We start from the raw sequence: 491,803 nt of genomic DNA, 5'->3' as shown, positions 1-491,803 counted from the left end.
TGAGCCGCTGAAGATGCAGAGGATTAACATTACTATCATTTTACAAGGACATGTGCCCGGCAATCTACATAAATGCGTCTTATGCAGCTTCACCTACAGCAGCTTCACCTACAGCAGTAGTAAGTATTAGGCAAATTTCAAATTGCCTTTCTTAACAAGCGGCTAAACACTGCTAACATACACAGGCCGGCACCCCACAGAAGAGAGGGGCGGTGTTTTTTTACACTACCACCGAGAGATTTTAACCAAAGTATGTTTCCTACTTACTCATTAAGACCCTAAATAATAATATCAGGTCGTGGAAAAGTGTATCCGATGACCCCTTTAATGTCTAGACCAGTGGTTCTCAACTCCAGTCCTCGGGGCCCACTGCTCTGCACATTTTTTATGTTTCTGACACACTCAGTTCAGTTCATGGATCTTTCTCCTAACAAGCTGATGATCTGAATCAGGTGTGTTAAATGAGGGAGACATACAAAATATGCAGAGCAGTGGGCCTAGAGTTGGTAGAAAATTCTGGAAAAACCTACAAATAGCTTTTTGGAAGCAACAAATACCAATGTACAGCTATCCACTGTAATTACAACAGTGAATTTAATTGATTTAACTGTAGGGGCCTCCACAGTCACAAAAATATACAAAACTATACAGCATGACTTAGCAGAACAACATATTCAGTAGTACATTAAGCATGCACTCAATGCTGTTTACATCCAGGTAACTGACCAAATCATGACGTAAGTAATGATAATACTATCTGCAAGTACAGTCGCACTTTAAATACTATTAAGTGCACTTCTTTTTTTTACAAGGGAAATGTAGATTCATCTGTGTATTTACTGGGTTTTATGTTCTCTAGACCATTTTGGGGTCATAATATTCATCTCAAGCCAAAGTTTGGTTGCGATGGAAGATCTGATATTGAATTACAGCAAGACTTTGAGTCTGTCACATAAGTTTGAAGTTCATACAAACGAAAGTGAATGAAAGAATGGATTGCATACTCAGATGAAAAACCACAAAAATAATAGCAAAAACATTGTCTAGGACTAAGTGTGATTTAAGACTAAACATAATTTGTCTAAAGTTCACATCATCATGGTGAGCAATATTAGATTAAACAAAATTCCACTTACTGGCAGTGAAATTTATTCACTCCCATTTTGATTAGATTTACTTAGACCACCACTAACATTGCTTGTTGTGAACTGCAACTAGAGCACTCTATGAAAATAAATTTTTGCCTACAAACTACAGTATGAAGCACTGGTTGAAGAGGAAGGAGGGGTATAGTGAGGCTTTACTCTGATTTACAAGCATAAAATGGACACATTCCCAATCCACACGCTGTCGACTACACACCTGTTGCAGTGCGGTGATTTAGATGACATGCATCCGTACACGTGTATGTGTGGGGACAGTGTGGTACACGATCACTAGTCACATTTTCTCATCCTTCTGAATGGTAAATAGAGAGAAATCTATTCCATGACTGTTTGGAGGAAATATCTGAGTCACGTTACATGCAGACAAGGCCCTGACAGTCTTTCGTAGACAGTTTTTTAAGACAGAAACAGATAGCTGGAAACTCGACAGAGACCCATTCAAAAGTACGGGGATTTGGAGAGGAATGTCAGTACTAAGCATACTTAATAACAGCTCTGAGCCCTGCATTCTACATGCCCGCTGTGGATTAGTATGGACAGTAAATAACATAATAGCAGTGGATGCTTCCCAAGTGTACTAAATCAAACAACCCGAAATCTTTTCGCTAAAGTACTAAAGGTGGAATGACTCTGTTGAGAGGATGCAATTGCAAGATACAAATACAGCATTGTCAACAGAGATCACAGCCTGTGTCAAGACATTAGCAATGGGACACCAAGTGAATTTTCATGACTTTTTAGACAAATTTGAATGACTTTTAGAGTACAAATTAGAACAGAGAAATAAGACTGTCAACAGACAGACGAGACTGATGTTATCACACTAGCTTGAGGGCAAGTTTACTCTACACAAGCACTAATGTCTAACTGATGAAATACTTGAGAGACAAGCATAAATAGAAAAAAGAAAAAAAAAGCTGTATAGCACTGCTAAACTTTCCATGATATATCCAGGCCTGGAAATCAAAATTGTAATGTGTTATTTTCAGGTTTTCCATGGCCGTGGGAACCCTGTAACTCCTGTCTCTTTCCCACTGTACAAATATTCATACTTCCTTATGCATAATGCAGTGTCAAATACTAAGGATGTTGTAATATACAGTTTCGGAAAACTAAAATATCTGGTAAACCTATTACAGCCTCTGATATTTGTAAAGGAATAGTTCACTCAGAAACAAAACAATGGATGAAAATTTACCCACCTTCAGGCCATCCAAGATGTTTCGGAACAGATTTGGAGAAATTTAACATTGCATCACTTGCTCACCAATAGATCCTCTGCAGTAAATGGGTGCCGTCAAAAGGAAAACAGCTCAAACAGCTGATAAAAACATCACAATAATGTTTTTCATGTGCGCATTCCACACAACACCAGCCCTCAATTAACGTCTTGTGAAGCAAAAAGATGCAATTTTGCTAAGGCTAAGCACATTTTTAGCAAATGTTCATTTTTGGGAAACTATTCCTTTAAGTGTTTAGCCACAGCAGCAAAATGGCAAAGAACTGTAAGCTTCTCTTTTCAAGTGATAGGTACCAAGAAAATTGTTCCTTCGTATTCGGGAAGGGACTGAAAACGAATAACGCATTCTACGGAGCCACTAAAGGGACATGGTTAGACGCTTGCTAGCGGTAGACTGTTACATTACCTGTAACTTACATAAAACTAAACATACTACACTGTTAGATATTTCAAAGGGTTTTTACAGTAACTTACTGGCAACACTATTGCCAGTAAGCTACTATAATTAGAATTTACAGTAGCAAACCATATTTAATTTACATTTGCAAACTGTAGCTGTTTTACAGCCAAATACTATTAAAAAAAGTCAAAATTTCACATTAGTTAACCTAATGTTGCTGTTTGAAAATTATTTTAATTCAATAACTTAATTTAATAAGCTGACAAAAGAAGACAATATAGAACCCATTAAATATACAATCTACAGTGGATGCTTACAGTAAAGTAATGCCCCGGTATATTTCTGACTTACAGATGTACTTCAAGCACTCGCGCTGTGTCTGACATGAAGGACAAACGGATTTTCCAGTCATTACACGTGATGCAACACATCCAGTGTACAGTAGTCAACATCTGAAATGGATCAAAACCTTTCAACAAAGTTGTCCTAAAACCAAAACAATACCTGTTCTTGTCTTAGGACAACTTTGATGAACTTTTTTTTGATCCACTTCAAATGTTGACTACTGTAGTCCGTCCCAAGCTGTTGCGGCATTGTAGACAGTGTAGGGCAAATCGTGTCAATCCAAATATAATAAATGAGGAAAATAAAACGACCTCAATAGAATGCCGCCAATGAGGCCGTTACAGCAAATACAGTAGTATATAGTAATTTTAAAAAATACAGTAAGTCTCTGTATTTGGCGTCTGACGTCACAGAAAATTCCCATAATGCAATGGTTATTACAGTTATTTACTGCAAAGGGAATTTGCAGTATTATATTGGGTGATATACAGTTAATAACTGTAGAAATTACAGAAATGTCTAACATACACAAAATCAGGAGAGATGACTGATAGGACGATGATGAATGATTTGCAGATCCTGAGCTGTCAAACCTAATCTCGCAAAATATGTGGTAAGTACTGCCGCTCCATAGTATACACAAATTACCTGTGTTTGCAAATCTCAAGAGTGAAAGTAAACGCGCGGTTTTTACGTCAAAAGGGATTTAAATGCTCTACATATTAATAGCGGCTTCCTGTTGCCCGCAGTTTGTGTACAGTATAATTACCCAACGATATAACTGTGAGAAAAAGCATTGAAATATAATTTTTTTAACCTCCCATCTCGTATTTATTACCTTTAGGGGTTAATTTTTTTTCCGAACACGGTATTCAGATACATCCCTATCAGAGTAAACATTTTTTGCAGTCAGTATAGGTCAAAGAACTTGTGCAGACACAAGCTGATAAAAAATTCCAACAAATACAACTTAATGCTGTGCAGATCACATACAAACTTGACTAAATGTCTTTTTCTCTTGGGTGCATTAAAAACCCAGGCCTTCATTTTATGTGTATTTCTTTACTAGGCAGTGAAAACATAAAATGTTGACATGACCAGTATGATTTAAGACTTTAATGCAGTAACGGGACTCTGTAAAGGCTTTATACTACCAGCACTTCTTCCATTTCAAAGATGCTGAAAATGAATCAATTTATGCCACATTTATATCCCACTTGAGGCAACAGAGCAACAAACACATAAAACATTCTATAAAATGGAAAAATGTATCATCATCCCAGCCATTAGGATGTCATCTGGATGAAACAGCTATATTGTATTATATTATATATCACCAGTCAAAAGTTTTTGAACAGTAAGATTTTTAATGTTTTTTAAAAGAAGTCTCTTCTGCTCACCAAGCCTGCATTTATTTTATCCAAAGTACAGCAAAATCAGTAAAATGCTGAAAACAGTTGGGTAGAACTTTGGTTTCTTTGATAAATTGAAAGTTCAGAAGAACAGCATTAATCTTAAATAGAAATCTCTTGTAACATTATAAATGTCTTTACCATCAATGTTGATCAATTTAAAGCATCCTTGCTAAATAAAAGTATTAATTTCTATATTTTTTAGAATGATTTGTGAAGGATTGTGTGACACTGAAGACTGGAGTAATAATGCTGAAAATTTAGCTTTGATCACAGGAATAAATTGCACTTTAAAATATATTCCAATAAAAAGTTATTTTAAATAGTAAAAATATTTCACAATATTACTGCTTTTGCTGTATTTAAGAACAAATGAATGCAGGCCCGATGAGCAGAAGAGACTTAAAAAAAAAAAATCTTGCTGTCTTTTGACGGGTAGTGTGTATTATATTATATCATAAAAGTACAATGCTTTCGGAAGAAAAAAAAAATTATTGTGTCGTGGATTGATTATCTGTCAGATATTTTGAGGGGAATAATTATTTTTGTGGGTAACTGAAACAAAATAAAACATTAGATGCTCATTTTAAAATACTAAAATTATTTTAAAAAAAAAATTTAATAATTAAAAAAATCTATCAAAAAGTAATAAAACTAAAAATGACATTAAAACTAAAAATAATAAAAGCTAATTAAAAATATTAATGAATGCTATAGGATATACATAATAGGCTACTAAAATAACACTGCTGCAGAAATGTTTGGGGATCTCAATTACATTTTTAGTTTAAACTTTTTTTTTCTTCTATCATACTACATCTCTGTCATGTTTTCCATACACTCAGCCACGCTCAGCTCTGAATGACATTTTCTGGCAAGCAATCAGCACATATGCAGGGACCATAAAAAGTACTGTAAAAACTCTGAACATCTATTTTAACTCTTCCCATTTTTCATTATTTTATTACTTTCATGGGTTTAAAGCTATATTCATATATATATATTTATATGCTTCTTTAGCCTGTGCCCATTATATATATATATACATATATATATAGATTTTATGAAGCCCTAGTTGGGCCGCACTGAGAACTGGACTAATGAAAAAGACATGTCACATACAGAAATGGACCACAGTGGTGGAGGCAAGATTCAGACCTGCAGGCAAATTCAGTTTCAAGAGGAAACTAAAAAGAGTACTTACTAGCTTGACCTAAAACAGATTTTGCAGGCAAACACTGTCCTTCAAGTCTAAATCCTTGAATGAGCATAGTTCACTTACACTTAAGAGGATGACTGTGAATGTTTTGATGCTGAGTCAAAGTGCTGGGAATGTGTTGTGGCCAACTATACCAGTAAAAAGCCTGATTAATCATTTCAAAGGAATTAGTCAAAGTAAACCAGCGTGAGTGATCTTGTGTGACTCACTTTCAATAGTGATTGCATGTTTCTTCCCTCAAATTGTACTGTATCTCTCTTACACATCCCAGCCAAGCCCTGGGGGACCTTTGAGTTTACATACAGTCTGCAAATCTTCAGAAAAAAAATCAGATTTTTCTTTCTACATGTGGGCTGGACTGCCATGTTTGGTGTTGGATTTATATTTGGCTTCAGAAATCATCTCTCCTCTTTTATTGTTGAAAAACTTTTCAGGCAATAAAAGCCTGATGGCATACACTTTCACATAAATGTCCACACACACACAGACGGCCCTGCGGAGCAGAACAACATTACATGCATTCACAGAGCAATTGAACAAATCTGGGCTCTTTTGGAGCTCAGATATTGTTCTTAGCAAAAACACAACCCATGAAAGCAAAAAGAGGAATTGCGTGGAATAAAAAGAAGGAATGCGGGATCTTAAAAAGCGAAAAATAGGGAAAGTGAAGGAAATGGCAATGGTTAACCACTTAACCAGCTGTTTGCTGTCTGTCATTACTTTAAAGCTGAACAGCCCTAAACACAACACCTGGAGCTTAAGAAGATAATCATGGGAAAGAGGAGAACGGTCGAGCACATTTTTGTGTGAAAGCGAGATTTTCGTTCACAGCCACGCAGATCAAGAACGCGGTTGCGAGTTCGATAAACAAGAAACTTAACATGGGAGTAGTATTGCCAGTTACTAACCTATTTTGATCTGCCAACAAAAGAGTTCTAAATAGAATCGCTTGTTCAGCATCTCCGAACAAAAGCCTGTAGTGGTGTTTCATTTCTGAATGAACCAGTGTTGCAAACGATTGCATGACTCATAAAGTATCAACATAATATTAATACACATCCTGTCTGGAAAACAAAGAGACAACCACAGAATTTCCGTATTTCATTTTTTAAAACAAAATTGCAGACATAATCCTTTTTAAACTGGTTTTCACTCCCACATTTGCCATTGGCTGGTCAAACAGATAGCCCCGCCCCCAAACTCACACCATTGGTTGTGCTGGTGGGATGCTAAATGATGCTGAGTGATGTTGTTATGGTGTCAGTGTTCAACCTATTAGTTTTCATTGCATATTAAGCTGGGATTTTACACATTTTACCTTAAAAAATGCAATGTTTGTTAAAAATGTTAAAGGGAACCCTGTGTATTAAGACTTGTATAGCTTAATATAACGTAAAAGATGTGTCTTACTGAAATATGTAGGCTAATAGAAAACCCATGAAAGATTTACGTTATTTTAAAAAAAAACATTTTAGGACTATGGGGGTGCCATTATTTTGATTACATAGAACGGTTGCACTCAGTGACCTATTCTATTTTCTACTGCAACACACCTCTACTAAAAAAGCTTACAGGTGGCGATGGGTGTAAGCTTAAACCAAATGCTGTACCATAGTTTTTTCTCACAAAGAGTCTAAATGCTCCCGGATATCGAGTGAAATCTCACTGAGACACTCTTTTCGTGGCTTCGCCTTCATGACAAGCGTTGGCATGTTTGCAAGCTTTTTCAGTAGCTATAGTCTACTAAAAGCCACAAAGGCATCAGGGCTCAAGTGGAAAGAACAAAGACGCAGGTCTTTAGGAAGTTTAATTCGTCCACAGGCATCTTCAAATTCTTTTCTCCTCTTCTCATCGCTAGGAAAGCAGCGAAGACTTACATTGCTTCTCTTGTTGCCCTTTAACTGAAAATTACAACCAAAAACCACACAATGTGGCATTGTATCTGTATCTTATTTGCCGAATTGTGTGTTCCAAATTGTGTTGCGGTAAAAATATTATTATCATGACACCGCAGCCACCGCATGGATTTCAATCGATATACTGGTGTATTTAGACTCTTTGTGGAGAAAACTGATGGTACAGCATTTGGTTTAAATCTACGCTTATATCCATCGCCACCTGTAAGCTCTTTCAGTAGCTGTTTTCATGCAAAATGCATAATATTTTTTATTTAGTACTGACCTGAATAAGATATTTCACATAAAATATGTATACATAAAGTCCACAAGAGAAAATAATAGTTGAATTCATAAAAATTACCCTGTTCAAAAGTTTACATCCCCTTGATTCGTAATACTGTGTTGTTACCTGAATGATCCCACAGCTGTGTTTTTTTTTGTTTTGTTTTGTTCAGTGATAGTTGTGCATGAGTCCCTTATAACAGTTAAACTGCCTGCTGTTCTTCAGAAAAATCCTTCAGGTCCCAATAATTCTTTGGTTTTCCAGCATTTTTGTGTATTTGAACCCTTTCCAACAATGACTGTATGATTTTAAAATCAGTCTTAGGGCAACTGAGGGACTCGTATGCAACTATTACAGAAGGTTCAAATGCTCACTGATGCTCCAGAAGGAAAGACAATGCAATTATAGCTGGGGGGTGAAAACTTTTTAGAATTTGAATATCATGGTAATTTAAACTTATTTTGTCTTCTGGGAAACGTAACTATCTTCTGTAGCCTCTGAAGAGCAGTACTAAATGAAAAAATATGATATTTTGGCAAAATTAGAAAAATGTACACATCTCCATTCTGTTCAAAAGTTTTCACCCCCTGGCTCTTAATGCATTGTTTTTCCTTCTGGAGCATCAGTGAGCGTTTGAACCTTCTGTAATAATTGCATATGAGTTCCTCAGTTGTCCTTAGTGTGAAAAGATGGATCCAAAAATCATACAAGTCATTATTGGAAAGGGTTCAAATACACAAAAATGCTGGAAAACCAAACAAGGGGCGCATCAACAACTACAACTTAAAAAGAAAAAAAACAACTATGGATCATTCAGGTAACAACACAGTATTAAGAATCAAGGGTATTTAAACTTTTAAACGGGGTCATTTTTATAAATTCAGCTATTATTTTCTCTTGTGGACTATATATGTATTCACATATTTATGTGAAAAGTCTTATTCAGGTCAGTACTAAATAAACAATAACATGCATTTTGTATAATCCCTCTTAATTTGGTAAAACTATTGACCTCAACTGTATATTAAGCTATACAAGTCTTAATACCATTTAATACAAAAGATCTCAAACAGGATATCAAAACAAACAGACTTTAATTATGAGGTTACAGAAGTGAGCATATACGTAAAATAAAAAGCTCTATACACTTGCCATGTACAAGCAGGACACCTGCTTTTAAAATACCTGATGTTTGCTAAACATATGAATTTTTTCACTAAATTATACACTTTTTAATGTCCAATCAGTTTATGAATAACATTATATTTAGGTGATTTGTGTAGAGTTTTTATTTTTCCAAAAACAATCCTAAAAAGCCCTAGTTCTGTACACAAATCCGTGTGGATTGGAGGAAGATTGACCAAAACCAACCACCAGTAGGGGGTGTAATCATCCGACCATCTTTTCACTCTCATTTTAAATCAGCTGATGTCCTATTCACATAATCTTCACACCTTTCTTTGCTTAATCAGAAAAAGGTTTTCATCTGAGGGATACATGGACGAATCTTTTGCAGCTTTTTGTTGTCTCTTTTTCCACGTTCTCTCCTTCTTTTTCGATATTTTGTCTGCTTTCTTTTTATTGTTCTTTTCTGTTCCAAAGGGCTTCTTCGGCTTCGCGTCGCCTTTCCGATGCGATGAAAAAGCTTTTGTCGTGTGAGGGCTCTTTTTGCAGCCTCTAGGAAAGTCTGCATCTTCATCTAAAACTATAGCTTGAGATTGTGTTTTCTTTTTCATCTTTTTGGCTTCCTTCTGGCTTTGCTCTTGCGGTTTGGACTTGCTCTGAGGGGTGTGTTTGCCGTACTTCCCTGGTGTTTGTGAGTTCTGCTTGACATTCAAGTTTGTGTTCTGTTTGTGTGCTTGCGGATGGTGTTTGGGTGTGTGTGCGATGCGTCTCTTCGGTGTGTGCTGGTTGTTGTGTGGGTATGGAGACTGGTTGTGACTGGTTTTTTGTTTCTTTCTGGGCGGTTGTGGGGTATTTGTGACTACAGCTCCGTCAGGTGAAATCAATCCGGCTTCCTGAAGTTCTGTAAGAGACACACGTCATTAAATCTTTAGGTCTATGATCAGCTTGAATCAATTCAACTTATCAGAAACAGTCTAACAAACCTTTGGCTTTCTTTTTGATTCGAAATTTACGGCTTTCGAAGTCATGCTTTGTGTCATAATAGGAAATAAATGGCAGGGAGGGATACGACCAATTGTACATTCTCCTCTCAGTGCATTCCTGTAGAAAACACACATCTTTAACATCTCAAATCACAGACATCAGTGAGGGCACATCACAATTTCACCAAGGCTCAAATATATTTGATCCAAAATACAGTAAAAACAGTAATATTGTGAAACGTTTTTACAATTTAAAATAACTGTTTTCTATTTGAATGTAACAATCTAAGAGTCTTTACTGTTACTTTTAAAGAATTTCAAACATCCTTGCTGTATATAATTTGAATATAATTCTAAATATCTATCAATCTATGACAGTCAGAGCAATTTGAAGTGACAATGGCAAACATTATCAATAATGGATTCTCATTTCATGTTTGTGTGTAAATGTGGTATGTAAAGTGTTTTGCTGTGTGGTTGTTGCTGTTGTTATTCATTGTGGAAAGCAACTAACAGCTATGTGACGCCCTTGGATGAGGCTGATCCACTTACATGGCCGAAATGTCCTTTCTTAGAGCAGTTATAACAGTAGGCAGGTTTCCTGCAGGCATTTGGATCACTGGGTTGGCAGAGAGGTCCCATCGTGGTCTACAAAGAAACAAAAAGACTTGCATTTAGAAAGGAGACTGATTACCAACTTTTAAACTACTAACACAGCAGAAAACTTCAGAATGAGAGTCCAAATGCCTCCTTTGAGGAAAATGCACAAACATAAAATCTTATTTTTTTAAAATTCTATTTAATATACAGGTATGCCTGAGTTCCTTAAATTAAAAAGAATGAAAGAAAGAAAAAAAAATGTAAAGGGGTCATATGGTGCGAATTCATGTTTTCCTTTAACTCTGGAGTGCTTACAAGCTTTTCATACGTATATAAGATCCGTAAAGTCACAAAGATTGAAGTCTGAAACCCAAAGAGATATTCTTTATAAAAGTTAAGACTCAGCCACGCCTTCCTAAAACGGCTTATTTAAACAAATCACTGTGGTGGAAGATTTGCATAACACCGCCCAAATTTATATGCAAAGAATGAAGGCATAACTTTTATTCTTGCTGTAGTATTGTTGCAGTCGTCGCTATGTCGTAGAGATGCTACTTTCTTTGGGCTTCGAAAAGAGGATACAACTAGAAATCAGTGGTTAAACACTGTTCCAGAACAGTACAACCCAAATATTTGAGTGTGTGCAGCGCATTTTACGGAGGACTGTTTCCTGAACCTGGGAGAATTTGCAAGTACAGTCTAGTGTTTCTGACTCGCAGCCTGTAAGTATGCTTTCATATTTAAAGAATTTGCTACTAATTTGCTATTGAGTATTAAAACGCAGGTTTTTTAACCCAATTTTAACCCAAAAAATATTTTACAGATAATTTGCATAACTATAAAAAAAATATATGCTCATTCAACTTTAGTACAACTTTTTGAACAATCACACTTTTAATATTAGGTTTCCTTGTATATCCAGTGGGAACACTGGTTCTTCAAAGAAAAAAGGGGATGGATTAAAAAATGTACATTTTGAAAAATGTAAATGTAAAAGCTTATTTTAAATCATCCTACAGGGTTCTTTCACACAAAAAATGAAAATTCAGTCTGTAATTACTCACCCTCATGTCGTTCCAAACCCGTAAGACCTTCGTTCATCTTCAGAACACAAATGAAGATATTTTTGATCAAATCAGAGATCTTTCTGACCTGCATAGACAGCAAAGCAACTACCACGCTTAAGGCTCAGAAACGTCTATGTGACACCAGTGATTCAACTGTAATTTTATTTTGTTTTGTTTTTTTACAAAAAGCATTCTTGTAACGTCATAAAATTAAGGTTGAACCACTGATGTCACAGACTATTTTAACAATGTCCTAACTACCTTTCTGGGCCTTGCTTCGTGAGTTGCTTTGCTGCCTATGCTGGGTCAGAAAGCTCTTGGATTTCATAAAAAAAATTTTTATTTGTGTTCCGAAGACGAACGAAGGTCTTAGTGGTTTGGAACAACATGAAGGTGAGAAATTAAAGACAGAATTTAAATTTTTGGGTGAACGATCTCTTCAAGGCTCCTTTGAAAGCCCTGGTCCCATGGCTAAGAACCACTCATTTAAAGCGATAATTGACTTAAAAATGAGCATCCTGTACACTTCTGCATTGCAAACCATACAAGTTTTCATCTTCTATGGAACACAAAGAAATAGTTTAGCAGAACATTGTTTATTTTCAACAATGAACTCTTTTAATGACAGTTATGTGCATTTTTTGTCCATTTTTGACAGTCCCTGGTCACTTTATGCTTTCATAGTGTGAAAAAGAGCAGCTCTGACATTCTACTAAACATCTTGTAGCAGGCTATGCTCATAACAGTAAAGGTTGATATGCCCATTTGTTGCAGAAGCATCTACTGTGTGACGAGTTAAAGCAGTAAGGTCAAGAAACCTCCAATTAGGGTGACATGAATTCGGGCGCAACCAGTACCAGAACACTCTCTAAACACACACAAGAATACAACTCGGCTCATGTCAAGTGTGTGAATGCACCTCGGTCCCTCAGCCGTGCCCTTTGTGTGCGCGTATGTCAGCCGACTACCTGGGTTCTATTCCTCGACTTCACTCAATTCCTTTCACTCTGTTCGGTTATTATAAACCTCACTTACATTTCCCATCTCGCTAGTGAATGATGACCCCTATTCACACTCTCTTTCTCCCATCATCCAGTCTGTCTCCTCCTCCCACTCTTTCTCACAGACATTCATATAATCTGTATATTTTTCTTTTCTTTGAGGTGATATAAGGGAGTGATTACCGAGGGTATCAATAAATCCCAGTAATGCGCTGGTGATAAGGCCGCCTTTGGAGTGTGTGTATGTGTGTGTGTTTCTCCATCTGGTCCCGGGGAGCCCAAAGGCGTTTCACGCTCCATCGCCCTCCGTAAATACAGCACGATAAAGAGGGTAAGCCGACTGGTGCGAGCGTGTTTGTGTGCGTGTGTGTGCGTGGCCCAAAACTACACACATATTGTCTTTTAATGTCTCCTCAAGGGGGCGTCGAGACATACACACACTCACATACGTGCATTTTCAATAAGCCGGGACACACGCGGTCCCACCACGTCATATTTTAAACATATCTTCCTCCGTTCCACACACTCTCTCTCTTTCTTTCTGTCCGTTTTCCACTTGAGTGGTTAAAGGGTGGAGGGGTGAATGCTATTAGAACCGTTGGTCATTATCAGCTCAGCGCTGGAGACTGCTCCATCTCCATCACAAAGACACCACCGGTTACCCCCCAGACGCCCACCCTTCTCTCTCTCCATCACTCGCTCACTCTTTCTAGCCCCCAAACTCAATGTAAGGTTTGCCATCCACTGTCATTTATTAGTGATATACTTGCTAATCGAGTTAATACAGAGGTTACGGATTTGAACAAACATCTTAAACTTCAGTGCAACTTGCGCTATGGACACAAATGACACCTCGGCTCAAATCATTTGGCTTGTTGAGAAGGGATATGCTGTTACTTTTCCATGTGTTTGCCTAGTGGATGCTAAAATGAGTGAAAACATCCCACACACTGAAGGAGTGATCTAAGCCATATCTAAGAACTAAAATTTCATAGAGAAACTTGTACGCTTTTTTGACCTTTCTTTGTGCATAAAAAAGTATTCTCGTAGCTACAACAAATTACAGTTAAACAACTGATATCACAGACTATTTTAACATTGTCCTTACTATATTTCTGGGCCTTAAACATGGTAGTTGCATTGCTGTCTATGCAAGTTCAGAAAGCTCTCGGATTTCATTAAAAATATCTTAATTTGTGTTCCAAAGATGAAGGTCTGGGTTTGGACTGACATGAGGGTGAGTAATTACGGACAGACTTTTCATGTTGGGGTGAACTTTCCCAATAGCAAACATAATAGTACACAGCTCTTGATAGATAATTTTCAGTTAGGCAATACAAAATTAATAACTTGTGGTTTAGTGAGTCACGACCAACTATGGCTGAATCAGTGAGTGAATCACTGTCGTTAGACTGGTTCCAACAGAGCTCTGATGAGTTACAGAGTCTTTAAAACTGATTCATTGAAAAGAATCAGCTCATACGAGTCATTTGTTTGCAACCTGGACCATACTGGTTGCAGCAGGAAGATGTATACTAGCAGTCAAAAGTTTTTGAACAGTAAGAGTTTTAATGTTTTGTGCTCACCAAGCCTGCATTTATTTGCTCCAAAATACAGCAAAAGCAGTAATATTATGAAATATTTTTTACTCTTTAAAATAACTGCTTTCTATTTGATTATATTTTAAAACGTAATTTATTTCTGTGATTTTAAAGCTGAATTTTCAGCATCATTACTCCAGTCTTCAGTGTCACATGATCCAATCACCAATATTTAAAACAGTTCCAAAAATCAAAATATCAGCATTTATCTGAAATAAAAAGCTTTCGTAACATTATACACTACAGTATATAAACTAAAAGCTTGGAGAAAGTATAATTTTTAGGGTTTTTTTTTTAGCAAGGATGCGTTAAATTGATCAAAAGTGACGCTAAAAACATTTGTAATGTTACAAAAGATTTCTATTTTAGATAAATGCTGTTCTTCTAAACTTTCCATTCATCAAAGAAACCTGAAAAAAATTATACTCTGCTGTTTTCAACAATAATAACAAGAAATGCTTTTCTGAGCAGAAAATCAGAATATTAGAATGATTTCTGAAGGATCATGTGACTGGAGTAATGATGCTAAAAATTCAGCTTTGAAATAACATGAATAAATTACATTTAAAATATATTCAAAGAAAAATGGTTATTTTAAATAGTAAAAATATTTCAAAATTTTGCTGTTTTTGCTGTACTTCAGATCAAATAAATGCAGGCTTGGTGAGCAGGAGAGACTTCTTTAAAAAAATTTTACCGTTCAAAAACTTTTGACTGGTAGTGTACATTCCTTATTTTTGTATTGTTTTGCAGTTTCTCTCCCACCATTAACTACAACTGAACTAAAACTTCATTTTCCTACAGAATCAGGACATGCTGTCTGAGTATTTTAGTATGTTCCATCCACATCCGTGGAAGAATGCAGACACTTAAGAACAGTTAAGAGAAGATCCGGTTCTCCATTCCCAATCCCACTAACAACTACACATCAATGTGCTAAAAACCGCTAACAACCACTTACTGTAGCAATCACATAATGAAACAACTGCAGCACTCATATTTTCCTCAGAAAATGTCAAATTCATTTTGCCTATATTCATTTCCCAAACTTCCCATTCTAATACTCCTTCCTTCTCACTACCTCAGAATCTTTCTGTTGCTCGTCTCTTTGTCCTTTAACCCTGTCTATTTCTTCATCTCTACTGTACTTTCACCCGTCTATCCATCTATTTGGCTTTCTCTACACTTTTTCATTCTTGCTGATATCTCATGCAAATTGGTGTGTAAGAAGACCCTCCCTTCATCACACATACGCTGTGCCCCCCTCCCCTGACCTTGAGCTCCTGTTATCATACTCATGCTCGAATGTCGCGGAAAAGGGAGGAAGACTGACAGGGGGAACAAAAAAAAAAAGACGACAGGGCGACCCCTCCTTCATCCGATCCTCTGTGCATAAGATCTGCTCTGTGGCACTATTAATTACCTCTCTTTAGTGTGTGTGTATCACCTCTATCTGAAAGGATTATCGGGGCAGAGGGTGGCCTCTGATATGTTTGTGTTTCAGGGCCAAGAGTCACAGAGCATATTCTTACACACACACACACACACACACACACACATTCACATGACCTTGTGCAAAACTGCATTCGTAGACACAAATATCTGTGCATTGCACCATTTTTTCAGTTAAAAAAAAAAATGAACCTTCAAATTGATTATTTTGGTCTAAAAAGAACATTTAGTGCAATATTCATGTTCTGACTTACGGGCATTACTGCATCAAGTAATAAGCCAATCATAGTGCTACAGAGGCACTCTCACGTGACTTCTCGACTGTTTCTCCCCTCACGTTCACACCATGCTTCAGGGCTTCTATGAGAACATAATGTGCGCAAGGGAGGCCAAAGAGACACTGCCTCTCCCTTTAAGCTCATCTGCTGGTGTTGCTTTTGGAGAGCGTTGATTTACAAAGATGAGTGCTTTATTCAGCATTTCTTCTCATATTTCGTAATATTTCTCATTTTATTACTGTACTGTTGATTATTTTCTCATCCAATATTTTTAAGAGACACCGCCTCCCCTCTCTAGTCAAAGAAAACAGCCCTCGTACTCACACAATCACACGTTTAAGCAAATAAAGCACACACACACACACACACTGGATCCTGGCAACAGTACTTCACACCTTGGCTACAGGCGGACACAACCTTAATCCTTAAACCCACATCAAATTCAAACTGTTTCCAGTGTAATCACAATTCAAACATGCACACATAGTGTAAACAGTCTTTGTGTGCCTGGTGGATTAGGGAGAGGTGGGAGATTTGGGGTGCATTTTGCATACGTAATAGAAAACTCTAGAGAACCCCCCCAGAAAGACCGGAAAGGGGTGGGGGTAAAGAGAAATCATTTACAGACATTCACTATTTTCATCCAGACATGCATTCAATATATGACGCCCCACCAAAATTACATCACTCATTTGACAAATAATAGAGGTTATGGATTAAGAAACCATAATTGGCCTACAATATGCCTCTTTAGAGAGAGGGAGAGAGATAGAGAGAGAAGAATGAAGATCCTCCTGAAGAACCTCCTGAACCCTCATTCATTTCAAAATCTGATATATATATATATATATATAGGTCATTGTACATAATTGGTTAAAAGTCAGAGTTTTAAACATCTTGAAAAAAAAAAAAGTGTTTTCCACAGACTTTGTATGTATGCAAAAATATAATATCCAAGGGACACATTTCTAGTAATTATGCAGTTAATTCTCGTATTGTATTTTCAGAAAGTTTTGGAATATTTTTCCTCTCCCCAAATTTGTCACTACTGCAACACAGTAATATATAATTTAATAAGAAGGATTACATTGACCTATTATGTTTTTGTTTACATCTACCTTTTAAATATATTGTTTGCTATTTTATTAAAAAGTTCTCAGAGGTAACTCAACAACAATTACAGTTTTAATATTTCAAGTCTGATTTATGAGATTTGTTGTATTTTGAATACAATCTTTCTTTGTAGAAGGCAAAAGTTGATCATACTGATTTCAAAGTTAAGCATTCATTATAGTTTGAATATACATTGAACCAAAGACTATCATAACGTCTTAGCTGATAATTCATTATACTTTTTTTTTTTTTGACAAAACATCCCATGTTTCGGTCGTGACAGCCCATTTTCAGTAGTGACCACATCACATTAGGGCTGGGCGATATGGCAAAAAATTAAACTATTTTTTGAGTCGTCTGACCGATTCTTGATTTTTTTTTTTTTTTTTTTTTTTAACGATTTTTAAACTTGAAAATGTAACTACAAGATTCAACATTTTTATTTTTAGTCCTCTAGTTAAAGAAAAGTCTAATCCAAATGCATCACACATGAAGTTGTTAACATGATGTAAATGTTAAACAAATCACTTGTTAAATATCTTTGCAGAAAAAAATACAACTACATCTTGTACAAATACATATTATACGTTAAGAAATAATAAGAGGAAAATGCTTTTTAAAATATCTCTAAAGTCAAGGTTATTAAAATTCAAAATGAAGGTATAACACCAGTAGACTATTATTAACTATAAATGTTCTGTAAAAAAATGAATAGCAGCATTTGAGTCTGCATCATGATGCAAACATTAAATATATGACAGTAGTGAAAATGAAATATCAGCAGTAGTTCTTAACAGGTTTTTTTATTAGATTGCACTGCTTTTCAATTGTTTTTTCTATGTAAACACGGACGAGTTTAACTGTTGCACTCGCGTCTCTTGCAGCGTCTCATACATGAAACGGCATTACAAAAAAACGGCGCTCAAGTTCAAAGAAGTTTATATGCATCTTCTCGCATGTTTTTCCTAACCACTGCCCGTGTCGCATCGTTATCAACACAAAAGGTCATTCTGTGCGCCGACATGCGGTTGGATCGTTCTTTTCTCTTTACTGTTATCATTGGCATATTGTCGAAGTGTCTAATTCTAACATTTGGTAATATTTCTGTTCTAATTCACAATTCCTCAATTTCTAAAAAATAAAATTGTGGCAAAACATTAAATTCGAATTAATCGATAAAATAGGAAAAATTGCCCAGCCCTACATCACATTACAGAATTTTAACCCACACACTAAAACACTACTAAAATATACTAAATATTTTGCATAACTGTCCTAAAATGATGGGGCCTACTTACCATGTAGCTATGAGAGAGAGTGACACATGAATATTTCCTGATCATAAATGTAGGGGTATAGTTAAAATCAGTCTCAGCCAGTGGACTAAAACATACACTGTTTCGGTAGTGACATTATTTTACATACATTTTCAGGATTTACAAAGAAAAAAATATATATATATATATATATATATATATATATATATATATATTAGTGTTGGGTGATATGCTCAATTTTCATATCGCCCTATCGTAAGCCTGTGAGATCACCCATACACGATATTATCGCGCTAATTTATTTATTAATCTACTTACTTAGTTTCATTGCCAGCAAATTAACCAACCCCAGCATAAAGCTAAAAGCAGCCTAATGTTTTCAATATGCCTTAATTTACGTTTAACATGATAACAATTTAATAGAAACATTGTAAGTTACTAATGCTTACATTTCCTTAGTTATTCTAACAGCAGCTACAGAAAACGAGCAAAGATTTAGCCTGCGTCATGAAAGAGCATCATCACTGACTAGCCTAGCCTAGCGCAAGTTCATGCACTTTAAAAAAACACTCCCAGTACCATAAGTGAGTACAATAGTTACACCATGGTATGATGAATACATTTCTTACCCCTTATTTACACTGCACACGTCTGCGGTGCAAAGGGGGGCCGTTCACCGCAAAACGAATTACTGACATTGTACCCCCCTTTTCCATCTTCTCCCCTCCTTGCTGAACGGGATCGATTTCGAAAGTGAAAGTAAAACGGGAAAAACAGCGCGCATAAGAAAGCGAGCGTCATATATATATATATATATATATATATATTTATATATTTAACTAAACTTTTTTCAAAAAAAGAAACAGAAATGGAATAAAATGCAAAAATCATTTCAATATCATTTTCATAAGCTGAAATTTAGGAGTTAGAGTTCGTGATAGCCACCTCTCAATTGAAATTACCCAATAAATTATGGTTTTATATATATTAAGCTTAATGATATTTTAAATATTATTGTGGGTTTCAATAGATAATAGAAGGATATTAGTAAATATCTAAGATTTGATTACTTAAATGCTTTTAAAATGTGTTTTTTGGTTGTGGGACAGCAGTTTGCACCAATTCTGCAGAATGACCCATATATACACTCTATACACATGCACATCATAGTGTATAACCTCCAATATACCAATATCCCACTTGCAACATCTTATATAAAATGTACATGCCATGACAAGATCTGCCATGCGCTGTCAAAATGGACACCAGTGCATTATGGTTAAAAGTGCCTACGTGGACATTTTTAAAATTGTGGTTTAAATGTATATACACAGAACCACAATCACAAGAAACAATGTATCATGCTCAAATGCTGATTGTTGATTCTCCTGCACAATGGACAGAAAACAAAACGTGTGCTGACTGACATGACAGAGCTGCTGCAGCTCAGCAGAGCCTTGGCCAGGTCAACTGCCTTCCTGTGATGCGATTTACAAATAGAGCTTTGAACGGAGGTGTGGGGCCAATGCACACACCCAATGTATATAACGGTCCAATGACGGTTCACTTAGGCTAAATGTGGGACTTTTGTCTCCATTTCACAGATGTTCAGAAAGAAAATGCTTCTTATAAGGTAAATCTTACTTGCTTATGTGCATCCATTTATCAGAAATCATGAAAATATCATAATGGTCTTCCATTTTATTTTATTTAAAACCACAACCCTAATGAAATATGTTAAACCAAAATGTTTTGTCTAATATGATTAGACAAGGAATAATTAGTCTTACCACCCACATGGAATTTTAAAAATAAGTTCTTTACTGGCATTGATGGCTCTATGAAGAACCTTTAGCATCCATGCTAACCTTTCCAGTGGAAAAATCTTCTTTTGATTATTGAAATGCCTTTTATACTAAGAAAAACACTGCTATTTTAACAGCTGTTCACTGAAGGCTCTTTGGGAAACTCAAAATGATTCTTTTAATCCGTTGCTTTGAAATCCCTTCTCCTAACCTTTATATTTAAGAGTGTGTAGTAATGCTATATCAACACACCTGTTAACTTTACCTATTTTCATATTTGTTCCACGCTAAATATTCCATAAATAAAAGGATGCAAAGAAAAGCTATGAAGGACGCTCTGACCCATTTCTGGTCTCAGCTGCAGACCGTTTACTCTTCTGTCTCTCTCAGTTCAGTAAGAAGTGTGTGTATACGTAAGGCCGGGAGAGGCTAACAGATAAACATTTTTCTATTTTCATGCCAGCTCCCCTTGCTTTTGTAATTCAAATGCAGACACAGGAAACTGGCAGGCAAAAGGCACACACACACACTCTTACACGGATGTGCGGCCATACACACACGCCTTGTAATGCTATCGACCCCTGGCCTGTCATGCAATGCCACACACACCGGTCTCTCTGTGCCTGCCTTCCAACTGATAACCAGAAGCCATCCTCCAAACCAGCGGAGGAGTGAAAGACTGTGTGTGGGTTTGTGAGTTTAAGAGACAGATGGAAATGAAGGGAAAAAAGCATAAAAACTGTTTGTATCATCTAAAAAGGTCACAATATCATGATTAATCAATTTTTTCTGGGGTGATTCTCACTAAGCCAATGAGAAAATTTTCCAGTATGATTTTTTTTTCATATTTCCCTTACAAAATCAAAAGAAAGAAAAGAAAGTCTGTTTTGCTTTAAAAAATGAATAGGATTAATTGCACTGATAGCACTGTCAAATGTGACCCTGAACCACAAAACCAGTCATAAGAGTCAAATTTTTGAAATTGAGATTTATACATATATCTGAAAGCTGAATGAATTATCTTTCCATTGATGTATGGTTTGTTAGGACAGGACAATATTTGACCGAAATACAACTATTTAAAAATCTGGAATCTGTGGGTGCAAAAAAAAAAAAAATTGAGAAAATTGCATCTAAAGTTGTCCAAATTAAGTTCTTAGCAATGCATTTTACTAATAAAAAAATATGTTTTGCTATATTATGGTAGAAAATTTACAAAATATCTTCATGGAACATGATCTTTATCCTAATATCCTAAATATTTTAACCAATACAGTGTATTGTTGGCTATTGCTACAAATATACCCATGCAACTTATGACTGGTTTTGTGGTCCAGGGTCACATATATACTTTTCTTCCCAATATTACTAGTTGAATTTTCACTATCCTGTCTGATAAACAGAAAAAAGCTCTTCATCTCACAGCTGAAATTAAATTAGTATATAAACAAAGCCCTAGCAAAGTCTTCTGCTTAAATGAATACCTGTGTTTCAAAGAGCATGACATATGACTCAGAAGAAACAAGACATAACAAGAAAGAAAGACAAAAATGTGCTGAAAGCCACACACAGAGATGGTATGACCAAGTCAAAACATCACAATACTGCTACAAGCCAAAATAGCAAACATCTACTAAAACATGTTGAGGTTTTTCCCCCAGGTGGCGACAACACACAACATTCACACATTATGACAACACCCATGAATCACAATGTTCCCAGTTCATCAACAGAAAAGAAACACACAAATAATATAAAATATATTTTATAAAATAAAATTAAAATATGAAACATTTATACAAACATATTTGTCTGAAAGAAAATATTCAGCAATCATTAAAGTGCTCAAAAAGTGACAGTAAAACCTACATTGTTTTTAAATGATGCATTTCAGATAAATGCTGATCTTTTGAATTTTATTCATTAAAGAATTCTGAAATAACACATCATTGTTTAAAAAAAAAAAAAATATCGAGCAGCACAGCTGTTTTTAATGTTTCTTTCTCACCAGTGTGACACTGAAGACTGTAATATTGCTGTTTTATTGTCTTTTAGATCAAATAAATGCAGCCTTGGTCAGCACATTCACACATCAGAATTAAAACCACCAGATGCATTCAAATTAAATCCTCGATTCAAGCTCACAAGCACACTTCCATATGAACTTCTCAATTGATTCACACTGTTCTTCCCCTGAACTTTCCCTGATATCTTGTGCTGACGATTCCACACAGAAATAACACTCTTAAAAATTCAGCAGCATATCAATGTGAGAAAGAACAGCTTTATCTAAGCGCTGTGCTTTGACATTTTCACTGAGCTGTTCCCATGGGAGTCTAATCGATACAAACACTCTAAATAAACTGTGTCAGATCCTTCTCCCTGTCTCACAGACAGAGTTCCTCTTCACTATAAGAGAGAAGTCATTACATTCACGCAAATGTCAGCACACACATTCACAAATGTGACCCTGGACCACAAAACCATCATAATGGTCATAATGGTCAATTTTTTTAAATATTGAAATACATAATCTGAAAGCTGAATAAATAAGCTTTGTTTTGTTAGGATAGAACAATACTTGGCTGAGATACAGCTATTTGAAAATCTGGAATCTGAGAGTGCAAAAAAAAACAAACAAACAAACAAAAAAAACTAAATACTGAGAAAAATGCCATTAAAGTTGTTCAAATGAAGTTCTGAAAAATGCATATTACTAATCAAAAATTAAGTTTTGATATATTTATGGTAGGAAAATTACAAATTATCTTCATGGAACATGATTTTTTACTTAATATCCTAATATTTTTTGGCATAAAAGAAAAATCAACCATTTTGACTGATACAATGTATTGTTGGCTATTGTTACAAATATACCCATGCTACTTATCACTGGTTTTATGGTAAACAATTGTTTACCTGGAAACCAATGAAATCTTAAATTACATTTTTACATTCATATCAAGATAGCCAAATTAAAAGAGCAAAACCCTCATAATTCAATAATATTCTGATTCCTAGATATGGGCCCTTTTTCTATTGGATTTCATCTGTTCATTTTATGTAAATCACTTATAAGGGTTAAAAAAAAAGGCATATTATTAAATGTAAGCAAGAAAAAAAATCTAAAAAATATAAGAGTATTTTATTGACTTTATATGTGAATCACCTTTCTACTGTGAAGATTTAAATTTAACAAACATTTGTCCTTGAAGTACTGCTGTAGTACATCGTCTATATCAGTAGATGGTGCCGTGTGTCTATCACAACAACACACATAAATATATGTAGACATTTACAAACTGTATATTTGCTCTCCATTTAAACATTTGCACAGGCTGATTCCAGACCTTTCTATCTCCTGATGGCATAAAGGTGTAACAATATACAATCTACCTGCAAAAATATCATTTACTAAATAAGCACTATTTCCCCTAACATTGAATTCATCATTAGATTTTTAGAACATATGTGACACTGGACCACAAAACCAGTCATAAGTGTAATTATTTTTAAATTGAGATTTATACACCATATGAAATCTGAATAAATAAGCTTTCCATTGATGCATGGTTTGTTAGGATATGACAATATTTGGCTGACATACAACTATTTGAAAATCTGAAATCTGAGGGTGCAAAAAACAAAAAAAAAAAAAAAAAAACAGAAATATTGAGAAAATTGCCTTTACAGTTGTCAAGTAAAGCCCTTAGCAATGCATATTAATAATCAAAAGTTAAGTTTTGATATATTTACAATAGGAAATTTACAAAATATCTTCATGGAACATTAACTTTACTTAATATCCTAATGATTTTTGGCATAAAAGAAAAATCGATCATTTTGACCCATGCAATGTATTGTTGGCTATTGCTACAAATATATCCGTGCTACTTATGCTTTTGTGGTCCAGGGTCACATTTGGCTCAGTCTTACAATGTCAGGATTGCTGAATAATATCCAAAAGTGTTTATATTGAGAGCAAAACCATTTCTCTTTAATGTTTTATTGCGGACTTTCATCTAAAAATCACTCGATCACTTTGAAACTGTATGTCCCTCATACATTTCACTTATGCTAATGATTCAATTAATTTTCATTACAGTGTAAAGGATTACTAGGCTGATCAGTTTGAGGAAAGGAGGGATTTTAAAAAGAAGTTTTAAAAATGGTAATTGCTCACCAATATCCTCTTAAAAGGTTTGGAATCCGTATCCCCTTCAGACCCGTAATATCTGAACCAAAACATAAAAGCTCCGCAGCGTGTTGCTAAATGCACCTAGCCATCACAAAAAATGTGTCCAGCTGTGCGTGTGTGTATAGAACGTGCTTAAACTGCTATTTTAAAGAGAGCATTTAACGCCCTTATAGAGGTAAAACAAGTTTTTGACTATATATAATATAAAGTGGCCGTAAAGAAGAACAGCATAATTGCACCAAACAGAAAATATGGCCCAGACACCACATTTGCTTTGTAAAACTTTCACTCTTTGCATAGCTTCTGTGAACACTTCACACTCACACTTCTCTCTGTTGGTCTCCTTTGGGTTTTGTGGCAAACTTAGTAGAGTTGAGTGGTTGTTTGTTAGTGAAGACAGGTGCAGGCCTCACCCACCAACCCACACACACACACACGCACACACACAGTATAAACAGACCCAGTAGAAAGGGACTGGTCTGACAGAATGCCTTTTCACACCTGACTGGGCCTAGCATAGGGCGACAGGCCAGAGCTCCCAAAGCACGACACACACACACACTCGCACTCACACACAGGGGTATCTGTACTGTATTTAACTTTGAGCCCTCCAGACTCCAGGATAGTTTAAAGGCCTTAAAGACCGTCTGTTGAGGGTGACTCAATTTAAGTACCTACACACACAAACAGAACCAGGGCAGGACCCAGAGGATGAAAGTAATGCACAAGCAGATGGACTCAGCCCAGCAGAACCAAGTGGACCCGCAGGAAACCATCACACGCTATTTTATGCCATTATAAAGCCTACAGACTCATGAAAGTCCACATATGCTGTCCGCACAGGCACAGGGTGCCGCTGCAAAAGCAAATGGTCTTTTAGCACAGGTAGAACTCATTTTTTGGGGTGTAACAAAATAGTTACCTCTGAAATAATTGTTTCAATAACACTACTGTAAAATATTTAATACCAGATCTTTCTATTATTTATTTGGTGTGTCTCATCTTGTTTCTGATTCAAAATTAAGATTTGAAATTAAATCACATGCATCAAAATTGTACCAACACAGTATCAAAAATGGGTTACACTTTATTTAAAGGTGATATTGTTACAGTTTAATATTACGCAAATAATGATTTTTTTAAACAGTGTTTAGTGTTAGGATTAGTTGCTGGTAATTATGTATAATTTACTGTTCTTACTGTAGTAAGTACATGTTACATTTAACTATGTTACCAAGTATTTTATCTTACAACAATTAAAATGTCCCAAAATTAATGTATTTCAGACATGCATTAATATTGCCAAGCATAAGCTTGTCAACACAGAAAATTATTCACATGCGGAATATGAAAACAGAAGCTAATATCTGAGCCTGTAAAACTAAATTAATTGTAAACTGTTTAATAGTAGGACATTTTTAAATTATTTTTTATTTTATATTATAGAACAGCAACAGAAGCTAATATCAGAGCCTGTAAAACTGAATTGTGTTTAATTGTAGATAATTATTATTTTTTTAATTATATATATTTCTTATTTTATATTACAGAACAGCAGCCGAAGCTAATATCAGATCCTGTAAAACTACATTAGTGTTTAATTTTAGGAAATTATTATTTTAATTTTTTTATATATTATAGAACAGCAGCAGAAGCTAATATCAGAGCCTTAAAACTAAATTTGTGTTTAATTGTAGGAAATTATTATTTTTTAATTATATTATTTTTATATTTTATATTATAGAACAGCAGCGGAAGCTAACAGAGGCTGTAAAACTAAAATTGTGTTTAATTGCAGGAAATTATTTTTTAAATTATATTTCCTTTATAATTTATATTATAGAACAGCAGCAGAAGCTAATATCAGAGCCTGTAAAACTAAATTTGTGTTTAATTGTAGGAAATTGTTTTTTCATTATTATTTTTTTATATTTTATATTATAGAACAGCAGCAGAAGCTAATATCAGAGCCTGTAATATTAAATTAGACAATTTCTGTTTGTCCCAAAATTAATATATTGTCCAAAAGTTAATATCACCAACCATATGCCTGTCAACAGAGAAAATGATCCATGTGCTGAATATGAAAACTGATATTATATTATATTTTTGTTTATTTATATGGCATTATATTATTAAACAATTATAGTAAACAGCAGCAGGAGCTAATATCAGAGCCTGTAAAACTAAATTTGTGTTTGTAGAAAATTATTGTTTTTTAATTATATTTTCTTTATATTTTATATTATAGAACAGCAGTGGAAGCTAATATCAGAGCCTGTAAAAAATGTGTTTAATTGTAGGAAATTATTATTTTTATTTATTTATTTATTTTTATAATTTTATATTATAGAACAGCAGCAGAAGGTAATATCAGCGTCTATAAAACTAAATTTGTGTTTAATTGTAGGAAATTATTATTTTTTTAAATTATTACTTAAAAATATTTTATATTATAGAACAGTAGCAGAAGCTAATACCTAATATCTAGATCCTGTAAAATTAAATTAGACAACTTCTGTTTGTTCCAAAATTAATATATTTCAAACATGCCATAATATCACTAAGCATATGCCTGTCAACAGAGAAAACTATCCATGTGCTGAATATTAAAACTGTTATATTTTTGTTATATTATATTATATGATATTATACAAACATAGTAAACAACAGCAGCTGAAGCTAATATCAGAACCTGTAAAACTAAACTTGTGTTTAATTGCAGGAAATGTTTATTCTTAATTATTTTATTTTAGTGAAATAATTTTTTTTAAATTACATTATTTCTGAATTCTGTTTATTTACTTTTTTCACTTTTTCCTTGCAGTCCACAACCTCCATAAGAATAAAACTGCGACCCACCAGACCCACTGGCAATTTACCGGTTTTACTGTACCAGATTGTACAAACAACAACTGTAATAACTATAGTATTTTGGCAAAAAAACAACATATACCATGATACGCTTTTCAAAGAGAGATAATAATATCAGTACAAAGTCAGAAAACACTATTTTTATTCAACACTGAGGAAAGAAACCACACAGCTCAGAAGCAGTGAAAGTGAGAACGATTTTTAAAAAGACTTTTAGTCCTCCAACGCAGCTCTTTAACAGCCCTAGAGGCAACATTTTCTTTTCATCCCACCTTTCTTTTTTCTCTGTCTCCACTCTGCCACCCCGCGCACCAGGCTAGCGCTAACGATCTGGCCTTTTCATTAGGCAGCCTAGCTAATTAGACTGTGTGTGTGTGTGACGGGTCGAGTGACTGCTCGGCGCAGCGCGATGCTGGCAGCCCATTTCATGCTTTATCACGTCTTTTAATTGACAAACAACCTGCTCTTTTCTCTTAGGCTGAGGTCTATATTCCAGGAGTCTGAGCGGATGTGTGTGCGGGTGCAGATGTTCCAGCGCGCCCCTTGACGTTTAGCTGTGTGTGTGACTGTCACATGCCTTCTCACCCTGGTGGATCTTTGGGGAGAAAATGCTCAGTGAGTTTGCCAATTAACCACTTTCAGATTGTTCGCTGACAAAACACATACACACAGATGCAAATACTGAGAAAAGCGCACAACGACCCAATAAAACTCATGTAAACAAATGGTGTCATTTTAAGAATCGCAAATATCTTGGAGACATTTTTTAAAGTCGGTGTATTAAGCGACTTTATACACTTTAACACAAGGCTAGTTTTTAAAGCAGCCCCTTTGTGGTGAATGAAAGCTGGTTTCTCCTCCGCTTAGACACACCGTCAGGAGTCCACCATTTATACACGTTCACACAAAGGCAAAATCAGCAGGATGCATGGAGCCTTTTCTCTGCCAGCCACAATCACGACTAATAGTGCTCATGATGAATGTTCATGTGTGTGCTTATATACATGTGAGGTTTTATTACACACAAAAGTGTGTTGGCTTGACCGTTATCTTTGCTTTTGTCACAAATGACTGTATTTTTTGAGATGTTTAACATGATAGGTCACCTGAAATTCCCTAGCAGATTCAGTATGAATTCACACATAACTTGTATTTACTTTTTATATGAGAAAACAGAAGCACATGGAAGCTTACCGTAATGTGGAACTGTCTCCAGATTTCTGGGCAGGCCTGTTGAGAACAGAAAAAAAAACACAAGTAAAAATAATTACACAAAAGTTTAGGATCATTCATTAAAAAAAACACATTTCCAAGCTTTTGTTTTATCATTAATTAAATGCACTGTATTTCATAGAAGTGAAAAGTGAAACCATTTATGGTTTATTTTTTCATGAACTTCATGATCTGGTTGATGTTTTTGGAAGAAGAGAAGAGAAGAGAAGAGAAGAGAAGAGAAGAGAAGAGAAGAGAAGAGAAGAGAAGAGAAGAGAAGAGAAGAGAAGAGAAGAGAAGAGAAGAGAAGAGAAGAGAAGAGAAGAGAAGAGAAGAGAAGGCAGAAATGGAAAAAGGAAAAATAAAGGAAAAGTAAAAAGACAAAAAATTGAAAAAAGAAAATAAAACAGGGAAAAGGAAGGAAAGTATAAGGAAAGTATAATAGTAGGATAAGAAAAAGGAGCAGTGTTGACGGCTCAAGTCGCCTCAACAGACACTGGGCGAGGATGGTTAGTGCATTTGCCCTTTGAGCTTCCTACATCTCTCTGAAAATTGAAAGTGCTGAGGGCACAGCAGCTGGACTCATTTATACAGTTAGCTTTTCATTTAACCCCACCTGAGAGCTAGGCAGAGAGGGAGGCAGAGGCTTCAACACCCCCTGTAGGGTTTACCCTGCTGAGTGTATTGAAGGAAATATTCAAAATCTTTAAGAATCTGCTTTCCTTTCCCTCACTCGCTGTGATGAGATGATACAGCAGTAAAGCTATTAAAACATTTCCCTACTGCCAAATACCAAAGCTGTTGTTTTTAACTTTGCGACTTGTGAATGAATTAAAGGGTTACTCCATCCCAAAATCAAAATTTCGTCATTAATCACTTACCCCCATGTCGTTCCAAACCTGTAAAAGCTTTGTTCGTCTTCGGAACACAAATCAAGATATTTTTGATGCATTCTGACAGCTCTCTGACCCTCCACAGACAGCAATGTAATTAACACGATCAACGTCCAGAATCATAGCAAGGAGATCGCTAAAATAATCCATGTGACATCAGGGGTTCAACCGTAATTTTACAAAGCTACGAGAATACTCCTCCGCATCACCCTCGCACCATTTTCGAGAGTATCCACTGAACGCAAACAGCGTATGCTGTTTTGTGTCAGCTGCGCCACGTGGATACGTTTTCTACATTTATTTACGATTTGATTTGAACGAAAACAATGTATCCGTGTGGTGCGCCTGACACAGAACAGCATATGCTGTTTGCGTTCAGCGGATACTCTCGAAAATGGCGCTAGGCTTATCGTTGAATGAATAAAGTCGTTAGTTTTCTCGTAGCTTTGTAAAATTACGGTTGAACCCCCAATGTCACATGGATTATTTTACCAATCTCCTTGCTACGTTTCTTGATGTTGATCGTGTTAATTACATTGCTGTCTATGGGAGGGTCAGAGAGCTGTCAGAATGCATCAAAAATATCTTAATTTGTGTTCCAAAGACGAACAAAGGTTTTGACGTCTTGGAGGTAAGTGATTAATGACAACGTTTTTATTTTGGGGTGGAGTAACCCTTTAAAGTGACGACCCTTACGATGTTGTTCTAATCTGCCTATTGGTCGTCTAAAGCCATAGAAGTTTTGAAAAAATCACTAACTTTTTATAAACCCAAATATAGGGGGTTGCTTTGACAGTGGGAAAACTGAGGTCTTTTGAACATGGAGTAACATCAGACAAATATTGAAGCCAATTTGAAGTTCATATTTTTACATCCAAATGAGTTTTGTGGCAAATTAAACACAAATGGTGTTTGCAACATGTTATCAGGGTTATTAGTCATTTTGTTTCCAAGTGTGAAAAAACTGCCAAAAATGAGTTAAAAAAAAAAAAAAAAAAGTATAACTTAAGTATAACTTAATAGAAAAAAAAAAATTTAAAATAGTTTAAAGTAATAAAATAATGGAAAGATTGAAACCACATGTGACCCTGGACCACAAAACCAGTCATAAGTGTAATTTTCTGGGTAATTTTTTGAAATTATGAGTAATACATCATTTGAAAGTAGAATAAATAATCTTTGCATTGATGTACGGTTTGTTATGATAGGACAGTATTTGGCCAAGATACAACTAGCTGAAAATCAGGAATCTGAGGGTGCAAAAAAAATCTAAATATACAGAAAATCGCTATTAAAGTTGTCCAAATGAAGTTCTTAGCAAAGCTTATTACTAATCAAAAATTAAGTTTTGATATATAGGAAATCTACAAAATATCTTCATGGAACATGATCATTACTTAACCTCCTAATGATTTTTGGCATAAAAGACAAATCAATCATTTTGACCCATACAATGTATGTTTGGCTATTGCTACAAATATACCTGTGCTACTCAAAACTTATTTTGTGGTCCAGGGTCACATATAAGGAAAGAACATAAAATTGAAATATTAAAAAAACATGCAACAGCCATGCATAATAAGTAAAAATCTGGCAAACAAGACAACTGTGTTCAGACTAAATTCAGTGCACGACATTTACATAACACAAACATGTAACAAATATGTAAATATGAAGAACTGCGGTCATTCATTATGAAGAAGTATGTTACAGCAAACCAGAAACCGTAAAGTAAATGGACTTATATCTGTTAACTCTCAGAGTTCATTAACAAACGCCACATAGCAGTTTTTGAGACTGGTGTAATTATAGATTATAAGCATAATTAAAAGTCATGTTGTGCTGGCGGCTGAAGAATTATTTGTTCAGTTAACCAGTAAGATCAACTAGGCTCTGCATTCTATATTTACTGCTTATTCTTGATTCTTAAACAACTAGTGGTCAAAGAGGGATGATGGGGATGATTGTTATCATGTGATGTTACTGATGAGAAATTACTGAGTTTAGATGATCAAAACACCAACTTACTTTGACTAATAGAATGCAGGAGACTATCTTGAAGCAGGACTGTTTAACTTCACCCGAATCCTAAATGTGTTTGTTTGTCATGTTATGCATGAATGGGGCCAATTCCGTTTCAATTAAAACTATGCCAAAATTATATTAAAACTGTTTCCAAATCACAAAACAGAAGATGAACAAACCTAACTAGCTTTCATAGTTAGGAAATGTGTTCTTGTGTTCAAAAACACCATTGAACAGAACGCAGGGCTATGATCTTAAAAAATTGAATGCTTATTACATGATGCTGAAAAAAAAAAAACAATTCAAGATCAAAAAAAAAAAGTTCAGTTCCTAACTCATCTCTAGTTATAAAATCTTTTTTCTTTCATCTCTCCTGCAGTTTCTAAAAGTAACATTTCGACTTGTTTCTCTTCCTCCCCCATTTCTGTCTCTCTCTGTGGGGTTGTTGTTGGGGGTGACGAGTGGAGCGTGTGTCCCACTCACAGCCTGTGAAGCGTCTGTCTTAATGAGAGAAAGAATGGCCCAAGAGATAGATACACGCACACAAACAAACAAGCAACACACACACTGAAACACACTCTGAACCCAACACACAGAGACACATCTCCACGGTCCACACAACACCAACACACACATAGCACTACTCACGTCAAAGAAGTGTCCAGTCATGCCACAACGGTGGCAGCGCTTGTGCCAGTAAGCTCTCTCCAGACAGTCGTCATAGGTGTGGCCGGGCAGCAAGCAGTTAGAACAGTGACGGTTCGGACAGGTCCTCAGTAAGTGTCCCTGAAGCCCACATAACGAGCAACACGGCAACTTCTGCTTATAAACACACACACATTCTAAGTCACAATAAGGACAACTCTGACACTATTAAGCTGGCATTAAAGCTTTAAAATCAGAAAATTTAATTTTTTAGGTTAGTTTTCTTGTCTTTTAAGAATTACAAGTGTGGTGTGTATCAAAGATTTGTAATTATAATAATAACAGCAATAAAATAACTACACTAAATATTACAGTTTCAACAGCAGGTTTGTGCAAATAAGTCTGCATGTGTAATATTAACAGGTTTCAAAACAGATTAAATAAAAAAGGAGTATGAAAAGAACAAAATAATCCACTTTACAAACTTGTTATAGTTTACACCACCTTTTAGCCATAAGGTCTATGTTCAATTTTACAGCATGTTTTTATATTAATTAAAGGAGACAGAATAGTATGGTAACAGCATATATTATGATATTCTACAAGATATTATACTTAAAATAAGGCTGTCAAACTTTTACTCACATTTAATGAAATAATAAATAATAGTTTGTGTTTACATAATATATGTGTGAGTACTGTGTATATTTATTATGTATATATAAATACACACACTTGCATGTACAGTCAAACTAAGCATTTTTCAGACAGCAGATATAATTTCTGATATTTGTTTACTAGTGGGTGCAGGGCATTATAGTTAATTTATGCAAGCGAGGATAGCAAAATAAAGTAAACTATGACATATTATACCCAAACATTCTTCATACAGTGGACTACCAGTAAAACTGACAAAAATTTGGGACCAAAAATTATTCAGACACTTTGACCTAACCATGTTTTGCTTAAGTGTTTTTTCTTTAACTGCTAATGCAAACTTTTTACACCACAGAGTGAACTAAATTAAGCATTGCTTGGTAATTTGTTGACCTTAATTGCTATTATCTAATTGTGTACTTAAATTTAACAGCTGACAGGTATTCAGCCCATTTTATTCTAGGTTGAATAGCTGTCAGCTGTTCAAGAGAAGAGAAACTTTTATTACCGTTTTCTAAACTATAGCGAATAAACTCTAATAATGTGAGAAATACTGAAGGTGTCTGAATGAATTTTGGTTTGACTGTATATATTTAAAAAATATATATTTATATATAAGATATTAACATGCATATATAATTTAAATTATATATAAATATATATAGAAATAATTATTTTAAAATATATACACATGTATGCGTATGTATTTATATATACACATTATAAATATACACAGTACTCACACATATGTGACACTGGACCAGAAAACCTGTCATAAGACTCAATTTTGAGATTTATATATCATCTGAAAACTGAATAAATAAGCTTTCCATTGATGTATGGTTTGTTAGGACAATATTTGTCCGGGATACAACTATTTAAAAATCTGGAATCTAAAGGTTCCAAAAATCCAAATACTGAGAAAACTGCCTTTAAAGTTGTCCAAATGAAGTTCTTAGCAATGCATATTAATAATCAAAAATTAAGCTTTGATATATTTATGGTAGAAAATGTACAAAATATCTTCATGGAACATGATCTTTTTATTTAATATCCTAATGATTTTTGGCAAGAAAATCAATAATTGTGACCCATACAATGTATTTTTGGTTATTGGTACAAATATACCCGTGCTACTTACGACTGGTTTGTGGTCCAGGGTCACATATATTATATAAATGCAAACTTTTATTTTAGATGCGATTAATCACGATTAATCGTTTGGATAAAAGTTTTAATTTCTTTCTTAAAATCTTACTGAACCCAAAAAATTGTAGTGTATTAAATATCCATGGACTAATTGCTCATTTTGACCATCCAGTCAATTGACCAAAATGGACTTTTAACTTTTTATTTTACATCCAACTGTCTGAAAATCGATTCTGATTGGTCAAACGCAGTATTTTGTAAGAGTGCCTCTTATAGTGTACTATAGTGTACTATGGCGGTACTATAGTGTCAGCAGTTCATTGAGTGGAAATGCTGTAGTCAGAGTGAAGGGAGAAAAATGATGTACCCGTGGTGTAGTGCAGTTTTTGGAGAGATGGCCGAACTTTCCACAGTTGTGGCACGTGATGGTTTTTTCAGCGTAGTAGCGGTTTGAGACGCGCCTCGGGCCAACCCCTTTATTACAGATCTGCGCCTACACACACACACACAGACAAAATGGTAATCACCTCATATAAAAGACAATCTTTAAAAATAATTATTTTCCGTTTAATAAAAAACATGAAAAATTATGTTATAAAATTCCAGTTTAATCTTAATTAATGTCAGATTTGACAAAAATGCAACATACCCATTTATCCTTATCTGATACAGCCCAGCTCTGTTTATTCTCTTCATAATTTGCATTTTCTACAAAAAAAAAAAAAAGATCAGTACATGAGAAAAACAAACTGAAACCATCAACATGAAATTAGATAAAAACTTCAATAAGAGATTGTGTGTGAATGTGTGTGTGTGTGTGTGGATAGTACGAGAGGCCCACTCCCCTAATTTGACCTTTTTTTTAACTCATTCTCAAGAGACAGAGAGACAGTTACTACAGCAATACACAGCTGCACATCAACACACACTGCATTAAAATAAACCACACACACATACACAGTCCAAAGTAATGAAAATACACAAAACACCTTGAGAACTGAACCAGGGTCAACAAATTCAGCATGATACCAAGAATTTAGCATGTCACATTTAATTACACTGAAAAATGATACTGATTCATGAAAGAAAATTTGAATTAATATTTTCACAAGCAAAAAGAAACACTCAGAGACACACGTACATGTACACAAAATAATTCATTTTTATATTAAAAAAGCATATACGTTCATTCATTAACATGTTTGCTTTTTTAAATTAACCCACCCAACACATCGCAACAATGCCCCCCAAACATCCCCGAGGACCCCCAGTACAATAAACAGGAAACATTTCCTTTAATCCTGATGCCCCCCTTCTTTCTCTCTCTCACAGACACACACACACACCTCGGTGTCTCTACGTGGGGGAAATGCCTCGTCAGTCACGGCCCAGCAATCACACAAAGCCAGAGAAAGGAGGACCTCACTATGGTAATCCTGCCAGACCTATTCACAATGACACACACACACACCAAAGATACTATAATGTACTTCTCATATGAATATTAGGAATATTTTCATAAATCCTCCCAGTTTTCACATCAAATCCCCCTTATACACTTAAATAAAACAGTATGTGGAGTTTTTCACCAAGTGGCATCAACACAAAATATACACCACGGCCAGAGGGGGCGCTAGAGAGTAAGCCACATTCAACATCACAAAAAAACTTTCGCTTTCCATACAGCAAGATGGAAGGATGAAAAGTAGAGCAAGGGAGGGGGGAATAGCGGAATAGCGACAGATGCTACTTGTACGTCTCATAGGTATGCTAATTAACATAGAACCAACAAATAAAAATAAGAGGTGTGCACGCAGGGTGCAACTTCATCAGTGTGTGCGTGTTTTAATGAATTCCAGCTGACTAATAGTCTGAGAGAGAAGAAAGCTGGCATGCGCCCGGCCACCGGCGTCGGGTCCGTGGAGAACAAAACGGATGTGTAGGAGAAACTAATTAACCATGAACACAAGCTCCCATTAGAGAGAAAGAGACTGAGACACTATTCTGACTTTAAGAGTACTCTGTGTGTAGGGAACAGGCCATGTGAAGGCGTATCTCAAAACACAAACTGTCTGGGACTCTCTCTGAGTGTTTTCTCTCACAGCTGAATCACGGTCCTGAACTAAACTGCTGCTAAAACTTGTTAATGGGATCCTCCTTGGAAGCGAACAAGAGGCCACAACGAATATCATAGTCAATGTACAATACCGTTCAGAATTTTTTTGAAAGAAGAATCTTATGCTCACCAAGGATGTGTTAATTGATCAAATACAGTAAAGAGAGTTATTTTTAAAATAACTGTTTTCCATTTTAATACATCCTTGCAATAGTGGAATTTTCAGCAGCCGTTACTCCAGTCTTCAGTGTCACATGATCCTTCAAAAATCATTCTGATATGCTGATGTTGTCATTATCAATTTTTTGGAAACTGTGATACATTGTAAATTGATGTGAGGTTGGTGTGACATATTGGTTAAAGATTTGGTCAGATTGTAGGTTTAAACTCAATGATCCAAAGCAAACTGGTGCTGTCATGTCCTTTGATTCTAGAAGAGACTTCTTAAAAACACACACACACACACACACACACACACAACAATAAAAATCTTACTGACTGGTAGTTCATATGGACTTGTTTAGACTGATCCATTAAATAATATTATTTTAGGCTCACTAAACCAGACTTATGACTACTGGCCTAAAATTCAGTCAACTCACCATGCACCATGTATTTGAAGGAATTTGAGGCTAACACCATTGAGCAAGGCATTTGTAATGAGACATATTTCCAATTGAAGCAGAATATTCAACGAGGGAGGGAAAAAAAGATCGAGCAGAATGCTATTGATTAATTGGAACTGACTGGATCAAGAAAAGGGGGTGTTCAATACCATAAAGGACCCAGAACTTGATTTTGAATAGGTAATCAATAGTGAAAACAGTACAGTGTCTACCCTAATATGGATTCTGAAGATCAAGTTCACCCACAAGAACAAGTACGTCAAGTTCCTTGGTTATTCACAGTTATATTACTTTCAAGTGGCATTCATTTTCTGCATTAACAGCCAGTCTTTTAATCACCTAAAACAGTAGCTTAAAATGCTTTAAATGCTAAATGCCATATTATTTTTCCTGCTCACGTGGTGTCGTTTAAGAGGCAGAGAAACATATTACATATCAATACAATATTGCAACAATAACAACAAAAAACATTTTCTTTTATTTGGAATAACGTACACTGATTCAGAAAGTGTATTATAGGGATAGTTCACCAAATATACAAATTGTGTCATCAAATTCTCTTCAAAAAAACAATATGAATTCCCTCAAAACATTCATGCTTCAAAAAGTTTATAAACTTTTTTAGCAAGCAGGTTTGAATTTATCTTTACCATATTTGATGTGTGAAGTTTAAAATGGGGCCACCAATGAAGTCCATTATATGGAGAAAAATCCTGAAATGCTTTCCTCAAAAACCATAATTTCTTCATGACTGAAGACAGAAAGACATGAACATCTTGGATGACAAGGGGGTGAGTAAACTGTTTGTAAATTGTTGTTATGAAAGTGGAAATACATGCCTCTATATACATTTCTGCAAAACTGAAAAAGGTACCTATGTACGAATCACTGCAGTTTCCAGTTGAAATGAGGCAGTAAAACTCCAACAACTTTTATTCCTTTTCACACAAAGTATGACACACAGATTAACAAAGCCTAACTTTAACACAATTACTCGCAGAATATTATATTATGGCTTCAAAAGAATTTTAACATCCTGCACGATTTGAAAACTGATGTTTCTGAATGTTGTTTTCACATATACAGCTTCATATGAATGAGTTTTCTAATTGAGTAGGTTTGCTCATGCGATACGGCATTGCATCTGAGAGGTGAAAAGCTCCAGTACAAACCCTGTGAAACTATGCTTTGACAAAACAGCTCAAATCCACATAAGGAAGTTAAAATAACATGGCTGCCTAAACAAATGTGTTTTTATATCACTTTTATATTACTTGGTAACATTATCGGTTAGGTTTAGGGTTAGGTTTGGTGTAGTGGATATTTCTTCCACAATAGAGCATTAAAGGAGAAGTCCACTTCCAGAACAACAATTTACAAATAATTTACTCACCCCCTTGTCATCCACCATGTTCATGTCTTTCTTTCTTCAGTCGTAAAGAAATTATGTTTTTTTTTTGAGAAAACATTTCAGCATTTTTCCCCATATAATGGACTTCATTGGTGCCCCGATTTTGAACTTCCAAAATGCAGTTTAAATGCGGCTTCAAACGATCCCAAATGCGGTTGTAAACGATCCCAGCCGAGGAAGAAGGGTCTTATCTAGCGAAACTATCAGTTATTTACATTAAAAAAATTACAATTTAAATACTTTTTATTTTCAAAAGCTCATCTTGCCTTGCAGTCCTTTAACTCTGTGTATTCTGGCTCAAGACAGTTAGGGTACGTTGAAAAACTCTGACAGTATTTTTTCCCTCAACTTCAAAAATCATTTCAAAATCATCCTACATCTCTGCAGAAGTACCGACCCAGTCTTTGCAAAGTGAACATGCAAAGAAGATCAAACACCCTTAACAAAAAAGGTAAAACAGCGATATAGGATGATTTTGAAGTTGAGATGGGAGTTTTTCGACATACCCTAACTGTCATGAACCGGAAAAAACAGTCTGGGCAGAGTAAGACAAGATGAGCGTTCAGCATTAAAAAGTATATATATTGTATTATTTTTTTTTAAATAATAAAGACCCTATATAAGACCCTTCTTCCTCGGCTGGGATCGTTTACAACCACATTTGGGATCGTTTGAAGCCGCATTTAAACTGCATTTTGGAAGTTCAAAATCAGGGGCACCATATCAGTCCATTATATGGGGAAAAATGCTGAAATATTTTCCTAAAAAAACAATTTCTTTATGACTGAAGAAAGAAAGACATGAACATTGTGGATGACAAGGGGGTGAGTAAATTTTTTGTAAATTGTTGTTCTGGAAGTGGACTTCTCCTTTAACCTGTAGCAACACTTCCCGGATATTTGAATTCTGAACAGTCGCAATACATACCTCAAGCAGCGTAATAAAAACATGCCTGTACCAATGTAATAAAAATGTACCACAGTCACTACTGAACGTGTGTTTTAGCGCCACTCTCTGGACATCTCACTTTGAAACTGCAGCGAAACGTGCAGTAAGGTATGAATTTACCATGTTGTAGAAATTTATATAGAGGCATGTATTTCCAATAAGCCTGGGTTGTTTTTTTATGCAAGTATACAGTAGTTAAGGCCACCTAATATAAAGTGGGACCAACTGGGTAGATCATATGGTCTACTTTTACCATGGCTTTATGAACTTTTTGAGTCATGAAAATTTTGGGACAATGGAAATTGTGTTTTGAAGATTAACAAAAGTATGGTTCGGAACTACATGAGACTGAGTAAATTACAACAGAACTTTCATTTGTGAATGAACTAACCCTTTAAGCAAGCATTCAAGGTACTGTATTTGTACAGACAACACATAACATCCCGTACCAAACCAGTGACACACGCATCCATCCTGAGTACCTCTCTCCTCACTCGTCTCCCTTAACAACCTTCCTCAAGTGTAACCATTCAGCCTCCTCCAGCAGACTCCCCAGCGCAGGGAGGGGGAACATGGGACTGAACCCTAAAAAAGCTGATCAAAGCCTCAAGCAGGCCCCGCCGTTAACCAGTTTTGCGGGCCCTTTGTGCGGTGCTGTTGACTTCTGCCACTGGGCTGGCGGAGGGGACAAAGACAGCGGAAGAGAGGCCAGCAGTCAGATTAACACAGCCATACATAACAATGGAGCCCGAGTGTGTGCGACCCCGTGTACCTTTGTGTGTGAGGGTGTACATTTAAGAGAGGGAAAGAGGGACAGGAGAAGTTGCTCATGTTCAGTCCCACTGTTGGTTCTTATTGCAGGGCTCAACAATATGGATAGCCCGATGGACCAGGGTCAGTGTAAATGTTTCGGGACAACTTGACCTATTTGGCTAATGTATTACTATTCAAAAGTGGTTTTTAATGAAAGAAATACTTTTATTCAGCAAGGATGAATTGATCAAAACAGACAGCAAACACTTTTACACTGTTTCAATAAGAAATTCTATTTAGAATAAAAGCCATTCTTTTGAACTATTAATCAAAGAATCTTAAATTAATAAAAAGGGTTTTTGAGTCCCAAATCAGCATATTAAAATTATTATTATTATTAAGGATTGTGTGACATCGAAGACTTAAGAGTTAAAGAGTTAAAAATTCAGCTTTGCTGTCACAGAAATAAATTACTTTTTAAAACAGAAAACAGTTTTAGTGTTTTTACTGTATTTTGATCAAATAAATACAGCCATGGTGAGCGTAACAGACTTCTTTCAAAAACATTTAAAAATCTTACTGATCTCAAACTTTTGAATGGTAGTGTAAATGAGGTTTTATCAAATTTCTAAAAAAAAAAAAAAAATGGCAGTTGTATTAAAGTTCAAAAATCAAAAACAGATCAGCAAATATTTAAAGAAAGTATGCAACACATTTCATCTGTATATATTCAAATCCTTCAGAGCTAGTTTAGTATAAGTTAGAAATATAAAATAAAATTAGTGCTGTCAAATCGATTAATCACGATTAATCGCATCCAAAATAAAAGTCTGTTTACATAATATATGTGTACTGTGTATATTTATATGTACATAAATATATATAAATATACACAGCACACACACATATATTATGTAAACACAAACCTTTATTTTGGATGCGAATAATCACGATTAATCGATTTGACAGCACTAAATAAAATATACGTAAAAATACAGTTGAAGTTTACATATAGCTTGCAGAATCTACAAAATGTTAATTATTTTACCAAAATAAGAGGGATCATAAAAAATGCATGTTATTTTTTTGTTTTTATTACTGACTGAATAAGATATTTCACATAAAAGATTGGCTCTTAATGCACTGTGTTTCCTACTGAAGCATCAGGGAGTGTTTGAATACACAAAAATGCAAAAAAATTTGTGGGACCTGAAGGATTTTTCTAAAGAACAGCAGGCAGTTTAACTGTTCAGGACAAACAAGGGACTCATAAACAACTATCACTAAAAAAAAAACAGCTGTGGATCATTCAGGTAACAACACAGCATTAAGAATCAAGCGTATGTAAACTTTTGAACGGGGTCATGGACTATATGTAAACATGTTTTATGTGAAATATCTTATTAAGGTCAGTATTAAATAAATAAACAATTTGCATGATCCCTCTTATTTTGGTAAAATAATTCACATTTTGCAGATTCTGCAAGGTGTATATAAACTTTTGACCTCAACTGTATAATAACTAAACATGATATATCAAAACATAAATTATAAAAATGTTGCTTTAAACAAAAAATCTCATTTTGTGGTAAAACCAGACAAAACGTTGGGCCTTCTTGTTTAGTGTGGTACTGTCCAACTGATTTTTCAAGTTGTATGCAAACTTGTCTAGACAGGAAACAAATATTATTTGAAATAAAAAAAATGTGGTTGTAAATAAACAGCACCAGTGAATAAACAGCAAAATGCAATTCAACAACCATGTACATGATTGTCTCAAGTGCAAATCACTTAATTCACAAAGGTTTGGCAAGTTAGTGCCATCAAATATTAGAATGATATTCAGAGATTGCCTGAGGCATTAAGTAATAAGTTCACAAGCAGAACTGAATATTCCAATATCCAGTGTTTTCCATATAACCTACTATAAAAACTACTACAGCATTGTTGTTTTTTTGGCCACTCTGGTTTAATCTGTTTTGGATAAACCCGCCTCCAAATGGCATGCAAAACGAACTGTGGCTGGTCGCTTTCTCTTCCTGTCTAAGTGGGCGTTTCTTGGCCAGAATAAGCTGCAATGTGGACCAGACCCTTTGCCGTTTAGTCAAAGGTCTGGCTACGCGAGACTAGCGATACAGAGAAGGGTAGATGCCCCACAGAAGGGCAGACATGGGGGGTCAGCAGCCCTCACAGACCCCCTGACAAATACTTGACATGGACCACGGAGCAAATGCATTACGTCCCTATTCACCCTGCCTGGAGCAGACCTTAATCCAATCAAAGAGTGATCAAACCACACACACACACACACACACACACACACACACACGCACACACAGCATTCGCGCCTGCTTGACCAAAGGCATGTCTTTCTCTCCTCCTGGCCTCCATTCTCCTATTCCTCCACTTCCTTCATCAGCTAAATAATCTCCTTGCTCATTCTCATTTCCTGTCAGAATCCATCCCTCCAAATCGCTTTCATACCTTCTGTGCAGCCCTTTCACTCTCCTCATTATTTTTATGGTCTTTTCGCCATTTTTATGGAAATGATAGCCGAGAGAGAACAGGAAATGAATAGGGGAATGGGAATATAAAATGTTGCGAGCTGGATTCAAACACTTATTTCCCACACAAGCACCATCAACTAAGCCACAACTCTGTCCTCTCTGTTCCTTCACGCCTTTCTATATTCTCAAAACTTTTGTCTTTGTATCAGAGATGCCAGATTTACATCCACACGGGCAATTAAACTCTACTTGACGGAGGAGACGGAAGGCAGAATTCAAATGAGCGGTGCAGTGAAATGCATCATGGTCCGTGAACAGACCACAGTGAGTTAGGTGAGCAGTGGTGAATGTGAGTGTGAAAACCAAACAGTGTGTAACAACGCCACACTTCAAAGACAAAACACGCACACAAGGGTACCTCACTACAAGAGACTGGAGATACGCGTGCTTACAAACATACTCGCTAGCGTTTCACACTCGACTAAATTCAAGCATCCGGTTGGATCACAAACAGAACATGTTGGAAGAGAGGACCAGGACATGAAATCAAGCAGAAAGAGACAGACATGTTGAGACAGAGATGAAATGAGAGAGATAGAGAGAGAGATCTCCCTCTCGGTCAATACATCATGTACAGGTCGATTATGGATTACAGTGGCACATTTCATTTCATTTCATGCTCAGTCTTCATGTTTGCAGCACTGCTGTGGAGCCTTGCAACATGGATTACACTGATATCTCTATCGCACACATACACACAACTTTGGACCACCTTTGCAACATACACACACACATAAACAGTTTCACTGCAGTTTCTGTAACTTCAACAATATAGTTTTTTAAAGGGGCAGTTCACCCAAATCTGAATTCTGTCATTAGCTACTCACCCTCATGTCATTCCAAACTTTTATGCCTCAATTTATCAGAGAAACAGAAAAGTAGAATTGATTAAATAATCATTACGTAACTCTTGCCATAGAAAGGTTCATAGTGACCAAGGGCTATCTCAAAAAAATAAAGAAATAAACAATAAAGAAATACACTCTTAATTATAGAAATTCTTTATTTGCATATATGGTGTATATATATATATATATATATATATATATATATATATGTTATATATACACACACACCATAGATGCCATATATTGGTTAAAAACAACCCATGTGCTGGGTTAAACTGAACTATTGCTTAAAAATTGGGGTTGTCCAATGATTAATCACGATTAATCGCATCCAAAGAAAGCAAAACAAATGTATGTTTACATACGATATGTGTTTACTGTGTATATATGAATACGCACACATACATGTATATAATAAGGAAAAATATTTTAGATTTATATATAAAATATTTATATTTATATGCAATCCAAATTATATGCAAGTATAAATGTATATACATATAAATATTATTAATAGGTTTTATAAATATATATATTGTGTATATATATATATATATATATATACACACACATACAAAAACTTGGCTTTGCTTTAAAAACCTTGGAAAATTAATTCTGAGTGTATGGAAATATCATAAATGTAGTCCATATCACTATATTGCAATTCCGAAGGCATATAATAACTCTGTGTGACACAAAGCCAACATTTATTCACCAATGATGACTTGGAATATTCTGGAATAAGTATGACAAGCAAAGTGTAACAATTCCTCAAAAACTGTGTCCCAGCAAAAATGTAACAGCAAAGATGTTTGGAGCAACAGGAGGGTGAGTTTATGGAATGGTTTATACAAATCATACAAATTCTTCATAAAAAGCATCAAAATCAAAAGCAATATTACGAACCAAGGGTATGCAGACTTTTAAACAGGATAATGTGTTAATTATGTTATGATTATATCTTGTAGAATATACAGAAGTATGTGTCAAATAACTTTTATGATCACTTTATGATCGCTTTATTAAATAATAAAGATCTTGCAGATTTTGAGAAGAAATGTATAGTAAAACCAAAATTCATTTGGACACCTTCAACATTTCTCACATAATAAACTTATTACAGTTTATTTGCTATAGTTTAGAAAATGGTAATAAAATAAGAAAAGAACTCAAGAGTTAAACTGTCAGAACAAATTCATCTTGATAATGTCAGATAACTTTGATAGAAAGGTATGTAATGGATTACAATCAACCAAAAATTTAGACCAAGCAATGCCTCATTTTGTTCAGTCTATGGCAAAACACTTAAGCAAAACATGGTCAGGTCAAAGTGCCTGAATCATTTTTGGTCCCAAATTTTTATCACTTTTACTGGTAGTCCACTGTATGAAGAATTTTTGGGTATAACATCACAGTTTACTTTATTTTGCTATCCTCACTTATATAAATTAACTATAGTGTCCTACACCCACTAGTAAAAATTTAAAAAGTAATTAAAAAGTGTCTGAATAAGTAAATCTAGTGTCTGAATAATTTTTGGTTTGACTGTATAATTTGGGGCCAAAATTTTGGTAAATCATATTTTTATTCTGAAAATAAAATCTTTTAAAGGTTTGAGTTAGTCAGGAGTAATTATAGCTTTTTATGAAAACGGAATATGAAAGTAAAAAGTCCAAATTTGGACAGCCAGGTAAATGCTTGTCAATGAAGATGTACAGTAAGGACACCCCCAAGTCAGTCTGACAATCAGTTTATATTACACCAACTCTGCAGGTAGTACAACATGATACTGGGGCATGTGGCCAAATCGGTGCCCCCTACCCAAGATTCGGTACGTGCTGCCACGCTCCTGGCATTCCTGACTCCCCGTTTAAAGAAAGGGGGAGGTGGGGCAGGTGGCCAAACCTGTCTGTCAACGTACCGTTGCCTCTTGCAACCCAGAGGGGGCCCAATTACTGCCCAGCGGGGCGCGGTATGGCAACAGCATGGCAACCACACGGCAACCATACGCTCCAATCAGAGTGGCAGACGGGTAAGTGACAGGAGATAAGGAAAGAGAGTCACATGGGATTGAGAAAAGCACATGCACACACTCAACATGACTCTTTGTACTTGGTAATCTGATGTCAAGTTAATGAAAAAACAAAAACAAAGCCTTCAACCATAAAAAAGATACAGTCCATCCAAGAGCTCACCAAAATTAAATTCTGCCATTATTTATTCTCATATCAATCCAAACTTGTATGACTTTCCTTCCTCCGTGGAAGGCAAAAGGGGAAATTCTGAAGGATGTTGATGCTGCTCATTTCAGAACAGTCGCCAACACTGTAGAATTACCGTAAAATTTACGGTAAAAACTGCCGGCTGTGGTTGCCAGAACATTTTTGGTTTTACAGATATATTTTCTAAATTACTTTTAAATACCGTAATTTCATTAACTGATTTTTGAAGTCTGTTTTGTACCTTCGTAATACACTGACAACCACCAAAAGCAAGCGGTGATGAGAAAGTCACATGATGAAGCAAAGCCCATCACAAGCAGCTTTTAAATACATAGAAGGTGCACTGTGTCATTCACACAAACACTAAATACATCATGGTAACAAACATGACACTGAAATAATTAATTTAACAACATTAGATGTAATATACAACCCTAATGGACACAACTAGTAAAAAAACTGAGAAGAAATATAGTTATTTCAACAACAACAACAACAAAAAAAAAACATCAAATGTGAAATGTAACGCAGGGAATTCTGGGTATGTTAAACAACGGATATTCACTGTAAATTCTACTTTCTTTTTCACTTCCAAAACAGTATACAAACGTAAAATTACATGTAATTGCCAGTACAGTTTTTCACTGTATATAAAGTATAATTTTCCGTTACCCAATTAGTTTTTATTGTAGCATTTTTACAGTCTTTTACTGTTAATTTTTTACAGTGAAGGGCCTGTCCAGCTCCATAATGGACTAAAAACTAATCCAAATTTCTATTTCCAAAATCTCCACATTATAGCTCTCAAATCGCATTCACGTTTGCGGCTTAAGTAGCACAGTATATTTGTAGCAATAGTCAATAATACACTGTGAGGATCAAAATTATCAATTTTTCTTCTATGCCAAAAATCATAAGGATGAATCATAAGTAAAGATCATGTTCCATGAAGATATTTTGTGAATTTCCTACCATAAATATATCAAAACTTAATTTTTGATTAGTAATATGCATTTCTAAGAACTTAATTTTAAAGGTGATTTTCTTTATTTTTAGATTTTTTTGCATCCCCAGATTCCAGATATTCAAATAGTTGTATCTCAGCCAAATATTGTCCTATCTTAATAAACCATACATCAATGGAAAGTTTTTTTTTATAAAAAAAAATTACCCTTATGACTGGTCTTGTGGTCCAGGGTCCAAGTGTTCTGCACTAGTTTTGTGTTGATTTTGTGTAATTTTTATGAGCTAAATCGAGCATGTACGCTTTTGTTTGCATGGTCAAGAAAAGCTCTAGTTTGTGTTCCAGCGAATAAGGTTTAAGGGTTTTATAATGACATGAAGCTAAAAAGTAAATGCATAAGAATTTTTATGCACTGTAAATTATTTACAACTCTAAAGTTTTAAATGCCATTTAAAAAAATAAATATTTAAAACGAGTATACATACTCATAACATACATTTTCAAGTGTGATTAAAGTTATCTGAATCCTGTAATGCAAGAAAGAGATAAAAAAAGACCCAAAAAAAGGAAGAATTATATGCAAATAATGTATGCTTGACATAAGGAAACTACTGGCAGTCAGACTGCACGTGCATCGATAAAAACAGCTGCAGATACACATCTCAGTCTCGATCAGTCACTCGTCACAGCGCTAGTCTGTGACAAACCTGCTTCAAGAGGCCACAAGAGAAAAGTGTCCACAGCTTGCCCTGCCATACAAATCATAACAGCACTAAAACACCACGCATAACGCCTATATATGCTAAATACTCTTGATTTATCATTTGATTAGTCAGTTTTGGAGCCGAATGTATGCAAGATGCAGAACATCGTACTAGTCACCAATCTGTGACAATGTCAACATGTTCTATATATATTTCAAAACATGCATTTCAGACGGAAATTGTCTGTAATTTTATAGTGTGGTGGTTTTGCTGGAGCATATGGTTTAACATTTGTAAAAGTGTGGTTAAATCGTATATACACTGCAATTGTGAAGATTAGTCAGTCACACTGTAAAAAATTACATAAAATTTACACTAAAAAACTGTGAGCTGTGGTTGCCAGAATTTTCCGTAAAAATACAGTAGCAACATTTTAGGTTTTTTCAGATTTAACTTAAATTTACATTTAAAAAACATATTTCATTATCTGATGTAATGTTAATATACCAACCTACTGAAGTACTGAAATCTGTTTACAACCTTTGTAAAACCACCAAAAGCAGGTGGTGATGAAAAAGTCACATGATGAACCATTCAGATTACATTACATAGGGCCCTATGAAATCCGTTTTATTTTTTTCCAAATTCCGTTTTTTCCATTTAAATTTTTCTGGATTATGTTTTTTCCCATTTTAATTTTTCTCAACTCCTTTTTAATGTTTAAATTACATTTTATTAATCAAAGAGCATGTCTAATTCATTAAAATCAAATCTTATACAATTTCACATCAATTTAATAAAGGTTTAACAAAAATGACATGTTGTCTATGAAATGCTTTATTTTTTATTATGTTTTATTGTTATCAAATTCTGTGTTTTAGCATGTCTAATTATTTGAATGTATACTTAATTTATTCAAATTTATTGTTAAAATAGCCTTATAAAAGTTTTTTTTTACCCTCAGAAATTCTGTGTTGTCTATTTAAAATGTTCTGGTTATCAAATGAAGGCATAAAACATTAATTTAATTTATCTTTTAATTACTGAAAATTAAGCAAACTCTTTTTCTGGCAAACAAAGGGGAATTTACTATTAAAATTAAAGCATGGAAGAAATGTTGTGTGATTATATGCTAAAACATAATGTTTGTTTCATTTTAGTAGTAGTAGTAGTAGTAAAAGTAGTAATATATACTATATATTTTGACGGGTTGCCGTGTCTACCTTTACATTTCTGAGTGTATATGATATAATGCTAGTTTTCCTAAAATGGAACGGTCAAATGCTCATGAAGCGACTCTCAGCAGATATTGTTCATGTATTTATGTCCTCATTTAGTGAGACGACAGACGCTGAAATCACCACGAGCATCACGCGCACTTCAGTGTGAATAGTAAACAATACCGCTCCTCTACTCCATTCGTTAAAACAGAGTCACGCAGAACATGCAGGATTCACATTTATGGTAATATATTTACAGATACTAGTCTATATTGCGGTTTGATTTAAGTATAATGACCTACTTTTGATAAATTCATTCAAACTTTGACAAATTCCTTGACATTCCGCGTTATTCAGTAAATTCCATTTTTATGACTCGATTCCGCGATTCCATCCGTGTTTTCCGCATCGCGGAAATCATAGGGCCTTAATTACATTATTACATTAGATGTAACATACAACCCTAATGAACATATCTGATAAAAAAAAAAAGTTATTTCAACAAAAAAAAACATTACATGTGAAATGTAACACAGGGAATTCTAGTAATGTCACTTTGTTTTTTTCACTATAAATTATACATTCTTTTTCACTTCCAAAAATTTACAGTAAAATTACATGAAATGCCTATTAGAGTTTTTCACTGTATATAATAGGTTTTAATAGGTTTTTACTGTAAAATGACTGTTAAAATGGTCTATTCCAATAAGACTGAATATATCGAGCTACCAGTCTGCCACACTGTCAGCATGTTTGATATATATTCCAAAATTTGCATTTCAATGTTTGTAAAAGTGTGGTAAAAGGGGCTCTTGAATGAATATTCGGATCTGAATCACTGCATGCTGTGTTAAAATATTGACTACGTTTTTAAAATACAAATATTCTGATCGGTGGGCAACTTTATCTTCGATAAGAATGTATCCTATATCTAAAAGAAAAAATGAATACTCAGACTCTGCCTGTAGAGTCTCCACAGCTTGTAGTGTGTTTTAAAAATCATTTTAAATTGAAATGACCCTGGAAACATCCCCATCAAACAACAAGCAGACTTAATATTCCAAACCTTTAGTTTTCCTTCTGCGTCCATGTACGCACAAACAAAAATGAAATACTTAATAAAACCACTAGCTTGCGACTTCAATTTCATTCTGATGAAAATTCTCCTCTGGGAGTGTTTTTCTATCAGGCTGAGGGGCAGATCGACTTTTCATGATTGTTATTATATGAAAAGAGATAAACACCATCATTAATCGGCTACATTCCCTTTCCCTTATCGCCGTGATAGGAGGAGAGGAGGGCAGGAGGGCTTTTCTTCCTCCCATCCAACCCACACTGTAATTAGGCCTCCCTTTCATTCACTCACTCACTAAAACGTAAACGCGCACACACAGACACACACACAAGGGATGCGAGAGACAGCCGTGTTCAGCAAATTAAAAATTTGTCATTAAGTGGAATTTACCATAATGCTGTTTTATCTTCCAGCGGTTGGGGGGGGGGGGGGGGCTGATGAAGAGTGTGTGTGTGAGTGTGTTTGTGTGTATGTTATGGGTCTGGGGTGTTAGGGGGTGTGTGTGTGGGCAGTGGGGCTTCTGTAAATTGAAAAAGCAGAATAATCCTGCCCTTTCTATCGCCCTCTTCAGTCACACACACACACATACTGCAAATCCATAGCCATTGGGGTAATTAAATAATAGCGCTTTAAGATTCTAATTTGTTTTTTTTTTCTTTTCTGCCCACAGCCCATCATTGGACTTTAGGATAGGTGGTAATATAGGATGGATATAAAACAGGTGGGAATAAACGACACACACGCACATACGCATTAAATATAACCACACAAATTAGATTAGGAAACATAAAGCTGGCATTATTAAAAACGATATCTCTCAGTCTTGAATTATAATGAAAGACAATAGGAATTATTTCTACTCTTCCCACAAGAGATCCGAGAAAAAAGTCCACGGGGGGGTCTGGGAGGACTGCGCTGTTCAGCTCGGACAACCTGGAATAAAATATGAGTTTGGGTGGGGTTCAGTTCCACCAGATTGACAGCAGGCAGCACGCGTAAAAATAACCGTTGCATTGAAACAAACACTACAAATGTGGCGTTTCCACAAACGGAGCATCAAGGAATATTTCAACAAAAATCTAAATCCCCTGTTGGTAAACAGGAAGCATAAAAGAAAGACATGTTTACCTTTAGTTTTTATTTCCTACAAAGTTATTGGAGGAAGTGAAGTAAGTGATGATAACCATATTAACTACAGATATATTTATATACAAAAAAACAAACATCAAACAATAAATTGTTGAAACTGTAAAACTTGACAACTTAAAAAAAAAAAATCCATTTACAATGAAAATCTATGGAGAAACTATGTTAGCTTCTTCCTTAAAATTACACTGTAAATGCATAATTGTCAACATACTTATTTCTTTATTTTTTTTGTTTATTTATTATTTTAACTATTTGTGGTATTTTCTGTGTATTGAACTCAGACATTAAAATATAATAATTTTTAAATAATTTCAGGAAAAATACACTTTTAAATAGACTAAAGTGTCATTAAAAAACAGATTTTCTCAGTTCCCTAACAGATTATTTTAGTATGAATTAGCATGAACATTTCTGTCCAAATACCGTTATTATTTAGTGTTGCTTTAATAAAACCAAGGTAATTTTTCTAAAGGGTGATTTCAGTTTCATTATTATACCTTAACGTTACTAATAAACGCCGACTGAGACGATATGTCTAATTTTTAAACAGTCACATTAAATTCCATCAAACAAAAAGAGATTAAAAAAGGCTGAGAGATGTCAGGCGAGGAGGCGAAGGGAAGGGGAAAGACAGATGGTGGGGCTATGGCTGGGTGAAAGAGGGGTAACGGGGGGGAGCAAAGGAAGCGACAGAGAAAGAGAGAGAAGGTGTAACGAGAGGGTTTGCCTGTCCATCTTCACCTCACTCTCTTCCCCAGGGCATTCCTCCCTTTCCTTCTAGCTCATTCTCCCGCTCGTAATTCTCATTTATCGGGTCTTCCCTTGTTATTCCGAGCTCTTGTTTATTCATTATGTTGGTTCGCTCATTTCAGCTGTTTTCCTCCATTACAGTCAGACTATGCAGATTAACAGAAGAAGGCTTTTGTTGTTGATGTTGTTGTTTTTTAATTTAGCATCAAGTGTTTAGTAAAATTTCACTATATACATCAATTCACAGTGATAATTAATGCATATTTGAAATGAAAGGATAAAAAGGTTTGCATATGATGACAGACAGGACTAAATTTACTTCTCAGAAACCATTCGTATCTCCACCCATCCATCTCTCACTCTAGTCAATCCCTCCATCTGACTTTGTTTTTCTCAGCCTTTGACAGGTAATAACATCCAAAAGAGAACCCAACTGACAAGCCCATTTGAATGTGTGTTTAATATGGTAACGATAGACTGGGGTAGGTCCTCAGACCCCACCTGACATCACAGCATTCTGTTCTCTCTCCTCTACCCATCCTTCCAATTGAAACTCTTAACAAATCCTACTGAATTACAACATTTCTAAATAAAAAACAAAGTAATCGATCAGTGGATGATTTGAAACAGCCTCAGATAAGAAACTTCTTTAATTAAGGGGTGATGTTTGCCCCCTAATTTTTTCATATTTAAAATTCATTATATCATCCATTAAATATTTGAACTGCCCTTCAAATAACTGCAATGTTACTACAGTTTCTAAAACCATAAAAAGATAAGTATTGAAGAGATCATTGACCTTATTCTTTTAAATATCTAGAGCCCTATGAAATCTGTTCCATTTATTCCCAAAAATTCCCTTTTAATTTTAACCATAAAAATGCATGCCTAATTAAATTAATTCATAAAACTAGGGCTGGCAAACGATTAATTGCATACAAAATAAAAGTCTGAGTTTGCCTAATATATGTGTGTGTACTGTGTAATTATTATGTGTCTATAAATACAAGCACTTTCATGTATATATTTAAGAAATATTTACAAGTATATGTATTTATTATATTTTTTATAGAATTTATAATATATATAAATAAAATATTTTGTACATAACATTCCTCTTAAATATAAACATTAATTTGTGTGTATTTACATTTACATAATTACACACAGTACACACACATATATTAGGCAAACTTAAACTTTTATTTTGTATGCAATTAATCACGATTAATCGTTTGCCAGCCCTACATAAAACTTTAATATTTTATTACAATTTTAACAATAATAGGTTCCTATAAAGTCTAGGGCTTCCCCCCAATAGGTGCCGGTGAGGTCACTTTCTCTTAAAATACTCTGTCATTTTGGTCACACAAATAAGAGTAATAGATCTTTTGAATCTGTAAAGACTCTATGTTTATTGGTGTGCACTCAAGATAACAAAACATTGTACTTTTTCAAAATAATGAAAGCAAACAGGATGTGCTTTCTGACATCACAGTCTCTGTGAACTTGAGCGTGAAACTTTGAAACTCCGTATTTAGGTTACTTAACTGACATACGTGAAAAATATACACTATCTATAGAGAGTGAAATGTGTACTTTCAAATGAACCAATTAAAATGGAAAACAAATATTCTCAGATTATGTAATTCATATAAAACATGCATACATGCGCATCACTACTGCAGAGATGACGAGTCAGTTTTTAAGCAGAAAACAAAGAAAGCACTAGTTAATCAATAAATTATTAAAATGTTAATGCAAACTCCTTACTGTCACATTTTTCTTATATCTCCCGGGGTGTGATTAGTCAAATAATGTTTAAAATGTTTAAAATGAACGACTACTAGTCGACAAGAAAAATCTTTAGTCAAAGGCAGCCCTAACATAGTTTGTTTTATTTTTTCACATTTTCTAAGGTTGCAGTAAAGACCTTTGAGTTTGTGTGCATATGACTATAGCTTTTGTCAAAAGAAATGGTGAAATGCTGAGTGACTCTGAGCATCTCTGGAGTTGAAGTTTACGTGTACATGTCCTCATATAATGAGAAAGCAGATGCTGAAAATGCCATGAGCATCATGCGTGTTTGAGTATGTGCAGTATGTGAGCGCTGCTCATGCAGAACGCAGAACATTCAGAGTTCCTATTTCTTTTTTGCGATTTAAATATTACATAACAGCATCCATATCACTGTTTAAATTTGATTCATTTTACAGCCCTACTTTTGATTTATTCATTCAAAATCTGACAAATTCCATGACATTCCACATTATATAGTAAATTCCATTTAAATTACGGGATATGCAATTCTATCCACATTTTCTGCATTGTTGAAATCACAGGCCATATTTATTGAAACATTTTTTTTCTGGTGTCATTCTGAACTTTCTGAAATTTTCAGAAGACAAAGCTTTCTATTCTCTAAAAAATAAAAAGAGTGTTTTATTTACTATATTCATACACAAGTTTTGTGCCAAAATAAATACACCAATATTGGATTAATTCCTCAAACATCATATTTTCGTTACTTTTCCACCCAGTTTTTCTGTAGCTAATGCAGCTCTACTACTTCATTCCATTTAGACTTTGTTTCAAACTTTGGAAATAATTTGGAATCTATAAATTATTTTTGAAGAAAAGCTATACAGGTTAAAATGTATTCAGTATTCAGTAAAGATCATGTTCCATTAAAATGTTTTGTAAATTTCCTACTGGAAATATATCAAAACTTAATTTTTAATTAGTAATATGAATTCCTAAGAACTTCATTTGGACAACTTTAATGGCAGTTCTCTCATTATTATGATTTTCCTGCACCCTCAGATTCCAGTTTTTCAAATAGTTGTATCTTGGCAAAATATTATCCTATCCTAACAAACCATACATCAGTGGAAGGCCTATTTATTTTGCTTTCAGATGTATTAATCTCAATTTCCAAAAAATTCGGACTGGTTTTGTGGTCCATGGTCACATATTTGGTGCACAAAGTTAGCATTACACGATGAATGCTGTGTACAGATGATAGAAAACAACAGCATATGCATAGCATCTCAAAACCCAAAAATGTAATCTTGCCTAAAAAAATCTAACACTATTCTTTTGCTACCATGTATGCACTGGCTTTTTCATTTTGTAAAATACAAATTTCTCAGAACAGCGTTAATCTTCAAAAAAAAAAACGAATGAGCTTGTGTGCATTTTTGTTTAAAAAGTGGCTACTACACAATAGCAGGTATACGTGAATATATAACCCTAAAGTGCCCTTGCACCATACATCACAAAATCCCATTACACCCAAAGGGATCTGCAAATTGAATTGAACGTATTTATATGAACAACAGGAGGTTTCTTTAATACACCTTAACTTATGCCTAATGCCCTCACTAATACCTCTCTATTTGAATGTAGTCACTTAAGGCAAAGCCTTTATGGGAAAAATCTATTAAATATGCCATCAAAGAGTACCGGTGGTTTAGCCTCAAAAAGGATTACATTCCAGACCCCTCTCTCTCTCTCTCTCTCTCTTACTCTCTTGCTTTGGTGCATGACAGAGACAGAAAGGGAAAGAAGCGGAAAATAAAAATATATATATAAAACAGGGGGTTGAGAAAGAAAGATTTTTAGATTAGGCCTAATGCTGAATAAATATGGAGAGATTTGCGAAGGAAAGTCAGTCACGCTCAGTACCTCGTAAACACTCTCCATTTCTCCTTCCGCTGGTCCACCGGGCCACTAAGCTGGTCAGCAGCGGCAACCCAATTACTATTGATCACCGCACTTCAGGAAAACGAGAGAGAGGAAGAGAGCGAGGGGAAGAAGGAGATAGACAGATAGACAGCAAATTCCATTCAAAAGTGAGCGTTACTTTGCCCTACTCACTCTGGAGGGCAAGCAGAGTGAATACTCTGAAGGGTGCAGGGCATTACTATGTGCTCATTTGGTACACCCTACACGAAGACATCCGGCTCTGCGACATTACTTTGAATTGAATGTTACCTTGACTGCAGCAAAATCCTTGTACTGCTATTAGAAGGATCCAACAATAAATATTCTGTCATCATCTACTCTCATTTCAAAAGAAGATAGGAACACAAAAGAAGATATTCTGTTTCTACTGTTTTTGTCCATAGAATGAAAGCCAATGCGCATGCGCATCTCAGAGGTGAGACAAGATGAGCATTTGATGGGGTCCAAAACGTTTTTTTGTTCAACAGAAGAAAGAAATGTATACAGGTTTGAAGTGATATGAGGGTGAATAAATGTTGACAGAGTTTTCATATTTAGCTATTCTGTAAAATGTCCAAACACTTCCTGAGTAATTAAAAGTTTCAGACTAGATCATGTCTTAAAGGAGAAGTTCACTTTCAAAACAAAAACTTACAGATAATTTACTCACCCCCTTGTCATCCAAGACGTTCATGTCTTTCTTTCCTCAGTCAATAAGAAATTATGTTTCTTGAGGAAAACATTTCAGGAATTATCTCCATATAGTGGACTTCAGTGGTGCCCCAAGTTTGAACTTCCAAAATGCAGTTTAAATGCAGCTTCAAATGGCTCCCCGCCGAGGAAGAAGGGTCTTATTTAGCGAAACGATTGGACATTTTTAAAACAAATTGACAGTTTATATACTTTTTAACCTCAAATGCTCATCTTGTCTCACCTCTGAGATGCGCATGCGTAGTCTGTGTAATCCAAGACAATACAGTTAGGGTATGACGAAAAACTCCCGTCTCGTTCTCTTCAATGTCAAAATCATCCTACATCACTGTTTTATCTTTCTTTTTTTGTAAAGGGCATATGATCTTCTTTGCATGTTCACTTTATAAACACTGGGTCAGTACTTCAGCAGCAATGTAGGATGATTTTGATGTTGGGGAAGAAAACAAGATGACAGTTTTTTGACATACCCTAACTGTCTTGAACGAGAAAAAACAGTTTACGCAGACTTAGACAAGACGAGTATTTGAGGTTAAAAAGTATAGAAATTGTCAATTTGTTTTGAAAATGGCTGATCGTTTTGCCAGATAAGACCCTTCTTCCTCAGCTGGGATGGTTTAGAGCCATTTAAAGCTGCATTTAAACCACATTTAAACTGCATTTTGGAAGTTCAAACTTCGGGGCACCATTGAAGTCCACTATATATAACTCCACTATATAATTTTTTTCCTGAGGAAAAATAATTTCTTATTGACTGAAGAAAGAAAGACACAAACATCTTGGATGACAAGGGGGTGAGTAGATTGTAAATATTTGTAAATTTTTGTTCTGGAAGTGAACTTCTCTTTTAATTACCACAAGTTTTAGTGTTAAATTGCCAAATAAACACAAAATGAAAACAGTTTTTAAAAGATGCTTTAAAAGAGACCTGTGAGATAGGAGACATTTGTCAAGAAAGATCAAGTGAAATTACCTGACAAGCGTATTTTTTATTTTCTGATTTAATAGATTTTTTTGTAAGGAAATTTGGGTTTGTGTATATATGGCCAATAGGCATTAGTTCTGTCACAGCCATTATTCGTAATTTGCTACTTGCTAGTTAGAGGCAGGTGGTATTTGAGGGGAGGGACATTCTCATTCTAGAGAGCATTTGATTGGACGAAAATCTGTAGAGCAGTGGATGAACCATCAAAAGTTAGATTTTATTTTACATAAAAGAAGATATGTGTATATATGTTAACTAGCATGCAAAGAGGACACTGCTGTCTTAAAGCTAACAGACATGGGCTTAAAGCTACAAAGTTGTCATATAGATTTCATGAGGCCTTTAAAAACAAAGTTCTGTCCATTTCACAAAAAATAAATAAATAAATAAATAAATAAACAAATGTCAGTTATAAAGCCAATGTCATTCACAAGATTCAGAAGCGAGTGTGATAGCAAAATTGACTATTCATATATTATGGAATATAGCAGTATCATGATGAAAGACTTCAGTTTTAACTCAAATGAAATGATTACATGACAATGATCCAATAATTCAATCAATTCCCTTTTGACAAAATCCAGTCAAATCATTTGAGAAGCTGTTTCACTCAGATATGCATCACAATAGGAAAGGGAAAACAGTCGTAATTTTTCGTTTCATGACAACTTAAACAAATCTGCCAGGTCAGCCAATTGCCAAATGAGCTGACAACTGTTACAATCAAACAATCAATAAAAATGATCAGAGGCTGTTGAATTATAAATGAAGAAAAACACATACATTCATAAAAACACTGTTGTTGCAGGTATAAGCAAATATGGAGCTGCAGAGCTCAAATTTCTTTTCTCAACTTTTTCAATAATGCCCTGTCATAATAACTGATATAATAAATAACTAAATAAATAAATGAAATCAGGCCTACATTGACAACATAAGCCTTTAAAAACGGAAATTAAAAAAAATGTTTTCACACTCTCAATTTTCACACAAAATAAAGCTTTTTCAACAGCATTCCTGCTGTTGCAGCTATTATTTACTCCAAGAAATGTTTAGGTTTCATCTTATATAATATTATAATACAAACCCCTGCTTATGTGATAATGAGGATGATAGCTAGCAAAAACATTATTGGATTTTAGTGGAAAGATAAAACTGCCAATATGTCTGGAGCATGCAGCAATCACACTGACAGTAAATAGAAGAAGAGGTGGAATGATATGACAAAAATGGCTTCCCGACAGTCGCCCCATGAACATATCAGCCTCATGAAGCCAAAATCTACACTGCCAGGTTCTCCGCTCCAGCGTCAGCTATCGCAGCTCACAGCTAAACCAACTGTATGCTTGGGCCGTAGATAGCGAAAGAAACTCAAAGCTTTACATCTCCATGTCATTATGACTAGAAATTTTCAATCTTAAAATCCCAGCGGATGAAAGCGGATTTCATTATTTCTGCATGTTGGAGGATTATTTGAGACGTTTTTGTATTATAGTATAAAATAGAGGACAGAAGGCTTCAAAAGCCTTCAGTGAATAACAATAAAACATCTTCAAATCATTCACAAACAAAACAGATCTAGTACGGCTATATGCTACGGCAAGCACTTTTAAGGTTCAATACACAATACCAACTATAACAGTAAACAGTAAACAAAAAGTACCCTAATTTCACAGTGACCAAAAATTTTAAAGAGGAACGTGCTTTGATATGCTCAAGAACAACCAAAGACAGCCCCTGAAGAAAATCAGAAATTAAATTCTATAAATTGGTTTAACCACTGGCTGAAATACAGACACATCTGGATAATAATAATAATAATAATAATTACATTTATATAGTGCTTTTCTAAGCACTCAAAGTGCTTTACACTGTAAGGGGGTATCTTCTTATTCACCACCAGTGTGAAGCATCCACCTGGATGATGTGACGACAGCCGCACCAGAATGCCCACCACACACCAGCTTATTGATGGAGAGGAGACTGAGTGATGAAGACAATCAGTATGGGGATTGCTGGAGGCCATGATGGTCAGAGGCCAATGGACAAATTTAGCCACGTCTCATCCGAAGGACGGTGCTTTTTGACAATATAGTGTCCCCATCACTATGCTGACTGGATGAGACAAGAACCCTTTGGAAATGGAAATGTCAAAACACAAGGTCCCAAACTGAACGTTTCAGAAATGAAAAAAGTACAAATAAATAAAATAAATAAACCAACATTAAAAAGTAAGATTAACCATGTTAACTATGAAAATGTGGAGCCATTCATGGATTAACTTGGATATAGTAAATATATAATATAGTAGATAGAATGGAAGAACTATGGTAAATATGGTTTCTTAAGGGAGTGTTATTAAATGACCAATACCATATAACAAAATAAATAAATAAAGGATAAAAAATATAAAAATTATTATTAAATAACAAATAGCATATTTTTATATAATTTTAAACAAACAAATAAATAAATAAAACAAACAAATGAATAAATAAATAATACTACTAAAATAAAAAAAAAAATTGTACCAATGGTAATATGGAGCCATTCATGGTTTTACCTGAATTTACTACATTCTTATTACAAATAATAATTTTACAGTTCAGTGCTCTATGTTTACTTTTCTCTTTAAAAAAAATTAGCCTTCCCATTAGGAGGTGATTTACAGGGGAATTTTGTTTTTAATGCCTTTGTAATGGCATTTTTTTAACTATTAAAAGTATGTCATCTTTTACGTCAAATTTTTAAAAATTATATTTTTTAACCTTTTTAATTTTTTTAATTAAAACAACAGAATAAGAACAAGGAGAATAAGAATAAGAATAAGTTATCAATCAAATAAAATAGTGTTAACAAAATTAATTTGTACTACAGCGGTGACACAGATCACAAAAGTGGCTTGTAGGTATATTTTCATATGTTTAATGAGGCTCAGAGGCAACATGAGTGCAATCAAATTCATAAACTCATGTTAATGTTTTAAACATAAAATTTTGAATACAGAAATAATAAATGATTTAAATAACTGAAAAGATAATTTAAAAATAAAAATAAAACTGCCAGTAAGTGGCAGCAAGTAACTGATTTAATTACTGAATAATTCATTTGATTCGTTTGAACGGCTGATTCATTCAGGAATAAAGCAAGTGACTCTTTACGAATGGAAAACTGAATCATTGACTCACTAGATTCATTTAAAAACGCTGTTTGAGTAGAGATGTGCAGCGCCTCGGCTGTGACTTGTTTCAGACTATTTTTGATGTCAGACAATGTAAATCACTTAATATTAACTTCTTGTTTATTTGTTTACTTGCATTTACGAACTCCCTTAAAAATCATTAAAAGCAGTCACTCATCTTAATTCACCGCGATCTCACAAAGTTTCATTATAATCAAGGAAGCTCTCTACACTGCACAATGAATCTCTTATTTACAGTCTCTCTACACTTCGTTTATAAAAGGATTCCTGAGATATGTCTGTGATACATTACTCAAAGTTGCAAAAACACGTTGAAACCTTTGAAGCTCCCCTCAGCGCAAACACAAATATGCTGATCGGGTCACTCACACATGGTGCTCCTAAATATTTTTTCATAGTTGCACGCAGTAGTTTTCAGTCGCAAATGCGACTGAAATGGTAGCACTGTAGAGCCCTGTAGTTACAATGCACAAACTGAGGTAAATATGGTTTCTTAGGTTTGTTTCTTTCCATCTTTTTGCCTCTCAGTAATAGTACCAGAGAAGCAAATGTAGTTATGAAGTTGTTTTTGATGTCAAAAGTTCAGTTTAACAGTTGCCGCAGCAAAAAGGAAAACTCTTGCTGCACACTGGCGCACTTTCACTTTCTCCCTCACACATACACAATTAAGAGCAGCTCCCTCAATATGCAAAAGAGACCCTAATAATAGTGAGGTGGCATTTTCCGGAAGGTCCCTAAGGGAGTTAAGAAGGCTTGAGAGATTAGTAACAGTGAGACACAGGCCGACTGGCGTAAAATTATATACACACAAACACCTCACCACTCAACTGAAGAGATCAGTACAGTCACAAGCAAAGAGGAAGAAGAAAAAAAAAAAAAGATAAATAGCCAAAATGTCTATAAGTGTATAATATAAATACCAGAAATATGACTTTCCAATGATACATTTATTTTCAAAACGTATCAGAGAATTTTTGGACTAGACATATATAAGTTTTTTTTTTTATTATTGTAGGTGGACATCTACATATTTTTGAATATTGTGAGCACATATGATAAATGTGGTGGCTATTTAATTTAATTTTTGGTTATTTACAGACATAGAAACTTAATCCTAATAACAAGTTTAGTATTAGTTGCTTATAAATATGCATAATTTACTGTTATTATCATAGTAAATTTTGTATTTTTTTTTTTATACGTTTGTACTTTAATATTTCACATAAAATCAGATTCCACTTGAAAATTGGTTGAGAGCGGTTGTATAAATGTAGTATTACTAAAATTGGATGCTGTATAGTAGTTATAGTGGTAGTATAATTGTGCTTTATGCAAGTTTTTGTACAGGCCAACTTACTAGCGGCCACAAGATTGAAAAGTCAAGCAGAATTTTCCCGCTTCATTTTGCACTACTCTAATGAAATTATATTAATAATCTATAACCTAATAGTCTACAGTCTAATAAATACCCCAAACAGTTAGGTAATCATCATATTGGCTCAGTTTTAATAAATACCCCTTGGCCAAACACCCCACCCAAAGAGACAGAGTGATTTAAAAGTTACAGTTGTGCTGAAAGGGAGAGAAAAAAAATTAATCAGGTCTCACCGGGGTGCCTCCGTCCTCTGTCGCTGAGGCAATAATTTGATTTTATATTAAATGACTGCTTAATTATAATGAATTTTATTGGTAATTGCAATTACCTTTCCCCCCTCACTGAAGTTTTCCCCCCGCACACAACTTTATGAGGGCCGGAACCACAGAACGATAACCAAGCCTGACTATAAAAGACAAGAGAGAATGATAATATCCACAGGCCAGGAATTTTAACCATAACATTCAGGCTTGGATTACACTTAAATTAGGTTCAACATAATATTAGTCTGAATGTGAAAAATAATCCCTTTCATATTCATTCTATACTACCTACATAACTCATTTCAGGATTGTTGTCATCATCTAGATAGTATGTTACAGTGCCACACAAATGAAAGCGGGACAGACAAAGTCAAATAAGAATTTTTGTGGTCTCAAATCCCCTTCTCAAGAAAAACAAAAAATTACGCATTTTCTTTTCTGTTTTCTCTTGTCATCGTAAATTTAAATAATTCTGTGAAAAACAAATATATTAGATGTGTGGAATTAACAGAAGCTAGTGGGTGGGGGGACTTTTTTCCATTACGCTTTGTCTGAAAACAGCCCACACAAATATTCTATATTGAAAAAACGTTCGCATCAAACCAAATGAGCACCTGCGAAAACAAACACAGATGTTGGACTTGAGGTTTTCCGGGACAACGCTGCATCTATGTGTGGTGAAGATAATCACAGAGGAACAGACACAATCTTCAGATTGAACCCACTCTGGGAGAATAGTCTCTGAAGTATTACAAAATATATTAATGAATATATTCTGATAACTTCATTACCGCATTTAGAGTCACAAAAACAGCTCATTTATGAATGTATTATTGTAAAAATACGTGTGTAATAGTGTATTGGACTAATGTGGAGAAAAGTTAAAAAAGAAAGGAAAAAAAAAAGTTGAATGTAATCACACAGGTTACCGTAGTCAAAATGCTTATTCATTTAAACCTTGCAGAAAATGGAGTGAATAATTCCTTCAAGAGAATAACTACGGTCAGACAGCGCTGTCGGTTTAAACGCGTAGACCTGCCGCTCTGCACCATTGACAGAAACTATGACAATGGACCAGGGCTGGGTACCTCAGCCTTGCCTTCTCTAATCAAACCTGGTGTGTGACCATTTAGTATGAAATTGGGATGGGAGCTTGCCAGCTAACCCCTTCTCAAAAATACACCCCACACCCCGTAACATGATTAAGGATACCTGCTGTCCCATGCAGAGCCCACCCAAAACGCCAGACGTCCAACCAGGAACACACGCAGACCTTTCAAACAGGATTACACTGCCCACACTCATAGCGTAGTTCACCGGCCATTCGTGAAGAAAGGCCTGATGGAAATGCTCTTTTCACAGAGAAGCCGGATGTCGACCCGATGAAAAATTACAATCTCTTGGAAAACTTTGATGAGATTCTCTCGATTTAAGGCAAAAGCTCAGCGAGTCGTGTTGCTACTACTTTTTTTTGATCAAAAAAACGATCCTGACAAAAATGCTTCAAATAAGATATGAAACACATTTGCAGTAGCTGAAATGCATGTGATTTTTTTTTTTTTTTTCACAAACTAAAAAAATAAATAAATAATTGCAATAATATGAAAGTGAAAAAATAAAGAATTTAAAAAATGTAACAGCTTACAATGATCAAACCGATCAAATGTGACCTTGGGACGCACCGATATATTTTACGTTAAGGATATCAACTGATAAATTGACAAGGTTATTAAAATAAAATGCATTATAAATAGTTTATTTACTAAAAGTGAATTACAGGATACACACAGTATGATAGATGCATAATAACTATTTATTTTGAGATCTGCTATAGTGAAAAAACATATACTGTCATAAATATAATAAATAAGGGAGCTCTGGGAGCTGGTTAGACTGTCCTTGAAAACAGGAGACTGCAATTAGAGTCCCCAATCAATGAATTGTAATCATACTTCGGAAATTATACAACAGAGTTTTTGTGTGCTCAGAAAAAAAGGATTAGATAAACATGCATAATTAGGTAAAATAACAATCATGATGTATTTTGTGTATTTTGTGCTTGATGCCGTACATTAAACATGAAAAAAAAAAAATCTGCATAGGTGGAAGCAATACAATACTAATATAAATACAAATAAAAAAAAAAAAAAATCACTGATGAAGAGACTGGAAAAGCGTAGAACCAGACACAGGTCCATCTCCAATGAAGTACATTAACTTATGGCGTTGCGTAGACCAAAAAAACAGCTCAAACATCAAAAACAAATAAGATCCACACATGAAAAATAGGCGAAAACGGTCATTAATTTATTATCCAGAGGCCACAAATAAAGTGCAGCAGTGCAAACGTGTAAAGTGTGCACAACATTTTTGAGCTTAACCTTTCATCAGTGGGTTAACCCTAAATCACTGATCTCAGTTGATGAACATTATGACCAAAACACATCACCGCATTTGGATATTTATCATAAATGCCAATAAAGACTATTTCATAATATTATATTATTATATATTGAATCATAATGACATTGAGAACACATTTAAAATAAAAAATAGATAATTATTTCTTATTTGTACAATAAAATAATACAAGAAAAACACACACACACACGTAATTATATATATATATATATATATATATATATATATAAACAGCCTCGCGCTGTGATTTTATGCCGAATCTGTGTGTTTGTGCGAGGACATGGCGTCTGTTCAAACACACCGTGTGGAGAAATGGGTGTGGTGTTTCAGCTGAAGTGGCACTGCTGTGCCCAGATAAGAGTTGATGCCTATCCCTGCGACACACACACACACAATAAAACACACACACAAGCATCACTTGTCTTACACACACAAACTTACACCCAAAAAGCCCTCCAATCTCACACACACAGACCTACAGACACATATCACCTCACACAGCTGCCACGCCTCACACACACATACACACACAGCTGCTAGAATCATGCAGCACTATGCAGTCTTCATAAATCCAGCAGATAAAACACCTTCACTCTCTAGCACTCAGCAACACAAGTTACACAACACGCGGTCTCATTTTCCCGGCCCGACCGTCGCCGTCTCGAGCAAAAGCATTGTGACCCATCCATAATGATGTACTTTTACTCTACTATTGCTATGTATTCAAAACAAGCACATTTATATTCACTTACACACTACCTTCAAGCTCTTCTCAACACACAGTCCAATGTGAATTTACACAAAGAAACACAAACTATAGGTTTAGTGGTCTAACAAAAACCTTGATGTAATGATCATTTATTCTACTGAAAGCAAGATTCCTGATTTGTGGGCTAAAACACAATTGTTAGCTTTAAAATAAAAAAAAATGTTAAAAATGCACACATATGCAAAAATGACCAGTTTTTACATCAGTATCACACAATAACAACTCTAAATATAATCTTTTCCAATATAATCTCATTTTAATGTTGTAGGACTCTCTTTTGATATATACACACACACACACACACACAACTGTGTGAGTTTCTTTTTGTTTTGTTTTTCTGGAAAGAAACCAATACATTTATTCACCAAGAATGCATTACATTGCTGAAAAGAGACAGTAAAGATTTTACATTGTTACAAAAGATGTTCTGTTCTTTCCCTAAAAATATTAGGCAATTTATTTCAGTATTGATAATAATTAGAACTGCTTCTTGGGCACCAAATCAGCATATTAAAATGATTTCTGAAGGATCATGTGACACTGAAAACTGGAGTAATGGCTGCTGAAAATTTAGCTTTGTCATCACAGAAATAAAATACATTTTACAACTGTAATAATATTTCACAATATTACTGTTTTTACTGTATTTTTGATCAAACAAACACAGCCTTTGTTGCCAAATGGCTGCTAAAAAACAATTTTGTTTCATTCATTAAGATAAAGATACTTTATATAACCACTGTTTCTCAATAGTGCAAATATGAACATTTACATGTAGTAGTCAAAGTGCAAGAGAAAGGAAAACAAAGATGATTGACAGCTGTCAGTTGTCGTGGAGGTCTGGGTGTGGCCTCATTAAACAGAGAGAGAGGGAAATACAAGGAAAAGAGGGAGACGGAGAGAGAACGAGGCGATGACGGCAAGAGAAAACTACAACCAATAGGATACAGAGTGAGTGACAAGGCCACGTTCGCTACTGCGAAAATGGCAGTCGAGTCACAATGGAGAGAGAAAGAGAGCTAAAAACAGAATGATGCACAACTGCGTACAACTCCAATTTTAGAACCTTTGGAAAAAAAAAAGAGAGAGATGGATAGCTAATGTCTTACCTTTGCATATGCCCTGAAGTATATCAAACACACTCAGAGACACTTCTCTTTCAAACACCCATGCATTCAGCTTAAACTAATGCCCATCTGCTGCCATTGCTGTAGTCCAGCCTAATGACAAAGTTTTGTGTTCACAGGGCGAAAAACCAGACAGAAACGAAAAGGGGAGGGTAAAAACACTGGAAAAAAAAGATAAAAAGGGGGAAAGGGAAATTAAAAAGGCACAAAGGGGGAAGAAAAAAGAAAGTGTGACCACTGAGGAAGGCTCAACAACTCTAATTCAAGTTTAGAGCCCCCCTTTGCTGAGTTTTCCCCTCCTTTTCTTTTTTTTTTTTTTTTGGAGGCTCTTATTTTTTCTTGTCTGTTCCGTTTGAGTGGGGTCCAAGGGCCCCCCCTCTATCCCTCCATCCTAAAGTCAGATAGATTCAGAGACGCAACCTGTGTGTGCTGGAGTGTAAGGACAAATAGGATATTTGGGAGGGATTTTGGGAATGTTTTTGTCTCACTGTGCCATCTTTATGCTTTTCCACCCACCCACCTGTCTGTCAAAGAACTATAGATGGATGACCTGAAATATTATTAAAAACACTCGCGTGCATTCAAAAACATTATCAATCTCTTCTGTCTTTTAAAGATCTACCATTCTTCAAATCATCCTGTCGACCAGATCATGTGTGCGCATCTGTAGCCATATAGAAACAACAACACTAACAACTGTAGAGAATTGGATTTTAGTGTGTATGTGTAGCAATACGACCGTATGTTGTTCGGCTGACACATCACATACTTCAGACTTCAGACTGAAGAGAATTGGATTTGTGCAAGTGTGTGTGAGTGTGAGTCTGTGTGCTCAAATGAAATTAGTCACCGCTGTCTAAAGCTTTTTACTAGTGTATCACAAACACAATCACACTGAACACAAATTCCCTCATCCCCTATAGAGAGTGCATATAGCCATGACAAGATTGGAAATGTTAACAGATAAAAATATGTTTATTTTCCCTATGCATGCAATACTGTGTTTTAGTGACATTTTTTGGATTAAAATGACAATACATAATTAAAAATACCAAACAGAATTCTGAGATTTCAGATACATATAATATGGCCAAGTTAATAAGGGCCAGTGACAGTAATTGAAAATTAGTCAAATATCTGCTGATTTACATTTACGTATTTGACAATATTTTTATCCAAAGGAACTAATATCACATTCAAAATATACATTTTAAAGCACTATTCTCTACTGTTTGAGCTACGGGAACATGGCGTGGCCGACATTTAAGTCTATCAATATTATAAAATATATTAAACACTACAATTCAAATGTTTGGGTTTTTTTGTTAAACAAGGGAATGAATATTTGTACTCAACAAATATGCATTAAATTGATGAAAAAGCTCAGTAAAAGACATTTATGATGTTGTAATGTTACAAAAGACTTCTATTCTAAGTAGGGCTGCAAAATGATTAATCGTGATTAATCGCAATTAATCGCATTCAAAATAAAAGTTTATGTTTGCATACTATATGTGTGTGTGCTGTATATATAAATACACACACATGTATATATTAAGGAAAAATATGTTAGATTTATAAAAAAATATTTATATTTACATATAATATAAACTACATACAAGTATAAATATATGTACATATATTTTTTAAATATTTACATATATGTGTATTTATATATACATAATAAATATACACAGCACACACACATAAAGTATGTAAACATAAACTTATTTTAAATGCGATTAATCGCGATTAATCATTTTGCAGCTCTAATTTTAAGTAAATGCTGTTCTTTTGAACTTGCATCAAAAATCTGGAAAAAAAATAATTAGTTTTCAAAAAAACATTTGCCAGCACAACATTTTATAATAAAAAGAAATGATTCTTGAGCACCAAATCAACATATTAGAATGATTTCTGAAAGATTATGCGACACTGAATACTGGAGTAATAGCTGCTGAAAATTCAGCTTTGCATTAACAAAAATCATTTACATTTTAATATATATTAACAAGGAATAGTTCATTTAAATTGTAGTAATATTTCACAATATTACAGTTTTTGAGTAAATTTAATCAAATAAATTAGCCTTGGAAAGCATAAGAGACTTCTTTTAAAAATCAGAACTCTTATAGACTTAAATTTTATAGTGTAAATGATAAATATATGTGACCTTGGACCATAAAACCAGTCATAAGGGTCAATTTTTAAAATTGAGATTTATACATTATCTGAAAGCTGAATAAATAAGCTTTCCATTGATGTATATATTTGGCCAAGATACAACAAAAATCTGAAATCAAAATATTGAGAAAATCGAAGTTCTTAGCAATGCATATTACTAATTAAAAATTATTAGTTTTGATATATTTACAGTAGGAAATTTACAAAATATCCTTTATTTAATATCCTAATGATTTTTGGCATAAAAGAAAAATCGATAATTTTGACTCACACAATGTATTTTTGGCTATTGCTACAAATTTACCCATGCTACTTAAGACTGGTTTGTGGTGCAGGGTCACATATCATGATAACATATATTATGATTGGTCATCAATTATATTTGTGGGTCCTGAGACAAAATTATTAGAAAGGACACACTCTGACAATAGTCAAAAACAAAAAACAAACAAAAATGGTTGGGTTTTTCCTCAAGTCCATTCAATGCACAATATTTTTTGCTAAAATACCTTCACCTACTCTCCCACCTCACCCGAGCACCTTTTTTTGTCAAGCTCTACCACAGTTAACCCGGCAACGGAAACCTCTGGCTTCAAGACGTGTAAGTGCACAGGCAGACGGCAACCTCTCCAGCCACTTCCTCCCAGTTCCCCTCCCTTGTGTGACCCACATGTTCTGGAGTGCGGGGTCAAGCCCCAGAGATCAGAGACACAGAGGAGAAAAAGAGAGACAGAGAGCTGCCCCTTTTCTCCCTCCACCCCCTGTTTATCCCTCTGTACCCCTCCCCTCTCTCTCTTACTCTCACCCTCTCTCTCTCTCATCCTCCACTGAATCTCTCTCTGGGTAACAAAAGCAGGCCAGGGCAGGAGAAGGCCCCCTCTGCACATGAGTGTGAGAGGCATGACCGACAGAGCAGAAATACCAGCCCACAGACTCCTCCACAGCCACCATTCAAATAAGCAAGAGAGAGCAAGAGAAGGATGGATGGATGGAAGGAAAGAGGGAGAAAAGACACAATGAAACGCTCTGTATTTGAAGGGGAGAACTAGATAAAAAGAAAGAGAGAAGGAGAAAGAGTGGAAAATGAATAATAGGAACAGGAAGGAGTCTCCGAATGGAAATGAGGACAACACATTCAGGGAGGATTGAGGAAAAAAAGAGAAGAGAGGAAAGAAAGAAAGAAACAGAGAAGGAGAGAGAGAGAGGTTTACTGCTTTGCTGAGCTTTGCAGGTTAACCTAATGTGTAGATCTGGAGAGATTTGCAAAGACATTTTTATTCATCTATGATTAAAGTCTCTCTCTCCCTCGCTCACGTTCTCTGACAGGAGGTTTGTTATGTTTTGTTTGTTTTTTTCCTCCACATACACAGAAATATTCCCTCATTGCTTTTCCTCCATGTTCTCACACGCATGCAAATTAACTTTACTCACGTGAAGTCGGATTCATGTGCTCACGCACACACCTAGCCGTTTCGATCGGCACAGTAACTTTACAACAAATACATGAGGATGAGACATCAGATTCAGTGATTAGGATGCACATACAGCCAACTGCCTTGGGGATAAACATAAATCTGTGCTTACATTAACACAAATAGAAACCACAGGTGCTCTGCCTGCAAACCCTTTAGGCAGACCATCTAAACAAACTATCATCAAAAAAAAAAATAAATAAATTCTTGCAGGTAAACATACATCATGTTTTTGCACACAATATGATTCAGATGTTGTACAAGCACTGTCCATGAAATAAATAAAAATGTTAAAAATGAAATAAATAAAACAAGTAAATAAGTAGGGATGTAGCGTTTAATTCAAATTACGATGCAATACGATTCACATTTATGAGATTTGAGACAAATTATAAATGAAAAGGTGTTTGTTTATTATAACTTGAATAAAATGCTGCATATTTCTTTTGTAAAATTTAAATATGTCAAATAACAAAACTAAACTTTTTTGAAATTTTGAAACAAACCCCAAATCAAATTAGTAAATAACATAAACAAAAGAAATCTTTTTATATAAACAAACTAAGGCTTTGCCCTTGCTCTTTTCATTTAAAATTAGAGGCAACCACTGTATTTTAATCATGATCCAAACAAAGATGCTGCATGCATGCCCTGCGGTAAAGTGTCAGTTTTGGCAGATCTTCATAGAAAAAAAAAAACTAACTAACAAACAAGCACAAAAAACACCAAGATACCCAAATGCTTTGTTTTATAAGACTGAAAAAAAATCGTATATCTCATTTCCGCAACAGACCAACTCTATTAACTCCATAAAGTTTTTAGCACTTTATGAGCTAAGACCAAACAACATCCATAAAAACGCTTGTAAATATGAGGACATGGCAAAACAGCCTCTTGAGCATAAACAAAACACAGCACGTCTTTCAGCGCTGGTTTAGTTAAAAATTGTGTCTTTAGACAAAAAATGGCAGATACAAAACAGCTAAATTCTTATTCACTCCCACAAGACGCCAAAATGTTGCTATGGTTACAAATGCGGGAGTGACTGCTGTTCCATACATACATGGAATGATAATTTACAGGACTCACTCCCGCATTTAAATGCGGTTGTCATCTCTGAAACTTGCAGTGCGCACTTGGCCTCTCTGATAGCAGGTGCCGTTTATGGAACAGCAGCGATACAGCGTTTCCTTTGCCACCGCTTTAAACAAAGTAGTGCTGCACTTGTAGACATTATGTTAATATGCATATGACAGTCAGTTCCTCTCAGAGATACATTCATATAAACTCCTACCCCCAGCAGTATTGTGATTCATTTGAGACATATTATGCCCCTTTTTACAATATGTAAGTCTCAGGTGTCCCTAGAATGTGTTTCAGCTCAAAATACCCTACAGATAATTTATTATATCATTTTGAAAATACCTATTTTGAGTGGATGCAGAAACATGCCGTTTTCGTGCATGTCTCTTTAAATGCAAACCAGCTGTTGCTGCTCCCTGCCCCCTTTTCCAGAACAGGACTGTGCCTTTACAGTTAGTACGTCAGACACTCTGCTAAAAAACATCTGTTTGGTTTTGATTATCATGTCTATCGCTCTGAAATCGTATGTTTTAAACCATATTAATTTAAACTTCTGAGCACACACATCCGAAGCACGCGCACAGAAAGCGGCTGTCACACGGCATGAGTACTAAACTTCTCTTTCACGTCTTATTGCGCTTAAACTGTCAAATACACACAAGTTTATATTAAAAACACACGAGTTACAAAAACAAATGCTTATGTCTGTAAAGGTAAACAGCTGGGAAAGATTCACATGTTTATATTAGATCTGTGTGGCAGCAGCGTAATACAGTGGTTCCCAACCACATTCCTGGAGGCCCACCCAACACTGCACATTTTGCATCTCTCCTTTGTCTGACACACCCATTTCAGGTCTTGGAGTCTCTACTAATGATCTGATGATCTGAATCAGGTGTGTTTGATTAAGGTGACATGGAAAACATGCAATGTTGGGGGGCCTCCAGGAACGTGGTTGGGAACCACTGGCATAATATACAGTAAATAAATCAGCGAGTCCACTGCTCTCTTGTCTCCTCTGAGGCTGGGACACTAAACAGTGTTCTGTGCTAATCTGTGCAGCTAGCGACAGAGCAGTTAGCATGCTTTGCTTGAACTTTTGCCATTAGAACTGGTACACCATTGTCACTTGTGAAAACATGTGATGACACCGTTGGTGGAAACGTGCAGATTAAGGGCCGGTAATATTATAATAAGATCCCCTTCCTATGTCACGGGGGGGAGCAAAATCTGAGAGCCTTGTTTTTCACATGCTTGCAAACAAAAGCTTACCAAAACAAAGTTACTGGGTAGTCCTTTTTCACATTTTACGGGGTTGGTAGATGCACCAAGGACCCGGTTACAACACTTAAACGTGGAAAAAGTCAGATTTTCATAATATGTCTACATTAACGTCTCAACCGATTTGAAAAGTCACATATTTGTATCAATTTTTCAACCAGGTGCATTGTTACATCCCTAACTGTATGAAAAAGAGAAGCAGAAACATTCTAAGAAATACCTTTGTCTTCCATGGAACTCAGTCGTAACGAAGCACATGTCGTCATCAATTACTCACCCTCATGTTGTTCTATGATTGTATGACTTTTTGTGTGGAGTACAAAAGAAGACATTTTGAAGAATGTTAGTAACCAAACAGTTTTGATTACCAAAACTTACTCAAACACTCAAATTAATCCCAAAATATTGTAGTTTCCACAAAAGAAATAAAGCCATACAGGAATTGAACGATATGAGGATGAGTAAATAATGACAGTACTATCTCTTTAAAGATGCATTCATCATGTTTACATTTTATGGAAGCCTGTTTCCACCTAAAACATCTCATTTAAGTTGCAATTGGGATACAGTCACACTGTGAGATGAAAATGTGGATTTGTAATAATAATTCATTAGTGAGTGGACTTCTATAAGAACAACTACTATATATAAATATATAAACACATGGTTGGGTAAAATCCTTACCTGGTAAGGAGAGGTTGAGCTGGATGCTCTGATCTCCATCCTGTTTGGCCTGGCCCAGAATCATCCAGTTCTCCAGCCCATCTGAGTCTGAATCCAGATCCGCCACAAAAGGAGCTACAGATTCTGCAGATTCAGAAGAGCTGTCATCTGATTCAGAATCCAACACCACAATATCATCTGGGGAGGTTCTTCCTGCTTGAACGTATGGTGGATGTGGTTGCAACTTCCTGTTACAGCGTTTTGATGATTGACCTTTGTTAGCACAGACGCTCTCATCTTCTTCTGTGTTGTCTGACACCGTGATGGCATCTGTGCCAGAGTCAATCACAATAACATCTACAGGTGGAGCAGGAGGCAAGGAATTCTGCTGTGTTTGAGTCTGTGGTACTGATGACTGGACCTCTCTTGAGTCCTCACGGTCCTCCTGGATCTCAGCGCTGTAGTGCAGCTGGGAATAAAGCCGGAACTCCAGGTCACTGTCAGTGTCAGACAAACTCGAGTCCGCATCATCTCGGTACAGCTCGTCCTCATAGTCATCCCGCTCCTGATATCCTGAGAACATCTCAAGGAGAGCCCTAAACAGAGAGCAACCCATCCATCAACATGAGTCATCACTCAGTGGCCATAATGATTTTTTCAGTATATCACACTGTCAACATCTGCTCGGCTCCACAAATAAACAAAAAAATAAATCTGGTAACACCTTCTTTTATGATGTCCTTGTTATGCATATTACATGTACTTACTATAGTAATAGCAATAAATTCTGCATAATTACATGCAACTAACCCTAAACCAGGGGTGCCCAACCCTGTTACTGGAGATCGACTTTCCTGCAGAGTTTAGTTCCGACCCTAATCAAACCCACCTGTCTGTAATTATCAAGCACTCCTTGAGATCCTAATTATCTAGTTCAGGTGTGTTTGGTCAGGGTTGGGCTTAAACTTTCAGGAAGGTCGATCTCCAGGTGCTGTTTGAGCACCCCTGCCCTAAACTTAAATCCTCATCCTAACCCTAACCATTAGTAAGCACATGTAGTTAGTTCATTTCACTCAGTATATAAATGTATAACTACGCTTTAACAAGGACACTGTAAAATAAAATTTAACCATACATTTTTAGATTACTATTAATGCCTAATGTATTTTCAGAAACATCTGTATGCGCCAGACTAAGAATTATTTATTTTACAAAACAAAATCTAGCAACACTTTACAATAAGGTTCTATTTGTTAACATTGGTTAACTACATTAGCTAACAAATTAACAATAAAAAAAAAAACACTTTGAAAGCATTTATTAATCTTAATATTGATTCCAACATTTACTAGTACATTATTAAAATCAAAAGTCATATGTACCAATGTTATTTAATGGAACTTAGCTAGCATGGACTAACAATAAACAGTTGTATTTTTATTACTAATGTTATCAAAGATTAATAAATACTGTATCAAATGCATTGCTCACTGTTAATGTTACTTAACAGATTAAATATAGTTAACTAATGAAATTATTGTAAAGTGTTACCCAAAATCAAACAAGTTTAATTTATAAGAGTTTTAATTTGCTACAATAATAGGAAAATAAACAGCTAGAATTTTACTTCATGACAACCTCAGAAATATTTATAACTTTTGCAAAGCAGGACAGAACACGGAGCAATTTTCAGACTGTTCAGCAAATTTTTCCAATAGGATCGGAAATTAACGAACCACCACACCATCAAAATAAACAAAACTAAGCCATAAATTGGCAAAAAAAAAAAATGCCTCTGCACAAATAAACATCATATTACGGCTGTCACTATTAAAAAAATGTGAAAATGAAAGAAAAGTTTAAAATTCGCGAATTACATTTACATTCGTTCACTGCAGTCAGACTGCTTTTATGTAGCTTTGAGCCTTATAACCAATCAAACACATTTCTGTTGAATCTGGTAATGCATTGGCCAATGAGAAGCGCTGAGATTAGTCAGCGCTGAAAACACCGGAGCTGTTGATGAGTGTGCTCACTTGCAAATTCCCTCATAATAAACAACATTAGATTCAGATTCATTTGGACCAACAAATTTGTCTACCACACCAGAATGTGATGTGCCTAAAACGAAACAAAAACGTTTTATTTTGTTTTCTATATCGATATTAATAATCATTATTACAATATAAAGAGCAATCATCTACAATAATGATTTTTGTCATATTGCAGCCATATGAGCCCCTCTTTTTAAACAGTCTATTGTTACTGACAACAGTTTAAAATATTGTGTGTGTCTGGTATTCCCTTCATTATGGAGAACAAATGTACTGCTTATTGGATTTTGCCAACATTTCATTTGTCAGTCAATTATCTTATGTTATATATCATATGAGCCACTGAACAGCACATATTGTTGGATGTATAGGGCTCGACCGGAAAGAAACGATATTAATTTATGTCCATAAAGAGTCCTCATGGAAAACATGATCATTCACCCCACATGGTGCAACCCCATTCTGACCCCTACAACATTACAAACAGTCGATCAAACCTTTTATTCAAATGGAGCCAAAAGAGGACACTCTTTATTCATAACTCATAGCGCAATGACATGAACATAAAACACAGGTGGTGTTTAAGTTTTGGTTAAACTGTCAGTTTGTATCCTGAAGGATGGCAATTAGTCCAAATGTAAATAAAGATACATTGTACGTGTGGACTTTGTTTAAATGTAGCCTGTTTGACAGCAGCACGTAAGTCACAGCGAGATGTTTCTGGTCAAATCCATAAAAACATCCGAAGACTATGAACACAACATATTTAAAACATAAACAACACAGAACACAAGCTCTGGACACTATGCCAGCTGGCTAGCTTGAAATCTAAGAAATCCAGTAAAAACAAGAAACCTACAGTATTCACAATAATAAATATCTGTATAAAACCTATGAGTAAATAAAACCCTTGTACTGTAACAGCCTAAAAATCAATGAAGACCAATATTAGATATCATATATGTGATGAACATGTGTTAGCCTCAGTGCTATCAAGTGCTGCTCATTGACCCACGTGTGTTCACGTACACATGGACGCCGGCTGAGGACGTATTGCTAATAAACGTGCACGACAGTGTTTTAAAACATTCGTAACCTCAACTACACCATATGACATGTTTTATCGGGTATGGTACGAGACTGAATGAAAATCTGACCTGTTTATAAATTCCGATTTGCAACACGGGGACACCCGCTTCCGGACTCCACAGAAAAATTAAAGGTTGGCCAACTAGTCTTCATCCCTGGGAAAAAAGCGCTACAGTTAACACACACACAGACCGAAGTTTAGTGACTCTGAAACTGGGGGTTGTTTTAACTATTACCATGCTTGTTCACAGTGTGAATGGAAGAGGATTTGGGAATTTAGCAACCGCTCTTACTTGAATTTTCTGTTTGTATAAAGCCTCGATTTATTTTACAAGAAAAGCATTAAATATTGGTCTTTACACCTTGTTTATATAGATAGACTGTCATTTGGGAGAGGCTCCACTTAATTTCCTGATAAACAATGATAATGATGATAACAACAAAAGCAATAAAAAATAACAATAACAATAATAACAACAGTATTGCTTTGTTTTGCCATTGGTATAATGGTCAAATTTGTTAAAAATTGGCAAAAAAAACTTATTGACGGTAAAAACCCAACACACAATAATGATGATAAATAATGATAAATGGTAACATTGCCTCATGAATTGGCTGCAGCAATACATATATAAATAATACATTTATATAATAGTTGATATAAATGTATTTATATATTTATACAGTGCTTAACAAATGTATTAGACCACCACCACCCAATGTAAGGTTTGTGCCACAGTTTTTGGTAATTACCAAAATAATTTTTTATGTTTCTGTAATGGTTAATCCATTAGTATTGTAAGCTCTTTAGTCACAGTAGTGTTTCTAATGCTAAAATATAATTATTTTTCTTATCCATGCACTTTCGAGTTTATTGTTTTACAAGAAAGGCAGAAAAAATATATATCCAGATGCTCAATTACAGTCAATAACAACAGAGACTGTGGAAAAGTACACAAAAACAATGTGATCAAGATTGCAAGCTGTTATCAAGGCCAAAGTAGGCCATACAAAATATTTTATTTATTTATTTATGTATTTTTTTTTTTTTTTTTGGTTATTATGTGTGAATAAAGGAAATGTAGGTGTTTCAGTTTATTTTTTGCCCAATAAATGACACTAATATTTGTAGTTTTTGACAGATTCCTAAAATATTTGTTTTCTCTTTATCATGACAGATGGTCTAATAAATTTAAGTACATTCAGTGCTCAAAAACTTTGTAAACTGTATTTATTGACCGTAATTAGTCATCTAAATAAAGAAAATAAAGTGCTTTTTCTGCCTTTCTTGTAAAACAGTAAATTAGGAAATGAATGGATAAAAACAATATTTATATTTCAGCATTAGAAATACTACTTTTTACACATACTGGTAGATTAATCATTACAGAAACATAATATATATATATATTTAATCTAGTGTTATGTCATGTAAGTTTATGTTTAGGGGTAGGGGTGATAGAAAATACCACAAAGGATCATTTTTGACCTTATGGGGATTTTTTATTTTATTTATTTATTTATTTATTTTTGGTCCCCATGAGGCAACAAGCTTATAAATCATAAGTTTTTAAACATCTAAAAATGCAGAATGTTTTGTGTGAGGGGTAGGGTTACAGTAAGGAGATAGAAAATACAATTTGTACAGTATAAAAACCACTATGTCTACAGAGGGTCCCCATTAAACATGAAAACCCAACTTGTGTGTGTATACACACACTTTTTTATTTATTTTTGCAGCACATTATGAGGCAATGTTATTGTCAACATATATATTTATATTATATTTGTTACATAATTTAAAAGAATTTAATTTCTACCAAATAGTTATTCAACACATAAGCTGGCATTTCAAGATGTTGGCCTTTTATGAGATGTGAACTTCTTGCTATCTTTATTCCTGTAATAGAAATAACATGCAAAATGTTCTTTTATCGGTAGATATGTTTGGCCTCTTCAGAGGTCCACATTTACATATCTTAACAGGCAGCATATCTGTTAGAAACATATCTAAATATAAATCATATGTTCATATTTTTGCTTTCGTTCTTTCATTCTTTCTTTTCTTTCTTTCTTTCTTTCTTTCTTTCTTTCTTTCTTTCTTTCTATCTTTCTTTCTTTGTGAAATCACAGCCTACCTTTATCATCTTCAGAGTCTATGACATGAACAGAGCATACGACTGATGTGGGAATCATGGTGTGAATGCCATCTGATTCTGAAGACGTCTCCATGCGTGTCAGTGTCAGAAAAGGCCATCAAAGCAGTGGATTGTTTTCTTTCAAAAGGTTACATTTCCTAAATGAAGCCCAAAGCCCACCACATATGCCATATTTTAGGAGAACGCAGTAGAAATAGGGATTTCAGCTAGAGAACGGAATGCCTGGCTGCTCTACAGAAATTGCAGTATTGGACGTATTTGTTGATCGTTATTATTATTATTGTTTTAAAAGGAAAAAGGCAAGCGTTTGTTCGTCGGTTAATCTGCACAAATTCAAACCAGTCGGGTGTTGAAGATGGAGTCACCAGCGAGGATGCAGGCTTTCCCATTCCAATATCTGATTCCACATGGCTGTTCTGCATGAGAAAGATTTTCATTTGGGAAATGAAGCCAAATGGCCACCTTCACCAACCCCTGCATTTATATTGCTGATGTCTCCACAGCCTGCACCTTCAGTGTGTTATTCAAGTGTAACATTGACCCATACTGTGCTATGATCAATATTTGAGCATACAATTATCATGGCATTGAAAGTTATAAGTCTATTTGGGTGCTATATACAAACATAATAGCTTTATTACTGTGTAAGAATCAAGCTATAGATATCTGGTGGTTTTTTGATGAAAACAATCACAGCTCAAGAGTGCAGAAAAACAATCTTGAAGTACCATATGGTATACTAAATAACAGGTTAATATTAAATGTTAATAAAGTAGGTTGTCCTTTTTTCACGAGGTTTGCTCTTTCTGATCCTTGTGCAGATCCCGAGCCTTTGGTTCTGTCAATTTATTATACAGAGTGATGTCATTTGCCTGTTTGATTGTGTTCCCTTTTGAGGGTCCACTTAGAATATCAAGGCACAGTTTGACCCCAGCATGTCGCTACACGTCACACGATCTGGAACAAAACATTCAGTGAAGAAACCCATGTCCTCTTTGTGTGGTCTGGTGTTGTGCCAAGTGTTGACAGGTTTAGAACTGGCACTATTTCCTGCTGAGGCTTGGGGTTCACTTCTTCTGTAGACATTTTACACACTTGTTATCAGGTTAATACTGAAAACACATCATTATTATAAATCACTCAATTAGATAATTACCCATTTGATATAGATTTTGGCATAACACCAAACTTATCATATTGCTGAAGAAAAACTAAAGAAAAAAAAAATATTTTCAGCATTTTTCTCTTATACTGACAATCAAAGAGAGCACCTCTGCAAACATTATTAACACGTATTCATATTTTAATCCTCTTTTATCAAAGAAAAATAAAAAATAAGAAAAGAATCCCATCAATGTCATCTGCATTTTAAACTAACACTGGCTGTAAGGTCTCTCTTTAAATATATATACAAAAAAATGCATGTTAATATTGAATTGTTAAATAAGCCCAGATGGAAAATTATGGTTTCACAGATTTGACAGCATTCTTTGTGAGGTAGTTATTATAACCAAGCAAATTCTGCTATTTCTGTTCAGTTGTAGGTTTTATTTTTCATTGTAAGATATGTTCATTAATTAATACGGAAAGTTGCTTAACAAAATTATCCTAGTTTGCCGAAATGCTGTTACTGATGCTATACGTGGCATCATAAAAGGAGATCCCATTCAAAGATTTCGAAATATTTCTGTATTTGTTTTTGTTTGTTTGTTTGTTTGTTTGATGACAGTGCTGCCTTTTGTTTCCACAGTAGAAACACACATTTTAGTCCTACGGCATTTTTGAAAGAGATACTAAGGGCTAACAAGAAACACACAAAAGTGTGCTCCTGTCATAAACACTGAGAGTCAGATGATAGACAAACGGTCCGAATTTCTTCTGTTGCTTATGTTTTTAAAGGTCTGCTGATAAGACAATTTTGAATCATGTAGATTTGTCATATGTGAGTTTGCTTAAATATTGTAGGGGAAAAAACAAAACAAACCAATACAAAAAACATTCGTTTATTGCACTTCTATTCATAACAGCATTTACACATCAAATGAGTTGAGTAAAAAACGGAGGCGTCATTAATGTTGTTGATTTTCTCTGTGTATTTGTTTACTTTTTGTTTTAATTGTCCGCTTTGACTCTCGCGTCTCGGTCTGAAGCGATTATTTCCGCTTCCAGGAGGGCAACAGCCAAAATTCCCCCTTACCAAAAACTCTCCGCGCTTTAATTAGTTTATTAATTAAATTAAGAAGGAGACTGAAACACCACATTTTGTAATCCTATCACGTTACATTGACTGCATGGGTGAAGCAATGTTGCCAAAACAAATATCAACAGTCATGATGTATAAAAACCATTGCAATGTCACACAACAACCCTCTTTGAAACTTATTATTAGGTCTAAATAAATGTATTACTTAAATTAATAAAGAGCAATTCACTTCTAGTATAAATAAACTGTGCTTTACAAATTTACAATAGTAACCACTGTTTCTGCAAACTATTGCACTACAGTAAATCATAAACTATATGGGGCAACCTTCATACTGGCAAAAGAAAAGAAAAGAAAAGAAAAGAAAGATCTGACGTTGCCTTTTTCTTTTAATAGGTAGTAGTAGCTTTACCAGGTACAGCGGTTACAAAAACTGCAGTAGCAGCAATAATAATAATTAGAATAATAATAATAATGATTTAATTATAGGCCACATTAAACAGGCCTACAAGTACAAAATATACAGATTATATAAGCTATATGTAGCACGCTTAGTGATTTTATTTTATTATTGTAAAATAAGAGGCAGCGGAAAACGGCTTATTTTTATTGAGCTAATAAGTCTTCTTCTATTTTGTCGCACTTGCTGGCTTAAAAATTCTGCCTGTGGTTTGGCCATCGTATATAACAACAGAAGAAATTAATTCTGTTATTTTAAAGTCAACTATTAATTCCATGGATGGATGGAAAAAAGAAGCCCTGTGGTCCCAAGTGTTAAAAGAGGTGACAAGAAGGGAGAAGGGGGAAGAAAGAGTGGACGTTGGTGTAAGTTTATGTAGGACAAGTTTGGCCTTTGATCTTAGAGCGGAGAGTCGTGTGTAGCGATGCGGTTACATCGCCTCAGGTCACCGTGACAACAGCCACCTGCACAGTAACACAGGCGCTCATCTCTCGTCAGATGCTTCAGAAGCCCAAACTCACAGAGGGCAATTCAAACTCAGGGAGTAACGCTGCATGCGGAGCTCATCCCCAGAATACAGCCTCGCTTTAAAATTATTTTATTTATCGCAAATGAATACAGACTTTCCGTCATGCGCGAAAAGTATTGTAATTAAATCATTGACCTCTGGGCCAAAATTATCTGAAACAAGCCACGGGGCACTCCGTATTAAATTAATAAGGTCTAAAGCTTCATTCATTATTCTGCCTTTAGCCCTCCATCAATGGAACATGGCTTTATGAGGCGCGATTAAATGAGCTACATTTGTTGTTTTCTGAGTAGAGGTCAGAGAGTGCTGAACGGCGCGTCTATCGCATTGTTCAGCGCTCAATTGTGTCTGTGTCGCCCATGAACCTCGAGACCTCAAATCATCGCCTGTCATCATCCAACGCGTGCATTTACATGCATTGTTGGTGCCACGAAAAAAAAGCAAAAACATTTTGCAAAAGCATTGTTAGACTGAACAAGTGATGCTTTAAAAAAGCAAAAGCGATGCAACCAAAAAGCCTTAGCATTTATTTATTTATTTAGGTAGCACTTTTCCCTGTAGGATTAGATGTGCATTATATTTATGTTTAATGTTTATATTTATAACAGACTATTTATAATATATCCGAATTAACACTGGACTGTTTTTAAATAACATTAATTTTAAATAACACTAATAATAACTACAAAATGTAAAATTATTTTAGTGTTATTTGACTTTAATAAACCTAAAATTAGCCAGGTTACGATTCTTGCACATGCTTAAAATATATATAAAAAATAATAATAATAAAAAAAACTAAACTAAATATCATGTTTTTAACTGCATTTAACTTAGGCCTATCCCCTAAACCCCAAATCCCTTGTCAGCATGAGAGAGAGAGACAGAGACAGACGGAGCGAAAGTTATGTTTGAAAAGTGTTACCAATAAATTAATAGATATACGCCACTACGCAGACCCACTGCCCATATCTGAAGAGGGGAGCAGTTGTATGTGTGTGAGTGAGTGAGAGAGAGAGGAAGAAAGAGAGAGAGAGAGAGAAAGAGGAAGAAAGAGGGCATGAGCGCGCGGCTCTTTCTTGACTTTGCCCCATAATCGTTTCACGCTTCCTTCAGAGTCTCTTTTCCACCTAAAACGTTTAGTCTCACTCCAGTGAACAATTGCAACGGCGCAACAGGGAGCGGAAGAGTCACATTATTTCAAACTACCATTCGTCAAAACCACTGTTACAAAAAAGAGAAGAGAGAACAGCAACAGAGGATATAGGAGAGGGAACTTTTTTTGTTCTCACCCCCCCGCTCATCCCTCTGTCCAACCTCTAGCCACGGGATGGACTTGGACCAAAAGGGTCCATCTCTGCGCATCGGACGGTCGGGTAGGGCCTTGTCTGTTTCTCCATTTCACTTGAACTACTATTGTTTGTTCAAAGTTGTCTACTAATAAAACTGTCTCTCTTTTGCAAAACTAACTTGTGCACCTGCTACATGGGCTAATATGTCTTTTATAAAACTGCTTGTTTTGTTGAATGACCCTAATATTGATATGAATTACGGTGGTTCGGCTTTTGACACTTCTGACATAAAAATTCTACAACATCACGGGCCTGCGCTTACATTTTGGCCACCCCTTTGCTGACTCCGTGATTTTGACAGCAACTTGGTTTTGAGCTTGAAGTGTGCTGGGTTTGGGCCTATTTACCCGGACTATTACAGTCCAAAGGAACATAGGCCTCACCAAATTTCAAAACTGTCACACGAAATTTTAAAACAGAGCTATACGTGAAACCAATGACATTTCCTGTCACACAGTGAGGTTGTTGAAAGATGTATGCTACCATGGAAAATGTTTAAGCCCGAGCGTGAGTTTTTACTAGAAATGTTTTCATTCAGCTAAAAGCATAAATTATGCCTGGATTTAATAGCAAATAGTTCTGCGTTTTCATAAACGTTCGTAGTTCATGTGTCACATTTAGAACTCCCAATGAAATGGCGCGTACAATTGAGATTTACGCGTAGGCGCTTGTTGTGAGAATGTGAGATACACAAATCGCACAGTAGTCAAAATTGATTGCTGTCATCTAGAAATTGTACTTTTTTGGTATAAAGCTATAAAGGGGACATGCAATGATGCATGCCTACTTTTCTTCATAACATAATGAAAAATGAGACCCTTTCTTCAATTGCTCTGGCAACTACAGCGGGGCCTTAAGTAAATCAGTTTAAATCAACTAAGGTGGTTCATCTCACCTGGTTCAAAAGGACTACGCCCAGCTTTCCTTAAAGACTAAATAGTATCATTATGCGACATCCTAGTATATTTTGTTCTCGTGTTTTTATTTGTCTGGTGAATTTTACAGGGCACGGTTTGTTTGTTTGTTATTCAGTTTGGCCTTTTGTGTCAAAAGTCGACTTTGATAAATAGGCCACTGAGGGAAAACGCTTAAGCTTCAACATCTGATAGTTTTGCAGTTCTTTAGTTAGATGTTATGTGTGTTTCACTCAGAGCTCTTTTTTATAAGGATGGGACCTGGGTCATAATTTATAGAACTGATTTAACTTTCGATTTAGCTAAAACATAATCGTAACTTCTGACGAATAGAATATGAGAGTTTCTGTTAGTAATGTGATTCACTGCACATACGGCCAACTTGGAGTGAACTGGAGACCATGTGCTTGGCTTTGACTCTGATACTCAGAAATATTCTCAGTTATTTTCAATAAATATTCTGTTTTGTGCCCACTTCTGAACACATTTATAGAAATGTTATTTTTTTGTTTACTATTTAGTATGTATATTTCTTAAGAATACCCTACGTAAGTCCTAAATCATTGCTTTCAAAAATTATCTCAAAGCGTTAAAACGTGTAATAAATAATTATTGTTTTAACAACAAAAGTTTAAATGCTGATGAATGGCTTTTATCCTAAAATTCAAGCCAGAAGTAAAAGTATACATGTATAAATGATTTTAGCTTTTTTAGTGTGACCTGTTTGTATATTTAATTCGCTAAATATATCCAGAAAATTAATTTTTATTTTCCCAATAAGACAGAGTACTGAGAGTATCACGTGGGCCACAGCTGGAATTTTTTTGGGTAAAAAATGTCATACTAGATAGACTAACATAATTCAGATATTTACTCGAAAGATTTCATTTGTTCAATCTGCCTAACGCTATAAAACAATTATTGTTTATTTGTGGCCCACGTTTGTCTTTCAATATAAGGAACAAAACAGAACAAATGAATGACTGAGAAATGTGTCAACTGAAAGCCTACAAGGCCTTCGTAACATTCATGGAAAGGTTCAACTTAATTGTTAATGTAAATAAAATAACCTAATGATCTCCATATTTCAACATCTTATAAAATTTAAAAAAGGAATACAAATGCAAATAGGTCTAGCGGCATTGTCTATTTTACACTGCAACACGTTTATCATTAGATATTGTAATTTCACAAGTGTATAAGCGTGCGTGTGTGTATGTGTAGCCTATAAATGTGTGTGTGTGTGAGTGGCAAGCTGACGTGTTCCAGATTCTTCACACGAGACCAAAGGTTCGCCCCCTCGTGGCACTTATGGCGCACCGCGCGGGAATCTTTTCAAGCCTTACAGAATAAGAGGAATATGTGTTAAGCACATGAATTTTGAGCATGAACCACAGGATTTCAGCAACTTAAATTATCTACTTTATTCTAAGTACACGGGCAAATACGTGTAGTGTAGTTGTGTCTCTGTTCTATAAGTGTAGGATAACACTGTGCTAATCGCAGATGCACGAAAACTTTGCCCAAAATGTTCTAAAGCAAAACGTAAAATAAGTTTTTGAAGACTTAAGGTTTGCGGTGTATCCAGGCAAAGAACCATCTTGGCATAATGTAACACACTGATAAACAATATGTAACCTTTTTCGTTTTATGTTGTGATTTACGCATTTTTTGCATATACATTAATAAAGGACATAATTTAATAAACGTATACACCGGTAATCAATCGAAAAAATCAGCTACATGCGTTTAAAATTAAAATACTTGAAGTTAATTCATGCAATAATTTAATCAGTTTAATTGAAATATATTTTTTGTGTGTGTCTGTGTTCTAGCTTAGATAAATAAATCAATTATTTAAAGACCACATTATTGTTCATAACCCCAATATTACGTTTTTTAAATGCTTGTTATTTCTTATTACCCAACAACAATCACTATGATACTAACCACCACAACAATTACAATCCCCATTATTTAAAAACACACCACAGCTAGTAAGTCAACTGGACTAAATATGACTAAATACCAAGTGCTTAATAATGTGTTGGAAGGCTGGTAATGAAACATGATTTGGCATGAAAATAGAGCAAAAGTCTGTGTGGAACAGCGCTCGTGTCCGTGAAACAATGTAGATAGGACGAATCTTTTTTGGAAGGCGCATAAATAACAACGAACCATTTGAGCAGCTTTAATGAATGCATAATCATTCAACTCGTTTATTAAGATAACAATTTACCAAAACTAAAAAATTTAAATCTTTCTTTTTTTTGTCGAAGATACTAAACAGAAGTCGCAATTGCGCATGCAAGTGCGATATTTATCATTTCTAATAATTTGCAAATACAGTACTGTTTGAGTTAACTGTGTTAATTTATATTAGATGTATTTTTAATGTTTTATATGCACATGCAGCTCAGTAAAATGATACAACGTGTCAAATGCCGTAAGCATTATTTTAAGATGATTTTCAATGCATTATATTGGCTTATTCGTATAACTGAAAACATTCTGACGCAATACCTAATTATTAACTATTTATTAATTGGATGACTGAAAAGAGTGCAAACGGATATTTCAAAATTTCAATTTTATCCCCTTCCCTAATTGAAATTAGACATGGGATCAGCGACACCATTGAAGCAACTTCGATTCAAGACTCCCTATTTGTCAGTGCACAATTGGGACAGCACGTCACCTTCATATTGGCTCAGTGTTGGCCAATCGGTGTCGTCTTTATCTGAGCGCGACTCAGGGCGATTGTGACGGCAGAGGTGCAGAGCCCGGATAGGTAGGCTTATCTTGATTGACAGTCGCGCCCGGACTCGGTAGTAGATTCAGAGCGCTGTGGCTTTGGCGCTGTCCACACGAGAGCAGGTTCTGAAACGCGCCGTGCGCTTGTGCAGTGTTTGCGCGGTAAGGACGGAGGCTCGACCACTGCTTCTCACCGCCGGAGCGCTCACACTGGAAAAACACCTTTCGGCGGACATCCGATGCGGCGAGACAGACAAATTACACTACCGTATCAGCCGTCTGTGACTTTCCGTGGATTTTTAGGCACGCACTGAGTGGGTTCAAAACTTGACAAAGCCTGTTTTCTTCTTCAGGACATTTCTTGGACATTTATTTCTTCAAGTTCAAATTCTTCACGCAATGGCTATTTTTCATTTTCTATTTAACTTTGGCAAACATTTTGATTCGGGGTTCATAACATGTGCTTTTTAAATTTCACATGTCCACGGTCGCATGTCTATTGTTTGGGGATCTTCGTGCTGTCGGAGTTATCTGCATTTTTTTTTTCTTCTTTTAAAAAAGAGAGTCTGAGGGCGCGCTTTGTGCGTTTAGAAGATCAAAATGCAAGGAAATCGCGTTTACGTGAAGAAACGTTGAACATGAAGTAAATGTTTTGGTTTGTCAGAAACCTCACCAGGATTTTACAGATCCCTGGTAGAGACGCGCTCTGACAGTGCGAACCTCAGTCACAGTTCACGGGTCACGGTCAGTGGAGCGAGGATGTCAAGATAGAGCTTGGAAACGAGACTTCTACATTTTATCTAAAGCTTAAGACTGTTCGGACTAATATTAAAAATTTGTACATATCGCCAGGACTTTTCTTGAAATTCAATTTTGATAAATCCCCACTGATGTCTGAGTTAGTTCACTCTGGATGTTGGGCCGCGGAAGCAGTTGTGTGACCCTGCGTGGTTGCATTTACATTTTTGTTGACTAATTAATGATGAATCAGATAGATTGTTATTTATGAATTATCTCTTTTCCTTTCCCCCGCGAAAATCACAAACACCATTTACAGATTTACTTCTGTTCTTGACCTTAGGCCTTGGGTCTTTAGGCTCAATTGTTTATTTTCCAACCAAAGTTTCTGTGGACTTCCACACAGCTGAAACAGTGTTTAACAGAGACATTTTCGAGCAGAACGGACTGAACACGACGCACAAACCTTTAAAACAGCAAGAACAGGACTTTAAAGGCTTTTTGGTGGTTTTTCACGGGAAGGCCTGTTCTACTAACCGATGGAAATCCACTGCAAACACGACCCGTTCGCAGCGATGCACAGTAAGTTCACGGTAGACTTTCTTCAGGCTAACTGCTGTTAAATGTTTCATTTCTTTCAAAGTTCTCAGAATGTTGTTCCTTCGTCCTATTCTAATATTCCGTTCTGAATTAGAATAACTAAAATATGCTCTGATTAAATCTAATCAAAGCAGAGCACTGTGCGCACGATCGCAGGTAAACTTGAAAAAGGCAACAATATCTTAAATAAAGGTGAAGCTTTTGCTGTTTAGGCCAATTATTTTAAGAGTTTTCTCTTTATTAAGGACCGGGTTGCTTTGTTAGAGCTTTTGCCTTCTGTTTGACAATCCCTGGGGGAAAGAGAGGGGGGAAGAGATCGCGGCCAAGGCCAGCAGCCAGCGGACACAAACTGAACTTGAACCGCAGCTGAGAATATGGCAAACAGGCTCCGTAACCTTTAAATACTTCGCTTGAGGGTGGTTGCAAACAGGCCGCCTGTGAGGTTAAAAACGAAAGCTGACGTTGCCCAGAACTGTAGCGGCGAAATGTGTGGTCACTCATTCGTGACATGGCGGACACCGGTGGTCCCCCAAGATACTAGCGTTAAGGGCCCCCTTTCTCTTTCCCTCTCTTTATTTTTTGTTCGTGTTGCCGCCAGCGCGCAAACAACAGCTTACACATTTAAAATCATTAAGTATGAACATTCAGAAATACTTTAGAAATTAAAATGATTTTTATGCAAAAATAAATTCTGGGCACACGTCCTCAATTTATATGAAAAACTGTTTTGTAAATCGAAAATCGCAATGTCTTTGTTGCCAAATCCCAAAAGCTGCCAATCACATATTATGCACCTTGAAAATACAATTGTGATCTCTCTCTCCCCCGTCCCTCTCTCGCCCATTCTTTCTTTCTCTTCCAGTCTTCTTTCTCATCGATGAATAAAACCTCATACACCAAGCCACAGCAAAACTCAAATATGCACGCACCCACCCACCCGTACACGCACACGCACATCTATGTGAAATGACATCTATTGGCACGGTGAATGAAACGGTGGATTAGATGTATACACATTTCAGAAGCTAGAACGAATCACGTTTCCTCTCCGTCACAATATCTCGACACAATCCGCGGGGTAAAACGATTACACCGAAAATGTCAAACGGTGCAAACCTTAAGAATAGACTGTGTGACACGATCCTGCGAGACTTTTAGGAAAGACAGAGAGAGAGAGAGGAAGAAGACTTTAGGATGTTTAAAACTCGTACTTATCTTTCTCATGAATATTAATAAGACTTTGCAGGTTTTAAAAACGTGTGATCATAAAAAGTGTGAACTCTCGTACAATGTAAGTTACTACAGGGCCTATATTTAACACTTCCTACGGTGCAGTAAATTAGATGTTACGGTTATTATTAGGCCACCAGTTGGCTAAATATGATGCTAAATTGTCATAAACAACGAATGCAGACTGATATAATAGTATATAAATATTTATTGTCAATTACTAAAAAACTAATTCGTTCTTATTTAGGAGTAGAACTTTGAAGTTTATGCTACGAAAAAACGATTTTGCTGACATTTCAAAAAGTGTCATATTGTTCTGTTTCTGTGTTCTGATTTTCCATGCTTGGTTGTTTCGCCTGTTAAAACATTAGTATTACTATTATTTTTTATTTAAATAATAGGCAAATTATACGTAAATTATGCTAAATGTCTTATTAGAATAAAATAAACAAATACATAACCAGGAACTAACAACGAGGCATTAGTTACTAATAGGTTATGATAGGCTACGTGATTAACTTGAGTAAGCTATATGACAAAATAATAATCTGTCACAAATAATATGATTCACACAGCCTACAAAAGTGTATAAGCAAATGATGAATTAAAAAAACGTCTCTTCAAAACTTATATTCAACTGTACATCTTATTTATTACTTTAATTTTAGCCTATGGTTGAACTTTTTTTCAATACAAACTCTTTTTATTTTTTAAAAATGTAACTGTGATTTTATTTTCAAATGCTGCATTTTTTTCCCTCACAAAAACATTAAATTTACCCTGCATGAATGAAGGTAGTCTCTTACTTGTTTTTTTTTTTTTTTTTTTTTTTTTTTCCTGTGAGTCTGTTTGTTAAAGCACGCCTGATGTCACGTCGCTTTGCTGGCGTTTGGTTCGCTCTGTTTGGAGCGGTTTAATCGGAGCGGCCGATAGCGGATCGTAATGGAGCAGCGTCTCTAATCGGGTTTATTTTCTGGATGGGGGAGCATGAATGTCTTTCAGCCGCTCTCGCTATTTCTAAACGGAACCTGCCTCGAAATCAATCAAAGCTCTAGGAACACTTCGATTTATAAGCCAGCCGTATTTGCAGAAGAAACGGGGAAAAGTCTTGGTCAGATCACATCTGAATAGCTTGTTTCGTTTAATCCCTACTGCAGCCTTTTCTCTCTCTATGACACGCACTTATATTCAAACAAACACACATACATTTACTTTCACATACACACTCCAACACAAACTTGCTCTGTGCATCATTAGATTTTATGCATGTTTTGTGCATAACTGTAAATCAGTGCTTGGTAACTAGCTGCAGTTGAAAAAGTTTTAGAAATCCAATATAAATTGATTTAAAAATTCTAAGTGACACATTTTTAAACTTAAATAAGCTTTTTCAGAGGAAGACGCATTTTATACTATACATAGTCCTTTTTTAACTCAAACAGCAAAGGTTAAGCAAAACATATAAAACATTTTGTTTTAAATAATTTATTCATTTAGCATATGCTTTTATCCAAAGCAATTTACAAATGAGGAATATTTTTAACACCTAATTTTTAATGTACATCTTTAAAATCAGTTTAGCTAGTTGACTCTAACTTCATCATTTTGCTCAGGGGTATTCAAATAATAAACTGACTGAAAGATGCATAAAAAGAAAGAAAAGAGAAAAGAAAACTAAAACATTAACAGAGGTGAAATGAAAGAGGAAACGAAACGTGTAAAAAACGATGGCTTACTAATACACCTCTCAGAAATCTAACAGGTCAAATCACTCAGTAAAGTATTTTTTAATATAAAAAAGCTGTTTTTTTTTTTCAGCCTACCGCCTTGAGAAACTGAAAATGACATGTAGCTGGGTTTTAATTTTCTGTTAGCTGAACTTATGTATTTAGTGATGGGCACACAAGGCCAGTTAGGTCTGTTTGATATTGCCTTCTCGGATGTATTTAAGATCCATTACCCCGTAGCTTGGATTAACAGACACCCCCCCAGTTCTTTTGTGTGTGTAAATGTGTGTTTGTGTGTTCCCCTTCTGAAGCAATCAGTATGTTAATATGACAGATTGACTGGATTACCACGTAGACTTCTGCACTGAAATGATGATAAGATACTGAATTCTAATGAATATATACAGTACAAGAATGAAAGAAAATTGGTATCCAAAAGTCTAAGCCCACCAAGGAGGTCCATCCCACCACCCACTGTGTAAAAAAACACATACAACAACCATTACAGACAGACACACATATACAAATACTAACTTGAGCAGGAGGTCATGTGCAGTTCTCTAGGTGACCACCAGGGGTGATATGATAAAGAGGAGAGGAAGAGACTGCATAATCGTAACCTTCAGGTCAAACACACACACGCACACACAGAATGGGACAGCAGTGCTTTTTGCCCACTATGTGTCAGCTTCTGTATTTAAGGAAGATATGATTTGCTCAGTTTCTTTTTATTGCTGTTTGTGTCTGCAGGGCATGGAGGGGTGAATCAGCTGGGTGGGGTGTTTGTAAACGGGCGGCCCTTGCCTGATGTGGTGAGGCAGAGGATAGTAGAGTTGGCCCATCAGGGCGTACGTCCGTGTGACATCTCCCGCCAGCTCCGGGTCAGCCACGGCTGCGTCAGCAAGATACTGGGCAGGTGAGTTCTGCTTATCATAAAAGAAAAGTAAAGAAGAAGCCTTTTGAGCTTACATCAAAATAGCACCATGTACTTTGCATGCAATGTAATAGCAATGGTAATACTATGGTACATGAAGTATATATTTACCATTTAGTACTATAATAGTACCAATGTACTTTTCTGTGTGGTTTCTATTACTTGCATGTCCTCATGCTGTCTATAATACATTTAAAATATTGAGAAGTACGCTACCTTTCAAAAGTTTTGGGTCAGTAATTTTTTTTAAAAAGAAATTATTATTTTTATTCAGCCAGGACAAATGATGATGGTAAGTACCTGTATAATGCAACACAACTTTTCAAAATGGATAATACTAAGAAATTCAGCTTTGACATCACAGGAAAAAGATACATATTTATAATATATTAAAATAAAAAATGTATTTTTTTAAATGAAATTTTAATAATATTTCACAAAATTATAGACTTCTTTAATAAAAAACAGTAGTGTAGCTGTTTTTTAAACTCACTTTATGCAGCTCAAAAAGCTGTAATCATATAGATTAACAAGAGCTGCACTATATTATAATAAACAGTTAATAATTCTTGCAACTATTGGCAAACATGTGACTACAAAAAAAAAATGCTGGGTTAAAAACAACCCAGCGCTGGGTAAAATATGCACATTTAACCCAACTGCTGGGTCGAAACAACCCAGTTGCTGGGTTTGTCCATATTTCATCCAGTGCTGGGTAACATAGTAATAAATGTTAATTTCCAACCTATTTTTGGTTCAGTTTAAGCAAGAAATACTGTAATTTTTAAGCAGTAGTTGAGTAAAATAAACACTTAACCCAACCGCTGGGTCAAAACAACCCAGTGGCTGGGTTTGTCCATATTTCATCCAGCGCTGGGTAACATATTAATAAATGTTCATTTCCAACCTATTTTTAGTTCATTTTAAGCAAGAAATATAGTAATTTTTAAGCAACAGCTGAGTAAAAGAAAATTACCCAGAAGGTTGGGTTAAACATTTAACCCAGCCGCTGGGTCAAAACAACCTAGTGGCTGGGTTTGTCCATATTTCATCCAACACTGGGTAACATATTAATATATGTTCATTTCCAACCTATTTTTGATTCATTTTAAGCAATAAATATAGTAAGTTTTAAGCTACAGTTGAGTAAAATAAAACTACCCAGAAGGTTGGGTTAAACATTTAACCCAACGGCTGAGTCAAAACAACCCAGTGGCTGGGTTTGTCCATATTTCATCCAGCGCTGGGTAACATATTAATAAATGTTCATTTCCAACCTATTTTTAGTTAATTTTAAGCAAGAAATATAGTCATTTTTAAGTAACAGTTGAGTAAAAGAAAATTACCCAGAAGGTTGGGTTAAACATTTAACCCAGCCGCTGGGTCAAAACAACCCAGTCACTGGGTTTGTCCATATTTCATTCAGCGCTGGGTAACATACATGTTAATTTCCAACCTGTTTTTGGTTCATTTTAAGCAAAAAATATGGTAATTTTTAAGCAATAGTTCAGTAAAATAAAACTACTAACTGATGGGTCAAAACAACCCAATCGCTGAGTTTTTTCATATTTCACCAAGCACTGGGTTGTTTTTAACCCAGCATTTGACATCCTGGGCCTCTCATATTTCATTATAGAGGTCAAATGACAGTTTCTTGAGATAATACATGATTATTTTGTGCGACAGTGTACTGGCAATCTAACGCTGGCCAAACATGTTTGTGTGCTATCAGACACTGTGGATTAGTTCCCACACACAGAGTTTGCCTAGTCCCAGACTGAAAAGGATTTTGAATAGAGAATCCCTATCGCCCGTGCTATTTTATCCAGAACTAGGCTTAATCTTTGCCTGGGAAACCAGCTTAATGTCCTCTATTGCATTCAAACAGTGGGGCCAGTATGTGTTTGGAGTCTTGCCTTTAAATGCTTTCCAACCCTCCTTTGGTCAACTTTTACTTAATCCATAATAAATATCAATTTCTGAAATATCCATACACTGATGAATGCTGTCCATTGGCTTGATATTCCCTCTGCCGTCGGTTCAAGTTGAGGCTGACTCAGCGCTTCTTTTCAAAGAAGACACGTTGAAATTCAAAAATTCTCAAATCTTGCACCGAAGCCAAAGTCAAAGCGCCGTCTTTTCTTTCTGTCTTTCTGGGACAAAAAAGAAAAGATTCATCACATTTTACATTTGCATCAAAATGACACTGGCACCATACGTCTCCCGAGGAGGGAGGGATGGCTGGAAGGACAGAGAGAGGGAGAGAGAGGAGGAAAGAGAGAAGGAGAGGGAGGAAGGGGTTAAGGGGGAGGACAGAATTTGAATGGATAAAGGTGTGGATTAGTGCTAGAGCCTTTAGCTATATCAAAAAAATGTGTTTCCCATTGTTCTCCTTTGCCTCAACCCTCTTCCCCCAGCCCCGGTCCAACTCACTCAACCGTTACTGCGGCGCTCCGTGTGTGTGTGTGCGCGTGTGTGTGTGGTAATATCTTCCCTCCCTCTTACTCCTCAGGCAGAAAACACACTAATATGTGGGCTGCAAGTGAGGTTTGAGTAAATAAGGCGTATGACTAACTCTGCTCTCTTGTTAATGAGGGAATTTTCTGCATGCTCATTTTGGTGAGCTTTTCATGGCTGCGCTTTTGGTTTATGTTTGTGTGTTGGACCTTAACTAAACTGAAGCAGTTAGACACGTGAGATGAAGCGAAGCACTTAAAACTCCCTTAACCTTGGTAAAAATTACTGTAACTCACAACCTGGCTCGTTGCTTGATAAGACGCCATATGTGACCACAAAACCAGTCATAAGGGTCACTTTTTTAAAACTGAGATTTATACTTCATCTGAAAGCTGATGTATGGTTTGTTAGAATAGGACAATATTTGGCCGAGATACAACAATTTGAAAATCTGGAATCTGAGGCTGCACAAAAATCTAAATACTGTGAAAATCGCCTTTAAAGTAGTCCAAATGAAGTTCTTAGCAATGCGTATTACTAAACAAAAAATAAATTTTGATATATTTACGGGAAAGAAATTTACAAAATATCTTCATAGAACATGATTTTTACTTAATACCCTAATGATTTTTGGCATAAAAGAAAAATCGATAATTTTGACCCATACAATGTATTGTTGGCTATTGCTACAAATATACCTGTGCTACTTATGACTGGATTTGTGGTCCAGGGTCACATATGAGAGTGTTCCTTTCATATGAGAGTATGAGATAACATGAATTAACTAATATTAATAATACAATTCCCAAAACACATTAATTTGGTTAATAAGAGGATTACTATCTATTAATCATAACATATATAAATACTATCATACAATACACCACCTTACAAAAGTTTGGGGTCAGTAAGATTTTACTTTTCATTTGTAAGAAATAAATACTTTTATTGAAGAAGAATACATTAAATGTATTCAAATTGATAGTAAAATATATATAATGCTACAAATTTATTTAAAATGCTACAATATTTCAAATAAATGCTGTTATTTTAAACTTATCAAAGAATCCTGGGAAAAATGTACCATAGTTTTTACAAAAACAAAGGCAGCACAGCTGTTTATATTGATGATATTAAAAATGTTTCCTGAGTACCAAATCTAATGATTATGACCTAATGATTTTTCCACCAAATTATCCCATTTTCAATATATTCTAGAATTTAAAAAAATATATTACTAATTAAAATGAATAATATATAATAATACTAATGTGTTTAATATTAAAAACTTATACTAAAGATTATTCCACCATGACCATTTGCTTAAATACAGGCTGTTCACACTTGCCAAGTATCTTAATTCAGCATTAATACAGAATGTGTGGTTTAGACTAGTCATCTAGTTAGTCATCCTTTTTTTTTCTTTAAGACTTGTCATATGTGTTTAATTCTGTTACATAAAAAATAAAAACATAGATTAGTCTACGCTGAATCCATAAAATTAGACTGATTACCACTTTGATAACTGCTAGTCAGTCAGACCAGGTTCTTAAGACACTAAGGTTCTTAAGTCTTAACACAGAGGCTAAGTTTATGCAACTGGCCGCAGGACCTGTTTTATAATTCCTGTGTGTATGTCTAAAATATAAGCTTTGACAGTGCTCATTTCCAGCTGTTTTTTGTAAATAGGCTGCTATTTTTTTTGCACATATGTTTTGTTCTTTGTGTTTGTGTTACTAGTAACCAATTGTGCGCTGACCGCATGACATTACAGGCCTACGACACTGGACAAGCATATATTCTTGCTTCTAGTGATATACAGCTCTCTATCTGTCTGCTACACAGGTACTATGAGACCGGCAGCATTAGACCAGGGGTGATTGGAGGCTCCAAACCAAAGGTTGCTACACCCAAAGTCGTCGACAAAATCGCTGATTACAAACGCCAAAATCCCACCATGTTTGCCTGGGAGATCCGAGACAGACTGCTGGCAGAGAGAGTGTGTGACAATGACAGCGTGCCCAGCGTCAGCTCAATCAACAGGTGTGTGTGCACTGTAAAAAATCATCCAGTTAACTTGTCACAAACATTTCTGTCTATTTGACGTCCGTTTGTTCAGTCGATTTCATCATCAGTAAGTTCATTCACTTCGTTTTTCTTAAAATGTAAGGGAATAAAACTAAAGATGTAACTTTTTTTTATATTGGGTTGAAATAGTTTAAAGTGTATTTTCCGAATGTGGTAGTGCTTCACTTTGCTAACATTTGATAGTATTTGTGTACTATTGTTCAAAAGTTTAGGGTAAGTTAGATTTTTTTTTTTTGGAAAAAAATAATACTTTTATTGAGCATGGATGCATTACATTGAACAAAAGTGACAGTAAAGCCATTTATATAAATATAAAAAAAAATCTATTTCAAATAAATGCTGTTCTTTTTTACTTTACATTAGTCAAAGAATCCTGAAAAAATGTATCACAGTTTCCACAAAAAAATATTAAGCAGCACAACTGTTTTCAATATGGATAATAATAATAAATGTTTCTTGAGATCCAAATCATCATATTCACATGATTTCTGAAGGATCATGTGACACTGAAGCCTGGAAAAATGATGCTGAAAATTCAGCTTTGCCATAACTGGAATAAATTACATTTTAAAATATATTACCATACAAATTATAATAATACTTACAATTTTACTGTTTTTACTCTATTTTTGATCAAACAAATGCAGCCTTGGTGTGCATAAAAGACTTAAGACGTAAGAGACAAACATATTTAAAAATGACCCTCAAACTTTCCAATAGTACTTTATATGTGTGCAAACCGCTATATTTTTTGAAAAGAAGGTAATCAATAGAATAGAAAAGGGATAGAGCAATGCACAGAGAAGAGAGAGAAAGAATGGAGGGAGAGAGACGCAGATAAAGGAAAACAACGGGACTGAGTCTGTGGCGTAAGAGGAAACATATATTCATGAGCAGTGTCCAGCTCACTGGTTCAACAGCATGTGTACAATGACAACCTTTCTCAGAGAGAGAGAGAGAGAGAGAGCAAGAGAGAAAGAACGAAAGGGAGAGAGAGAGAGAGAGAGAGAGAGAGAGAGAGAGAGAGATGTGGAGGAGAGGGGAAAGGTGCTTTGCTTGAGCAGCCATGCAGGAAGTGTGAGACTCTGCTGCCATGTCAGCCTGCATGAGCCACTTCACACACACACACACACACACATTTCACATGCTTGCATACTTATATTAAAGGATATAAACTACACACACACCCCTACACATGGCACCTTGCATGGTAAACCTTGAACACATGGTAATACCTGTTTGCTCTTACTTTGCTGCAGGATCATTCGCACTAAAGTCCAGCAACCACCTGGCCAATCAGGAGCTGTCTCTGCCCATAACTTAGGTAAGAGTCAACTTCAAATCTACTTTTGTCATGTTTCAAACTACTTAAGATGCAGAACTTCAGTTCCTGGTCAGAGTACTGGGGAATACCATATTTGGATTTGGTGTCTATTTACAGAGTGTCTGTTTACACTAAGTGCAAATAGCCCGCTTTGTTGGCAGAGGCTATTTACATTAACTCCACCCACCAATGTGTGATTGGACAAGTCAACACTACAAAAAACGATAGTCTAACAACAGCTTCAGTGGCGTAGATGGTAAAGTGCGTTCCATAATCATTGTTGACGTGATTGACCCAGGTTTGAATGTGCCTTTTGCCGAACTTTTTTATTCCCTTTTCAAATCTCATTTCACATCGGAAAGGCATTTATTTTCAGTGAAAATGACGGAAATAATTGAAATTTGAAAATAAACTATCGGGTAGGTATAGGGAGGGCTTATATTGTCCCAATAATAATTTAATAATTTGAATTAAAATGATAATTTACACTCAATATGTCATTACTGCATACTGTTTTATAATGTACTTCAATACTGAGGTGCAGATAATTGCCACTATTTGCAATAAGTAGTATAAATACCAGAAAATCCTGTGTAAATAGCATATTGCTAAGAAAATACTGCTATTTTCATTTTCAGATAGCTGCTGCCTTTATAAAAATATATAGAAATGTAGTTTCTGAAAAAAAAAAGTGCTGACATACACTCCTGTTTTAATGTTTGGGGTCAGAAATGTTGAGCTTTCTATTCATTAAAGCATTCATTCTATTTATGTATTCATCCATTTTTTGGTATTATTTTATTTTATTTATTTATTTATTTTTTATTATTTTATTTTATTTTATTTTATTATTTTGTGGTTTCTGCATGGAGTTTCCTGAGCAGCAAATGAATATTTTAGAATAATTTCTGAATGATCTTGTGAGACGGAAGACTGGAGTAATGACTGCTGAAAATTCAGCTTTGCCATCACAGGAATTTATTAATATATTTTCAAATATATTAAAATAGAAACAATTATTTTAAAATTATTTTTATTATTTGACAATATTACCCTTTTTTGTATTTCTGACCGAATAAATCATCAAATCTAATCAGTTTGAGACTGATTTCTTTCTTTCTTTTTTTATAACAGAAACATTTATTTCCTGAAGGTTAAAACTTACCAGTTACCCTATAACACTTACGTAGGCAGGCCTGCATCTCTCTTAGACATTGAGGGGGACTGAGATTTGACATTTTTAAACATTTACTGTACTGTATTTTGAAAATACAGTTATACAATATACTGCATAATTTTTTAGCATTTAATTAAATCCTTGAATCTATTACTGTTGTTCTGACACTCAAATGTCTCCAAAAACCAAAGGGGAATCTCCAAAAATGTTCCATCTGAGATCAGTTTTAGAGGAAAACTCCCGTCGGCAGTTAATAAAGTATTGAGCTGCGCTTGTCTCGCTGTCAGTAATCTTCATAATCGCACACCTCCGCTTAATCTAAATTAATTTCGCACGCACAACGCTCGCCAGTTCTCCGTCTCCTTCAGATTATGATGATAAATAGTTCTCATACTCAGGCGGAAAATTGAAATTTAGGGATTTTGAATATAAAGCGTTAGCTTCGGGTTTCCATTCCTCGACGTGAGGAGAAAAAAGTGCGAAAGAATAAGAGATTCAGATAATTGAAACGATAAATCAAGAGTAAAAAAAAATGGAGGGATATGCATTCATTACATTTTCCACCTGGTTAGCAAACGAGAGCGGCGGGTGAGCAAAGGCGTTTATCTTTTCTCCGAGCGATTTGTTTTTCTTTTTTCCCACCTTCTCCATTTTAGCACAGTCTGTTGGGATGTGGGATTAGCCTCATCTCTACACCTTAGTGTCCCCTTGGGGCCACTGTACTGTCACTCAGGCTGTACGTCAGCTGACAGGAAGTGAGATAAAGAGGAGAGAGAGAGAATGAAAGCTTGACAGAGAGAAGACTTCGTGGCCTCGTCCCCTACCGCCAAGACCTCACAGACAGCCAGACATGTCGAAAAGCTGTTAGCTTGTTAGCGTCTTATCCTTGGGCGCCAGCACGTTGCCAAAATTGACTGACAGCAGGTTTTGGTGAAACGTCTTTGGCAGGAAAAAACGCCAGGCCAAGAACCATGGAAGGAAGGAAAAACAAACACTCAAGAACATTCCACACATAAACAAATGACACTGAGCTGGAAGCTTTAACCGAGCTAAGACTAGAATCACATAAAACCCAATACTGTCAGCATCAAGAGACCAATCCATGTATTACCTGGAAATGGAACCAATGACTAAAATGGACTTAAAATGGAACACAACTACTGGAAAAATAAATAAATGAAAACAAAAACAGAAAAAAATTTAATTCTATTATTACTTATGAAATCTGTATGACTTACTTTACTTTTTCAAACACATTTCAGTTCCTGTTGAGTTTCCATTGTATTTATTTATTTTTGTCATTATAATGCAATTATAATGCCTTTAGGTATTTTGCATAACAGTTTATTTTTAAAAATAAATAGCAAAAGTCTTTTTAAGATGTGAAAAACTTTTGTCTGCCAAATCAAAGTCATGTTGCGCGTACAAAAAGGTCACGTGGTGCAACCGACATGCAGACAAAAATCGTAAAACAAAAATTATATCATAGAAATGACCCCTGCAGAATATTAGGAAGGTGTTTTAAGGTTAATAGATTAATATGGGCTGTAAACTGCTATTGATTAATTAATAAATCATAATATTTATACATGATATTTAGCTTGGAAAAATATTTTTATAATAAAAAAATATATTAAATATATATTAAATATATTTATACATATATATACATGTATTAAAAATTTTTAAAATCATGGACATTTCTAATTGACTGTATATGCTGCCCAAAGTAAATGTCCTGTCAGTGCAATGAGTGGCAATAATGATGTCCACCATGATCATGCTTTGGGACATTTCTGGTCTTTCTTACCTCTCTGTAACTTTCTAGCTTCCACAGTGGCAGTGACCCAGGTATCGGCAGTAACCAGCGACGCTGCAGGCTCCTCCTACTCCATCAGTGGAATTCTGGGAATTAGCTCACCTGCAGACGCAAGCAAGAGGAAGAGAGATGAAAGTAAGTCTATATGCGTGCTTTGTTTTCAGGAACTGAAGAAGTTACACTTCTTAACTTAAAGTGTTATTATTGCTGGGAGTTTATTTCATGCAGGACATTTAGTAACTAATGAGACATTCTGTCTACCAGCAATTACAGAACAAAAAATCAGTTACATCCTGTATTCAGCCTTCTTTCTTTCGTTCTTTCTTTCATTCCTATGCACAGCATCATTTTAATGCACTCACACACATGCACACAAGCACAGAGAGCACAGATGGAAGTTGCTGAACATTGACAGATGCATCAGAGTAGGAGGGGGATTGGACACCGCTGGCACGTCTTAGATAAACATCTCTATCCAGGGGAGCCACAGCGTGTGCATGTGGACGTGCACGCGTGTGTGTTTGCGCACATGTGTCTATTAAAAAGCCATTGCTTGGCAGACCCCTGCAGTACATGAGGGAACTCCAGATGTCACCCACATACACTCACACACACAGCATGACTTATAAAAAATGCCAGGTTTCAACAATAGAAGTTGCCTTTCTATTTGCTGCCTAAGGCTTTTTCAGATAAAACAAAAACTGAAACTAAAATTAAAATGGTCACTCTTTATTTTAAGGAACAATAGGGTTTATGCGCAACAGACTTCCGTATTCTGTTAAACAGGTCTCGTTGCTGCCGAGTCGATACCAAAGATGATCATAACCAATGTCCATCACATATGATTGACATATAAAAGTTGTATTTTTATTCTTTTCACTAACATTTAGATATAAAAATCAAATAAAATGTCCACAATAAAAACAGCTAGCTTGTTTGACTGATATTCATAGATATCCCCAAGATTTTTAAAATGGCTATTAACACGTTCTCTGACAAGTGGAAGTGATGGGACCTGTTTACTGGTTTTGTTCGACATATACCCTATTCTCACTATTACCTAGCTGCTTATTAGCATGCATATTACTAGCATATTAGTTGTTTATTAGTACTTATAAAGCACTTATTAATGCCTTATTCTGCATGATCATATTTTAGATCCCTTATTTCCCCATACATAAACTTAACAACCAATTTATTAACTATTAATAAGCAGCAAATAAGGAGTTTGTTTAGGGAAAAAACTCTAGTTAATAGTGAATATGTGTTCCCTATTCTAAAGTGTTACCATTAAAATAAAAAATGCCATTACCTGAAATAAAATAAATATTAGCTGATATAAAATAAAATATAAAGAACTTTTTTTTTTCAGCTAGCTGCCAAGGCAAGAATTCTCATTTTAATTTAGTTTAACTTGACATAACTTGACATACTAAAATAATTAAAACTTGAATAAATAAATAAATAAATAAATAAATAATAAAATAAAAACACTATACAGACATATATCCCCCCTCCAAAAAAACAAACAAACAAAAAACACACAAAACACAGCAAAAACACACAAAACTACTACAACTTTAACTAACTTCAACTTTATACTTGAAATCTAAAAAATAAAACTGAAAATATTAATAAAATGAGTAAAATAAACAGTAAATAAAATAAATAGTAAAATAACAATGTGGGTTCCTATACTTTTAGCACTAATATATGTATTTATATGTCAATATGTATTTATGTCAGACGAACTTACAGTAAAAAAAAAAAAAAAACCCTAGCTGCAGATGCTAGAACCTTACTGTAATTATTTTACTAAAATTATGATTAGTGTAACGGAGCGGGTCATTGTGTCACCTGCCAATGACGTCATACTCCCTCGATTTCTGACCTGAAAAGACATGAAAACCCCAAAAACACTCTAATACATTATGCATTTTATTAGGCAGGTTATGAACACATATTAGGTTAAAAGAACTAAACCTAAATATACATAAAAAAAGTAAAAATGTAAATAATTGATATCATGTTACTATTAGATCTTACTACTCTGTGTTGTATCTATAAAATATACTGATAGTAAATTATCATGCATTGTGGGAATATAACTTTTAATAGTCTTTTTTTTACAAAGACTGTAAATTCAACAGTATTTTACTGTAAAATTCCTTTAAAAATGTCCTGTTAGATCTATAATGGTTTTTCACTGTATATAGTAGGGGAACTTGCTATTAATCAATTGACAGGTTGACAGGATAGCATTTTTAACATAATGTAATATAATACAGGAAAAATTAAGAACATAATGACAAACTATGGCAATGAAACGTAATGTAACTTTGTAAGCTAACTACTGGCTTAGCTGAACACACACACACACACACACACACATCAACGTTCATCCAAGCTCCAATTAGGCCGACGTCTGCCACTTTAATTAATGCAACACATCACATCCAGCAGGGAGGGAGGGGCGACTAAATGAATTTGTGTGTTTAATTGACATGGTGAAACTGCGGGTGGTCAGTGCTGTGATGTTTTGCAGTATGTGAGCGTGTCTGCGTGCTCGCAGCGAGGGACGTTCTCTTGGGTTTGCTGAAGGCAAAAAGTAACATGAGCGATAGTTTTGGCAGCTAGTAGCCTGTACTGCTTGCAAATTTTAAAAAGCAGAAGGCATGATAAGGAGTGTGCAGACTGTGCATGATTTTGTGAGCGCGAGAAAAAGCAGGAAGGACAAAAATTGGGATATTTTCTGCACTGCTTCACCAAAAGAAATCATCTTTCATCTGAGTCAATGTGAGTTTTCAGTTGTTTTGAATGTTAAACAATTACAAGGCAAGAAATCTTGATTGAGAAGCGATCTGCATACAAAAACAAACATACAACGCAACCAGTGCACCAGTGAATCAAAAACATGCAGCACGATCCGTGTAAACAATTCCTGAAATAAAAGACTCTTATAAGCCAGTATGTTCATAAACATAGAGTATGATCAATGTAGGCTGATTCCTGCAATGGATGATGCTTATGAGACAATTTTTGTAGTGAAAACATACAGCACAACCATTGTTGACCGATTCCTGAAACAAATGAGTCTTATAAAAGAGTTTATTTTTCTTAGGGAATCAAAAACATACAGCGTGACCAGCATCAATAAATTCCTGCACCAAATGAGTCTTACGAAATGTTTTTGTTTAGTGAATCAAAAACATCCAGGGCGACCAGGGTTGACCAGCCCCTGCAACAAATTACTTTTATGAGCTGTTTTTAAAGGGAACATTTACCCCAAAATGAAAATTCTATCATTAATTACTCACAATCATGTCGATCCAAACTCGTCAGACTTTCGTTCATCTTCAGGACACAAATTAAGATATTTTTGATGAAATGCAAGAGCTTTCTGACCCTGCATAGACTGCAACGGTACTACCACATTCAAGGCCCAGAAAGGTAGTAAGGACATTGTTAAAACCATTATCTGAATGCGTATGGCACACAAATTTGGAATCACTTAGGGAGTTTCAAAATCATCATTTGATTGGTTAAATTCTTCAGGCATTCCGGGAGACACGTGTGTCGTGTTCTTTAACATTTTGGCTGGAAACAAAGATGCCATGACGCTCACAAAAGAAGACAGCTGTCGTGTTTACTGTGACAATGAGCGCCTATCAGGATCAACTAAACAGAATTGTCAAATTTATGCGAAATATGTAAAGTTCTCATCACAGACTTTTACGTACACTTACAAAGACATTTCCTCACCCGTAAACATGGCGTGGCACAAAACTAAACATGACTGGTTGCTTTACCTGTCAGTCATATTGCCCCTTGGGCGGTCCTTGTCCATTCATAGTGGCCAAGGTTTCCAGACCTTCTGCCGTTAGTCTGAAGGTCTGGCTATGCGAGACTACATTAAAATAGTCCATGTGACATCAGTGGTTCAATCTTAATTTTACGAAGCTACAAGAATTTTTTTTGTGTGCAAAGAAAACATAAATAAGGACTTTATTCAACAATTTCTTCTCTTCCGTGTCAGTCTCCGCCAGGTGTTCACTAGAGCACCACAACAAATACTTCTGATGCTGCTGACACGGGAGCCGGTGTTCTGACATAGAACCCGGATGCACCTTGTTTACAGGCAAAAGAAGATGCACGCTGTACATGCACGCTGTCTTTGTAAACATGTCTGAAGATTTTGACAGAGAGGATGACTTGCAATTCTTTGCCCAGCCTACATTTTTGAACCAGAATATACAGACAGTGAACTAAGAGAGATGGAAGTTCTATGTCATAACGTCGGCTCCTGTGTCAGCAGCACCACACGCATGTGTCGTGGTATTGTCGTAAATGCACATCGAAGACTGAGATGGAAGAGTATTCTCGTAGCTTCATAACAGCTTAGCTTCTGGTTAAACGACTGATGTCCCATGGACTATTTTATCGATGTCCTTATACCTGGGCCATAAACATGATAGTTGCATTGCTGTCTATGCAGGGTCAGAAAGCTTTTGAATTTCATCAGAAATATCTTAATTTGTGTTACAAAGATGATTGAAGGTCTTGTGTACTTACATTATCCCAATATTTCCAAGAATGTTTAAATCCAGAGAAATATGCATTTTTAACTAGTGATGTCATACTCCCTCAATACTCCCCATATTTATTGACATCATACTCCCTCGATTTCCGGTTTTATTTTGTAGAAGACATGAAAACCCTAAAAACACTTTAATATGTTATGCATTTTATTAGACAGGTGATGAACACACTATAACAGAACTTTCAACGCACTCAAATGTATCTAGTACGAAAAACAGTGCTGCTTTTTCCTACATACACATGACCGGAAGAAACGGTAGGAGTCGATTGGGGCATAATAAAAGCTCCATTGTTTTCAAACCATGTATCACTCTTGTCCTTCATTAGCAATCGCTCCAGCGTCCTCGTTTCACTTCCACAACTTTTCAACCCAAATGATTCCACACTCAATCACGGCGTCATCAAACTACGCCTTTGTTTCTTGTTTGTTTTGAATATGTGCACTCTAGCGGTGAAAACTTATATATTGTGCCTTTAAGTGAATAAAAAACATACAGTGCAACCTCTGAAGGCTGATTTCTAAAATGAGTAAGTCTTATGAGCCGGTTCTTTTTAGTGAATCAAAAACATACAGCACAACCAGTGTAGCTCAATTCCAAAAATGAATGACTCTTGTTAACCAGTTTTTCTAATGTATAGTTTTAATGAATAAAAGACTCATCAAAGTTACTCATTGCCCTGTATCATTTACATAATTAGCAAAGAGAGAATTTCTTTCATGTGTATGCAAAGACAACTGAAATCTTCCCACATGAATTTCAATCAAACTGTGAGCTTGTGAATTAGAAGCAAACAGGGAAATTGGCCCAGTCCTAAGAAATCGAGAAATTAAATAAAGACATTTTTCATATACCTCAGTAAATTGTGTCTATGTAACACTAGGAATTTCTATGCTTAGTGGTAATGCTTTCAAAAAAGGAGAGGGAGGCAAAATGCATGTTTAGTGAAGCAAGACACTATGATTTCCAGCTGCACACAAGCAGGAAAGGAAGTAACAGAGGGCTCGGATGGCTTAGTGTGTGTGTGTTGTGTATGTGTTTGGGGAAAGCCCACTGATGCCCTTTGACCCAGGGGAAGTGATCTGAAAGAGAGAACTTGACTTGTGGGGCCTCTAGAACAGAAGCATTGTGTCTGCCCATTCTCTCTGAACGGAGGAGGAATGGACGAGGGGAGGAGTGGAGGAAAGGAGAAATAGAATAAAGAAAGACAGGAGGCCTGTGGTACGGGGCAGAGGGGTCGGACAATGTTCTCTTTGCCCCCTGAAACAATAAAGAAACCTTTCTTTAAGGTAACAGCTTCAAAACATGAAGAAAAAAAATATAGCTGTTAATCTGATAAATTTAACAAACCACACTTAGCTGTTTGCATCCGCAGTGGACATCATCAGGACAGCGTGGTTTTCTCTGCCGTTTAATACGTTCACTTCTTGTCCAGTTTCATTTCAGTCATTTTTATCTCGTTCATTCTGTGGAATATTCTGAATGGAAGATAGAGGAAATTTTTAATAAGGTGGGGGGGGATTGTGAAAGAGAGGGGGAGTGAGAGAGAGAGAGAGGATAGGGGATAGATGATAACAGTGGGATTTGTTAAAGGTTGGTATCCCCTTTTCAGAGACTCATACTTTGATCTGTCAAGGTTGACACACACACACACACACACACTCTGTAAGTGTATCAAGTGCACAAGGAATCCACTGAGCAGTTTTCTCTGCCCCAAAAAACCTTCAACCTCACCCCTGAGAGAAAGAGAGAGGAAGACGGAAAGAGACAGAGGGGGCACAACGGTGATCTCATTGTTGCTATTGTTTCTGCTTTTGAAGCAAGGAAGATGCCTCTCCTCCGTTCTCCTTCTGTGTGTGTGTGTGTGAATAGTGGGGTTAACCCTGAATGCAGCTGGGCTGTATTGTGTCTGGTTACAGAGAGTGGTTCCCTATAGCATGTTCAGAGACTGAAAGACAAAAGGCCAGAGAAACACCAGCCAACTGAATACCTAAGACCAATAAGTCTGTTTGTGTGTGTGTGTGTGTGTATGTTTAGGCGTTTTGAAACTTAACCCGAGGAAGCTTGGTTAAACGTGATGCTGGTATGGTGTGTTTGTTTAAATTTGGTGAAAATAGCTTTATTGGCGACCTCTCTTCTTTCTGTCTCTCTTTTGCTCTGATATGGCTGAGTGGGCTTCCAGATCTGTCCGAAATTGCATTTCACACACGGTGGCTGACAGTGTGAAACAGTTACACGCATAACACACACACAAACAGTCACAGATAAACACGCATCTGTGTAATAATAACGACTGAAAAAAGTCCATAACATTGTTTTGACACTCAATGGATGTGTTTTCATAAGTTCAAGTGATTCCAGAAGGATATGGATGTTTGAGGACGTATCAAACAGTAGTTATGTGGAAAAAATGTAGGTTCTTAAGGTATGGCCACACTTACTGTTCGCCATTTCAATAGGAATCCAGAAAATGGGAATTTTGTTTGAGGTTCGAAGATTTCCCTATGCAGAATGGTCACTCTCATTGGCCAGTTGGTTAGAAAGTGGCTTCCGTGTAAGCTGTGCTTCATACATTGCAACCCTGTTAGTAGCCTTCACACAGTAATACCAGTAAATTGTTGTAAAATTACTGGAACGACTGTACCGGTAAATACAAAATGTGCTGTTCTCACAGGCAATAGGGATGTGACAATGAGGAAATTTTCCCAGTTAACCAACGTGTGACAACACCGGTAATACCGGGGGGAGGGGTTGAGGGGTAGTTCATTAGAGCTTTCCCTCTTATACTCGTCAATTCACGTCAATTGATTAAATGGACAACAACAAAACAGTATGACAAACTCACTTATATTAAACACAGACTAATTAATTTATTAACAAACAAATAAAAATACACCATGGTATAGGCCTAATGTAAAATAACAAATAACTTATGAAAAACACTGAAAATCAGCAAACACGGTGGAACCAAATAGGCTAGATAAGAAACAAATGTTCTTCCAATGAGCTTCCAAAATCACCTTGAAATGCCAACAGCCAACTGCCAACAGCCAACAGGCCTTTCAAAATTAAAAATATTTTTAAAAAAGGCACTTTTGTATTTCATTTCGAAACTAAATCTTTCAACAATGTATTGCCTTTCTCACCTCACTCATCAGCTAAACTCACTTTCCTTTTGTGATAAATGAAATCGGTAACACTTTACAATATTGTGGCGCTAATATGCATTAATTCATGCTTAAGTATTGCACAGATAATGCATAACTCATGAAGAACTAAACCAAATATTAATAATTACTGCATCAGCAACAAATGAACATTCTATATGATTTATAGATTAAGTAATAAATAAATAATTACTTAAATGTGTCATAATGTATTAATTCCCTAAAAACATATTATATTATCTAATAGTGTAAATTCATGTGTTAATTACCACAATTACCACAATTAATGCATTTCAACTTCCAGTTGTCTGCTTTAATTAATCATTAGCTAATGATTTGCAAAGATATCATTATGTTTTGGCTTTACTTGTTGAGGCACATTACTAACTAACTAACATTAGTTAAGCATTATTTAATGCATATTTGTGCACCCGTATTGTAAAGTGTTACCATGAAATCTAACTCCTATTGCTGTTCGGCACACTGCATTGAGCAGCCTCCTTCAGCTTTTAATTGTACTGTCTGTTCTCTAACTGAACTTAATGATTTTTATTACTATAAAAAAAAACACCTACTATCGCAACTTGCATAACAGGCAAAGACATTCCATCTTTTTACCAGTAAAGCACCATACACACATCAGTTTCAAAATACTGGTAAATTCTGTGACATCATTAACCAGAAAAGACCTCTAAATGGCTGCGCCTCCTGGTGTTGTGTTTGTAAACATTGAGTTGTAGGTATGCAACTGTTTTTGACCCAGAGACATCTTATTAGATGACATCAGACGTTTCTTTGACTTCCGTAAACAGCGTGGAGTAAATGCGTCACCTGCATCAGAATGTTATTATTGGCCCAGAGTAGACATCTTACGTCAGCACGTTCTGAACTCATACGTGCTCATACCGCTAATCTCATTCTGCATTCACACAGAGCACATTACTGGTAATTTACTGGTAATGTTACAACTTCTCATACCAGTAAATTGCAGAATTTACTGCTATTTTTGAAAAGGTTCTGTTCACACATAATCTCTTAACAGTAATTTGCCAGTAATTTACCAGTAAAGACTGTAAGTGTGAAAGGGGCTATTGACAATAGGCAATGGACTTTGTTTGTGAAATTTTGTGAAATTTACCCTAATGACCCGGACCTTTATAGATGTTTCAGGGGGGCCCAAAAGCTGAAGACACTTAAATCTAAGATTTGGTTAACTGAAACCTTGAAGGAAATAGAAAGTTTTAAGATTGAGATCTTCTGAAAACAGAAAATTATATATACAAATTCTGTATATAATATAATACAATACAAAATAATATAAATGCTTCACTATTTCTAGGTCGCTAATCAAAAAACTAATTTGTACCATTGACCGTGTACATTGACCAACTCCTTTGTCCAAAAGGTCAGATTTTCTTCCACTGAGCACAAGATGCTCTTTCGACCATTTACAAATCATCATACTGGATAACATAATAACATTAACATGATCACACTTGTGTGGTTCATGTTGCTGTCTTTGAAAGAAAAGGGGGAAAACTAATTACAAAGAGATTATGTATGAATTTTTTGTAAATTAATTTTTTAAGCTAATAATATATAAATCATCATAAAACAAGTGTTGTATTAAATTAGAAATATGCAAAATGAATGCATTTCCACTAGCGGTCTCAGATGTTTTGGCACTTACTAATGCATAAACAAAACACCATGCAGACAAACACTCCAGAGAGTGGCAGTTTACAAACTGACTTAAAAAAAAAAAAAAAATCCAAGATATGTGCACTGATGCACACTTTCAAACGTCTTTTGTGTGTGTGTGTATGTGTGTGTGTTGTCGGTGGACAGTCTTTGAGAAGAGTGGAAAGCAATAAACCTGCTGAAATGGTGCCATCTCACAGACATGATTGATCAATTGAATTCTATCAGACACACTGACCGCTGGGATTAAGAGGGTCAAAACACTGGAGATCATACACTCTCTGTGTGTTCTGTGTGTGTGAGAGAGAGAGAGCGAGAGAGAGCATTTAAGCTTTGTTGAGGTAAGTCCTGGCGTTGAGGTGTATTAGAGACACATGGGACCTGCACGCCATCAGCGAGTCAGAGACTAGAAGATCTTTCTTTTAAATAAGCACAGACGGCAGTAAACTGGATCTGAATTCACATTCAAATGGATCGATTTCTGTGTTCAAATGAAGGAGGAAAAGGGAATGTTTGGATAGCTGCTTTGTCTGCCTGTCATTTTATCCTTCTATCCCTTCGTATCTCTCTTTCTCTCTCTCTCTCTCGTCTTGTGGGGATTGCTCTGGCCTCTGACTCTAACTCCCTAGAATAACCTCTCAGAGGCATTTTGAAGAAATGAATTGGCTCTATATCAGGGATTTTCGTTTCTATTCTTCTTTTTTCATCCCTCTCTCTCTCTCTCTTTTTCTCTCCCTGTAATCATTTGAGGGCTGTAGCTTTCTCAGCTCTTATAATTGTCTCTTCAGAAACTCAACAGCCCAGTAATAACTGACTCACGCGCTGCCTTAACACTCACTCAGAGAGGAGGACGCAAGTCCAAGAATCTCTGTTTGTGTGCCTGTATGTGTGCTTGAGTCTCTGTGTGTTCGTTTCCAGGAAAGTTCAAGCACTTAACCTTATGATCATGATATCAAAGAGAAATAAATCACTATTATTATTTGTTTTTTACGGCATGCATTTACAACCATTAGAACCCCTACTAGTCAGTCCCCGCATCCCCACTTCCCTACTATATAGTAGACAAAAAGTGAAACGAGTAGTGTTCCCAAATTTGTGGTAAAATTTATAAAACAGTAGGTACCCGAATGACATACTACTACCGGCAAGATTCTAAAGTGCGCATCCATTGTGTAGATTTTGGATGTAGCTATAGATTTTTAGATAGCTAATGCTATGTTGTTACAAGATTGAAATGGTTGACCTTATTTAACACGATACTTAAAAGGATTGTTTACCCAAAAAAGAAAAGAAAAGCCATTTACTCACCTTCACGTTGTCACAAACCTTTATGAGTTCCTTTCTTCTGTGAAACACAAAAGATATTGTTTCAATTATTTACACCAGTGGTTCTCAAACTAGCAGTTTTATTCCTAATAAGAATACTTATTGTTGTCAGCCACTTTAACACTGTAAAATCACAGTTTGAACATTAAGACTGCACAGTGCTTACAAACAGGTAAATAAAAAACTTAAAAAATGATTAAATTAAAATGTTTTGTACCTAAAAGCTAAACAAAAACTGTACAGTACTATAAAGAAACTCAAATGAAGATTAAATGTATTGTGTTTTAACATTAATTTATATTTAATTTAGTGATTCTTCTGCATACCACTAGAGGGAGACTGAGTACCACTACTGGTACTCACACCACACTTTGAGAACTACTGATTTACACAATATTTTCACACTGTTGTTTCCTTAATATTAAAATATAATCTTAATATTTTATAATATTATAATAGATTTATAACTATAGTGATCGAAACAAAAGTTAAAGAATATAGTTTGGACATTCTTCAAAAATTACAGTTGTCAACCAGCTTGTTTTCAAAGGTCTAGACCAGGGAAAAAAGTCCAACAATAAAATTTTTGATATAAAAGCCATCTGAAAAGTAAATGAAAAAAAGAAAGAAAGTTAAAAAAAGAAAGTTATCTGATGATTTGAAAAACCACCCCTGGAACACAAAAAGGCCTGAAAACTACACTAAAACTATGACTTTAACATTTCTCATCAAAATGTTGGGGGCAAAATAGAGCCATTTCAATTGACTGAGTTTCATTGGTCGCGTTTCCATCCAAAATTGCGAATTTAACTTGCGTGCAAAGTTAGAATGTCACATAAAACATTTGCGAATAAGCACTAATTCCATTTGACAAGTCAAAGAGAATAAAATAAAAACTGCCACTTAATATCACTAAGAAAAGTTGGAGAAGCCACTGAATATAATAATTTTCATATATAATAAATTACCTGCACCTCAGAGCAAGCAGATAAAACTCAATAAATGTAGCCATTGCTTTCGTGGATGCCTGCTGTTTGGGAACGCAGTCATGTAAGACAGCTCTTGGAGGCAATTACACAGAAATACTTTGATGACAAACTTTGCTCAGGCATTTCAGAATGACCATAACAACATTTCAGATGCTGTGCAACAAGATTGGACTGCTGGTTAACAAAGTCCCTTTCAAGGAAAATCTATTCCTTTGGCAGCCATATCTGCAACGCCTCCGTTGGCTAGACCAGCCAATGCGAACTTTCCTATAAAGTTTCTATGGGAAATGGATCTTCTAGCGGTCGCTGCAGTGACGCAATGACTTTACAAATCAGCGAGTGGCTCTTTCAGTTAAAAGGTTGGACTTTTCCGCCATATTACACGTTGCAGTTTCTCCAATTCACCGTCTTTGTATTTCTGTAGTCTTTGTGGTTAGTCAGGTTATGCCATCCTATAGCGCAAAGTCACGTGACACGTTTCCATCTCCCATTTTTGCGTTAACTCTTTTTCACACAAGTTATAAAGCACCGCAAGTGAGTGTAAAAGCTTTTTTGCAAACTAGGGCATTTTCTTTCCATCATTCTTTTCTTATGTGATACTTGAAAATGCACATAAAAACTGGGTGATGGAAACATAGCTAGTAAATATTCAATTAACGTGTGTTCACCAACGTTTTTAGCCAGATGAAAACATGCCAGGCGCTCTTCTACAAACGGCCAACTGGTGGTGCTTGAGAACGCTTTGGTGGTGGCACAGCGTTTTTCCACCTTTAGATGCTTTGGTTGCTATTATCCACAGCAATAACGTATTAGAAGTTAAAAAAAAAAGTGTATTACAAGTATGTCATTTTGAAGAATATTACTGAATATAGAAATGAAGTAACCAGCAACATTAACTTCTTAATTGTTGTTCGGTTGTTGTACAAGTAGGATGGTAATGGTTGGTCGGTGTAGTATTTGTCCCGCCCCTCCTCCACTGATTGGAGGGCAAACAAACTTGTAAAATATTAATAAAATTATCTTTATTCACCAGGTGTGCGCAAACACAAGAGGAATTTGTTGTGTTTTTTTAAGGTGCTCCTGGTATATACATACATATCTGACATGAGAACAAAGAAAACATTTAAATCAAATAAAAATCAGAATATTATGGTAGTGCATTAAAATTCAGAGTCATCAGTTTGCCAAAATAACATTTTGTGGTAGGGACCAACTAATTAATGTACCAATTAACATTTTAAAATGTTAATGAATTTGAAACTTTCGGCAGAATGGCTTTACATAAATTATTTATTTATACAAAATGTCGTTCTGCTCGTTTCATGAATGAGATCCAGTATTTTCACACTTTTTTGCCCTGCTGTTTCCTTTGAAAACAAGTAAACTGGGGATAACTGTACTTTTTAAAAACATTAAACAGTAAAGTTTGTTTACAGTTATTTTTATTTTTCACTACATCTAAGACCCAGGCTTGTGCGTCCTATTCTTAAATATCCTAGTTTTGTAAATGCTACTTTACTTGTACTTTATTGCTTCTTCATGAAATCTGTTTGAATCTCTCTCCAGCTCTACAGGATTCTCCTTTGGCGAATGGCCACGCCCACTCAGGGCGGGACTTCCTGCGGAAGCAGATGCGAGGGGAACTCTTTACACCGCAGCAGCTCGAGGTATTGGACCATGTCTTTGATCGACAGCCCTATCCTGACATTTACCCCGTCCCTGACAGCAGCAGCTACAAGCCCGCCCAGGTAAGGGCTGGGGGGGTAGGGGTGTGTATCCTGCCACGGTGGTTGCGTGCACCTCTTCTGATAGCTCACGCTTTGCCCCTGCCTGGCTGCCAGCATTGCTTGACCCCGTCCCAACCCTGCTGTTGACCTGTGCACCCCCACACTGAAGCTAACGCTGACCTTTCACCTCTCTGAGCTAATGCTGGGGCTTTGACCCCTCTGGTGCTGATGTCCCCTCTATAGAGTTTTTGGCTGAGGTTAAGTCCCAGCGCTGCGTAGAGGTTTAGGGTTAAGTAGCAACACTTGTTCATTAGTTTGCAAAAGTTACCCACACATATGGCATAATGTTTATATGTCTAAATGTATGTTTATATGTCAGATTTAGATTCATTATTATCAAAAAAAAAAAAAAAAAAAAAAAAAAAAAAAAAGTTTTACGATGCAAGATGATGCCGCCAGTGCCAGTCATGGGATGCTTAGTGCCATGTGTAAAACAAAATAAAATAACATTTATTTTGGGGGGAATAGGCCTTTGTTCTTGACAAAGACTATCTTTGCTTCATACTGGTCAAAGCTAGGTTTGTGTCTGCAGTACTTGAAATGACTGCAATATGGCTACACATGCTGACACAGATAAGTGGTAAAAGTAAAGCTGTATGCACATACAGACGATCATGTGATGCATAAAAATGATCACAAGAATAGGCAGTCAAAGATGTCACTCAAAAGTCAAATGCTATCACCCCCACATTCATTCAGGCACATATACAAGGCCAGTGTCAGAGTTCTATAGACTTGTCTGAAAGACCCCATAATTCCTCTGTCCATTTCACCACTGAGCACTGAGGCTGGCAAGGTCAAAGGCTACTGAGCAGGGCATTAACCTTAGGGTCAATCCACATCCCTTGGGTGTGTGAGAGTGAGGTTTGTTGTGGCACAAACGATCAGACAAATTGAGAACCAGGAATTTTGAGCTGTCTCTTTTTCAGAAACGATAGTGTGCGAGAGAGGTATATGCTAAATGGTCTTGTGTGATTGACTGACAGCTTGTTTTCCTTCCACTGACAGTGTGAATGCTGCTGAAGGAGAGAGAAATGATGTAGAGCTTGACTCTGTTTGAGTGTGTTTGTGTCTCCTAGGGCAGGAAGTGAACTTGGGACTTGGTTTTGTTCTTTTAATAATGCTAATTAGATACATATATGAGAGCTCAATTATATATAATTCAGTCATTTTTTCAGATAACCTAAACTGTGCTTTATATAGTAACATCAAAATACTAAGTAATGACTACTATTTAACATCAAATCAAACTGTTTACATTAAATTACACCAGTGAATATAACTTTCAAGGGTTAAATCAGGTGCCTTAAAGGGATAGTTCACCCAAAAATAAAAATTACCTCATGATTTACTCACCCTCAAGCCATCCTAGGTGTATTTTACTTTCTTATTTCAATACAGTTGGAGTCACTGTATATTTAAAAAATGTCCTGGCTCTTCCAAGCTTTATAATGGCTGTGAATTGTGGTCAAGATTTTGAAGCAAAATAAAGTGCATCCATCATAAAAAGTACTCCACATGGCTCTGGAGGGTAAATAAAGGCCTTCTGAAGTGAATCGTTCACAAGAGTGGTGTTCCAGCGAGTATGACAGTTTGTGGAAGTTAGAGATTACGGTTTATTAAGTTTTAAATATTTATATTTTTCTTATAAAAATGCATCGATTCACTTCAGAATGCCTTTATGAACCCCCCAGAGCCTTGTGGAGTACTTTTATGATGGATGGATGCACTTTATTGGACTTCAAAATCTCGACTACAATTCATTGCCATTATAAAGCTTGGAAGAGACATTTTTAAATATAACTCTGATTGTATTTGCCTGAAAGAATAAAGTCATATACACCTAGAATGACTTGAGGGTGAGTAATACATACAGTTGGGGAAATAATTATTTGATCCCCTGCTGATTTTGTATGCTTGCCCTTAAAACACATTTAAAAGAAGTTATAAATTGATTTGCATTTTAACGAGTGAAATAAGTATTTGACCCCTTTGCAAAACATGACATAGTACTTAGTGGCAAAACCCTTGCTGGCAATCACAGAGGTCTGATTTTTCTCAAGTTGGCCACCAGGTTTGCACACATCTCAGGAGGGATTTTGTCCCACTCCTCTTTGCATATCCTCTCCAAGTCATTAAGGTTACGAGGCTGACATTTTGCAACTTGAACCTTCAGCTCCCTCCACAGACTTTTCTATGAGATTAAGGTCTGGAGACTGGCTAGACCACTCCAGGACCTTAATGTGCTTCTTCCTGAGCCACTACTTTGTTGCTTTGGCCGTGTGTTTTGGGTCACTGTCATGCTGGAATACCCATCCTAGACCCATTTTCAATGAGGGAAGGAGGTTCTCACCCAAGATTTGATGGTACATGGCCCCATGAATCAGTGCAAGTTGTCCTGTCCCCTTAGCAGAAAAACACCCGCAAAGCATAATGTTTTCACCTCCATGTTTGATGGTGGGGATGGTGTTCTTGGGGTCATAAGCAGCATTCCTCCTCCTCCAAACACTGTGAGTTGAGTTGATGCCAAAGAGCTCAATTTTGGTCTCAACACTTAGTAGTCACAACACTTTCACCCAGTTCTCCTCTGAATTATTCAGATGTTCACTGGCAGACTTCAGACGGGCCTGTACATGTGCTTTCTTGAGCAGGGGGACCTTGCGGGCGCTGCAGGGTTTCAGTCCTTCACTGCGTAGTGTGTTACCAATTGTTTTCTTGGTGACTATGGTCCCAGCTGCCTTGAGATCATTGACAAGATCCTCCCGTGTAGTTCTGGGCTGATTTCTCACCATTGTCATGATCACTGAAACTCCACGAAGTGAGATCTTGCATGGAGCCCCAGACCGAGGGGGACTGACAGTTATTTTGTGTTTGTTCCATTTGCAAATAATCGCACTTGTTGTCACCTTCTCACCAAGCTGCTCAGAAATGGCCTTGTAGCCCATTCCAGCCTTCTGTCCTCTTGTCCTTGACATCCTTGGACAGCTCTTTGGTCTTGGCCATGGTGGAGATTTTAGAATCTGATTGATTGATTGCTTTTGTAGACAGGTGTCTTTTATACAGGTAACAAGCTAGGATTAGGATTTTTTGTTCTTATTCTGTCTCTCACTGTTAAAATAAATCATATCTTTGTCAGTGGGCAAACATATAAATATATATTTTCCCCACTGTACATACAAAGCAAGAAAATAAAAAAATTAAATGCCTTTTTTAGTTAGAATGAAAATTTGAAAGTATTTAAAGCAAAATCCTTCTGTTTGTTTTCATTTCATGATTATTAATTAGAAATAATAAAAATAAATAAATAAAACAATTATACCTTACATGCACTGGAACTATGCAAAGCCAATAGGGTAAAAAGGCATCAGCTATGACAGTAAACATAAAATGTAAATGTATTTCTTTTCTCTCCACCCATAAATTTACCGTCAAGCTATATCTATTAGATAGTGATGAAATTTCTTTTTTCATCTTTCATCCTTCCCTCCTGTGCCCTTTCTCCGCCTCTTTTACATTTCTTTCCACTTCTCCTCTCATTTGCTCTCTCCATCTCTCAGTTTGTGGTGCTGGAAGGACCATTAAGCACTGGCAGATCTATTAATTAGTGTCCTGCACTTCAAGGGGGAGCATATAAAACAGCACACGCTCGTGAGAGTCATTTCATTTGAATTTTCCTCTTTCCATCTCCTTACATTATGCGAGAGATACATCAACAGCCCAACAACCCTTACACTGAACTAATTACTCAACCAGACCAAGAGACAGAGAGAGAGAGAGAGTGATAAAGGCTCTTTCCAGGAAAATTTCCAGTCATTCATAAAGCTGTATGCAACTGTATGCAGTTGTTTGACTCACACTGAAGCATTAAAAAAAGAGGACAAATACAATTCACTGCAGTTACCAGCTGCAATTAACACTACTGGCAGTAAGACATTAAAACAAAAAATATGATTACAAGGGCAGATTATTAATTAATGTAAGACTTATTCTCAGTGGTTCCTTGAACAGTACTGTTATGGCCTCAAAACAATTTTACCATTAGTGCAATATATGTCAACTAATACAATGTGATGTTTATGGCTTTTCTGCTACGTAGGCTCACTGGAAATATGTGCTTCTATATACATTTCTGAAGAACTAAAAAAATCTGTATGAATCACTGCAGTTTCCAGTTGAAATGAACACTATAGAGGCAGTAAACCTCAGACAACTTTTTTGGTTTGCTCAGTAGCTCACACGATTCCGCTTTGCACTTGAGAGGTAAAGAGCTCCAGTACGAACCCTGTAAAACTGCAGTCGACAAAATAGCTAATATCCGCACAAGAAAGTTAAAATAGCACTTCTGCATCAACAAATGCATTTTTATATCACTTTTGCATTTGTAACACTATCGGTTTAGGTTTAGGTTTAGGGTTGGGTTTGGTGTAGGGGATATTTTCAACACGATAGAGCATTTAACAACACTCCCTAGATATTTGAATTCTGAACAGCCACAATACGTACCTCAAGCAGCATAGTAAAAATGCAGCAGTTCGTGCCTGTACCAACATAATAAAAAAGAGCCACGGTCACGTATTAAACGTGTTTTAGCGCCACTCTCTGGACATTTCACTTTGAAACTGCCAGAAATTTATGTACATAATTACATAATTGCAGAAATGTATACAGAGGCAAGTATTTTCAAGAGCCTGGGTTGCTTTTTTGACATAGTAAACTTGCTCAATAGCTCACCTGGTACAGCACTGCACTTGAGATGCGGAACACTTGGGTATCACATCAAAAATAACCATACACACTTTTTCTTTTAGTTTTAATAGCAAAAGATGGTTTGCACTGGGGTAAGCTGTCGTAACCTGTGTTGTAGTGGGCCTATTCTCCCTATAATTTCCCATACACTGTAAAAAACAAAAAACACAATTTGTTGAGTCAGCTTAAAATAACTTGTTACCCTGCTGCCTTAAAATTTTAAGTTCAGTCAATTCAAATAAGTTTAGTCAACTTGAAATGTTAAGTTGTACTAAGTGACACTGACTGAACTTAAAATTTCAAGGCAGCCAGGTAACAAATGATTTTAAGTTGACTCAACAAATTGTTTTTTACAGTGTACTCTTTCTACTGTAATAAAAAAAAAAAGAAAGTACTGTTTGTATAATTTGCATAACATATTTCCGATCTCTGAGCAATCTGTACATATTTGACAAGGTAATTAGTACTAATTTGTACGACCTCACTCATATGAATTCATACGGTTTGTGAAAAATTGTATGTATTTTATGAGGCGGCAAATTCGTAAGAATTTGTACGAAAGGCCACACCTAACCCCACCCCTAAACTTAACAGTCACAGAAATCATACAAAATTTTATGTGTGAGGTTGTACAAATTAACCAGCTCATAAAATATGTACGACTTGACACTGAGATAGCATTGCATATTTAATATAAGAGTGCTGGCAACACATTGCTTAAAGAGGCAGTTCAGCCCAAAATGTAAAATTCTGTAATTTACTTATGTCTTACTTGCATTGTCCTGTTCCTGTTCTCCCTATAATTTCCCATACTCTTTTTACTTTTTACTTTAAAAAAAAAAAATTGAAGCATGTTTATATCATATTTGTTACTTAAAATGACACACTGCAAACACTTGTATAATATATTTCTTGTAACAGTGCTGTCAAACATTGCTAAAAGGAACAGTTCACCAAAAATGAAAACTGTCATCATTGCGACTTTTTCCTCTGAGAATCATCAAAGAAGATATCTGTGTGTGTTTATTTTATGCAATGTTATTTTAGACCCCAACTTTCATTTTACGGAAAAAACATGCTTCAAAATATCTTCTTTTGTGTTCCGCAAATAAAAGTAAGTCATACAGGTTTGGAACGAGGGTGAGTAAATGATGACAGAACCTTCATTTTTGGGTGTAACTATGCTCTCTATATCAGATTTCACCAAAAAAAGTACAGAAGCAATGTGGTCTCAAATAAGGCATTTAGAATTGTGAGTGCATGTGTTACACATGCTGAGAGGCACGACTCTCTGCTCTAGAGGAGCTCACCAATAAATGCCTCCCTGCCAGTCAGGCTCATTTAATACTGCATGCACTGCTAAATACCTCCCCCATCATTTTTTCTCAGTCCCACACACACATAGTGCAGTTTACAAGCTCTTCTAAGAGACAATACGTACAAGCTGAGGGAAAAATAGAGGAAGGGAGATAGAGGGAATGGAAGAGAGAAAGAGCGTCTGAGAGGAAATACTATTATGTAAATGCGGCCGCGGGTTGGGGTGAAATTATTTTGGTGTCGCGCGATTAGGGGCCTCATCTGTTATTGATGTGAGCGGAGAGGAGAGCCATTACAGAGGGGCTGTGTCAAAAATGACCCCCGAGAAAACTGTGACCCCAGAGAGAAATCGAGAGCGCAACGAATACAGTTTGAATGGAATTCCTGTAAGTTCTAGCAAGACTACTTGTTATTTATACAAAATCAATAAAACTTTTTTTCCTCTTCGTCTCTTTTTTCTGTTTCATCTCAATTTATTGTACAAACCCCATTCCTTTACACATTTTTTTCTATCACTATTTCTCTCTCAGCGTCTGGCTTCTCTCCAATCTTTGCCCCAGCTGTGGTGTGTGTGCATGTGCCGCGTCTATATGTGAAATGTGTGTGTGCATCATGAGCGCTGATGGGTTGCGTAGCTTCAGAATTGACAACATTTACAGGCTAAAATGAGAATCATCCATCTTCACTAGGCTGCTGTCAGAGACAGGGCCAAACTTCATAATCCCCAATTACTAGCACTAACCTCCCCATCTACATACACACATGATGAGGAGGCGGGTGCGAGCCGCATAAATAGAGAGGAAATGCCTATCTCAGACTGAATGACTGAAACAGAGAAATAGACAGTGGAAAGGAGTCAGGGATGGAGAGAGAGAGAGAGAGAGAGAGAGAGAGAGAGAGAGAGGGGAGGAAGTGGATGGTGTGAGCTGTGATTGGTAAGGTCACAGTCTACTGCCCTCACCGTGGTGATGAGCACTGAGGTGTTTAAGGGGTCACTGGGATACACACATGCATTCACACACAAACACTAACAAACACCCTGCTTACCCTGTGTAGTAGATAGGGATTTAAAAGTTGTGGTTTTTCAGTTGTAATTCTGGTATCTAGAATTACAGTTTTATCAACAAATATTTTAGTACTTCAGACGAACTTCCCTCCCTCAGTACTCTGGGATAACTACATACAAATAAAGCATTCAGTTTTCTTACAGTTAAAATGGGACATGTCCCCAGTGCATATGAAATAAATAAGTTAATTAATTAATTAATTAATATGCAAGAGGCTTTAATTATACAATTGTTCAAAAGTTTAGGGTTGGTAAGATTTTTTGGTAACATTTTACAATAAGGTTCTATTAGTTAATGTTAAAAATTAACATTAAGTAATATTAATAAATGCTGTAGAAGTATTGTTCATTCTTAGTTCATGTTAACTACAGTAAAGTCGTTAACTAATGTTAACTAATGAACCTTATTGAAAGTGATACCAATTTTTTGTTGTGTTTTTGCCTTTTATGCTCACCAAGGCTGCATTTATTTGATCAAAGATCAGTAATAGGCCTATTGTGAAATATTATTACAATTTATTAATTTATTCTTGTGATAGCAAAGATAAATTTTCAGCAGCCATTACTCAGTGCCACATGATTCTTCAGAAATCATTCTAATATGCTTATTTAGTGCTGAAGAGTTAAAAAAATTACAACAAGCTTCCAAATGATAGCAGATCACAATACGTATTAATATTTTGCTTGTATTATAAGCTGATACAGCATATTTAATTCCGTTTTTTTTTTTTTCTTTGTATTTGTCATCCTTTCCTATCAAAATGCTTGCTCCGTTTGCGAAAACAGAAAATCGAACCTGATCTGAATTTTTTTATGGCAGACTACATTTTTGGAGGCAGTGTTTGACACAACGTGAGGTCGTACTTATTTTTTAACATGCGAACATTTCGGACCAGTGTGGTCAGTGTGCAAAGGACCTGTAAAGCACTTATATGTACTTTTCATGGTGCATACTCTCTTTAATAAGCTGAATGACATATTAATAATATCTAATTATTAAAATGTTACCTTTTAGCCCAAGTATACTTAGTTTTTGTACGCGTATGCTGTCATATGCGCACAGTCATGTCTTCTTTCACGTCTTCTTTTTTTTTCATAAGAATAAAAAAATGTATGGGTCAAGCTTCTGGTCTCATCCACATCTAGCTATTTTTAGCAGTACAAAACAGCTAGTTTTTCTGCTTGATATTGCAAACGGAGTGTTGCAATGTTATTTTAATGCATTATGCCAATTATGAATGCAGTGGTTTGTAGTGCAAACAGTTTTACCGTTTACTGCATGTTGTATGAACCAGAACTCCATTTAGGCCGTTTCTCAAACGGAAGGCTGCATCCTCCAGAGGGCGTATTTGTAGGCTGCATACGTCATAAAGAAGATCTTATTTTATAATATTATTAACAGTTATAAATTATTCTTAGTGAAGCGTAAAGTGTTGTAATATGCTTATGACTCGCGAATGTAACGCTCAGTTAACTGAAATAAACCAAGCTTAATGGCAGCCTGCAAATCGTTTGAGAAACGGCCTTGATGTTGTGCGCGAACGCAGGCGGTCGACACGTGCGCTCTAGAAAGCTTCATACATGTCTACTGTCTGCTCTTTTCCCCATGAGTTATGACCGCCAACAAATATGATGAAATTCACATCACACACACTGTACCCTTTTATAAGAGTGAAGTATATTTTGGGCTGAATATTTTTAAATACAGAACATCATATGGACAACTAGTCAGTAATTACACAGATTTAAAAGCTAAACATTGCTTGGTTTGAGTCGGATATGATGAAAGCAGTGAGTCGTGGTTCAGTAAAAAATCACTTTGATTCACTGAGTAAGTGTCTGCAAATTGTAAATGTGCAACTTTTAGAAGTACAAATATAGAGGGTTTGCACTTGCGTCACAGTTTGGTCAGTTACCCAGTTGCGTTGCCATATTGGCAATAATAAGATGTAAACAAACACAAGGATTGCACGGTTAGTATACTACTGAATATGTTGTTCCGCTAATTTATGCTGTCTAAACTACGGAAAAACTTGTGGAAGCTGCTAAATCATATAGAGAAGGACTTGGTAAGCAGGAAAAGGTGCAATATTTTAAAAAAACTAAAGTTAATAGTAAAGATTCATATGAGCAGTATTAAACTGCTTTGTTCCTCACAGTTTTTTGCACTCTTCTCCTTGATTTGTTATAACTTTTGCCAGTCTATAGTACTCCAAATGTTTTTCCCATTCTGACCAATAATTAACCATTTTCAGCAGCAATAATCAGCTAAATATGCAAGTTTTGTTCGGTTCAGTGGCATTATTTAGGTTCAGTGCCGCCAATATGGCCGACTGATGACGCGTCGTAAAAACACTCTATAGGTAGACAGACATGCACTAAAATCCACAAAACTCTTCCTGAAATTAAATTGCGGTTCTAGTATTTTTTATTTACTTACTTATTTATTGGAACCAGTTCTGAGTGGACAGAGGGGATTAGTATTTTCAATAAAACAGCACAAGCTTCTTGCAGCTTAACATTTATTTACAGGAATGTTAAAGTGGAAGGTAATAGCTTGTAATGACGTAACTGTACGGTAACAGCAGGGGCAGGTGTACCATCAGGATTTTGCTGGGGTTTAATTCACTCCTAATCAGGGTTATTAATAACCTCCTCCTGCACTAAAACAGAAGCGACATCCACTTCCCAAACTCTGCCATCAAACCATATCCACACCTGAGTGACAAACCCCATTACCGCCAATGGAGATGAATCACTGTGGGTGTGGGGTGGGACAGAGATCATTGTAAGTAATTGGTCATGAAAGCACACAAGCGGGGTCAGTCCGAGGTCGGCCACATACATCACCTGGATCTACGCCACCGCTACTCATTAATGTTGGCTACATACCTGTGTGCCATTCGCAAACACAAGGATGAGAGTTTACATACAAAGTAATTTCATGAAGATGATTTTCTGCCATTGTAGCCATCTAATGAAATCTCTTTCCATAGACATCTGATTACTCGGCTATGGCGTCTTTGGCTGGCGGACTGGAGGAGATGAAAAACAGCTTGGCCAATCAGACAGGAGCAGAGCTGGGTTCCACTGTTGCAGGACCTCAATCGTATCCACTTGTGTCTGGTAAGCAAACTACCGACATGTTGAAAAAAAACAAAAAAAAACATGTAAGATGTAAATTCAGACTTCAGAAAAAATCAGAACTGTAAAATATAAACTTGCAATTGTGAGAAAAAGTCAAAATTGTGAGATGGTAACTCATATTACCTTTTTTATTTTTTTTTTTTGTTTCATGACATGCTTTGTTTAGTGAATAAAAAACATGCAATTCTTCAATTATTAAAAAACACGGAAATGGAAATTACTATGGTGGAACTGGAATTAAACAGCAGACACCTTTGTCTTGCTAAGGCCTGAGATCTGGAGATCTGCTAGATTTTCTCTGTATTATAGTTGTGTTAAACATGAATTACAACCACCTGATTGTGGATCAGCTTGCTGTGGGCAGCTCAGAGGTGAGATGAGAGTGTTATCAGACCTGTTAAACAGTGCTCAGTGATTCAGATTCAGACTCTATATCCTGAGGGACAGAGGGAGTGGATGGAGACCTGTAATTACTATATACATGTCTCCTCCTCTCCCTTACTGGCTCACTCCATTTGGGAGTAAGGGAGCGCTAATTAAGAGCTGCTTGGACAGGAGCCCTAACGAGGGAATCATGGAATTGGGATTTGTGGACCATCTGACAAGGTAGAGCGAAACCTGTACGTTTAGACTGTGTGTGTTTGTGCGTGTATGTGTGTGGAAGGAGAAAGCCAGAATGAATTACAAACAGAGCTTGTCTTACGATGAACCAAGTGAAAAGACTATGGTGCCTCTTGTTTGCATAATGGCGCCCCCTATTGGCAGATCACAAATGAACATTTTATATTTACATTTATGATAACTAATTTACAAATGATACATTCATGCAACTACACATATACATAAACACATATAAAGAGAAAGAATTTTAGCTATTTTTTTTATCTCTGTTGTTTAGGTTATAGAAAAGGAAATGAGATCGAGAAATAACACATATACCATTTTTCCCCAATGGCTTTTTCTTTTTTTTTTGAGGAAGAAAATCTTTGACTGTCTACTCTCTTTCATTCTTCTCTTTTCTGACAACATCTCTCAGAGGACTAGGCCTTGTCTGTTCTTCCTCCGAAGAGTCCATCTCTCTCTCTGTCCCTCGCTATTGCCCTGTCCACTGACCCAGAGTGGATTAGTATCCAGTCTTCACTAATGTCTTCCTGTCACCTAACATGGACAACTCCCTAACATGGAAACCAGCAGAACAGAGAGTCGGAGACTGTGTGTGTAACTGTGCCAGGGCCGGGCAAGATACATTTGCATTGGGGCAAGTTGTCGCATATCTGTTTTAAATGATAAATATGCATTATGAATTATAAGTATGTATAATTACTATACACCAGTATTTTGGTATGTTACTTTTACATTTTTGCTGCTTCATGTGTTCTTCGTTGCTTATTGCTTAAAAACGTATATTTGGTTGTTTATTGGTAAGTTCCATTGTGACAACTTGCCCCAAAGCTTGTGACAGTATGCCTCTTTTTGTATATTAAAGGAGAAGTCCACTTCCAGAACAAAAACTGACAGATAATGTACTTACTCCTAGTCATCCAAGATGTTCATATCTTTCTTTCTTCAGCCATAAATAAATTATGTTTTTTGAGGGAAACATTTCAGGATTTTTCTCCACATAATGGACTGATATGGTGCCCCGATTTTGAACTTCCAAAATGCAGTTTAAATGTGACTTCAAACGATCCCAAATGCGGTTGTAAATGATCCCAGGTGAGGAAGAAGGGTCTTATCTAGCGAAACGATAGGTTATTTTCATTAAAATAATACAGATTATATACTTTTTAATGTTAAACGCTTATCTTGTCTCACTCTGCCTGAACTTTTTTTTCCGGTTCATGACAGTTAGGGTATGTCGAAAAATTCCCATCTCATGTTCTCCCTCAACTTCAAAATCATCTTATATTGCTGTTTTACCTTTTTTGTTCAGGGTGTTTGATCTTCTTTGCATGTTCACTTTGCATAGACTATGTTGGTACTTCTGCAGTGATGTAGGATGATTTTGAAATGATTTTTGAAGTTGAGGAAGAAAATACAATTGGAGTTTTTCGACATACCCTAACTGTCTTGAGGCAGAATACAGAGTTCAGGGAGAGCAAAACAAGACAAGCGTTTGAGATGCTTGCGGTTGAATTTACAACCGCATCTGGGATCATTTGAAGCCGCATTTAAACTGCATTTTGGAAGTTCAAAACTGGGGCACAATATCAGTCCATTATATGGAGAAAAATCCTGAAATGTTTAACTCAAAAAACATAATTTCTTTATGGCTGACGAAAAATAGACATGAACATCTTGGATGACAAGGGGGGTGAGTACATTATATGTAAGTTTTTGTTCTGGAAGTGGACTTCTCCTATAAACAATATCAATGGAATTATTCCAAAGGCATTATATTTGAAAAAACTGCATTTATACAACAGTTCAACGAACAAGGTTAACAAAGTAATGAACAAAGTAAATTAGTTAAAGCATTCTCAAAGTAGAACTATTATGTGTGAATAAACAGCTTAAGTAGGTGGTGTTATGTTTTTGAATAAATTATGTTTATGAGTGAAACATTGGCCAGATTCACAAAAATCTTAAGAAAGTTAAGAAATTTAAGATAAATTCTAAGAAGAAGTCACTTGTTTGAAACAAAGGCAACATTCATTGTGTTGTTCCCTACCTGGTCTCATGACGAAAACGTACCTCTGGGAACTTTTAATAAGTTTGATAAGTACATATCACTGCAGTTTCCAACAGAAATAAACACTACAGGCGGTAAAACAGCGAGCATTTGCAATCATTTTCGTACACGGTTATGATTACAGCTCCATATGTTTCACTTTCCGAACATAACAAGCTTGCTCGGCAGCTCAGTCGGCACGGAATTGTACCTAGAATGTAGAATCCTTGGGTGCGAATCTTGTGAAAAACATGACTCGCAATGAACAGCTAAAAGATGAGAGATGGAAAAACAAGCTAAAACGACATGCTTGCAATTGCGTTTTTACCTCACATTCACTTTTGTTCATATTATCGGGTAGGTTTAGGTGTAGTACAGATGGTACGTTATTTTAAAACGTCATGGAGCACTAGAGATACAGCGCCACTCAAAAGACATTTCAAGTCAGAACTGCGGTGACGCGTACAAAACCAACATCACATAAAACGTACAATATGTACGTTCATCTGTCCCAGGGAAAAAAAAAACAAATGCTCTTTTAGCGCCACCCAGTGGACATTTCACATTGACTATGTCACAAAACATAAATGGCGGTATGCATTTCGCATCTTGCGAAAAAGTTCCCTGAGGTACGTTTTCGTCATGAGACCAAGTTGGTTGTTCCTGAATGAATTAGCAAGAAATCCACAGACTCACTCAAAGGCAGCCACTTGCCATTGTCTGTGTAAATATTTATAATATTTACAAGACATCTTGACTGATACTGTATGCAACCTATGACCACTCACATCTTATTTGCTTTATACCTGCAAACAAAGAATCAGCAACTGCTGAATCATGTGTTTATCCAAAGGTCAAACAGTTGTCATGTTACGTAACAACAGATGGGTAAATTCCTCTTTCCACACTTTCCCTCTTTTCTAGTTTTAACTACCTCTGTCTCTTATAGCTTCTCTTGGCTTCTCTATCACCCTTTTTAATCTCTGATAAAGTATTCAGTTTGTTTCCTTCCTCCTTCCCTCCCTCCCCCTCACACACCCTACAGAGGCTTAAACGGTGGTTGTGTTGAAGGGGATGGATGAACTGAGGGTGATAGTGTTTATTATGATGAATGGGCTGCAGTCTACAGATCAGCACCATGTGCAGACTGAGAGATGATTCACTCTGACAGCCATGTCATGTAGCCTAATACAGTTATACATCCATACAACACAGAGAGAGAGGAGAGAGAAAGCGTGAGAGAATTAAATTTAGAAACTGCCCAGTGATCATTGAGAAATGGACAAGTTAAAGTTATCATATTAATCAATCCTTGTTTGTTTTTAATGAACTCTAATCAACAATCTATAAGGTATTGACTATTGCCACACGTGGGTCAGTTACAAGTGCCCAAACAGCTAATTGTTTTTTTAACTTTAAATTTCACTATGGGTTTTTTTTTTTTCACCTTGAATTTCTTTCTGATGTAAGCAGGGGCATGTACGCTGTGCACTAACAGTGGAGACAACCAGATCTTGTCATACATCAGTGCATAATTATACCAGAGGCCCTATTACTGGGGCAAAGGCAGATTTGTGATCTGACATGAAGTGAGATGGCTGTATTAATCGGAATGGTTAAACAAGATGTCGCTAGTTTACCAAGCTTAGAAAATGTCACTTATCTGATTTAATAAGCTGCAACATAGATCCATGCTTCATTCACTTTGCAACGTGAACTCTTTTTGTATTAGCTTTTAAACTACGCTAATCTTTAATTGAAAATGTGTTACTCATAATGTGTTACTCACAGTGTTACTGTCATAAATGTTTACATAATTATTAATAAAAGTGTTGAATATTAGCTATCAAAACAAGAAATGAACATTCTCAGAACATTCTGGGAACCAAAAAAATTATTAGCTGGGTTACATTCGCAATGGTTCATTCTGTATTAATTCGCAAATTGCCAGTTCTGATTCTAAAACACAATATTGACAGTATTGTGAGGGAAAATTATTTTCAGGTCTCAGGTAATCTCCATCAGTCAGCCAGTGATATATATATATATATATATATATATATATTATTTTAATATATCAATAGTAGTTTAATTGGACACAGCAGTATTTCACTAAAGGTGTAACGATGCCCCTGGTGGTAAGGATTACATTCTGCAGATTACATTGATATGCCAATAAGTGGCGACAAGAAAATCACTTTATAAGTAATCACTATATGGGTTTCCATTCAAAGTTGTGAATTTAACCTATGCGCAAAATTGGAATATTTCCATCTAACATGTCAAAGAGAGCAAAACTGTCGCTTCCTGATAAACTGACACTAAATATCACTAATAAAAGTGGGAGAAGCCACTGAATATAATAATTTTCATATGTAATAAATACCTGCACCTCAAAGCGAGGAGACGAAACAAAATAAATGCAGTCATTGTTTTTGGAGGTTTGTGAATGCAGTCGTGTAAGACAGTTCTGAAAGGCAATTATACAGAAATTCTTTGACGACCATAACATTTCAGATGCTGTGCAACGACATTGGTCTGCTGTTTATGCCGTCCCATTACACAAAGTCACATTACTTTTTTGATGCACATGGAGGAATCACATTAATTCTTATTCGCATTAACTCTTTTTTTTTTCAAATTTGACGTTTCCATCACTCATTTCTGATACAATACTTCAAAAAACAAGGTGATGGGAACACCTTATGATTCATTAAATTATTTATTATAAAAGATTTATTTATATCACTGATTTATAAAGGAACAAACAGTGTTAAGAGTAAGACGTCATTCATTCTATCAGTTTATTCAAAAACTACAATTCATTTTGGAACAGCATTAATGCATGTTACTTGGAGATGAACTATGATCAGTTCTTTTGGCTTTGTTTGCAACTTTTCATATGTGGAACAAAAATACACAAAACAAATGGTAATACTGGGTCTAAAACATAAATATTTCTTGTTTGTTAAAATGTCGTATAAAAGCAATATCACACTTGTGCTGTGTAAGTCTGATTACCAGCTGAATCAAATCTGTGACTTATTATTTGCCAATGTTTAATTTATTTCCATACAGAAACTCAGGACACACTTATGTGTTGATAGCGGTTGCTACCTGATCTCATGATGAAAACGTACCTGTGGGAACTTTTTTTGCAAGATGCAAAATGCGTACCAATAAGTACACATTACTGCAGTTTCCAATAGAAATGAACACTAGAGGTGGTAAAACAGCAAGCACTTGATTACAGTTATGATTACAGCTACATATTTTTTGTAATCTGACCTCGGCAGATTACTACCCCCCTAATATTGGTAGTTTTAGGGTTAGATGTGGGGGAGGGGTCAGGATTAGGTAATCATATAGTGATTTCAATGAGAGGGGGTAATAATTTGGCAGGGGGTTAAAAAAGGACAAAACACCAGACGTAACAAGCTTGCATGGTCACTCAGCCTGCACGGAATTGGCCTTAGGATGCAGAATCCTTGGGTAAGAATCCCATTAAAAACATGACTCACAATGAAAGAGCTGAAAGATGAGAGTTCGAAAAACAAGCTAAAACGGCATGCTTTTTTACCCACTTGCATTTTTGCATCACATCTGCTTTTGTTCATACTATCAGGGTAGGTTTAGGTGTAGTGCAGATGGTACGTTATTTTAAAACGTCACGGAGTATTAGAGTTAAGCACCACTTAATGAACATTTCAAGTCAGAACTGTGGTGACACATACAAAACCAACGCACATAAATTGTACGATATGTACGTTCATCTTTTTTTGGGGGGAAAAAAATCAACACTCTTTTAGCGCCACTCAGTGAACATTTCTGTTGGAAACTGCAGTGATAAGAACTTATTGGTACGTATTTTGCGTCTTGCAAAGAAGTTCCCACAGGTACATTTTTGTCATGAGATCAGGTTGCAATATCACTATAAGACATTTTATAATGTTTTAACCTGGTTGTTAAATCTGACGTCATACGTCACTGTTTCTGGATCCAAACATTCTTTCAGATCCCAAAAACAAACATCAAACAGTGCTATTATACACTCACAGTGCTGTAGTACAACCAGAAATGATCCTAACCTTCATCTCCATAGTAAAATCTTAGCTGGCTGTTGACTTGGAATAAAGGTTTGGATCCTCAAATGTTATGTCACAACTTAATAAAGGATAAAAAAGGTTAAAGCCTAGTTTACTGAACAATTACAGATGAAATTGCTTCATAAGTGGTTGTGGTGATTGGAATGAGTCATTGAGAAGTCAGATCAATAAATTCTTCCCTACGGATTTGATGCTGTTCATGCTAGAAATGCACTTTTTATCTTTACAGGTCGCGACCTGGCCAGCACCACGCTCCCTGGTTACCCTCCTCATGTTCCTCCAACTGGGCAGGGTAGTTACTCCACACCCTCCCTCACAGGGATGGTACCTGGTGAGTCTCACTGGCATACAGTACATGCCTGTCAATCGATTTTGAACTCCAGCCACACAAACTTCACATATACAGACACAGCCGTTTTAAGTTCCCATCATACAAAATTGAGTTCTTTCAATTTGTTTTTGGCATATTCCTGAAGAAGGGAGTGTTGGTGAAAATAAAACATAGGCTCATTTTTATACATGTGCCACCCTCGTTCTTTCTCTCTCACCCTCTTTCGCTTGTCCTGCTGTAGTCACTCTCCCAATACCCCCTTTTCACCTCTGCTTTATTTCAGTTGAGGTCCCAGTGGGAGGGGGTCTTGTCTTTGCCACTTCCTGTCTCCCCCCCATCTGCCAGGTTGACAGCACTCCCAGGGGGTTATGGGATGGAGAAGTGTGGGGGGGTGTTGGGTGGTTGGCAGAGTGTGGGGCGGGTGGACTGGCTTTGAGTCTTGAGCAAGAGTGGCTGGACTATTAGACCCCAGTCACACAGCTGTCCCTTCTCAACATCAGTAATTTGTTTTTAATGAGAATCATCACTGACCCTTGACTAATTCATTCATTCTCCTGCAGACTCCCTTGGCCTCCTTTCTTTTAGCTATTTTTTTTTTAATCCACAGGCCACTTCAGAATCACAAAAATACACATAAATTCTCTCACTGAGATATTCATATTCACAAACACAAAAGCATGTAAATGGCTTTGAATATTGTTCACATAGATACATATGTGACTTTAAATAATACTACCTGATTCATTTTTTTATAATTTGAAATTAACTGAAAACACTTAATTGGTATTCAAATAAAATCAGTTAATAAGTGTAATTTATTTATTTTATTATTTTTTTTTATTTTAGTTTATTATTATTATTATTTTTTTGTTGTTGGTTAAAGGTTTCACATATTCCATAAATTATATTTGACTAAAATGCTTATATTTAGGGCTGCTCAAGTATTGCAAAAATCATGATTATTTTGGTTAAAATCATGTAATCATGTCTATTTAACATGATTATAAGTGGGCCATATAATTAAAACTTTGTATGTGTGATTTATTTATAGACAGTAATATATATCAAATACATTCTGTAAAAATTTGCTTTGACATTTACATTTTACTTTCTACAAAATTGCTGTTTTATGTTGTTTTATTAATATTAAGCACACATTCAGCAGGAGGAATATTAGCCTGTTGTCACTTTAAGAGCTGCGTGGATTTAATATACGTTACAAGTGAATTTTCATACTCAACTGTTCACGTTCACTTAAAACATTACCGACGAGGGTTCACATGAATAATCGCCAAGTGGCGCATATTTTTAAGTGTATTTGACCGTATAGGTGTTCACCTTAAGCTAAAATTTCACTTTATTTGTCTGTGTTCTGTTCCGTGTTGGAGCGCATGCACAGAAGGCCCCCCGAGGAACAACACAAGTTCTCTTTCATGCCTTTAAAAACACAAATAAATCTAATAAACTTAATAAATCAAACTCATCCCATTTTGAGAAATTTACATTACCTGATTATGCTGATTTGCATGTGAAGTTTGGGCTTTTATGGAGAACCGAAAGCACATCTCAAAAATGTATTTCGCTTAATCGCACAGTTCTATTTGTATGGAAATATTACACCAATTTTATATTCTAACCCAAATGTCTTCCAAAGATATATTCTACCAATAAAATAAAAGCTGTGCTAAATGATGGGTTTTGTAAGGAAGGGTTGGTAGTGAACTGCTGGTAATGTGAGCTCCTTTAAGAAAAAAGAGAGTTTATGACTACTACTATGGTGATTTTTCAAGTTGAAATTTTGTATAAAGCATAACAGTGACTGCAAAATATGCAAAATATGGGAGCTACATATTTTGGGTTTTGATATTTGAGATAGGGCCATTGAGCTAGTTTTGTTACACAAACCTGGCAACCCTGGTTAAGCACGACCAGCTTTTTTGTGCTTGTCGAATCACATTTAACAGTTCTGAATCATATTTTCAGGTTAATGTCATATTCTTTAGGGTGACTGCTGAGCAGTACTAGAGACTTCTCTTGAAATATGTGGTTAATTATCAAGTCATTTATACAATTTTTGACCTAACAAATGTTTTAAAATTGCAGTTGAATTTATTATTATTTTGTAAATATTTATTAGAATCCATTTCTGAAACAAGATGATGCACAATATGATTCACAATACACAAAAAAGTAGAATGTACAGTATATTGATCCACAATGTGGTTATCAGCGGATATCAGCGTTTTTATTATTATTAATTATTATTATTATGATTATTATGATTCCAATTAGCATTATTGGCTGCTAGAAGCCTAGAAAAGCTGCATATTTTCTTCACAAAATTACATTTCCCGACCGAAACCGTTGGCAGATGAACGAGATAATTTCTTGTTTACCTCAGAGAATAAAGTACATGGATTGTATTTCTTGTCGCATTTCTATTAATCGCAGTCATACACAGAGAACAATGGTCAAGGTCAGGATATTTGTTATATGTTAAATTTCAGTTTGTTTTTCACCAAATCCTGTCATACATCCCCCAAATGCTTGGAATATATGGCATGTAACACATGGGATCATTCTACTTTTTTAATAAGCTTAATGCTGATGAGTTTTTTTTTTTTTTTTGGGGGGGGGTCCAAAAAGAAAGAAAGGCATATAGCATTAGCACAAGGTTGAGTAAATTATGACTTAAATTTCATTTTTGGGTGAACTATCCCTTTTAGAATGCATGGTGGCATAAGTTGTTGTTCCCAATTAACAACAGCAGAATGCTTCCGAGTGTGATTTTTTGCACAAAAATAAGATAAATAATAAAGTAACAATAATAAAGTTGCAGAACATTTAGCAAGAATTTGAAATGATAATGGTACTAATTTAACTGTTTATTATGTTTTAGTGTGTTTAAACTAAGTAGTTTAAATTATATTTCAATATTAGTGCATTGTGAAATTACAAAATAGCTCCCATGATGAGAAATGAGAGAATGTAAAAACACCTCTGTACAGTGTAATTAAAAAACTGAGAAAAATGGAAAATGCACTGGTAATTTTCTGCCAGGATATTATCTGTTAAGTTTACAGACATTTCCTTTAACCCTAAGATACAACAGAATGCAATGTGTGATTTTAAAATAAGTAAAACACCCATGAAAAGTCAATATAAAAATAGCTTTATATTAACACTACACCAGGACTTTTCTTAGTTTCATCAACTATTACTCTTGTTAAATGTGGCTTATCAATTAGCAAAATTATAACCTAGATGAAAAAAGCAAAACTTGAAGGAGGGATTTGCTTGCTTAGCTTCAGTATCAAGTACAAGGTAACACAAGTGGATACAAGTGGAAACTCTAGTGTGACAAGACAAATAGAGTAGTATAAAAAAGCAAGAACGGTGGGATGAAGGACTGTTCACCAACCCTTGTATCAACTCCCTGAACACAGCAAAACAAACCCAAGCCAAAACAACAACAACAACAACATGTCTCTTGTCGTGTCTCCAGTCTGTCACGCTGGTGTCTCTGTCGATGCTCTCCCCGGTTGCCACAGTGACTCATAGGGTCTTGTCGGGTCCCCTCTCTTCAGAGCAAGATCCGTAACCTTGTCTCGTATTTCCCTCCGACTGAATCCCCCATGTTTCCCCCACTTCTGACAAGCATTTATGACCTTGCAACCCAGCTCTCTCGCTGGGGAGACCCCATCCCTCTTTTCCTCTCCATCCATAAGTCATCCCCCGCACTTTCACCAGCATCTTCCCTAAACAACCTGACATGCGGTAGTCGCTGTGGTGCGGAGTTGACGGAGGAGAGGTAACCATGCCAACGATCCCATCTTAGAGCATGCTGAAGGTTAAGGGTAGGAACAAAGCTTTAGACATGCACTTTAGATTATCTCGCTACTATTGCGCTTTTTATTTTTATTTGTTAATGAAGATACATTGGACATTTATTCAATTCAGCATAAAATGTTAAAATGAAAAACACTTCAACCTTTACTTTGACAGCGGTATTCTCATGAATCATGTTGTGCTCATGTATCCATAATCTTTAATATAATATGCAGTATGCATTAACTTTTTTTTATATCCATGTGCAAAACTCATGTTCTGTGTAATTACATATTGTATATAAAAAATATAAAAATGCATCAAATATAAAGTCCTAATTTGATAACACAAAGCTAAAAGTGACAAAAGCCACTTTTCAATTTTTTTTTTTTTTTTTTTTTTTTTAATGTTTTGGAAAACTCTTATGCTCAATTATCTGATCAAAAATACAGTAAAAACATAACACTTTCTAATAAAAAATTATATAAATACTTTACTTCAGTCTCCATTGCCCCAGTGCAGGGCCAGAAATATACTTTTCCATTAAGGGTCAATATTTGCCCCCTGGAATTAATTTCCAAAGGCATTTTTAACATTTATGAGGGCGATTTTTAGAATCACCTATTATTACCATATGTTGTCTTTAATGTCAAATACTTACATTTACCCAAGTATTTTAATCAGTATTTTAAACTGTTGTTAATAACAATAGATTGTTTAAAACTGCATCTAAATTATACATGTAAAAAACAGGGCCACAATATTATGACAAAAATCATTATTATTACTCTTTATATTGTAATAATAATTATTAATATTGATACAGAAAACAGTATAAAACGTTTTTGTTTCGTTTTGGGCACGTCACATTCTGTCTTCATAGACAAACATGTTGGTTCATAAACACAAGGGTTGCCAGGTTTTCACAACAAAATCTGCCCATTTGCTACTCAAAACTATCCCAGTCGTGTTTTGAGGGGGGTCCTAGTTAAAAATTGCATTCCGGGGGTTAAAATACACATTTTTTGTCGGGGTTCCCCTGGTAAATTCGCAATTCAGAGGCTAAATATGATGTTATTAGGGTCGCTTTAACCCGCGGACATCAAAAACAACCCTCGGCAACTGTGTTAAAGTCAATGGCAACACTGATAAACAGCCAAGTCTAGCACAAGTTATGCAAAAACTCCCTGTTATAATCACTGAAGCTATGAAATTGATCTTTTATTTACATCATATTTGCACTGTGTTGTTTATGATGAGTTTACGAAGCGCTCATCTACAGCTCGGGTGTTTTCAGAGCTGACTAATCTAAGCACCTCTGACTGGCACGTTTATAGCGCTGACTAATCTAAAGACTTCTAATTGGCCAATGCATGTGTTTGGTTATAAGGCTCATTGCTGCACAATACAGTGTGTAAAAGCAATCTGACGCAGTGTGAGCAAATCTAAATGTAATTTCACAAATTGAAACTTTTTCATACATTGTCACATTTCATTTTAATCGTGACAGCCGTAGTACATTGTTTTATTATGCAGGGGCATTTTTTGCCCCTTTGTCTTGAATTTATAGCCATTTTTATTCATTTTGGTGGCATTTTTGCCATAAGCATTCATTAATTTCCGACCCAGCTATGGTGTCACATGATCTTTCAGAAATTAGCGCTGATATTGTGCTCATGTAACATTTCTTGTTGAAATTTGTTGTACTGCTTAATATTTTTGTGGAAACTAACATGCTTTTTTCACATATTTCTATACTTTAACTTATTCTGCATTAATGCATTAAACCGAGAAAATAAAGAAAATTCTTCACACACAGTGATGTCTTATTGGTCAAAAACCGGTCCCACTCTGTAGTTTATATATCATATTATGTATACTCTTTTTTTTACTTTATATTATGTTCCATATTGTACTTTTAGTGTGAACAGTCCAATCTAGAAATTTGGAATTCATGTTTTGTGTTACTCTCATACTGTGTAGTTTTGAGATTACATTTGTTGCATTTTGAGAAATGTTCACTTTTTCAATTTCCTTTTCCCTTTGTTCTCTGTACAAACAATCAATACAATCAGTACAAACAATTCTTACAGTCTCGTATATAACTAGCTAGCTATTTTAACCTATAGAAACAATACATATTGTGTTGTTTTATTACATAAAAGTTATAAAATTAAGTTCAGTTGTGGTTACGTGTAATAAATGCAAAATTATAAAAACTTGTTCTCTCAGTCATCTTTAAATGCACAATGTGCTTTAAAGGTCTTAACGCAAAATGAAAATTTTCTCATCATTTACTTAGCAATTCTACTTCAATATGAAAAAAATAAATAAAAAATCAGAATTTCAAATAGCTTGTATTTAAAGAGTTTCTTTGAGTATTCATTTTATTTTAATGATATCAAAGTGCAAAGAAAGATGATATTTATAGGCTGAGATGCTTCAAATGCCTCACATGCTTATTTACAGCTCTCAGATATAATAGATTTATATGTTTCACTTTTATCTTTATGGAAAATTGATTAGTAGTGCTTTTCATTTTTCCCTATATCTCCTGGATCCTCTTCCTCCACTTTATCCCGGAGCGCATCGCTTATTTCTCTCTCCTTTTCCTCCGTTCTGTTGCTTTCTCTCTTTCAGCAGGGGGGCTGACACACAGGGGAGGGGGGCACAAAACCAGCCAGGCAGAACCGACAGAGCGAGAGATGGAGGGAAAGGGAGAGAGAGCGAGAGCTGGGGCCTCTGATTTTGTGACAGCCAGCAAAGGGAAAGTGTTCCCCGGGGAAAGGGAGAACGAGGGAAAAGAGGGAGAGGAAGAAAGAGGGAGATAAGGAGAAAACTACACTGAAGCAATGGAGGAGAAAAACTGTCACAAATCGACACTTCCACCTAGCCAATTGGTCCTTTTAGGCTCGTACACACTACATGCGCAGTATAGGATGTACTTTCAGAGGGAAGAGTTAGAACAATTGTACCTAACATTCATATTGTCTTTTCTTGAATTTCAGGAAGCGATTTCTCGGGCAGTCCTTATTCCCATCCGCAGTATTCAACATACAATGAGTCTTGGAGATTTGCAAACCCCAGTCTACTAGGTAAAAGTTTGAGCTAAAAGCACAAAACTATGGACAGTGATGCAGAATACTTGCTCTCGTAATGCTTTTAAATTTTTAGTTCTTTTACAGTCATTCTAATATGCAAATAATAATCATAAAAATAATCTCACTTGTTTTAAAACATGGAAAAAAACACGGTTTGGATGTACATGTGGCGTAATTAAAAGAATTTTCCATTACTAGTAGAAAACTAATGCAAAGTAGAAAAAGTTCACTTTTCTAAAATAACCTTATTTGCTGTTAATTATAAACTTACTGATTTAAGTTGTATGTGTGTGTACTGTGCTCTTTCCAGTGTTCCAGCAGGAGTACGGTTCTTTACTGGGCTCAGAGAGAGCAGCTTCATCGGGTCTATTCCCTGGCCAAACCCCACAACCTACAGGTACATAACACCCATGCCATCAGAGGGGGAGATGTTTGAAACATAGTCAGGTTAGCTTGCCATATGTATGTATGTATCGTGCACAGAATGAGCGGTTTAGAAGAACCTGCCCCGATCAGCAAAACCCCAGACTGACACACCAGTCAAACGCAAGGTGAAGGGGCATTGGCTTAAAACCAGTTGTATGTGTGTAAGAGAGAACCACCGAGCTGACCTTAATGTTCCCAATGGAGAAGGGATTCCTTGGAGATTTCATGAGCTTTTTGCTGTGTGTGTCAAGAAAGAGACTCTGACAGATGCTTGACAGTGTTTGTCTAAAGTGCACCAAGGCAAAGTTAAGTGTCTATATATATATATATGGTACAAAAGTCATCACTGGGTCAGTACCTTGTCAAAAGCTTTTGTACCTTTTTACCTGAAACGAGTATATGTTAGTATCTTAAAGAGTATGTTAGTACCTAAAATGTACATATTACTACCTTTTGAAAGGGTACAGCTTTTATACCTTTCTGAAAGTATATATATTTATATATAAAACATTTCCACTGTAGCCAAATAGATTCAGAATCTTTTAGGATGTAAAGCATGAATGTAATACTTTAAGAATTTAATAATTTTCATAATACAAGTCATAGTAGTAAATAATATTTACCAACATACAACTGATCGCTGATTCAGAGTGTTAAGTTGATTTAGTTAAACATAACAGGTTCTCAAAAAACTGAAGTTCAAAGTTTAAGTGCTAATGAAATTAATCTTCCTATCTATAGATGTGAGGCAGAAAAAAAAAGAGTCTGAAACCAGTCCAAATATGCTTACTGGTCACATAATTGAATTTATCATTGTAGTATTTACAATATTGCTTAATTTTATATTGGCAGCAAAACAATTGTGAATATCCCGCATGTTGTGTTTCGGTCATTTTTACCTGGAGAGGATTTTTCACCCCCTAAATATGCTAGGTTCTGTATTGGGCTAAAACACTATTGATTTTGCTCACACAGGGTATATGCTTCCCCCCAAACGTGATAATTTTTATAATTTCTTGAGATTTCTATCCCATTTTGTTACCCACGTAGTGTTCCAAGACAAAAATTACCAGCTAAAAAAAAAAAAGCTTATAAATTTTTTTAAAAAAAAGTTTCATAAGGATGACAATTTTGACTTTTTTGCTCGCAATTGCTAGCTTACATCTCACAATTCTGAGAAAAAAGTCGTAATTCTGAAAAATAAAGTCAGAATTGCGGGATATAAACTCATGAGTGCCTCAAGAGATATATACTTGCAATTGCAAGTTACAAAATCAGAATTGTCAGATATAAGCTTGCAATTTTGAAGTCAGAACTGCGTGATATAAACTCACAATTCTGAGAAATAAAGTCATAATTCTTAGAAAAAAAGTCAGAATTGCGGGATATAAACTCACAAGTTTGTTTCTCAGAATTGCAAGTTTATATCACAATTGTGACATTGTGACATTGTGTAATATCTTGCAATTCTGACTATAACATGCAATTGCAAGTTAAGTCAGATTAGTGAGATATAAACTCGCAATTCTGAGAACATAGCAGTCTGTTTTTCCCTTTTAAAAATTTGGACTTTATAACTCACAACTGCGAGTTTATATCTCGCAATTCTAAGAAAAAAGTAAGAACGTGAAGATATAAAAAGACTTTAAGTCTTTTAGGTTATTTATTTTACAGGTATAGTTTATACCACGGAATTCTGAGAAAAAAAAGTCAGCATTGTGAGTTTATATCTCGCAGTTCTGACTTTATAACTTAAAACTGCAAATTTATATCTCACAATTCTGAGAAAAAAATGTCAGAATAACCTTTTTTATTATTCAGTGGCGGAAATGGGCTTCCACAGTTTCATCATTATGCTCTTATTACCAAATACTGGATTTAATGTTTTATTTAAATTGTTTTCTTTCAATTAGCAAAGGTTTTGTATTTCTTTTTGGAACTGATTCATCATAGGCCTCATTGATCTGACCTGTGCGCCTCAGTTTTTGAGTGAACATTGCCAAAATTATCCCCAAATAATGATTTTTCATTCAAAATCAATGACATCCTGATATACTTCACACTCTCAAACCCTGTTTTCCTAGCAACACAAAAGCTATTTAATCACACTCACATAATCTTCATTTCAAATGAAGACAAACACACACATCCACTGCATTTCTCACAATTTCAAACTCCTTACCTCCGGCAACAAAGACTAAGCAGCACAGCTGTCCCTCCACTCCGTTATACCCCTCGCTCATGCCCGCTGTCTCTCTGTAATAAAGAAAAATACGTCCTGCTAAAACTAACTATGACACTAAAGACATTTCATCTTTGAGGGGTCCATCAGCACTTAATGCCAACACAGACTGATCAAGATGGATCATGTGCCTTATAGAGCAGAAATGGTCTTTTCCCAGCAGAAACTGAGCTGATGATGGTGGTGTCATTTCAAATAAGGGGAAGGGTGACATGATTGTGGGGGACTGATAAATCAAAAGTACACTGGGCTGTACATCCATCATCCTGTGATCATATTTATTCTTGGTAATGAATTCACTGCTTCTTATTTAGCATTTATCTTAATGTGATTTGAGATCAACAGCTGTAGTATAGTTGTTCAAGACCATTTTAAAGGATTAGCTCACCCCATGTCATCCAAGATGTTCATGTCTTTCTTTCTTCAGTCAAAAAGAAATTAAGATTTTTAAAGGAAAACATTTTTGGATTTTTCTCTATATAGTGGAATTCAGTGGAGATCAACAGATTGGGCTTCAAAGGGCTCTACACCAGGAATAAGGCTCTAATCTAGCAAAACGATTGATCTTGATTGATTTTCTAAAAAAAAAAAAAAAAATTTTTTTTTTTACCCACAAATGCTCATCTTGCACTAGATGCGCGTCTGTGATGCATTATGTAATCATATTGAAAACCTTACGTGTGGCTAGTTCTTCATCACTTCAGTTCAAAAAGGAAGGGTAGAGTGAAAAACTGTCATTTTCTCCTCCAACTTCAAAATCGTCCAACAATGTTGTTGTACCTTTTTTTGTAAAGGGCATTTGACTTTTTTTGCACGTTCTCTATGTAAACGTGTTAGTACTTCTGCCTACATCTTGTGTGACCTTTCCAACGTGACTACATAATGCTGTAAAGACTCTACATTTATTTTTGTGCACTTACAATAACAACGAAATGTTGCACTTTTGTAAAATAAAGCAAACAGGATGCGCTTTCTGCCGTCTCGGTATCTGTTAACTTGCGCACAAAACTTTGAAAGTCTGTGTGTTCTTGCCTTATTACAGACATGAAAAAAATATCTGTAGAGAGTGAAATGTCTACTTTCAAATAAACCAATTCAAACAGAAAACAAATATTCCGTGTAGAGGATTGTGTAGAGCCCTTTGAAGCTGCATTGAAACTTCAATTTGGACCTTCAACCCATTGGCTCCTATATTAAAGTCCACTATATAGAGAAAAGTCGATTTTATTTTCTCCTTCAACTTCAAAATTATCCAACAACGTTGTTGTTCCTTTTTTGTAAAGGGCGCTTGACTTTCTTTGCACATTCACTTTGTAAACACTTGTGTTGGTACTTCTACGTAATGCATCATAGACGTGCATCTGTGGTTTATTGATAATTCAATTTGGACCTTCAACCCGTTGGCTCCCATTGAAGTTCATTATATAGAGAAAAGTCATGGAATATTTTCCTCAAAACCTTCTTTTTTGACTGAAGAAAGAAAGAGATGAACATCTTGGATGACATGGGGGTGAGTAAATCATCAGGAAATTTTATCAGATGACTGACAGATTTGGTTTTTCATATCCCATGTAGGATCTCCATACTACTATAGCGCAGCCACACGGGGAGCAGGAACGGCTGCCACAGCAACTGCCACTGCCTATGACCGCCACTGACCCACCGAACAATGGAGAGGAAGAATGATGAAGGAGTGGGCGAAACAAAAAGAAAGAGGAGCGAGAATGGATTGATAGCACCCACACAAGACTGTCTACATATGGAAGAAAAGAAACGAAGGAGGAGCAGGAAGGAGAAAGAAGAAAGAAAGAAGAGGTGACAATGTTTTCCTGCCAATTACAATCAATGGTCCAATCAGTAGCTTCAGCAGATTTTTCTCATTTCTGTTCATTAACAGTATACACAGAAAGTATACACCCATTCACCTGTATTCCTGTGGTCTCGGCTCACACTAAATCTGTTATTGCTTTGATTTATCTTCTGTCATTAAAGCCTTGCTTATCCTATCGTCTTTGCATCTCTATGCAGTCTGTTCTTAGAGATGATCAGGTGTTGGGAGTTGGTACCAGACAATCTACTAGTGGCAGCTTGAGATGACCTACATGATTTGAGTTCGTTTTATTAAATGTGTGAATGTGGCATCATAATTTGTGTCTGCTAAAACCATGAATTGTTTTGGAGAGAACCTAACGTATCAAGCGAACGGAGATTTAATAGAGTTGGACAGATAACTCAGGTCGGAATATTGGCATTATTTACATTAAAATTAGCCAGCGTGAAGGACAGACCCATTTCACTGTTGATCATGGGATGCTTCCACTTTGAAAATGTAGCGTAATTACGGTAGAGTTAGGAGAGATTTTACTGGAAGATACTGAAATTAGTTCTGATGCGCAAGCACAAGAATATTCGAGCCCTTGGTTAACCACATAACGGACCCTTATAAACTGAATTACATGAAAGTTTAGCATTAGCTGCGATGCGGCAGCTAAAAACGGGACTGCTTTGTGATTCAGTCATTGTGTAATATGTTGGAAAATAGCAGCATCATTTAAATGTTTAAGCACTGTCGTTATGAATGAGAGCATCAGTATTTTAAAGACTCCTCTCCTTCCTCTATGTAGATAAATACTATTTACGTATGTACAGAATACCCTTATTCAACTGTACATTAGTAAGATTTATAGCTATTTATGATGGAGAGTAATATATATAATTGTGTGTAAAAGTTTACTGCGGACAAATGCTACAATGCTACTGCTAGCTAAAGATGTTGCCGTTGAATACGTAGCTGGTTCTCTTTTTAACCCCCCGACGTTTCATTCCTTGCTGGCATTGAAGCACTGACAAACTTTTGTAAAGTCGCTCCATTTTAGAAGGGGAACACTGTTAGCGATGCTACTTCCCCTAACAGGAAGTGATGTCATGCTGTCCGTCCCTTCAAATCATCTCCTTAGCCTCCCCAAAGATACTCTACAGTAGTGCAAATAGACACTCTTAAAAGCACAAAGTGACAAATCTGTTATCCAGAAATGGCTTTTATTTTGATTCACGCTCTGAATGCATTTGTTTTTGATTATTCCCTTCATCCATACTGCGCCAAGACAATGCATGAGACCAAGGTGGAGGCCTTACCAAACTCTCTATGTAGCAACATCATGCTGTACATCCTTCCTGTTTGTCTGTCTGAGATATCCTGTACATCTATCACTTACAATGACAAGAGCTTTTGATATCATTATTGACTGATATATTGATATCTAACTTTAGATTCTAGTAGATGAGAAAAGACAAAAAGTGTGCTTTATTTAGCTATTGTCTGTGATGAGTGTTCCCAGTTCTTGATTTTCTTGCTTTTTGTTTTTCAATACACTGTGCATTGCTGAGTAGCTTTCGAAAAAGGAGAACACTGTAGTTTTAGTAGTGAGTCACAAGCACCAAAACTTGATGTTAAATAAGAAAAAAATGACAAACCTATGAATATATATATAGAAGTTGATAGTTTTTATGTTTTTATGTTGTTGCTCTGGATTGTAAAGTAGTAATAGGATCACATTTGTTTGTAGACCATAAGTTGCACGTTATGCAACTCTAAAGAAACCCTTGATGCCGTTCACCACTAATGACTACTGGTGAACTTTGACCTTTTAAACTTTTAGTCAGAGGCATTATGAACCTGAAGTACACCAGCTGAAATCAAGGACAGTGCCTTTATTTTTCTACCGAGTCATCCAGAATGACCACGCGTCACTAAAATTGTCTGCATGACGTAACGAGATCACAGCTTGACCAACCAATCAAAAAAAACAGATGCCACTACCCATCATTTAACAGCGTTTTTTTACATGCTAATTTTACAATCTAATTAAAACTAAAGGCGAAATATGAGACTAATATAAATCTACAGTCCCTTTTGAAAGTATTCATATCTCTTCATTTTTTTCACATTTTATGTTGCAGCCTTATGTTAAACTGCTTTAAATTACTTTTTTCCCCACATAAATTTATACTCCATACACCATAATAACAAAGCAAAAAACAGATTTGTAACAACTTTGCAAATTTATTAAAAATAAAACACTGAAATAAGTACATTGCATAAGTATTCATACCCTTAAGTCAGTACTTAGCTGAAGCACCTTTACAGCCTCAAGTCTTTTTGGGTATGATGCCACAAGCTTTGCACATTTGCATATGGCAATTATCTGCCCTTCTTCACCTTACCTCTTCACCTCTCACATTTTCGGGTTTCTTCAGAAATTGATTGCGTTCAAGCCAAGGCTCTGGCTGGAGCAGTGCTTGGTTTCCTTCAAACATAATGCTTTGAATTGAGGTTCATCCCAGAGAATCCTGTTTCTCATAGTCTAAGGGTCCTTTAGATACTTTTTTCCAAATTCCAAGTGGGTTTGTGTGTTTACTGAGGAGAGGATTGAGTTTGACCACACCTCCATAAAGACCAGATTGGTGGAGTGCTGCAGTGATGTTTGTCCTTCTGTAAGTTTCTTCCATCTGCATCATGGAGCTCTCTCTGGTCACTCTCTGTGGTCATTAAAAATCCCATGGCACTTCTCGTAAAGAGTAGAGGTGTATCCCCGGTGTCCTGGCCAAATTCCCTCCTCTGGCCTTTGTCAATCATGGCCTCCTAATAATCCCCATTTATTGAATTGGCTCTATCACTCTCTGCTTTCCACCTGTAACTGGTGTGTGGTGAGCGCACTGGCGCCGTTGTCCTGTGGTTGCCGTCGCATTATCCAAGTGGATGCTGCACACTGGTGGTGGGTGAGGAGAGATCCCCCCATATGATTGTAAAGCGTTTTGGGTGTATGGCAATACACAATGAAAACGCTATATAAATGTGTTCATTCATTCATTCATAATGGAGGCTACATTCTTCTGTGAACCTTCAGAATTTTTTTCTGAACTCTTCCCCAGATCTGTGCCTTGACGCAAGCCTGCTTCTGAGCTCTACAAACAGCTATTTTGACCTCAAGGCTTGTTAAATTTCAAATGCCCCAGAAAAGGGTATGAATACTTATGCAATGGAATCATTTCTAAGAAATTTTCAAAGTTGTTAAAAATCTGTTTTGTGCTTTGTCATTATGATGTATGGAGTGTGAATTGATGTGGGAAAAAAGTAATTTAAAGCAGTTTAATATAAGGATGCAACATAAAATGTGAAAAAAATGAAAGGGTATGAATACTTTCGCAAGGCACTGTATTTAATATTTAACATCAGGTTAGATACAATTATTCATTATAAAACACTGATCTATTATTTACAATATAAAACAAATCTAAAAACAGATTAAATAAGAGATTTAGTCAAAATTCACATATTCTGAGATCCAAAAGCTGTTTTTTTTCCCTTCTTTTTTTCTTCCATGATATAACAGGGTACAATAAACTCCTGATGGTGTAATTCCATTGTCTTAAAGGGAAAGTTCACCCAAATTTGTTTCAGCTTCTGTCATCATTTAAGCCCTGTTCAGACTACACAATTTTTTTTTTGTCAGTTAGGACAGTCACTGTGTCAGATTATCTTGTCGTCTCGTAAACAAGAAACATGTCAGACGACACGTTTCTACCCGACCATTCATCGCTTGCCGTCTTTAACGACATGCATGCTGTCATCGATATGACGGGACTAGACAGAAGGTGCTATGAGCGTAAAAACAAACAATGGCTAGCAAACAGCGTGTTTTGCCCTGTCTTGTCGTCAGAAAAGCCCAAAAAAGAAAGGAAACCTGACAGTGGACAGAAATCTGTATTGCATGGAGGGCAGTATAAACTGTCAAAGAGAACAGAGGTAAAATAGTGTTTATTTAACCTTTTTTTACTCTGTTGTGGTAGTCCCTCAAGGAAACATCATAAATGCAGCAGTATTTTTGCCACCTAGCAGAATCGATACCATTGTCTCTCTTTCGTTTCGGCTTGTTTGAAAGCTTGTTTGAAAGCGCATCTGTGCTCCTATTGGCCAGTGTCACAGACATGCTAGTCTTTCTGTGGTGACGTTGTGAAGTGTCGCATACGTGACATCAGTTGTCGTCTATTATGACACACTACATGAGATGAAACGATTAAATCTTGCATCCCGTTTGTGCCAAAATCGGGTAGTCTGAACTGGGCTTTACTCAACCTCATGTCATTCCAAATAGTTTCATGGAACCACTGTGACATTGAGGGATGTTAACAGGGATGTTACATTTTTCAAAATGTCATCCTTTCTGTTTCACAGAAGAAAGAAGTGCATACAGGTTTGGAACAACATGAGGGTGATTTTGGGTAAACTATCCCTTTAAGAACTGAGAATGAATATTAGATTAACTGTGAAGGGATTGTCTTGTCATGTATCTGTCATCTTTTTATACATATATTTTAAATGGACTCTAGGTTAAAAGGTTCTGGGTGTTCCCGTTGGATTAAAGTAGGGAGACACAAATGAAATACACACACAGTCCTTTTGTCCTTTGTCAGGTCATGAATATGCCACACCACTCCATTGACATGATCAAAACCTGCTGCACCAGCAAAATCGAACCCTCTTTTTCTCGTTTCCCATCCCCTCTGATTTCAATTTCTTATTTCCACCCCCCACCACCATTTAACTCCATTTGCCTCTCTGGTGCACATTTAATCTCATCAGATCTTCCTAACCCCTTCCTCCAATGCCATCAGGACTAGAGATTTTACAAGTTGGCCGTTGATCACCTTTGTAAAAATGAGACGTTTTTTTGAGAAGATTATAGTTATGCGATTAAAAATTAATTCTGATATTGAGGAAATATACCAACTTTATAAATATTGTTTAAAAAAGCACACATGTTTTCCATTGCACATTTCATGCATAAAAAAACTGATTTAGATCACTGGCAGACAGGTTTTATTAATTAGTCCTTATTTATTTTATCATTCACTCTCATTCACAAAAAGTGGCAAAATAAATACCTGCCTTTCAATTATACCTTAAAACAAAGTGATTTACTCTCTAAATATGGTTTAGCAATGACTCCGTATTTAAAATTCATTCAGTGAACCTGCCTCACTCATCAGCTCAAATCAAAATATCAGAATATGTGAGTCAAATGTGAATGCAATTTGACTTCACTTCATTTTCCAAATCAGCAAAATTTGATTTGAAATTCTAAAACTGGAATATTCTGTTATGTATTGAATCTTAAAGTGGTACATTCACATTAACATAAAAAGTTTCCCAATTTAAAAAAGCAGACTTAACAAAAAAATAAAATGAAATAAAATAAAAACAGAGGACTTGGTTATCACCTTATTGTGGCCTTCTGTGTACAATCAGAAGCTCCTTCTGTAATTACTTGCTAATAGTTTCTTTCCCAAGGGGTTCATAAGTATTTTTTACTCAGTTTTTGAAGTAAAGATTAAAGAGTTTGAAAAGTTTTGATGAATTTGATAACAGCAATCAGTTCAATTCAAAGGAAAAGGAAGAAAAAAAATCAGACAAACAACATATCTGTAGCATCCACCAAAGTTCGAGATGCCCGGTTTAAAAGTATTCTCTGGTGATCATTGCAAAAATATTCAAATTATGAAATAAGCAACATGACAGAAAGATGAAGGCAACAGATGTTTGCGACGAGTAAATGAATGAACTGCTTCTTTAAGAAATGTGTATGTTTTTTATTGAATTTTCTAGTAGTAAAAAAATCTTGATGTTTTTCTCTGCGTGTCGTGTGTTGTCTTAATATTTGAATGTATTTACTGCAGAACAAAATTTGCCAAAGATATCATGCCACTTAATTTCAATCTTTTTGGTTCTTCATGACTTATTTCTTCATTTTATTCAAATCTGTCCACAAGCTGGAAATAAATGTGATTTGATATTGATTTTCTAATGGAATTATATTGTTATTGTTATTATATTATTATTGTTATTATTTTTATTATGATGATGACTTTTTGTTTGTTTGTTTTACTGTTGTTCAGGGTTATTCAATTGTCTGGCATTCCTCCTAATCCCTGATACAGGGTCATAGGCTACTCTGTGTATGTGCATATGAGTGAATGTTGTTTGTGTATTATCAATTCACGTATGTTGTAATGTGAAACTAAGAAGTAATTATTTGTAAATATTGGCCATAATTTTATTGGTTCATCAGAATAAAAGTAATTTTTTAAGTTCACAGGTTGTGTTAGTATTGATCAAAAAGCTTGACTTTCATCACATGGCTCTTTCACCTGTTTATATTGTCATTTCACACAGAGACAAGTGGAAATATATTACATATAATATACATACAATATAAAATGGGGTATGGGGTTGTGAGAATGCTATTGTTATTCATCACTAAAAAGTTCATTTAAAGGCATAGTTCACCCAAAAATGAAAATTACCCCATGATGTACTCATCCTCAAGCCATTCTAGATGTATATGATTTTCTTCTTTCAGACAAAATGATCAGAGCTGTATTAAAGAGCAGGTCATGGTTATTTAAAGTGTCCTAATATTGTGTTGGATTCCCCTACAACAGGCTTAAATGCACTTCAATTCAGAAAACATTGTAAAAGCCTGTATTTTACACCCCGGACTGTGATCCTTAACGATGGACCCTCTTGAAACGCGATTGGGCTAGTTTTGAGTAGCAATTGGGCAGGTTTTGTTGTGACAACCTGGCAACCCTAGCATGCTTTTTTACATAAAACAATAATGTCCGTTCTTAAAATAATGACATAAAAAACATTTTGTTGCAAGCGAATTGTTCCCTAAGCTAAAGTTTAGCTGCTAAACTGTAAACACTTCACAAAACAATAATGGCGGAGCTGTAGCAAAATAAAGTGCGTCCATCCATCATAAAAAGTGCTACACACGACTCTGTGGGCTTAATAAAGGCCTTTTGAAGCGAAGTGATGCGTTTGTGTAATAAACCCAGATAGCACACGTACGTCTGCAAGATGTCTGTTAAAGATCTCTTGATCTGGAAAGCATCTGCTGTGTACAAACATCTGGCAGACGTCTGTAAGATGTCAGTTATACATACATTCTAAATCATAAACATCTTAAAGACATCTAATAGACATCTATTTGCCATCTGATAGGAAACATTCAATAGACGTATTGCAGATGTAAATGCAGACGTCAAATAGACGTCTCCGAGATGTATGTGCGCTATCAGGGAAAATATTCATATTTACAACTTTATAAACCGTAATCTCTAGCTTCTGTTAAGTGTCATACACGTGTTCATGAGAGAGTGGCGTTCCAGCAAATGACGTAGGACGCAGGCGTAACGTAAGCTCCGGTGAGTATATGCTATTCTCACGAGAAACACGAGTTTTGTTTTCACATCAAAGGAAAACCAGTCTCCTATTGGCTTATATCGAAACCCTCTGACATTTTTCTTTACAAATTCTCATTTTGTACTTCTAATTTGTGACCGGTGTTTTGTTTTGATCTCTCCTCTGGAACGCCACTCTCTCGTAAATGCGTGTACAACTGTTAGCCAAAACTTTATAAAATTATAAATATGGATATTTTTCTTACACAAATGCATCATTTCACATCAGAAGGCCTTTATTAACCTCCTGGAGGTGTGTGGAGCACTTTTTATTATGCATGGATGCAGTTTTTTGGGCTTCAAAATCTCAACACCCATACACTGTCATTATAAAGGTTATAAAGAGCCAGGACATTTTTTATGAATGATAGGAGCCTAATCATTCAGTCCTGTCAATCATCATTACAAGCCTATATAAGCAGCTCTCATTGCAGCGTCCCAGCCTCCGTTATTCCGGCCCACTGCCCATCAGGACTGGATGGGCAGGTGAACTCGTGAAATATAACTTCAATTGTATACATTTGAAAGAAGAAAATCATACACACCTAGGATGGCTTGAAAGTGAGTAAATCATAGGGTAATTTTCATGTTATCCCTTGTAAGATGCCATGTTTATATACATATGACTAATGGTTATTTATATATGACATGACATACATTTTATTCACTAATATATATTTGTTTTGTCTGTCTCCTCGCTTGCAAGAAGCAATGAAGTATCGCTACAGACATCCAGGATAAGTAGAACTGGATAGGATACAGGTTTCATAAACGTAATTAAAGAAACGCTTTCAAAGGCAACAACTGCAGTGTTTCTAAACAAGATGATACTGAATTAATCCACTTGCCTCTATTGAGCTGCATAAACACAACCTCCCTACTTTGTGGGAATGGAGCTTACCAGTGCTTCACTTTTGGCTGGTGGCCTGGTCCACAGGAGGTCTTAACAGGGGGTGATAATGGACCACAAGCTGCAATACAACAACAACACCCCACACACACATGAAAAACAGCTTCAGCCCAGCTGGATACACACTCAGCACCAGCTGGGATTTGGTCGCGTGCCAGTTTACCATGTCTCGCACACACATTCAGTAACACAGTCTTGGGTCACTGCCCGAATACCTAGTTTGCCAGGTTGGCACTTGTGATACTTCGGCACTTGGGTGCGTTCCCAGATTAGAAGCACAGTGGCAAACTGTGATTTCTGCAGAGCTTGAGTTTCAGCCAGATAACATGATGAATGAGCACTTCAAAGCAGAGGAGTTCCTCAGGTGTGTATATTTGTGACTTTGGATACAGTGGATCACTCTCGCCTAGCAGCACTTTCAAAACCTCATTATCATCTGGAAATGACTTGCCTAAATATGCAGTTGTGTCCCACAAAACCTTATACATAACTCCCAAATTGTTTCTCCAATCCAAGCCAACAAACCTTTTCTGATTTCAGCTATTCACTCAGGGATTGCTTAAAATATAATGGGCAATAACTAAAGCATTGTAGTGCTTCACCACCAGGTGAACATACCTATTGATAAAACCTGTGTGACTGGTGGCCAACATATGTTGGCGTTGTAAACGCTGGTCTCCAGCAAGGAATTTGTTCCCAACAGAGGACAAATAAATTACAAATGAATTCCAATTGATCAAAACATGACAGGATTGCTTTAAACAATCAGGGTTTCACAATTAAAATTCTGTTTACCATGTTTGATTAGTTCTATGTTACAGATGCCTGTTTCCACTGAATAAAAAATAAAGGTAACTGCGTCTTTTTATCTTACAATTCAGACTTTTTTTCTTGCAATTGTGAGTTTACATCTTGCAATTCTGACTTTTTAAAAAAATTCAGAATTGCGAGACATAAATTCAAGCTATTAAAGTCCACTTCCAAAACAAAGATTAACATATAATGTACTCACCCCCTTGTCATCCAAGATGTTCATGTCTTTCTTTCTTTAGTCGTAAAAAAAATATGTTTTTTGAGGACTGGTATGGTGCCCTAATTTTGAACTTTCAAAATGCAGTTTAAATGCGGCTTCAAACAATCCCAAATGTGGTTGTAAATGATCCCAGCCGAGAAAGAAGGGTCTTATCTAGTGTAACGATTGGTTATTTTCATAAAAATAATACAATTTATATACTTTTTAATGTCAAACGCCCGTCTTACTCTGCCTGGACTGTTTTTTTTTCCAGTTTTTTCCAGGTATGTTGAAAAACTCCCATCTCATGTTCTCCCTCAACTTCAAAATCGTTCTATATCGTTGTTTTACCTTTTTTGTTAAGGGTGTTTGAGCTTCTTTGTATGTTCACTTTGGAAAGACTGTGTCAGTACTTCTGCAGCGATGTAGGATGATTTTGAAATGAATTTTGAAGTTGAGGGAGAAAATACGATTGGACTTTTTCGACATACCCTAACTGTCTTGAGCCAGAATACACATATTCATTGAGAGCAAGGCAAGACGAGCGTTTGAGAGTTAAAAGTATTTAAATTGTATTTTTTTAAATGAAAATAACTGATCGTTTCACTAGATAAGACCCTTTTTCCTCGGCTGGGATCGTTTACAACCGCATTTGGGATCGTTTGTAGCTGCAATTAAACAGGATTTTGAAAGTTCAAAATCGGGGCACCATATCAGTCCATTATATGGAGAAAAATGCTGAAATGTTTTCCTCAAAAAAACACACTTTCTTTACAACTGAAGAAAGAAAGACATGAACATCTTGGATGACAAGGGGGTGAGTACATTATATGCGAATCTTTGTTTTGGAAGTGGACTTCTCCTTTCAGTCAGAATTGCGAGACATAAACTCAGAATCAGATGATATAAACTCACAATTGTGAATAATAAAGTGAGTGTATATCTGACAGTTTTCTCAGAATTGTGACTTTATTTCTCAGAATTGCAAGTTCGTCTTGCAATGCTCCGAGTTATAAAGTCAGAATTGCAAGATATAAACTCGCAAATCCGATTTCTGGTTCATATCTTGCAGTTCTGACAAACTTGCAATTGTAAGTAAAAAAAGTTAGAATTGCGAGACATAAAACCGCAATTCTGAGAAATAAACTCACGCAAGATAGAAACTCACAATCACAAATTATTCTTTTTTTCTCAGAATTGCAGCTTTATTTCTCATAATTGATGTCGTACAATTCTGACTTTATAGCAATTGCAAGTTACGGATATAAACTTGCAAAAAGAATTGTTTATATCTCAGAACTGCGAGTTTGTCTTGCAAATATGACTTAATAGCAACTGCGAATTAAGTCAGAATTGCATGATATAAATATAAATTATATAGATATATAAGTCTTTTTTCTCAAAATTGCGAGTTTATATTTTGCAATTGTGACATTTTTGTCAGAATTGCAACTTTTTATCTCAGAATTGCAAGTTTGTCGTTCTGATTTTATTGCAGTTGCAAGTTAAGTCAGAATTGCATGACATAAACTAGCAAATGCAAGTTGCAAGAATTGTCTTTCTTCTCAAAATTGCGAGATTATATTATGTAATTGTGCATTTTTTTAAAAACTTTTGAAGTTTATTTCTCAGGATTGCAATTCAGTTTTGTCTTGCAATTCTGACTTATAGCAATTGTGAGTTTTTTAAGTCAGAACTGTCTTTTTTCACTTCTCAAAACTGGACTTATATCCAATATATATGGACTTTATATCTCACATTTCTGAGAAAAAAGTCTTGAAGAATTGCGAGTTTGTATGCAACAGTTCAATAAACAATAAATTAATATTGGTCATTACATAGCTTATTTAGATTGTTACATGCTCTGTCAACAAAATTAAAAGCCAAAGCAGATCACACCACAGTAGTGATGCTTTGTTCCTGAATGAATCAGTCTTTTACATTAAATATTGAGTAAACGATTCAATCATTCACTCGCTTGTTCTCCCTTACTTGCGTAACAATGTAAACTGCAGAAAGAATCCCAAAAAAGTACCAACTGACAGTCAGTTGCACTTTTACAAGCAAACTTTTGAAATTATTCTCTGACACCCAAATCTGACATTTGTAACTGTTGTATAATGCTGCTTTAGATTTATCTTTTCAGTGGGTGGCTTTTTCAGGACCAGTTAAATTGCGCAATAATTATATCACAGTTCCTTCAATGACATGTGCATGTAAAGTGTTCGGCATGCTTTAGTAAATACGGAGGGGGAATATATATGGGTGCTATGTCCACATTTGTTAATTACATCCACCCCACACAAGCCTTAATAAGACACAGGGAGCTATAATTGAGAGCATACACCAATATGAAGATAAATATAATTTAGAACTGAACTTTAGTCTACAGACTAAAATGAATCATCTGTGTTGGACAAATTTTCTTTCCCTTTATTAGACTAGCTCCTTCAAGCCTGATTAAATAAATAATCATGACATTTTTATTTTTCCTGTCTATTTTATTTGCTCTTGCTCTGCGAGAAGAGCACGAGTGGGAGAGATAGCCATTAGAGGGCCAAGAAGCCATGCAAATTAACGTCACTCACAGAGCAGCTACTTCTGTGTGTGTGTGAGTGGGAATGGAGGGTGCTGGTAAGGTAATTGCAAGAGTCTTATTAAGACAGAGGAGTGTAAAGCTGACGTGCAGGTGAAGACACTTGCAAGCACACACATAGACGTTCGTACACGCTTACATGAGGACGCACATGTTCTCTCCCCCTTATACACAAGCAAACACACACACTTGAAGAATCCAAGACACTTGATTACGAAGAATTGTAGTCTCTTTTTCTCTCACATTCACACATGCTGATGGTCATGAGTGGGCCTTAGGGGAGGCTAGGAGGTGAACAGTCATTTTCAGGAAAGTGAACTCCCTACAGTAATTAGTTTAGAAAAGTACTAGCTCTTATTTAAAACTTTTTCTATTGCTCAAGAAGTTAGTTGGTATTAAAGGTCTTTCCATATATTCTGCAGTTGTAAGATTGCAAAATAAATTCTCTGGCAAATTAAAAGGATTTGGGTTGAGGGCAAATGATGGTGTTTCTGAAGCATATTTGCAACATCAAGGTTGTAGGTTTGATTCCCAAGGAGTGCATGTGAAGATAAAAAACTTGAATGCAAGTTATGGAAGCCTATTTGTATATCTAAAAAACTTTAAAGGGGAAGTTCACCCAAAAATTAAATTTAACCCATGATTTACTCAACCTCGAGCCATCATGGGTGTATATGACTTTCTTATTTTGGACAAATACAATTGGAGTTTTATTAAAAAATGTCCTGGTTCTTCCAAGGTTTATAATGGTGGTGAATGGTGGCCCAGATTTTGAAGCAAAATAAAGTGCGTCCACACATCATAATAAGTACTCTACATGCCTCCGGGTTAATGAAGGCATTCTGAAATGAAGCAATACTTTTGTATAAGAAAAGTACATATATTTACAACTTCATAAACCATAATCTCTAGCTTCCACTAACTGTTGTACATGCATTACATGAGAAAATAGTGTTCCAAGTGGATAATGTAGGACGTAGGAGAACACGGTGCCGAACACGGAACCGCAGTGGAGAGAACATAAAAACACCGGTCACAAATTAGAATTACAAAATTAGGAATTGTAAAGAAAAATGTTGGACAGTTTACAGTCTTTAATTAGAAAGAGAAATACAGTCTTTAGTTTGAGAGATGGTTCACCCAAAAAATAAAATGCTGTCAGTGTTTCTAAAAAAAAAAAGATAAATATATATATATATTTTATGTGCCACAGTAGTTATAGAGGGTTGGAATAACATGAGAGTAAACAAAGAAGCGATTACAATAAATAAAGTCACAATTACCTTTGTACTATATTTACTCTAGGGTGAAAACAGTTCTCCACATACAGAATGAAGAAAAAGTTCTTTTAAGAAAAGTCAGTACATTTGGTGGCCATCTTGGTAATGCCTTCACGCAACTACTTCCAGTAATGCAAGTATCTACATAAGAGGTATAATTGACTGATGAATATGTATATGTGGATGTATATGTTTAGTGACTTCTCCTGAAAAGACTGAGAGAAAAATATTCAAATGAATTCACAAAATTGATTTGATTCAAAAGAATCAAATATTCAATATCGGAGACTGCGATGAATCCAACATTAGGTTTTGATGTAAATCTGATTTTCATCTCCAGCCAAATTCAATGTATAGAGGTTGATGTCAAGCCAATGTTTGGTTTTGACGTCAACCTGATTTTCAACCAAAATTCAATGTCTTTCCAGTGTTGGCTAAGTGACTATATACCAGGGTATCTACAAGATTTGTAAGCTCAAATTTAAGATTTTTTACGACCTTTTTTTTAAGACCTGCACAAATAAAATTGACACCATATGAGTGGAGTAGGGCAGTGTCTATAGTAGGGCTGTCCCCTAATAATCGACTAACCATTAGTCGACGAAAAGAGGCTTGGTCGACCAAATTTTATTAGTCGCAGACAAAAAAAATCATTGCGCTTTTGTAAAATAATGAAAGCAAACAGGATGCGGTTTCTGCAGGTTTCTGTGAACTTGAGCACAAAGAGGGCTCGACATTACCGCTTGTCCGGGACAAGTGGATTATGTGATGGGGCAAGTGAAAGAGAATTTTTCTTGCCCGACCGACAAGTAACCTGATTAAAACATCAATAACAAACAATACCTAAGGCAGCACCGAAACTTTGGTGAGAAAGATTCTGATTTTATTACTTTCAGTGTAAACAGTGATAGGATGGAAAGTATCAAGGTTGCGTCAGTTAAGGCTCGTGCAGCATATCTGACTCACGGAAAAATCAAAACTAACAGGCGCAACAGCACACACAAAGAAACAAACATGAACAAACATACTGCGGTAGAAAAAAAAGATAAATATTGTATATAATATATGATATAGGTAAGCAACATCACACGAAAAAGCACCAGCATGATAGCAAATGTGACATTGATTTTATACAACAGTAGTTCAATAAACAAGTAGTTAATATTAGCTGACTTACATTTTAGACAGATTATTGACCATTTTCCAAACGAAAATAGTTCTAAGCAAAGCCATGGCAGAACAGTCGCACATCTCCGAGCAACACACAGCGGTGTTTTGTTACTGAATGATTCAGCTTTTTTTAACGAATCGGGTAAGGTTAGGAAAATATTGCCCTTCAAAAAGTAAAAAAGGAAAAGTCATTGACGAGTCATTGTTGCCGACTTCTCTTAAGCCGAAAACAAAGAAAGCACTAGTTCATCAATAAATCATTAAAATGTTAATGCAGTCTCCTTGCTGTTTTTCCCTGACACAATAATAATTATTACATCTGGGGCAAGCTCTTTTTTTGTGTGTGTTTGAGTTCTTATGTAGGCATATGTAGGCTATGATTTATGTGATTTATTAATAAACATGCTTAAAAAAATGACTACTAGTCAACCAGAAAAATCTCGAGGGCAGGCCTAGTCTATGGCAACATATTAAACTGTAAAATGACCACAAAAAGCATGATTTACAGTTCAGATAAAGGTTTTTATAAAATTATAAACTTCACATTGCAGTCTTTAAACCATTTTTAAGAGTCAAAAATATAAATTATTATATTAATTTATACAATTATTATATCAATTAGATAACATATATTTTAGATTTTTAGAATGCATTATATTCTTATCGATCTACCAGTTCACATTTACAACTCTGCGTGTTTGCAGCATAAAACCATGGGTCAATTTTCACATTGGTCTGAACAAAGACACATGGGCTTATTGAAAATGCAATTTCATTCTCTGCCAGCAGGAGGTGCTTTTGGAGCTGCAGAATATAGCAACTTCACCGGTAAGGGCTGTACACAAAGCAGCGCAGCACGTAACTTTGAAATGTGCAGTGCTCATGCAATCATAGCCTTTCGAAGTTTCATCGTCACATTAAGCCATATCGCAACTCTTGTCTTCCCTCCCCAAATTTAAGACCTCTCGAAATCATAATTAAGACTTTCTTCTACCATTTTTGACTTTTTATGGCCTTAAATTTGACAAACTAAATTTAAGACTTTAAATGATTATTATTAATATCTGTCAAAAATAGACTAGGTACTAATTTTAGCAACGCAGAGCGGAGAACCGCTTCTGGGGCGCTTCAGAAACTTGCCGCAAGGTGGCTGGTATAAACACAGGCACAAATCACGGTGAGTGGGAGGGGGTGTTTCAGGTGGGAAGTATGCAATCTGTAATTGCGTGCAGTTGCTGATGCTCACAAAAGCGTGCAATCGCGCTGTTTTACTTTCACTTTCAAAATCGATCCCGTTCAGCAAGGAGGGGAGAGGATGGAAAAGGGGGGCACAGTAACTTGTTTTGGGGGTACAGGCCCCCCTTCCCACTGCAGACCTGTACAGTGTAAATAACGGGTAAGAAATGTTTTCATCATAAAGTGATGTAACTATCATATTTACTTATGGTACTGGGAGTGTTTTTAAAGTGCATAAGCTCCGGCTAGACTAGTCAGTGATGCTGTTCTTAGATAACGTAAATGTTCTTTGCTCGTTTTCTGTAACTTTTTGAATAACTAAGGAAATGTAAGCATTAGTAACTATGTTTCTATTAAATTGTTATCATGTTAAACACAAATTAAGTCATGTTGAAAACATTATGCTGCTTTTAGCTTTATGCTGGTGTTGGTTCATTTGCCGGGAATGAAACTAAGCAAGTAAATAATTAAAAAAATTAGCACGATAATATTGTGTATCGGCGATTTCACAGGCTGACGATAGGACGATATGAAAATTGAGCATATCGCCAACACTACCTGATACCTACTGTCATTTACAAATCCCCACAACACCATATGTCAAGCAAGTCATGCAAAAATCATGTAGCCTGAACTGGACTTAAATGTAAAACTTCTACATTTAAACAAATTCTAGTCTGTAAAATGGGAGGGGTGAGTCAGATGATGCAAAAGCATGCACAAAACAGACAAAGATCAGTATCGGAAGTGTCTCCACAGTGTCCATGTGTCAGTAAGACACGGAAAACGTTTACTGATTTAAACATCAGTTTTTTGCTAATAGGATATCAGAGGACATGATATGACATTACTCAAATGAGTGGCCATTGAATGCCTACTGTCTTCCTGTTTTCACACACACAGCGTTCACTCTCTTCTCATAACCCTCTTCTCCTTTCTTATTTCTAAAACTGTATGTCAGAATAAGTTTTGTTCAAGTATGTGAACATTTGTGTGCACATTAAAGGGTTAAAACAAATGTTGATCTAATCATCTAACTAATGCTCCAGTGAGCTGTACAATTTCCTCGTCTTTTCCTATGCCTGTAAAACTGACACTCATGACGAGTTGGAAAAAAAGAAAGGGGAAAAAAGAGGAGAGAAGTGAGCTGACAGGCAAAAGACCCTCTCATCCAGCTGTCTGACCCCCCTCCTCGCTCTCTCTCTCCGTCTCTCCCAGAGGGTTTGTCCTTCTGGTCTCGTCCATGATGAATGGACCTGTCGAAAGAAACTCATCCTAGACCCAATTAGAGACAGAGAGAGGAAGAGAGACAGAGTGAGAGAGAAAGAAAGAGGGCTGGGGGAGAATGAGCAAGAGTAAGAGAAAGTGACAGCAAGAGAGGAAGAATCCCAAACACAAGTAAGCTATGTAGGCAAGAGCCGTATTATTTTAGTCTATACTTACTTTCATAGCAGGGTTTCTATAGTGTTTCCTACACTGCTAGTCTGAATTCATTTATACACACATGCACAGACAGATATATTCCAGAAAGGCATATCCCATACAACAATATACCACAGTAACCTACCAAAATACCAGTTACATCAGCAGTGCCAAAACCTGTTTTAAAAAGAATTAAGAATTAATAATAATATAAATCAAGACCTTTGACAGTCCCAAACATAAAATGCAAAATCTTTATTTTTATTTTATATCTTTATTATTTTATTTCTCAAGTTTTCATGTTAGTTCCATAGTTTAGTTAGAATTTGATTACTGAGATTATTTTAAATATTTATAATGTGTATGAAACAAGTGTCTTTTGATTAGGATTTTATAGAAATCAATAAATGAACACATATTTTTGCATTTTTAGAATATGAAATCAAACATTATTTACTTCATATATTTTTACCTTTACCTTTAGATGTCCTAAGAGGAAGGTTTTTTCAGACTGAGCTAACTTATGGGAACAATTTCCTCAAACTATAGCTAAATAAAGCTAGACACACACACTCTTGCACACATTGGGCACCTGAAATAGCCACCGGGAGCATTTTGTACAGGAGTGAATAGAGGATTTTTCCTTGATGCTTCTCAATTTCCTCTGGGCTTTTGTTGTTTTGGTGTGTTTGTTTCCTGCTTACAAGTGGAGACTGTGTGAGTGTGTGTGAGTATTAGTGTTCTGTAGCTCAAAGGCACACACAAACACACACACACAGCTCTGAAAGAGGTCTTAGGACTTTAACCTTGTCGGTTTAAGCTGTAATGTTACTGACAAGGAGAGAACAGGAAGAGTGTGTGTGTGTGTGTGTGTGTGTGTGTGTGTTTATGTGTGTGAGAGAGAGACAGACAGAAAGAAAGAGAGAATATGACCCAAAGAATCAGAGTGGATTAAAAGATATGTCCTTTTAAACTCATTCAAAATGATTCCCACTTGTATGATAAAATAAAATAATGAATACATGTAAAATACATGTAAAAAAAACAAAACAAAACAAAAACAGTGAATTGTATAAAAAAATGTTCTATGAATTATGGGATGGCTTTTTATTGCTGTCTATAAATTTCAGAATCTGTAAGTGTATACATATTATTGTATAGTAATAATTGGACGTAATGAGTAATGAATAGTAATGAAAGCCTGTTACTGCTACTGAATCTAAAAAAATTATGCAATTATGCAGGTTGCAATTATGACTTTTTTCTCACAATTGTGACTTTATGACTTTATAACTCACAAATCCGAGTTAATCTGAGTTTATATCTCGCAATTCTGACATTTTTTCGCAATTGCAACTTTTTATCTTACAATTCTTACTTTTTTTCTTGCAATTCTGACTTTATAACTCGCAGTTTGTATCTCGCAATTCTGACATTTTCTCCCACAACTGCGAGTATATCAGGGAATTGCGGAATTGTGACTTTTTTTTCTGACTTTTCTTGCAGTTGCAACATTTTATCTTGCAATTCTGACTTTATAACTTGCAATTGTGACTTTGTATCTCACAGCTTTTTTCCGCAATTGTGAGTTTGTCACAGAATTGTGACTTTATTTCTCAGAACTGCAAGATATGATGTCATAATTCTGACTTTATAACTCGCAATTGCAGGTTTATATCTCGCAATTCAGACCTTTTTTCTCTCAATTCCGAGTTTATATCACACAATTTTGACTTTTTATCTCACAATTCTGACTTTATAACACGCAATCGCAAGTTTATATCTTGCAATTTGGACTTTTTTCTTGCAACTGTGACGTTTTTTCTCGCAATTCTGACTTTATAATTCGCAACTGCAAATTTATATCACACAATTTTGACTTTTTATCTTGCAATTCTAATTTTAAAACTCGCAATAGTGAGTTTATATTTCACAATTCTGACTTTTTGCTTGCAATTGCAAATTTTTTTCTCACAGTTCTGGCATCTCACAACTGCAAGTATATCACAGAATTGTGGAACTGTGACTTTATTTCTGAATTTTTTCCTTGCAATTGTCACTTTTTATCTCACAATTTTTACTTTTTTTCAGAATTGCGAGTTTATATCATGCAATTGTGATGTTTTATCTTACAATTCTAACTTTATAACACGCAATTGTGACTTTTTATCTCACGTCTTCTTTTCACAATTGCCAGTTTATGTCATGGAATTGTGACTTTATTTCTCAGAACTGCAATATATGAAGTCGTAATTCTGTATAAATAATTTATAACTCACAATTGCAGGTTTATAACTCGCAATTCTGACCTTTTTCTCTCAGTTCCGAGTTTATATCACACAATTCTGACTTTTTATCTTGGAATTCTGACTTTATAACTCGCAATTGCAAGTTTATATCACACAATTTTGACTTTTTTCTTGCAATTGCGACTTTTCATCTCACAATTTAGACTTTTTTTTCGCAATTGTGACTTAACTCACAATAGTGAGTTTATATTTCGCAATTCTGAATTTTTCTTGCAATTGCGACTTTTTATCTCACAGTTCTGCCTTTTTTCGGAATTGCAAGTATATATCACGCAATTGTGACTTTTTATCTTGCAATTCTGATTTTATAATTCGCAATTGCAATGTTTTATCACACTACTTTATAACTAGCAATTACGAGTTTATATCACAGAATTCAGATTTTTTGCTCACAATTGTGACTTTTTATCTCACAATTCTGACTTTTTTCTTGCAGTTGCGAGTTTGTGATGGAGATTATTTCTCAAAATTTGTGCGATATAGTCGCAATTCTGACTTGCGAGTTTACATCACGGAATTCTGAGAAAAAGGTCAGAATTGTGTAATGTAAACTTGCAATTGTGAAAAAAAAAAGAGTTGTGAGATAAAAAGTCATAATAACCTATTCAGTGGTGGAAACAGGCTTCCATAAAAATTACATGTATATTATGCTGTTAAATCTAATATGTACTGAATATGGTAAGGTAACAGTGAACAGGTTTTTACTCTAGCATTGTTATATAGTTTTACACTAAACTATTAAACATTAAATGCGTGTGTGGTGTGAGAACTTCAACAATCACCTGAGGAGTGCAGCCACTAAACAAATACATCAAGTTAGAGTGAGGTAAAAACCTGGATACTATACAAGAAGGACAGATGGAGAGAGAAAAGTGAAGATTAGGGATGAGGCCAGACAGGTAATGAAAGAGTGAAAATGGCTGAGATGAGAGGAATGGAAAACAGACCAAGAAGAGATGGTGGAGATGAATGTAGAAGGTAAAATTAAAGATAGACAGTCCAGAGGAAGTGATCAGACACAGAAGAGAGGAGAAACAGACTGGAAGAGAGGGTGAGAATGAGAGTCGGAGGGGGTCAGATACAAGGAGGGAGAGAAAGAGAGAGAGAGGAGAAAGAGAGGATGACAGCACAATTAGGGATTTTAATTCTCTGCTTGACTGAGTAAGTCCAGTCTACATGATAATGAGCAGTTTCAATGTAATAAATCTTTATGATACACTGACACACACACAGCCTCTGCATGGCACCCACCACGTTTACATTGATCATTTCTCTTTTCACAAATATTCTGTGCATTTTTATACAAAAGTAAAAAGACTTGTTAAAACTTGTAGGAAGTTTCACGGGCATCAAATTTCATGGTCATATCATACATTATTCATGATTTTTTTTTCTTTCTGAAATGTTAGTCAAAATTTCCACCATCTCTCTGACCCTTGGAATTAAATGGAACATTTCTGTGTAAGTTTGCTTTAGTTACTTGTGAGGTGCAAGTTTCCTAGGGTCCTTTAACAAAATATTTCACAAAATGTGCTGTACAAACTCTTAAACCGAAAAAAAAAAAAAGTGCAGTCATGATTACTCTCATGTTGTTCCATATTGTATGACTGACTTTCTTTCTTCAGAGTCTTCAGACGACTCTGTGTGCTATCCAGCATGTCGCAGACCCTGATTTTACCAAGTGCGACATGTTCCTGGATCAACATCTTTGTCGACCACTCATGTTAGCAATCAGTAACATGAGTGGGTTTTTTATATTTAGCAATATTATGCACACTCTAAAAAATTCTGGGTTAAAAACAACCCAACTTGGGTTATTTGGCATCCCAGCGCTGGGTAAATATTGGACAGAACACATGCTGGGTTATTTTGACCCAGCTGGTTGAGTTAATGTTTTTACCAAACATGCTGGGTTATTTTACTATTGTTTAAAAATTATTATATTGCAGATGGACTGAAACTTATAAAAACACACACACACAATTACTAGAGGTAACAGCAATAATCAAAAGAAGAACATTTATTATTAAGCAAGAACACATGGAGAAAATATAAGACAAACTGAATTTATTTGGGTGAATACAGCATAGTTTATAATATTACGTACATTTAAACTCATTTAACAAGCATTTTAGACAAAAAAATTTTTAGTGTACTGAACCGTTTTCTGTAATTGCTTTTTACAGAAATAGCGCTAATTCTCATGCCAGTGTGTTGCCGAAATCTGAGCCCGTGATGGGCTGCTGTTCGCCGGGTTAACCGTGAACTTCAGACTGCAGCCTCCCGTTTCACTCGTAGCTAAAAGATGCCATGGCTGACTCCAAAAACTGCCCATAAACAAACAATACTGACATTAGCGAACATATTTTAAGATTAAACTCAGCACAATAACGAATAAAATCCATTTATTTTATGCAAGGCAAAAGGCGTTTCCATCATTCAAAACAAGCGCTGTCAATGCAGCTGACTGACATCTCGTCCTTATATTGTGTTGCATAAAATAATACAATTTACAGCAAAGACTTTATAAATGAAATAAAATGTATGCAAACCTTTATTTCACTGAAGAAGTGCAAATCGGCAGCGCTAACTGGTCTCTCCTGTAGAGGACTCAAAAAGTCCGCACTCTGACTGACTGTAACTCAGCAGCTGGGTTGTTTCATCAGCAATTGGGTAGAAAAAAATAACCCAGCGTAAAAAATGACCAAGCAACTTAGTTACAGAAAAACTACCCAGCAACTAGTTAAAAAATATTACAAATAACCCAATAAAATGACCCAACAAGTTGAACCCAGCATTTGGGTTAAAAAAATAACCTAGCACCTAGGTAAAATACTAAAAATTACTCAATAAAATGGCTCAACTGGCTGAACCCAGCATTTGGGTTAAAAAAAAAATAACCCAGCATTTGTGTATAGGCCTACTATATATTTTCATTTTACTCAACCAGATATTGTCATATACAGTCATACAGGTTTGAAACAAGAAGACAGAATCAATCAATTAATTTTTTTTTCTCTTTAGGTCAGCTACATCTGTGAAGGTAAACAGCTAGGAAAGAAATTGCATGTTTATATTAAATCTGTGTGGCAGCAGCATAATATTCAGTAAATAAATAAATCCACTGTTCTCTTGTCTCCTCTAAAGCCGGGACTCTAAATAGTGTTCTGCGCTCGTCTGTGCCAGGGTTACCAGGTTTTCACAACAAAACCCGTCCAATTGCTACTCAAAACTAGTCCAAAACTAGCCTAATAACGTTTTGAGGGAAGTTCCCCGGTAAAAATTGTGTTCCGGGGGGGGTAAAATACAGGTTTTTCGACAGGGTGCCTCCAGTAAAATTCGTATTCCAGGGGCTAAATATCATGTTATTGGGGGCGCTTCAACCCGTGGACATGCAAAACAACCCACGGCAACCGTGTTAAAGTAGCAACACTGGTCTGTGCAGTCAGGACAGAACAGTTAGCATGCTTTGCTCGAACTTTTGCCATGACATTAGAACTGGTACACCATTGTCACTTATGAAAACAAAATGACAGCACTGTGGGTGGAAACATGCAGATTAAGGGGCAGTAACATTATAATAAGATCCCCTTACCATGTCATGGGAGTTTGCAAAAAGGTTTACTTTGTCTGTTTATCTTTGCCTAGAAAAAGACTTCATATCCCCCAGTCAGATAAGCAATAAAGATGTCTGACATTATTTGTAGCAATTCTTAAATCTTGCACTAACAGCTGTTTTTCAAATGTACAAAGAGCATGTTATTGTCCTGCAGTGCTGGCATATTTGCCAATAGTTTCCTCAGGCTGAAAAGACATTTCGGCATGAGAATCAAGCTCTTCATTTGTTCTTCAACCACTGGAACCAGTCGTCCGTTAACAAAACAACACAGCGAATAATTTTTCCCATTGGAGACATCACACGCCGCCATCTACTGTACATGCCCATTAGCTCTGGGCCTCTGTGCGTGTATGATGGAAACCCACATCTCTGGAATATGAAGTCCCCTAATGAACAGGCGTCCGACTGCAAGCGGCATCAATGGAAAGCAAAATTCGTTAAAACTGAAGGAGGTAATTGGAAAGTGAGCTGTCACCGTGCAGCCGCCTTCGGAATCTGTCAGATTTGTAATGAAGAGAAACATCACTGCCTTCGTTGACCCAAGAAAACACACAAAGACAAGCAGATGAAGGGATAAACACATGTTCACCTCATTACATTTAGCTCCTCAACGGTGTATAAGTAAAAGTAACGCCAGGGTCAAGTGTTAGCACACTCTTTAGGGTACACGCACCTCATTTTAAGCCCATTTAAAAACAGGTCAGATGGAGTAATTATTTTTATGTATTTTAAAGCAGTGAGAACACAAATTAAGATATTATTCATGAAATCCGAGAGCTTTCTGACCCAGCATATACAGCAACGCAACTGACACGTTCAAGGCCCAGAACGGTAGTAAGGACATTGTTGAAATAGTCCATGTGACATCAATGGTTCAACCTCAATTTTATAAGCCACGAGAATACTTTTTTGCCCAAAGAAAACAAAAATAATGACTTTATTCAACAACTTCTTCTTTTTTGTGTCAGTCTACACCACACGTTCACAAGAGTCCCACGACGCATGCGTGTGTGTGAGCCGGCGTTCTGACGCCTTGTTTACAAATAGAGGAATGCAAACGCATGCGTTGTGGTACTCTCATGAACACACATTCAAGACTGACATGGAAGAAAAGAAATTGTTAAATTAAGTCATTATTTTTGTTTTCTTTTCACACAAAAAGTGTCCTCATGAGGGTGTGTGGAGAAACAGAAAACCGGCTTAAGGAGATGTGTGAGAGATGACAGCGAGCGTCTGTTCCTGCAGCTGGCCCTTGCCCCCCCTCTATAAAACGCACAGCAGGAGTCATTATCAGTGGGGGGGGTGAGTTCATCCCCATATTACCACCTTACCCCCCCCCATTAACCATCCACCTACCCAGCAGCACACACACTTCATTTGATGTTAACTATGTAAGCACTCATATCTGTCACACTAATAGCTATTGTTATGCTGATACGCACAGTAGGACTGACACACAGGTTGCTCCCACTTCAATCATAATAGACCAGTTAAAGCAAGATAATACATGATCTTACCAGCATGTGACATATTGGTTTTACAGACCTGCACATACCATAAAATGGTGGGAGGGGTTTACAAGAAATTTCAGCTACTCAACTTTATTAATTTAAAATTGCACAGTCAGTTTGACAGAATAAAAGGAGATTTTTCCTTCTCAAAGGCTACAGTTTTGTCTTATTCACATACAGTTGAGGTCAAACGTTTACATACACCTTGCAGAATCTGCAAAATATTAATTATTTTACCAAAAAAAGAGGGATCTTACAAAATGCATGTTATTTTTTATTAGCACTGGCCTGTAAAAGATAATAGTTGAATTTATAAAAATGACCCTATTCAAAAGTTTAAATACACTTGATTCTTAATACAGTGTTGTTACCTGAATGATTCACAGCTGTGTTTCTTTGTTTAGTGATAGTTGTTCATGAGTCTCTTATTTGTCCTGAACGGTTAATCTACCTGCGGTCCTTCAGAAAAATCCTTCAGGTCCCACAAATTCTTTGGGTTTTCAGCATTTTTTTTGTATTTTGAACCCTTTCCAACAATGACTGTATCATTCTGTATCATCTTTTTACAATGAGGACAACTGAGGGACTCATATGCAACTATTACAGATGCTTACTGAAGCTTCAAAAGGAAACACGATGCATTAAGAGCTAGGGGGTGAAAACTTTTTGATCAGGATAAATTTAACTTATTTTGTCTTTTGGGAAACATGCAAGTATCTTCTGTAGCTTCTACAAAATTCTAGTACAAAATTAAAAAAAAAGAAAAAAAGATATTTAGGCAAATAAGAAAAATGTACACATCTTCATTCTGTTCAAATGTTTACACTCCTTGCTCTTAATGCATAAGTTCTACTTCTGGAGCAGCAGGCAGATTTACTGTTCAGGACAAACAAGGGACTCATGAACAACTATCACTAAGCAACAACAAAAACACAGCTGTGGATCATCCAGGTAACAACACAGTATTAAGAATCAAGTGTTTGCAAACTTTTGAATGGGGTAATTTTTTTTTAATTCAACTATTTTCTCTTGTGGACTATATGTATATGTCTTTTATGTAAAATATCTTATGAAGGTCAGTACTAAATAAAAACATAACATTCATTTTGTATGATCCCTCTTATTTTGGTAAAATAATTAAGATTTTGCAGATTCTGCAAGGTGTATGTACACTTTTGACTTCAACTGTATATATATATCATTGTTTGAGTAAATCTGTCTTGAGTAATTCTGTCATTAATTACTCACCCTCATGTCGTTCCAAACCCGTAAGACCTTCGTCTTTGTCAGCTCTCTGATCCTCCATAGACAGCAAGGGTCCTGCCATGGTCAAGGCAGAGAAATAGTAAGGATTTTTTACACTGTTGCCAACTTAGCAATTCTGTTGTTAGATTTAGCAACTTTTCAGATTACCCTAGCAACTTTTTCTTCAAAAAGCACCTAGCAACAAATTGAGCTATATTAAAATGTATTTGGCAACTTTTAGCAACTGTGACTCAAATGATAAAAAAGCACACATTTTCCCTCTAAATTACACAAAATATAGAAATCAAAGGTGTCTAGCAGGACACATATCACATGAATCAAGTTGCTAGATGCAGCTGTTCAATAATAACTGTTCATTTACGATAACACCTTGTTATTAGTTTCTACCTGCACTTGGTAATCAGTTACAATTTCTAAGTTGTAACCTAAGAACACAAAATACAATGTGTCATATTAAATTCAGGTAAAAAAAAAAAAAAAAAAGGACCTGAAAAATCAATGCACAAAATTTCTTCGAATTAACACAGTGCATTGTGCCCTATTTTACAGACCTTTCTTAAAGTATAGCATACTAAGTACACAATACACTGCTTAAGAATATAACAGTTCAGAATGTATAGTTAATAAGAAAATACATAAAATGTAATTCTATTATTCTATGCAGTTTTGCATTGATTGCATAATGATGTCACTGCGTAGTGACATCACAACGTCATTTAGCAACTTTTAGCAACAAACTGTCAACAACTTTCCCTGAAAATAAGTTGGCAACACTGAATTTTTAAAATAGTCCATGTGACATCAGTGGTTCAACCGTAATTTTAGGAAAGGAAAATACCATTTGTGCACAAAGAAAACAAAAATAACAATTTAATTTAACGATTTCTTCTCTCTCAGAACAAAAGAAACAGGAAGTGTATCGGGACCAGTATGTTTACATCTGACGAAATGGTCTAGAAGAGAAGAAATTGTTGAAAGAAGTATGGCTGCAACGATTCCTTAATTCTATTCGAGTATTCGATAAAAATAAATAAATAAATAAATAAAAAATATTGACTGCATTTTGCCCATAATCGGCAAAATACCGGAAGTGGCACTTTCCACATATTAAACTAATTTAAAAATCATAATAAGAAGAATTTACAAGCGCTATGATCCAATTAAATAAATACATGCAATGCAGGTTTAATATATGTGCTTTAATTATTTACATGCCTATAGGTTACTTGCATCTCAGGGCGTCTCTGTTCACAGTGAATGCTGCTACACAAACTGCTATTATTTACATGTGTGGAGCGTCTCAAACTCCATCTCTGCATGTTGTTGTGAGTTTGGGTTTATTATAACGTTCATCCCTGAACGCAGTGTGCGCTATTTCATCAGATTTGTAAGGCAAATAATTTATAAACTTAAGCAAACAAAAGAGAATACTATACATCAGCATCTTCAATATGCGAACTGTTCATCGCGATTTCAAATTAAAAGTTTAAACCCTCACTCTGAGTTTACACGTTTTGATGTCTACATCTTCAAGAAACTGCAGTGGCTGTAGTTTTCTGTCAATAAGAAATTGTCAAATATTAAAGATTAAGTGGACATTTTAATTAAATGTTGCTGAGTCAATATTAAACATGGATTATCCTGCAATAAAGTGTAAAAACAATGGTCAGGCCGTTGGCGCCCTCTGCAGGCATTTGTTATAATGCATAATGTACATTAGCTCTATTGTTTATTATAAATTATGTATTTTAAAAGTTTTGTTTAATGTTATTCAAACTATTACGGCCTCATTGCTATTATATATGTTAGTCATTTTAAAGGCTATTGCTCACTTGGGTCTATTCTTATTACTACAACAGAAAAAACATATCAGATTAATCGTCAGATTAATCGATTATCAAAATAATCGTTAGTGACAGCCCTAGAATGAGGTCGTATCACAACCGTTTTAATTCTCTTCCTTTAATTATAATTCTTTTATCAAAAGACTATGGAAAGTAGCCATTCTTTCCGCTGAGAAAACATGAAGCCTTAAAGACATTGTGGATGAATTTGCAGAAAGAATTCAATTAAATAAATCACAACTAAAATGTGAGATGTGAGCAGTTTATTTTATTTATTTTTTTACCTTGTTCTGTCGTTTTGGGCTCGCAAGAGTGTGTTTGCATTAAATAATTAAATAAATATGGCAGCATTTTAGTACCTTAATATTTTTAGAATAAAGAATAGAGTCAAAATTACGAGATTTAAGTTCTGTTATATTGTGTGAATAAAGTAAAGCATTCAGAAAATTCCACCTACATGTGGAATCATGAGTTTGAGGTGTTTAATCAAGACAACAACAACAACAACACAATCATTGTTTCAGCTCTGAGTTTATTGCATTTCACTGAATATCAATTAATGTATTTTGAACTCTTTGGTAATTTATTTTCCTCACTTTAACTATGTATTTGACTTCCATCTACTCATAAATATGGTTTATAGCAGGTGTTAACAGTGATTAGCAACCATTACTAATGAAGGGCGGGGTCGGGTGGGGTTGCTATAAACCATTAAAGCTATTTTGGTTCTAAAGAATAACCACCCCGTCCTCCTGTTGTCAATCACCGTGTCACACCCCCCACCACCACACATAACACACTACACCACACCGGTCATTTACAACTCTACACGGCCCCCCTGCACGACTGCACACCTACAGACCACCACAGGCCGGCAGGGGGGCAACTATACCGATTTCACGTGCTTTTACATACCACAAGGGGTCTGCTCGAAGAACAGGTACATCAGCTGCTTAACCTCAGTTTACCAAGAGTCATTTAGAACGCTGCTTTCCAGATCGTTTTAAAGACTCTTTATGACGTCATATTAAGAAGTCTCGGAAGGCGGTTTTTTTAAATGAATACGTAATGTCTCCAGTTTAAAGGACTCACCGTTACTGTTGACATATATTAGGCTATAAATACCAACATAAGAAGCACACAGTGTTACAGGGGGATTATATTTAGCTGCAAGAATATATATGGTCGGTTCTCAGGAGGTTATTTTTATTAAATAAAATAAAATAATTAGTAAATTCCCTTTTTGTTTTATGATAAGCATTGTTACATCTTTTACCACATTTGTTTTGTTACTTTTTGAACACCATTTATGGATAACATAGTTTTTATTGTTCTACTCTTTACTGTTAACTTTTAACTAACTATACTTAATACTCATGTTCTAAAAAAAAAGATTTTTTTAAATTTTTTTCTTCAAATGATTTGAAAAAAAGTGTCAAATAAATCTGTCACTGATACAGTGAGACAGGTGTTTAAAATATTTATTTAATTACATGTCAGATTAACATTATCAAAAGCAAACATTAACAAAATGACAGACATTGAAAAGGGTAACAGATTAGAAACTTTACATGTTAAAACAAATAAAACATGACATGGACATTATATCATGGAGACAAACACAAAAACAAAAGACAAATAAGAAACAATTGCTGCCATAATGCTATGTGAGTATTGCTTATTGCTAAATTAGAACGTCATAAAAATAAAGTGACAAAAAAGTTTGCATTTCTCTCAAGGGCAGAATAATACTGTACCATCTCCCACACAATGAAAAATGATGAATATGGTCATAAGAAGTGTAAAGTTGGACTGGAGGGCAAACAGACACTGTCCACTGCGTTAAACTCAAGGTGGGCAAAAGGTGATGCCACTCTTGAAGTAGACTTTAAATGACTTCAGATGCTGGAGGTGGACAGGATGTCCTCTACCAGATGTTTATACACCCAGGCGTCACCTTTGAGCCGCTGTCGACGGATCCCGACTACCTCAAGCTTCTGCAGGATACAAACCTCCAGCTCGAACTGCATGGTCACCTTTCCAAAGTCTGACTGTGTGTGGCACTTCAGAGTATAGCTAACAAAAAAAGAGGAAATTATGATATATAATTTCAATTAATATATAACAATTTATCAACTAAACCAAGTTATTTGGTTAGAGCAGTGGTTCTTATTCTTTTTGACTCAAACTGAATATTTTCATTATTTTGACAAGGCTGCTTGTTTTCAAACATTTTTATTATACACTACCAGTCAAAAGTTTTTGAACAGTAAGATTGTTAATGTTTTACAGAATTCTCTTCTGCTCACCAAACCTGCATTTTATGTGATCCAAAATACAGCAAAAGCAGTAATATGAAATATTTTTACTATTTAAAATAACTGCCCTCTATTTTAATATATTTAAAATGTAATTTATTCCTGTGATCAAAGCTAAATTTTCAGCATCATTACTCCAGTCTTCAGTGTCACATTATCCTTCAGAAATCATTCTAATATGCTGATTTGCTGTTCGAGAATTTTTTTTATCATCATCAATATTTAAAACAGTTAAGTATGTTTTTTCAGGATTCTTTGATGAAAAGAAAGATCCCAAAAAAAATAAAAATAAAAATAAAATCAGCATTTACCTGAAATAAAAAGCTTTTTAACATTACACAGTACACACTATAACACTGCTAAAAATTCATTATAACATACATCATACATTTTAAAATACACTGAAGTAGAAAATGGTTATTTTACATGGTAAAAATATTTAAAAATTTCAGTGTTTTTGTTGTACTTTGGATCAAATAAATGCAGGCTTAGTAACAACAAAAATCTTACTGTTCAAAAACGTTTGACTATTAGTATATTAAATTAACACAGTTATGTTTTGTATTCCAGAACTGTATTTTATTTTAGAATTACATTGTTTATATATACATATACATATATATACATATACATAATATTATATATATATATATATATATATATATATATATATATATATATATATATATATTATATATACACACACACACACACACACACACACACACACACACACACACATATATATATATCATCCTGCTGAAGTTTGATTGATTTGTTTGATTCAGGAACCACTGGTTTAGCAGAAAAAAACATTTGAATCACCATTTCAGGAAACACTTGATGTAAGAGTTTAACTTACCCCTTCTGAACAAAGTCTACGTTCTTCTCTGGTAAGATGCTCAGAATCTGATTGAGCACTTGGTCAGCATTAGTCCGACTGGTGAGTGTCACGTTGTATTGAGCCTAAAATACAGGGCAAGTTGATGAGCATCTACATGTGCAATATGGAGAAAAATACTACTGAAGTCATTGGGGACTGGCAACTGCTTGGCTGTTCAACCAATTCTTCTTTTGTGTTAGAAACTAACTCAGGTTTGGAATGATGAGTAAATGATGATGGAATTTTTGGGTGAACTACACCTTTAAATTGACAGTTATACCAAAAAATTTTAATTCTATCATTATTTACTAACACTCAAGTTGTATGAGTTTCTTTATCTTTTAAAACCCTCTTTCTTCCAATAATCACAAACAACATGACAAAAAGCATTGAAGTAAGCTAGGGCAACTCAAAATATCAAGATATTTCTTCTTATAATTTAACCCCTCAACAACTATTTAATTATTTAACTATTTTAAAAGTCAGATTTCTGGACTGGAAAAGTCACATAAAACAACAGACATTAAAAACAATATTACAGGCTGAGCACAAATTAAAAAATTAGACGAATGATACCTTAATTTTGCGTGGTCCATCTCGAAGTCCTCTCTTCTTACTGGGTGTGAGCATTGTAATAACTTTATCTAGGCCTCTCTCCAGACTGCCAAACACTTTACCTCCCTTACGCTTCTGCCCGCTGTCCACCTGACAGCCAGCCAGGTCCAAAGATCGAGACCTGAAGATGTGGGAAATTCAGTTTAGAACATAATTGCATTTTTCTGTTATTACAAAAATATCACAATGCAATGTAGCATTTGCCAGAATGCTACTACTAAAAAATGGGTCAAGTTTAAATTTTAAATGTTTCAACAGCAAACTACAAAAGTGCAGCAAGTGCTTCATCTCATTTTACATGCAAAGATGGTATTCATAACAAATCATACAAGTCAAGCAAAAAATGGCCTGTTAACTCTAAGGGTTAAAAGCGAAAAAACTATATTATACATTATTATTTCACCCCCCCCGACTCTGAGCATTTGAACCTTCTGTAATAGTTGCATGAGAGTCCCTCAGTTGTCCTCAGTGTGAAAAGATGGATCTTAAAATCATAGTCATTGTTGGAAAGGGTTCAAATATACAAAAATGCTGAAAAACCAAAGAATTTGTACAGCCTGAAAGATTTTTTCTGAAGAACAGCCGACAGTTTAACTGCTCAGAACAAACAAGGGAATGATGAACAACCATCCCCCAAAAAAACTAAAAAACAAAACCTTTGAATGGGGCCATTTTTATAATTTCTATTATTAAAACTATTATTTTCTCTTGTATGGACTATATGTAAATATCTTTTGTGTAAAATATCTTATTCGGGTTATATAACGTGCATTTTGTATGATCCCTCTTAATTTTGTAAAATAATTAACATTTTGCAGATTCTGCAAGGTGTATGTAAACTTTTGATTTCAACTGTATATTCAAAAGCCATTTGTTGGGTGAAATGGGAAAACCTGTGACATTTATAGTCCTTTTTGCTTATTTTTTTTTCTTTCTGCTGGTTATTTGTCTTATCTCACAAAAGACCGAAAGTCTTCTACCTTCTCTCGGGGCTGAAAGCCAGTATATCCAGTTCTCCTTGTTGGCCGCTCTGCTGTTGGTCCACTTCTCTCCTGTGGGACACTTCTTTAGTGGCACTGCCCGCTCCTGCACACACAGGATAAACACGTGTCACTACATGCTACATGCTGCCGCAGCACTGGGAACAGCGACACGTACACCTGTCAGTATGCACTTCGGGAGTTGTCTCGTACACACACGCATGCACACATACACACGCTCCGTCCCCAGTGTGCACCTGTCCGTTCCAGTGCAGGAGGTGGTGTGTGACAGTAACGAGGTGGACACAGTGGATGTTGGGACATGAAGACGTTTCCCCAGACACACTGCGCCCATATCGAGACATACACTCACACTCTGGTTAACTGAATCAAACTATAGATGCTAGATGACACAACATATAAACAAACACGCCAATACTCTTAGAGATTCTTTTAAACCCCACATGACATTTAAGAATCTACAGTTGTCACATTACTGTGCCGAACAACACCACAAAAAATGCAGCGTTTGCAGAAAATGAGCATTTAGGCTTATGTATATTTTATGAGGGAGCACAGAAAGATAAGAGGAAAGATCCAGGTATTGCCAGCTGTGAAAGCCTCGATTAGACATGAGATCTCCAGAGAACCTCAATTCACTGATAAATCACTTTGAATCATTTTGTTTAGCTGTCATTTCCTATAAATAAGTGTGTAAAGAAAACAATATTGAATAAAAATAATAAAAAATAAAAACTGTACTGACCCGGAGCATTTGAGCAGGGGTCACCACACTCGGTCCTGGAGGGACGGTGTCCTACAGAGTTTAGCTCCAACCCTAATCAAACACACCTGAACCAGCTAATCAAGGTCTTACTAGGAAAACTTGAAACTTCCAGGTAGGTGTGTTGGGGCATGTTGGAGGTAAACTCTGCAGGACACCGGCCCTCCAGGATCAGGGTTGGTGACCCCTGCATTAGGGCCACCCTTTCAACGAAGGCTAACATGTATTTGGATTATAACATCAAAAGTTAACACTTTGTACACTTTTCGTGATATTTAACTGATTCACTATCCAGTTTACCTTTGTTTGCATTGCTGCTTGTGGTAGTGATGTTGTTGTTAGGTGTTGTCGCTACATTTCTGTTGGATTTGGTCTTTCTGCTGCTCATTGGAGTTCGGGGGGCAGGAAGAGCGAAAACATCTCCATCTGTGCCTGTCACAGCAAGATTCTCTTTATTTTCTCTGGTTCTATCGTGTCTCTCTGGCTTTTGTTGACGGGGTCTTCCTTGCTCTATGATGGGGGAGTAGCCTATTTCATTCCGCCGCTTCTCTGATGTTTCCGAGGTGAGCTTCTGAAGATGACAAGAGTTTTTAGAACAATTAGTAACTAAAGCATTTTCTGGGTTACTAGACTGAGTAATTCCTTTAGTAATGACAAAATTTATAAAGTAATTATTAAGAGTGAGACATTGAGAATCACAAACGTGAGTGTGTAATACTTAACATTAATGTTGCTAAACATTTGGTTTCATTTTGAGAATACATCACATTACTGAAATTAAATGTGCTGAAATGTGTTTCATGTTGCCATAAAATGTTAATAAAAAAGGGGAATAAATAAGATTAAATAAGTCTCTTATTGCTCACCAACGCTGCCTTTTTTAAATCAAAAATACATTATTACAATTTAAAATTTATTTTAAGATTTTTTATTTTGGATCTTTAATCCATTCTTCAGTGTCACATGATTCTTCAGAAATCATTCTAATATGCTGATTTGCTGTTCAAGAAACATTTTTTATTATTATCAATATTTAAAACAGTTAAGTGCATGTTTTTTCAGGATTATTTGATGAAAAGAAAGATCCAAAGATCAGCATTTACCTAAACAGCTTTTGTAACATTACACACTATACCATTGCTAAAAATTCAGCTTTTAAAACAAAGGAATAAATTGCATTTTAAATTACATTCAAGTAGAAAACAGTTATTTTAAATAGTAAAACTATTTTAAAATTTTAATAATGGTTTAATAATGGCTCTTACTATTATCGCTGTTGAAAATTAAAACTGTTGAAAGTTTAAAAGAATAGCATTTTTATGAAACACACATTTTTGTAACGTTATAAATGTTCTGTCACCTTTGCTTAATTTAACGTGTTGTATTAATGAACTAATAATAATTAATGAATCTCAAACACTATAGTTTACAGCATCTACAATAATAACCACCAGATCAGCATATTAGAAATGATTTCTGAAGGATAATGTCACAGTAAAAACTAGAATAAATTTGTGAACATAAGACTTATTGGTAACAACAAGGTTCACTAGTTAACCACATTAGTTAACATGAACCAAGAATGAACAATACTTTTGAAGCATTTACTAATCTTAGATTAAGCATTTTCTAATGCATTATTAAAATCACAAGTTGTTTGTGCTAACATTAGTTAATGCACTGTAAACTAACATTAATAAACAATGAACGACTGTATTTTTATGAACTAACATAGAGATTAATAAATAGTAAAATAAAAGTAGTGTTAATTGTTTGTTCATGTTAGTTAATACATTAATGTTAACCAATAACAGCTTATTGTAAAACATTTTTTTAAAATCTTAATTATTCCAACTTTAATATTTATTAAACTGACCAAACATAATCCAGTTTTAGCAACATTGCAATAATTCAGGAGGACTATTTTTCCAATTGGTACTCTATATATTTTTTTAAGTATATTAAAAAAAACAAGTAACAGTATTAACTAACAAAAGTAAGAAGCAGTCAGAGAAAATAAGAGTGTGGAGAAATAAAAAAAAGAAGTTAAATGTAAAAAAAATAAAAATAAAAACAACTTTGGCTGTATAAGCAGCACTGGACAAGAGGGAAGAGCAGACAAATAAAGAGAACATGGAGGCTAACCATGCGTGGAGTGTTTGTAGTGTGTGTGTTCCTGGGTGTGAGAGGGGTCCAGGGATTCTCGTCATCGTAGCAATCAGGGGGGAAGACCATAGAGCCAAGCACCACTGGGTGAACACCATCATCATCCTCACTGAAGCGTAGACTCTTCTTCAGCTGAGACAGATACACAAAATCATACTACTGTAAACGACTTCAACTACATAAGCATTTACACATCAAGCAAAACATGATTATAGTGATATTAAAAAATTAACACATCTACTCCTGTGTGACTTTTAAACCATGGTTATACCATCTTTGCATTTTTATAATAAATATAGCACGAGCTGACCACTGTGCATTCACAATGCTTCCAAATGTGTGAATACTGAACTCACTTGCATGTCTTGTAAAGGAGAGTACATGGGGTCAATCATGGGGCATTCTGCTCTCAGACGCACAGGACGCCCTTGACGCTTTTTAGCCAGCAGTAAAAGGTAGGTGGCAGTCACTTGATCATACTTCCACTGAAAAAACAAACAAACAAAAAAACACTGAATATAGATTTCTCTTCTGTGTGATTGATGTATGAAAGTCGTTTATAACAGAGGGAATCATGAAGAAGTCACATTTCTGTAGTTAAAGCAAAGCAGCTTTGGCCAATGTACTGGCATCTACTGACATCTAGTGGTCACTGTCATTAATTTATGTCAAGAAAAGTGATTTCATGCTTTTCTTTGCAGTTATTTTTCTCTGGTTATAGTCCATTAAATTAAATAACATTCAATACAACCAGATGCAAACATAGCAGTTTATATAGGGACCTGTTTTTGCAACCATTTGCTTCATGTGCATAAAGTATTACTCAAACTGCATACACACTACCATTCAATTGTCTGGAGTAATTTTTGAAGAGAGACATAATACTTTTATTCAGCAGGGATGCTTTAAATTTATTAAAAGTAACAGTACAGTATAAATTTGGACATTGTTACAAAGGTTATTCATTTAAAATAAATCGATAATAAACTTAAATGTTTTTTTGTTTTTTTTTTATTCATCCAATAAATAAATACATACATTTCCACAAAAAAATATTAAGCATAAAAACTGTCTTCAATACTGATATTACTAGGAAATGTTTCTTAAACACAAAATAAGCTAATTAAAATGAACAATGATGCACTGAACACTAACATTGAATGTAGTGTCTTTGTTAGATCTATACACTAAATATAAAAAGAAATACATACTTATGAATTTTAATATTATTAAACATTTATTTAAAAATCACAGGAATAACTCAGTACCTCTGACACAAGTTGGATTGTGCGTTGTCTGGACTGTTTGAAAGTGACGGCCATTTCAGTGATACAGTCTTCATCTATATGACCCAACTAAAAAGAACAAACACACATTTAGGAAGTTAAAACAGGATTTCTTGTTTATCAAAAGTGCAATCACATATGACTCATACACAGTATTCTCTACATGTATTAGCCATGTTTAATAGTTAAATGTCTAATAATAATCAATAAACACTGCTGAATAAACATACTGACACATGTCTGTTTAATTTAACATAAACATATTAAAGTCATATGGATCTGTTAAAACTTTAAAGGAGCTAAAACTAATATAATTGCTGTGGATAAGTAAATAAGAATCACAGCAACTTTTAAGCCCAAGAAATGTCTTGTATAAAAAATACTTGCTCCACTTGGCTAATTGGATATTGGAGAATTATGATGCAACTATAATATTTTTAAAAAAACTTATCTTACAGGATGTTTACTGTGCCACTCCACTGGTGTGCTGTATCCCTTCATAACCCAAGGGTGATCAAGCAACTGTTTCACAGTCAAACGCCTTTTTGGGTCCACCTGCAGAAAAAGAGAATAAACTGGTATAAAATTGCACTGCCTTACTAAAACGCATTAAACAGACACACAAACCGTGTACAGTACCTGCATCATCTGGTTTAGAAGCAGAATGCTAGCAGGTGAAAGCCAGTGTGGGTTGCTATATTTGCCTCTCTGTCAAAACACAAGCCAATATTGGATAATATGAGATCACATACTATACAAAACTACTAGAACAAACAGTGGTGATGAAATTTAATGCTCACACATAACACAAACTTACTGTAATTTTTCTGTAGAGGACCATACAATTGTCATCATCAAATGGAAGAAAACCACACAGTAGAGCATAAAGCAATACACCCATGCTCCACACATCAGCCTGAAACACATATGCCATTAGATCAAAAAAAAAATGCACATGCTTAATTTGCCAAATACTTTTGAAACACATACGCCACACTGACCTCAGAACCGATGTAAGCTTTGCCCTGAATGAGCTCTGGAGCTGCGTACGCTGGACTGCCACAACAGGTCAGCAATTCAAAACCCAAACCGCCCTAATCAAAGTAAATTCACAACTTTTAACACACCTTCAAAACATTTACTCTGAATCTAAGCCAAGTCAGAAATGTATTTTAATCCACTGATACCAGTGGATATATTTTAAACAGTAAGTAAGATATTAATGACACTATTGTTTTCATAGAGCTAATTTATAGCTGAATTGATTTGGTTTCACATTTAATGAACGTTGCACAGTGACCTTGTTCATTAGTGAACAGGAATGAATCAACATTAAACTAACATGAGCTGAATAATGATAGTACTGTCTTCTGTAGAGCAGCTTTACAACTATAATTAGTGTCATAATTGATGAATTTTGCAATATTTGTACTGTTATATTCTGTGAAGCTGGTTTAAAACAATACATAATAAATAAATGTGTCTATTTAAGCAAGAAAATGAACAGAATAGATGAATACACACCTTTGGCTTGGCACAAAGGCCAAAGTCAATGAGTTTTAGGTTATGATCTTCATCAATCAGCAGGTTTTCCTAAAGTCAGTAAGAAACAGTTGTGTCAAGAAAACACTGACAATGTAATAATTCACCCCTAAATACTGCCATTATTTAGTCACCCTCATGTTATTCCAAATTTGAATATTGTTCAGTCAGTTTCTTACACCAAGCAATCACATGGCCACGTGGCTTAGAATATAGCGAACAAATTAGACCATATTTATGGTGCTTTTGTGTCCTCTTTTTAAAGCTTAAAAGCATCTGTCCCTAATAATTGTAACTGAATGGAAAAGAGGAATGAGCACAGTGTCCAAAAAAAACAAATCAATGAGCACAGTGTTTCACATTTCTTTTTTGAGTTCCACAGAATAAAATCGTATGCATTATGAATGAACTGATAAAATCATCACAATAATCAATGAGTAATAAACAACTCCAATCCATCAATTAACATCTAGTGAATAATAAGCTGAATGCTTGTATAAACAAATCCATCATTAAAATATTTTAAATTTTATCCACAAGTCTCCTACGCCCTATGAGCCCTTGCGTCAAAAGTGGGAGCGTCTTCCGGTTCGAAGTAAAAAAGCTGGACTTAACACTCATTCATTCAACAGCTGACAGTAGTGATGGGCAAATGAAGCCTCATAAAGCACTGACATTTCATCTGACTGTAATAGAAGAATAATGTACACATTAAGTGTATATCGCAAATATTTAATTTTTCTGAAATAATTTGTATTTTTCATATTACTTGTATGACTGGGCATTTAAAAATATAAATGAATAACTAAGATCTGGGGGTTTGAACCGACACACAGTGAATCTCGCACGGGACTGAAGAGTTTGTGAGGCTTGCTTTGTGACTGGGTTCATGATTTCTATGTTAACAACACAAGCCTCAAATCGAGGCTTCATCTGGCACACCCCTTAACACAAGCTCGAATGCCTCAGTTTAAATGTCACATCAGTAGTTAAGAGTCATTCAGGATTTAGCGATCCAAACTTTCTGATGTGGGAGCACAGCTTCGAACAACACATGCTCTCCCTGAGCACCATAACAACATCTCTCATAAAGGTCTGCAACTTTACAAGGTAAACAATGATCTGAAAAACACTTTGCACACAAAATACCATTGGTATACTACTACAGCCGCCGGAAGTTGTACCCACGTTCTTTTTTACAGTAGCGCCCATCAGAAACATGTGGATACCGTTGCTTCTGGTCAAAATACAGTAAAGACCAAAATCCACAAGAGCATTCCTTAACCCTTTAACTGCCACTCCCATTTTTGAACACGGACATAAAAATACACTATCCAGACTTACATTTTTATAATTCATGAATTAAACATTTTGTAATATGATTTTGATGTACATTTTCTGTGGCAATGCAATGTTTGATTTTAAAATGCTTTTCAAAGGATGAATTTTGAGATTTTAAGTTTTGAACTGATATATAATTTCTTATGATTTCTAAAGCGAGAAATGGAAAAAGGCAACTAAGAAAGTCTTCTGTGACAAAGCTCAGAACTCATGTTATAATGGAGATTTTTTTAAGATGCACTCTTGACATATACTAATCTATTTCCTACATAATTTGTAACACAAACATATGGTAAAATATCTATTTAGGAGTCTTAGACCTTTCCAACAACGTATAGTTTGTCATGGTTAGATTAGGATTTATGTAAACTTGTGAAGTAAACTTATGCATCCCACTGAGCAGACGGTGACAGTTAAAGGGTTAAGCTAAAAAGGCTATCTCCTATCGTCCCCTCACATTAAAATCCACCAACATCTTAGTTTAGAAATGTTTTAGACTGTTTTCACTAATCGCTGTTTGATCTGTTCATATCTCCTAATTCACACAAGACATTCTGATGAAGAAACAAATCTTGGATGGCCTGGGGGTGGGTGCATTTTTAGCAAATTTTCATTTTTTACTGAACTATTCCTTTAAGACAGCTTTTAATTCTGGGTGACCTGCTCCTTTAAATTGAAGAACCCATATGATTAAGCTATTTAAAAGTCAGTTAACTCACCGGTTTGAGGTCTCGGTGGGCATAACCTTGGCTATGAACATAGGCCAATGCAGAGATGATCTGACGGAAAAACACTCGGGTCTCTTCCTCTGACAACCGGTCTTTAGCAATGATGTAATCAAACAGTTCTCCTCCAGGACAGTACTAAGAGTGAAAAGATATATGAATATAAACATACAAAGCTTACTCCATTTTCATTTAGCATGAGAATAACTTTCAAGAAAACACACCTCGAGCACCATGTAGATCTTGCTCGATGTCTCAATCACATGGTAGAGACGACACACATGTTGGTGACTGAGGTTCTTCATAGCCTCAATTTCAATCTTAACTCGTGGCAGATCATCCTAGAAACAGGTGACGTACACACACACACTTTACAGAGCATTTCTTTTCCAAACAACATACTTTTCTCATTTTCAGCATGCACAATGTATTTCATCTACAAGTGGAAAAAATAAGCAATATCTCCCTATTTTCTCATAATTCATCAAAAGAATTTGTGCAAATGTAAAATTTGTTTTAAGGCAAGGCCAACCTAAAGCAGATCTTACCCCTAGGTCTTTCTTCTCCATTATTTTGATGGCCACTTTCTCTCCTGTCAGTATGTGTCTACCAAGTTTGACTTTGGCAAACCCACCTATGGGTTAAAAACGGAAATAAAACAAAATGTGCGACCTTCTCTCATATGCACAGTCTCTAAAGCATTATATAAAAGCATAATTACCTGAGCCAATGGTTTCATAAACCTCATAGTGCTTGAGAAGTTCAGAAGTGCTTTCTACAGGCATGCTGAGGACACTTTGATACCTGCATCAAAACAGCATATTTTCTTTTAGATACACATTTTTAGCGACACGTTTGTTCAAGACCACTTGACAATATCAAGTACTTAGTGAGAATGGTGATCACAGCGGTGTAAACAACACGAACAAACCACAAAACAGAAGACTCAACCACAAAGAGCAGCCTTTACATATATATTAACTTTTCACTCCATCAGTGCTGGAAGACTATCTTTGAAGATAATCCTTTTTTATTTTTATTCCCTCGATAGGTTTTTGTGGAAAAACATCTCACATTTCTAAAACTCCACTAACTTATGATCACCGCGGAGCAATGTACTGGATGCATCAGCATATTTCACAAAGGTGAAAACTTTAAAATGTACCTGCGTCAAACTAACACAAGTTAATAAATGAACTAGTGTAAAAGCAGTCATAAAAATGGTTTGTTTTGATCAACATGTTGAACAAACTCACCAGCTGTGCTCACTTCAACGATTCAAAAACGCAGATATAAGCAAGGACAAAACAATAATAAAAAAAGCTTATAATGAAATGTTAAAAAAAGAGACAATAGTTCACTCTGTTATTCGAGATTACATATGTTTAAAATGTGATATAAATATAAAACTGCTACAGCATCCTTCATTGGAACATGTTTTAAAAATTTGAATTTCCCACTACGTCAGAGCAGTTCCTGTTTCCTGTTACGGTAAAAGTCCTTCTGCGCTACGTGGAAGGTGTTTTTTTTTCCTAAAAGAAAACATGTTTTATTACAGAATAATGGTTTGAATAAAACAGAATTGCAGATATGATTAAGCCACTACCTTGATTTTACGTTTAAGTTATTCTGCGTTTGTTCAGAACTTGTTCGAAAGCGTATGTCACTTCTTTTTTTTCTTAACGTTACTCCAATTAATTTTTCAGGGTGAAAAAAAAAAAAAAAAAAAATATATATATATATATATATTTCATGGTGAGTTTGTAATTGAAACTGAATAGCCACACATATATCTGAAAAAAGAATGAATCGTTACACATTAGGTTAGTTTTTGATTTCATTATTTACTAAACAACGTTACACCCTCGTAAAGTCAAATAAAATTAAATAAAATCTGTGGCCAATGAGCTCCAAAATACCTGACGTACCAGAACATTTTGTTTTTTAAATTTAATATCCATAAGTTGCAGATAGGCAATGAATGCTTTAAAACCTGAATCGCCCATTTCCATGTAAGTTGGTATATTGTGGTATTTCCGAAAATTAATAGTACGAGGGAAGTTAATTTCATATTAAAAACCTAAAACTTGATTTACAAGGAGCTAAGCTGTCTCAGGTCTGCATCAGATGAAAATTCACCCTATTTATTTATTTATTTATATACTTTAATTAATGTTATTACAATCTGTGAACAATTCATCTGTTTCTTTGTTTATTAAAAAAAAACTAACCTTGTAAAGTTTAATAAAAATGGCATAATTGGACCCTCTGGTGAAAATGGCAGACTTTTTTGCAGGACTAATCCATTCGAAAAATAAATAAATAAATAATTATATATATAAACAAAATATAATAAATTAAATTAAATAAAAAATAAAAAAGGACTTCTTCAGTCATTTAGTCCTTATAAACTCTGCCTCTTCAATCTTGTGTTTATCTGCCTCCAATGATTGTGTTGGTATATATGGAAGAGAATAGTGTTAAGTCTAATTAATAAAACATACATTCTCCAGTCATTTAGATGTCATTTTAATGGGGTGAATACTGCATTACAAAGCCGGTTTTCATTGCTATAACCATTCGTTCACTCACTGGTCATTCTTTCAATCATGCATTCATTTTTGCATGCAGCCCACTATTTCCAAGGTATACAGTATGTCTATGGCTTACAGCATGCCTTATAGGAAGAGTGCATGGCAGCTTTTTGGTATTCAGACACATGTACTGGTGGGTAAATTACTTTTCATTTAATTTAGTCATTTAATATTTTGCCACACTCAAATTTGTAATTTTCCACTTTTGACACTTCAAACCTTTTCTACAATAATCTGATGATGGTAAGATTATGTGAGCAGTGTTTTATGAAAATGAACGAGGGAGGAATGACTGAAAAGGAAAAACTCAGTGAAAATTAAATCAATGGCACCAAACATTGCTGTAGTTTTCCCACAAAAATAATGTAATGTTCCAAATAAATCTAACATTGTTAAGTTATAACTGTAAAGCATGTGCAAAAGTCAGTGTAAAGTCTTTTGAATGAATCTGCATTCAATGCAAAATCATTCATACATAGGCTTTGGTATATTCTTCTAAAGGAACACAGTAACATAACTGGCAACTCAAGTAAAATATTGTTTGTATTTAGTAAACATTTATAACCCAGGTAATTACTGCAGAAAGCTTTTATAACATTCTCTAATAGTCACTAGGTATAGCAGAGAGAAGAGAATATACTGTATGTGCATAACATTGGTGAGAACGGTAGTGAGAAAGCAAGCAAGAGACAGCAAATATGAGAATGACGGAAGATACATTACACAAAATCCCTGTCTATGCTTTTCTCACGAAGCAGAATAAATTACCGACAACAATAGTACAAAGACAGTTATGGTTTAGAATTACATTCAATACTAAATACTTACACCCAACAAATACTGTAAAACAAACTGTTCAGTACCCTGTTTCGAAATTCTGTTCTCAGTACACTTGTCATTTTAGGCTAATCTATTCAAAAATTTCAATGGCAGGTTTTATGTTTCAGTGTCTGTATGTATGTGAGTGTATGCAGTATTAGTGCACGCTTATTACTGGTATTGACACTGCATAAAGGTTAATATTATATATCTCAATAGGTCAATTTGAACCACACTGAGTTATTCTGACAGGTTTCTTTCTTTTTTTTTTTTGGGGGGGCGGTTGCTATTCAGTGTTACTGTTCAAAGGTCAAAGGGCAGTGAGAGTGCGAAAAAGCTGGGTGAGGCAGAAGACTGAAGTTGTTAGTGCAGTGCATTGGCGAGCCAGGAGTTTAATACTGAGATCATGACAAGTCTTTCTTTCAGGAGCACTTCCCACAAGCTCTGCTGCCCGAGCAAAGTCCTGATAAGTTTTTGCAACACTTGCTAGTCCTGTAAGTGCTTGGGCATGGCGCTCCCTGCATCGCTGGCAGCTAGAGAAACATAAACACACACTTGTCAGCTGTACCAGTGAGCGGAAGCTTTCAGACAACGACTGAAGTGTTTCCTCTGGCGTCTGCCCAACCCTGACCACGCGTTGGCATCCAGCTAAAAGCCCCCTAGCCTCTACATGTAATCGCCTTTTGTTCTCTGAAAAGTGAGCCACACAGGTATCCCTGGGGTGCTCATGGACTCCATCTTCGTTCTTCATAGCGCCAGCAAGAACACTTAGGAGGGTATCCACATCCCTTTGCAAAGAAAGGAATCCTGTTGGTGGTAGGGGATATCGACGAGTCAGCAGTGAAGTGATGATGTCTTCGTGAGGATCCGAAAGGAAGCAATCAGGAGCATCCAACGGAAACAGAAGAGTACTAAGTTCTGTAGATGAAGAAGCAGGCAGTACTAGATGAGGGAATGAGGGCAATGGAGAAGATGGAGAGAAAGATGCAGGTGATGCAGAGAGCGAGGAAGGAGGAACAGATGTCAGAACAGCATCCCCAGGTTCACCCTGGCTTGTTCTGCGGGAAAACTCATATACGGTGAGTTCGTCATCGAAACTGGCACTGTCAAGAACTCCACTGAAACAGTTGGTGTATACTGTGTGGCAAGTCTCTAAGGGTGTCTGAGCACCTTCCATTACAGTGTCACACCCCATAGCCAGTACTGAGCTGCAGCTGAGGTTTGGTTTCTCATGTAGCTTTGAGCTGGGCAAGGATTGTGGCTGGGTTAGGGTAGGTTTGGACTGGCAGTTTGCAAAAACCCCACAACTAGAAATTAAGTTATGAGGACTTGTGCTTGAGGGAGAGTGGCTACATCCTTGTAACCCACTAGATGTTACCAGCCCCCAGGGTCCGTTTAGGTTCTGAGTAGTAACCACTACAGACGAGGGGCTGACTTGAAAAGAGTTGTCTGATTTGGAGAACAAGGGGGATATGGCTTTTACAGAAAAATCTTTAGGTTCACTTTTGGTTTTCTGCAGTCCACATGTTTTAGGAGTAATGTGGCTGACCTCTCTTACCTCCTCAATGACCTCAGTGACCTCTTCGGATACAATGGTAACCACTTTTACCTCTGTTACCTCAGGAGAACCTGCATTCAACGTTACATCCTCAGTTGCCTCTTTTGCTACTTCAACTTCGTTTTTCTGTAGTTGTGTTTCTGAAAGTCTTCTTGCAGGCTTAGCATTGCCACTGCCATTGGAAATGGCATTTAACATTTCCTGGGAACGTGATAAGTAGAGGGGAAGGTTCTGGATCTTTCCCCGCAACGTTGAGGCAGAGAGTCGCCCAAGGATGCCGGATGAACATGGTGTAAGAAGGAACCTTTGGCTTGGTTCATAGGATGGAAGACTAGAAGATAGTTCTCGGAGTGAAGGGTCACAAATATCATCAGTTTCCTCAGATTCTGGTTCTCTGAAGTGCTCTGAAAATAAGTGCTTTGTTAGGCAATGTGATGTACCATTATCAAAAGATGTAGACAAGCTCTGACTTCTGGTCCTCTCTTTTGGCTGCACTGAGTGCTCTCCCATCCCAAACTGGAGATGTACCATGTCGTCATCTCTGTTTAATTCAGAGCTTGTGGTGTACGATATGCTTGGGACATGGAAGTAGGGTAAACTTAATGGAGATACCTGGCCTAGTTTTGGTAGTGAGCTGCTTTTTTGAGTCACTGAACTGTCTTGGAAATGATCTTCCATTTGTTTGCTTACTTGATCATCTCTGCTTTCATACTGTCCTCTAGACACATCAAAGAACAAGTGGCCTCCAAACAGCCTTTCAACTAGACCTCCCACTGCACCTTCCTCTTGATCATCTCTGCTATGGTTACTGGTGTTTTCTTTATCCTGTAAGTCTACATGGGAGCGTACTGCTACTATAGCTGGCGATACAGTAGACATTAGTTCAGTTACTGATTTGAACTCCATGGAATCTGGTTCCATCTCTATAAGTTGCTGTTTCCGCTGATATGCTTTGTTTGAGTGTGTATCAGTGGGATTATGTGGTCCTGATCCATTGACTTTGGATGGGTTGATGGGTTTGAAATCCAGCTGTGCTGGTTCTCCTTCAGAATCTGTTAGGCATAAGACTGTAGGACATGGACCTTGATCTGAGCATCCTCCATCAAAACATGCCATTCGTCCAGCACCTTGGTTGACTGATATAGCACCATAGTTTGGGATGCAGTTTCCATAGCTGTTACCTAAATGATCCTCTTCTGGGAATGATACCAGGGATGTGTAATTTGTTTCCATGAATGAGCGACGCTTTTTGGATCTTTTGTTGAAATCTGATGATTCAGCTTGAGAAACCATTTTTCTTTGTTCCTTTTCTTTCTTCTGTAGATCCTCTGCCTCTTGTTCACTTGCACAGATGCCAATCTCCCTCAGGCTTACTGTCCGTAATATGGTGCTTGACTCTGCAGAATTTTCTATAAAGGAAAATATCAGCGAATACATATCATAAGTATTTGTTAGCAAAGCTGCCCAGGACTATTTTGGGTATGATTTTTTAGTGATGGGTACAGATAACTAATTTTCATATGATTAAAGGGATAGTTCACCCAAAAATGAAAATTCTGTCATTAATTACACACTCTCATGTTGCTCCAAACCTGTTTGTTCATCTTTGGAAGACAGATTAAGATATTTTTGATGAAATCCGAGAGCTTTCTGACCTTGCATAGACAGCAACGCAACCGACACATTTAAGGCCCAGAAATGTAGTCAAGGCATTGTTAAAATAGTCAATGTGACATTAGTGGTTCAACCATTAATGTTATGAAGCTACGAGAATACTTTTGTGCGCAAAGAAAAAAAAATGACTTTATTCAACAATTTCTTCTCTTCTATGTCAGTCTTTGACCATAACGTCTTTATTTTAGTTGTCTTTAGACCAAAAGTATTCACGTAATTTCATAACATTACGGTTGAACCACTAATGTCACATTGACTATTTTAACAATGCCTTTACTACATTTCTGGGCCTTGAATGTGTCAGTTGTGCTGCTGTTTATGCAGGGACTGAAAGCTTTCGGATTTCATCAAAAATATCTTAATTCGTGTTCCCAAGAAGCACAAAGGTCTTTCAGGTTTGGAACGACATGAGGGTGAGTAATTAATGACAGAATTTTTATTCTTTGGTAAACTACAGTTGAAGTCAAAAGTTTACATACACCTTGGAGAATTTGCTAAATGTTAATTATTTCACCAAAATAAGAGGCATCATACAAAATGCATGTTATTTTTTATTTAGTACTGACCTGAAAAGATATTTCGCATAAAAGATGTTTACATATAGTCCACAAGAAAAAATATATAGTTCAATTTATAAAAATGACCTCGTTTAAAAGTTTACATACACTTGATTGTTTAGTGATATTTGTTCATGAGTCCCTTGTTTGTCCTAAACAGTAACACTGGCAACTGTTCTTCAGAAAAATCCTTCAGGTCTCACTGATTCTTTGTTTTTCCCGAACCCTTTCCAACAATGGCTGTATGATTTTGAGATCCATCTTTTCAAACTGAGCAGAACTGAGGGACTTGTATGCAACTATTACAGAAGGTTCAAATGCTCACTGGTGCTTCAGAAGGAAACACAATGCATTAAGAGCCAGGGGTGTAAACTTTTGAACAGAATAAAGATGTGTACATTTTTCTTATTTTGCCTAAATGTCATATTTTTTTTTCATTTAGTGCTGCACTTCAGAAGCTACAGAAGATACTTACATGTTTCACAGAAGACAAAATAAGTTAAATTTATCCTGACATTCAAATTCAAACAGTTTTCACCCACCGCTCTTAATGCATCATGTTTTCTTCTGGAGCATCAGTAAGAATTTGAACCTTCTGTAATAGTTGCATATGAGTCCCTCAGTTGTCCTCAGTGTGAAAAGATAGATCTCAAAATCATACAGTCATCGTTGGAAAGGGTTCAAATATACAAAAATGCTGAAAAACCAAATAATTTGTGGGACCTGAAGGACCTGAAGGACTCATGCACAACTATCACTAAACAAAGCTGTAGATCATTCAGGTAACAACACAGTATTAAGAATCAAGTGTGTGTAAGCTTTTGAATGGGGTCATTTTTTATAAATGTAATTTTTATTTTCTCTCGTGGAGTATATGTAAACGTCTTTCATGCGAAATATCTTATTCAGGTCATTACTAAATAAAAAATAACACGCATTTTGTATGATCCCTCTTATTTTGGTAAAATAATTAAAATTTTGCAAATTCTGCATAGTGTATGTAAACGTTTGACATACGTAACTTCTACAACATGTTATAAAAATATTTTGAGAACATTTCATGGAGAATCTCCCCTGTGTCATACCTGTCATAGCAGTTGAGAAGGGTTCTTCAGGGGATGTGAATCTTTCCTGAGCATCAAAGAACTCATCATCTGAACTGCTGTCTCCAAACCCTGGTGGGGGTTGAAAAATTGGCACTGTGTCTGTCTGATTCACTTCCTCTCTTTCTTGATCTGGTTGTACTTCCATAGGACCTGGAGGAGAGAGAGGTCGTGGAAGGCTCCGGGCACTATCAGGGGTAACATTGGAGCAGATATTGTAATAGTGTCTAGTGTCTCCTTGTTCAAACGTGAACACATAGTCCCCAGGAGGAGGTACGGTGCTTCCAGGACATTCTTCAGGTGACCCGTTTTCATGTTTTTCATTCTCTATTCCCAACTCTTCACAGTCTTCCTCTTCACTGGCTGCAGGGGGACTAGGTAGACATTCAGCAATATTTGAGAGTGCAGGAAAGCAAAAGAATTGGTCAATATCAGGCTCGCAATGGGAATCAGTAGAGCACAGGTCACTTTGGGAATGAGAATCTTTGCTGTGCAGTTGCCGTGGAGACAATGATGGTGAATAGCGATCTTCACAGCAGTAAGAGTCTTTCACTGGTAAATGGCATGGGCGTCTGGTAGAAAAGTAGGTCATGAGGTCATCCTCTTCTAGGGCATCTATAGAGTCACTAGACATGCTGGTCATGAAATGTGACTCAGTTTGGTATGAATCAGACGCTTCAGATGATGGGTCATCCACAATGATGACACACTGAGGATGTTCTGGCTTTTTCTCTTGCTCTTTGTCTTCCTTTTCCGTGCCCACTCTCTCGTTGTCTCTTTCTGCTGTCTCTCCATTATCACCATGTATAGATTCATGGATGTTTTCTTTGAACTCCTCCTTTTCCTTCTTCTCAACCACCTCCTCTTCTTTGCCTCCTTCCTTCTCCACCTCTTCATTTTTTTTCATGTAACTTTGTGCTTTTTCCGGTTCTTCTGGTAGCTTATCACTGGGTTTATCTGCTGCGTCGTTGCTTTTGGCAGTGCTAGCAACATGAGCAAGGAGAGCATCCACGTCTGTGTCTGAGTCATCAGAGTCACTGCCACAGTGTGACACATAACCTATACACAATGACAGAAGCATAGAGAAAAAAAGATAAATCACACTGTGAAAATGTTCTGTACAGTGTAGGTTGGCTACATACTCACTACTCCTAATTACTTCCAATCGTTTTTGTCAAAGTGTTTTTTCATAGTAATGATATAATTGTCATACACCTTGTGATTTTAAAGGCTATAGATACAAATGGTTTCCACTGTTAAAAAGTCTGTGAAACCTTTTTTATAGCTATTTAGAAAACTGTTGCAGCCAGTGTATGCGAGTAGTGTAAAGTGGAAGTGGAGTGCTTAGATTCTGCCTGAAGCATGAAGCTTTTTTTTTTTTTTAAATCAGAGCAGCAATGTTTTCTCTTGCTTCAAGAGGCTTTTAAGAGTTTTCAAAATGTTCAACATTCATCAAAGCTCACATGGGATTTTTTTCAACTTTGCTAGACCATCGGATTCAGTTCAACAGATAAATAGGTTGCTTACCCTCCTCTGCTGATATGCGGTGGCTCTTTGAATTAGGTGACCAGGGGAACACACAGATCTGGGGGTCCACAAGCAGTTTGCAGTATCCAGCAACCAGACATGATAAATCTTTAGCTGCCACTGACTCCATCAGCAAGGTTATTGGCTGAAGACAGGAAAATTGTGACAATGTGAAAGAAAGACAGAGCTGACAGAACAAAGAAAGGATTAAACTAAGTGTACATATACAGGGCCCACCACTAACATTGGCACTCTTGGTAGAAAAGTGGCTGTGAAAATAAATCTGCATTGTTTATCTTTTTGAGCTTTCATTCAAAAATTCACAAAATTTTAACCTTTCATTGAAGTAAAATAATTAAAGTGGGGGGAAACTCACATTATGAAATAAATGTTTTTCTCCAATGCATGTTGGCCACAATTATTGGCACCCCTAGAAATTCTTATGAGTAAAATATCTCTGAAGTATATTCCTATTCATATTTACATTTTCTAGCACACCAGGGTGACTAGGAGCATGAAATTGTCCAGCCATGACTTCCTGTTTCACAGGATTATAAATATGAGGAACACAAAGGCCAAATTCCCCTAATCATTCATCTATCACAAAGAGTAAAACCAAAGAATATAGTTCAGATGTGCAGAACAAGATTGTCAAGCTTCACAAAATAGAAAGTGGCTATAAGAAAATAGCTAAAATAGCTAAAAATCCCCATTTCCACCATCAGGGCAACTAAACATGTTACAAATCTGGCTGGAAGAGGACGTGTGTCTATATCCTAATGTACGGTAAGGAGGAGGGTTTGAGTAGCCAAAGACTCTTCGAGGATCAGAAAGGGGTCAGAAAGCCTAAAAAAAAATTCAAACAGCCCCTACATCACCACTTGTTTAGGAGGTTTTTAAGAAAAGTCCTCCTAGTTCATCCAAAACCCCCCTAGAATAGTCAGACATGACTGGAACTTCTAACAGGACTGTCTTCTATGGTCAGATAAAACAAAAAAAAAACTTTTTGGCAGCAAACCCACCAGATGGGATAAAAAGTACCCCATGCCCACAGGTAAATATACAGCTGGATCTTTAATGTTGTGACCCTATTTCTCTGCCGGAAGTCCTGGACACCTTGTTCAGAAATATGGCATCAAGGATTCTATCAAATACCAACAGATAAAAAACCTAAACCTGACTGCCTCTGTTAGAAATCTGATAATTGGCCATAGCTGGATTTTCCATCAGGACAATGATCCAAAACAAACATCAAAATCAACACAAAAATATGTCACTGAGTACAAAATAAAGCTTCCCATGGTCGTCCAAGTTCCCTGACCTGAACCCTATAGAAAATGAGTGGGGTGAACTGAAGAAAAGAGCTGTGAATCTGAAGAATCTGGAGAGATTCTGCATGAAGGAAGGTCTCTGATCACTTGTCAGGTGTTCTCCAAACTCATCAGGCATTATAGGAGAAAACTCAAGAGCTGTTATCTTGGGAAAAGGACATTACAATAATTGGGTGCCAATAATTGTGGCCAACGTGAACTAGGGAAAAACTTTATTTAATTTTTTTCAGATTTTCCCCTACTTTCCTTTGTTTTACTTTAAAGATAGGTTAGAATTTTGTGAGTTTTTTTGAATGAAAGATCAAAAGCATAAGCAGCGCAGATTTATTTTTACAGCCACCTTTGCTCATATTTACCAAGGGTGCCAATATTAGTGAAGGACACTGTATGCAGATGTAAATATGAGTATGTACTGTATACTGCATACCTTTATATCCTGCAGGTAGATCTTGACCAGACTAACTCTGTCAGACTCAGGTAATAGTTCCACTCTGGTAATGCAGCTGAATTCAGTTATTGTGGTCATGATGCTCAGCTTATGGTTGATCACCTGACTCAGCCCATACTGAGCTCCCACCAACAAACTCACTGTTGACTCTCTGTCCTGGAGCTAGTTGAATAGAGACAGTGAGACAGACAGAGTGAAAGAAGGGCATGTGATAAACGAAGACTGTGATATATGGTAGAATGGACAGCAGGGAAAAATGAAGGAAGGACAGGGTAAACCAAAAGGGTTGTTACAGACATTTCTCCTAATCTGTTTTCAGTACATTACATCTTCAGTTCCTCGCTTTTACCTGTTTTATTTAGTCATGCAGTCTGTTTGAAGTACATAAAACAGAAATGTATGATACATTTCTATGGAAAGCAAACAATGACCCAATGAAGGGTTCAGTAAAAAGAAAAGTCTAACATTCAGTGATCTTTTTACTTGCCTTTTTATGCCATGCAAACATTAGTATTTTTAATGTCATGTTTTAAATATTTTCCCACATACATACAGTCACTAAAACATAAAGCACACAATTCTTTGTATATTTTCGGGTCAGTGAGTATTTATTTATTTATTTATTTATTAAATTCCATTAATACTTTTGTTAAGGTTAGGTCTCTAGTGCTGATGTGTGAGTGTGTGATACAGATGAAAGATGTAAAGCCACTGCATGTGTAAATGCAGGTGGGGTACATTTACCGGCAAAATTTTTACAGCAGTTTAATGGATTTCATATCTGAAAGTGGCTATTAAGTCTCAGAATGCATCTCTTACCATCATAGTGGCACTAAAAGCCTTTCCTCCATAGGACTTGAGTTCAGACATCTCATTCAAGTAGCTCAGTCTAGCTTGATCCACTGAGATCACCTTTGAAAACATCCCACACATTTAAAATAATGTAAGTACACATCATACTGTACTTCACTAACAAAGAATACCAAAATAATCATTCTAAAACCTTTGTGTGTGTGTGTGTACCATGGCAGTAATATGGTATTTTTTGACATCAACCATGACATTCTTTAGAAGTAAAAAATCATGGTACTGTACATTGATTTAGTGTCATTCCGTAACATGATATATACCAAAATAACATTTAAAATCACTACTGATACTGTGTTTTAATTTTAGCATTTTACTGCATAGTATGCAAATGATTTACATTCTTCCTACCTTTTGCTTGGGCTCCTGATTCAAAATCTTTTTCATGTGGTAACTGATGGCTTTCTTCAAGTCCTTCTCTCTCATGTTTCGCAGTAAGGTGTGGGACACAAAGCTTTCAATACCCCACTCCTTCCTTCAGACAGAAATAGTACAGACAGTGTAGAATAGCGTGACACATACGGTACACAGCACAAATGAGTACACCCCCTCTAAAACTTAACAAATCCAGCAATTACTCTGTACTTAGATGACATGTTAGGGTTCTTTGGAGATATAATGTTACAACAAGCCTGCTTGATCAATTACCAAAGAAGAATGTCAAAAATTCAGCAAAATAAGATTTTCCTATTAAAGTGATAAAATGTTGTGTTGCAAAAATGAATACACTGAAAGTTACTAAATAAAACAAAACAAAAAAAGTGTATAGGTTTAAAGCTATTTTTGATTAAACCTTTTAAAGATAAGTAATTTCCTGACAATTAAAAGTGTTATATAGCCCGCTGAATCATATATGTATATATATATATATATATACCAGACTTAATGCTGGCAGCAATAAAACCACTTGGGAGAGAACTGCCATCTAAATTATTTATTAGCATAAAAGAGGACAATGGTACAAGAGGAATACCAAATTATTGTTTTAAGTGTGAAAATATAGCAGAAGTAACAACGGCATTCAAAAACAATGGACTTGTGACAAGGCTCCTGAAATAATCAGGTCTTCACTTTAAGTTTTCATTTAGTGATGTGGGAATTTTTGCTAAAAAAAGAGCAGGAGAAATATCATGCAAGTGTCTCAGAGCCAGCAAAAGCTATTAAAAGAGCAGCACTTTATCTCACAGAGTACAAAGCAGCCTGCAGAAGTGACATGCATGGTTGTTGTCACCACTAGAACTACCCACTGTAGCCAAAGCACAATAAACTCATTTAACCTCTTGCAAGGCCCACATTTACAAAATATAGACTTCTCGGAATCCATACTGTGGTCTCAAAGACCAAGTCAATCATTTCGGATCCAAAAGCATCCAAAATGTTCTAGTGTTGCTAGAGGAGGAGTACAGTTAGAAGTGCCTGGTATCCACAGTGACGTTCAGTGGTAGTAAAGCTCTTATATTGGGATGTGTGAGGGCTGAAGGTGTGAGGGAGTTGTGCTTTATCAAAGCTGTCATGAATTCACACACCACTGTGTGATGTAATACAAACACTTAAAACAGAAGATGCCACCCTCCCCACATTCCCTGCAATACTGGGCATTTTTTCAGCATGACAATGAAGATATTCATTCTCCCAAGGTGAAAATCCTTCAGTGGACATGTATTTCACTCAATCTTAATGCTCTTGAGCAGCTGTGTGGGATTCTGTAGAGACGAGCCCATGAAAACTCCCCATTAAAGACCGGGGCATTTAAGTAGGTCGTCCTCCAGGAGTTAAACAGGACAGATGTGAAAATTTGTCATGAACTTGTTTACTCAAAGCCAAGAAGGGTCAGAGCAGTATGCTTAAAGTTCTGGGGGACATACTAAGTACTAGAATATTATACATTTGCTGAATTAAATCTAGGGTGTACTCATTTATGCAGTCCTTCATTTAAACAAAATTGGTTAATTTAATTATCTTACAGAACATATTGGCATATATTTTGAGGTTTTTATTAAGTATATGTTTAATATATTTCAATCTTTCCATGAATTATATTAGTGATCATTAAGAAAATACAAAAACACAGCTGTGATTGCCAGAACTTTACTGTAACATTAAAAACTACACTACATTAAAATAACATAAATGTCATTAACTGATATAATGTTAAAAATACCAATCTACTAAAGTACTAAACTCTGTTTTGTACCTTTCACACAGAAAAAAGGGGTCAAAATTGTACCTTTTGGGCTACAACAGCTTGTCACTGGAGCAGTACCCTTAAAACATCTTTGTACCTTTTTTTTTCTTTTTTATTCGTACCTCAGAGAAGTTACACGTACCCTTAAAGTATGGTACTAATATGTACCTATTAGGGGTAAAAAAAAAAAAAAAGGTACAAAGATGTCCTTTAATAGGTACTGCTCTAGTGACAAGCTGTTGTACCCCAAAAGGTACAATTTTGATGGCAAAGCTGAATTTTTTGCAGCCAGGCTTCAGTGTCAGATGTTCATTCCGAAATAATTCTAATATGCTGATTTGATGCTAAAAAACATTTTTTATTATTATCTCAACTGTTGTGGATACATTTTGTCCCCATGTTTTGTGCATTTTGATGAAAAGGAAGTCCCATACATTTTCATCAAATATTAATATATACTTATGAATAAGTATTAATTTGTTTTAAAAAAATCTTACTGACCTCAAAATTTTGAATAGTAGTGTACAACCAGTAGGGGAATAACTAGAAAATGCAGCAGCAAGCTTTCTTATGTTAGTGGAAATAGTATGGCCACTTATGGCAATAGTCTGTGTGTACTCACATGATGGCCTTCAGTGGTGTTTTAAGGGATTGTCCACTGCTGGCTAGTTTTTCCTGTACATGTAGAGCAGCCAGTCGGAGAGCTGTATTACATTTCATCTCCACTGCAAACCTTTCCTGCAATACATCACTCACACTCTATCACACACACACACACACACACACACACAAACATTTATTCAGTTATTGATTATATCAAAACTTTTGATTAGTAATATGCATTGCTAAGAACTTCGGACAATTTTAAAGGCGATTTTCTCAATATTTAGATTTTTTGCAACCTCAGATTTCAGATTTTTTAAAATAGTTATCACTTAAATAGTTAATACTTATCACCTCAGCTTTCAGATGATACCTATTTCACACTCAAGCGCACATAAAGCTTACCGCAAAACACAGCAAAAGTAATGACTATTAATGTGTTGGAAAAAAATAGCAAGGAGATGTTTTAATTATTTATTAATAAACTAGTGTTTTCTGAGTCAGTGTCGGCTGCAAAGATGAAGTTGATGATGCTGACTCAGCATCTTTGCAGTACACTAGACGTGCCTTTAGAAAAACATGCACCATTCACCATTCACCATTCTTCATTTTACAAAAGTACAATGTTTTGCTGATACACAAAAAAAGTAAACCCTTTATATTTATCTCCTGATTCAGAATAGATGACTTTTACACTGCAGAAAGCAGTGGACAGAGGATTTTATTTTAGCCAAAAGCAATGTTTTGATGTTAAAAACATCTTAATGATGGATTTATTTATTATCAACACACAGCCTTTTGCTTCATTGATGGACTATTTGATAGAGTTGTTAGGATTATTGTAATGCTTCTGTCAGCTGTTTGAACTCTTTTACTTTGCTATACTGTAAATCTGTTCTGATACAGAAACAAACTTATCTACATCTTGGATATTCTGAGGGAGGGTACAATATCAGCAAACTTTTAGGTGAGCTATTCCATATATACACCCAGATACAAACACACACCTGTAAGTATAGATACTCAAAGGCCACAGGATCTTCTTTGAGCATGCTCTTAAAGTCTCTAGGTAGAAAGCAGACACGGAACAGACACCTGTAGTCGTGAGTCTCCCTCTTTTCAACCACCTGTCACAAGCATACAGAGTATTAGATAATATACTGTATGTGAGGCATTTAACAATTACAGATGTGTGTAGAAAGAAGTAACCTCAGTGACACTTTATTTTAAGATCCAAATCTCACTATTAACTATCAACTATGGCTTTTTCCTCAATAAACTTCTAATTTGCTGCTTAATAATAGTAAAGTAGTTGTTAAAGGGGTCATCGGATGCTCATTTTCCACAAGTTGATATGATTCTTTAGGGTCTTAATGAAAAGTCTATAATATACTTTGCTTAAAAATTCTCAATGGTAGTGTAAAACAACACCCTTTTTACCTTGCCAAAATCAGCTCTGCAAAGATCATCCCATTCTGGTCGAGGCTGCTTTAAATGCAAATGAGCTCTGCTTGCCCCGCCCCTTTCTTCTCTCTGTGGAGTGACGAGCCTGTTTACTTTAGCCACATTTAGCCGCGTTTAGCTGCCAAACTTGCTAACTAGCACTTTATTAGGAAAGGCGATCGCAAAGATTCATAAAAAAACCCTTATACTCGTTTCTGCTGTAAGTGAAGCGGAATCAACGAATGATTTGCGTAAACATAGACGGATATATGTAAATCGGGAGTTGCATTTCCTTTACAAACAAATGTAATCCACTGCATCTTCAGCAGCTCAGATGTCGGGAGTAAATGACAACCACTACGTTCATTATTACATCCAGCAACAAAACACCTCAATCGCTCAATTCTTGTCTAACTTACATCCCTGCTCCGGCATCAAAACATTGAGGTTGGACTGTTACAACTGATCTGAGGTAAAACGCTCATGTCAATCAACTATCATGGGAGCTGCTTCTGTCGGTGTGACGCCACAACGTCAGGCATCTAAGAATGGCTCGATGAGTATTATTTTTACAGATAAATTAGAAACCACTGCATGGATTGTTATTATTATAGGGTAGATTTGTACATACACTGCCAACACACATTAATGTTCAAACAACATGTAAAAGTGAACTTACCATCCGATGGCCCCTTTAAGTTTAGGTATAGGGTAGGATTAAAGGATCTAAAATATGCTCATGCAGAATAAGACATTTATATGTGCTTTATAAGTACAAATAAACAGCCAACATGTGAGTAATATACATGCTAGTTAATAGTGAGAATTGGTCCTTAAAATAAAGTCACCTAAAGAATATAAAAACAGCACCATGAAAGTAAAAAGAAGAATTTCTGGAGTCATATGATAGCTTCATAAAGACTATCCATTGTTTGGACTACTTTTATGACTTCTAGTTCTTGACAGCCCACATTATTCACTTTTATTACATGGTGTTTTTCACTGTAGAGCAAAGAAAGTCTCACAGGTTTGGAACAACCTATTAATGTGCATTTTCATGTGGACCTTTACTGCGTTTGTGTGTGTACCTTTTGAATAATCTCTTCTTCATGCAGTAGATATAGTTTGCTGATGCTGTACTGCTGTTCCAGCACCAAAGAGAAGTGCTCGATATGACTGATTGAGAGTTTCTCCTTCAAAGTCATTACTATGTCCTGGTGGAAAACACATTACATAAAAGGATACATGAAGCATGTGAAATTATATATAGGACATTAATGCACAACACAGGTTAAAGCTAAGAAGACATCCCCTATAGATCACTGTGATGGTACCATGCTCCATTGATCTGTATTAGATGGTAATGGTACTGAATAATTACCATAATCATGTACAGTGGTTATTACACTACTATTCAAATGTTTGGGGCTTATGTTTTTGAAAGTCTTTTCTGCTCACCAAGGATTTATTTGATCAAAAATACAGCAAAAATACTTTTACAATTTAATTATGGTTCTATTTTAATATTTTTTTAACATAATTTATTACTATGATGACAACGCCTTTTTTTCCAGCCATTACTCATTTCTTTAGTATCACGTGATCCTTCAGAAATCAAACTGAAAGTTCAAAAGAACAGCATTTATTTGAAACCGAAATCTTTTGTAACATTACAAATGCCTTTGCTGTCACTTTTCATCAATTTAATGCATCCCTGCTGAATAAAAGTATTAATTTAACTGACTCCAAACTGCCAATGGAACATGTTTGAAAAACATGGTTTTACCATTGTACTTTTTGCTTTTTCTTATTTTTTTGTTTTTGGATGCCAAAAATAGGCAATACAATTAAATGATTAGTTTAGTTCCAGAATAAAAATCTCCTGATAATTTACTTACCCCCATGCCATCCAAAATTTTCATGTCTTTCTTTCCTTAGTCGAAAAGAAATTAAGGTTTTTGAGGAAAATATTCCAGATATACCACAAATGCTAGACCTTTAATCGGTTGGGCACCACTGAAGTCCACTATATGGAGAAAAATCCTGGAAAGTTTTCCTCAAAAGCCTTAATTTCTTTTCAACTGAAGAAAGAAAGACATGAACATTTTGGATGACAAAGGGGTAAGTAAATTATCAGGAAATTTATATTCTGGAAGTGAACTAATCCTTTAATGCTAGCTGAAAAATAAGCACATCAGACTATAATGAATATATCTACGGTACCTTAACAGTGGTTTTAGATTCAAACTTGAAAGCCTTTGTTTGGCCATTCTCCAGATAGACCTTCAGAACATTGGGCAGGAACAGCAGAGAGTTCCCCTGGAGGTCAGACGTCAATATAGGATCCAAGGTCAACAGACATATTTTTATAAATACAATAATATATGTAAAAGACATAATAGTAATCTTATTGTAGTGCATATGCTATATTATAAAACAACTGCCTGTTTCAACAAAGTGTTAAACCAATTCTGGTTAAGCCAAATTTATCAGTCTTTTTATCATATTAAAAAGATTAAGCCCTTCAAAAGCTGCCTACAAAAAAGATAAACAGTTTTATCACTGCCTTAGTCATGTGGTGTGCTTGATAATGGGCTTGCTTAATTAGATGTTAATTAAAAACATCTCGGGTTAAGGGAAATGAACATCCTCACGACCATCTAAAACATCTAAAACATTCAAAAATAATATTTTTAGGTGGACTGTTTCTTTAGGGTGCTCTATCATAAATATTATGACAAATCCCACCACCTATAAAAATTGCAGATATACTATGCACCATGTCAGCAAAGCTACGCAAAGATTATGATTAATGGTTAATTGAATTATTAATAAATTACTGATAAATTATTTATTGAGGTTTTGCCCAAGACTGGGTAGACTGCCAAATCCCTTCCCTCTCAATGCCACTCTATTGTTCACATTGTCTATTTCATTTTCTTTATCACTCACTCTCTTTATCTTCTTTTTGTTAATAAGCACATATGAATACTCCATTATTAGCAGCATGAATGAACAGAATGCGTCAAACCTGTGAGTGACCATTGACCACCACTTCCTCTGCAAACCTCACTTTAACCGGGTTTGACTTTAGCTTGGCTCTCTTCTCTGGAGTTATGAAGGATGACTTTGGCCCCTGTAGCACATCCATAATGACAAACAGCACAATTATAGACATGTCTGATATGTCAATGACATATTATTTTAATAAACATTCACTACAGGATTGCACTGGCATTCAAAATGTCTCTGCATGATTGTGACATATCTGTCACTAAGAAATAAGCAATAAAATGAAAGGGATAGTTCACCCAAAAATGAAAATTCTGTCATAATTACTCACCCTCATGTCATTCCAAACTCGTAAGACCTTCGTTGAAGACTGGCATGCAGGAGAAGAAAATTTTAACAATGTCCTTACTACCTTTCTGGGCCTTGAACATGGTAGTTGTGTTGTTGTCTATGCAGGGTCAGAAAGCTTTTTTCACCAAAAATATCTTAACTGTGTTCTGAAGATGAAGGATGGTCTTACATGTTTGGAACGACATGAGGGCGAGTAATTAATGACAGAATTTTTGGGTGAACAATGGTTTTCTATGGGAAACTATTTAATGCTTAACTTTGCGCATTGCGTTTATATTCTGCGTTTGTCTGCTTGCCTGTACAAAATATGCCTCATCAATAAGGTGTAAACTGAATTTGGCCTTCCTACTACATTACTACTTAATGCAACCCTCCTAAAAATAACTGGGGGTCAGTGGAGGAAAGCCTTGTTTTGCCCTCCAGCTGGTGTTCCTGTAAGGGTCACACCATCACATGAATGAATGCATTTTAAAAATTTCTTACTATTACAATACATTTTGTGATATTTCTTTCTCTTTTTTCTTATACAGACGCCCACCCTCTGTAGGTCCCCAGCCCCCAGAAATGAAACAGAAAGCTTCTTCTGATGTTAAAGGTTCTTTATGGAACCATTTAGACAAAAAAGGTTCTTCTATGGCATCGTGAAGCACCTTTATTTTTAAGAGTGTAGATATATATATGATAAAATGTGTTTAGTGGGGTTACAGAAAGCTGAAAGCATAATCAAATAAGACAAAATATGTAATAAATGAACAAATAAGAGATAGGAGATGCGCACTTTAAAAGGCACATCAAGTTCTGCAGAAATTTAGCGAGCTTTCTGCTGAGCTCTGTGGGTACAGATTTCCTTTGGGCCTGATTATTATAAAAAACTTTCGGTCATCATTTTTGCCTGCTGCTATAATGCAGCACAACACCACATCCTCCTGCCATGCCTCTTTCAGACATAACAGTGTGTGTGTGAGAGAGAGAGTCTCTAACTGTGCACACATACACTTACCACAGTATTTCTCAGGACAGTTAGTGTTATGGTGTTCTGACATTCCCTGTAAATAAGTTGAAAAGAGTATTGCAGAATTAGTTGTACAGATGCAGCTTGAGTCACCAGATGTCCAAGTTTACCTTAATTAGTATATGTTCTGAAGATGCACATTTATTATAATTTTGGCCACATGAAAATTAAATAAAATATGAGGTAAAACTGGACATCTGAGCAGCCAGATATAGCTAATTGTATACCTGCAACATACCTGATGATGTCAGCAGCCTGCTCTGTAGAAAGATCATCAACGGCAACATTGTTTATTTTGAAAAGCTGGTCACCAGGGACAAGCTTTCCATCAGCAGGGCCACCTGTAAAAACAGACATACATGCAATGATACTGTAGCTGTCAATCATTTGAAAAAGATTTAGAATTCAATTACTACTCTGATTCCTCACGGTTATCATGTTTTATAGAAATGTTTGAGAAAGAGGGTTCATGTTGTCCTAGTTACTGGCTAGTTATTTGGCTCTGGGGTAACCAGATGGCTTCAGCCATTCCAAGAGTAGGGTTTCCTGTAGACACAACTCCATGTGCCAAACTAGTCAGCCAACATCTTGCTGTACATGCAGGCAATACATGCAAATAGCTGTTGGGTCACATTTCAATCATCAAACTTATGTTCATTGAATATTTTAAAAAATTGCTTGTATAACTGAATTAGATGTCTTTGATCTATTAAAGATAAAAGCTGTAACACTTTACAGTAAAGTCTAATTTCTTAACATTAGTTAATACATTAGCTAACATGAACAGTGAATGATATATTTCACAGGTAACACTTTACAATAAGGTGTCATTTGTTAATATTAGTTATTGTATTAACTAACATGAATGAACAATGAGCAACACATTTATTACAGTATTTATTAATCTTTGTTAATGTTAGTTTATCATTGTTAGTTCATTTTAATTGCAGGAGAAGTTCACTTCCAGAACAAATATTTACAGATAATTTTTCTCACCCCCATCCAAGATGTTCATGTCTTTCTTTCTTCACTCGTAAAGAAATTGTTTTTTTTGTTTTTTTTTGAGGAAAACATTTTAGGAATGTTCTCCATATAGTGGACTTCTATGGTGCCTGTGAATTTGAACTTCCAACATATAGTTTAAATGCAGCTTCAAAGGGCTCTAAAGGATCCCAGCCAAGGAAGATGGGTCTTATCTAGCAAAACAATTGGTTATTTTCTAAAAAAAAAAAAAAAAAAAAAAAAATTACAATTTATAAACTTTTTAACCTCAAATGCTCGTCTTGTCCAGCTCTGTGATGTACATGGGTACTCTGTGTAATCCGGGTCAATACAGTTATGGGTAGGTTGAAAAACTCCAATCTAATTTTCTTCTCCAACTTCAAAATCGTCCTACATCGCTGCAAAGGTACCAACCCAGTGTTTACAAAGTAAATATGCAAATAAGGTCAAACACCCTTTACAAAAAATATATATCATATAGGATGATTTTAAAGTTGGAGGAGAAAATGAGATGGGAATTTTTTGACCTACCCTAACTGTATTGACCGGATTACACAGAGTACACAAGACGCTAGAGCTAGATAAGACGAGCATTTGAGGTTAAAAAGTATACAAAAAGAAGACCCTTCTTCCTCGTTTAGATCGTTTAGAGCCCTTTGAAGCTGCATTTAAATTGCACTTTTGAAGTTCAAACTCGCAGGCACCATAGAAGTTCACTATATGGAGAACATTCCTGAAATGTTTTCCTTAAGAAACATAATTTCTTTACGACTGAGGAAAGAAAGACATGAACATCTTGGATGTTCTGAACATCTGAGTAAATTATCTGTAAATTTTTGTTCTGGAAGTGAACTTCTTTAATTAATGTTAAAAACACAACTTTTATTTTTTAATAATGCATTAGTAATTATTTAATAATTTAATTCTTTGAAGCTGAACTGAAATTAAACATTACTGCAAAATATTACCAACTCATTTAATGTACTATATATCATATAAATATACACTAATAGATTCATCTGCATAAAGCAATGCAAAACATTTTTAAAAAATAAAATAAGAGGGTAAGAGGTTATGAAAATATAAGAGGGTAATTTTTGTAACTGTACCTTTAATATGACATTCTTTGCTAATTTAATGTGATTTGACTCAAGTTTATTTGAACAATAAATATATTACTGCAGTATCCTTTTTGCAGTAATGGATGTTTGTTTTGTAGCTAATGCGCTGTAGCTGTTTTATTGATTTTCATGAAGGGCTTATGTGCTGTAAAATCAAAATTTAACTTCAAAAATGTAACAATCTCAGCAATGCTTTATCTCCACAGTTTCAGCCTGTTTAGAGAGGACCTTAGTCCTGCACGACAGAATTTCTCAATAGAGCTTGTCATTCCCTTCCTATTACAATGACATATTCATTAAGTTCATAGGGTGGACATTAGATATTCCTATAGTGGGATTATTCCCACTGTATAACACACTATTACCAATGTGTAATTATGTGTACATATGTGTAATTATGTACACTTTTGGAGTTAAACATTGTTTTTACATCTTTTTTCAGTGTAGAATCCATTTGAGCTGATAAATGTTTTAGAGATGACTGTGTATGTAATGTACCTTCTGTCACGTCCAGCACCTGGGGTGGAGTGTGTGTTGAGACCGTAAAGCCATGGGAGTTAAGGGTGGGGTCAAGTGGGATCTTAACAGTGACTCTAATTGGACAGCTTCTCTGCTCCTGGGAGCCATTATCGGCAACTTGCCCATCTATCACACGCTCTCTATGTGCAGGCAGAGAGAGAGAGGGTGATCAAATTATGATGCTATTCAAACATGAACAAAGAAAAAAGCAAATATACTCATTCACACAATCATTCTCAGATTTTAAAAAAAAATGGTACCGGCTGAGGGACTCTCTGGAGCGGCGAAGCCAGCGTCCCACCACCTGCTCTACTCTGCTGGTCCTGCGAGACGGTGAGCGACTGCGGTCCCGCTCCTCCATTTAGCTATGCACAGGGTGAAAGTTCACCATTGGGCCACTATTTACTGGAAAGAAAGGTTGTATAATTATATATCAGTCGATCAGTCGATTAAAATTTTTCATCTCATTAATTACAAGATGTTTCAATTAATTAATTGCAAAATAAATTTGAATGTGAAAATACCCACAAAAGATTATTTAAAGCTTTTTTTGTGTTAAATGAGAAAGTATCAACTAGACTGTCACACCCCTGGACTATTTGTATTGGTTTTTCCCTCATGTACCCATATATGGTTTTCCTGTTCCTGCCCATATCATGTCCTTGTTAGTTAACCTGAGTCTTAATTAAGTTCATTGTAATCACCTGTCCTTATAAGTTGGTTTCAGTTCAGTATTTGTTGTCCGGTCTTGTCTGTGTATGTGTGTTCCTTCCCTGCTTGTGGATTTACCCGTTTGGATTATATTAAAGACTTTTGAATCCACATTTGAATCCACATTATCCACATCTATGTCACATTGTGACATAGACATTACAAATTTTAGCTTTAGAAAGAAATATTTTAATTGATTCAACATAGAATTTATTACACATAAATGTTTAGGCTACAATGGCCTATAATAAACTATGGAACATTTTGGCTCATATGATGAAAGTCATTGGTAACCAAAACAGCTTTGTTATTAACACTCCGTAAAATACCTTCTTTCGTTCCACAAATAACAGGTTTGAAATGACATGAGGGTGAGTAAATGATGCCAGAATTTAATTTTTAATTATTTTTTGGAGCAGGGCAACGCTCTCTCGAGGACCACACAACAGACTTTTTTTCTAGTGAACTTGACACACTACCCGGACAGCTGCCTCTGCTCATTTTACCAAGCTGGACTGAACACCGCCACATGAGCACAGCTGTCCAGGGAAGGTCCCCGAGAGTACCTCGCCACCTACATCAAGCCCCACTCCTGACCCAGTGGCCATTCCAACATCACCCCGCAGCACAGAGCGTCGGCCTAAGCACACCGCAGACGAAGAGCCAAAGCCCAGCGTGAGTGACGAGTCATTGCCACGTGGAGCGACAGAGCTGAGGATCGCCCCGGAGCCTAAGCCCGTCACATCCGACCAGCCTTGGACTCTGCCTTGGCCCTCCGGATCCTCTGTGTCGCTCGGATTCGTCGGCTCTCCATCTCCGCCTCTGGCTCCACTTCCACTTAATCCGCCGACGTCGGTCAGCCCCCTGGAGTCGTCAGCCCTTCCTCCACCATGGCTCCTCCCTCCGTCAGCTCTGCCGTGGGCCGCCATCATGGCTGCAGCCTGGGTCTTGCCTGGATCCTCCTGCTCCGGATCCCTTCTGTCTCCACCCTGGCTCCTCCCTCCGCCTGATCCGCCCTAGAACCTTCTATCTTCTCCTTGGCTCCTCCCTCCATTGTCACCACCGTGGACTTTGTTTGTTGTCCTGCTCCAGGGAGTCTGTCTTCCACCAGAGCCTCCACCTGCACTGACCTCCTGTTGCCATCCCACGTCCACTCCTTTGTTCACCCCTTAAGTCCCCGCCGTCCGTCGCTCTTTTGTTTGTTTTTCTACAGCGCGAAGTCGTGCCTTCCGGGAGGGGGGAGAACTGTCACACCCTGGGACTATTTGTATTGGTTTTTCATGATGCCAGAATTTAATTTTTAATTATTTTTTTTGGTGAACTATCCCTTTAATGTTTTTATTTTTCTTCTTCTTTTTTTTTTAAATGAAATGATACTCAAAATTTGCCAGTAGGTGGTGGTAAATGTCTTTATGAGTCATACATTTATTTGTTTGATTCATTCAAATGGCTGATTCATTCAGGAATGAAATAAATGGCTCTCTTTATGAATGGGTTTTTGAATCATTGTCAGTATTGCCAAGTCCATGATTTCCCGCGGAATTGGGCTACTTTAAAATTGTGCCGTGGGGTTGTTTTTCATGTCCGTGGGTTGAAATGACCCCAATAATATAATATTAGCCCCTGGAATGCTAATTTGACCAGAAGAACCCTGCCAAAAAATGTGTATTTTACCCCCCAGAATGCGATTTTTACCAGGCTACTTTTGGGTACAATTGGGTGGGTTCTGTTGTAAAAACCTAGCAATCCTGATCATTGGTTCACACAATTCGTACAAAACACAGATTCATTCAGAAACTAAACACGCTGTGTTGCTCGGAGACATGCAACAATTATGCTATGGCTTCAAAGGTAATATGTCCTCTACAAAATTGAGCAACACATAATATTGTGTTTGGAACATAACACGATATCAACATCTTATTTACAGAACTGTTGTATAAAATCACATTTAAGCGCGTGACAAAATCAGCAGTTGTGTCAATATCACCTGTGTGATATTGCGTGATGTGTGATAAATATAAATATAACACATACAGGGGCATTTTTTGCACCAATATCTTGAATTTTAGGGCATAACTGCATTTGTGGAGTTGTTGCCCTGCATCATATTTGTTAATAGTCAACTATATGAAATATATGATGATGTACAGGTCTGGGGGCGGTTAACGTGTTAAACTGACAGCTGTAATTGTAAAATTTTAATAATAACTAAAAAAAAAAGTTTAACCACAAATTTATATATTGTTAAATATGAATTTTCAAATCACACATTTTTGAATGTTTTAAAATTTTTCTGCGTATTCTGTTTCACATATTTTAATATAAAAAGAAGTAGTCCCAATAGTGAACCCTGGGGCACACCTCTTTGTTGAACTGTAAAATCAGATTTATTCCCATTTAATGCTACACACTGTTTTCTGTTTAATGTAAAATTAAAATGGTCACACTTTATTTTAAGGTCAGTTTTTGCTAATAACTAACAGCCAATATGCTAGTAATATGCCTGCTAGTAAGAGGCTGGTTAACAGTGTGAATTGGTCCGTATGCTAAAGTGTAAAATAAATTAATAAAATAAATCAAGATAAAACACATACTAAAAATATTAAATAGTTGTTTACCTGCATGTCATGTGATCAATAATATAAATGTCTGAGCCAAATTATCTATAGATGGTGCGGAATTTCTCTATCCGCTTCCTGAAGTAATGTAATGCCGTACACTCATTCATGCTGTTTACGGTGCCCTTCAGGCTGAGCATATACGCTCATAATGGTCATAGCTGGGGCAAGCAAAATGCACAGCAATATACTGATAATGTTCTGATAATGTGTGGTTACCCTCTCTTCCTACAGTGGTATGAAACATCTCTTTTTATACTGTAGGTTGTGCATATTGTGGTGTTGTTGCAGAATTGCTTTTTATGAAGGGTTGAAGTTTATTGTGCTTCTGTATCAAGTACATCCCACTAGGGAATATGAGAGACAATCTGGAGCCTCATGGTCAACAGAGAGAAGAACCAACAAAGACAAAGAGATAAATAATATTCTGCGACAAAAAAGAGAAAGAGATCCCGGGAGATCATGACTCATAGTCACATTATGTTCTCAGATTTCACAGGATTTGGATCTCACTTTCCATTTATTTTACAGCTGTCAACACTGTTATCAATACTGCATAAACCACATCAAAGTCATTACACTGTGCAGCACTCGCCCAGCAATTTTGACTTGCACAATAGCGACCGCCCTGGTTATATATAAATATTTTTTTATTGAGCTAAACCAACCAGCAATACAACTATCAATTTGCAGCAAAAATATACTGTCAAATCTGAGAAAAATAGAAAGTCTATATACGGAAAGACTATATTGTCCGTATGTAACTATATCTAAAATGACAATACACTACAGATCAATTTAATTATACACATTGATAATAAATATAAAACACATTGTTAAGTTTATTGCAAAATAAAAAGTCTCAAAGGGTTTGATTACATACTTCGCAAAGCTTAATTCAGCAACATAATTTGGTGAAATCAAATCACACAAAATCACACTTTGATTTCTGTTTGAATCAAACTAGTAGCTTCTACAGAAGCATATACTGTACTAGCAGCTTATAACAACTTTAGAGCTCAAGCATGTGTGTTTTTAATGGTTTATAAGTATTAAATCACTAAAAATCAATTTATTTATAGAGAAAAAAAAAACAGATTTCAACTTGCCTAGAGCAAAACACTGTTTTGCTCCAGGCTGAGGCATTTAATTTAATAACCAAAAATTACTGGGGCAGTTTTCATTGATGTCAAGTGCCATTTTCACTTCGTTAGATTAATCTGCGTACACTTTTTTTGTTTATCTAATTGTACAATGAACAACAGATCTGAAAGAAACTCAAATGAGGATTTTTTTTTGCCTCATTCAGAGCATGAGGCTGACTTTAAAAAGATGACCCACTGCAGCCTTAACATTCATTGACAGAAATTAACATGGCTGATTAGATGGCAATAATAGGAAATGTAACCATTCTGATTCTAATATACTTTACAATTGTTATCGCATTGTATGTTGTCATCAGCATGAAGTTGAACATTATAATGACTGAAAATTAGCAGTAAATTATTAACATAAATAGTAAAAAGAAGTGTTCCTAATATTGAACCTTGGGGCACACCTCTTTGCTAAACCAAAAATCTTATTTATTCTGTTACGCAGGTATGAATTAAACAACATAATTGGTCTTCTAATTTCCCTGGTCTTCATGTTTTTTTAAATAACTAAACCGCAATTTCTAACCATAACAATTCCCTTACCCTAACAATTAATGGAAAAAAGTAGGATCCCAATAGCAAAAACAACAATATGCTCTCTTTTTCAGAACAGTTTGTACCTCAGGCAGTTTGCATTATGAATAAGGAAAAACACCTCTTGACCATCACCTGCTTTTTTTCCACTCTTCCTCTATAAATCATTTTCTAATCAACTATTCCAGTTGTTGCATTATTGTTGCCTGATTAAATATTAATAATTTTAATAATGAATGATAACTTATTAGCAGCTATTCTGCCTAACCGCATTGTTCACTAAAAAAACACCACTCTATTTCTTTTTAAATACAACAGAGTTGCTGGTAACCATCTATAGGTCCTTTCCTTTAAATCTCTCTTTAAAGCTAAGTTACTTAAAGATACCTCCTCCTCTCTTTCACCCTTCCGTCTTCAAGAGGATTAAGCACCACATAATGTTGAGGTTTCCCTATACAAATCTTATTACTTTTTCGGCACTATTTAATATATTTTATTCATAATGTATGCTTCAGTGCTGTCTTGATCAAATGGGATCTAATGTACATCACAGGAAAATCAGAGGCCAGTGGAAGACCTTACGATTATTTCATATGCTAAAGAAAAAAAGATTCAATTACAGTTAGAAGTCTGTGAACTGCTAGATCACTAAAATGGATCCAGGAATTAAATCTGTGTTGTAGCAGTGGAATAGGGGCCCATATTCAATGAATTTCACAATAAAACATTTCAGTTTACTGCTCTCTCTCTGACTCTCTCTCTCTCTTTCGCTCTATATTAGATTAGTGTCCTGTAGAGTGGGGTTTAATTCCCCCTCATGCCCATGTTCCCTCATAAAAAAGGTCTGCTCGTGCTCTCTCTCTCTGAGAGATAATAGCTGTATTCCATTATTAGCATGGGCAGCTAGCGCTAATGGCTAGGTTGAGCTACTTAACGTAAGAATTGTCTGCAATTCATTCACGTTCACAAGGGAGGATTACGGGTAGTGGACCAGTCAGAGCAGACTATGCTTACTATGTTACGTTAGCACTGAGCAATGCTAAATGGCTTAAAAATGTACACTTAGTCTATCAGTTATAGGATCCTAGCCAGTAATAGATCTTTTAGCAGACTAAAAGTGTCAAACATAGTTACACACCTCAGGTGTATCACAACACGTCTGTCTCGCAAACATCACTCACAGACGATGTTAATATGCTACATTGTAAAAAAGTAAATAAATAAAGGGCTAGTTGAACCAGTTGTGTGTAAGTTACAACTTAAATTTAACATAAAGGGGCACTAATTTACAACTTTTTTGGGTTGCACTAGGGGTAGGTGATGTAGCGGTAGACGCAATTAACTGGTTGAAATTTGTCAACCATTAGAGGTTCTGGACTATCGTCTCTATCGTGGTTACATGTTCAAATGACGTTACTGTGCTACTTGGTCTTGAAAACTTATAGTTTGTATGTGTTTTTAAACTTGTTTAAAAAGAAGTGATTTTAAGCCATTGAAACGCAATTGTTTTGCTTAATGACACTGTTTTTGAGTGCTGTCAGAGAGATGTGCACATGTAAAGATTGTTATTTTTGGCACTTTAACGGCCTTTAAGTAAATGTAGGTAATTTTGGTCTTAAAGGGGTCATCGGATGCCCATTTTCCACAAGTTCATATGATTCTTTAGGGTCTTAATGAAAAGTCTATAATATACTTTGGTTAAAAATTGTGTAAAACAACAAACCTTTTTACCTTGCCAAAATCAGCTCTGCAAAAATCATCTCATTCTGGTCGAGGCTGCTTTAAATGCACATGAGCTCTGCTCTCCTCGCCCCTCTCTTCTCTCTGTGGAGTGACAAGCCTGTTTACTTTAGCCGTATTTAGTCGCGTTTAGCCGCTAAACTTGCTAACTAGCACATTATTAGGAAAGGCAATCGCAAAGATTCATAAAAAACCCTTATACTCGCTTCTGCTGTAAGTGAAGCCGGATCATGAATGATTCGCACAAACATAGACGGATATATGTAGATCAGGAGGCGCATTCCATTCACAAACAAATGTAATCTACTGCATCTTCGGCGACTCAGATGTCGGGAGTACATGACAACCACTATGTTCATTATTACATCCAGCAAAACAACACCTCAATCGGAGATATTCTTGTCTAACTTACATCCCTGCTCCGACATCGAAACAAAGAGGGCGGACTGTTGCAGCTGATCTGAGGTAAAACGCTCATGTCAATCAACTATCGTGGGAGCGGCCTCTGTTGGTGTGATGCCACAACGACAGGCATGGCTCGATTTGAAAAAGGGGATATTATTTTTACAGATTAATTAAAACCACTGTATGGATTTTTATCATTATAGGGTAGATAGTACATACACTGCCAACACACATTAATGTTCAAACAACATGTAAAAGTGAACTTAGCATCCGATGACCCCTTTAAGTGAAAGCAAAACACGTGTAACAGTATATTGGAGCAGTCTAATATTCCTGCTGTCTGTCATTCATGTTAATCAAACCAAAAAAGAGAGAAAATCTCTTACTGCTCTTGACTAAATCACTTTTGTAACATCAATAAGAAAAAACATTTAATTTTATTTTTTGTACTGTATTTTTTTGTCCTATTGCTTGTAATTAGTTTCTTATTCTTTTTTAATCGCTGACTGTTTACTTGTCTTCAGTGAGCTTGAGTTCGTTTTTGGTTTTTTTAATTTTTTAATTAATTAGTATTAGTTTTTTGTGATATTGACATGCGTACGGAATCACGTCTTAAAAACAGAAATCACTGTATAATGTGGAGTGTCATGGAATTTTGGATGAATAAATCAAAAATAGGTCAGTAAACGTGATATGGACGTGATAGTGTCTGTAAATATTAAGCTGCGAAAATACAATTTAAATATGAAGCACGGTTCAGTTTCATGACCATTTTACCATTTCATTTGTGAAAAACTGTCAGATTATCATATACAAACAAAAACTGTAATGAAACCATTAAAATGGAATCCAAAATATATATATATATATATATTTTTTTTTTTTATTTATTTTTATTTTCTTATGTTAAAGGAAAACACAGAATTTGGTAAAAATAAAACAGAATTTGAGAAAAAAATTCTTTACATTTTTAATCTTTGTTAAGCTTTCAATGAATTGTTAAATTGTTTAAGTTTAATGATTTAAATAATTAGACATACTTTTTGATTTAACCATTAAAACAAGTCTAGAAAAATTAAAATGGAAAAAAACTGAATCCAGAAAAATGAAAACGAAAAAAAAAAAACTAATTTAGAAAAAAAAGGGAATTTGGGAAAAAATAAAATGGATTTCATAGGGCCCTACACTGGTGAACAGAATTATAAAATTTCTTTGGTATTAAAAATGTTGATATCATAAAGACCTTATTTAAGACACATCTTTACCGTGAAATAAAATTACTCATATCATGATACAAGATTTTGATCATATCGCCCACCCCAACGTTGTGTCATATGATATTTTATAACACAGTGAACATTATGTGAGCTCAACACAATTGCAACCTAAACAACACATCTGTGTGCATCATTCAATGTTGTGCAAGTCAAATAAAATCAGTCATAATAAAGTGATATATATACAAATAAAATTTATTGTATCAGTGTTTATGTATGTTTATTAGTTTTAATTACAGTTTCTGAATAGGTATTTAAATATAAAAATACCTATTATGTTATTCATAATTAATATTGTATTTCAGTAGTAACATATTTCTACCATTAGTTGCATCAGCCAAAAAAAGAAAGAAATTCACTGCATTTTCAACACAACTTCTGTTTACATATTTAAAGGTGGCTGTTGGATCATTGAGGGTAAATGTCATATAATGGAACTACACATTACTTACATATAGCTTACAACCTACCAGCTACGTTCTGCGTTAAGAGCAAATGGTGCAACCGAATAAATTACAGAGTTATCCTCTAGTGTAGATGTTACATTCCAATTAAAGTAAGAACTGAAAAGAAATGGAAAAGGTACTATAATGTTATGCCAGGACGAGTTCAAACCTGTGGGAAAAATCAATACAGAAAATTCCCTCAATTAGCACACTGAACCATGTTTTCATTTACTTTTTTTGGACTGTACATGCACAGAACATTACGGACAGACGACCCTAAGGTTACTGACAAGTATTCTAATTGGATTAGGTTTGTAAAGACTGGGACATTGCGTCACACACTGAGCCGATCACTCAGCCATTTACACACGTAAACACACAACACAATGAACACACAAGTACACACAAACAGGCATACACACTTACCTTAGAGTAAGATTATGTATTTCCCCATTGAGGAGGAACTTTTCCTTGGACTGCATCACCAGTTCTTCACAGCTTTGGTTTGATCATTTGAGTCTACTCATCATTCTGAAGGACTTTCCGATACCTCAGTCCGTTGGTTTGACAGCTAACATTAAATTTATTTAATTGGCTAGCTCAGGAAAACTGTAACGAGGGGAACGGGACGAGAGACGAGCGGATCCATATGCATACTTTTATTGATAATTCCAGACAAAGACATGGAAAAACGGGATAGGCCAGGCAAGAGAACTAAACACTGGGAAACAACGAAAACACAATCCAATACTCGGCCGTGAGTGACAGGAAGACCGAGGTATTTATACTGTCTCTGATAGGTCACAGGAGTCGACGCAATAGGCGCAATGGGTGATGGGAGTAGTAGTCCGGGGTGCACAGCAACAGTCTGTGAGAAGTGACAGGGTGAGAGCGACATCTGGCGGTGAGCGGACCACAGGACACGACCAGATTCGTAACATAGCCCCCCCCAAAGAGCGGCTTCCAGACGCTCCAAACAAACCATAGTCCAGGGAGCGGTGGGGCGGGGGTTAGACAGAGCAAGGGGGCCGAGGGCCAGGTCCCTGCGGAGGACCCGGTGATTGAGACAGGACCGGCAGAGCAGGAACCTTCCAGGGCGGAGCCGGAGGAGCCCACCAGGGCGGAGCCGGAGGCGGAGCAAGAGGTGGAGCAGCCTTCCGGGCGGAACAGGAATCCGTGTCACGGTCTGGGACCTGGGGAAAGCAGGGACAGAGGAGGCAGACAGAATAGAGGGTGAAGGCGCAGCAGCCCTCCAGGACGGAACGGAAGGCGGAACAGGAGGCGCAGCGGCCCTCCGGGGCGGAACAGGAGGCGCAGCAGCCTTCCGGGGCGGAACAGGAGGCAGAGCAGGAACCTGCGTCATAGACTGGGACCTGGGGAGAACAGTGACAGAGGAGGCAGACAGAATGAGGGGAGAAGCAGAGAGTTTGTAGGGGGGCGCCACCTCCAAGGGAGGATCCACAGCCACGGCTGACACCTCAGGAGGCATTGGCGCGGCTTCTCCAACTGACGGGACCTCTGGAGCAGACTTGGGACCAGACGGGACCTCTGGAGCAGGCTTGAGACCAGACGGGACCCCTGAAGCAGGCTTGTGATCAGACGGGAGCCCTGGCGCAGGCTTGTGATCAGACGGGAGCCCTGGCGCAGGCTTGTGATCAGACGGGAGCCCTGGCGCAGGCTTGTGATCAGACGGGAGCTCTGGCGCAGGCTTGTGATCAGACGAGAGCTCTGGCGCAGCCCTGTGATCAGACGGGAGCCCTGGCGCAGGCTTGTGATCAGGCGTGACCTCAGAGGCTGACTTGAGAACGGGCGTGATCTCTGGAGCTGATTCGGGAACAGGCGTGAGCTTAGGAGTTGGCTTGGGATCAGACGCGGTGTTGGCAGGCGCTGACTGGGTTGACGTGGCGTTGGCAGGCGCTGGCTGGGCTGAAGTGGCGTTAGCAGGCGCTGGCTGGGCTGACGTGGCATTAGCAGGCGCTGGCTGGGCTGACGGGGCGATAGCGGTCATCTTTGCGACAGGCTCTGGCGTGGCGGCGGCCATCTTTGCGACAGGCTCTGGCGTGGCGGCGGCCATCTTTGCGACAGGCTCGGGCGTGGCGGCAGCCATCTTGCGTGCAGACTCGGGCGTGGCGGCGGCCATCTTGCGTGCAGACTCGGGCGTGGCGGCAGCCATCTTGCGTGCAGACTCGGGCGTGGCGGCAGCCATCTTGCGTGCAGACTCGGGCGTGGCGGCAGCCATCTTGCGTGCAGACTCGGGCGTGGCGGCAGCCATCTTGCGTGCAGACTCGGGCATGGCGGCAGCCATCTTGTGCAGTGGCTCAAGAAAGATGGCTGTAATTTGACTTGACACAGGAACAACAGTTTTGGCTTGATTTGACACAGGAAACACAGTTTTAACTTGACTTGACTTAGAAACTTGACTTAACTCTGGAAACACAGCTCCAACTTGACTTGACTTAGAAACTTGACTTAACTCAGGAAACACAGCTGCACCTTCATATGGCTCAGGTATAGCAGCTGTGACGTGACGGACTCCGTTCTCGCCGCCATTTTGCGAATGAGCTCCACGTTCGCCGCCATTTCGAGAAGCCGTTCCAACGCGGCCACCCCTGCTTGAGCGTGCTCCAGCAGGGCCGCCGTGTCGTGAGCAGGCCAGGCGGCCGGCGTGTTCGTGGCGTCGCGCTCCGGCGCGGCCGCCATTTTGCGAGCCGGCTCCACAGTAGCCGCCATTATATGAGCGCGCTCCGACGCGCCCCCGCCACTCCGCGAGCGGGTTGCGCGACCGGCATCACTGGGGTATCGCGTTCCTCATTAGCGACACCCACCGTGAAAGACGAGCCCACAGTCAAATAAGTATACTCCATACCAGGATGATGTCCGTGGAAAAAGTTGCTGGATCCTTGTGTGGCCGAGTATTCTGTAACGAGGGGAACGGGACGAGAGACGAGCGGATCCATATGCATACTTTTATTGATAATTCCAGACAAAGACATGGAAAAACGGGATAGGCCAGGCAAGAGAACTAAACACTGGGAAACAACGAAAACACAATCCAATACTCGGCCGTGAGTGACAGGAAGACCGAGGTATTTATACTGTCTCTGATAGGTCACAGGAGTCGACGCAATAGGCGCAATGGGTGATGGGAGTAGTAGTCCGGGGTGCACAGCAACAGTCTGTGAGAAGTGACAGGGTGAGAGCGACATCTGGCGGTGAGCGGACCACAGGACACGACCAGATTCGTAACAAAAACAACATGCAGTGTGAGGAATTTAGAAGTTTTTGTTCTATCCATTTGCACTGCATCTGTGTTTTCGACCTGAACTTTTGCAGGTTAATATGACGAAAAGAGAAAGATTCAGAAGTCTTGTTTCATCAATAATGAATTCCAGAGTGTGCAGGCTCTTTGTTTTCTTCTTGATCCAATGGTCCTCTGCATCAAACATGGACTCTTGCTTGCTGCCATGATGGGAGCTCCAAGGGGTCCTCAGCTCTGTCAAAATGACACATATGATGTTTTTTTTTTAAACATTCTTTCCTTATCTCTCTATAGATGTGACTCTTGTGTGACTGACAACAGAAGTTGATTCAGAGCAGTACAGCCATGCTGTATCATTCTCATTGCCATCTTAAAGGAGAAGTCCACTTCCAAAACAAAGATTCACATATAATGTACTCACCCCCTTGTCATCCAAGATGTTCATGTCTTTCTTTCTTCAGTCGTAAAGAAATTGTTTTTTGAGGAAAACATTTCAGCATTGTTCTCAATATAATGGACTGATATGGGGCCCCGATTTTGAACTTCCAAAAGGCAGTTTAAATGTGGCTTCAAACGATCCCAAATGCAGTTGTAAACGATCCCAGCCGAGGAAGAAGGGTCTTATCTAGCGAAACGATCAGTTATTTTCATTAAAAAATACAATTTCAATACTTTTTAATCTCGAACGCTTGTCTTGCCTTTCTCTCCATGAACTCTGTGTATTCTGACTCAAGACAGTAGGGTATGTCTCAAAACTCCAATTGTATTTTCTCCCTGAACTTCAAAAATAATTTCAAAATCATCCTACATCGCTGCAGAAGTTCCGATCCAGTCTTTGCAACGTGAACATGCAAAGAAGATCAAACACCCTTAACAAAAAAGGTAAAACAGCGATATAGGACGATTTCGAAGTTGAGGGAGAACATGAGATGGGAGTTTTTCGACATACCCTAATTGGAACAAAAACAGTCCAAGCAGAGTAAGACATGACGAGCATCTGACATTAAAAAGTATATAAATTGTATTCTTTTTATTAAAATAACCGATCGTTATGCTACATAAGACCCTTCTTTCTCGGCTGGGATCATTTACAACCGCATTTGGGATCGTTTAAAGCCGCATTTAAACTGCATCATATTAAACGGCACCATATTAGTCCATTCTATGGAGAAAAATGCTGAAATGTTTTCCTCAAAAAACATAATTTCTTTACGACTAAAGAAAGAAAGACATGAACATCTTGGATGACAAGGGGGTGAGTAAATTATTTGTAAATTGTTGTTCTGGAAGTGGACTTCTCCTTTAACAATTTATAGATAAGCTGTTATGGTAAGACTGCTACACATAAAATTGTCTTAGTGGTGAGTGTTTTTTAATTCTGTGTTTTCGATTGCTCAGAGCAGGGTTTCTCTCATTACTAAATGAGGAGTGGGAAATTAAAAACCTGGAGTGGAATTTGATTCCAGTGACAAAATGCATTGAGTTAGGAGGAAAAATCTGTGTTTCTGTTGTCAGTTAAACCAGAACATTCCTCGTAGTATTTCACATACAAATTCAAGTTTAGATCAAGTACAAATAGATGCTTGCAGAGTCAGACTATCACTTAAATGCTACACTGTAAAAAACAATTTGTTGAGTCAACTTAAAATAATTTGTTACCTGGCTGCCTTAAAATTTCAAGTTCAGTCAACTCAAAAAAAGTTTATTCAGCTTGAAATGTTAAATTATATTATGACAACTTAGATATTTGAGTTGATTCAACTTAAAATTTTAAGGCAGCTGTGTTACCCCTTTTTTAAGTTTAGCAAACACAAATATCTAAGTTGTTACTTAGTACAACCTAACTTTTCAAGTTGACTAAACTTATTTGAGTTGACTGAACTTAAAATTTTAAGGCAGCAGGGTAACAACAAACTGTGTTTTTTTATTTTTTACAGTGTAGAATGAAATTAGACATGACCAGAAAGACCTTATTCAAGATCTGGTGATAAATGAAACAAACAGTCACATTAGGTTGCAACATGTTTGATGTTCAAAGCTGTTGTACCACAAAGGATTCAGCTCTTTTGGTTTGTTTAATTGAAAGAGCTCTCTCAATGAAAAGCATTTTTCATGTTTAAATGAGGAATGGTGGACCTCAGGAACGACAATATTTTTTGGGCCTAAATAGAAACTATTGTGGTCAGAAACTATTTATTTCCCACAAAAGTGCATGCATGTTTTGTCAATTCTGTAATGGTTTAATGTGCTAATCCAAAGTGAAGCTAATAAAGGCTTTCTCTTCATGATTAAGAAAAATTTTCCTAATCACTGCTTATCCAGGTTCTTGCTGTTTAATGACCAGACTATTAACTCCATTTTTGCAGGCTCTATGTCAAACAACTACCGTATCCTTTGATTACACACAAAAATACTGTTGCTACTGTTGCTCAGTGTGGCCGCTACGTAACCTCAGCTTCAAATGGCCTGCCCACAGATTTTGCATCACATTTTAGCTGTTGCCTAAAGCTTTCATTTACATTGCATTTGAGGTACATATTTGTTTTAGTTTATGTACTCCCTGGGAATCATTCCCATGACCTTGACTTTGGTCTGTTTGAGTTACAATAATGTTTTTCCAATGATATTCAACTACATGACGTGTTTGAGTTACATGAACTAACTCAATCCTGAAGCTCAAACATTATAGTCTTTGGTTTGATTCCCAGGAAATGAAATGAACTGATAAAACGTACAACTTGAAGGCAGTGTAAGTCACTTTGGATCAGAAGCGTTCCCTCTGAAGAGGTAAGGAAGGCAGTGCCTCCTCAAAATTTTGGATGAGAAAAAATTTGTAGTACAAAACAACACCAATGTAATATTAAAAGGTGTATAAATCACTAATTTTTCTAAAGAAACACTATTCAGGAGTGACACCAGCAGGTAAAGTTATAGTGAGAGTCTGCGTCTATCTCATTTTAAAGCGTGCATTTGTGTGCGTTGTACATTTGCGAATTTACAATATAATGGGGTTAATAGGAAGACATTTAATAAAGTAAGTAAACAGCTCACACACTTTATAATGCTGTTAATAGGAAGGCATTTAATAAAATAAGTAAACAGCTCACACACTTTATAATGCCGTTAATAGGAAGACATTTACTAAAGTAAGTAAACAGCTCACACACTTTAGATATAACCAATTTGTTATGTCAAAATAAGACTTAAAATGACATGAAAACATGATCTGTGGGAGTTTTTAGTAAGTAATTAGCTTGGTGAAATTTAAAGTAAATTTCCGTCTCTGTGACCAATATTTGTCAAGCTTTGATGACTGTGATAATCCAAGAAATTAAAAAATAGTTAAAAGTTAACTGTTAAAAAGAAAGCTGAACATAAGTGCACAAATAAAATATATTGTTAAAATTGTTACTTCCTTATTTTATAATTTTGGAATAAAGGTAAAATGCTTACAAACACTAACTTGATGAGATCCATACTTGGCTTTAATAAATAGAATATTGATTACATTGTAAAACAAAAAGCATAAGTAATGTTTATTTAACCAAGAAAATGTGACTGGGACATTTTGATTTAAAAAAAATTAAATAAAAAAAAAAATATATATATATATATAAATATATAAATATATAAATATATATATAATCACTATAACTTTACCTGCTGGTGTCACTCTTGAACAGTGACATTATTAAAAAGATTTTCTGTTCTTGAAGAGCTTAAAGTTTGCTTATACCTCAACCTGTAATATAACTATTTTGACGTATGGGAAGCTTATAAAGAAGCAGTTACAAAGTAGCTTCCTCAACACTGATAAAGTGACAATGGAAGTCTGAGGTGGAGATTAAGAGAGAGAAAGAAAGACAGAACCATCAGGCTTGTTGGAGTCCCCTCTGAACATTTTCAGCTCCTAGCTGTTGAATAATTAATGTATCCAGTGCAAAAACAGAGAACACAGCTCTCTTTCTCACTCACTTGTTCTCTGCTTTCCTTAGTTTATCCTTCCCTCAGTGCTATTTTCCCTCATAACCACAGCCTGCCTTGTCAGAATCTTTCAGAGCCATTATTTCATTTTTGTTACTTTTGTGTCTTTCTCATTTAGTCAAATGAAAGATTTTAAAAAATCCGAAACAAAAGCTCTATAGAAAAACAAATAAAATAAATGTTGAACAATAAGAGTACAGTTGTACACAATGAATGAATGAAAAAAGACTAAATAAAATGTTCATGATTTCTTTCCTCATGCAAAATTAAGAACGCTCTCAAATGGTAGCTTTTGATTGGTTTGCTCGCTATATGTGTTGTTTGAACAGATGTATATTTATAAAGTTCCCAGCACATTATGCATCCTTCAAGCTCTCCTTAAACGCTTTGGTAATCCTATCATTGCCCTTAAACTCTTCTTTCAGACTTACTGAGTGCAATAGAGAGAGAGAACCACAGAGTGCACAGGCTTTAATAATGCATCTAGATAATGCTGCCTCACCACTCACACACACAAGCACAACAAAACAGAAAGACAGTGAAAGAGTGGCAGAGCAGCATGTCTTCAGAGGGAGCTGAATGGAGATCGGGAGGTTGTAGATAAAGGGTGAATGAAAGAGAAAATTTGAAAAAGATGTATAGAAGGAAGGGTGGGAAAGTCGGCGAGGTTGAAGAAAGAGATGCTAAATAAAGACAGAGAAAAATGAACTGGATAAGTTATGCTTGTCTGTGCACAGCATGATTTGTTCTTTGGATTGTGGCTTTTGGGAGTCATGGAGAGAGCTGTGTTTCCTATAAAGAGCTTGAGTTATGAGTTATATGTCATCTTGATGTTCAAAATAGCTAGGTATATTATTAAAAAATAAATGAAAATACATTTTCTATTCAACAAAGAAATCTGATATCATGGTTTTCACAAAGTATTACTCAGGAAAAGCTGTTTTCAAAATTGAAAATAATTACCGTTGTTAATGGCACAAAATCAGCATATTAAAATGATTTCTGAAGAATCATGACACTAGAGACTGGAGTAATGGCTCCTGAAAATTCAGCTTTGCTATCACAGAAATAAATTGTAAAATATATAGAAAATGGTTCTTTTAAATATTTTACAATATTACTGTTTTTACTACATTTTAATCAAATAAATGCAGCCATGTACAAAGATTTGCACTTGTGCTTCATTTAAGGATTTGTTTACTTTGATTAAAATGGCATAAATTCTGTTTATCTGAGATTAAACCAATAAATGATATAAGCTTACAATAAATGTGGTGTTTTACGATGCAATTATTAATGGGATAGTTCTCCCAAAAATGAAAATTCTGTCATTAATTACTCACCCACATGTCATTCCAAACCCATAAGACCTTTGTTCATCTTCAGAACACAAATTAAGATTTTTGACGAAATCCAAAAGCTTTCTGACCCTGCATCAACTGACATGTTCAAGGCCCAGAAAGGTAGTAAGGACATTATTAAAATAGTCCACTAGTCAACTTTAATTTTATGAAGCTACGTCAATATTTTTGTGAGTGCAAATAAAACAAAAATAACAACTTTATTTAATTTCTTTTTTCCGTGCCAGTCTTTGATGTGCATCCACAAGAGTACCATGACGCACTACCTTTCTGGGCCTTGAACGTGGTTGTTGTATAGCTGTCTATGCAGGGGCAGAAACCAGATCAGATTTCATCAAAAATATCTTAATTGTTCTGAAGGTGAATGAAGGTCTTACAGGTTTGAAACGACATGAGGGTGAGTAATTAATGACAGAATTTTTATTTTTGATTGAACTATTCCTTTAACATACATTAACATTATTTAAACTTATTTTTAAAAAAAATACCATGAATTATTCATTCATAAACATCATTACATTTTTGCGTAGTCGCACCACACAACATTTTACAACCTGAACTAACATTGCTTTGTCATAAGTAGTCAAACTGTGTGATATTCTAAGAGACTTATTGACTTTGACAGATAGTCAGACCACCATATTGACATCAGCATGAAGAGCTAACTAAACTCTATGTCAGGGGTCTTCAACCTTTTTACAGGCCAAAGACCCCTTGGTGGATGGATAGACAGAGCATACATAATGTATAAAACTAAGCGTTGCTTTTTAAGCCTGGCCTATAATAAAATGCGCATAGTATCACACTAATGTATTTACATACTTTGATAGCAAGTCCATTAGAGTCATATAATTGTATATATACAGTAGTATAAACACACACACACATATACAGATGAGTGACAAATTAAAAGAAAATTCACAGTGGCTCAATGATCACCTTTATACTATCAATATTTATCAAACATTACTATGCTGATGGTCTCTTCCAGAATGACAACAACCCCATGCAAAGGTCACGAGGGGTCACTGAATGGTTTGATGAGTAAACAATGCAAATAATATTCTATGACCTTCACAGTCACCAAATCTCAACCCATCTGAACACATAATGGGGATTTTTGACTGACGATTTAAACGGTACTCTCTACCACCATCATCAAAATACTAAATGATGAAATATCTTTTGCAAGAATGGTGTTTCCCCCCTCAGATTTATCTGTTCTGGCATCACATGGTGGCCCAATGTTGGTTTTCCCTTTTATTATTTGTCACATTTCTACAGATATCCATACATATTTTATTTATTCAATTTAGAAAAAACGGTAATATTGTGAAATGTTATTACAACTTAAAATAACTGCTTTAATATATTTTCTAATTTAATCCTTGTGATGGCAGCTTTGGCAGATTTTTTTAGCTGCCCATATTCAGTGTAACAAGATCCTTCAGAAATTATTGTAATATGCAGAAAAACAGTTGCACTGCTTAATATTTTGTGGAAACCATGATTATTTTCAGGATACCTTGATGATCTGGTATTTTAGTTTGACTTTGGCTGAACTGTAACTTCTTAACTTTATCTTTGGTGGTTTTGTTCAATGCATATTTGTGCATAAATGAGAGTATATTCTGATGAAATCAGTTTCTACCTCTCCACAGCAACTGAAGGCCATATGACTGTGTCTTTTTTTTTTTTTTTTTTTTTCTTTTTTCATGCACAGATGTGTCTGCTGAATTTATGTGTCTGTAATCGGAGATGTCATTTGCCCCGGGGGCTTCAGTCACTCTCATATGGAGAACGTAATCAGATCAGTTCCTGTTGGAGATCTCCCTCTCCAAAAGCCACTTAAATGAATATTGGCACAAATTGCCCAATTTCAGCTGTTAGCAGCTTGTAAAATGCTGCTCCATGCCTGAAAGATAGATGTGCTACGATAAAAGTCTGTGTTGCCGTACATGTAGGGCATGCAAGATCACAGTCACATCAGATGTTTAAAGCATTAGTTTATGTGCTGCTGCCTATTATTTAGTCTTACTGTGCATATCATCGCTGGATTATCAGGTTTTAAACATGTGGCAGACATCTAAGCACCGTCTGTTTTGGTAAGTTTACGATTACAAGGCATAAAGAATTCACAGTATTCAGCTGCTCCTAAAAATAACAGCATAAATGAATTATGGCTCTTTCTGAAGCCTTCCGGATCTCTTGTCTGATTTGTGCCCCCTCGCTTTTTACGACATATACTAATTATTATTATTAGAGATATGTTTACATGTCATATTATTACAGCAATGTTTGCACCTAAACAGCAAAATCAATCAATCAAATGAATGAAGTTAGAGAAAACTTGCTGCGGAATTTGCACAATAGACGTGTTGTAATGCACTAATGCCTTTCCCAACTTCCCTTATGAATCATCCAGGCTACTCTAAATGAAAAATGTGACCTTTTGGGCTTGTTGTAGGCTAATAGTGACATGAAATCTAAATATATACAGGCCTATGGACTATTTATATGCATTTTTATGTAAGTTCAGTCTTATAAAGGAAGCACTGAATTCATCTCTCACTCAAATAAACAAGGTTATCTGGAATTCCCTGAAATGCTGTAAGAAGATAATATAATAATATTGCCTGTGGGGCAGAGTCTCTGTATCAAACAACTAGCAAAGACAAACACGCTACTGCTATTATTGCAATGTTTTTAATCAGTTTTTATCATGGTTGTTTTACAGATAGAGCAATGAAATAAGCGCCCACAAAACGGCTTCTATAAAAAATATCACATTCTATGTCTGTTTAGTTATCTAAAGACATCTCTAAAAAAGCTAACAGAGCGTCTACAGTGGCGCTGCGATGAAAGTGTCATTCACTTAATTCCCTTTAATCTGTCACATTCACCTCGTCCCGTCCGTGACGCGCCTTCATCTTAACATCACAACATTTATATGCCATATATCACTCACCTTACACGAAGAGTAACATTTTCATGAACTATCCATCGCCTTGCGCCGACAGAAGACTCATTGGGCCGGTAAATAAATAAAGTGGAAGGCGGGTTAGTCCGATGGGAGTTTCACGGAGACGCACTTCAGTTTAACCGTTTAATCTGCTTTCAGCGCTTGATCAGTCCGACTCTCCCTCTCTCTGTCTCCTCCTCCTCCTCTTAAGACTGAGATTCCAGGAGCTTTATTGCCCAGTTAAAACCTTTACATTTCCAAAGCGTCAATAAACAGCAGACACACGCACATATGCACCATGTGATGGTTTACAAGCATTGTTAGTGCAAAGGGCACGCCAGTCTACTTACTGGCATTATAAATACAATATTGTCAAAATATCAATGCACATAATAAAATAGTTAATAATAAAAAATAATATATTTTTTTAAATAATAATTGTATACAATTGCATGTATTTAATTTAATTAATTATTTTTTATAATAATACTGTATTTATTTAATAAATGCATTATTATTATTATTATTATTATTATGAGACATTAAAGAGACACAGACAGCATTAGGAATGCTATTGCTGACATACAGAGGCAGATCACTCGTTAACACATGCGTTTGATATTTTTCTCAACTTAACAATAAAGCTAAGAAAGACATCCTCCTTGTATGTTTGCATATATTAATAAAATAATAATCAGAAAACCATGAAAACTTTACTGCAGAAGTGTTTTCACTTGTCAGTAGGTCTATAATACTGAAGAGAAATATACATTGAGAAATTGTCTATGGAAAAGTGTTTTACCAATTTAATTTGCGAAAGGACAGTGAATGTGTTTACTATATTAACAAAATATTATTTAGCCAATTCATAAACTTAAAACTTTTTAATTTTTTATTTATTCAATGTAGATTTAAAATATTAAAAAAAATACATTTATTATTCTTACCAGTCTTATTTAATTCATTTTAAAATTTATATTAATAAATGTATTATTATTATTATTATTATTAGACATTAAAGAGACATAGACAACATTAGCAATGCTATTGCTGACATACAAAGGTAAATCACTCCTTAACACATGCATTTTATATTTTTCTCATAACAACAAACAAACAAACAAACAAAAAAATAAAAAAAAAATAAGAAAAAGACATCTTCCTTCTTTTTGTTGGAAAAAATAATGTTTTACCAGTTTTATTTTGGAAAAATTTTTATTTATTTTTATTATTAAATAAATAAAAATATTATTTAGCCATACCCTTAAAATTTTATTTTTTTCAATGTAAAGAGACAAAAAAAACATTATTATAAAATTCACTATTCTTAAATATTTTAAGTCAATGCACTTTCTCAAACATTCTTTTTTTTAACTTTATTTAATAAGAATAAAACATATTATACAAACAAACAGCTGTATAGTTGTTGTTGTTGTTGTTGTTGTTTTTTAAAAAAATCTTTTTCTATTGTCTCCAAATACATTTTAATGTTAACTTTAACGTATCATTAACAGAATTCATAGCTTTTCGTTGTATATAATTCTTGAGTTCTTTCCAAAATATTTGTGACTTAGGATATTCCCAAAAATAAATGATTAACCACAAGTGGGTAAACTCGATGGAAAATTTATATGAAACCTCTTTCACTTTATTTGTGATGCACTACTACTTATAAGGTGTCATCCACATTTTATTAAAATCAAAATATTTTATAAATAAAAAAAATTCTAATGAGTAGTAACAGCTAGGACAAACACTCTTGACTTTACCTGTGCTGCGTCTGATCGTCCATCATTTTTTTCTTGCCCCAAACTAAACTCCCCCTCTGAGATTAATAAAAGTTGCCATGGCATTGTACCGTAATGCATTTGTATAACCTACAGTCCACTAGATGGCGCTGTGCTTCTCTTAAGTCTAGAGTGAGATGAAGAGAAGCAAAAATGAAATCGTGTGAGAGGAGCGAGCTGTCATGAAGTAGAACAGCTGGGGTGTTTAAAGGGACTGGACTGCGTGCCCACGAACACACTACACTGAGGTATTTCTGATCAATACACATGACAGAAAACAGATGTGTTATGCGCACAGGAACAGCTTCATCTTGCTATTATGGGCTCAGAGAAGAACTTTAACAACGATACTAGAAGTGGACATTTAATATGGTCACTCTAGCAGCTAATGAGCTAACTGTAAATAAACCTATTCGAGTACAGTAAACAGTATAATGTGAAGGATAAAAATCATACCGCAGGGAGTTTACACTCATGCGATATGTTTATATATAGGTATTTCACCTATATCTTGTCCGGCTTTCATATCTTTGTTTTATCAGCAGATTATGGGAGTGGGCCTGCATTAAAAACTCATGCAACTAAACGTTTGTAAATGACACTCTCAGGCGTACTGTATTGTGCATTAATAATACATTTCGATACATAGGGCTGATTTAATTCACAAATGTGGATTTTATGGCTTTTTTTTTTTTTTTTAAGAACTGAAGATGATGTAAATAAAGTGTTTGATTGTCAATGATCGCAGTGATAAAATCCTAGTCGGGTGATTTGTCTGCACAGTTTATATAAGTATGTATGTACTGACTTGGAAGTCAGTCAGATGCATGCAAGAAGAAGCTGCTGGACTTTTGTAACCCTAACTGTGTTAATCACAGCATGTTTTATTGTGTAATCGTGATTGTGAAGGGGAAGTGTAATTGCATACAGTGTGCTCTGCAGGTAGAGCCTCTGGGAGGCAGCAGGGAGAGGTCAGGATGGCAGGTGTTGGGGCAAGTGCCCCGGCTAACCCTGCCTGTAAGATCATGACCTTCAGACCTACTATGGAGGAGTTTAAGGACTTTAACCAATACCTGGTTTATATGGAGTCTCAGGGAGCTCATCGTGCTGGGTTGGCCAAGGTTGGTTTGTTTGTATTTTTATTTATGTGATTGATAGTAAAAGTGTATATTGTAGATATAATAATAATAAAATATAATAATAATCTATTATATAATAATATGTTAATAATAGCAATATATAATAATGTAATAACAGTAACATAGTAATGCAAATAATAATGTGTAAACACTTTGATAAATTGAATGTAAAAATAAATATATAATATATAAAAATTATAACATTATTTTCACTTAAAATTATCTCTGCTCATTGCAAAAGAACAGTAAGATTTTTAAGATTTTTTGAAAGATGTCTCTTCTGCTCACCAAGCCTACATTTATTTAATCCAAAGTACAGAAAAAAAAAATTAAATATTTGTACTATTTAAAATAACTGTTTTCTATTTAAATATATTTTAAAATGCAATTTATTCCTGTGATTTCAAAGCTGAATTTTTAGCATCATTAGTCCAGTCACATGATCCTTCAGAAATCATTCTAATATTCTTATTTGCTGCTCATAAAACGTTTTATTATTATTATTATTATTATTATGTTGAAAACAGCTGAGTAGAATTTTTTTCAAGTTTCTTTACTGAATAAAAAATTCAGAAGAACAGCATTTATATGAAATAGAAATCTTTTGTAACATCATAAATGTCTTTATCGTCACTTTTGATCAATTTAAAGCATCATCGCATTAATTAAAATAAAATTAAAATTAATTAAATGAATTAATATAATGACTCCAAGCTTTTAAGTGGTATAGTGAATAATGTTACAAAAGTTTTTTTTTTATTTCAGATACATTTTCTATTTATCAAAGAATTCTGAAAAAAAAAATGTACTTAACTGTTTTAAATATTGATGATTATAATAATTATAATAATAATAAATGTTTCTTGAACAGCAAATAAGCATATTAGGATAATTTCTGAAGAATCATGTAACACTGAAGACTGGAGTAATGATGCTAAAAAATGTAGCTTTGATCACAGGAAAAAAATAATTTTAAAATATACTCTAATAGAAAGCAGTTATTTAAAATAGTAAAACTATTTCACAATATTACTGCTTTTGCTGTATTTTGGAGCAAATAAATGCAGGCTTGGTGAGCAAAAGAGATTTCTTTAAAAAACATACTGCTCAAAAACTTTTGACTGGTATTGACTTTATAATTCTTAAAGCAGATCTTAATTACTTCCACAGGTAATTCCACCCAAGGGCTGGAAGCCACGTCGCAATTATGATGATATTGATGATTTCGTCATCCAAGCACCTATTCAGCAGATGGTGGCTGGCCAATCAGGACTCTTCACGCAGTACAACATTCAGAAGAAACCACTCACTGTGCAGGAATTCCGCAGACTTGCCAACAGTGACATGTAAGTGACAAACACAAACCTGCGCATATCTGGGTCAAAGTAACGGAATGTTATTTTACTCAAACTACATTTGAACACAGCATGTGCATGCAGTAATATTCTGTAGATTGCATGCATGTTCCTTCCATTTCTTTTTACAGTTTACAGCCATAACCTTCAGTCTGGGTAATTATGTCATGTTTCCCAAAAAGCAAAGCAGTGCAAAAAGGACAGCAGATGTGCTTACTAAATAAAACAAAACGTCCTATATTTTAAACAAAAATATACTTTGGAGTATAATTGGAATATTTTTGTTTAAAATAAAATTTCATACACAGTTGTTATGTGAATTTGTTATATGCTGGACTTTTGCACTCCGTAATAAGATTTCTGTGAATGATGATTGACCTATATTCGTTAAGGCCATCTGGAGATGTGTGATTTACCTACTCAGGTACTGCACACCTCGCTACCTGAACTATGAAGACCTGGAGAGGAAGTACTGGAAGAATCTGACATTCGTCTCGCCCATCTATGGTGCTGATGTGAGCGGCACACTCTATGATGAGGTGAGGGTGCAAGCTGAGCACAACACTTGACCTCTGATCATCCAGTGTAACATACCTCAAATGGAATGTGAATGCCATGTGTGTTATAACAAAGGATAACACAGTGTTCTTGGTGGTGGCTGGTTGCAGTTGACTGTTTACTTGGTTAATTACTTAACAACTTTAAGCAATGTTTATTTATTCAAGAAATACTTATACCATTTTTTTAATTTAATTGGTTATTATTATTATTATAAATATTTAAAGTTTAAGGGATAGTTGACCCAAAAAATAATTTTGTCATTAAGTACTCTCTGTCATGTTGTTCCAAACCCGTAAGACCTTTGGAACACAGATTAAGAAATTTTTGATCTGAGAGTTTTCTGACCCTGCGTAGACAGCAACGCAACTGATGCGTTCAAGGCCCAGAAAGGTAGTGACATTGTTAAAATAGTCCATGTGACATCTGTTGTTTTAAACAATGTGTGAAGCTGTGAGAATCCTTTTTTGTGTGCAAAGAAAACAAAAATAACAGCTTTAACAGCTTCTTAGCTCTTAGTTCATTGTCTGTATATTCTGGTTCAATTAAGTAAGGCTGGGCAAAAAATTGCAAGTCATACTCTCTGTCGACTCACTGATGTCACATGGACAATTTTAACAATTTTCCTTACTACTTTTCTTGGCCTTGAACATGTCAGTTGCATTGCTGTCTATAGAGGGTCAGAAAGCTCTCGGATTTCATTAAAATATCTTAATTTGTGTTCCGAAGATGAACAAAAGTCTTAAGGGTTTGGAACGACATGACGGTGAAAAATTAATGACAGAATTTAATTTTTGGCTGAACTATCCCTTTAAAATTTAGTAAAGAAGTGTGCGTAATGGCATATTTTTTGCTATTTATTAGATTTTTTTTGTCAGTTATTCTTTTGCTGTGATCAAAAATAATTATTAAGTATTATGCAATTCCACTGCTTTGATATATGTCATGAATGATTGTGATAATGAATTTTATACATATTTTATACAAATATTTACATGGTATTTTAAGATAATTCAGAAAATAAACCTAAAAAAAAAAATTTAAATATTTATTTAAATATTTATCATTTTTGAAATAATAAGGAGAAAAAATATCCAAAACGTCTTGGTATTGTCGTGGTACTTTCCTTTTGAGCTGTAAACTGTTAAGCGGGTAATAGTTGAGATAATGTTTGCCCCTCTTATCTCAGGACATTGAAGAGTGGAACATCGGGCACTTGAACTCAATCTTGGATGTGATTGAAGAGGATTGTGGGGTGTCCATTCAGGGTGTAAACACACCTTATCTGTACTTTGGAATGTGGAAAACCAGCTTCTCTTGGCACACGGAGGACATGGACCTGTACAGCATCAACTACCTGCACTTTGGGGAGCCCAAATCCTGGTAGGACTTACTGTGGTTTTCTGTGTTTCTTGAGTATGCATTAGGGCTGTCAAACAATTAATCACGATTAATCGCATATAAAATTATAGTTTGAGTTTGCCTAATATGTGTGTGTGTACTGTGTGTAATTATTATATATATATATATATATATATATGTATGTATATAAATACACACAAATTAGTGTATATATTTAATAGAAATATGTTATTTATGTACAAAATAATTTTATTTATATATAATATAAATTATATAAAAATTATAATAAATACATATACTTGTAAATACTTCTTAAATATATACATGAATGTTTTGTATTTGTATATGCATAATAATTACACACAGTACATACACATATATCAAACTTTTATTTTGTATGCAATTAAACGCGATTAATCATCTGACAGCACTAGTATGCATATATCTGTTTGGACTTCTTTCTTCATCTACCTTCATCTACCTCTGAGGACCTGGAATTCTGCCATTTTTTAAAAATAAAATAAGTAAATAAATACCAATTTCACAGGTATGCCATCCCTCCAGAACATGGGAAGAGATTGGAGCGTCTTGCTATAGGTAAAAACTTTAAAGTAAAACTATGAAGTAGTCGTTTGAAGGAATGTGCAGTATGTTGACATCTCGAAATTATGATTATTTTTTTAAATATATTTTTGCATACTTGCTTGCTTGTATACAATATATGTATGTGTGTATATATATATATATATATATATATACACACACAGTAGATTAACCATATGTCCTCTTTTTCCTAGACATGTCCTGGCTGGGATTTCTAAATTACCTAAAATGTCCAGGTTTTGTCTTAGGAGTACTTTGACCAAAAGCGTGTAGGTGTGCAGAGAACGTAAAGAGCACATCAATAAGAAAACAAAGTCAAAAACCCAGACATGTTAGGCAATTTAGATATCCTGGCCAGGACCCCAAGTATATCTAGCCGCATATAATTTGAATCTAAATCTGCATATAATTATATCCTCTGTGTTGTACTGGGTGTGATAAATGTGTCTTTGTCTTTAGGTTTCTTTCCTAACAGCTTTAAAAGCTGTGAGGCGTTCCTGAGACACAAGATGACACTGATATCCCCCTCTGTACTAAAGAAATACAGCATACCATTTGATAAGGCAATTCAGTCTTTTATAATCAATTTTCTAAACTATTTTAGTTTTAAGAATAATGTTGCGGTGTCTCAGTACTCCTCTTATGTATTTACAATAAACTGATATATTATTACAGATAACACAAGAAGCGGGGGAGTTCATGATCACATTTCCCTATGGCTACCACGCTGGCTTCAACCACGGCTTCAACTGTGCTGAATCCACCAATTTCGCTAGTATCCGGTGGATCAATTATGGAAAGGTTGCTACGCAGGTACTAAGAAGCACTTAATAACAGCTGTTGCTGATGTAAATCTACCACCTTCATTTTAACTTCATCTGCAGCTGCTGAACATTTGACACTCTTTTTATGTGAAAAACCGTTCCTCTTGCAGTGTACATGCAGTAAGGACATGGTGAAGATCTCAATGGATCCGTTTGTCAGAAGATTCCAGCCGGATCGCTATCAGGCTTGGACACAAGGCAAAGACTCATGTCCATTGGATCACACCTTGGCCACACCCAGCACCACTCCAGAGCTGCAGAGCTGGCTTCAGAGACGTCGCAGAAAAGCACCCTCCACCACAAGGTATTACAGGGTTTCAACAAGGGGTACATTCTATAGTCAGCTTTTTCTTTCAGGTCAACAGCTGTCATGAAGGAATGACAGTTTGAAGAGACATTTGCTGAGCAGCTTGGGTTATAAGTCTGCTTAAGACCCTTTAATTCCTCCCTCTGCTTTAGTATAGTTAAAGGATTAGTTCACTCCAGAATTAAAATTTCATTTACTCACCCCTATGTCATCCAAGATGTTCATGTCGTTTTGTTTTCAGTCGAATAGAAATGAAGGAAAACATTCCAGGATGTTTCTCTATATAGTGGACTTCTGCAGGTTGGTCCAAAGGTCTGCAATTTCAGTGCAGCTTCTACTCTAGCTTCTACTTGCACTCGCTCTGCGTCCATGACTTCATGCATTAGGTAGTCACGTTGGAAAGCTCTGGAAGCACCAACCCAGTGTTTACAAAGTGAACATGCAAAGAAAGTCAAATGCCCTTTACAAAAAAGGTAAAATGCACATCTCAGAGCTAGTGCAAGAGGAGCATTTGTGGTTAAAAAGTATATACATTTATTTATTCTTTTTTTTTTAGAAAATGACCAAACGTTTCGCTAGATAAGACCCTTTTTTCTTTGTCTGGGATTGTGTAGAACCCTTTTTTAAGCTGCTATGAAATTCCAATTTGGACCTTCAACCTGCTAATCCTCATTGAAGTTCACTATATGGAGAACATCTTTAATGCAGAGGTCAATCGCAGTAGATGTTATTTGAAACAAAAATGCTGTTAACTGGTAGGCTCAGTTCATAATCTTGGACAGTGGATGATTTATCTTTTTGTATCAACAGTGTCCATTATCCACGTGCATGCTCCAAACGACTGAAGACTGTGGACACTGCACCAGGGAAGGGGGTTAGTCGGAGGAGTAGAGGGGCAGCTTTAACATCAAAAAACAAGGATAAGGAAGACCTAGAAAAACAGGAAAAAGAATCACAGTACTCAGGTGAATTAAAAGTCTGGTATATTGGTATTATTTTGGTAAGCTCACAATACATGCCCCAAACACATGCTGCTGTTGAACTATTTGCAGTTGTTCTCTGATTCAAAAATACTTGTAAATACATTTTCATATTTATTTTATGTGCCATTAATTCTTAAAAATTATCTGATGCGATCTGATAACACACTCACATTGAAGTCACTGTTTGTGTATTAGTAAAAGACAGTATAATATTTTTATATTCAGCAAAGAATTCTAAAAAATGTCACAGATTCCACAAAAATATTGAGCAGCAGCACAAATGTTTTCAACATTGAAAATTATAAGAAATGTTTTAGCATATTAAAATGATTTAAGGCTGCTAAAAATTCGGCTTTGCCATCACTGGAATTAAAGCATATAAAAGTGTATTAAATAGGAAAACTATGGAAGCCTGTTTCTGCCACTGAATAAAAAATGTAAATGTAAAAAAGTAATACTTTTTATCTCACAAATCTGATTTTTTTTTTCTCGCAATTAAGTTGCAATTCTGAGAAAAAAATTCTGAATTGTGAGTTTATATCTCTCTATTCTGACTTTATAACTCTAAAACTTTAGAACTCAAAATTCTGAGAAAAAGGTCAGAATTGTAAGTTTGTATCTCATAATTCTGACTTTATAACTCACAACTGTGAGTTTATATCATGTAGTTCTGACTTTATAACTCACAATTGAGTTTATATCTCTCAATTCTGCAAAAAAAAAAAAGAATTGCAAGTTTGTATCACAGAATTCTGTGAAAAAAAAGTCAGAATTGTTTATATCTTGCAATTATGACTTTAAAGCTTGCAATTGTGAGTTTATATCTCGCAATTCTGACTTCATAACTTGATATTGCGAGTTTATGTCACCATCCTGAGAAAAAAGTCAGAACTGCAAGTATGTTTCATGAAGTTCTGAGGAAAAAAAGTGAGGATTGTGAAATAAAACGTCACAATTCAATAGAAAACAGGCTTCCATAGAAAACAGTTATTTTAAATTGTAAAAATATTTCACAGTATTACTGTTTTTGCTGTATTTTTGAATATGTATGAGCATAAGCATTACAATTCCCCAAACTTTAGAATGGTAGTGTATGCTACAACTACATATCTGTTTATGTCTCTGTTTTATTGTTTCGTGACACTTGTTTTGTCTATTTTTAGGGCTCGCTGGTCCATGTCGGCAGATGTGTGTTGTTAAAGTAACAAGAGTGGAGAATGACTTGCTGGCTCACTCCACCAAACAAGTTACAGATGCTTCCTCTGAGCGACTCTCGACCCCTCCACTCAGCCCCACATCCAGAGAGAGTGACCCCAATCCAGGTCACTCAAGCTCCGAGACATCTTTAATTTTCGATGAAGGTCGATTATCCACAAACACAAACTCCACTGCACAGCCTGGACCTGAACCAACCTCAGAGAGCAACGTCACTGCAAATGTGACTCTGGGCTCCGAAAGAACTGCTGAAAGTCCTAATCAAACATTAAACTGTGAATCTGTCTCAGAAACAAGTGCTCCTTCTATTCCTGTGACCCATTCACCGAGACTTAATTCCACTGGTGCTGCGGTTTTATTTTCAGAAACCGATTCCCAACAAGCTAAAATTGAAACAGAAGAGACGGTCGCCGATATCTTAACTGAGAGCAGCATCGATTGTGGCACATCAGCACTTTACAAAGAGCGAAGCTCGATCTGTCTAGACTCTGCTCTTCAGGGTTCACAAACCTCAGAAAACAGAACAAACTCAGAAATCCAGACTACTCCGTTTTGTGAAATGCCTCTTCTGATGCCCGAGCTCATAGAAGAAAGAGCCAATCCTCAATCTCTCGCACCTGAAATGCCCTCCCTGACTCTCGCTGTCCGACCTGACACCACAAGACCTCACAGTCCAAACAATAATGCACCTGTTCTCCATCTGGAAAAATTACACTCGCCTCCTGGTATAACAGATGATGTGGGGACTTGTTCTGAAAGACCTTGTCCCGATTGGCCCTTTGTTGCACCCCAAGAAGGTGTAAGCCAATCACAAAACTCAATCTCAGACACTTTTATAGCAAAACCAGCTTCTTCTTCCTTGGTTCCACAATGGGGACTACCAGAGGAGTCCAAACAGGAAGGGCATGAACACACAAACCCATCCACAGACCAAAACACTCAAAATGAGTCCATTTCACACTTTAAAATCACTACTCACAATATTTTACAATGTTCTACCGTAGCAGATTTAATGGACACCCGTGACTCTGAAATGGAAAGAGAGGACAAACAAACTTCTCTATGTCTCGAAGAGCACTCAAGCTGTCTCACGTCCTCCCAGGGCTCCTTCGTGGAGTCCAAACCCTTCACCATTTGGAAAAACCTCAGCTCCCAGAATCCCGCAGTGCTCATTGAGAGCTTGCAGCCTGAGCTGGTAGTAGGTCTCACCACAGGTGTGAGCAGTCTTACAGATTATGCACATGAATCGCTATCCTACACCATGTGGTCCGAATCAGGTTGCCAACCAGAGAAGTTCCCTGATTCCCCAAACTCTTCACCATGCACTCAGACCTGGACCAACCTGGAGCCCATTCCCATGCAGTGCTCTGATGCAGACATGGCTCCAAATGCACCTCCAGATTTGAAGCAGGAGAACATGGAGTTGGAACCAGCTGAAGCTTGTGTGCTCAGTGAGCAAGCAGGCTCTCAGGAACCTCAGGAGGAAGAGTTTAAAGCTCAGGAGTATTACGAAGGTGCAAAGTCAGAGCATGATGGGTCTGTGAGTGACTCTGATTCGTGCGAATCAGGAGATAAAGGTGCTGACAGCAGCAGTGAATCCAGTGAGGAGAATGCGATGAGTGACCCTGAGTATGTGGAAACGGGCCTGGAGCCAGGGGAAGTTTGTACAGTGAGTTCTGGTGCTATACCAAGCAATACGTCCTCTCAACTATATAGTTCTGAGCTTCTGACCTAACAAACAGTGACTGTGGTGACAAGACATTTTGCTGATTGCTTGGTTTCAATTTTAAGCATTATATACAGGATGAACCTGCTCGCAGTAAAATTTCACCTGCATGTTTATTAACAAATGTGTTTTGATTTGCCATGTCATTTTTTTTTTTTTTTTTTTGACTAATCTCAAACTAAATTTTGCATACAAATTACAAGCACAGACACTGGTGGGCTTTTTAAAAATTTTTAAAGATATTTTAGGTATATTATTGTTTTTATATATATATTTTTTTTTATTTCTTATATTTATATTATATATATAAAATAGAAAAGTTCAATGTTCAAAAGAATTTTTTTTGTAAAAATGTGAGTCTTTACTGTGACTTGATCAATTTAATGCATCCTTGTTAAATAAAAGTATTAATTAAAAAGTATTAAAATCTGACCACACGTTTATATTAATTTACACCTGTTGTGAATCCAGAACACTCACTTGCTTAGCTGCTGTTCACACCTTAACACATTGTAAGCAAAGCTTAACAGTGTCAAAGCATAAATAAATGTATACACACATGCACAATAAAGGCAGCAACAGTATTTTATATTTTTGGATAGCATCTCTCTCTCTTACTGACCTCATTTGTCTCTTTCTCTGTTTTGCTCACAGTATCACATGCAAACTGTTAAGAAGACAACTAAGAGTTGGCGTCACCCCCTCAGAAAGCCCACGGCAAGAGCAGTGCCAAGTGCTGTGAAACAGCAGGCTGCCAGCGACGATGGTGAATTTTTTAACCGCTTTAATTTTATTATGAGCCATAAACATTTTATTTGAACAAATTAGGAATAGGAATTGTACACATTTGAATAGCTGTTGTATTAGTACTCTTATTAGTAGCATATTATAATGCTTGAATAAATTACCTGACTCCTGAATATTTATCTTTGCTACATGCTGTCATTACAAAAAAATGCACTAATATCATATTGTTGTTTTTTTCTTTTTTTTTCTTTCATTATTCATCTATGTACACGTGCAGATTGACGTCTTTCCTTTTGTTTTTCAGTCTCACACCATGCGCACATGCTTTTAAGAAGCTGTATGAAGTTATACAATTAATCATACTAAATTGACAGTCTTAAAGTAAATATTTATTTGTTTGTGTGTCTCAGAGACTTTAGAGGAGTGTGCAACTAAAGAGGAGGAGCCAGAAACTGAGGAATGGGCAAAGCCTTTAGTGCATCTGTGGCAACACAGAAAAACTCATTTTCAGTATGAACGAGAGTATAACACATCTGCAGCTAAAACTGCTCCACACTGTGCTGTCTGCGCCCTTTTCATGCCGTACTATCAGGTAACTTATGTGCTAATTGCTGTGTACTGATTTGTTTGTTTGTGCTTTGTATCACAAATATTTCAAACTTTTGTTTTTGCTCTCACAGCCTGACAATTTAGAGGATAGAAGGCATGATGTTTTGATGAGCGCTGCCGCAGAGTCTCAGGGGTCATGTTCACAGGAGGTGGGCTTGAGATCACGACCTTTGATCCCTGAAATCTGCTTTGCGTACCAGGAGGGCCCATGTCCCTTGAACACGCTACTGGAGGAGGATGGATCCAGTCCTCTTGTGGCCTGTAATAGCTGCTGTGTTCAAGTTCATGCCAGTACGTCCCTGTCAAACCTAACACATGAAAAAATAATGTATTATTTATCACTGTAATTTAATAATACACATTACACTACCGTTTAAAAAGTCTGCAGGATTTTTATATTGTGAAATATTATTATAGTGTTAAATAACTGTTTTCTATTTGAATTTATTTAAAGGTTGATTTATTGTGATGGCAAAATGGAATTTTCAGCAGCCATTAATAGTTTTAGTGTCACATGATTCTTCAGAAATCATGCTAATATGATGATTTGATGTTCAAAAAATATTTATTATTATCAGTGTTGAAAATAGATGTGCTGCTTAATCTTTTTGTGGTCAAACTTTTATTTTCAGGATTCTTTGAATAGAAAGTTTAAAAGAACAGCATTTATTTAAAATAGAAATATTCTGTAACAATGTGAGACTTTACTGCCACTTTTGATTAATTTAATGCACACTTGCTGAACAAAAGTATTAATTTCTTTAAAAAAAGTACTCAATACATTCAAATTCTAGTTGTATATAATGTATTAAATGCATAAGTTAAATATATTAACTTGTAAAGTGTTAATGTGTAAAGGCCCATTAATAATCTATGATAAAAATATAAATCGATTTGACTTCGATTATTAAGACAGCAAGCTATTGCTAAAATAAATAATTGGCTTTATATTGTACCATTGTACTAAAGCAGATCATAGTAATTTCTGAAAATCTTTACTTTGAATTAAATTGATTTAAATTGAATATTTTTTTCTGCTAAATGTTCATGATGAATAATGTGATGAAAAAATTTACTTTTTTTCTTTTTTATGGTTCTTTTCAAAAATTGTTCCAAAATTGTTTGAAAATAGGGCTGTTAATAGAATAAAATAGACCCATAATTTCAGACCTTTTATAAACAGTTCCTTGGTATATGTGTTAAAGAAGCTATCTTAAGTAAACACGCAAAAACATAGCTTGGCATAGTAGACAATGTAACAGTTTGGTTTGATTGGTCCATAGGTTGCTACGGTGTTGCTGCTCATGATGTTAGCCCAGTGTGGACATGTGACCGATGTGTGAGCGGAGACCTGGCAGCTGTATGTAATAATTCATTCATTTACTGTTTTCTGTACCAGTATCATTTATGGGCTACTTATGTTTCTTTACGTTTTTTTGGACTGTTTCTGTTTGTGTGTGTTCTATACCAGGGATGCTGTTTGTGTAACCTAAGGGGAGGTGCATTAAAAAGAACCATAGATGACAGGTAATCTTTTTTTATGCATTAGTACTAATGTAGTATTGTACTAAATGCAAAACAGAGCAGAAGACAGAGTACGTTTTTACACAGATTGTCTGGTATTTCAAATTATAAGCAAATTCAGTCTGGCTGAATGTAAGTGTCTCATGAATTATATATCCTATAGATGGGCCCATGTAATGTGTGCTGTGGGTCTCCCTGAGGTGAAGTTCATTGACGTGGTGAAGAGAGCTCCTATTGACATCAGTGCCATACCTGTACAGAGATATAAACTAGTGAGTCATAAACACACACATACGCATTTATAGATGGGAAAAATTGCAGACAAGTTCAAAAGTCTTAATAGCCCATCAAAGCTGAGCAATTTGATGTCTTTTGAGAAGTACTAAAACTAGTGAAGTATTAAAAACGAAAAACGAATGTTACCCACACTGCTGTTTCCATGTTTAGACAGTGTTATCATCTGTGTACTCTATCATCTCTTTCTCTATTTGTAGAAGTGTATATATTGCCGTAACAGGATAAAGAAGCTGTCTGGAGCATGTATTCAGTGCTCATGTGGTCGTTGTCCAACCTCGTTCCATGTCACTTGTGCACATGCGGCTGGAGTGCCCATGGAGCCTGATGATTGGCCGTATGTGGTTTTCATCACCTGTCACAGGCACCAATCACGGAGCTCCAGTGCTGTGAGTATTTTTTAAGTTGTGTTTAACCAGAAAACTAAAAATAAGAACACCTTACCATAGACATTGAATAGAATTTTTTTTTTTTAATCTCATAAATTCACTTACTGACCTTGACAAACATTAAAGTCTTGATTCTACAGGCTCCTGACTTTGATATACATTTCTGTTTTATGGTCTAAAACTGTCATGTGACAAACTGACTTAAATTTTGGTTAGCCATACAATTAAAAAATTATTTATTATTTTTTTATTAAAATATAAAAAAAAAAGGGCAAACTAATTATACTACTTTTCAAAAGTTTGAGGTTGGTAAGACTCAGAATCAGAAATACAATGAAAACATTAATACTTTAAAATATAATTGCAATTTGAAATAACTGTTTTTTATTTTATTTTATTATTATTATATTATATGATTCCTGTGATGACAAAGCTGAATTTTCATCACTCCAGTCTTCAGTGTCACAAGATGCTTCTGAATTCATTCTAATATGCTGATTTGGTTTAATAATTAAAAAAAAAAAAAAAAAAAGATTTACTGACCCCAAACTTTTGTGAATTTTTATATTTATAGTAGGGCTGACAAACAATTAATCACGATTAATCACATCCACAATAAAAGTTTATTTTTGCATCCTATATATGTGTGTATAGTGTATATTTATTATATATAAACACACACACATGTATATATTAAGGAAAAATATTTTAGATTTATATATAAAATATTTATATTTAATTATAATCTAAATTATATACAAGTATAAATACATATACATATAAATATACATTTTTTTAAATACATACATGTATGTGTGTGTATTTATATATGCATAATACATATACACAGTATACACACATTGCCTTTTAGGGGTTTATTATAAGGTTCTATCTGCATTCTGGACACTTTTGAGATATTGAGCTTCAAAGTTTTGCGTTCCATAGACTTTTGTAGATAGAACCATTTTTGTTTTCTAAAAAAAAGGCCCAAAATGTACACAGCTTAGAAAAGAAACATCACATAATGTAAATAAGTTGTCACTGAATAAGAATGTGAATAACCCCATTTTGACAAGAATGTCAGATAGAATCTTGTAATTCTAAGGTGACGATATGGTATGTAAACATAAACTTTTATTTTGGATGCGATTAATCGTTTGACAGCCCTAGTTTATAGTGAAATCACTTTAAATGAGTACAGATTCAGACAGAGAAAATGCCACATAATTGACCCATTATCATCATCAAAACATTTTTCTTCTCCCTGCAGAAAGTAAAAGTTAGCAAAAGTGAATTAGAAGTGGGCCAGACGGTGATCTCCAAACACAAAAATCTTCGTTACTACAGCTCACGTGTTACCCAGGTTATGGCCCAAACGTTTTATGAGGTCATGTTTGATGATGGCTCATTCAGCAATGATACATTCCCTGAAGACATTGTGGTGAGTGTTTCTAATGATGCTAGCCATTAGTTGTTCTAATGAATATCTTGTGGCTCATTTTCAGTGAACTGAAGCATGAAAACAAACTTAAACATACAAAATACAGTATATGCTTTCAAAGTTCACAGCCTCTTAAAGGAGAAGATTTACAGATAATGTACTCAACCCCTTGTCATCCAAGATGTTCATGTCTTTCTTTCTTCAATCGTAAAGAAATAGTTTTTTGAGGAAAACATTTCAGCATTTTTCTCCATATAGTGGACTTCTATGGTGCCCTGAGTTTGAACTTCCAAAATGCAGTTTAAATGCAGCTTCAAACGATCCCAAATGCAGTTGTAAATGATCTCAGCCGAGGAAGAAGGGTCTTATCTAGCGAAACTTGTCTTACTCTGCCTGGACTTTGTTATTTTCCGGTTCATGACAGTTAGGGTATGTCGAAAAACGCCCATCTTGTGTTCTCCCTCAACTTCAAAATCACCTTATATCACTGTTTTACCTTTTTTATTGAGGGTGTTTGATCATTTTTGCATGTTCACTTTGCAAAGACTGGGTCGGTATAACTGCAGCGATGTAGGATGATTTTTGAAGTTGAGGGAGAAAATACGATTGGATTTTTTCGACAGACCCTAACTATCTTGAGCCAGAGTACACAGAGTTGAAGCAGAGCAAGACTAGATGAGCATTGAGATTAAAAAGTGTTTGAATTGTATTTTTTTAAATGAAAATAACCGATCGTTTCGCTAAAAAAGATCCTTCATCCTTGGCTGGAATCGTTTACATCTGCATTTGGGATTGTTGGAAGGCACATTTAAACTGCATTTTGGAAGTTCAAACTCGGGGCACCATAGCAGTCCATTATATGGAGAAAAATGCTGAAATGTTTTCCTCAAAAAACATAATTTCTTTACAACTAAAAAAAGAAAGACATTTTGGATGACAAGGCAGTGAGTACATTATCTGTAAATCTTTGTTCTGGTAGTGGACTTCTTTAATTTTCACAGAAAGTTCAAGGCTACATGTTTTTTCATGCATTGGTATATACAATTTTAGCATATTATTTTTAGATTGGCATCCTGACATATAAGTGAAATCTGTTCTTTTTTTTTGCCCTGCAGAGCAGAGATTGTGCCCAGCTTGGACCTCCTGAAGTGGGGGAGGCTGTTCAGGTGAAGTGGCCTGATGGACTTTTTTATGGAGCCAAGTACCTTGGCTCTAACACGTCATATATGTATCAGGTATGCATACTCATAGTCATATTCTCTCATTTACTGCTGCTCTACTGCTACCCTAATAATAGTTCATGGTTTGTCTTGTGTTCTTGTTTGTAGGTGGAATTTGAAGATGGATCCCAAGTACTGGCAAAGAGAGAAGACATTTATACGCTGGATGAAGACCTACCCAAAAAAGTCAAAGGTCGTTTGGTGAGTTCATTCTTACTACTATAGTTTATAGTTCATTATAATAGATAGTACAAACCAATGTACTATAGTTCATTATAGTTCACCAAAAATGAAAACTGTCATCATTTACTCACTTTCATGTGATTCCAAACAAATAAGACTGTTTGTCTATGGAACACAAAAGAAGATATTTTTAAATTTCTCTTTATAATTTTTAATATTCTCTCAATTAAACCTGGGTTAAACCACTTCTTATGGGTTACTTTTACTTTTTGAAGCTTGAAAAGTGCTTGGTTTGATTGTTTGGACTTGTAATGGATAGGCAACAGTGATGAGAAAATATTAAAAATAACCTTCATTTGTGTTCCAAAGATGAACAGAAGACAGAAGACAACTAGCGCAGTGCTGAAAAGGAGCGGAGCTACATAAGGTCCATATTTTGTACTCAAAATATTTTAGTTTGATTTACATATTTTGAATTGTGTGCTTTGCAGTCAACGGCGTCCAGCATGCGTTTCCAGGATGCGTTCTTCACCACACAAGGTGAAAGGAAAAGGCGACGCACACCAAATTCTCGATTCCAGACGGATTATATCGCCCATATTAGCCCTCGAACCTTCACCAGGAACTCTGAAACACGCAGTAAAGCCAACTAATCAAGGAATGGAGAGCCCTTAAATAACAAGACGGGCTGTTTTAAATGGGTTTGAAGATTGTACATCAGTGAGATCATGATTTTTAAAAGTGACAGAAATACTGTGGTCTCATATGTCAGGGACAAGAATGTTTTTCTAAATTAGAAGTTTTTCCTGTTATATTTCAGAGGTTTTTCTAGCCTCAAATGGTATTCTGTAGCATCGTAATCTTGTAATTTCCTCCCCAACACTGCTGAGACTAATTTCACTTGCATGCTTGTTTTGTAAATGATTTGTCTTGTCATGCACCATTCCTAGTCACTGACACTATTAGCATTGAGCTTAAAATGGTAAAAATGCCAAATAAAAAAAAAGGTTGCTACTGATGTCCAGCAAAGCACATGTCACCTTTTACTTAATATCTTGATCTATTTATTTGGGCGTTTATTCTTTCTTTTCTATGTGGTGCTTACAGCTGTTGAAAAAAATTAAAGAGATGTTTGCTTTGTGATTCTGTGCTTCTGCATACTTTACTTTTTTATAGCTGGTATTGATTTATGATCATTTATATAGCCGAATATAGCTCACAATATTAATAAGATCTTTTTTCTTTCTGTTCTTCTGATTTTACCTAGTTCTACAAATGATTTTGCATATGGGCCCAGGGCTGACTTGCTATGCCACTGATTTCCATGTCATTGTGTAGGCCTATCAGTGGTCTACAGTCCACAGCAGTCCAGTCCATGGAAGATTTATTTGTTTTTGTGTTCTGTCTACTATATTTTCAAATGTATGTAAACATGCAATGAAGTCTTTGGATGCTGCATCACAAGTTTTTTAATCAAGACAACAACAACACAGTAATCATTCAGTTTCAGCTCTTGAGTTTTTTGCATTACATTCAGTATCATTTAATGTATTATGAATGCTATGGTAATTTATTTTCCTCATTACTATGAATATGTATTTGATTTCTGTCTACTCATAATTATGGTTTATAGTTGTTAATTAAAGTTAACACCTGCTATTACTAAGGAAGGGCGGGGTTGGGTGGGATTGCTATAAACCATTAAAGCTCTTTTGGTTGGAGTGAATAACCACCCCGTCCCCCTGTGGTCAATCACGGTGTCACACACCCCCACCACCACACAACACGCAACACCACACCGGTCATTTACGACTACACGGCCGCACACCTACAGACCACCACATCCCGGCATAGGGGGCAACTATACTGAATTAACGTGCTGGTGTCAGCAGGTAAAGTACCACCCTGGTGAAAAAAACAGCATATGCTGGTAGCTATGTTTTGATGCTAGGATGCTGGTTAGGTATGTTTTGATGCTGGTTTAAGCTGGTCCTGTTGCTGGTCAGGGACCAGCATAAACCAGCAAAGGACCAGCATAAACCAGCAAAGGACCAGCTTAAACCAGCATCAAAACATACCTAACCAGCATCCCAGCATCAAAACATACCTACCAGCATATGCTGGTTTTTTCACCAGGGCACGGAGTTATAACAGAGAAAAGTGTTAGTAATCGCGAAAGGAGAATAGGTATCATCCGCTAAACTTCTACTTTGAATTTACCAAGAGTCATTCATATCAACAACTTATTATTTAGACATTAAAATTTTGCATGAGAAGAGATATATTGTCTGTGGTCTAAAGAAAAATCTCAGTACACCAGAGAGCAGTAAATGGAAACACCCCACTGCAATAAAAAACAATGTTGGGAAAGTGTACGGTACAGTATGTTTCAATAAACCATAATTCTGAAGGCTCTTGAGAGCACCGAGAGGGTGCTCGCTGCAGAGCCAGATGGGAGGAGCTGGAGCTCCAGCTCCCCCTCCCTGGAGGTAATGGGTGGAGATAGACAACTAACCACACCCTAACCCTACCCCTTACCCTATCCTAACCCTAACTCCACCCATTAGTTCACACAGAGGTGGAACTGGAGGCCATTTGGCTCTGCAGTGAGCAGTACTTGCAATTATAATGAATAAAAACTGTCTTTATATGCAGCACTCCTGCACAGAGACGCTCTCAACCAATCAGCTTTCACCCATTATGACATCATGGAATTCTGAATTCCTGGTCAGGCAGAGTCAGTTAAGAAATGAAGTACAAGTATTTCAAGTGGAAAGTGTGAAAATAACATCTCTAACATATCAAATCAAGACTTCTGCAGACAAATCATCATCTTCAGAAAGTAGAGACCACAACAGATGACAGAAGAGTCACCAACAGGTAAGATTTTAAATGAAAGGGAATAAAACATATGCTGTATATAAGTTACTTCAGTTAACCATGAGAAAAGTTAAAAGCTTAGTTATAAGTATCTGTCTGATGAATTAGATATTTCAAACTGAATCCTGAAAAAAGCAAATCAGTTACATTAACACACACAGCAGTGTGTAAAACAACATCAGCTCAATGCTTCTGCAAGCATGTCATTGTCTTAAGAAAGAAGACACCATGCCAGATGACAAGAGTCACTCACAAATAAGATTTTAAATGAAAGCAACTAAAAAAACATAATTAAATAAGACTAGCTTTAAGCATGGGTATAAGCAGATGTCGGATAAGTTATTTTCTTACAAACTGAAGTGAATCCTTGAATTTATAAATCACATTTACATTTGTACACACACACCAGCACGTGATACAACATCTCTACAATATCAAGTCATGATTTCTGGAGGTAAGTGATTATCATCAGAAAGAAGAGACCACGATAGATGACAGAAGAGTCGCCAACAGGTAAGATTTAAAAGAACTTAAAACAGGGGTCACCAAACTTTTTCTTGGAGGGATGGTGTCCTGCAGAGTTTACCTCTAACTTTCCGCAACACACCTTCCTGGAAGTTTCAAGTATACCTAGTAAGACCTTGATTAGATGGTTCAGGTGTGTTTGATTAGGGTTGGAGCTAAACTCTGCAGGGACACCGGTCCTCCAGGACCAGATCTGGTGACCCCTAACTTAAAAGAAGTTTTAAGTGCTTCCACGGGCAAAGGGCGATGCTGTCAGTTCACCCCAGTTACGCACTTGGAGTTAGGACTAGGGTGTGTCCAGTAAGGTTGTGGTGGGTGGGACACAGGGCGCACCCTAGGTTGCCAAAAAATGACAAATCATTTTTTTTTAAATAATGAAAAAAATTGGCCTTTCATTTTGTCAGATTGGTTCCTGGCTCTGGTGTCGATCTCTGGGCGGGACAGATCAGCTATGTGCCCATACTGCAGTAAAGTCTGCATCCAAGCAACCCGTAAGCGCCTGTGCATTTAGGGAGAGGCCACCCTTACAGGCCAGGGAAGCTCTGCTGCAGCCCTCTGGATGGGACAGCGGGCAATGGACCAAGAGTGCAACTACGCGCATTGCACACCTTGGTCACCTGGAAAATTTGGGCAAGGTTGTGAGTTCACCCCAGAGGAAACATTTGGAGTTAGGACTAGAGTGTGTCCTGTAAGGTTGTGGTGGGTGGGACACAGGACACATCCTAGGTTGCCAAAACCCCCCGACAAATAATATTTGTTAACAAATATGAATCTGAAATTAACTAAGCAAACTGTACAAAAAAATTGGGTTTTCTTTTTGTCGGATTGGTTCCTAGCTCTGGTGCAGAACTCTGGGCGGGACAGATCAGCTATGTGCCCATAGTGCAGTCTGTTATAGTCTGCATCCAGGAAACCTGTAAGCGCCTGTGCATTTAGGGAGAGGCCACCCTTACAGGCCAGGGAAGCTCTGGTGCAGACCTCTGGACGGGGCGGTCGAGCAATGGGCCAAGAGTATAACTCTGCGCATTGTACACCTTGGCCACCTGAAAAATTTGGGCGAGGTTGTGAGTTCACCCCAGAGGAAACACTTGGAGATAGGACTAGGGTGTGTCCTGTAAGGTTGTGGTGGGTGGGACACAGGACACATCCTAGGTTGCCAAAACAATCAGACAAATAATATTTGTTAACAAATAAGAATCTGAAATGAACAAAGCAAATTGTACCAAAACTATAATAACGAACTACAAAACAACTGTGCAACTGTGACATATTGGCCTTTCTATTTGTCGGATTGGTTCCTAGCTCTGGTGTAGAACTCTGGGCGGGACAGATCAGCTGTGTGCCCATAGTGCAGTCTGTTAAAGTCTGCATCCAGGAAACATGTAAGCGCCTCTGCATTTAGCGAGAGGGCGCCCTTACAGGCCAGGGGGAAGCTCCGTTGAATGAGGGATCGGTCCATTGTCCGGGATTTGTCGTGACACATTGCGCCGCGCCGCATCCAGATCATAATGGTGTCTAGACCGGATGCAACATTTGTCGTGTTGTGTCGTGTCACGCTGCGTTGATCACTGCTTGTTTTCTCCAAATGAACAAGCTGAATCAACATTTATTGGCTCTTGGAATGCCTCTATCAGTGTGAAGTGAATTTGCCTTAAAAATAAAATAAAAATCACAAATAAAATTCAAATTATTTTTGCTGTGTGAGTTTTTTTTTTTTTTTTTTTTTTTTTTTGCCTCTATTAGTGTGAAGTGAATTTGCCTTAAAAATAAAATAAAAATCACAAATAAAATTCTAATCATTTTTGCTGTGTGATTTTTTTTTGCCTCTACCAGTGTGAAGTGAATTTACCTTAAAAATAAAATAAAAATTACAAATAAAATTCTAATCATTTTTGCTGTGTGATTTTTTTTGCCTCTACCAGTGTGAAGTGAATTTACCTTAAAAATAAAATAAAAATTACAAATAAAATTCTAATCATTTTTGCTGTGTGAGTTTTTTTGCCTCTATCTGTGTGAAGTGAATTTGCCTTAAAAATAAAATAAAAATCACAAATAAAATTCTAATCATTTTTGCTGTGAGTTTTTTTCCCCTCTATCAGTGTGAAGTGAACTTGCCTTAAAAATAAAATAAAAATCACAAATAAAATTCTAATCATTTTTGCTGTGAGGTTTTTTTTGTGAAGTGAACTTGCCTTAAAAATAAAATAAAAATCACAAATCTATCAGTGTGAAGTGAATTTGCCTTAAAAATAAAATAAAAATCACAAATAAAATTCTAATCATTTTTTTTTTTTTTTTCTTTTCTATACTGACAAGTGCTTACTGAAAAAAAAGAAATAAAGAAAAATGTTCACTTACAAGTAACCAGTTATAGGACGCTGGAATAGATTTTCTGTTGATATAATTTCGAACAAAGTGGTTATTGAATTTGTCCTCAACAATCAAAATCCCTTCTACTGAGACAGAATTGTTATATATAGAAACAGGATTAAAGGTTTGCTCTCCCTTTTTTATACCACTAGGAATGGCATTAATTAATTAGCATTGCATGTGAGTCCTTCAGTTGTCCTCGGTGTGAAATGATGGATCGCGAAATCATAGTCATTGTTGGAAAGAGTTAAAATATACAAAAATGCTAAAACAAACAAAATAAATAAATAAAAACAACAACAAAAAAAATTAAAAGGATTAGAAGGATTTTTTTGAAGAACAGCAGGCAGTTTAACTGTTCAGGACAAAAAAAAAAAGGACTCATGAAAAACTATCATGAGTTTTATGTGTTTTCTGTAAACGAGTGAATGAGATGATTTTCACATCATCTTGTAGAAAAAAACTCTAGCTTACTACATCCAGTTCTCAAAAGCCTTATTTCAGTGACTTAAACATTTACGTTTTTCACTAACCACGCATAAACGTTGTTTTCTCAAAAACACAAACATGTACATTAATGTTGCTTGCATATTATTGTAGCCCAGTTTGTGCTAACTACAATGTAATCAGACACAAATGTCAGGGCATGTCAACACTTCTCCATGGTGCCAAAACACCCTCAGACCCCAGAGGGTTAAAAAACAAACAAACAAAAAAAAAAAAAATAAAACAAACAAACAAAAAACAGCTGTGGATCATTGACTTTTAAACAGGGTCACTTTTTATAAATTCAGCTACTGTTTTCTGCTGTGGACTACATGTCAGTACTAAATAAAAAAATAACATGCATTTTGTATGACCCCTCTTATTTAGGTAAAATGATTAACATTTTTTAGATTCTGCAAGGTGTATGTAAACTTCTGACCTCAACTGTAGGCATGGATACTACAAACTGATCTGGGACACATTCAGTTACAGCAAACATAAATAATACATACAAAATAAGTCAGAAACCGCAGTATGTGACTGCATTAAGTTTTACTGGAAAGTACTGAATCTGAAATATCGTACGATTTTTAAGTTCTGCCTTACAATAATCACAAAGTCGGTTCTTTAAAATAAATTATTCGACAGAACTGATTTCCAGCAATGCGTTTAGTGCTGTCATCTGAAGCGGAAGTGGTGAAAAGTACACTTCGTTGCTAAGTAACGATAAACAGCTCAGCAGAAGAGCTTAACCGCCGCTCAGCTGTTGAGTTTAGAAGAGTTAAAATCATAAACATGTCGTCGCTTTTCATGAATGCTTGGCAGTAGTTAGTTTAGTTTGCATTTGACTAACATGCTATACTCTGGGACTTGTAAACACATGTTGTAAGTATTGCCGCTGTCTGTTGCAGGTCAGACAGTGCGCCTTTTAGTTTGATACAATGAATGGACTAATTAAAGTGTACTAAAACACTTAAAGATATACCTATGATATATATAACGATATAAAGCACCGTATTTTGATATTTTGGTCAGTGTTGTTGTATAATTTGGCACAAGTTTTATAAGCAAAACAACTTCCCGCGCGTTGCTTAGCAACACTGTCTAATGTACAGTTGTAATATGGCAGTTTGTCACTAACATGCTGTTCTCTTGGCTGTATTTAAAGAGTTTACCGTCCAGACATAAGTCAGAGGAAAAGGAATTGAAACATTTTGGGAAGAACACAAAACAGGAGGACAGTTTGGTCATGTACTCTTTTCAGAAAGGGTCACCCAGGAGCCAGACAGGGCCAGAGCAAGGTCTGGGCAAACAGAAGTTATTTGGGACGGCTAAGTCTTTACCTGTGTCTACCAATGTACCTGGTTCTCTGGCACCTGTTGATGTGGAGCAGCTGAGGGCTAGACTTATCTCAGCAGTGCCCAGACGTCCACAGCCGAACGCTGATGCTCTGGTGTTTCCTCACAGAACCAAAGCTCAGGAAAGACAATGGGCCGCACAGAGACCAGCACAAGTTGAGATGTTGGTAAGAGCAATACCATCTGAGGTGTATAAATTGATTGTTTGTTTATTAATTCATCCATTCATTTAATTTCTTTTGGGTGCCAAAATTTAGGACATATTTTTTTACTCTTTGTATACATGCCTGAATATACATGAATATACATACCTGCTATAATGGGTATGTTTTTAATTTATGAATTAAAATTCTTTTTTTTTGGGGGGGGGGGCGGTATAAAGTTAGAAATGCCAATGTCGATATCACTGTCCTGATACCATAATGAATAAGAAAGCTTCATCAAAGAATTCAATTCTTGCCAAACATATTATTATTTACTAGAAACATATATTTAAAAAACTTTTAATTATTTGAAAAAAAAAAAAAAAAAAAAAACGTTTTTGCAAAATGTTTGTAAGATTAGTTCCGGTTGTAAAATGTTATGTGGTGCTCCCCAGAAATCAATAATTCATGCTGTTTGTAAAAAATTACTTTATTTTACCTTAGAAAGCATATTTAAATTAGATATTTAAATTATTTTTCTTTTCTTGATCAGTGACACTGTTGTAGGCAGAGCTGTGTAGAATACTTACAAATTGTAATCCATTACTGTTTCCAAATTACATGGCAAAAACTGTAGTTAGTAACGTAATCCATTACATTGCACATTTTAGGTAATATAATCAGACCTATAATTGACCTAACTTGTTTATTACATTGATTTAAGTTGGATAATCTTGTACCATACTGACATAAATATACAAAGAGTAAAAAAATATAAATACATTTGTTGTTATTCACAACGTGAAGTGCATTAAACCTTATATTATGTCAAGGTTTCCCAAATTGGTGTTTGTTAAAAGAACTCCAGGGGGTTTATGAGTTTAATGAAAAGCTAATAATTAATTAAATTATAACACAATGTTAAATTAAAATAAATAATTTTCAATCAATCAATCAAAAAAAAAAGAAATATTTTATTTGTTTACCTGCATGTCATGTGACCTTACCCACGTGAGAGAACCAATGAACATGCAAATGTGATCCTTATTAAAATATTTATTTTTAAATCTCAGGGGTACTTCAAGTAAATACATTAGGTGAGAGAGGATCAGATGACAAAAAAGTTCTGAAGCTTGTGAATTTGTGCATTTTAATGTGTTTGAAAGACAAAAGCCATTTCCAAAGACATACATGATTAAATAACCTACAGAGTGATAATTCAAATAAAAATGAATGTTTTTATCAGTAGCTGATGCAATGTTGAAACACTTCTTAAACCTGAAATGATTTTTGTAAATCAGTGGTCAAATGCCGCCATATGACTAATGACTATAATGAGAATGTATATAAGCAGTATACAATAGACTATAGTCTATTATAGAAAGAAAGGAGGATCAATAAATTATGAATAATTATTATTATTATTGCTATTGTGGAAATAATATGTAATCCAAAAAGTTACTGTAGTCTGATTATCTTAAAATGTAATTTAATCTAATTACAAGTACTGAATTTTTGGAATCTGATTACGTCATCCAAATTACATGTAATCAGTTACTACCCATGTCATTATGACTCAAATATTAATAAACAAATAGTTTGTAAAATGTACAGTGGTAAACACAAATACCCATCATATTCAATCCTGTTAACAGTTTAAATGATCTGTATTTTACTCTAGCCAATTCTGAAGAGACGCAGTGAACATATGAAACCGGAGAACACCCAGAGGGTCAACTTAAGCCCTAAGATGCCTTTTCCCTCTAATGAGGTCCAGTCCATTGACCCGTCCTCAGAGAGAGGACCCTCTCTACTGCAGCTTCCCAGAATTCCTGACCATGTCAAGGATAGACAGGTCTGGACACTCCCATCACAGACAACTATGGCAAAGTTTGTGTTTTGTAACAGTACAATTTACATGCATTTTATGTGCTGATTTCAGGTGCAGTTGACTCAGGGCTCACTCAGGATCCCATCACCTCCTAAAAGAACCAAGAGCTCATCTAGAAGTGCTATTACAGTTTCACCTCTGAGCTACACCCCCTCTCCACCACTTTGTAGTTCACTGAGGTTCAACTCAGTAGAGGAAGTAATTCATGCCAAAATTTACTCCCCACCCGACATTGTCCAAACCATCCGGAATAATCCCCACTTGGGATTCCTCTATGTGACCTCTGCAGCACCTAAATCATCCATCAAATTTGATACATACAACCTAAAGTAAGAACTGCAGGGTTTTTTTTTCCATCATATAGAAATTTAGCAAGGATGCATTAAATGAGTTGTTCACTTCCAGAGCAAAAATTTACAGATAATGTACTCACCCCCTTGTCATCCAAGATGTTTATGTCTTTCTTACTTCATTCGTAAAGAAATTATGTTTTTTTTTTAGGAAAACATTTCAGGATTTCTCTCCATATAATAGACTTCTATGGTGCTCCTGAGTTTGAACTTCCAAAAAGCAGTTTCAGTAGAGCTTCAAAGATCTCTAAATGATCCCAGCTGAGGAAGAAGGGTCTTATCTATCGAAATGATTGGTTATTACAATTTACACACTTTTTAACCTCAAGTGCTCATCTTGCCTGAGTCTGTGTGAACTCTGTTTTTCTGGTTCAAGACAGTTAGGGTATGTCGAAAAACTACCCAAAATCATCCTACATCGCTGTTTACCTTTTTTTTGTAAAGGGCGTTTGATCTTCTTTGCATGTTCACTTTGTAAACACTGGGTTGGTACTTCTGCAGCGATTTAGGGCGATTTTGAAGTTGGAGGAGAAAATGAGATGGGAGTTTTTTGATATACCTTAACTGTCTAGAACTGAAAAATGCAGACCCAGACAAAATTAACGTTTGAGTTCAAAAAGTATATAACTTGTATTATTATTATTATTTTTTTTTTTTTGAAAATAATGAATCATTTCGTTAGACCTTTATTCCTTGGCTGGGATTGTTTAGAGCCCTTTGAAGCTGCATTTAGACTGCATTAGAAGTTCAAACTCGGGCACCACAGAAGTCCATTATATGGAGAGGAATCCTAAAATGTTTCCCTCAAAAAACACTTCTTTACGACTGAAGAAAGAAAGACATGAACATCTTGGATGACAAGGGGGTGAGTACACTATCTGTAAATTTTTGTTCTGGAAGTGAACTACTCCTTTAAATTGTTCAAAGATTTTTACATTGTTACAAAATATATATTAAAAAAATTCTATTCATCAAACAATCCTGAATTTTTTTTTTTTTCCACCAAAATAAGAACCTGTTTTCAACATTAATAATAATAAGAAATGTTACTAAATCAGCATATTAGAATGATTTTTGAAGGATCATGTGACACTGAAGACTGGAGTAATGGCTGCTGAAAATTCAGTTTTCACAGGCATAAATTTATAAAAATGTATTATGTTCTGTTATACTTTTTTTAGGTTAAACCTGTTTAAACCTCCCCACTTATTCTTTCAACAGAATTGCAATGTTTGACAATATCAACAAGTCAGACTATTATACGGTCAGCACTCATGCAGTTATGCACTACTGTGGGTCTGAGGTGGACTGTTTGCCCTTAGAACGCTGGGAGCAGGAATACCAATATCACCGGAAACTTTTGCGCATCCCTGTGTTTGCCCTCTTCCGCAAGTGGAAGGCTTTCCGTGTGTGGCGCGCCAATGTGTGCTATAAGAAAACCAGCAAATGCAGACGTTTGTTGCAAGAGAATCTCTTCATTCTTAATGAGGTTTGCCAATGGTTATTGTATTTTTTTTCAGTTTATATATACTGCATGTGGCTTTAAAAAAAGGTGATTTGTTTAAATTAAATTCATATGATCTATCAAAGAGAGACAGACTTGAATTTTACATACTGCAAATACAATGAGGTTCCTTGAACAATGCATTATGTTCTTTATGAAAAGACTGCAAAAGTTTGATGAAAAGTATTGTGTGTATTTCAGTCTCTGCGACCAGCACTGATTGACATCAAAGAGATGTGCTATCACATCAGTGACATGCCTTTGTGTCGAATAGAGAAAGACCATACATATACACTGAAGGAGTTTCAGAGCACACAATACAAACAGCTGGAGGAGGTAAGAGACATCTGCATTTGCTTGTTTCTTTATGCAAAAAAAGTTTAAGAAGGTGCATTCAGCTATATATAAACACATGCATTAACTCATGAATGAGTGTTTCAAAAAAGCTATTGCATGTAAAAATGTAGTGCAGTTTGTCTTCATTGCTATTATATATTTTTTTATCTGTATCAACATATAGCCATACTTGGTTCATTTATATTTAATATTTTATATTGTAAATTTAATTATTTATTTAAATTAATTTATTAAATTAATTATTTAATTTAAATTAATAATACTAGTTTCCGCTATATAGAAATGTATTCATTAATATACTGCATTATATTTTCCAGTATATTCCCCCTTTTTTTAAGGGGGGATTTTTTTTAAGTCAAGTCAAGTCACCTTTATTTATATACCGCCTTTAACAATACAGAATTGTGACAAGGCGGCTGTACAGTATTAAATAGGAAACAGCACATCAACAATGCCAAAGGCAACATTAAACACTCACTTTATAGGTAAAGGTAGTTAATCAAAAACAATAAAATACAATGCAATATTGTGTTAAGAGAAAGTGTCCCCAACTAAGCAAGCCAGAGGCGACAGCGGCAAGGAACCAAAACTCCATCGGTGACAAATGGAGAAAAAAAACCTTGGGAGAAACCAGGCTCAGTCGGGGGGGCCAATTCTCCTCTGGCCAAATTTTAAGGGACATCTTGTATAAGCTTTGCAATAAGAAGAGTCTATTCTCTTTTGGCGTTTTTGCCTTTATTTATTACAGAACAGCATAGATATGACAGGAAGCGAAATGGGAGGGAGAGAGAGGGGTGGGATCGGGAAAGGTCCTCAAGCTGGGATTCGAACTCGGGACGCTCGTAGCGCAACGGCGTTATGTATCAGTGCCCATGACATCGTTGTCATTTCTAATTGGTTATTTTTATGTATTTGTGTTCTAGGTTTCCTCTCGTCTTGGGAAATTCAGGGAGCTGGTAATGGAGGTGGCAAGAACTGCCTGTCGAAATGCTTTGAAAGAGTCAGGACACACACCTGACTATGGCGATTCAGAGACTGGTGACGCCTTTATTTAGATACAAAAAATACGAATGTTTCTAATAGCTGGTATATTGTGAATTTGAGTTTTTTTTATCTTATATTTTTGCATCAGATGGTAATGAAGAGTTAGCGTCACCTGCTTTTGGATTGCTCTTTGAGGATTCACCTCAGAAGATGAGTTACACGCAGCAGGCAAACAAAAGCTACCACTGCAAACGTCTTACTTGGTTAGTCAACATTACTAATACTAGCTTGCAACACAATGGATCATCCAGCAGATACTTTGCAATTTGTTGATTACTGACAATGTAACAGTGCTTATTTTAATAATCTAGCTTTAGATAAATAGCCCATATAAGTAAACTTCTGGTTAGCAACATATACTGTATATTAAATACACTCTTTAATTATTGGGTGACTAAGTGTATAACTTTCTTAAACCATTAATTTCATTCCAGACAAAATGGAGATGTTTTGCAATGACAGTTAATAGTCACCCCTACTGTCAAGTTCATAAAAGTATTTTTTTTTTTTTTTTATGAACTTTTAAATATTCTTGGTCTCCATAGTTTCATCAGATTGGCTGATTATCTGATTGTGAACACCACACACATGCTTGTGGTCAACTCGGTCAGTAAGCTACTGAGTGTGTTTCAAGAGCACATCACTCACACCCCTTCACTCACCCTCATTCAAGACTGTGCAGCTGGCGAGACCAGCCTTGATTCTGATGTAAAGGTTAGTAAGCTTGTGTAGTTATGTGATGCAGGGTAATATTTTTACTGCTTTTTTTCTGTGTCCGTGTCTGTGTTCTTAAACTACAGTCCTTTTTATTATATTTTTTATATAACATATCAAACAGTTAAAACTGAAACCTTTTTTGTTAACATATGCTCAATTTATGTTTGACACTTTTCAAATTACTGATAAATACAGATTTTGTTGTTTCACGCTTGATCCAAAGCAAAACTTTCAGTCTTAAAGGGATAGTTCACCCCAAAATAAAAAAATTTGATGTTTATCTGCTAACCTCCAGGGCATCCAAGATGTAGGTGACTTTGTTTCTTCAGTAGAATACAAACAAAGATTTTTAACTCAAACCATTGCAGTCTGTCAGTCATATAATGGCAGTCAATGGGGTCCATGGCTTTGAGAGTCAACCAAATTAAATCCTGTGGCTCGTGATGATACATAGAGGTGTTAAGACCCAAAACAATTGGTCTGTGCAAAAAACTGACAGTATTTATATCATTTTTTAACTCTGATCCACTGCAATGTCCAACTGTCCTGAGCGCGTTCACAGCAGTTGTTTGACATGACGTGTCAACTTGCACTGGCATAGTAGACACATGCACAGAAGCGATCTGTCACGCGTATACTTATTGTTTACACAGTGCAGAGATTGTGGGTACAACAGCTAATCAAAATGGTAATTACTTGTGCTTATCCTGACTGTTGTAACTGATTAAAAACTAAACTTTTCACTGACTCCCAACTTTGACGCGTCACGCGCCGGCTGCTGTGAACACGCTCAGGACAGCTGGACATTACGGTGAATCAGAGGTAAAAAAATTATATAAATACTGTTCAGTTTCTTGCACAGACCGATTGTTTCGTGCCTTATTATATGACTGACAGACTGCAACGGTTTGAGTTAAGAATCTTCATTTGTGTTCTACTGAAGAAATAAAGTCACCTACATCTTGGTTGCTCTGGGGGTAAGCAGATAAACATCAAATTTTCATTTCTGGGTGAAGATTTATCAAACAAATATTATTATACTTTAAAATGATAATAATGTTAAGAAATAGTTAAATAAATACACTTTTTAAACTAACTGCTCACCTTCTCCACTGGTTTCCATTTCCAATATAACATCTCAGTTTGATATAAATTAATGACATACAAAGAGCATCAAATATGAGACATGTAATGTATGAAGTCTAATATCTAGCTAAATATCAATTGTAAACGCAATAGTTTTATTGGATGTCAACCAAGCTTCAATTTTATTAAGAGATGCAAGTGTGTATCTATTTATATTTTTTATTTTTAAGTTTTATTTATTTTGGCTTTTAATAACTCATTTTTTATTTTGTTTAGTTGTTTTGAAAGTCATTTCCACCACAGAATATTACCAACTTGTGTGCGGAAAATGTGTGTGGAAAGTTGAAAGTGTAGATTATTCAAAATATTCTTACTAATATAACGAAAGCTGTAAAACACAGACTTATGAGCCAGTTCTCACTAGTTAAAAGTTTACAAATAAGTAAAATCAGTGTTTTGTACAAATTTCTGTGAGGATTATGCTTAGGGGCAGGGGTTGGGTTAGGTGAAATCATCATTAAATTTATCCACCTTATTCTTCACCATGGAAGTAAGCCTATGGGCAAGACTTCCGGTTCATTAGCCACTACAGGGAAATAACGAGAGGAATAACAAAGTGCTGTAGACGGTAAAACTGTTTGCACTACGAACTACTGTGTTCACAATAAAGATAATACATTAAAATAATATGGTACGACACACCAGTTTGCAATATCAAGCAGCAAAACAAGCTGTTTTGTACTGGACGTGGATGAGACTGGAAGCCAGACCCATAAAATTTACAAATGGCAGCACTACTGATATGGGAAAAATAAGGTGGACATAAAAACAGAGAAAATGCCCTCAGTATTCCAGTTAAACAGTTAACAAAAGTATGTGTGTGTGTTACAGGTCACAACAGAGCACAATGTAAATGATTCCCACCAGCCAATGTTCATAACTGAGCTGATGTTGGACACACACTCCTTATCATACCAGCCCTCCACTGACGACTTCCAGGTTTGTGTTTCTGGAACACTGTTTTTGTTTCTGCACACTATAATTGCCTGTGTTGCAAAACTCTTCTGCAGTATACCCAGTATTTGTATATGTGCACACTGCATATGTTTATACATGCCATGTATTTGTGTGTAAACCAGGAGTGTGTAGTAGAGATTACTGGGCAGTTTGAGAAGACAGTATTGTCTCTGGATACTCTGCTGCAAGACACCTACTTTGATGCTTTTACTCAACCCATTATCAACAAAAAGGTACAAAAGAAAACCCAAAACAGCATTGCTGCTTCAGTACATGCAGCCTTTTATAATTTGGCGCTTGCTGATCTTTGTGTCCATGTATATGGGTGGGTTTCAGATTGAGGCGAAGACATGTGGGGATGGCCCTAGTCTTGAGGAAATCCTGGAAGATGATGCTCATCTGCAGGACATCAACCTCAATATTAAGGTTTTTATTTTATTCTAACATGACTATGATATAAATACAGTTAAAATAAACTGTTCTCATGCACCACTTTAATCATATCTATTCATAAATCATATAAATCATATCTATTCATAGAAGATATTCATTCTCAAGTGAGAAATACAGTTTTAAGCTTAAAGGAATTGTTCCCCCAAAGTTTTTAATATTCAGTAATTTTTGTCTATTCATAGAAATGAATAAAAAAAAAAAAATAAAAAAAAAAAAAAATAGAGGGGTTTAATCCATGTCTTCTGGAGAGACTCGATCCCTTTATATGATAAACACATTTATTTTAGACTTTTATTTACATATAAACATTGATCAATGCACTAGTGTTATTTAGGTATAATTTAGATACTTTTATGGCTTTTATTAATATTTTAAATGAGTAATTATTTTAATGTTTTGTGTTTTTATTTTAATTTTAGTTACAGGTTTAGTTATTTTAGTATAGTTAAACTAACTGAAAATGCTAAATGTTGCCTTGATAACAAAATCAAAATGATCAAAAATCAAATGTTTTTTTTTTTTTGTTTTAGTTAAATATATAATCCTGCAATGCACATACATAGAGCAAATCAAATATGGTAAACAGAAGCTCAACCATGCTTGCTTGATGCACAAGAAAGCACAATTGAGCTTCTGTGTTTACCACGAGTTAAAAAATGTTTTCATCTGTCTCTAATTGTGAAAATTTTTCATGTTTCTTCTCGTCAGCAATCTATTCAGTTTGCATTCGATACTGCAAGTGTCTATGCTCACACATTTGAGCCGTTCAGACTGTTTTACAAAGAGAATGAAGACCTGGATCTGGAGGCTCTCAAAGAGCAAGACCATGGTACATCTTCATCATCGTAATCATCATAATCAATGTGAAAAACATGATTGTCACACACTTATTATGTTGTGTATGTGTGTCTGATGCAGAGGTTGCATTTTTCGGGAACAGTCTGGATAAATATCATCGAGAGCATAAAGAGGCTTCAGCCATCCAACAGAAACGACCCTTGGGAATTCTGCTGGTGGATACTACACAACTGAAGCAAAAACTTATACCATCTCCTCTACGCTGCATAGAGGTTACAAACTGACAGGACGCACACACAAAAAATGATTTCTTCTGTAATATTTGCATTACCATTGTGTGGTGGATGATAGACATCATTTACCCCAACAGAACTTGCAATTATTGTATAGATTAATACACAGATAACCCACCTCATATTGAACACCTTTTCCAGGCCATTAATGACATCCTACCTCGGCTGGCAAAGAAAAAAATGGATGACATCATTGCAGAAGCTCAGGATGCCCAGTTCAAACTGGACTTTGTTCCAACTGTAACCAACGAATATGTCAATTCCCTCAACTTCCTAGAGGAAATTCAAAAGAGGGTAAGAGGTTCCCATCAAGCAGATGACTGAGTATCAGACATTAAACGGCTATTTGCTCAGATGTATTAATCTCATCTTTCAATCTTTTTCTGTTAAGATTGTTGTGCTGGAAAAGGAAACTGAGACTGTCTGTGAGATGTACAAGCTGATTGAGTGTTACTCTGTCCCCACTCCTCCTGAGGATATTGCAGTCTTTGCCACGTTGCCACCATGTATAACTGCAGTAAGGAACACTATCGACAAGGCTGTGGGAGAGCGGCACTCTTATGTGGACAAATTTTGCCAACACCTCCAGCAAGACATAAACCAACTAAACAAGACAGTGCTGGAAGTGAGAACGCAAGCAGAGGTAAAAGAAAAGAGTGAAGGAAATAGTGATACTACATCAGAATAATTTGCTAAAGTTATGGTATTTTTATTTAGTATATTTTTATTGTAAACTGTTCAAAAGTGTAGTGTCAGCAGATTTGTTTTGAAAGGAATGAATACTTTTATTCAGCAAGGATGCATTAAATTAATCAGATGTGACAGTAAAGACATACATTGTTACAAAAGATTTGTATTTTAAATAAATGCTGTTTAACTTTGTGTTCAACAAAGAGTGGTGAAAAACATTTTTTAGAACAATTTCCATGAAAATATTAAGCGGCAGTTTTTAACTTTGATAATAATAAGAAATGAGAGCACCAAATCACCATATGAGAATGATGAAAGATCATGTGACAATGAACACTGGAGTAATGGCTGCTGAAAATTCATCTTTTCCATCACAGGAATAAATTACATTTTAAAATATATTCAAATAGAAAATTTTAAATCAAAGTAATATTTCACAATATTGCTGTTTTACTGTTTTTATTTTAATCAAATAAATGCTTTATGCACCAAAAACCCCAACCCTTTTGAACAGTACTGTATATCCAAAACTTTTTGTACTGAACATGTGAATTACTGCTGAGTATCTCACAGTCTGCTTTTGTGTCTTTTGCATGGATTTTGTCTCTCCAGAACAGTCAACTCCTTGACATTGATGCAGATCGGTCTAACATACGCCGTCTACTGGGAGATATTCAGATCTCTATTGATGAGCTGCAGACTCAAGCCTTCAAATATAAAACCTACCAGAAGAACTTTAAAGTCAGTGTGTCTATATGTCCACTAGAGGGCGCTTGTTCTCTATTTATTCTTTTGTTTTCACCTTGTCTGGCTGGTCATCATTAGTACTTATTTTTAGTCTGTTTTGTTTTTATAGGTGGAAGTGACTAAATATGACACTCTAGAGGAACTGACTGCTGAAGTGAAGCTGAAGCAGTTACTGTGGGACTCTCTGGAAGAATGGGAAAATCTAGAGAACAGCTGGTTGCAGGTGATCTCAAAGGACCACATTTTGTACTTTTAAGCATTTGACTTTTTCCCTTGCACTTAATCCAGCAGAGAGACACAACAACTCTATAGAATTAAACTACAAGTTGAAGTTTAGTATAATTTACCACAACCATACTATAATTATTTTTGTAAGAGCTAGTGTAAATTAATATTGTAGTGATGGAAGAAACAATCTTTTTATTATACAAATGTGTCATTACAAATGTGAACAATTTATAAATCTGATCCGAGATTCGATAAAATCAATGTAGACACTTGTTCAGTGGTTCACAAAGATCATTGCCCCCTATGGAAAAACCATTGAAATTTCGAAACAGTTCATGATGATGTAACAAAGCTTTACTAAAATCTAGGTCTGCCCTCAACAAAATTATTTTCTGGACGACTAGTAGTTGTTCAATTTAAGCATTAGTCGAGTATTAGTCGCACGTTTATTAATAAAACATATAAATCATAATAATGAGCCTTTAATTGCATATATATCTGAACAAGTGCTTAAACGTACGAGACAATGACTCGTCATCTTCACATTAGTGATGCTTCTGAACGTAATTACATAATATTACATATACATAATATTACAGATTACATATGAAAGTGCCCATCATTGTAATATGTTATTTATTGATTTAACTAATTTTAAAGGGATAGACTACCCAAAAAAGGAAAATTCTGTCATTAATTACTCACCCTCATGTTGTTTCAAACCTGTGAGACCTTCGTTTGTTTTGTTTTGGATAAAATTTGAGAGTTTCTGACCCTGAATAGACAGCAACACAACTGACACATTCAAGGCCCAGAAAGATAGTAAGGACATCATTAAAATAGTCCATGTGAAATCAGAGGTTCAGCCATAATTTTATTAAGCTACAAAAATATTTTTTGTGCGCAAAGAAAACTAAAATAACAACTTTATTCAACAATTCCTTCTCTTTCGCGTCAGTGTCCGTCTCTATTCTTTTTTTTTGTGCACAAGAAGTATTCTGGTAGCTTCATAATATCATGGTTAAACTACTGATGTCACATGGACTATTTTAATGATGTTCGTACTACCTATTTAGGCCTGGGAACGTTTCAGTTGCATTGCTGAAAGCTCATGGATTTCATCGTTCATGGATTTCATTGTTCATGGTTTCAGATTTCAAAGTTCATGGATTTCATTAAACGATGCCTGTTATATGGTAATTTGAGCACTTTGTAGGTCGCTTTGCCTCTTTAGGACAAATCGCTTGATGTATTCCCCACCTGTAAGTCGCTTTGGATAAAAGCGTCTGCTAAATGAATAAATGTAAATGTAAATGTCATCAAAATTATCTTAATTTGTGTTTAATTTGTGTATCTTAATTATCTTTAATTGTCATTTTTGGGTGAACTATCCCTTTAAAAAAATATATTGCAAGCACTTAAAAATCTCCTAACTTAAAAGTTATAGACTAGTTCCAAAGTCCTGAGCAGCAGGGATACAGCAACTGAAGTGTTACTGAGATACACTCTTACGATTGTCTTAATTATGGCCTTAAATAAGGCACTTTATGCTAGATAGCTTCAGATAAAGTGTCCCTGCAAAAGGTGTGCTGAAAGCCATTTTGAATGAAAGTGTCTTCTAAATGTCAAATGGTCAATAATTTCTTTGATGCAGAATAAGTTTGATGAGCTGGACCCAGAATTGCTGAGCAGGCAGGTGAACAAGTTTGCCAAATATGTCAGCCAGCTGGAGAAAGGACTGCAAAAAAACAGTGTTGTGCCCTGCCTGAAAGAGAATGTGGAGAGCATGAGAGAAAAGGTGGGTGAGGTTGGCACTAATGCTAGTGTGTCATTGTTCTTCAGCAGTTTCCTTGTTTGAAGTTAACTGCTGTAATTTGCATTTGGTCTGTGAAAAAATGTCTGAACCCCATAATAAAGTGTGCACTATTAGGAGTACACTACCGTACGTTTTATTATCAAATGTGATCAATTTGGAAGGATTCTTTGATGAGTTTGAAGTAAAAAAAACATTTATTTCAAATAGAAAACTTGTAACTTTACTGTCACTTTTGATTGTTGTTTGATTGTTTGTGTAGCTGCCTGTCATCACAGACCTGCGTAACCCATGTCTGAAAGCTCATCACTGGAAGATGCTGGAGGGCATTGTGGATTCCAGCCTACTGAAAGAGCCACTGACTCTTGCTTACTTGCAAGAACTCAACATCTTCCATTTTGGACCACAAATACAGGAGGTGAGTGAAACACTGAGGCTCTCAAAATCCACTGATCTACTCACCTAGACAACATCATAGACACAGTTCAGATTTCAAACTTGTTGGCTGGGTAGGCAGCTCACTTACTTTTGAGGTCAAACCTGACAGGAAAGAGTAATTCAGTGTATGGGTGCAGAAAATTCTTCTTTTAAATCTATAAATCCTCTCAAACCTTCAGGTGTCAGCACAAGCCTCAGGAGAAGAATCTCTGGAGAACATTCTGAGAAAGGTGACATTTATGTTTATCATTCTCATTTAACAACATTTATATGTGTCTTTATAGTCAGCTTTACAGACTCATACTATTGATAGATTGAGGAATCCTGGAAGACTACAGAGTTTGTGGTGCTGCCCCATCGGGATTCCAAGGATGTGTTTATCCTTGGGGGAACTGATGATATTCAGGTAAGAGTGTGTTAGTATGATTGTTCACAGTAATATAGAATTAAAATACAAGAGTTATAGCAATATAAACAAGATGTTAAAGGGATAGTTCACCCAAAAAGGAAAATTATGTCATTAATTACTAGGGATGTAACGCTATTATTAATATTGTGGTATCGTGATAGCAAAACTCGAGTCTCTATATCATCGTGATCTCATGACGATATGAAACGGTAGGCAAAAAGTAGTTTTTAAAATATATTTAAACTTCTTATCCTAACATAAAAGGTCTTTAAAGACCTGCAAAGACCTTTGTTCATCTTCTGAACACAAATTTAGATATTTTTGATGAAATTCTAGAGTTTTCTGAACTTGCATAGACAGCAACACAACTACCATGTTCAAGGTCCAGTAAGGATATTGTTAAAACAGTCGATATGACATCAGTGGTTGAACCGTAATGTTATGAAGCTACATGAATACTTTTTGTGTGCAAAGAAAACAATAATAACGGCTTTATTCAACAATTTCTTCTCTTCTGTGTCAGTCTTTGAGAGTTCATGAGAGTGCCACAAAAAAGTATTCTGGTAGCTTCATAAAATGAAGGTTAAACCACAGATTCCACATGGACTATTTTAACAATGTCTTTACTACCTTTCTGGGCCTTGAACGTGTCAGTTGCGTTGCTGTCCATGCAGGGTCAGAAAGCTCTTGGCTTTAACCAAAAATTTCTTAATTTGTGCTCTGAAGATGAACAAAAGTTGGAACGACCTGTTGGTGAGTGAGTAATGACAAACTTTTCATTTTTGGGTGAACTATGCATTTAATACAGAACAGAGGTTTTCTCATTTACATGAATATTTATACCCTGTCTGTGTGAATGTAAAACTAGGTGCTCCTCGATGACAGTATAGTCAATGTGGCCACAGTTGCATCATCCCGTTATGCAGGCCCCATCAAAGCCAGAGTGGACAAGTGGCAGAGACAGCTGTCTCTATTCAGCGAGACCTTGGTATTCACACCAGAGTGGTGATCCCCTAAAACCAAAGCACTTTTTATTTTTCCGGGTGTTATTGTTTTGTTTTCATAAATTCTACATTATTTCTCTGACTGTTTTCTACTGCGTTCTTAGGATGAGTGGTTGGCATGTCAGAGAAGCTGGCTTTATCTCGAGAGTATTTTCAGTGCTCCTGACATCCAGAGGCAGTTGCCTGCTGAGTCTAAGATGTTCCTTCAAGTGGACAAGTCTTGGAAAGAGATCATGAGGAAAGTCAACCGGCTACCTTATGCCCTACGTGCTGCCACACAAACAGGTCTGACAGGATGTAGTTCAGGAAACACATAAAAAGCTATTTAACAACTCAAAACATTAGATAAAAAACTGAAAAAAAATTAGATGAACACATTTACCTTTAAAAAAACTCTTGTTCAGTGTTAGAAGAGTTTTAGTCTGCAAATTAGTGCATTATATAAATGAAAGCTGTAGGTAAAAGGCAACAATCATTGGAATAGCATCAATTATAAATGACTTTCACCAGTGTTGCCCTCTAATCTGCCTCCTCAGGGCTCTTGGATATTTTCCAAAATAATAACACACTCCTGGAGCGGATACAGAAATGCCTGGAGGCTTACCTGGAGTCCAAGAGAGTTATCTTCCCAAGGTGCCTATGCACACGCACACACTCACAGCAGTTTCTCATCAGAATGCTGATTTTCTCTTTATTCTGTGCCATGACTTAACTCACTTCTCTGGGTGGCACAGGTTCTACTTCTTGTCTAATGATGAACTGTTGGAGATTTTGGCACAGACGCGGAACCCTCAGGCTGTGCAGCCTCATCTGAGGAAGTGTTTTGATGCAATATCACAGCTGGAATTCGGCCTTCTTACCCCTGGAGAAGGCGATACTGGTGAAAAAATACAGTACACTAATGACATCTTAGCCATGGTGTCACCTGAGGGAGAAAAGGTGAATTCTTTTTTCTTTTCTTTTCTGTTTTTGTTTTCATATATGACAAATTTAGTATAAAAAGGTTCAGTGTACCTTTGACTAATTTGTTTTCTCATTAATATTTTCATTTCCCATTGATAAATCAAATGAAAATAGTTCCGTCATTTTGAATAGAAGTGAAATGTTTGGGTATTACTGTATGCAAAAATAGGCCATCTTTTTCTTTCTCATTGTTCATTTCCAAATAGGAAATGAAATGGTCAAAATGTACACAATCACGGTTCATTTGTTTTTCTGTTTTGAAAACAAAAACTAGAAAACAAATTATCCAAATAAAATTTAGAAAATAAGAGTATAATGTTAAAAATATGTATATGTGTGTCTGTGTTGTAGGTGGCACTGGGGAAAGGCCTGAAGGCTCGTGGAAATGTAGAAGACTGGTTGGGGAAGGTGGAGGAGGCCATGTTTTCTTCTCTTAGGAGGCTCAGTAAGGCTGCAATTGCTGACTACCAGAGCAAACCTAGAGTAGAGTGGGTTGTGGCTGGACATCCCTCACAGGTTTGTGCTTATCCAGATGAGATTGTTTATGTGCATCTCTGAGTGTGTGAGTGATTCTCACCTGCACTTTTCTGCAGGTGGTGTTGACCATCTCTCAGCTCATGTGGTGCAGGGACATGGACAACTGCCTGGAGGGAGATCATGATCATTATCAAGCACTACAAGAATTTGAAATCACCAACTTTGAGGTGACAACATATAGCTTTCATAGACCAAATGATTTATCTTTGTATAGTTTAGTTTATTTCCTTTCAAGTCTTTTAATATTTAGTATGTGTAGTGCAAGCATGTGGTTTTTGCATACTGTATGCATGTGTCTGTCTGTATTTGTGCAAATAGAGACTGAATGCTCTTGCTGCACTGGTTCGTGGGAATTTGCCCAGTCTTCATCGGAACATCATCACAGCTCTCATCACCATAGATGTGCATGCCAGAGACATTGTCACAGAGCTTGTCAAAGAGAAGGTTTGTGTATTTCCTTCATCTCATCACCAAGAAATCCTGACCTTTTTGCAATAGATCAGTGCTTCTTAATAGGGCTGTCACAATATTATATTTTCACTACAGGATTATTATGGCCAAAGAATAACCAATAATTATGTTATCTCAATATCTATTGTAATTATTTAATATTTACTCACCTTAACTTATAATGTAAATGCCAATTACTTACCTGTTATGTCTGATAGTTCAAGGGGTTATGGTATGTGTGTGTGTTCGTAGGTGGACTCCAGTGATAATTTCGAGTGGCAGAGGCAGTTGCGGTACTATTGGGATGTGGACCTGGATGACTGTGTGGCTCGGATGGCTCTCTCTCAATATGTCTATGGATATGAATATTTGGGAGCATGTCCTCGTTTGGTGATCACTCCACTGACGGTACATAAATGCAATTTTTTATGATAGTGTATTTAATACATATGCTGTAAAACATGAAGTTATACTTAATGTAAATACATTTTACAGTCTGAACAGTGACGGCTTTTACTTTATATAAACTTTAAAGTTCACTATAAAGTAAAACTAAATTATAAAATTTTACTCTGTAAAAATGTATTTATAAAATTAAATCAACATCAAAAGTAGCTGTAAGTAATGCACAATATATATTACCAAAAACATTAAAGCATTAATAGAATTTTAATTTTAAATTTATGGTTGATTTTGATATAAATTGATTACCTAATTCACTACAGGGTAGAGGTCTGCAGGGCTTTAAAGGAGAAGTCCACTTCCAGAACAAAAATTTATAGATAATGTACTCATCCCCTTGTCATTCAAGATGTTCATGTCTTTTTTTTTTTACAGTCGTAAAGAAATTGTGTTTTGTTAAGGAAAACATTTCAGGATTTTTCTCCATATAATGGACTGCTGTGGTGCCCCGATTTTGAACTTCCAAAATGCAGTTTAAATGTGTCTTCAGATGATCCCAGCCAAGGAAGAAGGGTCTCATCTAGCGAAACGATCGTTTATTTTCATTTAAAAAAATACATTTTAAATACTTTTTAATCTCAAACGCTCATCTTGTCTTGCTCTGCCTGAGCTCTGTGTACTATGGTTCAAGACAGTTAGGGTATGTCAAAAAACTCAATCATATTTTCTCCCTCAACTTCAAAAATCATTTCAAAATCATACCTACATCGCTGCAGAAGTACTGACCCAGTCTTTGCAAAGTGAACATGCAAAGAAGATCAAACACCCTTGACAAAAAAGGTAAAACAGCGATATATCACGATTTTGAAGTTGAGGGAGAACATGAGATGGGAGTTTTTCGACATACCCTCACTGTCATGACCAGGAAAAAAACAGAGCGAGAGCGAGAGCAAGACGAGCATTTGACATTAAAAAGTATAGAAATTGTATTATTTTTATGAAAATAACTGATCGTTTCACTAGTTAAGACCCTTCTTCCTTGGCTGGGATCATTTACAACCGCATTTGGGACCGTTTGAAGCCGCATTTAAACTACATTTTTGAAGTTCAAACCAGAGGCACCATAGAAGTCCAGTATATGGAGAAAAATCCTGAAATGTTTTCCTCAAAAAACAATTTCTTTACGACTGAAGAAAGAAAGACATGAACATCTTGGATGACATTTTTGTTCAGGAAGTGGACTTTTTCTTTAAACTAAAGCCTGAACTCGGCCAGTACCCAAGATCGTCTGACCCGACCCGACTGTTAAATTTAGAGCCTGAACCCGAAATTGATTTTCACAATGACTAGCCAAGCTTTTTAAATATGCTGTATTTCACGATTACGTGCAATTGCCAGTAAACAAATACACAGAAACAGTTTCATTAAGGCTCACGGCCAGTTCAGCACATAAGGCAAAAAAAGCACTTACCAGTTAAGAAATTTTACGAACAACAGGTGCAATGGTCTCATAAATTCCACCAAGTTTTTTAATGGTCGTAACGACAAGGGCATAATTCTTCCAATGTGCAGTTTTCCTTGTAAACTGTAATAAGTTTTCCTTTGAGTAACAATTGGTGGTTTTATTGTGGAAACCTGGCAACCCTGCCTGCCTCTGACCTTAAATCTGCTAAACTTTAGTCAAACATCAGATTGTCTTTTTACCTGTCATGCATAAGAAATATTAGTTTAACCACTGATACTAAAGTCAGGGTTCCCACGGGTCCTTAAAATCCTTGAATGTTTGTGAATCTGAAATAAAAAGTTCAAGGCCCTGGAAAGTTTGTGAAAATAAACATATATAAATATAGCTCCTTGAATGTGCAATAAGTTTTCTGGAAAGATTCCATATTATTCCCTCCAGTCCACATGTGTTATTTCGCCAACACTTTGAGGCCTATGCATACTAGCTTGCTTGATTTACGTTAATTTGGTTGACCATATGTCCACATTAAGGTCTTGAATTTGAGGGTATTGGACCTGGAAAGTCCTCGAAAGATCCTTGAATTTGAAGTTAACCAAGGTGTAGGAACCCTGTGAAGTGCAAATAACAAATAAATATATCACTTTATGCATGGATCTATGTCAGTGTTGTGTGTATGAGTTACTAAGGAGCGTGATTGTACTAATGAGATGTGTGCGAACTGCATCTGCATATGTGTTTGCTCTTTTATGTTAGGATCGATGTTACCTCTGCCTGATGGGAGCGCTGCAGCTAGATCTGGGAGGAGCTCCAGCAGGTCCAGCAGGCACAGGCAAAACTGAGACCACTAAAGACCTTGCGAAAGCTCTGGCAATCCAGTGTGTGGTCTTTAACTGCTCAGATGGACTCGACTATAAGGTGTGTATAGTGAATTCATTGTATCTGTCACTAGGAGGCAGCAGATCCCTAGCTGAGTTCTTTGTGCAGTACATGAAAACCACATCTATTTGAGCTTTACCCAGCAGGCTTATTTATGGCCAGTGTTTAGTGTTTGCTAGGGGAGTCATATGTCATGATTTAAGATTCTGACTAGGCCTTAAAAACAGTCATAGTCAATGTACACTGTTTGTCTTTTTTTATTCTGTCACAGAAACATGACTTTCTGTAGATCATTCCTTTGCTATATATATACATATATATATATATATATATATATAAGCATTTAAAGGATTCAGTATTCTGTTTGCTGCAAGTGTTATATTGCATTTGTGTGTTCAGATGATGGGGACGTTCTTCAGCGGTTTGGCTCAGTCTGGTGCCTGGTGTTGCTTTGACGAGTTCAATCGCATCAACATCGAGGTGCTGTCAGTCATCGCTCAACAACTCATCACTATCAGAAACGCCAAGTCAGCCAGGGTATTACACATACACACTCACATATGCATGTACAATCTCAATTGTGATCAGTTATACAACAATTATGTGCAGCTGCATGTGTCTAGATTGTGTTTGTGTTCGACAGCTACCTCGGTTCATGTTTGAGGGGAGAGAGATAAAATTGGTGATGACCTGTGCTGCTTTCATCACAATGAACCCCGGTTACGCTGGCAGAACTGAACTCCCCGACAACCTGAAAGCCCTTTTCCGACCCATAGCCATGATGGTGCCCAACTACGCTCTTATCGCTGAGGTGTGTGATTAAACAACCCGGTCTGATCCCAGTAATGATGATAAATCACACTAGGTGATAAGTAGAAGGGTCAGAGATGCCGCTGCTCACCTAATGTGTGTACTCATTAAAAGCTTTTGTTTGTTCATGTGTGTGTGTTATTATGAGGAAACTTGTGTCTTACCACTGTGATTTCCTGTTTGTGAATTTTCACACTTGATTGGTTGTAAATTGTACTTTTAACTTGAACACACACTATATTTCCTGTGTAAAATGATGAAATTATTGAATTATTAGGAGCATGTAGAGCATAGGTGCCCAAACCTTTTACTATGAAGGGTCGAAATCCAACTTGATGGCCGATAGTTAGGGATAGTTCACCCAAAAATGACAATTCTGTCATTAATTACTCACCCTCATGCCGTTCTAAACCCATAAGATCTTTGTTAAGATATTTGATGAAATCTGAAAGCTTTCTGACCCTGCATAGACAGCAATGTATTTACCACATTCAAGAGCCGGAAAGGTAGTAAGGACATTGTTAATTATAGTCCATGTGACATCAGTGGTTGATAATAAATATTATGATAATAAATATTACTACATGTATCAATTCACTAGATTTCATCCAAAGCATCCATACATAAAGCAACAAAACACTTTTAGGGAACTAGGGAAGTCCCCTGTAGCCCCCACACAAAACACCATCCCACAGTGTGAAGTGGTTTGGAAACCACAGCTTTAGAGGATATCTGTTTAGAGGTGTTACATGGGTCCTATTAAGTCTTTCAATATTAGCATGTCTTATCTGGCATCCCAGGCAGTTCTACAATATCTTTAACCTTAAAACCTCTCTCTCCCTGCAGGTGATCCTGTACTCTGAGGGCTTTGAGTCTAGTAAGACTCTTGCGAGAAAGATGACTCAGATGTACAAGCTCTGCAGTGAGCAGCTCTCTCAGCAGGATCACTATGATTTTGGCATGAGAGCTGTCAAATCTGTGCTGGTCATGGCAGGGTAAGGCAGATCTCTGCTCTGTTTCTACACCACAAACACATTTTAACATTACTCAATGATTCTCTGTCAATCTAACAAACACTATCATTAGGAGTTTAGTTCACTCCAAAATTAAAATTTCCCGCTAATTTACTCACCCCTGGTTGAAGGTCCAAATTGCAGTTTCAATGCAGCTTCGAAGGGCTCTACATGATCCCAGCCGAGGAATAATGGTCTTATCTAGCGAAACAATCAGTCATTTTCTAAAAAAAGTAAAAAATCATATACTTATTAACCGTAAATGCTTGTCTTGCACTAGCTTGATATCATGCATTATGTAGTCACACTGGAAAGGTCACGTGTGACGTAGGCCGAAATACAGACCCAGAGTTTAAAAAGTGAATGTGCAAAGTAAGTTAAACGCATTTTACAAAAAACAGGTCAAATAACGATGTCGGACAATTTTGAAGTTGGAGGAGAAAATGAGATGGATTTTTCGCCCTACCCTACCTTTTTGAACTAAAGTAAGCAGACAAAGAACTAACCACCTTTCCAACGTGATAATGTAATCCATGAAGTCATAGATGCGCATTTCAAAGCTAGTGGAAGACAAGCATTTGAAAAGTTAAAAAGTATATCAATTTTTTTGTTTTATTTTTTTAAAATGACAGATCGTTTCCCAAGACCCTTATTACTCAGCTGGGATTGTGTAGAGCGCTTTGAAGCTGTATTGAAACTGCAATTTGGGCCTTAAATCCACTGATCCCCACTGAAGTCCACTATATGGAGAAAAATCCTGGAATGTTTTCCTCAAAAACCTTAATTTCTTTTCAATTGAAGAAAGAAAGACATGAATATCTTGGATGGCATGGGTGAGTAAATTTTAATTCAGGAGAATCCTTTAAAGATTTTGGGGTTGATACAAATGTAAAAAAATATATCTTTTTGAAAGAAGTAGGCTATATTTATTCAATGAAAAATAATATTATTCATATTGTGAAATATGTGTTTTTCCTATAGTCCTATAGTCTTGGGATGTGTTTATGTAGGGTCTTCTGACACGTTTATTGTCTTTCTTTATAAACAAGTCAGTACTTGATTGAGAATTAATTTGCACATGCTCTTTCACTGTCATAAATGAGCCAGTTGGTGTTGACTTTGGAGTAAAGACTGATAAAATACAGCTGTGTAAGAAACCACTAAGCAGATAATTTAGGCCTGTTTGGCACGACTATCATCTTCATTAGCCCTGGTCTCAGATCAGTGGCTGTATAGCTGGACCTCACTTGTATTTACTTAAGTGTGTGTGTGTGTGTCAGCACCATGTTACTGGCACATTTATTAGTACTCAGGTTTTATATGCAGCATAAATTCACTTTAGTGTCGCCTTTATTTCATTGTATGCTTCAGTGATTCAAAAGGTCTGTCTTTAAATCAATGTGATTTAGGCTGCTAAACTATTTGCAAGAATATATGAACAACTGTTGGCGCAGAGAGTAATGTGTGTATATGTGAGCAGCATATTCTGTGTAAAATACTGATATGGAGTTAATGTAGTTAATACAGGTTATTTAATAGTCTGGTCACACTTTATTTTAAGGTCCAGTTATCGCTATTAACGAACCATTAACTATGGCTTTTGCCTCAATAAACTCCTAATTTGCTGCTTATTAATAGTTAATAAGGTAGTTGTTAAGTTTAGGTATTGGGTAATACCTGGGTAACTAGTTAATAGTGGGAACTGTTCCCTATATTAAAGTGTTACCAGTAGTCTTACTGATTCACGCAATACTAATTTGTGGTGTGTACCAAGGCATGAGTAACACATTAAATTGTACGGGATTGTTGAGAGAGGCCTATGATTTTCAGATGGTAGCATTATAATGTGTGAAAAAAGGCCTTAAGGAAGCAGCCACATAGCACCCATCTAGAAATGCCTTAGCAACCACCCTAGGAAAACCACCTACAGCACCCTAATGTTGTGGAAGGCAAGCACCACTTACCTCATATTTTCCAGCCCAGCAACCACATAGCATTGCACTAAAAGCACTCACACATAACACTCACAGAGCATCACTCCCATTTTCTTCAGAAAATGTAAAATTCTTGGTTGATTTGTGATCTCCATCTATAGATCTATTGTGTGATTACCTGTGTGTACTAAGTGTGAAATACTGAGCCAGTCCAATTTTTTTGTGATGCTGGTTGTGTGTTCATGCTCACATTTTCTGAATAGCCCTTTATATATTATGTATTGTGTGTGTGTGTGTGTATTCAGGTCATTAAAAAGAGAAAACCCTCACTTGAGCGAGGATGTTGTGCTGATCAGGGCTCTGCGAGACTCAAACCTTCCCAAGTTTCTCAAAGATGATGCAATGCTTTTCAGGTGACCACTTACTGTGTTTATAATACATACAATTTTTAAAATGTTTTTGGAAGAAGTCTCTTATGCTTACCAAAAACAGTATTTTTGCTAAATATTATTGCAATTTAAAAACTGTTTTATACTTTAATATATTTAAAAATGTAATTTATACCTGTGACAGGAAAGCTACATTTTCAGCAGTTATTACTCTGTTCTATATAGTATATACTCTATTCAGTATATATATAAATAGTATATACTCTATTCAGGGTCACATGATCCTTCAGAAATCATATTAATATACTGATTTGATGCCCAAGTAACATTTTTTATTAGCAATGTTTAAAACATGTTGTGCAGCTTGAAATTTCTGTGGACATTTTTTAAGGATTCTTGCGTGAATAAAAGTGTTTAAAACAGCACAGTTTATTTAAAATATATAACTTTTGTAACATTAGAAGTGACTTTACTTTTAATCAATTTAATACATCCTTACTGAATAAGAGAGAGCACAAGTATGCGTGTACCTAGATGTGACCTAAATTTGCCAAAATCTGCGATGTCCTCATATGTAAAACAGTATAGAAATAAAGTAAAAAAAAGTTTGTTTTTAAAATGGAATGCAGAAACTAACTAAAATAAAAATAGTGTAAGAGTTTTATATTTTATTTTATTAGAGGTAATCTTTATTTCAATTAACAATTTTTTTATTGCTCTGATAACCCTCTAACTGTAATAACCCTGATAATTAGGGTGTAGGTTAGGGTTAGGGCTAAGTAGTATTTATAACTAGCTATATATAAAAACAATAAAAGTCTGTGAAATGTCCCAGTTTAGATGTGTGTAAATGTGTGTGTCTAAAATATATTTATTTACAAGTTTCTACTGAGTACTGTAGCCATTTCACATGATCATACAATCTCCACCATGAGGGGGAGCCACCATTATGTAGAATAAAATAGCCTTTTCCATCTAATGTGAGTGTGCATTTTTTATGCTTATTTGTCATTTATTTCTTTAGCTATAAACATCTAGATAGGTGTACTTTCGATAATTTGATATTTTAAGACCTAATCCAATCTAGTCCAGGTCTAAATACTGTATATGTGTGTCAATCCCTAACTCCCTTTTTTCTTCCCTAAGTGGCATCTTGTCAGACCTCTTCCCTGGCGTCACTATCCCAGAGCATGACTATGGTGTGTTGCAGTCCACCATTCACTCATCCCTGTGCCAACGCTCCCTCCAGCCCCTCCCAAGCATCATAAGCAAGGTCATCCAACTCTACGAGACCATGCTTGTCCGCCATGGGGTAATGCTTGTGGGGCCCACCGGAGGTGGCAAAACCACTGTCTACCGTGTGCTGGCAGACACCTTGGACACACTGTATCATGCTGGCCACCAAAATCCCTTCTACCGCCCTGTAAAGACCTATGTGCTCAACCCGAAGTCAGTGAGCATGGGTGAGCTTTATGGGGAGGTGAACCCGCTGACGCTTGAATGGCGGGATGGTCTTATGGCGCTTTGTGTGCGGGCAGCAGTCCAGGACTTCAGTGACAACCACAAATGGGTGATCAGTGACGGCCCGGTGGACGCACTGTGGATTGAGAACATGAACACAGTGCTAGATGATAATAAGATGCTTTGCTTAGCCAACAGTGAAAGGATCAAACTCACACCTTCAATACACATGATGTTTGAGGTGAGATGTTCAAATGTGAACCAGTTTGTTGAATTCCAAGCGCACTTTCTGTTTTTAATTAGAGGCTAGTCACGTACGCTTACATGCTACGCTTTCTCAATCAGGTTCAGGACCTAGCAGTGGCGTCTCCTGCCACGGTAAGCCGTTGTGGGATGGTGTACATTGACCCAGAGGAGCTTAAGTGGATGCCGTACGTTCAGACGTGGCTCACAGGTTTTGCAGAGAAGGTGAAGCCTTTGAAACTCAGTTTTTATTAGAAGCATTTGGAGTTTTGATTAAGAGTTTTATAGGCAGTATGTATTTTGTATGTAGTTTTTAGACTTGTAGAGCTATAACCATCTTGGAAATTTTGTGTTTTTTAGATCACAGAGCCTGTACGTGGATATTTGATGGAGCTGTTTGAACAATATGTGGAGAAGGGCCTGCAGTTTGTATCAAAGCACTGTGTGCAGGCCATTGCACAGGTGGACATCAGTAAAGTCACAACCCTCTGCTGCCTGCTGGAAGCGTTACTGTTCTGTGATGGAGGCCCTAACCTCAAAATGGTATAATGCTTCTCAACTATAACCAAAATTAATGTTAAAGAGACAAAAAAAAATGTTATGGTGTTTAACCACACAAAAGAAAACCCAGTAGATGTACACTACTTGATCAAAAAGGGATTTCTGATCAAACTAGGTAGTAAAAATATATATAATGTTAAAAAAATATTTCCATTTCAATTAAATGCTGTTCTTTTTTTATCTTTTATTCATCAAAGAATCCTGAAAATGTGTCATGGTTTCCAAAAAAGAAAAAAAAAGTTTGTTTTTGACATTGATGGTAATTAGAAATGTTTCTTCAGCACCAAATCAGCATACTACAGGGTGGGCCATTTATATGGATACATCACACATCAAACTTATTGGGAATTTCACAAGAAAAACAATGGTGTGCTTGGTTTTAACGTAACTTTATTCTTTCATGAGTTATTTACAAGTTTCTGACCACTTATAATGTGCCACAAACAAGACGTTAATATCACCAACCATTCCCATTTTATTAAGGTGTATCCATATAAATGGCCCACCCTGTATTATGGTTTCTGAAGGAACATTAGACACTGAAGTCTGGATTTCTGGCTGCTGAAAATTCAGCTTTGCCATCATAGGAATAAATTACATTTAAAATATAATAAAATAGAAAACTGTTATTTTAAATTGTAATAGTGTTTCACAATTTTGTGGTTTTAACCATATTTTCTATTAAATAAATACTGCATTAGTGAGCACAAGAAACTTGTTTAAAAAACAACAAAAAGTGACCTAAAATATAAATGCTATACATTCACATGTACAAAGACCCATGTATTTTGTGTGAGAAAAAAAGTGTTGCAGTGTCTTGCAAAAGTTTTCATACCCCTTCATTTTTCACAATTTGTTGTTGCAGCCTTATGTTAAACTGCTTTAAATTACTTTTTTCCACAATCTACACTCCATACACCATAATGACAGCACAAAACAGGTCTGTAACATCTTTAATTTATTTATTAGAAATAAAAAACTTAAATTATTCCATTGCATAAGTATTCATACCCTTTTCTGGGACACTAGAAATTTAGCTCAGGAGCACTCATATCGCTTGTAGATATTACTACACTTCGAGTGGAGTTAAACTGTGGCAAATTCATTTGAATGAGTATGATTTGGAAAGGCACACACCTCTCAGAAAAGGTCTAAAAGCTGAAAGTAAATATTAGGGCAAAAAACAAGCCCTGAGGTCAAAATAACTGCCTGTAGAGCTCAGAAACAGGCTTGTGTCAAGTCACAGATCTGGGGAAGAGTTCCGAAAAAAATTCTGCCGCATTGAAGGTTCACAGAAGCATGTAGCCTCCATTATCCATAATGGAAGACACTTGGAACAACTAGGACTTTTTCTAGAGCTGGCCAAACTGAGCAAGCGATGGAGAAGGGGCTTGGTTATACTAGTGACCAAGAAGCTGATGGTCACTTTAGTTGAGCTCTATGATCATATATGCAGATGGAAAAAACTTACAGAAGGACAAACATCACTGCAACATGGCGGTGTGTCCAAACTCAATCCTCTCCTTAGTGAAGCCACATGAAAACCCACTTGGAATTTGCAAAAAAGCACCTAAAGGACCTTCAGATTGTGAGAAACAAGATTCTCTAGTCTGTTTTTCAATGGCAGGGACTGAGGAACTCGTCAGAGTAGAAGGAAAGCTCAGTGCACCGAAATATGAAACTCTTAATGAAAACCCAGTCCAGAGCATTCAGAACCTCAGAATGAGCAGAAGGTTCACCTTTCAACAGGACAATGACCTTAAGCACACATCAAAAGTGGCTTATAGACAACTCTGTGAATGTCCTTGAGTGGGCCAGCCAGAGCCTTGGCTAGAACACAATCAAATATTTCTGGAGAAACTTGAAAATCTGCCAGCCCCCATCCACGCTGACAGAGCGGTGACAGAGAGGTGAAGAGGTGAGGTAAAGAGTGGCAGATAATTGCCAGCTGCCGATGTGCAAAGCTTGTCGCATCATACAAAAAATAAAAGACTTGAGGTTGTAAAGGTGCTTCAACTAAGTACTGAGTCAAAGGTTTAAATACTTATGCAAAGTACTTATTTTGGTGTTTTATTTTTAATAAATTTGAAAAGTTGTCACAAATCATTTTTTTGCTTTGTCATTATGGTGTATGGAGTGGAAATTGATGTGGGAAAAAGTAATGTAAAGCAGTTTAACATAAGTCTGCAACATAACAAAACATGGAAAAAAGAAGGGGCATGAATACCTTCTCAAGGTACTGTATAATATAAAGACAACATGTTATTTACAATATTAAATGGCTTTTATACTGTTACTGTACTGATACAAAACAAATTATTATTATTAATGTTATTTAAATATTTTTTACCCACTAATAAAGTAATGATTCAATATAACGATTCAGAGAGGAGTGAGAACTTGGGTTGAAATTTGAGTATCATAAATCAAAACTTTGGACTGGCAGAGTTCAGAACATTCAGATCCCAAAACTAAAGCACACTCATATTGATATACAGTAGTTCTGCAGTATAAGCTAAGAATACCAATGTCAAGTTGTTAGAAATGCAGTATGTTGGTAACTAACTTTGCTTTTTTGTCTATATATTTGCAGGAGGCCAGTAAACTGAACAGTATGTTGTGTCAGACGTTTGTGTTCTGCTACCTGTGGGCACTGGGGGGGAATTTGATCGACAGCCACTGGGACACATTCGACACATTCGTCAGACAACAGTTTGAGGGCAACAGTGATGCAAAGGTACTTTTTTATACAAAAATACACCTAAAATACACCATAGATAATTTTGATTTAACGGTGAAGTGCTTACATTTATGGATAAATGTGTCAATAAATATAATGGGGACTTTCTGTTTTATTGCCATAATTAATGACAATCATATCAGCCTTCTAATAGCATTTTGTTCAGGAAAAGACACTATTATGTGTTAGAAGATTTTGAGGAACATGTTTGGTTCTTCACAGATCTACAGCCATAACGTGTTCATAATTTTACATAATCTAAATGGTAATGATATTTTTTTTCTCTAGTCCCACTGTAATGTTTTCTCAGTGGTTATACAGTAGCTATTCCTGCTAAATAACTGATGTGGAACATTGAAGACACTGCAAACCTCATCTGGGCTTTGACCCTGAAAGAAGCACATTAACCTGACTGAGAGGTCATTGTAAATTATATATAGCACCTGACTGGTTCAGTTCTTTTTATAAAGACAGCAATGTCTTGTGTGTCTGTTACATTCGTAAATGTGACCTTGGGAATATCTAATGAGAAATAGATTGAAGGAAAACAATATGTCCCAAGCATTTGTATAAGGATAAAGGGAAGGTGTTGTATTTATTTCAGAAGGTCAGAATGCAGTGGAGAGTGTCATTATTAGTATTCCACAGAGCGAGACAGAAGGAGCGAGGGAGGAGGGGAGGAGAGCAGAAGAAAAGGAAGTGGTGAATTTGAGATGAACAAGGGTGCTAGAACCTGCCCTTATAATAAAGACTCCAGAAAAAAAACAAAACATTTTTTTCTATTCTCAGACTCTAGTGGGTTCACAGCATTGCTTTTACTGTTGATTATACCTATTTAAACAAACCCTCTTATGAAGGACCTGAGCAATATTTAGAGATCAGAATATCATAGTAATCCCCATTCACTTTTCATTTCATGGAAAACAGCAGCTGCTAAACATCCAATTTTGTGTTCTAATGACATTCTAAATGGCATAAAGTACATATTAGAGTGAACTCTCTCTCTCTCTGTAACAGTTGCCCAGTGGAGGTGATTTATGGAGTGTCTATATGAACTTTGATGCTAAATGTTTAGAGCCATGGGAGAAGGTCATTCCTTGCTTTAGTTATAACAGTGAGATGCCCTTCTTCGAGATGCTGGTACCCACCACAGACACCGTGAGGTACGGATACCTGATGGAAAAACTGCTATCTGTCAATCACTCTGTCCTCTTTACGGGCATCACTGGAGTGGGAAAGGTAAGGCGAGTATGTTTAATGTGCTGTAAGTGTGCGTCAAGCAATAAAGTTTTTCATGTGTTCATCAATACAAATTGCTTACTAGGCTTATTGTGCATTTTAGTCTGTGGTGGCACGGGCATTGTTGAACAGTGTTCAGGAAAAGGCAGGTTATGTCCCTGTCTATATCAACTTCTCAGCCCAGACTTCATCAGCTAGAACCCAAGAGATCATTGAGTCCAAACTTGAGAAGAAGAGAAAAAATATACTTGGTAAGACACATCTGGGTATGTTTTGGTCTGGTGTGTAAACTGCCATACTGAAAATGTGCTTATGTATTTCAGGTGCTCCTGCTAATAAAAAGATTGTGGTGTTTGTGGATGATCTGAATATGCCAAAACTCGACAGTTATGGCTCTCAGCCCCCTATAGAGCTGCTTAGACAGTTTCAGGACTTCCATGGCTTCTATGACAGAGAAAAGTTCTTCTGGAAGGAGATACACGTAAGCAACAGACACACATAAAAAATAGAATCGTGTCATGTTTCCTTGAGAAGTATTAAAAGACTTGTCCTTGTTTCACTTCACTAGCTAGAGTTGGAAATTGAAAACTGTTTCTTATTCATGACCGGTATTGTTCAAATGGGAATAAATAAACAAAAACTAAATTTAACAAAAGGATTTTTAGAAAGTTCAGTTCAGTTTGATTCTTGAAGATTAGCATTCTTCATGTGAACACTGGACAGAACACTAAAAATGCTTCACACGGTGTTATCAGATAGCAAACATGCAGCACAACCACTGTAATCTAATTTGTGGACAAATGGCTCTTATGAGCCACTTTTCTACCAAATCTGGCTCACAAATTGATCTCAGTGTCATGAGATATTTTTGAACAAGTCTAAAGTCCTGTTCACATAGCTATAATGACAACTAAAAAATATAGCTGCAAGCAGCAATTAAGGGGCCAAGTACTACAGTAGCATGCATGGCAGCAAGCATCAGACCAGCTGCAGCAATGAGTAATTGAAGCCATTTTAAGATGATTTTAGTGAAAATGGCTGAAAAATCATAAAAACAACCACTAGTAATATGATGTAATGGCTTATCACTTTTGACCAATAGGAGGTGCTGTAATGAAATCGACGTGGTGTGTTCTGTGTGGGGTGACACACAAAGTTTGGTGTCAATATGTCAAAGCTTTGCAGAGATACAGCCTCAGATGTAGTCTGGCATCATGCCTCAACTTTGTTGCATTGCTATACAAAAACGGTTTTGTCTATCAACATGAAATCCATAACTTTTGTCAACACATTCTGAAGATGATCTTACTTGATTTTGGTGAAAATTGGATCAACGGTTGAGGAGGAGTTTGAAAAAGTAGGTTTTTATCAAGATCAAACATAATCAAAATGGCGGACAGGAAGTTTGTCCGACTACGGCAAAATTGGTATCGATGTTGACGGCATGACCCAAGGAATATTTTGACACCAGTTTCATTACAAAAGAATAATGCAATCAAACTTTTTAGCATTTTTGAACATTTCGTCATTAATGGTTAATGAATGGTGTATTACTTTTGATCAGTTGGTTGATGAATTGATGTGGTGCAGTCAGTGTGAGGTGACAATGGCACATACAAAGTTTGGTGTCAATATATCAAAGTTTGGCAGAGATACAGCCTCAGACGTAGTCTGGCATCATGCCTCAGCTTTGTTACAAAAACGGTTTTGTCTATCAACATGAAACCCATGCAATGATTGGGATGATTCCAGCAAATTTGTTGATGTGTTAAACAATAACCGTTTCGTGTATCGACACAAAAACCATAACTTTTTGCCAGCATGGCCTGAAAATAAGTCAAATTTGGTGAAAATTGGACCAGTGGTCTAGGACAGTGGTTCCCAACTACATTCCTGGAGGCCCCCCACTGCACATTTTTCATCTCTCCTTTGTCTGACACACACATTTTAGGTCTTGGAGCTTGTACTAATGAGCTTATGATCTGAATCAGGTGTGTTTGATTAAGGAGACATGAAAACATGCAGTGTTCAGGGGTTTCCAGGAACGTGGTCCGGAACCACTGGTCTAGGAGGATTTCCAAAAAGTAGGTTCTCAATATAAATCAAAATGGTGGACAGGAAGTTTGGCTGACTATAGCAAAATTGGCATCTCTGTTCTCAGCATTAACCTAAGAATATATTGAGATCACTTTTCATTACAGTAATTTCTTTATAACTTTTGAGTCAAACTTTTTGAGTCCTGTCAGAGCATGATGCTGAAAACACATACCAAATTTTGTAACGATATGTGAATGCATTTGTGAAATATAGCATTTTACAACAAAATTAAAAATGTCCAACACCTAAAATGGCTGACATGGGAAAATTGGGTATGGTTCGACTATTTTTTATACCTCCTGACCATTAGGTGGCTCTGCATCAGAACATGGTTGTTGTAACACAACTATTGAACTATTAAAAATGACCAAAAAAAAAAAAAAACTCTTGACATTACAAATTTGGAATTTTGGTGGCCATTTGACTCAGCATGAGGAGGATTCAGAGGAAAAAGAATTTTCCTTCTAGACTTATGGTTTAAAAGTTATTAGCATAAACATGAGTGAAAATTTGGACAAGTGGCTGGCGCTACAGAGTTTGAGTTAGAGACTTTAAACTTGCTGTGGTTAATGCTGAGACTGTCCTCTATCTGTGTGCCAAATTCCATAACTTTCCCGCAAGTTGTTCTGTGGGCTGCCATAGACTTCCTGAGTGGAAGAAGAAGCAGAATAATAAGAGCCAACGGATACAATAGGTGCCTATGCCCCTTCAGTGCTTGGCCCCTAATAATGATAACTATAAAGTTTTAATAATCGTTGTAATTATTAATGAATTAATCTAATTAATCTGTTGTAATAGGGTCCGCAACCGTAACAATGATGACACAGAGGAATAATTTTGAAAGTGATTTAACTATTATATATTTTTTTTCCAGCTTAAAAAACACTGACAGCCAATCAGAATCTATCCTGCATTAAAGACCTTAAGCATTTAAGCATTTAGTGTGGAAGCTTAGCAAAGCGTTATAGTTACACAGTTGTAGTGTTGTTTTGATATAGCACTGTATAATTAGGATTTATTACTGAGGGTCAGGGGTTGAGTGTACTGAAAATGTCATTAATAGAATCATTAAGAAATCAGAATTGTTAACTAGAACCAGAATTTCTTAAGATTTCCATCTCTAATCTTGCGCATCTGCTGTGAGACCAGTAGTTTGTGCAGAAATCTCAGGGATCACATTCTATGTTTATCAAGCATTTTAATCGTTAAACATTTTCTTACTCTCTGTCTCACTATCTCTCTCTATGGGCATGGAAAATAATGTATGTTGTAACGATTATCCTATAATGAGCGGGACTAATGCTTGATGTTTGAAGTAGCTGCTCTCATTGTAATATTGCCTTACCTCGGGAATGAGTCTTAATTATGTATTTTTCACACACCAGCATCAAGTAAACCCTGTGTATGAACACACACTCATACAAACAAAGATAAAAGTGCATAATTAAAACAAGGACAATTATGCGATTTGGCAAGGTTACAGAGAAATATGGTGATCTGAGATGTTGTAGTTGACCTCAATACTCATCAAATATGTGATCTGATAAATAAGCAAAAAGCAGAAATATGATGAGAAAAGAACCTGCTGAGGATTAAAAGAATGATTTGTGAGTCTCAAATAAGCTTTGCCCTTGGAGAAACTCATCTGGGTTAGTGTGGCTCTTTGGTGGCTGAATATGACTCTGCTTTGACTTTGACACAGCTACATTTCCTGAATGATTTTTCTGTCATTTGAAGAGTAATTGGTCATTAAGTTTTCCAGCTGTCATGAATGCTCTCATTTTAATTTGGGTTTTAATCAATATTACATTAATTTTTTTCTAGTAAAGGTTTGATGAGATTAGTGGAAGTGTCAAAAAAAGTTAAATGATGTCCCTTGGATATTTTTTACTATGCACTTACTCACCACCTTCTCTCTCCTTCTCCTCCCTAAGGATATGACCATAGCTGCAGCCTGTGCGCCTCCTGGTGGAGGTCGAAACCCGGTGACCCCTCGTTTCATCCGCCACTTCAGCATGCTGTGCCTCCCAACGCCCTCAGAGCAGAGCCTCAAACAGATTTTTAAGGTCAGACATATGGCAGCACTCATTTTGAATGAACATTTTACTTTTAAATTCAACATGAAGTCAAAATTGACCCATTTACTCTCCTAATTCATGTTTTCACTCTTATTGTGCTTAATTCACTGGTACATGTTATTACAAATAAATGTGTCAAAATACAATAAATGCTTTGCATCTGAAACAATGTTGCTTTTTAGTTAACATAATGATTTCCCCTCCAACCACCTGGCTATGTAACATCCAGTCATGTCCCTCTGGATAAAATCAAGTCCTGGCCTACTTTTTGCTCATTGAATATCCAGTTTCTCTCGTAATTATGTCACATATATCTATGACAGTCAAAGTGTTGCCAACGCTGTTTCATCATGTTGCCTTTAAAGCTGTTGCATGCTCTGCCTGATGATTCTGGAGACATCAAAGACTGAATCAGCCTGTTGGTTTAGAAAAGGCAATAATCTTGAGCTGACTTAAAAGCCTGTTCCAAAACCTGATGAGTTGCCTACCTAGACAGCATATTAAAGCTGAAGGTATGCTTCACTTGTATTTACGAGTGTTTGCAAAGTAGGCAAAATAACATTGGCATATGAGTTGAGAAAAATATTGATATGCAGTATTTAAATAAAATGAAAAAAAAAAAACTTAGTGGGCTTGGACTGTTTTACCACATATTTATTGTGCTATGCTTTTTACACTTACTAGAGTGTTGCATTATGTCAGCAACAAGCTGATGTCAAAGTCTTTAATATCTGGCAGGACTACAGCTAAAATTCTTTCAGAATAGTCACATCTCTGAATTCATTGAATTTAATTAAATGGTTCACCCAAAAATAAAACAAAAATGCAGAAAATTCTTCAGCAGTGTTTTTTCATTGGAACAGATTCTAAGGAATTTAGCATCACAATAATCTACAAGTAATCCACACAACTCCAGTCCATCAATTAACACCTTAAAAAATGTGTTTGTAAGGAATCCATAATTAAGGTGTTTTGAACTTTGAACAAGTCTATTATTATATTGCTTTCTCCAGTAAAACAGTTGTCTAAATTGATTTAAAAGAGAAAAATGCACCGATCAAGGACTGTTTACAAGTGAAAACCATCCAAAACAGTTCTAAACAAATATGTTGGTGGATTTTCATGTGAGAGGTCAAGAGGGGATAATTATCTTTCACTGAAGGAAGTGTTATTTTGGATTATTGATTTATATTTTGGCCAGAAACAACTGTTGAAAGTTAAAAGCCTTAATGAGACATGGATTGCTTGAAGATTGCTGTAATATCTTTATCAGATGTTCGAAACATCATTCTGACAGCGGCCATTCACCGCGGAAGGTTCATAGATGAGCAAGTGATGTAATGCTAAATTTTCAATGAAGAAACAAACTCATCTACATCTTCGGTGAGTATATTTTCAGCAAGTTTTCATTTCTGGGTGAACTATTGCTTTAAAGCACAGCCACTACAACAATGAAAGCACAGCTTTTGTAATCATTTTTGCAATCACCTTTAACAATAAATTCACAACAATTCAGATTTCATTTTAAAGAATACATGTCAGGTTCTATACTGTCCATGTGTATGATGTGAATAACCCTCAGAATCCCTTAAGCATCTGTATAGTTTTCAGTAGACATGACCCTTCACCGGTGTAATTGGACTTCCTCATTAAGACAACCCACTGACTAGCTGAGTTTTAAAATATGCAGTTTTTCACATCTCTAGTAGCTTCCTATAGAAAGTTAATTGCAGTGTAGCTCATTAGGGATTGCAACGGAGCTGTCTTGGGTTCTGAATTCACAGCCTGAGAGCTGGAGCTGTCCATAGTTCTGAACTAACAGACTGAGAGTAGAAACCATCCCAAGCTCATTGGAAATAGACATGCTTGTGGCAATGTTTCAGCAACACCAATATTACATACTTTGCTGCATGTTTCACGGCAGTTTCAAAGTGAAATGCCCAGTCAGTGAGGCTAAAACACGTTTAATATGTGACTGTGGACACATTTTTATTACCATTGCAATGGCTTGGAAGTCAAATGTCTAAGGACTGTCGCTAAGTGGTTAATGCTCTGTTGTGTTGGAAATATGTGCTACGACAATCCCAACACTAAATCCGATAGTATTAATGCTGATGCAACCGTGCTATTTTAATTTCCTTATATGCGGATTTGATTTGTTTTGTTAAACCATAGTTTTACAGGATTCATTTTGTATAAATGTTAACATAACTGATGATATTTATTAGCCATATATGACTTGGCACAAACAGATTGGTTTATGTCGCCTACGCAGCCAATGAATTTGCACCTTTACCTTTAAATGGCTGGTTGGCATTCTTGACCCTTTCGCAGCGTGCTTTCAGAGTTTCTTCTGAAACCCTCCACCTCATCTCTGCCTTCAGCCTCCGAGTCCTGGACTCTGCCTCGGCCCTCTGACCCAGCGGCTCTGCCCCCTCGTCTCCACCGTTGCTCGTCGGCCCACCAGCTCCACTGGGCTCCCTCATCCCTCCGGCTCCGCCGCAGACCTCCGGATCTCCGCCTCAGTCACCTGAGCATTGGACTCCGCCTTGGCCCTCCGGATCCTCTGTCACCTGGGCTCGTCGGCTCTCCATCTCCACCTCGGCCTCCACCACCATTTGCTCCAACGCCGTCGGTCAGCCCCATGGAGTCGGTAGTCCTTCCTCCACCATGGCTCCTCCCTCCGTGGGCCGCCATAATTGCTGCGGCCTGGGTCTCGCCTGGCTTCTCCTGCTCCGGGTCCCTTCTGTCTCCACCATGGCTGCTTCCTCCATCTGATCCGCCCTGGACCCTTCTGTCTCCTCCTTGGCTCCTCCCTCCGTTGTCGCCACCATGGACTTCATTTGTTGTCCTCCTCCTGGGAGTCCGTCCTCCACCGGAGCACATACTTTTCCATTCTATGTCGCTTCCATCCATTCCTTTGTTTTTATTTTCTTTTACAGCGCGAGGTCTTGCCTTCCCGGGAGGGGGGAGTAATGTCACACCCCTTTGGACTGTTCATGTTGGTTTCTCCCTCCTATGCCCATATTTGGTTCTTCCTGCCCTCATTGTGTCCTGATTAGTTAACTCATTTCACCTGTGTCCTAATTAGTTCTTTGTATCACCTGTCTTTGTAAGTTGGTCTCAGTTCAGTGTTTGTCGTCAGGTCTCGTCTATGTACACGTGTTTTGCTGCCTTCCTGTGACTCTAGTGTTTATTTCAACTTTAAACTGAAGCAATTCATATGTATCTTCAGTTTTGCAGAAGCATAAGTATTTCCAGAAACTAGCCAATGCTGGAGCTGTCCATAGTCGCAAAAGTCTTCAGACATTTCACACCTATAATTATTACTGTCCTAAGCTCTACACATGCTGTGTGCACTGATTATTCTTGTATGTGTATGTTTATAGGCAATTTTGGGTGGATTCCTCACTGAGTTTTCCATAGCGGTGAAGCAGGCAGCTGACAGCATTGTGGATGCTGCTGTTGAGATCTACCATCGTATGAGTGTAGACCTGCTGCCTACACCAGCCAAATCCCACTATGTTTTTAACCTCAGAGATCTCTCTAAATGTGTGCAGGGTAAGAAACACACACACGAATGAACAAAGACGTACAGAGACATTTGCAAAGAATTTATATAGACTGTCATTTTTTGTATATATTGCAAAATAATTTAAAACCTGGTCAGAATCCAGGGTGTGTAGGTGAAATTCACTGATGGCTTGTAAAGAGCTTCTTTTGTATTAGAGTTCTCAAATGACTAATAAAAATGCTTTCTCTTAATTTGAAAAGGTGCCTTGTGGGTTGTTAAAATGTTCTTTAATGGCATAGGACTAATACAGGAGCTGAACTTTAGACTCTTGATAGAGATACTGTCAATGTAAACTAAAACCAAATGGCACATTTTTATTAAAGAAAGGTCACAGACAAGTTCATCTGTTACTGTTCATTGATCTGTAGACATAGAATTGATTTTCTGCTAGTAGGCATTCTTGGTATGAAATGAAAGATATAATGAAACATCTGTATGACTGTTAAAGAAAATCATATTCATTATCTGCTTCTGCATGTGTGTGTGTGGGTGTTTCTGTGCAGGTATGCTGCAGTGTGAGCCAACTACAGTGAGAGATCAAACCCAGATCTTCCGTTTGTTCTGTCACGAGTGTCAACGTGTCTTCCACGATCGGCTCATCAACAACGAGGACAAGACCTACTTTCATACCATGATCTCTGAGATGGCTAGTAAGCACCTGACCCTTGAATGCTTTTCACTGTTAATCTTCAGGAGCTTAGTCCAGACATCTTAATAGATTGTATTTTGAAATGTTTTATAATAGCTGGATAGAGAGAAACATTTTGTCCACAAAGTCACTAAATAGGTTTATTATTATTATTATTATTATTATATTTAGTTTTATTTTATTTGTAATTTTGCAAGCTGCTCACAGCGTATAGAAGGTGGTTTGTTGCATACGCTGATACTGTAACAATACATGTAATTGCAGCTTTAAAACTATTTTTCAAATATGAAATTTTAATTTTTTGACAGAGGAAGTGGGTCAGAATTATAATTCCTCTTGTTTTGCATTGTGACTTGATAGCATGATAAATAGAATGATCTATTTATTTTCTGTTTTGCCCTCAATCTGTCATCCTTTTGCTCCAGTAAACATTAATGTCCTGAACTGCTTGTCCAACAGGTAAATATTTCAGCATAAACATAGAGCCGATGTACTTTGTGAATCAGCCCATCATTTTTGGAGATTTCATCAAGGTAAAAGTATTTTGGGGATTGTTATGATGTTTTTTGCATCTGACAGTCTGTCACTGCTTTGTATTCTCTGTGTAGAGTGCTTTCTGTGTATTTATATTTAATTGTTAGTTACTCGTATAAAGATAGTTAGCTACAACAGTCATTCATCTTTTTAAATATGCTCCTTTGTAATTGAGTTCACCCAAAGATGCAAATTTTGTCATCACTTACTCACCCTCATGTCATTCCAAACCTGTATGAGTTTCTTTTTTATGTTGAACATAAAACATCATTTTGAAGATGCTGGTAATCAAACGATTGATGGTTCCCATTGACTTCCAAAGTATTTATTTCCCTACTATTGAAGTCAATGGAGAACAACAACTGTTTGGTTCTTCAAAATTCTTCAAAATATTTTCTTTTGTGTTCAGAAAAAAAAACTTGTACAGGTTTGGAACATTATAAAGGTGAGTAAATGATGATAAAAAAAATCTTTTTTTTGTGAACTATTCTTTTAATGACAGTGCTTAGTTAATATTTTTTATTAAATTATTAAATGTCCTATTGTTAACATTGTTTAGGTTGGAGTAGACAAGGCTGACCGTGTCTATGAGGATCTAACGGACATGGAGAAGATTCGGCAGGTACTTCAGGACTACCTGGATGACTACAACACGACCTTTGCCAAGGAAACCAAGCTTGTGTTCTTCCAAGATGCCATTGAACACGTGTCTAGGTAAGCAAGCAGCTTGCCTTGTCATCTGGTGATCACAAAAGCAGGTGTTCAGATGACCCATCCATTCAGGCTGGGGATCTGGATCCGTTTACTAATGGAATGCTTTGTTTACTCACCCAAATGACCTTCTTTTCTTGCCATTCATCTCTTCCCCTGTCAACAGAATTGCCCGCATGATTCGCCAAGAACGTGGAAATGCCCTATTAGTTGGTGTGGGTGGCACAGGAAAGCAATCTCTAACACGTCTGGCTGCTCACATGTGTGGTTACCGCTGCTTTCAGATTGAGTTGAGCCGTGGGTATAATTATGAGAGCTTCCATGAAGACCTACGTAAGCTTTACAAAATGGCAGGCGTGGAAGGCCAGGACATGGTGTTTCTCTTTACAGACACTCAGGTACAGCCAAAATTTCATTTTAATGTTTGTTGAAGTTTTAGTAATTTTGTTGTGTGTTTAGAGTTTGTCAAATGGAATGTTTGCCCTAGTGTAACCCAAAACCACAACTCTCCAAAAGCCTCCTGTAACCAATTCACAAGTTATGATTTATTGATATGTGAATATGAATCTGGATGCAGAGAGGTTTTCTCTGAGCTGTAGAGTAGACAGTAGGTCATCTCTGTTATGACTCCGGGCCCTCTGCCAGTACTGTAATACTGTCTCATGAAAGCAGAGCCTGCTACTGCTTTGTGATTCAGCATACAGGCTCTGCAGCAGTAATGACCCCCTAAATTATTTCATGAACAGTTCCTAACGAGACAGATGCAACCTGGTGCTATAGACAAGAGATGTATGTTGTGAGGTGTGTGTTTGTGTGCCCATCTGTAAGGATAATTACTAATGGGAATCAGAGTGTTTGATTGAATAGGCTGTTTTAAATGTCATTTATTTGAGTGTTTTTGTGGACTGAAGGGAGTAAATGCTCTTCAGTGTTTTTGATTGATAGTCACTCACTGTTGAAACTGTTTTTCAGACTTGCCCTTAGAGGGTGTTTGACCTTTCGGTTTAAATTCTATACCTGAAATACCCACCCACGGGTGTGTTGGTTCAGTTTTATTCTGGATTTAACATATGAAAGGAACAGTTTACATGACAAGGAAAATATAATTTTTTGTTGTTATAGGACAGGGTAGATATGATAGGAAGCGAAGTGGGAGAAAGAGGGGGTGGGATCAGGACAAGGTCCTTGTGCCAGGATTAGAACTCAGAACGCCCTGTAGCGCAAAGGCGCTTCATGTCGGCGTGCTGAATCGGTGGGGTTACACCAGTGCCCTGACCCAGACGGGAGTGAGGTTTAGGCCTGTGAGTGTAGTGGAGGCCAGTTAGTAAAAGCTGAATGGGTAAATCTCACTCCCCTGATCTCAAGAGGCATGCTAGGGACTGAAGCTAGAGGCTCATGTCCTTGTTAGCACCCCCATCAGCATTAAAGCGATAGGTCACTCAAAAAAGAAAATATTGTTATTCATTACTCACCCTCATGTCGTTCCAAACCCATAAGATCTTCGTTCATCTTCGGAACACAACTTTAGATATTTTTGATTTAATACTAGAGCTTTCTGACCCTGCATAGACAGCAAATCAATTACCAAGTTCAAGGCCCTGAAAAGTAGTAAGGACATCGTTAAAATAGTCCATATGACATCATGTAATTTTATGAAGCTGTGAAAATACTTTTTTGTAAGGCTGCTCTTGACTAATGATTTTTCTGTTCAACTAGTAGTCGTTCATTTTAAGCATTAATCAACTATTAGTCGCATGTTTATTAATAAACCATATAATTAATGATAATGAGTTTTAATTGCCTACATAGCCTAATAAGCGCTCAAGCGCACAAAAGCTTGCCAGTGTACTGGCAGATATAATAATTATGAATTTGTCAGGGAAAAACAGCAAGGAGGCTGCATTAATGTTTTAGTAATTTATTGATAAACTAGTGCTTTCTTTGTTTTCATCTTAAGAGATGAAGTCGGCAACATTGACTTGTCATCTCATTTTCATACGGATTACATAATCTGAGAGTATTTGTTTTCTATTTGAATTGGTTCATTTGAAAGTAGACATATTTCACTCTCTATAGATATATATTTTTATGTCTGTAAGGCAAGTATACACAGAGGTTTGAAGTTTCACACTCAAGTTCACAGAGACCGAGGTGGCAGAAAGCGCATCCTGTTTGCTTTAATTATTTTGCGAAAGTGAAACATTTTGTGAGTGCACACAAATAAACGTCAAGATTTTACAAATTTGAAAGATATATTACTCTTATCTTTATGACTAGAAATGACGGAGTATTTTAAGAGCAAGTGACTGCACCGGTGCCTCTATCTGTCATGCTGTGAGTGTGCTACTATTCAGCTACCACACATCGCATAGACACTTGAATAGCTCACATTTTACTAGGTTAACATTAGTGATAGAGTGGCAATGTAAAAGTTGCTACTACTTACATATTTTAGATGATAAGCCATATGTGACCCTGGACCACAAAACCAGTCGTAAGTCGCTGGGGTATATTTGTAGCAATAGCCAAAAATACATTGTATGGGTCAAAATTATAGATTTTTCTTTTATGCCGAAAATCATTAGGAAATTAAGTAATGATCATGTTCCATGAAGATATTTTGTAAATTTATGTAAATGTATAATGTAAATATATAAAAAAATTGGACAACTTTAAAGGCGATTTTCTCAATATTTAGATTTTTTTGCATCCTCAGATTCCATATACTGAAATAGTTGTATCTCAGCCAAATATTGTTCTATCCTAACAAACCATACATCAATGGAAAGCTTATAACTGGTTTTGTGGTCCAGGGTCACATATTTGAGGTCGATGAATGATAGGTGAATGTTTGGATGTCCTGCCTGATGTAGCCTCCTATATTACCACATAGACCAGCAGTTAACGATCTGCCCGTCATGTCCTATGATTTTTTTTTTTCTGCAACTAAGCGACTAATAAAATTTTGGTCAACCAAGCCTCTTCTCGTCGACCAATGTTTAGTCGACTATTAGGGGCCAGTCCTACTTTTTTGTGCACAAAGAAAACAAAATTAACTACTTTATTCAACAATTTCTTCTCTGCCATGTCTTCAACGTGCATTCACAAGAGTATCATGACGCATATGTGTGGTGCTGCTGACACAATAGCCAGGTGTGCCACAAATGCTTTAGACTGGCTACAATAAAAGGCCACTCTAAAATGTGCAGTTTTATCACACAGCACAATGCCACAGATGTCGCAAGTTTTGAGGGAGCGTGCAGATGCTGACTGGAAGAATGTCCACCAGAGCTGTTGCTCATGAATTGAATGTTCATTTCTCTACCTTAAGCCGTCTCCAAAGGCTTTTCAGAGAATTTGGCAGTACATCCAACCGGCCTCACAACCGCAGACCATGTGTAACCACACCAGCCCAGGACCTCCACATCCAGCATCTTCACCTCCAAGATGATCAGCTGGACCCAGCTGCTGCAACAATCGGTTTGCATAACCACAGAATTTCTGCACAAACGGTCAGAAACCATCTCAGGGAAGCTCATCTGCATGCTCGTCGTCCTCATCGGGGTCTCAACCTGACTGCAGTTTGTCATCGTAACCGACTTAAGTGAGCAAATGCTCACATTCGATGGCGTCTGGCACTTTGGAGAGGTGTTCTCTTCACGGATGAATCCTGGTTTTCACTGTACAGGGCAGATGGCAAACAGTGTGTATGGCGTCGTGTGGATGAGCGGTTTGCTGATATCAATGTTGTGGATCGAGTGGCCCATGGTGGCAATGGGGTTATGGTATGGGCAGGCGTATGTTATGGACAACGAACACAGGTGCATTTTATTTATGGCATTTTGAGTGCACAGTGATACCGTGATGAGATCCTGAGGCCCATTGTTGTGCCATTCATCCACGACCATCACCTCATGTTGCAGCATGATAATGCACGGCCCCATGTTGCAAGGATCTGTACACAATTTCTGGAAGCTGAAAACATCCAGATCAGGCCAGCATATTCACCGGACATGTCATGCATTGAGCATGTTTGGGATGCTCTGGATTGGCGTATATGACAATTTTGATATGCTACACAAGCATCTTGATATGCTACACCTGTGAAGTGGATGGATTATCTTGGCAAAGGAGAAGTGCTCACTAACACAGATTTAGACAGATTTGTGAACAATATTTGAGAGAAATAGGCCTTTTGTGTACATAGAAAAAGTCTTAGATCTTTGAGTTTAGCTCATGAAAAATGGGTGCAAAAACAAAAGTGTTGCGTTTATAATTTTGGTCAGTGTAAAACTATGGTTGAACCACTGATGTCACTTGGACTATTTTAAAAATGTTCTTACTACCTTTCTGAGCCTTGAACTTGGTAGTTCCGAAGATAAATTAAGGTCTTCTGGGTTTGGAATGACATGAAGGTGAGTAATTAATTACAGAATTTTCATATTTGGATGACTTATCCCTTCAAGGCACAATATCAGTTTTTAAAATCTTGTAATGTCAACACCAGTATCGCAAATACGTTAATGGAAAAGCTCAAAAAAAGTTGTTTTAGTAAAGTAACATAAAAATCAGTCCTTTCAACTTTTGCACTGTAGTACATGTTTGAGCAAGGAACAGATTGAAAATTAATTCATCATTCACTGAAAATCTTCCTCTCTGCTCTAATATTACATTGATAGTGATGGACCAGTGTTTCAGTCCTGGGTGCTTGAATGAATTTGTTTGACCATGCGATTTGTTTTTCTCATCTGTTTTAGATTGTGGTGGAAGAGTTCCTGGAGGACATTAATAACATGCTGAACTCGGGTGAAGTACCAAACCTTTTTGAGAAGGATGAACTAAAGCAGGTGCTGGCTGCCATTAGCCCCAAGGCTAAAGAGGCCGGCATCTCTGAGGGAAATAGGGATGAGGTAAATGATACAACCAACAACCATCCAATCTTGCAACATGGCCATAACCAAGACATCTAACTAAGTGCAAAATGTCACTATATATTCTCAGCTGCTCTACAGTTCCGTTTAAATGTCTGCTGTCTTACATCTGTTTGTCTTTGTGTCTTCAGGTCTTCCAGTTCTTTATCTCTCGTGTGCGTGAGAAGCTGCACATAGTGCTGTGTATGAGCCCAGTGGGTGACTCCTTCCGCTCACGCTGCCGCATGTTCCCATCCCTAGTTAACTGCTGCACCATTGACTGGTTTGTACAGGTCAGAATCCACCTTCTCTGTTTTAACACTCCAAACCAAAATCACTGAGCAGTGAATTGATTAAACACATTACCACTAAACCGCTGCGCCTGCAAACCCCTGTGTTCTACACCACCTGCAACTAAACTTAACCAGGCAGTGAAACAGTATTTCACTGTGCATATTTAAATTAAATCATTATTTTTTTTAGTGCCACACACGTTTTTTCCCTGTGAAATCATTTTCTTAGAGAGGAAACGTGTACAAAACAAAAAACGAATAACAATGGCTTAATTAACAATGAGTTCATTTAAATATGCACTGGCACAGCGCATAATGGCTTATTGCAGATTGTGCCTTATTCACAAAAATCAGTGCTATTTACAGAAAGCAGGTGGGAGTTTTAATCGGCCTGCAAGATGGGCAATTGTGCAATGCAAATGCAGTTCGGCAGTAATTTTTGGGCTTGTTTGCTTAACTTGTTTAGTGAATTGGATGCTAAAACAAAGGACAGCGTGTGAAAACAACACTGCCAGTGGGTGCAATGAATTCTTAGTGAATTCGCCCTGAAGTAACATGAAACAAAATAGAAATTCAATAAAACCTGGAGGCATCCTGAAATACCCACAGTCATCTGAAATGTCATATACATATACTACCATTTAAAAGATGTGGAATTGTAAAGCTTTTAATGGTTGCCAGGATTTATTTGATTAAAAAATACCGTAAAAACAGTAATACTGTGAAATATTATAAACAACTTTTAATTTAAAAGATCTATTTTTAGTATTTTAGTCTATTTTGAATTGTAATTTATTCAGGGCAGCTATTACGTCAGTCTTCAGAGTCACATAATCTTTCAGAAACCATTTTATTATGCTGATTTGGTGCACATGAACATTTCATATTCACTGTTGAAAACGGTAGTCTCCTCAACTACTGTTTAAACCATTTTAAAATGATAGTTTAAAAAAACCTGACCTCTATATATCTATCACACTATTTCTATTACACAGCTATGAAGTGAGATCAAACCAAATAATTGTGTGTTGCAGGAAAATATTCAAATGTGTCTTTAAGTGACCTGTCTAGTTTTGGTCTACATTGGGAATATGAGCACATCTATTCTCCAGGGCCAATCTGTCCAGTAATGGCATGGGACATTGATAAGGGAAATTGCTACCCCAGTCCCTAATATACATATTAAAGAGTCACTTATTCCAGACAGGCAGCAGTATACCATGATGATAAGCAGCAACTCTCATTCTTGCTCATGTATATGCTTTAATAAGACTACTTATGCATTCCGCCCTTACTCACCCCTACAAGTCCATCACTTCAGTTCTCTGTTTTCACAGTAATCATGGTTGGGAACAGGGCTCTTGTCAGTAGCTGATTTACTCATGTCTAAAGGCATACCAGTGTGGTTTTTGACTGGTGTTGGTTCAAGCCCTGAGAGAGCAGATAAAAAAGTAAATAAAACAGCCAAAAAATCTTTCTATCTTAAGCTAAATTAATAAGTAAGGAATAATTGACGATAGAGCCCTGCATTTCTGCCCGGACCCGATGGGCCCCGACTTTTTTACGCCCCTAGGGCCGTGCTTCGGGCCAATTTTCACGTTATAGCTCAGATGTGGGCCGGGCATCAGGCCCGTTTTAGGCTTCTCCTTATTTTTATATTTAAGACATCCATCAATTATCGTGATGAAAAAAAAAAATTGCTTGCGCTGGTGGATACTGGAACTTGAAACTGTGCTACAGCGACTTTCAAAAGTGCCTCGGACGGTGTTTAGTGTTCCACAGCAGCAGTGAGCGTGACTTCAGCACAGCTGGAAGAGTGCCGTGTTTATTCGCACACAATAAGCTAAAACTTGTGTAAAGCTCTGGCAAAAGTAATTACCATGAATGTGTCGGGGGGGGGGGAATCGCGTTGCCGCCTCCATGTCCTGCAACATGCGCTTTAGCTTTCACTCTCCACACAAACCATTAGATATGCACCTAATAACGCAAATTTATCTAGGTTGTAACATTTAAACTAAAATGGTTATATACTTGAACAGTTTTCTATTCATAGATTTTATTTTTGGCAAGTTGTGATGATTTGAGAAGGCAAAATTGATCAAACAGACTATGATCAGTCTTCCACTGGGTGCTTGGTCATTACTTTAAAAATCAAAAACTTATATTTAATGAACAAAATTTACTTTAATTGAGGCTCTAATTAAGGACAGGTTGTTGAATTATTCAAAAATATTGCACACACAAGACGATGATGCGGTTACGACACAGAGTGGCCAGAACGTTCACCAGCCAATCATGTTCAAGTAACGACCCATAGTTTTATTACGTACATTTTAAATACATTTTTTTTTATAGTGGACTAGCTATATTGACATGTAAAATCAGAACTGGGTTGATTACTTACACACTGTAGTCTGTTACTTATTTCAAATTGCATAAATTGTAGTTAGTAACATAATTCATTACATTACACATTTTAGGTAGTATAATCAGACTACTTTTTGATTAATTCTGACTGAACTCGTTTATCACATTGATTTAAATGGGATAATCTTGTACCAAATTGATATAAAAATGCAAAGAAAAAGAAAATATATTTCATTTGTTGTTATTGACAACGTGAAGTGCATTTAACAAGTACATTAAGTCAGCGTTTCCCAAAATGGGGGTTGTAAAGAACTGCAGGGGGTTTGTGAGTTGAAATGTGTAATAAAATAATTACAACTAATAATTATTTAAATCATAAAAATGCCAAATTATAATAAATAATTTTAAAATACCATCAGTTAAAATAATATGTAAAATAATATGGACAGTAATTACAGCCAACTGACCAATGACCTTGTGTATAAGTTCACAGAAAACTGGAACTTTCCGAATGTATAATCACGCTAGGCTAGTTTAGAAAGGAACATTTAAAAGATGAAAAAGAAAATGATATTTTATCAGATGATTTTTAGTGCTTTTCATCAGATATTGTGGACACAAATGGATCTTTTTTATAGAATGACTCAGAGACAGTGATGGAAACTGATTCTAATAAAGAGAGTGGGCTTCAAGGGGCTTCCGGTCTTCACACACACATACAGACACTGTGCCTCCATCATTCAGTCTCTCTTTACTGCCATTCTTTTGTTTCATTTTCTTATCTAATGAGACTCATGTTCACTGACCTCTGTGAGCTGTTAGGTTGCCTGGTTAAGTTTGGTTGCAGGTAATGTAGAACACAGGGGTTTGCAGGTTCTGCTAATTACTATAAAGTGTGTGTGTGTGTTCGTTTGGATTAGAGTATTGATTTTATTTGTTGTGTTGTTTGTTGTACCCTTGTGTTTGTGGGTGTGATGAATGGGTCTGTGCAGGCCAACTGCAGCTGCTCATTAGTGTTAAGCAGTGAGCCCATATGTCTGTTCACCCTGCTTTTGTTTGCTTATTTGTTTCCATCAATGTGTGTTTGTTTACTTGTATAAACACACACACACTCACACTTGCCCCACACATTTCAAGGTGACCGCTATGGTTCTTTCAGAATGAAATGAAAGAATAGCCTATTATAATGTCTTCAGTACAATCTGCATGTTATTTTTGCACTTGGTTTGTGAAAGCCAATACATAACATAAAAAAGTCAGTAAACGGAAATTAACATTTAAAGGAATAGTGCACCCAAAATGTGAGTTTTTAAAAGAATATATTTTCAAATAACATGTTAATTGTAAACAGCTAACTCAGTCAAGGAAATTTTCTTTTTCTTTCCATGTTTATTTTTCAGTGGCCCCGTGAAGCGCTGCTTTCTGTGTCCCAGACCTTCTTCCAGAACGTGGAGTTTGGCAGTGAGGAGATGAAGCAGTGTTTTTCAGAGATGTGTGTGGAGATCCATGTTAGCGTGACTGACATGGCGGAACGTTTTTACTCTGAACTGCGCAGACACTATTACACCACGCCCACCTCTTATTTAGAGCTCATTAACTTGTACCTGAGCATGCTGGGAGAAAAAAGACAGCAGCTGCAGGCGGTGAGGAGACTGGGCTATAGATGAGTAATGCAAGATACATAAATCATTGATGTTGTTACATCATTACTTTAGATTGTGTGTACTAACCACACAAGAAAAAAAGTTGCTACCTTTGTACATATTAAAGTAAACAATGTGTCAGCCTCATTAGAGTAAAGGACCTATTAGAGCTAGACAAACATAGAAATGTGTGACTTGTATATGTGAAATATGACGTTTGTTTGTCTGCACAGGCTCGAGATCGTGTGAAAAACGGTCTTACTAAACTGCTGGAGACAAATGAACTGGTTGATAAGATGAAGCAAGACCTCTCTGCTTTGGAGCCTGTGCTTGCACAAAAATCAATCGATGTCAGTGCTCTCATGGAGAAACTTGCTGTGGATCAAGAGAACGCTGACCAGGTGTGTGCATTACTAATAACTCAACCATTCCCTCTCTGTTTTCACAGGAACCCCTAATTTTTAATTCTAGTTTTTGCTATATCTATGCTGGAAGTCCCAAAACCAATTAAAGTTTCGACTTTTCATGATATGAATTCAATAATGCTTTGAAGAAGTACATCTTCTAACATTAGCATTTCCTTATACGGACCTCTTTACATATAGGTGCGTAGGGTTGTGAAAGAGGATGAAGCTTTAGCTAAGGTAAAGGCAGAAGAGACTCAAGCCATTGCGGACGATGCTCAGCGAGATTTGGATGAGGCTCTGCCAGCACTCGAAAGTGCAAACAAAGCCCTGAATGCCCTGGATAAAGCTGACATATCAGAAATCCGTGTCTTTACCAAACCACCAGACCTTGTCATGACTGTGATGGAGGCGGTGTGCATTCTGCTCAACAACAAGTGAGTTCCATCTTTATATAATATTATAATATAATATATTATAATATATTTGGTTCCATCATCCCCAAGTCGATGGATTTTTTGAATATGGTTTTATGTTTTATTCTACAATATAAAATGCATCAGTAATACCCCACCCTTATTTTTTAAGCCTTTACATGTTTTTAAAAATGCAGTTGCTAACAAGAGTTGCTAATAAAATGACATACAGTTGCAATCAAAATTTTTCAACCCCCTTGACCTGCAAGACATGTTGCGGAGAAGAAATTTTTATGGAAACAATTCGACAAAGGCATCAGTACATTATTGGAGAAAGTTTATTAATTCACATTTGAGTAATTCTGAGAACGTAAGCTGATGAATGATGACATTCATGTTCAAAATTGTTCATCCCCCAAAGGTAAAATTTGGTGCAGAATCTTTTATTCTTTAAAACCACAGATAAATGCTGCTTGAAAATGCTTAGAAGCTCTTGTCACCTCTCTACTGCAATCTTGGCCCATTCCTCACCTGAAAAGCGATAACCTTTGGTTTTCACTTTCACAAATTCAAACAAATATTTTCAATAAGTTTTAATTCTGGAGGCTGAACAGGCCACTCAAGATCATTCTATGACTGATCCCTGAACCAAGCATTAAGTAGATTTGTATGTATACTTTGGGATGATTGTCCTGCAGGACAGTCCATTGATCATCAGCTTCAGTCTTTGCACCAAACGCATCACACTTCTTGCCAAAATGGCCTGATACTTCAAAGAATCCATGATATCCTTCATACATGATTTCCACTTTCTGCTACAGTAAAACAACCCCATACCAGGACTGGCCTACCTCCATGTTTGAATGTGGAGACGGTGTTCTTCTGCTTATAAGCTTTGACATTTTTGTTCCAGACATACTGCTGATCCATAGGTCCAAAAAGTTCCAGTTTGGCCAAATCACTCCATAGAACATTCTTCCAGATTGCCACAGGTCAATCTAAATGAATATCCCAATGATGCTCCAACACAAAGAGCATACTTGTCTAGTGTTCTTCTTATACACTTCATTTAAATTTTTTTTCCTGCCCCTCATTGGGTCAGTCTTTGGCTGTGTAGAGCAGGTTTTTCCTCAGTTGTCCTGATCAAACATTTGATGATATCGTGCTTTATTTTGTTCAACACCCTCAAAGGTTTTCTGGGACAGCACATTTTAAACTAAGGAAAGTGTGTCTCTAGGAACTTTTAATGTCTTAGAAGTCTTCATATAGGTCATCGGATGCCCATTTTCCACAAGTTAATATGATTCTTTAGGGTCTTAATTGAAAGTCTATAACATGCTTTGCTTAAAAAAATCTCAATGGTAGTGTAAAAAAACACCCTTTTACCTTCTCAAAAGCAGCTCTGTTCACAGCAACCTGTTTTGTTGCTTGTTTCTGTAAATGCTAGTGAGCTCTGCTCACCCCATCCCGCTTTTCTGTGTGGTGACGATCTGTAATGTGAGTTTTCTGACCCTGCATAAACAGCAATGCAACTGACAAATTCAAGACCCAGAATGGTAGGACATTGGACATTGTTAAAATAGTCCATGTGACATCAGTGGTTCAACCATAGTGTTATGAAGCTATGAGAATACATTTTGTGCACAAAAATAAAAAATTGTTTTCAGTCAGAGGAATGCACACACATCCGTCATTGTACTCTCGTGAATGAGCAAATAAAGTCGTTATTTTTGTTTTCTCATAACTTATTTACCAATATGTTTGAACCACTATTGCAACTCAAACTATTCTGTTTTCTGCAATAATCCAAAAGCCAATCGAAAAATTATATTATATTATATTATATTTGGTATTGTTTTTATATGTTTTGGTTTTGTTTTCATACCTTTATGCCATTTTAAAACGTGTAGACCTTCATCTCATGTAAGTGTACAGGATTTAAACCTATTAGTAATAGTATTATCATTTCTGCAGGGCTAAAACTTTTAAATGTTGAAAAAATTACTGCATGCATATTTAACCTATGTTGCTCCAGGGGTACTGTGCAGAATCACATTTAATCCAAGATGATGTGGTTGTGATCAGACACCTGTCCTGCTCATGCCTGCCAGGCTTGCAGAGAAAAAAAGCACTGCATTGCCATCATATTGAGCATGTGATAGATGATAGACAAGACTTATCTAAAGAAACCTAAATTAAGTAGAAATTACTGTTTATCATTCATTCATTCATTTATTTGACATTTGCATTTACAGTCGTCAGCTACTCTTGGTTTTCTTTTAAAGTGAAATGGCACAGGTGTTTTAAAGCATGTTCATTAAATATTTGTGTTAAATATTTTTAGGTATCTAATCCAGCTGCAAAAAAGCATGTTCTCACAAATAATAAACCCCCTTTTGGCTCTGAGCCCCTCTACTCTGTGTGACTCAGCATGTGCTGGCCATATTAACATCGGATACTCTGACTGTGCAGCATCTGTGCTCTTTTCACTCAGTCATCAATCTCATCCTTCTCCTTACTTTCAGAAGCATCATCATCATCTGCAGCAGAGCTACTCATTATTAACTTTATAAGACAGCAATTTAATGGGTGTTTAAAATGTCATAACACAGACTGAACAATCTTTGTTTCTTTCTCTCTGCCTCCCTCTCTCTCTGCAGTTCTTTATCCTTCTAATTGTTCAATTTGCTCATGATATTAAACCTGTGCTGTATCTAAGTGGCAGATTAGTGGAGTTTAAACTCAACATGAAATCAGAATTGACCCCATTTACTTTCCTAATATGTTGATCTGGTCTTACTGTGAATATTTTATCCATATTTTACTTTCCAACCACATACCGTATACAGTAGTCCTTTTTTTCATGATCCATTTATTTCTGATGAATAAAATTAAGCTTTTTTGCACTGAATATGCAGTTTCACTGGGAAATATTTAACATTGCTGAAGTGAAATGTTTTGCAAACAACATGTCGTATTGACTTTAACACAATGACTTGTAATATTGTTTATTAATATTACAGTTTGCAGTTCATATGCTGTTTAATATGAGAGACTCTAATTGCTCTATATTAACATTTTATATATTTGATTTTAAAATATTAATGGCAGTACATAATAATACACACCTTCTCTATACTGCCTGGTATTCAGGTGTTAAATATTTATGATTTCATTTCATGTGATATGTTTTGGTCCAACTGGAAATCACTTGCGTTAAATCCTCTGTTATTCTAATCACTGTTTTATATTTCCAGCTGCGTACTCATCTAGCTGGTGTTAAATCTAATAATGTAATTAAGGGGTTGGTGGAGAGGATGTGGAGGTGTTGTAATATGTTGAACATTCAGATTTATCAACCATAATCATTTGTCAAAAGAAAAGAACAAGATACACTTTAAAATAACTCGGAAGAGGATTTGTAGGATTTGCACACTAAAAAGACTTTACTGTACATTCTTTTTTCATGAAACTGGACGTCCATCATTAATTTATTCAAGTATTGCAAATAAGGCAGTTGTCTGATTTTCACTTTCTGAAAAATATTTGATAATATAGATACCATTTCCAAGCTGGCCAGTTCTATATTTCATAGTGACAAACTGGCTTTTGAGTAAGAACCCAGTTAGTTTAATTGCTATAGTGGTTGTAGACTTAATTTACCATCCTTCCTTTGTTTACCCCCAACTAGAACAGACTGGGCCAGTGCAAAGCAGCTCCTGGGTGATGGAAACTTCCTGAAAAAGCTGATGGACTATGACAAGGACAATATCAAACCTCAGATTCTTCAGAAGCTGCAGAAATACATTACTAATCCAGACTTTGTGCCTGATAAAGTGGAAAAAGTATCCAAGGCCTGCAAGTCCATGTGTATGTGGGTAAGAGCCATGGACCTGTACTCAAGAGTTTTGAAAGAAGTTGGGCCCAAACGTGAGAAACTGGCTGCTGCTCAGGTGAGTCTGGTATTTTTTTATTTGAATTTTTTTTACATTGATATGTAGATAATTTCCACTGCATTATAAATATGTAGATGTGTATTGTTAGCTGTTATTATTAAGTTGTTTTGTCTTTATCAGGCCGAGTTGGATGCAACAATGTCCACCTTAAAAGAAAAGCAGAAAAAACTACAAGAGGTGGAGAACCAAATCAAAGTTTTACAGGAGCAATTTGAGTCCAGTGTGGCTGAGAAAGAGGCGCTGGGTGAGAGATAAGAAGACAGATATAAGCTTCCACAACTGCATAATTATTAAATTTAGTGAAATGTATCACTAAGGGCGCTAAATGATGATAATACAATAACAGAAAGCAAGAAATTGTGCTGGAGCCAAATAAAGGGATTAAAAAAAAAAGGATAATGGAATTGAGTAGAAGATTGAAGAATGGTTATTTTGCGGATTACTATGCAAAGTCGAGTGAATTAGATTTGCATTTATAACAAATTAGAGTGCTGCAGGGAATTATGTATTTTTGCAAGCCAAAATCAATGTTTTTTTGAGTGGGCATATAGTTAGATGTTATTAAGAAAAGCTCACTATCTTTTCACATTTTACATGAAAATGGTTTAAATGGGTCATATGATGTGATTTCATGTTTTCCTTTGTCTTTGGAGTATTGCAAGCTGTTTGTGCATACATAAAATCTGTAAAGTTGCAAGTTAAGACTCAGCCATGCCTTCCTAAATAGCTCTTTTACACACGTTTTTTCAAGTAAATGATAACTTAGTTTATTTACTTGACGTTTCTGTGATGTGACAAACTCAGATCACATATTTAATATTGCTTTAGACATCATCAAACCAAACAGGAAAACTTATCTACTCACTAGTTTGCTTTTACAGCCTCATTGTGCGTATCTAAATGCTCTTGCAAACTATCCGCTTGTTAAAAGAGAAGACCACTTCCAGAATAAAAATTGACAGATAATGTACTCACCTTCTTGTCATCCAAGATGTTCATGTCTTTCTTTCTTCAGTCGTATAGAAGTCGTATAGAAATTATGTTTTTTTGAGGAAAACATTTTAGGATTTTTCTCCATATAGTGGACTTCTATGGTCCCCCGAGTTTGAACTTCCAAAATGTAGTTTAAATGCGGCTTCAAACGATCCCAAATGCAGTTGTTAACGATCCCAGCCAAGGAAGAAGGGTCTTATCTAGGAAAACAATTGGTTAATTTCATAAAAATAATAAAATGTATATACTTTTTGATGTAAAATGCTCGTCTTGTCTTGCTCTGCCTGAACTCTGTATTTTTCCGGTTCATGAAGTTAGGGTATGTCAAAAAACTCCCGTCTTATGTTCTGCCTCAACTTCAAAATCGTCGCTGTTTTACATTTTTTGTTAGGGGTGTTTGATATTCTTTGCATTTTCACTTTGCAAATAATGGGTCAGTACTTCTGCAGTGATGTAGGATGATGTTGATATGATTTTTGAAGTTGAGGTTGAAAATACAATTGGGATTTTTCGACATACCCTAACTGTCTTGAGCCAGAATACACAGAGTTCAGGCAGAGCAAGACAAGACGAACGTTTGAGATTAAAAAGTATGAAATTGTATTTTTTTAAATGAAAATAACCGATCGTTTCACTAGATAAGACCCTTCTTCCTTGGCTGGGATCATTTACTCACATTTGGGATCGTATTTGTTAAGGAAATTGTTGTGATGCTAACTTATAGTTTGGCCTACAAAAATATATAATCCCTGCAGTTCTATGTATGGTATGGGTTCAGTAATTGTAGAATTTTGGTTGTATGTGTGAAGTATTTATGTTGTTTTTATTAGGCATGTACATAACTACACATTTTTATGTCAAATGGCTAGTTGGCTAGTCTTATGGAAGCCTGGACCAGTTCAGATGGGTTTCTTTAGGGACTGTTAACATAAGATAGACTCTTGTTTTCAAAAACACATGGCACAACAGATTGCACAGGTCCCCAGACACATTTTTGAAAAATTACTGTATAGTGAACTTTTTAAGGTGCCACACAGTATGCCTTTATGAATCGGTGTATGTTTATGTGTGTTTGTGTGTGGGTTGTAGCTAAAACCAGGGCTCTGACCGAAGCACGTCTGGGTCGCTCGGGGAAGTTAACATCTGCTCTAGGAGACGAGCAGGTGCGATGGCAGGAAAGCATTACTTTCTTTGAGCAGGAGATCCACAACGTCATTGGAAATGTATTCATCGCTGCTGCATGTGTGGCTTATTACGGAGCATTCACTTCCCATTACAGACAACTGGTAGTGTATTAGATCACAATCTTTTTTCACTCCACAGCATAACTTAATTATAAAATGCCACTGAGTATATTATATTATCTGGCTTTAAAGTCAAGCCTATCCTCTTACTCATTACTCAGATGGCCACTTTACCACCCTATGACACATCCCTTTTAGCTTAAAGAACATTAACACTTGATTCTGGGAATCGTGCTTGTGTTTAATGAGCTTTTTTGTGTCCTGTAGCTTATAGACCGCTGGATCACACGCTGTCAAAAGTTGGGAATCCCAATCAGTGACAACTTCAGTCTTATCAGCATTCTAGGAGATCCCTACGAGATCCGACAGTGGAATGCCGAAGGGTTGCCACGGGATAATGTCTCCACAGAGAATGGAATCCTTGTTATGCGGGGACGCCGCTGGCCACTCATGATTGACCCTCAAGATCAGGTGATCTTTAACCTTACATTAATGCTGTTTTCCAGTGTCTTAGCAAGACAAGTCACAAGAACAAATTTAAATTTATTAATAAAATAGTCTTTTAAATAGGACTAAACAGTTTGGTTTCCAACCCACAGTGCCTCACATAACCATTAAAACTAATTAATCTGTTCATGAAAGAGTTCAAATGGATCAGTTCATTCACAAGCAGCTTATTTTCAGGTTGAAAGGAAGCTAATAGGTTCTTTTTCTGGCAGGCAAAACAGCTGCCACACACTGTTTCAAGATGATCATTATAGTTTACCACATGCGAACTTGCTCAACATTTATGATAGCCCAACCACAGACTTCCCCCACTGCTGCAACCAAGGCAAATGCTATTGCAGTCTTATGACCAGCATGAATAGGCTCAGGAGGAGCTACTTCCCTTAAGCACTCTGAATTCCTAATGCAGACACTTCTAAGGAACTGCACAATTATTACAAACCCCCACATGACACCAGACACTACAGTACATTCCATTATTATACAACACTGATTATGCACCTTTCATGTACGTTTGACCACTACCACATTTTACAAATGTGCTTGACAATTTTTCACACAGATCTATTTTCTATGGATTTTGCATTTCATAGCCTCTGTGTTATGAGGACATAAATGAGTGCATCAGGTGAAGGGCATCTTTAATAGCCGAGTGTTGTTTAGTTGGTTGTCACATTGGTACGAAGAACAGCCTTCGCAACCCAAATAGGAAAACAGCCAGCCTCCCTGCATTACCATACAGATATCTTTCTCCCATTCCAGCCTCTCCATTTTCATTACTGTCCTCCGGTTTCAGCACATTTGCCTGTCGTTCTCCTTTTTTCCTCTGCTCTTTCTTGTCATTTGTGTTTTGCTCTCTCTCCATCTGGCTGTCTCCCGTGGGAGACTTCTGTCTTCTGGAAAGACTGAAACAGACATTCAAACATCAGCCTGTCACACATTTACATACACACAAGTACCATGACACAAACACTCTACACTCAACTCATCTCCACTCTACGCAGTGGCATTGATGTCATGATGCTTAGATTCCACATGCACATCTCACACACACACAGTATAATACTTCATTTCAGCAGAATCTGAACCCAGATTCTTTACAAAGGGACATCTGTCACATCCTTTCCATCTGATAAAGATGTTTCTCTTTCCATGTCTCTCTGTCACACATGTACGCACACATATACTCATGCACACACACAATGATTTTAAAAGAGAATATATCATAAATTAAAGCATTAGCAATGGTGTGATGTTATCAAATAAATTATTTAAATTCATTTTTATTTTAATTATCTGTTAATTTATTTAAATGTGTAAAAAATACATTAACAATGCAATTATTATGTACAATGACTTGAATACAACTCCAGAAGTTTTATTATTGATATTTTATTTGGATATTTAAAATGTTCAGACATGTGATAAAAAAGCTGAAAAATGAATATATTAATCATTACCTTAGTAAAAACATATATTAAAGACATGTATTCAAGAATGGTTACATCACATTGACTTTTTACAGTCATGCAATGAAGGCTTTTACATTTTGTATTTAGGCAAATCGTTGGATACGGTCTAAAGAGACAAAGAATGGTCTAAAGGTGATCAAGCTGACGGATGCAGGTTTCCTCCGAACTCTTGAGAATGCCATCCGGCTGGGCATGCCTGTACTTCTGGAGGAGGTAAACTTTGACCCTTCTTTCACCTTTAAAACTTTTTAGTGAGATGTAAATACAAATATAGATGGAAGCCCGTTTCCACCACTAAATAAAAAAAGTAATTGTGACTTTTTATCTCACAATTTGGACTTTTTTTCCTCGCAATTGCGAGTTTATATCTCACAATTCAGACTTTTTTTTCAGAATTGTGAGTTTATTTTCAGAATTCTGACTTTATAACACAATTGCGAGTTAAGTCAGAAATGTGAGATTCTGAGAACATCAGTCTTTTTTTCCCCATCAAAATTGGACTTTAGAACTCAAAAAAGTCACAATTCTGAGAAAAAAAGTCAGAATTGCGAGAAAAAAGTTCAGAATTGCGAGATACAAACTCACATTTGTGAGAAAAAAAAAATCACAGTTGGGAGATAAACTTGCAATTCTGAGAAAAAAAGTCTGAATTGTGAGTTTATATCTCTCAATTCTGAATTAATTTATCAGAATTGCGAGTTTGTCTCACAATTCTGACTTTGTCTCACAATTGTGAGTTTATGTTATGCAATTCTGAGAAAAGAAGTCAAAAGTGTGAGTTTATATCAAGCAATTTTGAGAAAAAAGTCAGAATTGTGAGTTTGTATTATTCACTCAATGGTGGAAACGGGTTTCCATACAAATACATTGCTGAAATAAGAATTTAAATATTTAAAATTATGGATTAGAGTTGTTAGGAACTTAAAACTGATATCTGATCGGGTTTGAATGGTTTTATTCAGTCTTAAATTAATGATTCTGTAGTGAGTTTATTAGTTCTGACTCTTGCCAGATGTGATTTTCTGATGAATCTAGTTTCAGTCACGTTTGTTTTCACTGCTGACAACTGAGGCGTATAGTTTTCCCCCAGCATCTATTTTTAGATCATTTTTAAGAACACAGATCAGACATCTGTACCAAGAGATCTAACACAAAAATGAAACTGAATGCTAAATTTTTAGCATAACTGCTAAATAAACAAATATCATGCATCTCACTCATACAGTATTTGTGTGTGTACAGCTAAAAGAAACTCTGGACCCTGCTCTGGAGCCCATTCTTCTGAAGCAGACGTTTGTGTCAGGTGGCAGAACATTGATCCGACTGGGAGATTCTGACATTGACTATGATAAAAACTTTCGTTTCTACATGACCACCAAAATGGCCAATCCCCACTACCTCCCTGAGGTATGTATGTAAATCTGAGCAAAGGAAAGCTAAAAAAAATACATAAATTTTATTTATAAGAAAATAAACAAAAAGGCCCTGTCAAATGATATTTACATTTTTTTTGTTTTCAGTTTTTCATTTCATGTCAAATATAAATATTTGTTGTATGTCACCTATGGAAGGCGGTTTTTGCAACTGAATAAAAAATAAAAAAGGTCATTTTTACTTTTCATTTCACAATTCTGACTTTTTTTCCTCGCAATTGCGAGTTTACATCTCACAATTCTGACTTTTTTCCCAGTTCTATCTCGCAATTCAGACTTCTTTTCTTGCAACTTCAAGTTTATATCTCTTATATATCTCTTTATATTTTCTCAGATTTGTGAGAAAAATAGTAAACTCATAATTTTTTTTAGGGATAAAAGACTGATATTTTCTCAGAATTGCTAGTTTATCTCACAATTCTGACTTAACTCACAATTGTGTGTTGTAAACTGCGTGTTGTGTGTTGGGGGAAGTTCTCACTCCAAAATGTGAGAAAAAAGTCAGAATTGTGAGTTTATATCTCGCAATTCTGACTTATAACTCATAATTGAGAGTTTATATCCCACAGTTCGGAGAAAAAAAGTCTGAATTGCTAGTTTGTATCATGCAATTCTAAAAAAAGGTCAAAATTTCAATATGTAAGCTTGCAATTGTGAGGAAAAAGTTAGAATTGTTTGATTAAAAAGTCGCAATTACCTTTTATTTTATTTAGTGGCAGAATGGGCTTCCATACTCACCACCAGTTGGTAGAAAGAAACATCATCTATTTCCTAGGTGTTCACATTATTTTGTCCAACCCCTGTATGTGACTGATAATTCATTCTTCCATGCAAATGTCTGACCCTCGCAGTCTTTTTGTTACGTGTAATTACTGTCAGTGTTTCATTAGCAGCTCATTGTTTAATTTATCCTTTCATACTATTGTGCAAATGGCAGGGGGGATTTTAGAAAGCATTCTGGGGTCAAGGTTGACACCTGTTTAAGGTCAACTAGATTTGGCGCCATAGCAAAGTGGACACAGCTGGCACTAGCCCTTCACATATCTGTTGTGGCACCACCTTGTGCACCAATCCCTCGCTGGCTCCATGCCATATCAACTCTCGCTGCAAAATTCTGGGGTGGATGCGGATCAGCGCCCACCTGCCAAGAGACAATGCCCTAGCAATCATAACAGACAGGGCCACGGACAACAGCACTTGCAGCAGGCAGAGAGCACACAGCCAGATACGGTGGCCTGTCAAATGGGGATGTGCCATTGTAAGCTCCAGCATTAGAGACAGGACAGACCTGTCATTTCAGCTTATATTAAGAGAGATGAGCTGTGCTGACAGACCAGTCTGGACTAAAGAAACATTCTCACAGACAGACAGCAAATACAAAGCACATAGGGCCAATCAAAGCACAAAGTGTGCCTCTAGAGGATTTGTAGAGAGGAAAGGTAGCGTCTCTTAGGGGATACATTGAGCGGATAATGTCAATCATTTTTTATAAGCCCTAAAGAATACATCAAAGAAAAAATATTTTTGTTTTAACTAATTCAAATTTGACTGATTTTTTGCCTTTCTCTAAGCCACCGTCGTTGTATCATTAATATCTAAATTGATGACAAGGTGGGGGAAGCCAGAACAAGTTATGTAGCTTGCTTTCAGTTAGTGTTGATACTGTACAAAATATGGTATGAGGAAGCTATACATCCTTCATTGTTTTATGACTTATTTGTATCAGGTGTGCATCAAAGTGACCATCATCAACTTCACTGTTACGAAGTCTGGACTGGAAGATCAAATCCTCAGGTAAATTCTGTGCTCTGACTATTCAGATTGAGTATAAAAACAAAAAGCACCCAAGACACTTTCCCCTAGTTTCAAAGACAAGGCTTAAGCCCAGTCCCAGACTAAAATGTAAGTCTGAGTTGTTTAAACTGAAAGAAACTTGCACTGATTGATTTTAAAATATATCAGTGCCTTGTTTTGTCTCAAGATGTACACGTTTTTTCTAAGGCATGATTATAAAAATTGCTTGAATTTCCTAATTAAACTATGGCCTAGTCCTGGGTTAGTCTAAGCCCTGTCTGGGAAGCCAGGCCATGATGTTAAGTTTTAAACAAATGTTAAGAGAAAAACAAAAGTGAACCTTTGGGCTGTGCTAAAATCGTATACCTAATTACGTATTTTTTAGGCACAATATGTAAGATTTTTTTATTAAAATATCCAAAACCACTAGAACAGTCTTACGTATTTTGCTGACTTGTGTACTTTTCCCAAATGTTTCGAATGTTTAAATCCAGAGAAATAAGCAACTTTAACAGACCGTGTCATTGCGTTGTCTGCCAATGACGTCATACACCCGCGATTTTCTGATTGTATTTTGTTAGAAAATGTGGAAACCCCAAAGTTGCTTTAAAATGTTATACATTTTATTAGATGACTAAAGCAAAGATTAGGTAACTAATGCAAAGAGAAGCATTATAACAACACTTTAACACACTCAAGTGCATCTAGTATGATACAAAAAGAGTTGCTTTTTTCTACATACGCATGACCGGAGGAAGCGGAAGTGGTCGACTGCGGCATAATAAAAACTCTGCTGTTTTTGAGTCATGTATTGTGCTCGTCTCTCATTAGCAATCGCTCCAGCAGCCTCATTTCACTTGCACTTTCAGCCACACCCTGCTTTATACTACAGTGACCTTAATAAGTCTTTAATACATTTACTCATCAATGAACATGATTTCTGCACATTAATGAGTCCCATCGGACTGCATCGGCTGTGGAGAGGAAAACAATTCCCATGATTCCACACTCAATCACGGCATCATCATACTACGCCTTTGTTTCTTGTTTGTTTAGAATATACGCCCTCTAGCGGCAAAAACTTACATGTTGTGTACAAATTTGCTTGTAAATCTCTCACAATGCTATATTATTAACAAATCTTGGATTCAATCTTTTTGTCAACTTTTTTTTGGTTAGCACTAGTTTTGTATTTCTTTTTTAAACTGGTTGATCGTAGGCTTTATTGATCTGAGTATATGCACCATGAGGAAAGCATTATTTGTAGATAATTTTATCAATGTTCACTTAGAAACATAAGTTACATTGATAGAATTGAATTGAATCCAATATTTGTTAATAATATTAGCATGATGACAAATGTATAAATTCATTTTTTTGTAGGCCTGTCATTTTTCCCACAAGGTGGGAAGTTGTTATATCCTGTGTGAGCAAATCAGTATGTTTTAATTCAGTGCAATAACTTGCATTTTTGGGAGAAGTAAAATATTCACTTAGTAGACAGCAGCTGAATCAGGGCTTCTTTTTCTAAAAGAAAGAAGTGATGGAAAAATATAGTAGCATAAGTTGTAGATTTCTGAGTCTTTGCTTTTTATTTTATGGTCCATGGATATGAAAACCATTACCCACTGGCTCAAGCCCTACATATTTATAAACTTTATTATTGCTGTATTTTATGCATGCATAAGAGATGCGCTTTCACTTTTTACTACCACACAGTTTAGGTGGTCCAGACACAACTGGTCAACAAAGACACATTTCTATTTAAAAGAGTTTTACCATGCATCATATGAAAAAAACTTTTCATTACACAAGTTGTATTAAAATTTTACTGCTGTGTAAAAGTTTGGTTGACTTGTTGTGATTGTTTATTTTTGTCTGTACCCAGTGATGTAGTCCGCCTGGAGCGTCCTGACTTGGAAGAACAGAGAAGCCAGCTGATAGTTCGTATCAATACAGACCGGAACCAGCTGAAAGCCATTGAGGACCGAATTCTCAAACTGCTCTTTACCTCTGAAGGCAACATCCTTGACAATGAGGAGCTTGTACAAACATTACAGGAGTCGAAGGTTAGTGGTTTTGGGGTCAGAAGTTTAAAGAGAGGGTATAGTTATGTTTTTTTTATCTATAGTAGTTTCAGTGTGAAAAAAGGACTTAAATACTTAGTGAGCAGAGTAATAGATATCAGTAGGTCAATAATTATATATAAAAGCAGCTGAATGTGTTATTTACTTTAACCTGTGTTTACCCTAAAGAAATTCATACACTACCGTTCAAGAGTTTGGGGTTGGTAAGATTTTAAAAATATTTTTAATAGAAGTGTCTTATGTAGTAAAAGCTGTAATATTGTGACATCTTATTACGAGTTAAAATACTATTATTATTACAATGTAAAATACTGTTTAATAAACTGTTTTCTATTTTAATATATCTTAAAATGTATCTCGTTTAAAAGCTGAATTTTCAGCAACTCAAGAAATGTTTTGGTTTAAAATCTTTGTGAAGTTTAATATTTTTGTGGAAACCATGATATTTTTTTCCAAGATTCAAGATTGATATCTCAGTGCAGTTTAATAAAACAACAATTTTATTTTTTGTATCAGTGTAAGTCTTTACTGTCACTTTTGATCAATTTAATGCATCCTTGCTGAAAAAAAGTATTAATTTCTGTCAAAAAAGCCAATTCTATTCACCCCAGACTTTTGAACAGTATTGTAGATCTACTAACATTCACTTCAATTAAAATTTGGTGCAAAATAATTTAACAAAGCTAAAGTTACTTCTGAAAAGGACTTGCATCATTTGTTTACAGAAGCCACTTTGCTTGATCATTTATGTAATTCAATGACATTTATTCATTTTAAGTGTCCACACGCTTTTTATTTCCACTGTTTATCTAATAATTGTCGACAAACCTTTTTTTCCACTATGCTAATGACTGCTACATACAAAAAGAAGAGTTTTACTTCACAAACAATGGAAATGTCACAGTCAACTAAAAAGATTATGTGTTCATTTGAGAATGTGGGCTGCCACTTTTTAATCCTTTTCTTCTGAGGATTTGTTTTAGGATTTGGAAATGGAAAAACGAATGTCATGTTTCCTCCTGTGTCATTATCACAAGCAACTTCTGTAAAATTCCACTTGAAACTATAGAAACATATAGTCCTGTAGATTTACAGTACAGTATGGTTGTGCTACATTCATGTGTAGTGCTTCAGCATTTGTGATGCTGCCTTGATCTGCATAATTTCTTTAGTGAATCAAGTGCAAAACCAGCGTAGATGCGGCATACTAATAAATGGGGCTTTCACTGAGCACAATTCATTTTTAGCAAATTCCCCCGGCATAGTGTATTTGTGCCAAAATTGAGCAAGCAGAAGGATCAGAGGCACAGATTGCACGTCACTGTCAACCTTCCGCCACCCAGTGAGTAATGAAAGACTGAATGGGAGGTACAGATGGATTAATAGATGAACGAAAGATTGGGCTGGCAATGAACAAAGTATCCATCTTAAAGACAAAAACAGCTCTGTCTCTGTCTGACACTTCTGCTAGTTTCATGTATCTCTGCGACACTGATCCTGCTGTCAATGTGGACGACTTTATAGCTCCTTTTGCATTTTAAGAGCTCTTTATAAACACATCAAGCTGTCGAGTCATTACATTTGTCTCTGTTTGGAGTGTAACACTTACATTTGACATGAAGCAGATCTGCTGACAATTTAACATTTTTTCTCTTGCACAGGTGACATCTCAGGCCATTAAATCTCGGCTGGTGGAGGCGGAGACGACAGAGGAGATGATCAACGCCGCTAGAGAGAAGTATCGCCCTGTTGCCACACGTGGCTCCATCATGTACTTTGTCATTGCCAGCCTGTCTGAGATCGACCCCATGTACCAGTTCTCGCTAAAGTACTTTAAACAGGTAATTTCAATCTGGAGCTGTCATTCTGGCATACTATTTCAGAATGTAATATAACTAAATATTAAAAAAATAAACCCAGCTACATTATTTTTACATATACAATACTGTTTAAAAATTTGGGGTCTGTACGATTTTTAAAAACTCATTCAGTGTCTTAAGCTTACCAAGGCTGCATTTATTCGATTAAAAATACAGTGAAAACAGTAATATTTACTGACCACAAACTTTTGATAAGGAATGTGTATGTATATGGGCATTCTACAGAACTGGTGCAAACTGCTGTGCCACAACCAAAAAACACATTTAAAAAGCATTTAAGTATTCAAATCTTAGATGTTTACTAAGATCCTTTTATTATCTGTTGAATCCCACAATAATATTTAATTATTGTTTAATTATTGTATAAGCTTAATATATTTAAAATCATCATTTAGTGGGTACTTTCAGGTGGAAGGTGGCTGTCCCGAACCCTAACCCCTAAATTTCACCTTATGAAAATGATATTCAAATAATATTTTTTTTCATTTTATTCCATTCCAAATGATGAAACTTATGTAAAAAATCCTGCATTTTCATGTCACTACAAAACAGTGTATGTTTTGTATGTTTTAATCCATTGGCTGATTTTAACTATACGTTTATTATCAGGACATATTTATTTGTCACTCTCTCTCATAGTTTCATGGAGAGTAGATATGCCCCATTTACCTTATTTTGAGGTAAATGCATTCAAAAGTATGAAAAATCTGTGTAACTTCAAAGAATGTCACTACCAAACACCATTTTTCTATAATTAAATGCATTTTTTGGAGTTATTCTATAACATTTACTTTTTATATATGTACCACTGTTCAAAACTGTGCTAGGTCACCCTGTGTTGATCAGCATCTTTGAAGCTAGGTTTAAAAGTATCTCAAATTGTCACTGCCGAAACAGTCACAACCAAAACATTTGGTGAAGTTTCAGTAATGACATCTTAGTTTTTTTTCACATAAAATTGTCACTTCCATAACCGTAACTGTCACAACCGAAACACGTCATCATCATTTCGGTAGTGCCAAAAGGGAACACATAATCCTTAACAAACAAAAATAAACAAAATTTTAGTAGAGTTATGCAATTTTTTTGTACTTTAGTATGCTATTGTAGTGTTTTAGTATGTGGTCGCTACCAAAACATTACTGTCACTACCGAAAATGTGCAGTCACTACCTAAACATTGGATGTTTCTCAAAAACTAAGTATACTGAATTGTCAACTAAGATATGATAGTAACTAACTTATGATAGTGTTTGGTTTAGTTTATATTCAACTAATGAGTGCTTAAGTTTGAAATCAGTATGATCAACTCTTTGCCTTTCACAAAGAAAAATTTGATTCAAAATACACCAAATCTCATAAATCACACTTAAAATATTGTTAAAATGGTAATTGTTATTGATTTACCTCCCTCTGGAAACTTTTTAATAAAATAGAAAGACATATATTTACAAGAAAGATGTAAGCAAAATCTTAATAGGTTAATATACAGTAACCCTTTTATTAAATTATATATTACTGTGTTTCAGTAGTGGCAAATTTGGGGGGAGGACAAATGTTCCAAAATTTCTAAAAAAAAATACAATATGAGATTAACTGCACAGTTACTAGAAATGTGTACTTTGGATAATTGGATAACCTTGGAAAAAGTTGTTGAAAAATGTGGAAAAATTTGTGGGGGTTTTTTTCAATACGTTTCAAACTCTGAATTTGAACCAGTTCTATAGAATGGCCGGTATGTAGTTGTATAATTCAAAGTGACTTTTAGTGCATTTAAGGAATACATTTTGTCAATTTCCTGGAAATTTTCCTGAAATTTCTTTTGCAGTTGTTCAACAACACTATTGAGTCAGCAGAGAAGCATAGAGATCTGAGCATGAGACTACAGATCCTGTTGGATCAGACTTTGTTGAGTGCCTACAAGAACGTGTCCCGTGGCCTTTTTGAGCAGCACAAGGCCATCTACAGCTTCATGCTGTGCGTGGAAATCTTGATGCAGAGAGGAGAGATCTCCCAGCAGGAGTGGCAGTACTTCCTGCGAGGGGCTGGAGCCATGGAGAAGGTCAGGGATGTCGAAAGGACATATGTGATAGCAGAGAAAGGAAGAACAACTCTTGTATGTGTGTGTGTGTGTGTTCCGGCATTTGTGGTTTATGAGGACACAAATGTGTATAATGACATGGGTACTACAACGTAAGCATGGTTTATGAGGACACTTCCTGTGTCCCCGTAAAACAAAAGGCTTAAAAAACATACTAAACAGTGTTTTATGACATTCAAAAAGTGTGTACAGTCTCCTGTGAGGGCTAGGTTTAGGTGTAGGGCAGGTGTAGGGCGATAGAAAATATGGTTTGTACAGTATAAAAACCATTACGCCTATGGAGAGTCCCCGTAAACCACAAATGCAAGAATGTGTGTGTGTGTGTGTGTGTGAGTGCTTATGTATGAAAGTTCTTATTCTACTTCTGTAGATGGCAATTATCCTTCTACAAGTCATGAATGGGATAATTGTGGGATTAATTGTGTTAATTGTTAGACTGTAGAGTTGTTTTCTAATTTTTCCCTTTCCTCAGGGGCTTGCGCTATCTAAAAAAAAGGCATCTCTCTAATACCCCACGCAGTTACATTGTTTTAGTGTGCATTGAAGCAATGTGTTTTTGTGTGTATTCCAGTAAACAGAGTCCAGTTCTGTTCTTTCGCAAATGAAAGCATGTCTGTTGCCATTGCTCATGGGGTACGGTTTGGGGTTGGGGATATGCACATTAACTCAAAATATTAATCTTGCTTTAGGAGAGAAATTCTCTCGAAAGAGAAATAAATCCAAGTAAAAGTAAAATAAATCAAATTTTCTGTCCATCACTGCTTGTAACTAATTTTCTTCTGTTGGTTTTATATTCCAGTCTACTCTAATTTGTCAACATTTCAAAACTCAAATCAATAATGACTTGTTGCTTGATCAAAATCCCTAATCTCAATTCATGCTGTTTGATGGTTTCTGACATGTATCAGTATGATGAAATATTGCTTATGTAGCCTTGTGCACAAACGCACACACACATACACAACACACACATAGATTTTCTGTTCATAACACTCTCGCTTCCCACTGCAGGAGTTGCCAGAGAAGCCAGAAGTGCCATGGTTGTCTGATTTTGCCTGGGAGACTTGCTGTAATCTGGAAGACCGACTACCATGCTTTAACGGCATTAAAAAGGAGATTGTATCCACACCTATATCTGTCAAACTGGGTATATTCTTCCTGTTTCACTGAAACAACACTGGCTCATACACAGTTTCTTGAAAAGCATCTCAAAATGGGAATTGTACAGTAATTAATTCTTATCTTAACACAGTTTTTCTTTGTCTTTTTTTGCAGGGCAACTAGAGGTAACAATAAACCCTGAACAGTGGGACGGGTATGTTAATGACCTTCCTTCTTTCTCAGAAGACATACCCTCTGAGAAACACCCACAGGTCAGAGGTCACTGGAACCAGCGACTTGGGGCCTTTCAGAAACTCATCCTCATCAAGAGTTTTATGGAGGAGAAGGTAAAAACAAAACAAAGAATAAAAAAAAGAAATAAGAAAATTTACTTACTTATGTAAGACTCTTTCAGCAAGAATTTCACTATTCTGCCTATTTTTTGCAAGTCTAAGTTTATTTTTAATTAAATTCACATATTCTCAGATTACTTTGAAATGTTCATAACACTCAATTCTGACTTTATATGAGTTTGTATTTTGTAATTTTGAGGTAACACCTCACAAGTCTGACTTTTTTCTCTCTACTCTGAGTTGAAATCTCACAGTTCTCTGAATTCTCTGAAAGTTTCTCAATTTTTTTACAATAATGAAAAAATATAGCTGCAAGCAGCGATTTACGGGGTTCAAGCGCTTTAAGGCATTTCAGCAAATATGGAAAAAGACATTTAGTTTAGCAAGCTGTGGTCTTTGCATGCTTATTTAGAACAACCTTTCACATGTGATCAGCAGGTTTCGTGAAGTTTTGAGTTTTCCTTTAGGCTTTATAGGATTTTGTGTAAATTTGGCCCTTCTAAAGGCCTTTTCTATTCGACCCTGTTTCCCAAAGGGCAAATTTCAACATTTTTGTGATAATTATTGTCCTAGAGAGTCCAGAGAAATATACTGCAGGTTTTTAGTTTTTAGAGTTAAAAACCTAGGACTAGTTCAGAAAAGTAGATTTTTGACATCTTAACTATCATTTACCAAACAATTTGATTGACAGAAGTGGTTCCAGAGGCAAAGTTGTCCGAAATGAGGAGTTCTATTCCATGTGACATACAATGGTTTACGCACTTGAAGAACGTGATATCGGCCTCCATTAACCTTGTCTAACACGTGCTCAAAATTTGTCGGCCAATGGCGGCCATGTTTTTCATGTTTTCATGATAGGACAAATCCCATGCTAGAAGGGATACAACTCTGACCGGAAACTAACAATGAAATTAATTGTTCTACCTATTAGATTGTTTTTTTTTTTTTTTTTTTACGTCTACGCCTACCCCAACCCTAAACTTAGCCCTTACTATAATAAAAAAAACAGTATTATTGTTGTACAGTGTGACAAAAATAACGCATGCCCAGTAGCCAGAGCTGTATTCCTTCTAGCCCTTACTGTTGCGCAGTTATAGCCACTTTTATGTTTTTTCCCTCTTATAGCACCACCAAGTGGCCAAGCTCCACAATTTATTTCCTGTGACCTTAAATCAAGCTCTTACATGAGTGTTTTGAGTTTGGGTGAATATATCTCATTTCGTTCAGGAGTTATAGGCATTTTACCAAAAGTGACCCTGCCCCTTTTGAATGTTTTGGTGTCCCTTTGCGATGGTGAATCGAAAGTTAAACTTTTTTTGGTAATTATTAATATTCACTCTCCAAAGAATCTTTCTGCGCTGATTTGGTTCCAATCGGGTGAAAAAACTAGGACTAGTTTGCAAAAGTATGTTTTTCAGAAAATGCTAAATACCTGAAAATTTCGGCTCACAAATCAAATCTGTCCAGTGTGAGCCAAGGATTCCAATGACATAAGACACTTATGTGGACATAGCCTGCGACTGCCGGTTTAGGAGTTATGAGCGATTTTGTACTTTTGATCACTGTAGCACCCCCGTCAGGCCGATTGGGCCCTGCAGAGTTTAGTTCCAACCCTGCTCTAACACACAAACCATGTAGTTGTCAAACGAGCCTGAATGACTTGATTAGCTGGATCAAGTATGTTTAATTTGGGTTGAATCTAAACTGTGCAGGGCTGTGGCCCTCCAGGAACTGAGTTTGACACCCCTGTTGTAGGCAGTGTGAGTACTGCTATCCCTCCAAGTTTCAAGTCTCTATGACTTACAGTTTGATCTGCACGATCAGTTTTACGGATCGCTGATCCATGACCATTATAACAATTACAACAGGGTTTCAGCGCTACGTGCTCGAACCCCTAAATATCTTACTGACAGTAATCAGTAATCACTAATCAGTCTCATCATTTAGAATTTATATCACAATTTTGAGTTTAAATCTCATAAGTCAGGCTTTTTTTCTCAAAACTGAGTTCATGACACACAATTCTGACTTTGTTTCTGGCCATTTCTAGTTTATAGTTTACAATTTTGAGTTAACATCTAACAGCTCTGACTTTTCCGCTGAATAAAAGCAGTATGACACCAGAATTATGAATGATAATGTATATAACCTGCTATTTGTGCTTAATAGCAGACACAGCATAAGCTGTGATTTGTTTGTGTGTGTATGTATGTATTTCCTGTGTGCGTTAAGTTTTTTGTAAGTCTGCTTGAGTTCTGTAACGTGGTATCATTGAAATGCATTTCAAGTCTCTCACTCTGTGTGTTTTCAGGTTGTGTTTGCAGTGACTGAGTTTGTTATCATTGGTTTGGGCCAACAATTTGTGGAGAATCCCCCAGTGGATCTTGCAACCCTGTATGCAGACATGTCTCCATCCATTCCCCTGGTTTTCATTCTAAGCACGGGCTCAGATCCAATGGGAGCGTTCCAGCGATTTGCCAATGAGAGAGGATACCAAGACAGGTACCTACACATGCACTGTGACATTTATACACCATTTACTCACTTAATCCCCAAGTGTCATTCCCAGTTAAGTGGCATGTACATACTTATGTGAATGAATACTCAGAGTGTTGTATGTTACCTTCTACTGAGTATATTCATTCATAATGAATGTGATACATGTTTCAGATAGCTTACAAACAAATCTCCTAAAAATAAAGAAACTTCAGTATGTGATATTTATGAAGAGGGTTTCTTTGTGTCCTGGTTTTCCTGCAAGACAGGCTTACACTTTCATCACAATGTGCTCAAAACTGGGGTACCACAGGGATCAATGCTTGGACCTCTATTCTTCTTTGTCTACACTTCACTTCTTCTTCAAACCCCATGCTCTTTTAGCAATGCTGTGCTCATGACATTCAGCAGTACACATTATTTCCTCCTCCTGTGTGCGTGCCTCGCTGACATACAAATGCTATCACCTCAGCTATAATTATGACAGGTTCTTCTTTCTTTCAGCCATGATATCCCTCACCAAATCTCCCTCTGTCTCATTCAGAGGTCACATAGTCATTGCCTCCTGGTGTGTATCATGACCTGGAATGCTCTTAAGTACCACATTATGATAGCAGCAGCCTTATTTGACCACTACTTTACTCATTTTCTTGTCCAGGTTGTCTAGGATTCTATTCTTGTTTGCCAGCCGGCAACTGCTGTACATCTTCCATATTCCTAGCCTGGCTCCAAAATCATTTTGCTCTAATGGTTTTTAACCCTCTGTCTTTTTTTCATGTCACTTCTCCGCTCTGATCGTTTTCTGGCTGCCAGAATATGATAGAATTAAATTCAAGACACTGTTTCTAGCTCACACTCCTGCCAATTTCCTGTACTCCCATTACTTTCAATCTTGCAGTAAATCGTAAACCTGAGCCTGGGTGATACTATCGTCGCTTCTGCTTGCCAACTATGAGAACAGTTGATTGATTAGTCATTCCAACAATGCCACAAGGAACACATTTTCAAAAGGTTCACCTACCGTCAAGGACTTGTATTAGTTTTGGATAGCCAACAACTATTCCTTTGAAATAAAAAGAGATCCTTAGACTGGCATGTGAAGCATTTTTATTTGATTTTTTGTGTAAATGTGTCATTTAGGCATTTGAAATAATAATTGTAATAACAATAATAGACATTGGCAAAATTTGTCAAATCCAGTACCTACAATATAAACATGACAATTGCATTTGCAATTATTTTGGGTTTCTTGTATTTGCAGGGTGAAATCAATCTCACTGGGTCAGGGTCAGGGGCCTATTGCGGAGAGGATGATTATAGAAGCTCTGAAGACTGGCAACTGGATCTTTCTGCAAAACTGTCACCTTGCGGTGTCATGGATGCTGGCAATGGAGGAGCTCATTAAAACCTTCACTGAACCTGGTAAGTTTGTATGTGTGTGTAAGTGAGGTTTTACATAGCCTAGTCCTTTAAATTAGAGGTCTTCAGCAGAGACCCCTGCAACCTCAAGAAAGTCATTCATTGTTTAATATCAAGATTTTATTTACATCATTTACATTTAATCAAAGACATAAAGCTGTTATAAAGCTGAAGTTGAACTATGCTACTGTCCAAAAGTTTAGGGTCTGTTAGATTTTTTTTGTGTTTTTGAAAGAAGTCTTTAATGCTCACCAGGGCTGTATTTATTTGATTAAAAATGCAGAAAAAGTAGTAATATTGTGAAATATTATTGGAATTTAAAATAGTGTTTTTTTATTTGAATATACTTTAAAATAGAATTTGTTCCTGTGATGCAAAGCTGAATTTTCTGCATCACTAGTCACGCGATCCTTCAGAAATCATTCTAATATGCTGATTTATTATCAGTGTTGGAAACAAAGTTGTGTTGCTTAATATTTTTTTAGAAACTTTTTTTCAGGATTCTTTGATGATTAAAACATTAAAAAAGAACAGCATGAATTTTAAATAGAAATCTTTTGTGACAATATACACTACTGTTCAAAGTTTTGGATGCACCAATACCGATAGCAGACCCGATACTGAGCTTCTGTACTGGTACTCGTTAAAATTACCCGTTACGTTCTGTTCGCTCACTTAGCACATGCATCATTTTTATTAAAACCAAATTGTAAATAAAAGCAATTTTTGGGGGACATTTATTATAAACATTTATTTTCAAGCTCTAGCATACACAACTTTACGGTGAAAGTGAAACTAGCAGCCTGTGTGAAATCCGCTAGGCTGTACTGTACTTGTCCCTCTCATTCTGCAGCAATACTAATATGTGCTTGCATTGTGCATGTTTGCTTGCTTCATGAGTGTTTCTGCTTTACTATGTGTCGCTTTGGAATATAAATCACAGCACGTTTCAGATTAAAAAAAAAACGTGACTTATATTTCTTAAAATATCACAGTTAGGAGATTTATAATGAGTGGTTCCTTGATTACAGCAAAAAGCGTGACTACAGTACTGAGCCGCTGCAATGGTGCAGCTCTAATGCTATTTAATTAAACATGATGTACCATAGAGCAAAAAAATGAATGGAATACATTTTAATGGGCATAATTAAGTGTGAAAATAACCGAAGGATATACTGTCAAACCAGAAATTATTTAGACACCAGATTTTTTATATTTTTTTTATTAGTGGGTGCAGGACATTATAGTTCATTTATGTAAGTGAGGATAGCAAAAGTTCAGGATTGCATTAACCTGGTTGACAGCATGTCCAGGAGACTACAGGCTGTCATTGAGGCTAAGGGTGGCCTGACAAAGTATTGATAGTTGTGTAAATATTGTCATACTAACAGTTGTCTGAATACTTTTGGTTGATTGCAATCCTTTACATAGCTTTCTGTGAAATGTATCTGATATTATCAAGCTGAATTTGTTCTGACACAGCTTAACTCTGAGTTCTTGTCATATTTTATTACCATTTTCTAAAACTATAGAAAATAGTATCTCACATTATCACAGAATAAACTGTGATAATGTGAGAAATGTTGAAGGTGTCTGAATAAATTTTGGTTTGACTGTATCTATTTGATAAATGAAGTTAACCAACTAACATTATACATATTTGTTTTGTTTCTGTACCCAATATTTTAAAAATGTATCTTTAAATAAACCCAAAAATAAAAGTCTCGTATCAGGTGAGTACTGTAAAAAGTGGTATCGGTGCATCCCTAGTAAAGACTTATATTGTTAGAATATTTCTATTTTAAGTAAATTCTGTTGTTTTTAACTTTTTAATATATTTTAAAGTATATTAAAATGGTAAACTGTCATTTTAAAGTGCAATAATATTTCATAATATTACTTTTTTCTGTATTTTTGATGACTCTGATGAACATTAAAAAACATTAAAAATCTTACTGATCCCTGAAACTGTGTTCCAGCAGTGTATGTGACCCAAAATACAGTAGAAACAGTAATATTTTGAAATATTTTTAAAATAGTTTTTTTTATCTATTTTAAAAGGTATTTTGAATTTTAATCTATTTTAAAATGTATTCAATTTTCATTTGCAAAGTTGAATTTTCACTCCAGTCTTCAGTGATCACATGATTCTTCAGAAATAATTCTAATATGCTGATTTGATGCTCAAGAAACCTCTTCTTTGTCTTCTTCTTCCACTTCTTCCTATTAATATATAATATGCAACCGCAATACATTTTTTCAGGATTCGTTGCTGAAAAAAAATTCAGAAGAACAGCATTTAATCGAAATAGTGTTTAAAATGTGACTTTTGATCAAGTTAATGCATCATTGAAATGAATAAAAGAATTAATTTCTTTAAAAATTGATCTTACTGACCCCAAACATTTAAACTGTAGTATACCATATTTGTTTAATTGTCTCTCCTACATTAAAATGTTAAGTAAATGTTAAAAATAAGAAGACCTGAAAAAGCTTGATATGATATGTGGCTGCCATAATTTCTTCAGAAAATTGTCCCTGAAGCTGACACCGTTAGATCAGAATAATCTGCCAAATAAACATCAAATGAATGACTAGATTCATGAAAACTATTTTTGTATGTTTATATTTGTGTCTGTGTGCTTGTTTTGTATGGTTCAGTGAAAATATTGTTGTTTTTAGAGACTCACCTGTTTTGCACCTGCTTCTACCATGTATTACAGATAGCGTGCTGTAGAATGTGAATCCACTATAAAGCTATTTTGTTGACCTGTTTTCTGATATCCTGTTCTTGCATGACCTTTGCAGACACTGTTATCCATGAGGACTTCAGACTGTTCCTTAGCTCCATGCCTACCAATGTGTTTCCTGTCACTGTATTGCAAAACTCTGTCAAGGTAACACCAAGAAGAACACACACATGCTTATACACATATACAGGCTTTAAAAACTGATAGTCATAAAGTTCTATGAGTGCTCATAAACAAGTACTGATTTTTCAGGAAAGCATGCCTTCACATGCCTTAATCTAATTTTTTATCTTTCGGGGAGGAAAACATACATCAATGTAGAGTGAAGCATCACGCATCAGTGACATCCCTATGCGGATGACATGCACATATTTTTACCTTTACACGTCATTCATCCTTCTAGCACTGGGATATGTCTGCATGTATATCAAATTAAAATTTTAGTCACACTAACACAGTCACACACTCCTGCAGGAAGAAGATAACACTTCACAAGGAGGAGCTCTTTCATATATTATTCACTCTCAACCTAATATATTAACACCCCTGTGCTCACGTCCCTATCAATTAAACCCCAGCTTTACCAAATCACTGGAACCAATAGTAGTTTATAAGACCTTAAACAATGTTTCATTATAATGAAAGTGCAGTGACATGGATGTCTTTAAGCAGCTAGACTTTTAGTTTGTAACTTAGTTTTTAGCAGTTTATGTTGTCTTTGGCTCTTTTGTTGTTAATATGCTTGTGTTGCCAGGGAACTAATGAGCCTTTGTTAATGTGATGGTAGGTTACTAACGAGCCCCCAAAGGGTCTCCGTGCCAATGTGAGACGCGCCTTTACTGAGATCAGCACTACGTTCTTTGAGGAACATATCCTTGGCAGAAAATGGAGGAAGATCATTTTTGGAGTGTGTTTCTTCCATGCCATCGTTCAGGTCAGGGCTCAAGAATTGAAAATTCAGTATTAGCCAAGTATGGGGGGTTCTATTCAATTTGAAGCCTATAGAGATTATAAGCCTTGTGTTTTTCTTGCCATAAAATATAAGCAGGACTGGTGTAGAAGGCTAATGCAGTTTTTATGATTAAATAAAAACAATTGGATGGAAACTTTGCTCTTTTGCAGCTTATACCATATGGTAATTTTGTTTTGGGTTAACTTTAAGTTTGTTTATCTTTTCTTCTTATGTGTATATGATTTTATGTAAGAAACTACAGCTGCAAACTGTTTTAAATAGAAATCTTTTCTAAAAATAATTTACTAATAGTCTTTACTATCACTTTTTTATACATTTGTAACATCCTTGCTGAATAAAAGTATACATTTATTTAAAAAAAAAAAAAAATACTGACAAAACTTTTGAACAGTAGTGTACACTACCAGTCAAAAGTTTTTGAACAGTAATATTTTTCATGTTTAAAGTCTCTTCTGCTCACCAAGCCTGCATTTATTTGATCCAAAATACAGCAAAAACAGTAATATTTTAAAATATTTTTTACCATTTAAAATAACTTTTCTATTTGAATATATTTCAAAATGTAATTTATTCCTGTGATTTCAAAGCAAAATTTTAGCACCATTTTGGTATTACTGTATATTGAAGAACTACATTTAAAATGCCTAAGATGTTGATATTTCATAATGCATGTTGATATTTGTACATAAACATACCCTAATTATACTCTACCTAATTATGCATTATTTTTTAAAGTTTTTATGCCCACAAAGGGTGCATTATCTGTTTTTACAGTGAAAACAGTAATGCTGAGAAATGTTATTTACAATTGAAAATAATTGTTTTCTATTTTAATATATTTTAAAATGTAATTTATTTCTGTAAATGGCAAACCAGTTACTCTCAGAAACCATTTTAATATCTTGTTTCTGAGATCCTGATTTTTCTTATCAATGTAATTATCGATGTATTATCAAACCAAAAATGGTTGTACTGCTTAATATTTTAGTGTGAGAGACTCTGTTATGTTTTTCCACCTGGACTCTCTGATGACTTAAAAAATGGAACAACATTTATTTGTTACAGAAATCATTTGAAATGTAAAATTGTTCTAGTTTGAAAAAACACTACGTGTTCAGGAGGGTCTTTCTAATTCACATCCCCTAAATCTTTTCCTTATTTGTCTGTATGTGTTTTCCTGTGTATGTGTGTTTATGCTTTTATGTATATATAGGAGAGGAAGAAATTTGGTCCTTTGGGCTGGAACATCCGTTATGAATTCAATGACAGTGACAGAGAGTGTGCTCTTCTCAACCTAAACCTTTACTGCCAGACAGGACATATACCCTGGGATGCTCTTGTATACATCACGGGTATGTGTGTGTTTACTGCAGAAATATTTCTAGCATCAGTCATTGATTCACACTTTCCCATGCTCCTCTCACAGTGGCTAGTGTTTTTGTGTGCACCTGTACTGTATAAATTTCTCTCTGAGTTTGCTTAAAGGAGAAGTTCATTTCCAGAACAAAAATTTACAGATAATTTACTCACACCCTTGTCATCCAAGATGTTCAAGTTTATTTTTCATCAGTCGATAAGAAATTGTTTTTTGAGGAAATTGTGCGCATCGCAGAGAATAGATGAGCGTTTGAGGGTAAAAAGAATATAAATTGTCAATTTGTTTAGAAAATGACTGATGGTTTCGGTAGACCCTTCTTCCTCGGCTGGGATCCTTTAGAGCTCTTTGAAGCTGCATTTAAACTGCATTTTGGAAGTTCAAACTCGCAGGCACCATTGAAGTCCACTATACGAAGATAATTCCTGAAATGTTTTACTCAAGAAACATAGTTTCTTTACTACTGAAGAAAGAAAGACACAAACATCTTGGATGACAAGGGGGTAAATTATCTGTAAATTTTTTGTTCTGGAAGTAAACTTCTCCTTTAAGAAATAAATGTATAATCAAGTATGAATAAAGTACTTTATTCATAAAGAAATTAGGTATGAATATTAGTTTGGTATGATCAAATTTTTTCAGAAAAGCTCAGTGTTTCTTTCACTAAAATTTCCTTTAAGAATGCATTGGTCTAAGTAGGCATCATTTTACAGCCCATCAGCTGGTAAAAATAAATGTTATTAAATTTGTTGCAGCTGGTGGCGTGCGGTGACTATAAAAGAATGTTCCAGTAATGTTGTTATGAGAGGCTTTGGGAAAGACTCATTAAGGAAGCTTCACACAATGTCAAACTGTCTCATTAATTCTTGGCAAGGTGTCAGTCAGTCATGCAATGAAATGGAATGTGTTTATGTGTGTGTGTGTGTGTGTTTTATTGTCTCTGTAGGTGAAATTACTTATGGAGGCAGGGTGACAGATGCCTGGGATCAGCGATGCTTGCGTACCATACTCAAGAGTTTCTTCTCCCCAGCCACATTAGAGGACGGGTACACTTACTCTAAATCAGGTACACACGTCTACTTAGGGAATTTCATTGACTTCTGTTGTTTGTATATGCAGTACAACTAGTATAATACTAACATGAAACTTTCTGCATTTTTACAGTAAAAAAAGAGCCCTTTATTTTTATACCATGTTTTACTAATGAGGGTGTCCCCAAAGGGATGTGTTGTCAATTTCTAGGTGAAATTAGTTCCCAAAATATGGATATACACACAATTATGGTAAATAATATGGACACACATTTAGCTACACTCATCAAATACCAAATATGGTATTCAGACTTGCAAGTTATGTAAATTAAAGATGGAGTGTGTATTTTCCCACCCTAAAATAGTTGGTGTCCCAGTTTTAATGTGCAAAAACAACTATAATCACACGTACTCGTATGTTGACTTCATCAATTGTCACCTTTGCTAAAATGACCTTTTTTATATATTTATGTAAATATTACTGGCTAGGTAGCCTTTTACATTTTGATTCATTTAACCTCTGGTGTCCTTTGAATACTGTTAATGCAGAGCCATTGAGGGTGGAGGAGTCTGAAGGGTGGGGGAGTGTTAGATTTTTATTTAGTGCCACTATACTTCATTTTAGTGACACCAGATCATTACACACTTCACTACCAAGTAACCAAGACATTATTTCCTTTTGTGCAGGGATTTATTTTGCTCCTAATTCAGACAGCTTGACTGAATATAAGCAATATATTGAGGATCTGCCACTGATCGATGATCCAGAGGTCTTTGGCATGCATGAAAATGCTAACTTGGCCTTCCAGGTAATTCTCACCTCTTCTAACTACACACAGAATAACAAACTCAGCGAACTAGTTATTTGCTTAGGTCCAGTATTTTTGAACTACATGTATTGCTAGTCTTTTATCCAATCATCTATCAATAATGTACAATAAACCAAACCACCACCTAAATCAAAGAAAATTCCAAAGAGGGCCAGCTACAGATATCATAATACCAGCTGTATCACTGCTGTAAAAATTCAGTCATTGTTTATTCACTTTCATCTTGTTCCAAAACCCATAAGACTTTTGTTTATCTTTGGAACACAAATGAAGATCTTTCCAATATTCTCTCAGCATTTTGGTCCATCCATTAAGAGCATACAAAAGACTAAAAAAATAATCAATATGAGCTGAGCAGTTCATTCCATGTCTTTCAAAAAGACATGGTCATAAACACTGATCAAAGCACATGCATAGAACTCAAATCAAATACGGCAGATGCTTACTTGACTCACAAGAACCAATAAGAATTATTTTATTTATTTATTTTTTTAAGCTTGATAGCCCTATTCCTCATTCACGTATTTATGGTGAGTGACCAGGATATTCATTAAAAAAATCAATGTTTGTTCTCTAGAGAAGAAAAAGGGGTTTGGAACAACATGAATCACTATAAATATAATGACAGAATTTCCATTTTTGGGTGAACTGTTCCTTTCCACCAGAGTGATGTATGCCAGAGTGATGTATTCTGATCTTCAAGCAGAAAGAGATGGATGCAAAATTGTATTAAATAATATCAGTCTACAAATCTGACTTGTGATACAACCCTCATAAACCATACTCTTCACTTATTTAAGACAGAGGAGATCTGGTGCCCCAACCTTTTTTCTCTTTTTTTTCTTTGCCTTTTTTAATCTGTTAAGTGCCTAACAGGCTTTTAATATTAAGTAATGTTATTGATTTGATAGAACTGACTCTATTGAATGAGAAAAACTTGAACTGAATTTAGCTGAAAAATGACACTTTTGTCTTTTGCAGAGCTGGTTTGTAGCTGAATCGAATTTGTTCATAATTGAAGTATTTTGCAACATTGACACTTATTAATAAATAATGAACTTTACACAGGTATTGAACTGATCTCAGTCAACACTGAACTAGTTGGAGCTGAAGCAAAATTTGGATTTACCTAAGTTTGCGTCATTGATTCTTTATTGTTACTTTCCTGTTTAGTACTGTTAAGCTGTTTTGAAACAATGTCTATAAAGCAGTATATGAAAAAAGGTGACTTGACTTAATTCATGTTAATTTTCAGTGTGGCTATCCTTGCTTTTTTATGCATTGGACACATCTGTAGACAAAGAACACCTGCTACGTGACATACTATGTAACACACGTGGGTCTCCTTTTTTCATCTTTGAAAACAGAGGCAGGAGACAATGACACTGATCGGCACCATTCTGGAAGTTCAGCCCCGCTCCTCTGCAGCAGGTGGAGGGAAGAGCAATGATGAAGTGGTTCATGACCTAGCTGACTCCATCTTAGCAAGGATCCCTGGTTAGTCTCGACCCCCTGTAGCTCCTTGCACACAAGTCTACTGTCACTTCATGGTTTTATAATGAGTTTTCTGGACTTGCCTGTGTGTGTGTATCTGAGCAGAGAAATTAGATATGGATGCAGCGGTGGAGAGTCTGTTCTTGCAAGACTCAAATGGTAGAGTTAACTCTCTAACCACTGTGCTTGGACAGGAAGTAGACCGCTTTAACTTCCTGCTGCATGTGCTTAAGGTAAGAGAATGATTTTGTTGAAGATTCTTGATTGTAAACTACAAATTCATTTGAAGTGATTACAGCGGGCAATCAAAAAAAAAAAGAATTAATTATTGATCACACTAATCTCCCTGATTATTTGTATTTGTGTGCATGCATTTCTCTGCAGACTTCGCTATGTACTCTGCAGAAGGCAATAGCAGGTCTAGTGGTGATGTCAGAAGAAATGGAGAAGATTTATAACAGTTTCCTGAATAACCAGGTTCCTGATCACTGGTCTAATGCTGCTTACCCATCTCTCAAACCTCTCGGGAGTTGGGTTAGAGACCTCACTCTGCGCACGGCATTTATAGAGGTATGTCTGTGGAGTCAAAATGATGACACTAGTGTTTCCAGTTAATTACCTAGACTGTGGTAGCTTGCTAATTTGTCATACCTTGATTCACGACGAACTTTATTTTTTTTTTTACAGTTCTCATAACATAAAAGATTTCAAACACTGTGTTTTGCGTAGCTGCTGTGCAAGTTTAGGTTTAGGTCAGTGTATTTAATGTTTTTTAATTGTTTTTTTTGTTTTTTTAACTTTGCCCAGTTTGATCACTGAAAGTTCAGTGTAACTTCAAGTAAAATCAAAATCACATATGGCTTAGTGCAAGTATCATATTGCATACGGCTGCTATGTTAATATATAATCTGTTTTCAGCATCTCAGAGTGACTCAGTACACAGTAAATGCTGTGAAATCCATCTCTATATTTCCTGCGAGCGTAGTTTAATAATAATAATTATTATATATTAAAATTGTTTGACGTCTTACAGGGTGAGTGTACTGAGACTTTGAGTCCACGTTTAAATTTTTTCTTCTACTTATGTTCAGTTTGGTCTAGGGGTGGAATGGTTCAACTTACAGTTTGGTTTGTATCACGGTTTTAGGGTCATGGTTTCAGTATGGTTCGGTATGTGCTATGTTTAGGGAAAAACTATAAAGTAAAATAAAAATAAAGAAAATAAGAATAATCTACAACAGCACAAATAAAATAAATACAATAGAGTAAGGATAGAAATAAAATAAACAGTGATTTTTCAGGGTTTTTTTTTTTTTTTTTAGGTAGGTCTAACATTTGTTTTTAGGTACAGAAATTGAATAAAGTAATCAAAAATAAAATAGCATTGCAAAGTTTACTGTATAAATAAAACTGTATAGATTAGTCTTTATTACAAGTTACAAAAGCTATTTAATCAAGAGCAGTGAGTGATTTCTTTGTTGCTGTATGATTAATATTAAGAAAGTGTTGTCGCTTTATGTCTGCTATAGGATACTTACCAAGATGGCCATTTTGACATAATTTTTGTGTGAGTCCATTCAAACACAATACTTCAGAGCAGAGCCGGCGCCAGGGCACTTCCATCGGGGGTGCATTTAAAGTTTAGTGGGGGGATGCAATCTGTGATTTGCTTGCAGCTGCTGATGCTCGCAAAAGCATGCAGTCGCTTTCTTATGCGGGTTGTTTTATCGGTTTCACTTTCGCTTTCGCCCTCAGCAAGGAGGGGAGAGGATGGAGGGGAGGGGAGGAGGGGGCACAGCCCACGAATGCCCCCATTTGCTTCGGATGAGGCACACACAGATTTTCTCATTGCGCGCACAAGCTCGCTGTTACGTTTAAAATGGCAAGGTTTGAAAGAGTTTACTTTAATTAGAGATATCAACGTGTGCTGTTCAGGTCTCATCTGTGCACATGCGCTATCAACACTATGACGGAATAAATGACTGCTCATATTCCAGCATACAATATACGCATTGAACAAGAGTGAATAGTTTGGCCACGTTTTTGTTTTTTGCATCGCTGTTGTTGTAATGTACTAGGAAGCCAGAATGCGCATCTATCAACAGAAACATACATTAGCCGCCCCCTGTTTGTTTTACAGTACGTGTTGTTATTTATAACAAACCATATTACAAATGCGTTGTCAGATTTTGTGCCAAACCGTTTGCGGAGAACCGTCATCCCTAGTTTGGTCTCTGAAAGATGTCTGACAGACACCAGATTGATGCATGTACCTTTAATATTTTATAACTTAAAAGTGTACTCAGAGTCTTAGTATACTCAACCTGTAAGAAGACATTTTTTTAATAAATACTTTAATTCAAAGTAAAGGCAATGCTGTGATGCTACAAAACTTTTCTATTTAAAATAAATGATATTATTTTGAGCTTCCTATTCATCAAAGAATCCTGAAAAATAAAATGTATCAGTTTCCACAAAATGTGAAGCAGAAAAAAAAGTTGTTAATAATAATAAGAACAATTATAAATAATTGAGCACCAGAAATAATTGACCATTACAAAGCAGCAAATCAGCATATTAATTAGAATAATTTCTGAAGGGTCATGTGACACTCAAGACTGGACTAATGATGCTGAAAATGCAGCTTTGATTCACAGAAATAAATTACATTTTAAAATATATGCACATAGAGCACAGTTTTTTTTATTGAAATAATATTTCTCAATATTACTATTACTGGAGCCTTGGTGAGCAGAAGAGACTAGTTTAAAAAACAATAACCTTTGACTGTGTATGGCGTTAATGTTTTAAATAAAATGCATTAAAAAGACATTAAAAAAGCATTAAATTAGATTTGATGATACCTGCAGAAACTCTGATTAAAATAGTCTCCTGTTAATGCTCACAAGCATATGCGCACACGCATACACACACAGAGACTTTTTGTATTTGTATTCATGAGGTTCACCCCCATTGTACATGAACAATTTCCTCTGGGTAGGGGATTCCAGTAAAGGCCAGTGATATATGAGCTGTGTGCTGTTGGTATTATAGTTCATAAATGGAGCCAGAGGGGCCCAGAGCCATTCTAAACAACACACTCTGACACTCAGTCAAAAAAAGCTACATAAACAACTACAAATACTCACTTCTGTCTCTGGCACACACATATGGTCATAGTTCTCTTGCATGGGTTGATGGGCACACCCAAACTGTTATCTCAGACTGGATGTGCTGTTCCGTGTGGCTGGTCTGAGTGCTCTGTTATATAACACACAGACAAGCACGATAAGCTCATGTTAATATGGATGAATTGCAGAAGTATGCTGTTTTGGAAATCAGGAAAAGGCTCAGCATGTGCAACTAGACTAGTTTAAATTTCAGCAGTGAAGTGAGATCTTTCCTCTACATCAGCATGACTAGACTGAGGTACACTGCATAATATAAGCCCACCATCTTGTATGAAAAATAAAAGTCTTCCAGCATGATATAACGAAAAGCTGGTTTAGGGAAGGAGGTGAGGAAGAACGTGCATGCGCACAAACCTCATTGACATTCTTGTCTTGTTTCTTGTGAAGCAGCAAGTTTAAATGTTTGGAGGGTGAATGAGATTTGAGAGCTAAGCCAGTAGGCAAGATTTTTACTGAATAAATAAAATTTCAGTTGTTTCCCACACAAAACTTTCTTGGGGGAAATGAGGTTAACTTTTTCTCTACAAAGACTGCAGTACAATAATATAAGCATTTATTATTTATCTCTTTGGAAGTATTCTGATATTCTCCCTAGCAGTATGATTAGGGACCTTTATCAAGGTCATATAGGTAGCTCAGCTGTAACCTTCAACCCTCTAGTTACTAGTTCTTTCATATGATCTGAAGTAGAAACCATCCAAGTCTGTTGCCTTTACCTTGAGCAGACTTTGTTCTCCCTTAGGTGGTAAAAGCTGAGTTGTTTTGTTTCTTTTTTGTTTGATTTTTATTGACCTTTACTCTTTCTTGCATTTTAAATTAAGCAAATTGTGAAGTAACTGTTGGTTGTGTGTGTGTTTGAGCAGAGCTGGATCACAAGCGGTCAGCCCAAGTCTTTTTGGATTTCTGGATTCTTTTTTCCTCAAGGATTCCTCACAGGTAAATAATAAGTTTGCTTTAATATCTGGTCTGGCAAAAAAGGCTAAAATCTTAGCAAAATTTGGCCCTGGTAAAATAGGTGAAATCCAAATATGTTTACAGTATATTTCAAACTTTGTTGTTGGTTTATGTGTCTCATAGGTGCACTGCAGAATCATGCACGCAAATACAACCTGCCCATTGATGAACTGAATTTTCGTTTCAACATGGTACCAGTGTACAGAGACCAGACCCTTGTCACTGAAGCTCTGAAAACCCTTGAGCCAGGGAAAGAATTAGACATGGACAAGGAGGTCAGCCCAGAAAGATGCAGAGATTTTTCAACATATATTTTCTGATATAATTACAGCAGAAACTTAAGATCATTTCAGCAGCGGCAGCTCTTAAAGTAATAGCATCCAAATAACCTGTAAGCCAGCTGCTGTGATGTATATTAATCAAAGAACAAAAGAAAAATTCATCTATATTTAATTTAGTATTTAGTGTTTAATAACGTTATTCAGTTTCTGTATATTTCCTATTTGCGGAGGTAAATAATGGGTGTATGTGAAGATTGTTTTAAGTTCACATAAATTAGTTATTTTAAGCCATTTTTTAAAGTCTAATAAATGTTAAAATCGATAGCTCACAATTATACTGTAATGTTGAATGGCTGTAGTCAGTAGTTAAATATTAGGGAAAAAGAACAATTTCCTAAAGACTCAGTAATATTGGTATCAGTGATATCTTCAGTCATAAAAAAATGTGTGTAGTTTCTACATTAATTTGAAGATTTAATGTGAAGTTCACATTCAATCTTCACATTCAATTCTAATAATTACATGAACATTCTAATAATCACATTCACTTCTAATAATTACATGAACATCATTATTCCATGATAAAAGGATTTAATTTTTTTTCCTGAGGTCCACTACCATTGAGACATTTGGACTTGGTTTATGCTCACAAAGGTTGCATTTATTTGATTAAAAATACACTAAAAACTAAATATTGTAAAATATTGTTATTATTATTATTTGACATAGCTGTTTAAAATGTAATGTATTCATGTGACAGCAAAACTGAATTTTCAGCAGTCTTTACTCCAATCTTTAATGTCAGATGATCCTTTAGAAGTGATTTTAATATGCTAATTTGTGAAAACAATTGTATACAAACCGTGATACATCTGTATGTTTGGTTTTCTGACATTAGAGTTATTATTATGATCTATTTATGTTAGATTGAGACAAGTTTTAAAAGTTGCTTTTTGAACTGAGGAGAAAGATTTGTGTTGTGAAACCAATTTTTCATTGTTGTACAGTTTTCCTTAGTTTTTATTTGAAAAGATCAAGGAAGATGTTGAAGTCAGTACTTTGTGGTCTGCCTTACAGCTTCCCACTTTGGAGGATGGTGTGTTGGTTCATGGGATGTTCATGGATGCTTGTCGCTGGGATGACACAAACATGGTTATTGAAGACGCGCTTTCGAGAGTGATGAACCCCATGCTGCCCGTAGTGCATTTCGAACCTCAGCAAAACTATGTTCCTGATCCCACCCTGTACCACGCACCACTGTACAAGACCTCCGCTCGTGCTGGAACTCTGTCAACTACAGGTAATTTTTTGACTTGTATGAAGTTTAAATAGTTCAGCTTCATCTTGAAGTTCAGAACTTCATCTTGTGTAAAGTTTGAATAGAGTTATCCTGCTCCCGCCACCGAGTAAAAGAAAAAGGCTAATTGTAGCTTTAAATCTCACAATTGACCCTTCAAAGACCAGCCCCCTCCGTTACTGTGGCTATGTCCGATAATGGTGATTCTGCATTGTTCAGATCGCCTGTCAATCAAACTCCCTGCGAAGGGTCAATTGTGACTTTTTATATTTTAAACAGCTCAAAATTAGCCCACAATTACCTCATAATTAACACGTTTTTATCCTGAAGCAGAAACATGCTTCCATATTTTTACTAGAGGAACATAAAACTCTTTTTAAACCATTAGTATTAGACATTAGCTTTGAAATTTTATTATATGTATTTTCATTTTTTTTTTGTTTTGTTTTGTTTGTTTCTTTTATTAAATTGTATATTTTGTTCTGTCTATTAGGACACTCCACAAATTTTGTGGTAACTGTGATGTTGCCTTCCAACCGGCCCAGTGACTACTGGATCTCAAAAGCATCTGCACTACTCTGCCAACTCAATGAATAAGCAAAGCTGTATGCTTTACTTCTCTTACTTCTTGAAAATGTAGATCCTTTCTCAACAGAGCTTTTAGTGTTTTTGAGCATAAGTAACATTAAAGCCTTAAAAAAAACATTAAAAATGAATTTTAAATAAAAATGAACTGCAATGTTGCATTGTTTATGTGCGAAGCAGAGAGCCATCAGTGTTTGCACCTCTAGTAAACTCTAGCAAGATCTTCATGTCTTTCTTTCTTCAGTCGCAAAGAAATTAAGGTTTTTGAGGAAACATTCCAGGATTTTTCTCCATATAGTGGGCTTCTATGGTGGCCAACAGTTTGAAGTTCCAAACTGCATTTTCAGTGCAGCTTCAAAGCGTACACAATCCTAGCCATGGAATAAGGTTCTTATCTAGTGAAACGACCGTGCTTTGTGAACACTGGGCCAGTACTTCAGCCTACATCACACGTGACCTTTCCCACATTATTACCAGGGTGCGATTTGCGAAAAATGCAGAGGGGGGGATGCTTTTGAAATTTTTTTTCTCTTTCCAAAGGTAGAGGTTACCCCAACTCCAGTAAGCCTATAGCCTAAGTAATCTAATGTTAGTGTATTCTGTTAACAACGCAAATTACATACCCGTCTCTTTAGGCAAGTACCAGATAATGGGTTTCATGTCATGAAACATTTTTAATACGATGGAAACGGTGTCTAACATGACCACAATTTAGTAAAAACATTGTAAGTTAGGCCTATTAATTGTAATGCTTTCATTTCAAACAGCAAATAAATTATACAGAGAAAGCTAACAAAGAACACAGTATCAACGGAGCTTTTTGAAACTCTAAATCAGTAAACCACTGTGTCCCTCCAATAGGATCTTCTGATTCAGAACGGGACTTTAAAACACGTATCACAAATCATTTGTGACTCTGGATCACAAAACCAGTCATTAGGGGCAGTTTTTTTAAATTGAGATTTATACATCATCTGAAAGCTGAACAAATAAGCTTTGCCACTGATGTATGGTTTGTTAGGATATGACAATATTTGGCCGAGATACAACTATTTGAAAATCTGGAATCTGAGGGTGCAAAAAAATAAAAATATTGAGAAAATCGCCTTTAAACTTGTCCAAATAAAGTTCTTAACAATGTATATTACTAATCAAATATTTAATTTTTATATATTTACAGTAAGAATTTTACAAAATATCTCCATGGAACATGATCCCCCCCCCACCCCCGGCAAATCGCACCCTGATTATTACGTAATGCGCGAGGTTGGGCTGGTGCCAGACAAGCGTTTGTGGTTCAAAAAGTATATCAATTTTTATTGTATTAAGTAAATGAACGATCGTTTCGCTAGACAAGATATTCTTCAGCTTGGATCGTGTAGAGCCCTTTGAAGCTGCACTGAAACTGCATTTTGGACCTTCAAACCATTGGCCACCATGGAAGTCCACTATATGGAGAAAAATCCTGGATTGTTTTCCTCAAATACTTTCATTTCATTTCAAAGACATGAACATCTTGGATGACAAAGGGGTGAGTAAATTATCAGGAAATGTTTATTCTGGAAGTGAACTTCTCTTTTAATAATATACAGAAAGTGAGAATTAAATGCTGGAAAATTCTTCTCCAAAACACATAGACTCATCTCAACTCTTTAAATTGTTTTATTTTTTAAATCTATATTTTCTAACAAAATGACGTATATCCACAGTGTTTACATAGTATTTTTACATAATACAACAGAGCACAGGGCAGAATGAAGCCACAAAATAATGACACTCTGATTACGTGGACAAACCGGACACAAGTGAGAGATCTGAACATACTAATAACTCTAATATTTATATAAAAAAGTCAAAATGATAAAAAGTGACAAAGAGCATATTAATTTTACCATATGTTATTGTTGCTTTGGTAAGGAAATGTTTGCTAAAAATTGTATAGTTGATGTTAGTTCAGTGATCATTTTTAATTCTAAAATAACATTAAATGATGTTAAAAATATTACTAAAGCCAAGAATGAAAAGAAACAGTGTGACTTCCAAAGGATTATGGGATTGATTATGTTTGAATTTCAGCACATAAACTTCACAGACACATTTTCAGCTGTTGTGACTAACAGTGTTAGCACTGAGAACACATCTTTACATAAACCAACCCTCAAGTGCTCAGTTCAGATACATTATATAAAGACGTAAAACAGCTTGTCCAAGGGTCTGTATGTTTGTTCGAAAAGTCACATTTCAAAAATACACAACTTTGTCAAGTTTTTTTTTTTTCTTTTTATCATAATTATTGTAACAATAGTTCACCTTGATCTCAGAACAATGAGAAGAGGAAGGAATTGACTTTGGTGGTAAACACTTCTCACACTCAATCACGTGGTGTTTTTATATATATATCTTTAAAAACGAGCGAAAACAAAAGAAGCTATTACAATTATGTGAAGTCTTTCGAGACTGCCTCAATGAAGTTTGGCGCGGACATGAGAATGGTAAAAGTGCAGATGATGGAGAAAAGTGAAAACGCCACCAGACAGAGCCGATCCACAACTGCTGCTGCAAATTTCCACTCGCTGCAGATGGCCTCGGCCTCATCCTGGTCACGGAACCGCTGTGCGATGTACATCACTTCCGATAGGATGCGATGGATCTCCTGTTCGCCTACAAACATCCTAACTGCCTCCCGCTGATCTTCGTTTGGTGACCCGCTGACTCGCCCACCGCTGCAAGACACACCAGAGTCGCTGCTGGGTGGGCAGCAAGCGCTGTCGATGGAGTGGTAGCCAAAGTACAGGTTCATGTGACCGTTGGTGGTGGAGTTGGTAGAGGATGGCTGACCAGGCATTACCCCCATCTGAATGCTGCTGGCACTGGCGTGGTGTGCTGGAGAGTGGTCATATTTGTAATTGGCTTTGCGTTCCTCACCCGGCTTCTTCATTCGTAAGAACCAGGCGCACCAGTTGAGCAAGATCACACGCACCTAAAAAGAGCAGGAAGAATCTGCTAAAAGATGAAGCTCTCAGATTAATGAATGAGACATTCCTGTCTTTATTATGGTGAAATGCTGTATGAAGTTGGTGTATATCATTAGATTATGGAGAAAGTGTCCACTAAGAGTTTGTGTGTTTAAAGATTCAGACCTGTTTGAAGCGGCAGGTGCGTCCCTCTGGACATGAACCAAATAAGAAACAGCAGACAGCTGTAGCTAAGAGCTCTTCTCTTCTTGTAAGAGTAGCAGAGGAGACATTAAACTTTAATACAAATAGACCTCATTACCTCTCCAGCGGGAGACCATGATGCCAACTGCACTAGAGTCATTCTACCACTCACCTACATTGCTTATATTCAGGATTCGGAAGGTTTTTGTCAGATTGGATTTTTGAGGGCTGTCCCCTAATAGTTGACTAACCGTTAGTCTGCGAGAAGAAGCTTGGTCGACCAAAATTTTATTAGTCGTTTAGTTGCAGAAAAAAAAATCCACAGGTAGTCACGCAGTCCGTGATGGACAGATCGTTAATGGCTGGTCTACGTGGTAATATACAGTGGCATGCGAAAGTTTGGGAACCCCTTGCAGAATCTGTGAAAATGTAAGCAATTTTAACCAAATAAGAGAGATCATACAAAATGTTATTTTTTATTTTGTGAGTGAGATATTTTACATAAAAAAATGTTTACATATAGTCCACAAGACAAAAAAATTGCTGAAATTATTAAAATAACTCCCTTCAAAAGTTTGGGAACCCTTGGTTCTTAATACTGTGTGTGGTTATCTGGATGATCTACGACTAACTTTCTACTTTCTTTTGTTTTGTGATGGTTGTTCATGAGTCCTTTGTTTGTTCTGAACAGTTGAACTGAGCACTGTTCTTCAGAAAAATCTTCCAGGTCCTTTAGATTCTTCAGTTTTCCACCATCTTTTGAATATTTTAACCCTTTCCAGCAGTGACTATATGGTTTTGAGATCCATCTTTTCAAGGAAAGAAGAAGGAAACACAATGAATTAAGAGCCGGGGGGTGAAAACTTTTTGAATCTGAAGATCAAGGTAAATTGTACTTAATTTGTCCTCCGGGAAACACGCAAGCATCTTCTGTTGCTTCCGAAGGGCAGTACTAAATGGAAAAAAAATTATATTTCAACAAAATAAGAAAAATTTGGACATCTTCTTCCTGTTCAAAAGTTTTTAACCCCTAGTTCTTAATGTATCGTGTTTCCTTCTGGAGCATCAGTGAATGTTTGAACCTTTTGTAGCATCTGGACCAATCAGACATACATTAATTGTTACATTTAACAAATAGTCTTTAAATCCAGCAAGCCAGCTATATGCTGGAGCTCTGAAGACAACCCCCCAAAGCAACTAACACCCCAAAGGGGCTCAGTTGCCAGGACGACTATCTGATAAGAGGTTTTATTGCCCAGAGGAATGCACTTCTGCCCATGCTACATTTGCCCATAGGAAAGGCACAACGCCTACAGAAATAGACTCTTTCTTATTCATTCACAGACAAACCTTTCTTTGACCTTCCTATCACACATAGCCCAGGTCATTGTGTACAGTATTACTGCATTGTATTTTAATCTTGTCTGTTGTATTTGTCTTTCTACTGTTTTATGCATGCATTATGATAGATGACTAGTCGTATAACCCACCTATGCCATGTTTGGTCTCTTTGAATTCGTATTTTGATTATCTAAAAGATGGTGTAAATTAGATGTTGATACCTATGCAACATATTAGTGTTTTAAGAAACCTTAGTAGTTTTTGCATCAACACCCAGTGGAATTACATATGCAAAATACCATGCTCACAGACAAAGAGTCATAAACTTTCCCTCCAAAGGTGAAAGTTACCATTGGTTCGTGGACCTCCTGGAGGCACAGCCTCCAGAGAGCTTAAAGGCATCAAACGATTGATCGCCTGTCTCTCTCTCTCCTCTCTCTTCACTGTCTTCTTCGTCTGCAACGTCTTCCGATTGCTGCCCGTGTGGAGGAACCCACGGGAAGCCTGAGCCAGCACAAGGCGTGCCCGCCGGGCCCGACAGGCCCCAACATACAGAGCTGTGGCTCTCGACCACAAAGAGCCAGACATTTTCACTCAACCCTGGAATTCATCTTCATGACTCACCTCAGTCAGCCAGAGGTTCTTTTAGAACCTACGAGGATGAGGAGGATGAGCTAGAACTCTTCAGGACTTCCCTAAGCACGTGCCAGGCCTTGCGGCCTTGTCTTTCCATTCCCCAAAGATCACAGGACTTCAGCTGGGTCCCTCTCAGCTCTTGGTTCTTCTTCAATTTTCACATGGGAAGAAACTCCCAGTCAACATCGAGTCAGAACATCTTTGGAGTTCATCACTCTTCAGACCCGGAAGAATGTGATCGCAATTCCAAAACCACCACTGCTCCAAACCATCAAGACTTTCACCCGAGACTGCATTCAGACTTGTTCATCGACCAAGGCAATGCAAGTATTGTACATTTAACTAAACAGAACAGAGGTTTAGTATAAGCTGTAGACAGCACTGATGGTTTCACTCAGGTGGCTAACTGACTCTTTTCATAGCTTCATTTCCTTGTCTCTCTCTAACTGCTTCTCACTGACCATTCCCCCATGTATGAGTGATTTGATGTTTGTTTGTTTAGATTAGTTATGTGTTAGTCCTTCGTTAATAAAACTCTTGTGCACAAATTACATGAGTGTTGATTCTGATTCTGCCTTGCAAATTAATGTCCCTTTACGATTCCGATTCGAGCTACATGCTCTAATGCAACGGTACTTTAAGAAAGTTATTTTCTGTGGCCAAGAAAATATCATTTCTTAGAGTTGATATAAAAATTATACTGAATGTTTGCTGGGCGAACAGATTAGTTGATGGAAAATTTAATTCTGCTACAGTTACTACTGGCAGCTGATATAAATAATTGTAATTGATCATAATTAATTGTAATTATTTATATTCATTTCCCTTTGAGCTAAATCGCGACACTTTTTTAATAGTTGTGTTTGAGTCCCTCAGTTGTAAAGATGGGTCTCAAAATCATACAGTTACTGCTGGAAAGGGTTCAAGTATGCAAAAGATGGTGGAAAACTGAAGAATCTGCAGGACCTGGAGGATTTTTCTGAAGAACACTGCTCAGTTTAACTGTTCAGAACAAACAAAGGACTCATGAACAACCATCACAAAACAAAACAAAAAAAAAAAACAGTCGTAGATCATCCAGGTAAATCACACACAGTATTGCGAAAGTACACTAGGCAGGACATCCAAACGCTTGCTCATCATTCATCAACCTCAAATATGGCTTTTCATCTGAAAGATTTATGTAGTGGCAACTTTACATGGCCGCTCAATCTAATGTTGACCTAGAAAAATGAGCAATATTGAAGTGTCTGTGTAGAGTGTGGAAGCTGAATAGTAGCACTCTCTCTGCATGACAGAGGCGCCGGTGCGGTCACTTGCTCTTAAAATAGTCCGTCATACAAATAAAAATAATATATCTTTCAAATCTGTAAAGACTATGTTTATTTGTGTGCACTTATAATAACAGTGAAATGTTGCGCTTTTGGAAAAAAAAAAAAGCAAACAGGATGCACTTTCTGCCCTCTCGGTCTCAGTGAACTTGAGCGCGAAACTTAGAAACTCGTGTATACTTGCCTTACAGACATGAATAATATATCTATAGAAAGTGAAATGTCTACTTTCAAATGAACCATTTCAAATCGAAAATAAATATTCTCAGATTATTTAATCCAGATGAAACGTGCATACATGTGCATTACTACTTCAGAGATGACAAGTCAATGTCGCTGACTTCATCTCTTAAGTTGAAAACAAAGAAAGTGCTAATTTATCAATAGATTATTACAATGTTAATGCAGCCTCCTTGCTATTTTTACCTAAAACATTCATAATTATTATATTTGTTGGTATGCTGTGGCAAGCTTTTTTTTTGTGCGCTTGAGTGCTTATTAAGATATGTAGGCCATTACAGGCTCATTATTATGATTTATATGCTTTATTAATAAGCATGCGACTAATAGTTGACTAATTCTTAAAATGAACAACTACTAGTTGACCAGAAAAATCTTTAGTCAAGGGCAGTCCTAGATTTTTGTGAACTATTTTAAGTTAAAGATTACACAATTCCTGAATTTCTGAGTGTCATTCCAAAATTTTTGTTGTGATTTTTTTTTTTATGTGAAGTGATTTTATGAACTTACACTTAAAAATAAAGGTTCTTTATTGGCACCTTTGATTCCATGTAGAATCTTACATTATGGCTGTTACTAACGATTAATCAAGTAATCAGATAATTTTTGTGGTAATAAAAATAGACCTAAGCAAACAATAGACTTTAAAATGACTTAAAATATATCTAAAATAATGCGGCGATAATAATTGTAGGCCTAAATGCAGATGCAGTGTGTGATCTCTTTATCTTTAGACACTGATTCCATCCAGTCAGAGGATATCAAACACATTTGATATTTTGAGTTAATTCTATAACACATACTTTCATTTGTGCATCTCTCGGCAATGAGGCACACACACTTGTGTGTGAGTTTGTGTATTGTTTTTAGTTATTTTAGTACAAAAATGAGAAATGTTGCCTTAGCAACTAGCTGTAGTTTTTTTAATCGTTCATTTCAGTGGATGTTTACTTTTATTTCAAATCATGAAAACGGTTTCTATGGTTTTTTTACCTTAATATTAAACAATCTGCTTAATTTAAAGAGTTACCACTCACCCATCGTGGCATCTTTCCCCCTTGTGGATCATGATGATGAAACTGCAGAACAAGGACGGTGACCACAACGGACAAACCCACAATCATCATGGTGCTGGCAAAGTACTGAGCTACAGAGCCAAAGAAGAAACAAGCTTTTAAATTTGCAATCTGTACTGTCTAAAACATCATCAATGGGCTAAAAGTTCTTCATGAGATTCAGTATGCTATTAAATTTCAGCAATTTGGATGTACCTATGAGAGGAACCGAGTCAGAGGTGGCCGGCATGATCTCAGCCACTAGCAGCATAAAGACCGTTAATGACAAAAGGACAGTGATACCTAACAGACAGGAAAGTGGAAAAGTAAGTCTAAAAAATGTCATTCCTTCATGCATAGTTGTGCATAAGCATTGTGATAAAAAAAAGAAGGCTTTATGGTCACGGATGTCATCTTACCCAGTGATATCTTCTCTCCAGAATCCGCTGGCAGCAGGAACACAAGCAGAGCCAGGCCGGAGATGAGCACACAGGGAATGAGCAGGTTCAGACCATAGTACAACGTTCGCCTGCGCATTGTTACTGTAAATGTCACGTCAGGGTAAGGCTCCTTACAGCACTCATAATACAACTCATTACGCTTCCCAGGGACCTCTGACAAAACACAACAGAACGTATTCAGGTTTATGTCGTACAACCATAGACATTTTTCCACAAATACAGCACACTCTGGTGCCCCGTTACTTTTTATGCAGCATTACAGGCATAAATCTCATGCTTCTGCTGCTAGAACTAATAGATATTACATACTGTATAGAGCAATAGCATGAAAAGTGTCTAGTTTTAAGCACATCTGTATCTCATTCCCATTGTGATTTTGTTCTGTCCCACCTCAGAGGTCTTGATCTTTGTGACAAACATTCTGTTCAATTTATGTGAAATATGATTAGACATAAATATAATGAAAGAGTTGGTTTGTGGTTTTTATCAATAAACATAAACCAACATTTAATCTAGTTACTAGCCTCTACTATAGAAGCCATTTTCTGCCTTGTTTGAGTAAAATACGATTCTGAAAACTGTAATGACGAGAAACTTTCTCTTAATAACTACATAGCATCTCATAATAATGAGAAACCTTCTTATAATGAGTTAACATCTCAAAATAAGAGTGAAATGAGAAAACATGAGAAAGTTTGACATTATTAATAGATGTAAGTCAGTGATTATATTTTTTTTGCTCGTTGTTATGAAAAAGTTCCTCATTATTATGATATACTGTCATTAGTATGAGAGTATTTCTCAATATAATGAGATGCTCAGTTATAATTAGTTTCCCATTATTATGACTTACATGTTTTTTTTTTTACTCAGCTGTAGTGAAAACAGGCTTTCATACCTTACTAAGTAACTGCTTAATTTTGTTTGTTGAATTTATAATTAATTTTAATATTTTAATATAATATAATTTTATATAAAATAAAACCCTGGACCACAAAACCAGTTGTAAGCAGCACGGGTGTATTTGTAGCAACAGCCAACAATACATTGTATGGGTCAAAATTATAGATTTTTCTTTTATGCCAAAAATCATTAGGATAATAAGTAAAGATGTTACATGATCATATTTTGTAAATTTCCTACCGTAAATATATTGAAACTTATTTTTTGATTAGTAATATGCATTGCTTCATTTGGACAACTTTAAAGGTGATTTTCTCAATATTTAGATTTTTTTTGCACCTTCAGATTCCAGATTTTCAAATAGTTGTAACTCAGCCAAATATTGTCCTATCCTAACAAACCATACATGCTTGGAAAGCTTATTCAGCTTTCAGATGATATATAAATCACAATTTCAAAAAATTGACCCTTAAGATTGACTGGTTTTATGATTTTAATAATGCATTAGTAAATGCTGAAATTAACACTAAGATTAATAAATGCTGTAGAAGTATTGTTCATTCTAAGTCCATGTTAACTAATGTAGTTGAATAAAGTTAACTAATGAACCTTATTGTAAAGTGGTACCAAAAATATACATATAAAAAATATATTTTTGTTCAAATTTAGATCCTATCCTATATTTTATATATGCTCTCTTTGTTTAAACAACCATCAGAATGGTTAAAGGTAAAAGCTAAGGCAGGACTTCAAAGTGACCCTTACACAAAAGAATCGAGATGAAGGTCTTTCTGAAAATAAAGGCTGTCAGCCAAGACGAGCGTATTTGTGACAGGACCAAATCACAGGATCTTCATGACCTTTAAAGTGCATAACCTCCAAAACTTTGTTAAATCTAAAGCAAACACAAGAATCAGCCATTATTTATTCCCTGTTTCTTGTCCTTGATCTGTGCGTGCACAAGACTAATATTTGCTTTCCATTTTCCTAATTTTTGCAGTGCAATCCACTTAATCCTACGGTGCTCTCCAAGGTACCCATGCAATTCAATAATTCTGTGCTTCATAATCAAACAAGCCCAATCCAAGTTTTAATGATATGATACACAGTGATGTTTTCTAAGGGAACACTGGGTATTAAGACTACACTCTAAGACTACATTTGGTTTTTTTTAACCCAAATGCTTGGTTCAGCCCATTGGGTCATTTTATTTGGTTATTTTTAATATTTTTTACCCAAGTGCTGGATAGTTGCTGGGTCATTTTTAACGCTGGGTTATTTTTTTCTACCCAACCACTGGGTTGAGCCTGTCTCTGACGAAACAACCCAGCTGCTGAGTCAGTCCTGATTTTTCAGTCCTCTACAAGAGAGACCGGTACTCAGCACCGCTGATTTGCACTTCTTTAGCGAAATAAAGGTTTGTATACATTTTATTTCATTTATAAAGTCTTTACTGTGCTGTAAATTGTGTTATTTTACACAACGCAATGTAAGGATGAGATGTCAGTCAGTTGTGTCAACAGTGGCTGTTTCACAGAATGAAAATGCCTTTTGCTTTGCATAAAAAAGGGCTGCCAACTTTTGAACTTGAAGTGAGAATTTGTGCTCTGTCCAATATTTACCCAGCACTGGGTTGCCAAATAACCCAAGTTGGGTTGTTTTTAACCCTGCATTTTTTTTAGTACATATGCCTTAATATAACATAAATGATGTCTCTTACTGAAATGTGTAGTACGTTATTTTAAAAATCCAGATCGTTTTATACATATTTTGGACAATAGGAGGTGCCATTATTTCGATTACGTGAAATGGTTGCACTTGGTGAGCTACTGGTGCTATCTGTTGCCATTTTTACCGCTGTACAACTCGGAATAAGCAACTCTGAAAATAAAATACTGATACGATGCCACATTGTGCGGCTTTTGGTTTTAATTTTCAGTCGAAGGAAAACAAGAGAAGCAATGTAAGTCTTCACTGCTTTCCTAGCGATAAGAAGAGGAGAAAAGAATAGAAAGACTATTTCCTAAAAACCCTAAACTTCCTAAAGACCCGCATCTTTGTTCTCTCCACTTTAGCCCTGATGCCTTTGAGGCTTTTAGTAGGCCACAGCTACTGAAAGAGCGTACAAATGGCAGAGACAAGAAATGCTAGATGCCATCCTGGCAGGATGTAAACATGTCGACACTTGTTATGACACTGCAGCCACCAAGGGAGTTTCTCAGTGTGGATTTCACTCAATATCCAAGGGGTTAAAACCACTTGTGGGAAAAATCAATGGTATGGGATTTCGTTTAAGCCTATGCTTATATCCATTGCCACCTTTTAGCTCTTTCAGTAGCTGTGGCCATTGTATCAGTATTTTATGTTGTGGTAAAAACAGCAACAGGTAGCATCAGTAGCTCATCAAATGCAACTATTTCACATACTCAAAACAATGGAACCCCCCATAGTCCAAAATGTGTATAAAACAATGTGGATTTTCAAAATAACGTTAATTGCTCATGAATTTTCTACTGCATATTTATGTTATATTTAGCCATAGAAGTCTTAATACCCAGGGTTCACTTTAAAATGCAATCCGTACTCCAAAACAAATGAAATAAACATTATTTCTACCTGTTGCAAGAGCAAAGGGAGACAGCGACATGACATGTTGCAAATTAGACAGTCTTGATCGGTCAGGGTCAGACAGCCCTCCTCTCCAATTGATTAAAAATTAAATCAAAATTGTAATTAATCAAACTAGGCAGGCGGAGGAAGAGCTTTCATCAGGATTTCACGCTGGTCAGAATTGTCATGGCACTCAGAGACAATCACATCAAAGCAAATTGCAGGTTTGAGTCATTTAACTGATTACAAAAGGCCTACCTGAGTGCTGTGGTTTGTGTGTGTGTCTGAAGGGGGAGGAATTTGCAATTATAGTTATGCAAATTTGTCAGATGAATGAAAAATTGGGGAAAAACTACCTTATAGCACATACCAAGATACTTGTTACATATCATATATGTTTACACTACTCTGCAACAGGGTGACCAGTAGGTTGTGGTTTTGTGTGTGTGCAATGTGTGAATCCCTGCGGTGTTAAAGATGCCCGTTCACAGACTGCCCATGTTACTGTGCAACCTTGGCATGCAACTGGCTATTGGTGCCAGCCAGAATCAGTGCCAAAGCACTGCCAACTACCATCAGGACCCCATCTGTTGAACAGACCCTGGGTCACATTGGCATTGAAAGCGAAAAAATAAGAGACTGAGACAGAAACAGAGAGATTAAAAAGCCAAACACGATCAGATTATGAGATTAGAAAAGCTGTGCCACACAAAAATTCATTTCTAATATTAATATTTCTAATATTAGTGCAAAACATCCTATGATGTTACACGATTACGAGAATTTCACACATCAGCATTGTTATTTAATCCTGTTACAATGTAAATTCGCACAGAAAAGCAAATTACTTTGTTGTGATCGACAGCATGTTAAAATTCTGTATGCACTCTTATAATTCATGAAAATGACAGAAGGAATGCTCTCCTGAGAATATAAGAGGCACTTACTTTTTATTCTCCACCTGAGTATGAATATAAAAAGAAGGTCTTTCAAAGTCTTTCTGTACCATGTGTTAAGTCTGTGTTCCCTACAGTTCAGCAGGGAGGACGAAATTATCACCTCAGCATTCAGATGAGCTAACAACACTAACAATTTTCCATGAAGTAGAAGCAGGGGGGACATTATCAAAAGTGTCCCTTCAGGCAAAGAAAACCATTCAAACACACATGACCTATACTGAGCACACAATGCGTTACTGACACTTGAAAACCCAAATGTGTGAAAAGAAAAGAGATCTATAGCATTATATATATATAGAAAGAATGTGTGAGTCGTAAGTGTTTGTACGCAGTGCTTTCACAAAAATAGATTTGGTTCCTCATAAAATGCTTGCACTCTTTAAACTCGTCAAATTCAGAACATCAGAAATGAAACATTTTCATTACTTGAAATAAAACAAACATTAGCTAAAATATAAAAATATAAATATATAAAACCTATGTGGTTTATTTCAGCTATTTGCCAGGACAACATTTTTCATTTACATATAAAGTTGAAGTACTAAAATAACCAAAACTTAATAAACAGAACTAAACTAAAAACAAAACTTAATAAAAACCATACAGACACATTACTAAAACTAAAACTAAAAAGTATTTAAATGAAAGCTAACTCAAAAGGCTGGACATCACTGAGATGTACATGAAAAAAAACCTTTTAAAGTATCTCAATAGTCTAATGCCAGGGACTCTTACCCACTAAATCCCATTCTCCATTGGGGATGTATGTAGAGATGTCCACCGCCTGCATCTGTAGGTCCAGCAGCCAGCCGTTATGAGTCCAGGAGCCAAACTTGAGGTCACATTTCTGTATATCGAATGGGAACCAGCGCACATCTATGTAACATGTACTCTTCAGAATACCTGTGTGATTACACACAAACACACACACATAACAAAATCAATAGGCTAATAGAGAAAATCGTGTGGAATTGTAGTTCTATGAATGAAAATGATCTTAACTATTACACTATACCTTGTCACACTTAAATCTACAAAACTAATGTAGCCAAACATATAGAATAAGTGTAGAAACTAAATAATAAACCAAGTTGTCTTTTAAGTGATTTAGCAAAATACTTACATAAAATTCAGTTATTAAAATTCACCAGTATGATTATTTATTTTCATCTTGACTATAAATAAAAATTCTGTTTTATTAAAAAATAATAATATTTTAAATCAGCATTTTAAACGCTGTATTTGAATTTAAATGCTACTAGTGAATTTACATCACAATATTATAATTTATACAACAGGTCTACAAATCTGATTGTATGCGAGAGGAGTGTGATATTCCAGAGATATCGGATTCGGAACTCCAACCGTTTCACCATTTGTATCACTCCGTTTGCTGTATTTCTCACAGCTAGTGTCATGGCAGATGCCTAAAACCACTATAATTTTATAAATAATGCTGTTTTGTGTCATGCAGATTTGTGTCATACACATTAATTATGCTAAAGATAACATGTCTTCAGAGATGTAAGCTTCAGGGTGTCAGCGGGCGATCAGCATTAATGAACCTGCCGAGAGCAGCCTTAGCTCGGTCAGATTTCTGGAATTTGCTGCTGACTCTGATGTCTCTAAAGTGGTTAAACATAAGATTTAACTCGTTTGATTTGGGTAACGGGCAGTCTTTAATCTCATTAATCTATTATTTGTTCCAGAGCAAATAGTTTTGGATGAGGGCAAAATCTCATCATGTTATATTTTATGTAACTTATATATGCTGCATATCAGAGTGCTGCCTTTGTACCTTTGACTGAATTCAACTTTTACAATGGCTGTTGTTGTTTATTGAATATTAATATTTAATAAATAGTATTTTATTTAAATAATAGTATTTAATAACAGTATTTATTATTCAAAAATGGTGTGTATTTGCGCTCATGATGGGAATTAGTTACATTGTTCCACCATTAGATGGCGACAAGATTTTTTTTTATGCAAGAGTCAGCTGTAAAGACTTTTATATTGAAAGAGACTGAAACAGTGTTGTAAAAAAGACAATTTTACAACACCTTGTAAGACAAACAACAAATGAACAGTCAATAAAGGCAGCGCTGTCATCGGAAAGCACATTCATTAACAGATGAACGGATAGTGCGACAAAGATATTACCTCAGAAGACATTCAAACTAATGTTTTACTGTGAATACGAGATTGAGCTGAAGAATGAATGCTGTATCAGATGCAGATAATCACACTCGCTCATTCAGTCTCTCTCATAGTCTACTCTACATAAAACAACACGCTTTTAATGAAGCATCTCAAGGTTCCTTCGTTACTAGCTCTAAAGTGATGTTTCCGAATTAGCAACGGAGCCTTGGGCTCATCTGTTAAACTATTAACTTGTGTTAATATCATCATCTGTTTAACTATTAATCTGTGGCAGAAGGAAGTATTTCTGTTTGTTTTAAAAATACACTTTGGTTGTTTCTCATTTATTTACACATTTGTGGCATCAAACTTGTTGTATAAATGCAATATCACACTCGTAGCCATGTAATACCGCTCAATATCAGCATGGGTGTGATTAGCCTGCAAAGTGTAATATTGCTCATGTACAGAATGAAACAATACACAGTATTCATTTAGATGTGCTTAAGAATATATTTAACATTGTTATTAAACTATTAGGGCCAGATTGGCTAAGCAGGGCAAATTAAAGCGCCGATGGGAGGGGAAAATTCTGCAGGTGATTTACTGACAAGGTGCACATTAAAGAACACAGACACAGCATCTCATTTCCATAATAACCAGCACAATCTAGGAAGAGCAGCACAAATTACCGCTAGCTTTAAGACATGCTTTTTTGAGCATTAAATAATGGCACAAATACCAGTAATTTGATGAGCACAAACGTTAGTAAATTGAGTTGTGTGATTCATTTTAATACTCTCCTCCCATCATTTTTTTTCTGAAAATCCTACAAATGCTTATTCAATAAGGTCAGGTGCAAAAATAACTGTCCATGCCTTTTCAGCGCTAATTCTTCACTGCACATTTTTAGTAAATCCTGATAGTACTATTTTAAAGCTAAAAGATGGTTTGCACTGGCACAAGCTGTTCGTAAATCTGGCACTTGTTTTAAATATAGTCATTATCTTTAAGTGAAATAGCATAAAGACTAAATTAAATAGAAAAAAACACACAATTGTGTGGTTGATACAGTGATAGGAATAATTTGTACCTGGTGGTATGTACTGACAGGCACCCGATGCATTAACCAGGACGTTCGTATGGAAGGTGGCATCAAACCTCTCATCAGCACTGCAGGGAAAGAACAGTCAGAATATTTTTGCAAGTGCATTCCTCAAATGTTCGCTTCCCTGTAATCTGCATAAACTTAACACACATTAGACCATCAAATACTAGTTACTGTCTTCACACACTGTGATTGGTCATGATGCAACTTAAAATAGTTTGTATCCCAGTAGCTCTCTGCAGAATAATATATGTGTCCTTGTTCTTTTGTGTTTCTCCTACCTCCTGCAAAAATAACATTCTGTTGATTAAAATGTCCAATTCAATTGACATTGTGGTTACAAGTAGGCAGTCCAGCAGTTGTATTATTCAAAAACGTATTCATAATTAATCATACATACCAAAGCACCATCAGCAATATGATTAAGAAATGAAATTCAGGTAAAAATGCAGCAGGGACAAAGGTGTTTGATAATAACTTTGTAAAATAATGTCATAAATCCTCAGTGACATTTAGGACTTATTAGTATGTAGGAGGTACACAATATGGTTTCAACTGTGTCATAGTAATTATACACATGTCCTGACCTTTTATTTGCCACATTAGTCATTTAATTAGTATTTGGACAGAGTTTGTGTACATTGTACGTGTGTGAGTGGGATGTTGGGGTGTAACGTAGGAACACACAAACACACATCGTTTATTTATGTCCAGTATACTGTCCAATGTGTGTGTGTGTAGTTGTGCTCTGACTTAAGGTACTATGGATGCTAAAGCAAAAACGCTGAAACATGCATGTCATGCAATATGCATGTTACACATTATGAAATTGCAAGCATTATGTGGCATGGCATCATATTTACAAAGTCAGCATGTGCAGCATAGGTCTAGTTGAAAATGGACAATTCAGCATTCAAATCTGAATTTTCCATTTAATAGTATTTATTAATTTTTGAATATTGAATATTCAATTAACGAAAATGGCTAACAATACTGATTATAATTTTTTTGTGATTTTACTCTTTCTTCACATATTTAATATTCAAGATAAAAACACAAAAACTATTATGTAACAAAACAAGATGCAATAATGCCCAAAAAGGACTACCCACTTCATATGCTGATATGTTCTTATGACATCCCTTTCAATCTTAGTTCTTAAAAGTCTTTTTTAAAGTCATGGAGGACAAAATCCCATTCAAAGTTCCATACCGTGAGATTTTAACTTTGTCACTGCTCTTTGCTGTCGGACATCAAAGATGACCTTTCAGCAACATTGCCAAGGTAATAATGTGTCTAATCCTTTGTGTTTCTTGTCCCTTTTTTTAATGGTGGTTTGGCGGATTACAACCTGCCAAACTGAAAGGAGGCTGCCTGGCTCACATTATGACAGAATAATTATTTTGACAGCAATTAGCACAAGAACCAGCCTGCAAATTACCAGTTTGCCATACAAATCACCTGTCATGCTCACAATGATGCCTTTGCTCAACATAAAATATCCATTACATGCCTGTAAAAGAGTAACTTAATGGCTCAGCAGTCAAGCAGTCAAGTCAAAACTATGTAAAATTAATCCATTATTCACAATAACTGACATTTATTTAATTAATACTTACACTTCGCATTAATTATTCACCTGGATAAATCAAGTGTAGTAGTGTCTCTAAATAGTTGCTCTAAAACATGCAGTATTTAAGTAAAAAAAAAAAAAAAAAAAAAAACCTTGTATAGCTTAATGTAGTGCGAATGATGTCTCTCACTGAAATATTTAGTAGAAAACCCATGAAAGGTTTATGTTATTTAAAAAATCCACATTGTTATATAAATATTTTGGACTATGGGGGGTGCCATTATTTTGATTACGTTGAACGGTTTTACTTGGTGAGCTACTGGCACTAAGCTACGCTATTTCTGCCGAAACACAACTCGGAATAGTCCTTTTTTACGGTCCGCATTCGGAAACCAGAATCTTTGAATAGTTATGTAAAATAACTTCTGCCTTGTCGGTGCCAATAGCCTCGTGGTTAGTACGTCGACATATAGCGCAACTGCGCACACAGCAACCCGAGTTTGATTCCCGTCTCATGGTACTTTGCCGATCCCACACCCTCTCTCCTGCCAAGCTCTTTCCTGTCATCTCTCTACTGTCCTATCGCAATAAAAAGGCATAAAAAGCTCAAAAAAATAAATAATAATAACTTCTGCCATAGCCTGTATGAATGGTGATGCCCATTGTGATTTATTAATGAAAAAAAAATCATCATAGATGTTTCATCAAAACATTAACCATACATCATGACCAGACAATGGGCAGAACAGTATCACTATTTTATTTTCCGAGCTGTGTTGCGGTAAAAATAGCGTAGCTCAGTGCCAGTAGCTCACTGAGTGCAACTAATCTACATAATAAAAATAATGGCACCCTTCATAGTCCAAAATATATCTGTTAATCAAAGAACAAAAGAGAAAGAGGAAATCAAAAACTTTTGTAGCTTTAATGATTCATTGATATTTAATTTAGTATTTAATGTTTGCTAACTTCATTCAACTTCTGTAGATTTTTTGTTATTTTTTTTTAAATATAATACATGTTAAAATGAATAGCTCTACATTATACTGTAATGTTAAATGGCTGTAGTCAGTAGCTGTGTTTCCACTCACCTATGTTTATGTGCATTTAGGAATATCACATAAAAAAACGCCTTGGAAATGCCAAGATGCGCATAAATTCTAAAAATGCGCATAACTGAGTAGGATAACCTTTTTATCCGATAAGAAAAAATGTGCATAAACTACAATGTAAACACATTTACCAAATAAATTCCACCATGCGCATTCAAAATGTCATGTGACTTTGCACATTGGATAGGATAAGTTAATTAACCAGCGGGCCGATCTCTCTGGACAGCATCTGAAATGTTGTTTTGGTCGTTCTGAAGTGCCTGAGCAATGTCTGTCATCACAGTATTTCTGTATAACTGTCTTACACGACTGTGTTTTGTATGCTCTGAGGCAAGTAATATAAAAAGTCTTACATTCAGTGGCTTCTTCTACCTTTATTAGTGATATTTAGTGCCAGTTTATCAGGAAGTGACAAATTTGTTCTCTTTGACTCGTTGGATGGAAATAGTGCCTTATTTGCAAATGTTTTATGCGATATTCCAGTTTTGCGCACAAGTTAAATTTGCATCTTTGGATGGAAACACAGCCACTGGTTAAATATTAGGAAAAAGAACAATTTCCTAGAGACATCAGTAATATTGGTATTTGAGATACTTACCTTCAGTCATAAAAGATATTAACAAATGTTAAAAATATACTGTCTTTATGTTGTTTCTACGTTAATTTGAAGATTCAATATGAAATAATTACAATATAAAAGTATATTTAAAAACTTTAATGTTAGGTGTGATTAATCCTGATTAATTTCAGAAAAAAAAGTGCGGCTAATCAGTAATTATTTTTTTTAATCAATTGCCAGCACTAGTAAATTTAAAAATGGACTGTTCACACAGGAAATGACGTTCCATCTTTTTACCGGTAAAGCATCTTTCACACATCAGTTTCAAAATACCGGTAAATTCTGTGACATCATTAACCAGAAATGTCCTCTAGGCATCTTACATCAGCACGCTCTGACCTCATACGTGCTCATACCATTAAACTCGTTCATGCGTTCACACAGGGTAATTTACTGGTGAGGTTACAACTTCTCATACCAGTAAATTTCCAGAATGAATTTACCGGTATTTTTGAAAAGGTCCTCTTCACACATGATCTCCTTATGGTAATTTACCAGTAATTTACCAATAAAGACAGTTATGTGTGAAATGGGCTAATGAAATTGCTTACAGCTGCTTTAAGGTTGTATCTATTTCTCTCAGTCATTGATTAAAAATCACACTGAGAGCAGTGTTAAAGAATGAATGTTGTTTGGTTAGTAGCTGTCGTCATGCATTCAGTTTTAGTGTTGACGTGGACAACAGGTGGTTCATTGTATAGCTGAGAAAAGAAGCATCTCTTAGACAATATCCTCTTGCCTCTTAGAGATAACGTGAACTTGACATCTTTCCATTGTGCACAGAACCATTCTCTATCAATTTTCAAGCTAAAACAATCTTCACAGACACATTCAAAATAATCTGATTTATCCATGTTACTAATCCGATTAATTCTAAACTAATCCAGTATATTCTAAACCAAATACCAAAATCAATGGATGATCACACGTAGCTTCTGTCCTGCACATTTACATTATATTACTGGCACAGATGACTCCAGTTTAATGCACCCCACCACATCCATCCTCATTGAATATTTTAGCTAAACGCATCCTGCCTTGTCTTTAAAGGTTTAAACTCTGTCGACTTGTCCTCAGTGTCAGAAAGCAAAGTCAGCATCTTTCCTGGATGTTCTCTTCATATATTCATCTTAATACGGCATGATGCTTTAGCTAATGTCGTCTGCCAAGAGGATCATTGTAATTGGTTAAGTGCCATGAGTTATATTTTTAAGGTGTGCATGATCTGGCAGAATTCGGATGATGTACATTAAAAGCTCTTTACATCTTTTCCTCAAACGGCAGTAAGTAAGTTGCGGCTTTAGGAAGAGGTGACACCTGTCAAGCTATGACAAAAGACATTTGCATAATGCAGATTTATGAAGCCTGCCCATAGAGAAGGCAATTACTGCTGTCAGTCACTATCTCCCATTTCTACCTATCATACAGGCACATTTAGTTGCAATTCTAATTATCCATGACAAATGTGTTAAATTAAAACCAAATGATTGTCGAGAATATGATGTTATTGTTAGGGTGGCATTATTAGCTAATATGGTGGAAATAAACTGTTTGCAGAGCACATGGGACCAATCTAGACCAATACAGTGATGACATGCTGGTCATCATTTTGACACATTACTAAGTGACTAATAACTGATAACTGTACTAAGTTAGGAGATCTTTTACATTTCCTTCTTCCTACACACTTCATGCTTCTTGAGTTAAACAGTTTTCTTGTGAATGGCAAATGTTGTGAAGCACCTTGCCACAGTTTCTTCAGCATTTCTGTTGTCTTGTGATGCATTTATAAAGGATGTTCAGAGTCAAAAATATGCATTTGCATTTTAAAGGGTTAGTTTACCCAAAAATGAAAATTCTGTCATTAATTACTCACCCTCATGTCGTTACAAACCTGTATTACTATTGTTCATCCTCAGAACACAAATTAAGATATTTTTGATGAAATCCAAGAGCTTTCTGACCCTGCATAGACAGCAACACATCTGACATGTTCAAGGCCCAGAAAAATAAAATTACGGTTGAACCAAAGATGTCACATGGACTATTTTGTCTATGTCTTTACTACCTTTCTGGGCCTTGAACGTAGTAATTCCGCTGCTGTCAGAAAGCTCTCGGACTTCATCAAAATAGCTTAATTTGGGTTCTGAAGATGAGTAATTAATGACAGAATTTTAATTTCTCTTGGAACTATCCCTTTAATTCATATAAACAAGAGAACCTAATAAACTCTCCATTCAACTTGTTAATCTAGTTGGATATCCAGTTATAACCCACAAGATGTTCATTATTTGTCTCATTAAAGGAGAACTCCACTTCCAGAACAAATAATTTACTCACCTCCTTGTCATCCAAGATGTTCATGTTTTTCTTTCTTCGTGAAGAAATTATGCATTTTAAACACAAAAGCTCATGTAGCACAGGCTCTGGGATGTGCGGCCACGATGTTGTTCTTGAATGATTTGTTCATTTTGAACGAATCTTTAATGTGACTTGGGAAGAATGAGTCTTCTCGGGCAGTGATTCGTTCAGTCGCGCATGGGCAACATCCTATTAGGTTCTGTGCTGGAATTAGTTCACCTGTTTCGAGTCTTCGGGTTTTTCGAGTTGTTTGTTCATCTTATGGGGCTGTCACATGATGAACGAACGAATCAAACCCGAAGACTCGAGAGATGAACTAATCAATTCTCTTTCCGACTCACACTGCATTGGTTAAGCTTTTGGGGCTGTCATGACACAAACCCAAAAACTTTTCAGATAAGAGGTGAGGTGAGCTAATCATAGACTAAAGACCCAGGTAAACAATGAATTAATCTTTTCTGTTTCTTGTAGCATTATAGTTTTGTCTTGTTTGTAGTTTGTAGTGTTTGTAGTTTGTAGTGCGTTTGTGTAAGCAGATGTATTAGGGAAGTAACACGTAACATTTTAATTATATTTTGCTAAAATGAACAAAATGACTCGGAAAAAGATTTGTTCGCTTTGCTGAACGAGACTCAAAGGTCCGAATCGGTAAAATGATCCAAACTTCCCATCACTACTATGAATCGAGTGTTTTTTTATTACATTGCCTGTCAAGCCTGTATTTTTTGTCACTAATAAATTCATCCAGCTGCAGTCTGCTCTATAAATTAGTGTTGCGCACAAAATCTGGCAGTTATATATATTCTCCAACAAAATGAAAGCTCATTTTAATTATTGTTGTACTCAGTCCAAATATAATAAGCCTGGATTATTAAGACAACACCAAGAACAGACCGTCCCAAGCTCTTTACACATTATTCTTTAATGTGAAATCCGATTAAAAGAAAATGGTTAAAAAATCAACTATAATACAATTCCGTATTAGAAATTTAAAAGATTTATTTATTGTCATAATACACAGATATTTTAGTATGGCCGTCAATAGAGATACAATGGGGGGGAACTAAAAGGGAAACACCACTGATTATCTTTATAACTGAAATTTGAAGCAAATATGTGTAATCATGCATTCCTGCTGAATACACACAAAAGACTGTGATGTTTGAAAGAACAAAAAAGAAAAATGGGAGGGGGTGGAAGTCTTGTATTCAGTCCCACCCATTATATAAAAGACGGCGGTGGTAGGGAAAGTGAATCTGACCTCCGAGCTCTGTCTAAATAATACATAACACTACATCTGTACTCTCTCAGCACACACAAACACGGCCAACTCACAGCATGTTTTATATTAGCGATAAGGGGACATTAAGTGTGAAGTGAGAGAGTGTTTACGCTGGGATTAAGTACAATACAGTGCAATTGTCACAACTGTTTGCTGGAACATCAGAATATTACATGTTGCAAAATGCCATTCCTCACTCAAAATATTTAATTCATGCTTTAAAACCTAGTTATTGTGTCAGTAAATTGGCCAATACCTTGTCATGTGAGCCACCCTGGTCAAAATGTTTAGATATTTTTTGCACCATGATTTTATGGAAAGTAAACCAAATTTCATTTCATTTTGTGTTATATGTTAATTTCATTTAGTTTAATTTTATTTCATATTTTTTATATGCAATTTTTTTACTTTCTTGTTGACTGCTTTCTATACAAGAATGTCAGTTTTGTCTGTTGTCATTAATACTATAGTACACAAAATGAAAATAAACATTTTTATTTATACAGTACATTTATTTTTGTAGAAATGTTACATGTAAAATGAAAATTCACCATTGCTTATTCATTTTTACACACTCTATTGTCTTTCCCTGACACATTCTTACATAGCTTACACATATAATGCCCTCACCCAGTTGTCATCCAAGATGTTCATGTCTTTCCTTCTTCAGTCATAAAGAAATTATGTTTTTGAGGAAAACATTTCAACATTTTTCTTCATATAATGGCCTGGTATGGTGCCCCGATTTTGAACTTCCACAATGCAGTTTAAATGCGGCTTCAAATGATCCCAAATGTGGTTGTAAATGATCCCAGTCGTGGATCATTCCTCATTTCAAAATCATCCTACATCGCTGCAGAAGTACCGACACAGTCCTTGCAAAGTAAACATGCAAAGAAGATCAAACACCCTTAACAAAAAAGGTAAAACAGCGATATAGGACAATTTTGAAGTTGAGGGAGAACATGAGATGGGAATTTTTCTACATACCCTTACTGTCATAAACCGGAAAAAAACAGTCCAGGCAGAGTAAGACAAGATGAGAGTTTCACATTAAAAAGTATATAAATTGTATTATTTTTATGAAAATAACCGATTGTTACTCTAAATAAGACAATTTTTTCTCGGCTGGGATCGTTTACAACTGCATTTAAAGCCGCATTTAAACTGCATTTTGGAAGTTCAAAATCGGGGCACCATAGCAGTCCATTATATGAAGAAAAATTCTGAAATGTTTTCCTCAAAAAACATAATTTCTTTACGACTGAAGAAATAAAGACATGAATGGGGTGAGTACATTATGTGAATCTTTGTTTTGGAAGTGGACTTCTCCTTTAACACATTTCTAGAGACTGATGTAATGTACAAATGTAAATGCATGTATACAGTACTGCTATAGCTGCTGATGTTTAGGGTTGTGACATTCCTCCTTGTTCAAAAATGATAGTGATTGTGCTGGACAAACCCCATATGCTTCCAAACTTGGATGATTAGCAAGATTGTGATTTCTATTTCATTACAATGACAAGTAGGGTTGCAAGTAGGCAGAAAATGTACAGTAAAATTACAGAAACTTTTCCAAAAAAAAAAAAATTGTAAAAGTTTCCAAAAATTCTGTAAAGCATTCACCCATTTGCAACCCTAATGGCAAGCCATTTGCTAACTTAGACATTACAACCATTCCATGTCAGATATTTATGGAATATACATGCATGTCTGACAGACTTTGATAACTGAATGGATAATTTAGCATATAATGGCTCACACAATGAAAGATTGTTAAGGGTTAAGAGTATAGAGTTTGTACTTCAATTTTAGTTCTTTTGCACACATTCCAAAACTTAATTGAAACTAATTGTCCAGATACCTGAACTTATTGTTCTGAGAACAAAAAAAACATCATTTGAGAGAAAAATGATAATATTCTATAACACATTTGTAGTATTTAGTGTATATTGGAACATATTGTAGAGTCACCATCTATTCCATCTGAACAGAAGTCTGATATATATATCACACTACCATACTAACAAGTGTATGTCATCTCTTGCCCAGCTCTTGTAAATAATTGAGATTTCTTTGAAAAATGTATTTGTTCTAAAATCTAAAACAAGAGAAAATATGACAACACCTTGATTTCCGCAATATGCTATCATTGAATACAGGATGTTTGTGCACATCAGAACAGAAAAAGACACTTAAAATAGACTGCACCCACCCCTGATATTTCCCCACTTTTTTCAACAGTCCTCTCTTGAAATGAATCTCGTAAAGACACAAGAACTTTCATCCAACCACTGCCACTGCATACAATTTCTTTGAGACAGACAGAAAAGAAAGATTTGAAATGGAATTTTTCTTTATTATTTCAGTCACACTGTCTCTCTCTAATGCTCTCTTTTATTGTTTGTTTCCTTTCAGAAGAGTGACGTTGCCATCATCAGGAGTTGATGATCTATGGGTAAGCAGCTAAATGATGTGTGTCATTTTATTCTCACCTTAATAAATTCTCTCTCTGTATTCTTCTCCATTCTCTTTTCTTTTACTAGTGGCATTCACCTTAAGGTGTATGTTTGCTGTAAACTTTGTTCTACACTGTAAAAAATAAAAAACACAATTTGTTGAGTCAGCTTAAAATAATCTGTTACCCTGCTGCCTTAAAATTTTAAGTTCAGTTAACTAAAATAAGTTTAGTCAACTTGAAATGTTAAGTTGTACTAAGTAACAACTTAGATATTTGTGTTTGCTAAACTTAACAGATGGGTAAGTAACCCAGCTGCCTTAACATTTTAAGTTGATTCAACTCAAATATCTAAGTTGTCACTTAGTATAATTTAACATTTCAAGTTGAATAAACTTTTTTTGAGTTGACTGAACTCAAAATTTTAAGGCAGCCAGGTTACAAATTATTTTAAGTTGACTCAACAAATTGTTTTTTTTTACAGTGTAATCACCTCTACAACATGATCTGAACATCTGCTGACTAAGACGAAGCATGTGGAATTTATTAGAAAAAGCCACATACAATGGATGGGATATGATAAAAATGATAAAAAATGTAGCTACATGCAGAGGATCAGAATAGTTGTTTTACATTACATAAGATGGATAATGAGAATAAAATAAAGGTAAGGGAGGAGTAAAAATATATTACATAAAATACACAAGAGGTAGGATTTGTAATATGTAAGTATGAATAGTGTTGGGTATTGCACACAAGTAATTTTTATTTGACAAATCCTGCTTGTAATTTGCTTCTCTTTTCAGAAGCTGATTATAAAGTTAAGACCATTATTCTTCCTACACTTCCTCCTTGAGAAAAATAAGGATTTATATTGATAGACATAAAAAAAATTAAACTGAATTTTTTAATGCCCAGTATTTTTTTATGCCTTTTAAGTTGCTGCTTAAAAGTTTTATTATAACACTCTGACTTCCTGTAATTACATTCATAATTCAATGTTATGATCCAGACTTTCTTAATGTAAATGTTTTAATGGTTCTACTGTTGTCGGCAGGTGGATTTGTAGTAGTTTTTGAGCTATGAAGGCAAATGTAAAAAAGAAAGTTACAATTGCCTCTGGTGTCCCCTAATGCCAGTTTGTGATGTGTAAACTGATGTTTCACTGCTTGTCTCTATTGCCAGAGCTTTCAATTCTGTGGGAAGAGCAACTAGATTGAAGTATGATTTTATAAAGAGTGCATCACAAATCAGTTTTGAATTCCATTCAGATGGAGCAGATGGTGACTCAAATCTACTGAGTATTGGCACAAGGCTTGTGTTTTCAAAGCCCACCTAAAGTTTAACACTGCTTAAAGGCATGGTTCACCCAAATATAAAAAATCTGTCATTATTTACTCACCTTCATGTCACTGCAACATGAATGACTTTCTGTCTTCAATAGAGCAAAAAAGGAGATGCTGTAAGGAATGTTCTTGCTGCTCTTTCTCATACAACATTTAAGCTCTTGGTAAGTAAGTAAATTATGGTTTTTGAGAAAAACATTTCAGGATTTTTCTCCATATAATGGACTTCATTGGTGCCCCGATTTTGAACTTCCAAAATGCAGTTTAAATGCAGCTTTAAAGGGCTCTAAATTATCCCAGCCAAGGAAGAGGGGTCTTATCTAGTGAAACAATTGGGGGGGGTTTTGTTTTGTTTTTTTGAAAAATAAAAATTTGTATACTTTTTAAGCACAAAAGTTATTCGTTCATCTTATGGGGCTGTCACGTGATGAATGAACAACTCAAACCAAAATACTTGTCAGATAAGAGGTGAGGTGAGCTAATCATAGACTAAAGACCCAGGTAAACAATGAATTAATCTTTTCTGTTTCTTATAGCATTATAGGTTTGTCTTGTTTGTAGTGTGATCAACGTTTGTGTAAGCAGTAGATGTGTTAGGGAAAACATGTAACATTTTAATTATATTTTGCTAAAATGAACGAGATGACTTGAAAAAAGATTCGTGCATTTTGCTGAATGAGACTCAAAGGTCCAAGTCGGTAAAATGATCCAAACTTCCCATCAGTACTACGAATCACGTGTAAGTTCATCGTCTGTGTACTGAGTACGGCGAAAAACTCCATCTTATTTTCTCCTACAACTTGAGAGGAGGACATCGTTGTACCTTTTTGTTTGTAAACAACGTTTACAAACTTACTTGCACTTTCTTAGTCTTTGCCTGTTTGCTCTGTAAACACTGGGTCTGTAGTTCCGCCTAAGTTCCGCATGACCTTTCGACTTGACTTAGTAGGACGTAGTGTCATGAATGTGCATCCCAGAGCCTGTGCTACACAAGCTTTTGTGCTTAAAAAGTATAAAAAAATTTCCGAAGAAAATGACTGATCAATTCGCTAGATAAGACCCCTCTTCCTCGGCTGGGATCATTTAGAGCCCTTTGAAGCTGCATTTAAACTACATTTTGGAAGTTCAAAATCGGGGCACCAATGAAGTCCATTATACAAAGAAAAATCCTGAAATGCTTTCCTCAAAAACCATAATTTCTTCACGACTGAAGACAGAAAGACATAAACATCTTGGATGACAAGGGGATGAGTAAATTATTTGTGAATTGTTGTTCTGGAAGTGGAGTTCTCCTTTAACACAGTACCATATCCACACAGATATGAGGCACATGAAAATATGTCTATATAAGCTCGCTAAAGCTCTGTTTCACTGATTTGTTTGACAGACTTTCTCCTGTTGAAGTGAGATCAGTGCTCCTGTATTATTAAACAGTCTCTGTTCCTGTCGGTCATCATTCAACACAGAGGAAGTACAAATTTACTCTTATTCACTTCATGTGTCTTGATCGTCATGTGTCTTGTCTGCACATTCGTTTACACTTCGTCATATAAATGTAGTTACTGTAGACCATCCAAAGTAAACACAGTTTGAGTTTAATCTACAGTACATAAACTACTTAATTCATCATCTGTTCTAATTTTGTGCATAATCTAATGAATATTCATGATCCAAGCCTTTGTCCTCAAATGCCAATTTTTGGCTACACAGTGTCCTTGTTAACATGTTAAATGTTATTACAATAGAAGTAACATTACGCATAATTACATTCAACTAACCCTAACCCAAACTCGAATCCTAACCATAACCCTATAGTAAGTACACATTGTTAATATTCTTATATAGTTACACTGTAACAAAGACACCTTAAAATAAAGTGTAACCCTACTTTTTTAAACAAAACTATGATCACATCAGTTGAATCCTATATTCATTTATAGATGGCAATCGAAGGAATGTTTATTTTGGCCTATATTTTGGCTAAGACTAATCGATAACACGATTTTACAGTGAGCTTGTTACACTTGTACATGTACTTACTATAGTAATAACAGTAAATTATTAGTGCTGTCATTAAAAAAATTGACTAATGTCAGCGGCGATAGCCTTGTGGGCAGCGAGCCGACATACAGCGCCGTTGTAACCACTTATTCTTACCACTCAAGGTACTTTTGTTGAATTGCTGTTTCTGTTGTCTGAAAACCAATAAGCCACAATAAGGAGTGTGTTGTATGTGTGATGATAAAATCACTAAACAGCCTCCTGTGGCTTATTGCTCTGTCAGAATAAGACGTTGTATTAGGCAGGTTTAAGAAGAACACACTTTTGTGGGCTTCAAGCAAACAAAATGCTTTAAATGTAACTATGTGTCCATTACCTGTTATACAGCAGAATATCTGGTGTCCAGATCTGATTAGATGGGAAACGCAGGGTCTGAACACCAGGATAGTTATCAGGGTTCCAGCTCAGGTAGATATCAGTCCATGCCTGAATACACAAAACACACATTAGATTCAAGACCATTAAAATACTTAATTGCTAAAAACACAAACATATTCTGGTCCGTCCTTGTAGGGACGTAGTATATAGGCGTAATGGTTTTTATACTGTACAAACCTTATTTTCTATCGCCCTATACCAACCCTACATCTAAACCTACCCGTCATAGGAAACTTTCTGCATTTTTACTTTATCAAAAAAAGCTCATTCTCTATGATTTATAAGCTTTTGTAACCACAGGCACCTCAATTTAGGTCCCCACCGCGAGTATTCAGGTTTAAGTTGCCACCAGGATGTATAAACCAAACACACACAAAGTCAGAAAACACAGTCACACAGCTGTGGTCAGCCCAGGGTACACACATTTACCATTGGGAAATAAGAAAAAAGCATAAATACACATAAAACAGAGCAAATATGCATATGAAATACATATAGCACAATGTGCTTAAACAGTGTCCAAAAATCACTTAATTGCCAGAGATTAAAGTTAAATAAAGTCATTGAAAGTTCAGCTTTTTAGAATAAATAATATGTGTTGACATCTCGCTTTTTTTTGCATGAACTCCACCTGATCCCTCACTCAGAGCTGTAAATGGCCCTTGGCTATATTTTCTTCAGCCTAAAGTTGCCTCCCCCGCTGTATTATAGGGCAGGTTAATATGTGGTGCCACTGTGGATTTAGAGTGATATAATCTTTTTTTTACAGCTTTTTTAAGTTTTTATTATAAGCAACAGAAAGCACACTACTGTTTTATTAAATTAATTTAGAGATGCCATCAGCTGAGGAAAGGCAAACAAGATGTTGCATTCTGAAATCAAACTTGCTGTGTTGATAATAAGAACAAATGTTTTCATTGTTTGACACTCCTATACAGTAGCATTCTAGTGCTGCAGGTCTATTGTGGCTATTGTGGTTGTTTGTTGTTGATAGATCCTCATTATGGAAAATGTGAAAATAGTTCATTCAGAGTTTAAACTCAGCCACAGAGCTTCCTCAAGTCCCATTCCTTTTTTTTTTTTAAAATGTTAAAACATTGTGTGTGGATGCATAATATGAATATCTGAACAATGGACTGCTCATTCAGCTTCAGAACCTATAACTGATTAATTAGGAGTTAGTTCACCCAAAAATTAAAATTCTGTCATCATTTCCTCACCCTCACGTTCTTCCAAATCCAAGACTTTCATTACTCTAAATGTTAAAAACATAAATGCTAAATGTTAATATTCTTTTATCATTTTTGTCCATCCACTGAAAGTTTTCAAGCTTTGAAAAGTACATAAATACATTGTAAAGTAATCCGTATGAATGTAACACTTTAATCCAAGTCTTCTGAAGAGACATGCTTTATGTGATGAATAGGTTTTAATATGCACTTGTATTTATTTCTGTAAACACTGATCAACACACATGCATAAAGCATGACATCTTTGCTTTGGGCAAAAATAAACAAGGTTTGTCCTTGCACATCAAGCATGCATGTTTAAGAGAGAACAACAGTTCTTTCTGGTTCTCGAATCTGAATGGCTGATAAGAGTGCGATATTAGAGTGATATCAGAACTCCAGCAGCCATTTCACAGTTTGTAATCTTATCACTCCTCTTGCGGTACTTCATACAGCAAGCATTCTTGGTGGATGCCCAAATCCAGTATCATTTTATAAATATTACAGTTTCTGTGTCACGGAATGTAGTTTTAAAAGGTTTTCAGGTGAGAATGTACTTGACGTGAGATTATGCATTGACATGTGAGCTCCAGATCATCAGCAGCCATTCTGTACTCATGAATCTGGTTGACAGCGCCTCTGGGAATTTACCGCTGGCTCTGATGTCTCTATAGTGGTTAAACATGAGATATAATTCGTTTTTTACATGTCTAAGGTGTCCACAAAATGTGTCTGTGAAGTTTCAGCTCAAAATACCCCACAGATAATTTATTATATCATTTTGAAAATGCCTATTTTGAGTGGAAGCAGAAACATGCTGTTTTCATTAAGCACAATAAGACATGAAAGAGAAACACTCATATGCCTTGTGACAGCCACAATATCAGAAGTTTAAACTGATATGGCTTTAAAACGCATGATTGCAGCACAATAGACATGATAATCAAAACCAAACACTTTTTATCTGAGGTACGAGCTGTAAAGGCACAGCCCTATTCTGGAAAAGGGGGCGGGGAGCAGCAGCTAATTTGCATTTAAAGAGACATGTACAAAAACAGCGTGTTTCTGCTTCCACTCAAAATAGGCATTTTAATGATAATAAATGATCTGTGGGGTATTTTGAGCTGAAACTTCACAAACACATTCTGTGGACACCTCAGACTTATATTACATCTTGTAAAAAGGGGCATTATAGGTGCCCTTTAATAAAAGTCTTATTGGTTGGAAACAACATCAGGGTGAGGAAAAGATTAAAAAAAATGTTTTGGATAAACTATCCCTCTAACTCCTGGAAGTTTTGGTAGAATGATGGACAGTAGGTTAGGTACATCTTTTTTTTTATTACGTTTGTTCCTCTTTATCTCTTGTATTACAGATTGCTGTCATTATAATGCGACCTTTAAACTATTTCTGATAACTTGTGTGTGTGTGTTCACTGATGCACAATTAATTGAGTTAAAACAACAGGGAGAAAATCATGTTTGTTTCATCCTCACAGATCACATCAGATCAGTCAGGAGGAAAGAGGAGTCTCTGTCCCACACGTCTCTCTCTCTCTCTCTGTGTCTCTGTGGCTCAGATGTCCCAGTGTGCTTTAGTGAGCGTATTCCCTGAGGCGCTGCCTCTCTCGGCGGACACAATGGCTCGCTCTGCACTGACAACATGATAGGATCAGGGAATGTGCGCTGCACAAATTTCCTATATGTACTGCGACACATATATACAGTAGAACATACTGTTTCTTCTCCGTGTCCAAAAAAAGCACAGGAAGAAAACAACAGATCCACTTTGTTCCCAACATCATGTGCAGTTTCATGTTTTTTAACCCTCCCACGTCTCTCAGCCTTTATCTCAATCATAAATGTATGTGTTTCATGCTACATTTACCATGTGATGTCCATCTGTGGGACATACATTGCAACATCAACAAATCAAAAGTCAGTTTGTGGGTGATCATCTGTGCGAGGCCTGTTTGGCACTTTGGAAGGCAACTGGTCTGAATGTTGGGTTCAAAATCAGAGCAGCCCCTTTGTGGAAAATTTCTTATCCAGCTTAATTTCATGGTTAAGTGCTCAGTTGGCTAAACTCGTGCATTATGGCTGATGAGGTCAATAAAGGTGATTTAGAGCTAGCCAATGTTTCAGACAGATAGAAACACCTTTTAACAACTGAAACTCACAGTTGGCACAAACCAATTGGTGCCATTTGTGTATATACACATTTACGAACATGCCTTTCAACATGAAATTTCACACTTGCCTGCTTTTAGGCTGATTATGTTTACCAAATATATTTAACGTGCTTATGTTTCACACCTTTAGTGGTTCTGGGCATTTTAGCAATTACTTTGGTTTGTAATGTTTCTCAGCATGGAAGCTTTCACTCAAATAAATAATATTCAGATGAGTTTTGAATGCAGAACTGGAATATATTCAAAGTTTGACAACATAGCTCATCTTAATGCACTCTTGGGCGCTGAAAACAGTTTATCAACTTTACGGCAATGTTCCTATGCTTTTTAATGATTTAAATCTTGTGGTAAAATAAAATATGTTTTTATATATTCTCCATCTGAATTGTGTTTAGAACTCAATTATATTGCATTAAAAATGCAGTCTGAAAAAGGTACACCAGAGGACTGCAGCCTTGTACAGACCGATCCAAATGCAAACAGCTCAAAGTAAGTTATGAAGTCAGAAAGCCCATTATAAATCAAGCTCCCAGACAGACCTGATCGTGTTCCACTTCAAGCTGTTATTTTAGTTGTAAATCTGCTTGATGTGACCAAGGGGCATGACATTAAACCTAGAAGCCATTGAAATGTTGTTATCTTGTTGCTCTGAGGTTTAAAACCTTTGTTAGCGTCACCTGCGAGCCATGCGACTGGAACAACTTATTTAAATTTCAAATAATTCTGTTGTTTGTGCTTTCCAGGGTGATGTCTAAACAATGAGCATTTGAGGAAGATGTGCCACTGAGCGGCATAACTGAGCAGGACAGGAACACAGAGACCGTCATGTTTAAAACAAGCCAAATTGCTATTAGACTTTCAAAAATGATGGCGTATAAGGAGGAGGACATGGACTGCTCTGTATTAAATGAGGGAGAGAAATCATTACAATCAATATGGCAGCTATAGGAATGGAAGTCCTAACTTTCAGTTAAAAAGCCAGTCATCTTTTTTTATGCTTGAATTTACTAAAAATACAGTAAAATAGTTTTTAGCTAAAGAAGCAACATTTACAGTATGATACCACTGTGATCAGGTTTTATCCCAGGCTGGAAAAACATGCCTGTGTCTGGTGACATTTCTGTAAAATAAATGTGTCTCACAAATCTGATTGTGTCTCACAATTTTGTACGAAACAGATATATGTGAATCTGGCATCTGAATCTGGTGCTAAAAGGTTTGGATTTGAAAATAACACACGATCTACACTAAATCCTAAAACCAAATGTAAGATAAAAGCACATTTACTAAAACAACCATGTCATTCAGAGCTTTCCCTATCCCTATTTTTTCCCCTCGTCCTAAAAAAATACCGTAAATACAGCGTTTTCTCAAGAAATTTCTGCGTACACACAAAACCTCTAAAACCGACTCAAAATGATGTAGTATACATGCCAGACCAGTATGTGGCGCTGTAATTCTGCCACAGAGATACACTAAAAACAGAGAAGACAACTTGTGTGTGCATAAACCGTGCGCGCTATATACAAACCCAAGAAGACGGAACAATACATTTATTACACTACTTATTAATCTGTGTTAATGTTAGTTAATAAAAATACAGTAGTTCATTGTTTGTTCATGTTGTTGTTGCTGTTATGTGACGTAGCCGTGTGTTTACAGCAGCCATACTGAGATGCTCTGGCTTCACTTTTCTATAGTGGAAGGAAGTGGAGACGTGTTGTCCATCTTTTTTTTTACAGTCTATGATATGTACGGGATTTATCCACTGTGGGACCTGGTTTAAGAAAATAGTGGTTTCAGGTGCCCAAAACACTGGATCAGTCTGGACGAAATGCCGATACGATACAAAATTCTTACGTATGCAGCTAAACATGTCTCTGTGTGCACAGGGCCTTAGCTTGCTTCTACAAGTCTTTGAGCTCTTTAATTGTACCTGACTTGTACCTGAGCACTCCACATCGCACGTGAATGCTGTACCAGGTGAGCTACTGAGCAAGTTTGCTACGTCAGAAGAGTCATACATATGATGTAAATGTCAAAATGTATGTTTAGAAGTCATGCAATATTAAGTGCATCTAAGCCCTAAGTGCAAATAGCATATTTTCTTAGCGATAGATGCTATTTACACTAAGTGCAAACAGCAATAGATTCTATTTTCATGTAAAAGTAGCAGTAAAATTATTAAATGGATGCCACCTTATTGGGACAACAAAGCCCTACCTATGCCTACCCCTAACCTAACCCATAAACACCTGTGAGGCACTTTATTTTATGCTTTTCGATTATTTCCTTCATTTTATTGAAAATAAATGCCTTTCTGACCTGAAATGTGAAGTGAAAAGGGAGAAGGCAAAAAGCGGATTCGAACTCTGGTCGATTGCATCAAAAAGTCACTGCCACTTGCTTTACTACTCACCACTTGGATTTTATTGCTGATGAAACTCTAGATGGAAAAAAGGTTTTAGAAAAAAGGTATTGCTGGGGTGGTACCCTAAGGTACAAAGTGAAAAGGTACAAATATGTACTTTTAAATACTAATATGTACCTTTAAGGTACCAAAATGTACTGTAAAAGTACTAAAATGTACCTTTAAGATACTAATATGTCTGTTTAGGGGTAGGTAAGGTACAAACATGTACCTTTTCACTTTTGTTCCTTAGGGTACCACCCTAGCGACAGAACTGTGCCTTAGGCTACTTGGCACAAGCTGGGGTGCTCTTCCCAAAAGCAACTATGGTCGTATGTTCTGTCGTTACCAATAGAGTTCAGTGGAAATTGCGACCCTAGTTAGCTAACAATGCTTTTGGGAAACACACCATTGATTGGTTCATATTGCGTGCTCAGCCAATGAGCTTGCTGATTTACATTTAATTGGCTGGTTATCATTTACTAGAGCATTTCTCAGCATGCTTTCAGCGTTCCTCGGAAACCCTCCACCTTCCCCAGCTCCACCTGTATAGATCTGCTATGGGTTATTATATATGCTACTTGTGCAGAAGCAGTATGCCTTAAATACTCACAGCACCATATCGGTGTATGTATTGGCAGTATAGGGAGTTCCTGTACTTGTTTTACTGCAGCAGCAGCAATAATCTACAACCAATAGCAGCAGCTATTCAGCAGCGTAGCAGATCAGTTTCACTAAGACCAAATACATTAACATTGCCGTATCTATTACCATGCTAAAGTCTTCCCAGAATTGTCATAATAGAAATTATTTTATTGAAATGTCATCGTGACAAACAGTTAAAAACACATTTTGGTCTTTCTCAAGTACATAGGAGTTGTGGCTCTTAATAAATAGTAAGTAGCTGCCCGGAAATGTTGCCAAAATGGCTGTTGAGTAAACTTAGTTGCCTTAAAGCGGTCATGCATTATTACACACGCATGCACAAGGAGTACAAAAGGAAACTAAGTAAAAACTCACCAGCTGTAGCCAGGCGTTGGTTATTAATACCTGATTTTCATCCTGGGGCAGAGAAAGAGAAAAAGAGACTCAGTATCAAATGAGGACATAAATGAAGGATTACTTCAAATTGAACAAATCTCCTTTCTGCTTCTATAATCCCAAGCCTTTCTATGAACAAAGACTTTTATTCTTTTTTTGCCCTCTGTGTACCATTTGCGATCTATCTCTATCTTCTCACACACATCCACAGACTTTGCCTTTTGGAGCGTTTGAGATAAGACCAAAAGAGACCAGCTATGACACCCTATGAATAGGAGCAATCTAACCTTAAAGCAGTTTCACAATGTGACAATCACCATTACAATACAGATCTCATAGTAAACCTCTCGGGCTTTAAATCTTGACTTCAGCATGCATCGATCTGTGTCAGGATCGGTGTGTGTGTTTATGTGAGTTCTAGAAAACAGAGCTTTGAATGATCAAAGACGTTTGTTTCATTCAGAGAAGTGTCAGCTCTCATTTCCTCATGTGTCATTCAGTTTGGACCAGGGATGAGCCACGGTGTCATCAATTTACCATTAGATATTCTTGTTTCAGGCTTCAGCTATTGTTCAGTAAGTAACTGACCGAAAAGAACAAAGCATCAGCTTCAAAGAGGTCCAAACTAAGTGTCAACACATTTTATACACATCATACTACACACAATATACTGTTTTTGGTTTTAAAGGAGATCATATGACACTGAAGACTTGAGTAATTCATCTTTGCTATCACAGGAGTAAATTCTTGTGTAATGCACAATGATGTCTCTTTTGGCAACTCCAGAATGAGGTGAATTTACTATTCGGTTTCTAGGACATTCCGGCATAAAATACACCAACTGAATACATCAAAAAAGTTAAAACAGGATCTCAAATTGTGGTTCAGAGACCACTGGGAGACGACAAAGGGGTAAACGGAGCCTATGAATAATCTGACTGAAAAAAACCCTGTTTTGACAGAAAAAAAAACCCAAAAGCAATTCTGTATACATTTGTGAGGGGGGGAAAAAAGTATTTATACATATGTTTACGCAGGGATCATCATATCTGATGGCAACTTTTCATCAAAAAGTTGAAAAGTTTTGTTTGACACACGCAGATCTTCTTTTTTAAACACTTAAAATACCATATAATCATATTTTAAACATTACAAATATATCAGAAGTAATATATATTTAATATGCTTTTATGTTATAAACATACTAATATATTTATATGGTTGTATTTTATGTTTCTGATTTCTAAGAATGTCTTGTTCGAAGATTTTTAGGGCCACTGAAACAATTTTAATTTACAACTACTATTTTTGTTTACAATGTCGATGAGTATAAGCCATATTCTTGCTTTTTGCTCTGTTGTTTTTGCTCTTAATTATTAAATTACTATTTTGGGCCTGTCTGCTGAAACTGTGTCACTTTGATGAAAGAAATAATGCCTCTTTCTTAAGCCATCTTGATTTAAGGTCCCCAAACAAAGTTAGTCATTTCTCTGTATGTGTTAAAACCTGAGAGAGAGAGGCGCAAACCCAATACCATGACACATCAGTCGCCTGTTTGATCTTTTGTTTTGTTTTTTTTTTCTCTGCTGAGTATCTATCATTTACTTTTTTTTTTTTAAATCTTGCTCTCACTCCCTGTCTCTTCTTATTTTCCTTCCTTCTCTGTCCCTTCCTTTGTCACACTAAAGTTCCTCTTGTTCCCGCAGAAGAAAGTGAAGCTAATATGTTGTCTGTGAAGGGTGAGCTGAGGGCTTGTGACATGCAATCAACATCAACAGATGAAGTTAAGTGTGTTATAACAATGCAAGCACAAGTCTAAACTAAATTTTATCTGTACGGCTCTTCCATTGGACAAAAGGTTTTTCATGTAGTTAAAAAAGAGGTTCTTAAGCGAACCAAGCGAACCATTTTCTTTATTGGCATTGATGGTTCCATGAAGAACCTTTAATATCCATGAACCTTTCCATTACACTCTTAAAAACAAAAGTTAAAAAGCTTTTCACAGCAGTTGTAGAAGAACCATTTTGGTTTCCTGAAGAACCTTTCAGTCAACAGCTCTTAAAAGAACCTTTTTTTCTCTTAGTTCGAAAAACATTTCAATAATCTGAAGAACCGTTTTCCACCTTAAACAACCTTTTGTGGAAAGGATGTTGAAGGTTCTTTGTGGAATTTTACAGATGCCGATAAAGAACCTTTATTTTCAGAAGTGTCTTGCAGACCCAGACTAGTGACACACTATAAATACTAACAGCTCTCTCAAATTAAATTAATTTGTTGACAACATAGGTTTTGTTTTTTGAGTTTTGAGTATTGCTTAAATTATTGATAGAGTACAATTTTAAAACTGGGAAGAATATACACTATGTTTGAATAATTTAAATATACATGCTATATGTGAACCTGTATATTGTTAAATAAGATCATTTTAAATGTTGACATTAAAATTGAATTAAGATCATGCTCTTTGACTGTTGATGCTATATTGTTGTAGTTTGTAGTAGTTTGTGTTTTGTGTGAAGTCACCGGTATAGATGATTATTTAGAGTCCCTCTGGTGAAGTGTTGAAATAAAGTAATTCCTGTTTAGAAATGTTTAACAAAAATGCAGTTTTATGTGCTACACTTTTAGAATGGTTTGGGAAAGTGCTCAGAATATTTCCTCGGAAATGTATGCAGACTCCATCCAAAAGTAATAAGTACTGATTATTTCACAGACATAAAGTGGAAAACAATTCTGCTGTGGAAATCTAATTTACTTTCTATTAAGTGTCTCAGACAAAAGCCTGAATATCTTTCAAAGAATCAATTCCATACACTGATAAACCTGCAAATCCAGTGAATAGTGTATTTGAAGCGTAAGAAAGTTCATTGTAGCCACCCAGTACATTGTAAACGTTGTGCTTAATTCCTGCATTTATGAATTATACAGAAAGCTAAGCTTTTCCAAACACCTTTTCCTGCATATATATGGCAGTACTCATAAACCACAGTTCCACTCCAGCGTCTAACTGAAACCCACTGAAACATGAACACAGCCTCAGGCAGCTGCCTATATGAGCTTCAAATAATTTTGCTGGTGTGAAACAGAGCAATAAAATGCTGTCCGAAAGAAATCTTAAAATACTAAGAGTACTGTGAATGCTCTGAAATGGAGAGTTATTGACAGCTGATACATATTTAAGAGATAACAGTGCATTTCACTGACAAAGTTGCCCAGGCGAACAAAAGACCACTTTAACATACTTTTAAAAAGAGTGCTTAAAAATAATTCACTAAAATATACTTGAATGTTTTAAGGATTAATTCATTTCCAGTAGAAATATTTCCTGATTTACTTACTCCCATGTGATCCAAGATGTTCATGTCTTTCTTTCTTTAGTCGAAAAGAAATTAAGTTTTTTTCTCCATATAATGGACTTCAGTGGTAGCCGACGGGTTGAAGGTCCAAATTGCAGTTTCAAAAGGCTCTACACAATCCCAGCTGAGGAATAAGGGTCTTATCTAGCAAAACGGTTGGTCATTTTCTAAGGAAAGAGAAAAATTTATATACTTAACCACAAATGCTCGTCTTGCACTAGCTCTGCGATGCACATCCGCAGCTTCACACATTACATAATCATGTTGAAAGGTCACACACGGTTAGTTCTTCATCTGTGTTCAAAAAGGCAAGGTAGTTAGAAAAACTCCATCTTATTTTCTCCTCCAACTTCAAAATCATCCAACATCATTGTTTTACCTTTTTTTGTAACGGGTGTTTGACTTTCTCTGCATGTTTAGTTTGTAAACCCTGTGTCGGTACTTCCTTCTACGTCACACGTGACCTTTCCAACATGACTATGTAGGGCCCTATGATTTCCGCGATGCAGAAAACGCGGACGGAATCGCGGAATTTAATAAAATATAATAAAAACGGAATTTACTGAATAATGTGGAATGTCACGGAGTATGTCATTACACTTAAGTCAAACCGTAATATGGACTAGTATCTGTAAATATTACACCGCAAAAATACAATTTAAATATGAATCCTGCATGTTCTGCGTGTCTCTGTTTTAATGATTGAAGCAGACAAGAGGTTTTGTTTACTATACACACCAAAGCGCACGTGATTTCAGCATTTGACCATTCCATTGTAGCAAAACTAGCGTATACACACAGAAATGTAAAGGTAGATACAGCAACCCGTCAAAATAAAAGTCCGGTTTAACTTGAAGACATGCCATAAATATATTACTACTACTACTACTAAAATGAAACAGTATTTTTTTAGGGTATAATCACACAAAATTTCTTCCATGTTTTAATATTAATAGTAAATTCCCCTTTTTTGCCAAAAAAAGAAGTTTGCTTAATTTTCAATAATTAAAAGATAAATAAAAGTAATGTTTTATGCCTCCGATAACCAGAACATTTTACATACACAACTCATAATTTCTGAGGGTAAAACAAAACTTTCATAAGGCTATTTTAAGAATAAATTTGAATAAATTAAGTATGCATTCAAACAATTAGACATGCTAAAACACAGAAATTGATAATAATAAAACATATGGTGAGAAAAAATAAAACATTTCATAGGGCCCTAAACATGTCATTTTTGTTAAACCTTTATTAAATTGATGTGAAATTGTGTATGTTTCATGATTTTAATTTATTAGACATGCTCTTTGACTTAATAATAATAAATTTAACCATTGAAAAGGAGTTGAGAAAAATTAAAACGGAAAAATGCAATCCAGAAAAATGAAAACAGAAAGAACAGAATTTGGAAAAAAAATAAAATGGAATTTGGGAAAAAATATAACGGATTTAGGGCCCTAACTACTTAATGTGTGAATTTTTGTGTGCATTTAGTTAAAAAGTATATACTTTTTTTTTTTTTGATCGTTTCACTAGACCTATTGAAGCTGCACTGAAACTGCAATTTTGAACTTCAACCCACTGATCCCTTTTTAAGTCCAATATATGGAGAAAAATCCTGGAATCCTGGAATTGAAAAAAAAATGAACATCAGATGACACGGGAGTAAGTAAATTATCAAGGAAATTTTTATTCTGAGGGTTAACTAATCCTTTAAGTATTTAAATATATTTGTAATTTTGTAATTACACTTGTAATGAAGTTGCAGTTTATTATATTCAAAATATTAACTTATATAAAAAATATAAAACATACTGACTTAAAATTATAATTTTAAATTTATATAATCACTCTTTTAAAAGATCCAATTATAAAATATAATTTTAAAATGTACAATGCACTACAAGTGCACATTCAAAACAATTAAGCGCACTTCTTTTTCACAAGGACGTGCTGATATCAGCGTAAAAAAAACCCCAGCATGTTACAAGATTTCATAGTAATTTGTTTCAATAAAATATTGTATTAAGAATTTCACTGTGAAATCTATCAAGCTCATGTTCTGTTATGATACAACCACTTACTAAAAATACTGTTTATGTAGCTCCAGATTGTGGGGTAATGGTGTATTTAAAGACATTACTGCAGTAATTAGTGTTCCATTTGACTGGGAATTTGGGCCTTATTTACATTTGATTAATTTTCTCCCAGCTAGTGTAATTGGGTTACAGACTAATTAGTTGTATTGTATTGCATGAATACAATACGCTGTTAATCACAGTCAAATCATTACTTGTACTTTTGTGCAATTTTGTAGTTTACAGTTTAAGGGAAATTTTATTAAAATATTAATAATAAATAATTAGGGGGTGAGCTATTTGTCTGAGGGCTTGTTATCACCAGTGAACATGTGGTTGAGTTATTAACTGGGCATACACAACACTCAGCATGCAAAGAAACAGCAAGAAAAAGGGAACCACATAATTTATTCATGCCACATTGAATGCTGGGAACCTTCAGTAAGTGCCAGCATAATGCTATGCAGTTAATCTACCAAGTCACAAGAGATCACTGTAATGCACAGCTAATCAGTGCCATTTTGTCACTTATTACAGTCTGTTTAAAGTATGCATACTGTAAATTGTTTGTATTTCCTTTATTCATTATGTCTGCATCTCCAGAAAACCATCATATTTATTTTAGACGAGTTCTTAAATAAGCAGCTGATTTTGTAGATAGTTGTAGAGTTTGTAGAGTAAACAGACATAGTTTTTTTGGTAACATGATTTTCTTGAACTTCATCACAGTCAATAACCAACTATGAGTTTAACTAGTCGGGTCAAGAGTTGCGTCTGCTTTTGTACCTTGAGACTGTCCAGCACAAATCTGTGAATGAACGCTTCCACAGTACTTAGAAGAAATGAGACACATGAAAACCTGCCTGCGGTAATGAGCAGTGGCTTACTGTTGTGATCATATTGAGATAAAGGGGTGCATGAGTGTTTTCGCTCTGTGAACCGATAAATTGAATCTTTCATATGGAAAAGCTGTGAAATGAACACACACTGTAGATGACAGGAGATAATCAGTAAGTATGGAAGCTTTTTAAATGGAGAATATAATAATAAGTGTCACTTGATTTGATAAAAAGAGGAAGTGAGCAATATGCAGTCGATACGAGCAGGAAGTGAACAATGGAGCGGAACTATGGAAAATCGGAGCTACTATTCTAGGCCCTATCTATCTACATCCTCCGTCTATCTCTATCTTTCTCACTTTATAGATACCAGAGTATGTGGGCAAAGCGTGCATGATTTTTGCCTGGAGCCTAGAGCGTTTTGAAAGTTTTTGAGCGCGCTCGCTCATTCCAGGACTGTACCCTTCATGACCTTAACATGTTAGCAGCCCATAATACAGTTAGAAGTCAGCAAAAATGCTCCATGTGTTAAACACGTTAATGTCAGAGGTGCCAGTGGGCTGCTCATATTGTGTGGCTGGAGACTGTGTGGACTGCTATTAAAAGTATTGAATTTTGCATGCACAAATGTGTCAAAAAATGGTAAATAAATATACAATGATACAAAGAAAAAATCTGTGAAATATTATTGTAAAAATAGGCCTACTAGTGAAATTAGGCTCTTCAAGTGCTGCACAAATATGCTGGCACATGCTGTATTAGGCTTTTTTTAAAGTGCTGTATCATTTTCAAACCCAAATAAAACTATGAGTATGCAATGCTGTAGTTATGTTGTCAGTTAAGTCATAAAGTTACAAAAAAACCCCAAAAGACGATTACAGCTGCCTTAGAACGGTGCATGTATATTTATTTTTTATAAGTCACATTTAAAACAGTGTCAGATCTATGTCATGTTCAGCAGCGGCATCTCTTAAAGTAGCAGTCAAAATCAATAACTTCTGTAGTTTGATAACTTTATTAGTCTTTATTTGATAACTTTATTAATCTAAATATTTTCTTGCTGAAAGACACAGGTAGCTAAATTACATTTATTATAGGTTTATGTGAAGATTGTTTTAATTTTACTTAAAAGTTATTTTTTAAAGTTTAATAAAAGTTAAATTGATAGCTCTCGATTATACTGTAATGTTGAATGGCTATAGTCAATGCTTAAATATTACGAAAAAAAATCTTAGAGACATCAGTTGGTATCAGTGATACTTGTCATAAAAAAGATGGCATTAAACAAATATTAAAAATATACCTTCTTTATGTTGTTTCTACATTAATTTGAAGATTGAATGTGAAATTATTGCAACATAAGAATATAATTAAAAACTTTAATGTTAGGTGGGATTAATCGCAATTAACTTCAGAAAAAAAATGTGCGCTTAATTGGTTATTTTTTTAACTGATTGACAGCACTAAAAATACATGTTTTGTAAAATTTAATGATGGAAGAATGTAATGGGTAAATGCAAGTTTTGTTGAGATTTGTTGAGGAATTTATGAGACGTGTTGAGAAAATTACCTGATCTCATGACGAAAATGTACCTGTGGGAACTTTTTCACAAGACACAAAATATGTACCAATAAATACATATCACTGCTGTTTCCAACAGAAATGAACACTAGAGGCATTTTTCGTACATAGTTATGATTACACCTCCATATGTTTCGCTTTCCGGGCATAACAAACTTACTCCGTAGCTCAGCCAGCATGGAATTTGACTTAGGATGTGGAATCCTTGGGTATGAATCCTGTGAAAAACATGACTCACAATGAAAGAGCTGAAAGGTGAGAGATCTAAAAACAAAGTAAAATGGCATGCTTGTGTTTTGCATATTTCACGTCTTACAAAAAACTTTTTAACCTGAGATCAGGTTGCAAGAAAAATATGAATGTGCTTTTAATATTTAGAATAAAATCCAAAGGTGGGAAATGTGTCTTCTTTTCAGATGTGTAGTTGAAAGAAGCAAACAATCAAACATGATTTCAGTCTTGATCAGAGGTCGCGATAACCGAAAATTGTCTGTCATTGACAGAATTTTTTTCATCACTTTGACAGATTACACTGAGGCTGATATATTATAACTTGTAACTGTAATTTCCACCCCTTTCCAGTTGGTGGCGAGTACGCTACAGTGTGGCAGCAGAGCACTGGATCCAGAACAAAAACGAAACTGTCTCTATTGTGTTGCTATGTGTTTGATTGCACACAGTACCCAGTTTAAGCCAGCGATCTATCACGCCACATTAAACAGCACCAAAATGGTATTTATTACTTGAATTTCCTAATGAAATGGACAGAATTTGAAATCTGAGACTTTTTCATATCAAAGTAACAGAGCACAAAGCTTAGCCTATTGCAATTTATTGGATGGGAGGCGCAATATGTACTGTTCATTTATCACTGTGATATCGACTGTGATTTAAGAACATATATTGGTTCATAAAAATGAGAACCTATTAAAATCCATAAATATCCTCAGCTATCACTACGGGTGTGGTGTTGAACAGTCTCTGTTCATCTGTTCTCTTCAAAATAAATGTATAAGCCTATATTGTCCTGTAGGTTCATGATTGCTAATGAAATTGTGAACAAAAATAAAATCAATTAAATGTGTTATTATAATTAAAATAATAATAATAATATGACGGGTAATAATAGATTATGGTGAAATTTTTAGGAAATTTAAAAATGACGGACAATTTTAAAGTCTAACGCAACCTCTGGTCTTGATATACATGTAGAGAGGCATAAGTGCAAATGTGTGATATATAGGAGACAAAAATTATAAGGGGTTTTCTTTTACCAGTGAACAGGGAGTGAGATTGGAGTGAAAAAATAGAAAACTTAGAGCTGAGTGATTACAGAATGATTTAATGATGGAAAATTATGGACACTTTTCTAATGTTTTTCCTGTGATCAGCCAAGTCTCTTCAAAAAAGTCAACTAAGTTATAGAGCTGGGTTGAAAATATTGATAATAAACCTGAATGAACATCAGAAGGTATGTTGAAAGAAACAGTTCAACTTACTGAAATATATCAACGTTCATGTAATAGTCCAAATTAATTGTTTGTGCACTGTTATTAATTATAATCTTCAACATTGTCTTAATGTACCAAGTTAGAGAGACTCCAAGTTTACACCATTTTTGGGAGAGATTTGTTCCTTCAAAAGAAAAAAAAAATAGTACCTGTAATATTTATAAATAAATATCAAATCGAGAGCTAGTACATCATGAAATCTGCATCAAAAACCAGCTCTGCTAATTATCATTACGATTATTATCATTTAATTAAATTTATTTCACTCGATTGGCGATTTGATTGACATCCAATATTAATCAGCGACTGATTATTTTCTTTTGTGCGTGACTTGAATGAGGTCAGGAATTGGGAGGTGGTATGGAGTGCATTTGCTGCATACTATTACATTGTTTGTAGGGCTCATAAGCAGTTTAATATTTCTGACAGTATTTTCACACAGCGGGAATTTGGTTTGTTGTGTGAGGAATAAACTGAAATTCAAGTCTTTATTATTTCATGTATGTTTGTTGATCTGTTTTTATTATAAACAGACAAAGAGAAAGTGCATGCAGATGCTCACCAAAATACTGGAAAAACTTACTTCAGTTTTAAAAAATAAACCCACTTGACCCTGTTTTAAAAAATAAACCCACTTCTGGTCTCAATCTTGTCTGAGACTCAGACTCGACCCTTTTCTAGTCTTGGTCTTGACATGAATGGGCTGGTCTCAACTACAACACTGGTACTAAATATGACCTGTGAACAGACTGGTCTTTTCTTGAAAAAAGAGAGATGAGAGAAAGCGAGAGAGTGGTGCTGGCTGTCTTGTGGTCTGGGGACGGCAGGCAGTGAGAGAAACAGGACTATACAGTATGGAGGCTGGAGGACAGAAGGATGGAGGTCACAGAGGGGTAACTGGTTCTCTGGGCAGACGGTGAGTGTGAGAGATTCCTGCCCTGAAATGAACCTTCCCTCACTGTTTGCTTTCCGCAAATTCACTTTTTGTTTGCTGAACCATTATGAGGACATGTAAACACATATACAAAGGGTCAAATATGGTAATACATGGTGTTGGACCTCCATAAGACCTCTTTTAAATTCTGTTCCAGGTTTAAAAGATGTTTTCACACACATGCATCTTGATACTTTAGTTAAAGGAGAAGTCCACTTCCAGAAGAACAATTTACAGATAATGTACTCACCCCCTTGTCATCCAAGATGTTCATGTCTTTCTTTCTTCAGCTGTAAAGAAATTGTGTTTTTTGAGGAAAACATTTCAGGATTTTTCTTCATATAATGGACTGCTATGGTGCCCTGAGTTTGAACTTCCAAAATGCAGTTTAAATGCAGCTTCAAGCGATCCCAAATGCGGTTGTAAACAATCCAAGCCGAGGAATAAGGGTCTTATCTAGCAAAACGATCGGTTATTTTTATTTGAAAAAAATACAGTTTAAATACTTTTTAATCTCAAAAGCTCATCTTGTCTTACTCTCCCTGAACTCTGTGTATTCTAGCTCAAGACAGTTAGGGTATGTCGAAAAACTCCAACCGTATTTTCTCCCTCAACTTCAAAAATTATTTCAAAATCATCCTACATTGCTGCAGAAGTACCGACCCAGTCTTTGCAAAGTGAACATGCAAAGAAAATCAAACACCCTTAACAAAAAGGTAAAACGGCGAAATAGGACAATTTTGAAGTTGAGGGAGAAAATACGTTTGAAGTTTTTCGACATACCCTAACTGTCTTGAGCTAGAATACATAGAGTTCAGGGAGAGTAAGACAAGACGAGCGTTTGATATTAAAAAGTATATAAATTATATCATTATTTTTTTTTAAATAATCAATCATTTCGCTAGATAAGACCCTTCTTCCTCGGCTGGGATCGTTTACAAACGCATTTGGGATCGTTTGACACCACATTGACACAATTTCTTTAAGACTGAAGAAAGAAAGACATGAACATCTTGAATGACAAGGGGGTGAGTATTTGTAAATTGTTTTTCTTAAAAAAAAAATTCTTAATTTGTGTTCGAAGATGAACTTATGGGTCTTTTGGGTTTGGAGCAGCATGAGGGTGAGTAATTCATGACAGAATTTTCATTTTCAGATGATTCCTTTGATTATTTTTAACAGCATGTTGATTATCAAAAATAAATTAACTTGTCCCCAGGTTTTTATTATTATGAATTATTTTTTTTTACTGTGGTTACAGTAATGCTCTTATCACGTAAGTAAACTGGGCCAGTGCTCTAGGAGGTTTAAAAGCAAAAATGCGAACCTCATATTTTTGTTAAAGTTCTCACATTAATTATTCAGCAAAAAGCTTCTTATGATTTGAGCTGTACATTTGCCTAAAATTGTTCTTTTTGTGGTGGGAATACTTTTGTATGAACTTATGGTTATAAGTTACTGGTTCCCATCAATGTACAGGCACTTTCTTGTTTCCTGTTTCTGGTGTATAATGTCTTACTTTTGAAACAATGCATATTTTAATGTTCATTAGCTGACCCCATGACCCTATACTTTGATTGTTTGTGTCTTACTATAAACACAATTTTTCGCTGTGGTAAACAAAAGAACCTAAAAATCTTTTGTAGGGTATAGCAGCCACAAACCTGAAAAAATATCAGCACCTGTGTAGATTTGAACCTTCCTTACGTTTTCAATTCCAGATCATTAACTATCAGGCTTCCATTCCCTCATCAACCAACATTAATTCCAAACTCTCTATTGTCCCCAAAAACTACAAGCTGTTTCTATTTAAGCTACTTCTGATACAGGAAAGTTTTCTTCCACATGAACTCTATTCCATGTTGTAATATAATGGACACACTGCATTACAAATCAAACAGAGGCCTTTTCAGTGCCAAGTATTTTTCAGCTTTTGTTTCTCACAGTCCACCTATCCTCACACTCATAACCCTCCCGGCACTGCGGTGATGTAGAATGGTGTGGCAGCTGCCACCCCCAGCCCCCCTTAGCTGATTGCGAACAACTCATGCGTTCACAGTTTCACAGCATCCCAGTCATAGCCTATGGGCCTCTCACCATCTGGGGCCGCGCTGCAGCCACGCCACGGCAGCCATGATTTAACACACAGGATAAACAGATATTTCATAATTCACATGGTGAGATGGATGAATGGAGATAGATTTCAGCCGGGTGACGGGGCCTTTGGGACAGCGGAAATGGGACAGTCAGGCATGCATACTTTTTTTTTTTAATTGTTTGCATAAAGAAAGTGGGTAAAAAACTATTCAAATTCAAGAAGAATCTGTAAAATAGTGTTTGACGGGTTATTTTCTATATGACATCTAGTAGATTCACAGAAATGACAGACTTTAGGCTTTAAGTCTTATAAATGCTCTGCATATACATTTAATGGTCGTCAGCCATTTCACAGGATAATCTGTCATGCAAACACATTGCACTCTTAAAGCTAAACTGCATGCTGTTAAATGAAATTCAAAACTCTTATAAATGCAAGGATGGTGATAAATGCTTTCGATGGCTTCACAAATCACTAGACCTAAACATCATTAATTCTTTAGGGCAAAATGTAAAGTGCAGAGCACATGTTTTTTTACTGAAGTTGCAGTATCAAAATGCATATAGTTTAAGTCTTATATGCCAAGAAGCCAGAGCTGGATTAACCATATGGATGTTTGATCCTCACCACATCCATGAGGGGCATCATGCAGGGCTATTGTAAATGATTTCAAAACACGGGTTTTGTAACACGATGGTTATAAAGACTGAACTAAAATAGTCCTGAAGACAAAATTAACTTAATAATCATATATTTGTCCACCTTATTCATTGCCTATAGATATTTATGTGATTGATATGCATGCACTGTCAAATGCAATAGCTACTCAGCCAAAATGTGATCTTATTAATGTTTTATGTGGCTCTTTTCATGCTCAGGGACTCCTGCTGTGATGAAACATCAACATACGTATTCGTTTGGCATATAAAAAGGGTAAGATAAAATGAAAAAGGAAAATGTGTCACAGTGTCTTCAAAAAGACTTTCTAGAGAAAATAAACTTTTCAACTGGAGCTGGATTCACAAAACTATCTTAAGAAAAAAAAATCTTTTAAACTGCTATTTTTTTATATTCTAACAAAAAAAAAGAGTTAAGAATATTTTGTGTTGCTAAAAATACTTCTTTAGAATGCTGTTAAATTAGGATAACCTCCAAAAAGGTAAGATGTTATATCATTTACTGGGTTGATTCAAAATAATTATTGTGTGTTTTACAACATAAAAATAGCTACATATATGGATTTGTCAATATTATGCATGACATGACTTTTTGCTGAACTCGAAATTCAGTAAGAGCATATTTATATAATTATTTTCTCTGTTAAAGCCGTTTTGTTCTCTGATATTAGAAAAAAAAACTGCCGTTGGTTGCAACAGACCACTTAAGTTAGGAAAATCCAAGCTTACAATTATTTCAATTAAAGATTTTCTTAAATTAAAGGGTTTAGTACAACTGGGCAATGGGTCTCGGTTGCCTTCAGAAGTACAAAAAATTATTTAAGCTTGCTGGACGGAAAAGAACATCTGCTAAGGAGCAGAAAACAAACACTTTCATTAACAGCACAGTCCCCAAGTGAAGTGGTCTACTCATGGGTCCAAGCAAGTCAGAATATTGTAATACTGTAACTATAGCCTACAGAGGTGTTAATTGTTAAGTTAGTTGTACCTCCCATAACACTTTGAAGAAAAAACATTAGGCTATTGATGTTTACAATGAAAAATGCACTACTTTTGAACAGTTATGAAGGACAGTTGTGAAGAATTTTGTTCACTATAACACTGCAATAAAAAGATTCTATGAATGTTGAAGGTTCTTCATGGAACCATAGATCCCGAAAAATAACCTTTATTTTTAAAAGTGCATGTCTCCTAGCAGAGTAGGACATGCTCCACTATTGTTGAAAGTTTCCTAAATACAATCAGAAAATTGAGTTGATCCTTAAATAGATCTATTGTTTAATAATTATAACAAACTCTATTTTTGGTTTGATATTTTGTTACATAATGTATTTATATTTTTGGGGTCACTGTATAACATTTGTAAACACACAAATTGCAATTATGTAATCAACCAGCTTTGTGTGTGTAGAGACAGAGTTCCACCACATCTAAGCTAACATCAAAGACTGTTTTTGACCCAGGAAAATTCTTGGATATACTAGAATGGCGGTGAATAATATACATATTTTTAAATTGATTTTGATGCCAAAACAAAGATAAAATGACCTTCAGCACACTGCATATAGAATTTTATCAATCAAACTAAAATCAGTGGATTCAGCAGTAAAGGATGGATCCAACTGCAAATCACCACTGGAATCAATTGCAAATCACCTGTGGAATATGCCTGGTGTGATGCAAATCAGCATCATGAAAGGAAGATCACACAAAACAGAAGCAGAAGCAGACACTCACCACGTCTATGATCTGAAGCAGTGTGAGTCCCAGCTCCACAACTATGGGTGCCGAATCATTGAGCACAGGCCTTTCCAGTCTGTTATAGTTCTCCATCAACTCCTTATACAACTTCCGCTGATATTCCCCCTGTAACGAGTCTATAGGAAGAAATAAAGGGATTAAAATTCCGGAATTATTTGCTGACCTTCATGGAGTTCCAAATTTTCAGAATGTACTGGTAGTTCTTTCCATACAGTTATAATTACAAATATAGCTGCAAGCAGGAATATCAGGGTTCAAGCACTTAAGGCATTTAAGCATATAAGGGAAAAAGACAAATTATTTAAAAGCTGTTCCCACCTAAATCAATCATTAAAAAAGCATTATTGGAAAAACCAGGTCATTTACCATAGAAATACAGAGTTTTGAGTCCCTTTTAACTGTTATAGTGCCAGCTGTGCTCCGATTTCCTTAAAACTTTGCATGTTTGTTTAGAATCACCTGTCTCATGTGCTCAGCAGGTTTCATGAAGTTTTCAGTTTTCCTTTAGGCTTTATAGGATTTTGCCTAAATTTTGACAGGCCCCTTTTCTAAACGACCCCGTTACAGTCTCCCAAAGGGTAAATTCAAGATTGAGGAAAAAACCTAGGACTAGTTCGCAAAAGTAGGTTTTTGACATCTTCTCAATCGTTTAACAAACAATCTGATTGACAGCAGTGGTTCTAGCGCAAACTTGTCCGGAATGAGGAGTTCTAACGTATAAAACGAATATTGCATGAATGTATGAAAAACTGAGCCATGTATAATTGTTTACGCCCTTGAAAAATGCAATATCACCCCACAGTTTTTTTTTTAAATTTCTCTCAGACCTTTGGGGCTGTGAGTCAAACTTTCGCTCTGATCGGCTTCCGTTAACCTTGTCTAACAGGTGCTCAAGGTTCTTCAGCCAATGTTTTTAGGATACACAAATGTGCTTACAGACAGTTGTGGCACTTTGGACCAAGACCGTGCACACCAATTTTCATGTTGAAAGGACAAATGGCTGCACAGTTATAGTAATTTTTATGTTTTTCCCTCTAATAGTGCCACCACAGAGTGGCCAAGCTCTGTAATTTGTTTCCTGTGACCTCCTCCAGTGAGTTGAAAGTTTGCCTTTTTTTTCCTCCAGAGAATCTTTCTGCACTGGTTTGGTTCCGATCAGGCGAAAAACCTAGAAGTTCGCAAAAGTAGGTTTATCAAAAAATGTGAAATACCCAAAAATTTTGCAGATCAAATCTTTTGTCCGACGTGAGCCAAGGATTCCAATGACATAAGACACTTGAGCCTTCGACTGATGGTTTAGGAGTTACTGTATGACCGATTTGTACTTTTGTTCACTGTAGCGCCCCCATCAGGACAATTGGGGTGAGCCTTGGTCACATTGGAGGCGGTGTGAGTACTACCATGCCTCCAAGTTTCAAGTTTTTCTGACTTACGGTTTGGTCTGCACAATAAATTTTACATGGAGATCACTGATCCGTGACCATTCTAACAATTATAATAGGGTTTCAGCGCTACGCGCTTGACCCCCTAATAATTTTAAAGAATGAGGCAAAAGAACCAATAAAGTACAATACAAATATTCTACATGATCTGAGAAAACATATATATAGCACATAAGTCCTGTGGAATTCCATGATAATGTTTTGGTCATTTTCCTGAGGCTTGACAATAATTGCATGCCCATTATAATTCTCTCTTAATGTGTCATAATGGTTTGGAAGAAGAGTAAACAATGACAAAAATTTGTGAACTATCCAATCAAGACCGAATTCACGGACAGATGGTTTGGGGTTAAATTATTAATTTATTGTTAGACAGATTTGATTTCCACAGGCTCTGATAGGCGACTCAGTAACTGAGACTAATATCCTGAGGGACATTGCTGTTGTCTTGTAGATAAAAACACAGGGAACATTCTGAGAGAAGAAAAGAATATGTAAAACTGCAGCGTATCAGCAGTATAAAATATTCATAAGTGACACACTCCTTCCAAAGATGGTCTAAAGCGCCCTGATGTGTACAAATGGGATTTTCTCAAATGTAAAAAACACGATGAGATGGAGAGATGAAACGGAAAATTTCAACAAACTAACGAATGACATAATATTAGCAGTCCGGGATAATTCCATGTGGATAATTGAATTTTCTTGGAACATCTGTGATGATGTCTATGTTTAGATTCAGTATGGTTATTCTATTATATAAGCAGAATTTCCTTCATAAATCAAAGGAATTCATTCATATTCTAAACGAGAGGCATCATTCACACTCGCCTGACTCATAATGCACATGAGGAAATTAAGAGGAGCGTATGTTCTGTGTGTCTGTGATGACGAGAGACAGAGAGAGCGAGACAGAGCAAACAATATGCAGCTCGCATAAAATCTGTTCAACATGAATCAAGATTTGAATGAATGCACTGATGCAAACTCTCAGCATTTTGATGCAAGATGTGCATCATATCAATGTCAAACCTGCCAAACAACAAGCAAGCGTTGACTTTAATCTCTACATACACATAAATCATTGCCAATGGTTTTGAAAATGTATTCATTTCCTTTATTTATTGAGCAAAAGGATGTCAACTTTGATGTTCAAATGAATGAATATTTGTCCTTCCTTTTAATTACCACTAAACCATATATCATTAAACTTTTTTTTTTTTGATTCAATATGGTGCTCTTTTCTCCTGGCATTTCTAACGACTGATACTTGCAGAAACTATTTCTTAGAAGTCATAACCACACCTCTGCCGCACACTGTGTTTTATTGAAATCCTTTCCATTAAAGGAAATGTCAGGCATGCATTTCAATGCATGAGCGTTTGTTAAAGAATGAAACTTCAATCTCCTGTTCCCACAAGAAAAGTGATAGCTGCTGGATACAGGACATCCTGAGCAGCAGGATACAGACTGGGCTTGTAAACGCTCAGGCTAAAAATCCTATTTGAAAGTTGCTTTGAAAGTTTACTTTCTAAAAGTCTGGTTCGGCAATAGTATCACTCACACATACACACACCAAACACAGCATGGAGTACCAACAACAGAGGAGGCAACAGAGGATTTAACACTATGACACTAAAGGATTACAGCCATGACGAGAATGACTGACAGTCTTAACGAGGTCCCTACTGTGAGGAAATGACAGATTCCGTCAAAGGCAACACATTAATTTCTCTTTTGTTCTCTTACATAATCAGAGTAATCTGGGACATTTTTTGCACTAATTTCTGCAATTTACTATAACTCTCTCTCTTATTTAAAAAAAAATAATAATAATTTGCTATGACTAAGACAACTCTTCAGACTGACAGATACCATTAAAAAAGACAAAAACATTAAAACATCATGCGTGTATTGAATATTTTACTACTTTTAGTAGAAGGGGGGATCACTTCACATCACTTCACGCAGTCTTCTAGCGATTTGCATCGATTCAGAAAAGTCAAAAATTGATTTTCTAGTTAATATAATAATAATAACATGATGTTGTGGGAACATCGTCAGAGTTATCGATCTTTTGTTATTATGGGAATTAGGGATGAACAATGCATTCTAAGGAGGCACTAAAGGGACATTGTTAGCCACATGCTAGCAGTTACATTACAGTACATACAATTGTTCACTTCCCTCATAAACTGAGTAAGGAGAGATGACTGATAAGATGATGGCAAATGATTTGCAGATCCTGTGCACCACTGACAAAGATCTTGTAAGATGTGTGGTAAGTACTGCCGCTCCATAGTATACACATAGTACGTGTGATCGAGAATCTCGAAAGTGAAAGTAAAAAGGGAACGTGCATTCAAAAGCGATTTCAGTGCCCCGCACATTAATAACGGCTCCCTGATTCCCACTATTTATATGCTGTATATATACCCAATGATATAATTGTGATAGAAAGCATTGAAATATATTTTTCCCCCGTCTCGTATTTATACCCTTTAGGATTTCGGTAGTACATGTCATTTCCTTTCTGAACACAGTATTCGGATTCAAGCACACCCCTAATGGGAAGTGTAAAATATTTTTGATTTATTATGAAGTTTATAGTTAATAACACTGATTTCTTGAGTCAGGGTTACCCATACTATAGACTGGTGTGTTTTCGTATCAAAAGACTGGTGCGTTTAATGTCCAGTGTGCACAAAAAAATTTGATGAATCATGAATCGTATTAAAAATCGAAAAATTGAGAATTGATTTGTAATTGTAACGTAACGTAAATTTAATCATGAGGGACTGAAACTTTTAGAGTGCACTGTGTCTTGCAATATTAAGTAAAATAAAAATAAACAAATAAATACATGCAAAAGTTTACTTACACCTTGCAGAATCTGCAAAATGTTAATTATTTTTACCAAAATAAAAGGGATCATACAAAATGCATGTTATTAGAGCCAGGGGTGAAAACTTTTGAACAGAATGAAGATGTGTACATTTTTCTTATTTTTCCAAAATATATATATATATTTCATTTAGTACTGTCCTTCAGAAGTTGCAGAAGATACTTACATGTTTTCCAGGTGACAAAATATGTTAAATTTACCCTGAACTTCAAATTTAAAGTTTTCACTCCTCTGTTAATGCATTGTGTTTCCTTCTGGAGCATCAGTGAGCACTTGAACCTTCTGTAATAGTTGCATATGAGTCCCTCAGTTGTCCTCAGTGTGAAAAGATGGTTTTTAAAATCATACAGTCATTGTTGGAAAAGAGTTCAAATACAAAAACCTTTCAAATATAAACATTTATTTTAACTTTATTACAGAAGTACTCATTAAAAGTGTACTAACGTGTGTTACACTTTAAAGTACACTTTATACAAACATGACAATTCTGCTAGGATTTGAAATGAACAGTTTGCACAGATGGACCACTTGTGGTCACCTAGGGTAGGTCACCCATGTGTTTCTACCGAGGGGGATCATGGGGGGGCTGAGTCAATAAGCTGTTCAGGGCGCCCAGAAACCACAGTGGCGCCCCTGTATACCAGTTAGAAATGCTTTCTGATTTGATACTCTTTCAGAGCTAGATGCATCAATTGCTTCTTAACAATTGCACAAACTAAGAATATGAAGGGAAACAACTTACTCACTTCAAAGCTCACTGATCACTGGCGTGATGTTTCGTTCTGGTCTAAAAATGTTAACTCTGTGTAATATATGTTTTGTGAACACAACACTCTGACATTGATGTCATTTAAATCATATTTCTGAAAACATGTTTTTATTAACACTAAAACTGAGAAACATTCTGACACAGCAGACACATATTCTGGTGAAACTAGATAAATTGGATTACTTGTTCTCCTGTATGCACTTAATTGGTCAGAGAGAATATAAAAGAAATGCACATGTAGATTGCTGATCCACATGAGAAGTGAGATTTGTCTGATTTGCCTGCTCTTTTTCCCACTACCCCCCAGATTGCAGCCGTCTACTCTCATTTACACTGAAGGCAAGGCATTTGGCATCACAAATGAGTCTAGTGTTAACATAGACTTGCTTGTGAAATGTACACATCAGAGCTTAGGTGTTCCAGATCATCCTAATTCATCCTAATGGAATAAGTGTTTGGGCTTCAGGCCCATTTCAGCCTGAGGGTTATGCAGTATCTGGTGGATGTGATTCAAATGCATATTTCAGGTAGGCCTATAGAAAAGACTGTGGCTGTTGTATTTCAGACCTACTCTATCCTGGTCGCAACTACGGCGCATAAAAGCCTTTAAGTCACGTTCGTTAAATTTCATTACTTATTTAAACCCCTTTTTCCCACTGGTCGGCACATTCTCATTACTATGTATGGGCCATCATTGATTAACCCTCTATTACCTCGGGGGAACTAACTAATTTTCTCAACTTTACAAGCACATGGTTTTGAAACGATAATTATGGCAATAAAATGGTTAATAGCAAAGACACGACTAAAATAAACCAGTAAACAACTCTTTTATGGTCATACTTGGTGTCCTTTTTAAAATCTTTTCTGCAAATGTTTACTGTGTGAAGCCACCACAAGTCTTTAATATTGATCTTTCAACATCTAATATATTTATCAATCTAGCTAGCTAGCTAGCTAATTAGAAACATTTAAAACACACACATACACAAGCTCAAATTACAAATGAAGCAAATACAACAGCTGAGGTTTAAAGTCAAAGCTGAGCAAACAGAAGCTGTGAAACATAATGTGGGACAGAGTGATATTACATATTTAAAAAGCCTGGAACAAATATATGTCACTTCAGCCTGCCTGGGAAACAAGCCCTCACTGAACTTTTCCTCACACTCGAGTGCTAGCATACAGTGCTCAACCCCAAACAACAATCAAGGAGACTCCAGAGGGAGACGGGTGGCTATGAGATCAACAAGCTCACAGAGAGTTTGAACCTGACAGTGATTGTGTGATGGGTGATTTATTGAACTTCATGCAAATGTTGAAACATAATAGCAAAAAGAGCTCAATGGAAGCTTTGTGACAGTGAGACTGGTAAAAAGAAAAAGCTGGACATAATGTGCAAGTAGTGGAAGAGAAGAGGAGAACTAAGATTAGATAGAGTATGTGTTAATACACAAAAAAATGGTTTTGCTTTAAGATTTTACATTGGATTTAGGATCATATTTTGAAATGTTTTATTCTTAACAATATATCAGTATTATTAAAACAGCAACAATGATACACTGCTGTTCAAAAGTTCGGGATCAGTAAGATTGTTTTTAAAGAAGTCTCTTATGCTCATCAAAGCTGTATTTATTTGATCAAAAATACAGAAAAAAAAACTGTAATACTGTGAAATATTATTAGCTTAAAATAATTGTTTTTTATTTAAATGTACTTTAAAATATTATTTATTCCTGTGATGCAAAATTTAATTTTCTGCATCTTTACTCTAGGCTTCAGTGTCACACAATCCTTCAGAAATCATTCTAATATGATGATATATTATCAGTGTTGGAAACAGTTGTGCTGCTTAATATTTTTTGAAAACTGTGATTCTTTTTAGGATTTTTTGATGAATTAAAAGAACAGCATTTATTTAAAATAGAAATCTTTTTTAACAATATATGTTTGTACTATCACTTTGTATCAGTTTAACACCTCCTTGCTGAATAAAATTATTAATTTCTTACCTTATAAATTACTGACCTTAAAGTTTTGAACAGTAGTGTATATTGTTACAAATTTCTATTTTAAATAGATTTCTATTTTGAATAAATGTCTTTGACCTTTTTATTAATCAAAGAATCCTAATAAAATAAAATAAAATAAATAAAAAGCATCACAACTGTTTCCAACACTGTTAATAAATGAGCATATTAGAATGATTTCTGAAGGATCATGTAACACTGGAGTAATGATGCTGAAAATACAGCTTTGCATCAGAGGAATAAATTATATTTTAAAGTACATTAAAATATAAAACCACTATTTTAAATTGCAATAATATTTCACAGTATTACAGTTTTTTTGCTGTATTTTTGAGACTTCTTTAAAAAACATTAAAAATCTTACTGATACCATACCTGTGAATGGCAGTGTATGTAATAATATTATTAATAATAATAAGTTGTTTTTCCTTTTTTAAAGGGAACCTGTATTTAATGCATTGTATTTTCTTTTTACTTTGCAAAGTTTTGTTAATTTTTAAAGTAAATTTTATATGTTTGAATGTCTGACAATCAATTTGTGCCAATATACTGTAGCATTTGATTGGAAATATGGTTGTTGGGGAGCGTTTTCTCCTTCTTGCAGTAAGTCTATTCATTTTGCTATGACTTTGCATGATTAAATGATTACTGTAGTTCAATTTTATTATTTGCACTTACAAAATATTATATATCTTAAAACATTTTTGGGTCTTTATCCACCAGAAAAAGTGAGAAAATGCATATACTAGAGACTGTTTAAGGGACAAAGAAAGAAACAGAAAAAGACAGACTTTGTTTTTCGTTCTTTTTGATTTCTCAAGCTCTTCTATCTGTGATTATATCTTCTGCTGGAAAGGATCAGATACAGATGTGTGTATGTGTGTGTGTTTGCTTACTCACAGTCCATGCCTTTTATGGGGATTTATGTCAATCCAAGTATGATTATGGCAGCACAAGTTAGATCAGAATCAGAAACGTTGTAAATTACTGTTCTTCTCCACTGAGGATAACAAGCAAATGATTTTATATGGAAGCCTGATCAGGAACAAGATATTCTTTAACTCAAACATCAAATCATCCGATCTAATAATACATCAAGTTTCACCTCAGCCTTTGGAAAAAAAGAGAGAGAAAGAGAAAATCCCTGTGGAATAAATGGGTCAGCTCACTCTCTGTAGGATTGTGTTGTAGTCCAGATTAGTGATGAACGTCTGGCTTTAAGAGCTCAATGGCTATCGCTCCACTCTTCCCCTGATGAAAAACAAGCTACGGGGGAAAGGGCTAAACAAAGCACACTTTCCTAATAAATTCATTCAGTAATGGCAGTACTGTGCTAAAATGGGGCAGAGAAGAGAGAGCAGGGGTGAAGCAGCTAACCCTGGAAAGTTACTAATCCCTTATTCTCATGCTCTCTGTTTACTTGCGCCTAAATAAGGTCACACATTATTTAGAGTGTGAAATATTAGCTTAATTAATTTTACAGTACATTAACTTTAGTATGTTTACAACAAATCATAGCTTACATCTACCTGTGCCATCTAGCCAAGATCAAGGGTAAGGTGGTAAAAATAGGGCTGTGTACTGAATAAGATTATTCACACATAACACCATAATTGTTGTAATTAAAAATCACATTTAGGATTTTTTCACATTGACTCTACAGATTAATGTGGAAACAATACTGATGCCTCTATTGAATGTTTTTTTTTTTTTTTTTTTTTTTTTTTTTCTGGGGATTAGTAATTATAGCCATTCAACATTACAGTACAATTGAAAGCCAGACCTAATCTGTCAGTTGTTTTTATTTATCATTCAATAACAACAGCAGAACATTAAATAGTGTGTTACATAATCAGATTACATGTAACACATTTTTTGTGTAAATGTACACCATGGTATGGACATCAAATGCTACATTTTAAATAATGTAGCATCCTGCATCAAAAAGTTTGGGAACCTCTGCAGCATAAGCAATTCAGACCTTTCCTATCTTGACTGACTGCTGCAGTGCTTTTTTCTATATGCACATTCAACCTTTGAAAATGACAGATGATTTTGATCTTCATTCAACAACCCTGAGAGAGCATGTTACACCTCTCTTTGTCTCATTTTACTGGCTGCCAGTCGCTGCTTGCATTAAGTGATGATTGCATACAGAAAAGTTATTGGACACAAAATGGCTCTGCCAAATCTTTTCCTTCAACATACATAATTCACATAAGATAAATCCTTCAAAAATGCACTTTACAAACAAAACCTTCTCCATTCTTTTTCTATTGTCTTATAGTGTCTCAACTGCACTGTAATAAAATGATTTAGTAAGTAGTAAAAGAAAGTATGGAAGGCTGTTTCCACCCCAGAATAAAAAAGAAAAAGTAATAGCAACTTTATCTCACAAATGTTGCAGAACTGCAAGACACAATTGTTAGAATTGCAATATAAACTTTAATTTCTAAGAAACAAGTCAGAAATGCAAGATATAAACTCACACTTCTGAATTTGAATGTGCAATTCTGACTTTTCCCTCTGAATTCTGAGTTTACATCTTTCAATTCTGTTTTCTTCATTTTCAACATACACTACCAGTCAAAAGTTTTTGAACAGTAAGATTTTTACTCTTCTGTTCACCGAGCCTTCATTTATTTGGTCTAATACAGCAAAAGCAGTAATATTGTGAAATATTTTTTACTTTTTAAAATAACTCCTTTCTATTTGAATATATTTTAAAATTATATTTATTTCTGTGAACAAAACAGCAAATCATTACTCCAGTCTTCAGTGTCACATAATTTGCTGTTCAAGAAACATTTTTATTATTATTATCAATATTTAAAACAGTTAAGTATATTTTTTTTCTTCAGGATTCTACTCAGCTGTTTTCAACATAAAAATAATAATAAATGAGCAGCAGATCAGAACATTAGAGGATCATGTGACTGGAATAATAATGCAAAAAAATCAGCTTTGAAATCACAGGAATAAATTGCATTTTAAAATATATTCAAATAGAAAACAGTTAATTTAAACAGTAAAAATATTTTTGCTGTACTTCGGATCAAATAAATGCAAGCTTGGTGAGCAGAAGCGACTTCTTTAAAAAAACATTAAAAACTTTGGTGGACTGGTAGTGTAGAATTAAAAATAAAGATGCAATAGCAACTTTTTATCTCACAATTTAGACTTTGTTCTCACAATTGCGAGTTTATATCTCAAAACTTAGACTTTTCTTCTCAGGTCTGTGAGCATAAAAAGTCACAATTATTAGATAAAAAGTATGATGTTGCAGAAACAAACTTTTGTAGAAAATATAGTAAGTTTTACTCCAATAAATCTTCAAAAAAAATTTCATGTTTAATTCAATGTCCTACTTGATGTCGCTTTGTAATGGTACATTCACACGGGGGCGTCAGCGTTAACGCTTTACAGAGGGCGTGTCTGAAGCTTTGCGTGATTGGCCAGCATCTGCACCAAACGGAATTGGCTAGCGTCTGTACTAGTATATTTGCATAAGGCGATCTGATTGGCTGAAGCCTGCATTGGCGCTTTAAAGTTTAAAAAAAAATGTAACTTCTGTCCTGAGCAAAGCCAGTGACGCGATGCAACAGACCCATAATTCAGTTCGGCAACGCTTGACATCACTCCATTCAAAGTAAATGAGAAGCGTTAATGCTGACGCCCTGTGTGAATGGGGCGTAATAAATTGTGACTATTTTTTGTGTCTGGCTTCCAGTCTCATCCAATTGCAGCTATTCTTAGCTGCACAAAAAGCTCGTTTTGCTGCTTAATACTGCAAACTGGTGTGTCTTACCATATTATTTTAATGTATTATCTTAATTATGAACACATTTGTTTGTAGTGCAAACTGTTTTACCGCTTACTGCACTTCGATATTCTTCTCGTTATTTCCCTATGGTGGATTATGAACCGGACGTCTAACACATTAGCAGAAAACAGCTTACTTCTGCATTGAAATATAAAATAACTAGCAATTTCTAAGTGTAATTTTTTATACAATTTTTTTCAGCAAAAGTAAACATAAACTGTATGTTGACTTTTTTTGCATTAGCAAAAATGCCAAATAAAATTTAATTAAGGTTAAGATATAACACATTTCGAGAGGAAATGTTACTTGTTATTTGTAATGTGTTACTTGTCATTTCTTTCTTTCTCTCTTGAGTAATTTATTAATTTACTAGCAATTTCTGAGTGAAAGTCCAACAGTTTATATGTATTTTCAACCTTTTTTTCAATTTTTTTTTTTTTTACTTTTCTGGCAATTCTGGCTGAAAAAAAAAAAATCATATTAACAGATCACCATTTAGCAAAGTGGTAGCCAATTCAAAAAATAACAGAATTTTATGTTAAAGTGATTTTTCCTTAGTCTTTTCAAAAATAAATGGCAAACCAGAGGTGCAGAGTCCTTTGTGGAGAACCATACCTTCTGGCAACAATTAGCTTCAACCCCAAATGAACATCCCTGAAATAGCTAATAATCAATCTAATTAACTAAATTAATCTAATTAACTAAAGTTTTCTAGGTGTGTTTCTAAGCAGGATTGTAACTGAACTCTACAATAGATCTCCAGTTACAGGAATGGGGAGCCCTGGTATACTCAGTTGTGTTAAAAAAAAAAAATCTTTGGAAAACTCTGGTCCAGTGACACCTCATAAGTGCCCAGTGACGAACACTCTGGAGAACTAGTGAAAAACACTTTCGGAAGAGGCAAGTTTACAACAGCTGTCTTTGTTCAGGCTAATTATTACTCACATTATAACAAACCTAAATGCGAATCTAAATTCCAATTGGATACACCTTGCATGAAACCACAGCTTATATGCACACCTGTGACTGCACATCAGTTAATTCTACATTAATATGCCAAGTCACATTGTTTGGCAACCTTAAACAGCATATGTTTAAGCGTATGAAATACATGGCTAAAAACTGGTGCTAATAATAGGTTTAGCTATAGTCCAACCATTTCTATGACAACAAATCTTAATGCAACATCATGCAGTAACACCGTTCACAAAGTAAGGCCCATATAGATGTTTACTGGATTTTATGTGAAAGATCAGAAGTGTAGCAGCTGATCTCGATGCTCTAGCATCTGAATTTCAAGCAAATCATTTCATCAGTGTTCCAAACCCTAGTGGAAAAGCTCCTAGAAATGTGGAAGCAAAGGGAAGAATCAATGCCTTTTTGCTGTTATTTTGAAAGCAAATATTGACACATTCAGTGAGTTATGTTACTGACTTGATGATGAGGTCAGGCTCACAGTTCTATAGGGTTTAGGTCTGGGTTTTGTGCAGGCTACTCATTTCCAATAAGTTACTGATGCAAAACATATGACTGCCATCTCTCTCCCTAATCTACATGCTGACCATTTTCTCTCAGCCAAATAGTGTAAGCTTCTGGTCTACGGGATTTTAAGGTCATGGTACAAATTCCAACCCTCCATGATAGCCAGGAGTATGCTGGCAATATTGTCAGAATGTAGGATAAAATGACATTTCTGGCAATTTAAGGAAAACGTCTATGGGAAGAAAATTCAGGGGAAGAGATATTTTTGCAAGAGGGAGAGGGGAAGTTATTTGATTGAAGATTGTGAGGGCACATGAATTTAAAAAACAGAAAAAGAAAAAATATGCACAGATAAATCAGATTAAACCCTACACTACAATAATCCATAAAATATAATATAATCCATAAAATAATAATTGTCAATTTTGATTTTATTGTGACTTTGAGAAAATATATTTAATTTTTATCTATTATTTTCTTAGCATTTTATGGAAAGAAAACAGTCATCCAAGAATCCAGGGCCCCTTTGTTTGCAACCGTTCTACTGTACCTTTTAAAGAAATCTGCAAGCTCAGTCCTACAATATTACCATAATTGGCACGGAGCTGACCAGAGTCATAAATTGAAGTAATTTTGCTGAAATACTAAGGGCAATGGGTTTGCTTGACCTCTGTAAATAGTTTCAGGGAATCCCACACCTTAAATGGTTAGAATTAAAACCCACACTCTCACTAAATGTCCAGACAAAATCAATCAAAGAGCTTTAATCATGCTCTGACCATAAGGGAAATTAAAGGACACCAAGAGACCGCTTTCAGGAATGGAATGTGCTACTTATCCAAAAAGTCACAAACCAAGTTCTCTATTTGACAGGTTACTTACAAAAGAGCAATTCCAGTTTCAGTGATAAATGTAAGTGTGGTGGACTGTACAAAGTTAGTTCCATTCCTCAAATTTTGATTAGCTTCTAAAAGTGCTGACTTAATATAATCCAACAGCAATGGGACATTTCAGTGTTTGCTGTGTCTGGTTGTCTGTGTTTACACACAAATGTTAACGCTTTGGTTTCTTTCTAATCTATTTTCTGTGTGTCAGCTAAGAAATATACGAACTACCTCGGCCATTTTTAGAGTTAATCGATATTAAAAGTCGTTCAGGCATAACACCACTCAGACATCACAGATTTATTGTGCGAGGCGTTAATTGAAAGTATCGAAAGGAAGTCGAGCACACAGACATGCACTTGATGCGCGCCCATACCCATTCACTCATGCAATGAGTTAAACCATGATACCCTGATATTATGGGTCATAAAGCATTTCTTTCATCCTGTCCTTGCCATGACTGCTCGAGTCTCACATTGGCGTATTAGCGAGCAGACCTAAGGATGTTGTGCGGTATTTTTGTCAGTGCTCATGCGTCAGTGCGAACATGCCAGATGTTATGGGGTATTAAGGGGTCGAGGTGCTTTAAGGCAAATCGCACAGACACTCTTTCAAAGATAAACACACATAAAACACAGTGAAATGATCAATCCTCGCTTTTATTTAGTAACTCTAAGCCGTCGTTTGTCATACTTAAGGTTTTCAAGCTAAGTTAACACCTTGCAACAACACCGAAGTAAAGGCAACTCATTCATATACGATTCACCTTCACGGAGTTCACTTTTACGATTACAAATTATGTTTTACTTTAGTAAAAAAGCAACACCACCTACCTTTAATACAAAATGACGTCCATATAAAAATTCCAAGGTGTAGAATTCCAAAATATCTTTGATTCGGCATCATTCCTGTAACGGGAAGTTGTCCTTTTACACACAAGCCGACGAAACTTTAGTCTGTCAGCATCCGAGCTATGTGCAGAGGTAGGTAACACTTGCGCGCACCCTCTTCCTCTCCCTCTCTCTCTTTCTGTCTGTCTCTCCCTTTGCTTTTAATTTCTCAATCACATTTGTGAGCGCAATGCAAGAGCAGTCTGTCTGTAATCAGCATGTTATCTTTAAACGATGAGCATTAACTGTCTTTTTCTGTGGTTTAATCAATCTCAGCTAAGAGTCTAATCACTATGCATAACAATACATTAACGATTTACGGAACTGGCGCACGCTCTTATATTATGCGTAAAGACGCCATCTGGATACGCGCTATAGCTGCAGGAATAATTTCACTTACTTGCTGTGGATAATATGCTGAAAGCGCGACATAATGCTTGTTAAATCAACATTTAAAGTACTGAATCCAAAGGGACATTTAAACCCATTTTATTGGGCAATGTTCTTCGTGGATCATTATTTGGTTCAGTAAGGATTTATAAATATGAGTTTGTAGCCCAAGTGCATCATCAGGTGTTTGTGATCGGTGCTCTAAATCTGAAGTATTACATTCTTCTCGTTTAATATATTTCATAGGTTAAAGACACGAACTAATAAACATTTTGAAGTTGAATTCATGATTCCTGTCACTATTGTGCTACAAAGCATTTAAAGCCATGTTGCTCATGAGGGAATGTCCCTGAAGTCCAAAGGTTGTAGTTTTTTACTGTTAGGATAGGGCAAACCGGGTCTAGTTGTCACACTTTTTTCACTTCAGTTAATATTTTCAGGGTAGATTTATTTTTAGAATTCAGTTCCTATAAGCACCTTGAAGTTTTGACTATAAAAAGCTTTTTTTAATATTTTCAGCCTTATTGCTCAGGATACAGCGAAAAAGATACAGTGCACTTAAAACATGCTGACACACTCTAGGATAGGTTGTCACAATTGGAACTTGTTGTTTAGACACTGATTTGAAAAGAATAGCTTTTTTTGTGGAATGTGGACCCTAGTGAAAATACACTAAAATGTATTTGAAATACATTTATTTCATGCTAAGTATGCTACAAAAACATTTACATATTTATGTACTTAATAAAAATGCCTTGCAATTGTACTTTTAGCGTACTAAACTACACTTAAAGTCTGCTAAATTGGAATAACTAATTTTGTACTTAATGCACTTAAATCATTTTGATTGTACTGAAGTGGAACTATTGCAAGTATACTTTATAGGTACACTTTAAATATATTGCATTTAATCACTGATATTATTCAACGATAATACAATCCTTTTAACATATTTTACGCTTAAAGGAGAAGTTCACTTCCAAAACAAAAATTTACAGATAATTTACTCACCCCCTTGTCATCCAAGACATTCATGTCTTTCTTTCTTCAGTTATAAAGAAATTGTTTTTTTTAAAGGAAAACATTTCAGGATTTCTCTACATATAGTGGACTTCTATAGCGCCTGTGAGTTTGAACTTCCAAAACGCAGTTTCAGTACAGCTTCAAAGGGCTCTAAACAATCCCAGCTGAGGAAGAAGGGTCTTATCTAGCGTAACGGTTGGATATTTTTGAACAAATGTACAATTTATATACTTTTTAACCTCAATTGCTCATCTTGTCTAGCTCTGTGTGTACTCTGTGTGTATTCTGGTTTAAGACAGTTAGGGTAGGTTGAAAAAAAAATCTCATCTCATTTTCTTCTCCAATTTCAAAATCATTTTAGGTCCCAGTGAATGGGTGGCATCAGAATTAACATTCAAAAAGCAGTGTTAAACCATCACGTCTGGTCAAAATATTTCTAATCCATAACAACACTTCCTTCAGTAAAAAAGTCCATCTCCTGTTATCCTCACATATCAAATACATCAACATATTTGTTTAGAACTGCTTTAGACTGTTTTCGCTTGTAAACAGTGCTTGATCTGTACACACTTCTCACCTGATTCAGGCAAGCTGGCTTTTTCTCTGGAGATAACATTATTATGGAAAGAGTTTGGAGTACAATGCATTCTGTCTAATAAAGTATAATCCCATGTGATAAATAAACAAAAACCTGCTTATCATAGTAAATTTTACCTATACAAATCAATTATCATTAAAAACAATTTCACACTCTGTTGTACTGCTTGATGTTACAGATTGGCAAAATTGAATTGGCCCTCGGAGCACATATGCTTTTACAGTGTGCTGCACTTTGCAGCCGCATGAATTGCAAACAGATTCATCACACACTGGTGCCCCTGCAGACGTGCGTTCTCACACAGGACTATGAATGAGAGAGCAAGGCATTGAATCTGACAGTCCCCAAAACCCCATCGGTGGCAGACACCGGTATATGACCTCTCCCTCTTCTCTCCTTCTCACGGCATCCACAAGCTTTGCACAACTGTCTCTCAGCATCAGACTAGAGCAGAAAACAGTTGGGGAATAAAGACAGGCCTCATGCACCATCAGCTCAACTCAGAGCACATTAACTAACTCTTATTGTATTATTCTCTTCTTTTCTTGTCAGAGTCACAGGTCATTTAATCTGTCCTTACCTACAGCCATGCAAATCTTGCATTTGGAGGAAAACAATTTACTGAACATTTCCTTTAGCCATAAATGCATCATAAATGCATCATAAATGCGTCCTCTCTGTGGTCTTTTTTTTAACCCGGTAGAACTACTAAATGTAGGTTTCGACACATTCATCAGGGAAACAAAAGGTTTTGATTTGTGATGAATCTTTAGAATAATTATACTTTCATAAAAACATGAATAAGTTTTGAAGCTGTGTAATAGATTACAACCCCCACACTATATACCCCCAATAAAATGAATGTAATATTACAAAAAGATTCTAAGCTATGAGCCTTAGTTGTTTTTTTCTTAGAATGACATTTTAAGAATCAAAGGATAAGGCAGAAATTAGATCTCATAAGCATATAAAGTACAAGAAGCAAGAAATAGGTGTGATGGAAAGTATTACAGGCTCAGATTTATATTAAATGACCCTTATAACCTCAGAGAAGACCCTAGTGGGCACACTATCAAGGTTTCCATATCTTTCTCTCTCTCTTTTACACTCACTCTCTCACCTTTCATCATATGAGAAAGAATATGAGTGTTCAGAAGATTGGAGTTGAAGCTCCAAAGATTGGAGGGCAGAAGGCGAAGAAAAAAAAGCTGTAGAAAAAGAGAGGAACAGAATTTAACTTTCTGACCCTCAATCAACTCAAAGAGAAGAGATGAAGAAAGACAGACCAGCTTAACTGAAATACCGATTTCACTTTAAATGAAATGCATTTTTAAATGACTTGCATTTTTGTGTTTCCTTTGTTCAGGAGCTAATGAAATACTTCATGACAGAGACAGCCCAGAACACACAGTACATTTTTATGTAGATAAACATTTAGATATAGACAGTTGCACTGAGACAGTATATGTGGGTGTCTGTGTTAACACAGAATTACATGATGTCTCTTCAGATTAACTGAGTAGCCTATGCTACTTTTAGCAGGTGACATTGGTTCCTTTTTGGCTATGGTGTTACCACGGTAACAAAGAGTAAGTGACACACTGGTTTCTAAGTTTCAACAAACTAGCTAATCACTCAAAAACACTTGAAGAAAAATAAGAATGCAGAGAAATAGAATCAAACTGGTTGTTGCTTTTCTGATAAATGTAGTTTTGAGACCCATAAAGACAGTCCTGAAGACCGGGCCTGGCTCAATACTAGAACGGTACATATTGCCCTGGTGAAAAATCCAGCATATGCTGGTAGGTATGTTTTGATGCTGGAATGCTGGTTAGGTAGGTTTTGATGCTGGTTTAAGCTGGTCCTTTGCTGGTTTATGCTGGTCCTTAGCTGGTTTAAGCTGGTCCTTTGCTGGTTTTTGCTGGTCATGTTGCTGGTCAAGGACCAGCATGAACCAGCAAAGGACCAGCATAACCCAGCATCAAAACCTACCTAACCAGCATTCCAGCATCAAAACATACCTACCAGCATATGCTGTTTTTTCACCAGGGTAACATGGAAATATCAGTTAGATCAGTAGTGATTAATCATACCTGAACAGATCAAGGACAGGTATGAGATCAAAATGTTAGTTAGCCCTTCTGAAAAAGTTGCAGCGTAGTGTTATATCAAAGTGAATCAAACCATTTTTATTTTTAACACTGCACATTTAACACTGCACATTTAACACTTCCTCACAATGGATGATAGTCATAAAGATAAACATTAATGCATCCAATGTCATTACAGTGGGATATGCTGCCATCTGTTGGCAATGAAGAGTTTTTGGGGGGGAAGAGTTCTTATTTTTGTGCTTACACTCTTCTTCATTTTGTCATTTTACCTGAATGTCAACATTTGAAAGAGTTATTTAGTCGAAATAATTTTGGAAAATAGTGGTTTGTGACATTGTATTAGATTAAGTATCAAAGTTTTTTTGGAATAAGGGATAAGGGAAAAAAATATTGTTTTCACTTAAAAAAAAGGCAGCAAAATGACATGTCGTTATTCATATTGTATTAAATGTAATACTCATGGTATTTCATGGGGTTATTATTCAGTAATTCCATTAATTTGATGTACATTTCAGACATCTGCTATTCATTAAAACCTATCCACCTTATTTTTCAATGCCTATGAAAGCCATTTTCTGTGAATGTGTGAAACTTCTGGTTTATTAGCCACTGTAGGAAAATAAGAGAAGAATGACAAAGCGCAGTAAACAGCAAAACTGTTTGTACTAGAAACCAGTGTGTTCATAATTATGATAATACATTAAAATAATATGTAAAAACACCTGTTTGCAATATCAAGCAGCAAAACGAGCTGTTTGTACAGCTAAAATTAGCTGAAAGCAAATGACACCAGAAGCCAGACCCATTAAATTTACAAATGGCCGTCCTATGGAAAAAAATAAGGTGAAAAGACAAATTTTGAGTTTACGGTGCCATAACTTTAATTAAAATTTGGGCAATAAAAGTCATAAAATAACTTTGCCTTTCAGAACACTCACTTTTACACCATTTTAAACTATAATTGTGTGTGTGTGTGTGTGTGTGTGTGTGAGAGAGAGTAATACCAGTAAATTTTGACCTTGTGGGGACATTTTTTAGGTCCCTATGAGGAAGCAAGCTTATAAATCATAAAGTGTTTTGAAAATCTAAATATGCAGAACATCTTAGGGTAAGGGAATAGAAGATACAGTTTGTACAGTATAAAAACCATTATGCCTATGGAATGTCCCGATAGGACACCAGTGTGTATGTATAAATCAAACCTTCCATGCAAGAATATTTATATCTTAAATTTATACTGGAAATACTATTCTACTTTTATATAGTATGGATTCAATTAGTGTTGTTAGCTCATAGTTATAGAGAGCGGTCAATTAATGAAACAATTAAACATTGTACAATAAGATATACAGCTGTGAGTGTGGGCATAAAGTAGGTTAGGTAAACTTGTTAGGATGTTATGAGGTTTCTGAATTGAGACTGCTACAAGCACCAGTGCTGTCACACCACATAACATCTCCTCTACTGAATTATACAGGAGATGAAGTCAGACTATTCAAGTTCATTTCAATTAAAAGTGAGTTCCGTTACGCATTTGCAACCATTTTGTACTTAATCAACTTGACATGTTAAGCCTGTTGTGGTGTCCTCCAAGACTGCATTATGCATTTTTAGAACAATACATCCATAAGAGATGAATTTATTATGTAAAATAAGTCCTTTAAAAATAAACCATATCTACTGTGATTTGAATCTATTAGAAAGCCCTGGACCTTGCATGAAAAAATGTGTTACATGGAGCCTCATTCAAAATCTCAAAGTCTCTCAATTTATCTTCTTTTTAGTTGCATACTCTGTAAAACTCTTGTACAAATGTTGTACTGTTTTCTGTTTATTTTAAAAAATAAAAGAATTAATTTTTGTTCAATAAATATATTGTCATTAAAATATGTTAATACAATAAATATATATATATATTTTAAAATACAGAAACAAAATCATTTTTAATAAAGTAAAGATTCTGAAAGCATTGAAGGAGATCCCATAATAATTTAATAAAGATGTACAGTAGTAACAGCAAATTATATTTTATTATGTGATATGATTAATATCACGTTTTTAAATATGATGGTTTCATTCAAAACATGGCGATTATGTCTAAGATGGACCCCGAACATAATATATGATATTTACCATCTGAACCTAACCATGTCATGTCAACAAATGGAACTTATCATGTTAATTATTGTGCCTTTACCCCAAATGCCATACTTTTACATTTTCTATCATTATTTAAAATCTGTTCCTCTAATTATCTGAAAAACTGAAAATCATTAAGAAGACATTTGTCTCAAAATATATGCATCCATTTTAGCAATTCTCATTTGCAACTTAAATATACAACATAGATCAAGTAAGCACAGAATCAACTGCAATTCTGTCAAGAATCAGCCAAATTTGCATGTGCAACTTTAAAAGCGAATATTTTAGAAAGTGCTATGCTACGTTTTTGTGCCATCTAGTGGATTAGAGGAAAATAATATCAAAGGCGGCTTATACCCCAGGGTGCCTTTAGCCCCGTTGTACCCTATTTATTCATCTTTGTTAGTTAATGAAAATACAGTTGTTTATTGTTAGTTCATGTTAATTCACAGTGCATGAACTAATGTTAACAAGCACAACTTTTGATTAGTAAATGTGAAATTAACATTAAAGGAGAAGTCCGCTTCCAGAACAACAATTTACTAATAATTTACTCACCCCCTTGTAATCCACAATGTTCATGTCTTTCTTTCTTCAGTCGTAAAGAAATTATGTTTTTTGAGGAAAACATTTCAGCATTTTCCCCCCATATAATGGACTTATATGGTGCCCCGATTTTGAACTTCCAAAATGCAGTTTAAATGCGGCTTCAAACGATCCCAAATGCGGTTGTAAATGATCCCAGCCGAGGAAGAAGGGTCTTATCTAGCGTAACGATTGGTTATTTTAATAAAAAGAATACAATTTATATACTTTTTAATGCCAAACGCTCGACTTGTCTTAATCTGCCTGGACTGTTTTTGTTCCTGTTCATGACAGTTAGGGTATGTCGAAAAACTCCCATCTCATGTTCTCCCTGAACTTCAAAATTGTCCTATATTGATGTTTTACCTTTTTTGTTAAGGGTGTTTGATCTTCTTTGCATGTTCACTTTGCAAAGACTGGGTCAGTACTTCTGCAGCAGTGTAGGATAATTTTGAAATTATTTTTGAGGGAGAAAATACAACTGGAGTTTTTGACATACCCTAACTGTCTTGAGCCAGAATACACAGAGTTCAAGGACTGCAAGGCAAGACGAGCATTTGAGAATAAAAAGTATTTAAATTGTATTTTTTAAATGTAAATAACCGATCATTTCGCTAGATAAGACACGTCTTCCTCAGCTGGGATAGTTTACAACTGGATTTGGGATCGTTTGAAGTTGCATTTAAACTGCACTTTGGAAGTTTAAAATCGGGGCACCATATCAGTCCATTATATGGGGAAAAATGCTGAAATGTTTCCTCAAAAAACAATTTCTTTACAACTGAAGAAAATAAGACATGAACATCATGGATGACAAGGGGGTGGGGAAATTATTTGTAAATTGTTGTTCTGGAAGTGGACTTCTCCTTTAAGATAAATGTAAAAAGATGTAATTAATGCTGTAGTATTGTTCATTCTTAGTTCACATTAACTAAAGTAGTTAACTAATGTTAACTAATGGACCTTATTGTAAAGTGTTACCCCTTGTTTTAGTACAGTATAGTACTATATGTTGCGTTGGCTGCATGTTGACTGGAACATAAAAGAAAGTACTTCTTGACATGCATGTTACTGATAAATAGTCGTCAATGAATTTTGATCAATAAATTTTAACACATACAGCTCTGCGATTTCCAAAAGCATGGGGGACCTCAAGAGAATACACCTAGTGCTCATGGTTTGAAAAGAAAGAGATGGCACAACAGCATGAAATTCAATCTACCGTTTACACACTATCGGTTGCTAAGTCAGTGATTACAGAACCCAGATGTGGCTTGAAAACATATCTGAGGCATTCACACGCTTTGGAAATGGAAATATTTCACGCTTCGTGCTTCTCTGAGAGGCCAGACAATATCACTCCCAGATGAGGTGCTTTGAGATTAAAGCCTGTCTATCAAGAAGGCAAACTACACTGCCAACGACACCCTGCGGCGCTGCACATTTGAATAATTTCTCTTTGATGCAGTACAAAAGCAGCATTCAAAAATGTAGACATTAAATACACATTCATTCATGAATACAGAAGCCAACATAAAACGTTATGTACTCATTTTACTTCTGTAATCATATTTTGAAAATCAATAACAAAAGTCATTGGAGAGGAAGAGCGTGCACTGACAAATCATGTACAATAAGATTTCGGGTTGACTTTAATATGACATCAATATAATCAATGGTAAAAGTGAGATGCTTTAAAGAGAAACTACAGTAACATGTTGCCAACACACTTTTCTTGTAAATGTAAACTGAACTGGTCTCTTTTGTTTATGAAAATGAAACGAAATAAATACAGTAGCACTTTATCTTACAGTGTCCTTGTTACATGTTACAGTGCTTACTATAGTAATAACAGTAAATTGTGCATAATTAAAAGCAACTAATCTTAAACCAAACCCTAATCCTAACCATAACTATAGTACGTACAAGTTGTTGATTAATATTGCTAAGCACTTAAGTGTATAATTACAATGTAATAAGGACATTGTAAACTAAAGTGTAACCAAAAATATATTGTCAATATATAGAGTATATAGAATATATTTAACCTTATTTTACCCTAGGTCCCTCTACCTCTTTTGCATTTTTAAATTAGCCACAATAAATAAATAAATAAATAAATAAAAAGGTCCAGGTTTAGGGTTCTCTCAAAATCATTATTTAGCGATAAGGATGTTTAACACTTGGTGTAATTTTCATCCTAAAATTATAGCACAAATGGCAGATATTGAGATTTATAAAACCATATATGTGCCAAAATCTGTGCAAATTTCTTTTTATAAATTCCAGATTGTGGAAAATTGTAGATACATACACATGCGCTTTGTATTATGCATGGACTCATCTGCATAAACTTTACATATGCATACTGTCATTCAAAGGAATGATAGTAATGCATTTAACAGTGCTAAATCCAGGAAAACAGATGATAAACTGTACAGTAAACGTTACCTATGCCAATAAGAGAGGTACTATTTTAACTGATCATCATCCAGATTTACATAAATAGCGTTACAGTATATTATTAGTAAATAATTATACAAATGTTAATCTGGATAGTGATTTAACAAAATCACAACATAAAATATTACTTACATGGACAATGACACATTTTTTAAACCAGTAATAAATAAATAAGACTGAATGCAAAATGAGAGGCATAAAAGAGGTGGTTACACCTTGTACATCACAGTAAAGTCAAATTATTGAAGATCTTTAAAACCATGATCCCCTTATAGAGATTACACAGATCTGAACTCCCTTAACTGTATAAGCTGCCTTTTAGTTATGTGTTAAAAGGCCAGAAAATTCCTGAACTTCATTTCAGCTGAGTTTTGCTTTTTTTGTAGTCTAAATACTGAACACAGCATCTAGGAAGGAGAGATAGAAGCTGAATTTGGAGAGGATTACAGATGTGGCTAGGCACAAAAAAGGACTTTTGGAGGATTACTGTAATGTTGTGGAAAGTACATATATTTCAAAGAGGTCATAAGAATGTCATAAGAGACTTGGTAGGCTGAAATCTTCTGGACTTTTAAGATGTGCTGAGATACATCTGCAGAGCTGGGGTGAAGATGAGGATGGTCCCAAGTACAGAAACTGTAAGAAAGACCCAGAGGAAGATCCGGTCCAACACCTGAGCCACAAACTTCCAGTCCTGAACGACCTGAGAGACAAACATCCAACGTAAATCAAGCACATACTGATAATACATAGATTTTTTACCTTAATAACAAAACATATTTCATAGACTACCTCTAACTGAATTGCCCAAGATAAATAGCATTACGGAACTTTCACACAGGATATATTTTTGCCATAATTTGCTGTATTTTTTAATTGCATAATCACATTTTTCACCACTTTTCAATCTGACATTATTTTTTTGTAATTATCATTTAAAACTCATTTAATTCATGTTTAAAAATGTTCATGTAAGTCAATACATTTATGAAACATTATTACATGCAACATTTACATTGTATTTTTAAAGAATTTCCAAATTGGCTTTCTTTATCCTTTTGCTAAATGCTTTTCTATTTGTCAGTCAAATTCAACCAATGTCATTAGACAGTTCATAACAGCCAATTAGATTTTTATATATTTAAAAAGGCAATCTTGCCGACACAGATGCATTTATGTAGTTAAATTTAAATTTGTTGATAAAGTACCGCTAATATCTCTAACAACATTAAAGATATCTCTAACAACATTTCCCTTTGCAGGTGGCTATCACATAAAATTGGCATACCCGTCAACCTTCCCATTTTTCCCGGGATTCTCCTGTATTTTACCATTCTATCCCGCAATCATCCCCTTTAAATATTTTCCCGTATTTCTTCCGTATTTTTAGTCTTTCTATATAAAAATCCCACTGGGCCTACATTCGCCTCTGGTAAAACTCCCGTAATTTGTATGGCCCAACCCTTATTATACCTTATTATAATCACGTCCAGTTGCAAGGTCTTTCATGAAATGCATTCTCACACAATACTAAATAAATATAACTGTTTGATCATAATTGTTTAATTAATGTTATAAATTAATATCATAATAATATAATACAATAATTAATACTTTTGACACCTCCGATACAACCGGATGTGTCAATAAGCTCTTTGCTGATTGGCTTGCGTGACAATGCGTCATTCACATTGCCCGGCGTGAATTTGTGTCTATTCGTATTTTTGCATATGTATGTAATCTCACACAAACAATTAAATTAAATTAGATTTGCTTTTGGTGTACACACATAATTAGTGATGGGTTTTTGAAACACTGCTTCATGAAGCTCCAAAACTTTCAGGAATCTTTTGTTTGGTATCAGTGGTTCGGAGCATGTATCAAATTTGCCAAGTCACATGATTTAAGCAAATGAATCTACTAGTTAATACACCACTCTAATACAAACACTACAATTAAAATTGAATTGCCTATGAACTATTCCTGTACTGGATTACAGTTTTAAGAAGACAATTTGAAACAATGAATCATTTTACATTTTTTTCAGAGTTTGTGTTCTTAAATTACAGTTTAGAAGTTTAAAAATTATTTATTATAATTTTTTTGGTAACTTTTTCATTTTAAACATATTTTGAACACAGAAATATAAATTTTATATATACATATATGGTCATTTTTTAAAAAGATTTATTTTTGCAATTATTATGATGGGAAACAAAGTGAGAGAGTGGGGGATGGGGAAATCAGGAAAGGTCCGCAAGCCGGGACTCAAACTCGGAATGCCTGAAGAGCAATGGTGCTATTTGTTTTTTTATTTTTTGATTTTGAATTCCTAATTTTATAACTGACAATTGTTAATTTTTACCCTAAAAATAGTGTCCTGAATGAAAAAACATTACTCTGACAATTAATGCTGTGGAGAAAAAATAGCCTAAACACCTCTCTGATGAAGTGTTCTTTCTTGATGTGTCTGGAAATGTAGTGCACTGAGTGAGTGGCTCTCTCCAACAGGGCAATCCAGGCCTGGTTCTCATCTTCCTTTAACCCCCCACGTCCTCCTCCAGCACTCTTCTGTTGTCCTCTTTTCATCCCTCGTTTTAGCTCTGGGCTCCGCAGCTCGATGTCTGGGTACTGATAACGATCAGTGTGCCCTCTCATGCAGAGCAGTCTGGGTAATCTCTGGAGGAAAAGACTTTTAACCCACGGTGCCATGGGATGGTACGTGGCAGAGGAACGATGATGGACGTTAATGACAAAAACAGTTACAATGATCGAGAACGTGACGAAGATCATGATAAAAAGCAGATACTCTCCAATCAGAGGAATGACTTTAGAGGAAGATGGAATGATCTCTTCTATGACAAGAAGAAACACAGTGAGAGACACAAGGACGGAGGTGGAGAGAGAAAGCTTTTCTCCTTCATCTGAGGGGAGGTAGAAGACCAGCACGGTGAGAAATGACAGACCGAGACATGGGATGATGAGAAAAAGTGTGTAAAAGAGAGGAAGACGTTTAAGTATGAATGAATATGTGACGTAAGGATAGGAATAAATGCCGTCACGCCGACTGCCCCGCTGACCAGTTGCGTTGAGTATTTCCCATTCACCATTGTCAAAGAAGTCCTTACGGTCTACATATGCATCCACTAGGGTCAAGTCCACCATAGTGCCATCGTATGTCCATGACCCAAACTTCATTGAGCAGTTCTGTCTGTCAAAGGGGAAAAAGGTGACATCCATAGTACAGGAGGATTTATAGCTGGCAGGAGGAGTCCACATGATGGTACCATTAAACCTTACAATGGCTTTGGTCATTAGAGAACCCTCAAATCGGCCATCAGCACTATAAGAGTTGAAGAGAGAGAGAGACATGATATTAACAACTACATTTTGCATTTTTTTTTTAATAAAATGTAAGTAGTAATCGCCCATGCAAATGTCAATGTCACAAGGTTCTGGGTGGCTTACAGTACATTGCTAAGGTAGTAAGGACATGAAAAAGTAGTCTTGTAGCTTAAAAAAATTACAGTTGAACCACTGATGGCAAGTGGACTATTTTTACCTTTCTGGGCCATAAAACATTCCAGTTGTGTTGCTGTCTATGCAGGGACAGAAAGCTGTAGGATTTCATCAAAAATACCTTAATTTGTGTTTCGAAGATGAACGATGGTCTTACAGGATTGGAACAACATGAGGGTGAGTAATTAATAACAGAATTTTGGGATAAACAATCCCTTTAAAGGGATAGTTCACCCAAAAATGAAAATTAGCCCATTATTTACTCACCCTCCAGGCATCCTAGGTGTATATGACTATCATCTTTCAGACAAATCCAATCGGAGTTATATTAAAAATCATCCTGCCACTTCCGAGCTTTATCATGGCAATGGGTGGGTGTTTCTCTTCATCAGTCCAAAAAAAGTCCAAAAAAGTGCATCCATCCATAATAAAAAGTTGCTCTCATGGCTTTGGGGGGAGGGATAGGGGGTGAATAAAGGCCTCATGTAGTGAATCTGTGCATTTTTGTAAGAAAAATATCCATACTCAAAACTTAAGGATCACTTTAATCTAGCTTGTGCCAAATAGTTGTACACAGAAGGATGTCTGCGTTGCACATGTGCTGGTGAGTCTCGCACAAACCAGTGTTTGTTTACAGGAGCAAAGGAAGCAAAGTTTCCTTACATTAGCAAAGGAAAACCAGTCTCCTCTTTATTTACATCAACAAATCCTCATTTTGAACTTCTAATTTGTGACCGGTGTTGTGTTTACCTATCTTCATGGCATGTTCACGTTCGTCACGTCTGAGCGGCGCATTACGACTAGTTGGAGCAAACTAGATTAAAGTCATTCTTGCATTTTGAATATGGATATTTTTCTTACAAAAATGCATTGATTTGCTACAGGAGGCCCTTATTCATCCCCTGGAGCCATGGATGCACTTTATTGGACTTATTTTGGACTGATGAAGAGAAACACCCACCCATTGCCATTATAAAGCTTGGAAGTGCCAGGATAATTTTTAATATAACTCCGATTGAAAGAAGGAAGTCATATACAACTAGGATGTCTGAAGGGTGAGTAAATAATAGGCTTATTTTCATTTTTGGGTGAACTATCCTTTTAAGGTACAGTCTAAATCTGTCTGTATATTATACATGACACTGATATAAATATTTGGGAGATTAAAAACGGTTATCCCTGTCTTTAAGAACAAGCGGAAAAAAACCTAATCAAAATACAGTCACATTATTCATTAATATGTGCACCTGTATGACATTGATATGGCTGAGAGGTTATAAAAAGAATTACTTCTCATAAAGGACAATGTCTGGTAGCCAGATTGTTTCAGAGGGCACTCTGATGGATGTGATTCCACCATAATCTTCTGGATTCCACCGCAGTTTATAGTCTGTCCACTCCTACAGAGAAGGGACCAATAAAACATCAATCAGGAGAGCATTTTGGAACATACTTAAAAATAATGCTAAATTTCTTTAAGTTACCTGCCACAACCAGACATTTGTAGTCATCAGTTGATTTTTTTCATCCTAAAAAAAGAAATGTGAAGAAAATGCACAATGAAAGATGATAAATATCCATAGCTGCTAAAATTATTTTAGTACCATACATGAGCTTGGACACATGTTTTGAAAGAAAGCAAATACAATATTTCTCCCAAAATCTCTAAAAATCTCTCACCACTGACCTACTTGAGTCATACAGATGATTAGCTCAACTGTGCTATTTATACATACGGCTCAAAAGATAGTATCTTATGTCCTTTGTTTCATTAAATTGAATTTCAGACCCTGAATAGGAACCAATATACTGAGACTCATCTGTTAAATAAGAATGGTGTGAAAATCAATTGTTCCCACAGTGTTCAGTGCTCCACCAGCCAGAAAATTCACAATGTCAAGTCGTGACAAGGTGAGCAATGTAGTGTTGATTACAGAATATGACCATCAGGTGGCTCTGCAGGACTGTTATACATATAATGTGTCTGAATCCCAAAACAAATGACTTGCTGCCTTACGGTCCAGACTAAACAGACTTCAAAGAGGCTTCTAAAAAAGCACTGCCAAACCGATGATCTTGGTTATGTCTAAAGTGAGTTTAGACATAGGAGTACTTTGCGGATGTAAAACACTGGATTTGTACAGCTTTCTATGTCTTATACCACCTGCAAAGGCAACATTTTCAACACCCAGCACTTTTATTTTATAATAACGTAAGGTTTTGAAGGGATAGTCTGCTCAAAAATCAGTCAATCTTTACTGGATGACTGTGATTACAAGTTGAGCACACATGAACTCCACCAGTTGAAACCCCCAACGTGAAGCTCTAGATCAATTAAGAAATAATTACAAAAGCAAACTGGTGATTATCACAGTAAGTTTGATTGGTACAATTTAGTCTGTACACAATTTGTATGCTTTTATTAAAAAAAAATAGTGATAATACTTCATGATGAAGCTATAAAGATAACATTACTTCATGCACGTCATGTTGTTATTACGTTTTAATTAAAAACTTGTAAGTGGGAACTTCCCAAAAGGACTTGAACAGAGCAATATTATGAAAAATATGTTCCTGTGAAATTAGTTCATTATACTTTCATTATAATCACTGCACTAAGTTAATTTGAAAACATGCAACTTTCAGAATTTAAACTCTCTCCCTAGTCCCAAAAGACCATATAATGAAACGAAGTACCTAAAAGGCATGACATTTGGTGCTGCACGTTGCCTATTCAATGTTCAGAAAATTGGTCTGTCTAGTCATGATGATAAAAAAGGAGGACATAGTATAACCTATTAAAAAAAAAAATCATAAACAGCTCTGGTCCCAGCCCAACTATACCTTTTTGGGCAACACATTTCAACATGGATGTTTTGTGAACATGTTACAGAGTAAAAGAAGGCATTGCTTATTGGACGGTTGGGGCAGCCTAATAAGCAATGCCTTAAAAGAGAGAGACAGAGAAGAAAAACCTATTTTGGACCTGACAAGCAAATCCGAAAACAGAGTTGTTTGTTAGTATTATTATTATTTATAAGTAACAAATTTAAGTATTTGAAAAATGTCAACAAAGAACAATTAAGTGCCAAGAACAGTGTTTGCCTTGCTGTGGTTCTTTTGAAGTATGTAAAGGAAATTAGTATTTCATAGATCAAAAATTAAACATTCACACATCATGTAGAGTTATTAACCTCCCACTATTAAATAGAGACAATCTGACTGCAAAATCTGGGGGAGGCATGACATGCAAATACATTCATACAGTAAGACATAATTACTCAGACACTTCCTGTGCAGTGCATTACTGCATGATTTATGGACTGTTGCAGGTCTGACTCAGACTGTGATTTGATTTAACTTGAAACTGGTACTAGTATAATAGTAATATTTGAAGAATTTGTAAGCAGCTCTTACCATACAGTGACAGTTCATTAGTGACCAGAGGAACTGTCCATTATTTAGGTACCTTTCTACTCCCTATCAAATTAAATGTTAGCTAATTGTCCTCCTGGCTTTACCCTCTACTTATTCACCATGGTAAAATGAATGAATAATGAATGTATGGATATATCCACACAAAGCAAATGACCGCCAATACATTAGAGAAGGATAGTAGATTATGAGTCAGAAGTCCAGTTACACAAATTTTCTGTATCAGAATGTTGGTTTCAAACATCTCATTTTCCAAGTAATTGTTGCACTGTGTTTGATTTAAAATACAAACATGCTTCTGTATCAATCTTTCTTTAAAGTTATTATGCCCTTTTATGTACTACAGAAGTATACCACATTATAATCAATGTAATAGCCAAACAAAATACACTGATCTGCCATTTATTAGGTACACATTGCTAGTTTAGACTCCCTTTTGCCTTCAGAACTGCCTTAATTTTTCATGGGATAGAATAAAAAAGGTGGAAAGATTTTGGTTCATACTGACATGACAGCATCACACAGCTGCTGCACATCTGAATCTCCTGTTGCACCAGATTAAAAGGTGCTATATTGAATTGAGATAGTGACTGTGGAGGCCAACTGAGAAGAAACTAGTGAAACTTTGTGAAAATGGTGTGTTATCCTGCTGGAAGTAGTTATCACAAAATGTGTACACTGTGGTCAGCAACAATATCAGGTAGGTTGTGATGTTTAAACAATGCTCAATTGTTACTAAGGGGCGCAAGAAAATAAAATGAAAAGAAATGTGAAAAGTAGTGTGAAGTGTGAAGAGAAGTGTGAAAATAAGTGTGTGAAGAAAATGTCCTGCGCGCCACCACGCCAGCACTACCAGCCTGAACTGATCTGTGCTTTCATGTTGTTTACACCGAATTCTGACCCTAAAATCCAAATGTTGCAGCAGAAATTGAGACTTATCAGACCAGGCGTTTTTCCAATCTTCTATTGTCCAGTTTTGGTGGGCATGTGAAAACTATAGCCTCAGTTTCTTGTTCTTAGCTGACAGAAGTGGCACCCTGTTGGTAGGAGCCCATCTGCTTTAAGGTTTAACATTTTGTGCATTCAAAGATGCTCTTCTGTATACCTCTGTTGTAAAAAGTGGTTATTTGAGTTACTATTGTCTTTCTATCGGCTTGAACCAATCTGACCACTCTCTTCTGACCTTTTGGCATCAATAAGGCATTTTCACCCACAGAAGTGTCACTCACTGAATATTTTTTTCTTTTTGTTGGACCATTCTCTGTAAACCCTAGAGATAGCTATGCATGAAAATCCTAGTAGATCAGCAGGTTGTGAAATACTCAGACCAGCCTATTTGGAGCCAACAACCATGCCACGTTCAAAATCACATAAATCACTTTTCTTTGTGCTCGGTTTGACCATGTCTGCATGTCTAAATGCATCAAGTTCCTGCCATGTAACTGGCTGATTAGATATTTGGATTAATAATCAGTTGCACAGGTATACCTAATAAAGTGACTGGTGAGTGTACAGTATTTAAATATTTTAAAGAGATGGTTCATCCAAAAAAAAAAATTTCTCTCATCTACTCATCCTTGTGTCATTCCAAACCTGTATGACTTTTTTTATCCTCCTTTTTTTATCCTTTTGCTCACAAAAATATTTTGGTATGGTTAAACCACTGATGCCACATGGACTATTTTAACTATATCCTTACTACGTTTCTGAGCCTTGAACACGTCAGTTGCGTTGCTGTCTATGCACGGTCAGAAAGCTCTCATATTTCATCAAAAATATCTTAATTTGTGTATTGAAGATGAACGAAGATCATACGGGTTTGGAACGTCACAAGTGTGAGTAATTAATGACAGAATTTTAATTTTTGGGTGAACTAACCCTGCAAAGATGAGTAAAGGATGACAGATTTTTTTCTTTTTGTGTGAACTTTCCCTTTAATACTACACTATATTACATTAAATGTCATGTTGAATTATGAATATAATACAGAATAATACCAAAAACCTAATGGAAGCCTTGAAGGGTAATGCCTCATGCTGCCTGTATGAGCACTACATTACATCTCAACATGCACATGTACTAGCTGCTAGGCCATGGCTCTGGCAGTCATAGGTATTTTTCATGAACTCAGTAATAAGTTAAATAGAAAAAAGTGGATAATGCCATGCACATTTTAGGATTGTCAGGTAAGCTTTGAACTTCAGATGTTGGTGAGACGTCAGATTAATAAAATGTCAGTGTAATAGTTTAATACTTTAATTACATTTGACTACAGCCCAAAGAGTGTCTCCGGGTTTCCTATTTTTAAAATGGTTCTGCAGAACACAAATGATCATCTTCAAATCTTAAAGCATTTTTGGAAATGAAGCATGACATGATAAACGTATGTTTAGCAACACACACACACACACACACACACTGTGTTTCCATGTTTTATAGGGACATTAATAGGCGTAATGGTTTTTATATTGTACAAACCATATTTTCTATCGCCCTACACCTACCCTACACCTAAACCTAGCCCTCACAGAAGACACACTTTTAGTTTCTGAAAAAAACATTTTTCAAAATTTACTGGTATTACTATCCTTGTGGGGACATTTGGTCCCCATAACGTGATAAATACCAGGTACACATACACATACACACACACACATATACTGGTTTACAGGTATATTCATAATAGTTTTTATATTGTACAAACTGTATTTTCTATTCTTCTCCGTAATCCTAAATCTAAGCATCACACAAAACTTCTTTCATTTCTACGATTTATAAGCTGTTTTCCCCATGGGAACCAAAAACAATGTCCCCACAAGGTCAAAAATGACTGGTATTGCTATCATTGTGAGGACATACTATAGGGAATACAAGGTACACGCACACACAAACACATTTTCAATCAAGTTCTTGAATGCTCAGCATCAGCAGGATCAATACAGTGGGTCACAAGTAAAGAGGAGAACACAGGAAGAGAGAATTAATTAGATAGAGAGACTATAGTAAAGGTGTGATACAGCAGGATGTCACAATGATGTGTTGGATAAATATATAAATATGATCTGAGTTGCCATTCTCATATCCTTCCTAGACTAATCACTTCTATTCCACAAAAGGAGCAAAAACTGGATTGTCCTTTAAAGTTGTAACTGACTTTAGCATAGTGACATATTTCTGAGTAAAACTGAATATTTTATGAGAAAAAAAAATAGTGGAAAGCCATTCCAGAGGAGAACTGAAGTTTCAGATTTTGACTAAAGATTACTAAGACAATAATTGTTTGCCACAAGACTTTTATATAGTCCTTTTATATAGTCCTTTCAATAATATGGATTGTTTCAAAGCAGCTTTATAGTTTTAAAAAAAAGGAAATCCAAATTCTGCTGAAAAAGCATCTCTAAAAAGACAACAGTGTCACCTCTAGTCAGTGTTGATTTAATTCATTTCAGTTAAAAAGCAGGTAAACTGACTAGTAATTTGCACTAACAAAGTAAACAGTGTCAATTTTGATGTGGACTTAAAGCCTGTTTCCTACAAAAAACAGTTAGCGCATAAAATACATAAACTGGAGTTTTTTCAACAGTAAAGTAATTGAAAGCATTTAGACAGCTGTTTTTATGTAGCTTTTTAAGTCATCAGCCTAGGGATTCACATTCTTTTTCCTAACTGCCTTTTGCATGTTTACACATTGTGTTCAGTAAAGACATAAAAATGTATCACTGTTTGTGTGCTACTTGTTTATGCATTTCGTGACTGCTGAAGATCAGATGTTGCAGTGCAAATGTGTGTTTGTCTCACCACATCCACCAGCTGGGAGATCTTCAGACCGAAGCGAACGGTAATCGTGTCGTTGGCGTGAAGGACAGGTCTCACCCACTTCTGATAGCCCCGAAAAAGATTCCTCAACAGCGTGTCCTCCATCTCAGCTAGTGAGACAAACTCCTCAGGAGCTAAAGAGGGTGGATTAATTTTAGAACATAATTTTAGAACAATCAAAAGGAAATAAAATGACATAACAGACTCAGGTGGCATGTGGTGATAAGGTAAAACATAATCTAAAGCTTCCATGCTGATTACCAGTATTGTATAGGACTATACATACACATATCTGTCTGCTTATGTAGGAAGTAGGTCCACATTTGACTTGCCATCTAAAGAAATCACACATTAAATTCAGAAACACTCTCCCACGAGTGTTAGATGAGCACAGAGTCATGAAGTGACAGCTGGCCCAGGTTCCTCAGAGCTCCTTCTGCTGACGCAACCATTGCCATGACATGATGACCTCAGACAAGTGCACTACACAGAGCATCAGGAGAATAAGACAAGCCTATGACTACACACACACACACACTGGGCTATGACTGAACTATGGAACACAAAATGTAACAAATAAATAGAAGCCTTTAAATATCTTAATTTAATTTAATGTATGTACTTAAATGAAATAGTAAATAATAAATTTCTAAATAATTTTAAATGCTAAATGTCAAAAGCCATAAGACAAACAGGTTTGTTCTTGTGCACCCAAAAGTATGTGCATTTATAAATGTTTGTGTGTAAATAAAAACCTATTTTACACTGAAATTAGTGCTGGACAAAGTTTTTGTGTATATAATATATGGATGTGTACTGTGTATATGTATTATGTATATAAAGGCACACACAAACATATTTACAAATATATAAATATACAAATATATTTAATATATAAACATAACATACATTTTTCTTAAATATATACATGCATGTGTGTGTTTATATATATACACATTACACACACATATATTATGTACACAATTTTTATTATTTTGGATGCAATTAATCGTCTGACAGCGCTAAATTTGTTCATCATTTAAAGTGATCATGACTTGAATTAAATAGCTTGATTCATATGTATTACTTTTGCAATGTTTTTAGGTACTTCTGGAAACGTAAAAATGACACAGACTTTGAACTGATAAAAAAATGTGACAATTGAAAAGAAATAATGTGTTTCAAATTTTAATTTATTTTGGATTAATGAGAGTAAATAATGACATTGATTTTAATTTTAGTGTTACTAACTCTTTAAATAGCTTTTTCCCCCCATAAAGCATTTACAAATTCATCTTTTGTTTATCATTAAAAAATAAAAACACTCCACTTTCCCCAAAAACGGTACATGCTACTTATAGAATTTCTATTTACAAGTAAATAAATATGTCTGCACTATTTCAGACATGAATGTGCAACAACAAATAACACAGGCATTTACAAAAATAGTCTGTTTTCTTGGAATATGTATTTCTGACTGGTCGAGATGCAGAATAATACAATTTAAATGAAGTTTACTCTGTAATTCTCAGCATGATTCCTATATTCAGAGTACTTCCAGAACATTCATGCATGCAATCACTGAGAGTTCATAATTCCATTATACAGTATAATTCATAATTCTATTTTAGATAATTATAACTAGGATGGTCCCAGTCCTGTATATTCCAGACATGCTAAAAATATACAATACAGCAACAGCTAATGTATATTTAATATCATATATATCACGTAATTTTATATTATAATTTGTCAAGTTGAGATTTATACATCGTCTGAAAGCTAAATAAATAAGCTTTCCATGTATGGTTTGTTAGGATAGGACAATATTTAGCTGAGATACAACTATTTAAAAATCTGGAATCTGAGGGTGTAAAATCTTTTGACAAGTTTTGATATTTACGGTAGGAAATTTACAAAATATCCTCAATGAACATGATCTTTACTTAATATCCTAATAACTTTTGGCATAAAAGAAAAATCAATAATTTTGACCCATACAATGTATTTTTTTGGGCTTTTGCTACAAATATGCCTGTGCTACTTATGACTGGTTTTGTGGTCCATGGTCACATTTTATATTATAAATGTAATATAAAGAAAGGGTAACAGAATAAAATAACATTTCACAGGCCTGTTTGTTATTGAGAAAAACACACCAGAGGTCATGCTATATTGTGCATATAAGTGTTGTGCCTAATAGGCTTTTATGATTATTTGTAACCTACTCTCTGTCCATTCGTTTACCCTTTCTCTTCTACCTTCCTCCTTGGTTTTGTCTCTCTCCATTTACATATGCCCTTTCCTGATATATTTTGCTTATGCCCTTGCAAGGTTATAAGTGCATCAGTTTATAAATGTAGGCAGAGGTCGGTTCCATTAAATAAAAATTAAGTGCATGCATTTGGGGGTTGGGGTTGTCTATAAATGTCCTCTGTAAGGTACCCTCCCACATTAGTAGCATAGCAATCTGTGCTCCACCACATTAATGACATTTTTACAGGATGCTACGCCAGCTGAACGACAAGCATTACTTCCTTCCTCATCGCAGTCTGTCATGCCCTGGGAAAAGGTTTCTCAGCCAGTCTTTGGGAAGCTGTTCTTCCCGCTCAGCAGGGCTGTGGGTCTTGCAACAGCAAGTATATGAAATGACATCATAAATAAAGACTGCACGCTGAGCAGGCCATCTCGCCTGGGTTTACGATTCAACCAACCAGGGGAGCAGACAGGGATGTGTAAATCAAAAAACAAGAAGGGGGAGGAGGGTGAACAAGAGTGTGAGAAAAACAGATTGTATTTGTATATGCATTCTGAAGTGTGCACAAACCTGTTTCAAGGTAAAAGCAGGATAAAGTTTTGCAAGAAAAGGATTATGCATGAAGTTGTTGACTCTTTATTCACTGTGTTAATGAGTTCCTTTTCTCCTCACTAGAAGTGAGATTTCTGTCAATTGCATCAGGACATTCAAAGCCACTTTAATGTACTCAAGCATGCTGCAATTCATATGACATTCCATCACAAAGAATACAAAAAACAGACATGCTATGAATAACCTTCTCAGTCCAAGGACATCTGCACTCATCTCGCTAAAGTGAAAATGATGTTACTTCCTTACAGTGTCAAATAAAGATCATAAAAACCTTGGAGTTATTTGCATAAAGATGGCCAAAGTTCACAGACATGACCTCATTAATCACTGGCCGCAAATGTGAACAAATGACCTCTCGTCCTCGCCGACAGCAAACCATCTGGTCTGGTCTTTTAAGGGTAAAAGGTAGTTTAGGGTAAACTTTAGGGTTGAATCAAAAGCCAAAAGTCAAATAAGGTTAGTCATGGTATTATAGATGTGCTTTCGGTCAAATTACCCTGCTTTGACCTCTTTGTGACCATTTTGTATAGATGCAGCTGGAATGGTCATAAGTTAGTTGATATTAACTTCTTGTAGGAATTGCTAAAGTAACACTGCACTTGCCATTAAGGCGATGTACAGAATATCAGCATGGAATATTATTGGGCATATGGCCATGCTGATATTCAAGATTGCAGATGTAATATTGGCTATATAAGCCTTGTGTTACATATATAAAACAGAATTTACTTTACAACACAACTGCAATTCAATGAATCTATGAATGCCAGATTTGACAGCAATTTCCTCTTGATTAAACAATTTCTCTCATTTCAGTGAACAGAGAGGAAGAGAAAAGATGTCAAGTAATTCTCTCCAGAGTGTTGCTGACAGACAAGATAAATGAAAATCCAGTCCAGCGGCTCCATTTTCAGATTAAAGCTCCAGATGAAGGCTCTCATTGCCTCTACATTGATAAGAACCCCCATATCTTCACGTTCACACTCTGCCAAACCCAAGCAAAACACATTTCTTTCATTAATGCTTTAGTGTGACACCATTAACACATCAATGCGTTGGTGCCTGTTGCAATCTTTAAAAAAAAAAATGCTACAAAGCTGACATAGCCTATCTGAAGGGTGAAAAAACAGCAAAAGTGTGTGGCTCAATCACGGATGTATGAATAGGTCACACACAACATTAACACTCGGAGACCCAGTTGAGGGCGCTAGAAGCCAAGCAATAAGCGTAAATTAAACACGAGACGGATTTCTTTTGTATCATTCATATGTTGCAGGGTTGAATGCACGAGATAAAACGGCTGACAATGCTTGAATGCACTGGCTTCATTCTGAACATTTTTGAATTCGTCTAAATTAACATTTCAGGTCACATATAGGCTATTGGAGCTGAAAGCACTTGCATATTTTCAACAACTGGTTATGAAACAAGTAAAACTGAGCAATGACATATGCAACCACGCACTGAGAAAATGCAGGAAAACTCTTAAACATCATCAGTTTTAAGTGTAGTAGGCTACTCACCCTCTATCGTTGCATAGGCTACTGCCATTACGAGCAAAAGACCGGAGATTTGTAACTTCATGCTGTCTTTCCCGGCTCCAGTTGCTTCATGAAATGGAATTATTTCATGCTGTTTGAACAGTGAGTCTCTGTCACCGACAAAAAGGGGTATACTGTTTTTTTATTCATACGGCCGGACACCGAGCCGTTTCGTCAAACGATCAAATGTAGGCTACTGCAACCTGCTGTGTGGTAAAGCTATAAATTAATCATCAACGGAGTGGGGTTTTCAGCCTGCTCCGTCCGAGGCGAACACAAGAGGAAGATGCTTTCTCTCCCCCCGCTGGCGTTTGCGTGATGTCGAGAAAGATGCCATTCATTCGCCGAGCAGCTGCGGCGGAGCAGGCTGAAAAAAAATGAGCGCTCCAGACCGTAAGGGGAGGGGATAAACAAATCAACGTCTTTAAGACGAAAATATACCTTATCTGAAGACTTTAAAGACCTGGTTTTGCTGGAGCCAGAGTTTACAAGAGACATCAAGTGGCGACTTGACACAATTGTATAGCGTAAAAAGGTAATCAAAACTGTCCTTAAAACCGAGCATTTTATTGTAGTAATATTCCCCAAAAAAATCAGTAGCTAATATGAAAAATAATCATCACGAAATAGCCTGCAAATGAAAATCGATATCAACAAAATAATCATATTTTCACATTTATTCTACCACATATATACATATATATAAAAAAATGTTTTGATATTGATTTTTAAAGCTTAAAAGGGCTTTTTTAGCAAGTGATTAAATGGGACTACAGTTGTTCCCGGGGCTATTACGAAAAAAAAAACAAAAACAAACTCATCTACTCACTAATTCGCATTCACAGAGTAGTTGTGATTTTTCAATTCAGTTCAGTTCAAACTGATTTTTATAGGGCTTTTTGTTGCTTTACAGCAAATTAAAGTTTTTACAATATAGTAGTAGCTTACTAGTGGCGATTATGTCAAGTTGATGTACATATGGCAGAGATGTATGGTAAAGATCAGTTAATGACGTAATCAGACAGATAGTAGCAAAAGTGCTGAATGTTGTTTCAGGCTTGGCATCATCTGAAGTCCTCTGAGGAGTTGGCATCATCTCTTCTTAAGTGTTCTGGATCCAGACTTAAGCTTGTGAATTCCTATACCACGGGATATCAATCCCATGGCAGAAACAGAGAACAAATAGGAACATAATTAGCGTAGCTGCTGTTCAAACCAAGCAAAGAAAGATTTGTTCAACCAGAGCTAAAAGATTAATAATGTGCATTTGATCAGATATAACTGCAGTAAAAGTTTATGAGATGCATTATTTGAATGCTTGGCTAAAAAGATGTGTCTTCAATCTAGATTCAAACAGAGAGAGTGTGTCTGAATCACGAACGTTATCTGGAAGGCTATTCCAGAGTTTGAGAGCCAAATGCAAAAAAGCTCTACCTCCTTTAGTGGAATTTGCTATCCTAGGAACTACCGAAAGTCCAGAGTTTTGTGACTTTAGGGATATATTGTAGCGTGGTAGAAGACTAGTTAGATACACGGGAGCTAAACCGTTAAGGTAAGAAGTAATATTTTGTAGCTGATGCGGAACCTAATAGGTAGCCAGTGCAGAGACTTTAAAATTGGGGTAATATGATCATATTTTCTTGACCTGGTAAGGACTCTAGCAGCTGCATTTTGGACTATCTGTAACTTGTTTATTGAAGATGCAGGACAACCACCTAGTAGTGCATTACAATAGTCCAGTCTAGAGGTCATGAATGCATGAACTAGCTGTTTCTGCGTCAGAAACAGGTAACATGTTTTGTAGCTTGGCAATGTTTCTAGGATGGAAGAATATTGTTTTTGTAACATGAGAAATGTGATTTTCAAAAGACAAGTTGCTGTCTAATATAACACCCAGGCTTCTGACTGTAGTGGAAGTAACAGTACATCCATCTAGTTGTAGACTGTAAGCCAAGAGATTCTGTGTATTGTTTTTTGGTCCAATAAGTAATATCTCTGTCTTATCTGAATTTAATAGGAGAAAATTATTGGTCATCCAATCTTTTACATTTGTAACACACTCTGTTAACTTCGATAATTTAGAACAGGGGTGGTGAACGTCGATCCTGGAGAGCCGTAGCCCTGCATAGTTTTGCTTCAACCCTAATCAAACGCACCTGAACAAGCTGAAGGGTTACTAGAAAGCAACAGGAAGGTGATTTTCAATTAGAGTTGGAGCTGAACTTTGCCAGGCTGCGGCTCTCCAGGACTGGAGTTCGCCACCCCTGATTTAAAAGTTTCATCTGGTCTTGTTTAGATATATAGTTGAGTATCATCAGCATAACAATGGAAACTAATCCTGTATTTTCTAATAATATTACTAAGGGGCAGCATGTATGTATTTTTAATCGCACTCTTGCAGCCTATTTTAACTCAGACTTTAATGGTTTATATATATAATAGTCAACATTTGAAGTGGATCAAAAAAGTTAATAAAAGTTGTCCTAAGACAAGAATGGGTATTGTTTTGGTTTTAGGACAACTTTGATGAAAGGTTATAATCCACTTATATGTATCAGAATGATTGTTTCCCTGTCATTATAGAATTGTTTAACATGAACCATGTCTAAATTATCAATACTTTATACAAAATAGCAATTTCATGTATATATATTATTTATATTTATAGACTTTTATTGTGCCACTTTGGCCACCCCATTGTGGTGCCATCAGCGCACATCCTGCACATTCATCAGTGGAATACAACAAGGCTCTGTACTACGACCATTGTTATTTTCTCTGTACCCCAGATTCTTAGCTTCCTTAATGCTGCAGTCCGTAACTTTTTTTTGGTTAAAAATGATCCAAAATCAATTTTTGAGCATGTACATAACCAGCCAGCATTCAAAACTATATCATTACCTTAGTCAGTTCACAATGTTAAGCTTGTATTCATTCATCTTTGCATTCATCTTTGTGTGATTACGTCACGTCTGTAAACATAAAGAAGGAGTCCTGGCTAGTAGGTTATATCGCATATGAGCATGCTGCAGGCGGTGGATCATATACAGTCTTTTCTCACAGTAGCTGGAATAATTAAACTTATCGTTTTATTGGGGGAATGTAATCCAGAAAGGATTATGTGCTAATGAAACACACGTACACTGTAAAAAACAATTTGTTGAGTCAATTTAAAGTAATTTGTTACCTGGCTGCCTTAAAATTTTAAGTTCAGTCAACTCAAAAAAAGTTTATTCAGCTTGAAAGGTTAAATTATACTAAGTGACAACTTAGATATTTGAGTTGAATCAATTTAAAATTTTAAGGCAGCTGGGTTACTTGCTGGGTTACTAAGTTGTTACTTAGTACAACTTCACATTTCAAGTTGAATAAACTTATTTTAGTTGACTGAACTTAAATTTTTAAGGCAGCAGGGTAACAAATAATTTTAAGCTGACTCAACAAAGTGTGTTTTTTATTTTTTACAGTGTAAATTACTGAGATTAGATTATATTCCAGTTTTAAATGTGCATCTTTGCAGATATGTGAGATTACACAAAATTTGTATTTCAATGAGAACCAATTCTAAAATCCTTTTTGGGTTAAAAAAACAATTTCTTTATATGAAATTCGAATGGTATGACAATTAGAGATTAGACTGTACAGAAATTGAAATCTACAGGTAACATACACTCCATATACACATAGTCATGCAATTCTGATGTTGTTAACTTTAACAATTTGAGGACAAAGTATAACAATAATAATTTGCTCGGCTTGATGTGATATTAGCTAAGCGATGGCTAGATTTATTGCAATTTATTGTAATGTTTTTTTTTCCCTCAGTTAATTACTTGATCAGATGACCGCCAGATACTGAAAATTCTTATTTGGTTCATACTTCAAAGACATAGAATATGTGATTCCTAAGTGCAGTATCCAGACTGGTGCAGTGACTGACAGCCACACATACACCTCAAAATATTAGATTCATCTGAAGAGCAGTGCCAATGCACAAATCACATAAAAAAGAAATTCTGCAAATAAATGTTTTTGCAGGTTTCAGACAGAGATGGCGACAAAGAGGCAAAACTTATGGACTGCAGCTTTAACACATTTATAAATCAATCAAATGTATTTATTTCTTTTTTCTTACCACAGGAGAAACGGGTAAAAAAACTTCTGACTTCTGCATTAGTTTCTGCTTTTGGCTATTCATTATCCCATCCTCAGTCTTGGCAAAACTGAGCCTCCTTCATCAAATTTTGAACAAAACGTTCCCATATTTCTGTTGAAGGTGACAGTCTTCATCATGTCTTGAGCAGTGTCACAATCTTTTGTATTTGGAATGCTGCAAATATGTCTTCATTATACAGGTACATGTACTGTAAACTGTAGTGTTGGGTATATATTTATCTGCATACTATATAACTCACCATGTTGTATAAAGTAAACTCAGTTCATTACAATAAATTATTTAGTCAGTTTGCAGAAAAGGAGCATGTCTTAGTAATAATATCTGTCTAAAAATAGCAAAAGAAAATGACAAATATATATATATATATATATATATATGAGAGCACTTCTTTAAGAATAATTCTTTATTTTATATTCTTCCATCAAGTTTACATCTCCCTCATAATGCGATTAACGCAGTACTTGAAGCTAATGCAAACAGAATACTGTGATTATGTTAATGTGATCATGCTCATAATTGGAAAAACCCTACCCGTATTAAAATATGCAGAGTACTGACAAAGTGTGCATGTGCTGTAGAAGACATGTGATGTTCATCCACAGCTTTGAAAATATGCTGGAATAAAGAAAAACAGATATTTCACTTTTTTCATTTACTGATACTGATAGTGTTTACCACTCTTAACTTTAGAAACAGGACCCAGCCAGGATTTGTATTATCATTAATATGGTCCGCCTGAAAAATAAATCTAAGACGACCAAACACTTAATATCCGTGTAATGAAATAAGAGATTAGCCTGCCAGCTGGTCAAAGATATGAAAATAAGATAGCATGCTAACATTAGGCACCCCAACTGGTTAACAAAATAATCAAGGTATAGAATGAACACGATATATAGAATATCATCATACATACAAATTCATAGTCGGTATACATGTGTACAAGAGAATTTTTCTTCCAAGAGATGAATCATGCAACTCAGAATTGCAAGATATACATGCAGAATTCCAACTTTTTTCTTGCAATTTTGAGTTTAGATCTTGCAATTCTACCGTTATCTTGCAGCTCTGACTTTTTTCTCAGATTTCTGAGTTTATATCTCACAAACAAAACTTCAGAAACGTGAATTTTGAGATAAAGTTGCAATTGCTTTTTTTTTATCCCATAGTGGAAACAGGCTTCCATAACAACACAGGGCAACATTAGAGAAAAGTTAGTAAAGGAGAGTAAGACTGCAAGAAAGAAGAGAGGCCAAAGAGGCCATGTGTTTAAAGTAGCATGCTGGGTAAATCTCCCATAACTAATTAAGACTCTCCGCAGAACAGATCAACAGAGACCAGCAGGGGTCCTTTTACGCACTTACACCTTTATACAGCATGCATGCACGTGTGTGAGAGAGAGCGAGCAGGTTTGCATGTGTTTCCCTGCTGGGCCACGAGGGAGTCTCATGCTAATGGGCAATGGCAAACCAAAACACGCATCAGCATCAACCCACTAAGAAAAGGAGATTCCGAATTTTGATGTGTGAAATGTGAGTCTAATTAAGCATGAAAAGCTCATCAAACAGCAAGAGAATCCAGCACCTGATCTCTTCAACGCACTCTGCCAAGCTCATCTTCATGCTCGCAGACAGAACAATACACAGCAGAAGTTCAGCTACTCCCATTCCTCTATAAATCTGTTATTTCTTTGTTTAACCAGAACAGGTATCATATATTCTTTCAAAACACACTGAACTTTAAACTAAATGACAGAAAAGAGAAGGAGGGAGCTTTGTTTGTGCCCAGCCTCAGTCAGTTTAAATTATTTATGCAACACAAAAGACTGTTGCTTTCACCAAGAGACACTGAAAAAGGCAGAGAGATTGGCCAGAGCTCTAGCTGAGACAGCACTTAACAGGTTCATCCAGTCAATGCTGACACACAGTTGATGGAAATGCAGCTTGCATGCAGGTGGAGAACAAAGAGAAAAAATATATGGCGACATGCAGAATATATCTACAAAGCTTCAAAAAGGATCCAAAAGCATCATAAAAGTATCATAAAAGTGGTCATTATGACCTAATATGCTATATGCCATGTTGTTTATGACCTAATATCCTATATTCCATGTTCTTGCAGTTGAGGTCAAAAGTTTACACACACCTTGCAGAATCTGCAAAATTGTAATTATTGTTACCAAAATTATTAAAGGGATTATACACAGTGCATGTTATTTTTAATTTAGTACTGATGTGAATAAGATATTTCACATAAAAGATGTTCACATATAGTCAACAACAGAAAATAGCTATAAAAATTACCCTGTTCAAAAGTTTACATACACTTGATTCTTAATACTGTGTTGTTACCTGAATCCACAGCTGTGTTTTTGTTTAGTGATAGTTGTTCATTAGACTCTTGTTTGTCCCGAACAGTTAAACTGCCTGCTGTTCTTCAGAAAAATCCTTCAGGTCCCACAAATTCTTTGTTTTTGTCAGCATTTGAACTCTTTCCAACAATGAATATATGATTTTGAGTTCCTTTTTTTCTCAAAACATTTTTTCACAAATGAGGAACTCATATGCAGATACAGTATTACAGAAGGTTCAAACACTGATGCTCCAGAATGAAAAACGATGCATTAAGAGCTGGGGGTGAAAACTTGTGAAAACCTTTTAAATTTGAAGATCAGGCTAAACTGAACTTATTTGGTCTTCTGGGAAACATGTAAGAATCTTCTGTAGCTTCTGAAGGGCAGTACTGAATGAAAAAAATTGATATTTAGGCAAAATAAAAAAAATGTACGCATTTTCATTCTGTTCAAAAGTTTACACCCCTGGCTCTTTTTTTTTTAAGATTTATTTTTGGCGTTTTTGCCTTTTATTGATAGGACAGTAGTGAGACAAGAAATAAAGTGGGAGAGAGAGGAGGGGACGGGATCGGGAAAGGTCCACAAGCCGGGACTCAAACATGGGGCACCGTTGCACTTCGGCACACCCCTGGCTCTTACAGCATAATTTTTCCTTCTGGAGCATCAGTGACCATTTGAACCTTTGGTAATAGTTGCATATGAGTCCCTCAGTTGTCCTCAGTGTGAAAAGATGGATCTCAAAATCATAAAGTCATTGTTGGAAAGAGTTCAAATACACAAAAATGCTGAAAAAACAAAGAATGTGTGGGACCTGTAGGATTTTTCTGAAGAACAGTGGGCAGTTTAACTGTTCAGGACAAACAAGGGACTCAAGAACAGCTATCACTATTTTTATAAACTCAACTATTTTCTTTTGTGGACTATATGTGGACTATATGATTCTGCAAGGTGTAAGTATACTTTTGACCTCAACTGTATGTTTGACAACCAGACTGAAACTTGAGTCAATTCAAAATAAGTTCATTCATAAGAAATTAAAAGTCTGTAAAAAAAAAAAAAAAAAAAAAAAAAAAAGGCACTATGTATTGAGTTAATACGAAGGAATCTTCCATATTGATTTTTCAACATTTCTGTTTTTCTACAGATTTTTTTCAGTGTGGTTGACTGTTAACTGGAAATTATGGAGTCAGTGGGATGAACCTGAGAATAGAATAAGTCAGATTTGTGAACAAATAATTCAGACTGGTTTTTAGAACTGGATCAGTCTTGAACAACACTGAAAATATAATAGAAATGAAATCTCAAAAGAACAATTCAGCCACAAATCTGACACCACTATTTCACTCAAGAACTTCGTAATAAATGTACCACTGAGAGCTCAAAATTTATCAGTTTTCAACCTAAAACTATATAATATAATTTTGGAAACTTGGAATATAGGACACAAGTTATTTGCACCAGTTTTATAATACATTTGGGTCACTTTTGAAATTTGTAAACTTTTGTATTATAATTAGATTCTTCAAAGTATCTTCTTCTGTGTTTCACACAAGAAAGTCAAAATTTGAAATAACAACATTCAGTAAATTATGACAGAATATTCATGTGTGTGTAAATTATCACTTAAAGTCTCTATTATAACATATGATGAGTTTTTTTCACTTTTGTTCAAAGCCTAATGAAGTTTTCTAAGAGAGATAATTTTAGTTAATGCACAGCTCACCATATTCCCTAATTTCTGCACAGCTAATTAAACATATAATTATTAAGGCTGGAGTCGATTCTCATAAACTCAGCCTGCAGGGCAGCAGACAGTTGTCTTCACCACAGTCCATCCTCGCATGAGCTCATACAACAAGATTAAATGAGAAAGAGAGAGACCAACAAAGCAAGAGCAGCAAGAAAGACGTATATAAACATCTACATGTTTATTACGCATTCATGAAATGTCTGTTTAAATTGTTGATAAGAACTCAAGTGACTAATGATGGAGGGAAGTTGATGAGAAGTCGGGGTCAGGAGAACTGATGCGAGAATGCCTGTCATAAAGCATTAGATTTCACAGAGTGAGTGTGTGCATGTACATATGCTGCAGTGGCAAGATGCAGCAAGGGGGTCTGGAAAAAGTGACACACAAGGGTGAAGGTTTGTAATGTTGAATGTATGAATGTGTCATACAGAGTGCAGACAGAGTTAAAGGGATAGTTCACCCAAAAATGAAAATTCTGTCATCATTTTGGTCCATTCAATAGCTGCTTTTCCACTGACAGGACAATGTGAGCCAGTGCTAACAATGGGCCAATAGCCTTGGATCTCGAGCAGAAGTGCAGTATAAATAAACACACAGGGAAAAGACACAAGTGAAAAATGAAACAATTAAATACACTACAGACTTTATATAGCCATTAGCAACACATATACAGTGGGTACGGAAAGTATTCAGACCCCCTTAAATTTTTCACTCTTTGTTATATTGCAGCCATTTGCTAAAATCATTTAAATTCATTTTTTTTCCTCATGAATGTACACACAGCACCCCATATTGACAGAAAAACACAGAATTGTTGACATTTTTGCAGATTTATTAAAAAAGAAAAACTGAAACATCGCATGGTCCTAAGTATTCAGACCCTTTGCTGTGACACTCATATATTTAACTCAGGTGCTGTCCATTTCTTCTGATCATCCTTGAGATGGTTCTACACCTTCATTTGAGTCCAACTGTGTTTGATTATACTGACTGGACTTGATTAGGAAAGCCACACACCTGTCTATATAAGACCTTACAGCTCACAGTGCATGTCAGAGCAAATGAGAATCATGAGGTCAAAGGAACTGCCTGAAGAGCTCAGAGACAGAATTGTGGCAAGGCACAGATCTGGCCAAGGTTACAGAAAAATTCTGCTGCACTTAAGGTTCCTAAGAGCACAGTGGCCTCCAAAATCCTTAAATGGAAGACGTTCGGGACGACCAGAACCCTTCCTAGAGCTGGCCGTCCGGCCAAACTGAGCTATCGGGGGAGAAGAGCCTTGGTGAGAGAGGTAAAGAAGAACCCAAAGATCACTGTGGCTGAGCTCCAGAGATGCAGTCGGGAGATGGGAGAAAGTTGTAGAAAGTCAACCATCACTGCAGCCCTCTACCAGTCAGGGCTTTATGGCAGAGTGGCCCGACGGAAGCCTCTCCACATGGAGTTTGCTAAAAAACACCCAAAGGACTCCAAGATGGTGAGAAATAAGATTCTCTGGTTTGATAAAACCAAGATAGAGCTTTTTGGCCTTAATTCTAAGCGGTATGTGTGGAGAAAACCAGGCACTGCTCATCACCTGTCCAATACAGTCCCAACAGTGAAGCATGGTGGCGGCAGCATCATGCTGTGGGGGTGTTTTTCAGCTGCAGGGACAGAACAACTGGTTGCAATCGAGGGAAAGATGAATGCGGCCAAGTACAGGGATATCCTGGACTAAAACCTTCTCCAGAGTGCTCAGGACCTCAGACTGGGCTGAAGGTTTACCTTCCAACAAGACAATGACCCTAAGCACACAGCTAAAATAATGAAGGAGTGGCTTCACAACAACTCCGGGACTGTTCTTGAATGGCCCAGCCAGAGCCCTGACTTAAACCCAATTGAGCATCTCTGGAGAGACCTAAAAATGGCTGTCCACCAACGTTTACCATCCAACCTGACAGAACTGGAGAGGATCTGCAAGGAGGAATGGCAGAGGATCCCCAAATCCAGGTGTGAAAAACTTGTTGCATCTTTCCCAAAAAGACTCATGGCTGTATTAGATCAAAAGGGTGCCTCTACTAAATATTGAGCAAAGGGTCTGAATACTTAGGACCATGTGATATTTCAGTTTTTCTTTTTTAATAAATCTGCAAAAATGTCAACAATTCTGTGTTTTTCTGTCAATATGGGGTGCTGTGTGTACATTAATGAGGAAAAAAAATGAACTTAAATGAGTTTAGCAAATGGCTGCAATATAACAAAGAGTGAAACATTTAAGGGGGTCTGAATACTTTCCATACCCACTGTACATCTATAAAAAAGATATTTCTGCCTGTAATTAGAATCCACTTTGGATCACAGTTGGAAGCATTCAGTGGTGTCTAAAAGTACGTTTTTATCTAAAAATTGTTTAAAATGTCTAAAATGTTTTAAATACACAGAGCATTGGGCAGAATTTAAGTTTTAAGTTTAAGTTTTTTGTGGATACAGCTGGTGCTTTACAGCTGTGTTCATATAAAGGCAGGTGGAAAGGAGAGAAAGCCCTCCAAGGAGGCCTGGGCACAGTGTGTGTGTACTGGAGGATGAAGGGATGTGGATTCTGGCAAGGGATGCATTAACTATTGTGGGTATCATGTCGGCGTTTCTGGAAGGTTCTGTTCATTCTCACTGTGCAGAAACAATAGAAGTCTTTTTGATTGCTGTCTTAAGATGACACTTTGCTGTCTTCAATGGAAACATTATTTATGCTCTTCACCACAATATCAACTGCAGATGATTCATAAACACAGAATTCAATCTAAAAGGTCACCTTTCTTGACACAACTCAGCTTTGATAGGTTATGTAAGTAAAATCCTTTATGTAAGAGTTAGTGATTGTTGTAAGTGTACTTTTATCCAACTCTTTGACAACTGCTGAGAATAGAGAGGATGAGAAAGCAAGAACATCTTATTTGGGGTTAAGTTTTTGGATGCAGGATGAGACTGCAGCTTAGGAGAACAAACTGGATGCAACATTTGGACAAAATTTGGACATTTGGACATCATCCATAGAAAATTTGGACATTTGGACGCCATCCATAGAATGTAATCATTATACATTTGGCAATGCCTGACAATGCAGGGGTTTTTTTTTTTAGATGCATGGTCAAAGAATTAGATTAGGAGAATATTTTCATGTATAAAAATATAGCGAATTTCCATGGACTCCAAAAGAGGATGTTAAACAGTCTAAAGTAAATCCCACTCTACCTCATTTGACTTTTATTTATTTATTTGAACACTTTCACAATTTATAAAAGTAAAATTTGTAAGAACAACCTATCAGAACAAACTGACTGTAGGTGTGAGTGACTCTTTAAAATAGGGCCCAAACATGTTTTGAGAATAAAGTCAGAATATTTTGAGAATAAATTGAAAATTACAAGAATTAATTCATAGCAATTACGGAATTAAAGTTTTTTTTGCTCATGCAAATGGCCCAGATTGGGAGCACCAGGAGATAGCTTTCAAAGCTCTCAGCTTTCAAATCTGTCAGTTTTATAGCGAAATACAAATGTCAACATGTCAAAAAATACAACAATACAAACAATATGTCTTTTACAACAATTTGTTTTTCATGCTCTTAAATGTGGGGTGACAGATCACTGTATTTGAAGTTTAAGCGGCATGTGAATCATTTATCTTTCAGATAGCAATGAGACATTTGTTTCATTAAATTAGGCTATACTGTTTTTTCAATCCTTCACAATGTTCCTTCACATTTATAATGTGCTATAAACTTGAAACAAACATTTATAATTTGTATTTCATGATGTAACTGTATTATACCGTGAATAAAACTGCTTCAATCTTTTGAACATTTTATTATTGTTTTTAATTAAATACATGTGAGGAATGAAAGATTGGATGCCACAGATGTTTTTGTGGAGTAGGAGGTGGAATTTTTTACAAAGAAAATAATTTAATGAAACGAATGTCTCATTGTAATCGAAAAGACAGCTGATTGACATGAATACAGCGATCTGTCCCGCATGAAAAACACATTACTGCAAAACACATTGTTTGTATTTCACTAGAAAACTGAAAGATTTTGAAAGCTGAGATATAGTTTTATATTAAAAGTTTCAAAGGCACAAAGCTTATTGCTATTATTGGGTGGTTGGTGCACTACAAGTAGGCCTAATAATTACAATAATTTCCAAGCATACTGTCCTTGTGAGCATAACACATGGTATGATTTCTGTTAATAATTCCACATATATTCAAATAAATTCTGGTGGCCTGGCAACTTCTCCTGGTGCTCCCAATCCAGGTCATTTGCATGCACAGGCTATACTCTTAAAATATTATTACTTTAATTACTACGATTTAATTATCACAATTTCCACTTTATTCTTAAAACTTTCTGACTTTATTCTCATAATTTCCACTTTATTTTTGAAATATTTTGCCTTTTTTTCTAAATATTTAGACTTTATTCTCTAAATACTTCGACTTTAATCTCAACATTTTAGATTTTTTATTTATTTATTTTTTTTAACGTGGCATTAAAACGCCATTGTACTAATAAATTAGAAAATCACAGTTAGGTGAGTTTGATCTGGGCTGGAGCTAAACTCTGCACATTGGCCCTCCAGGGTAAGACTTGGAACCCTGGTGTAGTGTGTGTTATCAAAGACGTCGCCAATGCCTGTGAGATATTTGGCAGGCAAAATATCTGGATCTGTCAGTAACATGCTTTGACTGGAAATGTCATCGGCGACGAGTCCGATGACCTACAGCCAATGAGGGAGCAGAATTCAGGACAAGAGAACATTATATTCCTATTGAAAAGTTGTGTAATGTGTGACCCCCTGTTGCTGATCCATTGTGTAGTGTGCAGACAACATCAGCTAGATTGTACCCCAGATAGTCATACAGTGCCAGAAGAGCAGTGATCTGATGACTCTGCAGTGTGAATCCAGCATTAGTTGAATGGTGCGCATCACATTACAAGTCACAACCTTATGTCATGTGTCTTAACGGGATCTTTACGGGATATGTATAAACACGTGCACAGATTCCAGAAAGTCACTGGCAGTGTAAATGAATCAAAATCAAATGATGGGCAAATCCCAGGGCACATTATCAGTGTACTTTCCAGAATCTCTGGGTGAAAGGAGATTATGTGTGAGGCCTCTGATGGACTGGCCATCCATCCAGTGTGATTCCCAGCCTTTGGCTTGATATACTAGAACTGGCTTCAGCATCTCCGTAATTAAAATAGTTGCAAATATAAGGCCTACTCCACACATACATGGGTATTTTTAAACATCTAAAATATGTTTGAATATACCTGATGAAGGTTATGAGACTGAAACGTTGCCAATAAAACTTTTTTTGATACTTTTGCAAATATTGGTAGCGTGCAGGATTTTTATTTGTTTTCTGGTTTTGACCTTTTCGATCTTTGTCTTCTACACACCTATCCATTGCCTTCAGATGTGCGAGGAATGAGTGTTAATTGAATACCTAAAAAAAAAATCTCACCCACATGAAAATGCAAAAACATGCTATGAAGCACTGTCAAGAGCATGCCAAACAGGTGCTGATTTAACACAATCCACTCACTACAGGGCCTAGTAGTAGTTTGTAGTAATAGCAGAGATTGTCTTACTATAGGGAGATGAGAGGGTCTGTATTACTTACTATTGGAGGAAGCGTAACGGCTAACATTGATCACGTGTCCCTTAATAACCAATCACATTACAACCTTGATGTCATTAAATTTCAGTCAGAATTGTGAGACACGTAATCGCCGTTTACAGATACCATAGGAATGAATGAGGAGTGCGGTAAGCTGAATCCCACCTGTCGCAAAAGTCAGTGACTCATCTCATAAAACAGTATTTTTTTGTGGTAAACTCTAAAAATAGTTCAATCCAAAAGTATTGTTTAGTGTAAAACATGTTGAAGATTTGCTGTAGATTCATTAAATCATAAGCTGTTTCTTATAAAAAGCTGTTTATTCAGAGCAGTAAAGCCTCTCCTCCATTGACATCCATTCAAAAAAACACAGCCTCTAGTCTCCCATGTTCTGCCAGACCGGAAACATTAGCTTTAGCGGTTACGTTTTTATGCTAATACTAATGGTTGCGGGCCCTGTTGAAAAACCTGGTTATGCTGGCTAGGTAGGTTTTGATGCTGGGTTGCTGGTTTTAGCTGGTTCTTAGCTGGTTTATGCTGGCTTTTTGCTGGTCCTTAGCTGGACCAGCACATGACCAGCTAAGGACCAGCATAAACCAGCAAATGACCAGCATAAACCAGCTAAAACCAGCATCCTAGCATCAAAACCTACCTTTTTCAACAGCGGGCTTTCCATCTTTGGTAATAGCCTATTCACTGGCAACCTTATTAGGTACACTTGTTCAACCGCTCATTAACGCAAATATCTAATCTCTTTATTAATGAAGGAGCCAATCGTTGGTTAGTAAAGTCAGCGCATCACTGCAGCTGCCATTAGAAGTCCAGGTTGCTATAGAAACAGTCAGCGTACTGTGGCGGGAGGAGCAAAACGACAGACACAGTGGGCGTGACGTCAGGCCTCGGAGAGGCTTTTATTAAACAATATAAACAAAAGTGTCCAAAATAAATAGGGGATCTGGTGTCCTCGACGTGCAGGGGTTCCGTGAAGGAGGGACAGTGTTCAGAAGGGAAGGGTCCAGGTAAGGGGCAGAGTCCGGCGCCCGCACTTGCTCCCTGCCGAGGTCCGCGGCACGAGGGGTAGCGGCTTCCTTCAGCAGCTTCATCCACCTTTCATTACGGCACTTCCTGAGGTAGGTAAATCGGCCCGGCATCCTAGCCCGCAGCCGTCTGGGTGCGGCTTCACGTCCGGACCGCGGGTCCGGCAGCTCGTCCATCATTTTCGGCGGCGCTCGTCCCTCTACGCTCCCTTCCTGGACCCACGGGGACACCAGCATGCATGCACGGGCAAGAGACCGGTCTCCCGAGGAGAGGCGCGCTCGGCATTTTAACAGCGGCGTTGATGAGGCTTCATTCACATCAGGTGTGCCTCATCACACGCCACCAGACCTGGCTGTTTCAGCGCCCCTCCTCTCTCGCACACCCACTCCCGTCGGGAGCCTGGTGAAGGGCGGCGATTACGGACAGGGTGACGATGATAATTAGGGGGGAGGCAGCTGACTCGTCACGTTCCCCCCGCCAAGCGACATCCCCGTCATCAGGCCGCCGCCCACACGGGAGTGCTACCTTCCTCAACCAGGCTCCAGCAGTTGGAGTGGGCGGGGATTCGTCTCCGGGCGACTCCCTCTCGCAACGCACCGGACCGGGGACAGAGAAACCGGAATTTAGTCGAGCTCTCTCGCACACCCACTCCCGTCGGGAGCCTGGTGAAGGGCGGCGATTACGGACGGGGTGACGATGATAATTAGGGGGGGAGGCAGCCCACTTGTCACAGTACTGAGATGTGCGCTCAGTACTGTGCATGCGCACTGGCTGATCTGGCCTAAAAAAAACGCTATTGGAGCATAAGGAACAATATTTATGAGACAGTTCTTGTCAGATTTCATTGGTGATTTCAAATATGAAATTTAATCGTAAGCTTGGTGAACAGTTTTGGAGAATTTGATGTTTCCCCATTCAAAGAAATAGGAGCTGCACTTGCCTGCCCGAGAGGCATTTCAAAGATGGCCGCTGAGTGAAATTGACTTGCCTTAAAGGAACTTTGAAAATATTGAGTAAGCGTCAGTTCTGTGGTTGAAGATGCCTTATTGATGCCAGAGGCCAGAGGAGAATGGCCAGACTGGTTCAAGCTGATAGAAAGACAACAGTAATTCAAATAACCACTTGTTATAACTGAGGATGGTATGCTAGTAAGTAGGGGTGTGCAAAGCAGCCGGTATTTGTATCTGTATTTGTATTTGTTGAGGGGGAAAAGTATTTGTATTTGTATTTGTATTCGAGTAAAATTCAAAATATATAGGCGTAAAAATCCATTTTTTTTGCGTTACACTTCTACACACTTTTTTTGGCTGGTGGAGGACCAAGAGATGGCTCAGCAGCAGCCACACTCTTGGTTGCCCAAATCCATGTGAGGAGTTTCAACTAAGTTAATGAGTGACGGGAAGCTATGCTAAGGTTAACTGGGGAGTCGCTCTCTAAACGTGGGGTATTAAAATTGCTTTTGAATGCGCGCGCGCGTTTTACTTTCGGTTTCGTTTTAACGATGGCGCTAAACTCTCTGCGGTGCTGAGCGTCCATTCCACAATACAAGACATTAATTTAACAAAACTATTTAAAAGTGGTGGGACACAAACGGGATTTTGAAAAGTGTGTCCCCAGTGGAAATTACGCCCCTGCGTGAGTGGAGTTATCATTTGATGTGAATGTATGCCAGAACGTGCGCTGTAGCACAAAATATAGTATATTTCTTCAAAAGCAGATTGTGGAGACATTTTAATTCTCCACAATCAAAAATCGTCATATCACACACCCCTAATTGCAATGTAGTTTGTGCAAATCTGGAACAGAGGTTGGTTAAGAGAGAAAAAACGGCTCCGGTTCCGAGTTTCAGCGGAGCGCAGTGTCAGTGACAGGGAGTGATTGACGACTAATATCTAAATTCTGCATTAAAGTTAAGAATGTAAAGATCAAGTTTAGTTAGTTATGTAATGTTGGAGAGAACGGCGAAACTGTCACTGTATCAGCTCACAGCATTCTGGGCAGTATTAGGCTAGCGAAAGTTTTGAAAAGAAATAAAAACAAGTCGCACCACAATACTTTCTTGCACTCGCACAAATGCTTCCGAATATATTTTGAGGTCGCGCAGATTAAATTTTGGGAGCATATGCGACCAATACGGTCGCAATTTCGAGCCCTGCCCCCAACCCCTCCGACTCCTGATTGTCACTCACTCGCTCATGCGGGCATGCACTGCGGTCTCATGAGGAAACGCAGCTTTTTGATATAAAGTTTTTCTTGTTCCCGAATACAAATATTTTTTTTTAAAGTATTTGTTCGAAATAAGTATTTGTAAAAAGCACGCTATTTGTGCCTTTCCGAATACTGTATTCGGGTTCGGCTCCAACCCTACTAGTAAGACAGTGCTCTCAGTATCTGACATGCGCACTTATAGGACTGCACATGTGCACTCCAAAGTAAAATGTAAGCTTTTTAAATGCTTTTTTAGCATAAATAACAGGATTTCAGGATTTCCCCATTCTCCAAATAGATAGGACTTGGCCTTGGATGCCCAAAACGGCTGCTCTGAGAAATTGCATATAGTGTCACAGAGTGAACAGACTTTTCTTGATAGGGGGTTTTCCCAAATGTCTTAGCACTGCAATTCAACAACTTTATTTTCTTTTTATTTCAATTCAGTTGTAAAAGAATAGCAGTCTTTAGACACAAGATCTAAACACAGCTTTTAAAGTCACCATTAAATCAAAATTGACAAAAGTGATTTTTTTCATACAATACTGCAGTGTTTTCAGATAAATTTGTCCATGCACATCATCACTATCGTCATCATCATTATTATTATTACTGGTATGTATGTATTTATTTATTTTATTTTTATTTATTTATTTTTTTAAAAGTGCACCCACAATCTTTAACCAAACACATTATTGAGCCTGCCTCCTCACAAAAGGCATGATGAGACAGATGTAAACCACAAAGAAAGTGACACAGGAAACAGAAATGCACAAAAGAACATTACAAACTAAAAGTCTCAAATACAAAACCAGGCAAAAAAGAACACTTTACAAACATCCTGTGGGATGAATTCATTGGAAACTGAATTACAGAAACAACACTTACCCTGCTGTGGAACATGGCAAATTGAATTCAAATTCCACTCATGAACTGAAAGGGAGCCAATTCTTACATTTTGCGGTCGATCTAGTTGGTTTCTACAATAATCACATTTTAGAATTTGCACAAAACTGGCCATTTAGTAGGCAGTTTGTGTTCCAATAAGTGATTAGTAAATGATTATCAGCTTTTAAGTAGTTTCAATAATTCTATAAACTGGTACTAGTACAAATGTTGTTAGTTTAACTGGAGGGTGACTGAGAGAACCTCTCCATCATTACTTCTTTTAGATTTAGATTGTTACTGTATTGTATTGTACATCACTTTAGACGAAATAAGGTGACAAGGAACAACATGAATTGTACAAACATAAGTAGACAAGCTGAATGTGCATTGCTCATGCACATATAGTCTGAGGAGAGACATGTAATCTGCACTGCATGATGAGACGATTTTCTGCTCCAGTTGCCATAAAGGCACAGAGCACAGCGGTGTGGCTGCATTAAAGACACACACTCTGCTCCTGCCACACCACGACTAGTGCCCCGTACACAGGATGCTCACATACAGCCTCTTACCAGCTCACACTGATGTCAGTGCAAGATGTTCACACTCAAATTGCTTTAGTAATGGACTGCATAAGAATATTTTTGTGATGCACAAACCTCAAGGTTTATTTATAATTGTTGCTAATCAAACTCAGGATATTTACTGATGTAAGAATGGTTAGTCATAAGTATGTCTTGACGCAGAACACTGGGATTACATAAGCAATGTTTAAATGAATGAGCTAACATCGTATTTCGAATTATTTTAATTGAAAATGTCATGCACCTATATTTCTAACTTTTAAAATGAAACTTATAAGTAGCTATGTAAGCCCATTTCTGCCTTAGAGTAATTGTGGGACCTGAAGGATTATTCTGAGGAACAGCAGGCAGTTTAACTGTGCAGGACAAACAAGGGACTCAGGAACAACTATCACTAAAAACAAACAAACAAAAAACAGCTGTGGATCATACAGGTACCAAACAAAGTATTAAGAATCAAGCGTGTGTAAACTTGTGAACAGGGTCATTTTTATATTCAACTATTATTTTCTCTTGTGAACTATATATAAACGTTATTCATTACTCATCCATTTTGTATGATCCCTTCTATTTAGATCAAATAAATACAATTTTGCAGATTCTGCAAGGTGTATGTAAACTTTTGACTTCGTCTATATGCTTGCATTAGTATGCACAATTCAGTCCTTCAGACCCTTAATGATTCAGTAATTTAGTTTATAATTTTGCAGCATAGCAGTGAATAATAGTCATGAATAAAAAGTGAATACTTAAAAGTATATCAAAGGCACACAATGTAAGTAAAGCATTGCAGAAACTGGAAAGAAGGTGCCAGATACCAAGTGTTTGGAAACCCCACTGAGCCCTGTTGATGCAACTGTCAGGAAATGTAACTTACATGAAACAAAACAAAAACCTACTAGAAAAGGTCAACCTTCAAAACTTTTCGTGATCAAAGAAAGAGACATGTGAGAGATGCAGCCACAGATGATTGCTTTGAAAAAGCGGCAGAGTTCAATATCAGAGATCAGACTGAAGTTGCACCAGTAAACCACAAAAGCTCTCTGCATAACACTGGGCTTTATATAGAGACACCACAGGATCCATGTGACACTAAATCGCATGGTGTTTGTCAAAAAGCTTAATAATGACCTAGTTGCAAGTGGGGAAAGATTAAGAAATCAGGTGAGAGTATTTTAAAGCTTTTATATTTTCTGGCACAAATTTATGTTTTAAATTCCATATGCAGTCAGTAGTGGTGGTAGAGCTGCTTCAGAGCTTTATAGCTGCTTTTCATTTTCAAGGACTGTGTCATTAAAGCATGTAAAAAGTATTTATTTATTTATTTAAAGGGGTCATCAGATGCCCATTTTCCACAAGTTGATATGAATCTTTAGAATCTTAATGAAAAGTCTATAATCTATAAGTCTATAATATACTTACTGATTAAAGGCGTCATTGGATGCAAAGTTCACTTTTTCATGTTGTTTGAACATTAATGTGTGTTGGCAGTGTATGTACAAATCTACCCTATAATGATGAAAATCCATGCAGTGTTTTTTAATTAATCTGCAAAAATAATATTCCCCTTTTTCAAATCGAGCCATTCTCAGATACCTGTGTGGCATCACACTGACAGAGGCCGCTCCCACGATAGTTGATTGACATAAGCGTCTTACCTCAGACCAGCTGTCACAGTCCAGTAACCTCCATTGTTTCGATGCCGGAGCAGGGATGTAAGTTAGATTGAACGATTGAGGTGTTGTGTTGCTGGATGTAATAATGAACATAGTGGTCGTCATTTACTCCCGACATCTGAGCCGCTGAAGATGAAGTGGATTACGCTTGTTTGTGAAGGGAATGTGGCTCCCGATCTACATATATCCGTCTATGTTCGTGCGAATCATTTGTGATCCAGCTACACTTACAGTAGAAATGAGTATAAGGTTTTTTTTTAAATGAATCTTTGCGATTGCCTTTCCTTATAACGTGGTAGTTAGGAAGTTTAAGGCTAAACGCGGCTAAATGCGGCTACGGTAAACAGGCTCGTCACTCCACAGAGAGTAGAGAGGGGCGGGGCGGGGCGGGGCGGGGCGGGGCGGGCGAGCAGAGCTTATTTGCATTTAAAGGAACAACCCCTTAGAATGAGATGATTTTTGCAGAGCTCAGGGTGTAGTTTTACACAACCATTGAGAATTTCTAACCAAAGTATATTATAGACTTTTCATTAAAATCCTAAATAATTATATCAACTTGTGGAAAATGGGCATCTGATGAACCCTTTAAAAACTGTCAATGGTAGTGTAAAACAACACCCTGTTTACTTTGTCAAAATGAGCTCTGCAAAAATCAACCCATTCTGAGGGTTTGTTCCGTTAAATGCAAATGAGCTCTGTTTGCCCTGCCCCTCGCTTCTCTCTGTGGAGTGACGACCCTGTTTACTTTAGCCGCATTTAGCGCATTTAGCCGCGAAACTTGCTAACTAGCATGTTATTAGGAAAGGTGATTACAGAGATTCATTAAAAAAACCTTATACTCACTTCTGCTGTAGGTGAAGCTGGATCACAAATGATTTGCGTGAACACAGACGCATTTGTATAGATCGTGAGGTGCATTCCCTTCACAAACAAACATAATCCACTGCATCTTCCGCGGCTCAGATGTCAGGAGTAAATGGCAACCATTATGTTCATTATTACATCCAGCAACACAACACCTCAATCGTTCAATCGGATATTTTGATTGTCTAACTTACATCCCTGCTCCAGCATCGAAACAATGGAGGCTGGACTGCTACAGCTGATGTAAGGTGGGTCTGATGTAAGATGCTCATGTCAATCAACTAACGTGGGAGTGGCCTCTGTCGGTGTGACGCCACAGCATCTGAGAATGGCTCGATTTGAAAAAGGGGATATTATTTTTAACAGATTAATTAAAAACCACTGCATGGATTTTATCATTATAGGGTAGATGTGTACATACACTGCCAACACTAGGGTTGGGCACCGGTACCCATGTGACCGGTATGTACCGGACCGAATCAGAACGCGAATTTCGGTGCCTCATTTCGGTGCCACTTAAATGCCTGAACTGTCGATTGAAATATTTGTCTTCTGGTGCTATGACACGGATGTAGAAGCATTGATTCATCAACATGCATGATCGCTAGTTAAATTTAAATACTGCATTCATGTGGTGTCAGAATGATCAGAAAATTTATTTACTGAATGAGAAAACTCACGTGAACGTCGGAAAGCTTTGATGATAGAAATCCAAGACATCTTTGTAGTTACTATCCATTTTCACATTTCGAATTAAAAGCACAAATCGTCTGGAAATGAGACCATCCGAGAAGCGCATGAATGCTGCAACTATCGTTACACTTGCTCTGACTGCAGCAGGTGGTTTGCCGTTAGCTTAGCGAGCTACATTAAACGCGTCTAACTTAAAATGCCAAAAACTAAACATTGTGGCTATACGAGAAATGATTCAGACACTGCGACGTGCAGCAAATGTTTTACAGCAGTTGCGTGTGAAGGGGAAAACGCGTCAAACCTAAACATTTGATGGTATGTTGAATAAACTTGAAAGCAGAGGGATGCACCGTGTTTGACAGTTTGCAGACATCAGCTGGAGAGGTGTCGTATTTTGCCAGAGACGGCAAATATGTGATGCGATCTAGGAAAACCCAACACATGGTGAAATTTTACCTTTTTTAGGTTTTGACACCATATGAAAGCTGAGTACAGGTCCCTTTCCAAAACTTTTATTTTTTACATAACCTGCGTTATGGCTATCTTAGGTTGGCTGATAGCGATGATTTTTAGGAATGGGATTTTGAGAAAAACGGCTTTAAAGTGAGACGGCTTTCACTTTCACTTTACGGGTTTAACGAGAGCTGTCTGTCAAGTTAGGAGCGCTACTGCATCATTAGACAAACAGACAACGTTTGTTTTCCGTTGTTCACCCATTTTATGTTTAGTAAATGCAGCCTACCTTGTAATAAAAGCGAGCGCAGCGCAACTGTTCGCGCACTGTGATAAAACAGACTGTCATCGGACGACTCCTCTTTAGTAACTTCATCATCCGATCCTTCATCTCTGGATGTGAAATAGCCCGTAACATCATTTAGGGCACTGACATCACCAAAACTGGGCAGACTGAGACGAGTAAGATCGGTTAAGTGAGCAGCTGCAGTACTTTAGACGGCGTTGTTGTGCTCCGCCATCTCACGATGTTAAAATAAATAAATACATAAAAAATAAATAAATAACTTTGCTTGCCGTACTTTACACAGGACTGGTGGAGAATGTGAACTGATACGTCTTTACTAAATATGTTAGGTGGTTTATTTTGATAGGTTAACTGTTTTTGTGGAGTTAAGGGAAAGCACCTCCGCAGCGCGTTCTTAACATAGGAGAAAGACAGTCATTTCTGCTTGCTGCAATAAATGTCTATTTTTCTGCACTAAACAAGTGAATTTCGAAGAGATATTTTCAGAGATGATAGACAAGATGTTATAGAATAATAATTTAATGAAAAACGAATTTCCTGAAAACGTCCCACCGCGACATCCGACGGATTTTCCCAGATCTCATCACATATAGTCATATTTCTGCAAAAGAATTTCTGAAATTTTAAGCTGTTAAATTATTGTAGTTGGGTTAGGTGGCTTAGGTTTTATTGTTGTTGCGTTTTGCATTGACTTAATAATGTATAGTACTACTTCTTCTTTTTTTTTTTTTTTTTTACTTTTAATACATTGTTCAATTTAAAGAACTTTTTTTGTCCAATAAAAATATATTCTTGTGTCATCCACCACTTTGTGGCTTTTTAAAAGTATCGGTTCAGGCACCGTTTTGGCACCGGCACCGTTTTAAAAGTATCGATTTGGCACCGGTATCGAAAAAACCCCAAACGATACCCAACCCTAGCCAACACACATTAATGTTCAAACAACATGTGAAAGTGAACTTTGCATCTGATGGCCCATTTAAGTAAATCTATAACCTGGATTAAAGCTTATTCAAAAATAATTGTACAAGTCAAGTAGTTGCGCTACTGTACTTCAGTGCTTACAGTATACAGAAACATTCACAACAGGTGCACAAGCACATACATTTGTTTTTACCCTTTTACCCTTGTCCTTGCTCTTTTGACTAATTCTGACATCCCAATGAGAAAGTGTGAAAAAAAAAACGACTGAAAAATGCTGCCTTCACAGACAGTATATAGAGATAGAAACGTTTGTGTCATATTCTGCTATCGAGATGCCTTGGGTGTTTGAAGGCAGCATGAATCTCTCTTTCACAGCTTATGATATCCCACTGACTGACTGACAAATATGTTAAACTGCAAATAAAGGCATACAAAGGAAACCCAATGACTGACAAAATCATTTGTTCCACATTAAAATAATTAATTTTGACTTTCAAGTGCTAATCTTGAGTTCTTGAAACAAAAAATAATATGTATAATTCAGTAAAAGAGACTTTTAGTAGACTTAAACATCTGAATACTTTTGCATGTGGGACTTTGATGTTTTACTGCATTTAGACTTGTTCTGTGTTAAAAATCTTACGCATGCAGTGATGCATACTGTATTTGGCTCTGATGCACACACACACAGCTGCAGGGCACAGTGAGTAGGTTAGAAGGATTAGAAAGAAAGAGTGTTTGAGGGAGTTACTTTCATTAGATTCACCCTGTGGGCAGATGAATTGTGCTGCATAGCTCCTCAAAGTAGTTTGCTATGTGTTTGTGTCATTGTGTTAGTGTGTGTGGGGAGCTGAGTAAGACCTCTGTGGCTGAACTTTGTGAACGTCAATAATTCTTTGATTTAACTATCAATAGCAGCGGGACTTGTTCAGTATAAATAGACACAGAAAGCTCTATCATATAGCAAAAAAGACACCTGGTAAGAACTCCCCAGTTAACTGAGCTAATCTTGTAAAGTTACAAAGAAATTACTTGCTATGTTAATTTTGTAATTTGTTGTGTAAAGTTATTGTGATGATGGCTTTTATATGGTAGACTGAAGTTTCTGAGTTACTGCTAAAAAAAAAAATAAGGTTCACTGATCAAATGTTGATATTTAGTGGTCCTATAGTAGGGCATATTGGAACCTGCAATTAAACAGCTTAAAGTAGACTTTAGAGCTAAATTTAAACATTTATTTACAAGAACCCAGAGTTAAACTGTGTCAGAACAAATTCATCTTGATAATGCCATCTTTCTGTTAGACTGTCTCACAAATTAATTAGGTTGAATAGCTGTCAGCAGTCAGCTGCTAAATTTAAGTACACAATCAGGTAATACCAATTTAGGTCAACCAATTACCAAGCAATGCTTCATTTTGTTCAGCCTGTGGTGTAAAAAGTTCACATTAGCAATTAAACAAAAAACACTTAAGCAAAACATGGTCAAATCATTTTTGGTCAAATAAGTTTTACTGGTAGTCCACTGTATGAAGAATTTTTGGGTATAATATGTCACAGTTTACCTTATTTTGCTATTCCAATTTACATAAATGAACTATAGTCCTGCACCCATGTAAGAAAAAAAAAACAAAAATGATATCTGGTGTCTAAATAATTTTTGGTTTGACTGTAATTTAAAATGTGACAACTTGCTCCAATAAACTGACCTTTTTAATGTGATTTAGTCTGAATGACAGAATACTTACTGACTTAATTGATTAATTGATTGATTAAAAGAAAGAAAAAAAGAAAGAAAGAAAGAAAGAGAGAAAAAAACATATTTGTCTTTCACTACATTTGTGACAACTAGCCCCATTGTAACCTATTAAGAAATTTAAAAAAAAAAATCCTATCAAATAGTAAGAGTTTCTGGCTCTAGATATTCACCGTAAAAATATACTGTGTTAATGCACTATACCAAATTAGCTGAGCAACCAAATTCTGCTTTTTACCTTGTGGTACATAAGAAATTATGATCATAAACTATCATACCATCATGAACATGACATTAAAATAATGCAACAAACATTAACTAAATAGTAGAAATTGTAACACAAAACACCCTTAAGTATTGATAGAAAAATATTGATACTGATAATAAAAAATGAAAAGAAACATAACTATTTAAATAAGACAATGTGATGTGTCATGTAGGGGCTAATAGTAATGTCCTTTTACCCTTTTTTACTGTAAATTATATGGCAAATCTTGATTAAATCAAAAACAATAAATTTGACAGTATGTAATTTCACACTATGGCAGTGTATTTTACAGTTAACCTAATAACAACAAATTACTGTACCATTTTTTGTACACATGACAAACACAAGTAATTGGTATTGGGCAGTAACTAGTTACAGTAATAATATTACTTTTTACAGTAACTAGTGTAATTATGCTAGTAAGTTTTCATTAATAATATTACAGTTACCATTCATAAAACATTACTTAGTTACTTATGATGCATTACCCCCTAATGATTTGAAAGCCAACAATCCAATAATTCGTAGCTTTATTTTAAAAAATTTTAAGACTCTCAAAATTTTTAAGTCACTGGTACATCACACAATCTTGGAATATGGAAAATCTTGCCATAAATGAGATAAAATAGGCCTTTATCACAAAATTATAGCTACAATTACCTTCAAGCTACACATTACAATTAGAAATACAACACTTTTACTTAAAAGTCACTATCAATCACCGCTGATTTTTTTGTAATAATTTCTGACTGTGATCCAATGAGGATTTTGGTCAAATAATGAGGCAGAAATATATTGTTAGTAACATTTTAGTAGAATTTTATGAGAATGTGGTTATAACTTCTTCGTGGCATGAAGAAAAGGTAATATTACTAGTAGTATTACTAATTACTATTGCCAGAAAGTAAAACATTTTAAAAGGAGTAACTAGTAACGAGTAATAAATTTTAATTTTTTGAGTAACAAGCCCAACACTGGTCCACAGTCATAAATCCCCAAGTGTCATGTATTGCTTTACACAGCAATACATTAGCATGGACATTAACATGCAGCTGGTCACTAAATAAATGTAGCCTTGCTCATATTTGACTGTTTTAGTGCACTGATAAGACAGAATTAGGACACCAGAGATAGATACCCTTGGCCTAAATATTTTTGTTCGGAGAGAGATACAGGTACATGCTATTTTCAAAAGGGCTGTATTTTGTTTTTCATAATGTGTAATTTTAGGGAAACTGGGTTTAAAATAGCAAGAATATCATTTCAGGGGGCATATTAAACATTGACTGTCATAAACAGAAGTTTGTGAAGTTTGTGGCCATTCCACAGCATGATACAGTTTTGTTTATTCAACTTTTACCTTTCCTGATGCCAGTTTCTTTTCAGTAAACAATACAATTATAGCTCTATTAAATCTTGTTTATTCTTTCCGTTCTGCTTTTTTTCTGAACTAATATTTTACACCAGCTTCGTAAAACTCACATAAATATACACAACAAGAAACGGGTCCTCTGACTGTCAGTTTTTAAATTTATTTCTTTTTTTCTTCTAGCTATACATGACAGCTTTGAGACAAGCCTATCTCTGTATTCACAGGGAGGATATCTGCACTGTCCAGTTCTCAACCTCTGCCTGACTGCAGCATTGACTAATATTGACAGAACAAAACTACAGTATAGCTCTTTTACACATGCGTTTAATAGAGAGCTTTATTAAAATGCCAATCACTTGCACAATACTCATATAAAAAAGACTGACCTGCAGTGCAGTCATGTAATAAATCACATGCTCTGTCTCCCACCACAGGTCATTCAGACATACACAACACAGTAAATAGTACATTCAGAGCCCTATAATCATGAGGGTGCACTGCTGAGCCTCGGTCACTATGTAAGTGGCATTTAAAAGGCTGTTAGTCTGTTAGAGGGGTTGTAAGGGGCATGTGACTCATCATTAACGTGCCACTAATGAACAAAGTGCTCGATGGTCAGATAAAAGCACTCTGATTGAGCAGTGAGCACAATGCTTATTGCTAGAGCTGAGCAGCACTGCTTTAACAGCAGGGGGAGGACGAGATAAAACTGAGACTCAAAGAGAGACATACAGATGCTCTCTGTAATGGAGCACAGGAGAGTTGTTTGGGAACTGTGAATTCTGTTTGCTGTTTTGTTGTTGTTGTTGTTGTTGTTTTAAATGAGTTAAAAGCTTTTCACACCAAAAAGTTTGTCAACTTTTTTTTCCTATTTTTCATTATTAAATATATAAATGAATAATGATGAATAATGAATAATATATAATAATGAATAATAATGAATAAAAAGTTTGTTTTTATAAAAATGTAAATATAAAGGATGCAAAAGAGTTAATATATATGTTTTTATATATATTTATACAGCGGTTCTTTCTGGTCTTCAAATCTGATTGTCTGTAGTTTTAAATGTAGTTTAGTTTTTAGGCAAGAATGTACTTGTTTAGGCTTCGCATGTTTGCGGTTTATTAATAAAGATAATATCTGTTTGAAAATTTCTGATTGTTTAGTGAAGACTGATTGTTTAGTATCTTAACACCTCAATGTATCGTCACGAGCCGCAGGGTTTAATTTGGTTTTGTCTGTGTATTTAATAATAATATTTAGTATTAGGGAACAGTGTGTGTGTGTGTGTGTGTGTGTGTTCGTTCGTGATGGTGATTATTTTCATTAGATTCCACCATTAGATCTCAACAAGAGACCACAGGAGTGACTCTACAGTAAAGACTTTTATATTGAAAGAGACTGAAACAGGGTTGTAAACAAGGAAGTTATTTTTTACTTTCAACAACACATTGTAAGAAGCAGACAACAAATTCACTGAGCAGCGCTGTCACCAGAAATCACCTTTAAAGGGATAGTTCACCCAAAAATGAGTATTTGATGTTTATCTGCTTACCCCCAGGGCATCCAAGATGTAGGTGACTTTGTTTCTTCAGTAGAATGCAAACAAAGATTTTTTATCTCAAGCTGTTGCAATCTGTCACTCAAATGACCTTAAATTTGACCTTTTGTCAATGACCTTATAAATCATGACAATTTAACAGTGTATAATGACAAAGAAGCAATTTACAACATAAGGGCCTTTAATGGCCCCTTAAGTAAAGGATTTTATCCCCATGAGGACCTTTACCCCGTCGTACCCTACTCCCCTGTAATTTTAACAAAAACATAAATGTAACAACCCTAACATCACAGCTGTTTAAATGCTTTTTGAATAGCACCATAATTAAAGATCTTTATGATGATAAAAGCTGGTTTATGAGGGGTTTTCTTGCTAGTAAAACAAAAGCTGCTGTGTAGCTTGGACAAGCATAATCCAACAGAAACTCTCCACACTAGAATGAATTATTGAGTGATAGCCTCTTCCCTTTACTTCCAGTTGACTTGACAGAGACACGTGTGAGTGAATGTGCACACAAGTTTGCATGAGCATGTGCTCTGTTTCTTCCTCATGTATTCTTGCTGACCATAAACAGATATACACATAAACAAACCATTTCACATTTTCTGTCTAACTCAAATAAGAACGAATGACATCTGTATGTGACTGTGCATCTGTTTTTGTGCTTGTTTGTGTTGGACTGTGAACCCTTTACACTGAACACACAAGAGGCTGCAGCAGATGAACCATCCAAAAATCACACCTGGGGCCCTTTTATACTCCATGTGTGCCAATAGCTAATATTCTTCCCCCTGTAATTTTTCTGAAATTACTTCAGTGATGAGTACACTGCTTTTAGAAAGAGTGTTCACATTGATTTATCCGTAAAACATATCCTTGTTAAAGCCTTCAGAGAGATCCATTAGACATTTAAAAGCCCTCTCCAATGTGCCTCTATGTGTGTGTGGAAAGCAACAAACATTCCTCAGCTCTGCTTTATACCTTAGGAAAAAAGAGCATAAACACAATAGACAGCGGGAGTACAAGGAGCAGCCGGTGAACAGGTGACAATAAAAAGTTTGAGTTTTCATTTTCAGTGTTTGAGGACAGCCCTACACAAGCTCAAATACATAGATCAATGCAGCATTTTGTGCTCTGTGAGTTGAAATGAGGTGATGTCCTTGAAAGACCAGCAGTGACAAGATAAAAACCAAGCCAGTCAGTCAAGCTTAGGAAATGATTCTGCATGCCTGATCAAAACAGCGAAGAGAGAGGATTTTATTATGTTGTTTGGAGAGAAAGTGAGACAGAGTGAATGAAACGCATCACTGCTAATGTAATTGACAGCCTGTCCTTAGAGATCCCTAAAACTCCCTAAAAAAACTGACTTCTTATGTGCCACTCCTTGAAAATATCACAGATAAAATGGGGATTAAAGAAATGACAGTTCTTACTTAGCAAATAAAAGTGCTCCACTTTTTAAATCTCTTTACATTTGATGGAGAAATGTTTATTATTCAAAAACGTTTCAAAAATAGATTAAGCATTTTGATTGTCTACCTCCCTTGGAGTAATCCCAGTGGATACTGTAGCTATAAACTTTCATAAACCATTTCTATTTTGAGAACAGAAAGGGATACAGCTGTGCTCTCTTCTGTTGTGACAGTGAAGCCGATTATTAGTGGACTGAATGGGATGCACTCACAAATCAAGTAACAGTTTGGCTTTTCAGGCCCATCACAATCATATTTAAAACCCTTGTAACAGCATGTTGAGCAAAGCTAAATACATGATACAATTCTGAGCTATGATGAAAACATACACATGCACTTTTACCTAGCTATCTAAACAGTGACATTCCAGACTTTTTTTTTTCTACAACTTCATTTTCATTTACTTACTCACTTACAAATATTGTCCCCCCAAAAGAAGGTTTATTATATTCAACTCAAATTTGTCTCCAATAAATGTCTACAGGAGACCTATTATGCTATTTTGCAATATGTAATAAGTCTCAGGTGTCCCCAGAATATGCCTGTGAAGTTTCAGCTCAAAATACCCCACAGATCCTTTATAATTTTGAAAATGTTATAGCAGAAGCACACTGTTTGCATGTCTCTTTAAATGCAAATGAGCTGCTGCTCATCTGTTTGGTTTTGATTATCTTGTCTATTGCACGAAAATCATACGTCTTAAACCAAATTAGTTTAAACTTATGATATACGGTTTTCTGAGCACACACATCTAAAGCATGCGCACAGAAAGCGGCTGTCACACGGCATGTGAGTACTAAACTAAGTTCTTTTATGTTTTATTGTGCTAAAACTATCAAATACACACACATGTATGTTAAAAACACACAAGTTAAAAAAAACAGTCGGTTATGTCTGTGAATGTAAACAGCTGGGAAAGCTGTGGCAGCTGCATAATATACAGTAAATAGTGAAATCTGAGTGGCTTGTTTTTTTCACAAGCTTCCAGAAAAAGGCTTTGGGTTGGGTTTTCTGAGTGTGTAGATGCACCGAGGACCTGATTATAGCACTTAAACACAGAAAAAGTCAGATTTTCATGATATGTCATCTTTATGTAAGCTCACAGATGTTAATTTTTATATTTTTGTGGGGACTTTATACTGACTTCCATCCCCTAACCCTCTCAGAACCCTGTATGCATATTTATTTATTAGTTATTAGTTTATAATTTAACAGTTTTTTTAACCAGTTTTCCTTTTGGGGACCGCCATGACCGCCACAATTTTGTCTCCAAAGCATAGCTAACTAACGTACAGTTCCTGGGATGGAAGCATGCTACAAATAGGTCAGTCCACTATGAACCAACCTGACAGCAGCAGAATCTATGTTTGAGTTATGAAGGTAGGGTGTTGCTGTAGGAAGCACTCTGATTGGGTCTCTAGTGTTGAATGTCATAGTATGATCACTAGCCTTGAGTTTGGCATTAATAAGAATCCCAGGCCTCTCACTATATGAGATGGCACGATTTAATCATCTCGACCGAGGATTATAAAAAAAAATGCAGCAGAGGCACACCAGGTAGGTAGTCATGTAGAAAACTGTCTTCCTATATGGATGCTCATAGACAGTATGTGTTCCGTTCTGCTATTCTTCTTCATGGTCATGTGTCATGCTGAGTTTTAGTGGCTGCTGTCCTTGGTGTTGAATGGAGCTTTTAACAAAGAGACTCAAGTGTTTGCTCTACTACAAAGCAAACAAAGTCAGTCTCTCCACAAAACATCACCTCAAGAGACACTAGAACCACATCAGGTTCAATGTCAGGATTAAAACAAACCCTATAGCTCAGCTAACTGAATGTCAAATGCTATAGCTACTGAATGCAAACATAAAACAAGCTTAAACAAACAATTTATAGATCTAACCTTACATTTCCTGTAATTTCATACGACATACTGTTAACTGACATTGCTAGAATTTCCTGTGTGATATTTCACATTTCATGCTATTTTGTTGACATGAATGCAAAGTTTTGCCATGAAACTCTAGATGGTGCAGGCCGATAGGTCATAACTCAAAGTAATACAATCACATCATTGGGTCAATATCACTGTAGGGTGCCTTTTGTTGTCCTGTACATTACTCATTTGCCATGATAACTTAAGAATATACTCAAATCATAAAATTTAAGAAGTTTGTTCCTCTATTCATATTTTATTAAATAAGAGATTACTCAATTTGAGTGTATTGACCATTTGGTAATAAAAGCAGCTGTTTGTCTTTTGCAATCAGCGCGGCCTTGCACGCGCTTACAGCTGATTCCAGTTCTTTCATTCTGTCTGCTCTATTTCTACTGCTTGTTTTCGTTTTTTCTTTGCTAGTGTGTTTTGTCATTTTTTTTTTAGTTGTCCTGGTCAGTTGTTATGTTTTGTTTTTTCTGTTTGCCTAGTTATTCCTTTTGATGCCTGATTTCTCTGCGATCTGTGGCCTGCGGCTTATGGACTTAGAGCTCATCTTATTCTGGCATGTGAGAATTACTATTACCTGTGAGGAGAGACTATCTGCCTGGGATCTTATTTATGCCTGCTTTGGAGGACCGTTTTCAGTGAAGATCGGCTTCTAGCCAGGATTGTGATATCTGAATGCTTTTGTCTGTGCGAGCTAAATCTGCGTGGTGTGTTCACCTGGGCTGTGTGATTCCTGCCGGGACTTTGATCCGATATTCCTTAAAAAATCAGTTTGATTCACACTTTTGCATCTGAGTCCTTTATCCCAGGGAAACCTGACAGTCCACACTGTCATATTGGGTAATCGTCTCTTTAAAAAAAAAAAAAACATCCCCTTTAGTGACATCTGGACAACAGATTTTTTGTCTCTTCAGTGACAAAAAATTTCAACAGCTGAGGTGAGTAAGTTGGTGACTTTTAAATTGACAAATCTTCTTTGTATGAGTTTGCTTACTTGCTTTTCCTAAGCTTAACTTGTCCAACCCTGTCGGCATAAAATATGCCGGAGGTGATTAGAATACAGTATTTCAAAATATGTACTTTTAAATATACCAAATTCTTTTCAACAACCAGACTAACTACTTAACTAGTCACAGTTTGTTGTAAGATAAAATACTAATTGAAGCTCAAAATGTCTACCCTGTCACTGTTCCAAAATGTCCACCCTGTCAGCCACTTAGACTTGACAGGTTAGAGATTGATCTGTAAATGTTTTTTTTTTGTTTTGTTTGCTTGTTTGTTTTGTTTGCTTGACATCCAGGCATTTGACAGATGCTTTTATCCAAAGCAACTTATAGTGAATTCAAAGAATGTGTTTTACCAATGACCTTGGCATTGCTAGCACCATGTCCTACTGTTTGAGCTACAAGAACACTCTCAAAAAAGAACACAAACTACAGGAACAGCAGTTCCTGCTGGCTCAGCCCAGTTACATCAGCGGGTGTGTTTGTTAGAACACATACACAATACGCTCTGGAGAAGGAGGCTTTGCTATTGGATTATGGGCTGCTGTTGCCGTGACAAAAGCTTCAGATTCCATATATAGTGACAAGGAGGCTATAGCCTGGACCATGGAGACCAAGGCACACCACAACAAAGAGCTCAAAAACAACTGTAATAACAAGAGTAACAATAATATGACAACAGCACAATGTTGACCAACTAATCCTGGAAGGACAGAAATGCGGTATTTTGAGGTAAGCCTGACCTCAGAATTTAAGCACTGCAAATAAGAGAACAATATCAAAAGTACTTTCCTCTAGGAGAGAGGATTGCAAGAAGGTAAATGTGTGCAATGTATTTGTGGATCTCATGCGTTCTCATGCCACAGCCACACACATCCAGTTTTGTAGGCAACCAAAGGAAAAAATAACAAAGGGAGAGTAATACAAATGCAAAAACATGCAAATGCACAAACAAATGTTAATTTTGGATATGCAGCACATCAGTAGGCTAATCAGTATAATGAATCAGATGAAAACACAGAAAGGAAGAGCGTGAGAGAGAAAGCGGGTTTGATGAGCAGTTTATGCAAAGTTCTTTAAAACAGCAATCAAGAAAATGAACTTAATGTTCATCCACTTGAGTAAACATGCACAGATACAAAACTTTGATCCTTTATTTCACAATCAGAAGACATCTAAAAAAATGAATGAATACATTATGATAACTTAATAAACACACATCTTGGACTATAATCTGTGTCCCAAATTTGACTAGACTGTAATATGAGAGACATATGTGTGATGTTGTGTATTGCATTTTGTTTTGTGTGTTAGCAAGTGCTAGACAAAGTGCTTCACTTACAGTTAAGGTCAAAAGTTTATATACACCTTGCAAAATCCACCCTCTGTTCTTCAGAAAAATCCTTCAGGTCCCACTAATTCTTTGTTTTTTCAGCATTTTTGTGTATTTGAACCCTTTACAACAATGACTGTATGTTTTTGAGATCCATCTTTTCACACTGAGGACAACTGAGGGACTCATGTGCATTACAAACTATTACAAAAGGTTCAAATGCTCACTGATGCTCCAGAAGGAAAATCGATGCATTAAGAGCCAGGAGTGTAAACTTTTGAACTGCATGAAGATACATGTGTACATTTTTTTCTTATTTTAGCTAAATATATTAAATGTTTCAGCTGTGGATCATTCAGGTAACAACACAGTAAAAATCAAGTGCATGCAAACTAAAATTATTATTATTATTATTTAAAGTATTATTATTATTTATAAACTACTATTTTCTCTTGTAGACTAAATGTAAATGACTCAAATATATTATTCAGGTCAGTGCTAAATGATTTTCAGATTTTTTATTTATTTATTATTCATTAATTTTTTTTTAAATAACCAAGATTTTGCAGATTATACAAGGTGCATGTAAACTTTTGACCTCAACTTATACCCCAAGTGTTATATAGGTATTATGCTTTATAGTGTGTATTCATATACATAATGATTTTCCATACACATAAACCAGGGCAGGAATGGTGCATTTCCCCTTGATAGTCCTCTAATGCTCAAAGAAACAAACAAAGTCATTTCCAGCATTATTTTGTGATTTTCACAAAACCTATAATAAAGTGTCTGCTGCCTGAAGCTATTATATCAATAATGAGCAGTTGTGTGCAAAATTGCAGATTAAAGGAAGTGGGCTCTTTAGTTTTATGCTAATTTCAGCCAAATGTTGGTAATTAGCTTTTTCATTACATCAATCTGAATGTGTACAGAAGAATTTTTCTTTGGAATTAATGCATTACATGAGCTTTTAGAGCCACAGCCAAATGCTGGCACACATTAAAGATGATACTGCAGTCTGCATGCTTAAGATGCTATTGATTCTGCTGGTGTAAAGACAAAAACAGACATTCCTGAACATAAACCAATGCAGACACGGCACAGTCGTAGTGTTTCTACCCTAATTCATTTGTCTTTTTCCTTTCCCTTTTTCTCCCTCTCTCAAATGATGGCAGTGTAGGAACTTTGCGTGCCCTCAATTAACCATTTACCATTTTAAAAAAATCATTCTCACGCAGTAATTTAAAAATGGAATTATAAATGAATTACATTATTTTTTAGAGCTTATGAACTGTTGTAAGGTCATATTGTTGTGTTTTATTTTTGTAGTATATATAAATATAGCATATAATACATCTTTGCAGACTGACCTGCTGAATCACTGTTGCATTTAAAGTGCAAAAAAATCATTTCCACACACCATAAACAGTGGCGCAGGATTACAGCTGTGCTAGAATTAAGTCAGATGGTTCTAAAACTGCTTTTACACTAAGGAAATGATTATAAAAAGCTGCTACTTCAAAAGGCCTAATACTACTAAAACCAATCATAAAACCAGAGGCATTTCCAACCTCTGCTATAGCAGCCAAACCAAGATAAGCATGTGCATTTCACAGACACACGCCACATAAATATACCCATCGCTTACTGAGTTTAACACAGAGGCAGTAAGACAGAGATGATAGCGTGTACAACAAAAAAAACTTATTTTTATTTGAAAGACAGCTGTTAAAAAAAATGTTTTACAAAAGTGTCAGAAACTGACAAGTGAAAGTGGGAAAAAACGGAAGTGGTGATATTAAAGAGGGGATTATGTCTGAGAAAGCAAGAGAAAGAGAGAGAGAGAGCATGAGTGTAAGAGAGGGAGGGGAAGCAGTCATTTTAATAGCCTGCACACTTCTAAAAACAGTTAAGGATTTACACATCATGGTCAATACATCTGTTTCAAATGAATAAATAAATAAATAAAAATCTTCAGCATGCAGTATCATAGAGATGAGACACACTGAGGAAAAAACAGATTAATTAATCTCATTCTAAACACAAATTATTTGGCATAAATGGGACCTGATTAGTCATTTTTATCTGGAATGCAGCCATGCTACAACTCAAAGTTATTTATAGATCACCCATATTCTTGACTAATTCATCCCATAATCACATGGCTCACTGTTTATCCTCAAAGATTTCAGTTAACTAATCTACACAACACATTTCTTTGTGTTTAAACTGGATTTGCCACTGGCAAGAAACACACCATTACTGTCTTCTATAGATTTTCCTGAGTGACTGTCAAGTAGTTGAGAGAAAATGACCATGTTGTTTGGTACACAATGTCACATATAGTGTGTGTAATCAGATATTGTAAGTGGAATGTATTTTGACTAGTGGACACAGAACACCAATCAGTCTGATTAGTCTTCATATGGACATTTGAGTGCTTCAGGATAGATGGTGATTAGAAAGTTCACTTGGAGTGATTGATTGTTAAAAAGGCAAAAAGCAGTCTTTAAGTCCGATTGGCGAGTGGCAGAGAGAAAAACAGAACACCTGATTATTTATTTGCTGCGCGAAAACACCATACTTTAGGAGAATTTTGTTGTAGTGACGGAACAGTTGTGGTACTAATTAAATATGGAGCATGTCAGTGACTCAGATAATTATTGGTTAGAACAGGCAAGCTGGCATAGTTAATTATGAGAGGAAGCCAATCAGAGGTTGCAGGAAGAGCCCCATAGTTCCCAGCACACAGACCAGCACAAAGACCCAAAGGAAGATGCGGTCAATCACCATGGCAACATACTTCCAATCATCCTCCACCTAAGAAAGAAAGGGCACACAATAAACAGAGAAAAAGGAGAGATTGAAGGTTAATAAATGAAAGAAAAGAGAGGTTAGAGGTAACAGGGGAAGAAAATGAGAGAAAGCAGGAAAATCTGAACACAAGAAAGCAAGGTAAATGGAGGAGAAAATGGCAACGTGATGATGAGAATGAGTGAAAAGCAGGCCTGCTGAATGTCCAGAATGCTTTATTCACACTACACGGGGATAAGCTAAATTAGATTGTGCTACAATAAGCAGAGCTACGTGAAACATTTTCCCTTCACATATTTAGGCACTGGGTGCATTACAATGCTAATGTGATTCAGTAGCGCGGCTCTGAGCCAAGAGTGAAGACGAAGGATGAAGTGGTGAGACTTTCCATATCAAAGTGTGATGTCTCCACTGAGGGATCTAAAGCACTTATTGTCAGTGAAGCACTCAGTAAACATTTCCACTGAGAGAGTTGTTTCCGTAAGCTTATGCTGTGAAGTCTATGATCTATAACCTGTCCTTCTGAGTGCATTACAAGCAAAGCATAACATGATGTTGGAATTTTAGTCATACACTAAATGGGCACCTTCTTATAATGGGTAATGTTCTTTATTATGAAGATATTATGGGCCAGTTTTACAAACAGCTTGCACCAGTGCAAGTTGTACTGTCAGTTTTTACTAAAGATGCGCATTGAAGAATTAGCGCTAAAAAGGCATGGACACAGGCGCTTGACCTTACTGAATATGCATTTATAGGAGTTTCCCTTTTTAGACGCAAAATTTATGAAAGAAGAGTATTCAAATGAATCACGCAACGTGCTTTACTAACGGTTGCACTCGTCACTGTGACTCTTTATTTCTTTATTTATTATTTGCAACTACGCTAATTTGTGCCACACTTGGTGTATTGCGTTGGTTAATATATAAATGAGATGTTCTTAAATTTGTGCATAGTTAGTAAATCACTAGGGCTGTAACGATAATCGCACGATGTCGTGAGGCGCGTTTAGCACTGACAAGCTACGCCAAAATCGCGATTCGATTTTGCGCGCGATTTTGGCGTAGCTTGTCAGTGATGTACGGCTCTGTGTATTACTTGCCGCTCCAGCTGAACGCACGTGATGGAGCTTTACTACTAATCAAAGTACCGGCTTCATTGACTAAACGCACCTCACGACATTGTGCGATTATCGTTACAGCCCTATAAATCACCTACAGAAATTTCCCCTCCCATCGGCGCTGTTTTCAAATTTAATTTGCCCTAGTAAAACTGGCCCGAAGACATGTAAATGAATTAGAGATTGAGTGCATGCATTGGTAAAGGTACAGTTAAAGGGTTAGTTCACTCAAAAATGAAAATTCTGTCATTAATTACACACCCTCATGTCGTTCCAAACCTGTAAGACCTACGTTCATCTTCGGAACACAAATTAAGATATTTTTGATGAAATCCGAGAGCTTTCTGACCCTCCACAGACAGCAACACAACCACATTGAAGGCCCATAAAGGTAGTAAGGACATCAATAAAATTGTCAATATTCAACAATTTCTTCTCTTCTGTGTCAAGAGTTCTACGTCACATTCTACGGGTTCTGTTGCATGCTGACTGACACAAAAGAGAAGAAATTGTTGAATAAAGTTGTTATTTTTGTTTATATTACTTTGCGCATAAAAAGTATTCTTGTAGCTTCATAAAATTAAGGTTGAATCACTGATCTCACATGAACTATTTTAACTACCTTTCAAGGACTTCAGTGTGGTACTTGCATTGCTATCTATCCAGGGTCAAAAAGCTCTTGGATTTCATCAAAAATATCTTAGTTTGTGTTCCGAAGATGAACTAAGGTATTGCGGCTTTAGATTGACATGAGGGTGAGTAATTGTTAACAGAATTTTTCAATTTTGGGTGAACTAACCCTTTGAGCAAATAATTACTTTTCCCAAAGGGAAACAACGTACAACACATTGACTATTGGAAATCAAACTAAAAATGTATGTCTACATATCCACCAAGCAGGAATACAAACACTGCTGTTTATGTCATTCCTATCATTCAAGGAGGTGCTTCACAGTAGCTAAGGTAGAGAGGGGCTGTGACGTGTTGAACATTGTTCTCCCCCTGCTTCTGGGACAGTTGTTATGTATTCATAGTTATATATAGTTGCTCTGCTCTGTGCAACATTGACTACAGGACCAATACTCACGCCCAATGAATCTAGCAAATATAGAACAGGAATTAATAAGACAGCTCTGAAACAGCCATCCCACGAGTTGAATGACTGTGCGCTCCCTCGGGCTGTTACATGCCAAGAGATAGCCTCCACAATTCAGTGAGAGAGACATTTCTCAGGTTGCACTGTACAAAGAGCTGGTTGGGCAAAACTGACAATGAGTTGATCAAACAAACGGAAAGGTCTTAGACATATAGTTAAATAGTTAGTCTGATGCACCGCAGATCTCTCAAGAGAACCCCATGGATTTCCTTATGGCATACTGAAAGTTCTGCTACATTTTCAGAGTTAAAAATGGGTTATAAAATAAAGACTTTTTGTACAGCAGACTTTACCATTATGAATTGTAGAAACAACACTGTGCCCACAACACTGACCTTAAAGCCTACAGTTCTAATCAGCTGAGTAGATCCGTACACAAATAGGAAACACCAAGGCTGTCCTACTAGGAGACTGATGATGTCAGCATACAATGTTTTTGGTGCATAAATTATTAGACTAGGGCCACTGATGCACGGATGAATCTTTTCCTAGAGAAGCACACTGATTTGTTTTGGATAAAAACATAGGGCACCTCACATTTCAGCACAATTCAAAGAGACCTCTACTGGCATAGGAAATCTACATTCACCCTTGAAGATACCATTACCCTAGGAAAGGAGGTTAACTCCTGCCTGGTGCAGAGGCCCCCTTTAGCTTATGTAATGGCCGGGACACACCAAGCCGACTTCAAAGAGCTAGTGGCGAGAAAAGCCGACGCTGATGTCGCCTCTTGTTGGCAGCCTCTGGACCAAAAAGCTGCACTTGAACACACCACAGACTACAGCTGACTGCAAACTAACATGTGCGTTCTGTGTCTGCATGAGAGGAATTAGCTGTCTATTTCAGCAGCTATCAATAGTATATATTCGTCATTCAAAAGGAATAACTGAAACAAGGATATATGAGCTATATGCACATATACGAATCATAAACAAAACAGCGCTTACCTACCTTTTTGAATAACAGTTATGTTGATAACTTTATTCATTTTAAGTGGCTCATGTTTTTATGAAAATATTCGCATATTGGAATGCTTGGGTAAGATCATGTAACCTTAGAAGAGCCTTCAGTTTGTGCCCCCTTTACTTACTTGTTTTCATCACTTTCGCTTTAATTCTCAGGCATTGACTCGTTGGCTAAACTGAGCATCCAATTAGAGTTCTCATTTGCGCCGATGACCCCGATGGTGATTCAACACGTTAAATTGGGCAACCCGACGAGTAGGAACCCACCAAGCAAACTATCCCAACTGGCGCTGGCCGATGGCCTGACGTTGACTGGCCAACCGTCGGCTTGGTGTGTCCCAGCCTTAAGACACAACAGTTGTGTTGTTTGTTCTGATCAGAACATCCTGACCTCTCTGTTTTAAGCAAAAAATTATAATGGAGACAAAGACCACCAGTAGTTCTAGGGAGTGTAGCTTGTGCAACTAGTCACAGCCCTTTAGTAGACATTAGTAGACATTACATTGCACATTGTTCACCATTCGGCAAAACAGAATCCTGCCAAATGGAACTTCCTGTGTAAAAAGGGATCCTTCCATGGGCCTAGATATGTCACTCCCACCATCCTGAGAACAGGATATACACAGATGGCTAGAAAAAAAAACTGAGCACTGAAAAGCTTACACCAACATGAAGCCTAATTTGAATTCTGCTATCATAGGGGCCATCAGCCCATGCAGTTTTCTGCCCAGCTGACAAATGTGACTAATTTCTGCTGCGACGGAAAAACTCTATTGCATGTGGAACCAAATTCATCCAAATTTATAATTATAATGATTTTGTCAGTGTGTTTACCCAGAGAGCACAATTCCTTATAGCCAGTGTGTTGTACCGAGTGGATTGACTGAATGGGAACCACTTTACCTCTTTGGCTTTGTTGCGGCTCCTCATGTTCTCAGCAATGTACTTCACACTCTCAATAGCCTGTTTGATCTCCGGTGACACCACAGAGAAAGCCACAACTGTGTTAATTGCCTGTGGACTCAACTGACGACTCACTTTCCCACAATCCCCCTCAGTTGCCTCTTTCATCGGGTGGCATGGGCATCCTCCTTTCTTTCCTTCTAATGCTGCTTTCCCCTCTCCAAATTCCAAAGAGTTCATTGCTCCCTGTTGAGATCCACTGTTTTTCCTCTTCTTGCCCTCTCCCCCTCGTCCTGCTCCAGTCCCGGACGAACCCCCACTTTCTAATCCTCCTTTTCCAGAGGACTCTGATAGATCGAGAGGCCGGCGCATGAGCATAATGCGGGGTAAAGCTCGGAGGAAGACGGTACGAACCCAGCTAGGCATAGTGTGGGTCATAGGGGTGCGATAGTGCACGTTCAATACAAAGACGGTGATGACAATGGAGAGGGTGACGAAAATCATGGTGAAGAGAAGGTACTCGCCTATCAGAGGGATCACGAGTGAGGTGGATGGGATGGTTTCCGTAATGACAAGAAGGAACACAGTGAGAGAGAGAAGTACTGAGATACACAATGTCACTTTTTCACCACAGTCTGATGGAAGGTAGAAGACGAGTACTGTCAGAAAGGAGATGAGGAGGCAGGGGATAATAAGGTTGATAGTGTAGAAGAGGGGTAGTCGCCGTATGTAAAAACTGTAGGTTATGTCTGGGTAGATCTCTTCACAGCAGTTGTACTTGATGTCGTGCTTATAACCGGGTGCATCTATGATTTCCCACTCTCCACTCTCCCAGAAGTCTTTGAGGTTTACCTTTGAGCCAATAAGAACCAGGTCAATCTTGGCCTTGTCATAGGTCCAGGAACCAAACTTCATAGAGCAATTCTGATAGTCAAAGGGGAAGTAAGTGATGTCCATAGGGCAGGATGATTTAAAGATTGCAGGAGGGACCCAAGTGATGGTTCCATCATATTTCAAAAGAGCTTTGGTTTTGTCCTCCACCAAAAAGTCCCCAACAGCACTGTGTCAGAAATAGAATATTTGAATGTTATGACTGCTGATGCATTCATATTTCATTTTCTCATACTGCTAGCTCTGATCATGTTCATCTGGCTCCAAATAAAAAAGGACACCGTCCAGGCATTCTAGGTGTATATGACTTCCTTCTTTCAGACAAATCCAATCGGCGTAATATTAAAAATGATCCTGGCACTTCCAAGTTATAGCATGGCAATAGGTGGGTGTTTCTCATCTGTCTAATAGAAGTCCAAAAAAGTGCATCCATTCATAATAAAAAGTGCCTCACACGGCTCCGGGGGGGTGAATAGAACCTCCTGTAGCAAATCGGCGCATTTTTATATAAAAAAAATTTGAATTTTAAGCATAATAATCACTTGATCTAGCTTGACATAGGACGTATGCGTGAAACCAATGTTTGGTAACAGGAGCAAAGGAAGCAAAGTTTCCTTTACCAAAGGAAAATCAGTCTCCTCTGGTTTATATCGAAATCCTCCAACATTTTTCTTTACAAATCCTTGTTTTGAACTTCTAATTTGAGATAAATTTTTTGTCATCTGCCCGGAAAGGCTACCATGTACAACAGTTGGTGCAAACTAGATTAAAATGATTATTATGTTTAAAACATGGATATTTTTATTTCAAAAACACATTGTTTTACTACAAGAGGCCTTTATTCACCCCCCCGGAGCCATGTGAACTACTTTTTATTATAGGTAGATGCACTTTATTGGACTTGGACTTGTAGACTGATGAAGAGAAACACCGGCCTATTGCCATGATAGAGCTTGGAGGTGCCAGGATAATTTTAATTTATTACTCCGATTGGATTTGTTTGAAAGAAGTCATATACACCTAGGATGCCTGGAGGGTGAGTAAATAATGGGCTAATTTTTATTTTTGGGTGAACTAACCCTTTAAATTAATAGAAGTTGAATGTTAGGTTGGAAGAGTTGACTCACTTGTTGTAAAGTACAATGTCCGGCCTCCAGATTTTATTTGATGGGACTCTGATGAACTCAATTCCATCAAACTCTGCTGGTGACCACTTCAGTTTGTAGTCATTCCATATCTATGACAAAATCACAAAAATACACTTTTAATTTTATGCTTTTAAAGGATAGTTCACCCAAAAATGTCGTTCCAAACCCGTAAGACCTCCACATCTTCGGAACAGAGATTAAGATATTTTTTTTAAGAAATCTGAAAGGTTTCTAACCCTGCATAGACAGCAACAAACCTGCTACCATTCCCAGAAAGGTACTAAGGACATCTTTAAAATAGTCCATGTGACATCAGTGGTTCAACCATAATTTTATGAAGCTATGAGAATACTTTTTGTGTAAAATTATGCCTATATTTAGCACAACAGTACCAGTAATTTTTTCTTTGAACACAAAAAGTATTCTTGTAGCCCAGAATGGACTATTTTAACATTGTCCATTCTGGGCCTTAAACATGGTTGTTACGTTGCTGTCTATGCAGGGTCAGAAAGCTCTCAGATTTCATCAAAAATATCCTAATTTGTGTTCTGAAGATGAACGAAGGGTTTATGGGTTTGGATAGACATAAGGGGAAATAATTAATGGCAGAATTTATATTTTTGCGTGAACTATCCCTTTAAGCCATGGGCTAAAGATTAATGCACATGCTTCAAGCTTTGGTGCCCATACAAGTGACATAGTTTTAATCTGGCATTTACACTTGTATGTGTACATCTGTCATCTGTGCACTGGCACAACCTTTAAAAGTCTTTGAGTGTATTTTTGGATGTGCACATCTCTGTCAGCAGAGAAAAAAGAAAGCACATTTTCTGCTTGAGCAGGTATGTTGTTTATTGAGATTTGTTGTCAAATGTGTATACTAAGCTGTAAATATGTATAGTAGTGCATTTCCTGTGTATTTGTTCCCAATTCTGTCTAAGTCCACGGTTTGTTGACATGTGTGTGTAGAGATATGTTATTAGGACTGCTGATCTCTCTGTGTTCAGTGATATCGAGCATCCTGCTATCAGGCATTGCACAGACTTATTCTACAATACTACAGGGCTTAACAAAAGCACATACACATTCTCAGAAAAAAATCAGCAAATATTCATCCAAATCCAGAACCCTCCTCCTTCCTCCAATCTAGACTCCAACACACTCTCAGTAACAATATTACACATCACAAACACAAATCAATCACAACTATAAACACAACATGCTGATTTAAGCAAAAAGTTCAGCAGATGTTGTATTTATTATTGTAGCACTTACAGTATCTAACGGTCTCATAGAAACCCTCTGACCATTAAAGCACAAAAATAATTTCAATATGACATAAGAAATAAAAATATAGCACTTCAGACATATAAAGCCAAGTTCATATCATGCATGTATCTACTTGGAGGATGGAAAAATAGGTTATGCTAAATGAATAAGTTCAACTAAAAAACTAACAAAATCTCTGCTGACTGTGAAATAACTATGAATAACAGTAGTTTATTATTATTCTGCTGATTATTAAAAACAATAAAGTGAAATGTTTGATCTAGATAGACTAAACTCTTTTTGCACATATATTACCATCTTTTTAACCTCTTTCGTTCCATTCGTTTTTGGAGATAACTACCGTGCTACCATTATTTACATGACTTTTCCATGGTGTACTGTTTCCACCTACTCATTCGCTCCATGCATGTACTGTATTGTTCTTCCCCTGCATTACCCAACCCCATCCTTTGTATGTTTATGCTATACACGTTCTATTGTAATAGACAGTGATACAAGAAGAAATAAAGTAGATGAGATATTCATGTTAACACAAACACGTGCACAAGGCCTACATGCTGCATCACTTACATGTCTCAGCCAAAGATTTGTTTCCATGATCTGATTGACTTCATCCTATACAGAGAAAGACACAGACAGAAGCAAAGACAGAAACGATCAAAAGAAAGACAGCCGTCCTCTATTATTTAGAATGGAACACATTCCAGCAATAAAATCAATACAGCTCTTGTCTAATGGGAAAGAGAGATCTGACAAGAAAACGGTTTGGAGGGCTAACATTTCAGAAGTACATTCATCTACTAACTTCAAGTGCATACTGTATGCCATTCACCACAGTGCCCTCAACAGTACTAATAGGTCCTGCATATTCACAAGAAAACATCAGAAAAATGCTTGTTGAGCAAATTTTTCTTAATCCTGTGAGTGAGTAAGTATAATCTGTAATCCAGGATTGTGTTCTCTAGAGTGGTGGGTTATGGTTTGTTAATCTCTGAGGTGTCTGTCTCTGTGAAGCAAGAATAAAGGTGTGCTGATAATCTTGGCTGCTTTCCCCCGGTGAAGTGGAAATTTAATCCAGGAGTTTTAAGAGGAGTGCTGATTTGTATGACGCCGGGGAAAGCACAGAGTCTGCACTACTTCCTGTAACAGTGGGGCGCAAAGGCTTTTAACTCAATTGCTCTCTCTGACCACAGTAAATGAAACAAAAAGCCCTCACAACAGCTGAAAACAGCACAGAATTTCACTGACAGAAAGCCACCTGCGGAGCAGATCCCCTTTTTTACATTTTGGAACAAGGCAAAAAAAACTCACACGCTATTCCTACATTTATCGTAACAGAGAGATCAGAAGTGCTTGTATTTGTTTGAGCTTAAATTTGTACACATTAATTACTGCAAACTACAATCCTCTAGTGTTTTACACTGATATCTCAGCTTTGCTTGATTCTTTCCGCAAGCATAAAACATATGATGATTTATATTGGATATCCCACAGAGTTCATTCCTTAGAAAAATATTCACAAAGATCCACAAATAATGAAAGCCTGGCCATTACTGATAAGCTTTTATGTCTGATAAATATTCGATATGAAATTTCTGTATTTTTTTCTAAATAAATCAATTGTGTTAAATGCTAGATATATTGTAATTCAATTGCATTTAAAGATCACAAAAAAATAAAAATTCTGTTATTAATTATTCACCCTCATATTGTTATAAACCTGTAAGATCGTCATTCAACTTCAGAACACAAATCAAGATATTTTTGATGAAATCCAAGAGCTTTCTGAAGCTCCATAGACAGAAACACAACTCCCTTGTTCAAGGCCCAGAAACGTAGTAAGGATATTGTTAAAAAAGTCCATGTTACATCAGTGGTTCAACCTTAGCTTTATAAAGCTACAAGAAGACTTTTTGTGTGCAAAGAAAACAAAAACAATTACTTTATTCAACAATTTATTCTCTTTCTGTATCAGTGTTCAACCTACGTTCACAAAACAGATGTGTTAGCTTCATAACATTACGGTTGAACCACTAATGTCACATGGACTATTTTTAATGATGTCCTTGGAACCTTTCTGGGCCTTGAACGTGGTAGTTGCATTGGTGTCTATGCAGGGTTAGAACACTTTTGGATTTTATCGAAAAAAATTTAATTTGTGTTCCGAAGATGAAGGTCTTACGGGATTGGAACGGCATGAGGGTGAGTGATGAATGACAGAATTTTAATTTTTTGGTGAACTATCCCTTTAAGTATTTTGAGACAGTAGACACTGATTTTCTTACCACTTTAACAAGCTGTGAGATGGAGACCTCAAACTCCACAGTGACGGGGTCAGACACATTTTCCACTGGCCGAATGAACTGATTATACCTCCTGAATAAACGACGAAACAGCCTGTCTTCTCCTTTAGATGAGAAACAATCTGCACAAACACGCACATACAGAGATAAACACACACAGGAATAGAAATCTACTTTAGTATGCAATGCACTGGGTGAGACCAAGGGATAGACTTCATTCATAATACAGTAGATGGCGAAGTAGGGACTACAGAGAATGAGACGCATGCAGTAACATTCAGTATCAGGAATGTAATGTGCTATATATTAGCAACAGTAGTTGACTGACACCCATTGCTATTGTCAGAATGTCAAAATTGTCAAATATTTTTATACCTGCATATGCTCAATAGCCTCAATTTCAAACAATCAGTTATGTGGTCAACTATATTTGTTTGATGTTAATGCATTTATCAATAATTGTGTTGTTTTTGTGTTTGGCTCTGTCCATACTCTATTTATTGTTTTATAGTTTGAATGTGTGTTTTTGTAAGTATGTGGGCTTGTGTCCTCTGTTGCTTTTAGCACATTCCTCAGGATCAGAGCCAATGTCCTACCAGACACTCTAAGTGCACCAAACATAGCTCTCAAGGTTAGAGGTCATCATCAACTATCACCAAAGAGACCAGGTGTAGTCAAGTGGAAAATGGAATCACTTTACAATAATGCACTCTGATGGAGCTAGACAAGTCTGAGGGAACACCAAAGAACACGGGAGAAGTCAAGAACAGGTTAGGGTCGAAGCTGAATGCAGGGTTTTACTTGAAACAGGATATAAAATTTCACTCTTTGTAACTTTGAACTTAACTTGTTTGCACCAGTTTCCCTGAAGGAAAGTCTAATAGGATACTGGTCAAAAGTGTAGTCACATATAATATTTGACTTTCATAATGCAAAATATATAAACAGAAGCAATGTAAGTTACTCACTTGCTCACCAATGGATCCTCTGCAGTGAATGGGTGCCATCAGAATGAGAGTCCAAACAGCTGATAAAAAATTGCAGTAATCCACAAGTAATCCACATCAATCCAGTCCATCAGTTAATGCCTTATTAAGTGAAAAGCTGTGCGTTTATCAGAAATAAACCAATCATTAAGGCATTTTAACTTAATCCATCGCTTCTGGACAAAATACATAATTCATAATAACATTTCATTTAGTGAAATCATCTATTGCCTGTTGTTCTCTCACATCAAAATCCACAGGCATATGTCTTTAGAACTATTTTCGCTTGTAAATGTTGCTTGATCTGTGCATATTTCTCTCCTGATTCAGATGAGATGTCTGAATTGACATTGTGTCAATTCAGACATCAGACTTTTATATAACTTTTATATAACTTTACACTTGATGGACTGGATTTGTGTGGATTATTTGTGATATTTTTTAATCAGCTGTTTGAACTCTCATTCTGCCAGAACTTTTTCACTACAGAAGATCTGTTGGTAAGTTACGTAATGCGTACGTACCTGTACTTCAAATCTGATCTGATAAACAAAGTAAGTCAACTTCATCTTGGTTCGCCTGAAGGTCAATAAATGTTCAGGTAAACTATTCCTTTAAGATTTAAGTAAAGATTTTAAGTTTTGTGCTATACAAGATGTGTGGAGACAGTATACTGAATTGTATTATATGTGGTTTCAAGAAATAATGTAATCACAATCCGTGACATTATGCCCTGTATCAGATTCGGTTATATAATGACTACGTAAATTGACTTCAGTTGCATTTTGTAAACAACCTTTCGCAGTTATGACCTCTGTAAACTTCTAGCATAAATTAAATAGGACTGAATGCAGTTGTCAGTTGGTGTGAATTTAAACACCCAGGCACACCCATGTACACAGAAAGTTCAGAGCTGCTGTCTCATGCGTGTATGGCTTTTGTTTTACTTTCCTCTTCTAATTACTTCAACTAGTTAACTCTCCAATGGCCCCCTCTGTTAATGGGGTTAGCCAAGGATAGCAAGGCCCTGCTTTCATTAATTAAATGGACTTAACCCTCATACAAATACATTAGATACGAAGTGGAGAGTTGAAGTTTAGAGTTAGTCTTCTGAACCCCATCAAGCTTAAGATAACCCTTTTAAATTAAAGTAGAACAGTGTCCACATGGACCATAAAGTCTCTTAAAGTTGAACTCTTAAACAGACCCTGGTGGGAAACATAAAAGAATAGTCCACCCAGTTTGATTTACTCACCCTTATGGGGTTCCAAACCTGTATGACTTTCTTTCTTCTGAAGAACACAAAATAGAAGATATTTTGAAAAATGTTGGTAACCAAATTTACTGCCACTGGCTTCCATGATCAAAATAAATATTTTTAAATATACACAACAACATATTAAATATTTTAAAAAGCTTCTTCTAAGCTTTATAATGGCAGTGAATGGCTGTAGAGATTTTGAAGCAAAATAAAGTGCATCCAATCCATCCATCATAAAAAGTACTCCAAATGGCTTCAGGGGGTTAATAAAGGCCTCCTGATGCGAATCAATGCGTTTGTGTAAAAAAAAATATCCATATTTACAACTTTATAAACCGTAATCTCTAGCTTCCACTAACTGTCATGTGCTTATACTCGAGAGAATGAGAATGCTAGTCTCGCAAGAACCAAGCTTTGTTTACAGCAAAGGAAAACCAGTCTCCTTTTGGTGTAAATATTGAAGTTCTCCAACATATTTCTTTACAAATCCTCGTATTGTATGAATTTATGGTTTCCGTATTCATCACTTTTCACCAGAGCTTATGCTACGTCTACGTCATCCGCTGGAATGCCATTCTCTCATGAACACGTGTACGACAGTTAGTAAGATTACGGTTTGTAAAGTTTTAAATATGGATGACGCCATGTGGAATACTTTTTATAATGGATGTACTTAATTTTCCTTCAAAATCTTAACCACTATTCACTGCAATTATAAAGCTCGGAAGAGCTAGGACAGTTCATTATATAACTCCAATCATATTCATCTGAAAAAAAGAAAGTCTTATATACCTACAGTATGGCTTGAGGGTGAGTAAATCATGGGATAATTTTCATTTTTGGGTGAACCATTCCTTTAAAATTGTTTTTCTCTTTACACTATTATCCAGTGTGTTTGGTGAGTTTTGAGGTTCCTGAGGATTACATAAGTAACTAAGATGATTCTGATTATTTACAAAAACTGGCAAAACAGGAAAATATTTGCCAACTGATAATGTTTACTGTCAGGTAAAATAAATAAATAAATGAATAAAACAGGATGAATCTATATTTTACATCAAGAGACTATTTACAAAATGTGGCAGTTACATTATATTTATTCCATTTCAGAGCCCAATTCATATAAAAACATAAGAATGGAGCCAAGATGACATATTATCATAATTGCAAGAGAGCTGTCAGTGGCCACAATGAGGATGGAGGCTGATCAAAAATAGCAGCGGTACTTACATTAAAATTACAGTTCATAACGGTTAAGCCCAACACATTTGACTTGGTCCACTGGATTCAGCACTGAAGGCCATTAAAATTGCAATTACATCCCAAAAGCCACAGGTATGAGTCACTGTGGAATTTATTCCCTCTTTACTGAAATTATTTTTTTATATAAAAAAAGTACCTGAGATTGTGCATGTTCTGCACTTCTCTTATCCTCTAACAGAGACTTTATACACTATAGTCTTTTTTACCGGTCAATTTGTATTCATGAGCAAAGGGTATCATGAAACTCCAATAAGACACATTAAAGGGTTTTGAGGGTCTTGTTAAAGGCACTAGTATCAAGGGATTGGCAATATATGAAATATTCACAAGATGTGCACAGTGAGTTTGCTTGCGATATAAAAAATAATAATACCTGTGCTGCAAGAATAGGGCTGCATTGTGATGCTGCAAATGATTTTAACACACTTTTTATTTGGCCATTAAATTTACCAAGCTGTAAATATACTTTCAATACATTTTGTGATCCTTCCATATTTCACAACTTGTGCATGTCCACTTGTTTCAATAGAATCTCTATTTTAGATTTCAGAGGCAAAAGAATCAAAAAATGTCCACATCCCTATGTGGCATGTATTAAAATGTTTCAATAAAAATATGCAGCAACAGTTATTAGTATGTTTTGTTATATTGGTGCAATATAAATGAAAATAAAATCAATTTTTTTTAATAAAATGTAATGACATTTTGTGTTTATATAGTGAAAGACAAAGTGGGAAACATACATTAGTTATTTATAACTGGATTTTTCTTGCATAAACATTTGAATCGCTGATTTCTCGGATCTCACCCCTATGTCATTTAATATGTTCATGTCTTTATTTTTTTCAATCGAAAGGAAATTAAGGTTTCAGGGAAAACATTCCAGGATTTTTCTCCATATAGTGGATTTCAACAGGGACCAACGGGTTGAAGGTCCAAATTGCAGTTTCAATGCAGCTTCAAAGGGCTCTACACAATCCCAGCTTAAGGTCTTATCTAGAGAAATGATCGCTCATTTTCTAGAAAAAACAAAAAAATTGTATACTTTTTAACCACAAATGCTTGTCTTGCACTAGCTTGACTTTACACATTATGAAGTCACGTTATAAAGGTCACGCATGATGTAGGCGGAAGTACTGACCTGATGCTACGAAGTGAATGCGCAAAAAAAATTAAACGCCTTCACAAAAAAAGATAAAACAATGGGTAATATAGTTAAAATCATATGTTATTATCTGACATTAATAGGTACATTAATATGTTTCATAAACTTGTTTGCTGGAGATCAGAGAAACATACAAGCAGCTACAATGGTGATGAAGAATGTTCAATCGATTGGAAAGACTAAAGAGTCATCTCTGATAATATAAAGCCATGTGTAAGTCACTCGTGAACTGCTGCTGAGCACGTATGCCTTCATTTAGAAGTAATGAGAGAGAGAGAGCTCTTTCTCTCAAAGTGAGCGGGACACTAAGTGTGTTTCTCTGTCAGTGGAGGAAAAGCATTACAGATAGAATCAGACAGGTGAGCTGTTCTTGTTGCCCAGAGACTTGAGCCTGCAGCAACAGCACACACGCCTGTTCCCCGCAGCAGACTGTGTGCTTATGTATGCGTGTGTGTGAGGTCCTGTCAGGACATGCATCACTGCCTGTGCTTGTGGTGCGTATGCGTATCTTAAACAAAGAGTATGGAGGACGTGTGTCTATGTTTTTGTGACTAATTCTGAACACAGGAAGAATGACACTAAGCCACCTGGAAATCTTCATATTTTCAGCACTGTCATCCAATCTTTAAGAAGTAAGCTTCTCTGATAGTCACGAGGCGAATTTAGGACGATCATCTTCTATCATAATTTCTTCTTCTCTCAATTCCCCCTACATATGAATTGGAGCATTACCTCATATCACACTGTAACACATCAAATTGTGCAACTGCAGGGCTTTAAAGGGCTTTAAGACCTTTGTCATCATCTATATAAACCAGCTTCAGCAAGGCAGAAGAAATAGAGGTGGCAAAGCTTGGAAGAGACAGAATTGGAAACAATTCAAAATGTTTTTACACCCATTCATTTTTACTTTTCTTTTGTTTACTTTCTCTAGCTTTCTTTCATCATCTCTTTTGCAGCAGAGGGGTTTACCTCCCATAACCATTCTCCCTGCTGGAACCTCATTGATTTCTCTCCTCAGCACCAAAACACAGATGTGAAACTATAGAAAAAGAGCGCATGAGTGGATAAAAGAGCAATCCTCCCCAGAAGATGTTCCTTCCTGAGAGATCTAGGAATCTAACATTAGATATATGTGTAAAGCCTACAGTATGATTTTACATTTACATATACACTATTGCATTGTAACACCTGGTATGAACAAACATGTCAAAAAAATGCACAAACTACTATAAATATGTATTCTCTAATATAGTATACGAGTTCTTTTTGCAGAAAGTGACAAATACAATGAAAATATCACTTCCACAGATACTTTTTTATATTTCATAATTCATATTTGTGATTTTTTTTTATACTAGGATGCCTGTAACCCTACAATATCTACCTGTTTCTTTCATTCAGACAGGTTAGCAATACTTTTCTTTTCTTATTATCATTGCATTCGTTGTAGCTTACATTACAGGACTGAATATACATCAGGCCACCGTGAATTAAAGCACTGGTTCTCAAAACTCAACTTATTATTATTTTAAATTAAGCTAAAACAACTAAAAGTAAAATTAACTTAAATTTAATTCTATGTTTTTTGTTTTTTTTTTTTTCCTTAAAGAAAGGTTCTCACTGTTTTATATATAGACACCTTCAAAATTTCTCACATTTTCACAGATTATTCGCTATAGTTTAGAAAATGGTAATAAAATATGACAATAACTCAAGAGTTAAACATGGCCAGAACAAATTCATCTTAATAATGTCAGATAACTCTAAAAGAAAGGTATGTAACAAAACATGATCAAAGTAAAAGTGTCAAATCAAAATTTTGGTCCCAAATTTTTTATACATTCTACTGGTAGTCCACTGTATGAATATATATATATATATATATATATATATATATTTCATACAGTGGATTCATCTAATTACATCTAAAATTTAAAGTGTGTGTGATAAAAATTTAAAATAAATTAATTTTAAAAACTAATTTTAAAATTAAATCATAATTTATGATCATAATTTACTAAATAACATTATTTTACAAGTTCATAACTAAAAAAAGTTTATATTATTCACTTGCCTACAAAAAAATCAAAAATCAAAAATCAAAACACACATTGGAGGCTTCATTATATAACTCATCATCTAACCCTACAAAACCCGAATTTTACTGATATTGTGTCTGACACTGCAGCTATGATAAAATAAATAATAAAATAAAAAGAATTAAAACAAAATTAAACTGTTCATCCTCACTGAAGACAATCAATACATAACTTACCCACTATTCCACTGCAAATCATTGGTACAAATGATATGAGAAAACACCTTGCTCCAGCTATAACTCTCACAAAACTTTATATTTGTGCATATCTCCTGAGAAACCTTTCCTAGACCCTCTGGTGTCTTTCTCCAAACATCTCTCTCTCTCTCTCTCTCTCTTTGGCTCTTCCCTCCTCCTCACTTCATATAGTGGCCTTGTGATCAGTCCAGCATGGAGAGAATCCTTGCAGCGAGAATGACATACAGCTGGAGTTGAACACAAGTTCACCCTCAGACAGCTCCTTTTTTATAAGCTCAGAACCGCATAAGGAATTTACCAATGTGAAAACTCAACAGGATGAAAGCAGTGTGTGTCCTTTGAGTGTTTGCCTGTTTCTAAGTTTATCTCCTAAATGTATGACTCACTCTTGAGTGACACGGCTGCATGGCAGTGACAAAAAAGTGAAGCCTCTTGTTTCGTATTTAGATCCACATTTGCCAGCTAACCCAAACAAGAACAGAACGAACTTACTTGTCTGCTTAATCCAGTGACAAGTGAGCATGACCAAACGTGGACTTGTTGCTAATTTTACGTAAACAGCTTTCTGTGAGTCGAGAAGACTGTAAATATTTCAACGCGTGTGACGCACAAGCTGGCGTTGACGAAAGTGGAAAACGAAGTGATTAACCCGCATTTCATTGCAACAACGCCACTGGGCTCACCTACCGGTTTCATTCTGCCGATAAAAGGCTTTAAAGCGATTAAACAAAATTGTGCTATCGCTGTTGTCTAAAATAGCCGCCGGATTCCCCGCAGTTAGTGTCTCCTGAGCGAGACGAATAAGCGCCCGAAACTCCGCGTTCTGCGCGCACGCCAACAGCGTGAAGAACGGATTTGACTATATTAAAATATGCTTTGGAATAAATCTTTATTAAGATTATTATCCAAACAAAATAACTAACATATGGAGAGATACGAAGTGGGTGTCACGGTCACACCAACAGACTAATTACTAATTTAAATTCACAAACCCAAGACAGTCAACTTGTGTTAGGATATATTTTTGCATTACCAAGCCCCTGTAATGTTTTACCAAAACATTATGTTATGAATTATTTATCACCACGTTTTTCAAACCCTTTCTCACTTTCCAACGTGGAACACAAAAAGGGGCATAATATTCGTGACTGACAGCGATCAATTGCCGTTCACTTTAGTTGCATCTCATAATGCAGTAAATAGTGACTGAGGCTGTCATTCTGCCTAATGTTTTCCACAGAAGAAAGTAAGTCATACAGGTTTGGAGAAACATAAGGGTAAACGGTGACAGAATTTTGATTTAGTGCGAACTATTGCTTTTAATGACATGAAAGCTGAGAAAATGTCCTTAAACAAACTTGGTAGGACAGTCGAGCATGATTGTTCATTAGTTCACGAATGACAGAGTATGGGCTAATACTTTTTTTCCCGCTTGGTACCATTCAGGTCAATGGGCACAAAGACACAGAGCAAGTAATATAATTCAAAGTTATTGTATTTATAAAATGTACTAATATCTTGAATACAGTGCAACTTACCTTGCGTTATCAGGACAATTAAAAGAAAAAACAAAGTGACTCTCCCCGCAGAATTCATCGAGCGTCGCAGGTAGGGAGTCTGTCTCCCTTTCCAAAAGAAAGTAACAAATTCGTGAAAGAGTCGGAAAGGAACAAACTGTAGAAAGGCTGTTTGTGGATCCCGGTTGCGTGGCTGGAGTTCTGCTTTCCGCGAGCAGAAGAAACGCGTGAGGTGGATTTGATTTCGTCCCTCCCCCTGGGCGCGTGCATCCTTCCCCACGCGCGTCTTCAAGCAAGTGTCATTAATGAGACGCACAATAACAGTTTCTTTTTTACAGCAATTTAAAGAGGTAGTTCATGCAAATATGACAACTGAGTCATCATTTACTCAGCTTGACATCTTTCACGTCCTGCAAGACTGTCTGGAAAACACCAAAGGAGGCATTTTGAAAAATGTACTGTTCGTTTGTTTCCACGTACTGCAAATGAATGGTGAGTGAAGATGCAAAGCTTCCAAAAGGAGGCAAAATCAATAAAAGTAGGTATGCTTATCATCCTTGTGTGATGTTTGAAATTCTAATTAATTTAGATTTTTGTGAAATCAAACGATTTATTGATACGATCAGACTCAAATGAACTGTTCCTTTAACTGGTTCATCCAGAAATGAGAAACCATTTCTTTTTCATCAAGGCACCAAAGTTTTCAGTGTATAGAAATCAAAATTTTAGTTATTGTATGGCTCCAGAAGACTTAATTTGGACCACTTTTATAATATTGTACTTTGCCACATTTTTTATCAATGCTTGGGAAAACTCATTAGTACTAAAAACATACCAAATATGTTTTGGAATATGAGTGTAATGCTGACAGAATGATCTGTAGAGGAATAATAAAAAATGAGTGTTTGATTTTGAGATGCAACTATTACAGAAGGTTCAAACACTCACTGATGCTCCAGAAAGAAAAAAAAAAAAAGCATTAGGAGGCGGGGGGTGAAAACTTTTGAACAAAATAGGGATGTGTAGGTCTAAATTTTTCTTATTTTGCCTAAATATCTTTTTTTTTTTTTTAGTATTGCCCTTCAGAAGCTACAGAAGATACTTACATGTTTCCCAGAAGACAAAATAATTTAAATTTACTATAATCTTCAAATTCCAAAAGTTTTCACCCCCGTCTCCTAATGCTTTGTTTTTCCTTCTGGAGCATCAGTGAGCATTTGAACCTTTTGTAATAGTTGCATATGAGTCCCTCAGTTGTCCTCAGTGTGAAAAAATGCATCTCAAAATCATACAGTCATTATTAGAAAGGGTCCAAATACACAGAAATGCTGAAAAACTAAAGAATTTGTGGGACCTGAAGGATTTTTCTGAAGAACAGTGGGCAGTTTAACTGTTCAGGACAAACAAGGGACTCATGAACATCTGTCACTAAACAAAAAAAACACTGTCGATCATTCAGGTAACAGCACAGTATTAAGAATCAAACGCATGTAACGTTTTGAATGGGGTCATTTTACAAATTCAACTATTATTTTCTCTTGTGAACTATATGTAAATGTATTTTCAAAATTCATGCATTTTGTATGATCCCATTTTGGCAAAATAATTAACATTTTGCAGATTCTGTAAGGTGTATGTAAATTTCTGGTTTCAACTGTATACATGAATGACAGAATTTTCATTTTTGGGTGAACTATCCTTTTACGGTTGTTTTACTTCATAATATGTAAATCCGAAGTACTCAATTACAGCTGTTTATGAAACAACAAGTTTTTTACATATTCATAGACTGTACTTGATATGATCACTGTAACATATACACAGTAATTTGAATGTTAATGAAATTATTAACTTATTGAAATTATTATACTTATTATTTCTTTAAAAACACATTCCCTTCCTTTTCTCCTTTTATCACAATAGAACTCTTACAACATATCACCCTAGGCACCATAGAAAATCAGACAGAAATGTGACCTCTGTGTAGAAGGTTTATGTTCCCGTAATTGCACATTGAAAAGGCTTTCTGAGGTGCATAAAGTCTGAGTCAAGTTTTAAAAGCAGAGCAGTCAATAAAGAGTTCCGGGTTACCACAGGTGACTAACAAAGTGCCGCTGGAAAAGCCTCAGGAATATTGATTAAATTTAGCTTCCCATTATAAAAGCCTTGCTGTTGTCATCAAACAGAGTGTTTAGGGGAATGTAGTTTAAATCTCACTTTAATAATACAGAGCAAACACAAAGACATCCCAGGAGTTAAAAAAAGATGAAGGTCTTTCATTTGTGTAAATCCATATTTAACATTTAAACACAAATGTATAGACCAGAGGGACACACATGGCTCAGCAGCTGTTGTTATTATTGGTTTCCCATCAGACAGCTGAGTTTATCTGTGTATGCTGTAATGATAATGGGAGAAAAAACATTTTGATGCTTCAACACATGTGCACATGCAAACAGACTGTAAAACCTACAAGTATCCATGTGCAAATGCTTAAACATAAAGAAAAACAGACACAGATAGATTTGACCTTACAATGTTTGGATAATAACATGAAAAACAGAAATATAATGTTTCATCCATTAAAGTGCTAACAGCAGGATGCATTTTCACAAAGACCTATCTACACAGGTTGCTGTCTTTTTTTTCCTCCCATTTTTTAGTGGATATTTCATTTTATGGATTATGTTCTGTGTGTGTGTTTCAGATTCAAAAGTTTAAAGGAATAATTCACCCAAAAAAAAAAAAAAAATTGCTCAAAAAATGAGTCACCCTCAGGCAATCCAAGATGTAGATTGTGTCTTAATCAGAACAGATTTGGAGAAATTTAGCATTACATCTGCTCACCAGTGGATCCTCTGCAGTGAATGGGTGCCATCAGATTGAGAGTTCAAACAGCTGATAAAAGCATCATAATAATCCACAAGTAATCCCATCAATTAATGTCTTGTGAAGCAAAAAGTAAGTGTTTGCAGCAATTTTTCATTTCACCATTCCTTTAATTAGTGTAATAACAAGATTTACATTGCTAAACATTAAAAATCATAGTAGTGATAATATAATAATATACACATACAATAAAGGTGTTTATTTATTGTATACCCCACTCCTTTCCATTTGGCTTAGCATATCTTGTCGATATGGTGTTTCACAAGTGTTTGCACGTGTTACATTTTCATTGAAATTCTTTACTGGAAAAAGATGTCCTAATTTGTGTATAGTTTGGGCGCAAGGTTAAAAAGTGTCATTCTGTTTCTAACTCATTTTGTGTGCAGTAAGGGAACAGTTTGTCTTCATTTGGTACTGTAGCTCTCCGTCTCCCTCTCTTTCTCTGTGTGTGTGTACGCTAGAGGGAGCAGGTGCAGCAATTTGGAGGTCTGTATCAGTCTGTACACAATTGTTAGTTCAATCAGGGCTTTTTGTCTTTTCCCTCACACACGTATTTTCATTCCAATTAAACAAATCAGTTTGTATTGAGTTCAGGTAATTATTTCAAAATATCAAAACTGAAAATGAATGTAATTATACAGCCTTTCCCCATCGCCATTACTAAAAACTGTCATAACAAATATTTACAAAACCTTTTGTAAATATATGCATGCTATTTAATGTCATCATTTGTTATTTACTAATCTGCAGTATGAACAATAATTAAAAAATAATTCAGACAGATATCTTTAGATAGATAGTTAGCCATTACAAAAGCAGAAAAAGCCCTGTCCATGGTTTCGAAATAGGAAAATATGAGAGAAAATGTGTGTGTTGGTAAGGAATCACTGTGTGTACGGATACAGGGTGGTCGATATTTTGTCTATACTTTGAGAGAATTAGACCATTTTATGATGATGCCGCTGTCCATGGTGCTGAACATTGATTTGTGGTCAAAGCAGTGTCTTTGAAGCTTTTCCCTGTTTCCCCTGTTTGAAGAAATATTTATGCATCTGTTAATGTAAACTGACTAATACCTTGGGGTACTATTGATACTTTTTAGCTTTTTGCTTTTATGATACTTATATTTTCAGCTCTTAATTAGACAAGAATGTGAGTGGTGATTGGAAACGATTGGTTGGGCTTTTTTATTATGCAGAAGTGCAATATAGTTGATCAGGATTTAATTTATTTTATTTTATTTTATTTTATTTTATTTTATTATTTTCTGTTTAACAGTGTTGTTTTTGTCAAAGAGATAGTCAAGTCCTGTAAACAAGATGGTAACCAGTTGGTTCCCATTAACTTGCATTATGGAAAAAAATTCAGTGAAAGTCAATGGGAGCTGTGACTGGTTAGAAATACAGAAATAGAAGAAACACAGTAATTTAGGTCTAAAACAAAGGGTAAGTAAATAATGTCAGAATTGCCAATGTTGGGTGGACTATTCCTTTAAATAAAAGTGAAAATAAAATTATTAATAATAATTTTCATTCATCAAAATAAAGCGGAAATAAAATAAAATACAAATATTAAATTAAAACACTTAAAATTGGAAATTTAAAGTACTAAAATGACAAACAATTCTAAATGGAAATAAAATAAATTAAATATAAAAGAAATATTAAAACATATTAATATTAATAAATTATAATAATATATATAAATAATATATATAAATAATTTATAATAATATAAATTATATAATAAATATTAATAAATAGTATAATGGTATATAAATATTACTATATTAACACTGGAATTTAAGGATTTACTCTCTGTATTTAAAAAAAGTAATAACGTTTTATTTAGGATTGAGTGAATCCCACACTCTTAGAAATAAAGGTGCTTCACGATGCCACAGAAGAACCTTTTTGTTTAAATGGTTCTATAAAGAACCTTTACTCTGAAGGTGTAACACAAAAGGTTCTTTGTGTTGAAAAAATGTCCTTCAGATCATAAAAAGGTAAGAAAGAGACGGTTTATTTTTAAGAGTGTAATGCAACAAGATTTTCATTCTTTGCCATTATAGGGTTCTGAGGTGGACAGAGGGAATAGGTCATGGGTGATGTGTCCATCATAAATCACCAGTGGAACTAGAATCACACTATGATTTTTCTCTCTCCTCCTTTCCTCTGTTCTCCATCTTTAATTCATGGCTTCCTAAAAGCAAGACGTAGTGAGTCACAGAGCCATTAATGTCTCACTCTTTTCTCGTCTCTCGTCTCTATCCTTCTCTCTCAAATCTGTGTCTGCTTTTCCTGTCTCTCCACCCACCCTGCCATGTCCCAAACACTCTTTTAAAAGCTTCTTCTCTCTTTAGAACAGGACTGCCATCTTCTAGCGCATATTAAAAATAGAAAAATAAAGTTGCATTCCCCAATAGGACTTTTATGGCCTTGTAAATTATTCACCTCACACATCTACAATACCTAGATGATTATACCTGAGTGCTTTTATTCTTTGCTAGTACAGCGGGAATATCTGGAATCATGATCGTCCATTATGGGAGCACTGCTTGCGTGGTGTTGGGTAGAAAACCGGAAAAAGCAGAGACCACCGTCACAGCCTCAGACAGACCCACAAATCCAACTGCTCCTGTCAAGATCTTGGTGATCCTTTGCATCACTCAGAACAAGAATTGTTACCAGTTACTTACTGATATTGTTCTGATTGCTTTAGTCAGTGTTTGGAATTAAAAGCCATTTACTCATCAATGGATCTTCCAAACAATCTGATAAAACATCACAACATTCCACAACACAATTCCAGACCATCAATTAATGTAATGTCTTCTGAAGTAAAAAGATCAAGCATTTACAAGTGAAAACAGTCCAAAACAGGACTAAAATATGTTGGTGGATTGTAATGTGAATTCTGTGTAGTTTTTTTGTTTGTTTGTTTTTTAAATTTGAGGAAGTGTTATTATCTACGTTGACGCATTGCTGCCACACACATATTATTTTTTCCACTCAATTATGTCGTAATAACAAGATATTTTGTTGGTTTAACAACATCTTTTCTGGTAATAACAAGATCTTTTCTCGTAAAACAGAGAATGGGATTTTTGATATCTCGAATGGTTTTCCCGTGGCAAGGCAACAAAGTTATGGCAAGAACAACACGTCCTCTCTCCCAACTTGTCACATATTGACACTTGGTCAGGACCCTTTGGCGTCGCTTTTTGACGCTCACGGTACCCCTTTAAGCATCACTTTTGGAAGTGCAGGGTCCTCCATTGATTTCAGCTGTGTGCCTTAATTTAATGGTTTGAATGCATTTGTTTAAAAAAAAAAATTCAATAATTTTAAATAAATTTATACTTTCATTGGAGCACCTAAACCCACCCTTACCCTAAACTTACCCACTTCTGAACAATATAAAACACGTAACAGGCAAATATAAGTACAGACACAGGTATTTATTGCAGAAACAGACCATAAACATGCAGTATAAAAGCATTACAAACAAGTCGTGTTGCATTTCGAATCTTCTGAAGCCATACGATATCTTTATACAAAGAAGAGAGTAAAACATAAGGTTTTAATTGATGAAAATGATCCTGCTCCATTAATGCACTCACATCTCATTCAAAAAGATAATCCCGAACATTAGCATGACGTGTCAGCCTTATGACGCCAAAGGTTTCTTATTTAAAGCAATGAAGGACCCTGCACGTCGAAAAATGACGCTAAAGAGTTACCCTGTGCGTCAAAAAGTGACACCA

The 491,803-nt window shown here is 36.0% G+C and overlaps 9 protein-coding genes across 19 annotated transcripts; 3 read left to right on the top strand and 6 right to left on the bottom strand.

The window, feature by feature from the left end:
- Positions 1-9,040: 9,040 nt before the first annotated feature.
- Positions 9,041-75,849, bottom strand: zcchc7 (zinc finger, CCHC domain containing 7). The gene is made up of 9 exons (XM_051107765.1): positions 75,745-75,849; positions 72,555-73,129; positions 34,568-34,626; positions 34,286-34,411; positions 32,116-32,286; positions 28,532-28,567; positions 10,624-10,719; positions 10,072-10,189; positions 9,041-9,989 (listed from the first exon to the last, which is right to left on the bottom strand). The coding sequence occupies exons 2-9, from the start codon at positions 73,114-73,116 to the stop codon at positions 9,412-9,414; spliced, it is 1,746 nt and encodes a 581-aa protein (XP_050963722.1). The 5' UTR covers positions 73,117-73,129; positions 75,745-75,849; the 3' UTR covers positions 9,041-9,411.
- Positions 75,850-82,054: 6,205 nt separating this feature from the next.
- pax5 (paired box 5) lies at positions 82,055-148,843 on the top strand. 3 transcript variants are annotated; one of them, XM_051113131.1, is made up of 11 exons: positions 82,055-82,403; positions 91,093-91,258; positions 95,579-95,776; positions 97,081-97,145; positions 100,151-100,276; positions 113,489-113,589; positions 123,835-123,964; positions 130,992-131,093; positions 137,930-138,016; positions 138,333-138,419; positions 142,266-148,843. In XM_051113131.1, the coding sequence occupies exons 1-11, from the start codon at positions 82,358-82,360 to the stop codon at positions 142,346-142,348; spliced, it is 1,191 nt and encodes a 396-aa protein (XP_050969088.1). In that variant the 5' UTR covers positions 82,055-82,357; the 3' UTR covers positions 142,349-148,843. The 3 variants fall into 3 exon arrangements, with proteins under 3 accessions (XP_050969088.1, XP_050969071.1, XP_050969080.1); XM_051113114.1 differs by having other exon boundaries at positions 113,489-113,670; XM_051113123.1 differs by lacking the exon at positions 82,055-82,403 and adding an exon at positions 86,129-87,367 and having other exon boundaries at positions 113,489-113,670.
- A 22,808-nt stretch (positions 148,844-171,651) lies between these two features.
- melk (maternal embryonic leucine zipper kinase) lies at positions 171,652-184,307 on the bottom strand. The gene is made up of 18 exons (XM_051115322.1): positions 184,068-184,307; positions 183,533-183,615; positions 183,360-183,445; positions 183,036-183,152; positions 182,806-182,949; positions 180,728-180,796; positions 180,205-180,297; positions 180,021-180,119; positions 179,843-179,911; positions 179,660-179,758; positions 179,186-179,272; positions 178,274-178,402; positions 177,897-178,049; positions 176,052-176,322; positions 174,968-175,073; positions 173,949-174,108; positions 173,352-173,455; positions 171,652-172,247 (listed from the first exon to the last, which is right to left on the bottom strand). Exons 2-18 carry the CDS (start codon positions 183,594-183,596, stop codon positions 172,070-172,072), a joined length of 2,028 nt encoding a protein of 675 aa, XP_050971279.1. The 5' UTR covers positions 183,597-183,615; positions 184,068-184,307; the 3' UTR covers positions 171,652-172,069.
- Positions 184,308-186,503: 2,196 nt separating this feature from the next.
- On the bottom strand, positions 186,504-216,029 carry LOC127170003 (FERM and PDZ domain-containing protein 1). The gene is made up of 16 exons (XM_051117726.1): positions 215,852-216,029; positions 206,798-206,942; positions 206,517-206,677; positions 204,134-204,236; positions 203,884-203,929; positions 202,552-202,656; positions 201,744-201,839; positions 200,609-200,734; positions 199,085-199,204; positions 198,097-198,233; positions 195,641-195,764; positions 195,242-195,334; positions 194,402-194,584; positions 192,644-192,788; positions 191,099-192,175; positions 186,504-189,191 (listed from the first exon to the last, which is right to left on the bottom strand). The coding sequence occupies exons 2-16, from the start codon at positions 206,896-206,898 to the stop codon at positions 186,535-186,537; spliced, it is 5,274 nt and encodes a 1,757-aa protein (XP_050973683.1). The 5' UTR covers positions 206,899-206,942; positions 215,852-216,029; the 3' UTR covers positions 186,504-186,534.
- A 12,900-nt stretch (positions 216,030-228,929) lies between these two features.
- On the top strand, positions 228,930-246,928 carry kdm4c (lysine (K)-specific demethylase 4C). 5 transcript variants are annotated; one of them, XM_051111813.1, is made up of 23 exons: positions 228,930-229,026; positions 229,721-229,899; positions 231,088-231,263; positions 231,697-231,811; positions 233,020-233,213; positions 233,740-233,789; positions 234,255-234,358; positions 234,471-234,608; positions 234,730-234,923; positions 235,737-235,891; positions 237,073-238,793; positions 239,505-239,616; positions 240,008-240,189; positions 240,278-240,497; positions 241,490-241,566; positions 241,678-241,733; positions 241,894-242,002; positions 242,225-242,413; positions 243,684-243,854; positions 244,970-245,089; positions 245,183-245,275; positions 245,627-245,684; positions 246,525-246,928. In XM_051111813.1, exons 2-22 carry the CDS (start codon positions 229,756-229,758, stop codon positions 245,681-245,683), a joined length of 4,377 nt encoding a protein of 1,458 aa, XP_050967770.1. In that variant the 5' UTR covers positions 228,930-229,026; positions 229,721-229,755; the 3' UTR covers position 245,684; positions 246,525-246,928. The 5 variants fall into 5 exon arrangements, with proteins under 5 accessions (XP_050967770.1, XP_050967744.1, XP_050967762.1 ...); XM_051111787.1 differs by lacking the exons at positions 245,627-245,684; positions 246,525-246,928 and adding an exon at positions 245,749-246,400; XM_051111805.1 differs by lacking the exon at positions 246,525-246,928 and having other exon boundaries at positions 245,627-245,884.
- Positions 246,929-252,258: 5,330 nt separating this feature from the next.
- Positions 252,259-340,393, top strand: dnah6 (dynein, axonemal, heavy chain 6). The gene is made up of 79 exons (XM_051120415.1): positions 252,259-252,403; positions 252,687-253,043; positions 254,701-254,874; positions 254,962-255,239; positions 256,482-256,749; positions 256,966-257,100; positions 258,045-258,159; positions 258,254-258,368; positions 258,711-258,879; positions 260,860-260,967; positions 261,108-261,218; positions 261,322-261,411; positions 262,147-262,267; positions 262,357-262,508; positions 262,671-262,823; positions 262,921-263,172; positions 263,832-263,960; positions 264,076-264,189; positions 265,849-265,992; positions 266,270-266,425; positions 266,625-266,675; positions 266,759-266,851; positions 267,723-267,842; positions 267,963-268,143; positions 268,395-268,491; positions 268,593-268,797; positions 269,173-269,337; positions 269,415-269,525; positions 269,677-269,802; positions 270,061-270,216; positions 272,429-272,590; positions 272,951-273,088; positions 273,195-273,362; positions 274,208-274,356; positions 276,614-276,721; positions 277,844-278,399; positions 278,504-278,626; positions 278,762-278,944; positions 281,556-281,699; positions 282,720-282,941; positions 283,045-283,192; positions 283,265-283,422; positions 286,973-287,104; positions 290,506-290,677; positions 291,194-291,340; positions 291,799-291,872; positions 292,433-292,587; positions 292,751-292,982; positions 297,342-297,494; positions 297,647-297,787; positions 301,555-301,797; positions 302,031-302,198; positions 302,403-302,638; positions 306,309-306,570; positions 306,694-306,817; positions 308,656-308,852; positions 309,078-309,281; positions 310,877-311,002; positions 312,032-312,196; positions 313,949-314,016; positions 315,905-316,085; positions 317,765-317,944; positions 319,811-320,044; positions 321,095-321,230; positions 321,359-321,531; positions 323,849-324,039; positions 325,295-325,455; positions 328,261-328,349; positions 328,990-329,136; positions 330,389-330,527; positions 331,497-331,616; positions 332,269-332,390; positions 333,779-333,908; positions 334,011-334,138; positions 334,290-334,475; positions 337,960-338,032; positions 338,174-338,325; positions 339,409-339,631; positions 340,122-340,393. Exons 2-79 carry the CDS (start codon positions 252,768-252,770, stop codon positions 340,223-340,225), a joined length of 12,492 nt encoding a protein of 4,163 aa, XP_050976372.1. The 5' UTR covers positions 252,259-252,403; positions 252,687-252,767; the 3' UTR covers positions 340,226-340,393.
- A 1,476-nt stretch (positions 340,394-341,869) lies between these two features.
- chrna8 (cholinergic receptor, nicotinic, alpha 8) lies at positions 341,870-405,537 on the bottom strand. Its single transcript, XM_051111337.1, has 10 exons — positions 405,229-405,537; positions 391,037-391,176; positions 376,201-376,242; positions 369,289-369,398; positions 356,143-356,222; positions 353,643-353,810; positions 348,394-348,588; positions 348,191-348,277; positions 347,957-348,066; positions 341,870-343,193 (listed from the first exon to the last, which is right to left on the bottom strand). Exons 1-10 carry the CDS (start codon positions 405,299-405,301, stop codon positions 342,651-342,653), a joined length of 1,548 nt encoding a protein of 515 aa, XP_050967294.1. The 5' UTR covers positions 405,302-405,537; the 3' UTR covers positions 341,870-342,650.
- A 7,455-nt stretch (positions 405,538-412,992) lies between these two features.
- chrnb3a (cholinergic receptor nicotinic beta 3 subunit a) lies at positions 412,993-430,167 on the bottom strand. The gene is made up of 6 exons (XM_051110841.1): positions 429,763-430,167; positions 425,353-425,504; positions 419,604-419,648; positions 419,410-419,519; positions 417,040-417,943; positions 412,993-415,303 (listed from the first exon to the last, which is right to left on the bottom strand). The coding sequence occupies exons 1-6, from the start codon at positions 429,821-429,823 to the stop codon at positions 415,172-415,174; spliced, it is 1,404 nt and encodes a 467-aa protein (XP_050966798.1). The 5' UTR covers positions 429,824-430,167; the 3' UTR covers positions 412,993-415,171.
- Positions 430,168-430,351: 184 nt separating this feature from the next.
- chrna6 (cholinergic receptor, nicotinic, alpha 6) lies at positions 430,352-485,391 on the bottom strand. 5 transcript variants are annotated; one of them, XR_007827833.1, is made up of 7 exons: positions 485,170-485,390; positions 476,640-476,779; positions 474,925-474,969; positions 473,044-473,153; positions 471,026-472,085; positions 432,682-432,752; positions 430,841-430,919 (listed from the first exon to the last, which is right to left on the bottom strand). XR_007827833.1 is itself a non-coding variant. In XM_051110818.1 (6 exons), the coding sequence occupies exons 1-6, from the start codon at positions 485,225-485,227 to the stop codon at positions 430,845-430,847; spliced, it is 1,488 nt and encodes a 495-aa protein (XP_050966775.1). In that variant the 5' UTR covers positions 485,228-485,390; the 3' UTR covers positions 430,352-430,844. The 5 variants fall into 5 exon arrangements, 4 of the variants coding, with proteins under 4 accessions (XP_050966775.1, XP_050966783.1, XP_050966762.1 ...); XM_051110818.1 differs by lacking the exon at positions 432,682-432,752 and having other exon boundaries at positions 430,352-430,919; XM_051110826.1 differs by lacking the exon at positions 430,841-430,919 and having other exon boundaries at positions 432,049-432,752.
- Between the last annotated feature and the right edge of the window lie 6,412 nt (positions 485,392-491,803).

The sequence above is a fragment of the Labeo rohita genome, chromosome 1 (assembly GCF_022985175.1).
Source record: "Labeo rohita strain BAU-BD-2019 chromosome 1, IGBB_LRoh.1.0, whole genome shotgun sequence".
NCBI lineage: Eukaryota > Metazoa > Chordata > Actinopteri > Cypriniformes > Cyprinidae > Labeo > Labeo rohita.
The sequence above is the reverse complement of the archived record's forward strand: the minus strand, read 5'-3'. Positions and strand labels throughout refer to the sequence as shown.

What these genes read in the sequence shown, in the direction of transcription:
- kdm4c (XM_051111787.1), top strand. Translation starts at nt 229,756, where the DNA reads ATGGCAGGTGTTGGGGCAAGTGCCCCGGCTAACCCTGCCTGTAAGATC. An exon ending in AGACTTGCCAACAGTGACAT is followed by an intron (nt 231,264 to 231,696) that starts GTAAGTGACAAA and finishes TTACCTACTCAG; the next exon opens with GTACTGCACACCTCGCTACC. An exon ending in ACAGCATACCATTTGATAAG is followed by an intron (nt 234,359 to 234,470) that starts GCAATTCAGTCT and finishes ATATTATTACAG; the next exon opens with ATAACACAAGAAGCGGGGGA.
- dnah6 (XM_051120415.1), top strand. Translation starts at nt 252,768, where the DNA reads ATGTACTCTTTTCAGAAAGGGTCACCCAGGAGCCAGACAGGGCCAGAG. An exon ending in GAAACGCCAAGTCAGCCAGG is followed by an intron (nt 273,089 to 273,194) that starts GTATTACACATA and finishes TGTGTTCGACAG; the next exon opens with CTACCTCGGTTCATGTTTGA. An exon ending in CGCTAAAGTACTTTAAACAG is followed by an intron (nt 317,945 to 319,810) that starts GTAATTTCAATC and finishes TTTCTTTTGCAG; the next exon opens with TTGTTCAACAACACTATTGA.
- chrnb3a (XM_051110841.1), bottom strand. Translation starts at nt 429,823, where the DNA reads ATGAAGTTACAAATCTCCGGTCTTTTGCTCGTAATGGCAGTAGCCTAT. An exon ending in AGCCTATGCAACGATAGAGG is followed by an intron (nt 425,505 to 429,762) that starts GTGAGTAGCCTA and finishes CACCCTCTTTAG; the next exon opens with CTCCTGAGGAGTTTGTCTCA. An exon ending in TCTCCCAGCTGGTGGATGTG is followed by an intron (nt 419,649 to 425,352) that starts GTGAGACAAACA and finishes TTCTTTTTTTAG; the next exon opens with GATGAAAAAAATCAACTGAT.
- LOC127170003 (XM_051117726.1), bottom strand. Translation starts at nt 206,898, where the DNA reads ATGGAGGAGCGGGACCGCAGTCGCTCACCGTCTCGCAGGACCAGCAGA. An exon ending in ATCAGGAGCCCAAGCAAAAG is followed by an intron (nt 195,335 to 195,640) that starts GTAGGAAGAATG and finishes ATGTTTTCAAAG; the next exon opens with GTGATCTCAGTGGATCAAGC. An exon ending in CTTTTAGTGCCACTATGATG is followed by an intron (nt 194,585 to 195,241) that starts GTAAGAGATGCA and finishes CTATTCAACTAG; the next exon opens with CTCCAGGACAGAGAGTCAAC.
- pax5 (XM_051113114.1), top strand. Translation starts at nt 82,358, where the DNA reads ATGGACTTGGACCAAAAGGGTCCATCTCTGCGCATCGGACGGTCGG. An exon ending in ATCGTATCCACTTGTGTCTG is followed by an intron (nt 123,965 to 130,991) that starts GTAAGCAAACTA and finishes TTATCTTTACAG; the next exon opens with GTCGCGACCTGGCCAGCACC. An exon ending in CCAAACCCCACAACCTACAG is followed by an intron (nt 138,420 to 142,265) that starts GTACATAACACC and finishes TATCCCATGTAG; the next exon opens with GATCTCCATACTACTATAGC.
- chrna8 (XM_051111337.1), bottom strand. Translation starts at nt 405,301, where the DNA reads ATGATGCCGAATCAAAGATATTTTGGAATTCTACACCTTGGAATTTTT. An exon ending in CCAACGCCTGGCTACAGCTG is followed by an intron (nt 369,399 to 376,200) that starts GTGAGTTTTTAC and finishes TTGTGTATTCAG; the next exon opens with GCATGGACTGATATCTACCT. An exon ending in TGGAGAGAAGATATCACTGG is followed by an intron (nt 348,278 to 348,393) that starts GTAAGATGACAT and finishes CCTGTCTGTTAG; the next exon opens with GTATCACTGTCCTTTTGTCA.
- chrna6 (XM_051110805.1), bottom strand. Translation starts at nt 485,227, where the DNA reads ATGAATTCTGCGGGGAGAGTCACTTTGTTTTTTCTTTTAATTGTCCTG. An exon ending in TCTCACAGCTTGTTAAAGTG is followed by an intron (nt 474,970 to 476,639) that starts GTAAGAAAATCA and finishes TTCTCTGTATAG; the next exon opens with GATGAAGTCAATCAGATCAT. An exon ending in GACATTGTACTTTACAACAA is followed by an intron (nt 472,086 to 473,043) that starts GTGAGTCAACTC and finishes TTTCTGACACAG; the next exon opens with TGCTGTTGGGGACTTTTTGG.
- zcchc7 (XM_051107765.1), bottom strand. Translation starts at nt 73,116, where the DNA reads ATGTTCTCAGGATATCAGGAGCGGGATGACTATGAGGACGAGCTGTAC. An exon ending in AAAACTGCACTACACCACGG is followed by an intron (nt 32,287 to 34,285) that starts GTACATCATTTT and finishes GTTTATAAGCAG; the next exon opens with AAGTTGCCGTGTTGCTCGTT. An exon ending in TGACTGGACACTTCTTTGAC is followed by an intron (nt 28,568 to 32,115) that starts GTGAGTAGTGCT and finishes TGTTCTCAACAG; the next exon opens with GCCTGCCCAGAAATCTGGAG.
- melk (XM_051115322.1), bottom strand. Translation starts at nt 183,596, where the DNA reads ATGCCTGTAGAAAGCACTTCTGAACTTCTCAAGCACTATGAGGTTTAT. An exon ending in TTATGAAACCATTGGCTCAG is followed by an intron (nt 183,446 to 183,532) that starts GTAATTATGCTT and finishes TTTAACCCATAG; the next exon opens with GTGGGTTTGCCAAAGTCAAA. An exon ending in GCTTTCAGCCCCGAGAGAAG is followed by an intron (nt 174,109 to 174,967) that starts GTAGAAGACTTT and finishes CCACATCTTCAG; the next exon opens with GTCTCGATCTTTGGACCTGG.